At 34.2% G+C, this 576,716-nt stretch overlaps 1 protein-coding gene and 1 pseudogene across 43 annotated transcripts; one reads left to right on the forward strand and one right to left on the reverse strand.

Moving 5' to 3' along the window:
- Positions 1-3,526: 3,526 nt before the first annotated feature.
- Positions 3,527-455,504, reverse strand: Rims1 (regulating synaptic membrane exocytosis 1). 43 transcript variants are annotated; one of them, XM_027928014.2, is made up of 34 exons: positions 455,341-455,504; positions 383,278-383,358; positions 260,588-260,801; positions 259,554-259,565; positions 209,341-209,681; positions 204,006-204,862; positions 164,295-164,362; positions 163,396-163,506; positions 161,017-161,116; positions 156,764-156,887; positions 153,466-153,512; positions 151,503-151,615; positions 149,559-149,689; positions 148,938-149,109; positions 148,648-148,801; positions 147,506-147,577; positions 142,657-142,813; positions 141,836-141,961; positions 140,166-140,228; positions 135,999-136,076; positions 135,572-135,685; positions 135,026-135,115; positions 127,402-127,485; positions 119,323-119,394; positions 113,254-113,436; positions 112,109-112,221; positions 96,499-96,611; positions 91,007-91,173; positions 69,514-69,749; positions 15,689-15,827; positions 13,392-13,504; positions 6,436-6,537; positions 5,668-5,807; positions 3,527-3,745 (listed from the first exon to the last, which is right to left on the reverse strand). In XM_027928014.2, the coding sequence occupies exons 1-34, from the start codon at positions 455,502-455,504 to the stop codon at positions 3,527-3,529; spliced, it is 5,070 nt and encodes a 1,689-aa protein (XP_027783815.2). The 43 variants fall into 43 exon arrangements, with proteins under 43 accessions (XP_027783815.2, XP_071470019.1, XP_027783816.1 ...); XM_071613918.1 differs by lacking the exons at positions 113,254-113,436; positions 127,402-127,485; positions 135,572-135,685; ... (1 more) ...; positions 259,554-259,565; positions 383,278-383,358 and adding an exon at positions 107,805-107,834 and having other exon boundaries at positions 142,657-142,803; positions 148,644-148,801; XM_027928015.2 differs by lacking the exons at positions 113,254-113,436; positions 127,402-127,485; positions 204,006-204,862; ... (3 more) ...; positions 383,278-383,358; positions 455,341-455,504 and adding an exon at positions 184,207-184,306.
- LOC139706065 (heat shock factor 2-binding protein pseudogene) lies at positions 189,149-190,163 on the forward strand (annotated as a pseudogene).
- Positions 455,505-576,716: the final 121,212 nt, after the last annotated feature.

Consider the following 576,716-nt stretch of genomic DNA (forward strand, 5'->3'; position numbering starts at 1 on the left):
GAATAGTGCTGATCTCATGAATTTATGTGAAGGATTAAATATAACACCATTATCCTTTATGTACAAATGAAATATGTCATCTTAATTATTTCTTTTATAATGATATCTTTTAATAGGGAGCTTTTTAAAGACAGGCTCAATGTTTTTCTTTTATTTTTATATTCTGAGCACTTAAGCCCTTAATAATGTTGGCTAACTATAATCAAATCATGTACCTCAGGCTGAGATTTTAAGAACTGAGTTGTCATAGTGAGCAAGAAACTATGAAGACCTAGCAAATTGCTTTGCCTTTCCATGGTATAGACTCTGAAATCTCAACACTGTGCAGCTTTCTCTGATTTGATGAGATCACTGCTTTTCTGTTCCTGTCTAGACATTTTGGAACTGCCTGTAGTTAGCCCCCATTTCAGTGATGTGCCCTCACCCTCCCAGTTACGTGCCATCTTAATGCATACATATTTCACAGATTTACTCTTGACAGTTTTTAAATGGACCATCAGTTGCTTTGGCCTCCCATTGACCTGGCCTCATAGACAATTTCACATCTTATAGATCAAACAATTGGATGACTTCATAGGTAAAAGTCAATCAATTGTTTTAAAAACTATAAACAATGGGTGGTGTCATATCTTAAATTGTTGCCTTGTCTCAAATTTGGCTTATTTCACTTTATGAAGATAAAGTATGGTCTATAGAAAGTGGAGACTAGATCTCAAGGTTTTTTTTTTTTTTATTATAATGTGACATAAAGTTAGTGCTTACCAAGATTTTTCTTATTATGAAACATTTGAATACACTTTTAGAGAAATTTAGAGGTCATGAAATTAAATTAATAAAGCTAATAATTTATTGTTCTACTTTTGCAGATATGTTTATTCCCTAAGAGTCTATTGAAGATGACTGAGTGAATGCTTTGATCATTTTGTTAAGCTGGCATACTCTAAGGCAGGATTCTATAAACTAGTTAAGGACCCAGAGGAACAGATGGAAAAGGGAACCAGGTAATAAGATGAGAGGTGCAGGCGTTGATATTCTGGTATATCACATCACCAGAAATGATTTGGCAACTGGACAACAGAGTTGTCTCTTTTATTAACACATTCAGATAGCAGCAGAAAAACAACCTTCCATTTGATTCTTACTGAGATTTATTGTTTTTAATAATGCCACTTTTCAGAAGTATAGTCATGTGCTCACGTAGACAGGCTGACAAAGTGAAAACTTGTATGTGATGCAAAGTACCTTTTGGGCCGTAGATTAAGACATAGATAGTGCAGTGACAAGTCAAGTCAAATGCCCGCAGCAGACAACAAATCCCAGCCTCCCCTTCCATGCTCTGGCTCCCATTTTGCACCATTGACCCCACAATGGAAACCTGGCAAAACATAGAACACAGATGGCTACTGACTGACATGAAAAGTAAATTTTATTAAACATGTTTACATACATGAGTTGGAAGTTCATTTAAAAGCACAGGGGAGTGTTAAGACAAGTGGTCAAAATAGAAAGATACTATCCAATTATAATCATTTGATTGTTGGCCACTAAGACAGAACGGAATCTAGTAGAAGTGCACCAATGCTTCAGCTCCTCCTGCTCAGCCTGGTGAGCAGTGGTCAATCTGTGCCCTGTGGAATGATGGGCAGATAATTCTGGCATGTGTAAATAATAATAAATAATTCACTTGGTGCAGGCAGTATGTCTATGGATTAAAACCTAGTGTGTACACAGTGTCTACATGTGTTACAGCCCCACAGTAGGAATCTACACCAAAATATTTATTAGAAGGAATTTGGTCCATACTACATCACGTTTTCCAGAGGGTAAAAAATAAAGTCCATCTATAGACATTTCACCCCAGACCCAGACTGAGTCTGGCTAAAACCTGCAAAATGTCTATAACAAAAATGGATGGCTTAGATTTCTTGGTTATTTTAGTATAGTAATTAACGAGCAAACTGTACAATACATGCAACATACAAGCTGGCCTATGTGGAACTAACATACGTTATTAAATAACCTTTGTTTCTTTTCTTTTTTTTTCTGTTTTCTTTTTTTTTACAAAACGTGCATGCAGCTTTGAACAGTTCCAAGTCATGCTGCTCTATTTGTGTAATCACAAAACTGAATGACTCATAAAAGGAGGGAGAACATATCGATGCACCTGCAGAGCCTGCAGTTTGTAGCACATATACAGAATGTCACAGGGGAACATCAAGGCCAAGGAAAACTCAAATGAAGGAAATGCAAGTTGAAGTTTGACTTTGTTTTATTTTCTCCCAAAAAAGTAAGATACTTTGCATTAAAAAAATCAAGCTTTGTGCTTGCATCGACCTCAAAGAAATGTAAACTAAAATTCAATAAAAACATTAGTTTAGTGCAGAATATTTCAACTGGAATTTCCAGTGGCATACTGAACAGCTCATACCATGCTCTTTCCAGGGCAGATGAAGGTGTCTACACTGAGGCATGGTTGAGAAGCCTGGGTGTAACTGACAGTGTCTTAGGCTCAAGTCTATTTCTAGTCACCATTCTGGGAAGTCAAAAGTACGTTTTGTACACATGAGCATATTTTCTTTTGATATCAGGAAGAAAAAGGCATTACAAGGAGGGTTTTCAAAGTACAATTATGTGGTAAGTTTTAGTCCCCAGCGTTAGTTGCAGATTGACTTAAAAGTCTTCCATGCAAAACAATGGAAAACACAAATTAATTTTCTGGAATGCAAACGGATATGTTCCTCATTTAAAAAGTAATTCTGTGATAATTTATTCTGGAAGATAACTTTTTGTCTTTTGGATTTCCACACATAAGACTTTGAAGAACTATAAAATGAAAGTCAATGGAATGCTTAATTGGCCTCACCTCATCTATCTCTTGAACAATTTGGGGAGATGCTACAGAGACTGCTTCAGCCCTTTTTTTGGATACTTTTGGAAAAAGAAAGGAAGGGTCTCTGTTAGCATTACAAAGCCTGTTTGGATATAGTCAAAAAAAAAACAACAGTGGAAATAACAAATACAGTGAGAAAAATCAAAACAATAACTCAAGAAACCCAACACCAACAAACAACACACAAATAACCAAAACATACAAAAGAACAAAAAACCTTCTTAAACACCAGGGAAATAACACTGCGTGTGGTCTATGCAGAAATGTGTAAAATACAACTTTTCACAGAGTGAGAGTTTCCAGTTTGTTCAATTTGGTGTATGTGCATGTGTGTGTGCAAGTGTGTGTATGTGTGTGATGTGTGTGTGTGTGTGTGTGAACTTGAAGTTTCCTCTTTTTCTATTTGTTAGAAGCATCAGTGACTCTCACTAGCATGTTGATTCTCACTGTAATTTGATAGATTGCCTTGTTCTGTCATATGAAGCCATGTTTGAAACAACAATTGGGACATATTATTGAAAAACTACTACAAGCAAAACACAAGTTGATTGTCTGTCTCCAACAATGCTTTTGATCATGAAATATCTGGTATCTTGAAAGGTAGAGTTTTATTGGAATGACTCTGGTATGAGTTCACTATGATCGAATGCAGGGAGGCCCAGTTGAACTTTCCAGAGATGATTGGGAAGCCCGGCGGGTTAGGGGAGTGACTGTGGGGTCCACCAGTGATGAAGGTGGGAACAATTTGTACCATCCAATGACCATGCTGGAGAGATCAAGTTCTTCCAACAAGATTTGAGCCACACCCATGAAACATTTATGGTCCATTCTGCCATAGTCTCCCCAGACAATCACCTGTAGAGACATAGAAATACAACATAATTGAACTTTTTCTCTTTCACATGGTTGATGGGTTCAACACATCTATTCAGTAAACATGGGCCAGTCAGTGAAGAAGAGCAAATGCATTCAACTCCAAGGAGGAAGCATAGATAAGAAGAATTACTAAGGTTATGGTGCTTAGAAACACTTGGCAATAATTTCAAATTTGAAAGAATGAGAGTATTATTATCCTAGTCAGTGAGAAGTGTTATCTATATAAGCTGTGCTAAAGAAATAAAGATCTATTAAAATTAGCATACTACAGTGACACAGTCACATCAATGTTTATAGAAGCTCAATTCACAGTAGCTAAAGTATAGAACCAACCTAGGTACCCTTCAACAGATGAATGGATAAGAAAATGTGGTCTCTCTCTCTCTCTCTCTCTCTCTCTCTCTCTCTCTCTATATATATATATATATATATATATATATATATATATATATATATATAAAATGAAATACTACTCAGCCATAAAGAAGAATGAAATTTGCTGGTACACAGATGGGAACTGGAGAATATCATGCTAAGTAAAATAAGCCAATCCCAAAGAACCAAAGGATGAATGTTTTCTCTGATATGTGGATACTAACTCACAATAAAGGGGGTGGGTAGGGAAGAATAGAAGTACTTTGGATTAGACAAAGGGGGATGAAGGGAAGGGAGGGGGAATGGGAATAGGAAAGATAGTAGAATGAACTGGACATTACTATCCTGTGTGCATATATGATTACACAACCAATGTAATCTACATCATGTACAACCAGAAGAATGAGAAGTTATACCCCATATATGTAAAATATGTCAAAATATATTCTACTATTATGTATAACTAATAAGAACAAATAAAAATATAAAATTATGTAAATTCAACATCTTTCTTGTATAAGTACTATCTAATAAGCAATGTAAATGACTATATAGTTCTAAAAAGTAAAATTTTTAACCTTGGAGGGCAAAGCAAACAATTTAACTCAGGTTACCAATGAGTGCATGCACCATCGGTATATAAAAATAATAACATTAGTTACTTCACTTTTTTATATTATAGACTTGGTAGTAAAGTGAAAGGTTGAAAAATGACTGTGAGCTGGTGGTACCTTTTGAGGATTTGCTTAACAATTTTGATTTGATAGGATGTTAATAAGTAGTTGGCTCATTGATAGGTATTGCAATCTGGATGCTCTCCCACTGCTGTTGGGTAAGCTTTCCATCACATGTAACGCCCAGGCTCTATGAACATTCTTCAGTTATCCATCAAGGTTCTCTACTGAATGCATTCGACTGCTTTACACAAAGGGTTGGTGAATCCTGCTGTTGCAACTTACTGAGTAACTTTCCCAAATTAATCTCTGTGCTCCTCAGACATAGTCTTTAACATGATAACAATATTTATTGTACATGGTAGTTACAAACTTTCAAAAGAGAATGGTATATGAGCACCCATCAAATCTATCCTGGGTTCACCACGGTGCCTATATGTTTCTCTTTTTATTCTCCATTATTCCTCTTTTTAGTTCATGTCTGGTACACAGTAATTCTCAATTATCCATCTATCTATCTATCTATCTATCTATCTATCTATCTATCTATGTATCCATCCATCCGTCATCCATCTGTTGAGGCTAGGAGAAGGATAAGACAGGGCAAAGGTAGAAGGAGAGGATGGAGAAAACGGAGAGAGAAAATAAAAATTTTGTTTTCCACTTAATCCATCAGATATTGTTAATACTATATATTTTTGTATTGAAAATTAACTACTTGTGGTTATTTTTTCTATGCAAGAATATAATATTACCTTTACTGAATTTTATTCTTTTCATGTTTGTCCATGCCTTTGGTATTTATATGGTTAACATAGAAATTATAATGTCAAAGGCCAAATTATTACTGACCTGAAGAACTTTACCCTGTGGACTTTCATCAAAAACCAGGGACTGCTGATACAAAGGATCAAGGGTTTTCCGTGCAATTCTTGTCTTCTTCTTGGCTATACAGGCTCCATTTTCCAAAAGATAAACTTTGACATATGGTGCTAAACAAAGGTAGATTAACAAAAAGAAATTAGTATTTGGATGCACTTTTTGTTTTTAAATTAGAGAATACCTTATTAAAGAATTAGAGATGCTTATTGACTACTTCCCATTAACTATTTAGATCACTTGAAATATCCATTGCTCTACAAATTCTATTTCTAAACACCTACATATTAGCACTACTGTCATTTTCCTCATTTTAAACAAATGTATACAAAGTTATCTTGAAGACTTTTGACTTCCTTGGTTTATGGCAGGCATTACAATTCAGGTTTATATTTTAAAGCTCACTTTAAAATTAGAACTAAATTCTTTTTTCTTTTTATTTACAAATATATGGAAAGAAAATAATTGGTACAACTTAAGAATGTACTGTATTTAAACTTTTAAAAATATGATGATACTCCTTCTAATATCTTCTAGCAGAATAATCGTGCAAAGAAAATTCAGGTCCACTTTTATACAATCAGAGATCATAGAGTAGCTGTCTTTTTAATCAGTTGGATGATGCACAAGCAAGCATATAAAATCCAAATGCAGCAAACGTCTCAGGGTTCTGCCTGATATTCACTGGACCATGCTCTGATGTTGTCTGTGTACTTATTAATGAGCAGAACTTTCCCTCACCAGGTGTCGATTTGGAGCCAGGTTTTTGCGTCAGGCTTCGTGCTCTAATAACTTCAACTTCTAACTGGCCCTTTTTATCCTCCATTCCAATTTGTATATCACCTGCAAGTGGAGGCAAAGGAAAATGTCTCAGCTTCTTTGCAGTTATGAGCAGTTAAAAAGCAGAGGCCCCTAACAAACTCCAACTATCTTTATGATCTTTAAAAAGAAATTAATTTTAGGAGGGCCTGCCCTAACTCACTTTTCCTTCCTGGTTTTCAAATCAAATTTTGATCTTTCTCTGTACTAATCCATTTTAAAAGCTTCATGAATTAGTTGAAAAAAAATCACCAACTACAACACTGAAGGATTTACATGAGTCTATACTCTAATGAGCTCTTTCCTCTATTGTCATCCATTTGCTTATTGGTGAAATATTTAATTATTTGTCTTTCCATTATTTATAGAAAACTATCATTAATATTTTGGTGAATATCATAGTAATCTCATAAGTACTTTTTTCTGTCTTTGCATCTATGTATCATCATCTATGCATCATACATTGTCATTTTATTGACAAATAGGCCACTGAATGGATGTGTATTTACCTATTTAACCAGTCCCCTATTGATGAAAATATGGGTTATTTATATTGTTATGATTATAAAAGCATTCTGCTGAACAATTTTAGAAGAATTCTTGTACACTTGGTCAATTATTTCTTGAACATTAAGTTCCTGGATTTTAAGTGTATGTATCTATGGACACTCATAAATTCCATGTACATCAGCAAACATCCTTTAGAAAGCTATATTATTTCTTTAGAAAGGCTATCACTAGAAATATCTATCTTCCCATTTCCCATGCTCATTTAAAAAATATTTTAGTTGTCAATGGACTTTTATTTTATTTATTTATATGCAGTGCTGTGGATTGACCCCAGTGCCTCACACATGCTGGACAAGCGCTCTACTACTGAGCCACAATCCCAGCCCCTCCCATCCTCATTTTGGTATGAGGAATATATCTAAGTTTTGTAAATCTGATGATTTAAAATTTATATTAATTTACATTTCTTTGGTTATTCGGGAGGCAGAGGCTTATGTAGCCCCCTATAGTTTGATATGAAATTAGGTTAGCAATTAGAAAGAATAGGAGATAGGTCCCTCATTTTTATTTCTTTGGAATGCTAGTTCCAGAATTTTCATGTATCCTGCATTCACATTTTTTTTAGAATTCATCTGTGAAAACATCTGGACCTATCCCCCAACCCCTCTGCTAATTTTTTGTGGGTAGAATATTTCATACTTATACTCCTATCCATGCTTATACTTCTATCCATGTTTTTTTCTATCTTCTATTTCCTCTTAAATTATTTAATGGGTTATATTTTTTAAAATATAGATCCCAAGACAGATTTCCAAATTTTAGACACTTGTGTAAGCAACTTTCTTTCTTCACTTAATGTTTCTTAGACATCCATCCAAGTTGATGTATAGACATCTAGATCTTTCCTTTCAGTAGCTATATGGTAATATATTGTGTGACTATTCCATATTTTATTTAACTAATCTCCCTTTGGGGGTCTTTTTTCCCCTCTATATGGGGCCATTATAAAAAGTGCTGCAGGGACTGGGCCTGTGGCTCAGTGGTAGAGCACTTGCCTAGCATGTGTGAGGCCCTGGGTTCGATCCTCAGCACCACATAAAAACAAACAAACAAACAAATAAATAAATAAAAGTATTGTGTCTATTTACAACTAAAAAAAAAGTGCTTCGAAGACAGTTTTGAGGATACATAATTAGAAGTGGAACTGACTGGTCATAGCACATACACATTTTCATTTTTATTAAATATTGGCATATAATTCAAAACTGGGACTGAATCAATATTTAACTTCCAACAATCGTTTGTGAGGATGTGTATTTCTAAAAGCATTTGTCTTTATACTGAAATATTTTTTTTCCCTGGTCCAATCTGGTGTGTGTACACATGTATAAATACATGTCTATATAAACTCTTATCAGACTAAGTAAGCTCCATTTTATTCTAGTTTACTGAAATTTTTTTTCTGGAATTTTTTAAAATTGTAGATTGACACAATATCTTTATTTTATTTATTTTTATGTGATGATGAGGATCAAACCCAGTGCCTCACATGTGCTAGGCAAGCACTCTACCTGAGCCATAACCCAAGTCTCGAAATTTTAAAATCATAAATGAATATTGAATTTTATCAAACATTTCTTCTGCATATATGAAGATGGCCACTTTTAGTCTTCAATTAGATTAATGTGGCAAGTTATATCAGATATTGGCAAATTTATCAATTATTAAACCAGCTATATGTTTGTGGAAAAAAATACTATTTGGTTGTGACATTATTATTTTTAATATTGCTGGATATTTTTGCATAAGGTTCATAGGGACTTTGGAAAGTATGACCGATGTTTATTTCAGTTTGGAAAATTTCTCAGTCATTACATTACATTTATTTATTTATTTATTTTGGTACTGTTGATTAAACCCAGGGGCACTTAACCACTAAGCAATATAATCAGCCCTTTTTATATTTTTATTTTGAGACAGGGTCTTGCTAAGTTGCTTAAGCCCTCATTAAGTTGTTGAGGCTGGCTTTGAACTTGCAATCCTCTTGCCTCAGCTTCCTGAGCTACTGAGATCACAGGTGTGTGCCACTGCCTTAATCATTGCATTTTTAATCGTGTGTTCTGCATTATACTCTCCTCCCTTGTTCTGGAACTTTAATTGCACATTTATTAAACCTCACCTTTTATCCCCAGCTCTTAACTTCTTATTTATATTTTCCATTCATCTACATCTGTGATAAATTCTGGATAACTTCTTATGACTTATTCACTAGTTATTCAATTCTCTCCCCAGCTCTGCCTAAACTACTGGTAACTCAACCATTCAGTTCTTAAGCTTAGTTATGTTTTTCAAATCTAGAATTGTCACTGTGTTCTTTTTAGTGGTTTTTATTTTCTAATGTCATTCACCATCTTTTTTTTAAAGCTCTTTGAAACATGTAAGTATTTTTAGTTTAAATATTAACTTTACTATCTGGAATCATTTGAGTTTTTTCTCCATTGTATGCTGTTTCTACATTTAAAATTATTTTGGTTTTCCTTTCTTGTGTGCCTGGTGTTTGTGCTTGATGTTTCTTCAATATCATTGATCCTTAATGTTTGAGAAAAACTTATTTCATGTATTGAGATTAATTTTAAAAGTAAATTTTTTTTTGTTATTTTGTATTGTTTTTAATTGACCTATTTTTGTTCCCTTCTTTTGTCATATAAGCACATTCATTTATTTATTCTGTCCATCCCTTTACTAGCATAGAATTAAAATATTTTAATTATTTTATTTTAGAGACTTTTAAATATTTAACACATGGACTCCTATTTTTACATTTATACCAAAATCCAAAATTAGTGTTTCTACTTATTCCCAAAAAAGAGGAAGATGTTTAGAACTCTTATATAGATTTTGACCAGCATCCTCATTTTATTTTGTTTTATATTGCTTTTTTCCTGGGTGCTTTTTCTTGTTTTGTTTAGGTTACATAATAATTATTAATTCAGTTTATTAATGAACCAAGTTTCATTCATTTCTTTCATCATTGCCCCTTATATTTCATTCTTTTTAGTTTATTCTTCTTGCTAAAGTATATCTTTTAGTAAAGAGTGGTAAACTTTGAGTCTGTGTGTAAATATGTATGCCTCTATTTCATCTTTATTCCTGAATAAAAGTTGGTAGATCTTTTCTTCAGCATTTTGAGAATCAGTTCTTTTAAAGGCTTTTTATTTATTAATTTATTTATTTTGCATTGCTGAAAAATAAAACCTGTTGATTTACTTTGTTTCCTGGCGAGGCAATCTTATTATCTTCCTTATGACTCTTCTTCACGACTTGAGTCGAGGTCCTAAAATATCTCAATAGTGCATTATCCTTTTTTGTTTTGCAATAATATTCATTTCAGCACTCAGTAGGTTCTTTATTTTTTTATTTTTATTTTTTGTAGTTGTAGATGTATGCCTTTATTTTATTTGTTTATTTTTATGTGGTGTTGAGGATCGAACCCAGTGCCTGATGCATGCTAGGCAAGAGCTCTGCCACTGAGCCACAACCCCAGCCCTCAGTAGGTTCTTTCAATATCTCAGATTTCATATTTTTCTTGAGTGGCTCCACTGCCATTATTGTGTTTTTTCTAAAATGTTTCTCTATTCTCTCTTTGGGATCCTATTAGCAAAAGGTTGAATTTGTTAGTTTATTCTCCCTACATCTCAAATTCTCAAATTCAGGCTGAATTGGGGTGATTTTTCTATGATCCTCCTTGCATTTCACTAATTCTGTCTTTAACTACATTCAGTACATCATTTAGCTCATGAACCAAGTTGTAAATATTAATCATTATAGTTTTCATTCTCCAATTCATTTTCTTAAAACTATATACTTGGTTTTGTTTAACAATCTCTTGTCTTTTTTCCTGTGGATTACATATGAAACTTTATCTCTGAAAATTATATTATAACTAAGTTTCTAAGTTATTTTTAGTTGGCTTGACCAGCTTCTCAGGTGTGAATTCTATTTGCCGTATCAGTTGATTAACTTCATTGTTCCAGACTTTCTCATTAGCTTCATAATTCTGTTTTAGACTTTAGCTCCTAGAGGTCTCTTATTTTTTCATTTAAACTTTTAAAAGGTTTTAATTAATCATATGCACAGAGTATACATGGCCAAACAGCTGCATAAGATCTATTTTTAGTATAAATAACAGACAACAATTCCCTCTCAACTTCTGGCCTTCTAAAAGTCACTTCTCAAAATTTTCAATATTTTAATCTAATTTTTTTGGCATTTTACTGTTTTTAAACACTAATTTTAAGTATTACTAACTCCCAATTTTGATCAGTTTTAACTGTCTTCCTACCTATGCCACATACCTGACAATTTCTGTCATTCCAGTTATACCAATATTAACATTTATATAATTATGATTATGTAACCTTATTTATAGCTGTATGAACCAGAACACTACAGTTACTTCTCCTTTTTTCCATACTTAATAAGTGTCATTTAATAAAAGCCTTTGCTTACATTTTTATCACTAATTCAAACCCTTATTCTCTCCTTGTTGTTTGTCTTCAATAAAAGCAAAAACATTAAGTATCCTATAGATTTTGCCTTATAAAACCTGATGTGCTACAGTTTGTACAGATTCTATTAAAATCTTCCTAAGCTGTTATATTTAGATCTTTCTGCACTGTCATGCTGAGTATCCCATAATTATCTCCTTTTTGTGAGGAAAGGAATTTATTCACTGGATCTATCTTCCTCTTTTTTGGCTCACAATTTAAAAAGTTCACTTAGTTCATTTTGTTGAAGTAAATCCTCTAGTAACTTTCTGATCAGTGCTGGATATGAGGAGAATAACTCGAAAATTTGCTTGTTCAAGTATGCATTATTCTATCCTCAAACTTATTTGGCTGGATCTTATGCTCTAGATTGGAAATCAGTTGTTATTCAGCATTTTGAAGGTATTGCGTAATAGTCTTCTGGTTTTCAGTGTTATTATTGAAGAGTCCAATAAGAATCTGATTTTTTGGTAGATATGTATAGCATTAAGTTGTCTCTCAGGAAACTTGCTTGATTTTCTGTTAATTGCCAGTGTTGCAAAATTCCATGATGATGTATATCTTTCAGTTAATCTATTTTCATCCAGTTTGTTCAATATTCCATGGATCCTATCGGGCTGGAATCTCATGTCACCCAGGAAAATATTTGTTGTAGTTGTTACATATAATTTTCTCCATTTATCATCTTTTTTTAAAAGTTTACTTTAGAGTATACTATGCTAATATAGGTTGAATGACCTTTATCCAAAATGCTTGGAACCAGAAGTGTTTCAGATTTCATATATATTCAGATTTTGAAATGTGTGCATATGTATATCATATGTATGATATACATATATCATATTATTTCATAAATGAAATTCATTTATGTTCAAGTATATCTTATATATATAGCCTGAAGGTAATTTATACAATATTTTTACTTTGCTTGTGTTTTATCTGGAAGTTGTTATAGATATTGGGATGTTCAACTTATAGATGTTTTCTTTCCTTTTATTTTTATTTTTTTGAAACCTGAATATTTTAACTGAGGAAAAACAAAAACCTAAAAAATATACACACTAGGCCACAATTATTTATAAACACATATGTTTCAACTTTTCTATTAGGAACAGCAATTCTTAAACCATAATTGTCTAATGCCATCTTTTGTGGCATGTATGTATCCTCCTTGCAACCAAAGGTAATTAATTATCTCTGAGTACATAAACCTAAAATTTGTATTAGGACTACCTAAACCACTGTGGCAGTGCTGAGACCACCATACAAAAGGAATGAACACAATACCAATATCTGTTGTTTAGCATAAACATCACCTTTTCAATTTTTTTAACTCTCCAACTTCAGTTTGATCCTTTGGAAGTTCTTGCTTACTCCAAGATGAAGTATTTTCCAATAATCTTTGTCTAACCTCCTTTTTTTTTAACAATTGATTCTAAAATATTACACATTTTTAAATAAGTTTTAAAGTATGGAGGCAATTTCTTTAATTATTTTTCACAAAAACAGTTATGTCAACATATTTTTTTTCTGAGTATTCCATCTCTTTTTCTGCATGCTGTGAAATGGCACCTTTATCATATGTTTGGATCTACCATAGAATCTGTCTTGATAGAGTTTTATGGTCATTCAAGGTTTATGGCTCATTTTATTTATTTTGTCTAATTTCTTAAATAAGAAAAGTGCACCAGAAATTAGAATAGTCATTTGTAACCAGGAACACCCTAAAGTATTGTTTCTAATTTGTATTACTGTTACACTAATTTATACGAATTTGTCAACCATGACACATCAGCTTTTCTGTAGGAGAATGATTCTTACCCATTGCAGGGGTGGCAAGGGTTTGGCGGCCAACAAGCTGAGCTGGTCCCAGTCCATCAAGAAAATCACTGAACTGACTGTCAGCTCCTAGTCGTACTCCAGGAAATATTAAGCTATTAGCAAAATGACAAAAACCAAAAAAACAAAAGACAAAATGTTAGTTCTCCCACATTTATTCTTTTCTGTGGTGCTGGGATCAACTCAGGACCTTGTGCAGGCTAAAGTCCCGAGGTGACCTAGATTTTCTTTGTTAGTTTCCATTTGACTAATTTTGATCATGAAACATAAACACTATTTAGACAATCTGTTTACTTACTATTTGCATCATCTGTAAGAAAAGGTCTAAAGTTAAATTTAAGATGAGATTCAGGAGTTGTTTTTCTTTTTGGTTCTGGGGATTGAACCCAAAGGCACTTAACCACTGGGCACAACATCTCCAGCTCTTTTTATTTTTTGAGACAGGGTCTCACTAAGTTACTTAGGGCCTCGCCAAATTGCTGAACCTGGCCTTAAAGTTGTTATGCTCTGCCTCAGCCTCCTGAACTGCAGGGATTACAGGCTTGCACCACTACACCTGGCAGGAGAGTTTTTAATATATTAAGTGAACACTTCTAAAACCATATCCACATCTCTACACAAATGTATTACTGACAAATAAGATGTAAATTTTAATGTTATCAATCTTACATAGATAATTGCTCATGAACATTAAGTAACATGATGTTAAAATTTAAAACAGTGGTTAATAATTTCTTGAATAAATATTATATCACAGTACGAGTCCTTCTTTACAAATAAAATTTATAATTTATTCTTTGAATGAATTAAATGTTCAAATTATTTGAGGATTTTATTTAGTCCAGATGAAAATCAGTTGGCTAAAACATGTCTATTTCTTTCAACAATATGACTGACTAAAAAGCCTAAGTGTATAAGCCACACAAAAGGGTGACTGTGTTCTTTTTGTTTATTAATGCAACTCTCTCTGAGGAACAAGAACCATGTTTGTTACATAGCTGGCATTCGATAAGTACTTTTTGAAGTAACATGTTTCTTAATGGCATGGCTTTCTTTTCTCTTTGTGCTTTTACACATTAATTTCCTACAATCAAAAAAATTGAACAGTACACAGAATATTATCCCACTCAGAGACTAAGAAAATAAATCTCTGAGAGTTTAAGTGGTTTATACATGGTAGACATAAATTTTCTTTCTTTTGTATCAGAAAATAGTGTCTTTCATCTTTCATTTGCACATTGCGTTATACTACATTTTCAAACTTTGGTATTTTGTAAGCAAGTTTATCTCAGTAACTTTCACATTTGCTTTTTTTTTGTTCTTAGCTACACCTTGCCTGAAGCATGCACATCAATCATTTGATCAAATAAACAGGGGCCAACTAGTTTCAAGAATGGGAAAGAGTATCATAATCGTTAACTTGCATAAATTTATTTCATTGTAAAAGCAATATAGAAAGTTTCCAGCAAAAGAAAATGAAATTTTAATAGTAGACTGGATACAAGTAATTCTAGTAGTAATGGATGAATAATTATAAAAAAAATTTGTACATGGAGAATTTCCATTTAAGCCACTGAACCATAATAATTATTTATTTACAAGATGTACTACCCAAATGAAAGTTCAGTTTTACCAGAAAAATTCTTAAGCATAGGAAAATGCAGATTTTTGTTTATGATCCATATAAAATGGTTAAGAACTACATAAATAAACTCAAAATACATTTTTTTTCATAATTAGCTAATTTCAGAACTAAAACTTCAACCATCAAAATAATGAGGTAGATAGATCCTGGAGTATTTTCCCCCTAGGATAAAAATGAGTTAACAATGTTTTAAAATCAAGAAATTGTAAGTTGCTTACAACAACATAGAGCCCAAATAATTTGGAGAAACCTAGGAAAATCAGAAATTAGTTCCTCACTTCTGAATTTTAATTGAGATTTTGGCGACACGGCATACTATGAATTTTCCTTATAAAAGAATCCATTAAATGTAGCATTTCTATACCATATAATTAGTGAAAGATTAGTAAAGATTAGCTTTACTAGATAATGTAAATGGCTTATTTAGAGTAACTCAACTTTTTTTTTTTTTTTTTTTTTTGCCTTTGAGGGACTAGGTGCAGAAGGGTAATTGAAAGATGTCACCCTGGTGTAAATGGATGGTGAAACTCAGGTTACAAGAAACAGCAGCACAGTAACCCTAGGGGGCTTTGTTGTTCTGCTGATCATCACACAGGGGCTGGTCCCCAGGCCATAGGACTGCTGACTCACTTACTTTCCCTCAGAGCTGTAACTGTTGATGCTGCCATCAGTGGACTCCCGACTGGGCTGTCTCACCATCTTCCTCATTTCCGCTGCCATTCCTGTTTCTGTGCTTCTCTGAATGGTACTTTTTAACTTCTTGTGGCCCGACTCTGACAGGAAAGAGTAAAAGAAACCCTAAGTTCTATTTAGATAGTTTTTGCCCTGAGTGTCAATAGGTCCTAAAAATACCATAGTGAATTTTCCTTGTAATTATACATTTAATCAGGAAAGTAGTAGTGTCAGAGAATAATTTGCTGAATTGAATCTCTTTACTAAAGGGTGCTTTGGCTAAAGTACAGCAGAAGGTGAACCATGGCCATAGTTCCAGACAGAACCCAAATGTCAATGAATCAAAATGAACTCGGTGTATTATGGCTGCTGAAAACATCAGTAAAAATTCAGATTTATCACCGAACAGGTTAGGTGAAAAGATAGTATTGAACAAACCAATGGGTTTCTCCCAGTCTGGAACTCTCCAAGCTTGTGGGAGCAGACCTAAAGGAAGGGGTCATGTCCTTTAAAGAGACACTTCCAAGTATGAAAAATAACAGATTTGGTACCATGAGGTATTAGAAATTCTCATAAAGTGAAGCAGTAGTAATTTCTTTGATGATTTTCACAACACTTTAACATATACTAGTTACATATGCATATAGATAACGTGAGTAGATACTAGGTACCATCCTAATTCTAAGGCAACACAGCTTATCTCATGGCCTTTTGGTGCAGCTGCATGACTTCTCACTGGCAGTTCTGGGTATGTCTCCATTTGTACTGTGAATTATGCCGGCCGGTCATGTTCATGTTCTTGATACACTCTAAGTTCAGAGCAATTTCCTTGGGCCCCCCTGTGAAATGCACTAGCCAGTATTCTATTCATAGCATGGAAATGAAACTAAAACTTTTGATTATACATATGAGCAGCACCAATAGTTCAGCCAAACAAAAAGACTTTTTTTCCATCTGCATATTCTATAAGTATTTCAGGTTTACTTTCTGTTTTCCGTATAGTATCATCCAATATCCATTAATAATATATGAAAATGCTCTATAAATGTCACCTACAAAATACAAACATAAATGTCTTTCCTCAGAAATCCTCTGTAGAGTAGGTACACTCTTAGATATGTCATTTGAAAGGCAGCATTTCTTCCTCTGATTTTTGGTCAGTAAAATCCCTTTGTAAATTGTCTAGTACTGATGCTTTTATGTATTTTTTTAGCAGGTTGATTAAATTTTTGTTGCTTTATTGTTCTTAACCTTCTTATTGCTATTTTTGTTTCTAAGATCAGTGTAGGTATAAAATATTCAAGTATTCCATAAATTGAAAATTCCTTCTCATTTCATTCCTCTAAAGGACGATGGTGGTTAATAATTTAGGAGCTATTTTTCTTTATGCCCATGCTTGCTTTTCACTTTGCTTCTGTGATCAGTACTCTTATTTTTTGTCTTTTCTCACTGGTTGCTCCACTTCAGTCTCTTATATGAGAACCTCTTCTTCTATAAGACTTTCAGATATAGGAGGACTGAGCATTTAGACATTTGCAGTTTTTTCTAAACTTGCTTCCCAAGTTATCCCAAGCAAGAACTTTTAGGCCTTCCAAATGTGTCTGCAGTCCAGTCCTACCCTTTCTCCTAAACGCCAGTCATTAATTCGACTGCCTAGTACCTCCATTTAGGGGTCCAACAGGCATTCCAACATTAACATAGACAAAGTGGGACTGCTCCCCACCTCTGTCACCAACTACTTCCTCAGCAAATGGCAACTCCACTCAATTGTTCTGGTCAAATCCCTGTAGTCATCCTCAATTTCTCTTTGTAACACAACCTATGTCCAATAAATCAGCTAATCCATGTGCTTTTTTTTTATTCAAATAGATCATAAATCTGATACTATCCCTCCTCTCTACTGCTCCAGTCCCACTTCAAGCCACTCTTGTCACTCAGGCAACTGCAATATCCACCATACGGGCTTCACAGCTTGCATTCTTTTCTTCCTCAGAACATTGTCCACAAAATAGTTAGCGTGATTCAAAAGATGCAAATCTTAATATGTCACTCCTTTGCACAACATCTTATAACAGCTCACTATCAAAATTAAGGCAAACTCAAATTGTTATCATGGCTCACAAAATACTAAATAATTTGGCCCCAGATACAACCTTCTCTCTCTCATTCCATGTCCTTGTTCTCCCAGCACACAGCCTTCCTTGCATGTCCTTGAACACTCCAGCATGCCTTCTCAGGGCCCTTCTTACTCACTGGCTGTCCCTTCTGTTCTTGCCTTGCTTCCTCACTTCATTCAGACCACTGCTTCAATGTCACCTCCTGAGAACAACTTCTTTTGATCCCTATCACTCTCTGTTCCCTTGTACTTTGGTTTTCTTCAGAGCACTGCTTCGTCTGCCATCAAACCACCAACTGTTTGTTGTATGTTTCCCAGTTAGAATCTAATTTCCATTAGGGCTGATGCATTCTGACTATTTCTTCCTGTTAACGTGAGTATGCCCGGAACAGTGGTTATAATCTCTACTGTGCAAATTTTCTCATTCCATTCAGTATAACACAATGACAAACAGTTCTATATTTATTCTTTATAAGATGGCACTGCTCCATTACAGTTATGTGGTTTCAAAATTAAGCCACCTATTTGTTGATGGGCATTTTGATATTTCCAGTTGTTATAGGAGAGATTTTATAGAAATTCCTAGAAGTTGAAATGCTAATAAAATGGCAGAAATGTTTAATATTAATAGGGATTTCTAAGTTGTTGTTTAAAAACAATGTAGCAATTTACAGTCCTACCAATATTCACATGGATGTCTCAATTTTCCCCACCTCTGACTCAAGAATTCCATTCATCCTTTTTGGTGCGGCTTGCCCATCTGACTTGCTATGGTAGATCACATATACTTATTGAAGGCAAGGAAATTCCTGCCTTGCTTCAGTTAGAGCCATTTAGAAAACTTTTTTTTTTCTTTTTTCTTTTGTAGTTGTAGATGGACATGGAGCTAAGGATAGAACCCAGTGCCTCACACATGCTAGGCAAGTGCTTTGCCACTGAGCTACAGCCCCAGCCCGATATGGCCATTTTTCTTTTTAAGGGAATTTAGTTTAGTTTTGGTGGTTATTCATTTTTATGTTATTCCTTCTTCTTAGATGTAGTTCATTTAAGAAGTCACTGTGGGTAGAGCAACATTTCATTCATGTCCATAATACATTGGTTAGACTCTAGTGAGCAACAGGGCAAAGCTCATGTGTATACAGATTGAGCATCCCTAATCCAAAAATCTGAAATGCTCGAAATATCAAACTTTTTGAGTGCTGACACAATGCCACACCTGATTTCATGTGATGGGTTGCAATCAAAATGCAGGTGCACTGAAAATACTGTATTCTAACTTCAGGTTATGAATATATGGTATTTATGAAGCATAAATGAACTTGTGTTTAAATGTGGGTCCTATCTCCAAGTATGTCATTTTATATATGTATGCAAATATTCCAAAATCTGAAAAAATATAGAAGCTGACATGCTTCTGATCCTGAGCATTTCAGAGGAGGGATGCTTAACCTACATCACCAAAGTACTGAGCCAGATACACTTATAACAAATGTTTACCAAAGGCAGTGTGAGGCAACACAGACATGGTGGAATATCAATTCTTACTAAAAATAATGAGAATCTTAGCTAGAAAAATCCATCCACCCAACAATTATTTATGAAGCACCTACTATGTGTCATTCACTATCCTAGATACGGGGGATATATTAATTAATGACAAATTTCCTGCTCTTATGAAGCTTACATTCTACAGGAAAGGCAATGAACAATTAAAGATATAATATGGGTGGTAATAATTGCTATGGCAAAATATTAGGCAGTATAAGGGGGTAGAGCATGATGGGTAAAGCAGCAGTGGTTTTATTTAAAAGGAGTCAGGTGTCATTAGGTAGGAGTATGGAGGAAGTGAGGACACAAGCCATGAAGCAGAGAAGAGGCAAGCAGCGTGCTGCAGGACAGTCATGGAGACTGGTGAAGAGCCCTGGAGGTCTGGAGGCGGTGGTTGTCTTACAGTAGTACACAGGTTCCCAAGCTTCCTTTCCAGTCTTCTTAATGTCCGCTGATGTTCACTCTGGCCCAAAGACTGTTGCCAAAGATCTCAGGGCTCTATGGATGACTGATTGTCCAGATGACCACTGACTGTAGACTGTCAAGACTTGATTTTTCTTGCATTTACTAACACAGGTTTCAAATGTTTGTCATTCACTACATATTTGTTCAATGAATGACAAGAAACATTTTAAAATAGAATGATCTTTATTAGTTTGTTTGTAATCTTAAATTGAGATTTCCAGATTCTTTAAAGAAGAGTACATCTACAGAGCATCCCGAAATTCTTAGGTTGGGTTTTATGCCTTAATATTTTCCAAGTGTACACGCTACACACACTGGATAAACACCATTTGAGAGGTTAGTTATTAAACTTTCTATTGTACTTACCTAAATTTGTGAATCTGAATACCTTAATAATTGTAAAGTTTTTGTTTTAGTCTGATGGGAGACGGCAGATGGAGTGCTATCTAGCTGTTGTCTTATTCATATAAATAGATATTCAATGAAAAGAGCTTTGACAAGTTGAGCAATGTCAAGGCCCAGGTAGAGGTTGAATAAACAGTTTTAGCTTTGAATATGTCTTATTTAAATTCATAAGGGCTCTAACATTAAATTGGAATGTGAGGGTTGGAAGCAGTTCTGTTTTATACATGTTTTATATATTTGAAAACTGTAAATCTGGATAAATGTAATTCATGCAACAAATCTGTTCAGCATTGATTCTGGGTCCAGTTTCTTTTAGGCACTGGTGATAGAGCAATAATCCCAACAGACAAAATTGCCTGCCCAAGTGGAGCTTACATTCTAGAGGATAATATGGCTCAACATGTCAGCAGCAAAAGCAGGATTAGAAACATGACTTTCTGAATCTCAGTCTTGTGATCATTCCAATATACCACAGTTCAAGAAAACACAAGAATGGTCTTATTTATTTAGCAAACATAAAAATGTTTTAGTCATACAGATATTTTCATGTAAACATACATATACAAACTTACAATTACAAGCTCATTGCTAACTTCGTGAAAAATCACATATAATGTATGTATTATTTGCATCTGTCTCCATGTGCTATAATAATAATGAATACATTACACATGCAAAGTTAATGTGATATAAGGTGTTAAATGTTAATACTTGGAAAATATTGTTTTTAAGAATACCACCTTTATTAATTAAACAAATCAAAGAATCATTAACCTTATAAGTCTACTATCAAATTATGATATGAAATATGATTTAAAAATGCTGTACCAAGTATTCTACAAATAACTAAAAAATTACAAAATAGTGCATTTTTATATTTTATAGTCATAAACACATGAAAAATTAGTAAAATCCATAATGTTTGGGGGCAACATTTTACCTATGTTGTCGAAGAGCAAACTTAGTCTCAAATAATGTTCCAAAAGGTGTCATATTTACATATGAACTATTTCTCACTCTGCATAGTTGAAGGCATATATTATATTTAGAAACATTCCAGTGACTTAATTCATTTTAAAGATACTCATTAAGCATCAAAAGTCTATAATATAATATAATAATATAATATAATATAATATGCATCATTCTAGAGATATAATAGTAAGAGTGTGGAACAGGGCATACAAAACATGTGAGTATGCATCAAGACATGAGTAAAAGATCAGACCTAGAGATAGGCAGACAGACAGAAGACAGATAGGACACAGAAACATGCAGATGTAACTATAATTTATGGTGCTAAACATAACCACCTAGGGAGAAAATGGAGATAGAAATAAAAAGAACAGACAGAATAAATCCTAAAATATTACCATGTTTAGAGGTTCTGAAGACAATTAAGAATTAAGGAGGAAGAAAAGGAGGACTTTTAAGGTAAGGAGGGGAAATCAGAAGAAAGTGTTTTAAGAAGTGAAAAAAAAAAAGAATGCTTGATTATCACTTGTATTTTTTTTTTTTTTGGCAAGTAAAAACACAGTAGTGATGTTGGTACTTCACACCATGCAGATCACAGACTGAGTGAAGTAATAGTTAGGAGCCTAAAATGGGTGGCTAGTCAAAGAGTGAATGAAGTGAGTAAAGGGATAGCTCTTATGACTATTTTGAAAAAGTTTGTTATGATTGAAAGACAGTGTTTGGAAAGCCACATTGTATTACAAGAGGTTGTCTATTTTTTAGGCTCTGTGTTAGCAAAGCTTGATTCTATGTAGATGGATAGGGAAAAATACATTATTGAGAACAATATTGTTAGTTGGGGAGGAAGTTAAAGAAAAATAATAACTAGCCAATCCTACCAATTAACTAGAAAAATCAGTGAAAGAATAACACCTAGCTAGAGGCTGAGGCAGGAGGATCACATGTTTGAGATAAGCCCAGACAATTTAAGTGAGACCTGCAGCAATTGATCAAGAAAGACCTTGTCTCAAAAGAAAACATAAAATGGCCTGGGGATATAGCTCACTGTATAGCCCTCCTGGGTTGAATTCCCAGGACTCCCCCTCTAAAAGAATAATACCTAATTGATTAAATTTTAAAAATTAGGTCCAAAAAATAAATGCAATAATGTCCTACTTAGACTATGTAATCTTCTGATTACCCTAAAATAATCCTACAGAGACAAGAAGAGAAGGGAAGAGAGAGAATATTTCAAACAGCAAGTATGAAACTGCTGCCTGCATCATCACTTAAGGAGCAGGTAGAAATTATGAGGTGCAAACTGCAGATCTTCTCCTCCCTTCTTTGGCTTCAGTTCCTGAAAGCGACTCGGTGTTTATGATTTCTAAAATGGAACATCGAAAAGCAAACTAATGACTGTGTCTGGTGTTCAAACAAAATAACAGCAACAGAGCCAAACTATAAACTCCTACAGTATTGGGTTTACTGAGGGACTAGATTGCATCCAAGAGCTTTTCAAAGGAAATCTTAACTGTGTGGATAATGAAGGGAAAGGGGAACTGTGTGGCTGTATTTCAGGCCAGGAGAGTGTCACACTTAAGGGCCCTGAAATGAGAAAAAGGACTGATCCTTATGATAACTGCGTTTCCTGAATAACCAGAGTTAGTTTACTGTGAGTGAAGTCAGTAAGATGTGAAGCCAGGGAAGTAAGCAAAGGAGAGACCGACCTTATGAAACCTTTTATCTAATGCTCCAGGGTGTGTGGTGGCCTATCACTGGGCTGCTGCTGTTGTATCATTATTAATGAGGATCACGAGGTCTTGGTCCTACTAATACCAATACTATCCTTATAAAATTGTGCATATTATGTGCAGTATGGTAGAGTAATATCATTCCACCTTACATCAGTTCTGTGCCTGCAGACAGCTTACGGAGCCTGTCCAGGCCTCCCTTTCCTCAGCTATGATGATGATGCTTAGCTCATAAGGTTATTTTTAGTGTTAAATGAGATATTTCACAGAAAGTACTAAGCCAAAAAAAAAAAAAAAATGCCAGCAGTTCTCTTTTGCTAATGTCAGGTGCTTTCAATGTTGTGGTACCTTAAGAGTGCCACAATTTTCTTTGGCATTTGAACAAATAAACAAAAATATTATTTTTGTGTTGTGCCAAGGTTTTGTTTTTACTACATTTCATTCTAAGCCAGATAAATACAACTTACACAAATTTCATATGTCTAAGGATTATTTTAAGAAAATTTCATGCGAGTCCTTTGATTTTTATGGTTTTCCTCATTTTCTCTTACTTATTCTCCAGGTTATTCCTACAAACCATAAAGCCCACTGTTTTGCTTTTGTCTATACATGTTCCACAAAGATCCACAATTGAAGAAATATAGTGGAGAAGTAGCTAAAAATAGTTTTATTCAGAATATCTTTGTAAGATGCATGAAATAAATTCCCATGACTATTTTATTTTAATAGAACACTTCAAGTAAGATGCATGAAATAAATCCCCTTGATATTTTATTTTAATAGAATACTTCAAATCTTTTTCAATGATGTGCTTATGCTCTTGTATCCTCTCCTGTAACCAAGATTTTTTTTTTTTTTTTTTTTTTTGCTGTCATGAACATTAAGTTCTTTAGGCAGACTGCTTGAGAAAAGTACTGAACACCCATATCCACTCATTCCTGCTCTGCCTCGGCTAACAGCTGCTCTCTGGTAGCAGTCAGATATTGTTAAGTGTCTATAATGTCTGGTCAGTCATGTCTGCTTAGACCACTCAATAATACCTATCTTCACTGCAAAATATTTGCTAACATGATCTTGACTCTTCCTCTCCACCCGCTGGTAAAAATATAAGCAGCGGCAAATTCAAGATGGCCTTTTATGTGTTTTAAGTAATCTGTATATTGAATTAATAAATCTGCCCGAAAACATTCACGTAAAGAGGTTTATAGTTGCTGAAATACACACCTGTACCACATCAGGTTTTGGCCAAAGCCAAGTCAGGGAGGAGGAAACATTAATGTGATGGACTTCTCACTCCTGCTGGTTGTTGAATTTCACAGCCTCCACATTTCCTAAGTGTTTCTAGTGCTGTGTCGTGACTTGTGTCCCCTAAACATGCATGTTGAAGCCTTGGTCACTAGTACCTCAGAATGGAACTGCATTCGAACAGGATGAAGTCATTAGTGTGGCTCCAATCCAATCTGATTGGTGTCTTCATGAGGAATAGATTAGGACCAGAGAGAGGGGCAACTGAGGGACTGCCCTGGAATAGGCAGAGGGTCAAGGAGAGGGCCTCTGGAGAAACCAGCCCTGCAGACATTCCATCTCAGACCTCTAGCTTCCAGAACTGTGAATATACCTTTCTGTACCAGTCACATTTTATTATGGCATCCCTAGCAGACTAATACATCTAGGGGATGAATATGTTATTTTAACATTCTGAAGTTATCATTTTATTTAATAAATGTGATGATTGAAATACAACTTAAAATATGTGGGGATAAACAATCACCTATGTGGTCTGAGGATGAGGCCAAGGCTCATGGGCTAGGAAAGCCTTGTTTTCAGCTTGCTTTGATTACAGATGATCTGAAGTATTATTACATAGGTTTACCTAAATCATACAACCAACTCTTTATGCTCAGAAAGTTAGGCCTCAGATTTATTTTCCCAGGAGTAAATAAATCACACTTCATTCTGATCTGTTTTCTTTATCTCCTTTGGTGTAAGTTGCTACTTTGGATGCAGCTGGATTCCATTTATTAAGTATAAACATGGAATATATCCTTATCATCTACCACTGTGACTAAAAGTAAAGCAATACTTCAGACTGAAATCCAGGAAAACAACAATGTTTTATAGCCTGTTTCAGATTTTTAAAAAATTATTCAAACTCAGTATACTGCTATTTAGGGACTCCTTCCTCCTTATCTAATCTTAAAAGGTAGCCTGATATCCCAAGTATATGGATAGGAAGTGGTCAGGGCAACTCTGGAATCAGAACGTCTGGATTCAGGTGCCAGTTCCATCACTTACTAGCTGTGTCTGCAGGAGCTTGGGTCCACCCTGCCTCACTCTCCTCCCCTATGAAAACGGTGGATAGTGGTGCTTAGATCATAGGGTTGAGTATTAAATTATATAATCTATCCTGTTTAAAGTCACACAATAAGAGCTCAAATTATTTTGCACAGATAAGGTCTTCAAACAGAACCATGCCAATTCACCTTGCTCGACTTATAGCTCTTCTTCTTTCTGTGCCTCATGTTTAACTTAAAATTCAATATTGAATGCAGTAAGATTGAGTTGCAACATGTCACAGAGACTATTTGTGTTTCCAACATGCATTCTCACATTTTCCTTTAATGGAAGAGTTTCTAACCAGCATTTCCTTCCTGCCTCTCTTTCTGATGGCATGGGGGCATGATGGTGAGAGCTGCAGCAGTTACTTCAGGTCTCAGGCTGAAAGTAATTACTGAAACAGGCAGAGCTGGGGCCCTTCACATGAAAGAGTCACCAGAACAACTCAGGACTGGACTGTTGACTTGGATAATTATGTGAGAGTCTTTTCTTTGACAGGGGTAGGGAGTGTTCCAGGGATTGAACTCAGGAGCATTCAGCCACTGAGCCACATCTCCAGCCCTATTTTCTATTTTATTTAGAGACAGGGTCTCACTAAGTTGCTTAGTGCCTTGCTTTTGCTGAGGCTGGCTTTGAACTCACGATCTTCCTGCCTCAGCCCCAGGAGCTGCTGGGATTACAGGTGTGTGCCACTGCATCGAGATATGTGAGAGTATTGATTAAGCTACTGTATATGCAGGGGTTTTGTTATAATAATCAATCATATATCACAGTAGACAGTATTTCTAACAAAACCCAATGCATATTTTAAAAATAAAAAATTGTAGCTTTTCTAAGAGTAGTTTCAATTTTCTAAATTTTAGCTAGGAGATTCTTTCTTTTTTTAAATTTTTATCTAATTTGTGCTCTAGAGGTTCATATTTGGAAGACTGAGTTTCCTATTTAGCAATAGAATCAAAGGTAATTATTCTTACCCATACAGTCTCAGAGAATGTAGGGTTAGAAGAGAAGATTTTTTAGCAATAAATGATCTTCACTAAATAACCTCAATGTCTAAGGAACAATGCAGAGTACAATAAAGAAAAATCATTTCCTAGTAGTTCAATGTTCTGAAACAAGCATGCATATGTGAAATTTCTAATTATGGTGTAGCAAAGACTGTACTGCACAAGTAATTACAGACAGAAGAGTTTTAGATCACAAAGAAAATGAATAATTTTTTTTTCTATAGCTTTTCCACTGCTTGGTATTTAGCCAAAAGAACTAATATCTGCATTTTATAGTGATACAGCTACATCAATGTCTATAGCAGTGCAACTCACAATAGGTAAGTTATGGAACTTGCTCAGGTGTCCATCAACAGATGAATGGATATAGATAAGTGGTATGCTGGGTGTGGTGGCACACACCTGTAATGCCAGTGGCTCCGGAGGCTGAGGCAGGAGGATTGTGGGTTCAAAGCCAGCCTCATCAAGAGTGAGGTGCTAAGCAACTCAGTGAAACCATGTCTCTAAATATAAAATAAAAATAGGGATGGGGATATGGCTCAGTGGTTGAATGTCCCTGAGTTCAATCCCCAGTACCCACCTCCTCCCCCCAAAAAATGTCTGAAATTATGGCAGTTACTAGGAAATGGCTGGAAATAGAGAGCATGATGCTGAGTGAAATAAGCTGGACTCAGAAAATCTATGGTCAAGCGTTTTCTCTCATATGCAGAAGCTAGAGCAAAATAAGTAGAATAAAAGGGTGATATTCCATGAAAATAGAAGGGAGATCAGTGGATTAGAGGAGAAGGGATGATAGATTTAAAAAAGGGAGGAACTATGGAATAAATCTGACCAAATTATGCTATGTACATATATGAATATACCACAGTGAATTTCGCCTGTATGTATATTTATAAAATGCCAATTAAAAAGGTATAAATAAACAGCAGGAAGATCAGTAGAGAAAAAGAAAAAGGAACTGGGGCAGAAAGAAGGGAATAGAAAGGGGAAGTACTGGGGACTGAAATGGAGCAAATTATATTCCATGCATGTAATATTATATCAAAATTAACCCCAATGTTATGTATAATTATAATGCTCTAAGAAAATCATTAATTTTAGAATATAGAAGTAGTTTCTCTGTTCTTTTCATCATATTCCCTGAAATGAACCAAATGGCTTTTCCCACAAAATTAGGATGATTTGATTTAAAATATAAGTGGTACATGTGAAATTCTTTTTGGGACACCCAGAAGGCAAACCAAGAGACAGGCAGAAATTTTAAGAAGAATCTGAAACAGGAAAACAACCAATCTAGAAGAGACTTGGCATGTGTCATTTGTCACCACTGATGGAGGCCCCACACCCAATCTGAAAGTCATAGCATCAAGCACTTTACATGGCTGGGGGAAGTGGGGGAGCTTGCTTGGGGGACTCAATATAGCTTGAACCAGTAGCAGAACTGGAACTTATTTATTCTATGAGGTCTTATGATTTTCCTAGACCATAGTCAACACTTATGTGTAAGTGTTTGTAGGTGGTGGTGCGGGGGAAAGAAGAAGATACTTGGAGAAACAAGACTAAATACTATGGTTTGATGTAGTTTATGGATATTTTATTTTATGAATAAAATAAAAATGTGTTTTATTATCTCCTAAAGGCAAAGTTCATGTCAAGAGGAATTTATGATTCCCCACATTTTAGTTGTATACATGTACCATATCAGTATTGGCCAGTTTAAGATAGGATAGATATGAAGTGTACTTAAAATAAAATCACAAAATGAGCTAATGAGTCAAAACAGACAGTTAATAAGAACATGTTAGATTCAAGGTACTATGAAAAGATAGCATATGTACAGCCCTTAAGCATACGTGTGAGGATCTACTCTGCTCAGGCTTGAAAGGGCCTGCTCTGCTCTCATCAGGCCTTAGTTGTTCATATAATATGTAGCCTTTCTATTTTCATGAACTAAGAAGAGGCTAAAAGTACATGCCTACCCAAAGATCCTGCTGTTCTTCTGAACTAGCCATTAAATTCCTAGGATCACAGAAATTCCTACCCAAATGGTACTGGATCAATATCCTGGACTGGCTCAGTTGTCTTTCTAGGGACCACACTCCTGAAGTTAGGTAGCACCATCAACATGCACATGCTGAAGTCCCAGTGCATCAGACAGATCTGAATCACATGTGCAAACCCTGACTTGCAGAAGAGAGGGGAAGCATGGGGACACCTCTGTGAGAGTGTCATAATGAGACGGGGCAAGACAAAGACAAAGATAGTTTGGCAGGTAGAATATTATAAGACCTTTTCTAGTATATGATAAAGTGTGGGTTTCCATTTATTGTTTAGGGCCTTGGGAAAGCCTAGAATCTCTCATGTATATAACTTCCCCATGCTTCATAATTCACTAAGTCCCTTATTTTGATCAGTTTAAAGGAATTATCATTAGAACAAATCTGTTGGGTGTTTCTGTTTGGAGCTTTTGTGAGGTTTGAAAATTTGCAACACATTTCGATGATGAAAATTCAAGGAAATCCTATAGGAATAGCAAAATCCTATTCTCTTTTATAGATCTTTTCCTCCCATAAGGTCAAGAAATTTAAGAGCTGACCAGGAAGGGAGTGGATGTATAGAAGTAACATTTCTACTGGGTACACATATCTCTTAGGGACCCAGTCATTGCTCTGTCTCTCTGGGGGACAATTTTCCATGTTGGCACACTGAGGACCTCAAAACCCACAGATATAGACAGATCTTTCCTCATGGAAGTTGAGTGGCATAACAGCTGGATAAATTTGGTGTAACAAAATTTCTACTGCACAAAATCAATATGTGCTAGCACACATTGTTTTGACTCATTTATGATCCTCACATAATGGAGTGTCTCTTTACATGTCTTTAGTAGAATGTGAAAGTAAAATTTGCTAAGATTTGATTTGAGCAGGGACTGCAAAGAAAATTGAGGTAGTAGGTCACTCATTTCAAAACTCTAAATTTGAAAATCCTATAGTCTTTTTTTATATTAATGTTTTAGTTGTAGTTGGACCCAATACCTTTTTAAAATTTATTTATTTTTATGTGGTGTTGAGGATCAAACTCAGGGCTTCACATGTTCTAGGCAAGCGCTGTACTGCTGAGTCACAACCCCAGCCCCATAGTCTTTTTTAACTTCAAAATTTTCAGGAGAAAGAGTAAATGGGCTAACAACTATCTTATTTCTCTTGCATTTATATAACTAAAAGATAAGAAGTACAGGTCAAAGAAATATCTTTATCCTAGTAACTTTAAAATAATCCAATTTCCATTTAATAGTGACATTTCCCTTAAGAGTGACTTTGAGGCCTTTATGGTCAGAAAGAATACTTTCAATTCAGTAAACAAAAATTACATACATGTTCACTAGCAAACTTGCAGGGAGCAAGACAAAAAGTACTGTAGAAATCCCATTTGGGCCAAATCTTAGTTATAAAGCAATACAAACGTACTACCCTATTTTACCCAAACCTTGTTCCATCCTCCAAAGACCTGGTGTGCAACCCTGAGAGATTTTGGTTGACTGTAGAAGAAGCAAATTCAAGTGAGAAATGGAAGAATTACACTAGGTGGCCAAAACATTTTCCTAAAACATTATCACTTGGAAATGTTTTCCTCTCATTTGTTCTATCACAATTGGAGATTTATGTGGATTTTCAGTTATTAGCTACATGTGGTTTGCACAAGTTACTTCAGTAAATGAATTTCTGACATCCAATAGACCTTCCTATTTGAAAGGTATGAAAATTAAAAAAAAAATAGTAGTACTGAGCTATCAGAAAGATTATAATGGTTTAAGAGAAAGGAAAAGGTATCAAGAATGTTCGGCACACCTAGAAAGAGCTAAGTTTGTAAATTCAGGAGAAATTTTGCAGAACCTAAGAGGAGAATGAATTAGAGACAGAGAGCAAATTTTAAGAGGCAAAGAACACAAGGGTACTTATTACCACCTAGTGATTCTGACAAGTAAGCAAAATGTTCTGACTACTCCATGTCAGGTTGGAACTGAGCTCAAACTCACCTCAGTACAGACATGACAAGGAGAACACATGTGGAGAAAACCCTGCTATGGAGGCCTGGCAGTGGATTGTGTGCCATTTAGGAAGAATGATTCTGAGACTGGCAAGAAGGTACCTCATGTAAAAGGTTGATAAAAGGGGTTGACTTGTGCCTGTGTGTCTATGAGATGTGAGGGGCTGCTGGCTATTACTTCTTCACTGCCAATAGTAAGAACAGTTGTGAAATAATAAAACACAAAGTTGTATATCATCCAAAGACTGAAATAAAACTCAGGAAGCAAGAAGAAAACACTTGGTGGTGAAAACTGGCATGACAGAATATAAAAAGTATTAGCTATTTAATTTTAGTCCTGCAAACTTCATTTTTGAAAATTATATGAACAAGAACTTGAAATACAATAAAAGCCTAAAAAGTGAAGGAAACGTGATGGATTAAGATTCATCAATCTCCAGAACTGAAATGAAATAACACAGTATTTAATGTTTCTGTGGGTGAAGACGGGATGTGCCTAAACAGGTGTGTAAGCTTTACAGTAATGTTAATAAAATGGATATGAGTAATGCACATGTTATTGATGCTAATTTGACGACATTAGAAGAGTCTCAACTGTTTTCTGCCTTTCTTCTTTCCACACTTTGATTATGAGTCTTAACACACTGTCCTGATTTGACTGACAGTGCGAGCAAAAAAATAAGGCTCAGATTATGGAGCTGGTAACTCTTCTAAAGAAGGAAAACATTACAAATGGGCATGGCAGCACACACCTGTAATTCCAGCAGCTTTGGAGGCTTAAGCAGGAGGATCATGAGTTCAAAGCCAGCCTCAGCAACTTAGTGACGCCCTAAGCAATTTAGCAAAATAAAAATTTTAAAAAAGGGCCAAGCACCTTGGCACATGCCTGTAATCCTAGCGGCTTGGGAGGCTGAGACAGGAGAATCAGAAGTTCGAAGCCAGCCTCAACAAAAACAAGGCACTAAGCAATTCAGTGAAACTCTGTCTCTCTAAATAAAAATACAAAATAGGGCTGGAGATATGGCTAAGTGGTTGAGTGTTTCTGAGTTCAATCCCGGATACTCACAAAAAATTTTTTAAAAAAGGGCTAGATATGTGACTCAGTGGTTGACTACCCAGGTTTGATTCCTGGTACTGAAAATGAATAAATATATAAATAAAAAATTTAAAAAGGAGGAAAACACTAAGATGCAAGCTAAAAACAGACTCGGCACTTTTTTTCATTAGAGCAGATTAAAATTTATAAGAATATTAAGTGGCTTTATTTACTTTATGTGTTTGGAGGCGTATGTCATATTAAAGCAGTATTAAAAATAAATACCATGCTGAAAAATCTGAAATGCAAATTATAGGTAAGTTAAATTGATACACTTTAAAGTAGAACAGATCTGAAACCTACCCCTGGGTTGTTTGACAGCATCCAAAATATTAAAGGATCCAAGGTGCAGTAAAGTTAAATCCTTTGCCTTTGGTTCCACAAATTCTTACTAATACATTGATAATTAAAGGCTAAATCTTTCTATTCCAAAGTCTCTGGCCTTTACTGTAGATGAAAGTTGATTTCCCATTTTGTTAATAAGGAAAGTCTCATTATGTAAGCAGTGGACTGTTTACCCAGCATGAATACACGTTGTCATGCTCCATTTGCTCACATTTTAACAGGCCAAGTCTGACTGCTATTGACTTCAGCATCTTCCTGCTTCAATAAAATCATTTTGCAATGGGTGGGTGCAACCGTGCTGTAGTGTCCCTGCAATGAACAGGAACCCAATAGCTGCTCGTTAACACAGTTCAAAGAAGCCCCTTAGTTCTGCTGTCTCTGTAGAGAAGGAAGACTTTGCTTACAAACCTAAACTTGGCGTATGATAGTGAAAGCCTCTCAATAATGCTTCTTGAAATTGCCCTTAAAAAGCACAAAAGGAAGAGAAGTACTGTAAGTGCTGGTACCTTAGATTTTTGGCAAGTGGACTTCAGCTGTATTTCTATACAAAATAAGTTCAGATTTTTTGAAAGAAAATAAGCATTCAGGTTCTAAATCAATCTAGAAAAAAAAGAGCATTTTTTTTTTTATGGGTTTGAAAGCATCACCTACCATTTGGTACGTTAACACACAAAAAAACCTTAAAGATAGAACCTCAGAAGGTACAGAAGGAAAGAATTATCTCAAGAATGCATTCTGATGAGAAATGATAGCTAATTTGTAAAAGTTAAATACCATAGAAATATAAACCAGCAATTTCAACTATAGAATGAGATCCTTCTTTTTAACCTTCATGTGTTCTCTCAAGAGCACTGCAATATAATATTGACATGGAAAGTCATTATCACCAACACATATCTACAGCACTTCCAAAATGAACTGTGAGGTCTGCTGTAGTGACTTTGAACTGGCTTTAAGAGCCATAGGGTCATTATCCTTGGTCTGGATATTTTAGCTGCTTGTTTTGGAACAGCTATTGACTTTGTTACCCTTCTCTTAATATTTCACTTGGCTGACAGGCTATGGCCTGGGACAGTCTAGACTGTTTTCTGGTTATATTGCCACCATAAAATAACAATTATATTATTCAGAAAGAATACTACTATTTAAAATTATTTTCAACTTATTGAGGAGCAAATCAAGGTTGAGAGACGTTAAAAGGTTTTGCCACAATTACAGACAGTAAATGGCAGGACTAGAATTCAAATCCAGAGGTTTTAGCTCCAAGTTACTAACTGCTTTGTACTTCATTAGGCCCTTACCAGGTGACAGTTAAGGAGCTCATCTCTTTATACACCTATTGGTTCAGTCCTGCTTATTATCTTTTTTTAAAAAGATTTTTTTTGTAGCTATTAATGCCTTTATTTGTTTATTTTTATGTGGTGCTGGGATTGAACCCAGTGCCTCACACATGTTAGGCAAGCGCTCTGCCACTGAGCTGAGGCCCTAACCCTATTTATTGTCTTCTACTGCACCTTGAAAGTCTTTCAGTGCTTCAGGATGTGCATGACCTCAACAGAGATGTTTATCTTCTACTAATCCAGGCTTTACCTGATTTCTGACTCCTTCTAGCTCTCTAGTATCCTTAAGAGAAAAATTCAGTCAACCACTGGGAATACCAATATTAAACTTCAAATATGTATACAGATAGGCCCCAACTAGAATAAGATAAATTCCATGGTTATACAATTTATCAAAATGAATTCTACTGTCATGTATAACTAAAAAGAATCAATAAAAAATGTTAATCTTGTACAGAACAAAAGTGAGCTTTGCTATTCCTTTGGTAACTCTTTTTTTTTTTTAAATAGTTGTAGTTGGACACAATACCTTTATTTTATTTATTTATTTTTATGTGGTGCTGAGGATTTAACCCAGGGCCTTGCACATGCTAGGCGAGCACTCTACTGCTGAGTCACAACCCCAGCCCCCCTTGGTAACTATTATTATATTTATCCAGTACATGTTTAATTTTACCAGACACTTTTTCTATTAGTGAAGATTCTGTAGCTCTTTCATCTTTTATTTCTTATAGTATGTAATTTAGTGCTTATAAGTACTGAATAAACAAAGACAGAATATTGACCAAAATTATAGATGCTTGAAATACTACTGTGATACGTAGTTTCTTTACATACAAAACTAAATCTCTGAATTAAAAGCAATAAATTTAGTTCTGGTTTTACCATAAATAGCTCTTTGACTTGAAACAGGTCATCTATGAGATTTAATTTCTCTAACCTTAACATAAGGATGTTGAACTAGATGTTATGGAATGTCTTTTCCAGTACTAATATCTTATAATAATATAAGAGTAGATTTATGCTAATTCATGCTTAAGTTTTAATCTTTCTTGTGAAAAGACATATTTTTGAGCAGTGGGGTAGGGGTCAAGGTATTTTCCCTGTGACCAAAAAAAACAAAACAAAACCCAAATCATGATACTGTAAAATTCAAATATGTGTAAACTTTTCAAGTCTTAAAGTTGTCATAAAAATGTTCTGTTGGACGGACAGACAGAAGGAGCATCTGTTTTACACACCCCAGCATGTGCAGAATTACACTCTTTCCCAGAAAAATGCTCTTACCTAAATGTTTTAACAGAAGTTTATCACAAAAATAATCTTGAGCCCTTTGCTAGGACACAGTTTTTGACTTACTAGCACTTGTAATCAGCAATAGGATAGCATATGGCCAGGGGCAGAGGTGAAATAGCAATTAAACAAATTTGCATGTAGGCCCCTAAAAGGTTCTTCAGATTATACACCACATACTCACTACACACACAAGAAAAGAAAAGGAACAATAGCTTATAATTTTGTCACAATCACAGACTTAGCAAGTGGCACGACCAAAACTTAAGCCCAGGGGTTCTAGAGCCAAGTTAGCAAATGCTTTGCACTTTATCATACCCTCACCAGTTGACTGTTAGAGGGCTTGTCCACCTACACACCCATTAGTTCAGTCTAGCTCATCGCCTTTGATGCTGAACCTTTGATGCTATCCAGTGCTTCGGGACATGCACGGCCTCAACAGAGAAGTTCATCTCCTAACTCTGGTTTACTTGTGTTTTATTTTTACAAGCACTTTAAATGTGTTAGATCACAGTTAACAAACAGAGTTCCAAAATTTCAATTTTTTTTTTTTGGCCTTAAAAAAAATCTCATCTTCTTAGGAGATGGCACATTTTCTCTCACACTCATTTGTCTTTCATTTCCTGGGAAGATAGATTTCTTCCATCCAGTATCACTTACAACTACATGCTTATCTTCATCAAACCTCTCCTCCCCATCTTCTATACGGGGAGGATGCAATTCCTCCTCCTCTTTTGCAGCATTCCTCTCATACTTACCCTCCTTCTCTTCTCTGCCTTATTCTCATTAATTTTATTCTTTAAACACCAGAATCCCCAAATTTCTCCTTCTTCCTTCCACAAGCTATATATATATACACACACACACACACACACACTCTATTACACTTTTTTATTATATACATGCATAAATATGCATACCTTCATTTTCCAAATACATATTAAGCATTTAAATGGTGGTGCTGTACATTCGTGTAGATTCAAAATTAAAGGTAGCAGACAACCTGGTGGGGTAGGAAAACTTGTGAGCCATACTATTTCAGGAGGATCAGAAGCATAACATATGCCTAAGGGAGTAATGGGACAAAGAACCAAGTTGGCACTTCTGCTACGGTTAGTTAAAGAACTTTCCACAGGGGAGGAGATGCTTGAGCTACCCCTTGTGAGTACAATAATCTGCATTTGTGAGTACAAACACATCTGCAGACAGATGAGGAAGGTAAAGGGCATTCAAGACTGCAACACAAAGATCACAAGAGACCTTTTCATTACACAATAATAATAGCTATTCCTCTAATTTCTCGTTCTCCACTCCTTCCTAAAATATCTGCACACCAGAGTCTTTCTAATCCATCTCACTTCAATTGCATTTTCAAAGTTCACAATAAAAACCACTGGCTTTCTTTCAATGCAAACTGTTGGGATCTCTGGCAGCAAGATCCCCAGACCCAGGATGAAAATCAGGGGAACCATCAGCAATGTTTCCTGCTCCAGTGGAAATCTTGGAAAGCTAGTGAGAAAGCATGGTGAGAGGTCAGCAAAGGCTCTATGCTACTAGAGTTTTTTTTCCTTAGATCTTTAATCTTCTTCCCTTAATATTATTATTATTTGTATCTAAGAATTACCCTCAAAACTATTCTATACCTCTAGCCCGCTCCTTGGTGATTATTATTTTTTGGTTAACTTTTCTTTCTTCTGCCCTTTAAAAAGGTTTTCTCCTCAAAATTTATCTTTAATGGAAAATTTCTATCATTTTCTCTGAGGAGCTCCTCAACTCTCTTGACCATGTTGATATCATTTCTCCACAGAGAACTCCTCGTCTCCATATAGTTTCCCAAATTTCAATTCTGAAGGTCCAATACATTCCTGATCGCTTTTACCTGTAAATTTTCTATCAGCATGTTCAAGTTGATAGCACTTTGGGATTTTCAGGATGTGTCAGCTACTGTCTCCAGTTGTTCTATCAAAAACAAATTGGGAAGACAACTTGTAGATGTGCTTGGAGTGCATAAATCAGTTGGTATTAAATAGGGGTCTTATTTCAGATCATCTAGGTAAGGCCCATTCATTCAGGTGAAAGCTAAAAAGGGCAGAGGTGAGCGAGACTTCCTTGGTGAACTAGACCTTCCACCCTGGACTGCTGTTTCTGCCAGTGCCTGAGAGAGCTAGACTATAGGTCCTTCAAGCCCTGCTCTATGGATTTCAGACTTATCAGACTTGTCTAGCCAGCTCCCAGAATCATGTAAAGCCCATTTCTTATAATAATCTCTAGAATATATATCTCCTGCAGACTCTGCTTCTCTGGCTGAACTCTAATAGAGATTTATAACCCAAACTGGCCTTTTACTAATTTCCCAATTTGTTAAAGGTATTGCTATATTTTCATTGTGAAAATGTGATTGTTATTTTTGCTGCCTTATCTCCTCTACCTATTTCTTTTTTATTATTCCAATTAATCTCCCCACACAGAGATTCTTGTTATTTCAACTGGTTTTGTGCTACCAGAACATATTTTCATAGAGATGCCCTATTGGTTCCCTGTGCCAATTTTACTGGCCCTCTCACAGTCTAACATGCCATTTACAGGGATTCTAGATTTGATTTACATTTACCTCTCCCTAGTGGCCGCCAGAAATCCTCAGCTACAGCCAAATTGATCACATTTGGTTCTTTCTTCATCTGTTGACATTTCCTATATTCAGGACTCCCCTTCATCCTACCTACCTGGGAGATCCTTCTCCTCTTTTCCCAATCCTTTATGATTACCTTAAAGTACTTTTTCTTGCCACCTAGTCTGACCAGCCTAAGTTGTATGATTCTGTTCTCTAAACATCTATATCAATTATTCCCCTGCAAATACACTGATAATGGACTATGAACTATTCTATGAAAATACTTAGCTTAATGTGATAGACTTATAACAAACTCTTTTACTTATTTTTAACTTTTCAACTGAATATGTATGCTCCTATATCTCTCTCCATTGTACTTTTGTGTCAAAGTTTTGTGAAACATGGTCATCAACAATGTTTTCTGGGTAAACTAGTGAATGAATTTTAGTAACTTAAACCTAGTGTGTTAATTGTGTGTCTATCTCCATAGATGCACAAAGTGGCTACTAATTGGTTATTTAGGTAAAAGAAAAAATTCTCAACAGCATTGGTCCTGTACCATTGCTCTTTAAGTTCAAAGTATGGGGGAGACAAAAAAAGGAATTAATTTACTTAAGTAAAAAAATTATTTCTTGCTGCCTACAAATAATAAGCTCAGATAAGGAGCAAGAGGACATTTCACTGACTTGGTTAAGCACAAAGATGGCATAAAACTAAACAGATGTTGAGATTCCTTTTAAGACAAATGACTGAAACTAAATTGGGAATTAGGGGAGGAAAGAAATAAATCACAAATGTATTACAGTCATCCTAAGTATATTTATGCCATCATTCCATGCATAATCCCTGCTTCTGAAGTTAAATATTAAGTGTTAAACTAAAAATTAGAAATTCCATATAAGCATTACTCAGAATATAAAATAAAAACAAAATACAAGCTACATGCAGAAGACTCTTTGATATTTAAAAAAAAAAAAACCCTTCATATGCAAAGTGTCCTCCATCAGATTCTGATTTGGAGTACTCTCAGGAAGAAGTAAGAAAGGAAATTACTGATAAATATTGATGGTATCGCTTAGGGGATAATATTGTTATTGAATGTGAAACTGTCCTTTTACAGAAGGTTCTTAGAGTGCCTGTCACAACTCTTATGATGATAACAAAAAACCTCCTTTTCACCTAGAATGTCGCATCAGTGTATGAGTGAATGAAACAGGAATCAGAAGAAACTAACTGGGTACATTTTTCTCCATAAATGATCTAAAAACACAAGATAAATCTGTATTTTGAAGTTTCATCAAACTCTTAATATGGGTATTTTCTTGTGCTCTTAAAAGTTATATTTCTCTGGTCCTTGTCTGAACATAACAAAATGAAAGGCAAAAATCTGGAAGCTCAGCTAGAAAAATGTGATTTATAATTTTCAAATGCAAAGTACATATACTTTTGAATTTCCAAAAGAAATGTCCATATAAAGTTCTTAAATTTAAATGAATACAAAAGTGATACATTGTACGAAATATACCTCACATTTTAAAATAGAAATAAAATGGCTTTAAAGAGAAATACAACCTTGTGATAATGTTAAGATGTTTTCTGTTTTGGTACTAATAAGCTCAAGAAGTGCTCAACTACAAATGCAGCTTTAAAATCCTATAGTCTAGATTTAAAGTTAATCATATTTGGACATTACAATTTTGCAAATATATCTGCAGCTGCAACATTCTTCTATAAGCACTTAATTCACTGCATAACAAATTTTACATTTTTCCTTTTTGATTCAATAGTTGGTAATCTCAAGTATAACACCATTTTTCAAAACTGCTGCACATCACTGAAATAATAAAGAAATTTGGCTTTTGTTTTAATTTTATGAAAAGTTATAAATTAACCAACAAATTCCTGTTAAGATCTCCCAAATACATGCATGGAACATTGACTTACCTTGTTTATCTTGAGAAAATAAGAACCAGCACTAGATTGTTCTCAGGGAAAAGTGAACGCCAAGGAAGCTTTGACCCGGTTTAAATAACTTGTTCTGTCTCTGGGTGGAACACTTATCAGGGCTCTCTGAAGTCTCTCTCTGCCTTTCCCTCTCTCTCTTCCTCTTCTTTTCCTTCCCTCTCCCTCCCCCTCTCTTTTCCACACAGACACACAGTATGATTAAAGTGCTTCTGTCAAAGAGTTTTTTTCGATAGCTTATTATAGTATAAAACTATGAAGTGCAAAATCATTGAGTGAATTTGCCATGTATCATCTCATAAATTTTAAAACTGCTAAAGAGCCACAATTTGAAAACTGCTATCCAACCACAAAATTTAAGACACATTTAAACCAAATGAAATAAAAATATGTTGCTTACTTTATTAAATACCATATAGCTTCTCTGATTATGTAAGATCCCTCAGAGAAGTAAAGTGCAGGACTAATATATGATTTCCAGTGTAAACCTGTTTAAAGTACTTATCCACAGGCAAGAAGAAGGTTTCATATCAATTTCTTGCATCAAACCCACTTGGCACTTGCGTAAATATTTAATACACTTAAACTATCAAAATTATCACTTTTAAGAGAACTTAGTAAACACTTCTGTATTTTGGCTGCTTTCCTCAGGCCCTTTCACATCCCCACCATCCTGCCAGGCACCAAACAATAAAAGAAAGAATCCCAATCTTTGTCGAGCCATGCTTTATAGACACTTGCAGTGATCCTCATCATAATTCTCATTATTGATATTATTGGTATTGCTGTATTATACAAGGATGGAAACTAAGGCTCAGAGAGTTCAGTAGTAGTAGGCAGCAAGACTATTACCAGAAAAAACAAATACCCCCTAAACAAAATGCTTACTTCAGGACAATTCTGTTTTATGCCTATTGTTCTGGAATATTATTAATTATCTTTCTTTATATTCTCTAAAATATTCCAGTTTGGATAATAAATTTTATAGTATGTATACACACACATACACACACATTTAATGTGCATTAAATGTTTACACAAGTGTATATATATATATATATATATATATAAAATGTATATATATATATATATAAAATATATAAAATATATATATATATATATATACACACACACACACACACACACACACACATATATACATACACAGAAAAGAGAAGGAGGTAAAAAAGAAGGGTTTTCACAAGAGGAAGTAAAATAAAGGCTTTGGACAAATTAAAAGTGAAAATAACCTCACTGTTCATGGCTTGGCTAAGAGCATCTTTATAGTGTTGAACTCCCTTGCTGGCTGGGCACTTTTGTGCAGAACCCAGACTACACAACTCTAGGTGGAGGCCATGGTTAGAAAGCTACAGAGGCAGATGCTATTGGTGCTCTGGCTATATCCTTTTGGCACTTAATTTTCCTGTATGTAAGGATGCTGAATGACTATAGGTACCTGCCACTTTCTATTGAGGGCTCCTTCCAATTGTAGTCACGTAGGCCTACAAAGGAAGCTGGCCCAAATGTCAGGAGTTCATGACCTCATGAGCACTCCTCAGCCAGTGGCAAATGGGAGTTACTAGAGCCTCCTCAACACCAAGGGAAACACTTCTGCAGTTTTCCATAGACCTCCAATGAGATCAAACTCCAACTGTCCACAGTAGTAACTTGGACAATGTTAAATAATGCACCTAATACTGACATCCTTTCCTTGCACTACAACTTAAATAAAGTAGTTCAAATTTTTGTCTAAGGGTTTTTAGAAGATTCCAAGCAAATTTCTATAGAGAAGCTTACTCTATTTTGTAATGCCAGAGAGCTATGTGGTTTGGGGAAATGTAGAAAATTTTTTCCTTTATTAGCCAATTGATTAATATCTTTTTTTTAACTTTTTCTTTTTAAATTTATATATGACAGCGGAATGCATTACAATTCTTATTACACATATAGAGCACAATTTTTCATATCTCTGGTTGTATACATAGCATATTCACACCAATTTGTGTCTTCATACCTGTACTTTGGATAATAATAATTATCACATTCCACCATCATCAGTAACCCCATGCACCTTCCCTTCCCCTCCAGCCCCTATGCCCTATCTAGAGTTCATCTATTCCTCCCATGCTCCCTTCTCCCTATCCCTATATGAATCAGCCTCCTTATATCAAAGAAAACATTTGGCATTTGTTTTTTTGCGATTGGCTAACTTCACTTAGCATTATCTTCTCCATCCATTTACCTGCAAATGCCATGATTTTATTCTATTTTATTGCTGAATAATATTCCATTGTGTATATATGCCACATATTTTTTTATCCATTCATTTATTGAAGGGCATGTAGGTTGGTTCCACAGTTTTACAAATTTCTAGAGTCATATAATTTGCCCAGATCGAATCAGGATGATATACACAATTTAAACAGATCAATTTCAAGTGACAAGATAGCAGATACCATCAAAAAGTCTACCAACCAAGAAAAAAGCCCAGGACCAGACAGATACATAGCCAAGTTCTACAAGACCTTTAAAGAAAAACTAATACCAATACTCTCCAATTTATTTCAGGAAATAAAAAAGAAGCACTTCCAAACTCATTCTATGAGGCCAATATCACTCTGATTCCAAAACCAGGCAAAGACACATCAAAAAAAGAAAACTTCAGACCAATATCTCTAATGAATATAGATGCAAAAATTCTCAATAAAATTCTGGCAAATCGAATAAAAAAAATATCAAAAAGATCGTGCACCATGATCAAGTGGGATTCATCCCAGGGATGCAAGGTTGGTTCAACATATGGAAATCAACAAATGTAATTAATCACATCAGTTGATTAGTATCTTATAAATATTAAAATGACATAAATTTTACTTGACATAAACTATAAACTATAAAATCCTAATATTTCACAGATAACATGGGGAACGTACACATATCATAGAGTTTCTTTCAGAAGTGCATCTTGACAGGGTGGTGGTTGTGGGGTACCAGGGATTGAACTCAGGGTCACTTGACCACTGAGCTACATCCCCAGCCCTATTTTGTATTTTATTTACAGACAAGGTCTTACTGAATTGCTTAGCACTTGCTTTTGCTGAGGCTGGCTTTGAAATCGTGATCCTCCGTCCTCAGCCTCCCAAGCCATGGGCATTACAGGTGTGCATCACCACACCTGGCAGAGTGATAATTCTTATGTTACTATCCATCTTGACTATTTTAAAGGTGCAATTATAGATCTATCAGCGTGTCATTGTAATACATTTCCCTCTCCTAATGTAGCAAACTGAGGTAGAAACAACATCAGAAGGGGCAACTAAACTAATACAAACGGATCATGACAACTTAAAGACATGCAAAACCATACAAGGAACACAAACTATGCCAATTGCAATCTTAGGGCAGAAAAACAGGAGAGCCAGAATTGAGTTATATTACCAGGAGTATGAGAGGTGCTTGGCCCATGGCCAGGCTTAATAGGGCAGAAGGAAAGTACTTGAGTACAGGACTTGATGCCAGCACATTGGTCTAAAAACAGGTATATTTGAGAAAGGCTCCTGGAGCCTCCATGGCCTTCAAGTCTACGAGCAAGCGTGAAGCCTACAGGAATGAGAAGCTGTGTGGGGTAGGAGTGTGTCTCCTCTCCTACACCAACAAAACACACAGAATCAGAGAACCTTTACAACTGGCTAAAGATGAACTAGTGTGATTTGAGAAGAAGCTTTAACTCCCAAATTATTCTCTTAACCAGTTTGTTGATGCCTGAAATGTTTGTATGGAGGGAAGTTGGTTCCTTACACAATGAGAAATAAAATGCAAACACCTGGTCAGAGAAATGAGTATAAATGAATCTCAGCACACAAGCAACCAATCAGGTATGTGTTTTTCCTTTTTATATGTATTAAATAGTGCTTAATGAGTAAATATTTTTTTAAAGGTGTCACTGTCAATGAAAAGGCACACACTCCAGCATCTTTCTGAGGAAAAGATAGTTAATAACTGAAGTCTTTATATTTCAACTCTGAGCACTCCCCTTCTTGCTAACTCATTTCCTTGCATCCATTCTTGCTTTATTCCCCATTGCTCCAGCCCCATTTTCCAAAACAGACAGGAAAAGTTTTAAATCTGCTAATCAGATCAAGTCAACTCTCTGCTCAGAACCCTTTAATGGCATCCTACTGCATTTAAGAGGAAAACTAAATCCTAAGCATGATCAAAAGGCCTTCCTGGTCCCACTTTCTCTCATGAATGTTTGGCATCAGTCACTCCTGTTCTCCTTACACTTCTTGCCTTCTTTTACTTCTTCAAAATTACTATCAGCTTTCCCATTTTAGATACTGTCCATAATATTTGTCTGAGATCCCCTTCTCTTCCCTGTGCTTCATCTTTCTACCTAGCGCACACTGCTTCAACCTCCAAGTCCAGGGTAAACCTCATTGCCACTAGTCTAGGACGCTCACTGGGCTCCACAGTCTTCATAATGTTCAGTGTAGTTGAGATGATCATCTTATCTCTGTCCTTTTGTTACAATGTAAGACTATGAAGGCAAGGACCACATCTAACTTGCTCATTACTCATTTCTTCAAACTTAACACAATACCATAATACCTAACCCATCAGATCTCTATCCATCCATCTATCATTTTGAATGAGTGAATATGCAACTTGATCCAAAGTCTTTTAGCCCCAAATTGTGTATTCATTTTATCTTTCAGAACAAAAGGAAATGGACAATTGAAGAAAATGATATACATAAAAATGGTAAAAATGATATACATACGAATTTAGAAACCAAACTGAAAACATAAGTTTTGGAAGGAGGTGTATCTATTTCTTTTTAATTTATTCAAAAAACTTATGGATGTGTTGAATAACACATTTTTATCAGTTTATTAATGGGCATATTAAATAATGGAAATAAAATCAGTTTAGATAAAGTGTGACATATTTATGTACTTTCTTTTTATAAAGTTTATTTTGTTGTCATTTTTATCATTATGCATAAGTTTTATTGTCTAATTTTATAACTGTTCATTTTCTTAAAGAGGACTTTCCATAACTTCTTATTTTCAAAACCTAAATTTGTTTGTGGCAAGTAAAAATGAAACCTATCTCCCCCTGGAACTGTTCATGCCCTAATCACTGTAAGTGTGAATATGCTGTGCTATGTATGGTACATGGCCAGGGGGATTGTGCAGATGAATTAAGCTTGCTAATCAGCTGACTTTAAAATACAGGGATTGTCCTGGATGTTCTGGGGAGGGACAATATTATTTCAAGGATCTTTATAAGAGAAATAAAGGTAGAGAGTCAGAGTGATGGGATATGCTGGTTTTGAAGATGGAAGTGCCTTAAGCCAAGAAAGGCAGATAGGCACTATAGACTGGCAAGGGAAGAAAATGGATGTCCCCTAGAACCTCCAGCAGGAGCACCTCTGACACTTCAAACTCTGTTGAACTTAGAATGTCTGAAACTGTACAGTAAAAAAATTCTTTTGTTTTAGGCCACTAAATCTTTGCTAATTTATTATAGAAGCAGTAAGAAACTAATACAATGCCCTTGATAGGATATTACCAGAAAGTCATCATTTTACAAAAGGACTTCCCAAAAATTCTTTTACTTTTAAGATTATTTCATAATAATAAAAAGAAGCTTGCAGATAATTTTGAAAAAAAACCCCTACCTTTTAAATGGATATTTCTAACTCCAGGAAACATACCTACTAAACATGATTAAGTTCACACCTTATAAATAGACATTTGTAATTTGAATCCATTGAGTCAAACATTCATTAAGTACCTTAGAAGTACACAAAAATGATCTTTATACTTACTTTGTTTATTTATTTAATATCTTACCCCCTCTGTACACACACACACACACACACACACACACACACAAAGCAACAATACATTTTTACATATAGTAAATACAAATTACAGTATATTTGGGTATATACATACACATATACATACATTTTTACCCCTTACAAGACTCTACACAAACCTACACTTAAATCCAGACATGAGCACCAATAAGATTTTTGGTAAGTTAAGTTTACTTTAAATAAAGTAGAAATTATTCAGGTTGTTGGGGTGAATGAAAATGACATAACAAAATATCCTCAGGATGGAATTTAATAGCTAAAGAGCAGCAGTTATTCCATTTATATTATAATAACTTAGTTCTTATAGATTTATATATTAAATAACATTGACTGCACATTACTGCACCTTCTCACAAATAGGGATTCTGACTAGTAGTATTTATTCATATGATTGAAAGTAGTATGATGACTATTTTAGATGAAAATGGTGTTTGATCAGAAGGTAGGTGATAAATAGCAAAATATATTAATCCTATGTGAAACAGAACTTGAAATTAGCATTAAATATGATTACTGAGAGGGTGCTTAAATCCATTATATGACATAGTAGTTGGAAAACCTAACAAAGTGATGCTACTCGTTACTTCTCATTGTATGGCAAGGAGGCAGGTGAAATGTAGGAGAGCTGCTCAGTACTTAGGTAGGAACTAATAATTCTCTGCTTGGGAATCTGGAATGGCTATAAAATTTGAATTTGGAGGGTGAACAAAACTCTAACTTGTAAATTGTTCTCTTTTAGCTCATTCACTCCAATTAAGGCAAACAAATCTACCTGATAAATTTTATATAGCTTGTGCTAGAAATCCATGAAAAATAGTACACATTAAATCTCTGTAAAGGTTTATATAATTTAAAGGACAGGACTCAAGATGCTTCTAGAAAGTTATGTAAAAAATATTTTATATGTTGGATCATTTTTATAATTTTTGACAATATTTTAGATATGTACTCATAGGAAAAAAGTTAGTTTAAAACATAGTAACAATAGTAACATATATTTGAAAAAACCTTGGGATGTACTTTGTGATTTACCTATTATAAATGTTATTTCTCTCATGTAACCCTTGAAAGAAAATTTCTGTTGATTGGACAGGAAACATTGATTATTTTACACATTAATAAAAATAAATGCATGTCTAAATATAATACTCAATAAATTCTCCTGTTTTAGGGAAGCTTTGGTGATTCAATGGGTGCTAAATGTTAATTTAATGAGCTTTGCTATTGATGCTTCAGCCAAAAATGCTCAATATTAAGGAGGACCACTGAAGATGTGTCTAACCAGCTCTGCGACATTGGGAAGGTCACTTCCTTGGAGAGGGAGTAAATTGCTTTCCAACGATGTAACTTCAAGTGGACAGGAAAGTTTAGAGAATAGAGATGAGTTGGTAGTGAAAAGGACACTTAGGTGACCTCCTTTATGTTTATGATGCCTTCTCTGTTCCTGTTCTCCTGGCTGGTGCTCTGTTATGTACCTGCAGGAAGTAGTATGTTTTTGGAAGACCTGCTACTAATTTAGGTAGAACATCAGATTGAGTCAGATGTGACCAAAGATCATCCAACCTAAGATCCCTAAACTGCCCACATTCATCCATTCCCTCCTCCTCTCCTGTCCCAGTGCAAAATGGTAACTCCTGCCTTTTACTTTATTAATTACTCTTCCTATATCTTTTCATTTTAAAATCTCCCTTTCTAGATTTTAAGTATTTCAAGACCTACACTCTTCCTTGACCAGCTTTATGCACTCTACTGTGAATAATATTTAAATATTTTTTTCTTTATTTGTCCTCACATAGTCTCTAGTAAACTAAATATTTTCCAAACATGAATTACTTTTGAATTTATCCAAGAAGACATTTTACTAATCAGAAATTCTGGAATTTCAGCAGCCACTTCCAAATATTTCTTCCAGTTCTCATATACACTTATAGCTTTACTTTGTATTAGAAAAGACTTACTGAGAACTTATAGAGACAATAATTCTCACATCAAAATTGTAAAGATCTCAATATCACTTCCATTCATTCATCTTGAGTCTTAGATATAGTCTTGAATCGTATTTTGTTGTCAAATTTTATAAAACCTACACTTCTCATCTCAACATCAGCACTTTCCCCCCCCCCGTGTCCTTCACTTACTTCTATGAAGGGCAAAGGAAAGATGAACTCATATGATTGTACAAACCCAGTGACTGCTTCTGTACTCTACTGTGCGGCACAGACAAGGGGGTGATTCTGCTGAAAACAAGCTGTTTTCCAACAGGCAGCTGCTGTGTTTTAGGGAAATCAATACACAATGTGTGAAAGTCATGGCTGTGTATCAGTGAAACATAAAGGAGATGAGTATCACCCTTAAATTCTGTTAATGATTTCTTTCTTTTTATTTCTCAATCTCTACAAATAATCAGACTAAATATATTTTTCTATTTAGAAAAAATTAAAATCTAAATGATACCTTTTGTTTAGTGGTTGTCAATTACCAATTTCATAAACGTAGGATTATAACTGAGATATAGTTTTTAGCGAACTTAGCTCTAAATTTATAGAAATGCTAAGCATTGAATATTACATGTATGTATGTATGTATACACACATAAATTTATATATGTCAAGTAAAGGGAGTTTTGATCAAAGTCATTTTGATCAAAGTCATTGTTATGTAAAACAAGTTGAAGAACCACACACAGACTGTAAAGCTTGGGAGTATTAAAGGTCTTATATAACATAATCCTATTACTGTTGCTGAGACTAACCAAGTCCAAAAGGGTGAAAAACAATGCTGAAGTCCCATAGCAGCCTTGGGCAGACAGCCTAGAACCCAGGTCAGTTGACCCTCCACATACAGAACAAATTCTAACAGATGTATCTACAGAACAATCCCATGCATCTTTTTATACTTTAAGATATTCAATGTACAAAGCCCTCCTAACCCAGTGCAAGGTCTTAGCATGGTTCTCCTTGTATGTGCACTCACTATTCAGTAGCAGAGCTGATCCTTCATTTGGGCAAAGGGAGGGCAGCTTTTTAAGATGCCCTTGGGCTGCTATGAGAACATTCCAGCTCAAAGTGCTGGTTCCACTTGCCCTTCAACTGAGCCTAGATGAGCATTGAACATCAAAGTGACCTACAACAAGGAAGCCTAAAGAGAAACCTTTGCTCTAGAGACTCCATGGAGTCTCTATTATTATCTTTATTCTTTAGCTTACAGGCTGAACTGAACTCTGTGAATTAATGAATTAGTTCAGCCAGTCAGATTTTGGTGCTAGATGAAAAGTCTGCTATCTCTGCTGTCCCATTAGCTGAACACATTACTCTGTAGTTGCAGATAGCACTGAAAAACCTCCCGTTTCACCCCCAGGTAGGTATTCTTGCTTTAAAAATCTGGTTGATATTCATGGGATGAATTAAGAAGTGTTTTAATGATTATTTGAAGATAAAGAAGAATACTTTTCTACAGGCACTGAAAGATTCCAGAGAAGTTTATAGTAAAACATGAGCATATGATAAGTGGAAAACTCCTTTTTATCTCATGATTTTCAAAGACTTGATTCAAGATTTAATACAGCCCTCATTTGGCTGCTGTTTCAGATTATGTCCTCTGACCTCCTGAAGACTTGTACCACTTTATAGGCCCTTCAGTGGCAGAGTTTGGGAAACAGAACATTTTTTTTTTTAAATCTACCTCAGCAGTATACTTCCTAATTCCTGAAAATATTCAAGTTATTTGGGGTTAAAGGAGTTCTTAGTTCATATATTCTGTTGATGCAAATCCATTATGTTCTAAAGATAGCATTTAGGTCTGGAGTCAGAATAAAGTGGACATATGTCAGTGGTCCCTGTGTCAGCTGACTGGATACAGAATGTTAACCAGTCTTTGGGGTATCACAGGATAGCATAATATTCTAGGCTTGGATCACCTTCCAGAGTGCATGGAAAAATTGTATCAATGACGAAACCCAATATTCTTTAGATCTTTTTGAGATATTTAAGTCAAAAAGGTATCTAGAACATATCAATGTGTTATGTTTGCATGTGAGGTATCCCCCAAAAGCTCCTGTGTGAGACAATGCAAGAATGTTTAGAGGAGAAATGATTCAGTTATATGAGTCTTAAGCCAATTAGTGAATTAATCCCTCTGATGGGATTAACTGAGTAGAAAAGAAGGGCAGGAAGAGTGTGGCTGGAGGAGGTGGGTACCTGGGGTCATGCCTTTGGGATATAGTTTTGTGTCTGTCAAGAGGAGTCTCTCTTTTCTGATCATCCTGTGAGCTGCTTTCCTCCACCATTTCCATCACCATGTTTTGCCTCACCTTGAGCCCCAAAGAATGGAACAGGCTTTCTATGGATTGAGACCTCTGAAAATGTGAGGCCCAAATAAACTTTTCCTCCTGTAAAATTGATCTGGTCAGGTCTTTTATTCACAGCATTGAAAAAGCTGACTAAAATACAATGTTATTTTCTAGAATCACTACTGGGAGTAGCTATGTATATGACATGAATGCCGAAAGTGTGTTTTATCAGCAAATCTGATATTATGTTCATTATTGCTCTTTTTTTTTCATGGGGCAAGGAAGGAAAGATGCATAAAGATGGGTATAAAAATGAAGATATAAGAAAACTATAAGCAGAGAGCTCCAAGATTCATTTAGCCAAAAAAAAAAAAAAAAAGTGAAACCATAGATGGGAGACTTATTTATTAATATGTCATCAAGTCAATGAGGTGGAAATATTTAACATGGGAACATAACTGCTGCACAATTTACAAGTTTGAAAATGTAATTGCTTATTATAAGAGTGTTTTTTCATCATTTTCACGTGCTCAAAAGAATAATACAAATAGGCTCTTGCATATAATTTAAAAAGAAACAAGCAACAATAATTTTAAAAATTAAAAAATCTTTTTAAGGGTGGGGCATGGCAGTGGGCCTGTAATCCCAGGGGCTTAAAAGGCTGAGCCAGGAGGATATTGAGTTCAAAGCCAGCCTCAGCAATTTAGTGAGACCCTAAGCACCTTAGTGAGACTCTGTCTAAAAATAAAACATAAAAACGGCTGGGGAAGTGGCCCAGTGGTTAACCACTCCTAGGTTCAATTCCCGGTACCAATAAATAAATAGACAAATAAATAAATAAATAATATTTTCATGTTCGAATATATTATGACACTACTATTTTCTGGGTTATTTTTGCTCTAGTAATTTAGCATGCAAATACATATATTTTTCTTGTTTTGAAAAGTTAAGTTTTCATCATAAAATTGGCATCAAGTAAATCCTTTATGATAGACTGGTTTTTAAAAAAGTGTATGCTAAATTCTAATACTTAAAGCCAATTTATGTAAGTGTTGAAATATGTTAACTTTACAGACAACATAAAATCCATTACAGATTGACCAGAAAATAATTTCATGTTACTTTACAGTATTTTTTTAATGGTACTTTTACAGTACTTTTCCACATTAGCTTTTTGTCAAAAATTATAAAGTGACATAACTACTGTTTAAACAGCAAAAATAAAATTAAGCTAAGAATACAGAATGAAAGTACTCACTCTTAGTTCCACATTGTATGGTCTACCTGATTGGCTGGCAGCCCTTTGGTGGCACATATGTTCCACCTCACCCCCAATTTGGCTATGTAGGTCTATGACCTTTCTCATATGTTTAATAGTTGAACATGCTACTGAGCACAAAATAATGGATTTAAGAGATATATAGAGAGAGAGAACAAGAGAAACAAGAGGGAGAAAGAGAGAGTGAGCATGTCTACATACAAGCCAACACTGGCAGCTGGGATCTGTGTACAAAGCAGCAGGGCGGCCTGCAGGTGATGGATGGATTTATTTCTTGGCCCAGCCTTTTGTAACAAGTCCAAAAAAGGTCAAAAGAACTAAAGAGGTTGCCAAGTACACTGGGATGTTTTATGAGTATACAAATATGAACAGAAAAAAACTATATCCACTGAAATCCTTATTTTCTAAATAGTAAAAGAAAACTAGAAAATTATGAGTAAATCAAATCCCCTATAATTAAACTATCAGTGGAAACTTTCTTTCTCAAGAACTAATACTGAGCATGGGATTCAGAGCTTCTAAGACATAGAATGTAAGCAGCAGCCAGTGCTAGATTGCATAATGCATTTTACTTTTCTATTAAAGAAGTGCTACATAGCTATTATAATTATTCTAATAACAGCAGATACTTAACAGCTAAATGAAAAATTGGCCTAGTATCAGAAATAAAACTTAATGAAACAGAGTTCTACCTTATGAGCTGGCACTAGAATTTTCCTTAGTGAGAAAACCACCCCCATTGACAGGCAGAATAACCCTGTGGCTTAGAGGTCAGACTATAGCTAAACATACTGTGCTCCAATCCCAGATCTGTCCATGATGACCAGTTACTTAATCTTCATAACTTATATTCCTCACTTGTAAACAGGAAAATGACAAAGGACCTATCTCATAGGTGTGTTTTAAAGGTTAGATAAATTAATAATACTAAAACAACTTGGAAAAGTACAATAATATGTAAGCATACGTGCTAGTTCTTTGCAGAAACAAATAAGTCAGGAAAGATAAATAACCAGCAGCGGGGGAAAAAGAGAGGTGAAAAAAGATAGCAAAATATTGTGCCCTTTGTGATAGGACCACTTCTCAGTTGCCTACTTCCTTTCACTCACATCCACTTCTAATGAACTCAGAAATTCTGGGTGTGAACATTTTGTTTTGTTTTGTTTAAGCAAAGAAACCAAATAACAAACAAAAAGAAATGGCTGAGCTTCAGCCAGTCAATGTGGGTTGAAACCGAGGAAGCTAGATTTCAAGGATCAGACGAGGCCAGGAAAATTTAAAACAAAGGAATGAAAAGAAAACTTGGAACAGTTTTGAAATCTGATAGACTTTGAAACTAGGATAAAGAGGCCACCAGATTACATTGACAGTGCACAAATTTTACAATAACTTAAGAAAGCACCAGTATTTTAAGACTCTAGTTTAGAAAATAATATAAACTCTCAATGACTTAATTGATTGTAATGAAATATATTATGTCGTGTGTATAAGATTGAGATGGTAGAGTACCTCCTTTCATTGTATAGAAATGAACTAAATTAATCCCTGTTAAACTGGAGATTGTGATCTCCTAGCCCTCAACTCTAGCATCTAGGTATAGCCAGCCATGTGGTATGAGTCACTGTCACCAATAAGGACATAAACAGACACATTGTGTGGCACTTCTATAACAAGGCTTTTAGGAATTAGTGGTACCTCACGAAGCAGATAATGGTGAGAGAGGAAAGGAGAGAAAGGGAAGGTATGGGAAATGAGATTAATGACATTATCTTATGTGCATGTACAAAGATGCATGATGAGTCCTGCTATCATGCACTGACAAAATGTTTTAAAATTTTTTTAAAAAAATAACACACTGGTAACACTAAAAGAAAGCTTACAAAAAAGAATTAAAGGTACCTTCTCCATTCTTTATTTATTCTTTGTTCTTCTTCTGCCCTTCTGATATAATAGAAAATATATAAAATGTAAAGAACCCAGGTACTTGGACAACCACAGAGAGGAAGAACTGTCATCCATGAACACTGTCCCGAATTGTTAGATGAACAATAAACAGAATTTTATTGTATTTGAGCCTTTGTACACAATAAGGTTAATTTTTATAGAAGCTAGAATTATGTTAATTCATACATCAAATTAATTGAGGATGACAGTACAGTATAATGGCTGAGGATAAAAATTCTAGCACTCAATTACTGAACCTGTCAGTTATTGGCTGTGTGACCCTGGGGAAATTAATCTTTCTGAACTTGAGTTTCCTTATGTAAAAAATGTCACGTGATAACAATGGTTCCTATTTTACAGTGCTAGAATTGTGCCCGTCTGGCTCATAGTAAATACACAATAAACCTAGCTTTTATTAATATCTATAATTAGGTTTGTCCCTGTGGATAAATCAGTCAAATAGAACAAATTAATCCAGTTTTCTTACACATAAACAAATGCATTCTTCAAGACAGGAATGGCTTGCTTAGATGCTGTTCCTTCTCTCCAACACAGCCAACTTGCTTTTAGCTTAGTAATATTAGGTGACCCTTCAGGATAACTCCCTGATGTCTTCCCCACATCCCTGACACCTTCTTCTGGTGCCTTTCTACACATAGTTCATACAAAATGAACCCAAGGGAACCTCTCACATCCACACACAATTTTTAACTCTCTTCCTTCACTTCCCTTTCCAACTCCTTCCCATGTAACCCAGGGGAATCTTGTCTTTCCTCATTGTTCAGGAAGGAGCCACCTGGTGCAGAGAAAACACCAGCCCCATTTTAAAGAGTGTAGACTGTATAAATTGAGGGATGATCTCTCTTTTATATATCCCAAAGGAAATCCTAGTAGAAATTAATAAACTCACCAATGCTGGACAAAAAAAAAATATCAGTTTTGTTAAATGAACAGGAAATGCAACTGTGTTGTGTTCAAGTCTGTGCACATTCTAAGGATGGCACAAGCTAAGCTAGTCCATGAAGCTGTGGGGGTGGCAGTTCAGCACAATGGTCAGAGTCAGACATTGGCTGACATTGCCCCTTCCCAGGTCATCTTTGATGACATGCCCTACTTAGACTCTGCACCCCAACTGCTGGGTTCAAATTCCAGATCTGCCCTTACTATGTGAACTTAGTCATTTAAATGCTATTTCAGTTTCCTCGTAAGTAAAATTAGAGTAATAAAATGAGGCCTATCATTGAAAAAGAAAAAATACAAAGGTGTTCTAAGCTCAGTCTTAGGGTATAAAATTATGTGAATATAGTTTATAATTTAATTTTCTCCTTGTAAAGGAAAATAAGTTCAAATGAAATATTTTTCTAGTTGTACTAAGTTCTGTAGAAAAGGGTAAATGCTGATCTTTGGCACTAAATAATATGGATTTTTATAATCATACACTTAACTAGCAACTAACAGCACTTTAAATATACCTGGGCCATGGTTGTGGTTAAGACTGAATCTGGGCACAGAGAGATTCAAACTCTTTCTCTGCCACTTACTAGCTGTGAGACCTTGACCAAGTGACGACTTCTCTCAGCTTCCATTTTTCCCTTGAAAATCAAGTAAACTCATAGGTCTTCTGACAGGACTAAATTTGATAGCACACCTCATGTGCTTTATATAGGCCTAGTCACATGATGTGGCTGATACTAGAACTAGCCCCTCTTATTAGCTTTTGTTAGCTGCCTGACAAATATCTTGAGTGAATGACAAATAATTGATATAATGTACAAATTATTGATAAGTGGGAATAAAAACAGTAGTCATTTAAATTTAGTAGTGAATAATTGCTGGTTTCAGCCACTACTCACCTGAAGATTTAGTAGTCAGGAAAAGGGAAAGCTTAAAACAGAAAATAATGACTTTTTTTTTTAATACCTTGAGGAAACGGCAAGAATATAACTAAGAATGAATAAGAAAATGCTATATGATACACCATTGAAAACATATCCTTTAAAATAATCAAAATTTCCATCCATGTAAAATTTGAAATATTTGTGCTCCTTAAGAATTGTATTTAATTCTCACAATTATCTTCTTTGTGAGGAAAAAAATTATTAAGAACATATAAAAATTTATGGAAACTTTGAGGAAAAAGAGCACATACATGCATATAACATTTAACTTTAAAATTCATCTTCTTTACTAAACCTTCCTCAATAATACATTCTTAATCTTTTCTAATATGATCAGGCTCTTATTTTAAAAGTGTTCAATAATTTTGCACTCAAGAGTTGACCGTGAAAGGGTTTTGTAAACTATAATGTTCCAGGGAAAGAGGACAGCTCTCTGCCTGTTGATATGTTTAGTAAAGGAGCTTTTAAACAACTCCAGGCAAGGAAAATGCTTTCTATTCCTGTGTACCGTGAAGAGAATTCAGGGCTGTGTTTTAAGGGCACAGGCTCTTAAATGCTTAGCTAAAGGGTGTGCAATGAGTCACAACTATAAAAATGTAAAAGCAGAACAAAAGAACAGACAATTGGCATTGCCTTTAACAATGTCACCAAGCCATTTACAGAGTAAATGGATGTGCAGGAAACTGCTATCTGGGCCAGTGAATCTAGGACGTCCTGAGCGTGAAGGGAAAAGCACAGGCAAGGGGTTCTGGTGGACACACATGTGCATCCAGCACCATCTGCTGAAGGGGGCCAGCAGGGCTCAGGGACTGCACAGCCACTCTGATTCTACACCTTCACCAAGGGATCCATTGTCAAAGCCAGATACACCTTGGAAATTAAAATCAGTAGTTGCACTGCAATCCTGTCATTTGTGGCAATGTGGATGGTACTGGAGTGAGATAAGTCAGACACAGAAAGACAGATATCACATTTTCTCAATCATATGTGGAAGCCCAAAGTGTGGATTCCTTAGAAGAAGAGAGAAGGATGGTGGACACTAGAAGTCAGGAAGGAAAGAGATGAGGACAATAGGGGAAAGGTGCTACTGAAAGGGATAAGTTCTAATGTTCTACAGCACATTGGTATGACTATAGCTCATGGTTTATTGAATATTTTATAAAGAACCAGCATAGAGAAGTTTGGGCTAGGAGGTGCAACTAAGTCACGCAGAATGTGCTTAGCCTTCAAGAGGCCCTGAGTTCAATTCCTAAGAACAAAACCACATATAGACATCCATCCATACATGAAAATACAAAGAAAAGAGAAATCTGAAAGTTCCCAGTGAAAAAATGATAAATGTTTAAGAATATGGAAATGCTGATTACCCTGAAATTATCATTATTATATACTGCATACATGTATAAAATTATCACATTGTATCCCATAAGTATATAAAATTATGATATTCTAATTAAAAATCAGAAAAATAAATAAAGTCAATAATTGCAATTAATTTAGGACTAAATTCAAACATTTCTGGAAAAAATTTGCTTTAGAATCCTGATCATTGCATTTAATGAAATAGCATATTAAATTCCATGTTTTTTTCCTTCCTCTTTTTCTGTATAAAAAATTAGATAAGAATTTAAATTAATTATATTAATTATGATTTCCTCAAACAATATGAAGCTTTTGAGTCTTTATTTTGAAAAAGACAATAAAGAATGATCCAAGAGAAGATACAATTTTATTATTAAGCATTAAGGAAAGTCAAAGAACTGCAATGAGAATAAAATTATTACTTGGAAGGTAAATTTTTCCTCCTCTGATTTTGCTATTCATATCAATCTTCTCAGTAGGTCTCCAATATATATTACAATTAGTATTTTTTCTTCAGTGATTTATAGAAGACCACAGAATCCTACACTACTCTGAAAATAATCTGCATGAAATTTCATATAATTATTTCTCAGGAAGATATTTTCTGATTCTTTTTCTTGTTTTTATTCCTTGTAAAAATAATTGAGCAACTGCTTGGCTATATTTCCTGAGCTAGAAGCTGTAAATAGAAATTGGCATTTTTAGCAGCAGGCTGGATCACCTGGAGTTGATTATCTCTCGGCTATAATTTTTCCTGTTGATTTCTAATCAATACCCTTTCCTCTCTAGAAATAGTCTTCATTAAAGGATTTTCTTCTGTTTTTAGTGTCTATAATGCAGGTAGAGAATCAACAATTTTTTCTTACAGTTTCAAATTCAGAGTCATAAAAAATTAAGATGTTAATTGATTTTGAAAATATTTCCCAATTCATTATACTTTCATATCACTGAATCATTACAAAGTGTTCCAATACAACTGTATGTTAATTTATAAAAGTAAATTAGTTATACACGATTTTTAATATTTTCCATTTGAAACTTTTCCAAGTATAATGATTGATTGCTGTCTGATTGCTTTGAAGAAGGTTTATAGTTTCAAAATAAAAGAAGTGGGGAATGTGCATTTACAAAAACATTCCAAGGTTCTAAGTGTGAATCTGGAATACTGAATGTTTTTATTGTCTTGTAGTTCTTGAACATCAAGTCTGTTAAGCATCACCAAATTAAGATTAATCATTGTGTGTACTACATTCTTTGGTTCTAAGAAAAGTATGCTAACAATGTAGATGATTTGTAATGAGTATACCAATGTGTTGGCCTGATATCAGAGGTTTACTTCCCAAATAAGAATTCACAAGCTTACTTGAAAAGCAATTGTAGTAGATTCCTCGCCCACAAGAATCCTCTGCCTCTACCCACCAATAAATGATCTTCAAAAACATTTGGATATTTTTGCTTGTCTTATGTAAGTATTTTCATATATATATATATATATATATATATATATATATATATATATATATATATATTTTTTTTTTTTTTTCAGGGGACAATACTGGGGAAATAAACCCAGGGGCACTCTACTATTGAGCTACAATCCCAGTCTTTTTTCTTTTTAATTTTGAGACAGGATCTTGCTATGTTGCTGAGTCTGGCCTTGAACTTGAACTTGTGGTCCTTCTGTCTCAATCTCCCAAATAGCTTAATACAAATGTGCATCACCTCACCTGGCTTCAGTTAATATCTTTATTAAACTTAGGAAAACCTTCACTAAATGAAGTAACATATGTAAAATAACACATGTAATAACACATGTAAATAAATTAACTAATAAATGTAATGTAAAAGGATGTTGGAGTGAAAGGAGGTCTAAACAGCTTATGAAGATCAAGAATACAGAAATACCCTTATCAATAATTATCTATTCTTTCTCGTAAGTGAAATTTTTATCTTTCACAAATTTTCTAATTAAATGCTATTTTACTTGACTTTTAATACAATGATAGTTACCATTATCAATAATTTATTTATTGCCTCAAAATCTTAAAATGGTAGTTATCTACTCTTGTCTATAGAAGTGTTAATACTTACAAGCAATAAGGTGTTAAAGACAGTGTCATGCAAGATCAGAAAACAAAAAACAACAACCAAAACCAAAACCAAACCAAAACAAATAAACAAACAAAAACTCAGGGGGAAAAATTCTGATGTATGATGCATGGTTACTACTCTTGAGGAAATTTGAAATTCATCTTGTGATAAGACCTTGGTCTTATTTTATGAACAAGGAAGTATTTTCACTTGAGAATTAAAAAAAAAATAGTCTTATAGCTTATTTTTCCTCTAGTGGAAAGCTGAAATTTGGCAAGGGCTTGAATGAAGAAATGGATTTTGATAGCCAAGAAGAAAGATTAAGAACGTCTCAGGTGGAAGATGATACTTTCAAAGGTTCGAAGAAAGATTTAAAGTAGATTTAAGGCATGCTTTATGAACCCAAGGAAGGTACATGACTGCAACCTTTATGAGAAATAAATCTACATGGATGAGAAATAAGAAATAGATAAGAATTATTTGCTTATGTCAAAAAAAGTAGACATCTTTTCACTGTTCTGTTATATATCTCACTGGTTTCACAAGTGCACCATACCTGCAACCTATATCATAACTTAAATTTTAGCCAATAAATTCATCTCTGTGGACTTTTATGTGACCTTTGAAAGAATAATTGGAAGGAACTAGGTGGAACAGGTTGGAGTGAGAGGAGGACTGAACAGCTTTTGAAGAATAAAAACATAGAAAACTCTTGCAAAAGTTAGTTTTTGTTTTTTTCGTCATTCAAACAAGCTTTTAGGTGCCTCATCCAGGCAATGTGATAAGCCCTAGGGATGATAAAATGAAAGACATAGTCCATGTATTCCCTTCTCTAACAGGGTTGAGGAAAATCCTTGTATTACTTTTTGTGAGCCACTTCAAATTTTATAGCAAAGTTGAAAATTGAAGTGTCTTCTTTGGGGGCATAAGTCTTCACTCTGGAGAATCACAAGAGATGATGTCAATAGGGATATGGCAAAAGAGTAAACATGGATATGTAAATGGAAGAACCAATAAAGTCATAGTGTTAGGTAAATTAGCTCCTAACTCTGAGAAGCAGAGAACAATGGCAGAAATGATCATTGTTCATTAATATCTCCTTTTACACTGCTGGTACAAAGTCCTTTCCCAGAAGCAGAGGTTATAACACTTTTTCTGGAAAGGACTTGATAACTAAATAATTTTGGCTCTGGGGTCTCTGCATGCAGCATGAAAGTAACCACTGATAACATGTAACTGAGTGGATATGGCTGTATTTCAAATAAATCTGTATTTATGGATGACAAAATTGAGTTTCATAATTTTCACATGTCATGAATATTATTCTAATTTGATTATCTTTAACTGTAAAAAAAAAAAAAACCAAATTATTCTTGGTTCATTGACCATAAAAAATGGGTTTTAAGCTAAGAGTTTGCTTACGTCTGAGCAAATACAGTAAAGTCTGGGTAACAGAGCAGGGTGGGGTAGCTGGTAAAGAGAGGGCTTAGATCAAGCTCTTGCAGATTTGCCTAATTAGAGATGAACATACTTCAGGAATCCATAAGTATGTGAGCAAGTGCAAATGACTGAGGCCAGGGGTGACATTTCACCCCTGTCCTCAATGACAGACTTGGACAGGAAGAACTTTGAGAGCTACTGATTAAAAAAAAAAAAAAGCACCTCAAATATTAGATCTCAAGAATCTGTATTCTACTAACTACCTGACATCTAATGAACAGATAAAAATTATCAGCCAGATTAACATGACCTGGACTGCCATCAATGAAAGATGTCACTGACACCTGATCTTTTCCGCCCTTTGATTTGTTCCTTGGAATTACTAGAATAGCTTATTCTTATTACTATTGCTAAGCAATTACTATGTGACAAGTATTTTGCTAAACTGTTTGTAAACAGTTTCATTTAATCTTCCCAACTGTCTTCTGAGATAGGTACTATTTATTATTCCATTCTACAGTTGGGGAAATGGGGCTCAAATAGGACTTGAATTATTTTTCTTCAGGAGTCTCTTCTGGATCATCTTCTCCTTCTATGTTATATACTTACTAGGTAATGTCATTGACTTCACTTTCCTTTAATAGGCTAGTGATTCTCAAACTGCTTGGAAAAATCTTTTCCATTGACTGTTCCAATTTCCACCTAGTCAGAATTTACAGAATTATATAGTCTTTTCTCAGTAATCACTGTCTTTAGTAGATGAAACATCATGCCCCCTTACATATGACATTCCCCTCCACCCTGTTAGCCACTAGCTCTCCCATACCAAGAATTCATTCTAAGACCTAAGTCTCTATCTTAAAGTCATCCAATTCCTGGCACAAGTCTCCTGTGATGGTGTCCTAAGTAATCTTCTAGAGAGAGAGAGAGAGAGAGAGAGAGAGAGAAGGCTAATGTTTACTCTTTACTCTTTAAAAGTATAAATAAATAAATATAAATCTGTGGTTGTTTTAGAAATCCATATAAAAGGGTATTTCTGTGTGTACATACACTTGAATGGGATTGTGGTGAAGTTCTTAAAAATGAAAGCTCTACTTCAGTTTCTAAGAGTTATGTGACCTCAGATAAGTCATGGAACCTGCAAAATGGGAATAATAATAGTGCCATGTGGTTGTGTTTTATGGACTGCAATAATTAATACATACAAAGCAATTACAACTCTGGCTGGCATATGGCAATTGCTCAATAACTTATAACTATTATTGCTAATGATTTTATCTGCATTGTTAATATAAACTCATAAAAAGAGTAGCCTTAATATACAATCACAATGATTTTGCAACTAGAGGTAACACTGTATGAATTTTATCTTCCATTTGCTTTTCTGTGTTAAAAATGTGAAAACATTAACAATCAAGAAAATATCTTAAAAATCACTATGTACTTAAATGAGGGTGTACTATAATTGGCCATCTGCTTATATATAATCAGAAACATTTCTTTTCCCATATTTTGCTACAATATCTTATGACACCCATTCTGAAATTGCTCTCATACTTAAAAATTATCTTAGTAAGTTAAATTAATTATCACCACATGTAATCAGTTGAATTCTTAGTATTGTGCCTTTTTCAAGGCACACTTGATAAATTTACTTCCTTCCTCTAAATCCTAAGCTACAAAAATTTTTAAAAATTCTATTCAAATCAATATTTTTTTTCTTTCAACTCAAAAGTGTATGTACAATTTAGTCAGCCAAACTCAAGATTTATAGTTCATAGCAAGCAAAAGAACAAAAATAGCAGCTGGAGTATGTTTGAAAATACTACTCCTTATTAGGGCATCTGCTCAGAAGATGAGTTACTATAGCTGAATTGAATCTCTATTAACAGTAGTGAATTCCAACGCCAGACAGAAACAGTAAATAAAAGAACCCATGCTTACATTCATTTGATGGCTTTGCAGACAGGAGAATCATTTCTGGCACCATTATTTTGTGCTCAGGAAACAAAGAACATGAAACATTACGTTCCTCAGAATGTTTTTCTTGTGTTGTTAAATGAATCAAATAAATGAGGCACAGATAAGGAATTTAGATCTAAGCAAGATTTCGATCCACAGTAGCTTACAGTTTCTGAAAATTTGGGGGGGGGTACATATCCTTTGTTAAGTATTTTTTACTTCCATTGTTAATAATCAGCAGATCCAAGAAAATTTTCTTAAAATCTTCAGAGACTGCTTAAGTTTTGCTTCCCAGCAGCTATAAACTTATTTTTGTAAAGCTAAAGGTAGAGAGTCTTCACAAAACAGTTCTACACTTAAAACATAGAGAATATCTTGGTAGAGTGAACTGGTTGGAAGGGGAAGAAATAAGTCTTGTGGTAAATGTAAGACATTCATTTTCCTGAGGTAAATGTGCCTTACCAGCAGGTACTCACTATTTTATGGTTTGTGTCACCTGTGTGACTTTTGGTAAGAAAACTGAAAAGAGAACGGTGGAAGAGGATTTAGGATTTTTGGCATTTGGAGGCATAATTATTATACAGGAACAACAAGATTTTTAAAATAATGCCTTGAACTCATGGGGAAATAAGCTTAATTAAGCATTCTCCCTTGAGGTGTAAGTGAATTACATAGTTTTATGAGCATATGTTATTGTTTGACAGAAGAACAAGGGCAATATTTTTCGTTTCCACCAATGATTTAATCTTGAGAAGTCAATGACATAACTTGGAAATTCAGAAACTCTTTATTAACCTATTTTGAAATAAAACATTTATTAGTGTACTTCAAAATTAGAATATTTATATATTTTTTTCTAATGTAGCCTTGTAGGAAAGTGAACACTATACAGTTTTTAAGTCCACTGGCAGACCTCCTGAAATGCTTCATAGAGATAAAAATGCGAAAGGAAAAAGAAAAAAAATCTTATAAGAACCATATTCAGAATAAATATGGAATTTGCTCATTGCATTGGGAAAAGGTAATATCAGTAGATAAAAGAAAGCTAGGACAGAGCATCAAATTTCTGGTATTTATGATCTAAAGAGTCAAAATAATAAACAGCATTCCATGAGCCCATGGCAGAAAAACTTCTAAACTAAGCTCAAGACCTAGACCATCATTTAGGGATATAGCTCAGTGGCTGTGGATGTTCAGCATGTGTGAGTCCTTTGGTTCAATCCTTAACACATCGTGTGTGTGTGTGTGTGTGTGTGTGTGTGTGTGTACATATATAAAGACTCTAGAAGATCATAGGAATATACTTTCAAAGAATATTAGGGTGATTTCAAAATGCTGGTCAGATACTGGGAATTCAGAGAAGCAGGGAAGATACTCTTGAAAGAAAAGAGAAGCTAATATGGACTGGATATCTTCAAGGTGGCCTTGATCCCTAGCAAATGCTTTTTAAAAATTATTTTTCAGATAATTTGCATTATCCAAAATCAGATGAAACTCCAGGCCTTCTCATCAGTACTTTTGTGTGTGTGTGTGTGTCTGTGTGTGTGGGGGGTAGGTTACTGGGTATTGAACTCAGGGGCACTTGACCAGTGAGCCACATCCCTAGCCCAATTTTGTACTTTATATTTAGAGACAGGTTCTCATTGAGTTGCTTAGCATCTTGCTTTTGCTGAGGCTGGCTTTGAACTAGCCATCCTCCTGCCTCAGCTTCCAAGCCGCTGGAGGTGTGTGTCACCATGCTGGGGTTCAGCAGCACTTTTGTTTGTTTCAATTAACTTCTTATATTTCTCATCCTATGTCCTTATTCTGTCTATTTGCTCCTACTTTATGTGCATTGGGAAGATCAAGGGTCTTTGACTCAAGCTCCTTTGGTTTTCAATACTCCCATTTTGATACTTGTCTATATTTTAACCATTTCTCCTTTTCCATCAAACCCAGGAAAAGAATCATCCTTCGCACTCTCCAAGAATAAACTTGTGCTCTTAAATTATCTCTGTTCTCTGGAACTTTACACCATTAACCAAAACTTTCTGTATTGCATCATTTAATCTCTCCATCTAGAGGTTTTTTCTCCTACACTTCATCCTGGAAACATTCTCAGACTTCATTTGTTCTGAGGTACGCGCGCGCACACACACACACACACACACACACACACACACTCACACAACCCCCCCTCCCACTTATTCCTGGTACTTCTTAAATTCCTCTTTAGTAAATGTCTTTAGAATGGAAGAAAGAAGTACTGGTCACTCTTAATCTCAATTCTTCCTAATGTTAAACTTCTGGAAGAGAAACTCATAATAATTGCCTCTATTTATCCATTTTTTTCAGCCCCAGCCCCATCCATGTAAAGAGCCTTTAGAGATGGTGGGGCAGACTCACTTTATGCTACTGAGCTACTATGAATAGCATCTGTGTCCTAGTTCCTTCTATCCATGATAAGGGCCTCATCCTGATTCCAATGTGGAGGTGGATGAGATGTTTAGAGTAGGAGCTGAAACAAATGACAGGATGGAGAGTGGGATGGGCTCCAGCCATGCTAAGTCCTGTGCTGCTTCCTCACTGTCTATCCAAACCCAAGGCCAGGAAAATCCACTCAGTTCCTAAATCCAAACACCTACTGTTTAACCTTTCTGTAGGATTAATACCTTCTCTTTAAAATCATTATCTCTCGGGGCTGGGGATGTGGCTCAAGCGGTAGCGAGCTCGCCTGGCATGCGTGCGGCCCGGGTTCGATCCTCAGCACCACATACAAAGAAAGATGTTGTGTCCGCCGAGAACTAAAAAATAAATATTAAAAAAAAATTCTCTCTCTCTCTCTCTCTCCCTCCCTCTCTCACTGTATATTTAAAAAAAACATAAAAAAATAAAATCATTATCTCCCTTGGAACTATTCTTTGTCTTCGGTGGCTCAGTCTCATTTCAGATCCCGTCCCACCCCTTTCTCCATAGTCTTCTTTCTTTCCTCATCAGTTGTCCCTGAATACGGGATTCCACCTTGTCTTCTGCTGGGTCTGCCTTGGACTCATTCCTTTTCCTAAGTGAACTCTAGTTCTTTCCATCTCTGTAGTGATTTCTTCAGCTCACTACACAACCATCTGGCATTTCACCCACTAGTATTCACCTCCCCTTCTTATTTCCATGTGCTGTTCCTCACTGATTCTCTGCAACTGCCTCCAGTTCAAGCCTTCAGGAATGCAACCGTTTTTCTTCTATTCTTTTAATTAAAAGTATCGTATCAAATGGTGAACAAAGATCCTTAAAGGGGCTCTCAAATCCTTATCCCAATCCTTTTTCAAAACCTATTTCCCAGTATAACTATAAATTTTTCTTTGCTCTAGCCAAAATGTACTAATGGACTGGGATTAATTTATTGAAATATATGTTTGTGGTTTTCTCCCAGTATAATTCCTTCTTCTTTCCATTAGATTATTAGCTTTTTAATAGTTCCATAAATTTATTTTGTTATTCCTTGTTTTAAGAATTTTTACAGGAAAACAGAAGCAGCCAGAAGGCAGAACTGACCTTTTGTGAATGCCTCGATTCTAAAACAGATAGAGAAGGCTTTTCCAGGCATCTAGGCAAGCACCTAGGCCCTGCTCCATGTATCCATGGTAACACACAAAAAAGAAAACATACATCAGGGCTTATGACTGAAAGGTGTCTTTTAGGTTTAGATTCTTTTACCAAGAGGGAATGTGGAACTTTTCTGTTTATCTGTGCCTATGTGAGATCTTTTTCTTTACCTTTAAATATGTACCTATTATTTTGCTCATGGAAGTAGCCCCCAAATTTTGTTTGTATCAGGTGAACAATGAAGTTTGAGATCTCAATCTAGGTATGTGCAGGAAAAGCAAGATTCTGGTGAGTGTCAAAACAATAGGAGACAACTTACAGAGTTAGAGGATCCCAAGCAGGGTCTCAAAGGAAAGGTTTTGAATACAGGCAAAAAACATTGATAGAGAAAAAAAAATATTGAAAAGGTACAAAATATCTATTATTAAATATGCATAGAAGCAATTTTAGTACATTCTTATTTGGCATATCATAATCGACTCCTGATGGTTTGAGAATTATAAATTAGTCCTATAACCTTTTCCATAATCAGAGTATAATTGTCAAAATCCTGCCAATATGTAAAAGAAATAGTCGTTTAACAAAAAATATCCTCGGATATAATGACTTAAGCAATGATGAGCTTGTGGTCAGATGGTTGGCCTTTGGGCAAAGCACAATCATCTATCAGTTCTATATGTTCCTTCTTCCTGGGAGACTCAGGTCCTTGATCAATTGTCTTCCAACTTCCTTTGGAAATGTACATAAACAGCACTGGATTTTATTATGTTTGGCATTTTATTTCACATTTTCTCATTTTAGTTATTTGGCTCATATGTGGCTCATGTGTGAATGATTTGATGGTGCTTCTGTTTTCTGAATACTCAGCATACCTGGTATAACACTAGAGTTATGGTTTATCCATAATATAAAGTAAACTGAATAATTTCTATTTTATGAAACTGATGATATTTTATACTGATAGGTATTTTCTTCATAGAAGCTAAAAAATCCTATTCAGAAATAATGGTCTCGGATGTACAGTGTTAATTTGATTTAAGATCTGTCCTGACGTGACCTATCCTTTGTATATAGGAGAAGCAGCCATTAGAATTACAGAAATCTTTCGTATAGTTTTAGGATTCACATAGAGTTATTTCCCATATCCCAGGGGAGTAATCACTCAACAATTTCAACATATAATCAGAGTGTTATTTCCTGTGCCCTGGAAGGTACTTCCCAGTGTCATTTTCCTGATTTATTTATGTTTTTGTTAGGCCTCATTTCGTCAGGAAGGTCTTTCAGAACTATATGAGAGTTCTTTTTTGTGCTTCCCCTGCATCTCTCTGACACTTGAACAATTCCCTTTCCTGAGCTGGAATAATATATGTGACTTGCCTTATTATACTGTGTACCCTTGGGAGCAGGGACGGTATTTCACTCATCCTTTTATTCCCAGCTCTTAATCCTGGGCTTGACATGGTGCCCACTACATACTAATCATACAGTTGTTTGATAAATATTTGTTGAACCTGATTTGAAACTTTTTAGCATAGTGGTTAAGAGCATGGGCTCCTGCACTGGCATCTGGGATTTAAACTCAGGCCCAAGGCAGGCATGGTGGCATACCACTACTAGGGAGGCTGAGGCGAAAGGACTGCTTGAGCACCCACCTACCAATTTGAAGCCAGCCTGGGTGAGTCTGAAAACCAAAACAAAACAATGACAACAAAACAAACAAAAAACTACACATACAGTGAATAAATCCAGACCCAATCACTTATTATGGGACCTTTTCCAATTTACCTAGTGTCTAGGTCTTATTTTCTTCAGTTTCAAAGTAGGGATAGTAATCGTAAGTTTCTTGTGACCAATAAGGGAGTGAACTTACAAGCACATATCCATATACATAACTTAAGAGTGCAAGTGAAAGGTCTAGGAATATAGATATGTTATTAGTTTTATTCACATAGACACATGAATATTTGTCATTCTTATAATATTTATTACCATAATTTCAAGAGTGAATTTAGGGATGATTCTTCACAGATCTGTGGATCCTTCCTAATAATGCCTTCACTTATTAGTAAAGAGAGAAGTACCACTGGTGGAATATCACACAATTAGTGAGCAAGTGAGGGGAGAAGTTCTCATATTGCATACACAGGTTGGGTCACTAAACTGTTGGAAACTAAAATCTCCTGTACATTCTTCAGACCAAACTTTACCCAAAGTCTCATGCAATTCCAAAATATTTCTGATTGAAGGGCCTTTCCTTAGAATTTCCCTTTCCTTCACTACTTTCACACTTTCAACCTAATCCGGTTACTGTTTAATGATAGGATTTTAGCTATGTGCTTGATCGGCTGACATTAACTAACATCAACAACGAGATTAAATGTTTGTAAACTTACTTGCTTATTCCACTCTCTTAGGTTAAAAAAAAGTTATTCCCATTTCCATTATGAACTGTAGAAGAGATTTAAAAAGTAATATTATTTATAATTGAAATATTCTAAAGCAAATTAGAAATTAAGAGATGTGGAAATACCAGCTTGGGACATTCAAGGGGAGCTTTCTAATGGGCAATAAAAATGAAGGACTGTTTCTTGAATGATGAAGAATCCAGAAATACAGATTTGATGACCACATGCAGAAGCTGAAGCAGTAAAAAATAAGACTCCTCATAGAAATTCTGAATTTTGGTAAATATTTACAGGAGTGATGAAATATAATCACTGATAGAAGAAAATAAATTAAAATCACAAGTAGAAGAGAAAAGAGAAAAAAAATCAGGCTATTCTCTGAAACAAAGGGAAATGATAATTGAAGATTATCAACATTTGTCATCTGCTCTAGAAAAATCAGAATGAACAGGTTATCAGACAAAAGGTAAAAATTATGTGCAGAAAGAGAATCATAAAATTTTACATTTGGAAAGTTCATCCCATCATTACATAAGCAAACTGTGTTCTGAGAGAGGTTGAACATCATTCCCAGAGTCACTGTACGGTAGAACCATTTTGCTACTTTGGCCTTTTTACACTCATATGTGGCAACCCAATCTCTGAAAGTATGGAAGTTTTTAGCCATGCAATTTCTGGAAAGGTGACACTATTTGAAAGTCATATAATTGGGATACAGCTTAAACTAATAAAGCAAAGAGAGCTGAGTGTTTCCACAGTAATTATTTAAACCTTTTACCTACAAAGTTGTGCCACAAGTATACTTCCTATGTAACTCTAAGAGAACTTTATTTTATTCAACTAGTACTCAACAAACAAACCAGTTATTTGTTTCCCTAAACAACTAGAAAGGAAACAGAGTTGTGTGTATTGGGGGGAGAAGATAAGCAATCTCAACCTGCAGCATTTCACTGAGGAAGCCTAGGTTTCGTTAAGTGACATTGAAGAACATCCCAGTTTCATCCAGGTAATAACGTATTTTGCAGTCTGAAGTCTAAGTTTTCTCTATACCCTACATCCCACATCTATACTGCAGAGCATAATTACATCAAAACCAGTAACCAGGAACCACTGGTCATAAAAACAATCAAGCAACAAAACAACATAAATGGAAAAACACCTCCTACTCGTACTCTAAAGAAACCTGACCCTAAGGAGGACAAATGAATCTCCTTAACACTAAAAAGAGAAGAACACCTTATGTTACTGGGTAGCAAAAAGGCAGACCTATCACAGGAATGCTAGTTATACTAGGTTAATTCTAACCTTAGGACAAACCATTTTTATTTTATACAGATAAAAATGTCATATGTCCCAATTCAATTTATAAATGGCTCAAAATTTCCTACTCTGTTTACTTGTCAATATATCCAGTAGAGTGCATAATTTAAAATATGTGCTTCCCAGAACACTGAGTGAGATATAAAAAATTTCATAGAGGCTTTCTCATAAGTAAATTTTGTAACAACAGGTATCTTGCTATTAAGGAACAGAAAATGGAACCATTGGTTACAAGAGGAGAAATGAGTTCTGACAATTTAAATTGGTTCACTATTTCACTTACCTTCAGTTTTACAAAGTACTGAGGATAGTAATAAATTATGTAATACATGTGTTCAAATATTACATAATTTAAAGCAGTCTTTTATTATATTTTACAATAACAAATAGTCACTCTACCTTCTGCATTTGCTTTTTTAATATATACCTTCAGGACATAAAGCTTTTAAGATACATAAGCAGCAGAAAACATTCGAAACACAAATTTGTATTAAAACATTTTTCTTTGCAGGAATTCACTGACCCATTTTTCTAAAGTAAAAACCGCTTCTGGGTTTTTACTTGCATTGAAACTATACCAAACACAGACCAATTATTTTCATACAGTACCTTGAAGACTATATTTCAAGTTGCACAACTGACCTTCTTTTCTATAAAAAAAATATAGATATAGTCTGAATTGTAGATAATTGAATCATGGAACATTTTGAAAAAGAGAATCCTGTTGCTTTTCTTGCATATAATTCAATTTGGATCTCTAATATTTCTTTGCATTTCCTTGCATATTTGTAAACATGGCCTTAATTTTTTTTAGTTTACAGGAAAATGTCTGATCACTTTGCAGATTAACAAATGATACCTTCTTCAGAGAGCTGTGCAGAAAAAAAAAATCCCATGAATTGAGCATATTTTCAGAGTTAAAAAAATAAAGTTTCTTTGCCAAAGAAGAACCAAATACACACTACAATCCCAATACCAGTTGTAGCATGAAGGTCAATTTTTGTCACTCCAGCAAAAACTTGAGATGCTTAAGTGGAACGCACCTCACTTACCTGTTTGGCTGAGTTGAGATGTGCTTCTACTTCTCCGAGACACTATGGCAACCACTTTGGCACTCAGGCTGGATCTCCGCTTCTTCCCACCTGCTCCAACGGTTCCCACAGCTGTGTCTGACTGGCTGCCGTCATTATGCTCCAGTGTGTACATCTCTCCACTTACACTGGTGCTCTTCGTGATGGCTCTTCCTGAAGTCCCCATCCGTCTGCCTTGCATTTTGGGGGTAAATGAACTATATTTACAAAGTAAAAACATATATGCATCCATAAATTACAGGTCAGCATAACTGAAATTCTAAATCTATTTATTTCTGAAATAATCCAGGCACAGTTTTACGGGAAAAAGCCAGTCAAGTACTAGACCTACAGCCACAGATACTCTGAGATCAAATCACCATCCCCCCAATGTTTAAAGAACAGCTTGTGACAATGCTATTTCAACAGAGTGATCTATGAACATTTTAAAAACAGTGAACAGAAACAACCAATGCTATCAGTGGGGAGATAAATGTTACTGACCAGTGAACCTCTTATATTTAAGTTTCCTTAAAATACTTGCAAAAACTGACTCACAAGACCCTTACCACCACCTCATGTTTTCCTTTTCTATTTCCTGTTTCAAAGTGCAAATACACATTAGCTAATAGAGAACCTTTAACAGTGATGATGGCAGTCAAGGTATGAGTCAGAATAAATCCTAATATTATGATAAATAAAAGTTCTGAGAGGAATCTGTGCAGCAAGCATTACCATTTAGGGAGGCTGAATTAAGAAGTTATATTGAAATGTTTTGTGAATAAATTTTGAGATATAATTTTTCCTCAAAAAATAAGATATCTCTTAGATGCTTGAAATCATTCTTATATGGTATGAGGACAAGTATGACTTCCTAAATAATTGTGCACATTATGATATTCATAAGACATTAAAGCATTTTCAGTCTGATTCATCTAATAACCCAAAGTTCACGGTTTTAGCACTAATGTATCTCCTACTCTTCCATTTCTTAGTCTTAATTTTTTCTGCTTCTATTGCTTGAAAAATTATTACTATCATTTACATGAACCTTTCAGATGAATCCTTTCAGATGAAAATTAAGGCCTTCTGCTTTATAAAGCTTTCCAGTCTTTCTGACATCAAGACTATTGTCACCCAACCCTTTCTTTTTTATTTGTTTACTAGTAACACTAAGATTTGATTAATATATATCGGTATATATAGGTTATGCAACATCAAGTTTGCTGCAGCACCCTTTCCATTGCTCAATTAGCTGATTTCAGAATAGGTAATAAAGTGATTTATTAGTACCTAAGTATAATTCTAAGATGAGTTCACTTTAAGTTCAAACAAAAATCCCATCATCGTTATTTTATCTCCCTTTTCCTTCGAGTTACTAATATTTTGCTGAAAAGTCTCTTTAAGGAGACTTTTAGTGATATATCTACTCATCCTTTTCTCTTCTGCACTAATTTGAGTCACATTTGTCTCTATCACTTCACTAAAACTACTTCTCATTAATGTCACCAGTCTAGTAGAGAAAATGACCAACAGATAATGGTTTTATTGATTTAAGGCACATTATCCAGTTTTGAATCTTACCAACCTTATTTTAGTATTCTTAAATCTATTTGTGTATATAATTACGTGAGTTTCTCAAATCATCCTTAGGACTACCTTGTCATTATGGTAGTTTTCTAATATGTTCAGTAAAACTTCAGAATTTGCTACTTTTTCTGATAATCATGTTTTGATTTTGAGTACTATGCTTTGATGGTGTGGAAGTCCCATTAAAACAGTTCAAATGGACTCCCTTCTGCAGTAAATTAAGCTGTGTTGTCTTCATGGGCTCAGGTCTCCAAGCCCACACTTGCCCTTTTTTTGTCCTAGATTTAATCTTAAAAGGCAACAGAATGGTTTCCTGTTTATGTTTTCTTATTTCCTACTTTGGTTTATAATGTGTTTTTTAAATTTTTGTTGTGTTTGTTTCTATTTCTGGTTGGGAACTTTGGCTCTGATTTTGCTTTGCTTGTGCCTAATAATACATTCCCAACTGGTGTCAACAACAATAGGGAATCTATCTGCAGATGAAGTCTCTTTGGATGACAGACATCAGGGATATGTTGACATATGTTGACAGTCGGGTGGCAGATGACACAAAATTTGGTTTGTTAGTTCTTTGCATGTCTGCTTGTTTGTATGCTACTAAAAGCTCAGATCACATCACTCCGGAAAAAGTCTTGCACACACTGAAAAGAGCACAGTCCTATAAAGTCTGAGATTAGGTTTCCTTGTTAATTTTGATCCTATGGCTGAGTGATAAAGCTGAAGCTTCTAGTTCTCTTTACTAAAAATAGTTTTTTAATTGGTGATTTAAAAAAATCTTTTACTATGTGTGTATTCTAGAGATAGCTATGAGTGGACAAATAATAGATCCCAATGTACCTTATATTTAACAAGCTCCTATTCTGATTGATCTATATAGATTAATAAATTCATTATAATTCCACAATGAAGAACTAAAAGATCCTCAGAGAAGAAACTAAACCTCCCACTTTGATATTAATTTGTAAGAAAAATCTATCCTTAAAAAATTGCTAACTTAGAAGAACTTTAATATATCCTATCTAATTCAAATGTATGATATGTCAAGGTCATTGTACTGTCATGTGTAACTAATTAAAACAAATAAAAAATTAAAAAAGTCTAAAACCACAAAGTGTACATATCCAAGTACTTTCATAATTTTGGCTGAACGTCATTATGAAAACCAAAATAAGATTTCACTTCACATGTACTAGGATACCTATCATAAAAGAAACTTTAACAAGTGTCTGAAAAAAACTGGAACCCTCAACAATGCTGTCTGGAGTGTAAAACAATGCCAGTGCTTAGCAGAATACTTTGGCAGTTTAGTTAAACATAAATATACTGAAACCCAGAGTTGCCAGAGGATCCAACAATTACATTCAAAAGTTGAACATACAGTCATCATATGATCCAACAATTTCGTCCCTAGGGATACATGCAAGATAACAAAAAAACGTATTTTCCCACTTAAATATGAATACTCATATCAGCATTAGTCATAAAAGTAATAAAGTGGAAACAACCCAAATGACCACTCAACAAAATGTGGTATACTCACACTCTAGAACATTAACCATAAAATGGAATGAAATACAGATTGATGTTACCAATGTAGATGGAAGTTGAAAACATGTGAAAGCCAGAAATAAAAGCCTATGTATGGCACAATTCCATCTAAATGAAATATTTTAGAATCAAATCCATAAAGACAGAATAAAGATCAGTGGTTGTTGACAGCTAGAGAAGAAACTGGAATGACTGTTAATAGGTACAGGATTCTCTGGGGGAATGAGAATTGTTACTTAATTAGGTAGTAGTGATAATTGCCCAACTTTGTGAATGTACTGAAAACTACTGTATTGTACGCTTTCTTGGGGGGTTGGTGGTGATAGAACCCAGAGCCTTGCGCATGTTAGGCAAGCATTCTACCATTGAACTCCATTCCAAGATCTTTTAGTTTTACTTAGAGACAGAGTCTTGCTAAGTTGCTGGCATTGAACTTGTGATCCTCCTGTTCACCTTCCCAAGCAACTGGGCATTTGCTACTGTGCCGGGCCTAGGTTAAATATTCTAAAAGAGTGATTTTCTTTCAGTACTGAAGATTAAATCCAGGCCCTTATGTGTGTTGGGTAATCACTCTACCACTGGACTACATGTCCAGACCTTTCTAAAATTTATTTTGAGACTGAGACTCACTAAATTGCCCAGGCTGGCCTCAAACTTGAAGTCTTCCACAGCCTCTTGAATAGCAGGGATTACAATTACAATCAAGTGTCATCACACCTGACTCAATTTCTTTTAAAAAATAATTTTATGTCTTTTCCTAGATTTTATCAGTGTAGCATACATAACCATACAATTTTTTTTTCTGAAGATTTATAGACAAGTTAACCTGGAATTTCTTCCTAACATCTACACTTGTTTTATTTAATGGATAAGCTGACATTTCTTCTAATAATGTTTAATATAATGGAAAATATAAAATGATATAACAACTAAATTGAATCATAATTCTAAAAAAAAAAACCCTCCATTATGAGCTTGAGTTGGTTGGAATGTACTTCCTCATATGTGGAAGCAACACTTATAACATCTGCACATGAAACTGGCTAAGCATTTGTCTCCTGGATTACTGGATCTTAGAACTACAAGTAGTAAGGAAGGTCTATCATTCTGAACTTTAGTAGAATTTTGGGGATCTCATACTGATATGTGGTGGAAGGGAAGTCTGGTGATAATAACATTTTGCCCCCGCCATACCTTGCCCCCCATAAACTATATGTACAACGATACAGAAAACCACAAAATGACAACAGTAGAAGAAAATCTATGCACATTCAATAAACTTGAATATGTCATTAGTATTAAGTCATTATTTTGTACATTTTTAAGAAAAAAAATACTAAGTCAACTATGACATGCCATTGATGGTAAAATGCATACTATTTCTTAGATGGTAGGATAAATAATTATTGCATATATTAGAATCATATTATGGAAATAGACTAGAAACTAATTTCAAAAAACAGTTTTTAAAATATTGGTTAAAAAATTAAAACAACATAAGCTCACTTTCCCCAACATATACTAAAAAGACTTTTGTTAATTAGAGATATTCAATTGATGTATTATATAAGACAATCAATCTGCACCTTTAGTTGACAGATATATTCCATTATTCCAATGTAAGATGGCTGGCATAAAATTATGAAACAGGATGAAAATATATGGGCTTAAAATATCTTATTTCAGAAAATTAGAAGGGTTTCAGGAGAGATGTATGGGGCTATGTAAAGATTTGTACTACTCCTATATTAGTGACAAATTCAGCTTAAAAACAATTCCAATCCATTTTTATACTTTTAGCCCATCCAAGAAACCTAGACATCTATCATGTAAACCTAAAAGGGGAGAAGTAACATAGGGCATAATAACAGAGGCTGAAATATACACAAGGTTCATAATTCTGTTTATGATATTGCTAGTCCTAATCATTAGTTTGGATCAAGACACAAATTACTAATCATACATGGAAGATAAGAACAGAAACTTTCTGGTCAACATTAAGAAGGTACTCTCAGGTATCCATCTCATAATTTCTCATAATTTCCATAATTTATAATACAAGGACAAGGGATTGATAACCAAGATGGCATCAAATACTCCTATAGATGTCTGGTAGAACTAGTGTGATACATAAGCATCAGTTAAAACTGAGGAACCTATTCAAATAAGACCATTATATATATCCAATCCCTTCAAATAGTCCAGACCTTCAGAAGCCATTGTCTGTGTGTAATTTTTATTGAATTTCATGCTAACAAATACACGTGTTGATTTTATGTGAGGTTGTAAGTAGTCTTCAATGTTGTGGTCTTACACATATTTTCTTAGTTTATTCCTAGGTCTTAGATTTGTTTCTAGATATTTCATGTTTTTATTTACATTAGATTGATGGCATTTTGTAAATTTAATTACCAAAGTTTTGTTATTTGTAAATAAAAATAAAATTATTTTCTGTATGTTGGACCTTGTATCCAATAAGTTTGTTAAATTCATCTATTCTAAAAACCTTTTGTTTACTATATACATAATCATATAAACTGTAAATAATAATGGTTTTAATTAATTTCCAATCTTTATAGCTTTTATTTATTAATTTCATTTTACTATAGTTTTATATTGCCAGGTCTGACACTGGCTGGCCAGAAGGGTAATTTGAATACTGTTGAATAAAATTTGTAAAAGTGGCCAGTGGCTTTGGGAAGGAAGCATTAATTCAATATTTCACTATTAAGTACAATGTTATTTGTAAGATTATTTCAGATAACATTTAACCTCATGTTAAGAATATTCTCAGTTTGCTAAGGTTTTCTTTTTAAGTCATAAATGAGTGTTAAATGTTTTTTGCTTAACCAGATTAATCAGGTATTAGGAATCCATTGAAACAAGCTTATGACTTCTTTCATTCTATAATGCATTACATAAAGAAAATGTAAACCAATCTTGTGGGTATAGAACAAAATCCTTTTGGTCCTAATGTCTTCTATTTTCTTTCTATAGTGTTAGATATACACATATGTGTGTGTGTCTGTCTGTCTGTGTGTGTATAAAATAGTTACTATATGTCTGATATATTATATTATATATATTTGCTGTTTACTTTTCAATTATCCCATGTGTTTGTTCTTTTACTTCTGCTTCTTGACTACTGGTTAATTTGGTATTTTTATTACTTTACATTGCTCCACTATTAATATTTGAGTTATGAATTCTACTATTATTTAATAGGTGACTAAAGATTAAAAAATGCATCCTGACTTATTATAATCTTAAAAATAGTAATTTTATCATTTTCAGAATAATGAAATAACTTCACAATTGTTTAGTTCCCATTTACAATCCTTTCACCTTTCATACAGGTGTTTTTATATAGTTTTACCTTTACCTAAGCTTTGACTATCACAAAATGTTTTTATCATTATTAACTTTTCCCAATGTTCATTTTTCTTCAAGTTTAGTGCTTCCAACAACAGACTTTTTTTCAACATGAAGAACTCCCATTAGGAATATTTGTAGTGCAGGTCTGCTGGTGATAAAATCACTTAGTTGATCTATCAACCTATGCATTCTTTTATTATCTGAAAGATGTTTTTGCTGAATAATAATTATTAAACATAAGATTATAAATTGGAGGGTTTTTTTTCATTCAGTCTTCTTTCAGTTACTCTACTGAATTTTGGGGTTCATAATATCTGATAAGATTTCAGCCAAAGTCTTATTGTTGCTACCCTGATAATATATCTCTTTTTAATCTATGTGACTCTTTTAAGAAGTTTTTTTTCTTCAGTTTTCTGTGCTTCAGTTGTGATATTGTAACATTTTCTTTTGTTCATATACTGTGGTGCTTTTAAAGTTTTTTTTTTTTTTTTTTTTTTTTTAATTTGTAATATGATGTCTTAACAGTTCTTGGAAATTCTCAGCCATTTTCTCAGTATTCAGGTATACTATCTGTGATTTCCTCTCTTCTGGGACCCCTACTGACTGAACCCTTTTACCAATTCCATATCTTACTGTCTTCTCCAATTTGTCTCCTGATTTCTCTGTGCCTTGATTTATAGTCTTTCTACTGACCAGCTAAATTTTATTTTTCTGTTTATAATATTCCATCAAAGACATAGATTAAATTATTTTGTACTTTTAAATTTTATAATTGTCATTTAATTAAAAAAAAAAAAAAAAAAAACTGATTCCAAGCCAGGCATGGTGAAGCATGCCTGTAATCCCAGCAACTTAGGAGGCTGAGACAGGAAGACCACAAATTCAAGGACACCCTCAGCAACTTACCAACTGAGACCCTGACTTCAAATTAAAAATAAAAATTAAAAATTAAAAAAAAAAGAAAAGGACTGGGGATGTGGCTCAGTGGTAAAAGTGCTCCTTGAATAAATCCCCAGTACCAAAAACAGATGGATTTAATCTTCTTTCTGTATAGAGTTGGTTTAAAGTTCTGCAGTGTTAGTGTCACTCTCAGAGTTTGGTTCTTCTCAGATTTGTACATGAAACTGAAGGTGTGTTTATCAGGCCCCTCTAGCTTTGTGGGACTTGGAGTTCAATATGTCTCCCTAGCACCTGGGAGCTGCTGGAATCTGTGCCTAGCTCCTCAGCCTTCCAGCAGTTGGTTTTTGTTTGGTTTCTTGGAATCTTTCCCTGAGTGTGCTTAACTCATTAGTCAACAAAGTACTTTAGGGGAATCTGGCAAAATTAGAAGTCCTTCACTCAAAATTTCTACTCAGTCATTTCAGTCTCTTACCACTGTTCTCTGAGTTTTCCCATACTCACAATTGCTAAGTACCTTCAGAGAAAACTAGGGTAAACTTAACACTTACCTTATAAGTTTTCCCCTTTTTTCCCAGTGACTGGAGTTCGTCAAATTCCTGCCTGTTTTGTTGCTCTTGAATACCTTCCAACAGTTTTTTGTTTATTGTTCTCAACTGTCTTTTGTAGTTTGATACCTGGGAAAGTTATTCTTATACAAGCTATACTGCCATGCCTGGATCTGCGAGACTGTCATAAAATTGCTTATATTTAAATAAAGATAGAAATATCAAATCTGTTAGTTACATTGTTATCAAAATCTTCATATGGTTAATAATGTAATGAATATGCATGTGCTATAATTGTGTTACAGCAATTCATTGTTTTACAAACTATGTTGAATAACTCTTGCCGCTTCAATTGCTATGTACAGTCCTCCTGTGCTTCTGCCACAGACTGGCAGACCTGGGATGTTTCTGTTAGAGTCCATGGTGTTTGATATTCAAAGTGTACGAGTGTGTTTCAAGGTAATCCAGGACTGAAAACTTTTCCCAGTCATCACAGATTCTAGCTGGGCATTTTTCCTTGGGCTTTCAAGGTGATGACATTTATTTTAGAAAACTGAACATTCTATTCGTAAATAGCTGCTTTAAGTCATCACTTACTAATGGTATTTCCACTTATTTTGATTTAGATTACACTGAATTTGAAAACTATTTTTTATATCATTTGCAATTTAGGGATGTGTCTGGCTCCTAGTTTCACATTTAGAGATGTTTTTTGATATTTATTACAAAATTAGAGAGGATTAAGACACTGGTCATTTGCAATCTTAAATCTGTAGTCATGAGGTCTGTCTGGGAAGTAAAATCAACAAGATTTGATGACTCAAGTGAATTTGTATGCCTGAATATTGCCCCAAAATGTTAACTATGAACTCACAGTAGGAAAAGGGAAATGAAAAATCTTAGCTAATGAAATGGTTAGTGGTCCTCCAAAGAGTTACAGTACAGAATGGATATGGTGAATCAATGGTATTAAATTTCAGATGGGGAGGGCAATCATAAAAAAAATCTACATGTTCCTTATGGGGTTGACAACAAAGAAAGGGAGGGCGGGAGGTGAGGGGTGGAGAGAGAGAGAGAGAGAGAGAGAGAGAGAGAGAGAGAGAGAGAGAGAGACTAAGAAACACTGAATTAAAAGGAAAATTGGGGAAAGTTGAAAATTAAGTTCACTTTGAGGTTTTTGAATTGGGAACTAAATAGATAATGACATGGAAAGAATATCATCATTCTGTTCATGTCCTAAACAAGCCAATATTACATTTATATTTGTCCTAAGAAATGCTTTTTAAGAAATTTTAATAACTACAGCAGTTGAATATATATATTGTCATGTATTTCCAATATAAATGCTATTACAAATATTCACACATACATATGTATATACACATACACATAAATACAGGTTTTCAAAAGCCAGTGTACAATATTCAGTGAAAACCAATCATAAAAAATAACATATATATCACAAAATTTGTATAAGCGACTTTCAAATGATAAAGTCATAAAATTAAAGATGAACACACACACAATGCTTTCTTAATTTATCTATTATAGCATACAAAGGAACAAAAAAGAGTAATTATTTTGGATGGTTTAGATAGCTATAGAAATATTTCCACTAATTATAGGAAAGCAGTATTTATATCCTCTTGGGGTCTCTGCCTATTTGATTCTGCTGTATTTATAATATGTATTCAGTTAATAAATTTTTAAATTAATCTGTGATTGGTTACAACACCTATGCTTTAAGACAGGCTAGTTGAGATCAAGGTAATCATATATTGAAATGAGTAAAAACATATAGCTCTAAATGATTATTTTCTTAATAAATAAAATGATAAAGAAAAGATATTCTAAAATTTTTACTATATTGCTTTAAATTAGCAGATTCCAAGAGTGGTATAAAGTCTATTAACTATGAAAGCTGAAGCAATGAGCTTGGAAATAAAATATATTTCTCTGAACAATCTACATCGTACTATGTAAAACTAAAACTTTTAAAAGGGAGTGAAAAATATTTCATTTACCCCAAGCACCAAAATACATAGCAGGAAAACTGACCAACTGAGACGAATACAGACCCGTATACTAGATTTCTTCTTCTTTGAAATTATAGTTGTTGCGTTGTGTAGTATACTGAAGACTCACTATATATTTTATTATCTTTCAGTTAAATTATGATGCTATCTGAATTCAAGAAAAGTTGAAAATTAAAAATTAGAACCACAATTCATATTTTACTTTTTTCCTTAAAAATCATGGCACTAAAATTAATTGTGCCAGATTCTGGTTTGAAATTATGTTTTTAAAGCAGCAATTACTGCCCTTTCTAAAAATAAGATATTTCACCAATCTTTGATATGTAAAACAAATATTAATAGATCTGCTTTAGTTGGAGTTTCTGGATTACTGCAAGCTAATTGTCCTTCTCATCCTGTAGCATTTTCTTTTTCCTCCATGGGTTCTTTTCCCTGTCCCTAAGGTAACTCTACTAGTACAAAGTCATAGCTGACCAAACCAAAGATTGGCATCCAGGTGGAGAGCAGTTTGTAGGAGAAAGCTGGCAGATCTTGAACTGTCTTGTCATGGGATATTTGATTGCATCATGCTCTTTATTCAGTTATCACTAACAACTCTTTTAATCTCAGCCATCCTTCGCCTTTAAATTTCAACATCCTTGAGTCCCCAGAATCTCTTCCTCAGTATGAGCTACATCTACCTTTCCCCCTCCCATTAGTTCTCCATTCCCTAGCTTCCATTATTCCTCATGACTCAAACTGTTCTATTTTTGCAGGAGCATCCTTCTTTCCTGGGAGTTTTTGAACCTCCAGCTATCTTCACCTACCCACTCTATGTTCCTGATTGCTATTTTTCTATAGATCGCATCTCTAGTTCTATAGATCTCATCTCCAGTTCAAGACTCAAGTTGCATGTGCTGCCTTGGCACTGACTCTCTAACTTGAGATAAAGCCTCTTGGGCTGTGTCTCTTTTTACTTTTCATGAAAACCTACAAGTTTTTCCTATGTATTAATTTCCTTTTTAAATAAGTAAAATTTTTAAGTAAATACATTCTTATAAAAAATCAGGAAAACAGTAGCACTTTAAATATGAACTTCTATTTTTGGCAGGGCGGTAGATGACATATTCTAAAAAAAAAAAATTATTTCATTCCCAAATGCCTAAAAGTGATGGGAAAATTGCAAATATGGGCTGGAGATGTGGCTCAAGCGGTAACGCGCTTGCCTGGCAGGCACAGGGCTCTGGGTTTGATCCTCAGCACCACATAAAATAAAATAAAATAAAGATGTTGTGTCCACCGAAAATATTAAAAAATCCTCTCTCAGGGGGAATTGCACGGAAGAGGGAAGGAGACCCACATTGTATACAAAAATACATAAAGAGGATGTGAGGCAAAGGGGAGGAAAAAAAATAAGAGAGAGTGAGAGAAATGAGTTATGGTAGATAGGGTAGAGGGGGGGGAGGGGAGGGGGGATAGGAAGGGGATAGGAAGGGCAGCAGAATACAACAGACACTAGTTTGGCAGTATGTATAAATGTGGCTGTATAATTAACGTGACCCTGCAATCTGTACACGTGGGAAAAATAAGAATTCATACCCCATTGAAACAAATGTATGATATATGATATGTCAAGATCAATGTAATGTTCTGAGCAACTAATAAAATTCTGATTTTTTTTTTAAAAAGTCCTCTCTCTCTCTCTTAAAAAAAAAAAAAGACAGTTGCAAATAGACTCAGTTAAAATAGAAACTTGAGCACACAAGAAAGAAAGGCATATCCCCTTAACCAAAAGAGCAAAACGGAGTTGAGAACAGGTTGGTAAGTGAATGATAAATATCTTGGTAGAATTTTCAGATGAGAAGTTTAGAGTTTGGGTCCATGCCTTGTGAGGAGTTATAACCAAAATCCCTGCATGAACCAGAACCTTAAAGAACAATAAGGAAAAGCATGTGTCTCAGTCCAAGAACTAAGTCTCAGAACCCTCATTGGTAGAATTTCTAATGAACAATTTTTCAGGAAGATGAATGATCCCAGAATGAATGTCTAAGATACATCAGGAACAGTTTGGGGGAAAAAAAGTAGAAAGTATGTGGGTCAATATAAACAACTGAAAGAAAAACAGTAGGCCATAATGCAAGAGAGAAAACAACTTATAATTAAAACACTGAGAAAATATGTAAATGGTGCAGGGATACCAGTAGAACTAAAGTGTATGATAGTCATATTTTTTCCTCTCTAGGAGGAAGTAAAGAAAATTTATTGACTTTAAATTTACTACTTCCCTAAATATAGTACTTGAGACACTAAATTAGGCAGTAAAACTTAGAAATACTATAGTTTTAGAGTAATAAAGGGGAAGAAATTAAATAATAATTCCATTAAAAACCAACTAGGAAAGAGGAAATACTGGAATAATAAGAAAAAATGAAAGCAGAAAAAAGATAGCAGAAATAATTTCAAATCCATTGGAAATCAATATAAACACAAATCAATAAGCTAGACTACTACACAATTGGAAACTGTGAAATTTGAAGGAAACAATTAAATCCAATCAAATGTTGTTTAAAAGATAAAACTGAAACATTTGGTCACAGAAAGGTTGATGTAAAAGATGGATGTGCAGAATTATACTGAATACATTTAAAAAAGCTTCTGTTTCTGTCTGTAAGACAAAACAGACTTAAGGCAAAAAAAATATTCTTAGGGATAAAGAGATTTACTAGGTGATGATGAAAAAGTTAAAATTTGATAGAAGAGTTCTGAACTGGAACCTGATTATATAATCTTATGTAAAGAAAAATGGATAGAATAAAAGAGAAGTTAACAAATTCTCAGTCATAGTTGAAAAGATTTTAAATGAGCATTCTGAGTAAATACCAGATGAAAAAGGCAATAACACTAGTAAAGCAACAGAAATTTAGAACAATGTAAATGAGCTTCTTGTATTGAAAATATAAATAACCATATGTTTAACAATTAGAGATAGCCATTTATCTCAAGCACATATATAATGTTTACAAAAATGATCAAAGATAATAAGTAGAACTTCAAAAACTTCAAATAATCAGTGCCAGACAAAACACTGATTACAATGTCAGAAAGGTAATCAAGTTAGAGATAAGCAACAAAAATCTATACCTTTGGAAATTGAGATTGACTTCCAGATAATTAATGAAAAAGGGAATAAAATGTGATGAAATTTAAATATACTTAGAATTATACAAAAATGAACATGTTATAAATCAAAATTGATGAGAGACAGAAAAAACAATATTTCAAGAAAAAAGACTTAAATAATAATATTAGAAAATACAGAAAATAATTTTATTCGTATAAAAGAGTATTATGCAGAAAATATGAAAAAAGACATTCATAACAGTATAAAAATACATGGTATGTAAAACTACCACAACAATTACTCACATATAAACTTTTTAGAGAACATTTTAAAACTTAACTGAAAAGACATTAAAGAAAGTAAAAATTAATGAAGAAATATACAATGAAAGACTCAATCTTCTAAAGATAACAATTTCCCTCAAATCAAATTTATACATTTAATATAGTTCAGACCAAGGGTTTATTGTAAAACTTATTGTACTTATTGTAAAATTTATGTAAGACTAAAGTACAAAAAAAGAAATAACACTAATCATGATAGTGAGAATGAGATGAAGAAAACTGCCATACCTACTGTGGTACCATTATGAGTTTACCAATAAACACGAGTAATTATTGTAATGTTATTGGTATTAAAATAGATGCTAGACACATAAATGAAGGCCAGATACAGACATTGAGTTTATGAAGATTTAACAAAGAACAGAACTGGCCGATTTCTCCTGACATAGGGAGGTGGGTCTGGCTGGAGGAAGTAATAGAGATGCAGTCATAATGGTAATATTTGACATTTTAGGGATGGCAATAGGTACATGAGCATTTTTTATTATTTATACCTTATGTGTATCTTAAATGTTATACTATAAATTATCAAAATAGTTTAGGTTAAATAGAAGAAAGTGTTTTGGAGTGGGCTGGCAGGCTATCAATTTTGGCTTTACTTACTGGCCCTGTGAATTTATAGGTTGCTTCAATTTTATTTTTTATTGCTTCAACTTTATTTGGAAAATGAGATTAACAATGATATGATAGTACTCTAAGAAAGATGATATTGTTAATGTAATGTTAATGTAAATCCCATGTAAATCACTTATCATAATACTACATATAAGATAAATTTAATAAATTACAATATTTTAAATATATATGTTACTGAAAAATATGCAAGTGGCAAATGAAACAGGTGAAGTTTTTAAAGCACTGGTTCAGAGTGAAAGGATATTCTAGCTATTGTGAATAATAGGTTAATAGCTACAGGTATATGAATATTTGTCTAAGAAGTAAGTATTTAATGTTGATAATTTAAGTTCATGCATGGGGCCATTAAAATGATGACTTATCAATTGATAAAATACTGCTAGTTTATAATTAGCAATCAGTTCTCCAATATATAAATAAACTTTCAAATCCCATAAAGACTTTCTTAAGAACCACTATTTGCCCTTTATCTATAATGTATTATAATTATACCACAAACCAGCTATATTAAGGATGCTTGATCCCCTATTAACTATCCTATGGCAGGATGACTGGCTTATGGGAAACTCAAATTGTTACAAAAATAATATAATTCCATTTGCAACAAAGGAAATAAAGCTATTGGGAGGCAGATTTCTATAAACAGTGAAACATTACAATGTATTTTTTAAATCCCATAAACAATTTATAGCAATGTTTCCCCTAAAAAGCAGAAGCAGTCACTAAGATATAATTATTATTTCTGCAAATAACACCATATTGATAAGATATTCCTGGTTTATTTCAAATTTTGAAAACTTCATGTAACTGTCCATTTTCAATATGTACTGTATAGTAAGTAAATCACTGGCTTTTTTTTTTTTTTTTTTTTGCTGTTGTTGTTGTTACTGGAGATTGAACTCATGGACACTTGACCACTGAGCCACATCCCAAGAACTATTTTGTATTTTATTTAGAGACAGGTTTTCTCTGAGTTGCTTAGCACCTCGCTTTGACTGAGGTTTGCTTTGTACTTGCAGTCCTCCTGCCACACCCTTCTGAGCTGCTGGGATTACAGGCATGCACCACTGTTCCTGGCAATCATTGACTTTTCTATCTCCATATTAGCTAATCTATAATAAACTGACAGAATACGAGGATTAAAAACAAAGCTGGGGCTGAGGTTGTGGTTCAGTTGCAGAGCACTTGCTTCACACATGTGAGGCACTGGGTTCAATTCTCAGCACCACATAGAAATAAATAAACAAAATAAAGATGTGTCCATGTATAACTAAAAAAAAAAAAAAAAATCTGATGGGGCTGTTTCAAACTGTACCGGCTCTGCTTCACTTAAAAATAGTCGTAAATTGTTAGCAAGGAAGAACTTAACCAGAAGTTACTCACCTATTTCAAACATTCTGTAACCAACTATTATCAAGACCATTTATTTATCTTCATAGTTCAAGCAATGTCTTGTCATGAATATGGCATGGTATAATAATTTAGGTATGCAGCACAAAGTTGATTTAGTATTATATAGCAATAAGTATGGTAAAGTGAATTATTTCTCTATTTACCTCTATTTTAGAGGGTATATATGATATTCTTTCCATCTTTAATTTATTCACAGGAAATTAAGGTGGCAATGGCTTAACAACCTTAAACTATTAAGATACCAGAAGATCACTAAAATATATTTTTTCTTAGATATTTAATTATGAAATATTTTCACTGTGTTCAGATTCAGGTTCTTTTTATCTAACTTCTATGATATTACCCTCTCCTTTTCAGTACTTTGCAGATCTTTACAAACTTTGTTTCCATAGTATAACAGGCATGCATGAAAAGTTAAGTCTGGATAGTTTAAATAAAGTAAAATAAAATAACATAACCCCTTTTGTTTACTCTTGAGTACATTTGATGTCAGTAGGCAAACTAATTGGCACATAAAATTTTCATTTATTCATTTTGAGAAATTAAAATGGTAAATGATAGTTAAGCACAGTAGTGCACACCTGTAATTCCAATTATCTAGGAGGCTGAAACAGAAGGATCTAGGCCATCCTGGACAATATAGAGAGATCCTGCCTCAAAATGAATTTTTTTTAAAAAGGGGCTGGGGTTTAGTTCAGTGGTAGAGTGATTGACTAGCATGTATGAGGCCCATTGTCAAGTGATTCCACAGTTAAGATAATTCCATATACAATAATAAAACACCTAAAGATTATTTTAAAGGTTTTTGGTGTTTTCTTACTGCATTAAAGAATTATAATGAAATAAGGGGCATATGAAATTATTTTTATAACATTTTCAAACATAACTAACAACTTTTCATTAACATTAACGTTTGCATTTTTTTCTACAATCTTTAAAATTTTTTAAAAATGTAAGCTATGCTGTTTAAAAATACCCAAATAAATAAAACATTCCTGCTAGCATATGATTACATATTATTATACTGACATCAAATGCCACATTTTAGTAAATTTATAGTCTTAAGGTTACTATTTGCCATGGAAGATAACTTCTCTTAATCCTTTCATATCTTTCAAATTATGAGTGTAGTAATTGCTTTGATGATATTCCTCCCAAAGGATATGATAAAAGAAAATGAAACTATTTGCATAAGACTTGTCTTATGAGTTTGTTTACTGACATTCACTTAGGAATACAAGTTAAATTCGCTAAAGCCTAGAGAACATGTGTTACAAACTTAAATGCTGCTGAAAAATTGTTGGTTTTGGATAAACCTTCTAAAATAATTGTCTGGGAGCAAGTTTAGGATTATGTCTACATTTGCTTTTAAGGCATGATTTTTTATTAAATACCTGAAATTTGTCTGCCTTGAATGAAAAAGATAAATGACGAAGATGAAAAATTCAGACCTATGCCATGAAAAGCTCATTTTGGAAATGAATATATTTTTTAAAAATCTTCTTTAGATATAAAAATAAACAGAAACACAATATAATTATTCCTGGCTTTTATTACACATGCATTTTTATTATCAATTATGCCATATTTACTAATATGCACTGCATATTTTATATTTGAATGCAAAAATATTCTTTTAGAAATATTTATTTAAGCAAATATTGAATTCAAATTGTAAGAACAAATCTGAAAAAAAAACCACTAAGAATCTCAAATCTTTACTTATACTTATTATTCTGAAGCACGCAGGGTTGATTATATATTGTAAGAATCATTCTTAAGTTTGTGTGAATCATTTTTAGTCCATTTCAACAAGTTTACAGAATAATTTTTAATTTAAAGTTTACTTACTCTATGCAAACATTATGCTCTTTTGTATTTTCATACTACAACTTTCTCAGTAAACTTAAACTGAAAACCTAAGATATATTTTGGACCATTTTAAATGAACTATTCAGTCAATCAAGAGTGAAAAACAAGACGGGCATAGTGGTGCATGTCTGCAATCACAGTGGCTCTGGAGGCTGAGGCAGGAGAACTGTAAGTTCAAAGCCAGCCTCAGCAACTTAGTGAGACCCTAAGCAACTCCTCAAGACCCTGTCTCTAAATAAAATATAAAAAAAGGGCTGAAGATATAGCTCAGTGGTTAAGCACCCCTGGGTTCAATTCCCAATACAAAAAAAAAAAAGGGGGGGGGGCATTGAACCACTTCAAATTAAGCAGTTCACCCTGGGTGGGTGCCTCTGGAGAAAAGGGATGTCAATTTTCAATTTAAACAAAACTTTCCTGAATGGACAAGTTTGATGTAATAACCAATATCCAAAACACAAAACACAAAATCTTAAAAACAAAAATATTTAGGGTGAATTATTAGGAGGAAAATGTACTAAGCCCTATTTGGAAAATACTGGTATTATGAGTGACTACATACCATGATATTATAAGAAAAGAATGAGGCCATATCATACGGTATTTTTGGTTTTTTTTTTTACCATCCCTCCTGAGAACACTGGGTACTATATTAACTTTTAAAGCATTAAACCTCAGCTTTAGGGAATGCTATATCATATTCTAAATACTTTCATTGTCTTCCAAATTAATGTTTATTCAAAGCAATGGATAATAAAACACTTCTTATGCCATTTGTGACATATGTCAGATATAGACAAGGAACCAGATCCTAAAAATAGGTGTTTCTTTTTTTTTTTTTTTCAGTGTGTATATATTAAAGACAGTGTTTTTAACCAATGGTTCTGGGAACCTGTATATCCAAATGTGGAAGAATAAAACCCAATCCCTATCCCTCATACTGCACAAAAGTCAATTCAAAGTGGATCAAAGACACAGGAATTAGACCAGAAACTCTGCAACTGCTAGAACAAAACAGCCTGAATCCTCTGCTAGCCACTCTTCTGACAGAGGATTAATATCCAGAATATGTGAAGAACTCAAAAACTTAGCACCACAAACAACAACAACAAGAAAACTAATAACCCAATGAATGGACAGATGAACATTTATCAAAATAAGAAATACAAATGGTCAACAAATATATTTTAAAAAAGATCAATGTCATTAACAATCAGGAAATCAAAACTACATTGAGATTTCATCTCATGAGAGTTTCAATGGCAATCATCAAGAATATAATAATAGTAAATGCTAGTGAGGATGCATGAAAAAGCAGCATTTGTATGCTATTAGTGGGACTGTAATTAGTACAAACACTACAGAAATCGGTATGGAGGTTGCTCAAAAGACCAGGTATGAAACCATTATTTGACCCTGCTATAGTACCTCTTGGTATTTATTCTAAGGAACTAAAGTCAGCATACTAGAGCAATACATGAATACTCATATTTGTAGCAGCACAATTTACAATAGCCAAGTCATGGAACCAGCCTGGGTGAACATCAATAGATGAAAAGATAAAGACAATGTGGTATATATACATAATGGAGCTTTACTCAGCCATAAAGAAGAAATTATGCAAAATGCATTCTGCTGTATTGTATAACTAACTAGAACAAATTTTTAAAAGTATCAAAATAAGAAGAAATTAAGTGATTTGCAGGAGAATGAATAGAACTGGAGGTCAAGGGTTATGTTTTCTCTCATAGTGTGGAAACTAGACAAAAAAATGAGGGGATAGGATCTCATGAAACAGAAGGGCAATCATCAGAGTAGAAAGGGTATTGGGGGAAGGAGGAAGAGACGAAGAAAGAAGTCCTGGAGAATGAAATGGAACAAGATGTTTTATGTATATATGAATGTCACAATGAGCCCCACTATTATGTATAATTATGATGCACCAATAAAAAGTTTAAAAATAGGTTATAAATTCTTAAGTAAGCCATAACCTGCTTTAGTATGTGTCCTAAATATTATATTTTAATGTAATTTTATTTTAAAAAAATCCTTACACAGGATGGGAACTCAAAATGTGCTGATACTTATTATGACAAATAAATCATTCAACTTTGTTCATTTTAACCACAAACTTGAATTTACAAAATTATAAAACCTATGCAGATGTTAGCTACTAAAATATAAAGTAATACATTGAGGACATTCATTCTTCATGGTGTTAGCTAGGAAAGTAGGAGATATTTATAGCTGAAAGGCCTGAAGTCTTTGTTCTATAACACTGAGACGTAGTATTTTGATGTTTTTATACTGAGGTCACTTTGTTCTGTCTTCTTTTCCCCATTCCAAAACCATTAACTCTCAGTATTTTGCCATAATGTGGATGCTGGAGGGAAAATAGCTATGTAAAGTCTGTTGGGTGTGTGTGTGTGTGTGTGTGTGTGTGTGTGTGTGTGCGCGTGCATGCACATACTTTTGCTCCTATGGGCATATGTAGGGAGAAGAATGTATATGAAAAGATAACTAGCCTCTGAGTGTCTGACTCATCTCTTCCAGTATCTCACTTTCCCTCTATTCATCCTCATTATTCTTAGAGGATCAAATGTGTACATACATGGAGAATCAATGACAAAGACTGGGATTACAGGAAAACTATCTCCCTTAAGAGGAAACTTGTTTAGCTACCAGCTCTAGTGTGGAAATATACATAATCCACTTACATAAAACAAACTCACAGTTCTTGTGGATTTTAAGCTACAGAAAAGGGAAAGTAGAAAACAGGAACATGCTTAAAGAAAATGGGCTTATCAATAAAAAATTCATTTGTACCCTTTTTTAGGTCTGCATTTCTCTCCATCACTTTCAACAAATAAAAAAATTCTTATGAATCAAAGAAGTGAGAGGTACTCTACCTTTTGCTTCTTGTCATGACACAGAGTGTGATTTGTTAAGCTGTCATTTTCTCCACAGAGTAAAACAGGCTTCAATACACCAGCATGTAGTTTCTTCCTGTTCTCTTTTTGCAAAATCATAGGCCCTTTTTGTTAAACTGCCTAAAGTTCCTTTTTATTGTTTAGTCCTAAAAACTCAGTTGAAACTTCTCAAGTAGATTTTTATAAGACTATGAAACTGCTAACTAACTGGAAGATGGCTACTTTTAATTTGTTTCAACGGACAACATACGTGTAGGGAAATCCAGGAAGAAAGAGTCTTAGGAATATATTTTTTGAACATCAAAATGTGCAATAATATCAGGTATTTGTAATAATAATAATAATAGGTATTTGTTCCTATTTTTAACATCTGTATTTGGAATTCTCATCAGTCCTAAAACTCCTTGCATGAAATATATTTTTGCAAACTTTTGAAGAACAAATATAAAATATGCTTTGTCCACAATCAGTCTGCTTTACTTTAGATAGTATCTGAAGGTCTGAGGTCTTTTCCCTTTCAAGTATGGTATGTGCCTTGTGATAACACAAGAGCACTATGGGTGATTAATGAAGCTGATGAAAATTTCTGACATACAACTAACATAATATGAACTAGGAATGTGTATTTTGTTATCATATCCAGTACACCCTATCCTGAAAATAGACCAACCATCATGGGATTAAAGTAGAGGTGGGCACACTACACTCAACTGGGAAAATATAGTTTGCTCTCTGCATTTGGAGACAGCTAGATAGGAAGGAAGACAGCCACATGCATTTATTTGTATGGTTTTCACAGTACGATGACACAGTTGATAGATATGGCTGATACTGTCTTGCAAAGCTTGATGTATTTACCATGTGGCCCTTTACAGAAAGAGCTTCCTGACATTGGATGTAAGGATATTCTGTGGATTTCATCATATTAAAAGAAATGCCTACAAATGTGACTGAGGAACCTCTAAACTCATGACTATAATAATGAAGAATATCTGATAATAGGTAGAACCTAACATTTTGTTAGTCATACTACACAGAATTTAGAAAATGTTCAACCCACCAAGTTATTTTAATGAGATGTTTCTGCTAGTTGAACTAAACTCTATCCAAGAAAGAATATTCTGGAAGCTAGTCACATTTTATACCATGGATAAAGATCCAGTTAGTATAAACAGCATTGCCAACTCACCTGATTCTACCCCTGGGGCGCTCAGATTGCTCTGACATAAAGCTTGTGCTGCTGAGGCGTGAGGCACTGCTGGTTCGGGAAATGGCGGACACATCACTGACATCACTATCTGATGATTTGGCAGAGACGTTATCACAGCTTCTGTACTGATCTTTATGTATGTTATACTAAAGATTAAAAACAAGAAAGGGTGAGCTCCATCATGAGATCATGAAAAAAAGAGACACAGATGGTGAGGTAAATGACTACTTAACCCACATCAAATAAAAGTGTACCTTTGTAAAAGCAGGCGTGGAAACTAAAATAATCCAAACATTAACATGGTTTCCAATATAAAAATCTACTATCCTTTCAATGATAAACAATGGCTTATGAAGATTGAACACAAAATTTAAATGTTTGGATGGGCAATTCAATGAATTATTTGTATATGATTAAAATCTAAAATTGTATTATTCACTTTTTTCTTGAACATCAGTTTCTTGTTTTTGTTTTCACTGTTGCCTCTTGTGTTCATTTTCCACTCTACTCATGGGACAGACTGCTTTCATCGCCTATATTTGTTCATTCTTTCTAAAACTACTCAATTCACCTGTGTACTTTTCTTCTAAGACATTATACTCTACCTTTCAAATTTCTTCAAACAAATATCTCTCTTCACACACACACACACACACAAAAGCTGATATTAAAGCTGAGGGGACATGACAAAACTGAGTAAAGCAACAGAGCAATGACTGGACTTTATCATTCTTTCTATTGTTTTTTAAAGATATTTTTGGATTTAAATTATTAACTATTAAAAGTAAAATGTGACTCCTATTACTATTTCAATAGACACATATCAGATATTTGTCTTTATGAATTTTTTAAGATTTTAGGAGTTATCAGGTAAAAGATTAAAACATGCATTTATCAAGAGAGGCATTTTATTCTTCTTTCTACTTTACTCTCTTATTGCAATGAACCACACAGTAAATAGCTTATTATTATATATGCAATATAATTATAATGGTAAGGTAATATAATTATATAAAACTAAAAATTTATAACATATGAGTTTTCTTAGGTATTAGAAGGTAAAATACTATAAATTCTTACATAAAAATAAAAGAAATCATAACTAAACACTTGAATATTTAAGTTTCCTGCTAAGCAATCTGATTTTAGATTTATAAGCAATAATGTTGTTATCTATCAATGTTCATTGAACCCTCAGAAAAAAGTCATCTATTATCTGATAATCCAAATCAGGAGTTTTAATGAATCTCAACTGTCTTGCTAAAATATACTACATAAGCTCATGCTAAAACCTGGCTTTATATATACAAAATGTATTTAAAAAACTATAAAAATAACCCTAGATAAAGGATTCACATTTACTTCATAATTCCTTATATAAGAGTAGTTTAGTTTTAAAATACTTATGTTTTAATTCTTCACATCTCATGTGTATATATTGGTCAAAGAATTTTACATCAGGTATGAATACAATTCCCAAATTATAAAATATGCATAAAATTATTCTTCTAAAGTATTTTTCATAATTGTATTTACCTTTAAAAGCCATATGGTAGATTATAATCCAAAGGAAATTCACATATGCTATGATTTTTCTGAACCAAGCTAATTATATAATTTTATTTGATCTAAAATTAATATGGCTTAATGTTTTGAAATTAATGTGATAATTCAATCTACCAAGCAAGTTCTTTCATATCTCATCATACAATCCTGACATGATTGATTTTTGACCACAATTATTTTTAATTTGTAGAGTAGATGTGGTACAATTTATGTCATTGTGGAATACAAACTGAGTTTTAATATATGCTGGGGTACAAACTAAGCTCTTGGATTATTTTTTAAAAATATATTATCATGATAAAAGAGATGTAATGACTATGTTTCCAAATGTATTAGAATGATAGCTTCTCCAAGAAAGAAATAGAAATAAATGGGACCTAATACCCTAAGAATTTATCCAGTTATAGGAGATTTTCTAGCATTGTATTGACACCCAGAAGAAATGCTCCCTTTATTTGGTAATGCCAACATTAAGTAATAAGACTACAGAGCAAGTGTGTGTGAGTGTAAATAGAAGTATTTCTCCAACAAAACCTTCCCTTTCTACAAGCCATTTCTTTACTCAATTTGCTATATAGGTCTTTGCATCGAGTATGGTTAAATTTCTTATTAAACAATTTAGTATTTTAGTGGAAATATATTAATTATATTTTGAAGAACAGGATCTTCCCAGGAGGAATTTTTACTGATCACAGAGCAGAAAAATAAGTCATTAATGAGAAGGAAGGCTCTAAATATAGGGCTGCTGTTTTTAGAAGTAAGCAATAATAAATACTCGGCAGCTACCTTACAAAACACATCCCATCAGTTTTGGCTACTGTTCCTGTGTTACAGAAACATAAGCAGTTTCAAAATGTGAATGCCTAAATGTGATTACCCTCCAAGTATGAGTTCAACCCATCATTAAAGCATGCAACTCTGACTAACATCAATGAAAAAATAACCTGGAGACACATTTTAAGGATGCCAAAGCAGTTTTATGTCTTTTCAAAAGCAAAGTTAGTGATAATTCCTTACTCAGTATGGATGTTAGCATTACTTAATATTTTTAAAGAGGTGCCACGTTTCAAAAAACATCTCAGGAATTATATTCATGAGATTATTTTATGCCCTGAAAAAATACATAGTTCTGATGTTTAATTAAAAGTATTTTAAGAACAGTTAACTATTTTAACTTGGCAATACATTCAACAAAGGTGTATTGCTTCATCTAAAATGTCAAATAAATAGAAATGGTATTAAAAGAATAAAGTTCAAAATTTAATTTATTATATTTATGATAATACTGACACTCAATTAAAGCAGTAAAAAGAGATATTTTCAGAATATATTAAAATGCTTGGTGCAAAAGTTTAAAAAACAAGAAAGATAATTTCTCAAGTATATGAGGGAGGTTTGAACTAGCTGAAATGGCTACTAAAACCATCTTTTAAATCCCATTAACATGTACAATTTTTATTTTCATGTATCAATTAAAAAGTTCATAAAAATAATATTGGGAGTATTAGTCCAATATGAATATGTATATTTTACTTGACATATTAAGTAAAAAATGAGCTAATCATTTGCTATTTTATTTTACATATTTTCCCATCATCTATTCTTACAAGTTCTTAAAGCTACTATACCTTAGATCTCATACTTACTGGCATTAAAAGCTATAGTAATTTTATTAAGTGCTAGAGTTAATCAATATATTCCTAAAGAATAACAGTAATATACTTGAAAGCAATGTTTTTAAAATATTCAAATGCAATAAAAGACAGAGGATGCCTATGTAAAGGGGGGAGGGAGGATAGAATATTCAAATGTAAATTAGCAGTCAATGGGAACCTTTGAATCAAGCAGGAGTAACATATGCATTTCAGCAATATAAGAAGCATAAAAAATTAAGTCCCAAATCACTCCACAGAGAGGCTTTATCAATTTCAGTAAGTCACCTATCTTCAGAGCCTCAGTGTTCAAAATTTTGGTAAATAAGTAGTTGAAATAAAATACTATATTGAGGTTCTTTCAAGTTCTAAATTGCTATGAGCCACAGAATGGGTATCTCCCAAACAAGATAAACCTACATTTGATTTACCATGACTACAAGTATTAGTGATGATTTGGACTTTTAGAGCTCTATATTCTGCAAAGTTTTTTGATGAACTCATTAAGGATTGGAGTCCTAGTTCAGAATGATCCAAAAGGCTGTCAGTATTTTACTGATTCTTTACTTCCTTCCTTCCTGCTTGCTATGGGGGCCCAACCTCCCCTGGCAGTTCTATTTGACCTTAACCTCTGACATAATGCTAAGAAATCAATAAAGTATTTCTGGCTTTAATGAAGTCCTTCCAGTTCAAAAAACCTTTTGAATAAGTTCTTCTAACTGTAGAGAAGGATTAAAAAAAAAAAAAAAAAACACAAAAGAAACCAAAACCCTAAATTACTCCGTCTTCTAGGTCTTATCCCATTTGTTGTAAAATAAAAGTGACAGATAAGTAAGCTGACTTGGTGGTAATAACATAAAGAATAAGCTGCAGAAAAGATGTACAGAGCTGGAATCAGCAATTGTATACAAAATGAAAATATTCTGGTTAACAATTTTGTGTTTTACCTTTACTGAATCTACATTTTAAAAAATTGTTATAAACTCTTCGGGAATTGGCATCCCTGGATCACAGTGACCCTATGCATTGTATATTGAAAACCCTTTTTCATCTAACATAAAGTGTAAAGTGACAGACTTTATAGCATGAATAACTCTGTGTTAGTATGGGTAGCAAATTAAATTTTATAACTATATTTACTTTTTTTTATATTATTCACTGAATATCTGTTTCTTTTTTTAAAAAGTGTGTTTTGTTTTTTATTGGCTATCTTTCAAGTTTTGAAAATGCATTATTGGTTTTTCTAGTCCATATTTTAAGCTTTAAAATTAAATAGGTTTATCTAGTCATTATTTCAGGCTAACTATATTAATTTAGTGTGTTTTCTTTTTATTTACTTTGCTTTCTAATCAGTAATTCTTTCCAAAAAGATTTCTTTATATCAAATGATAACAAAGGTTGACCTATAATGGATGCTGCTACTTTTGCAGTAATTTTAGAAAGATTTTTAAGTAAACCAGATAATATACATAACTTACCTCCTAAAGTATAAAATTCTATATTTTAATTAAACTTACTAGACAGTAATTAGCATCTTATAGACTCCTTAGAAAATAATATTTGATGTAGAATAAATGCTACTGGCACTTGAAATTGTGTGACTTCAGCTTCTAAGGGTTTGAAAGCAGTTATTTATCCTTACTAAAGATTAATCAAGGGCTGGGTTTGTGCTCAGTGGCAGAGCACTTGCCTCACACATGTGAAGCACTGAGTTCTATCCTCAGTACCATATAATAAATAAATAAATAAACAAAATAAAGGTGTTGTGTCCATCTATAACTAAAAAATTTTTGGAAAAGACTAATCAGTAAGAAACCTCACAACATAATTTTAGTCATTCACTAAGAAATCTCTATAATCAACATCAGCCTGAAAAAGTGGTTAAGACTATAAATATGTATCTTGATATTTTAAATGCAATATTTAAATGATATTCAAGCAACAAAACAGCTTCACATATCTTGTTGTTTTTGTAAACTTGACAAATGTCAACCATAAGTGACTTATAATATCAAGTATTTATGTTTTCATTTCAGAAAACTATTAATTCCAAGTTAATAAATATATTTCAAAAAAGTTATATATTGTGAAAATATCAAGAGGAAGGAGAGTTTTTTCAGTCTTTAGGAGAAATGACAGTAATAAGATTGTCATTCCGTGACAACTCATGTAACAGTGCTGGCTCATCCTGGCCAATGCACAAACTACAAATTTCTAAAAGGGAGACTATTGGTTGGATACTACTGATTTTACCTTGGAATATTGCTCGCGATCAAGTTCTTGACTAGAACCAGACCCTGTTGTCTGCTTAAATCGATGGACTTTCATTTTCATCTGTCTTGTTCGCTCCTCCACTACTAAGCTTGCTGCAAAAACACACAATGGAAGCCTATTAAAACACATGAAGCACCTTTAAGGAACTGAATGGTTTAAGATTTCAATGCTTTTGAAATGACTTCAATTAAATGAAATTTAGAAATAACATGATAAATAAATTAAAATGCAAACTATACAATACCAGCAACTGTTAATCTTAAGATGAACATGATTAAAATTACACAGAATGGGGAACACAATGTTAGTAACAAAAGATAAGTAGCCGAGCCTATGTCTTTATCTAACACAAATTATTTTTAATTCCCTTCATAACTGATTATAAGAAACTAAATTTAATTGTGAAAATGTTTTCAATTTAATCAATAGTTTGTTGCATGTACATATATAGGGAAAACAAATATGCGTACTTAACACATCACACATATATGCACATGCTTACATGCATGCACACACTCACTTAACATCCTCAGCTAACAGTAGTCACCTAAACACACTGCTTAACTGTTAATTATCTAATCTTGAGGCATTCTTAGTAATTCATAAATTTTGACAGCTTCTCATGAATATTTGCAACTCCTACAAATGGACTGACTTACATAAAAGATTAGCGCTCTCTGTTTCTGAAGGCCATGTCTGAACCACATGCATAAAATTCATGTTATGAAAGTGAGATATACTATTTTAGCTTCTTGATTTATAATATGCAAAGTAATGTTTTCCAATTAAGCCTTTATCAATCTCCTAAGCAGCAATTGTGACTGTTTAGAGAGAAAAAATTACAATTTTCAATAAAGTATGAGTTATTTTTAAAGTCAGAATCCATCACAAACATCCTAGCTTCAAAACATTGTCTTTAATGTTTGTGTGTTTTATAAATAAAGGGGAATAAAGACCTAAGGGTATAGTTATATGTAGAGTAAACTATTTAAAATTTATACTTGCACTTGAGGAGAAATAATAATTTCTTTTTCAAATTCTCTTTTGTTAAACTCCCAGACTACTTAATATCTGAAACAAGTGCTAACATTTGTTTTTAACTTGTGTGTGTGAGAGGAGAGGAGAGGGGAGGGGAGGGGAGGGGAGGGGAGGGGAGGGGAGGGGAGGGGAGGGGAGAGGAGAGGAGAGGAGAGGAGAGGAGAGAAAGAATTTTTCTTTGATGGCCAATACGGTGAGGTTTCTGCCAAGTGACCTTAATGGTTTAAAAGTTAATGGAAATGTTGATATATCTGATTGAGTTGATTGCTGATTTCATCTCTTTGACACAAAGTTTACAAAAGCATGTGCTGACATATTTTTCTAATGCAAGTGCTTAAATGTGGCTTATCATCTTTGATAAATGACATGACACCCACTTTAAAATTAAGTAAACAGATAACTTTTATTATGTGTCCAGGTACAGACTAATAGTCCAAGATATAAATACAAAAAAATCTGAAATTTATGCCTAAGTGTTTCAATCATACTTTTAGCACCAACTCATTAAATGTTTCACTTTGCTAAATTCAATAAATTAGACAATCTTAATCTCTATCATTACAGTTATGTGAATTAAGCAATGACACACACTTGCTTTGAAAATGCTGACTTCAGACAATTAATGGTCACTACCATTACAATTCTTAGACGGTTCAACAGAGAGCTTGAGAAAAGTAGTTTAGAAAATTATTACTTTACAACACATAGTCAAAAGGAAAAATCATAATGCAAAGTGCTAAATGAGAGTAATTAGAAACTGAGATGGAGTTATTAAAAATGTTCATTATATTTATAGAAATCCATTAGCAATATAGAAAATGTGCAAATATCTGCTCTCTGCTTTCTTCCCATGGTGTGGATACCTATGGATATACACTCAGTCATTTACTTTAATCATTGAGAAAATCAAATGAACTATATTCAGTTTTACTTTGTAATTAAAGTTTAAAGCAATTTGGTGTAACCACTACTTCCAATAAAAACAAATTTAAGTAAAATGAGCTTAACTATCCTCACCAAATGACATTAAAATTTTTAAAGAATGTTTTGACATTTATTAGTTCATAGCTTTGTAACCTTCACTTTTAGTATCATATAGTTTTTAGGATTGATGATTGCTTGGACAATGATGATTATTTCCCAAGAGCTTCTGGACTGAAGCAGTTTGAAATTGTTCCAGTGATTGAATTTTGCCAAAACACAACCTCATATCTCTAAATAGATTGTTTTAGCTAGTGATATGGTTGATTTTAAATATTCGTTTTGCAAAGCTCCAGACCAAATCATAAGACAGTAGTGCATACTAAAACGAATCTAAGGATAGTTTTAAATGACTTCATTTTTACCTTCCAGATACGATTAATATACTATATTCATACCCAAAGGAGTTGAAGCTGACATCTTTTAAATATATTAAGGACAAAAAAAAACCCTCTAAATTAATATTATGACTCAAAATCAAGAGTGAATCTCTTGACTCTCCAGCAAAATTGCGGTTGCTGTGCTATCCTAGTGCTTTTTCTCCAATTCTAACAATAGAAGCAGAATGCAAATACATTATCATTTACTTACTCATATCAGAAGGCCAGATAATTACATAATATTATACACATTTTTGTAGTATTTCTCATTTCCTGACAGCATGTTTTTAGTGCATATTTAATGATATAATTATTTTAAAAGTTATCATGTTTTGGAAAAAAGTTTTTCATAACCATTGAAGAACCTTCAGTAGGAATATGGAAGCTCTAACTTTGCCAAAGATTTTGGTGGTTTTCCATTTTATCTCTCAGCTGCCTACTGTAGATAAAATGAAATTATTTCTGAATTATAGGTGTGTCAAGCTAAATATTAAGACAAATATATCAAGTAAAACACCATATCACAAATTTGAATCATCCAAGATATAATTCCAATAATTTACATAATTCATACAAATAGTAATGATTAAAGATGTATTAGAACCTTGGAATGTGATTATCCCTTGTATGTTTACTATAAGTAAAATTAACCATACGACCAGAGAGCTAAAATATCTTACTTTGAGAAGAATGATTACTGATCATCATTTAAATTTTTTATATTATTTTATCAATTTTAATTCTAATAGCAAAATTAAAATATAAAATATTTTCCAATTCTCTCCTACATCTTGAAATTGAATCCCCACTTTAGAAGCACTCTGAATGCTGGTAGTACTCTAACAAACTTATTAAAATGTCTATCACTATTCCTTATAGAAAGACTAAAAAAATTGGAGACTTTGGGGCTTGCATTTATAAAAAAATTCATAAATGTAGAAAATACATAGTTAAATAACCCCTCCCATTTTCTACAATAATGTAATTTCATTTAGTTTTTTAATAAAAATTTAGCTTATATATGACACTGTCAAAAAATATAATGTTTACTATAAACTGTATTTCAATTATAATCCCAGAAAGCAAAATATTTTATTGAACATTTTACCTTCCCTAACCCCTAAAATGTAATTAACAACACAATTTTATAAAAATATATTTAGAAGATTAAAGGATTGAAAATATTTACTATAAGCCTTCAGTTAAATGAAATGCTTTATGTTGAATAAATTGTGCCTTAAAAAAATCACATATTAATTTACCAAAAATATTTATTGAACAAAATTCCTTTTCTTCAAGGCAATTTTATTCATTGTTCTTTACAAATGCTGGTATTTTTTTCAGATGCATCTACATATGTCAAAAATCAACTCAACACTACAACTAATAAAGTATGAGACTGGAACTTAACTTTTACGAATTAAAACCACTCTCCTGAAAATATTTTTTATCTTCTAAAACTCAACAAAAAGAACTATGATTGGAGCAGGCAAGGTAAGAAAAGTAACTATAATTTAACAGAGTACTATAATTCGTTTAATTTTATAATGGAAAGCATTAGTAAACATTAAAAAAGACCCATATTTAAATAATTATTTCTCCTTTCAGGTCAAACACTTTGCTAAGAATTCTTAATCCATAGAAAATCTGCTAATGATTTCAGCCTTTAAATATATTTAGCAAAGATCCATGGTCAAAGATGGATTTTCTTTGATGAATTTTTCAACAAGCTGTTATCATTTGCAAATTTTGTGTCTATAACGCATTTTCCAGATGTCTTTCATAATATCTATTAAAGAGGCCTATGACTAAAAATTTAGTTTTAAATAGCTTAACCATAATTAATAAATGTACCTTAACTAATCATCAAAAAATTTCTATAATATCACATCCAAAGAAACTGCTATTATTTAGGAAACTTCTTTGACTTGCTAGACATTTACAACTTTCTTAAAAATATTATAAATATCATAGTTAAGTGTAATTTAGTACATTGTAATTTATATATTAAATTTGCATAAATTTGATTGAAATTTTTCATGAATTTACTTGTATAAAAATAAATTTGCTCTAATCTCAAAATTCCTATATCTTTCAAATTTCTCTATGTATTGAGAAATTAACATGAATTTAAAATTTCACATTTGTGTCTAAATGGAAAATAATCTGTATCAATATATTGTTAATCCTAATATTTTCAAGTATTATTGGTAAAATACAATTTTAAAGAGAATAGAAATAATACAAACTTCTATACTAGTAGTTATATTACAGTAAAAAGATTATGAGCATTTGACTTTTTAAGAACTTTAGCTAATGCATGGGTCAAAGGAGATTCACGATAATATCTGGACAGGATAATTAAGTCCATCTAGTTAGGTATGATATGTACCATATTTATAAATAAAAAAACTAACATCCCTGCTTCCTTTCTGCTTGGACATACAATGACAGTATTGTGACAGTGAAGCCACACCCTTCCCGCAAGGCATCTCTCAAGAAGAGCAGTGGAAGTTGTCAAGTGGAGTGAAGTATTTGTATGAAACACCAAGTGTCTTAGTTACTGACAGCAGTGGAAAAAAAACCCGTTATTTGAAGTACAGTATTTTAACAAATAACTTCAATGACAGTGTGAAATTGGATATAAGGCATAATTTAATGTAGAGATTAAAATGTAATAAAAGATGAAAAAGATGTAATTCACTGAATTGCAGTTGGTATAAGCTATACAAAGACTAAATATGAAGACAATTTAATTATTAACTAGATCTTGAAATATTCTATCCAGTAAGATGGTTTGATATTTGAAAATTTTTAAAGGTAATACTAGTCTCTGCTTACTTTATCTTAGGCTTTAGAAGAATACGTATTTTTAATATGGACCAATTCTCCATACATCTAGAAACAATGTTGCAAAATGTAAGAACCTAGGAATGGGAATTGATTGTGCCTAAATTACACTCCTAGGCTCATCATCTTTCATCCATTAGTTCATATTCCTTCAGTTAATTCCTGCTATATCCTTCCATTCAGAGTTTTTATTTCTCAAGAGAAGAGATTTCTTAAGAGTAATTTCTGATGTTGTAGTCTATCTTATTTTAATAGGCATTATTAAAGTCTTTAAATTTTTTTCACATTTGCAAAAATGAAAAATTATAATGACTATCTTTTGCTCTATTATCTAATTTTCCAGCATCAATATATGATTTACCAAAATTATAGGTATAGAGGAAGAAAATTCACCATTTATATATATGCCACTATTCCTATTGTGTATTTTTTTTAAATTTAAGAAGTAACATATTCCTTGAACGTTCATCCTTATATTTTTTTCCTTATTTTTGAAGTCATACAAGTAAGTAAGCAACTTTGATATATTTCTCAAACTTCCACATGACAATAACCCCTACACATACATAAATATCAAATGTTAAAAATATTTTTACTATGTTCAAATTTCCACATACTGGGTCATTTTCTTGGAATCAAATGCATTTCAATTTGCAGTAGAAATGTTTCAAGTTGTTACCCTTGTGCCCTTGCACTCTTGGATATTAAGGATTATGCAGTAGTAATATAAACAATAAAAGAAAAGATATATCTATCCAGTAAGAGGAACACAAATTGCAACAATAACACATGTTAAGCAAATATAGCACATTTAAAAAATAGTCAGTTTGGAATAGACAACTGAAAATGGAACATGGCACATGTGAAAGAGGATATTTGCATACACAGTTACTCAAATCTTACTTCAGCGAGAACCACAAGACCATGCCTTGTTTTAGCACACTTACTTCAACTAAGCTATCTTAAACAAAGCTCACAATTTCCACCTCCAGGTATCAATTTTCCTATTAAAACTGTCAAAGTCCAGAGTAATACCTAAAACTCCAGTCCTCTGTAGATTTAAAAAAACAAAAAAATAAAATGAAACTGGCATTTATCTGACATGTTGTGCTATTCTGGGTTAAATAGTTCTTCAAAACACATTTAGGTTTTGAGAAGGAGCACTGTTTTCCTTAAGAGGCAGTCCTAATATAATTTTGACAAAGAGTGGCCTGTGTAATTAGGCTTCCCTGGGGGAACACTGAGGAAGTCACCTTTCACCCAAGGGATCTCTGCCATGTTTATCCATCACTTTTTATTATTTCATTAACATTAATGACAACAGGATCTATCTTGAAAATTTTCATTTGGCATAACTTTGCTATATTCAACTTTGACTTTTGACAATCTCTTCCCATATTTTAAATTAATTAGGGGACACATGCGATTTCAGAGAAAATACATCAAAGAGCCTACCCATCTAATGATTGCCTGCTTGCCATTTAGTATCTTCTGCACTTTCTCTACAAAGCTCAGGAAGAAAGGGAAAGTCATGTAATCCCTCTTGGGGCATATCTTGTAAGTTGAGGGTCATTGGTCACATGCTAAATCCTGGAAGCTTTAAAGACTATGATACTATGATACTAGCTTTAAAGACTATGATATGTTTCAATTGGCAGAATGGGAAAATAAGATCAAAACCATAATTTCTAACATGGGCTGTTGCACACAAGAGCCTCAATGCTTAAAGAGAAGGCTAGAATGATTTCTGCATTTGTATTTGTGGGTTTGTGGCAAACAAAACAAAACAAAACAAAAAACAGAAAGGGACAGTCTTTTACTAATAAATTTCTAAACAGTAGAGCTCTGAATATTTTTTCAAAAATATTCATATTCACTGTTCAAGAAAAGCAATGTTTTGGAAGAATAAAAAACTTGAACCTTGAAACAGTTTTTTGTTTAGTTTTGTTTTATGCTGTAAATGTAATCCAGGAACTCATGCATGCTACATAAGCACTCTACCACAGAGCTATATCCTAAACCTTGGAAGACTTAACTTAAAATAAAAAGAAATGATTCCCCTGGTCCAATATGCTACTACTAAATAATAATAAAATGTAATTTAAATTGAAACACTTTGGTACTACTTGAAGATAATTAGACAATACTGATGCTAAAAGCACACAAATTAGTTTACTTATTTAAGCGAAAGTCAAGCATATAATATATTCTTATATGTTTCACCATCACAGTACACTATTAAAATAAATAAATGTTCAAATTCATTTATACAATAACTAATGTAACATAAAATTAATAAAATTCATGTTTTTCACTTTTTAATGTAAAATGCATCTAATTAAGTCAATGATCATAGTCTGATAATTTATTTCCACAAGATAGACTCCAACTGTTTTGGTTAACATTTAAAGTGGAAAAGTACATGTTATTTATTTGAGCATCTATTATAGAAAGCTGGTACTTAAAAATAGAATTAACTAGAGACAATCCTTAAATAGCCCCTATGATCTGATTACAATTACATATTTTATTTGTGAAAAAGAAAACAAAAAGCAACAAAATGCTACTTACTATTTGTCCTGTTAAAATAATTTAAAGTCTAACTGACTTTCAATATTCATATTACACATATTTTATAATAAAGGAAATTCACATTTGTAGAAAAGATAATTAAATATGTTTTGTTAGATTTTGAAATTGCCTCCAAAAGCCAAAAAGTTAATGAACTTAAGAAATAGTATCTAAGTCATATAAATTAGAAATTCATTATGATAATAACATTTTTTCTCACCTTGAAGTCATTTAATTTCTGGTTCAGTTTTGATCTTCTTATATCATTATTTCGATGCCCCCAAACTACATTCATGGGCTCTTTAAAACTGTCCAAGAAATGTAGCAGAGATGGAAAAATTGGCTTACTTTTAGAATGCATAATTTAAAATAGGCCTAAAAGCAGTCTGTGAAGCCTAAAATGATATGGTCTCTCAATTTTCAACATAAAAGAAGTTAAAAGTAAATGAAGTTGTATGAATGTTGACTGGTCCTCAGTTAACTCATCAAGTCCAAGGATGTACTGTCTATTCAAATACATTGGATTTGTTTCTCAAGCTACATGGCAATTTAAGGGCACTTCAGGTATAGATCGTGTTGAGTGGTGAAAAACTGGGTCATCAGGGAAAGGTAAGGATTAAGTGGCCTTCTCCAAAATCCTGGTGCTCTGAGAGGTGGATGCTACAGCAACATGGTACAGGGGACAGAATATAGGCTGTGGCATCAAAATCTGGTTCTTCCAAATAGATGCTTTATTACCCTAGGCAATCTACTAAACCCCTTTGACTCTATTTCTGTAAAACATGTGTTCCTATAATTACATTGTGTTGCATGCACAGTAAGTACTCATTAAATTCCGTCTGAATGATGGAGAGCCTCTAAAGCAAAGTGGTTAAAAAGGAAGCCTTTGGAGGGAGGCTTATTTCTAGTTCCCTGTCCTACCACCTACCAGAAGAATGACCGATAATGGGCCAAGTTTTTAATCTTTAGAAGCCTTATTTCTTAGTTAGAAAATGTTGATATTAATTGTTATGTCTCAGGTTCCTGAGAAAATATAATAGAAAAATATATAATATTCTTAGCTAAGACATCAACTTATAAGACATACTCAATACTATCTATTAATATAATAATGAATACTATATTGATAATGTTAATGGCATTTTATACTTCTCTTTATGTGACCTTACAAATATATGCTGGAAAATTAATAAATTGTTCCCCTGTGGTCAGGGTATCCAGTTTGCCTGATATTATCCTGCATCTCAGGAAACCTTTCTATCACTGACAAACTGGAGCCACTGGTTGTCTGACAAGTTCATCTATATATCATCAAAAACAAACCAAACTATTGAAATTCTTGGCCCGCACAGTCAGCTAGGAATGGTATGTCCCAGTCTCATTTATTGAGGGAGCAAGGACTCACAATAATCTGAATTTTCCAAATGATAGTGTCAGAAAAGAGGGACACAGCTCAGGGCAGTGGGATTTCTATATTGTGAACCTTCTCATTCTTTAGATATCTGAGCCTAAAATATGACTGTGAAGATTTTTTTTTTTTTTAACTTTCTCCTACCCTTTCTGGGCTTTAAAAGTCATTTTTGGTGACTGAACAGTGCAGCCTTAAATCTCCGAGGGAAAGTACAGCCTTCTCTGCAGCTCTCTATCTTGCTATATGCATTTGGGATGTGCCCCTTTATGTTGCTTCCAGCTATATGGTCTGTTCTATGAGGCACTGCTACATCCTCTCTCCAAGGAAGACTTGGCAGGGTGACAGCTCCTCTCACACAGGATATACTTACCTTATTTATAAATACAAAGAGCTAACAATTTACCATGCTCTATAGCAAGGTCATAAATATGTACATTTCATGCAAATTTCATATCACTTATGGACTTTTGTTTTGACTAGTTAATTATAGCTTTGGGCTAATAATAAAGAAAAAGCCCTGAATAAATAATTATAGCCTTTTTCTTTCTTTTGGATAAATAAATTAGTTTGTGACCTATTTACATTATAAAATTCTAAGTCTCTTATCATACTAAAATTTATCTTTGAAATCTAACTTCTGAATCTAAGAAGAAATACATTGCCCACTTTTGTATTACTAAATATGAAGTTCTTACTGACACTTCAACTAAAAATTTAAGATGTTAGCCATAAATCTATGCCATTTAGGTATTAAAACATCTTGATCTCATTGAATAATATTTTATTTTTATTAATATCTATTTATTTTATTTTTATTAATATCTATTGTCTAGTATGTTACACTTTATGCCAGAATACATACATGTATTATGTGTCTGAAAATGGATATAATTATATTTTAATGAATTCAAACTAAAATAAGTAATTGAATATTATTTGCAATTTTCCCTTTATAATTGTGAGACACATAACACAGTCCCAGATTCACTGAGTTAGAGATAATATATTTGGGATTTGTGCTTATTAAAACTGTATATATCCATGTGAAATGGAAGGAGGTCAAAATAAAACATCACCTATGTATTCTACTACTGATCAGTAGTGTGAATGGGAAAATTGCTTAATCACTCTGAAATTCAGTTTCCTCATTCACAAAACAGAGATGATGCTATTATCAGCACCAGCTCTGAGGATTACTATGGACAACAAATTAAATCAATCCCCTTTCAAATACTGAATAAAAGTACCTTTATTAAACTACGCAGCATTATATAATTTTAGGCATTACTATAACATCATTACATTAAGTTAAAAACTCATATTTGAATATTATATTTTCACGCCAACCATAATACTGAGCAGGACATGGTTTGGGCTGTGCATTAAGTGTGGGTGAGGCCTGCAACCGGTTGGTTTTGAAACTCAAGTACAAATACCAAACATAAAATGTGATTCAAAAAACAATAAAGAGGTCAGTGATATATTAATATAGCAGGCTAAATGGGTTTTCTTTCCTCCATCTCTCAGAAAGAAGGAATCAATGAGTATCATAATGATATTTCCTACCTAGGTAGCAGCTTTCCCAAGGCAGGACTGAAGTGGGGTTAGAATACTAAGATTCCTGCTACCTGGAACGTAAAATCCAGGGATTTGCTGCTCCTTCACAACAGATACTATCTGAGGAGAAGGTAAGAATTAAATCCTTTGTCTATGAGAAGAGGGGAATGCAAACAAACAAACATAAGCAAATAAAAAAATTTATTATGTGGTTATATAATATCAATATATATATATATAATATTATATATTATTCTTTTCTAAAGAGAATTGTTTTCTAGTTGTCAATGTAGATAAAACTGTTCTTAAAGTAATGTTTTTCTCTTTGATGTGAACAGCACATAATATAAAAAAATACCAAATACCCTATAAAATCATTTCAGGGAAATAACTAAATAATTTTCTCATTATTTCCATAAATACAGTTATATAACTCTGGTATATTATAAAAGAAAAGTAAAAATATTAAATGTTTAAAAAGTTACATTAATATTTACCTTTTGTGGAAGAGTTATATTTTTCTTGTTCTTCAATGAATTAAATGCACATAATGATGGAAACAAAAGAAAGAAATCAGCAAATTTATAGTTAGACATGGAAATGTGAATTAACACAATGGCATGAATAATAAAAATGCATAACAAATAATGTGACATGATCAATTGCAATGATAAACCATGAGGAAACCTCAAATATGGTACTAAAATCAATCAAAGGAAGAATGAATACAGCAATTTAAAGATTTTAAATGAAACAAAAAATTGGGATATTAATATGCTTTCATGAAAAGTATGTATCAATAACTTGAAAAGCATATGCAACAGTATTTTTCTTGCCTTTAAAGTATTGCATGTTAGCACCAATATTACTAAAATACTTTTAACTTTTAATGTAAATGTATTTAAAAGCATAGTTAATATTCATAAGAATTATATCAAAAAATGATAAAAATTCATATGATTTGAAATTGCATATGATAAAATAAACTCTTAGTTATACTAAAGTATGCTTTTTATCTGTACTATGGAAACTATTCTGTAACATTTTCTACGTGGAAAAATATATTCTAATTTAAGTAATTCTTTCTTCTTTCTCAAATTAATTATATATAAATATCCCAAAGTGAAATTACTTGGATTTTAGAAACTAATGTCAGATATTTCATAATATCTAAGTTATCTCCCTGTCAGTACACTATTTACTGTCCTATATAGATATTTATAAAAGGAAATATCATAAGAGTTTCAGGTAGCAGATGTAATAATGAAACATAAAACAATTGGCACACCACTCTTAATTTATGAATGATCTTTAAATACTTCTTTAAAGACATCCATTTGAGCAAACATACACGCAAAAAAAATCACTTGATTGGGTTTAGAAAGCCATACATTTTTTTTTTTCTCCTCCTGGAGACAAGGTCTTTCTATGTTGCCCAGGCTTGCCTCATATTGTTGGGCTCAAAGGATCCTCCTGCCTCAGCCTCCTGAACAGTTGGGAGTACTGGTGTGCACCACCAAAACCAGCTAGAAAACTACATATTTTTATATAACTGATTATGTTGGCATTAGTCCCTTTACATAAGAATACATTGTATTCTCAGTACATTAGAATACAATGTTGAAATACAATTGAGGAAATTTTATTGAAGTCTTCCCACTGTATTTTCACATACTAGTAGAGTTTCTATATTACAACCTACATTTTCTTTATCTTTATCTCAAAATATGTACTGTAATCATCTCTTTGCTTTTTACCCAAATCTATTGTAACAATCACATTTCATGTAGCAAGTAGGCTAACATTCCCCATTTTGGGGGTGGGAAGAACTAAGGATTGAACTCAGGGGTACTCAACACTGAGCCAATCCCCAGCCCTATTTTGTATTTTATTTAGAGACAAGGTCTCATTGCTTAGCACCTTGCTGTTGCTGAGGCTGGCTTTGAACCTGAGATCCTTCTGTCTCAGCCTCCTGAGCCACTGGGATTGCAGGCATGCGCCACCATGCCCACCTCCACTGCCCCATTTTTAAAAGACACTTTAAAAATGCTTTTATTTAAAAATTAAGCAATCTGTTCCAATGTTATGTTGGCCTTTTAAAATAAGAGATACTGATTTTAGGGTACAAGGAGTGTAAAGTAAATCTTATTTATAAGAAAAAAACATATCAAGTCATTCAAATTGTCCTGGCATACATACTAGAAACAATGATATATATATATATATATATATATATATATATATATATATATATATATATATATATATATATATAACAGTATACAGAAACAACATGAAAAAAAGTTATTTTAGAAGTGCATCAACAAAGTTGTATAGCTATCCAGGAATATAAACCATTTGAAATATTGGGTCTTAACAATCAGCTTTTAATCAACTCCAGTAAAAGAAAGAAAGAAACAAACAAACAAAAAACGAAATCAGAAAACCACTCTTCGTTAAAAATGAAAAAAAAAAAATTAAAGAGACAAGAAGTCAGTCAAATGCAGGAGAAAATTAATCAATTACAAATAAACTGCAGTTGATATCAATCTTCACATAAGATAAAACTAAATTAAACAAATAATAGAAAAATAAAAAATAACAATAATCCTATAGCCTCAAGAACAATATTGCAATCAATCTTAAATAGCATGTGCTAAAATCTTACCTAGGTCATTAATCAAATTAAAAATTTACCTTTGAAAATATATTTTAGGACAAATATAGCTATCATATGAGCTGTTCAGTTTGAAATAATTCCATAATAATATGATGGCAGACAGTATAGTATTATTTACCAAAAGTCCCAAATACATATATTAACATCATAAAGTACACCATAAATATTTTGTTTGTAGAAAAGAACACTTATATATAATACATACTTCTTTTTACATTTTACAAAAACTGTATCTATATGACTTTTAGATCTTTTATTTCAAGAACCTCAAATGACCAAAAGTGTTCACTAGTGTATTTGTGATATTAAACAGCAAAAAACAAACAAAAAAATCCGTAATTGTCACTCAATCATTCCCTTCTTCCAACCTCAACTCAATTCTTAAATATTGATGATTTCTCTGAAAGACAACTGTGAATATAAATATCATAAAGAGTAACCCTGATTTTAACAAAACATGAATTTTTAAAAATAAAAAAAAATTCAACATACAATCCAACCGATTTTGCAGAAGCAATTCTTATTTCTATGGAAGTAACACAACTACAATCTTGCCATTGAGAATTATATGCAGTACCATTATATGCTTATGAACCTGTAGAGTGTTTTACTTGTAACTGGAGGAAATGCAAAGAATTTTAGGAGCACATGACTTTTTCAGTATCAATATAACCAGTAACAACAAGTCTGTAGCCAAACACCAAAATCTGTAGTCTTTCAGTTGTGCAACAGGAGTTCAAGAAGAATAATTTACATAAACACCAGTTTTTATTTGTTAAAAAGTTAAATAATTTCATCTGGGTTAGTTTTAATAACATTCATTATAGATAATTCTCTCAAAATGTTCCCAGAAAAGAGACAAAAAAGTTTGTTAAACATGTAAATAAAGTAACTGCCATTTTAGAAAAGAAAGTCAGATTTCACAAAGTATCATATTTTCCAGATTAATTGATGCCTTTAAAACAATCCTAAAACCTAAAGCATGATATATCAACAGGAAGTATGATTTTAAAAAATACAAATTCAGAGTTTATTGTACCAGCATTACTCTATTAATAAGTTGATACCTCTTAAAATCCACACTATATTTCTATAATCAACTATTCTGCATGGCAAACTATGCCACATCAGTCTTTGAGACAAAGTATTTATCTTCACAGATCTTTAACATTTCTGTGACACATTCAGTAAAGCACTTCGAGTAATGAGAGAAATGTATCCAGCACACTCAATATGGAGTGAAATGCAAGTTTTACATCAGCAACAATCAACACTGTTGAAAAAAAATATTCAAAATGTTAACCTTTCAGTTGTTTCACAGGGAGGAAGATTCTCAATGCATGTTCAAATATCAGTTCACTGCATTTACACTACCACTCAATAAAAGTTATTTCAATAATTTTTAAATCCTTGATAAGAAATATGTGATAATGAACACTGATAAATCTTGTCACTTACTGAGAAATGGGGCATACAATAAATACTGATTCTTTTAACCCACTATTTAAATCATCTGGCTCATGTAGTTTAAAATTTAGTTTCTGCTATCAAATCACACACACATTCACATGCACACACATGTGCACTCGCTCCTCCCGTTAGGAAAATAATGTATACATGCTCAAAGTGAGAGAATCTCTAAAGTAAGTGCTCTAAGACAGCTTTCCATCTTTAAACTTATATAAAAATACAAGATGCTGTTAATCAAGGTAAAATAAAAAAAAAAAAAAACACTAGTAAGGCATTCAAAATGACTTTAATTTTTTAAATATGTTTTAAAAATAGGTTAAGGCAAATCCTCTTTTAACATGTAAAATACCATATCACACTAGGGTTCTCCTAATTTTATCTTCTATCTTTTTACCTTTGTAAAACCATGTTTGCAGGCCTCCATTCTGATAAGTGACCAGCTAAAACTTGTTGGTTTACTCGGTCAACAAAACTAAGTATATGCCAGGAACCACTGGGGTACTGGGGATAAAAATTCTAAGAAATTTAACTTCTTAGGATTCAGCAAACTACATATTATCCCAAAATATTATTCATTTAATAAAAGGATTATAAAAAGAGGAGGTTCTCAAATCCAAGATTTTTGGACAAGGATCTCTCCATATAGGATACCTTGTTCTATACTGCCACTTCTCACTGGCACCTGAGGGAGCTGTCTTCCCCTGCGACTGCTGAAGGATGTGTCTGCTGGAGGAGACTGGGTTGGACTTCCTTGTCGATGCATTCTGCAGGCATAAAACAGAGGGAGGGATGAAATTCCAATACAGTCAGACAAAAAATCTTTCCCTTCTTCCTGTTACTATTAAAACAGATATAAAACCTCTAACTGGGTCATTGGAAGCAAAATCAAGTTCTTTTTAATGCTATGTGTAAAAGGAATAATACAAAAGGAGCTCAAAAGAACAGATCAATGTCTTCTACACACAGCTTTGCATAATGAATTCCTGAATGGAGCTGAATCCATTCACTTCTTTTTAACTTTCCATGAAGTTGTGCTTTCTGGGCAAGTTATTCCTGTTTGGTAGTGCTGAAACAAACATATCTAATTACAGCCTTTAGATCTTAAAATATAGAAAAATAACTTATGAGAGGCTGTTGCCTAAAGTGCTCCTATTAAATTGATATTAGAATTACTTAAAACTGACATACATAAATTCTAGTTGGAGATACTTTTACAAATTACCACTCACTTGTACTTTAAGTAGGAAAAACCTTGAAAAGTATTTAAAATAACCCTGGACACATGCTATGAAATATACTGACACAAGGACTAAAATTACAAATGAGAATTTGAGAAGCATGCAGATACATTACTACTGTCCAGGAATAAGCTGACCTCCATCTGTTGGCATTCAAACTTTTTGTTTAACTGAAGAACTTTAAGATGCTCTAAGACTTCACTGAACACATGGAAGGTTATTTTTTTAATTCCTCTTACACTTTTAAAAAGCAAATACATATTTAATTCCAAATAATTTATCATACAGAATTTCACATAATTAATAAATTGTATATGAATATGCCACAAACAGATGAAAGGACATAACACAGTCAATTTAAGTTTCAATGATAGCTAACTGGCAGAATTAAAGATTGATGCAAGTAGTAGAGGATGTGGAGAGATTTAAGTGCCACAGAAAAAGAATTAAAACTTATGGTGTCATAATGAGTGAAAGCTTCGAGTGCTCAGGAAGATACAACACCACACCAACACCCGGAGGCAGGACATGAATGCTGGGCTGACACTGAATAGCAACCTTGTCAGAAGCGGAGAAGGTGGCGCCGACCCTCCAGGGGCAAGGTGGTGCATAGAACACAGTGTTCTGACACTAGAGTGCTCACTCGACCTTGAGCGAGCGGGATGTTTTCCCCTAATGACTGGTTGATCAGTCGCTCTTGGGGCTGCGTGTCCCCTTCTAGAAAGACATGGTGGGAGAACCCTAAAACATTAGGGCCAAAAAAGATCTTCAGTCAGCAGGTTCACATTAATTTTATACCAACACATCTGTCCAAGGAAAACCTGGTTACTCTTATAAGACAGTGATTTTTTAAAGAACCAGAAGAAAACCAGTCACACAATTACTGAAATGAAATTCAAATCAAACTGACAAGTTATTATTGCAAATGTGAATGTCATATAGTTTTTAAAGGGTAAGTCTAGGTTGCTCTGATATAATGAACCTCCTATAAGTTCCACAGGGACACAGAGTTCTGTCTCTCATCTTTTTCTGAGCTCTATCTCCAGTGCTAAAACATAGCTGCATGGACAGCAAGAGCTCAACACAGATATGTTGATTGAATGAGTCAGAATAATTAGAATGATGAACATGGGGATACTTCAAGTACATGCCTTCAAGAAGAAATAGTGCATGGTAGAAATCTTTGTATATTTTTACAAGGTTCATAATGTTTCTTTGCAATAAGCAAGTTCATGGCAAACAGCAAAAGGAGGATGTCTTCTGAGATTAATCTAAGGAGATTAAAAATAGACTAATATTAAAAATGCAGAATGTCTCATTAATTCATATAATTAGGTGCCAGTGGTTGACATGTGAGAAAAACATGTTTTTGGATATAACAGTATCTAAAAAGATATCTGTCAACATATTGACAACTATCTCCAAATGGTGTTCCAAATTTTTATGGAACCAATTTCTGAATTAAGGATTAAGAATAAAAAAAAACTTATGTTTAAAATATATTTAAAACAAATACTTTTGCCTTTTTCATAATTTTCAGTACACTTTAAATAAAATTCATAATTAAAATACCTATTATGCCAGAAGAAATTAAATAATATCTCATTTTTTTTTGGGGGGGGGGATTGGGGATTAAACTCAGGGGTACTTGACCACTAAGCTACATCCCCCTATTTTGTATTTTATTTAGAGACAAGGTCTCACTGAGTTGGTTAGCACCTCAACATTGCTGAGGCACTCTTTGAATTTGCAATCCTCCTGCCTCAGCCTCCAGAGCTTCTGGGATTACAGGTGTGTGCCACTGCATCTGACCAACATCTCATTCTTTTTTTTTTTTTTTTTAAGAGAGAGAGTGAGAGAGAGAGAGAGAGAGAGAGAGAGAGAGAGAGAGAGAGAGAGAATTTTTTTTTAATATTTATTTTTTAGTTTTCGGCGGGCACAACATCTTTGTTTGTATGTGGTACTGAGGATCAAACTCAGGCCACACGCATGCCAGGTGAGCGTGCTACCACTTGAGCCACATCCCCAGCCCCAACATCTCATTCTTTTAAAGCAATGCTATAAAGTTGACTTACTAAGTAACTTGAAGTGGATAAGAATAAAGAATACATATTGGCTACCAAAGTATATTAATGAGTACTTTATTCAATCTGTATTTAGATTGATAATCTTTTTTTTAAGTGAAATAATTTTCATAGTTACAGTAATTTTGATTCAGGCTATCTCTTCCATTTTAGAACAATAAAATGGCAAATATCAGTATGAAGAGAACAAAAAGGTACAGCTTAGGTCTTTCATCTTCTTGAGTTATAGATTAATGTTTTATCAGATCCTATTTTATATCCTGAAACATGGATTATTACCTCCATTTCCAAATGAAGATAAAAAAGGAACTGACAATATTCCATTTTATTAAAATATTAGTATTAATACTTAATATTAAATCATTCATTCTGAATTGACTTTCACATTATTCAAATGTATAAATTTGATAAGGGAAGGATTACATGACAAAGTTCTTTTGAATGACACTGAGTGAATTTTATCTATTTTTTCCTTTAGAAGCCATCATGATTAGAAATTTTAACAATCCTATTCAAACTAAACATACTGAATGTGGTCTAAAATTCAATCATACATTTTTCACCCAAGTACTGAGAAATTCCATGGTTATTACAATTTCAATAAAATCTTGTGCTCTTCCTTTATGCAATTTATAAGTACCAAAGAACAACTTGAGTGTGACATGAGATGTGAATAATTTAGATGTGCAACCAAACTAAATAGCAAAGATACAAAAAGCAACTTCAGGTGAAAATAAATTTCCTGGCTGAATATTATACAGTTCCAGAATAGGTGACTTAATGCATCATTTGTTGAGCCACATGGAGGCTCGCATAGCCTGAAAATAGCCTATGATATTTGAGATTAATCATTTAGTAAGATTGGTTTATCTTTCACATGAAATAAAAGCCCCTCAATAATGAAGCAGTTCCTGACATTAGCCAGTGTGGACAAGCAGGAGAGTACAGAACAAAGAATACATAGAAAGCTACTTTGCCTGAGGAAGAGAGGGGATGTGGCAGCAAGCTGAATTATAGGAAGGGAAACTGGAGAGAGGAAATGCAGAACTTGAAGAGAGATGAGTAGGATTTTGGAGAGGAGAGATAATGGATACAAGTATGATTTGTTGTACGAAAATTAATCAAGAAATTCCAAAGTATTTGAGTGAAAAGCTTGGAGAATCCAGGCTGTAATGCATTGATCTTTTCAATGAAATGGGGTGTGATAAGAACTTGAGGATGCAAAAAGAATGACAGAGGTTTAGAACAACCATGTCAGTGAACATGGAAGGGAGGGAACGATGGATAAGCAAAATGGTAAGAACTTTACTGATCATCAGTGCAGGGCATCTGTACATGCCAGGCATTGAATGTGTGTGCATGCTATGTGTGTATACACACACATACTTATCTATGTATACTTTTTTAAATTCTTACACCCTGAGAACTATAATTATTACTATTGTACATATGAAAAACTGAGGATCATAGTGACTTGCAAAAAGACAGAGATAGAATGTGTTGGAGTTAGGATCCACACAAGTATGTTGTGCTCCAACATTTGCTCTCATTTCTGCTTATTGAGATAGTATTTGTTTCTATATCATAAAATGAAAAACAGTAATTTCACATCTCGGATATGCTATCAATTTTTTAGTACAAAACATAAAATATATGCCCACATATAAAGTTGCTTGGAAGGACTTGAAAGAATTATGCTTTGATATTTGTAGGATAGAAACAAATGGAAAATGGCATCTAACTAATGAGAACCCATTCTGCCATATATAAACATGTATACTGCATACTCTGTCTTACTATCTCTAAATGCATATCTAAATACTTAACTATAAAATTTGTTCCATGCCTATGTTCTTCACCTAAAACTTGGACTTAAGTTATACACATTTCTCAGCAAAACTTTAAATCTTTAGTCAGATATTTCTATTGCTGAAAATAGGACTTGCAGAAATTGCTTCTATTGACATAAAAAAAGTCCAGTTTTATTTATTTTTTGTTTGTTTTACTGACTTATTAAAGGATGGTATACCACATACATGTGGTATTTGAAGTCATCAAAATAACTCCTCCTATGATGGCCCCTTACAGAGCAGCACAGGCACTTTCCAAAAGCAACAGCACAAAATAAAGCATACATTTAAGCAAGGCTAAGTAGATGTCTAAACAAACCATCCACAGTCAGGATGCAGAGTGTTGGTTCCAAAAGAAGAAAAGTCACCAGAATAGAATGTAGAAAGGATGCTAGCAGTTCTCAGAGGTGAATTTACATGGAGGAGAAAAGCTAAACTTTTCTGAAAGAGCTTCCCAAGCACAGAAGACAGAAATCAGTTCTGCCTGTCCTCTATCTGTAACTGACTATTATATTTTTCAAAATATTTTCTTATTAGCTATTCCTCATGGGGACAGTTTGCTGATGCCAACAAAGGGTCTTTAAGCCATGTTATTTTCACAGTAATTTTTGCCAAAAATCAATGCATGATGGAGTGGTATGATTCATGTTTGTAAGTTGTTAACTCCCAAAGGTAGAAAGATTCACTGTCCAGGCGGAGAGTGTATCTAAGAGGTAGAGAGCTTTCCTAGCATGCATGAGGCACTGGGTTTGATCTTTAGCACAGCAAGGGGGAAAAAAAAAGTGAATGTGAAAAGCACTATGACCTTACTTCACCTGTAGTTAGGTGGAAACTATATTGTCTTCTGAAGAAATGAAAACAAATGTAACCTAGAAAATCCAAATTAATTCTTCTGTACCTAACTATTCAATAATTCACTTAAAGCTACCTATGTAATTCATAATATTCTACTAAAATTCAACTAAGAGATTTAATTATAACCAAACAAACCTACATGTATAAAAGGTTAGAGTTACCTATTTGAGAGAGCTGGGCTGAGATTAAAGAATGTGAAAACAGAAATGCAATTGGTATTATTTAATTTCAGGCTGTCTATGTAACTGTCAGAACTCTGTGCTTCATTTTCTTCCCAAAGTCCAATTCCTTTTCCAATTTAAGACTTTTTTGAGTCCCCTGCATCCTTATTCCTCTGTAAATTAAGTTCTCCATGTACCACTGCTAGGAGTAGACTTCATCTCCTTTACTCATGACCTGACATGTCCCATATCTTCTCACTTTTCAGGTCTTAACTCAGTGGCAATATCCTCTATATCCTTTAGGAAGATTTCCTTTTTCTTTTTCCTCTCTCTCTCTCTCTTTTTCTCTCTGTTGTTGCTGTTATTGCTTAGGACATTGATTCTTGAACTTAGCACATAACTTGGCACATGCTTGTTAAATGAACGAATCACTGAACTGTACAGATTCTATCTCAAATAAGCCTGCTATGATAACCTAGCTGGTGCCCTGCAACCAACCTTGGTCTTTCCATCCACCTTCCAAAATGTTCCCAAGGTGATCTATAATTTTGTAAGTTAAAATCAATCTCCACCCTCCTGTGTTTAAAGCACATCAATGGCTCATAAAGTTGTGGAGGTTCTTTGGTACACCATTAACAAGGCAGTCTTGTCATTCATTTAAACTCTCAGAATGTCTCTGTTTTTATTTTCAGTATCCATTTTCAACTCCCTGGATCCTGTTCTCCATTCCAAAACTGGTACATTTTCTATAAACTCAAAAAGATATTTCAAGTTTTAGTATTTTTTTTACATTGTTCCCTCTCATGAAACAGTCTACTTTTCACATCTGCTTTTATCTATCTAGACTTAGTTCAAGTGATATCTATTTATCAAACAGTTTAATTTCATTCTGACCCTACATACCTGTTTTTACACTACCTGTGCATACCTCTGTAGTAACAGCTGTGATGTCTGAATGCATTCATTCTTCTACATCTATGTCCCTACACCTGCTCTCAACAATTTTTGAGAATTAAATGAAAAATTTTTGAGAATTAAATGAAAAACTGAATATGTTATCGTTAAACATATTCATATATTATTATTATATAATATTATAATACTTCATATTTTTATTAAACTGAACAAATGAATGTGTTATTTGGGATTTATAAGTGTTTTCTGCAATATTGTTCCTAAAAAAAATGTGTGGAATGTGATGAATTGTATACAGGTCAGTAATTCCTTATAATTTTTGCATGAAATCAGCATTTGTCTATGGTTACAAAACACAAGAGTCACATATTATCTTTTTGAAGAAAAGAGACTTTTTCAAAGATGACATTATTCATATACATAACACGTATTTAACAGATTTGCATATTCCAGGCATTATGTTTGTGGAAATATTTAATATAATCTCTGAAACAAGAAAGTCCCAATAGTATATAAAAATGAATGTGGGTTTAATCCTCATTAGTAATCAGAATGACCATGAAAAGAATGTGATTTTCTTTTAAACCTCCAAAATAACCCTTTATTTCTTCAATGAGACTATTCCCACAAAGGGGCAAAATTATTTACATGAAATTCTTTAAACATCACAACCTGTGTTTAAGAACTGCATAAGTGACATGAGAGAGGAATGCCCTGAGTGTAAGAAGGAAGGACGGCAGCACAGCACAACACCGAGCCTACCTTTCTGCATCAGAGGCAGTGCCTTTCCTAGTCTGTTTTTGGATGCTAGATCTTTCAGACTTTCTGGAGTGCCTGTGGAATGAAATGTTAAAGAAATACAAAATATCTGATGAATAAAGCTACATCAACATCATACAATGATAAAAACAATAGACATGAAAATGACAACTATTTTACCTAAATGGTTTTGTCAGTCAATACTTTTCAAATTAAAAAGTAAATACATAAAAATTTTAAAAAAATCAGAATTGGTGCTGGATGGAAGACAGGAGTTGCCAACAGGAGACACTAGATACTGATGTTTCATTAGTCTAGACAAACAGGTCTACAGCAATGATCTAACACAGATCCCTGCTAGCAACTCTGCCTCCCCTTGATGAATAAACAGATTTAATGGTGAAGTACAATGATGATAAATATGACCATGGTGGTGGGTTAGGTGCTGAAAGACCAAAGAGGGGTGATGTACCCTCTACTTCTTAAAGGTTCAAAGTTGCTGCTACAAAGTTGCTCTTTTCTTTTTTGCCTCAAAATTATAGAGAAAAGAGAAGGAAAATGCTAAGGTGTAAGATTTTGACATAAGTGAAAGTATTTAAATCTACTATTTAAAGCATTTTTAAAATTGTCATAAGTATTTCTTGGTAATACTGTTGCATTTTAAAAAGTTAATCATATGTTACAAATCAAAGAATTAATAAAGTCCCCAATATATTTTCTAAAAGTACACATATACACTCAATATTTGGAATCTGAAGTTTTTTCATATATATGTATGTATGTGTGTGTGTGTGTGTGTATGTGTGTGTATATATATATATATATATATATATATATATATCTCCTACATCCCTAAAGCACTTACATGTGCCCATTTAGACCAAAATGTCTGAACTAATCTAGCTATGTAAAATTTATTTTGTACACTTAAGGTATGCATGATGTTATAAATTAAATACATATTGTAAAATAGTTACTATACTGGAATTAATTAACATATCCATCATATCACAGTTACCCACAGAAAACTACATATTTGAAGTAAGTAATACAAAATATTGTAGTCTAGAACTTATGCCTTTAAAAAATCAGACAAAACATAATAATATACATTTTTACACTGGTTACTGAATCACTACAATTTATACTTATTTTCTTTCCTGATACACCTTCCTTCCAATAATGTTGAGACCAATATCTGTCTTTGCTTATCAGTGTCAGACATCCTAAATGAATCAAAGAATGAAGGCAGTTTTCACAGTGTGTATAGTATTGAGACTACTCCTCTTTCACACTATCTTTTTCTTACAATTCAGGGTTTCCGCTATGTGTTCTTCACCTGCTACTATTCTGAAATCTCATTTCTGAGTTGAAAAAAGGGACGAAATAGAGGAGAAAGTTGTCTCCCACTCACCACATTCCCTTATTAGTTGGAAAAGAGTGGGTTTGGTATAATGAAAGATAATGGTATGCCAGGTGCACTGAAGGAGTATGAACTCATTTAACCTTCAAAACAATCCTTTAAGAAGGTGTCATCTCCATTTTCTCCATTATCACAGATGAAGCAACTGGCACAGGGCAAGGCCACTCAATAATAAAGTAGCAAAGCTGGGAACATATCTATCTGGTTCCATCCAAAATTGTGTGGAGAAGGTAAATTCTGATGCATTTTCTAAGGTTGCATCCTTCAAGAAGGAAAGAACCCATGAAATATGGTATAGGTTTGGGAAAGTACAAAGAGAAAATTCTCCTTTTCACATTAAGGAAATGTAAAAGGAATTTGCTTTACTGGTGTATGGTCAGGAGAGGAGACTTTGCGACAACTGAAGTGCATGGTACATGCTGAAATCAACAGGGGATGCCTGTTATGGTTTCTGGCAAGGGACGCTTGTTCCTGAAGCACAGGGAAGGAGGGATAGACACAGCACAAAGTTGTGAAGAAGGGGATGAGAGGCAGAGTGAGTAAGTCTGTAGCCCAGGAGGTATCTGAATTCAAAGAAAAGGCAGCATAGTCTTTATGGGTAATTTATGCTTGGTTCCAACAGTGCCCAGGACAACTGTCTGGGAGAACAAATGTTTCTTTTCTCATCTTCAGCACAGGGAAAGCAGGTGTCATTATCATCAAGGATTTTTCAATCAGTCTTTTGTTAATGCAAAAAATGCTTGTTGAGTATGTATATGAGCCAGGGTCTACTCTATTTGTGTGAAATACGTCTATGAACAAAGCACTGATTTCAAGCAATTTACCTTTTACTTGTAGAAGATAAAAAATAAACAACAACAAAAAATCACATACAATTCTGTTGTACAGTGTGGGAGAAGGTAATAAATGATAACAACTGCAAAAACAGAAACCAGGCCCAGAGAATCAGAAATGTGATCTGGGGGACTGGGAGCAGCTACAGTTTGCAACCTTAAGCAGAGTGGCCACGAAAGAACCACTGAGTTAGTGACATTTTAGCAAACCTGAAGATGAAGAAGTTAGCTATGGTTTATATTAAAGGAAAGAAAATCTCAAAAGCAACAGCAAGAGGGCAAGTGCTAAGGCAGATGTGAGACTAGTACATTAACCAGTACAGCAGGATTTGAGGGAGATGAGTTAGATGAGAAGAGTGGGGGAGGTAAGAGAGGGATTGGACAGAACACAGTGAATCTACCTCTGCCCAGTAAAAAGGCTATTCACATCTCTTAGAATCTGCCTGCATTTCTTCTTATGCCTGGTAAATGTTATTCATTTTCTAGATTGGATTGAAATATCACTTCCTTGGTAAAATTTTCAGACTCTTCTTCCTCTTCTCATCTCCTAAAACTTATTGGAGTCATATACTAGATGGATTATGATTTTTTTTACCTGCATTATCTCATCTAATCTTGCCAACTCAAAGAGACAGGTAACACTTTTATCTTTGGAAGAATAATGAGATAGAGGTTTGCAAAGGTTAAATGATTTATTTTTACATAGTCACTAAATGTCAAGTCAGAGGTGAACTGAGAGTCTCAACAGAAGTAATCACATTGCATCTCTGGCTTAAATGAAATAGGAACATGCTGACTAAAGTATGGACTCTGATCAGATTAGATTTAATCTCAGCTAGGTGGCTTTTTATCCTCTCTGTTTTTCCACATGCAAAGTGGTAGGTTTGCTAATTCTAAATAGTCCAATATTGCCTAATATTTATATTATATGTCATTTTTGTAATTTGACACAGAATCGACATTGTAGTATTTTCAGCATTCCTTAAAATAGCAAGTGATTAAGAGTGCTCAAAGTATTGCTTTTTATTATAATATATATTTGGTTTTGAATGTAAAGACACTTATTATTCTATAAGCATTAATAAGTAGGGCTTCATACATGTACCCTTTTTACATTTATTTTTAATCTTCTAGTTAAGGATACTCCTTTTTATTCTTCAAATGCCATTAAAATTTCATTGCATTAAAGATTCTTCTAAATATTCGTACCAAGGACATGTCTTTATAATTCTTCTAACCACTGAAAAAGAATTCCTCAAATAGAACTAAAATGATAGATACATAATTGCAGGAATTGAGTGTCAAGCAACACCAAAGAAGAAAATAGGAAATTCTAATGTCTTTTCTACCCTAAATCCTAAATCCTAGCTATGAATATATTGTACATTTAAAACACAACTATCCCTTGGAGTAAATAAAGGCTGAAGTTATAAATAATAGTAAAGGTCAGAAAAATCCATTATATTCATGTACTATACAAGTGAAAAGACTGATCATGTAAACACACAAGGTATCAGAGTAGAATGAACTCCCTCCTACACTTAATATTATTCCTCATAAGTTTCTTGTAGTCCAGAACCAGGTCTCTTTGAGTTATTACCATAACTACTTAGTACATAGTAGTTCAAATGAAAGATGAATGAATGGTTCAAACACTATTGTCACAAATGACAGGGTATCATTCTTAAGGCTGAATAGTACTCTATTGTATATATATACTACATTTTCTTTATCCATTCATCACTTTATGGACACTTAGCTTGTTTCCATTACTTGGCTACTGTTCATAGTGTTTCAACAAATGTGGGGTCGAAGGCTGGGGAGTGTGTGTGTGGGGAGGGTTCATCAACAGGTACCAAGTTGTAGCTAGACAGAGAAAAAAGTTAAGGTGTGCTATTGTACAGTTATATGACCACAGAAAATGATATTTCAAAAAGCTAGAAGAATTTTGAGTGTTTTCACCATAAAAAGTGAAAAATGAGGAAATAAATGTTAACTCTGATTTATATATTACATGCAGTAAATATATACATATTATTATATATGCATATATATATGTACATACATATATATATATATATATACGACAAATACGTGTATTAAAATATCACATGATACCCCACAAATAAGTAGCATTTTTATGTTTTTATGTACATATTAAATTTAAATATTAACACATTTTATTTTGTATATTATCATGGAATTTGACATTTAAAAATTATAATTAGCATAAAATAAACTAGGGATATGAAATCTAGTCCCCATTTGATCAGTTTAGAAATAAAGCTATGCATCATTCTCTGGGCTGAAGAAAATATAAAATACCACAAATAATGAATGACCTCTGGTTTATTGTCTTACTCATACTAATTTTCAGTCATTATTTAGGCTCCAATATATGTTTTAATCATAATACAACAAGGCAGCATAGTCTTAATTTTAGAATCATATTAAACATTAGAATTCAGTTGGTCCATCTACACCTTGGTACATTTACAGATAAGGAAACTGAGTCCCATAACATTTAAGTGACTGATTCAAGGTCATATAGGCCTTAATTATGTCGGTAAGGACACTGCCTTCATGTCTTCATGTCCTTAATTTCTCTGTTCTTTAAAAAAAATGTTTTTCTTCTATTGTTATCAATACTTTATTATTCATAAATAATATTTCTTTGGTTTAAAAACACAAGAACCAGAATTTTTATTTCCTTTTTCATTCAAAATGTTTACAGCTATATGATTTTAGCTTTATGCTTACTAGTTTATAGGTTACTGATGAACTTATTTAAAAGCTATGAAAGTACATTAAAATGTAAATGTAAAATTTATGATTAAATTAAAGCAAGAGTAATAATCAGAAAATGAAAATGTTTCTAATTAAAACTGAATTCTTTTGAAACTCCATTTAGAAGTATTATTCCCTCTTTATGTAAACTTAATTGTGACGATTTTTAACATGTACCAAAGAGATCATTATTAAAAGCTGTTGCTACTTTCCTTTTCTCTTCAATAACTAATTTAAGTTAGAGTAATTTCCTGAATACATTGGTAACTAAAGCTTTTCTGAAGATATTAAAATTCACGTAAAAATTAATATGTTAAGAGTCTAATATTGGAATGTTATTTTCAAAATACTCAAATGTGGTCATGATACAAAACATTCAAATTCTGCACATATAATTCCCTGGCTGCCAAGTCTCCCAGGATAAATTTCAAGTAATGTCCATTTTACTTATAAATATTCAGCATATCAAAATCTGACACTGTGTTCATTTTATTTAAAAATTGGCAGGATCTGAATGAGTAAAAATGCTTCTGGGAGGTGACATGCAAGTAAGTGCTCCTTAAGCTTTATCATGTGGTTGGCATGGCTACCTATGAATTTAGCACTAGTTGATTATGATTTCTCATTTTTATGGGAATGTATCATTTTAACTTAATAAAATTTTATTTTAAACTATTTTCTACTCTCTACAGTAATAAATCATGGTATCAAGTCATTTAAAATGCATTTCTTAGCCAGATTTGGTGGTGCACACCTGTAATCCCAAACACTTAGAAGACTGAGGGAAGAAGATCACAGGCTTAAATTTAGTGAGATCCTGTCTCAAAATAAAAATTGAAAAATATCAGAGGATGTAGTCCAATTGTAGAGCACTCACTTGGCATGCATGAGGCTCTGGAATTGATTCCTAGCACTACACACACACACACACACACACACACACACACACACACAAACACACTCACACACACAAATATATTTCTTTTCATTGAACAATAGGCATTATTTACAAATAAGTCATTATAAAAAAACAGCAAAATGTTCCTAGTGTGGTGGTGTACACCTGTGATCCCAGTGGCTCAGGAGGCTGAGGGCAGAGGACTCCAAGTTCAAAACTGGCCTCAGCAATTTAGTGAGGTCCTCAGCTCTATCTCTAAATAAAAACATAAAAAGGGCTGGGGATGTGTCTGAGTGGTTAAACACCGCTGGATTCAATCCCAGATACAAACAAAACAAAACAAAACAAAAAAACAGCAAAATGTATTAAGTTTTACATTTTATGTTCCTTTTAATAATCTTATCTAAAATGTTCACCTCTTAGTCTTACAACACACACGCACACACACACACACACACAATCTAGGAAAGCAACAAAATTTATTCATGTACCATAAATGAAGCTAATGCATATCTTATATATGTAAAAGCTGAAGCTATTATTTGGTTTCTATTTTTCTCAATCAATGTCCAGATAAGATTACATTTACATATATTACAAAGACCAACATATGTAATTGTCCTATACTTGCTCATTACATTAGATGAAACTGTTGCTTTATTTGTTCTAAAATAAATTCAAGGATTTTCCAGAATTATCTTTTTTAGAGGGAAATTCTAAGTTTATCTTTGACCCGGATATTATCTTTCTTAATCACTGCTCTGCTATTAAAATAGTGTGCATAATAGGGAGAAATAACAAGCATTTATTGAATGAATGAGTAGCAATATAGAACTAATTTATACAACTGCATTATATTTAATTTAAATGACTTTACACTTACAATAAATTTTAGATTGGAGACTTTACTAATTCTTCTAGTCCCAAAAATTCTAAACCAGATAGTAGCAGAGGCAATTAATTTTAAACTTCAAATATATAAATATAAATCACATGAACAGGTAAATGTCTTACAAATTTAAAATGCTAAAATATTTTGAAACCTTCATAAAATATCAATTTTTGGTCTTTCCCAACATTTGTAAAATGACAGTAAATTTTGCTAAGTGACAGTGTTTAGTTTTTCTATCAAATTGAAATCCACAAATTACCTTGATTGTGTAGAAATACAGAAAATAAATTATACAACTTTTCACTAAGAGTACAATTATACCACTATATATATTCAAACACTTAACAGACCCTGTATGCCCATATGACTAGTGGTCATTTAGCTAGGTGTTCTGTTTCAGAGATACCATATCTATTTATATACTAAATACTATCCATGTGTTGACTGAATTTCTACTGCAGAAAAGTATCTCAGACACTTTGCGCGACCAGTTGGGAAAAATGTTGAAAGGTAAAAACTATACATAACAAGCACAATAAAATATGAAAATTGGGTTAACTGCAAACTGAGAAAAATGAAGCAATGGAAAAGTACATATTTTGATACCTCTTAAAGATTATCTTGAAGTGGATTGAAAGCACTGATGCTATTTTTAAAGACCTACCTGATAGACTGACCCTAGTCCTTGAAAATATTTTGTTTAAAAACATTATATACATAAAACTTAAAAGAACTGGGTGTCCTACTTTAAACCAGACATTTTTTAATATACCCCAAAGCCTAAACTTCTTGAATAAGCTTATACAGTAACAAATCAAGGAAACTGAAATTAAACTGTCAACCAATATAACTAAGAATAGGCTGGGTGACAAATTCTAATATACTATAAAGCATCTGAGAATTTTTATTTATTTACATAAAAGCAAAAGTAATATACAATTATACATCAATATTTAATAGTCAATATTCAATAAATATGCTGCAATAAATGCTCATCAAGATAGAACTCTTTCAAATGGATCCCAACTTTACTGTGTTTAAATGATACCATATTCTATACTACTCTCATTTTAGTAGATATTCTGAGGTGCTTTATTAGAGCTGGGTGCAATTACTGACAGAATCGCAACATATCTAGCTCTGGTTCCTGAAAGCAAATATGTCACAACCAACATTTTTCTTGGTTATCCTTCACTTGGTGGCCTAGGAGACTCAAGTAGCTACTTGTCTGTTAGGACATGACTAGTACCTGTCATTCTCCGGAGATGCATGCTGGATTTGAATCCTGGGGCTAGGAGGTCGTCTCCTATCTAGGGAGGGGGACCATCTACCCCTGGTTGCCCAGTGAACAAGACAGGAAAAAACAGGACATTTAGTAACTCCTAAAATAAAAGAACATATGGAACAACAGGACTGGAATAACACCCCAAAAAGACAAAGTGTTTATACTTTGCTCTATAATTTAATTTTCACTTTTACAAGCTCAGAAAGATAAGTTATAATATTATAAGGAAATAAAATCTGTAATCTTACAAGTGAATATAAAAAAACACATTTGGGAAGATGTTTAGAACCCATCAAGTGTAATTTTGTTTCATAAAAATGTGCCTGTGTGTATACATATCTATATTCATACATAAATATGAATATAATTGTTTCAAAAGATGCATTGTTAAGAATCTCACTTATGTTTGTATAAAATAAGTTTAATACACCACTACTGCTTATTTGATACCAGAAGGGAAAGTATTGGTGGCAAATGTCAGGTGTGTGAATTTAACACAGGAACACAGTTACATGGAAGAAATACAAATACTCTTAAGTATTGAAACAATGACATGAAATAATTCATGGGAAGACTCTGAGAGAAGTTTTAACAAAATTTCTTGCACCAAACTGCAGCTAATTACTCACTGATAAATTAAAATATGGAATACAGACCCAAAAAAATGGCAAATTAGCATTGTGCTTAAAAATTCTGCTAACCTTTATGTGCAAAAATGTCTTTCAATTGGTTAAACAGTTGTATTTTGTTTCCATATTTACACCAACATTTTTTTTTTGTGACTAACAGGTAGACAAAAGTTTGAAACTTCATTGATTCTTTTATCAAAGTATCATGAGATTAATAACCATAATTATGGAAATCTACTTGAAAACTAAAAAAAGGGAATTAAGGTCAAAACAAGCCAGGCTTAAATTTCTTTTTTCTTAATGTATTAGATAAGAACTATTTTAGGATACTTTCTCTAGATATTGTCTTTTTCATATACAACAAGGGGCTCATTTACATATAAGATTTTACAATAACAAAAGGAGATTAGTCCTTATGATTCTTTTAAAAAGTCATCTTTAGGGCTGGGGTTGTGGCTCAGTGGTAGAGTGCTCGCCTAGCATGTGCGAAGACCTGGGTTCGATCCTCAGCACCACGTAAAAATAAATAAATACAATAAAGGCATTGTGTCCAACTACAACTAAAAAATAAATATTAAAAAAGGAAAAAGTCATCTTTATGTCATTATACCTTGACTTACTTTATTTATTCAACTATAGGACAAAAGCAGCAAAGGCTGTCAACTTGTAGCCAGGATATTTGAGCTCAGCAGGTACTCAATTCTAAAAGCCCCTTGGAAGCCTTTGCTTAATCATACTTAGATGGACAGATTCAGCATAATTCAAGCTGAGCTTTGAGGAAGTCTTCAGGAAAGTGGAAACATTCAAAAACAGAATTTGAGCAAAAGAGAAAATTATGCCACATGTACTCTTAAATGTTTTATGTATTTGTTAAATTTAAAACATTCTGCACTCATTTTGAATTATTTAATTATTTTTAATTACTTAAATTATTTCAATCTGAATGCTTTAAAATGATTCTTTGCAATTTACTGGCTTTATTTTAGGGATGAAATAAAGCAAAATGCTTTTAAGAAAATTGGAAAATAATTATAACTACAGTGCTTTCTATACTAAGTTATGTTCAACTGTGTTTTGAAATTATTTGAAAATATAAAAATAGTTAGTATTTTTCTGTGAAGTACTAATTTTAACTTAACAGGATTATTAGTAACCTTCCTTCCTGAGGCAAAATTCCAGTCCTGTGTTTATTTAAACATGATAGTAAAAAAATAAAACTAACAAAAACCACAGCTATAGTTATGAAACATGCAGTGCAAGCTATGGAGGAGGAAGGTGAACATTCAGAAACAAGCAACTGTGAAACTGTGAAGGCAATCTACTAAGAGGTCATTTTTGAATAATATTTAGCATAGTACATATATCTCTATACCCAAAGTCCTTCTGAATATGCTGATATATAGAAACCATATAACAAATATTTCGTTTTTCCCTCATATAGTGGATATGATGAGGGCAAGATCTATTTATACCTAATTTTTTGTCCTAAGAACAGACATCACTTAAGTTTTAATATCACATAGTTGGGAATTTCAAATATACTAGTATATTTTATATGCTTTTAAAATGTGTGAAACTTTCTCTTTTTTCTATCACATAGAAAATCCAAAAGTAGTACCTTTATGCTGTTCTCTCTCCTCCTTTCTAGTTATTGATAAATATACAAAGCTTCAAGTTCAGTTTCTATTTTCATATATGGCAGTTTATGTTGGAAATTTTAATCATGATGTTGAACTAAACCAACCCTTTCCTGATTACTTTTACAAACCATCCTCCATCTATGTTAGTTACTTTTTTTTAGTAAATTATTAGTACTTTGTCAAGTGTTCTAAATTCATTAATACAGGAACACCTACTTGTTGAATGATTATTTGAAAATATTTAAATAGACAATAAATAAGACTTTAAGCTTTGTGGTAATCCAGGCAAGAAATGAGATCCCGTAAGTAAAAAATTAACAGTGATGATATACGTTGGAGACTCACTGATGAGATATAAAGGAAGTACAACTCATGGGCCCCTGTAAGCAATTAAATGATGGTTATATTGTGGCTTTCCACCCTTGCCCTGATAAACATTACAGCGAATGCATATTTAAATGTGCTAATCCATGCTTGCATAAATATACACATCCTTTATTGATGCATTTTTCTTAGCAGTACATTCATTATCTAAAATGTAGCAGCTTCATCATCTAAAAGAAAAATTGTATGGGGATCACTCATTCCATAAATAGCACAAATCAAAAATACTTATGAGGTATTATAATACAAATTGAAAGCAAATGAGATAACTGACTACACACACATGTATTTTATTGTGTATTCCTACTTAACACATCAGTCCTTCAAATACATTTCTCTTAATACTGTGTTAAACTGAATTTGACTTAGTTTAATTAATATAGATACTATACTTTGAAATGAGATTAATAATATTTATTTTAATTCATTTTACAATTGATTTTCAGGTGGGAACTTTGTTTCCCTTCAGCCCATCTTTGCATGTTGAGGGAAATAAATAACACTTTTCTGCATTGCACCAGAAGGAAGGAGGAGTGGCTTGTATAATAGGTGACTTTACATTAAAGAATCAGCCACATGTGACTTAGCTCTTTCTTGATTTATATTCCTACAAAAGACAATAGCAAATAAACCTGCAATGCAGCCACGAGATATGAGGCCTGACCTTGTAGCGGAAGTATCTTGTGGTTCATTGAAATGGCTAGTGCTGGGGTTAGTAACTTGCAGGCTCACAGACCTAAAGCCACAGGTTTCAAACTTATTCACTGTACTTATGGTAATAATTAGATCCCCTATCTATCTAGTGCCTTGGGTCTAGCTCACAATTAGATCCAAATTTGGGATTGGAAAAGAGAAAGTGCCTAAGTCCCCCACTTCCCAACTTAAACTCTTACTAAGTAAAATAATATTGCTCTTACTAGACATGAAAAACACAAACATGATAGGATCCCTGCCCTCAAAAGGTTTACCACATAGTGGAAGAAACAAATACAGTACCAAATGAAATACAATGTGTATTAATTGAAGTATACAAAATTATGTAGGAGTCAGAAAATAAAAAAATGTGACTGGCAAAAGGAAGGGAAGGGTGGAGAGTGGATTAAGAAAGTTCTTGCAAAAGATATGAACTTGCCCTGAATTTTTGAAGAATGAGTAGAATTTTCTAGCAGACAAAAGATGAAAAAAGAAAAAAAAATGTTTTAGAAATTTTAATGGGAATAAAAGTTAAAACATGAATACTATTACTAGAGCTTATTAGAAATTTAGTCAGGACAGAAGTGATAAGGGAACTGGAGAAGGGCTAAAATGAAGGTGAGGATCTACTTTGAAGAAATCATAGGGTTTACTGATTTACTGAATTTGAAGCAAAAATATCAATGCTTCCAGACTATGCAGTTAGTTATATGTCAAAGCCATAAAATGAGAAGAAATTTTAGAAAAGGAAGCCATTTGTTGTAAAGGAATTGAAAAGGAAATAATCTAGTAGTGTTGGACATTTTTATGAACTCAGTGTCTGTCACCCAGTTAGAAGCTTGAGCCCAGTGCTCAGGAGGGAAGGTCTGGCCTAGTGAGTCACAATAGAGAGCTGTCTTCATAGGTATTAGAGACTTTGACAGAAATGCAATGTAAGAGACAGCTTAGGTGGGATAAAAAGGGTAAACAGGGTGAAAGTAGGAAAATACCTATCATTATGGGATAGAGGAGGAAGAGAAACCTACAAAAGAGACAGGCATAAGAAAAAGAGGTACTCAAGGAAGCAGAGATTCAAGTGGTAGCGTGGTTAATGTAAACTGCTACAACATGCTGACGAACAATGTAATATGTAGGTAATGTAACACACAGGGGAATTTCTCCATAGCAATAATGTAGTAGGGATAGGAGTGAGACTCCAGGATTTACTGGAAGCCTGAAAAAAATGGAGGCAGTAAGTACAGATTAACCTTTTACAAGCCTTCAGTAAGGTTGTAATTGTTATGAAAGGTAATGAGAATAAAAAATATTCAAGATAAAGTAACTATTTTTCAGTGGCTCTAAAAGTCAATGTTTTTAAACATTTAAGCAATAATTTGCTTAAAATCCTGGAGAAATTAATAGCATGCCTATAACACACCCCAAGGGCAGAATTAGGGTAATTTACAGAACTGTAGTAATCAACAGCATTTTTTTTTAATTTATATAACCAACAAAATATAAAATGGAGGAGCTTTTAAACTTCCCTTCCAAACAATGCTTCTACAGATATGACTCAAAATATCTCTGTTAACTTGGGCCATACATCTAATAAGAGAGAAGAGGAGGAGGATCTGAAGGTTTCCAGTTCCTTCGGGAAAAGGATGCTTCCTCTTTATCTTTCAAATCATCAGTAAAGTATGGTCTTGGATATTGAGTTTGTTTTGACAACTTCACCCTTTGTGCTAACATCAAACCATTTGTTTTAAAAGTTAGTGAGGAGGTTGGGGCTGTAGCTTAGTGGTAGACCACTTGCCTAGCACATGTGAAGCACTGGGTTCTACCCTTAGCACCACATAAAAATAAGTAAATAAAATAAAGGCATGCTGTCCATATATAACTACAAAAATAGAAAAGTTAGTGAGGATACTTCAAAAAATGGCCATTGAGTTGGTATAACAAAATTTAAATGGCAATCAAAATGAGTCAGAATCCTCAAATCATTGAAACTTAACACTATTTCATAATGATGTTACAATGTTAAGAATATAAAATAAACTTTGGCAAAGAGGTGACACTTATCCACTATGTATATATTAGACATTAATACCATAAGTCTCATGATCAACCAGAGAAATTAAGCAGTTGGGAAAGCCTATATAGCTTTCTTCCTATTCTCTGCTCATCATGCCTGGGACTTTAACTGTTCTCCAAAAGGAACAGTCTTGTTTTCAATACCGTTATGTTCTGCTTCAAAGCTTCTCTTAGGTGCATGCACAAAAGGGCATTTGTAGTCCCAACCTTCCAAACCAATAAGCATTTATAATTTCTGTAATTTACTTGATGAAAATTTGTCTCATTTGTTTTTCATAGTGACAAAATGATCTGAACAAATTAAGAATCATTGATATTGTCTTTGATTTTTTAATGGAAAATTTCTTCTTATTCAATATAGAGAGTAAGTGTATTTTCAATCCATTTTTTCCTCTTATATTAATGGTAATTATACTCACTGGAACTTCATGTTAATCTATGTAATTAATATGTGTGGCCAGCTTATTGGTAGAGATTGACCTGTTTCAAGGGCTATTATTTGAGAGGTTAAATTCAGCAACATACAGATTTGTAAATTCTGTGGCTTCAATGAGGGTACATATGCTAGATAGGCTTCCCCATAAGAACAGACTCACACTGTCCCATACAGTAGCCATAAGAAAGTAGCTAGTCCAAATTAGAGAGTGCCATAAATACATAATACACTTAGCATGTATGACTTGTTATGAAAAAGGAATGCAAAATATTTCACTAATAATTTTATATTACTGATATATTTAAATAACAGTACTTTTAATACACTAAGTTGAAGTGTTACTTTCACCTTTTCAACATGGGTACTAGCAAATTTGAAATACACCTGTGGTTTGCATTATATTTCTATCAGCACTGACCTAGATGATGGTGAAAATGTTAGATGTGTTTATAATCACAAGACTCCACTGGCCTGAGCAACTCTTGCCCATGTTATAAGGCTAATAAGAAACATATAAATAATATTAGAAAAAATAGTAAGTTTCTTGCCACTACCCTTGTAATTATTGTGTGTGAGGGGGATATATGAAAAGAGAGAATGGTAAAACTACTTCAACTGTGATTTTAGGAGTTTATTGTCATTTCAACTAAAATTTCTATTATAAATGCAAAGGAATACAAAATAAAAATTAATTTCTTTCTATGATTAATTTTACAAATATGAATATTACAGAATAAAAGAAGGTTTTTTATAAAATCTTATCAAGATGCTATAAAATAGAAATGAATATTTGTACCAATTTTTTAATACCAGAAATAAATTACTGATAGAGTACAAAAATTGTTAAGGAAAAACTTTAAGCACCCTCTGAAGAATAAGTGGCTTTCATTAGCGTCACTAAATAATTTTTCTTCAGGATTTATAAAGAGGTAGCATGCAAATATCCTCTAAATGACTTCTAAATAAAAAAGATAGCAATTATAATCAAGACTACCAATTATAACTAAATTTACTGGAATAGAAAGTTCTTTTACAATGGGAAAATGAGATACAATTAAAAGACAGTATAACACAATCACTGAGTGAGTCTGAATTAAAATCAGAATTGTTATTACTCAATCAATTAAAAATTTTTAAAAAGTACATGTGCATACATACATTATATATTGTACGTATTTATTTGGTAAGGCATCAAGAAATCTGATTAACATATGACTCCTCTTGTCAAAATATAATTTAATGCAAAATATGACATATATAAAAGAGCACATTGATTCAAAAATGAAGATAGATGCATAAGGGAAATATTTTATCTAAACTGAATTCCTATTTTGAGTTTATGGAAGACTGCTCTTAACTCATGGGAAGGTGATCCACCCCTGGAGAAATTGACTGGACCTTATAATAGTATCAGCATACTGAAGGATCCCTGAGTAGTATATAAATAAAAGGACTGAAGAGCAACAAAAGTAGAAAAGCAGCAGCCAGAAGCAATTACAAATTACATCACACCATTTTCAACATTCATAGAAATACGTGTATGGGCACTCTTAGTTGTATCCACATACGCGTATCTCTGTATAGACATGTGTAATAAGGAGGGGGGAGATGTAGACAATTAGCACAGTGAACATGAATGAATAAACCTGTGAGACTCACATGAAACAAAACAAAGTGATTGAAAAAAAAATCACCAGTACAAATGATAAGAAATTAAGAAAGTCTTTATTTTATACCTTTCTCGTTCTGGTGAATGCAAACTAGTATCTGGTCTCAAGCAGTTGGTACTAGCACTCCTAGCCCTGTCAAGGGAGGGCTGCAGTTCACTAGTGCCAGTGCATTGCATCCAGTGGTAGAAGAGAAAGACAGAGAAAACAAAGAAAGGAAGACCATGTTAGAGAGTAAAGCATAAAATAATGTTCTCTTTACATAAAATGTAGAATCACTGTGATTCAGTTCATAAGGGTGTGAGATAGTTGATAGGATGACAGTGCAAAATTTTGTTTAGAAAATGAAACTAAACAAAGATTATGCTTAAATTGATTTGCATAATTTTAAAAGAGGATTTCAGACAGAAATATGACATTAAATCACACCTACTTATGAAAAAACTGGATACAGGAAGCACTAAAACAAAAATGCCTAAAACTTCATTACCAAGAACAAATGCCACACCAAAACAAAATGAAGGACATCAGAGGAGAAATAATCATACAGCTCAACTTTTTGGTTTCACAACAATAGACAAGTGAGTGGAAGGCAGCACTTCCAGATGTTCTTACCTAACCAATATCTCATCAGTAAATCTCAATACTCTTGAGTTAAAGCCTTCATGATGAAGGGGAATGTCCTGTCTAGTCACTGATTTGGTCTTAGAATATGCAGGCAGAATTGAGCTTCATAAATTAAAATTACACACAAATAAAACAAAATGAAATTAATTACTGTAATTAAAATCAACAAGTAAAACAATAAATAAATGACAAAGAAACAAACTAGAATTCTGACATGGGTGTGCAGATTTCATTTAGAGAATTATTCTATAATTAATGTTTTATAACTAAAACAATGTAGATATTATTAATGGTTCTCACTATATAATTTCAAAAGAGAATATTAATGCTTTATAAGAATGTAAACTTTCTATTTTTAGTAGGCAAGGGATTAGGGATTAGGTCTACAACTAGGGCTCACTTCTAAGGCTCTTACCTGTAGATATCCCAGTGAGAGCCTTTCTGTAATAAAGGCATCTTGGGTGGTAATGTTTTACAGTGCCTAACAAGATGTCTGCAAAGTGGCAACACAAACATGCAGGGAACAGAAAAATATTTATGAAGCAACATTTTACTAGGACATAAAGAAAGTAGGAGGCCAATAAAGTTGTGTAGATGAATTTATTTTTTACTGCAAAGAACCACAATAATTATTTGAAGGCAGGATTAAAATTAATAAAATGTGAAATCATAGACACCTGACTTTACCATACTCAAAATTATAATTGCCTTATTTAGAAAAATAACTGCTAGCTAAGTTCTATGAGTTTTTATTAACCAATCTTAAAATTATGGTTACTTTATGAAAGTAAATAACTCATAGCTAAAAATACAAATCAAATAGTTTATGTAATTTGGGAGTTAAAATATAACTAAGAAAGTAAAAATTCTGTTTTAAAAACAAGCAAAGAATTGACCAGCATTACAGGAATAAGGCTGGACATGGAACTGAGTTCAGTAAAACAAAGAAAAAGAAAAAGGCAACCAAGAAGTGACTGCCAAGGAAAAAAGATTCTTTTATCTGCTTCTGGATCCAAATCTAATTCACCACTGGAAATTGGGTGAGGTAGACATTTGATATAAATTCGAATTTGAATATTGAATTGGCATAAAATGGTAGAAACAAGGCCCAACTTTGCCTGAATCCCCTAAAATCTATCAATGCTTCTGGACTATATAAGCCACGAAGGGCAAATCAGTCCATTAATTAATTTTTTGGTAAATAATAATGTTCTACAAAGTTAATTACTCATTATGAGTATTTAGCATCCATTTTAGTTTAAAGTGTGATGAATAGGCAGGGAGTAAACATTTGCCAAGGACATACTAATTATCAAACACTGTCCTCGTTTAATTGTGGTTATGCCAATGGTCAAATCAGAGGGAACCCCTGAAAACTTCAGTTTAAAAATTTAGCAAAAGACCATTTTCAAGTATACACTACAGGAAAAGTTTATTGACACAAAGGATTCTACCAGTTTTACAGAGTGGTCTTTGCTAACCCTAATATTGGGCAAATATCTTTAGTAATAGGTTGCTACAAAATTTTTCTAAGCAATTGTTTCAAAAAGTTATTGTTTTTCAGGATCATTCTAATCAGAGATTGACATGGAATGAAAAACAGAATGGAAAATAGCACAAAATTTGTAGTCTGAATGCTTAATCTTTTGTAACAACATGAGCACAAACACCTTGACTTTGCCACTTACTAGCTCAGACTGGAAAAATTCAGGTCAAGACCCTAAGCTTATTTCTATATCTACAAAAGAGAAAAATAATATCTATTCAATAAAATGTGTGAGCATTAAATATGATGATAGTATTTATATCTGATATGACACTCTCTACATAAGCACTTCCTGAGGAAAGGTTTTATGAAAACAAGTATTTTGTGATAAATAATTTAGGGGAAATGGATTAAATAACATGAGAGAGGTTTCTTTAGTACATAATTTTAATACCATATGCCTAATAAATCTCCAAGGAGGGACTTTGTAAAGTTTCTGAACTCTTTTATTGACAGAAAATCTCACAAGAAGAATTATTGTATTCCTGGAAAAACTAGTTAACTGGAAAATCTGTCAATCTGATTTCAAATCCTTATTCTGTTATGTATCAAATTTTCTTAGCAATTTTCCTAATCTGTAAAATGAAGATAATATGCACATTAAGTGCTGTAGAAAACTGAGATGAAGTAAATTAAATATTTAACATTGTGCTTGGTATGCAATAAATTTTATTTTTCTTATGTATACTGGAGATTATAAAATCCTTGGATTTTATTTTTTTTTAAAGTTCTAAGTGAACATGATACGGAAAATTTTTATACCAATGGTTAGGATTCATCCATGAAAGTCATATTAATAATAAATTTCTGTAATTATTATGAAATCAAACTATATTATTGTTATATCCACAAAATTGGTGGTTATTTATGTGCACATATACACATATATGCATTTATTCAAATAGAGATAAAATTCTTTTATACATGAGTACAAGTGCAGAAAAGATTCCATTTACATACATATATTCAAACTCATGTTTTCTCTATCTCTATATTTTTAGCATTACACATAAGGGAGTGAAAGAAAGGGTATTTTTTGAAAATTAAGGAATAAAATGATAGTGGTTACAACTTTATAACAAAAAATATAATTGACAGTTGTGGAATCAGTTAAATGAAACAATTACTGTTACTATTTAAAAAATCAGGAAGGGGTGGAAAAGAGGAGATATTAGTGACATGTTCTGAACTATACACTTGGTTAGTTCTACTTCTACTTCCTGTTATTATTATTATTTTTTTTTTGTAACAGTGTTTCATAGCAGGGCTTTATCTGCCTCAGTTGAACATTCAGTTACATGTATATTCAAGATATAATGAGGCTAACATAAAGCATCAAGCTTTTCTTCTAACATGCAGAATGAATGTACAAATTGTATTAAACACATATTATATATGGATTTCTGAATTATTAGTAAAGCATCCATCTTAAGGATAGATTGTGTAAAATGATGCAACTACTAGTATATCATATTTTGTATATCCCGATATTTCACTTTCACCAGAAAAAAAAATAAGGAAAAAATTTTTTTTGCAATTCTCTTTAGACTAAAGGTATGAATGTACTAGGAATGCACACTGGGTGTCAGGTAGATACAATTTTTATTATTAAACATAAAGAATTTGTGAGTGTATCTGTTTTGAGTTTTTTTCTTTTTTTACATTCATAGTCACATCAACAGAAATAAGAGAAAACCTCCAGAATTAGCAAACAAAACATACCTATTAGCAAACTATTTGTTTGGAAAGACATCTAATAATAAGCATGGATGGTTTATCATAAGTAATTTAAGGTGATTTTTATAATATTAATAATTTTATATTTTTTCCTCAGTTGGCAAGCAGAACTAATTACTTCCATATTTTTTCCTGTGGCATAAAAAAGTAGAATAATTTTAGACACATAAAAATTGTGTCTAATTTTGGGATTTAATTTGGATTGAACAGAACAACATTTGCCCCAGACACAACAAATCTGGCACTTGTCTTTGCATTTAGTTATACTCCTTTCTTTATCGATCCTCTTATTTTTTTAATTTGCTAAAATATTTGAAACATGTTTTTTTTTGTGTGTGTGTTTCTTGATTGATTATTTTTTATTTTTCTGTTAAAGACTTAGATTGACAATAAATATTGATAGACTATAATCCATGAGCAACATGGAAGTTTTTTTTTTTTTATTTGAAATTCAAGATATAATGAGATATAATGAGCATCAAGCTTTTAGTTCCGATTTAGAGGCAAGTATTACATACCTTTTCTCCTAATTTCTAAAGAGGTATCATACTGTTACATGCCTTTAAGGGAAAGTTAAAATTGCAAACAAACTTCCAACTGGCAGGGGTGGGTAGTTATGAAGTTGACATGTCAAACATTGTCACTCTTTTTTAAGAAAGAAGCAGAAGCTCAGCCATTAAAAATGAACTGGTAGGGCTTGGGTTATGGGTCAGCAGTGGGACACTCGCCTACTATGTGCAAGGCACTGGGTTTCATCCTCAGAACCACATAAAAATAAATAAAAAATAAAGGTATTATGTCCAACTACAACTAAAAAAAATTAACAAATGAACTGGTAAACACTGCAATAAAAGCAAACAGAACATAAATAACAGTAGATTCTGAAAGAAAATTTAAAAAAAGCAAAATTATAATCATGAAAACAATAACATTGCCATGCACAAATCAGAACTCTTGTGACTAGACAGGTATGTGTGTGGGGGGGGTGCTCACAGTGAGCATTTAGAATTTTCATTTTAGAAACTGTTTCCTCAGTTTTATGAACATAAAAATAGTCTCACAGAGGCTCAACAGTCTCTGGATTTTGAAATATACAGATGGCAATATTGTTTGCCTGGATTAGAACTGAAATATGCTTGGAAATTTTTTCATAATCTCCATACACAATGAAACAATTTTTGGATAGTTGGGAAATTTCTTTTACCTGTATGTCATAATAACAATAAGGGAGAGATGGAAGAATAGTAGAATGGAGAGAGTCATCACACACAGTCACCATTACCAGTTCCCTGTATTTACCTGGTAGTATGTAGGCATTCTGCACTTCGTCCTCGTTTTGCTCTGGGCAGCATAAGAAGCTCACTGCACAGACAGGATGGGTGGTTGAGTGAAACAGATAAATTATGAAGCATTAAATGACATGGATTATGCCAATGGTATGCAGATGGAAACATGAAAGGGGAAGAAACCAGATTGTCTGCACTAGCATATTTGCTTGAGAGGTTAAACAAAAATAAACATGACAGCATTTAAAAAAGTTAAACAATAAAGTACAAACATTATGGTTGAAGTCCTAGCTATTACTGACTTGCTATTGTCTTTCAAAATGATTTCACAAACTATAAAAACAAAACAAAAATAAACCTTACCCAAATAAGATAAGGAAGTGATTTCTAAGTGTAGACATTTGAATATTTATTAAAAAATACAAAATTTGATTTTATTATTCTAATTGGAACCCTAAAACTTTTATTTATTTTTAGCAACTTAAGATAGTTTTCTTAGCTCTAACAGCTACAGAAAATGCCATACCATGTGTTTTTTCTTAAACAATTGGGAAGGTACTTGATTAGGAGTTTTTCTTTTAAAATTGACACTGTTTTCTTTATCCAAATTAGTTTCACTATATTGATTTCCTTGGTCAGGTGACCCTTTGTTTTTCCTCCTCAGTAAAATTCACTGAGTGCTAAATCAATGTCAAAAAAGCAAAGCAGCCCTCAATCAACTCAGTTCAAGCTTAACAGTCTGGAATCCTATTTCTCAGAGCACTTCCCTGTCCCAGTGTCCAGGGTGACTCCCCTCTTGTAGGGCATGGCACCACATCCCACAGCAGGGTAACAATTAGGAGGTAAGAAGCTCAACTTGGCCTCTGGTCCTTGTCTTCATGGCAATAAATCATTCAGCACTACCATCATTTCCCTACTCCTCATGGAAAGTTTCTCTACTTTGAAAAGCCAGAAGAGAATATTCAACAAGGGGGATAATAAAAATCAGACCCTGAACTTATGGTCAAGTTATAGTACAAACGTGGTTATTCTGGGGAGAAAGGCTGTGAATGGGTGGGAAAACAAATTCATAATGTAGACTTATAATAAATTTCCAAGAATTATATGTACATAAATACGTGCAGAACTAAATTACATGGTTATTCAAAAGACTCCATCTCAACATTTTCTATTTTACAGACATTTCTGGAATAATATTTCAGAAAAATTGAGGTATATGATAAAAACATTAATAGTGAAGTTCTCTCCAACACTCTGCAATATTAATTTCCAGATGACCCATTTCCAAAAGGTTTTTAATTTCATAAATAACAATCTTTATAATTAGAAAAATAACATCCCAACCATTGTGACCCATAAAATATAAATATTTGAAACTTGTTCATGTAGGCTCCCTTCTAAAATTTAGGTCGGTGTCTAACTCAAGAACAAATTTTGCCTTTACAACTAGATAGACATGAAGTGTAACTTTGGGGAAAAAAGTTTTATAACAATATATTATTGTCCAAATATTTGTAGAGTTGCAATTTTATAAGAACATCTTAACAGCTGTTCCTTGAGAGAAGTTGTGTTTTGAGTGATGACATATGTTTACTCTTTAATGTAGTATGCCACAATATTTGTGCACATTAAAACAGAAAAAAGAAAAACTTGTAATGTTGATATCATAATTTGGACAAGTACCTGTCTTGTTCTGATAAATACTGACTATCCACATCTCTGGATCTGTGATCAGCAGGACTTCGGGAGGCATCATGGTGTCTGGTTGGAGAACGTGATCTTCTTGTTGGATGAATTTCATCTAAGCTCCTAAAATGATGATAAGAATGTATTAGTCAAAGTGAATCATCCTGTCAGACAGACAGACAGACCAAGAGGAAGGAACTGATAGCAATTGGTAAACAAATGACATTGCTTAAAAAGTGCTGCCATCATACCCCAAATCTATTTTAATCAATGAGTTAAAAGTATTTATTCTCTAGGTTTTGGCTGTGCTGCATTTCTTCAACCTTCTCTAGCATCTCTATCAAAAAAGGATCACAATTTTTCATCTGCTTAATTACAACCACTGACGAGTACTGTAATATAGTATTGTACTATATTACAGATATTTCATCTACTTCTCCAAGCTTTTAAAGTGTTTCAAGGAAATAATAATAAATCTCCTAAAAATACATTCTGCCTCCTAACCTTATCCCTTGTCACTTCACTGCACAGTTCTTAGTGATTACTATAAAATTTCCCTGAAAGGAGAGAAAACTCACAAATATAAACAGTTTCTCAAAATTTATCCTTAGAACATAAACTTCTTTCACTCTCTGAAAAATTTCTTAAGCTTGAAGAACAGATTGCTGCATAGGTTGGATAAAGAATAAAGAAGCATTTGCCTACAAACAATTCTGAAAAAAAAATAATTCGACTGACCTAACCATTGTTTCAGTTAAGAGTATTGCAGAAATTCACAATGTGTTTTTAATTAAAAAATACAGGGACACTAAGCCTACCTCTGTAATGGCACATTTGGTAAACGTGAACGCGGCCTTCCCTGATCATCGCCGCGATGAGGAGATACTGAACGTGAGCGGTGATGAGTTGTTCTTTGCTGTTCTGGCACAGTTAATGTTGTTGATTTACTTTCTCTAGCACTAGACCTATAACCCACTGGCAAAAGTATACACAAAAAATTGTTAGTACTTTTTTATAATGCACACATTAACATGGACATATGAAATTATGTTAAAGCATTTACTGACCTATTAATATTAAATGCCATGCAATCATTATTATTAGCCTTATTCTCAAATGTACTAAGTATATGGACACAGAGTGTGATAAATACATGCATAAGAACAGTTGCAATTTGGTTCTATGCTACCATTAAGAAACTGAATGTAAACATGACAGATGATGCCTCAGACATTAGGATGAGTTGGGATACTATTTAATTAAAAGAAAAAATGAATTAGTTACTTTTCAGCAACATAAATGAAGCACTTGACAGTGAATTATAGTTGATATACAAATCAATGCTTAGAAATTTTATGTCTCCTTCAATTTAAGTTTTTCATTTAAATTTTTCTTCCAAATAATAAATTATTTTATTTTAGTTGGACTATAGATGGCCTAGTAAAAAAAATGAAACTATCATATCAATTTTAATTTAAAAATGAAAATAATTCCATGCCAATTTTAATTTATGAAGAAGGGTAGCAGCTCTTTATTATTACAAATACTGATTGTGAATTTTGCAAACCAGAGATAAGACTATAATTGTCAAATTAAGAATTGTATGAGTAGAGATGATTATGGCAATGCAGAGAAAATCAACCTTAACAAGTCATCAAATCTATAAGATGACATATAAAAGTATTGCATAATTTTGTTAATTATTATCATAAGCTAATATAATTAAGACAAATACAATTATAATAAATTCTAATGGCCATTTCTCCCATGAAGCAAAAAGGTTTATTTCATCTCTGGTTTGATTAAAATAAAATAGTTATCTCAAATCCATAATAATGGTTTAGAATTTAAAATTTCTTCAAAAGCATCACTGTTAGAGCAAGAAAAATTAAAAATATAATGTGTAGTAATACAGTTCTATTTACAACTACAGTTCTATTTACAATAACTACATAAAATGTACATGAACCATGAAAATCTAACTGGACAGAGCTCATGCTTTTGTTCATTTTTTATTTGATAACTCCCACATCCTTTTAAAAATATGCCATAAAACATCACTTACAAATAATTCCTCAGCAGTTTATCTGTTATGACTACATCATCTCATGACTAAATTTTAAAACATCACCATGGTTTTTAAATGTCTCATAAAGTGAAATATGATAATACTGAGATAAAACAAGTTCAAACTACTTTGTTATAATGTTAAAAACATCATTATACTGACCAAAAATGATAACATAAATGGCATAATTTATAAATGCATATATTTCAGTTTGTTGTCAAATAAATGGCTATCCATTTTTTTGAGTTTTATGTAGAAAATATTTTTGGTGTTCAGATGTATAAATTGTAACATAAAGATGAGAAACAGACCAACTAAATTAGCAGGTAGTGAATATACTTCACAGCTCATTATAAAAATGGTCACAATTTTCATGGATAAGGAATCCAAGGTTAGACTTACTTAACAATTTAAATTACCATTTGGTATCAATTATACAATAGTTTGGAACATCAATACTGAATTAGAAACATGATCAATTTCATGATTTCAATTAATATTCAAGGTATATACTAGATGTAGTATAGTTAAATATTAAGAGAGAAATTCTAAAGAATTTTGCCGTTAAAATATATAATTTTTTTGCAGGGTTTGGTGTTTATATAGAGAGCAATGCCTCTTTTATACTATTATCAACAAAAGAGTTCAGAGAACAAAATATTACCCTAAAACTTTTCATACACTAAGATTATTTAATATAACTTTTCCTAAAATTCACTAGAAAGTTCCGATTTTATACAGAGAGTATACTGAAGGCAACATACACTATTGTGGTGACTCAAAGTCATTCTAAGTTTCATTTACATGCTATATTATTCAAAATTTGAATGTCTGACTCTATACTAAATCATTGTAGATAAATATGCATTTGTAGTTTTTTGCTTTTAAAAGTAACATGTCTTTCTTGTTGTGATTAATTGAGCATTGAAAATATGTGCTCTACCTTCAGAAACATGAGTGGGGGGGATTGCTATTTAGTGTTCATCCCGATGTTTTAGTTGGCTCAGAGTTAGAAATCAGAGAGTTTTTTTTTTTAATTTTCTGAATTTATTGTAACATTCAAAAGGTTAAGTTACCAGATGCCTCTTCTCAAGTGAGGGCCTTTTTTATATGGTATTTATTATTTTTAAGGCACCATAATTATTTATTTTAAATTACACAAAGCTATAGAGTTGAGAACTCTAGCCATGGAGGTATCAACTGCTTTCAGAATCTGCTATGCTTCTCTCTATTAAAAAAAAAAAACATAGCAAATATGTGGGAGACATTCTAGAAAAGTCAAGGTATTGGAAAGTTTAAGATTTGGCTGGGGTAAGATTTTAAGCTTCTTCAGGTCATATGCAACCAGGAATTACACTGAGTACATTAAACATGTAGAACTAGCATCCACATCTACATAAATGTTCTCTTCATACTCATGCTGGAAAATATAGAAGCAAATTTGTGATCAGCTGCTAAAAGATAGGGGAATACATTATGTGTGTTTATTAACTTACCCCCTCACTTCATTTTAACTTCTTGCCCATTTTGTCAATGCCTCATCTTTCCTCTTTATTTAAAATATACTCTCTATTACTCTGTGGCTTATTATATTACTTTTGCCACATATATCTTTAGAAGGTACCATATATTCAATCATTGGATCAATGAAGAGTATATCTGAAACTATAAATGAATATCATGATCCCATTTACTAATTTATGAAATGACATCTGAAACATAATTTATTATTTATTGGTTATGTTTTATGTAAATCACTAGTTACTATGTAAATCACTAATTACATTCTTTCAAATTTCAGCATATTATATTTTTAAATACTAACGAAAAATAAAAAATATTGTTTGAAAAGAAAATTTAAACACTGCTTCTGTATGATACAAGTGATTATATGTTCACAAACACATAGTATGAGCAATATATTTCAGTACTGAATATAAGAATATTTAGAATTCAGTGTTCTTTGGTGGTACCCAAGAACTGTTCCCATCTATAGTGGGTCCTATAACTCATTTTTACTTCTTAGATGCTGATATCTATGTAATGTGTCACAGAAAAGAGAAGAAATGCATTATTTTAGTAAATATTTATTTCATTATCTATTAATTTATTCCTTAATTCTGTCCTGCCTCCCTATAAAAATATGAAATTACAAGTGAGTAAAATATGGGAACCACTCTTAGAAGTAAATTTTATTTATATAAGTAGTAACAATACCATTAACGCTGATGAATAGCCAAGAATTGTGTTATATATTTGATGACTTTCCCAAAAAGAACCATCTGATTCTACTTGAATATGTCAATGGATTTAAACTGATAACCACATGTGCCTTCAATTGTATGAAAATGATTATTATACTTTATGTAAACATTTCTGTCAAGAATGTGCATAATTTCCATGATCATTAAAAAAATAAAACAGAAAGCAAATAGAAAATGTCATCCAATCTTTTTCAAAATTCTCACTGATACTCTGATATTAAAATTATATAATTGTATGTAGGTGTATATAGCACTAGATTTATTGTTTTACCAACACTGACTACTTTTTATTCATGATTAAATAGTATATTTTCTCTGGATTGTAGAGAGCAAATGAAATCTGATTTGAGAGAATTTTCCATAATTTTCTCCTATGTTTAATAAAGTTGTATGCATCTCTCCAAATTGCCAACTTAGTCACTGGTGTGGAGTCTATGAATTTTGCCAAAATCATTGCCTTCAAATTAAGTGCATCCCTATCTGAGAAATTATGTAAATCTAGGGGACTTAAGACAATATTATTCCAACAAACTGCTATTAATAATTACATGTATATGTTCCAGGATTAGCTCTTTAATTTATTCTTATTGGAATATTTACTTTCATTTTAATACTAAATTAATAAAGCAATATAGTGTTAGTACCCAAAAAAGTAAGCCATTACTACTTGGTTTTACACACTTCTTTGACAAAAGTCATACAGAAAACATAAATTTGGACTGTACAATATCACAAAAATCTCACCAGTTTATACAATGAATAAAAGATAAGACTTCAAATGAGTATCGAATCTTTCTAAGGCACTTTCTGATTTGACAACACACACACACATTCTAGGTATAATCAGTAGTGTACACATCACAAAAGCATTAAAATTATAGCCATGCCACATGCAGTTATAAGCCCTGCCATGCACCTTTCTCAGTATATTCCATGGAAGGCTACTGTGTTCTCAGAAATGGAGGAAAGAGAATCATAGAAATACGATATGAAACACGGAAGAATGGAATTTTATGTAATACAATTCATCATATTCTTTCAAAATGAAATTCATATTTTCACTTTTGCTAAGAGCATTGTGAAATAATGATTGATTTCACCTAGTTAAACTTCAATGAATGAACCTAAATTAAGTCATAGGGATGTTTATTAATAGATACTATTACATTTTAAACTTTCTTAAAAATTTGAAATGCAAGTCACCATGGAATAATAAAATACTGATTTTTCTGTGCTACAGATCTCCAGTTCAGTATCCCAAAAAAGTCTAGAAGTTGACAGCGAAAACAAGCAAGGAAGCACAGTGAAGCTGAGCCATGCTCTTCACCAACGCACCTGGAGGAACTACTCCAATACCATCATCAACCTCATAATCTGAGATGTCACTATCACTGATTCGCTGAGATCCTGCACAACAGTAAGGCAAACAGATACCTCTGTGTCTGATTGGTTTATGAAATGTAAAGGATACGGTCAATTTTTTATACTAAATACATTGCTACTCAATACTTTTGAACAAGAATAGTATAAACACTTGAGATGATATTTTATGTAATTAATGTTTGTTTTCTAAGGATATTTTCTAAGAATTTCCTCACTATAGCATCATACTGAAGACATAAAAGCAAAGGGACCTTGTAAGATAAGATTTTGACCTTTCAGATTACTCTTTAATTAAAATTCTACACTAAAAGCCAATGGCCACGTATACGCACTGTTTTCCACACAGCCAATCACCTTCCTGGGCAGTTCAGGAAAGATGGGGCTGAGTGGAAAAGGTTCAAAGAACCTCCCCTGGATGGAGCTTTGTGGAGCTCATACTATTGAAAGGACATCAGGGTCTTTTTAAAATATGTATGTTTAGTTTCTAGAATTTGCCATTATCCTGCATTAAACATTAATTTTGGGGAAATGATTGAAAGAAAGGACTAACATGAAATATTCAATTACACCTAAAATATTTGGTTCCAGATTACCAAAATGAGGTTTCTAATTCCGGTTGTTAGATAAAAAAATTATTTATAACTAAAAAAATTACTAGATACTACAGCAAAATAAATTTTCCTGACCACCAAATGAATAACAATAAATTTTATGTTTAAAAAGCATATTTCTTATTAATATAAGACTAAAAATATCCATGAACTATAAAGTTATTAAGACCTGACATGTAGCAACCCATTAATAATGATGGAAATTACTCTATCATTTAACCAATTAGCAACTCAAAGAGTCTTGCATAAGAATTATAACTCATAGTATTTTAGCTCTTAGCTCTGGAATTCCTCTGCTATGATATATATGTTATTTTATTGTGAAAATGGAGAAAATAGTTTTGTCCAGACTCTTTATATAGATGATCAATTTTCCAATAGTTTAATCTGTAATAAAACCCTTAAAAGTATCTTCCATGATAATCTCCAATTAGATCATTAAAACTTAATTATTTTCTGGTAACTAAAAAGATCTTGACCTACTTTGAAGCTTCTTGCTAGAGCTTTCTCCATGAATGTGTCGCCTTGGCATGAAAGGTGATGGCTGAGGCAGAGGTAGTGAAGATTCATCGTGTGTCTGAAGTTTATACCAATGTGGTTCATCATCTAAAAGTGCTGTCTCCAATTCTATGAGGATCTGAAAGGGTGGTTCTCAAATTAATTTAAGCACCTTTACCAAAACAAAATATATCAGTAATCATAATTAACATGTATTTTTTTTTTAATAAAAACCTCATTGAGCATTTGACTTGAATCTCTACAATATACATCACCTCTCCAAGAAATTCGCTTTCTTCTTCTTGTACTCTTGGTTGATCCCACACAGTTATTTCTAACATTCGCTCTCTAAAATCTCTACGATGTACATGTGAATAGACAAAAGTTTGATTCCATTTTGGTTCTAGTACTTTCTTTACTGTTTTGGTCCTCCTTTTACTTTTATCACTGAAAAATAAGGATGTTTTGTAAATGAGCAAGCAAAACAAGTATATGCTGCCACCTACTGCAGTTACATGTAATATTGCTATTGGTTTTTTACTACTTTTAGCGTATAAAATAAAAGTCTGAAAACACTATAGAGTTAGATAGAATTCTAATTTCAACTTCAATGTAAGCAGAAGCTATGATTATAGTCACAAACACACAAAGGTATATTCTAAATGATGTGCTGCTATCAAAGACATGGATAAACAAGGTAATGGACATGTTTAAAAATTGCCAGATTATTTTCAAGTAAACAAAAGGCTTGAGGGACTTTTTTTTTTTCATATAAAATGAAGTTTGCTCCCTCTGAAAAAATAATCTGTTACATTTAGAAAATATATTTCAGAAGAAAATATTCTATCTCTTCTGTTAGTACATATTTTAGCATTTTTTCTAAAATTATTAACTACCTTCTATCTGGAAGAAAATACATTTTTACATAAGGATTCCTGGGACGCCCATCTACTCTAGAGGGTAGATCTGTTGCTTGCAGAACATTTACAATCAGCTGGTGTCCCACTTTATCATACCACAGCTTCACCTAAGAGCAATGCAGAAAGGAATTATTTGAAAAAAAAAAACATGAAGTATTATAATTTTTACATTAAATAATATTAAAATTATATTTAAAGAAAAACATTTAAATTGTATTATAATAAAACTTCATGTATTATTTCTGAAAAGAACACCAACTGGAAAGTGTAATCATTTAGAATTCAACTTTTCTCTCGAAGCATTTTGAACCTAACTTACAGCTGACAGGCCTACAGTACTATATCTTATGCCACAATTTGGGGAAGAGGGCAATATTGAAATAATTATCCTTGTTTTTTAAATGCTTAACCCAAAAGTTTGGTGGTTACCAGTGACTCGATCATAGATCAGCTAAATGCACTTTTTAGTGCCATGGGTTGATGAAAGAAGTTTCAGTATTCAGATATAAGAGACTAAAAGACATTGGGAAGCTACTAAGTGTTTTCTGTCATTTTTTCTCATTTAAGTTTTATGATTAACTTACTACAGGCTAATTCATGAGAAGGGGAAAATAAACAAAGGAGGACTCAGTGCATAAATGATATCTTCAAACCACATGAGGGACAGATGGTATTTCTGCTAACTAAAATTGCTTGATAGTTAAACTAAGAAAAATGGGAAACAGCACACTGACATTCTGTTGTCAAAACCCTTAGAACCAAACTTCAGCTGTCAGGAGAGATTTGTGCTGGCAGCAGTAATGACACATTAAATTAACCATAGAGTTCGTTTTATTTCTTTAATCTAGAAGTTCCTTTGGATTTTATGGTTGAATAAGAAATATAAATATACATGGCTGATGATCACATGTTGGAGCATATTTAAGAGTCATGATAACAAAATAAGCTATTTTAATATGGGAGTGTTTTTTCATAGCGAGGGGCAAATTAAGAATCCAGATCTGTATGAATCCATTTTTCATAAAACCCCAATAGATTTTCACTCTTTTAAAAGTATAGGCGAAGAGTATACACAAACTAAAAAAAAAAAAGATTTTAAGGCAGATAAAATAAATATAAGGGACTATACTAAGATATTAATTATACTAAAAGTAGGAGTGAAAACCAAGAAAGCCTTTGAAATAAGTGAGCTTACATTTATCTTTGACTAATTAAAACTAAGAATAGCAAAGAGAGAAACAGAAATAAACACATTACCAAAACAACAAAAAATCAATTAATTGTAGAATAATTTGAAGCTAGGTTTTCTTTTTAGTTATTTATTCATATGTCCCATATTCTGAATCAATCTACATATCTCTTCATAATATGTCCCATATTCTGAATCAATCTACAATCTCTTCATAATAGTTAGCTATGGTGTCCAAATCCTGGCTTTCCCCAGATCACATGGAGACACAAGTGAGGGAAATGTCAATTTTTTTAGAGTGCCTGCAGTGCTATCATTTCACCAAATGCCTTAGGAATCTACAAAGATTATTTTAAATTTAAGTTTCTAGGCTCTAGACTCAGAAGGGGTTAAGTACATTAAACATGACTTTCTAAGAAAATTATATATAAATAATTATTGCCTTAGAAACATTAATATGACATGGCAAAATAATGAATATTTTACTTAGGTTTCCATTTATTAAGTAACATTTAAGGATATGGTATATTGTGGACATTCAATAAATATTTCCATATAAATATATGAATTAAAGGAATAGCTGAAGGAATGCTTAAAAATTAACAAAGTGATTATAGTGTCATATGACTACATATTTATTGTAGGTTTCAAGGAAAGCCAGGGATTTTTGTTAAGACACACTCAAAGAGTGACAAATGCTAAGTATCTTTGTATGTACAAAATATACGTACAGAAAGTTGCCCTGGTAAGACTTGTGGGGCATCTTTCAGGGCTCCAGGACTTGTTGGAGAAATAACAGAAATGGAAGGCCTTTCCATTTTTTGAGATTCAAAGGAGCTTGAACCTAAAATGAGAAAAAATTTAAGTAACATTTAAGTGTGTTTAAGTCTAAGGAATAATTCTTTTTTTAAATAAAATATTTAATGTACCTGTTATTTGTATAAAATAATAATTACCAGCATTAATAATAGAGCCTACTTTTAAAGGTACAGCTATGGAAAGCCATTTTGTTTTCTTTGGTTAAGTTCCTGTTTTGAAGATATTTTGAATGATTTAGCAAAATGTTGCCTTTATTTGTTTCAACTTAAAAGTTATTGATCTGCTATATTTCTGCAGGGTACAGTACTGCATAATCTCTTATAAATCCAAATATAGGTATAGGCTCATGCATTAGTAATAAGGAATATGGTGCCTGTTGTGTTCATTATGGTGGCAAATGGATCATTTATTATAAGGTATCTTAGAAAATTAAAATGTATACATATGGAATATAATTTATGAATCACATCTAATTTTATATTACATCATTGTTTTTAAATTTATCTTTGTTACTTTTAATCTTACTATGAATCTCTTTAGCCTCTGTGAATGCACTTTCTCATTAATTCATGACAAATGACTTCCTTTACCCTCAAATAAAGGAGGCTGGTTCTCTTTTCTCATAGTGTGTATCCCTGACAACATGGGTAAGGGTAGGATGCTAACAGAGTGCAATTACCCGACTAGTATCACCTTGAACACACAGCCATTCAAACTTAGCAATTGTTTCATACTGTTTGTGGATATTGCCTGAGGTATGTCATTGACATACTGTTTTTCCGCTCTCACTAATTAACTCTAAATTAAGCCACATGCCATCATCTCCTAGACTCTAAAGGAAACTTATAAGAAACAGATCTGTAAAATAGTCTTTGTTACTATGTTGCTTTTATCAGATCTCTTTTAAGATAATTTTTATCAAGACTCAGAACAGGAACACTGTTGCTTCTAAAATCAGTTTGTTTCTTATATAAGAATCTGTTAATTTTTTAAATCTTATCCATACCATAATTATGCAACTAGTTAGTCCTATTTCCCATCTATATTGGTCTATATCTCAAAGCCAAACCTGCAGGTATGATAACATGATGGCATGCCTTTTTATATCCTAGTCTCATTTAATCCTTTCATCCCCTCACCCTCTGCCCATAGCATATTATGGATCAGCATCCTTAAATCAGAGAAATCATTCAGCATTTGTTTTTGGGGGATTGGCTAATTTCATTTAGTATTATTCTCCAGCTCCAGCCACTTCTCATCAAAACAGTCATGAATCTCTCAGAGCTCAATTATTAAACCTCTAATAGTTCTGTTTTCTGTAGATAAAAATTTGTTCTGATACCGAATTATTCTGTTTGATTGGTTAGCAGCTCAGTCTTATGAGCAACCTCATAAATAGACATAACAACAAATAATTGTATCTACAACAAAATAGTCTCAGATATAATAATGGAAGCCAGTGGGCAGAAAGAAAATTCACTGTGGAGCTAGAGGACTAAAAAAAATTATCTATGTGGAAATTGAAGTCATTCAGGAGGAGTTAAGATTATATTGTATACAATAGAGACAAATATTAAAATTTTATTCATAATGTAGAATGACCCAAAAATTTATTTTGCCATGGATTGGCATTAAATTAATACTGTAGTAAAGACCTTTATATAGCCACAAAAGAAAAAGCAAAAAAAGAAAAATCTTAAAGGAAACTTTTTTGGGCTTCCAATATTGGCATGGTGGCCAAATTCTGGTATCAGTGAGGACAACCTTAGTCTGGTAACACCAATTCCTTTATGTTAAATAACTGACGAAAAGGATAAGTCTTAACTCTTTGATTTAGTTCTAAACTTTATAATAACACAGAAATCTCATACTCACTGGACTCCAGTGGAGGATGGGAACTCTCAGGAATCCGGGGAATGTCACTAAAAGAAAGAGGGTATTGTAAAAATCCGATTAGGTGAACTACTCTGGCTGAGGCAATCACAGCCCATTTTATTTCTATGATGCAGAAAAAAATCCTTTTGCATCTTTAGAAATGTAGAAATGGAGAGGACTTACTATTTAGATAACTACTGATGTACATGGATGTCAAACGCCACACACACAAAAAAAAACTCCAATAAAATAAGTTTTTAGATATTTAACAGCAAAACACTTTAACATGACAACAATCAGACTAATATTGTGGATAAAATCACCACAATATTTTTACTACCAAAACAGCAGGTTTTGGAAATAAAAAATGTTAAAGATAATATTCTACTTCCATTATAGAAAATCAAAATGACACAAATTTTACAAATCAGTAGTATGCTTTACGAACACATCTGAAAGAGTTTACTGAATGAAAGGGATGGGAATATCTCTTAATAAAATCAAATGATATGGTGAATATCATGGGCAAAGTTAATAAAATGAAAAGAATGAATCGCTTTGGAAATTAAAGATGGCTCAAGCTTGCAACAGAAAAGCCAAAAAATTATATATATATATATGTGAATATCTAATGCATATGCACATATATAATATTCATGGAGATTCCTATCTCCAAACTGAAGTTAGCTAAATATATGGCTATTTGCTGTATGACTAGAAAATGACTGTAAGAATACCCATTCCTATCACACTCACAAATTACTCTGAAGAAATATATAAGATAGGCTTAGTTTAAGCCATTATCCACTGTGACCTTAAGAACCCTGGACCACCTTGTTTGCTATTATACTGTATAATATTACTTTACCTCTCCTTTTACAAAGATATTTTAATATTAATTTAAGAAGATTAACACTATAGGAAGTATTAACATGACATATTAAAGTAGACTGGAGTTAGCTAGTATCAACAGAATTAACAGCATAATATTTAAGAATTTCTAATTACTTACCTTGTGACCTAATTTGTGCTTTAATTTTCCTTACATTTTTAGGGGGCAAGGAAAATAAAAAATAGTTTTCACTGTTTGATTGTTTTCCTGCCCTCTTATTTTCATATTTTTATAAGTAATGTGCATAATGACCTACAACTTTTACAAATTTTCTTTTGAAATTTTACAAATTATACTCTGTGCTGTGTATCTTGGGAAATTTATTTCTTTTGTATAGTTTTGTATAAGTTTAAATAAAATAAATTATTTATATGAATTTGTAACTAAGAGACTAAAATACAAGAAACCAACTATTTATCCTGTTTATTCAAAATTAATTTAAGCACATAAAGGTAAATTATAAAAAATTCACAAACAATAATTTTTAAATAGTATGATTTCTTTGAAAAGCAGCCTCATAGCCAATTACAAAATTAGAATTTAGAACCCTAAAGCAAGGTATAGACTTTGAATTTTATTCATCATTGAAAGAAGGACAGGGAAGAAATTATTAAAAAGTTAAAGTGATTTTGAATCAAAATTTATTTAATGCTAAATACTTTAGTAACATTTTCACACATAAATTTTCCCATGATGTTTATACAGGTCTTCTTAATCAGTTCTACTCTCAAGTTATGTGGTAAAGGAGTTTAAATATCAGTTATAAGCATCAAAGTTTAAGGGTATTATATTTGGTGGACTCCCAAATGGTCAATACCTCAAGATGGCTAATGTCTCATAAGCTGTGCCAATCATTCCTGAAATCATTATGTACATAAATTATGAATAAATATTTGCATTTTGAATTTAATTATAGTTGCTGAACAGAACTACATTAAACCCCATAGTTAAAATATCTCTAGAATTATTCTAATAATACAATCACTGGAAAGTTGATGCCAGCTTTGATTCTTTTTCAAACATAATCTTTGTATTCTATATTTTTTTGATTTCCATAATCCATAATAGTTTAGAGTTTGGCTATGTAGATAGATGATCATTGCTTTAAGTAGTTTTCATAGAAAAATAAAAATAGTATTCCAGTCTACTTTAATTGTCTGTTGGTTTCTTAAATCACCATAATCAATGATATTTTTGCTTATTACTTTTAAACCATTATATATATATATGAAAGTATTTGAAAATGTGTGCAGAGCTTGATTTTAAATTTTATTTTTATATAACTTCTGATTCATTTTCCAATTTACTTACCTCTTTTCCAGTCTCATATTTACCTCAGCAATAGAACATATGTCATGTAAAACTATCATAAATCATAGAGTTATTTTAAACATCTACACGGAACTGTACTTTTGCAAAGGTCTTCAATGTCTACTAATGACTTAAAACTGGTTAAAAGTTTGCCTTTATTTTAGAGTTTTATATATATTGATGTTCTTTGGTATATGATTATACATTTTCATTCCTTTGAAATTAGGATTATTATATTTTCTTGTATGTTTTGCATTGACATATATTCATGAGGACAACAAAAATTAAGGTTAGCAGTCTTCCAACATAAAAAGTCTGAATTAATGGCTCTATAATATCTTGGAGAATAGGAAAAAAAGAATTATTTCCAAGAATACATTCAAACATTAAGCCAACTATGATGAGATGGTACAAAATGCTTCCTAAAAATTATAGACTTGCAAAATGATTATTTATTCTGGAATTTGCAGTTTTGCTAGAAAAAGCTAACAATAGGGGAAATATAGAGATATAGAAAGTATTCTATTGGTTATAAATAATTAAATTATGTTTAAAATTAAGGTTTTAAAAATGATACCAATTACTATGATTAATTATTATAAGTCAAATATCAAAATATTTCCTTGATTTTAATTGGGAACCACCCAATTGGTAAAGATATAGAAAAAATATTTTGTTCTTTGTAGAATAGCAAAAATCTCATGAAGACATATAAAATCATTAATATTTTAAATATCACAAGATGAGTTTGCTACTAATTCCTTTTAAAGAAAATACTACTCCTTAAATTAGAATTTCTGAAAATAAGTTCTGCTACTAAAAAAAAAATCACTTTTTATTTCAATTTTGAAAAATACATATTGATACTTTTGATATTACAATTGTTAGATTATGGAGCTTCTAAAATGTAGTAAAAATATTCAGTAGTCCAGTTTTTAAAAATTGAGAAATTTTAAAAATCTAAAATGTATGCCCATAATTGATGAAAAAACTATCCATGTTAACATGTACTGTATGAATGTATAAACTTCTTTTTAAAACCCTACTAATACATGTAATTTACTAAACTTAAGAAGCAAGTTTTTTTAGCCTTACCCAATAGGCCTTGAAACAATAATTTCAACTTGAGGTTCTGATTTTGATTCTAAAATAATGTTGTAAACTTCTTCATTTGTAGCTCCCGGCAGGGGTTTACCATTCCATTCTAGAACTTCATCCCCTTGAATTTAAAAAAAAGGGTATTTTTTTACCTTATATATTCTGTTTTATTTTTCTTATCTTTTCTCTTTTTTTAACAAAGAAATGCAAAACATATACAAATAATTTAATTTCCTAGGCTCTGCTCTTGAAAGCAAATTGATTGCCATATAATGTGAATTAAAGGTTTTTTTGAACACCTTTATTGTTTTCATGTTTTCCTTTTTTTCTCCCAAAATATTACTGGTCATTGAAAACAGTACAATATAAAACTGCCTTTATCTTTTGAGATATACCAGAAATAATATAAAAATAATCTCATGCTATGGGATGGAATTAGCACAGCCTATTTTGGAAACATTAGAAAATAATAATTAGCAGCATGCCCTCCATATAATAAATGTAAGCAACTCTATGTATGATTCTTATTAAACTGCATAAATCTTCTTTTATTTTGGTAAAAATAGCGATTAACATTTGTTAGCATGAATTTTTCAGTTATAAATCACACTTCATTGTCTTCACCAGATGCACAACAGAATAAAAATGCATGAAAGGATTTGAATTCACACCCACAGGGTAACACAGGTAGCTATGGCAAAGTTACGAAGCAAGCAGATGTAAAACTTGCATGACAGTTAACCCACTTCCAGATGCTCAAAACATGTACATTATATACATGATATATAGTGAATGTCAAAGTACAAATATAATAATATTTTTAAAAATCAAAAATATAAATTACTACTTAGTTTGTTAAATAGTTCAAAATTCATTAAGAAATATAGTATGATGCTGCATTAAGAAATGGAAGTTAATGACGAATAGTTATTACTTTGAGTAGAGTTTTCACCATAAATCATTTGGAAACAAAGATTTATTCTCATAAATATTTAGCATATATTTAGTTCCCAGATAGTTCTAGACCCCTTCAATTGACAATAGAAGGCTGAGTTGAATGAAGATTAAATAGACAGTAAAACGACCAAGCAGTGAGGATAATGGGCCCCATTCAACCACACCAAAATGAGTTTTTCTGCTATCAGGCCCCCTCCAGCATGGCAGGAGTTCTATCTCTTCTTGCTTAAATAAATCCTACTCAGTTTACTCTTCCCTTCCTGCTCTGTTTACTTTTTCCTTCCATGATCATCCATAAATTTTATTCTTCAAAATTAGTGAGACAAGAACCCAGAGGAAATTGGCAAAGAGGGGAGTCTAGTCTCATCTCAAAACTCTGGTTTCACAGCTGAACTACTACAGCCCTTGGTGGCATGTGGAGGCATCTGAATGTTTGGATGCTTATTTTGTTGTTCTCAGTATCTAGAACATATTAGGGGCTAAGTAACCATGTGCTGAACTAAGGAATCAATATTGTTACCAATTTTAAAACTAGGACTAAACATGAAATCTTTTACTTTTGGTTAGGTCATTTTTTACAACAATAAAAAATGTTTTACTAGGACTATTTTTAAAGTAACTATTTTTTTTTCTTTCAGGTGTTTTGATTACTTGAAAGTAAAAAGTAAATGTTGAAAAAGCACATCATGTGCTGCTTTGATTTGGTAAACAGTATTGTTATTGACAATATTTAAATAATTTCTAACAATTTTCTCTAAGCAGTTACCTAGAAAAAAAAGTTTTTCAAATAGTCAACGAATCTACTTCATTATTTTAAAAAGGAAAAAAAAAATAATTACAGATTATAGTATATCAGGAGTTTTATCAAATTTTTTTGACCAAGGAAAGGAAATTTATATCATGACTCAGTACGCATATATAATAATATGTATACATGTATGCATATGTACATACACATACATTTACATGCTAGAAAGTAGTTTACAGAACAATACTTACCCTGATAGTTCCCATTATGTTTTAAATTTTTAAAAATATTATGTATTTCAATTTTTTAAAAAATAATGAATATAAACAATTAAATTAATTATGCTATCCAATAATGAGTTGCAATCAATATTTTACAAAATACTGTATTATAAAATCCTCCTGTTTATAGACAGCAACCTGGAAGCACAGCTTTTAATATCAAATTAAATTAATACATGTGATTAGTTTTTACTTATAAATCAACAACTCCTAAACCAGAAAGTGGCTTTTTTACCATTACTTATATATGAATAATCTTTTCAGGCACGGATATAGACAGTGAGGGTACAAACAGAATATTGACCCTTTCTCTGTCTTTGTATTTGGTGGTAGAGAAATAATATGTAAGCAAGTAACTTTAATAAAATTTGTCTTATGCAAGGATAGCAGTTCATTCAAGAAACAGAGATAGAGACAGGTGGCACCAGAGAAGTAGTGATTAAGTTATTGCTTCAAGTGAGTATCAGGACTCTTTTCAATTATGACAACTTGAGATGAGTTTTGAAGAATGCAAAAGACTTCATCAGCAGAGCAAAAGAGCAATCAAGTAGACAAGAGGCACTGATCACATCTTATATATGGGTAATAACAGCTTGCCAGGAAGACTGACATAACTGGGAGTGGAAAGTGTTAGCAGGAGATAGTCACCAAGCTTTGACTTGAACAAAGAATGACCAAGAGACATGAAGAATCTTAATAAGCAGTGCCTCTATGTTTTAGATGGTTAGGCCAAATAGCAATGAAGTGCATGAATGAACTTGAAGGAGAGCAGGGCTGCAGAAAGTTCTGGCAAGATTATAGCAAGATTCCAAATGCCAGAGGTGAAATAAATGGAAAAAAATAGTGTTTTCGTTTTTTATAGGCCAGCAATTTTTATATGCAAACAAAAGAAAAATCAATCCTATATTAAAATGTAAGTCAGACTATATGATCAAGTCTATTAAAAAGCTTTAGTTGCTTCAAATACATAAACTGCTGTAAGTAAAATGTACAATGATGTGTTTTATAGTTATCTTAATTGAGCTTTTAACTTCTCAGCCCATGGGTGTTAAATAAATGAAATTAATCACTAAGAGGTATATTATACAGAACAACTCCTGAATTGACTTCTTCCAAGTAATCATCTACTAAAACACAAGTACAAAATCAAAAGATATTATGCTTATAATCTGATCTACAAATTCAGTTTTCTGTAGTTAAAGTTATGTTATATTATCCACCACAGATTTTCATACTTTTTGGAGTATATTTTGAGTTTTGTACAACAATTCAGTTTACTAAGATATTCATCCCTAATTGACTTACTTTCTTATTAAACCAATGACTAGTCTTTGATTAGAAACAATGGTACACGGTACTGCTACACATCTTCAAAGTCATATAGTAAATGGAAAAAAACTCAATTTGGATTTTCTCCTTATATAATACCTAATATAGAAGGTCCCTATCAAAGAAAAAAACAAAACTTGAAATGATTTTGAACTGATTTCTGTAATCATATCAAGAAGTCTTTAAGACTCCTAGAATATTTTTCTGAAGTTATCAAGATAGAAAATACAGGCTGGAAATGTTCTCTATGTATTATAGGTTGTTAATAATCAACTCTGAACTGAAGTCAAAGAAGAGGGTTAATGTGATTTTAACTAAAATAAGCAGAAAATAATTTACCAAAAATATATTTTAAAAGTGTTGCTACTGGATATATAGCACATTTGAATATATTATATGATTTTATTGTGCCATGTTAAAGTTACAGAGCAATACATATTTCTGAATACTAAATAGTGATTCTTTTGCATGAGTACAATATGTCTCATTTTAATTAAGAATATTTTATTATGTAATATGCATCATAAATGTGACTATGTCTATGTTTTATGAAAAACACTGTTCCTAAATAATTGTTTGGGGATTCTGTGAAAAGTTTTAGTAATTACTGTAAATAATGAGGTGGAATTTGTTTTAAAAAGCTAAACTGTTTTAGACTTGAAGTCTGGTAACAATACTATAAAGTCATCTACAAAAATAATCCTTCAGCATTTTGCATCTCTGTGTTTTACATAAATAAAAATATTCCTACTCAATCTCTACAGATTGCTACTTATGTATAGCTCCTTATGAAAATCACATTCGTGTCTCTATTAGAAAAAAGCTTTATATATGCATTAAAATTAATTAGTAGTGTAAACGTAATATGTAAATAAATCATCCCAAATTGAAATCTACCAATCCATGCATGTTTGAATGTAAAAAAGAAGCTTTACCTGCTCTCAGGTGTCCAACTACATCTGCCAGGCTACCCTTCTTTACTTTGGTGATGAAAGCACCAAGACGTCCTAAGTCAGTCATTTTTCCTCCAACAACCTGGATGATTACAAAGTTATAAGTTCTTAAGATTCATATGAAATACAACTTTATTAATTTGAGAAAGTATTTTATAATGTTTTACAATTAAGTGTGAGAACATTAGTGAAGTACAATATCTTTTTAAATAAAGAAACTAATATTGAAAAGAAGATATTTCATTATATTTGTGATGACCATGTATTCTAAGGAAATTTGTTTACTGATTTCTTACACTAACCTAACAATAACAAGACACCAAAAATAATGTATGCATTTGGAAGACAGGTGCCACGTCTCTCTGACTTACATCAAACAGCAAGTGTTTAACATTGTTTAGGATTTTTTAAAATCTTAATCTTACCACTTGAATCATTATTTCTATGTGAAGATAATACCCCATTGTCAAATCAGATTTTAGTCTCCTTTGTGTATCTGTGGTTTAATATAGTAGGCCCACAACCATAAAGACTAGGAATTCGTACCAAGATCAGGCTACATTTTGGAAGTAATTTACCACTGTGCAAAGTGTACGTCTAAATGCATCTGACCATGAGCTGACCTTCTCATCTGAAACAGATATTTGAGGTTACCTGACCTTCAAAGTCTGAGCTATATCAATACTGAATACTTTAATGTGGCTTTTCTGCTACATCTAAAATATATGTGAGAAACTCTAGGTTTAATTTTTCCCAACACAGGGGCCTCAAATACACAATTAAAAGTGCACTGACTTTTTTTTTTTTTTTTGACTAGCAAATTTACTAGATATTTGTCATTCAAGTTTTCATCTGCTTTGTGACAAATACACCTTGAGGATCACTTTTCTAATACTTTTACTATGAAGTGGTACTACCTCAGCCCTATTTAAGTAGTATTTTTACTTAATGTCAAATCCTTATCCAACTAATGGAAACTTGTATATAAAAGGGTTGCTTGAAAATAAGAACACAATTAGTTGTGTTAATAACCCACCATTTTACACTTGATACATCTGTGTCTGTTAAAACAGCCTTCTCATTTTTCTGCTTGTTTGTTCAGTGTGAATTAAAATTAGATTTTGAAAATAAGAAAAGTAGGTATTACCAAAGATTGAAGTTGATCCACAGTTCTTATGAACATACCCATTAATAGAGGTAATAGAGGTGATCAGAATTATTTCACAGCAAGAGAAATTAATGCTAATAATATCATTTGAGTACATGAACTTTCTTTCTTGTTTTTCAGGGTTGGGGGATCATGCATGCCAGGCAAATGCTATATTACTGAGCTCACTGCCAGTTGTATTAATGTACAACCTCTTGACAAATAATAGTTTTAAAGTTACATTTTTGAATATTTATTTCTTTAAGTAACTGAAAGCAAAACCATATAATGCATATACATAAGCACACATATAATACATATGTGTGATTGATACCTATGCAAATGTGTGCATAGACTTTTCTAGAAAACAATAATCTTTTGTAATCTATCAGATTCTTATATCTGTTAGAGGACTTTTTAATTGTTTTATTTATTTTTTATTTTTTTACATGAGCTCTCTTATTATGATTATTATTATTTTTGCCTTACAATTCTTAATACACCTTTACACCACAATTTATCATATTTCTGAATACAAGATATGTTGACACCAAATTGACATCTTCATACATGTATTTTGTATAACGATGAGGGTCTCCTTCCACCATCCATGCATGGATAGAGGACATTTTTAAAAGATATATTTTCTTCTTTTAGTATTATCATAAATATTACTATTATTAGAAAATAATTTCCTTGTTGAAGTTTTATATTGCTACTTAACATATAATAATGGTCCACATTTTATCTAAGTTTACTGCCTTCCATTAAAATCTTTTTAATGTAAAATTTATCCTTAAAAACCAGAGACAAATAGTTTTCCTATGCTCTATTGCATTTTTAATACATTTGTATTATATTAACAAAAATGATTAAAAACTACTAACCTAGGAAAACTATTACACATAAGACAAGCTATGCTGGGCATAGTGATGCTTGCCTGTAATCCCAGCTACTTGGGAGGCTGAGGCAAGGGGATCACAAGTTTGAGGCCAGCCTCAGCAACTTAGCAAGACCCTGAGCAACTTACTGAGACCTTGTCTCAAAATAAAAATTAAAAGGATTGAGGATATAGCTCATTAGTGAGGCAAAACTAAGTCCAATTCTCAATACAAAAAAATAAAAAAATTAAAAAATCATTGTCAGAAATTTTGCTGATTGCAGTCTGTACTGTAATTCACCCTTTAAGAAATATTCTAAACCAACATACTTACTTTCAGACCCAGTAATGCACCCGATTCTTTGGGCATGGTTGTTCTTTTGTTAAGAATAACACGTCCAATTAATCGGTCCCCCTCTTTGGATGGCTGCCACGTTACAGGATGCTGTCAAATGCAGAATTTAAAAAGTAAACAACTTTTTTTTTTCTATAGACACATGTTACCATGATGTGATTTCCTCAGTTAAAAGATACCCTAGAGGGAATTCTTTATTCTTACGGACTTCATCCTTGGCTTACAATATTTTTCATTTAGACTTACTTTTTCTTTACAAAAGACACTTATACTCAATGATTCTGCAAGTACTTAGCAACTAAATATACCTCTTAATCGAAATTTAAAGGCAATTAATTTATTTTAAAATATGTCTGCTTAAATGAAGAAAATTGTTTTTTGTTATTAATGCTGATACTATCCTTAATCATATACAGTGTCCATTCTTAAATCATTACAATGGTTCATCTTATAAATTTAACTTCACAATGGTGCAAAAGTTTCTACATGTTTGGTAGAAACTATACTTTGAATTTTTTTTTTTTTTTTAGGATTAGTGATATAATATTGTCCTCTGTTGAGATGATAAGCAAGAGCAGTGAGCTTAGCTCTCAGGCAGCCATAGGATCACAAGGGTAAACAACTAATACTCTATAATGTACTGTTGCTAAAGGAAGATGTATGGTGGTAGTCATGATTTAATTTTTTAATTTATAATTTGCTATAATTATTCAGTGTCAACTAATTTTTTCTTCAAAACTGCAATGCCAAATGAAATTAACATTTGCTATCATAGAACATATAATGGTGCAGGACTCATTTTCACCAGTATATATGAGACCATGGACAAAGTATAAATAGTCCTTGAATTGCAAACACTCAATTACCAGAAAACTTACCGAACTAATAGGTGATGTTTCCCGGCTGTGCCACGTGGCAGGATCCAACCAGTAATAATCCAAGTCACCTGCACAGCAGGTAAAAAACAAAAGTGTGATAGTGTTAAAGTGGAGAATGCTAAGTATTACCTCTTCAATCTATAAAGTGTTAAGAATATTGTAATCTTGAGTTTACACATCCCAGAATGATACATGTGTTGTGAAAAGTTGGGACTTGAGTCACTGGAATAAATATGTTCTACAAACATACTTCCTGAAATAGAAGGGCTACTCCTTCCCCCCACCCCCACTGCCCCCAAATAAGCCTAGTAACATTGACACATAAACATACAGGGAAGAACAGGGTTAATGTGCTTTTCCAACACTCAAAACTTTCCATTCCAAGTCACATCCTGCCATCTAGTGGTGATGCTTAAAATTATATTTATTGAACTGAAAGTATTAAAATTTGTCTCCCTTTCTACACTTCTGAACTATAACATATTCTTCAAAAAATAATTCTCTTATCCCTACCTTTCCTCATATACTGAAAAATATGACATATGCTTATTAGTTATTATTAAATGTCAAGAAAAACTGTAAAAGAATGCAAATGACACAGTACCCACCAATTTTAATAAAACCACAAAGTAAGCATTTGAGAGAAAAATTAAGAGGCCATGTTTTCAATATTTGAATGAAACAAAAGGCAATAAAAAAGTGGGCCACCTATATGAGAACATGTATTAGGAAATCAGGGGAATAAATGAACTTTTATATTTTAAGTATCAGATTAATTCAATAAAATTTTTCTTTCCATGGATCTCCAAAGAAACCAGTAAGTCAGCTGACACTGAGATACAAAGCTAGCTAACTTGGGGAAATATGACTTAACAAGACTCTACAGGCCATAAGTAAATAATTTTTCATAGATGACAGGCAATGAAAGGTACACCATGCAAAAGGAAATACATTTTTTAGGTGTATAAAATCTACAGGCAAAAAAAAATCCATACTCTTCAATTTATTAGTAGTTGCTTTTCTTTTCCTTTTATAAATCTTAGAAAGGCTGAAGGTAAATGTTATATATACTAAATACTAAAATATTACACCCAATATTCATGTGAATAATAGTAGTATACTCTATGCAAGGGTTAGCATTTGAAATTGCACTAAAATTATTCTATTAAAAATTATTTCATATGGAATCTGTATCTTTCTCAAATTCACATCCTTAATATGTATACATGGCTTAATATCAGAGAGTACTTTTACTGGACCACTTCAGTTAATGGAATGTAAGGAAGATGCAAAAGGAAGATTTTTCTCCTTGGTATTTATTTGCTGCTTGTAAAACTTAATGCAATTATTCTTAAAGTAGTTTTTTCGTTAGTTCATCTCAAAAAAACTACAGTGTTAAAATTGAAATTCTATGAATACAAATATTACTGTTCAAAGGGTAATTATTGCAATTTGAACAAGTTTCTCCCTAAAATTTCACATATTTAGTAAAAAGGCCTGATGATATCTTAAATGCTGATTCATTTCTAAACAGTGATAAAGTAATTGAACCACTGAGACATTGGTGGGAAGGTGATTCAATTTCGCTGAAGAAAAAAAATACTAATGAAATTGAAAGGTGCTTTAAGAAGTCTTTGAAGCTAAAATAATAACAAAAATCACCCTATTTTTTTCAAGCAAACAATAGTTCATCATATCCCTCAATAATTTTTCTTAAGCTTTAAAAACTACACTTCTCGGGATCATGCCCCCATGCCTTATATGGTGATTCAGCTCTGTTTTATTCACATTGTACTAAATATATACAAACAAATATTTGCTGTGTAAAAAGTGTTCTTCATAGGCAAAGAACCAAAAGCTGATGTTTCTGGTAAAATTCAGCCATGCTATTTTGCACACCTTATTATGAAAGCACAGATACTATTATCATCTATGAGCTTTTCAGGGGAATCACCTTGAATGAAGAGTCTCATCAAATTGGTTAGAAGGAAGGAAGGAAGGAAAGGAGGGAGGGAAGGAAGGAGGGAGGGACAGACATATGAGTATATCTACATATAAGTATCTATACAGTTTGCCAGGAGATTCTAATTTGTATCCAGCACTAGAACTTACACTGTTCTGTAATATGAATGCTACAGAGTTTGCAGCTATTTATTTATTTTTTGCCTATTTTGGCCATATATAATAGTGTAAACATCAATTAAATATTGCTAACAAATGTAAATGTATAAAGTTCAACGTGAGACAAGAAAAAAAAAAAAGAATAGCGTTACCTTAGATTGGTAGAGAGAAGTGATGGGAGGGGAGGGGAGGGTTGGGGGGATAGGAAGAATAGTAGAATAAAATAGACATTATTATTACTGTGTGTATATATATGACTGCATGACCAATATGATTCTGCAACCTGTACACTCAGAAAAATGAGAAATTATATCCCATCTGATTCAAATATATCCCATCTGATTCAAATTATATCCCATCTGATATGTCAAGGTCATTGTACTGTTATGTGTAACTAATTAAAATAAATTTAAAAAATTTTTAAAAATAAAGTTCAATTTTTAGTATACAATTTATACCTCTTAATATTGTGATATTTTTATTAATTTTATCACTTATTAAATAATATTGTTTTAAAAATCTTACAAAAATCACATGTTATATACTAAAATCTAAATATGTAGTTTTATATTATATTTGTTTCTTCTAACCATATAATTACTGTTTGAAAGACACTGAACTTTTAATTTCTCTAATTTGTCTTCACAATTTACATTTTCCTATTATTAATGGTATAAGCAGCACATAACAAAACTTTCTCCTAAAATATTCATAATCAAATATTTCATTAATACAAACCATTTCCTTGATTATTTTTCTAATAGATGATTAATGATATTGACTTCTAGTTGGCATAACTTCAAAATGATAAATTCATGGTATTTGCTTATGGAATCAATACAAAAACATCTTGGCTCTAATATTCAATATAATTCTAAAGAAACTAATTTGCTATTATCATTATTCCAGAATCAGGAAGCATATAAGTAGGTTGTGTCTACTGAAATAGTTCAACTTTATAATTAGCCATGTTCAAAGAAGCATTATAATTTTGAGCTTATTTTTGTGAGGAATTTTAAAACAGTTTTGCTCCCAGCCCCTATATAAAAAGTAGGCTAATTAAATCTGGTTAGCATAGATCTTTCATTCCACAAATTTCAATGCATTTTCAATGCACAAATCTATTTCAATGCAAAAGTAAAATAAATCACTTGTCAGCTAATGCACACAAGTGTTCTGTAAAGAGAACTATTTTTTCCTAAACCCAGGTCACTATGATTAGACTGTTTAACAATGCATAAACATGGATCTTTATGATTTAAAATTTATATGTTTTGGTATCTTGTGTCAAAGCACAGTGAATTTCAATATGACCAACTGAACCAAAATATCTTCCAAACAACACAGGTGCTTGGTGGAACATGTATGTTAAAACTGTATGCAAACCATGACTCTAATTTCACATATTAAATACTTAAAAATTTACCTGACATATATACTTTCTCAAGTGAAGCATATACTTAATGTACATATAGCAAAGGAAAAGTTACTATACCAAATTAGCACACTGCTTAAAGTATTAGAAAAGTCAATCTTCTGGCCCGTCTCCAGAAGAAATATGCAGCATATTTTTAACATCATTATAATGATAAAAACCAGAATGCATATCTATTCTAATATTCACTCAGTAACCCATCTAATTCCTAATTTATAACCATAATTGAGTTCCTGGTCATCTAAAAATAAATTGTTCTTCCTACAAAAAATGGGTTGTTGTCATTAAAAAAAAAAAAAAAGAAAGTATATTTTACAGACCAAAAATCAGAACTATACTTACCATTTATTTCCTAAACCTATTAAAAATTTTTCCTTTTACTTATTTTTTAGTCCTTTATCAAAGGATATGTGTTGGGATTAAGTACAATTAGATGAATACTACACTAACTTTAATATAGAACAGTACATACACAAATAAAAATACAGAACAAAAATATGGTTATTGAATGTTTGCATGTAATGCATACACAAAAGTTATCTTAGGTTTTGAAGTTTGATCAGGTATTTTCAACACCAAGTCCCATGGCCAGCAGATGTGATTAAATAACATTTATCTATATTGCAATAAGTATGTGTATGTAAATTACTCTGAATAATTGACAAGAACATTTATTTCAGTAACAGTAATTTCACAGACATGAATTAAACTAAGAAATGAGTTAAAATCTTAACTCTGGATTAATATATGAAAATATCACATGAAATGATGTCCTCATTTCTTAAAAGCCTGATTAAAATACTTCCATGACTGCAAAAGGAAAGTGTCCTCGTAATCTACAATAGCAGAGTTAACTTTGGAATAAATCACCAATAATTTACTCATAGCAAAGTTCCATAAAGTCTAATCTTCACTTGAGTTAACAGAGGAAAGAAACAAATATTATCTTACAGTACTTGATTTCTAAGCATTAAAATGAAATGGGAAGAGATAAAGTTAAATTTAAGCATTAGTCAATCTATGAAATATTAAAAGCATATTCACAAGTAAATGCTATGAATATCATTGCAAAATCAGTACATTGTCTTTCATTATTAAATTATTATCTCTCATGATTGACTGTCATTCTAAGTTCCTAGTATACTAAACATATTAGTCCTTAAATATTTTTATGGTAATATCATTGAAAGTCCATGCCAACTTTCACTCCCTAAACATATTTGAGGGCAAAACACTGTATACAATTAGGTAACAGAGATTTGCCTGACTCAAGCTCAACCTCTTTAACAATTTAAAATGCAATTTTTTTAAAAAAAGAGTCCTTCCTTGGAAGAATTGCATTATCTGCAGCCATTAAGGATTCATTAGAGCATTTGTTCTCTAAATTTATGTTAGAAATTTCACTTTACATGACAGCTATGCTCAACACTAAAGGTGAACATCACTAATCATCAGAGAAACACAAATCAAAATTTCTATCACCTGTTAGAATACTTATAATAAGAAAAAAGGAGGTAAGTATTGGTGAAGATGTGGAGAAACTGGAAACTTTGAATACTGTTAATGGGAACATCAATTAATAATATCACTATAGAAAATAGTATGAAGGTTACTCGAAAATTTAAAAAAAATAGAACTATTGTATGATCTAGCAACACTATTGCTGGGTAGAAACTGAAATCAGAATCCAAAAGAAATATCTGCACTCCCATATTCACTGAAATACTGGTCACTATAATCTAGATGTGGAAAAATCCTAAATGCCCACTGACAGGGTGAATGAATAAAGAAAAGGTAGTACACACACACATGAAAATATTACCCTTTAAAAAGAACCAAATCTTGCCATTTGAAACAAAATGGGATAACCCCAAAAGACTTTAAGCAAAGTGAAACAAGACAGACATAGAAAGACAGATATTGCATCATAACATCTACAGAGGAATCTATCAAAGTCAAACTTACAAAGAATGATTTCATGGCTTGGAGGAGAGAGATATGGAGATATAATGTCAAAGGGTATAAGTTTTCAGTTACATAAGATAAATAACTTCTAGTAATCTATAAGAGCTTAATATCTGCAGTTAATGATATTGTATTACATACTTAAAATTTTGCTAAAAGGGTAGGTACTAAGTGTTCTTATGACAAAAATAAAGTATTGATAATAAGTAAAGACTACAGTGATAGCAGATGATAGACATATTTATGGAATACATTGTAGTGATGATTTCATGGATATATATCCAAACTCCTTAAGTTGCATATTACAGATGTTTTTGTATACCAATTATACATAAATAAAGTGGTTTATAAAAATATTTATTTATTAGTTATAGGTGGACACAATATCTTTATTTTCTTTTTTTTAATGTAGTACTAAGGATCAAATCCAGTTTCTCACGAATGCAAGGTGATTGCCCTAACTCTGAGCCACAACCCCAGCCCATAAAATGGTTTTTTAAAAAAGGAAATTTTACTTTTAAAATTCCTTGCTTAGTAGTGCTGTATTTTTATCAACAAAACCCACAACATCATTATTTCTGTTTGGTATATGAATTATGTAAATTTGATGATTCAATTAAATCAAATCATTTATTTATTAAATTGATTCAAATAAATACATCATGTACTATTTATTACATTAATAAAATGACAAAATGTTTGTATTCAGAAATTATTTGTACTCAAAAGAGTCCCCAGAGCTGAACAACCTCTAGAGAATGATTAAATATTTACTTGAATGTCTATGGTGCCATCTCTGTTTTATAATTTTAGAGCACAGGAAAAAAGGCACAGTTGCTGGTCCAGGAAAGAAGAATTTAATTAACATCTTTGACAGATGTGGCACTTTCCTGATTATATGTATTTGGTGAATTTGAGAGCTAATTTTTGGGATGCTAAACTACCACCATAACATTCTACAAAGCAGTTATATGGAATTCTGAATCCAAACTCCAACTGAACTGTGTCATTCAGATAATCCCTCAACTCCGGAGATACCTACAATATTATGCTATTGTTCTTTTCAAGAATAGAGTGAGATTATGAATGTGAAATTGCTTTATAAACTATAAAAACCCCACAGAAATCCAAAATTTCATTAGAGTATAAAAATATGTAAGAAATATTATTTCTAATTATTATGCCAAGAAGCACTTCTTTCAATTTTATTGGCATACAAACATAACAAAGATTCATTTTTCCTCCACAATTAAAAACCTTGAATTGCCACAGAATCTGTCTTAATTTCTCTATTAACACTATATCTTATGTTTATAATTGCTATTTCTTAGAAGCTATTATATATTAAAGAACATTGTATTTGAAGTTGGAGACTTATGACTCTAAAAACTATTAGGTACAATATCTATGATCTCTCTACATCTCTGTAAACACTGTCCTCTTTTACAAAAGGGGAATAGACAGTTGTGTTGTCACACATCTGTAATCCCAGTTACTTGGGAGGCTGAAGCCGGAGAATCACAAGTTCAAGGCCAGCCCCATCAACTTAGCAATACCCTGTCTCAAAATAAAAAGTAAAAATGTCTGAGGATGTAGCTCAGTGGTAGAGCAACCCTGGGTACAATCCCCAGTAAAATTATATAAATAAATAAGACAAAAGGGAATAATGCCACTTTCCTCATTGAAGTTGCATGGAGATCAAATAAATGAGATATGCCAGTTTTGTGACCTTTATGAAACTTTAAAAATAAAGTTTAACACATAATGAATGATACAATACAGATTAATATAAAAATCAAGTGCTAGAGGGTTGGGGTTGTGGCTTAGTGGTAGAGCGCCTAGGACAGGTGAGGCCCTGGGTTCTATCCTCAGCACCACATAAAAACAAATAAACAACAAAAAATAAATAAAGGTTAAACTCTTTAAAAAATTTTTTTAGAAAAAAATCAAGTGCTAGAGATCAAATTTATACTTAAATAGCTCTAATAAGTAAAATCTTACTCTTTACAAAATAAAATTTTAAATATCTTATAAAAGTGTTAAAGTCTGTGAAAAAATTACATCTGGGTGGGACTAATCAAGATATCCTTGATAACATTTCACTAGCTTACATTATATCTTCAAAAATTGCCAAATATATTTTTAATATTTACATTCCAATAGGGTATAGGATTACTAATGTCCTGACATTTATGTTTTTTTTAGTTTCTATTCATAACAATATTATGAAAGCAATTATAGGACTGAATGTTAAGAAAACAACCACTGTAAATTTAAAAATGTAACAGGGTCACTCTTTATGGGTGTTTGAGAAATCACAGGAAACTTTGTGGGTTTACATTACAGAAACAGGCATTGCAAATAAAATGTATTTGAGCTAATGAATATTAGTCAACAATTTAATTTTTCCTAATTTTGAAAGTGATATAAGTTTACATAAATTTAGATCTTTGAGATTTCAAGAAGCTTCATGGTCCAAACACATTCCCAAAACACCATTATGGGCAAAAGTATCCTTTTACCTCTGCACTGCCCTGATATGGATCCCAGAGAGAGTTGGTAAATTAAAATTCCCAAGAGCTTTGAACAACAAAATACATGCACATACAGGTGCTGGCACACATATGTGTGCAGACACAACTGTGCTTTAGGATCATAAAATAAGATGTTCATAGTTTTCAGAAAATCTAGAATGCACTACATGACATTAATTAAATGGTGAAAAAACATTGTCTGATTAAAAGTCTCCAAGGTCATTGATTATATAACTTTTCCACACATAATAGAAAAGAATAAATTTCATGTGTAATTATGGCCTGAGGCCCAATGACTAAGAAATTTATTCCCCAGAATCTAAGTACAGAATAGTAAGGTGCCTTGGATTACAAATCACAGAACTGACAATCTTAGGGAAACTTTTTTTTCCAACACAATGACTCTTCATGAATAAGAATTTGGGAAGTGATGTACACAGGAGGGAAATATTTTACTGCAACTTTCCAACTGACCAGGCTTCCACATTGACACTGAGTATTCCATTCACGTGGGAGAACAGGTTGTCACGTGCAAAGCCTCGGAATAACCAGCCAGGAAACCCTGTGGAAAAAATTGGGGTTTATTTGTTTTCATTGTTTGGGGACTGGATGTTAACCACAGGTTTAAGAAATTGTAGTGCCAGGCATATTTGCCTCAAAGACATTATGAGAACGCATTCTAGAAGAAGTATCTCTGAATATGAAAAAATGCTAGTCTTTATCCAGATCCAGGCAACTTTAGCAAAACAGTATTAATTTGAAATAATATTCTGAATGCCAAATCAATTTGCACCTGCCTCTGCATCCCAAAGTCATGGAAATGAAATATATGGAGATCAAACATGATCATGGTTTGTGATATAATAATATTGAAATGATAATGAAGATGAACTGTAAGGTTATAGAAAACAAAATGTAAGTACTTATAAGGTATTGCTACCGCTTATTACCTTTATTTATATTATTAAGGCATAAAAAGTATAAAAGTGAGTTTATATTAGTAAACATTTTTAGTACTATGAACAGATGTCTTAAAACCAGAGCTCCCTCAAAGCAAGTTATTGTAAATATTTTTTTGCCTTTTTAATTTTATTATGTTTTATCTTATTTTTTTTGTTTTTGGCTTGTTTTCCTTCACTTTTACTTGGCCTATGTGAACAGACAATTTAGGTATATATTTATTGGGATATAAAAGAACTTTCCCTTTGTGTTGGAAATTCCTTAACTGGCAGTGCGAAATCACTAGGTATAAAAGTCTGGAGAACATTTTATTTTATGCTTCATCATTGTTCTTAAGAAAAATGCCTAAGTGTTCATATTCATAAAACTTCAGAATTATTGCCACAGGAAACCAGGTTGCAAAACACTGCAAGGTCACTGGTCTGAACCTCTGCTGCAGTGCAAAGGCAGTCAAGCCTGATGAAGGCATGTCCTTGCAACTGTACTCTGATCTTCATGACAAAAGTAAATAATTTAAGTCAAAGCACAAAACCAATGGTAGTTAAGAACAATATTTACAAATGCATACAGATAGCATGTACATTTTATATTACAAAACTATCTAAGTTGATCTTGGTCTTTGAGGCCTCTCCCCTTGAGGCTTCCACACTTCTTTTCACTGCATTGCCCTTCACCGTTACATCAAGGTATTTGCCTACATGCATGGACCATGTTGATAATGTTGCTCAAATTATGTGGATCATGCTGCAGCCACTGATAATCTTATTTATGGTGTCAGTATCTGAAACAATTAGTGGGCACTCAAACAACTGGTGTACTTTTGTAATGGATGTTGTACATTTTTTAATCAATGGCACTTTTTTCAAAGCATGTGCATTTATTAGAAAATTTATGATTAAGTCTGCAACATTTCTACCCTTATTTTTCCCTACTAATCTTCTTTACTATGCAAAATTTATTTCATAAGGCTAAATTTTTATATTTTGGTCGCTACCTTAGGTCAATTTTAGTATTGAGTATGTTTTAATTCAGATTAAGTGAATAGATACAAGTATAATACAAATATATGCAAACATATACAAACTAATCATAACTCCATTTTCATTAAAATCAATTCTTTTTGTGTATCAATCTCAAAATATCTTTGATGCTATAGGAACTATCTAAAATGGAATTGATGTACAGGTGTTGGTTTAACCAGAGCTTAAGTAGCAAAATTCAATAAATAGCAAGTTATCTTAATCAATTTGCCAAAGAATGAGAAACAAGTAAAAAAAGCTTCTTACTCATTTGACAAAAACCAACAAACAAAATTTACACTCCTAGACTTGATTCCTAGAAAAAAACACATTAGGCCCTTGCTCATAATTTTACAGTCCAAATTATAAATAATTTTCTCTGGTATTCAACCCAATGTTAAAGATGCATACTGTAAAAAACCAAAAGGGTTGGTACAGCTAAGCACACTGACAAGAGTAAGAATTTACAACAAAGAGTAGAAAAACTTAAGGGAAAAAAATACACAAAAACAAATAAAACAAACTGGTAAGGGTCTGCCTGCATTCAGCACCATGGTACTATGAGTAGCTCTATGAACACAAATATGTGAACATAACTGTCTGAACAATTATGTAGTAACACAATTGGATGACAGGCAATATATTGATATTAGAACAATGTCCATTAGACAACAACTAAAAGAATGAATAGCATGTAAGCTTTTATGAAAACCATGATAAAATACTCTTTGTAGGCTTCCAAACTTAAAAGAAAAAGGTAGATAAATGTAAAATTTTCCTAAGAAAAATTTTAATTTAAATAATGTAAACAATCAGCAACAATGATTACAAGCTAATTGGGAAAACTCAGCTATACAGAATGAGGGGATCTGAAGCTATGCTTATTATACAATGTTCTCCCTTTGCATGTTCTATTTCCTGACATTTTGTGAATGCAGTACAAATAGGGGGAAACAGAGGGCCAAGTACTCTTTGCATACTTCTTTAGACACAGAGTAGCCACATTGTCTTCTAAATACTCTTAACCAAAATTAATATCTCTTAAGTAAGAACAGGCAAATAAACAAGCAAGAGGATGGTGTAACTGAATTAAGATATGAAATGAGGAGGTATTTAGTAAAAGAATTGGCACTGTTTCCTGTTAGCACTGATATTTTACATATTTAGGGACATTAGATCTGACAAACAAATTATTCTTTGAAAGGTTTAATTAAAAGACTTAATTTACTATTATTTTAGTGAGATTAAAATTAATAACTTTCAAGTGCTTTTTCTAATGTGGATTTTATAAATTTATAAGAAACCTTTCCCAATTGACACACAGAGTGATAATGACACTCACAAAGACAACAATCTTTAACTCATTTTCCCCAATGAAAATGTACATATTTAAGTTTTATCCAAAAATTCCACCATTCTTAACAACATAAGATCATTATACTGCGACTAATTTCCATATTGACTGGTATAAATTTTAGTAAAAATACGTAATTAATCACAAGCAAGACTAAGTTTGAGACATGGGACTCAATAAAATACCAAATTATTATAGTAATTATAACAGTTCCAATATTAAGAAAAAATTATGGTTCAGCTTCTTCTTTCACAACATACATAGACATTTATTTTATGTATGCATATATCAAATTAAAGGCTGAACTTCATTTTTAAAATAAAAGAGCAAGCCAATAGCAAGCACCTTCTAAACTCAACATTATTTTATTTTAACTGGCAAGAATGTAAATAGCATTTACTTTTTGATATAAAATATCTGTTATTTATGTTTGAAATATATTTGTAAAAAATTTAGCTTAGGATAATTGTTTAAACTGTATTCTAATGGCTAAGTACTCAACTTTAAGAAACTCAGTATTATGCAACCCTGGTCATTTTTCATTATTTATTGTTGACAGAAATAAAAACACTGAAAGACAATATCTTGCTAGCCTTTAAAATTCTAATAATTATCAAGAAGATACAGTTCTATTTGTTTTTCAATGTTATGCACTAATAGTTTTGATAACAAAAAATAATCACAAACACACACACACACACACACACACACACACACACCTCCAAATCTTTGGGCCTTTAGTGATATTTGTTTGATGTAATTATCATTGCATCACATTTTAATCAAGCATCCAGATGTGAACTAAGTTCACAAGCATGAAGACTGTATCCATTTCAATTTAGCTTTGTAAAGCCAACAAGAACAAATGTGGAAAATAAAGATAGTATGTTCAAAGACTGTATGGCAAACTCAAAGGGGACAACTTCAAGAAGAAATTCCGAAGATGTATTCTCCTCATTAGAGTTTCTCACCAATACTCTAAAGGATCTTCTAAATTAAATAGATATGAGGGAGGGCTGTTATTCTATGCTCAATTTTCCCATTATTTTCATGTCCTCAATGAATTGCTCATTACAGTAAAATCCCATTGACTACATCAAACCTTTCAGAAAGATCTCTGTAACTAAATGTCGGTTATAAACAAACCTAGCCTGGGGAATCACAATAAATTGTCTAAGAAGCCCCTTGTCAAAAGGAAATAATCTCTGTCAAGTTATTCTGAACAGAAATAAGTCCTGGCTAGTTCTTCGGGTACAGATGAAATAATGTTGGTCCATGAAACATTCAATCCTCTCTTTGTTCAGAAATCACTCAGTGTTATTTTTGAATTTTCAGTCATTCCTGTTCTCTTTGTTTATAAAAATGTAACTGATCATAATTTATTTATCTTTTGGAATTTTAATCTTTGGGTAGATTTTTTTTATCTATGTTGTAGAATGCCATAGCCCATGAAAATATTAAGTGATAAGAATACTGTTAAAGCAAGAACAACTTAAAGCTGGTTTGGGGCTTATTTACTAACTGTATGTAAGAAATGGCTTACCTTAAAGTAAGTAGGACTTTTTACACCACTGAGTATTAAGTACTTTGTTATTATAATTAAATTTAGGGAATACATACATTCTTTAAAATTGTACGTAAAATTGTGTATCTATAAGTGTTTTTCTGCCAAGAGTCCATTGCTTCCTTTATTTATCTGAAGGACCCAAGACCTCTCCAAATTAAACACAAATGGTTAAAGGATCTGCATTAATGAGTGACTTAGATTGAGGCATTACAATACTGGCTTGGTGCTCTTCCTTTAGCTCCCAGAATCATCCTTCCTTGCAGGTCCTCAGCCTCAGTACTATGCTTTCATTAAGATCCCTATTTAAGCCAGGCACTTAGGAAATCAAGAAACCATACTCAGAGAAAATAAGTTTTATGACTACATATGGAGAGCAAGGGAATTTACCTCAGAAAGCACATTTGTGAGCTATCAAGACTCTAATAAATTATATTTTGAAAAGTCTTTCAAACAGAATTAAGGCAAGAGCAATACTATATGAGGGTGTGCTAATATCTCTTCTTGATGAGTGCCTTCAATAATTTCAAAGATGTACTCTAAAAAGGAAAACATAGAAAAATAATTTTAAACTTTATATAATCTAAAAAAGTTATTAGAAATCATTATCCTGAAATAAAAGTAAAAATTTGAAGTGGATAAAAAAAAATTGGTCTAATCTTGATCCACTCAAAAGTGAAGAACTAAATTCAAGGGCTAAGAATTCCATACAGGAAAGCATTACAAAGCTAACAGCTTTTTGTCCACCTGCCCCCAAGTGCCTAAAAAAAAGGAAATAACACCTTTAAAACTACTAATAAGTCTAAAATATATGACAGATGATATATGTTATACCATTGAAAATATGCTTATTAGAACCCACCAGCTTCTGAAATCAGCCCCTTTTTCTAAATTCAGCTTTGAAATATATTTACAGTTCATCACAGTAAGATTTTATCTCCCATGTCTTAGAATTCATATAAAATATTGTCTGAAACAAAAAAACATAAATTAACTGGGCATTCAAAATTTGGAGGTACATTTCTACCAGTAATTGACGGACTCATTATGAGATTATGATAATTTCCTTCCTTAACACAAAAGATGGCCTACTTGAAGCAGGTTATACAAAAAAAAAAAATCTAAATACATTTATTTACTAGCCTACAACTTATAGGCATGATCGTCAATGTTTGAAAGTTATCTCAACTATTAAGTTTGTCATTATAAAATAATTGATTTTTTGTTGACTTCTCATACTTTTATAAACAGAAATGCTTCTTCCTAATCTCCCTTGCCTTAGAAAGATGAGAGCAGCATGTCTTTATTTTATTTATCAAAAGTGTCTATGGATTATCTGGGGAAGTATAGGGAAGAATATATATTTCTTGTTTACTGAAATTAATTTTGTCTGTATTTTTCAAAAGACTTCCATCATTTGGAACTCTTCCCAGGAACACTCATAAGTAATACTTGAAAATGAAAACATCTTATTTTCCTTGAAGATCTTTCTAACCATGTACTAAGAATACAACATAAAGTAAAGAAGTTGGAAGATACCTGAGCAGATACCCTTCTGATGATGGAGAATCACTTTACTAACAAGGTTATTGCCTTCATGAATTTATGTAAAGGGACTATAAATCAGAGTGGTTCCTCAGAGCTCGGTGGAGAAATTAATCACATTGTTTTCCTTTTACTCTTCCTGTGCATATGTGGGAGCTTTGGCCATCATTGCCTTGACTTGTTCTTATGATAATGGTGTCTATCATTAAGAAGACCCATGACCATGAACACAAGATTTGTAATCTTGATCAACTAGCAATTATTACCACTCTGTAAGCACATGATGCAATTTACAATAAAATCCTTCTGTTCTCACTCAAAAGCATATGCATTCTATACTCATAAACTTTAACTAGCATTAGACAGGCAGCAATCCAATTCATACTTTCGCGAGTGGGAGGTGATTGCTTCTTTTCCAGTTGCCTTGGATCCTCTGGATTCTGAGCTTGCCCTTAGCTTAGTAGAAAGTGGACCTCTTGAAAGTCATCTGCTAAGAAGGGAAGGCAGGAGCTTTCTTCAACTGCCCTCAGCAGTACCCACTGAACCTGAGAGGGAGCAAGTGAGCAGCAAGGAGCTCCTGTCCCTGGCAGGCACTCAGAGAGCTGGGGTGCCTCTTTGCATCCAGGTCCTCATGGGGCTGCAGCATAGCATGTGATGCCTCCTTCCCCTCCCAAGGAGTGCGGTCTAACAGCAGTTGCCCTCAGGACACCACAAATGTTCTCTGCTTATTGGCAAAATAGTTACAATGGAGCAAAGGGATTTAGCAGCTTAAATTTTAAAAAGTCATAATCTCCCTTCCAAAAAACCCTCAGCTGTTAAACCACTACAAGTAAAAGAACAGGAAACTCTGTTCCCTCTTGTATTCAGGAAACTGGATCATTTAAACATTTAATAAGTGTCTTTTTCTATACAGAAAATATCAACAGACAACCTTAAACAACTTAAAAATATTGTGCTATTCCTACTGAGAAGAGCAGGGCAGTCTTTCCAAATACGCAGAGTGAAAACAAGGTTCAAAAGAGGTAAGTTCCTCTTTTGCCCAAGGTCACACACCCAAATCTCTAACCCCAAAGGCTACACTTCTCTTCCACTCTCATGTCTGGGCTCTCTAATCCCCCTTATCTGAACAGTTTTCCCTTCAGCCCACAGCTTAACATCACATGAAAACACAAGCATTTCCAGAGATGTGTTCTATAAGCAGTTTGGTCTATTAGGAAAAACCAAGCCTGTGACACCATTATCTACACAATGAAAAAGAACAATCTACATAAACTTATTTATTTTTAAGATTAAAGGTTGGGAAGCCTTCTAATTTTAATGAAATTCAATAATAAGGGGAAACAATCTGATCAATCAAGAAAAAGAAAACACATACTTTCTGAATTAATTGTATATTATATATAGATGAAACTAAGAGTTAAATATACTAGCATGTATACAATTTAACATACTAATATACATTTAAAGCATAAAAATAACTTCATATAATGCAACTAGATGTTCATCATTGCATTTTCAAATAATGTTTATGTCATTTCAATTTTAAAGCAAAATAGCCATTATTCTCTACTGATACTCTAAATGATAAATTTCAATAGCTCAGCCTTTTTGATAATTAAACAATAAAGTCCATCAGGCTTACATTTATTCAAAAAATTAATATCATAATTTAGTTTACCTGTTCCTGAGTGCAACGTATGAAGTAGTAGAAACTGCAGAAACCCAGCAAACATAATAACAGCAGCATTGGAATGGTTAAACAAATGCTACTGGCATCAAATCACTAAATTCCACCTAGCAATGGCAGCAGATCCACAACACAGTAAAAATATCCACCAAAATACAAATTATTTTTTTAAATTCCTGTAGTCCTTGCATTCTAAATCAAATGCAAAAGAGCCTGCAGTGTCCAACATTATACAATGGTGACACTAAACAAGGCCATAAGTACTGCTGTCATCAAAACAGATCTCTGCAGTGTACAGATTCTCATTGATTACAGCACTAATCTATAGCGCTCTGTGCTAAACTAAAGTGATTCTCCAGTATAGCAAACACAAAAGTCCACCATCCCCAAGATTAACCATTTCCTAAAACAAGGCAGACACTGCTACCTTCCTGAAGGCAGAGAGACGAAATGCTCTGGTCCCTTAAAGCTAGCACAGGAGAAAAGACTCAGGCAGAAGCTCGGCAGCTCCTCCTGCTATTCCCCCGACCCATGGCAATTTACTACAATATCCATGGGTTAATATGACAAAGTTGAGCAGACCCTTGTTCACTTGTGAACCCCAGAAAACTCACCTCAAGTGATTTGGTCCCATTATCAATCACTGCAGTGTTTCTGCCAAGCCCTATGTAAGAGATCCTTTCCTCTGCAGTTTGCCTAACTGAGGAATCTCACTCAGCTCAATGGCATAACCGGCACTGGGAAGCATAGACCAGAAGTACACCAGTGATTATGGGGAACTTGGGCTATTCTTGTGGGCCAGCCTATTGCTAAAGGTGGCTCATGCCCAGGAGGCAAAAGAACAGCCTCAAATAGGTTTTGCAAGTGAGATAGGGGAGTGCCTCATATTTCTGATACTTTTAAAGATATGTGTCTTTGATGCTTATACATGCATAATTCATAAGACAATAGATTTTTCACCAAGAGGTAGGATAAGCATCCTGGCTCTAGGTCACCTTCATTTACTCTATCCACCTCTCTTGTATACAAAACAGTAGCAAGAGCTACAGCAAAATCAATTGATTTGAAATTTTATTTTGCCAATTACATTTTACTGTGGCAAATCATTCAGCTTCCAGAAACAGCAATGAACAATGATATACTTCTCTTACCTACTATGGATTATTTACTGAGTAGAAGTAGACTACTTTTAGTTTGTTTAGGAAAATGAACTAATCAAATGATAAGAAGTGAGAATTAGGAACATATTTCATTAATTTAAAATAAATGGACTATGTTTACTTAAATTATAAGTGCTTATCAAAAATAATTATCTGATAAGGAAAAAAAATTAATACAAAAACATGGATCATTGCATAATCACAAAAACAAGTGCTAATATCATCTCAAGCAAACAGACCAATTTAAACATTCTTCTCCATTTAGAATCTTTACTTTGTTTTTCTTTCCCCAAACTTCCAACTATGCTTTAACTAGCATCAGTCAAAAATTGACCAAACCCTTACTGGGAAAAGAGCAAAAGAAATATAAATCAAAGACTTATTATGTGCCAAATATTGTACTAAGTCTATTAATTTTATTTAATTCATTTATTTCTCATAGGCATATGGCAAAATTGATATTACTTACTGCATGTGACAGATGAGGCTCAGAAAAGCTAATTAAGTAGCAGAGTGTATTTACTCATATGGTTTGTAAGTAACAGAGGTGGGAATTGAACTTGGCTTTATCTGATTCTAAAGCCCATGCATGAGCTTTGCACTACACCATAGTAATTACTGTAATTATTTTTGTGGTTAACCCCAAAGTTGTGCCAGTTTTTGTTAATATGTTGTTGGTGGGGAAAACTGGTGGTTCAAGATGGGCCTACAACCATCTCCTTTTGTCCTCTGCATTTGGAGTCAGTGAGGATTTTCCAGAGCAGATAACGGAGCTGAGGTCCTATACTTGCCAAACTGGAGTTTCTTCCATAATGGTACTGTCATAGAAGACACACAAATGGCATAGTCTAAAAATAGGCCCACTGAACCACTACATACAGAAGAAAATGAAAGGAGAGTCAAACTTTCCAAAACCTATTTATATTGCTCCCCTTGTTGAAACAACTACCACATAATCCATGGATTTTTTTATTATTTATATATGAGAGTGGGATGCATTACAATTCTTATTACACATATAGAGCACAATTTTTCATATCTCTGGTTGTATACAAAATATATTCACACCAACTCATGTCTTCATACATGTATTTTGGATAATAATGATCATCACATTCCACCATCATTTGTAACCCCATGCTCCCTCCCTTCTCCTCCAACTCCTCTGCCCTATCTAGAGTTCATCTATTCCTCCCATGCTCCCGCTCCCTATCCCACTATGAATCAGCTTCCTTATATCAAAGAAAAAATTCAGCATTTTTTTTTTTTTGATGCAGGCTCAAGGCAACTGAATTAAAACATTCCAAACACTGTATGTGGCTATTCTGCCTGAGCATTCAGAAACTTTCATATTTTTTCTCTCCTACTTTTTTTCTTATTTATCACCTGGCATAGGCCAATTTTAAATTATGAAATCAGTTTGAATGCTATTAATCTAATGTTTATCCCCCATTCCATCTCATAAGTTTACGCTAATTTGTTATAATTACCTTGTGTTCCCTAAAGTGTCTTGACATAAGGAAATGTATTAAATGATAACAAACTACCTTTCTAACAGAAGATTCCTAATAAGCCAAGCAAGGTCTCTGAAATGGTATTCACAGTTTTCAAAATAACATAATAAGAACAAAGAATCAATATTAGAATATGCTATTGTTAGTCTTATTCTAAAGCATTATTTCACTCATTGCTAAATACCATGTACTATAAGATCTCATGCAGTCACAAATATCTGTCCTTGAAGCCATCATCAACATATGAGTAGGAGAAAATCTTCTATTTCCATTTTATCAGTTCAGAAACTTATATTAACAAAATTTATTATTTAAAATATTTCTAATTTAAAACAACTCTGTCCATGTTGGGCCCCACGTGCCCCTCTGGACTGTGTGCCCACAGTCACTTGGCTGTGACTCTACAGCCACTCCAAAACCAGCAGACTAATTTCCTATGGGAAAGAACACATAAAAACTCACAACAACGGCAATTTTGAGTTTGCTTCACATGTGCCATTTGACCTTGTGGCACTATAGTTTAGTTTGAGGCCTGTGTTTGTTAAGATTCAGTTCTTTCATGGGAATGCAGGATCCTTTACTTTAAAAAACTGACACAAACTTCCTATTTTTTAATTGATTTATATAAAAAAAAAAAGACTCCAAGGTGTCATATGTTTTCCATTCTTTGTTCTGGCATGAGATAGTCTGGTAAGGAATATACTGACTACCAAAAAAAATAAATACACATGCACCATTAAGAAACTTATTTTTGTTTTTCTTAAAACTCTTTCTTGACTATTACATAATCATAAATATGATTAATCATTTTACAATCTTCAGGGCTATATTGTAAAATCTCATTGTGGAGAAACACTAAAGATGAAGCTGGAAACCTGAAACTCTGTTCTATTAATAAAATAAAACAAAATCACTCTACACTTGGCGCAAAGAATGGAAATAGTTAGAATGGAAGTACAGATATAATGGGAGTCTTAAGTATAGATTTGGATATAATTGTAAAGAAAAATGAAGCAGGATTACCATTCCCCCAAACTCATTAGCGGTTGCTTACCGGCACCTGCTCGATGGGCCTTGATTGTTCCCACTTCAGAATCAATAGAACTCACTTCTTTCCACCCTTCTGAAGAGACAGGTATCCCAGGTGCACACATTACAGCAACCTTGCAAAGAAATCCAGCCTGAGAATTTTCAGCTTTGCAGTTTAAACCACTCTCTGCTGCTCAAGATCTTATCTAAGAAGAGTGTAAAGTGCCTTCTCCATCACTCCGCTTATATCATTGAACAACAGAAGCAGCAGAAAATGGAAACTGAAAGAAAGCATTGGTGTAAGCATAAGAAAGTCTCCTTGCATGACTGACTCAGGTCATTGCAGGCACTGTGCAGTTACCAGAAGGATTGCTTGGAGAAAACACCATACACAAGCCTCAGTGGGCCTGGTGGTGTGAAAACTGGTAGCATTTACTGAGGAGAAGCATATTGGCATCTCTGTTGGGTTTTAACCAGATCCACAGGATTCAGGAAATAAGCTCTGTGCCAGATGACACTATGCTCCTAGCCATTCCTTCTGTTTACTTATCTCCCAAATTACTCTAACTAGTGTCCTTTTTCCCGCTGTGAGCTTATTTGTGAAGAAGGCTAAATAAAGGATTTTTATGACAATGAAATGGCCTATCGCCCATAGGACAATTTCTGGAAACATAATTCTTCTGCTTTTGTTCAGTACTATTAAAGTTAATTAATTGGGTTCATTTCTTCTTATTATATCTTTCATTTGTGAAGAAAACCACTGCTTTGATTCTTCCTGAAAAAATATGTGAAATTAGGCGGCCTTTGTACCTATCACATGTTCTTTATATAGTGTTTTTTTTTTTTTTCTAATGCTTAATAACACTTTTAACAAATGTTCCCTCTTCCTATTGCAGTATTTCCCAATCAGAGGCAAATGTTCTTTTACTATATTGGCCTGGGAGTTTTCCCTACTATATATGACATGGTGCAACATTTCCAGAATATGAAGATCTGAACCTTCAGATAAATGGTATGCATATTCTTACCCCATGAAAAAAGGAAATATATTTTGTCTTTTTCTCTACCATAACTGTAATCTTTTCAATAAAATAGGTACATGTGATTTAATTTAACTATGTTTCTCTGTAGGTAATTATAACTTTTTTGGATTTTAATATAGAGAATAGTATAGTAAAAATACTACAATAACATTGCATTTGAATACATTTCATACTTCTAGAAGCATGTTCATGTGCTTCAAAACAAATGTGTGAGGAACCAAGAAGGAGAGCATTAACAAGAGAATTAACCACTTATAGAAAGAGACATTAAGTACATACCAGACTGTTTTATCTCCAATACAGAACTAATTAGTGATTAAGCATAGCCTTTTACTTCATCACATTTTATGTTTAAATTAAATTTTAATTCTAATATGAGAGCCTTAAAATACACATAGACCTATTACAGTCAAATACTGTTAATATTTTCTTTCTTTCTTTTTTCTTTTCTTTTTTTGTGGGGGTTGGATGGAAGAACAGAGCTAGGAATTGAACACAGGGTGACCTGCACACTGGGCAAGATCTCTACTACTGAACCACATTCCCAAGCCTCCAAATCCTTACACTTTTAATGCTGAAATACTAATATATTTTAAAAGTTCATCTTTTAAATCTCCATAGTCCTAGTAATCACATATGCAAAGAATTCTGATTTCCAAATCACAAATTTCCTTCAAGTACATTTGAATTAATTAACAATACTGCACTAATTTTCTAAATTCCATATACCAACATATTAGGAAATCAGTGCTGAAGCACTCTACAGTAAATGTATATATTATTTCTCAACTGTCCTCAAGTACTTTAAAAAGTTGAAAACATTTTTACTCATGTATAGCTGACTCATTCCTGCAATGTCTTCTTCTGATAACAAACATAACTTGTAAAGGGGAAAAATACTTTCATACAGGCATAAGAAAGAACATGCCTACATAATATACCATTGATGGAATGTAAATCCAGAATCTGATTATTTTATGGAGCTACAGAATGAAAACTGCTCAGATAGAAATAACATACTGCTATTGTATAGACTGAGTTTATCTGTTTGTGCACCCTGCTGTATTGTATTACTGTATTGGCACTTACGAATTAACGGCAGGACAAATTCTAGCAGAAGACTGTAAAGATATTATCTTTTAGTCTGCACATGTGTAAACCACAGATATCTTAGTAATATCAAGATTATTAATTTTTAGAACCATAACCAGTGACAGAAAACAATATCTATGAAAAGGTAGGACACAAAAAGCAAATTCAGGGCCAAGGTATCTCCTCTGAAATATTTCATTGACTATACCCAATACACCCAGATTTTTTTTCACTGTTTTGCACTCCACCAGAGGTCTTTAAAAGAGAGTCCTACATTGAACATTATTCTGTTATTCTTTTTAAATATGCACAAACGCATTAGTAATTTCTTTCATCTAGTCAAAATTCTGAACATTGAATGTATTAAGCACTCAAGTAAAGAGAAGAAATATCTAGACTAGGTATTTGATTGAAATTTTAAATGCTATATTTATTTCCATATTACAGATGGAAAAAACTGAGGCTTTAGATGTAATAAGTGACAAGTCAGTAGCACAGCCAGAATTTGAATTCAACAAACCCAATAATAACCTAAACTGACAATGCTTTAGATCACCACTTCCTTAAATCTGAAAAGAAAATTTTACCTCTCATACAGGACAGTCCTCATGGTGGTTTATGATTAAAGCAATGAATCTGCCCCGAGTAAAATATAGTATGTTGCTGACATATAGCCTTCAGGAAACTTCAGTGTAGTTAGCTCTGCCATACCTTGACCTCAAGAACTCCAGTTTATGAAGTTTTTAGTGGATGGTTTAAGATGAAATGGCCCCTAAACAAATGTATTCAGAACAGCTGCATATTTTATATTTTCCAGAAAAACCATACTGCACATTACCATTAAAGATGTGAGAAATCCTGCCTTAACAATGTTATTAACCAGAGTGAGCACTGGCAAACCTTATTTTAGCACAGAAGCCTACATTTGGTAAGACTTATTAAACTTATTATTGCTTTACATTAATTCTAGTTGGAGAAATGCTTGCATCATCAATATTATTTTTGGATTTGTTAATGTCCCAAATAGCAAAGAAGAGAAGGAAATATTGGATCTCATTTAAGACTTAGAATTGATGCTCAGGACCACACTGTTTCTTTGGGTAACTGCTGTAATAGGAGACACTGGTCCATGTCCTCCTCTGTCACGAGCTATCTGTGATTCTGCTACCACAAAGCAGAAGCTCAGATATCTCCTTCCTGACTCACATGGATATGCTGCTGTATCAAGGTGTTCCATTTATTCAACTATACATAATCACACCAAGGCAACTGTCCTGAAAGATTCTAAGCTACAGTGAAACAAATATATTTTTTAAAAAAGCAAAGCTTAACTGACATATATTACAGGCAGTTCTAATTGTATATCTCTAAACCCAGGATAAATCAATATTCAAACTACAATTTTGTAGAATAACAATAGCATGATAGAAGGCAAGGTTATTCTGAAAAAGTGAGGTTGAATAAAATATTAGGACTTGGGTAATTACTTTATTTAGTTCAATTTTTCCAAGTATTGAGGCTACATTCATATTTGCAGTTTCCTAAATCAGAAGTCTCGAACTTAATTTTAATAGGACTTATAAGTTTCCAACAATGCTGCTTTGGATACTAGGAGCAACTCTGACTATAAAATGTCTAGCTAGAAAAATTCTGAAAAGTAAAGAAGACTCAAAGTAATTGATATTATCAAGAAGCTCTGGATCCCAGATAACTCTGAAATTTGAATGAACTTATAAATATGTGAATTGTTTTCAAGTTGTACTAATAACACCATTTATAATATACATGAATATGAATAATTATGAGTTCTTCTTTGTTTCACAGTGTGTTAGAGGACAAGCATGTTTGAAAGAAATCTTCAAGAATTGTTCAGTACAATTTGCCTCAATTTATATTGTCTTCCAAGCTAAGAAGTCCTAGGGTTTCCAGAACCTGACCCAACCACATAGGGAAATTGAAGTGAGAATAGCAAATACATCAAAATATCAGATAGCAACAGAATATCTCCCAGGAAGTACCTTTTTAGGGAACTACTAGGAAAATATATCTCAATAAAAAGGGAGATCAAGAAAAGAGAAAAGGCAAGTTGCTAGTATATTTACTTTAAAACCTGACAATCCTTACATGGACTGTGTCTTCAACTTAAGCTCTCAACTGATCCTAAATATTTCCTATAGGAGACCTGGCAAAATAATATTTAAATTGAGTACTTTTCATGATGATGAGATACTTTAAGAATAGTTGGAAATTGACCATGACAGCCTAAAGCCAGGTACAAATGTAGCTATTACTGACTGTCTTACTCTCCAAAAGATAGAAACCATGTCAAAAGATAAAGGAATCCAATAGACAAATCCCAAATATTGATCTCCGAGCACCATTTCTTAGCATTTGCTCATTTTTGTAACTTAACTAATTGATTCTAGGGTAATGGGAAAGGTTTTAACCTTAGATCTTGATAGGAAAGGTATTATAGAATGAAGTATCACTGACCAAAGACCAAATGGTAAGAATTTAAAAATATGAAGAAGAGTGTGGCTGTGGCCTTGTAATACAGTACAAGCTCTGTCTTTTGGTGGCCAGTACTTAGGGCCGTTGTTGATGACTTATGTTTATAACCCCAGCTAAGCCAGAAGGGTGGAAGGAGGACCTCCCTGAATAGATGAAGATTATATGGGTGGAGATTATAGTACAAACCCTACGAGGTCTGGACCTCCTGGCAACCCCTCTGATTTGGTGTGGATGTCTTCTCACAGTCCCTGGAGTACATATATGGTTGTGTTCAGAGAATACATTGCTAGGTAGATGGGTGTACAAGAGGCTACAGCAGCCATGACTGAGGCAGGAGGATCTGAGGACCGCTGGCACATAGAAACTTAAAAAGAATTTGTTAAAGTCAGACAGAAAGACCTGGAACTGCTGACAAATGAAGCAAAGCAAATATGGGATTTCTCGCCCAGAATATCAAATGAGAAGTTACTGGAAAGCTTCCAGAAATTAAATATTGTAGGAAAAACCCTAAAAAGAAAAGAGGAAGAGTAAGAACAGCTGAAACCAGATTGCGAGAACTTCAAAACTTGCCCAGAACCCATGCAGGCCAATAGTACCAGAGATAAGAAGATCTCTCTTTGGCAGCAGCTCCTAAAGCAGGCAGAACATTAACCAAAAATGGGAGTGGGCCCTGCATCCTCCTGTGGGTTGTCTCCAACAGCAAGGAAAGTGTCTAAGTCATTCTGGGAAGAGACAAACCTTTGAAGTTTTTCAACATTACCAGTCAAGTAATAGAGAGTTTTGTAAAGTTATTGCATAGGGATATCAAAGAGCTTGATTCCGATGAAAATCAGCTTTTTTTTTTTTTTTTTTTTTTTTTTTTTGCTTTGGATGGAAAAGCAATAAATGTTACCATAGCATGATAGAGAATTCTTCCTTAATTCAAGTCTGGTGCTCTTGAACACCATGTTGTAGTTTGGGAAAATTAGAAACCAGGAAAAGGCACCAAAGTCAGAGGGTTAATGTTGATGTCCCCTACAATGGGTCAATTTTAAAGGTTTAAAATATATCAGCAAAAGCCCAGGACTCATTCCTTTGTTTTGATGACTTTCCAAGTGATTCAGATACAGAGGTATAGCTTCATGTATTACGGCCAAGTCTTCTCCAAGTCAGCCTCTGAATTCTGCAGCTCCCAACCCATATGACACATGTTGGTGATATCCAAGAACCACAATCCCACCTGCAGATCTTGGCCCAGAAGCTCCTACAAGACCCTCATTCTTTGGAACATGATGTGAACATGCACTGGGCCACCAAGGATTTAGTAGAAATGCCAAGAATCCCTTCCTCTCCCTAGATCCTTTGCTTAGTTTTCCCAAAACATCACAGTATACCATCTATTAGAGATGGAAAAATGTGACTTGTTAAAGATAGATGTGAGTTAAATTATATCCCACACCACTTCCTTTGAGAAATGACAGTACTTGTGGGTGATTAGTTAATCTTGCCAAAGAGGAGGTCCAAAAAGAATCCATGCTTCATATGTATGCCACCTGGAATATGGCTTTCTTAGAACAGCTTCTTTCTGCACATGACCCATAAAAATGGGAGATTTAATAACCATATACCTTATTGGTCTGCATTTTCCTAAGATACATTTCAGAAGAAATCAGAAGAAAAAAATACAAAAGAGAAAATAAGGAATATATGTTATCTTACCATTCAATATATTTGTATATAAAATTTTGATATACATCCTATTGGTTCTTTCTCTATGCACCTATATAAACATTCTTCAAAAACACCATGTAGTAAAAACATAGAATTAGCCATGCCTTGCTCCCAAATATCCCGATTATATTTTGTAAATAAATATAAGAATACAAAACAGAACTTTTATAACTATGAAATTTTGCTTAATCAGCGTCATTTCACCATTATCACATTGCTGTAAACTAAGCAGGCTTCCCAATTTTTATATTATGAACACTGTTTTATAATAAGAAACATTTTTTCATATAATCATGAAGTGTCTATTCTTCCATGGTACCGTTTGCGATATAATCACATTTTAGAAACCAAACACAAACAAGTCAGTTAGAGGTGAGACTTGTAGCTATTAAATACATTTGAGAGTTGACTCATTTGCACTTCAAACAAGTTCTTACTTGATTTTAATTCCAAACATCAGATTTGCTGGAGTTTGAGCAATGCCCATCAGCTTCCTGATTCATTAAGAAATACAAGGTCTCTGATGCTTAATTTATCTCATGTCTTCCCAAAGGTCCTTAATCTGTAACCTGACTCATGGTTTCCCACAAGAATAGTTCTCTTTGTGGCCCCTATACATAATGTAAAATTCCTACTCTTTGGGGTATCATACTAATTGAATTTTAATTTCTTTCCTTTCTAATCACTCAGCTACTGGTTGGTTATCCCTAAATTGTTTTGTTTTTCACCATTATTATTGATGTTACTTCTAATGGTTTCTTTCTTTCCTAAACCTAAGGACAATTCTCTTTCATTTCATGCTGTAGAGTTTCCTATGGATAATTAAAATTTTTTCACTTTCATTAAAATGTACACTAAGTTAATGTCTAGTGGTAGAAATATTATAATCCTTTCTTTATAATTCAAATAATTAATGTCTAAAGTTAATTCAAATAAAAAAGTAAAAATTCTGAGAGTAGAAAATGGGCTGTAATTACACAAAAATCAAAATAAATAATATCTTGTCACTCAATGAACAGGTATATTGACTGAGTATTTTTTTCAAATTCATGCTTAAGGGATACACCAAGAACTGGAAGACAGAAAAACTATGCTTTTCAAATGTAGCTCTCCTCAATAGCATTTTTGTATACATCTTATTTTCCTATTCAAAAATGTAATTTATTAGTTTATAAAAGAAATATTCAATGGTGTGCTGGATCCAAAAACTATATTTCTATGCATCTATCTGTAAATTGTCACCTTGGTAAACAGATTTCAACAACTATATTTCTATGGAAAATTAAACAAGTACATTGGAATATATAAAACAAAATAAAATGTAGAAATATGCATTTTCCATTAAGTATATAATCAATTCCCTTCAGGAAAATAAAAACTTACAAAAAATAAAAATTATACTAAACCAATATTAGATAGCTCAAGAGAACAATGGAGGAAAAAGTGAAATTTAAATCATGGGTACAGGTGAAGGGTTTTTATAAGACAGAATATAATAGAGATGGAAAAGTGTATAAGGTGAAAGAATGAATACTGATCAGAAAGAGCAGAATGCCAGAGAGGTTGGTCTTTGGAGACAGGTTGGAGCTGCACTGTGAAGACCAAAGCACTGCCATTAACGGATTTTGTTCAGTGTGCAATGACCCACTGTACAGGGGTTCTACTGCCACCAACTGGAATGACAGTGTAAAGGCAGTCAATAAAAACTACCATGTATAATCCTCTAGACCCTGGAGAGTGATTTCCTAATTATTATCCCAATATAAAAGTTACTTTTAGTTTCTGTTGCAAATATTTGCAAGGTAGGTTTTTCTGTTCTTTAATCCCTCCCTCATTTATAGATTCCCAAGCACCACAGGTTAATCCTGGGCAGAATTCACACTTAGTCTGTTAGAAAATGAATTCAAAGTACCTGGGTTGAAGATCTAAAATACAGATGGATTCATATAACTCTTTATTTTACACCCAAACAGAAGTTGGGTCATTTTGGATCCTATTTCCATCCTAATGTGTCCCCAATAATATGCAACTTTTTAATGTGAAGCTCATATTTATGATAACAAAATAAAAATTCTCATGGAAGAATCAGCTCTTCATAATTATTACTTTCAGTTCTGAAATAATGAAACTTGAGGCTTTGAGAGGTTCAGTAAGATGCTCAAAGTGTTTATAGTCTCTGAATATGCTAAAGCTGTCCTGCACATCAAACCCTCTTCATAAAGTAACTACTGAAGAAGATTCTTCAAGGTATTATATATCTCATAAACAAAAACTGAAATAAATACCAAATACCAGTATTTGTCATGTATGTATACAAACATGTATAGTCCTTAGTCTCTTTCTCCCTATGAGTATTATCAGGCATTTAACTATATTCTCTTCCAAACTCACTTATCAAAATCTTCATCTCCATTATCTCAGAATGTAACTATATTTTAAAAGTAGTGATTAAATGAGCAGAAACCAACTCAGTCACAAGGGTCTAGAGACATGGATATAATCATCAGTATGAGGTACAAATCTGGGACCATATCTCAGGAATCTATAAGAAGCTAGATTTCTAAGACTGGCCCCAGGCTGAAGACAGAACAAGTATCTGGACCAACTGACTAAAAACTATTTATCAGAGTGTTTATTTGGTGCTGGGCACAATGATTCCCAAGTTCTTCCAGCTGCAAAGTAAAGGGGCTTCGAGGCAGGGAAAAAAGCAGATCTTAACATCCATAACATTTCCTTCTGTTCAGTAGTGTGTGAAAAGATTATTGTTTGCTTGCAAAGTCTTTCCCAGGTCTGAAATTCCATTATTCTGTTAAATTGAACCAAAAGTAAGGACAACCTTTTCATTCACTAGATAAAATGGGTCAAAAACCCTGCAGTATGATTCTGCATTTTAAAAGGATACTAAAGAAAAACTTACTGAGATAAAATAGGTGACACTGAAATCTTCAATATCAAATATTTTTCTAAATGGACTTGGAAGCATAAATGTTTCCTCTTAAAATAACCTTTAGTTACACATCTTCTTAAATGTACTATATTAAAATGGTAAGCATATATTACATGTAAAATCTGCATAATTATTTTTGAAAATGTAGCCCAGATGTTAATTTAGTTGTTTTTTTTTTTTTTCTGAATCAAGAGTAAGAATTTTTTTTCAGATGGAACTAAATGACTAATATTTCTAGCTATGGACTAATTTGGAAGAAATATTATTGGGCATAATCATGTTAGATTTACAAATTTAGCATCTCTCCTTTTTTAGAACTTCTTTTTAGTCATAATTTTAAAATCAAGGATTTTTTTTGGTCATTTATATATTAGGCAGAAAATGACAATGAAAATCTAGCCTTTCACCATAATTATTTCCAATATTTTCTTAATGCATATTATTAGAAATTAGGAATCAGAAATTAGCTTCTTATCTCAGAGCACACACACATATACACACACACTGTCAATTTATTCTCTCAATTTCTTCCCAAGATTTAAATTGCCCAGATTTAAAAAGCTAATGTCCATTCCACACCTACTGTAAGATAGTTCTCCATCTGTCTCTCTATACCATTTAAACAAAAGCATCAAACACCTGAAATCATGTGTCTCATTTGTAGGAATAATTAAATTCATCTTTCCCTCAGTAATGCCAGACAGTAGCCTCCTCATTTATGCCTGCCTATTCTATCCCTGTCATTTGTAATACCCCCAAAAAATCAGGCCTCTGTTGGGCATTAGTGCTAAATGTCAACCTGTCCCACTGTCCAATTGCTGTTCTATAGTAATCTTTTCCGTCTGCTTCGATTAGTAGGGCAAATTAAAGAGGAGATTAGGGAAAGCACTTGGTTGAAGGATAAGAGGTGGAGGTAGTAGAATCAAAAATTGTTTATATCAGCCTGTGTGGGAAAGTGGCCAAGGCAGAAGTGGACAAAAGAGATGAGGTGGGTTCTAATGAGAGAACTACTAAGGGGAGGCACTGTGTTCTACTCAACAGATTTCCAAAGTCAGGTAACAGCCCTGATGAATGATTAACATATATATATATAAATAGAAATTAATGATAGATTAATATAAAAAAAGGAGCCAATGCTGTTACATCTACATGTAGACCCACTGCTGTTTGGAGATTCCAACTGTTAAAATGTCAATTATATAATACCTCAGAAAGCACAAAATTGGTTACTTGCAAATTAACATAAGGGGTATTAAACAGAATTTTGGTAATTTTATATTTTAATGGATATCAAATTAACTCACATATATGATTAAAAAATAAAATGAGGCTTTACAATCATAAATGCCTACAGTAATTCATTTACTTTTATGTTCACTCTACCCACACTATCAATTCCACATCTCAACATTTTTTAAAGTATTTATTTTATTTGTTTTTCCAGTGAAAAACACTCGGATTTGTCTCTGTATGTTGTCTCTTTTATTTGGGATATTATCTGTTGGTTTCTAATTTTAAGGTATTATTTGTGGCTAAAAATCACTAAAGACAAAACATTAGCTCAGTTGATTTACATCATTTTGCCTTCAAAATCCAATGAGTGAGCTCTATCTCCAGCCCTTTTTATCTTTATACAATCCTTTATTTACATATACTTCACAGTATATTTCTTGCCTTAGAATTTTTTAATTCTTCAATAACTTAGATGAGGCTTACCAATACCAACACTTTTCCCCTCTTCAAAGCCCTTCCATTCCCACATCTATAAATTTTATCTTTATTTTGTCATGGGCACAATATTTGTATTCTATTGTGCAAATAAGTGTTACGTGTCCTGTGTAGAAGAGAGTTCATACTTACTCTTGAAAAACCAAAGATCAACTTTCATATACTTCCACTTTTTAATTTTTATTATACTACCATTACATGGAATACTTCAGAATCAAGTAAAACCAATGATACACAAAGATAAAGTTTCCTTTTTTACAGATGCACTACAGTGTTCCTGTTCACTCAGAGGGAACTGTATCTAGGTTACTAGTTATGCTGGCTATTACCAGTTATTTGAAACAATTCCATATTTTTGTTTGCTTTATATTTGGGCAATGATTTTCTGTAACATTTTAATTTTTCTCAATTTTAAATTAGTCATTTTTATTGTTAAAAGAAGACATAGCCTTCCCTTACCAAATCAATGGTGTCATGTAACTCTTTAGTCATCGGACATTTTTTGGAACCAGTGATTTTCGTCTCAATGAAGAGTTTCTGCGGGAGTCTCCTAGAAATGACCTCCAGTTTAAATGCGAGCAGACTGCTTTCTGCATACAAGGTCATCCAGGCACTTCTTTGCACTGGATTCCTGGGTTAGTTCCACTATTTCTTAATTCTTATTTGTTTCAATTACTTGATTATTACCATTAGTTTTCTGAGTACATATATCCTTAAGTAATTTCCTCAGAAGGAAATTGAGAAGTAGGTTTTCTGAGAACTTGGAGGTGGACTAATGGCTTTGATTTGTATAGAACTGTAATTTCAATGTTATTTGGCTCAGAACTTTCAAACCATTGATTAATTGCAGTCTAGAATTCACAGAGGATGACAAGAGCAAAGGTAATTTAACTATTTTTTTTCCTATGAGCTGGCTTATAGAAATCTCCAAAGGTTTAGACTTTCTTCTTTATCCTTTCTCTCTTCAATGGTCTGGAGTTCTTATGTTTAACAATTATGACATTTGCATTTATTCTCTGAGCCTTCCAAGGGTTATAAAGACTTCCTCATGACTAATTTATTTTTCTGTTTCTTTTTATTTTACTTTGTTATATATGACAACAGAATGCATTACAATTCATATTATACATATAGAGCACAATTTTTCATATCTCTAGTTGTACACGGAGTCACATGTCACATCCTTCTTGTCTCATACATGTACATGTAATGATGACCATTGCATTCCACCATCTTTCCTATGCCGCCTCCATTCCCACCCTCCCCTTTTCCACTTTGCCCTATCTAGAATTCATTTAATCCTCCCTTCCCCCTTCCCCACCCCCACCACAGCATATTATGGATCAGCATCCTTAAATCAGAAAAATCATTTAGCATTTGGTTTTTTGGGATTGGCTACCATTATATTCTCCAGCTCCACCCGATTACCTGCAAATACCATGATTTTTTCCTTTTTAATGGTGACTAATTTTCCATAAGTATATATACCACATTTTCTTTATCCATTCATCTACTGAAGGGCATCTAGGTTGGTTCCATAGTTTAGCTATTGTGAATTGTGCTGCTGTAAACATTGATGTGGCTGTGTACCTGTAGTATGCTGTTTTTAAGTCCTTTGAGTTTAGACGAGGAGTGGAATAGCTGGGTCAAATGGTGATTCCATTCCCAGTTTTCCAAGAATTCTCCATACTGCTTTCCAGATTGACTACACCAATTTGCAATCCCACCAGCAATGTATGAGTGTGCCTTTTCCCCCACATCCTTGCCAACACTTCTTATTGTTTGTAGTCATAATAGCTGCCATTCTGACTGGAGTGAGATGAAATAGTAGAGTATTTTTGATTTGCATCTCTCTAATTGCTAGAGATGTTGAACATTTTTTCATATATTTGGTAATTCATTATATATCCTCTTCTGAAAAGTGTCTGTTCAGTTCCTTGGCCCATTTACTGATTGGGTTGTCTTTTTTTGTGTGTGTTAAGATTTTTGAGTTCTTTATATGTTCTAGAGATTAGTGCTCTATCTGATATGCCTGTGGTAAGAATTTGTTCCCAATTTGTAGGCTCTCTATTCACCTCACTGATTACTTCTTTTGCTGAGAGGAAGCTTTTTAGTTTGAATCCATTCCATATATTTATTCTTGATATTAATTGTTACACTATGGGAGTCTTATTAAGGAATTTGGGGCCAAATCCAACATAATGGAGATTTGAGCCTACTTTTTCTTCTAATAGACGCAGTTTCTCTGGTTTAATTCCTAAGTCATTGATCCACTTTGAGTTGAGTTTTGTGCATGGTGAGAGATAGGGGTTTAATTTCATTTTGTCACATATGGATTTCCAGTTTTCCCAGCACCATTTGTTGAAGAAGCTATCTTTTCTCCAATGTACGTTTTTGGCACCTCTGTCAAATATAAGATAACTGCAATTATGTGGATTAGTCTCTGTGTCCTCTATTCTGTACCATTGGTCTACCAGTCTGTTTTGGTGCCAAAACATGCTGTTTTTGTTACTATTACTCTGTAGTATAGTTTAAGGTCTGGTATAGAGATGCCACCTGCTTCACTCTTCTTGCTAAGGACTGTTTGAGCTATTCTGGATCTCATATTTTTCCAAATGAATTTCATGATTTCTTTTTCTATTTCTATGAGGAACATCATTGGGATTTTAATTGGAATTGCATTAAATCTGTATGGTGCTTTGGTAGTGTGGTCATTTTGTTAATATTAATTCTGCCTATCAAAGAACAAGGTAGATCTTTCCATCTTCTAAGGTCTTCTTTAATTTCTTTCTTTAGCATTCTATAGTTTTCATCATAGAGGTCTTTCACCTCTTTCATTAAGTTGATTCCCAAGTTTTTTCTTTTTTTAATGCTATTGTAAATGAGGGTAGTTTTCCTCATTTCCTATTCAGAGGATTTGTCACTGATATTCAGAAATGCCTTTGATTTATGAGTGTTGATTTTGTATCCTGCTACTTTGCTGAATTCATTTACTAGTTCTAGAAGTTTTCTGGTAGACTTTTTTGGGTTTTTGAGGTATAGAATAATATCATCTGAAAATAGTACTAATTTGAGTTCTTCTTTACCTATCCGTATCCCTTTAATTTCTCTCATCTGTCTAATTGCTCTGGCCAGTATTTCAAGAACTATGTTAAACAGAAATGGTGAAAGAGGACATCCCTGTCTTGTTCCATTTTTTAGAAGGAATGCTTTCAATTTTTCTCCATTTAGAATGATGTTGGCCTTGAGCTTAGCATAGAAAGCCTTTATGATGTTGAGATATGTTCCTGTTATCCTTAGTTTTTCTAGTGTTTTGAACATTAAGGGGTGCTATGTTTTGTAGAATGCTTTTTATTTTTCTGCATTTATTGAGATTGATGTGATGATTACATTTATTGATTTCCGTATGTTGTACCAACCTTGCATCCCTGGCATGAACCCCAGTTGATCATGGTGTACTATCTTTTTGATATATTTTTGCATTCAATTTGCCAGAATTTTATTGAGAATTTTTGTATCTATGTTCATTAGAGATATTTGCCAGAAGTTTTCTTTTCTTTTTCTTTTTTCCTTTTCTTTCTTTTTTTTTTTTTTTTTTTTTTTTGATGTGTCTTTGACTGGTTTTGGAATGGTGATATTATTGGCCTCATAGAATAAGTTTGGAAGTGCTCCCTATTTTTCTTTTACTGAAATAAATTGAAGAGTATTGGTATTAGTTCTTCTTTAAAGGTCTTGTAGAACTCAGCTGTGTATCCATTCGATCCTGGAGTTTTCTTGGTTGGTAGGCTTCTGATGGTGTTTTCTATTTCGTCACTTGAAATTGATCTGTTTAAATTGTGTATATCATCCAGTTCAATTTGGGCAAATCATATGACTCTAGAAATTTGTTGATGCCTTCAAAATTTTCTATTTTACTGGAGTAGCAGTTTCCAAAATAATTTCTAATTATCTTCTGTATTTCTGTAGTGTCTCTTTTCATATTTCCTTTTTCACCCATATGTTAGTAATATGAGTTTTCTCTCCCCTTTGTTAGCATGGCTAAGGGTCTGTCAATTTTATTTATTTTTTCAAATAACCAACTTTTTTGTTTTGTCAATATTTTCAATTGTTTCTTTTGTTTCAGTTTCATCGATTTCAGCTCTGATTTTGATTATTTCCTTTCTTCCACTGCTTTTGGTGTAGATTTGTTCTTCTTTTTTCTAGGGCTTTGAGATGTAATGTTAAGTCATTTATTTGCTGACTTTTTCTTCTTTTAAGGAATGAACTACATGCAATGAACTTTCCTCTTAGAATTGCCTCCATAGTGTCCCAGAGATTTCAGTATGTTGTATCTGTGTTCTCATTCACCTCATTCACCTCTAAAACTTTTTAAATCTCTTCCTTGATGTCTTCTGCAACCCATTGTTCATTCAGTAGCATATTATCTAGTCCAGGTGTTGGAGACTAGATAATATGTTCTTTCTTATTTTATCATCCTCATAGCTAATTTCATAGCTACCTCTTTCTGGACCCAAAGGAGTTCATAAACTTTATATTAGCTTTTATTTTAAACTTTATATTAGCTTTTATATTATTTTTTATTTTATTTCTGATCATGATGCTGTATTTTCTGGCTAGGAGAATTACCTGTGCAGGCAAACTTGTAATCTTGAGTTCAGTTGTATAGTCTTGTACTTTGTCCTTCTGTCTAAATTCATCAATGCTAAGGGTTTTGGTATCCAAAACTTTCTCTATGAGTTTGATTAACAACTTTAATATCTAAAAATATTTTACAAAGAATATCTGTATTTAGGAAGCCAAACTTTCCTGGGAATGAGATTTAGGCATTTCAGATATACTAAACTTTACTAAGATGTGTAACATTTTGTTCTGTTTGATTTTAAGCCCTTTCCTGATCTTGAATTATTTCTTCTAAAGTCAATGTATCTTGGATTATCCTGATCTCCTGTGGTTCATCCTGCTGGTACTTTTCATATCTAATGGGCATTGTTGTTCATTGATATTTGAGATTGGGTACTGGATGGATTTTTGTGAGCAGCAAGAGAGAACGCTTCCACATAGATCTTAACTATTCTGATGCTGTAGACAATAATACTAACATGACATTTGTTAACAAATGGGGTAAATGAACTGGTAGGCTTCTTTAGGTAAATTAGATGTGGAGTACAATGCTGGGTCATGAGGGTGAGAGTCTTAGAGTCCAAATTCTCTGAGGTTTACTCAAGCCTTTCACTGAATTTCAATTGATTTCTACCTAGGAATTAAATTTTAGCCTTCATTTTGTACAAGGGATATGAAGAAGAGTGTGTTGTAGTTGTCCAGTCAACAAATATTAAGTGAACCTCCCAAGAAGAAGCTCTCCTTCTCATTTCAAGCTCCACTGAATCTAGGGTCTCTGAGAGATGAATCACATCAGATGGCTTTATCCTTTACCACCACACCTTTCCTGCCTACTTGGCAAGGTCTTCTGTCCAAAAGCAGGCTACTCTACCTTTTCCATCTCCTATAAACATCAGCCATTCATTAGCAATTTAAAAGCTCTAAGGCAGGTGGAGGGGGGCATAGCTCAGGGGCAGAATGGAAACTTAGGTGGCACAAGGCTCCTAGGTTCAATATCCAGTACCAAAAATTGAAAAAGAATAAGTTCAAAGGTTTGCTTATTTTGTATTGCATATGTTAATTGACTCAAAATCAATTAAGGAAAATATAAAAAAGGAAAGAAATTCTGTTATCCAATGCCACATTCTTCTTCCAACTCCTTCCAGCTTAGGACTAATATATTATTAAGTCCTTATATATAAATATATAATATATTGCATATTATATCTTAAAATGTATATAGTAAGGTCCTTACAAATATAAGTGACTTACCCACTTGAAACAAGGCAGGGATGTTCCCATGTTTCTTCACAGAAATTGAACAATTTTTCCATCCTGAACATTGGCACCATCTCCATCTTTCTTTACTAATAAACCTCTTTAATCACTTCCTTAGAGGCATAAATTTTCACTAGACCTTCTCCTAATGGATTATATTACAGATTTCATTTAAATTCAAAATCTTATTTCACAATCAATATTTAGTTCACTGTTATTTTTTTTCTCTGTAGAGAAATTTATAGTAGTTAATATTTACAAGCTAGTAGACAAGAGATGTCCAGTTTTTCCCTCTTGACTACAGCAATACGAATGTCACTTATGTTTAAAAAGAGGTAGTTGACCTCAAGTTTTCGATAATCCAGTACAGAGGTCACTCACTGTGTGTGTGTGTATGTTTTTTTTTTTTTTTTTTTTTTGTGTGTGTGTGTGAGAGAGAGAGAGAGAGAGAGAGAGAGAGAGAGAGAGAGAGAACACAATTAAACTATATATGAAAGATTATATGTTGAATATAAAGGCTGTAATGGCTTTTATTTCCCTTTTTATTATTGGGGATTGAACCCAGAGCCTTTGTGCATGTTAGGCAAGCACTTTCCTCTAGGCTAGCTACATCCCCAGCCTGTTTCAACTTTTATTTCTGAGAAAGGGTCTCCCTTAATTGCTGAGGCTGGCCTAAAAGTTTTGATCCTCCTGCCTCAGACTTCCTCCTAGCTGAGATCACAGGCAATTACCACCATGTCCAGCTGTGCTATCTTTTAGATGACATTTTGACTGGATTATCTTTTCTTGTTAAAAAATACTTTAACACATAGTAGAAGTATATCAATATGAGACAGAAATATCTCTTTAAAGCATTTATGAAATTATATACTATTGTGCAATTATCTTTTATTGCTTACTTCTCCTAACAGAATGTAAGTTCTATGAGGGAAGGAAATATACTTATCTTTTAACCTCAGTATATCCATAGAAAGTGCTAAATACATATTTGCTAGTAAATATAAGAATCAACTCATCAGAGTAGTAAAACATAATAATATCAATGAAAAGAATAGTACATATATATTAAATAATTACCATGGACTAGGTAATAATAGATAAATGTATATGTGATGACCTTGTGTTCCCAGATGAAGAGGTTTAACACTAGCTTTAGAGATGTGTGTATCCCAAGAGGTCACCAAAATCTCTAGAATGATAAATTTCCAGAAAAACAGCCTGAAGAGGCAATAAATTCACCATGTCATACCAGCCCCATCCCTCCAATTACCCAAGCCACTATTCAGGTTTTCTTTATTCATATTTGCTTTTTTCAATAATTGGGGGGAGATCAATTCTGTCCCCCATTATGATACACAACACACTTTCAATAAGATTTGGTGTAGGGTCCTTTCTTCAAAGAAAATATACATGTCCACATCCATAACAGTTCTCTATACACCAACTAACTTCATCTATTTATATATTTGTTTAACACCTACTTTTTTTGCTTTGGGGGAAAACAAAAGGCATTTAACAAATTCTGCTCATCAACTGACTTTTTAAAGCCTGTAGATCCTATGCAACTTATAAAGAGAAGTGATCAGAAGGCAAGCTAATGAGAGTTAAACTTATCCTGTGTTCATATGTTCTAAAGACTCCTATTTCAAGTTGGTTTGCAATAATAATGATAGAACTAGCTTTTTAAATTTTTTCTACATAAAGCATGAGATTGGGCATATATGTCGCAGGGGGGAGGACATGGACATGCAATTCAGAGACAGAAGATGAGAAAGAAAAATGATTCTTAAATAAAATGTATCATATCTAGTACATCATCTAGCAATTACAAAGCAAGCCAACAATTTTTTTTAAATTCCCCAAAATAAAAATTATTTTGAAACACCCAATGACCTCAATATTGCAGCAATGATGTTGACTACCATCAAAGTGAGGACTCTGGTCAATTTAAATCTGAGAAAACAGCATCAAAATGAGAATAACCTTCAAATGAAAATTGATTTTAAATTGAAGTATTTTTCTAGATAAGCACTACCTAATGGAATTTTTTGTGATTATTCCCATTGAACACCTGAAATGTGACTAATATGATGGAGGAACTGAATTTTTAAGTTTATTGAAACTTAGGTTGAATTAATTTAGGTCTAAATAGCTACATGAGGCTATAGTATATTGTACAGTGCAGATTTAGACATTTAAAAAAATTTTCACACCATGCCCCCAAAACTTCTGGAATGTGAACTTCATACCTCAAAGTTACTACCCCAAACTCAATATATAACACCCTCATGATGTAATTTCTTCACTAAGTTGTGAGGAGAATTAGCTTGAAATTTGACAAATACTACCCGTATGACTCGAATATACACAACTGAAGTTTTGGAAGAAAAAAGTACATTATTCTTTATAGGGCACAGTTTTTGTTTTCTAGAAAATCAGTTATTTTCCCCCAAATAAACCCATACCCAAATAACTTAAAAAACATGAGTGTGTACTACATTTCCCAAGATGACAGGAACCAAAATCAGTTAGAAAGCCTCCTAACTCAAATTTAGAGCTTTTAAAAATCCCATCAATCAATCAATGAATCCATCAAAAACTTTACATTGGATGAATCACTGTCCATGAGCATTCCAAACCTCACCTCCAATCCTGGAACATGTGCACTTCTAACCATGGCACATGTACATTCAGATCGTAGCACACTCACTTCTAACCCTGCACACACGAATTTCTAACCCCACCACACAAGCATCTTTAAGCTTGGCACGTGTGCGCGCGCGCACGCGGGGACACACACACACACACACACACACCCCATTGAGCTTGGCTCACACGCATCTCTCACTCAGCACTCAAGCTTCTCTCACCCTGGGACAGGCACCTGGAAGCTCAGGGACAGCGCCGCGCCCTTACCTTTCTCGCTGACGCTCTCGCTCTCTAGCTCTACGTCCTCGCAGCTGGTGTACTCGGGAGTGGACACGCCTTCCTCCTCTGAGCTGCTCACTGACATCTGCCGCTTCTTGCCACCCCTCTTAGACCGATGCGGCTTGGGCGGCGATGGCCGCACGGACTCAGACTGGTCAGAGCTCAGGGAGTCGTTCCGCAGCATGGTCTCAACCTTTTCGCGCTTGGCCTTCCTGATGAGCACCGCTGAGCTGGGGTCCAGGCGGCTCTGCTTCCTGAGGGGCTCCTGGGCTTTGAGCTCCGGGGCTTCTGCGGGGACCGGCCCATGCCTGGGCGCCGGCGGGCTGTGGTTCGTTGGCGGCTTGCCGCCGGGAGCCCTGGCCTCCGCAGTCCTCTCGGCCGAGTAGGCCCGGGGCGAGTCCGGCGGCGAGGCCCTGGCGGCGGCCGGCGCTCGCTTGCCGGCCTTGCTCTCCGGTAGCGCGGCTCCCGCCTCGGTGCGCGGGAGCGCCACGTCGCTGTGGCGCCGCTCATGCCTCGCTCGGGACACCCGGGCGTGCATGCGCATCTGCTGCTCCTCAGGCGGCGCTTTCACCGGATACCGCGCCAGGTTCGGGTCGCTGCGGTACCTGGTCTGGTATTCCTCTTCTTTCCTTTGCTTCTCATCCTCCGCCGCTTTTCCATCCTCTCGTTTTTCTGGCACGTCGGGGTAGTCCTGTGATCTCCCTTTCTCAAGCCTTCGGCTTTCCCGCCTTTCTTTCCGTTCCCGTTCTTCCACGGCCCCCTCCCCTGGCTGCACCGAGGTTTTTGGCACGCGTTTCCGCTCGCTCTTCAGGGCTCCTTTGCCATTCTGCTCTGGAGCCTTCTTCCTGTGATATGCAAAGGAACGTCATGAAGGAAAGCAATTGATAAAATTTAAGGAAAAGACCTAAGTAACTTGCATTCCAGTCTTGAATCATTCCAAATAATTAGAATCCCACGTCTAATTAATTGAGATGATGAAGAGCTCTATTAAACCTGTATTGCTTAAGTTTTTTTTTTTTATGACCCCTTTGCAACACAATATATTCAAAGACTTGAAAAGTTATTTTCACAATTTAAGTTTTTCATTTTAACTGAAACAATAAAATACATTACTAAATTAATTCAATCAATGGACAAATTTTATGCTATCCTCTGTTTATGACTCAAAGACTTAAAAATGACTTCCATGAAAATACTATAGTTAGCATAGGAGCAGAATAATATATACATATCACTTCAAAACCAAATATATATTTGATATATGTGGATAATACAGTAACAATCACTTATAACTGAAGCTTTTAAAGAAATGTAAGTACAAGAATGTCCATTTCAGAAATCAATTCTAATAGCACTTCATCAATAGTAGAACAAATTAATTTCTGACTTGATCACACGCACTTTTTCAGAAGTTGGTTCTAACTTCTTCAGGTAAAAATAATAGAAACATTGGAAATTGTGAAAGTGTTATTCATACTCCCTTCCTCCCTCTCTATTCATTTCAGAAAAGGATCCAAGAGAAGCAAGTAGTTTGGAGTTCTACTTTTTCTATGCTGTCAAACATACTGGCAAAGGTAAAAGTAAAGGAAAGGGGTTTGGTGATCTTTCAGTCTGGTAAATGTATCATTCTTTTGTCTCTTTCAGTATTTCCCTGTACACTGAAGTGCACCTGGTTTGGGGAAGTTCCAGCTATGATGCCAGAAGTTGTAAAAACTAGATACCTTAGCTAAGTGTATTTATATGATCTAGTGTGCGCTTCAAATGGAAGCAACCCAAGGCTTATTTTGGAATTCTAAGATCTGAAAGGAAGACACTTCAAAGGTTATATCATTGTTTGGAAATCCAAAAGCAGGTATCAAAAATGAAAATAGAGAAAAATACAGGCAAAATGGGTAAAAAAAAAAAAAAATGGACAATTTCTCCAGTGATTTAGCCAAGGTGCAGTTACTAAGATATGTTGTGGGGAGTAGTAAGAACATGCTGGTGATAGTAAAGAGAAAAAGTAAAGAATTTCAAGATCCCTTTGAAATGAAAGGGATTTGGTCCTGAAGGAAATAATGGTTTTTACAGTGTAAGGTATCTAGTATAATCACATATTATTTATTATCAAAGATAGCTTTCATAAGAGTATGATGCTTGTATACAAATATTTGGTAGCTCCTTAAAGCAGAGATGCTCTTGATAGAAGTTTATATTGAATCAATTGCTTTTCTTGAAATGCTAATACATAACACTTACTTACCTTGAAGAGTTCATGTGAGAGGTAAAGGAAACCAACTGTGGAGATGCTTTATGGAAGAGTTGAGTGTTATGCAAATAGAAAGTATTCTCCATTTTGTGTCTTTGCTCCACTAATTATACATTTTTTCTCACCTCAACTTTTGTTTTATTTCTACTAGGTCCTGATCAATGTGCAAAATATCTTCAAGAATTGAAAACAAATAAACAGATTGGCTTCCTTTCAATCCTGCTTCTTCCTGAAGTCGCCAATCCTATACTGCAACCTACCTGCCTTGCTATGTTCCTACACCATAGGTTAATGTACTTGCCCCATTGGTATTGAAATTTCATTTAAAAAGTCAAAACAAATACCTCAGTTCTCATTCTTGAAATTCATGTCATTTTTTACCATATGTCAAAACCAGAATACTTTTCAACAACTTTAAAGCTCCAAATTTTTAGTTTTGTTTAAAGATATCTTCTGACCAGTCCCAACCTGTACTTTTAATATTCTTGTTTATCCCTCACCCATGACAGTTTGCTATTAATTCTACCTTCACTAAGGTATCACTGATGTCCTTCCTATCTTGCCTTCAAATAATTTAGGCACTCATTCTGTCATCATGTATTGTCCTCTTCTATTTGGTGTACCTCCCCTACAACTCCTGGATAGCTTACAAAGCTTAATTCAGAAATCATTTTCCTTTTCCCTAGGGCTACCAAAGTACTAAATGCATTTTTTAACTTTGATCAAATCAGCATCCTACCTAATAGCCTAAGTGTCTGTCTTTCCTGGGATATTGTCTGACCTCTCCCCAGGGTCTGTAAGGAAAGGGACCACATCTTAATTCATTTTTATACCCTCTGGCTATTGGCACTGTGTTTACTTATAGTAAATAAACATTATGATTGCTAACTTCAATAATAGGCATATTCACAGAATGCCTGCCATGTGCCAGTTTGAAAACCTACACTGTCCTTTAATTCTTGCCACACCCTTTGAGGTGGTTATAATGGTAGAGTCTTGACTGTTATCCTGACCTGCTTAACTTTGAAGTGCCCGATCATATTGTATGAACTTTATTTGAAAAGGGGATCAAAAGATGACTTGGAGCCTACTACTACTCAGTGGGATAAATAAGAGTTAGACAAAAGCAACTGAGCCTAATTCAAATCCTAACAGATCCCCTACACTGTGAGCCTCATGACGACAATGGCTATGTCATCCTTGTTAGCACTATTTCCTACTGTATAGCATTGTTTGTCCATAAATATATTTTATTAATGAATCAAGCAATTGATTGAAATAAATTACCGGGTCACATTATCCCTTGTTTAAATCTTCAGTGGCATGCTATCATGCTTAGGATAAAATCTGGAAAATTGAACCTGTCCCCTCATGTATTAGTCACAGCAATTACCCCATTCCTGTTATCAACTTCTGTTTCATTTAGCTTTTTGTCTCTGTGCCCAAAAGACCTGAAAAGAACAATTCAGAGGACCAAAGGTTTATTTTGGATCACAGTTTCAGAGGTTCAATCCATGGTCAGCCAACCCTATAGTTCTGTGCTCAAGGTGAGACGAAACATCATGGAGGAAGGGAACAACAAAGGGGGGTGGAGAGAGAGAGAACTTCCATGAACACTCTATACAAGCCCTTTAGAGAAAACTCAATGCCATATGCCCCAGATAAATGCCTGATGTGGAGCTACAGAACTTGTTTGTGCAGCTGGATTTCAGTGTTGCTTTGGTCCTATCCCTTCTTTCTGTTTTCTATTTCTCACTTTTGGAATTGAAATGTTTACTCCATGCCATTATATGTTGGAGTTATGTAGCCTGTTTTTCATCTTTACTCTCACAGCTGAGAGTTCATCTTAGAACTTTATACAGTGCAGGAATTGTTGAGATTATAGGGACTCTTGGAAATAGACTGAATATTCTTTTGGTGCAAGGGATGGTACCAGGGATTGATCTCAGGGGCACTCAACCACTGAGCCACATCCCTATCCCTAATTTATATTTTTTATTTAGAGAGAGGGTCTCACTGAGTTGTTTAGCACCTCTCTGTTGCTGAGGCTGGCTTTGAACTCGTGATCCTCTGGCCTCAGCCTCTTGAGCCACTGGGATTAGAGGCATGTGCCACCATGCCCAGCTGATTAAATGTACTTTGAATTATAAGATGGGCATGAGCTTTCAGTGGTATGGGGACAGGATGCTATGGTTTAGGTATGAGGTATCCCCCAAAAATTCATGTGTAAGACAAAGCAAGATTTTTGTAGGCAGGTGGGGTGTGGCTGGAGGAAGTAGGTCACTGAAGGTATGCCTTTGAAATTTATATATTGGCCCTAGTGAGCAGAGATCTCTCTCTGCTTTCTGATTGTCATTTCCTGAGCTATGTCCTTCCACCACACCCTTTTTCCATGATATTCTGCCTCACCTCAGTACCAGAGCTGTGGACTGGACTGAACCTCTGAAACTGTGAGCCAAAATAAGCTTTTCCTCTTCTACATTTTCCTTGTTATATCTTCTGGTCATAGCAACAAAAACCTAACTAAAACACCTCACTACCTCACCATCCACCTCCCTATCACTCTTCCTGTGGTACTTGCATTATACCAATGGGTATCCTTGAGTACATCCTCACATCAGACTGTTTCTTTCAGGCCACAAGCCTATGCAGATACCTGGAGGCTCATCCCACCCTTCTTGTAAATTCTGTGATGTTCCAATGCATCCTTCAATAGATCCTGTTCCCTTATCATATTGGTTCAGAGAACACTTTTAATTAAAGAACTAATTTTAAAATGAACAATGATCTAAGAGAATTTTTTTTAGTTCAAGGTTGGAAATTAGTAGCTCAATCAAATGATTTATTTTATCCTTACAATTGTGCATGGTAGGAAAGAAGTTTTTCAACAAAGGTCTCCTATGGAACAGACATTTTAGGAATAGACAAAACAGCGTAGGCCTGTTGTTGCCTTCTGTGTATGGCCTGAGAAGTGCTATTTCTACATATTCCTCCCAGTAGAAGTTAAATTCTTAAAAATGTGTTTGTTCTTCAAGAAGACCTTAACTTTTGTTTACAGGATTAATGAACTATTACCTCTCTCTTGGAGGTTCACTTCTAGACCTGGATGACGCCTGCTTCTGTTCGGGCCCCATGGCTTGTTGTGAGGGTTCAGCCCCTTTGCTCCTGTCTGGTGGTGCACTGGGAGGAGCAGTGTCCAGGGAGGAGGCAGCGGCTGTGCTCAGGGGAGTCTGAGACCGTGATCGCTCTTGGAGTCGTGCTTTCTTTTCTCTTGGTACCTCAGAACCAGCACCTGTAGCTGTATCACTCAAGGTTCCATCCTGACTAGGCTGCTGCGGGCCGCTTCCAAAGAACCATGCCCCAGATTTGGTTAAGATTTCTTGTTGCTTTCGACATAAATTGCATACCCACATAACCTATTCAAAGAAGAGAGAACAGTATAAATTTCCTATACTGTTTGTAAATAATTTGTTTTCAATACATTAAAATGCATCATACATAGAAAATAAAGGTCTTCATATTTATCATTGCAAATTTCTTGTGGAAATTGTTCTTGCATAAGTTACAGTCAGGTATAGGATATACCTGGACTATAACCCATCTCTAACTAAATTGCCTCCGGAAAACCAGAGTAGAATTTTTCTTTTCACCATCTTTAATTTAATAATTCTGAGATTTTTTAAACCATATATATGTCATATATTAAATGATTGACTCTGAAGTTTCATTTAAATATCTTAGTACACATATCTTCATACACCTTTTCTAATCAATTTATACCTCAGACCATTTTTACTAATTAATCAAAATTTATGTACATAAATCTCAGTATCTCAAATGATTTAAATGTTTTTGTTCTAAAAAATTAGTCATTATTAAATGAAAGAGTGAAAATTATGCATATGGAACAAACAATGATAGGCACAAAAGATGTCAAGTTACATATTTTCTCTAATTTCTTAGTAATAAACTAACCTCAAATTTATTTAAGCTATAAAATGTAATTTCCACACACATAATTACTAAAGAAATAAATCTGAGGTTGGGTTTGTTCATATGTGACCAGTCCAGTGTTAAGTTTCCCCAAGAGAGTTATTTTAAAACAGTGATTTGGAGACATATCCACTGATAACACCACTTACAATAAAAGTATATATTTGTTCTCCTATTGGTAACACTTAAAATTACTGTAATAATGAAGACACAAATCATAAAAAGTGATTAATAATAATAGTAGCAACAACAGCAATAACTAACAGTCACAGGAGAAAGATAGCCACATCCCTGGAAGCCTTCTCTTTAAATAGAAGATGAACAATTCAGTGCATAAGCCTACATAAAAATAGTTTATGGAATGTGGCTTCAACTTAAAATGTATGCCCAACAAGGTTACATTTTGCACAATGTCACCATCTTTTGAGTTCATAAAGTCCTTCAGAAGTCCTGAGTGCTTGAACATGAATGTACCAAGAATAACATTAAAAGGGCAATAGTCTAGGGTCAGGACTCCTGTGAATAGTGACAATGAATTTCCTCTGTCCAGAACTCATGATGGAGACAGGAGTGTGTTTGCTCTTCTTCTTCTTTTTTTTTTTTTTTTTTTTGTTGTTGTTGCCTCTTTAACTGACAAGACAGTGATAAGAGAGTCTGAAGTTACCTAGCCCAAAAAGATTGGTATGAAACTTTTGTTATTTTACATCAATAAATAGAGAAATTTGCATTTCTTAAATTTATAATAGGCACATTGTCACCAGCTATCAAAAAAGGTCCTTTTATACAGAATATTAAGACATATTTATGATAAATGTGCATTTCTTTTACAAATAGAAAACACAAAAAGAAGATTTATAATTGTAAAGTTTCCAAAAAGGGTTTAAAATAAGTAAAAAGGTAGAAAACATAATACTATAATAGAAAGACAGAGAAAGGATACTCTTCATTATGTATCTTAATAAGTTCTAGAAAACTGTCACCACAATCTTTTTGCCTCACATTTTTAAGTGTTATAAAAATTAGTTAATAAATTGTTAGTGTCAGATTTGCACAAGTTCTAAATTTTGAATTTCTACAGGAGCAATATAAGTTAAAAATGTTATTAAAGTTAAGTAAAAAATAAATTTTAAAATTCATTAAATTTTATTTCTGATTTATTCAAAGGATAACAATTACAAGATAAGTTACATCAGAGATGATACTTTAGATAATATTTTTACACATAAATAATAATTTTTACACATTGTTTACTCATTTTCTGTGATGCTTAATTTATTTTATCTTTTTTTAGTATTCTGGAAAAATATTGTAGAACTCCAAATTTTTCTCAGCTTATTTCCTTATGTACAACAACAGCTTAAAATCCATATTTTAAAATTATATGTGGAGGCTAATCTTTTCTCAACTTGAAAACAAAATTAACTACAAAGATGTTGAGATGTTTATTTTTTATTAAAATACTACCTCCCAATTTTTATTTTCAGTTACAAAAATTATTCATATTATGAAATTTACCAAATAAATTTAAAGAGGAAATTACTTGCATGAGTTATAAAGTTTAGAGAACTATTTAGATTATGATAGAATATTGTAATATCTTTCATCACAGTTCATATTGAATATGGTGTACATGTACAAAATGAGCCAACTACTTAGAAGTAACACAGTTAAACATGATGCTCTTTTCAAATCCAATATTAACTATTATATTTGCAAGGAGCTATAAATAATCAAAAAAATGAGTTGGTAGACATTCTTAGCAGATTTTTTTTTTTTTAAAGAGAAAAAAAAGCATAACAATTTCAAACCCGCCACAAAGTGTTATTCATTAAAAACATGTGCACCTTCTAAAGATTGCACCATGCTGGATTATATCCTGATTAAATACCCTGGGATGTGTTCCAAACTAATCTAAACTAAAGGAGGTCTGTGCAATAACTTATCTTAATGCACAGATGTTAAGCAATCAAATACAAACTCAAATGAAGGATTGCTGTGATGTAACATGCTTTCTGAAACTCCATGCCATGCATCAGAATAATGAACAACTGAAACTTTTATTCTGACCTTTTACTCCAGCAACATTTTAAATTCTGTTTTTCACACTTAGTTATTAAGAAATATAATAGACCATTTTATAAAACACACAGGATTTTTTTTTTACCCTGAGTAATAAGAAGAATTACAACAGTGCCTACAGAGAATTTCGTAGATAAAACCACGAGTTTGGCAGAAAAAAAAAAATGACATTCAAATGGAAAACGTACTTTACACTTAATTTCATGTGAAATATTTGCAGACTCAAACAGATCAAAATAAATGTGTCTTAAATTTACTTTTTGTGATAGTACTAGGATGATTAATCACCGTGAGATCTAGAATTCACATATTTTTATTTATTTATTTTTTAATGTGGTGCTGAGGATCCAACCCAGTGCCTCCCATGTGCAAGGCAGGTGCTCATTGAGCTACAGCCCTAGCCCTAGAATTCATATATTAACACAAATGCCCTGCTTATAAAAATCTAGGGTATTTAATATTATAACATAAAAGAAAATATAACTATGTAGGTATTTAAAAAAGACTATTGTGGTTACAATTTCATTTTATACTTTTGCAGATAAAGTTTAAGATTCATTTTAATTTAGTATATTACTTTTAAAAATATTTCAGTACTATTTTGAAAAATGTGAAGAGTGAAAATAGGTAACCTTATAGTTGCTGCATTTTCTGAATACTTTTACTCATTTTCCTTATTTTCTCTCTTCAGAGAAGCACTCACTCCAGCAGAAATGGGGACCAAAGTTATCAAGGTTAAGATTTCACTTTGTTGACAAAAGTGGTTGAGACATTAGATAACAGAATAGATGAAAATGAAGGAGTCCTCTTTGGTTCTGGTTGCAGTGTATATGGCAGGGGGGAATCTCCAAATCTGTTGTTCTTGTTGATATTTTGTAGGTTGCTTTTTTTCCCTTTGGAAATTTATAAAATACATCATGTGGATTTACTAAAGCTAAAAATAGACAGGATAGAATGTTTCTGTTTAATAAGTAAAGAACTACAAACCCTGCTTCCACTTTTAGCATTTTAGGGCAATTTTCTATGCAAATTTAAAATAACTACTATTTCCCTGTAACTTTGTATTCTATTTATTTAATATTATAGAATAAATGTTTTCATGTGATTCTAAAACTTCTTAATATCTATACAATATTCTATAGAGATGATATTTCCTTTACCTTATTTTAAACTGGTTACATTTTCTCATATTAACAAAGAAGTCTGCAGTGGAAAACGGTTGATCAAATCAAACTCAGAGTCAAAACGTTTTCATACTTAAGATCATTTTCTTAAAAGAATATACTGTAAAAAAAATGGGGGACTGGGGTTGTGGCTCAGTGGAAGAGTGCTCGCCTAGCAGATGTGAGGCGCTGGGTTAGATCCTTAGCACAACATAAAAATAAATAAATAAAATAAAGGTATTGTGTCCAGCTACAAGTTAAAAACATTTTTTTAAAAAAAAAAATTTGGGTAAAATTCTTCATATACCTTAAAGTTTCTTTTGCTATAAATATTATTTAGTAATAATGTTCTTTTTCTATTTTGCAAATTTGCTTTTAAAAAGTGTTGTGCCAAATGGTAACAAAACATGATAATGTCAGTTCTGCATTTTAAAATCATATGATTTAATAATAACCCCAAACCCTATGCTCTCATGACTGTTTCAAATTTTAACTATCAGGGGTTTCATTTAAATAACAGCAAAAAATGTTACAGAGCCATAAACCCTATTCCCATTTTTTAAAAGATTCTGAAAAAGAGAGATACAAACAAATTTCTAGATGTTTCTACATGTATGGAAAATGGCAGTAGTGAAAAACAAACAGAGAAAGACCATAGCTTAAACTAGAGTGCTGAGGGTTTTAACCAAGAAGGAAGCCAATCCCAGCAGCTCTCAGAGAACTTGAGATTAGAAATGGCAGCTACTTTGGCAGGCCAGAAGTGAGAAGTAGAACCAAAGGAGACTGTTTAATATCTATTCTTCTTTTCATTTGCAATTCTTCTGTTTTACTTTAGCTCAGAAAATGCTGTGATAAGTATTCTTTGTTATTTTCAAGAACTACTTATAGGGTTGAATACTTAATTTTTTTTCCTTGATCCCTCAGAATTTTTTGAAGTATGAAGAGTTAGGGATCTACATTATTATTATTTTTTTTAAGAGCTAACAATCTTGACACAATTTAGTGGCCAATCCTTCATTTCATCCCTAACTTGCAAGGAAGAATTTGGTGTCTAAAGTTAAATTGCCTGGGTTCGCCCCTCAGATTCACCATGTGCATGCAATTTACTCAGGCTGATTAGCATTGACATTTCTAGGGCTATGCCATCATCTATTGACTAGGATAGTAATAGTTCCTATCTCACTGATTTGTTTTGAGAATTTAATGAGATAATCCATCCAAATTGCTCAGCACAGTGCCTGAAATTTTGTAAGTGCTTAATTATATATTAATAATATAACACTAATAATTGCTAATAATTGATAATGATAATCATTATTATTCTAATAATCACACCAATAAAATCTTGGAGGGGCTATCAGGATCTTCTGACACCAGTAAGAAAATTAATTTTTTTCCATAGAGATATGAATATATATATATGCACTTAATTATCAATTTGATCATATTGATTACAACACTCAAAGTCTTCATCATTTTTATTTGGTTTACACAAATTGACTAATTATGTGTCTCTCACTGCTCATATTTCTGTAAATGTCTGTAAATGATACTTTTTATCATCTTGAATCTGGGCAAGTCATGGCATATTAGAATGAAAACTGAATGATAGTGAAAGGAGCAGGCCATGGTGGAATGTCTGTACTGGAATTCTTTTCTCATTTCTTCTTACTATGCTATCTAGGACAGATGATCTCATCTCTGAGTTTAAGTTTCCTCATTTGTAAAAGAAGTAAAATAAAAATGAAAACGATTTAATATAATCTATGTGAGGACCAAATGAAATAATATACATGAAATTGTATTTGATGAATAAATAAACATTCAATAATATTAATATTATTGACAACATAAACTTTTCTGCTGATATGTCTTCAAACTGAAGGTAAATAAATAATATTTTCATGCAATAGAAAGTGATTCTCTCTGTATTTCTGTTTTGGATGTTTTTGAGTGCCTGTTCCATGCATTGTTTGAGGCACTGGAGTTACCACACTGAACAAAAATGATAAAAAAAAGTCTGCCTGTGAGTTTATATTCCTATGGAAAAAAAAAAAAACAGACAAAATCAAAATGTAGTGGTGAAAATGGGTGGCATGCTCAATGGTGGTGGGTATCAAGGCACACATAAAAAGAGAACAGGCACTGGGTGTTCCATGTGGTGGTGGCGCTCAACTTAAAACTGGTTGGTCACAGAAATTGATATTTGAGTAAGAGTGCATTACGCAGATACCTAGGAGAAAGCATTTCAGGCTGCCAAAACAGCTAAAGAAAAGGTCCTTCAGGGATATCTTGCCTGGTGGTTTCAAAGAACATTTGGAACACATTAAATGAAGGGTCAAGAAGTATAAAAGTTTCAGACCGAGCAGGTTTTGTGAGTTTCAACTAAGACTTGTTTTTATGAAGACAGTAATGGTCAGCTGTCCGAAGGCTTTAATCAGAGAATTGACTTGATGTATCTTAGGCTTTAACAAGATGCCTCTGGTTGCTGGAGTGAGAATAAAACGGAGGGAATCAATTGAATTGAATTCCAATATTGCTGTTTTTACTCTCCTTTAGCTCCTCTTTGCCATGTTTCCCCATCCCTTTAAGTTATCTTTTGACTTCATTTTGTTGTTTATTTAGAGCATGGGCCTAAATTGTATTTTTTATTCAACTGACAATCTTTGTGTTTTAATAGCGTCTGAAGATGAATAAACTCTTATTCTCTGTGAGCTGTCTCATCAAAAGCAGGTGCATATACTGCTCACTGGGTCCTCCTAGTGAGGACCTCACTCCATCAAGTCTTAAAACTTGTCTACTCTGTTGATGTTTTCCTCTTGGTAATAACCACGAAAGTATATAAAATAATTAAGACTTTCCTTTCAATGGGAACAATTTGCCTTTGAATCTCTAGTCGCTGCTTTCTCTATTCTCTTTAAAATTTGGCACTTGGGGTTGGGGTTGTGGCTCAGAGGTACAGCGCTCCCTAGCATGGGTGAGGCCCTGGGTTCGATCCTCAGCACCACATAAAACTAAATAAGTAAAATAAAGATATTGTGTCCAACTACAGCTGAATTTTTTTTTTTAAAGAGGCACTTGTTGAACCAACCTAAATTCACACCCTCTCCATTTGCTCACACCTCATTTATTGCTCCCTCCTTGAAATCTGACTCCCATCTCTACAATCATATTTTTCTTTCCCAGACAGTAGTGATCTCTATCAAAGTGACAATTCCATTTATGCACATTTTTCAGCCCTCCCCTTACTGAGTTTTTTGAATATTTGGAATTTGTTACCAGCCCTCCTTTTTGGCAGTCTTCTTTTCTGGTTTTCTTCTTACATCACCTCTTCTCCTATTCCTGGCTGAAATCTTTCTTCCTGACTCTTACTAAAAGTAGATGCTATATAATGGTTCATTCTTTTTTTTTTTTTAACCATGGTTAATTCTTGCTCATCTTTATTTCTTATCAGAGAGGTGCTGTGAGAGGTGTAAAGAGATTCTTAAAACATTTTGATCCCAACCCCTTCTGAAACAATATTTTGGAGAAGGCTTATAGAGTACATGGATATTTGTTTAATAAATTATATTCATGCCTACTAGATTTAATACAATATCAGCATTATGAAACATGCAAAGTGGAAATTTAAAATGAGTAGGATAAAAATGTAAATAGAATTTAAATTTTATTTTGCCCCCAAATAGATTACTTTGTAGTATAAACTGCTGATTCTAAAATCATAATCTCTAGTGCAAATATCCAAACCTGTATATTCTGTCATTTACTACATGGATCCATTTGGAAGTCACACAGGCGCTTCACATTTAAAATATACAAAACAGATGTGATCATGCTTTCCCCAAAATGTGCTCTTTTCCTATATTGTTTGTCTCAATTAACAGTGCCACCACCCATAGTAACCCAAGTCATTAATATAAGATTGATCCTAGTCTAATGGTTTTCCTAATATTCCATCAAATCTTCTTAATTCTGGCCAGGTGCAGTGGTGCAAGCCTGTAATCCCAGCAGCTTGGGAGGCTGAGGCAGGAGGATTACAAGTTTGAGGTCAACCCCAGCAACTTAGTGAGGCCCTAAGAACTCATGAGACACTGCTCTCTATAAAAAATATGAAAAAGGACTGGAAATGTGATTCAATGGTTCAATCCTTGATATATAAAAAAAATTCTTCTTAATTCTGATTCCTGAACATCAAAACTCAAACTTACTCCCCCATATATACTCCCATTGCACTGCCTTAGTAAAGACCACCATCTCTTTCTACAATGATTTCTACAACTGATATCCTGATTTCCTTGCCTCTTTTATTGCCTTGAAATAAAACCTCCATATCATTTTCAGATCTTTCAGAAGTTAAAATTGCTTCTTGTATTTCACATAGAATTTAAGTCTTCTGTTTTACACACTATAATTCTTTCCAAATTTTCTGATTATTAACAGCTATTTTTCCACATATACTCTATACTACAGTTTTCTGAACACAATGTCAATGTCAGAGCTATAATATGTGTGTATGTATGTATGTATATATGTATATATACATATATATTATTTTTAGCTTCACCTCATACCCAAATGGATTATATTAATTTTATAACATTTGCATTATTCATTTCTTATACAGTGCTTTATATGTTCATTGATAATATAAAATTTTTATATGGCTATTCTCCCCCAGCCAAGAAATATGCTACATAGAAAATCAACAAAAGTATTTGGTGTATTTATTCAAGATAGTGTTCCTAAAATCTTATATTTTATTTTGCTATTTTTAATGTCTCCTCCTCCTAATTTCAGTGAAAAAAATTTAAAAAACAAAATATTACTTATTTATATTTTGTGTTTAGGCAGGCAGGGATATCAAACACTATACTATCATACATAATGGTAGAATTTAGAAACAAAGAATTATTAAATAATGCATATAGCACATTTAAATTTGTAAAATGAATCATTACAGGAAAGTAATAACAAATGTTTTATTTTGTTATTCAAAGTGATAGGCATTCTAAAATACTAAATGAATGAACATAATTTAAATTACATATAAATTATCTATGGTAAAAACTATTTTATTTAGGTTTCTGTGTTTCTTCTAGGATGACACTAATACCAGAAATGGGTACATATGGATCTTTTTGAGTCTTTGAACAAATGAAATCCTGCATATGTGCAGGGCAAGGTCTGGTAAAGAATATCTATTGAAAATATCAAGCTGCTCCAATAGCTCAGAATGCTTATTCTTTTAATGTTGAATGGAATATTCACCAGCATAGACTAGAGACTGTCATTTTAAAAATATTACAGATCTGTATCCAAAACAGAAATAAAAGTATTCTAGTGTTTTAAATTAAACAACATTGATCTCCATATGCCAAGGTCAAAGAAAAAGTCACAAGAACAATTAAAACCGGTTTTAATCTGAATTACAGTAAAAATACTGTGATATGCATCTATAACTCTTCTTAGGGATGAAATTATAGCCTTAAACACTCTGTTGCAAAGGAAACAATTATACAACTAATGACCTAATTCTATCTTTAAAAAATAAATTAATGCAAAATAGGTTAAAGAAAAAAAATAATAAAGACAAGAAAGATGAGAGTAGAAATAAGTTAAATAGTAATAAAAAATCAATGTAACCAAGAAAAAATCAATGAAACCAGACATTAGCTCTTAAAAGTTATTAATAAAATCGATAAACATACACATTGGCTAATTAAGAAAAATAATCTAATATATAATTATCAAGTGAGTGGACATCACTACAGATGCTAGATTCATTAAAAGAAAAAATAAGGAAACATTACAAACAACTTTAAGCCAATAAATCCAATAACATTGGTTAAATAGAAAAAGTCCTCAAAACTAAAATCATTAAAACTGACACAGAAGGCAATAGGAAGCCTGGATAGCACTATAATTATTTAAAGAAGTCAAATTCATTATAAAAAGCCCACTTACAGGAAATTCTAGAATCAGTTATCCTCACTGGAAAATTTCCTAAAACATATTTTAAAAGTAAATAAGATCAACATTATGTGAACTTATCGGTTAAAAAAGAGGAACAATGGCGACTTCTACCTTTGAACTCATTTTATAATATCAACATAGCCCTGGTACTAAACTCCTTATACAATAAACCCTGTTGTAAAACAATAAAATAAAACCCACTCTCCTACAAAATCCTTTTGCAAATTAGCAAACTTAATTCAGCACTATGAAACTACCTAAAAACACTACTCCATCATAACAACATAACATTCCTCCTTGCCTAGTGGTATATATCTGGAAATATAAATTAGGTACAAATATATATTATATTTATATGTAGGTATTTCATTTATATACATGAAAAGTATTTGACAAAATCCAAAATCTTTAAATGATAGAAATGCTCAGGGAATTAGAGATTAAAAAAATATTTAAGAGCATTTCCTCCACATGATATAGAACATCTTTGAAAAACCCACCAACAGCAGTACAATTAATGATAAACGTCAAACGCCTTCCAGCTAAAATCAGAAACAAGGAAATATGTCATCTCTCTACATCTCTATGCACCACTGTAATAGGTATCATGAAATAGAAAGGCAATTTTAGAAACTGAAAAACTAGAAAGGGAAAATATTTAATTGTAGAAGTTATGATAGTGTACATAGGAAATTCTAAAGAATCTACAAATGACAACTTATACTAATAAGCAAGTTAATCAACAGCAGGATCCCAAGTCAACATAAAATATCAATTTTATTTCTGTATGCTAACAGCAAACAATTGGAAAGTTAATTTTAATAACATTTATTTAAAAAATTACCAGAATGCTTAATGAAAAATTTGATAAAAAATATATAAGAGCTCTACACTAAAATGTACAAAATACTGCTCTGAGTGCAGTCAAGAAGACTGCTATGGACTAGACTGTGTCCTTTGAAAATTCTATGTTGAGCCCCTAAGGGTGGACTCTAATCCAATAGGATTAATGTACTTACAAAAACTGACATCAGGGAGCCCCCTGCGTCTCCACATGAGCAGAAAGAAAAGGCCATGTGAGGACACAGTGAAAAGGTGGTCAACTACAAGGAACAAAGAGGGTCCACACTGCCCAGCTTGTGGTATTTTGTTATGGCAGCACAAGCAGGTGAATACACTGAGCAAATAAATGCAGATATATGCCATGCTCAATGATCAGAAAACTTGGTATTAAAATGCCAGTTCTCCCAGGTAAGAGATATCAAAGGAAATGATTTCATTCCCCTTGGGTGTTGTCCTTATTATATTATTCTCCTATGGCCCAAGTAACACCATTTCCCACCTTAACCATTCCAGGTCTAAGTGTATTCATTGTCTTACAGCTTCAAACCAATGCAATCCCTGACTGTTTTAAAATGATCTGCTTATACCTTTACTGCCTGTAAGAAGCAAAACTACATTGTGTCTGATGGATGATAACAGCAAAGAGCCTCGAATTATATTGATGATTTTGCATGAAAAATACAATGCATCCATATATAAATCAGTATGCATAATAGGAGGCAATACTACAGGAAGAGACAAAGAGATAAAGATAAGGGGGGAGGTGAAGGGGGTGGGAAGAAAGAGAAACACACCTACAGGAGTTCCAGGTATTGGAGTGGAGTTATAAGATACATATTTCAAAATGTTGTCCAACATGGTCAATAAGTTAGTTGATAAGATGGAGAGTTCAAACAGAGAATCTGAAAGTATATAAAAGAAGCAAATGAAATTCTAAAACTAAAAATTAAATGAACTAAAATATTTAAGAACTCAGCAGATCACTATACTTTCAAATTAGACAAAATAGAAGATAGAATTAGAGAACTGAAATTAGGACAAAGTATACAGGTGGCTGAAGTAGGAAAAGGAAAGATAGTAAAGTACAAAAGAGTGATGATCGTAAGGAGTGAAAAGGTTTAAATATGTATAAATGGCTTTCTTGAGAGAATATAGAATATGGAACAGAAGCATTACCTAAGTCACAATTTTTCAAAATTGATTGCTAAGAACAGAATTTTTCTTTCACCTCCAAAATTTACATGCAATCCCTAAACCCCAATGTAATAGTAATTGGAGTAGAGGCCTTTGAGAGAAAATGAGATGAGATCATGTGGGTGAAATCTCCAGAATGGGATTAATGCCCTTATAAAAAGAAGACACCAGAGTCTCCATTTCTTTGGCTGATGAACTTAGGCCATGTTCATTTCTTGGCTATTTGAGGAGTATGGTAACGAACAAGGGAGGACGGTTGTCTCTTCAACATACTGATTCCATTTCCTTTGGATATATACCCAGTAATAGTATTTCTTGGTCATCTGATAGTTTTATTTTTCATTTTCTGAGGAACCTCCATACTGATTTTCATAATGGATACACTAATTTACATTCCCACAAGAAGTTTGCGAGTGTTCTTTTTTTTTTTTTTTTTCGTATACTTGTCAATATTTATTAGGTCAATACTTGTTTTGTCTTTTGATAACAGTAATGATTACTGGAGTGAGGTGATATCTCATTGTGGTTTTGATTTGCATTTCCCTCATGATTAGTGTTGTCGGACATTTGTCAGTACCTGTTGGCTATTTGTCTGTCTTTCTTTGAAAAAATGTCTATATGGGTCTATTGTTCATTTCTTAAATGAGTTATTTCAGTCTTTTTGCTGTTGTGTTTTTGGAGTTCCTTATATATTCCAGATATTAACTCCTTGTTGGAAGTTTTACAAGTATTTTTTTCTAATTCTGTGGGTTTTCTCTTCATTCTATTGATTCTTTCTTTGGCTGTGCAGAAACATTTTAGTTTGATGTAGTTCTACTTGTTTTTATTTTTATTACCTGTGTTTTTTGGTGTTTAATAGTAATAATAAAAAAAATATTGCCCAAACCAATGTCAAGGAGATTTTCCCCATTTTCTTATAGGAGTTGTATGGTTTCAAATCTTACACTTAAGTCTTTAATTCAAATTTTAATTTTACTTTGTGTATGGTATAAGGTAAGGATCCAGGTTTTTTTTTACATGTTAATAATTCAGTTTTTCAAACACCATTTATTGAAGAGAATATGCTTTCTTCATTGAATATTCCTGGCATCCTTTGACTGTAAGTTCATGAACTTATTTTTGGTCTCTATATTCTATTCCTTTGATCTATGTGTCTGCTTTTATGCCATAACGATACTGTCTTTTGATATAATCTGTCTTTGATTTGAAACCAGCAAGTGTGATGCCCCAAGCCTTGTTCTTCTTGCTCAAAATTCTTTGGTTGTAACTTTTTGTGGTTCCATGTCTGCTTTCCATCCTGCAAAGCCAATCTGGATATAGAGAGTCTCCCATTGGTTTCCCTAGGGTAGTGTTCTGAAGTGCTCAGCTTAGTATGTCTTATCCCAGTCCTTCAAAGTTGAACCAGCTATCTGTGCAAATTACTTGTACTTGTTCTCTGTATAAACATGTTGGGAAACCCATCTGGGGTTTCCATGGGTAAGTTGGTAGGAGGTTCTCAAGTTGAGAAGTTCCAAGAGTCTTGTGGGCAGGTTCCCTAGTTGAGTCCATGGCATGGTAAGCAGACTCTGTAACCTCTTTTCTTGCTTCCCATCCTTCCCAACTACTCAATTTTGCTGAGTACCTCAGTAATCTGGAGAAGCAAGAAAGAACTGGACTTCTTGGGAAGCATCCTACACAGCTGGAGGAGCCAAAAGCTCATGCCCCGTGCTCTTACTTTCTCCTATGAGAAAAATCGCAGGTGAAGAGGTTTCCTGGCACGAAGCTGTGCTGCCATGGGGAAAATATTATGCAGGTAAAATGAAACTGTTCTTCTTACCCGATTCAACATATCTACTCTTGGATTTCTTGTTCCAGCAATGTACTGGAACTTCCCTGGTGGATTCACAAACTTTCAAATAGGTACTTTCATCTGTGATTAGTTGTCAAAATTGATACTATGTAGGAACATGACCATCTTACTGATGTTATTCACTCAACTCGCTAGCTTCTTACTCCTTTGTTATCTTTTCATAGCATACTGTTGGTATATTTTTGCCTTTATACCATTGTTTAGCTTTTGTGCTATTTCTGTTGTTATCAATTAATCAGCACTCCTTGAAATGTGGACTTTTTCATCCTATACATCTAACATCATATGCCCTAGATATACTGATGCTAAGTAAATTTCTGGTGAATTGTTTGCTTCCTTTGCATTTTATAAATGTACCATTAGTACATCCATTCTTTGGTCAGTTGTCAATAAGCACAACATACTTCTTCTTAGGAGAGGCCAAAAATCTCAAGCAAAAGAGAAAAAGGGGAATATTTTGCTTTTTGTAAAACATGTAATTCTTTCTGCAAGTAAATTATCCTCCTCGTGTGCTGTTCCATATAAAGGTGTTCCATATATATATATATATTTATTTATATATAAATATATATAAATTTATATATAAATATATATAAATATTTATTTATATATAAATATATATATATTTATTTATATATATATATATATATTTTTTTTTTCTTTCTTTCTTTCCAGGAATCAAGTGGTCTGCCAAGCAAAGATAATTCATCTTACAGAATAGCAAAGATATAAAGAAGCAGTATAATCACTTGCATATTCAAGCTAATAATTAATTCTATGTCCTCATTAGGTAAGATTTATGTGCTCATCAGTATCTCCTCTTCATCTTTCATACCTATAGGGCATAAAAACTATGAATTTTTGTTTCTTGTAAATTTCAAATTTTGAACATTTAAAAATACAATCAGAAATTTCTAAGCAGCATAACTACCTCCCAAAATAAACATGAATACAAGTATTTGTTATACATATCTGGTTTTTCAAAATAACATATTTAAGGAGATACCATTATTAGTCTCTATCTATATTCCTCAGTAACATTTTATCAAATCACTGTAACACAAAATTAACAAATGATTATCAAATGAGGTCTGCTTTCTCTATCCGTCTTCCGAATATTTCCAGAGTTTCCTCTAAGATGTTTTCCCTTGGTATAGCAGGTATAAAAATTCAACTTTGTTTGATTGTAGGTGTGTTGTTGATAGCTTTATCTGATTAGTTATATAATAATATAGGTTTATTTAATTTCATAATGTATTGTGATACATTTATAAATCATTTACTCAATATTTTTGGTGAGAATTTAGAAAAGAGGTGCATAAAAATTCCATTTGTTAATTACTCTATTTTGTTATGAGAATAATATGCTCTTGTGGTTCTTATAAATTTATAGATTTATGAAAGTCTTGGGATGTGGTTCTTATTTCACTTCCCTCAGTGACAGGGTATGCTCTATATGGAGGATAAATATCCTTACTGGTTTGTATAGAAATAAATATATATCCTGATTAATGTCTATAATTTAAAGATGAAAAAATATCAGTGAGTCCAACTCCCTTATTTTGAAGATAAGTAAATTGATTCAGAGGGGTCATGAATTGTACAAGTTTTCACAAGGCAATTAGGAGTTTTTGTAGGGAGGAAATGAAATGAGAAGATATATATATATATATATTGCCTCCTAATTTAAGATTCTACTAGTGCCATCATCATAAATGATATGATAATATCAAACACAAAAATGAACCTATGCATGTACACACACACATATATGACAGACACTGCACAAGAATAGTATAAATCCAAGGTTGATGACGTAGTTGAGATCAGAGCTACATAAAGGTGTCCTTGAAGAAGTCAGAAAAGCATGTGAACAATTTCTTGAAAAGGAGCACTGCAAAATGGCTAAGAACCAACTCTGTCACTTACCAGTTGCTGTGATCCTGGACAAACTACCCAACTTCATTATGACTCAGTTTCCTTGCTTGTAATGTAAGCATACTCATGATACTTCACACAGAGGTGTGTTGTGGGGATTAAATAAATTAACATTAGTAAAATACTTGGAATATCTGGCACATGGTAAGTGCTATAAAAACAATAAAAAAGTGAAATGGGAAATTTAAAAATGAGCACACTTTCCATCTAACATATGCTATCCTTCCTGAATTTTAGAAAAGCTTTGTCTTGGGCTGGGGTTGTGGCTCAGTGGTACAGCACTTACCTAGCATGCATGAGGCACTGGGTTCTATCCCCAGCATCACATTAAAAAATACTAAATAAAAGTACAAAAAATGCTAAAAAAAAGTTTTGTCTTATATAAGCAGTGGCATATTATTACAGGGGTGGAAGAGAGAAACAGATAAGGGACAAGGAGGAGGAAGAGGAGAAAGGGAAGGAGAGGAAGAAGAAAAATTGGAATGTGGGATAAATTTAAAACTTTGATACCACATCTTTAGACTTTCTATCCAGATTCAACTGGTTACTTTACCCATTAAAACAGAATATATACCTTTCCAAATTTAATTTCTTATGTGTTTTCATAAATCCAAAACAAAAATTATTTTCAAATACATTTACAATTGGTACAAGGTTCTTCTAAACCAAATATAACAAAAATTCTGATTGTAACCATTAGGTTCTTAAAGATTTAAAAGCAGAAAAAGACTTCTAATGGCAATGATACACCTGTCATCCTTCACTTTAGAACACGTGTCCTGAATGTGAGGAAGCCAGTATGAAAGGCAGTCTGGGAGTTGAAATGAAAAGGGGAAAACAAGTTAGACTCAAGAAGACAAAATATGTAAAGAATGAGGAGCAAACAAAAAGAACAGGCAATTACTAAACCTCACATTTTTGTTTCCTTAGTTCCTACAAAACTAGGTTTTGATGTTAGATCATCTGTAAGTAAACATTTCTAGCTATGCTAGATTGAAAGATTTATATATGATAAGGGCAAAGGAGCCAAATATTCTTGGATATTTTTACTCATAAACATGAGAAAAAATATTCATGTTTCATATTCTAATGTCTTATCTGTGTCCTCACATTTCACAATGACAAATCGAGCACATCCTATATCCTTTACAGTTACCGTCTCAAACTCTCACTCTATACAATAAATAATTAAGTATACTTGATTCTTCCTTGCTTATAAACACATATTAGCTACATTTCTGTAATTCAGGACCATTGATGAATTGGTGAGCAGTAATTCTGAGTTATAAACCTTTGCAAATATGAATATATATTTACTAATGACCAACTATTTGAATAAAATCCAAAAGATGTATAATAAATATATCTTATATAGGTTTGGATAAAGATATGCTGCTATAACAATGTAAGTCTGCATCAGCTACTGTAGTGAAAGATACCTGGTAGACAGTCAATCAGTCTCCAGAAAGCTGGTGTAGGATATTTATTCTCTGTTAAACATGACCTTCCCTTCCTCACTTTTCTCTATCCTTTTGATCACCACTTCCATAATCCATTCAGTTTTTTTAATTGCCAAAAACTATATGTGGCTTAGAAATATAACTTTATTCAGTAATGTGGTGTTTGTTGTTGAAATATCATGCTTCTAGCAGAAAAGACATAGGGTATGAAGATGTTGATGTGTTTACTGTGTTTGAAAATTTATTATGTCACATTTTTCATGGTTTGGGGCCATCCTCTGCTCAAACTGGAGTTTTGATCTTCATAGGAAGCACTGAATTTCAACTGAACATCTCCACAGCATGATGGAAGGAAGACTGGCTCATCACTCAGGCTTCAACCCAAGACTCTCTCTCCCTTCCCTCAGAGTCATAACCCACAACAACCTTAAGTTGTGAAGTACTGAACACACTCGTGCATTTCATTGTCACAACCTCTTGACTCCATCCCCATCTGTACCAAGATCTCCTACTCTCTGGAACTGGCCAGTCTTTTCAAATGCATGACCATACAATTGAGACTTCCTAAGCCAACTGTTGTGCTTTGGAATTCCTTTTTGAGACCAGCTAACAAGTAATTAAAACTAGCTGTCTTTTCCTCTACACCATACACTTCAACAATTTCCTATTTTGTTATGCCTCACTAATTGAAACAGTAAAAACACCAATTCCATATTCCTGTTTTCTGAAATGTGTTTTTCTTCTAACAATCCACTGCTAACTCTTTTATCTTAAAAAAGCATACATCTTTCTGCTCATACTCTTGAGATAAACATCATTTTCAAGAGAATTTTACGACTAGCCTACATGTTAGAAATACATGGAAACATGTGTGTGTGTGTGTGTGTGTGTGTGTGTGTGAGAGAGAGAGAGAGAGAGAGAAAGAAAACCACATCAACACAGCAACCACTATTAACACTATATTCTACACATAATTTTATCCACTACATATTTACCTATCACAATTAGCATAACCATGGTCATCAAAGAACTTGCTGAAATAGCTTGCTAAATAAAATGGTACCACAGAGAAAGTTGTTTGCATAAATTCTCCTATATCTAATAAATTAATATTAGCCTAGTTTTTACATTCACTTCACATACTAGGTGAAAATCTCCTCCACTAACTCCATATGTATTACTGCTGGTAGCACTGCTTACAAAAATGTCATCCATTTTCAGGGTTTTAGAAAGATTTTATAAAGTGTTCTCCTGCTGTTTATTTCACACCTGCTAACATAATCCTTCCTTTATGGTGTTCTGTTTAGTTACCTTGGAAATGATATCATAAGATGGTAGAAACACATGTCATTGCAAGATGATTCCTGCTTAATTTTAAGCTGGAGTTAACCTCATTTCTATATACATAATGGAAAATGTTATTTGGCAGAGATTTCACACTGAGAGAAGACTGCAACCACTCATAAAAAAAGCTATTTTTTTCTTATTATTGTATATGATCTAGGAGTGAGTCTGACAGATTTCAGAAACACTATATAAATAATTGTCTATTATTCCCAGGAAATGAAAAGTGGTCATAGTACAGACAAGAATTTACTGTCTAACCTGGCAAAATACGTATTGGTTATTTTTAATGTTCTCCTACTTTCTGTCAGAAAATCACTTTAAAATGGTCACAAAGTAACTCATATTTCTCTCTAAAGAATAAAAATATGTTTTTATTTGAAATTGCACTGTGAGGTAAAACATAGTTTTTGGAGTAGGCATACCTGATTTACTGCTTTTTGAAATACAGTTTATCTCTCTAGGCTTAATTTTCCATATCTACAAAGTAAAGACAATAATGATTAACCTGATGGTGTTTTCTTAACCTGAAAGAGATAATTTATGTTAAGTGGCTAAAATAGAACTTGATATTTACAGGAAGACTGAATTAAATTGATATTTCCTTGACATATATAGTTTACAAAATTTTTTGAATAGTGATTCTCTTATAAAAAAAATTAAAATATCCACTAGCAAGTAAGGCAGATGCAGAATGTCACTTTTAATAATTATTTTATAAGCATGACATAAAATAGTTTATATTTAGATTGTGATTTATTAACATTTCCATTATAAGAATGTTAGAATGTAAAGGAAACTAATAGTCTACTTAATTCAATGCCCACTACTTGTTCACAGTGACAAATTTGATTAACAGCTCAACTAAGGCAAGAACAGGCCACTTTAATTCAAGTCTAGTGATTTTTAATGCTTATGACAAGCTTCCTCTATGCCAAGGTTAGCATACACACATTAAATTCTGAAAAAAATGTATTTTAAAAATATAAAATCAAAGAATTTTCCACTACTTTTATGTGTCTATTTTAAATTTTAGAAAATAAGTATGTACTCTCCCATGGGTTGTATAAATTGGGTGATAAAGTTTAAGTAATAAAAAATGTTAAAATATGAGAAAAAATAATTAATATACTCCTCTCTCCCTTTTGAGAGAAATTTCACTGTTTTGAATATTGAAATACTAGCCACCATTCCACATTATCCTTCTCAGGGAAGTATTTTTAATGAGTTCTTTACCTCACAATGCAGTCTCTAAATTTTCAAGGAGACCAATAATAGATTGAAAGATCTTGTAGTCACTTGATTTAAATATACAAAACTTGGAAGTATATTTAGACTTTTTGTGTGAGGGAAGAAGATAGAAAAAATTCATAGCATTAAAAGGCCTTTAGAACTCTCTCTCTCTCTCTCTCTCTCTCTCTCTCTCTCTCTCTCTCTCTCTCTCATCGGTGATTGGATACAGGGACACTCTACCACTGAGCTACATGCTCAGATACTTTTATTTTTTATATTTGAGACAGGTCTTACTAAGTTTCCCATGTTGGCCTGATATCTTCCTGTCTTAGCCTATTGAGTGACTAGGATTACAGATGTGCACCACTGCTCCTGGTTAGAATCATTGTCTATTAATGGCAAATTGAGGACCACCACACACTGGTTTGCACTTTGCCACTAGTACAGGGGAAGGGTTTAGTATTTTTCCTTATGTCATCCTTGCCTAAATATTCATAGGCCATATCACTTCTCAATTAACCTTTATTTAACCTCTGTTTATTCAAGAGTGGTTTGAGTAATTTGATAAACTCCATATTAGTGAAGATTGTGAGAAATTATCTACTTCTAGAAGATTTGTGAAAATGTGTATCAAACTATTTTTGGCAAAACTGAAATCTACCCACTCCAAAATACAAGATATTTATGATGCACTACTCCTCACTTGGGTAAGTCGCCAAGGTCCCTTTGCATTAGTGAGAAAGGAAAACATCACTGCTCCAAGTAACCACTTCTCCCTCCTTCTCAGCTTATCCCCCAGTTTTCTTTTCTCAACCTCAAACTCTTGGGAAGACCTTGAAGATTTTACTGAAAAGTATGTCTTTACATGGATATAGCAAAAGAAAGTGTTACTTGAGTATAAATATATAAATGTTGATGTTTCTTAGAGACAGAAATGTCAACATGACCTAAGATGGTCACTAGTCCTGGATAACTGAAGAAGTAAAGTGCAAGTCTACATTTTCACTCCTGGTCTGAATAGCCCTGGACTGACAGGTCCATCAGTACCGGCACAACTAACAGGGTGCTGTCTTCTTGTTTGAGAAATGAAGATGCCTTACCACACAAACTGTGCAAAAAGACATAAATAAGTGTGATAAAGATCTTACAGCACAAAGTTTTAAATAGAATAATCACTCTAGATAGAAATATATAACTATTATGTGACATTCTGTAAAATTGGAATATTTTCTCTTCCTAAAGGTTTGTAACTTCTTCTAGGCGAAATACCAAAGTATTTTTTTTAAAAGATTCTAAATATGCTGAAATACATTAGAAGAATTAGATATCTGAATATCTTTACTCCCCCAACATACACACTGTCCTGCGTCTGTGTAACCCATATAATTTCTGAATTTCACTTGTATTGCCATTATTCAGATAAGCTTATATATAAATGAGAACAACAACATTTCTTGCTGGTAATTTGAAAATAGTTTTTTACAGTAAAGAAAAATTTTTTTGAAAAATGTTGATAGTTCAACTGATTTTTTTTAAATTAAAATGTTGCAACTAAACAACTTTTTACAGTTAGCTTATTCTTAACTGACACATTAAAAGAGGTCTTTACTGTTTATTGTAAATCTCTGATTTCGTTTGTTAAGTCAATAGAGCTATAATTAGTCAGAAATTAGATGTCCACAAAATGGGAGGCTGTTCTCTGGACCAATGCTACAGTTACCCTACAAAGTTAAATACCAAGAAATTAACTTGCCATTTTCTTCATGGTGATTTGTTACTACTACCTTATCTAAAATGATGACCTTTGGTTTGTTATAATCTTTGGAATAATATAACGAAAAACATACCTCCTAGATTAATTTGAAAAAGTAAAAAATTGATTTGCATATTATCTATAAATTTAGTCACTTATTAAAATACTCGTTCACTGAGGGAAATAAATTCTTTTGATACATACTAAAAATAAAGCATTACATAAATTAAAAACTAAAATCTGTAATTTTCCTTTCATGCAAAATACAATAATTATCTTAATCTAGTTCACTAACATTCAACACACATTAAGTGCCCAATAGGAGCCAGGTACTAATGCAGCCCAAGGGAAGCAGAGATCATCATCACAGAGTTTATTTCCTATTTGAAAGAGGCAGAAAATGCCCAGATACACTGACAATACACACCAGGTTAAGTAGCACTATAAGAAACATGAATCAGAATAAAGGGCTAGGGCAGGGCAGGGCAGAAGCAATGAATAGGCAGGGCTCTTCTGGAAGTTTTTAGGGAAGGCCTCTCTGGACAGGAGCTTAAGTGAGCAGAAAAACAAACCATGGGTCAGAGGGATGAAAGAAGGAAGAGTCATTCTAGGAATGGGAAACAGCAAGAGTAAAAGCATATTTGGTTTGTTTGTGACTGGCAAAGAGGTCATTGTGTGCAGAGGGATTATGTGAAGAGAATTACGTAAGAGGATGAGATCAAGTTGGGAGAAGGGTTCTGGACGGGAGTTCTCTTTCATAGGGTACTGCTAAAGCCCAAACCTGCTTCATGTGCATCCTCTCAACACTACTCCATTTAAATGAATGTATAGAGGAGTTTATATCTAGCTATCACAGAACAACCCTGGTCATATGCAATTTCCTGACAATTTAAAAACATGAAAGAATTGTCTGTGATAAATTCACTTCACATATTCATAGATGCTAACAATTTGCCTTTTAAAACAAGCTGTACCAATACCCACTCACAAGCAACTCATGAGAATGACCATTTCTGAAAACCCCAATACTAGGTATTATTAATCTTCTGTATTTTTGCCAATCAGATAGTGGAAGTGATTTTTCAATATTTATTTACAGTTGGTTTTTACTTAGTGAACTTCTTTGCTACTTGTATTCATTATGCAAAAGTTACTAAGAATTGAAGTATGTGCTTGGAAAGGACAAGTTTTATATGCACATTGTATCTCAATTTTTTGGAAGAAATATACTCTTTTGATTTTGTCAAATAAAAATAGATCCTGAATACTTTTGTAGATATATCATAGATATAGTCTCAAAATCTACTCCTTTTGTACTTTATACGCACACAGACTCACAAATGATTTTTGCATTAAGATCATAATACACCTAATTTTTACACAAAACATTGCATCTTAATTTTAGAATAGAAGAGCAAAACAAGAGAACTCTGAAAGAAAATAAGATCAGTAAGTACAGATTGAAAAACATATTTACAAGGTGCATAAAGATGGTAATTTATTTATATACAAAGAATGCTTACATTTAGACAAGAAAAAAACCATCTATAGAAAAGTGAACAAAGGCTATGAATAAGCAATACTTAGAAAATCAAATCCAATGGCTCAAGGCTCAAGTCATGTGAAATAATGCATAAATTTAATGAAAGAAAAATAAATTGAAATAATTTAAAATGTTAATTTATATGAACTATGCTAACAGAAATAAAAAGTATTAGCATTTATTATTGGTGAATATATGAGGAATGTGTACTCTGAGACATTCCTAAAGAATTAAAAAGTGTTTGGAAAGCTACTTTGGAGGGAATTCATCCTAGGATATAAAACACTAATAAGGATATAAACACAAGAACATTTACTATAGTTTTGTTCTTAATGAGAAAAAAAAAAACTTGAAATAATAAGAACACTGAGTATATTAGGTATATACATATTGGGCTTTGAATTTTTTTTTTAAATATTAAGCCACCTAGCTAAATTTCTCATTGATTTTCATTTTGGCATACAATTCTATGATCAACAAAAAGATTAATCTTTACCTGTTTTTTTCAACTATTATCCTACTTATATTATCTTCTTGTCTCATTAAATTGACAAAATGTACAAAACTAAGTTAAATAATAATCATATCTTAAGTCCTGATTTTATATGGCCTTAATGTTTCTTCTGTAAGAATAATAAATGTTATTACTTTTGAATAAATGTTCCTATTCACATTTGGGAGGCTTTATTATTTTCATAGCTTTCTTAGTGTTTCATTAGAAATGACTGTCAATTTTAGCAAATGTTTTCCAAATAACTATATATTTTATTAAGATTTTCTTCTTTGTTTTATACTGAATTATAGTGTTAACTATCCTGACAAAAAGTCGCATGTTAATATAATACATGTTAAATGATTATTTTGTTGTGCCAATTGTGGAGTGATTATGCATAAAGGTAAATTCTTTGAATATTTTATGTGCAAAAATGTGTTGATTTTGTACTCACAATTAGGTATAGAACTCGAAACTCTGAAAGGTTTTGTTTGTTTGGGAACACAAAAAATATTGCTCAATTAACTTCTAACACCCTGATTTTCAATTCCTTGTTTTCTTGTCTCTAAACTTTTAAAATTCCCCCTCATCCTCAAATCCTTTTTTGTTTTGTTTTGTTTTTTATATACTAGAAATTGAACCCAGGGGTACTTTACCACTGAGATACATCCCCAGTCCTTTTCATCTTTTATTATGAAGCAGGGTTTCACAAAGTTGCTGAGTCTGGCCTTGAACTTGGAATCCTTCTGCCTCATTCTCCTGAGCTAGCTGGAATTACTGATGTGCTCCACTGCACCCCGTTTCCTGAATCCTTTCATGACTCTTCTGTTCATATTTGAAGTAACAAAATTTTTCCAAGGGGTTTCTTTGTGTAAATCTTTTCTCAATAATTATGCTTAATAACTTGGGACTATTTCCCCCTATTTTTATATTTATGTTCCCCAAATTCTGTTTTCTCATGTTCTGGAGCTCCAGAAGAGTGTAGTTAAGCTAATAAGTAACTAACTATAATTAACTAATCTAGCATACTTTCTATTTGTCCTTTTCTCATCATCTAGTGAAAAAGGTCATATTTACCTTAAAGATCACTGATTCAGTGTCTTTTAGAAACAATTGTTGCCAACATATTTTAATTCCTAACTCTTCTTTTTCCTCTCATTGCCTCTTTCCTCTGCAGACTGTTTCTGAGGTCTGCAAATTTCCCTAAAAGTTATCCAACATGCTGCTGAATCATCTCTATTCTTTCTGGGATGAATTTCTTCTGCCATTTTGCAGGGCTCAAGATGACTTCCTAAATATGCCCATCTTGTTGCTAAACAGGCGGGATCACCTTGGGATAGTGGGATAGGTGTAATGAGTGAGTGCATCAGTGACTGGCCTTGCTTTCATGCAGTAGCATAAAGCAGATGTGGGGAATGATGACAACCACCAATCCCTACCCAAACATAAAAACATTTCTCGATTTTTCATTTATCAAAACAAAGCTGGCAGGTTGAAAGCCCTATTGGGTATTCTTCTAATTTGGCTGTTTCACTTCTTTTCTTCTCTGTCCGTGTCAGTTTCCTAAATCAAGTTATTTAAGGCCACCTGATTCTCTGACACTGACACTCAGCACCTTCCTACAGTATGTAGGTAAAATTTCTTAGAGTACAGGCCACAGCCCTCAAGTGTTAGAAAGTTACTGTGAAAATAGAGCCAAACGCATAGCTACGTTTTGCCTCAAGCACACTGCACAGGAACAGTGCTGGAGCGATGTGGCCTCTCAATGTCCATAACATGTTTCGTGATGTTCTTGACTACTTGTACTGATAGTTTCTCCTTTTTACATTTACATTGACTATTCCTAAACATAATAATTCACTCTTTGGCTTTTTCCCTTGGGAATCATTTTCTCATTTGTGTTTTGTAATGGCACATTGCGTGCTTTCATTAATTAATTCTTTTTGACTTTCTATTTTGGAGAAGTATCTAAAATGGTATGTTCTGATAACCACATCTCCTTATCTTATAGCTCTATTCTAAATTTGTTTGCATTTTGATTTTTTTTGTGTTTGTTCTAGGAATTTTTTTTTCAGGTGGGAAAATTATTTGTATGTCTAGTGTTTTAAATTCTTTTACTCAGCCAGAAAAATAGGTAATTCTAACTCCCCTTTGCAAATAAGAAGACCGAGGCACAAAGGGTTCAAATTATTTGCCTGAAATTATGCAGCTAATAAGAATACAGACGTTATCTGGGTTAAGGTCTGTCTGAATCCATGTCTTACCTTCATTATCTTTCCTGTCCTTGGAGATTGACAAAAGAGACTTGGATTTCTCTTACATGCTGGGTATCTTGCTTGGGAACTTGCACACCTGTGATATTTATTCTGTCAAGAGAGGCAGTTGCTGTGATTGCCTCACAGACAAAAAAATCTAGTTGCAGACAACTTAGTGTCAAACACAGCCAGTAAATACAGGATCTGGATTTTGAAACTACTCTGACTCCAAATGCAATATTCTGTTCTCTCCAAGAACCATCATATAAGAAGCTGATAAATTTTATCATAGTGCAAACACTTAAAACCACAGGCAAGTCCAACTGACATGCTCAAGTCAGGAGAATGTGCATATCCTAAACCAATACTACTATATTTTAAAATTCCTGTGCCTGTTTTTCTTATTTTGCCTGTCTTCTGAATCTGCCAGATTCTTCTCACCCAGAGTACCTGATCAAATACAGCAGCCTCTCTTTTTTTTTTCTTCTAATGTAATTTTTTAGTACCTTTATTTTATTTATTTATTTTTATGTGGTGCTGAGGATCAAACCCAGGGCCTCACATGTGCTAGGCGAGCTCTTTACTGCTGAGCCACAACCCCATCCCCAATGTAATTTTTAAAATATTTTATTTTGGTTATAGATGGACACAATACCTTTATTTTGTTTATTTATTTCTATGTGGTGCTGAGAATTGAACCTAGTGCCTCACAGGTGCAAGGCAAGCGATCCACCACTGAGCCACAACCCCACTCCCATTTCTAAAGTAATTTTACAATCTAGAAGACAAAACAATAAAATCCAGCTTTCAAGAGCTAAGAGGAAACTAGGAGTACATCAAGCTCTCTTATGAATTAATATTGTGTATTTTATTGCTTGAAAATGGTCAAGTTATTTGTACAAGTTTACGTTTTTTTATTGTTGTTTTTTACTTTCTGATTGTTCAGAAAAAAAAGAATTTGATAGAAGACTGGGTTTTGGATAAATGAGATGCTACTTTATTACTAAACTGCAGTCTCTGTTTAAGAAATGATAGGAGAGTATACAACAATGTTTGCCAGTGTAGTCTAGACTAGTACAATTCAAGGTATGATCTGTGAACTGCTACAGAGCTCACTGGTCCACATGTGAGACTCTTAGTAACACAGATTTCTTGATCCCATCCCAAAATCACAGAAATATAATTTCTGAGCATGGGACAAGAGAGCTACATTTAAATAAGCCCCGTCAAGTGATATTATATGCACTGGGCAGATTTAAGTTTTTTCCAAGTAAAGCATGGAGCAAGTCAAGAATTTAGCTGCTGCTATGACTCAATTTCCTCATTCCTTCTCATGGAGATGTTAATAAGGTTGCCTTGATTAAGTAAAAATATATGGATGTAGTCTGGGCACATTCTGTAATCCAGGAGCTTGGGAGCCTAAGGCAGGAGGATTGTGAGTTCAAAGCCAGCCTCAGCAATTTAGTGAGGCCTTAAGCAACTCAGTGAGACCCTGTCTCTAAATAAAATACAAAATAGGGCTGCGAATGTGGCTTAGTGGTTGAATGCTACTGAGTTCAATTCCTAGTACAAAAAAAAATGATATATATATACACATACACATACACATACACACACACACACATATATGTATACATATATATGTGATACACACCATTAGGAACACTGACTGAAACAATATATGCTCAATAAATGTAAGCTCATAAACCTCTGCTTCTATGATTGGTGATATTTTCAAATGTGTAATTCTAACTGTCACTAAAGTTAACTTGGTTGCATTTAGGTCATCATACTCTTGTTGAATCTAGGGAGAAATGCCCATTTCCCACTTTGCTTACTTTAGGAAGACACCCTTGATATCAGAGAATGAAGATTAATGAACTTCTTTTGTTAATTACAACTTATATTATCAGCAGACATAGGGAATAATTCTCTCAACACTGACAGAGAGCAGGAGTCAAAAAGATATATTAAGAACATCATAGGTAATTAATCAATGCCTGAGAAACCAATCGATCAATTTCTATTTCTTTCTTAGAACACCTTCTCACTTTTAACTTTATCCTTTCTGAATGATCAATTTTCTTTGCAATTATTTGGGGAATCTTCAAAGTATTTTTAAAAATGTTTTGCCAATTTCTTTGCTTCAAAAATAAACCTCTTGCCATCTTTCTATTTATTATTATGGACTTGTGAATACTCTTTCCTTAAAGAACATCAAATTTTCACTCCTTTGACCTTTTATAAACTTTCCAAATTGTCTCTGGATCAGAATTTGGCCCTTAAAATCAGAAGAGCTATAATATATGTGTAAGAAGTTATATTTAAAAACAATATGTTGATTGTGGAAAAATAAATACTAACTAAAATAAAAGCTTTAAGATAAAAAAAAAATGCAGTAACAATGTAATATTGATGCTGTAATGGAATTTAGTGGATCAAACTGCACAATATCTCCAAAACGCATGTCTCTAAGGAGATTATCCATTATTTTGACCTACTTCCATAATCAGTTTTCTACCTTGATATTTTGCTTTAAAAGAGATGTGGAGTTTATACAATTTATGCTTAGCCCCTCACAATGGTAGCATTGATAAAATATTGACCAAAAAAATAATCAAACCTCAAAGAATAAGAATATGAATAAAGTAAGGTAAATAAGGTAAATATAAATATGAATAAGGTAAAATATGTTTCTCTCTGAAAAACAAAAAAGAAACTCGTATACCAAATAATAAATTCAGAAAGAAGTATCTGGGGAAGAAGTAAAAAACATTTAAGCATATAAAATAATAAACTTTCTAAAATAGTCACGGAGCCAGAGTTGGGCTGCCACCAATATTGGTATGTACAGATAAAATAATTTCAAACTTCAAAGTAGCCAGCAAGATAACAAAGAAAAAAATATTTTTTTTCAAAATAGAAACAAAATCAAAATTTTAAAAATTTTAAAATAAAAATCCACTAAGATAAAATGGTTTGTATTTTCTAAGACTCCAAATGATCTCATCCTGGAAAAAAAAAACTTTGTAGTAAACAAAACTCATAAAAGAGAAATCATAGAAAAGACATGTTACACTATTTGAACAGATATCATAAGTAACAAGCCATCTAGTTTACCAGCGTGAGTTTCCAGGACATGTTTTACTCATTATAATTTGTGGATGTGCCCTGAAACTATTTGGTCAGGCAGCCCTAACATAGTTTGGATGCAGTAACCATTTTATTACAAATATTACAAGCTAAAATAGCTGTATTTTCTATTCTTCAATAGTTTTCAATGAATGAAAAAAATTTGGCTTAATACATTTTAAGAGAAAAACAAATCAAAGAAGGGCCCAAATGCATTTGATAAGTAGTCTGGTCAAAGCTTACCTAGTTATTTCTGTTCTACTTAGAACCTGTCATTTGCAAGAAAACATGAATTTAAAGACCCTCATCACAACCAGTGTAACTCCACATTATGTACAACCACAAAAGTGGGAAGTTATAGTCCATGTATGTATGTCAAAATACATTCTTACTGTCATGTATAACTAAAAAGAACAAATAAAAAATAAAAAAATAAAGATAATTTTCCAATACCAGAAATTTCTTACTGTTTTTATCTGCTGGATAGCTGTAAGAAGTAATGAAAGTGATCAAATTATGCTATATACATATATGAATATATTATAGTGAGCAATACCTTAATGTATATATTTATATACATATATATAAAGCACCAGAAGAGCAGAGAAATAGGAATAGGAAAAGGGAGGAGGGAAGAAGAGGAGGAAGTACTGGGGACTAAAGTAGAGCAAATAATACTCATGCATGTATGATTATATTAAAATGAACCCCAATATTATGTATATCTATAATTTACTAATAAATTATTTTAAAGGGTAATTTGTAATAATATCCCAATTTGTACAAGAAAATTAAATCCAGAGAGGTAGTATTTTTTTCCAGATCATGAAGCTCCAGTGTGTCATTGTTCTCATGACCCCAAACAAGGCTATCTCTTTTAACCAGTGAAATCATTCATTTTATCACATAGTGGAATTTACGGGCCGTTTCTTAACACAGATTCACATGTTGTTGAAGTATTATGGAATATTGCAATATTTCACAGGTAATAATGTATGGACAGATCAGTATAAATAGTTACTTAACTTTTCGGTAAGTTCACATCAGCAAATGTTAACTTTTGAAAGATCATTTTAAAGCAAGACAGCTAAAGAGCCACAGGCTCCCTGGAATTGAGAAGGTCAAACAAAAAATAATAAAAATAATTTTCAAGAAAACAATTTCAAACATGGGGAAAATATTTTTTAAAAATGTTCAAAGGCAGTAAATAAAATGAGAGCAATAACTATGCCTATGTTAGAGAAACTAAAGAGTTAACCTGTTACAAAAATGATCTGGAATTACACACAATTTGGAAATATCAAAGATGGAATAGTATTCTTACAAAGATTAAGACCTCAAAATGTACATGGTACTAAGGACAAAAAAGGAAGAAATGTTTCCACACACACACAAAAAAAATAGGGTGTGGGTTTGATTTTGTTTCTGCAATTATTAATAGGTTCTGTTCCGTTTGGCTCATTTCAAAAATACTTATGGAGTTAAGTGTAATGCTATTAGTGTGGTGGGAAAGTAATTTAAGATAATAATCTATTTATTGTCCCTGGATTCTTAAAGCTATATTCAAATCAGGCCAACTCTTCTCTATTTCTTTGTTTCAGGGACTCTTTGTAAAATACGACAGCAATGTGAATTTTATGAGAAGAATCCTGGAAGATGCCCCAGTCTTAAAGAAGGTTGGCAGCTGGAGGGATACCAAAAACTCATTTATGCTACTTGGTGTTGGGTATGAGGTGAAAGCTTCAAGGGAAGGGCTGTGTTGTGGGTACAGGGAAGCTGTGTATGGACAAATACAAATTTAAAAAGAAAACAAGGAAAAGTGATATTTAATTCCCTGTGTTGAAAGTAAACTGAGATTCCCTCCCTTGGTTTTCTTATAGCATTTATTTAAAGACTTGTAATTTCTTTCTCTCCCTGTTTGAAGTGTATGTAAATCTTTTCTTTCCCTTTGATGAACATTGATGCAAATATTCTTTTTTGGTTTTTTTTTTGTTTAAATATTTTTTATTATTATTATTTTTAATTTATATATGACAGCGGAATGCATTACAATTCATATTACACATACAGAGCACAATTTTTAAATCTTTTTAAAAGCCAAATGAGCCTCTTGACAGCTTTGAACCCAGCATTGTTTTTCATAAGGACCAGGAGCCATCTCTTTGAAATGCAATCATCAAGGAAGAGAGCACCCCTATCCCACAAAGGGTAAGGAGCCTAACTTCAGCATACTCTAATTTAGCTTTTTCTTGGCTCTGTCTTGAAAAAGTACTTCTTGTCACAAAGATAGGAAAAGCTTATTTTCCCTTTGGATAAAGTCACATCTAACACAGATGGCCACCCCAATTACTAGGAGAATTTAGGACATGACAAATGGTGTTACTTATATCCTTTTGCTTGAGGACAAGTTACTATGCCTCCTAAGAACATGAATGGAATGGGTTGTCTCTTCTAGGTGGGGATTTCCTTCTATCTTTGCAACCTCTTAGTAGAGGATCTATGATATGCATCACATTCTGGTTTAATGCTTATTCAACAATAAAGTATTTTCTTCCCCTCGTATCTTTGTGTGAAGGATTTCTGGGTTTGGAGAAGATTTTATTTTTAATTACATTTCCCCAAAATCTGGATCAGAGGAATGGGTCCTCAGCTTCATCAAAGATCTCCATAAGTCAGATATGGTTCAGAACCTCTAGAGTCTTTGTGGTAGGCAGTGGGGACTTGGTAACCAGATAGGCCTTTATAAAATGCTTTGGTAGCGTACACAAAAGGAACAAGGGAGGAGCTTATGGGAGGCATAAGGCCAGGAGGATTAATTTCAGTGATTACTAATACAGAATTTCCTGCTAGCCTCACAGGATAGATTTTTGCATTAATAATTAATCTAATGTAAATAAACTAGATGATTCAAGTAACTTTGTGAACTTACTACACAGTACATACCACTAAAAGTTGAAAGAATATATTCCAGAAGAATATTTCCATGTGACACAATGCACACAATTTAGGAGATTAAACAAACAAAAAATATTTCACGGTATATATCACTATTATCTGAAAGGGAGAAAGAAAGCAGATCACAGTTGGAAAGTGAAATTGAAGTTCCTTAAAAGTTACATAGTATATTTTTCTTGTTCACAAGAGACAAACATAAAATATTACATCAGAATGATTCTGATAAGATGCCACAAATGAGTAAAAGTTGTAGTCAAAGAAAAGAATATATATTTTTCCATCATTGAAAGGCATCTCTTTTACACATAAAAAAATTGTGGGGGGGGGAATGATTTGGCATTGGTAAATTTTAAAGCCTAGGGACTATAAAAAAGATGTTTCTTTCCTAATGTGCTCAAGGATTCCTTCGCTTTCTTTTTAACTTGTGGTAAGTCACAATTTATCAATTTTTATGTAACATTGTAATTTAAGAGCAAAAGTCATACATATGTATTAAAATGTCTTATTTTATAATAAAGTCCATATATTTTACTTTTTATCTAAAAAAAAAACGGTCATAAATGTTGATTAACAGATTTTGAGAACGGTCATCTAACAAATGCAATAATATGTTTGGTTTTAAAATTTAACACAACAAGCTTCTTAAGATAATTTCTACTGTTAACACAAAGTACTCCAGTTGGATGACAAATTTAGGAATCTATGATTAAGAAGGCAAGTGTCCTCTTCTTAATAAAAAGAATAATGTGTATATAGTATTAAGTTACACCTATATGCATAAACATGATTTCTTTAGGTAATTTATATAATGCATTATATATTAGAAAATTACATTATTTTATACAATTATAATATATATTAATGTTATATGATTGTGATATATTGTATAGTAGGTATTTTATTGAATAATTATGCTAAATCTTTCATATCATCTTACTTAATATCATGACCCAATGAAAAATGTATTCTCTCTCTCTTTTAGTAAGAGAGAGGGGAAACCAAAGGTAAAATTAATACTATGATGAGACATTGCTCCTTTTGTTCCAGTAAGGACTGATTGGCAGTACTGATCAAAAGAGAGTTAATGTACTAAAGCAAGGGTCAGCAAGTTGGGTCCCATGGGCCAAATCATACCTGCCATTAATTTTGTATGGCTCAGGAGCTAAGAATAGTTCTTTATTTTTCAATGGTGAGAGAAAAAAATAAAAAGTAATATTTCATGACATGTAAAAATTATACAAAAGTTCAGATTCCATAAGTAAAGGCATACTGGATTATGACCACACATTTGCACTGCCTGTGGCTGCTTTGAAACTAAAAAGCAGAGTGGGGTCAATGTGATAGAGATTATGAAATCCACACAAGTTAAAATAGCTGGTCTTTTACAGAAAATTTTTGCTTATCACTGGAGAGTAAGGAAATTCAGAAGATCAAATAGCTACTTAAATGTAATTTGATGGGTTGATAAGAGTAACTCTTTAATTAAAAATACTTGGAAATTTGTCCTATGCTAAATCAATATGTAGCACTGCACAGGAATGCTACCTTCGGTGGACTTGCAGTTTTCTTGGTTCTGACAATGGTCTCTTATGTGGTTTTTACTCTTCTTCTTTTAATTACATCTTGGCATCCATTCAGAATTCTTTTCTTTTTTTTTCAATATTTTTTAGTTATACATCGATGCAGTATCTTTATTTTGTTTATTTACTTTAATATGGTGCTGAGGATTGAACCCAGTGCCTCACACATGGGAGGCAAGCGCTCTACTGCTGATCCACACCCAAGCTGCCCAGAATTATTTTCTTATTAGACAACACTCCCTTCCTGAACATTTGTATTGGCACATCTTGATGACTCTTGCCATCAACCTAACAAGGATCTCCACACTCTAAGCTAAGTGTTAAAGGAATTGACCTTGGAAACTGCTCAACCCTCCACAGACTTGAGAGATAGACAGTCCAAGTGAGTAGCCAATCATTAGAAGAAGGTTGGACTTGTACCTAAATCCAAACTCTCCAGGGTTCCCCACTCTCCTGCAAACTGCCTCAGCGGTCAACTCTGCAATGTCACAAGGAATTCATATTATGCAGGAGGAGAAAAAGAGTGTAACAGTGATTACATATTGATGTTCTGTCATTAGGAATAACTCCTGCTAGCTCTAAAATGTTTAAGTATGTACATTCATATTTGTATCATTGTCCATAATGAAATACTTAAAACATAATATTATTTTTAAGGCTTTCTGTGAATGCAAACCCCCAAAAAATCAGTTTCAAAAGAAGACATTGTGATATAAGAAATAATGGACATGAATGATCCTCCAACTGTCATTGTTGGAAATTTTGTATTGCCTACTATAAATTAGATGACAATAATCCTACAGTTGAGAAAGATGCAGAAGACTAAATATTTGCTAAGCCCCAAATTAGTAGAATTAATTACTGAGTTCTTTCTGAAATAAATAGAAATAATGCAGAAAGTCTTATCACAAAAATCTATAGTAACTCATTAAGGAATAATATTATTGAGTATATAAAATTCTATTTAATATTTGTAATTCATTAACCAAAAATCTAAATGGGGATTAAAAACTTTTTACAGAGCACCAACAAAACTAAATAAAGACAAACCCAAATATATGTAGCAAATTTAATCACATTGTAAGCCATCAACTTGACAGTATACATTCAACTGACTTTAAATGGATGGCAAAATTTCTGCATACATTAAGAATTTGGGTCACAGAATTCTAAAATTATGTTCTTTCTAAAAAAAGGTAAATTGAAATAAGGATGAAATCAGTTTCTAATAATACTATACTTTGTTGATACTGTGCTACTTTATGAATGTCTAACAGTTCAATGCCTGTAAGTCTTTTACTTTCAAACATGTGACTACTGAAGTTTGGAATTTAAGTGATTTGTTCCAATTAGTAATAAACAAATGGCCAAAAAGTGTATGAGTGCATGATTAAAAGCATTCATAAAAGAGAAACTAGATTCCTTGCAAAACTTAAGAGAATGGTCTAAAACATTAAACTCTATGTCTTCCCATCTGTCATGCATGCACCATTCAGTATTGAGGTTGTTCCTATTTGAACATGATTAAACAGAAGGGCCTGTGGGAACTTCGTGTTATTTTGCTCTAGTCAAGAATCTTCTAGAATAATGTGTGAGAAGAGAACTGTATATTCCTGTCACTTTTTGTAATATGGATAGAGTGCAGAAGGAAAAACCAGAGGGCACAGATTTGCTAAGAAAGTTCTAAACAGTAGCAAAAAAAAAAAAAAAAGCTAAAGATTTTGTTTTAGGTAAGAGATATGCTAAAATACAAAATTACATTTTAGGGTTCTAAACACTGGCATTTCAAAACAACAACAACAACAAAAAAAAAAAAAAAACTTAATTGAGGAAAACAAGTACAGAGAAGTGCCATTCATTCATTTATTCAAAGTTCACTGAATACTGCCTATATTTGAAGACTTCTGGTAAATGGTAAGCAAATCACCAGGAAAACACAGACTACACTATCCAAGCAATTAAAACAAAATGAAGGAGTTAATATTTGTTTCCAAGTAACATATGATATTTAATATTTCCTTTGGAATGTTATAAGCAGTATAGAATTTTTATAATAAGAATTTGTCTTAGAGAAAATTAACAAAATGATCTTATTTTTAAGTCAAAAGCTCTCAGGCAGATATCTTGAATTTTCAACAACATACTGTTAGCATTTTGACATTAGGAAATTACTATACTTCCCTGGCCTCACTTTTCACTTCTACCTATGAAGACTTTGACTTATAATAACTATTATGACTCCAGTGTAGATAAAATAATGCATGCTGGCAACTAATTTGCAGAAACTTTTGAAAGTGATATACTAATGTAAAAACAAATTATAAAAGTAGTCCTTTTATTGACTTACACTTACTAATTGTGCCAAGAAAATAATTCCTTCATTTTTCTCCAATCATCACAATATCTTACTTCAGCAATGAAAAGTTACTGTTCGGCACTGTGTTTAAATAATACAAAGTTTTTTCTTTTTAAAAGAATTGCATGGGGCAGGTGTTTAGCTCAGTGATACAGCACTTGTGTACTACTCATAAGATCTTGGGTACAATTTCCAGCATGACCAAAAAAAAAAAAAAAAAAAAAAAAGAAGAAGAAGAAAAATTAAAGAATTACTAGAAAAAAATTACTGCCAGTGTTCATTTGATGTTTGATATAGTAATATTTCAGAAAACATTCTCATTATTAAATTGAACATATTATAGATTATATTATTTGTGTCTGTGTTTTATGATGAAATGATTTTTAAAAATGTCTTATATAAAGCCTTGTTGATGTAATACTAACTGCTAATTGAAAATCACTTCAAAACTTTGATATTTTTCCATTGCAGCAACTAAGACCCAAACTTATTACTGGATTTCACCAATGAGCCAGACAACTCAGCAAGAGATTGCAGCATTAAGATCTTCAAGAGGAAAACGTCATTTGGTGCTACATAAGAACGAAATAAAAATACCAAAGTAATTTTTGAAAATATTCACCAAAAAGTATTTTAAATTCTTTTTTGCTATCCATTCTAGAATAAAAATTTAAATTATTCATGTTGAATTTAGCATAAACCATAAGTTATTACATTGGGAGAATGGTTTTTATTCTGTATAAGGACTTACATTATTTATTGAAAAGGCCAACATTTTCAAAATTACTTGTATATATATAAGTTCAACTTGAATTCAATTTCAATTCAAGAATGCAATTTCCTAATCTTCCAAAGGCTATAAAAGTACAAAATAATGAAATCTAGATACATTCTGTAGAACAATGATGAATACGATTAAGAAGCTAAAAACTTGGGGAGAAAGTTTTGGAAAATATAGTACTAAGAATTGGCTGAGTAAAACAATGATCAGTTCACAATCCAACACAGACAAAAGAAAGCCTGAGAAGTAAAGGGGCCACCCAGTGATTCCTGGAGCAAGGACAAACAAGGGGTGTAGTGGATGAAAGCAAAGAGAGCCTATTTCAGCTGTGCCATGGCTCTGCATACTGCCCTATGGCTGCACATTTCATTTTTTTTATTAGTTGTTCAAAACATTACATTGCTCTTGACATATCATATTTCATACATTTGATTCAAGTGGGTTATGAACTCCCATTTTTCCTCTGTATACAGATTGCAGAATCACATCGGTTACACATCCACGTTTTTACATACTGCCATACTATTCATTACCTTTCCAAAGGCAAATATGGCATACAAAGTCCAGTAGGGTGTTACCCAGTGGGCTTCTCAAGGTAGAAGGACTGTGCTGACTGAAAAATGGCAGACAGTACTGCTGACAGGGAACTGACTCCACAAATCCAGAACCAAACACTTAATTCTCAGTATTTATCACACATTTTTTGAGTCTGCATCAGGTATTGTTGTTGGCATTGGGAATAACACAGATACCAAAACAGTCTCCTTTTTTTTTCATAAAGCTCACATGAGCAAAGAAACAGCTATATATATTTTTTCAGAAGGAAAGGACTATTGAGAAAAATTAAACATGGCAAATGGGAAATGATATTCTGTGGTAGAGAGGTGGCCACAATTTTATAAGGAGCAATTAGAGCTGCTTTGATAACATAGCGGTTGAGCAGAGAACTGAAGAGAATTTGGGAGTGAGGAAGGAAAAGACTGTTTCAGGAGAAGAGCTATGCTAGGAACCCTAGGCAGGTTTTTGTTTAGTATACTCTAAGGACAGGAAGAACACAGACCAGAAGACAAAAGGCAGATGGAGGTGTGGAGGGAGACGTGTATGTAAGTAAAGGTCACAGAATAATTGTAATGGTTTTAGCTTTTATTCTAAATGAGATAGGAAGTTAGTAAAGGGGTTTAAATAGAGATTGTGGTATTATCTGGTTTATACATTACAACAGTTATTTTAGTTGAGATTGGTTTTTGGGAGTGGCTCAGAGATGTTGAGAGGCTGGAAGGAAAGGCTACTATCCTTCAATGCAATAATTCAGACAAGATGGTGTCTTGGACCAGGCTGATAAAAGTATACGTGATAAGAATTGCATTGTGAATATGTTGAAGGGAGATGTAACAGTTTCCTGATGGATTGGATACAAGATATGAAAAAGAGGGGAAAAAAAAAGATGAGGTCAGGAGGTTTTCAAGATTTTTGGTTTATGCATAATAAATAATGGAGTAGCCACTTACTGCAGTGAAGAAGTCTGGCACAATCTGGTCTGAATGGTAAAAAGAGGAGCTGGGTTTTGCACATGTTGCAGTTGAGATGCTTCTTGAATATCTGCTAATACATTGGACTGACAGGCTGAGGTTGTCCTGAAGTTCTGCTTTCTATTTATTAGAACAATCAGAACTCTGTCATAAATACTCAGAAACTCAGAGACTCCTTCCTTGGCTCCAGAGAAGCATGATCCGCAAAACAACTGGAATGAAATGAATATTAATGCCCTGGATGGTGCTAGGAAAACAGCTGTAGGCAGGCAAGACAGGAGTGGTACAGTGCAGTGGCACAGGGCCAGAAGGATCAAGATTCCATGCCCTGAACTCCCTGCTGCCTGACATCCTCCCAATGGTATTCTTCTTACATTTTCCAAGAAATTGGCAGTTATGACTAATAGAAAACAAAAGCTTTCCTCTTTGTCTAAAACAAAAAATTCAAATGGATCAATCTCAAATTTCAAAGAAGAAACGATGGATGAAAATTACCTTTGAAAAAATGTTGGACTTTTTGGAGGCATCAGAACAAATGGGCTCTAAGAAACAGTCATATTATATAATATTAGAAAATTTTTGGAAAATGTTACATAAAAATGAAACCCTGAAATTATTTTGAGGTATATTTCTTCCATCAAAACAGAATAATGTGTTTGTCTTTCTGATGATTCAAAACTCAGCTGAGAGGATGATCATGTAAGAACAACTTTGAGATTCTTCCCATATTTTTATTGGTGCATTATAATATATATATTTACATATTTATACATATATATGTATGTGTATGTATATATACACACACATACATACATACACACACATATATGATGGTGGGATTCAGCTCTGGGATTTCATTAAAAATATCAGTAATGGAAGTAAAGGTGAAGGAAAAAGTATGAGAAGAAAATTCCAGGAAATTCATTATAAACATAATTAAAGGAGAGGATCATGTAAAAAAGTGAGAAATGATGACTGAGGAGATAATCAACTTAGTTGAAGAAAGATTCACCTTTAGTTCAAAAGAACACACTAAGAACATCAGTAAGACACTGACAATTAGCCATATCTTTGTATAACTTTTTCTTTTATCTTGAGGACAAAGAAACTTTAAAAAAAACTCAAAACAGATTAATCAAAATTGCACTTTTAAAGAAACAATAGATGCATCAATTATATAATTTCTTTCTTTTAATCAATCTCTACTAACTTTTCTACACTATACTAATTTATCATAATAGTCCAACTTCCATTCTTCATGAAAAATTGAAAATAAAAATACAGGAAAATATGGATATGGAAAATGAAATATGTTTACATTTTAAGGGCTGGAGAATAGTGGGTTTTTTTTTTTTGGGGGGGGGATGAATGGGGTTTGACCACTGAGCCACATCCCCAGCCCTATTTTGTATTTAATTTAGAGACAGTGTGTCACTGAGTTGCTTAGTGCTTTGCTTTTGCTGAGGCTGGCTTTGAACTCACAATCCTGCTGTCTCAGCCTCCTTACCAGCTGGGATCACAGGTATGCACCACCATCTCTAGAAAAAGAAAGTTCTCTTAAAGAAAAATAAGAGAACACATTATACTTCATAGAAATGAAAGACTGAATCAGTTGAGTATTGAAGTTTCCTAAATAGCTCAGTGCCAACTGTGTGGTTCAAGAAGAGTAATTACAAAACTACTGAACTGGGCTGGTGCCCCAGGAATTCCTAAGGCTGCTGTGGAATCTGTGGAATCTCTGACATTAACTGCACAGGAATTACGCTTTCTAATCTAGTGTTTGAGAAAGGCATACTTAATAAACATTACTTAATTATTGATATTAACATTTAACACACTTATAAAATATCACAGTTGAAGAGAACCTTTTCTTTTTCTATCTTTTTTTGTACTGGAGATTGAACACAGGTGTGCTTTGCCACTGAGCTACAATCCCAGCTTTTTTTTTTTTTTATTATTGTTTGAAATAGGGTTTTGTTAAGTTGCTGAGGCTGGCCTTAAACTTGTGATCCTCCTACATCAGCCTCCTGAGTCACTGGATTACAAGTGTGCACCATCACACTCCTTTAATTAACAGTTTATTTCAATGACTATGAATTGGGTGAATATTGTTTGACAAGAAATATGTTCATCATTGAGTATTCAAGGATGTATTTAGTATTTCCATGCCTTCAAAAATTTTATAAGCCAAGGCTACACATGTTATAATGAAGAAATGTAAAAGGTGCAGTAAGACCTAGCTGCCTGAGATGCTCAGGGTCTTGGTCTTTGGTAGACAGTTCTTCATCAATTGGAAAAATTAACACTGAAAAAAATTAAAGAAATGCATGAAAATATAAAAAAGCAGTACATATTAAGGGAAGTTGGCAATTATTGTTAGATGGCAACTTAATCCAATCTATATTTGAAGCATAAATATTACTTAAACTTCTTTAAATTGTTCTCTGATATTTAATCACACTTTAGGCATCTCCAGCAACTGTAAATTTTAAGAGAACTAAAAATATTTAGATCTCAGAAGATACAGTCTTACAGGGAACAATTATACATTAGTATGACACACAAATCTAAAAAGTAATAATAATAAGAATTAAAGTCTTAGCAAGTCTAAAAGTAAAATATGGCAACAAGACAAGGAAAATATCTAAGAATTAGAATATAATTAAAAACAAAAACTTTGTGGTCATGTATCCCAAACACCACTCCAAGGCTTGACTTGACACTTCCCCTAGAATTTTTTTTTTTTTTTTACTTAAAGTACATCATGAGCATCTTTTCTTTGTGATTTCATACATAGTTTGGCTTGTACCCCACTTCCCCCCAAAAAAATTTTAAGTGTACTCCTTGCTCAATGACTCATATGGCTGGTCTTCATCTTTCTATATAGGACACAAACATTTTCAAATACCCTAGAACTAACTAAAGAGTCACAGAGCATAGTATTTTTCCCATGGAAAACTTCATTTTCTACTTTTACCCATATTATTAGCTACAAAAGCATTTTATTGGTCAATATAAACACTTGACTGATTTGTATGAAAATTAAATCTTTTACAATACCTAGGGAAAGACTTTGATCTTCATTATCATAAACTAATTCAAAATTTATTTTTTCCAACATTATAAAGCAAAATATTTGCTGTTGAAATTTATGTATGCAAATATTACATATACATATTACACAACCATAAAATAAATTTTCCAATTAATAAATTTATTTATTAAATGCTAGCAAGGCATTAAAAACAAGGACTCCTTCAGATCTAGATATCTAACCTCAAGTTATGGTAGTACAATTTAGAACATGTTTTGTTTTTGTTTTTTTTTTATTAAAGTATCTGGAAAACTATTCTAATAAATTTAAAATATATACTGCAATTTTTTTCAATTTTTAAAAAAATATCCTCAAAACTTATATTATAAAAGGTCATGGTCATAGACTGGTCCTTTATAAGCAAATAGGCATAAAATGTTTGTGGAGCTAAAAGATTTGAGTAGAAATGTTGGTTAAATTACCAGTCATCATCCTGCATACTAACAAGGATTTCTAGTGAATTCTATTTATTTTTTAATATAGCATACCAAAAAATTATTTTTCATCATTTTAGCATTATATTTATTATACATGTACACACATATATAAATGCATACTTTTAAGATGAATTCATTAATAAATTTATGAAAGAAGGGATTTCTTATATACATATTATATCAAGCATAGAATTTAACATAGTCAAGATAAAATAAAAATCCTTGAATAAATGAATGAATGAGTGCATGTTACCTAGGGAAAGACTTTACTCTTCATTATCATAATTAATTTTTATGGCTGCTTGGTTAAACAAAAGTGAACTTGGTGATTAAATGCAATTGATTTTTCCTGAATACTAAACAACTTTCATATTAAATTGATCAAAAAGCACTTTGCCATGCATCACCAGCGAAACTGCATTTATGGAAAAGATTGAGATAGTAATTTTGAAAGAAAAATTAACTATATATATATATATATATATATATATATATATATATATATATCTATATATATATCTATCTCCTGATGAGAGAAAAACCTACACATAAAGAAACAAATAAAAATGAATAAGTGAATTAATAAATCAACACAGGACCATGAAGAGTCTATTTGAATAGCATTTCCAATGTAATTATATTAGAAGGTCTGCGAACATTTCCTAAACAAAAGGGTCAAAATTGATACAGATTAGGGTTTAAAGCAGCCATTTCAAGTCTCCGGAAATTGTCCAAAGTGTATGTAGCACATGGAAAAACATTAAAGGAACTCCCCAAATTTCCACACAACAGCAAGAGTCTGTTGCACTGAACCACAACCAGTTCCCTTTCTTCTCCCCTCTCAGATCAGCAAGATGGAAGCTCCACTCTAGGTGGTTGTATCAAAGAACTCCCTCCTCCCAGTTTTGCCTATTGATTGCAATGGCCCCTCTTACTGAGGCACAACAACATTTTTCACTCCACATCCAGCAGAAGCTCTACTATAGGCAGTGCAAATAAGTGGCCAGGACTTTTCCTACACCCAGCTGCTGCTCTCAGGGTTGAAGCTCTCTGTTAGGTGTGGCAAGGTCAGATAACTGGACCCTAATCATACTCATGCCAGCATGATTATTGTGTGGAGGTTCTGTGCCAAGAAAAGCTAGCCAAGAAGACCAGGAACTACTCATTCTAATCAGTGCCTCACACATATAGCAGAACTGTCTATCAAAGAGAAAGAGGTTGCTGTCTCTATACCCAGGCCCAGATGAGGTACAAAGGGTCTGGCCAGGAGAGGCAGGTCATAAGAAGAGAAAAATCTCTGTAGCTTTCCCAAAGGATACTGGCTTCATTTGAAACAGAGGTTCAGAAAATTCAGAGGTTTTAGCATTGTCACAAACACCAGAGATTCTGTTGGTGATTAGTTAAGAGGAGGCTAAGAAGCAATAAGTGAAAAAGTAGACACACTAGATGTTAAAGAGCAGGAACTAGGGAGATAGCCAGCTAAGACAAGAGATAGCCAGGAAATGGAGCAGGATTTAAAGAATGTTCAAAATTACCCCTGCAAAGGGATTCAATTTTAATTAGCTGATTATTGAGTTAATTAAACGCAGAGAATTATTGAAAATAATATAAGAATTGGCTAAGTACACAATAGCTAAATTATGGAATCAACAGATGAATGGTTTAAGAAACCGTGATATGTGTATGTGTATGTGTATGTGTTTGTGTGTGTGTGTGTGTATACACACACACACACACACACACACAAATGGAGTTCTACTCAGCCATTAATGGCATTTGCCAGTAAATGGATGGAAATGGAGACTATCATGCCAAGTGAAATTAGCCAAATTCGGAAAGTCAATGGGCAAATGTTTTCTCATATATGGGAGCTAGAGTAAAATAAAGAAAAGAGAGGAAGGAAGTACAAGATTATATAAAGCACCAATCAAATGTAAATTAATGGAGAGTAAAAAGGAAGTCTAGTAGAGGAAGGAGAATGGGAGAGGAGAGAAAGGGGGAGGGAAAGGGGAGGATCATGAACTGAAATTGATTTCCATGTATGTATGAGTTTGTTGGGATAAATTCAACTACTATGTATATCTAACTATAAAGCTTTAATAATAATAAAAAGGATAAAAATAGGTACTATAATCATATATGAAAAAAGTGGCTAAGTAATTAGTGGAGACTAACAGTTGGAGTGACACTAGCAGAGGCCTCTAGAGGTTTAATAGGGGGAGAGCAAAAGAAAAACATAGAGTGGTTTGAAAACAAAACAAGCAAAACAAAACTGTTTTCACTGATGGAGAATAGATCAGAGTGATGTGTGCACCCCAAGGTTGTGGCCGACATCAGAGACTGTGCACTGTGGGGGCAAAGAGACTTCACTAAAAAGGCACAGCTAGCTCCTAAACCAATGAAAAGGAGAATCAGCAACGAGAAATAAGTTCTAGTGGTGAAGATGGAGGTTATTGTGCAGGTTTGAAAAATCCTCAAATTTTATTAAAAAAAGTTATCTATACATATAAGAAATTGAATGAACTCCATGTAGAAAAAAGCACAGAGTTCCATACCCAGACACAGTTTCATAGGGCACATGGAAAGACAGAAATTATTAAAACAGCATATATTCAATATGTACAAGGTAATCTCAGTAAAATTAACTGCTGGTGTCTCATAAATAAACAATAGAGCCCATAAGGCAGTGATGTGACATATTTAATGTGAAAGAAGAAAACACTTGTCTACAAAGAATCCTATATCCAGCAAGTTTATTTTAAAAAATGAAGATTATTTAAGGGCTTTCCAAGATAAAGAAAAGCTGACATAATTCACTGCTGGAAGATCCAATTCAAAGTTCAAAGTGACACCAGACAATTTTGTGAATCTTCATAAAAGGAAAAAACAAAACAAAGTACAGTGGTAAAGATAATTATGTAGATAAGTATAGAAGTATAATTTTATGTTCCTCTTCTTTTGTTCATGTAAATGATTTTTAAAATTGTACAAAACTATATTCATATGAGTATTACTAAGCCTCTAACACACAGAAATAAAACATATTTGACAATAACAGGATAAACGAAGTGGGTGGGAGCGATGTTTTGGAGTGAGGGGAAGACAAACATGGTAGCTTGAATCTACAGGAAAAAAAAATGAAGAGAACCAAAATTAATAAATACAAATTTAATAAAACTGACCCTGAAATACGTACTTGTTCTCATTTCTCCTCTCAACTCTCTTAAAAGACTCACATTAGATAATGTAATAATTGTGGCAATGTGTTATTTGCCTTTTATATAATTTAGGATTAGTATATATAAGAAGAAAAGCAACACAGAAAGGGTGGGGGAGAGCAACAAGTCATATAGAATTAATTAATTCTATCCCTCCCAGAAATGAAGGTAGTGCAAATGTGAAGCAGATTCATGTCAGTCAGATGTATACTGAAAACCCTAAAGCTATTAGAAAAATAACAAAACATACTGAAAAAGAAAATCACTGAAAGTACTAAAATATGACGAGAAAGTACTGATATCATGATAAAGAAAGCATAAAGAAGGAATGGAGGAACGAAAACCCAATCCAAATAGTGAAAATAGAAACAAACAAAACTATGTCAATAAGGAAATTAATGTAAATGCATTAAAGAATCCACTCAGCTTGTCAGACTAGATAAACAAAACAAAACATCAAAATAAAACAATAGACAAAAGTCTTACAGGAGATATACTTTGGGTTTAAAGTTGGCAATAAGATAAAATTATAAGTCTGGAAAAAAAAAAAAACCACCATTTAAACATCAACCTTAAGGGAGTGGAATGGCTCTACCACTGTCAGTAAAATGGGCCTGTGACTATACTATATTTTCCACTAAGGGCAACACTGATAGAAAATGTATTTACTGAAGAAATATGTTGCATGGTAAGCATCAGGGATATACTATAAGTTGGGTAGTAAATCACAGAAATCTGTTTGTTGGTCTTTATGTGTTTATGTCTTACTGCTAGAGAAAACATCTTATGCACCCTAAAAGACAGCCTTTTAAGGTATGGATCTATCTTTCTGTGTTAATTTTGTACCTTTGGCTCAGAGGTAAAACTGAACTTGCTAGTTCTCTTTGTGAGTTTAAAAAAACTGTCTTTTCAATCAGAGATAAAATTCTCTTTGTTTGCACTCTAGGAATAATTAGTCCATACAGGTACTAGATTCCACGTAATTTTAAATTTCACAGAGCTTCTGACCTGATTGATTTATATAGATTAATAAGAATTTATGTAATTCAAATTTAGGAAAATAATAAACAGAGAAGAAACTGAATTATTCCATGAAATTTCTAACCAATAAAGCATTTTATGTAAGAATATAAATCCACTAAGTCAAAGTGAATCTTGGGAGGTATCAAAGTAGCTTGATAATTTTGGATTAAAGTGGCTTTGTGAAAACCACAATGAGATATCACTTCATTTCACATGCAACATGATGGTTATTAATCAAAATGACAGATAATAGCAAGTACTGATAAAAAATGTGGAGGAATTGGATCTCTTATTATTGCTGTGCTGTTGCTTGAGAAAGCAATTTGGCAGTTTCTCAAAATATTAAACATGGAGTCATCACATGACCAGGAAATTCCACTGCTAGGTATTTAAATAAGAGATCTGACAATTCATACTCACAAAAATATTAGGAAGATTGTCCACAGTCTACTCTTAAGCTCTGGAAAGCTGATCCTACCACAGCCCTTTTCTTATCTTAGAAAAGGCTCATTTTCTATAGCTTGATGAATTTCTTATCCCTACTATGGATTATTTTCACACTAATTTGTGAAATCATTATTTCTTGAAACAGACTTTATAACTATTAGAAATGATTTCGGAAGGAGAAAAAAACCATACTAACCAGGCCTATAAACTTCCTAACCATTACTGAATATCAGCAAATATTTCCAAAATAGTAATGCTAAATGCAAGAGATTAAAATTCCTTGAAAAACAGTGTAGCAAATTCTGAAAGCACATTTGTAATTAAAATTTCACAGCTTTCTGACTTATCTTGCATAACAGTTTTTTGAACTTGATGTTTTATTCCCCTCTAGGATAAGCACAACAAAACCAGACAAAACACCTTGAGAAACCTAATCAACCAAATTGCCTAATGAAAGTTCTCCTCTTGATGCATACTAACATTTTTATTGATATATTTATCTAAATTTATACACTTTTATATATAGGTCTAGGTATAGAATATCTTTAGGGGAAGAATCTCTAAGAAAAATTCTGCCAGAGAAATCCATTCAAGTATCTAGAAGAAAAAAAGAAAACAAGAAGGTGGGTCCAGATAAATCTTAAAATCACTTTTTTGAGTGAGGAAAGGTTGTAAATTACGACCATATGCTTAGCCACGCCATGGACTAAATATGAATAACTGAGGAGATTTTTCATAATAATAATAAATATTTAATGCAATCATTCAAATCATATTTTAAAATAGTTATGCTTCTGCTGATTTGCTTGTATTTATTTAATCCTAGCAAGAGGAAAAAAAATAAAATTATTACTTTGATTTTTTAAGAGCAGAGTCTATAAGGGGGAGATTTTTATGTTGTTAAAAATCAACCATCTCACAGATAATACCATATGAAAAGGATAGTTTCACACTCAGCTGTTATTGTTTAATTCCATTCAAAACTTACCTTTTATAAGTATCTTAAAAATGAAAACACATTTTGTTTCATTAACATAACATTTAACATAATTTTTAAGAGCAACACTAATGAGAAGTTATAAGGGTTCAGATATAAAATTGTGAGTTTGTAAACATAATGCCTCATTACCTTGATATAAAATAGCATTTTTACACATACTTTAAAAATCTTATGTATGTATAACTTTCACATTTTGAAAGGATAAGAAAATTGTTGGGTGTTTTTTTTTTTCAGAGTGAGGCTGGCATTTATTATAAAATATTCTTTAAAATCCTGACACTTCTTGTGAAAATATGAATAAATTAAAAATGTACAAAATTCATTTTTAGTTACTATATTCAAACTAATCCATCCCACTCAAAATAAATTAATAACAATGGAAATTTATGGGAAATCCCAAAGGAATTGAATTTGGATGATTCAATTCCACTGACTTACTATGGAAAAGTGTTAATGGTATCAAGGGAGCTATCTAAATTCAATCCTCTGCCACCAAATAGAGTCTAACAAAGATAAAAGCAGCAGAAACAGGCTATGGGGGAATTTTAAAGTATCTACATATTTAGGCTGAAAGATGGGTTTCAATGAAATAAAATATAATCATAATTTTACCAATAAGACTATGATCATGTACAAAATAATTTCTTATTAAAACCTATCATATACAACCATTTCAAAATGATTCATTATAATAGCCATTTTCTTTATAAAAATAGTCCATAATCTTCCAATTTATTATTAGACAAGATTTAGGCTAAGATGAAATTTTAGAGCTAAATACTGTTGCCTAAAAAATATGACAATGAACATTTCACTGGACTTAATAAAAAAAAATTTATACATTAGCCTTTCTTAGGCTTTCTCTAGAATTTTAATCACATTTCTTCTCCAAGTTAACAAACCAAGAAGAACTCATTATTGTTTTATTGATCAAGATGAATATTGGTTTTGGAAAAGTTTTAGACATCCTTTTTCTTTTTCCCTTTTCAAACACACACACACACACACACACACACACACACACACTCACACACACACACGTGAACACACCTTCCTGCAAATTATAATGTGACAACCAAAAATAAAAGTGCTCAGAGGAAGTAGGAAAGGACTGGCAATTGGTACTTTAATACTCTGTTATTTCTTTAACAATTCCAAGACAAAATCTGACTTTGGTTTCCTTGGACTAGAAAGGCAATTCATTGAAGAATTGCCTCAATAGGCTCAAAAAAGTTTTAAAATAAATTATGACTGAGTACTAAAAGTAGTAGATACAAAGCAATTTCACCAAAATGATGAAAATAATTGAATGTGAGTATATTGCATATAATCTTTCCATTCTATTTTTAGTCTGAGAACCACCAAATCCACTAGAATTCTCATTGTGCAGTTAGTTATTGTAACAAGCACCAACCACCTTCCCACAGGGGAAGTCCTATAAAAGGACAGCAAGTCTGGCCAGCCCTTCAGGAGTGCACAATGCTAGCATTGGTATTTACTTACACTTTTATTCTTTAAAGGAATTTAAAATCATCCACATTTCAAATTTAGACTCATCTAAAGTAACAATAATTATGAAACTCCGGGTATAAAATTCTAGTTATATTTTTTTCTATTACAGTATATTATTATATGAAAGTAATATCTCCTAAATATTCCCACATACCACCAATACTGCAGGTAAAACATTTAGTGAAAACAGATTACCCTATATAATTTGTCAAACTGATTTCTTTTTCACAGAAAAAAACTGATGAACATATATTAGCATGAAGTTTAAAAACACAGATTAATTTTCAATGTAATGTCATGCTTGCTAATTATGCACTGTAGTACATCATTTGAGCTTTAAAAATATGAACAAAGGCAGTTGAGTTGACATGTGAACTGAAATACTCATTGCTTCAGTCTCATAGTGGAAGACTAATGAGTTGTGAGGAAGTTATAATTTACACCAAATGAAGATATAAAGAGTATATACAAAGGAGAGATTGACTGAAGATTCCCCTTGGGTCCTATCTTCCCGAGAACAAAGAGCCTTTGTGGTTTCTATAGTGGATAAGAGTTAAAAGTGACCTCTAGTTCCCCTAAGAAGTGATTTCTATGCATGGAGAGGAAAAAAATGGGGGGGATGTGGTTCAATATTATAATTCTGCTACATATGTTCATAGGAAAATAATTTTATCTTGATATCTTGATTTGAATTTGATCCATTTTCTATATTGTCAGTATATCCCATTCATTCTATAATAATGTTTCAAATCACCTGCCTTTGCATCTAATCAGTGTTCAGAAAGGTAAAGCCCATTTTAGTTTATTGTTCCTGAAAGCAGATGGAGTAATTCTCAAAGCTAAATGAGCTAAAAAGACAAATGAGCTCATAATGATATACTATATTAAAATTTCACTGTCCTCATGAACTCAAACAACCCAGACTTTACATATTAATGTAATATTCTGTCATGTTCATCTTTTTATTTTCAGGAGAACTGGGAATGTGTTCTTCTCAGCATTTAATTTCTTTGTGAAATATAGTGACTAACAATAGTAAGGGCAACATTCACTTAATAAAATTCACAACAATATAATAACAAATGATAGAAAAGAAAGCATGGATTCTAACCACTTTGTCCTCCTTTGGGAAAGCATCCAAGGAAGCAGAGTAGAGAGAGAAGAAAAAGAAGAAGAGAAAAAACAAAATGAGCCATATATTAATAAATTGATTTTAATGAAACAATTATGTATTTCTTCAAAGTGTTAAAAAGTATTTTGAAAAGCAAATCCTTCATTTAAAAATGAACACGTGAATCCTATTCTACATTAGATACAATAATTTGGCACAATAATTTCCTAAATTTTTAGAATCCAGATCATAAATCCAGTTTTAAAATATTCTTCAAAACGAAAAGTTAATTTACTACATATTAGCTTACTATGGAAAGTAAATATTTTCTTAAAATTCATATAATTGTACTAAATAATTTTATCAAGTTAATGTTAAAATGTGTATAGTCATAATTTAGAGAAATATAAGAGTGGGAGATGTTTTAAAAAACAAAAACAAAAATGTGAAGAGAAATATGTTAACTATTTTAGCCATAAATTATTTCAAAAGCAACTTAACATTTTTTTTATATTTAACATGATAGTAAATCTGAAATTACTATCACAGAGGCTAATAATTGTTTAATATGTTTTCTTGGGTTACATGTAAGGACACATAATTTATCCTGCCTCATACCTCCATTCAATTTGAAAATTTAGGTTGCAGAAACCAAAAATGTTTAACATTTGGTTTTTTACAAGAAGAATGAGTCATAACAATTTACAAGGATTCTATAATTCATCAGGCTACTCAATCTTCATTTACTACATTATTCAAAAATAAATTTACCCTCACAGATAATCTCATGTAAGTATGGAACAGGAATTTTCCATCAGCTATCTTTTTTATGATTCGAATTCTCAGCAGTGGAATTCGTGTATCACTAACACTACAAGGAACTTTGTGAAAACACAAACAAAATGTGGAAAGCCAATGCTATTGTGTAGATATACATGTGGGTCAGTCGGTTCCTAACTTGCACATGTTTGATGCTTGGAGGAGACATGGTTTTGGTCCGCACCCACAGGCCTCTGTGTTCATGGGACACTCACGTTGTTCGACCGTAGAGATACGCGGCCTCCACAGCGGGCGCAGAACTTGGTGCGGCAGTAGGAGCAAAGGTGACCACACCCATCAGCAAACTTTGTCTTATGGCAAATTCCACAAGTTGGCGCATCATCTTTGTGCTCGCCCTGGTAACGCCGCGCTTCTTCCCCTATTTTTTTTACTTGTTCCTTGTAGCTTTCAAACTGTTGATGCAATCTCCTAGGCAAAAGAGACAATGGGGGTAAACTAAGTAAATGATGAAGAGAGAAGAAGACAATTTTTCCAAAGCAAAATGAACATATAAATGTATTAGTACTAGTTCTAGTTTAATTTACTGTTATACTTGTGTAGCATCGATAAAAGCACTGTTTGTCCCAGCAGTGGAATTCATGTATGGAGTGCATGCCTCTGCTTCTTTAAGACAGGTACCTTCCAAAATAGTTTAACTGGGCATTCAACATTTTACAACTACACCCGTGTGCATAAAGCTGAAGCCAAAACTAAACAAAATATGTTCTCTGATATTTTCTATTCTATTGAGTTTAATACTGAATATTTTTTACAGTCAATTGATTCCATAACCCACCATTTGAACATGCTGCATACTTTGAAAAACACTATTTTATACTACATTGCTAGGTAATCTGTCTTCCACAAAATGTCTTCCTTTGCCTTCATTCCTGGAGAATACTTCCTATTTATTTGGCATCTGAGTTGTAAATGATTTAGTGCAGTATAAAGAAATGTGGGCTTATACATGATATTTGAACTCTCCAGTTTTTCCACATCACATAAAAAGTTTTAAAACACAACTTGCAAATATAAAAAAAGTTTGAAACCATACCTTGCATATATTTAGATTTTTTTACATATCCCTATTTTTCTCCATCTCAATCAAGTTATCTGTATGAGGGCTGCTACTAGTGATAATTTTGTATTGGTTGTTCAAAACATTACAAAGCTCTTGACATATTTCATACATTAGATTTAAGTGGGTTATGAACTCCCATTTTTACCCCAAATACAGATTGCAGAATCACATTGGTTACACATCCACATTTTTACATAATGCCATACTAGTAACTGTTGTATTCTGCTACCTTTCTATCCTCTACTATACCCCTCCCCTCCCATCTTCTCTCTCTACCCCATCTACTGTAATTCATTTCTCTCCTTGTTTTTTTCCCATTCCCCTCACAACCTCTTATATGTAATTTTGTATAACAATGAGGGTCTCCTTCCATTTCCATGCAATTTCCCTTTTCTCTCCCTTTCCCTCCCACCTCATGTCTCTGTTTAATGTTAATCTTTTCCTCCTGCTCTTCCTCCCTGCTCTGTTCTTAGTTGCTCTCATTATATCAAAGAAGACATTTGGCATTTGTTTTTTAGGGATTGGCTAGCTTCACTTAGCATAATGTGCTCTAGCGCCATCCATTTCCCTGCAAATTCCATGATTTTGTCATTTTTTAGTGCTGCGTAATACTCCATGGTGTATAAAGTGATAATTTTTGATGGCAAGAAAACCAAAGTTATTGAGGCAACCCATGTTCCATAAGAATGGTTTCAATGAATATAAGTCACATACCCCACCACCAGTTGAAGTTCCCCAATCTTAAATTACTATAAATAGAATTTTTTTTGCTATTCTGAATAGAACACTATGTTATCTAGTAAATCCCCCAGTGAAAAGATGTCTTGGATTTGTAAATGAGAACTCAAGAGTTATCCTAAGCCTAGCCAGTAGCCATTGGTTATTTTGCCAGGAGAAACTCCTGGGAAATGGCTGATTAGATTCATTTATGTCTCTGAGCCTGTTTGCTGCATTTGAGTATTCCCCAGGACACAGGGTAGACACATGCTATTGTTAATTCAAGCAGATGAATTAGCTTGATGCTCTGCATCTAAGAAACCTGTGAGGAACTCTACTCTCTAGATGCAGTATCAAGTAAGTTAGGTCCAAACACCATAATGTTTAAGGTATTGGGATTTCATTATGCTTTCCTGTTTACATCAAACAGAACTTTAATGATTAATTTCTGCCTTGCCAGTTGACCCTTTTCTACTAAATTCTTAAAATTAAAGCAAACATGCATGCACCAGCACATAAGTTAATATCTGAAAACATTTTCAGTTTAAAAGTGAGCTAATTTCATTTAACAGAATAAAACATACAATATTTTCTTTAATGAATGCAAGAATATCTGGCCAGTTTATTGAAGAATTATTTGATTCTTTAAACATTTATACTTCAAGTACCATTAATCTAGGATAAAGTTGGTAGAAAACAACAATGGAAATCTACTATTTCAAAAATTACCATATGCAATAATACCAGAACTCTGACAAATATTTATTGTGAGACCCTCCCACCCCTGCAATCAAATCTATTTCAATAAATACCAATGAGAAAGCAAGGCTAAGAAGAGTTTCCTTATGAACTTATTCTATAATTCAGAACATGATTTAGTATGGGTACTGGCAAACTTTTCAGTAAAAGGTCACACTGTAAATATTTTAGGCATTGTGGGCCAGACAGTTTCTTTTGCAACTACTCATCTTCACTGTTGCAGGAGGAAAGCAACCATAGATAATACATAAATGAATGAATGTAGGTATGTTCCAATGAAAACTTGATTTGCAAAAATAGTAGGCCAGATTTGGCCCATGGGTTAGTTTACAAATCCCTAATTTAGTATATGTTTTATGCTAAGATGTAATAGAAAACCAAAGCATCCTTGTGTTTTTAAATTCAAACATAAATGTAAAGAAGTTTTATAGATCTTATAGGGTCTAATCAAAAGAGCATCTATCTCAGGAAATCTATTTTTCCCCTGTTTGTGAGGCTTTGGGGATCAAACCCAGGACCTTGTGCACACTAAGCATGCACTCAACCATTGAATTACACCTCAGCCATGTGTGCAAATCTTTTCATAAAATATATATGCAGGACACTGACTACTGAGATAAAATCTTACTCTCCTGCAATCTCACAGCATTTCATTTAGTTACTCAAAGAATAATAAAATTTGTTATACACTCATTTATAAATTATTACTATTTCTATACATGATACCTCTCTTCTAGCAAGAGGAAATTCCCAGTTTAGCTAATAGTATGTAACTTCCTCAGTACCTACATACTGAACAGAAAAACTGTGTATTTATATATTTTTTTCTTAGTATATTTCATAAAAAAACAATTTACAACTAAATTCATGTGGAAGACAAAATATCCTTTAAAAAACCCTACTTTCCCAAAACATTAAAAATTATGGGTAAAGTTTTTTTAAAATTAACTTTCAGTGCATGTTTGAGCTGGAGAGAAGGTATGTAAAATCCTCAAAACACAAAGGTAAAATGGGAGCAGTAATGGAAGCAGTAATATCAGAAACATAACTCTGAAGTAGGTATTTGTCCTAGGGACATGTACTGAGGCTCCATGACCAAGAACTTTAGTTTTAACTCTTACACTTAGAATAAAATTAAAATTTTAGTCAGGTGTCTAGCAAAAATAATTGAAATAAAGTATATGGTATTCAAAGCATAGCAGGAAAATATACTGAATGAGGAAAAATCAATCCAAAAGAAGATAAAAATTAAAGAAACAGAAAGCAAAATAATTACAAATTATGGAATGAGACGGTAGAAATGAGCTAACACAGCAGGAATCACATGTACAACGAACTAATGCATCATTAAAAGACAAAAGTGATCATATTATATATATATACACACACACACACTCACACACACACATATATGCTTAAAACATGTTGTTTTCCAGTATATCTGTCTCGTAAGCATTTCTTTTTTTTCTATTTCATTTTTTATTTCTTATTATTAGATATATATGTCAGCAGAGTATATTTTGACATACTATGCATACAGGCAGTGTAACTTACTCTAATTAGAATCCCATTCTTGTGTTGAACTTTGTGAGAAGTGACACTGGTCATGTATTCATATATGAACATACGAAAGTTATGTCCAGTTCATTCTGCTGTCTTTCCTATTCCCATCCTCTCTCACTTGACTTCATTCCCCTTTGTCTAATCCACTGAACTTCCATTACCGCCCCCCCCCCCCAACTTATTGTGTCTTAGCATCTGCATATCAGAGAGAACATTTGGCTTTTGGTTGTTTAGGATTGACTTATTTCATTTGGCATGATAGTCTCCAGTTCCATTCATTTATCAGCAAATGTCGTAATTTCATTCTTTTTAATGGCTGAGTAACATTCAATTGTGTGTGTGTGTGTGTGTGTGTGTGTGTGTGTATAACGTTTTCTTTATCCATTCATCTATTGAAAGGTGCCTGGGTTGGTTCCATATCTTAGCTATTGTACAGATAGACCATTAATCTCCAGGATATTTAAAGAACTCAATAAATATGTATTCAACTTGCAGATTAAAGTGTTTTTGGAATTGTGAAAGTGTTAATTACCAGGCAATTTCAACTTTTGATCATAGCTAATTGATACTTTAAGAACAAAAGCTGACTATGGAAAAACAAAAGCTATGCTGATAAACTCATGCCATGAAATCTCTATAGATTCTTTAGTTCTACTCAATACTAAATAATACTTCTGTTCATCTTCTAACTCCTCCTTAGCACTTATTCCCAAACTCTCTTCTAAAATTGACTTTAAGTTCTTTTTGAAACACCTAAAATATCATTTTGATGATTTGTGACCCAAAGGTCAGTTGCATAAACACTCTTGCATCTCAGAGTGCAGGGTCTCGGGGACCATGGCAGGAGGCAGCAGTCCTTCTCTAGTAGGCCATGGCAGGGGGGATGGTAAGATGAGGCTTCTCCACTGAGGCATGAGGGTGAGGTGTCTAGCAAGAAAGTGATGTCACTTTCTCCATGGTAGATCTTATAATAGTTAATAAGGTAGAAAGCCACCAGGAGCAATGCTCTTTTCCCCTAAGTGGCTTAGGATGGCTCTTTGCCAAGTGCTCCACCTTAAAGCTCATGAGACCATTTTCACAGGCATCAATTCACACTCTACCAGGACTCCTGTCCTTCTGTGTGCTGGCCCTTGGTGGCCTGTTCCCATCTGTACTCTCTTCACACGGTGTAGAAATTCCATCTGGGTTTCACCAACAGATCATATTTTTACTACTGGGTTAGCCATCCCAGCAGGAAGCAGAAAAAGAGGGAAAAAAGCCTGATGTTTCTCAGCCTGGAACTTTCTCACATTTTTGAATCACTTTCTTTACTATGAAGATAGGTTCCCTTATTCTGTACTGAAATGAAGAATCCAACTCAGGTCCCTGTCAACCTCTCCAAAGTATTTTCTAGTGTGCTTTTTCATTTTACCAACAGGACAGAACAAAGCAGGAAGAGAGAGGAGGAGGAAAGACCGGAAAGACAGAGAGACATTCTTTATGCTCATCTCCTCAAAATGACCTACTTCATCATCAGCAATGCTCTACTAAATTGCTCTCTTAAAAAGCAAGCTTATTGCCCTTTTCTCAATTTGTATTCCCCTTATAATGCTTGAAATATCATGGCTATTTCACACTGTCAAGATGCTGTCCTCATAACAAAATATACCATGGAACCAAGGTACAGGTAGTAAAACCATAAACATTTATATTTTTATATCTAATATTTCAATGCTTTAATCCATATAAAATCTGTGACAGTGTTCTAGTATGAATAATGAATGAAATATATATATGTGACATATATATTTATTTATTATATGGTATTACAGTAAATGTGGTACTGAAAATGTAAAATCTTCTTGTGAAATTTATTTATACATTTCAATTTTGGAATTAATATGGTCTTATTAATTAGTGAGGTTGGTAATATATTATCTCATTGAGAAAAAAGAATATTATAAAATATGGAAAATTGTCAGAAAAAATGATATTGAAATAATATTTTCCCCCTGGGTATAATTTTTCTCATTGTTTCACTCATAACAAGTACTGCATTATTTTAATAATTGTGTGCTCAACTCAAGCAGTTCCAAGATTCCAGTTTTAAACAAGTCAGTTGGGTGATTTGTGGTGCTTACTTTGAAGGAAATAAAGAGTATATCTAACAAGTTAAATATCACACTGTAAACATCTGAGAAGCTAAATATCCTATGAGTGCAAAATAACTTTAACAGGCAATTATCAATGACATTCTTACAAAGTATTAAGTACTTTGAATCCTTAATATAAAGGCAAATAGTAAGATGTTGAATGACTAGTAATATTGAAATACAGAGAAATATTTGTAGTTAGCATAGCATCTCACTTGTTTCTCTTTTGTGTTTTTCATGAAGAGAATTCTACCTTTCCTTCTGAATGTCCCTTACAAATCTAGGCACATAGAGCTGGATTTTCCCAGGGAGGAACAAATGAATGGTAGCATTCTGAAGTTTCAAAGGTCCAAGTGGCAGATCCTGAGGGAAACTGAGATCCTCAAGCTGAAGAGAGGGGCAAAGACCAGGGTAGTTTGCATGTCGCATCTAAAATAAAGGATTGCTTCCAGATGTGTACACAATGGCAAGTGGGCATGAGTATTGGAAGCAGTAAGAATGGACTATGCTTCCCTTTTCAACCTTTACACAGGACACAAAGATGGACACATATCTTCAGTTCATTATACTGACAAATGGGCACCTTCAAGGGCCCATGAAGTTAGCAGTATGAAGATTATAAAAAACAGTAAAAATCCTGATAATGTTGGATGGATTAAGAGGTTCCAAAAAACATAGCAGATGTCCAAGTGGGTACCCTGGTAATGACTGAAATTTAGTTTCTGTAGTTTGACATCTTTAAGGTTTTGTTTTAAAAGTTTTAATATCATGGTGTATTGTTGAACTTTAATTCATACTACACCCAACTCTAAAGCACAGTTTTTGACTTCGAGGAATGTACATTCTATTTAGGAATTAAGTTACATATAAATATAAGTTAGCAGTTTATAGAAACATATTCCAAGTGACAGGGAAATGGAGTAAGTCATTCAGTGTTCAGTTAAAAGATTGTTTCTTGTACCCACAATACAACTCTCTTTTTAAAAATGAAGCTGCCTCTTTGATTTCATCCTGTAATAGAGAGTATCAGCAAAATTTTCCCAAATTTCAGTAGTGACTTTTTTTTTTTTTAAATGATGGTTGGAAATAACGTTTTCTTGTATCAGAGTTAAACTGAAAAAAAACGTAAAACTTAGTCTTTTGGGAAAAAAGATTCAATAGCTGAATTTCATGCTATAAAATTTTTGGAAGAGAAATGAGAATAGATCTTGACTTGATTTCCAGGAACAAACCTCTCTATCGGGAAACAGTAGAGTCAAAAAGCCACATTCAAATGGCTAGAGCTAGTATCCCACCACCTCAGCAGAAGCTCCCTGATCTCTAATCACCAGGGGAGATTTGCCATTTCAGAAAAATGCTGCCAGAGTGCTTCTGCAGCTCCCCATCTATCTCAATTTCAGCTCAATCTCATGAAAGAACATCTGATGGAACCCTAAATCACATCAGGGATTCTAGCTGCAAGAGAGTCCATGAGTGTTAGGTTTCTGGCTTCTTCAAATGATACCCTAGAAGAATTCTGAGCAGATGTGAGAGCCATTCTTCCCTTCAGCTACAGCCTTCTGACGCATGTCAAATTGATCAATTCTTCCCACTGTACCCCCAATGAGTGTTATGGTTTGAATGTGAGGTGTCCCCCAAAAGCTCACATGTGAGATAATGCAAGAAGGTTCAGAGGAGAAATGATTGGGTTGTGAGAGTTTGTGGTTGTGAATTAAACCCTTGATAGGGATTAATTGAGTGGCAACTGAAGTGGTAGGGTGTGGCTGGAGGAGATGGGAATTGGGGTGTGGCTTTGGGATATATATTTGTATCTGGCAAGTGGAGATCTCGCTCCTCTTCCTGATCACCATGTAAGCTGCTTACCTCTGTTACACTCTTCCACCATGTTGTTTCCTGTCTCATCTGGAGCCCAGATGAATGGAGTCAGTTATCTATGTATTGAGACTGCTGAAACCATGAGCCCTCATATAAATTCTTCCTCCTCTACAGTTGTGTTGGTCAGGTCATTTAGTCACAGAAGCAAAAAGCTGACTAAAACAATGAGAAATATTTGAGTCTAAGATTTCCCACTCATTACCCCTCCACCTTCCTTTCTCCATTAATCATCTTTATACACCATGCACACATGACTATGGGAAGCATTTTGGCTCTACCAGGAATTATTATTATTATTTTTTAATAAACTCAGCCCCTTAAGAAAGTTGCACATATGCTCATGTACTTGTCCCTGCTCAGTCCATTTCATTTTGTAAGAAAACTGCAAGGACATCAACTCAATGTATAACTCCCGCTCAGATAAATATAAAATCCATCAAACACATGAAGAAACTCTTTTTTGTAGTGACTGTTGTGTAGTACAGATACACCATAGTACAGATATACCATCTCATTATTCTTAGCTTGGATTATTTATCATTTTCCAACTAGACTTGCCAATGGACTCCTTCATTCTAGTTTATCTTTACATTTCCTGAATTTTGATCTTAACAAACTGAATCCACTATGGCAATCCATTGCTAACTCATCATCTCTAAGGTAGTCCATTTCCCTATTCTAGGGTCTAAGAGTTGCATTTACTGATCAATCAGCAGCTCTCATATATTTTCTCATGTCTCTTACACCAAAATCATACTAAATATTCTCATTAGTAATCAAACACAATAGAATCTTCCAAACACCAATTCATCAAACTTATACTGAGCTCTAAATGCAGAAAGAAAACATACTTCTTGAGTCTCTGGGAGTACAAAGAAAATTGTATGAGAAGATACTGAATTCAGTTTTTTTTTTTTCATTATATTATTTTAAGCTTTGTGATAAACATCAGGAAATAAAGGTTTTTTTGTACATGGGAATTATCTTTCTCACATTAGATAAATTTTTCTTTTCAAAGCTAATGGACTTTGATTATGAAAGTGGACTTGATTCACTTTATTTAACAAAATGTAATCTAACCTATATTCACAACATTAAGGAAGTTTTAACATAGTTGTCTTTTGTTGTTTAGAGGAAAAAATGTCTTGTTTAAAAATATGTTAATTGTGTTTTTGCAAGGTGTTCATACTGTACATATATTTTTATTTTAAATATAAGCTCTTTACAGGTAGTAGGCCCATAGCATCCTTCAAAGGTAACAGATTTCAATTGCAAATGTTATGTAATTTAGGTTAAATCACTTTTAAAGCAGTGTGTTTTCAGCCTTGAACATCCTATTGCAGCTTAAACCCTTACCAAATATTAAGCTTTCACATATCAGTAATTGGCTAATATAAATTTACTTAGGTTAATTTTTACTTAACACCAACTGTAGGAATATGATATACTCTTCTTTGTATGAGTATGTTTGGCTGTCTTTTATAAAAAGCTTGAATTATTCCACCCTTTGTCTTTGCTGTCTGCTACAACCCTGTGAATCATTTCTGAAATTTAAGAAATATAGCTGTATACGTTTAAACCAAGGCCCCTTTCTTCTTTGTTAGGGCTTGGGGTTCATCACTTTGGCATTATTTAAACATTGTTCTCACAGTGAGACAAGATAGAGGAGGGATTCCAAAGCTAGTGGTAAATGGGAATAGTTAGAAAAATACAGACACAGGAAGAACTCTGAAGATCAGTGAGCACAATTCCTTCATTTTATTAGTGAGAAAATTTAGGAACCTGATTTAAGTGATTCACACAAGCTTGGAAAAATAGTTTGTGATAATTAGGTTCAAATTTCCACTATACCATCTATCTTCAGCATATTCATTTTCATTATAGCCAAAGGGATAGAAAGTTATTGCTTTGTGAGGGATTTCCTTGGTATTATAATGCACATTCTTTTTATTGTTTGAGCCCAGGGGCGCTTAACCACTAAGCTCCATCCTCAGCCCTTTGTTATTTATTTATTTATTTTGAGGCAGGGTCTCACTAAGTTGCTTAGGGCCTCCCTAAATTGCTGAGGTTCCTCTTGCCTCTGCCTCCTGAGCTGCTGGGATTACAGGCATGTACCACTGTGCCAGGTTTACAATGCACATCCTTAGACAAACGTGCAGAGCTTGTGATCCAATAGGTTAGGGATAAATTCCAGGAATCTGCTGTTTTAGCAGTCAATCCAGGTGTTTTGGGAGAAGATTATACAGGGACTCCATGCTGTAGTGCAATAGAGTAGTAGAGAGTCCACACAAATAAGAATAAACACAAAAATAAGGGCATTTTTCATATATCTTTCATCTTACTACATAAAAATAATCATCACACGAGTACATTTTCAGCACAAATGGAAACTTTGGACACTGCCTTTATGAAAAAATGTTAAAAAATTTAAAATATTATTATGTATATTTTAACTTGACAGCCATCAGTTTTACAATTACAATTTTATGAATCAAATCAGTTATATGCATATTGCTAAGTAAGTTTCAAAAATTGGCAGTGTCTTGTATATATCTTATACACAAATGGTTTCAAAGTCTTATTATAAACCTTTTAGTAATTCAGAAGTTTATCACAGATGGTATTGAATAAGTTTATCTTTATTTACTTATTTGTTTATTCTGGTGCCTGGGATCCATCCCAGAACCTTGTTCACATTAGGCAAGTGCTTTAACACTAAGTTACACCCACAGTCGAAGTAATTTTTTAAAATTACTATGGTTCAAAAAATTATTTTTCTGTTTGTACCTAAAAATGTTTAATCTTTAGTTTAAACTAAGTATACTTTTTACTTATTACAAATGTCCAGCAGATGGCACTAGTGGTTTTTATTTTTACATTTAATTCTTTCATAGTTATTTAAATTATTTTTCTTTAAAACATCTAATGCGTTAAAGAAAATTAGTACAATCAGCAGGAGGTGTAATTTATTAGAAAAAATGTGTTTTTAGAGGTGACTGAAAAAGAACATACAGAGACATAAAATTTTGCTATAAAATGTTGCAATTTCTGCTCTTTTTTCGCAGACTCTTACTCCACTTAAAATCCATGTCTCTCTCTCTCTCTATATATATATCTATATATCTTATAAACACACATTAAGAGTTTTATTGCATATATTTCTATTGTTTTTCTTTTCCTGTCCTCCATTTAGCACTGTTAAAAATGTAGTTCATCCAATCAGCATCCCACAGTGTTCTGAAAGCAGTGAGAGATGACACTTAGGAAAAATAAGAGCATAAATGATGATTAGCTATTAGTGTTTTATAGCCTGTTACTTCAGTCAAGCATTTATTTTTAATTCCACTTTCAATTTACCATAGGAGGCCACTCCTGAGTAAGCATTAAAGAAGACATCTCAGGACACAGAGACTCACCAGCGTACATTGAAATTTTTGCTCCATTCCATCTCCAAGAAACACTTCCACTATTCCCCTGAATGTGCTGAGCATCCTCCTAAGCAAAAGCTTGACGTGTAAGGTCTAAGAAATGCTGTTTCTGAATAAGGGAACAATATTACTGTTTTCTAATGTTGGAGATACATCATTGTTTTAACACTAAAACCTGGCACAAGGAAGTCATTTAAATATTTAAACAAACAGTCTTTCTCATTCGCACTGCAATTCAAGAAAAGAAATCAAGTAAAATGATGAGAAACTATGAAGCAGAATATTAATTAGGAACAAAAATTTAAAAAGAAATGAAGTTAATTTTTAAGAAATTAATTTTCATAGAATGTCGGAGTTATCAACATGATAGATATGTAATTAATCAGTATTAAATGGATCTAATTCCATCCCATTCCATATGAATTTTTGGAGCATGTCTGATTTAATCATACTAATATGCCTAATACACAGAGGGTAAATAGGCAAATTGCATGTATACTGGCAATGGTGTCCACACATATGATCATATAATCAAGCCAAAGTGGTTTCTGTGTTTTTGTTTGTCTTTTGAAGCAGAATCTCACTAACTTGCTGAGGGGGTCTCACTACATTCCCCAGGCCTTGAACTTGATATCTCCCTGCCTCAGCCTCCCCTCCTAGATCACTGAGATTACAGGTATGTGCCACTACACCATGCAAGTTAAAGTGTTAAGTAACCAATTCATGCCTGCATCTTCTCAAAGGTGCAACATGCTGTAAACCTTGCCCTTGCTACATTTTTGACTGTTTTTACCAGGGTTGTTATTTTATATTACTATGGGGAAGGAAAAAATAATAAACCAACTCCACAACTGGACACTTTTTGGAAGGAATTATGCCTGTTTAGGCATAAGTCTGAGGCTGGCCTACTCAGGATTAAATTTAACTTTCTTAGCTTCATGGCCATGAAGAAATTATTTAAATTCTGTTTCTTGGTTTCTTCATTAATGTACTTTTCATAATAATAGCAACTCAAAAGGCTTATTGGGAGGGTTAATTGAGATAATCAATGTAAAGTGCTTAGCACAGTGTCTAGTACATGGTAAAAGCTCAATAAATATTAGCTATTATTATACACAGACATAGATAATACATGAGGGAAGAAAGTACTTTGCTTTTAAGTTTCTGAGTACACTTAGCTGATAATTTTGGGAAACAGTGATGACTGGCAGGATTTCTTGGCATATGGGTATAATTATGAATGACTTAGATAATCGATCTAAGTAAGGGACAAAAAAAGGTAAGGGACAAAAAAAGGTCATCCTATAAGGTCAAAGTTAGGCTGAAAGACAAACCCACCAGTAGAACTTATTTTGTGGAAAGTCAGGAGAAACAAACAGAGGAGGAAGACACACAACTTTCTGTTTTCTTTTTAATTTTCTCAGCATTTTTACAACCATTGCAAACTCATAACAAACAGGAAAAAAAGTAAGGAGAGCCTAAAATCTAGTATTTAACATTAGGCTATTTTGAACTGAGAAATGTAAAGTGCCTAAATCACAATTATTCCCAATGCTCTGAAATAGTGGGTGAGTGAATGATATATAGGGAACTTCTAACATGTCCAAGACTTCTTTTCCCTCTCCCTTGATTGGTCTTCAGTGATTCATAAATTTACACACACTGAAAGTATTCTTCTTATTAGTGAATTAAGCAAGTTTTGTCAGTTTTTCTTCTTTTCCATGATAAACTATTATGTGAGATATAATGGCTAAGAGAAAACATTCAATATTATTTAGACAAAGAATTACTACCTTCTATTTTTACTATTTGATCAGAAAAATTCCTTTAAAATACCAATAATCCCATAAGCTCTTTAAATTACTTTGTTTCTCAAAAGTCACAGAGCCATAATGGGGGGAAGGAAAAGTGCAGTGTCTCCTAATTTAAGGATATCTACTGACTGTCTCACTGGACAAATTCCATGGGTCAAGTTCATGCTTCCCATTCCAGTTACCAGGTTCTCTATCTGGCCACCTGGAACATCGTTGACTTGTCTGGTCAGAGATTCTACATCACCCACTTATCTCTAGTGAGGAAATAATGCAGACATGTCAACCCTCCTCTGGATACAGAAAGTAAGTGTATTACCCTCTTTTTGCCCCAGCAAATGAGTGCATGAATGTTCTCTTTGCTTCTAGATTTAATCCATCTGTGTGCCAACACTTGAGAAGATGGTAGAGCCCAGGGTTTCTGGGGCCAAATTTTCTGGTTCAAAAGTTCCTGAATATGGGCTGGGGTTGTAACTCAGTGATGGAGCACTTGACTCGCACATGTGAGGCCCTGGGTTCAATCCTCAGCACCACATAAAAATAAATAAATAAAATAAAGGTATTGTATCCACTTAAAACTAAAACTAAAAACAAAACAGAAACAATAACAAAACAACAGCTTCCTAACACTTACTCTCATTAGCTTTGCAACTTACTAAGTAATATATGGCATAAAGACCTTACTTGTTCATCTGTAAAGTGGAGCTTATGCCTTCCTTTACATGGGGCTGTTGTGAGTATTAAAACAGCTAATATACACAAAAAACTTAGGGACATATTAGACAATTATCAAGTACTCTGTAAAATATTGTCTATTTTTATAATTTTTGGAGGGAATAACAAAATCAGATAGAACATCTATTTTTGTTCTGTGATAGTAACATTTTTAATGGATTAAGATATATAAATAGGATCTGGAACAATGAAATAAAGTATCTAGATTGAGTTCAGATTTTTAAAAGCAGCACCATCAAATATCCTATTTTTGAAGTCTAAACTGAATATCTGAGGAATAAGAAATCTGTCCTAAAAAGGCTTCCTCTTTCATTTTTAAATGCAGAAAAATACAAGCTTCCTGGATTTTACTCGCACCATCTACTGAATTAGTCAGCTATCATTAGGTACAGCATTTTCTAAGACATTGTGGAGTGCATTTCAAGACTAGTGACAAGATGTAATTTCCTTCCCATTGTATTTGCTAATGGTGACATCTGTTTTCATCCTTTAATTAAAATACATTGTTAATATGCATATAAGACTTAACTATCATCTAAATAATATAACAGGCATTGTAAATAACTTAAGTTCTTTTATACCTATGAAAGGGAGATCATAAAGTAAATAATTCAAATGTTATTGTGAATGTGAAAGCTAAAATCCCGGAGACTATCAGAATAGTTTTAATTTATACAAATGTATATGTAATCTGATCTGTCCCAGGTGACACAGAACCCCTACCATTCTTTAATCAACTCCAGACAATCTCTTCTACTCCCACCAGCCATGCCTGAGAATAATCAGTCTATTTTTAAATATTACCATCTTATGTTATATTTAGATACTAAAAATATGTCATAATCAGCTTTCGCTAATCACCGTGCACACATAGCTAGGAATAGTCCATTTTACCTCTCACAACATTGATTATCTATAAAATCTTTGAATAATATCAGGATACTTTCAATTGGAACTGCATTTAATTTGATAGACTATGTCAGAATCCTGAAGAGAAAACTTTTCAGGTTTTATCACTGTAATGATCCAATTAAACTAAGCATGATCTGATTCTAATTCAACAATCTAATCAATTTTGCAGCAAATAGTCAAAAAGAAAACACTTTGCTATACTTTATTTATGAGCAATGCCGTATTTCATATATGTTTGTTATTTTGCTTGAGTATTTGATTAACCCCCTCTGATAAATCATGTTAACCTTAAAACTTGGGTCCTATCTTCTCTTCCCAACCCAATAACACCTGCATCAAGTCCCATAAAATAGGCAATCAGTAAAGATTCAGTATTTAATTGAATCAGAAATGATTTTGTGGAGTGGGCCAGAAGAGACACCTTTTCAATGCTAAGGAGAAATCTACTCCTACACATCACTTAAATTTTATTGGCCTTTACCCCTCTTAACTTTAAATGTATCAGCATATTAAAAATATTGTAGCTATACAGAGTGAAATTTATATCTTAATATCATCTGAGAACTTTGAGTGCCAAGCAATGTTATTGCTACTATTGATTTTCTTTCTTTTTAAAGTGTAAGTGGGGTAGTTAGGGAAGGCTTCACTGAAATGTTGAAATTTGAGCAAAGACCTGAAGGGGTGGAGGGAGCTAGTCACTCAGAGCATAACTGCAGAGGAAAGAGTAAGAGGGAAGAACCCGAGGTGGGAGCCTACCTGGCAAGATTGAGACAAAGCCAGTAGGACAAGGTAGCTAGAGAGGACTAGGCAAGGGCAGGGGAAGGAGAGGGAGGCAGAGTGTGCAAGTCTTATATGTCCTCAGAGAATTTGGCTTTGACACTGGGTGAATGGGAAGCTGCTGGAGGAGTTTGAGTGGAGGGATCAGATGCCTTGATTTGGATTTTCACAGGATTCTAGAGGCTCCTGTGTTTGCAATAGGAGAGGGCACAGACAGTAGTCAGGAGGCCTCTGATAATCCAGGTTAGAGCTGGTGGAAGTGTAATCAGATCTCTGATGGTGGAGGTGGGGTAAAAGTGTTCAGTTACTTCTTTGTCCCCTTATCATACTTTAAATTATCCCAGAGTCTGTGCAGGTAGACATCGTTTTCTGTTCATGACTGTGGCATGTTTTTAAACTAATTTTCAGGGTGCATTTTCCACTTCCTGCTCTGCCTCTTCTCACCATCAAAGACAATTATCACCAAATCATACCAACTGAAGAGCTCAGCTTTCTCAGGCAGAGTGACACCAAAGAAAATTGTCTCATGATCAGAAGATGATGCAGGAGTATGATGATATATTATATCAAAGCTTACAATACCCAAATCTCTTTGATACTCCATTGGCATAATGGATGAGCACCCACCTGGCATCTTGCCCAACATCTAAAACCTGACTCTTACTCTAGCATGAAGGTAGCTCTGGATTTATACACTGAAATCACTTTAAAATCTCCAGCAATCTCATTTATTTTATGTGTTCTTTTAATATTGTGTGGGCAATCTCAATAGTGATCCCATGTATAGGAATCTTTTATTAATAGTGTTCTTTCATAATTCTTCTTGTTTCAATGCTATCTTTGAGTCCATGACCCAATGAAAATAGAGATGAGATATGGCTATTAAAATGCAGGTTCTTTGAGGAAATAAAAGTATCTCTAATTATTACATTTAAAAATTATTTTTCTATATGTTTTGTCATAATTTCTGTCTCCCTTCAAGTATTTACACAATAGAAACTGTGATATTTTGATAAAGTTAACTTCCTCAAAAATATTAAATGCTCTAGTAGGGTGTGTGTGTGTGTGTGTGTGTGTGTGTGTGTGTGTACATGCATATGCACACATGCGCGCACTCGCAAAAACTTGGTTAGATGATCCAGGATATTGCAAGCCTCAAGGTCTTCATTTTAATATGACTTCTCATTATGCAGTGCTATAAATATAGATATGGAGGGGAGGAGTGGGAAATTGGTTCAGACACTGAGGAAATGCTTCTTGGAGGGCACTGTTTTGTTTGTTTACCTGTTTGTTTTGCTTTTGTTTCTCCCAAGTATGGGAGAAAGCTTTCACCTAAAGTAGTCAACATGGTGGGCCTGCCTTAGCTGCCTCTACTGCACAGGTGCTAGTGTATCTGAACCAATGCTTTTGGCCTAGACTCAGAGCTCAGGTCTCTTAAGGTGGCATCAGAGAAACAACAGGGCTTCTGCACAGGGAGCTCTGGGCATCACTGCTGCAGCCACTACCTAGAGACTGGCATCCTTACCAACTTAACAAGAAAAGTTTTCACACTATGATGGTGATTTTTAAGGGAGATGATGACTGCAGTACTAGGGAATGGGACTGAGAAGGTAGAGAAGTTAAGAGAGCTCCATGTAACCACAGGCAAAGAGTGAGGTAACATTTCATATTAATTACTCACATCTAAAACCTGGTGTGTACAGTATGTCTCCTGCCTAAAAATAATTTAAACAGTCTGGCAAGGAGCACCACTGATTTGTCACTGTGGGCATCCTGCTGCTTTACCTTTCTATAGTATCTGTGTGAAAAGACATTTTAAAGGCTACTTTAACCACATCATCCAAGCATCACCAAGTGATCAGGCCATAGGCTTTCTTTAGAAATATCCTCAGCTTCAAGGATACATGGATTGTTACAGTGTTCTCTCTCTTTTTTTTTTAACAAGTTGCTTTCAAACCCCAGAGGTTTCTGTTGCTTGCCTGAGCTTTGAATACCATAGCAATAAATCAAGGGCAACAGCATGAAGTAAGATGAAGTTGTACAGCTGGGTGTCGTGGCACACACCTGTAATCCCAGCGACTCAGGAGCTGAGGCAGGAGGATCATAAAGTTCAAAGCCAGCCTCAGCAACTTAGCAAGACAGTGTCTTAAAATAATAAAAGGGCTGGAGATATGGCTCAGTGATTAAGCACCACTTGGTTCAATTCCCAGTACCCAAAGAAACAAACAATAAAATCCCATGAGATTGTGTATGCAAATTCTATATAACTTTATTATCATCTAAGTTATCTTCTCCCTTCAATCCTGAGGCAATGGAGGCTCAGAAAAGTGTTTCACCCATCATCTATGCTCACTATCCCCAGAGTAAAGACATTACAACCAGATAAAACCAGCATTTGAACAAAGTCTCGGCCAGCAACTTTCTGAGTGATCATGAACCAATTATTCAATCTGAATTTATCTGTAAATTAAGATTACAACTGTTACCTCTTAGTATTATATAATACTGAGAATATTTGTGCAAAATCTGAAAGAGATTTGCATCTCAGTGTATCTTAGTTCTCTCTCACCAGTTTAACCTTTCAGGGGAGCCTGGTTTGCTCCCTATTCCATGTTCCTATAGAAAAGAGTAGACAAGTATAATGGCAAAACCGCTAAAGTAAGAATACCTGTGTTTATGTCATGGTTTTGCCCCTCACATTCCAGGAAGAGACATAGACACTTGGGACCTCAGAGCTAGGCTTCTTTATAAGAGTGATAAAGTTTGACTCTTAAGAGTGATAAAGTTTGACCACCTAGAGTCATCGCTCATTCCACAAATAGGTGAATTCAACAAATAGTGTCAGAGTCTCTACTACATGCCAGGTGCTGTGTGAGGCATTGTTGATATAAACAGGAACAGGAAACTTGGATCAATAAGATTGTAATGTTAAAACACATCTTACAAAAGAACCCATGATAGAGAAATATCAGATAGCTCTAGGGCTGTGAAGACAAACAAACAACAACAAAAAAAAAGCAAAAGGGATGAGAATCACAGGTAGGGGCAGGGCATGACCATATGGACAGGATGGTAAGGAAGCTCCAGTGGAATCCCCAAGGACATGAAGAAGTGTCTCTTTGCCTGTCTGGGGAAGAGGATTTTTGGCAGAAGGTGGAGTGAATGCAAAAGCTGGGCAGAAAAGAGCATGGGTCAGGGAAGATAGGGCAGAATCAGGGATGGAAGGGAGACAAATGATGTCAGTAAGGCCTTGAGAACCAGGGAGGGACTTTCAATCTTCTTTTAAGTGAGATGGGAGCTCACTACAGGATTTGAATGATGAACTGATTATGACAAGGCTGAGAACAAAATAATCCCTCTGTATGTCCTCTAGAGAACAGACGGTCGGCAAAGTGGTCCTGGAAAGAATCAGGCTAAGGGTTCTGAAAGAATGCACCTGCTAAGGGTGGTAAAGTTAAACTGAGAACTTTTATGGTCATCACACCAATACAAAGTATTATTTTAACAAGTTTCTGGAACATACTTCATTTATAACCACTCATTACCTCTGGAACATTAAGCAAGTTATTCTACCTCCTCAAGTCCTGAATGTTACAGTCTTAATGTCTACCCTTCCCAAAGTGTATATGTTTAAGCCCTACCCGACACTGGAATGTTATTTCAGGGGAAGGCCTTTAGGTGATAACTGAGTTTAGATAAGGTCACACACACGCCCCTGCCCCATGAGTTGTATGTTCTTATAACACATGGAAGACAGACCAGAATTTTCTGTTTCCACTGAAGGAGAGCACACTGAGGAGGTGGCCATCTGCAAGCTGAGATGACAACTGTCATCAGGGAACTAAATTATGGGTTCCTTGATCTTGTCCTTTCTACTCTCAAAACTGAGAAAGAGATTCCTGTGGTTTAAGCCTATGGTTGAGCTGATGAACACTGAGTTTCCTCATCTGTAAAATGGGGATAATAATATTGTTTACTTCATAGTATTGTTGTGAGATTGAAATAAAATAAGCTAATTAAAAGCCTAGTGTCACATATTAGAGTGCTTAATAAGGAGCAGCAATAAGCAATATAATTAAATTTTGTTTTCAAGTCGTAAGAATTAATATAAGGATAAATTTCAAAAAAATAATAATTTTGGTAATCCTTAGAGCTTGACAGTAAATAAATATTGCCAGAAATATGGGTCACATATAATTACACACAAACAGGTTACATGCTCACAAGGAACTCAGATAAGTGATTATAAAAATTTATCTTTGGTGACATCACAACATTAGAGAGTAAGAAAATTAATTCTAGTTTTATCAATCATTGTTTATTATTGTTCTCAGAGAAAGGTTTTATCTCTTTTTTCCCAATTAACATGGATATTTTAAAAGTTTCATCTGAAACAGATAGCTTTCATGGTAGAATTCTGTAACAATCTGCAACAATTAAAAATTAGTAAAATTTTAAAAAGCTCATTCAGTGCTCTCAGGCAGATATGGAGTAATAATTTCTCTGCATTTTGTGATATTTAGACACATGAAGAAAAAATTCTCAGACAAGTTATAAGCATTATAGATGTGGGGCTTGTGACTATCCTGTATTTATTCTTCCATTCTTAGTTTAAGCAAAATAATAATTGTTTAACCTCATCAACAATGGGATACAAGGATCAAATTCCTTTACATTCAGAGTCCATGAGCAATGAAAAATGAAATTCAACATAACCAGAACATGACAGAATGTGATATCTCCTGTTCCAAAGGATATTATAGGTTTTTTCTTAAGATTATTTCTGAATGGGTGGATTTTGCCTTTGGAGGGAGTTTGCCCACCCCCAGCCCATTTTCTTGTTTGAAAATACTTAGCTAAGGAGTAACTATAATTACACAGTTTTCATTAATTTTCAGACCTTATATTTAAGATATCTGTGACAGACATAGATTATGTTAATTAGAACCAGAAATCAACTTATACCCTTGGAAAGTGCTACTGTTGACAGTTGTAGTTACCCAAACTGCAGAAACAGTACATGCATACTGAGCTTCTCTCATCCTATTGTAACATTTCCAAGATGTTGGACTATACATAGATGCAGTGTTTTGATTTTTTAACAAGTTAAATTTAATTTTCAACATTTCTGGTTTTATCAAACAAGAGCTATACCAAGTAAACAAGCAATAACTATTGAATATCAATTATGTAACACAATACATATCCACTGTGTGAATGGATGTTGCTTTGTAGGTATTTGGTTTCACAAACCTCTTTAGCATGCCTGGTTTGCTTCCCTGCTACTCTCAAGATAGAGTAGGCCAAAGAAGGTGCCACAATTGTTTACCAGTTAAATATGGGACTTGGGAGTTCTGAAGCATTTTTATATCATGGACCCTTTGGCAGTCCATGGATTTCTTCTCTAATTAATCTTTTCAATATATATCATGAAATATATAGAACTAGAAAAAAACATTCGTGTTGAAAATGTTATTGAAATACCAAATAAAAACATTTATGATGTAGTAATATTTATGGTTATTTTAAGTTCTTGGAGTTATAAAGGAGAATGCTTGGTTAGAAATCAGTGGTATATAACACCACAGTTTTTATTTTATGAGTCAAAGCAACTGCATGAATACAGTGATATTCACAGACTCACAGAGTTAATGTATGAGGAGACCTTAGTCCAGAAAAGTCAGTTTCAGTTTTTGCCAGACAAAGGCAGAGCTGAACAAACCCAGGCTACTCACTTCACTCACCAGTAGAATACTGGGCTCTGATTGATCAGGATGCCTACTCCTTTTGGACAGTCATTTGATCTGGGCACTAGAGTTAATATGCTTTGTGTCATGAAATTAAATATGGCAATTTTTTTTAAGAGTGAGAAGCAAGTCAGATGATCAGTACTAAATTTCATGTGAAAGAAAAATGGAGGAGAAGTAAGCCCGATATATAGAGATCAAAATCTCTCATTTGGCACAAGAAGTATTTTTATTTCTACTAAGTTTTTGGCTTGCATTTTGAATTCATCTCAGGAGAAAATTCATGTTGCATTCAGTGTTCTTCCTCTTTATTTTGCTAGGCAATGAATCTCAGTTTTAACCTTCAAGTATTTGTTCTGATTTCATTGAGATAAGTGTTAGCTCTGGCAAGGATATGATTTGCATTTTATTTGTATGAAGAACCAATACTGATTCGCACAACAAGAGACATTTAGAGTGACAAGAGCTAGGACACAAAGGATAGAATTTCTAGTTTAAATTTGCAGGTGCTAAAAAACAAAAAACAAAACAAAACAAAATGGAATGGATGACAGAAAAACAAATATTGCTTAAGAAAGGAACCCAGGTTTAAAGAGACACTGCTGAGTATTTCAAGTCATTTCTTCGCAGATAGAGCTCTTAAAAACCCCTTGCGAGCTCCCCAGAGGTATTTCTCTATTGATTTTGCCCTCCCAAAGTTTGCAAAACAATAAACACAATTTTATGTTTCCTGAAGGATCAGGGAATTTAAAAAATATGTGTTTAGCTTATATTCTGGTCAGCATGAGCGTTCTGTCTATATTGCACTGAAGTATTTGAGGTGCCCTTCAACAGATGAATGGATATTAAAAAATGTGGCATACATACACAATGGAATATTACTCAACCATAAAGAAGAATGAAATTATGGCATTTGCCAATAAATGAATCAAACTGGAGATTATCATGCTACATGAAATAATCCAGTCCCCCCAAACAAAAAGCCGAATGTTGTGATATGTAGATACTAACAAACAATAAGGGTGGGAGGGAGTGAAGAATAGAAGTTCAATGGATTAGAAAAAGGAGAATGAGGAAAGGGAGGGAGATGAAAATAGGAAAGACAGTGGAATGATTCAGACATAACTTTTCTATGTTCATATATGAATACAACACCAGTGAAACTCCACATCATGTACAACCACAAGAATGGGATCCTAATTATAATAAGTTATACTCCATGTATGTATAATAATAACAAATATACTCTATTGTCACATACATCTAGAAATAACAAATAATTTTTTTAAATATAAATATTTGCTAAATGAATGTTAGTGAACTTCTTAATCTAGAAAAAAAGATAGCCTAAGAAATTTTCAGTAATTCACCTTCCAGTGGAATCACCCAAGAATTATACTACTTCAGAGAGATGTTGACACTGATTTTCACGTTGCTGGGCTGGGAGCACCTTGAGGGCAGGAACCTACTTTATTCATCTTTGTTAGCCCCTTCCTGCTTTGCTTTGTGACTTCCACCTGTGAGTGCTTCTTTAGTGTTGAAGCGATAATGGATGAAAACTGTTCTGCCATCATACATCTCTCTTCTTTCTGATATTTGCTTGCATTATTCTCATCACTTAGAAGCCCCATGTCTTATCACCACCTAGCCAAATTCAAACCACCCTTCAAGGGTCCATTCAGAGCCCACCTCCTTCCTAAGATCTTCACTGATCCCACTCTCTCTGAATGACTATACAATTTCACTCTATCCATTATTCATCCTGATGTTTTATGTATTTATACCTTATTTGCAAAATTTCTTTTTTTCTCCTTGGAGCCATATCATAGATTCCCTTTATATCCTTCACAATTATATTAAAAAATACTCTGTAAATAGTCAATGCTCAATGAATATTAAAATGTGTGCATAACTTTACAGAGTTATTCTCAGAGATACTTAATGTTGAGAGGGATGTTAGGTGATCTATTTTTGTTTTTCTGGATGCTTGATTCCCATCAAAACATCCTAACCAAAGTTCTTCCTGGCTGTGTCCATACCTTGCAGAGAGATAAAGGAAGACTGTGTGAGGCATATAATTCCATATTTACAATAATTAATGTGGGTGTTTTTAAATATTGAGCCTAATATTCCTATACTCTCCATCTCCATAAATGGCTTGACCCTTCTGACTCACTCAGAATAAACCAAATCCTTTTTCCACACATCATTCATCCAAATACTTGAAAACTGCTATCTGTTCTATCTGCTTCAAGTCTTCTTTTCCTCAGGCTAAGTCATTTGCCATTTGGCATGATTTTATATCCTTTCACCGTCCTGAAAAAGCTTCAGGTATCTATTCCATTATGAAAGTAGGACAGCCTAACTGGAGTCAATTATTTAGGTATAGTCTTACCATTTCCTATTTTACATATTATTTTTCTATTTATAGGTGCATATCCCATTAAATTTTTACTAGTCATAATCACACAATTGACACCTATTTGAATTTACTGTCCACTGAAACTCCCATGTCATTTTTACATTTGCAAGAGCTATATTGTTCATAATGGTGTATGGTGTTCTTGTTTTATTTAGACCAACATATGGGATGTTTCTGTCTTACCTGTTGCATTTTATCTTGCGGGATTTGGCCTATCCCTTCATAAGAACAAGAATCTTTTGGAATGTGAATACCTCATCTAAATTACTATTTTTCAAATATTGAAATCTTGTGAAAATGTAGTGAACATTATTATTTTTTTCATTACAAAGACAGGTAATATTTTTTTTTCTGTAAAAGGCAAGAGAGCAAATATTTTAGGCTTGCAAGCCCCACAGTCTCTGTCTTGTTATTTCAACCTTGTCATTGTGGTGGTAATGCACCTACAGATAACACAAACTAAATGAGGGCAGCTGTGTTCCAACAAATTTATTTGTATATGCTAAAATTTAAATTTCATGTAATTTCCATGTTGCAAAGTGTTGTTCTTTTTTTAATTTTCTTTAACCATCTAAAATATAAAAGCTGTTCATATCTCACAAGCTGTACAAAAACAGGTGGTGAGCTGGATTTGGTCCATGGGCCACAGTTTGCTGAATCCTAATCTAAAGCATTACTAAAGGTGATAGAAATGCCAGAACCTTTTTTGGAGCTCTTTGGCATGCATTTGGAAATTTCCCTCCAAGCCAGTCCTTTGTAACTAACTCTTAGCCATAAAATTGAAAAAGATACATTTTAAAAAATAAAAACTGGGATCTAACCCCACCCTCCCGAAAACCTAGTACCTGGTTTAGGAGAGTCTCAGGAATACACATTAGGTAAACACTAATTGGTTGTTTCATGTCTATTGCAAAAAAATTTTAAAATTGATTTGTTGTTTTTAACAAGAATTTTAAAATTTCTTTTGAAGGGTACTTCTCTTACTTTATGACTAAGCACTGAGATTATGATGATGAGCATGAAAAGCACAATATTTACGCTATAGGCTTCATCATAAGCTCCTCAAGGCTAATACCACTGCATCATTCATAATCAGGGACCAATAAATGCTAATGAATATAATGATATTAAAAATAATTCACAGATTTTTTCTTGTTTATATACTTTAAAATGGCATATTTCAAACTACCTATTTCATAAAATGATCCAAGAATTCCCTATGTATATGAATTTTTACACACTACTTTGCTCATCATTATATTCTCAGGACTATAATCTTACCTATCACATACTAGTTATTCAAGTATTTTAACTGAATAAATAAATCAGCATAAAATAATTATATTTAAGGTGATAAAGGAGATAATGGGAATGTCTGATAAACACAAGGAATTTGTCAAGTGAAGACTTATACTGAAAGTTTGGTAACATAATTAAAATATAATACATATTTTCCAGGGACCAACAATTTATATAGTGATTCTGAGTACCATTTCTGTATCACTCACTACCTTGCCCCAATGCCTCCATATTAATCATGGACTAAAACACTAAAGCAAGACAGTGAGGATGAAGAGGATGGGTTCTGGGTGCCCTACTCATCTATGATAAAATTTTCAACCTGATCCTTAAGTTTTCTACTAAAAAAATGGGATTGGTCCTATGCTCAAAGATTCTGTGAGCATGAAGGAGATAGTTGAATTAGAAAGAAAGAAGGTTTCAAGCAGCAATGTGCAGATCATAGGGTGGGCTATATTAATGCAGATACAAAAGTAATTGGTTTCACCTACAAAATAAATAGAAACAATTGTAACACTTTGAGAATCTTGAGATATATATTTTTTTTCATTACACCTGTGCCATAGCACTAACGTGCAGAGTAAAAGCTTCTTCAAGTAATTTTAATCTGATTTTTATCATAAGCACTAGTTTGCCCTTACAGCCTCAATAAACAACTAGAGAACTCCACTAGAGAAGCTGGTCAGTGAGCTATGGCACTCCAGCTCCCTAACTGTTTGGCGTCTTCAACTGCCTGTCCCCTTTGTAACACCATGATAGAAGCAGTGGCTATTTCAAATTCACCCACCACAGCCATATTGACATCAGCAAAACACCTAGGTGCCACCGGCATCTCTTAGAACAGTAAAATCAGCAGCAGGGAAAATTAGGTCCAGCTTCTCATTTCTCCCCCAACTCAGTACAGTATTAAATTCATGCTTCTACAGCATGACAATATGACATTCACTTCCTTAGCTGTTACAACCATTGTTAACATCCACCGTATGTCATTTATTGTATTAATCCCAAATACCTCCACCAGCTACTGCAACCTCAACTACACTATTTGCCATTATGTCTAGAGTTTCCTTCTTCCTCGGCTTGCTCCAATTCAGTTTCTTTCAGTATCCCTGTTGGTTTATAGCACCTCATAAATTTGTCACAGGCATTGCCTCTTGTTCATCACTGAGGATACAGTTGCAATTCTGGCCATCTCCTTTCAGTCTTCTCATTTCTTTGGACCATTTCTCTCTCATTTACTTTCCCACCCCTCCACTTCTCCCAGCTTTATTGCTATCTGCTTTTCTCTCCCCAACAGTTTGCTGCCTCTGAGGACAACTGAGCAGACCTACAATTAGTGGCTAAGAATAAAAGAAGGAATTTATCTAACAGTGCTAAAGCCTGCTGAATTTTGTGAGCAACATTATTTCAAATTGGCTTGTCTAACAACTACTCATACTATGTAAATGGAAAATTAATTTTATAAAAAGCTACAAAATGAAAAGAAAAAAAAACATTGAGGCTGGTTTCTTGGCAGTGATTTAGGAGGCAGATGGAGCAAAGTGGAATAACACTGGGTGTTAGAACATGTCTGGTTCTAGTATGTTAGATATCGTGGATCAAAAAGTGGTCCCCTCCTCTCAGGAATTTTTAATCTTTCTGTAGACATAAGTATTATGTAGTAAAATAACAGATACTTGCCCCTTCAGTGATACCAGCCAAATCAACTCTTGTTATAAAAAAGTGGTGTCCTTTCATTTAAATCATCTTCTTTTACATGATTCTTGGGTGTAGAAACAGTAGTTTAGGTCAACTCTAAACTTCTGATAATAGTTTGATTCCAGATGAGTTATCACTTTTTCAATACTCTCATTTACCCCCACTGTGAAATGGAGATACTGATCTGACAGAATTCATGAGGAATATATAAATAGCTTTTGAAAAGGTTTTTTGCTACATTAACAGAATGTGAGACTCTGATTTTCTAATGTGTATTATTAGAAAATGATATAATGGTAATAGCTAACATTTATGAGGCTATCTGTCACAGTCAGTATATTCCTGGCGGTTATGTCAAGGCTTCCTATCCATCAATTCATTTTTTAAAAAATCCATATTGAAAATTTACCATGTGCCATGTACTGTTGTAAGTAACTGGGGATACCATGTTGAATAAACAAATCCAGGAGGTGTACACTCCAGGGAAAGAACATTTAAACAAGTAAACACTGCATAAAAAAACAGATGCCAGCCAGGCATATTGGCACACGCCTATGATCCCAGCAGGCCTGGAGGCTGAGGCAGGAGGACTGTGAGTTCAAAGCCAGCCTCAGAAAAGCTAGGAACTAAACAATTTAGTGAGACCGTCTCTAAATAAAATAGAAAATAAGGCTGGGGATGTGGCTCAGTGGTCTAGTGCCCCTGAATTCAATCCCCGATACTGCTCCCCCAAATAAAACAAAACAGAAAAACAGATGCTGTGGTTGCTGAGCAAGAGGTTGGAGAATGGTTGGGGGCCATGGGAAGGATTTTCTATAGAGATAAATTATCTTAAAAAGACCCAACTCAGCCCCTCCTTAAGCAATGAGTATTAAAGAAAAGCAATCAGGGTAAGGAAGCAAGTCAGGCAAATATCTAAGAATATTCTAGATATAAGGAAGAACAGTCACTAAGGCCCTGAGGAAAGGAGGCACTTGATGTGACTGAGGAAAAGCAGGAAGGCCAACAGGGCAGCATCAGCATGAGTGGTGCAGATAAAGCTGTAGCATGTCTAGGGTCGCATGTTGTGGGTTTATCACTGATGATCAACTGCCTAGACTTCATTCTTAATGGGATGGAACTTGACCGGAGTATTTCAAGTGAGGGGAGACATGATGTAATTGAAAGAGGAAGAGGATTACTCTAACTACTATTGAGAGGGGGAAAATCTGTATAGGTCAAGAGCAGGGTGGGAGAGCCCAGATTGGAATTGCCCTAGTGAAGAGGATGATGGTTTGGACAAGGATGATAGCAAGGGAGGTAATAAAAGTGCTCAGATTCAGGACTTATTTTGAATAGAGAGATCACAGAATTAACTGATGGATTGGCTATAAGGTATGAATGAGCAGATGCCAGGGTGACTCCTAACTTTTAATTCCAGCAAATGGATAAATTACAGAAATTAGAAAGTCAGGGGAGGAGTTTATTTGAGGAAGAAAATTCAAAAGCAGAATCTAGGACATGTTAGATTTGCAATGCCCACTGGATATGTGAATGAAGATGTTGAATAAGCAGTTATTTATGACTACTGGGACCTTAAGAAAGCTGTTAAGGATAAGCATACACAAATAAGTCTTACTGAAAGTTCATGCTGTTCTAAGATATAATAATTATTATTATCTCCATTTTACAAAATAGAAAACAGGTTCGGAGAAACTAAATCATTTGCTTCCGAATGGACAGTAAAATTATAATAAAACAAATGAGGAGAAGAATCTAAATAGTGTTTTTGTAAATAACAGAACTCCTTTCTGAGTGAGTTCAGGGGATAAATCTAAGTAGTCAATAGAAAAAAAAAAAAACTGAGAATACATGATGTCAAAACAATCTTGGATATTGCCTGAGATTTAGGCATAACATTAATTATAGCATTGAATGACCTGAAAAAGAAGAATCTGATTTTACAGTCAGTGAAATGCAATGAAACTTTTCATTGAATCACAGAGATAGATAATAGGTCTCATCTGCCAAAGAAGTACCTGGAAAGCAATGAAGAAAATTAAAGAAGCCAAATATTTTTATCTTGGCTAACTGCAGATTTAAAGAGAACATTGAAATCTATAAATATGCAAGAAGTTAATGAATCATTTATCACACTTGTGTGTCTCTTAACGGCACCTAAATATCCCAAGAAAGGAAGCTGTATAAATCCTTGGTGTAATCTGAGTTTTGCCATGGTTTTCAACTACATATATAAACATCTCTTGTTCTTCTACATAATCCTGGAGTATTTCCAATACAATATAAATTTATTTAGAACATCAGTATCTAATATACCCTTCTCTCAGCTTTGCATTGTATTATTTGTGCATGATTTATTATTCCTATTCAGCAAGTGCCTATTTACCAGCTATTATAAATTCATCATGTCTGAATAAAGGCAGAGCTTCCTCACTTAGCTCCACCACTTACCCCGGTGGTCAAGGAAAAGTCACCTCCTCTTTGCCTTACAGAAAATAACTCTCATTTAAAAAAAAATGGAGATAATCAAGAGATGATACAGGTAAAATTCTTGATAAAATACCTGGAATAGGGTAAGGGCTCAATAAATGTTTGTCAATATTATTGTTGTTATTACTATTAGTTTTGTTATTTTTACATGTACTTAAAATTCTAGATATTCCTCGTCTTTCCCTCCCCCCACACCACCCCCCCCCAGATGAAGAGACAGTTAACTACCAGGAAGATAAAAATTTCTAAAAAAAAAAAAAGAAAGAAAATTACCAACCATACTCACTTTTGAAATGTTAACATTCAAATGATTTTTTAATAAATCTTTTTCAATTTTTACTAGTAAAGTTAGGCAGCATTAATTACTCTTTCATATATGACTTCAACAGATCTCACTAGGATATGATGATTCAGCATTCCATAAAATAATTCCATCTTCTGCCAGATTACTGGTGATCCTGGATGGATATGAGAGAGGAGTTTCAGGAAGAGTTTGGAGCATAGTAGACACCACAAAATCACTCTTCAGTTTGGGTTTGGTATAAGAATTGTTCAGCTCCAAATGGCTCTTTTTCTCCTCCATGTTAATCCACAGAAGACTTTCCTAGACCTGTTACCAGGAAGTGTTTTCTAATCACAGATGATTGATAATTGATCATAGCATCGTAGTTGAGATTAACAATATAAACAGATATCTTAAACAGGACTTCAGATAAATATCTGCACACCATCATTCTCACCCATATACTGAAAATGAGTAATATTTTTTGAAGAGGTGATTATAGTAAGAGATGACATACACCATGTATATGTTACAGCTAACACATGTCTATAAAAGGCCTATGCTAGCACAAACAGGAACATATGCAGGTGTTACTGTCCAAACCATAACCCTACGCACAATTCATCATTTTAACTTTCTTTCAAACAAACCTTACATCTGTATTTATACAAGAGACTCCTAGGTGGTCCTTCAGCGTCCAGCCTGCCCTGATCACATCTTATACCCAACTCTTGACTGCTAAAAACCATTTCTCACAACTTCACCATCATGGAGATGAAAAACAAAGTTCAGCTCTTTTATTTGTCAGATGAAACCTGAGGTTAAATCACCTGATCAAGGTGACACACCCAGCTGTGCCCAGAACCACACTGTCATAACCTTACATTCACACTTCCCTGTCTAATGGGCTCACCTTCTTACCCTTCATATAAGCCTAATTTCTTCCCTTCCTCCCTCTCTCCCTTCCTCCTCTCTTCTGCTCATCCTCCCTCCTTGCTTTATTTCTTTCTCTTGCTCATTGCTCATCTCTCTTTCCCCCTTTCCTTCCTTCCTCCCTCCCTGATTCTCATTCTCTCTCTCTCTCTCTCTCTCTCTCCCCCCCCCCCCCCGCTTTCTCTTTCTTTCAGCTAATTTTCTAACCCCTTCCTACTTTTCTAGGACCAATCCAGGGCTATAGTGGTGACAAGCCAAACATCATGGAAACCCTTGCTCTCTTAGTTTCATATCTTGAGAGTAGCATGAACATTCAACTAAATGTTGAGACTACTTGAGATACTATACGGTTTGTGCTATCACAGGGAATTACAGGGTCTCTGAAGGAGTAAGCAAGAAACAGGGACCATGAAAAATCACATGAGAAGAAACATCATGTACATATCTGCTTTATGGATGAAGAGGAAAAAACTAGAGTGTCCTGAGAAGACAGAAAGCCTTTTAAGGGCCAGGATGTGAGACAGTACAGGGAGTGGAAAGAAACTGAGGATGCCAAATTACTGTCCAAAGTGGACAGAGGTCACTGGATAAGAATTATGCTTCAAGATAAATTATATCTTGAGTCTCACTCATTCACACTTGACATATATAGATGGATTGAGGGTTTCCAATTGATGTTGGAAAGTGTTAAGATTTGGGGGAATGTAGAGATGGGCTGAATGTATTTTGCATGTGAGAAGAACATGAATTTGGGGTGATCAGAAGGCAGGGTTATGGGCTAATTTATGCCCTCTCCAAAATTCATATGTGGTAGTTTTAATCTCTAGTACTTGGAATGTGACCATGTTTGGAGATGAGGTCTTCATAGAGATTATCAAATTAAAATGAGGTCTTTAGACTAGGCCTCAATTAATATGGCTTGAGTCCTCTAAAAAGAGGAGATCGGGACACAGACATGTTAAAGAGGTTAAGAGGGAAGATGATGTGAGGACACAGGGAAAGATGAGGATCATCGTCAAGCCAAGGAGAGAGGCCTTGGGAAGATCCAACCATGCTACACTCTGATCTTGACTGTCCAGCTTCCAGAACTGGGAGAAAATTAAATTCTGTGGTTTAAGCCACCTAGTTTGTGATACTTTGTTATGGTAGCCCTGGGAAACTGATCCTGATTTTAGTTTATACATATAAAACTAGTACAGAGAAGAGGTTTAAGAAATAAGCAGTGACCAAGCTGGTAACAGCGACACTAAGCGAAGTGGACTTTCACCTAGAGCAAGGGTGAGTCTAGGTGGAACACCCTTGCCTAGAATGAGGCTTCTCTGTAGCTGGACAGTTCTGATTATCACACAGAGGCTGCTTCTAATTTTATCCAATTTTCAGACCTTGTTACTTCCTTCATTGATTTCTCACTAGCTGACAATATCCATCAGTTCCTTCAAATGTGTCCAAAGTCCTCTCTGGTTAACATCTGCTGTCCCAGTTTTTAACTTGCTTTTTTTTTAGTATGGTGGGCTACACACTTTCCCAGTTATGTCAAGTATTGTCACAGATGCTATTGGTGTCCATCCCAAATTTCCTTCCTCTACTTCAACAAAGGCCACGACTTTCAACTCATTTCATTTGTATTTCTTTGCCTGACAATATCCTCTGACCACCAAAACCTGTTTTGATGTAAATACAGAACAGTTATGAGGTAAGGGAATTAATACTTCTCCCCCCATGACTGGTGAGGGTTTATAAATATATACTCCTGCACTTTTTTCCCCCCAGTGGGACACCTGAGGATAGTGTTTTCACACTTGTCCCCAGTGTTTTGTTATTGGACTTAAATTTATATCTTGTGTTCTTTCTCTCATTCTGTTGCTATGGGTTGAATTGCCTCTCTCTCTCTCTCTCTCTCTCTCTCTCTCTCTCTCTCTCTCTCTCTCTCACACACACACACACACACACACACACACACACAAATCTGTTAGAGTTCAAATCCCTAGTCCTTTAAAATGTGATCTTGTTTTGGAAATAGATTATTGTTATGATTTGTATATGAGTTGGCCCCAAAAGCTCACATGTGAACAAGACGGTTCAGAGGAAAAATGATTGGGTTGTGACAATCTTAACCCAATCAGTGACTTAATCCCCTGATAGGGATTAACTGAGGGGTAACTGAAGTAGCAGAGTGTGGGTGGAGGAGGTGGGAATTGGGGCGTGGCTTGGGGGTATATATTTGTTTCTGGCCAGTGAAGATCTCTCTTTTTGCTTTCTGATGATGATGTAAGCTGCTTCTCTTTGCCACACTCTCCAGCCATGATGTTCAGCCTCACCTCTAGCCTGAAGGAATGGAGCCAGCCTTCTATGGACTGAGACCTCTGAAGCCATGAGCCATCAAATAAACCTTTCCTCCTAAAACTGTACTGGACAGATCCTTTAGTCACAGCAGGGAAAAAGCTCACTAAAACATCTATTGAATAATCAAGTTAAAATGAGATTAAAATGGGCCCTAATCCAATATGACTTATAAAAAGGGGAAAACTTGGCCACAGAGGTGGACATATCCCAGTGTGCTGTGAGGACTTACAGGGAGAACACCTTGTGAAGACAAAGGTTGGACCAGTGCATCTACTAGGGTAGTTGAGGCTACCAGAGCTGGGAAAGAGGCACAGAACAACTCTTTCCCCAGAGCCTTCAAAGATAGCATGGTCCTAACAATACCTTCATTTCTGACTTCTGGCCTCTGGCACTATGAAATAATCCATTACTGTTGTTTAAGTCATCCAGTTTGGGGTACTATTTTATAGACAGCCCCCAGAAACCAAAATACTTATTTATTCCTTTACTAATTTTGGTCCCTTTATCTTTCAAATAAACTGTCTACACTTGAACTTTTATCATTGGGTCTGTTTAAATGTATTTTTTCAATTAGATTTTGAAAATTTTTATAATTGAATTTTGAAAAATGCATTTTTCCAAATAAATTTTGAGATCCCCTTTTGAAAATAGCAAACATTCTGCCTGTTCTATTCCTTCTTATGAGAAGCAAATACTATGAGGATCCAAGTAATTCATTGCATTGCATGTAAACATAGATAAGTGGAAACTAATCTAAAACAAATAGGTGAGACTAACATGTGGAAAAGGTCACTTCATGGTGGTGTCACATGGACTGAATTGTCATAGTCTGTTGCTTCATTACTTTTTTCTCTTGATAAAATAAGAAATATGGAAAAAGTGGATTAAAAATAACAAATAAAAAAAAATCTGTGCTTTTTCAAAGTGCCTGAATAAACACTGTAGGAGTTTAATGCTGATCATTGTAGGCTGTTCCTCCATTGCAACAGTCCATTAAGAGATTTAAAGTGCAATGTGAAATGGTTTCTCCTTTACTTTGAGTAAAGGTCAAGCACAAGTTATCTCTACAGCCCTTGCTGATATAGCTGTGCTGAATAACTATATTTATACATATTTCAATGAATATATTTATAAGAATGCAATTGCTTCTGTCTTTTAAAACAATTAAAGATTCACTCCAGGGTAAAAATGAGGATGTTATTGTGTTGTAAATCTCTTCTGAAATTACTGGTAACACATTTAAAAGATAGAAACAGTTTGACTTGAACTTTATGAATGTATATACATCGACCAACTTTGGCAATTCTTTTCATTTTGCAATCTGCTATTTTCTCGGAGATGCTGAATCAGGTTTAGAGAAAAACTAGAGGAAGGCCCAGAGCAAAGCACAATCCATAAAACCTTTCCCTCCACTACCTTATCTTTAACCAGAGAGAGGCACTGAGAAGAAAAAGAAAAGTAAGAAGAGATTATTGAGTCAGAAAGCTAGTAATGCAGTGCAGTTAAGCAAGTGCTTAACACATGAGAAAAAACAGACAGGAAAAAAAAAAAACAGAAAAAACAAAATCTATCAGTCCTTACTTTAAATGCAATATATTCTAAATGTAAGCACATGCTCTTGAGTGTGTGGGCTCTCTCATATAGCGAGGAGGCCCACAGAACAGGGTAGAGGAGAATGTGGCTGTGGGGTCGCCAATCAAGACTTCTGGAAACCAAGCAGGAAGCAGGTCTAATTTTATTGTGCAGTTACCATGTACATATACTCAGGCAGTAGCTAAGCAGATTACAGGCAGCCACCAATAAAATTTCTGGCCAACTGTCCTTGTAGCGACCAATCCAGGAGTGGGCCACGGAGCAAGTGCAGGGACTATAACACGAGGCCTCATGCCCAGGGCTTTGCCTATGGGGTAAGTGGTTTGCCCTCACGCACCTAGCACGAGGAAGTGGTTTGCTATTCAGATGCCCTTAATGTATGCCATGTATGCAGTAGTCCATGCGCTTTTCCCCAGACTTGAGTTACTAATCTTAAGGGCTGGGGATATTATCTCAGTTGGTAGAGTGCTTGCCTTGTTTTTCTTATAATTTTTTACATTATACTATTAAAATTGTCAGTCAAAATCCATCACAGGTATTCCATAGTTGTTTCTGAGATACTCTAGTGGTGGGAGGTATTAAGAACCAAGCAGTATGGTGGCAATTATCAGGGAAAAAGATTAAGCAGGAAGGTCAAACATTTCCTTATACAAAAGGCTCTAGAGTTCCAAATGATTATATACCTTACAAAGCCAGTGTTTTAAATACTCACATTTATCATGAAGCTAATTAAAATGCAAATATAATTATCAACATCTGTGTCCCAGATGTTAGTTACATAAAGTATATTGGAACAAAGAAGAAAATGTTTCCATTCAACAAATAATTATTGACTGGCAAATAAGTTTATGGAATTAAGCTAAGTATAAGTGAGATTCAAACTGAACCAGATTTAGATATCCCATAGCTGGCATAAGGCTTTGTCACATGATTTCAACATAAAGTCCTACATATTTAGTAATTTGAAATTTAGATAAGTCAATGTTATTAGTGTAGAGGAGAGAAAGATCACTATCACCTTAGTTGTTGAAAGGAGATATAATTGAGATTCAAAGATTTACTTGGACCCCCACCCCCCAAAATAGCTTTGGTATTAATTCATGAAAATGGATGGGAAGGAATTTGAGAGAATAAAGAGCAAAAGAAAGTGAAGAGGTGTAAATGCATAAGCTACAGCTCTACTGGTACCTAATTATGAATAGCAGAAAGAAGATAACAGATAACAGGCAGAGGCCAGAAGGGGAAGGTAGTGAAGGCCAGGTTACAGAGTTGATGGGGAACTGTGGTAAGTTCCTTGTAGTGAGCTACAGCACATTTACTGTGATGCAGTCAGAAGTTTCATCTGCAGGAAGTGTGCAGGGTACAGTGGAACAGTGTGTTGATCAAGGGTTGCAAACTCAAGTGCTTATCAAAGTCAGGAAGACACTGTAAAAGCAGCCTTGTTGAGGGCATGCTCAGTTTTATCCCATACAAACTTTGGCAGATCCATTTCTGTCAAATATTTCAGTTGTTACAGAAATGCTGCAAATCTGGATTTTGGTGTTAATTTTTCTAACTCATAAATGTCAAGTTATTCAAAAGTAACATTTAAGTAATTGAATCATTGACAACTGAACGCTAACTATAGTCCACAGACAGCCAATTTACAACAAGACCACCACTAATAAGTACCTTGGAGTAATTTTGGCATGAATTACTAAAGCCTTGAGTTAGCCAGTGGCATAATTATTTGTAATCATTATTCTTTCCTGCAATTTAATCAATCAATAAATTAGCTTTTAATATATGGTATATAACAAGTCTAAGCCAATATGATTTAGAAAGTACTTAAAATATCTATAGTTGTATGTTAGTTACATGAAATTATGAAATGTACAGTTTATATTTTTTAAAAAATCCTAGTGGAGCTATGTCATAGGTACATACCATTCATGCACCTTATACCTGTTCCTAGTGATGTTCATGAATTTAAAATTAGAAGTAATAAGTTCTGAAGACAGTATGGGTGGTAGACATGAAGTTTTGAATGAAGATTCTTTATACTATCACTATTAATATACAATAATTGATTAATTAACAGCTCTATTTTAATCTTTTAAATACTTAGGAAGCTGTTGTTTTTTCCTGCAACCACTTTTAATAATGCAAATATTTTCAATGTATATTATATACTCAAAGGGGCCATCTGGTACTACTTTAATGAATATTTTCTGATCAAGGGTGCTGCTTCCATGAATTCTATAAACCAAAATCATCTTCCTGAAACTCTGCATTTCTCATATTTGTGTTAAGCTTTTTAGAAGGTATGTTCACACAGTTAGGGATGTCTTTGGCAAGAAATAAGATGAAGAAGGGTTCCTCTAGATGGATCCATATACTGCTATAAATAACCCAAAAAGTCCTTGGGAGAAAAAAAAAATACAAGAAGAAACCAAAGCAGGAAGAAGAGGAAATAGCAATTTCTCTCTGGGCCTGTCTCTTCTTTGGCTCGATTTTAGGGAGCACAAACACATCTGAAAATGCTCCTGCAAGGCAAGGAATAAACAAGTTAAACTAAGTCAACTGAAGAGACGAGGATCTGGCAGGCAGCCCCACCCCAGAGGCACCTCCAAAGTGAAGTTGAGCGAACTCTGTTCTATAAACCAGATAATCAGATACTTGTCAACTTCTATGTATCTATCATCTGTAATCTCTAAGACTTTTTAAGAAAATTATGTTTAAATGGTTAAGATTGCAGGGCTTGGTGGTATAAACCTGTAATCCCAGCTCCTCTGGATGCTGATTTAGAAGGATTGCCTATTTGAGACCAGCCTTGGCAACCTAGAGAGAACTTGTTTCAAAATTTAAAAAACTAAATAAATAAAGGGCTGAAGTTGAAGCTTAGTGGTGAGTGCTTATCTAACAGGTGTGAGGTTCTGGGTTCAATCCTCAGTCTTGATAGATAGATAAATAGATTGATTGACAGATACCGGCAGGCAAATCTGAAAAAAAGAGGTGGAAAGAGAGTCTGTCTTTAAGAGTCTCTGTTTGGATTCTCTGAGTGTTTCAATGGAGAGGAGTGAGCAATTACAATAGGAAGGTGACTCTGAGGAATAAAGTCATGCCGTGAAATTTTTCCTCCTGACACATTTTATAAGATCATGGATTGATTTTTTTTTTTTAAAGAGCCAGTGGGTTTCCCCAAGAATCTGGTATTCAACATCAACTTCAGAGGAATTAACCCAAGCACATTATAAATTCATGAAATTGTTGGAAATGTTTTATATCTATAAAAATGATATATTTTCTAGGGACCTATGCAACTGAGAACATACTAAATAGAGAAGCCTGTGAGGGGGTGAAAATGTGAGTATGGTCCTCAAAAATCGCAAGCCCTTGTGCTGGTGTCTAAAACAAACAACTTTTATTGAGTGTGATCATATTGCCAGTGAATCAGGGACCATCTCTGTTTAGGTTTCTTTTCAAAAGAGTACCCATTTGGACCATAAATCATATAATCACAGAACCTTTAATCTTTCATAGACAAGGTAATCTCCATGACAGCCACATGTCAATGAATATAAGCTCTGTGGATTGCATTTGGGGGCTGGGGTGGTAGCTCATTGGTAGAGCGCTTGCCTAGCATTTGTGAGGCACTGAGTTCCTTTCTCAATACCACATATAAATAAGTAAAAATAAAGTTCTATCAACAACTAAAAAAATAAATTTAAATTTTAAAACAAAACAAAACGAAGAAACAATAAAAACCATGGCTGAAGCTTCCCTTCCAGTTATAACATATTTGTGACCATCTTGTTGGTGTTATGGCTTCTTTATTTACTGTAGGGTTAGAGGTTTACAAAACAGTTAATTCACAGTTTAGGTATTGTGAAACTGTGGAACCAACCTAGATGCCCTTCAGTAGATGAAGTAAAGAAAATGTGATATATATACACAATGGAATATTATTCAGCATTAAAAGAGAATAAAATCATGGCATTTGCAGGTAAATGGATGGAGTTAGAGAATATAATGCTAAGTGAAATTAGCCAGTCCCAGAAAACCAAATGCCAAAGGCTGATTCATAATGGATCATGGGGGGTGAAGCATAGGAGGATTAGATGAACTCTAGTAGGGCAAAAGTGTGGAAGGGGAAGGAAGGGGACATGGAAGTAGAAGTAGAAAAGACGGTGGAATGAGATGGACATCATTACCCTAAAGACATGTATGAAGACACGAATGGGGTGACTATATTTTGTGTACAACCAGAGATATGAAAAATTGTGTTCTATGTGTGTAATATGAATTGTAATGCATTCTGTCAAAAATAACAAATCAGAATAAAAATAAATAAATAAATACATTTTTTAAAAAAGAAAAGTTAATTCAGATCATGCCACTTCAGCACTAAATGAAATCCTCCAGTTTAGAGGGCCATACCTAAATTTGTGTGTTTGAAATTTTTTTCTTAAGTACAGCTTTAGAGAAATATTTGCAGATTACTTCACATGCTTTTGCTATTATAAATGTAATATAGATTATAAATTATATTTTACTTGCTTTAGCTGTCAAAAACTAATAATAATTTTAGTATATAGGTGTACAAATCAGATTTTTAGGAGTGTGTTAATATCTTCTCTGTATAATTTAGATGGTCTATTTACTTATTTCTTTTTAAACTTACTTTGTTAAGTTTAACTTACAAGCAAATTCAACTCCTTTTGTAACTGTAAATATACTAAGTAAATACTACAATTCAGATTTAAATATCATAAATGAAACACTTATTCTAAAATAATTACCATGCTTGTGAGTAGAGGACAAAGTTAGAATTCATAAGGCTGGAAGGGTGGAATTAAGCATACAGACAAGATATTCATTTATCAGAGTTAAAATACAAAAGGAAAATAAAGGCACCTATCTTTTTGGTTTGTAAAAGAAAAATCAGAGAAATTGCTTTTGTTATACATAATGATACATTAGGCATTCCTTTACATTATTTTTAAAAATGTTTATGGGCTTCTCATAGAAATGCAATCTGTGTAACTTTGGACAAGATGAATTACCCACACTGATTCTTATTTTCTTCATCTTTAAAAGAGCTTAAGATTTTCCTCATGTACTTGTTGTAAGCACTTAATATGTAAGAAACATCTAGGAATGTGTCCTGCATATAGCAGATGGGAAGGGGGCATGGGGGTAAGAAAGATGGTGGAATGAGATGGACATCATTACCCTAGGTACATGTATGATGCAAGGCTACATCTTGTACAACCATGGAAATGTAAAGTTGTGCTACAATTGTGTACAATGAATCAAAATGCATTCTGCTGTCATATGTATACATAATTACAAAAAAAGAACAAAATGAAATGCAGCTCCTTAACATTTACAAAGACTACATCACTAGACCTCTGTGAAATACTCCAATTTCCAATGTCCATCCCTTACTTCATGAAGAAAATAAAATTTGGAGACTGCTTTTAACTCTGAAATAGTTTCTCAAATCATCATTAGTTGTTAACATTCACATAATATGGCAAACTTATTCATGTCACACATATTAACCACTGTCCAATCTGATGTTCTATGTTTTGCAAGCTTGAGTATATTTCCTGGCTCAAAAGCATTATTTTCTTGGACTCCTTCATATTCTTTCCTTTCCTCATACTAAATTTTAAAGTCTATTTAATTACTGGATTATTCTTCATGAATGAATAAAATATAATTAACTTTAGAGAATTTGCTATATATGTCTTTGAGCAAAGTCTATGAATTTTCAGAGATGCCAAGAACATTCTGGGTAGATGGAAAGGCTTCACCACTTAGCTTCAATCTTTACTCTGCCCATCTTGTCTCACTACTAAACCAGTCAGTCCATATGTGTACCTACAAGATGATTATTCACTACAGGAACTGGGTGATTCTTTTATTTATTTATTTATTTTTTTTGGTACCCGGAATTGAACTCAGGGCACACGACCACTGAGCCACATCCCCAGCCCTATTTTCTGTTTTATTTAGGGTCTCACTGAGCTGATTAGCACTTTGCCATTGCTGAGGCTGGCTTTGAACTCAGCATACTCCTGTCTCAGCCTCCCAAGCTACTGGGATCACAGGCGTGTGCCACCGAGACTGGCTAGTTGGGTGATTCTTAACAAGGGAAACCACAAAGGCCAAGCAAAGGTCAACCAATCCATTCTTTGCCTTTGTTAGAAATTTCAGAAACCCAATGAGAAACTAAATCAGCAATACACATATGCCATTTAGAATATCAGACTGAAAACAATCATGGTTCAAAGATTTCTCTGTGAACTATGTTACAAAATATGTATATGTGAGTCTTGGGGAGGAAAGGATTATAGTTGATAAACAAAGTGTTTGGGGACAATTTGGAGATAGGAGGCTCCCAACGCTGAGACTAGTTAGGTTTCAGGTTAGGTCCTAAAAGAAAATGTTTGTAGAAAAATCACTGGTTCCTGGGCCTACACAAAGTTGGAATATTCCAGTTTAGAAAGACAGAGTAGGGGAATATCTTTCAGGAAGAGTCAGATTTTCCTGTTTCCACTGAGCAGATCATTATAAATGGGTTACACAAAATTGGTCTCTGGTCCAGTGTAGTAGATACAGCATAACTACATTGGCAATCTCAGCAGCAAATTCCCCACCAGCTTGTTGATATAACCTCTGTGGTTTTCCTTTCCATAGTAGGAGGGTAAATTTAAAAACACTTAAGTGAATAAAGTATCTTGTATGGTATGATTATGTTTGTACTACATTATTATTAGTTAAGCAACCATTTAATCAACAAGAGAAAAACATATAAGCAAAAACAAACATACAAAATAGATGCTTTACATACAGCATCTTATTTAGTTCTCATTATAACCCAGTAAATTGCATTCTATTTTTACATGCAAGGAAAATAAGATTAAATTATGCACTCAAAATGGTATAGTCAGTGAGTGGTAAAACTGAAATATAAAATCCAGGTCAGTCAGATTTCAATGTCTGTGTTCTTTACAGTCCACCGTGTTTATCCTCTAGACAATTGTAAATGATGACTGTTTTCTAATTTTAACAGATGAATAAGAATGACAGTATTTCAAGAATGGTCAACAAAAGAAGGAAGCCTATGGAGATAAAAATGTTAGAAGTGAAAGTACCCGGTGTTCCCTTGACTATCCTACTCCCTATTTATCTCTGCTACTGTGTTCCTTCCACATCCTTCTTCCTGAAATCTGCAAGATACCCTACTATTGTTTAAGCAATCTCAACTGAGTTTTCTGACTTAACAATGGAAAACTACTTCTCACATGTACTATAGAGGCAACAACTCCTAAATTGCTAAACCAGCCAGCTGAAGGAGTGCCAAAGGCCTCTAATAATTGTGAAGACCATTCTCTTATCTTCAGGGAGACAGAATGAACACTTCAACTAAGACAATGCTGATTTATTGTAGAGAAAGTCAATGCAGTTTTAAGTACTTAAAATGTAACTACATGTACCACTATCTTAACCATTAATAGCTTTAGAATTCTGAGAGATTTACTATAGCTCATGAAATTTTATCAAAGAATAATATATCATTAAGAGTATCTAAAAATTACTCATTTTTTTCCACCTTGCTTGAATCTAATATGTCAGCATCATTAAAATACAAAAGAAAACAAAACATCTTCTTTGGTCATCTAATAGGTTTATTATTCATTACCTCTGCATGCCCTGGATTGAAGAAAATAGCTCCATGGCCACTAAATTATATAACACTTTATAAAATTAATCAATTTTTTTTGTTAACTAGACCACAATAGGAGACTGCACTAAAATAATTTGATTCAATAAGCTTTTTATTTAGACAGAAAATAAACTTTAATTTACCTAAATCTTACCATCGATGGGATCAGTGACTGCTATAAATAGCAAACACGCTTTAATGAGGCTTCATAGTGTAATGAGTTGGAATTCTCACTGTATAAATAGTGTTCCGAGATGTGTCCTCTAACATCCATAGTCGAATGTCTCAGGATCCTGCTTCAACAAAACATGATTGGTCATCACATCTTAGGGAGACTTATGAGACAGGTTCTAGTTCATCTGTCACCAGCCTCCCTGTATTTGAATACTGGCTCTGCCATTGACCAGCTACATTATTGTGGAAAAGTTACTTAACTTTTCTGGGCCTCTGTTTTAAATTAATTGCAATGGTACCTTGAAATATATTGAAATGTTCACCATTACTGAAAGAATGGTGTTATGTCCTTCCATCTTTCCTCCACCTTTCACAAAACAAAATAAAATTGTTACAATGATTCTTCTTTGATAAAGGAAACTAAGATCTCCATGGCCAAGTTCAAAATGGGTCCCATTCTTTCAACTCTCATAGACAAAAAATAAGCCAAACCAATTTCTGGCCTTTGTCAGAATGAGATAATGAAGAGAGTGGGTGAAGAAGGAATACTTTTTTGGAGGAAAGTATTGAGTTGATATTTTGGTGGCTCTGTCTTCAACCTGTCTTCCTCTTCCCCTTTCTATAAGATGAGTGAACCTGATAATTCAATTCACCAACTAGGGGACAGGTGATTGCCTCTTGTCTCAAAATGGAAGCTGATGCTATTGGGGCTAAAGAAAGGGGCAGTAGAAAGAGTGTTGGCACAGTGCATTCCCAATGTTTGGCAAGGAAATATAGCCAGACAGAAGACAAAATGGAGTTTTCCCCAGATATAGCATGCTGCATGTAGCACGCAGGTTCCTATAGAGACTTCTATGAATTTACTGCATAAGCCCCATGAGAAGGTAGGCCCTGGACCTTTAGCCCTCAGAGAAATAGTGAGAATTCAGGAATAGAAGTCAGACATGCTTTGGACAACACAGGAGGATCATGTATTTCCTCTCCAACCTCTAAGCACCAGCAAAAGAATGTCAGAGCAGCAGGAGGGGGGACACATATGAGAGTATATTATGTATCATACTCCAAGGCCCACACCTCTGCTGCTTGTCTGGGTCACAAGTGGCTACACTGCAGGGACAGGTCAATTGCAAGCTGTGGAGGGAAGGAACTGGGGGTCAAATATGAGACTGAAATATTAAAGAGCATGGAAAAGTTACTCCCAACACCAGTTTATTGTTACAAAGTAAAAATGACTAAAAAGTGACAAATTTGGTCCAAGGTGGTTTTAAGAGAAACGGATTCATGGCAGAAGAGCCCTGCTGATCCAACAGACAGTTTTTCACTGAAAAATAAAGGAATAATTTGATGTCTAGTCCTCAGAAGTTGAGACTTCTCAATCAAAACAGTTTCTTTAAAAAGCAGACATTATAATTTCAGATATAGTTATCTCACTGCTCAAAACTGAGCTTTGGGTCTATTCCAGGGCAGAACCATGAGAAGTTTGCAAATTTTCTATCATTATTTAGCCTTTAAAATGCAATAATTTTTCCTTTATCCTAAGTGATTCTCCAAGTTTTCAGAAGTCAAGTCAACTGATTCTCTTTAATCTCTCTGATCATGTTTTCAATTTTATACTTAGAAAGTTACTTTGGCTCAAATAAACAAGATAAGTGTCACAAGAGTAATATATATTTACTCACTCTGTATAAAGTTTATAGATATAATATGAAATAAGCACTTTATGAAAAGTGCTTGAAAAGAAAATGGTATGCAAGTATTAGAATAAATTACTAAAATAGCAAGGTTCAATAATGAAAGTGCTAAGAAATATTATCACATTTATTCTTTGTTTTTAATTATCTTTTATTATTTCCTTTAAAATTACTGCCAATATTTCTCCCCCTACAAAGCAAAACTTATACCTAAGGTCATTTTAAGGGTTATGAGTTAGGCAAAAACATATATTCTTTCATGATATTAGCAGAACCTACCTTGTACCTACAAGGACACTTTATCACTTTCTGATACTACAACAAGCATTGTTGGAATGTCCACTGTCCTACTGCTATTGAATTTGACTGAATTCAAAATAAACAATTAGATGTCACAACTTATGATTCTTTTTAAAATATATATACAACATGCTTTCCTGTCATCTTTTTTTTTTTAATTTGAGCAGTATAGTTACACATAGAAGTTGGATCATTTTGACAAAATCATACATGCATGGAATTTGATTTACTTCATTTTGCTCCAGTTCCACCCTGATTTCCCTCTTTTTCTTTCTCCCCATTTTCCTTCCTCTACTGATCTTCCTTTTGCTTATTTATTTATTAAAAACATGGAATGATTCACAAATTTGCATATCATCCTTCAGCCATGTAAATCTTTGTATGGATTCAGATTTAGTGTATGTGCTGCTAAAACAAGCATGCAACTTGGGATTCTTCTGCAATCAAAAGCCCTTTCTGACCTCATGCCAACTGTCAGTAGTGTTACAGACACAGGTTCTGAATTCTTGAGACTAGTTCCAATCTAATCAATAAACATATGAGGGAAGATGCTGCCCCCTCCTGAGTGCAAGACAGCAGTTCCTGTTTCTTGTGTCCTTTATGGGGCCCAGACTGCCAGGATTTAGATAGTCTTGCTTCCTGAATTCTTCATCTTGATTCTGGATTCCCTGTACATGACACTTTATCATCTCTCTGGCACCATGTCTTACTGATCTTCATTGTAGGCCTTGTTTACTCTGGTCTCCAGATAAACTACTGTGAGGTCAATCCATGGTATTCCTGATCTGGTCACACCCTGAGTTTCTGCATCAGCAGAAACACTTCATCTACTATCTTCTTGGTCCAATCTTTGTTTGCAGTGTTATATTTCCCACCATAAAGGCATGATGACAGCAGGTTAAGGGCTAAAAGCCAACACAAGGAAGGATTTATACAAACTGCAGTGACCCTTCCTCAAATATTTCAACTACACTAAAATTTCAAGTCACTGTATTTCAGGTGAGAGTAATGAATTTACCCTCTATTCTCAAATGACTTTTAATGATTAATGTTTAAAAGATATGAAAACAACTTTGATATGGTAACTTTTTTCATTAACAATTTTTTTTCATTTAATCCTACTTCCCAGCATGCTATTGATGATACACTTCATCCACTAAGCCCAGATTCTTCATTTATTATAGTACTATTACCCACTGCTATAAATATATAGCTGTTCTTTCTCAAACATTTTTTGTTTTATTTGTTTTCTCTGTTCTACAGACATAGCCAAATAAAAGTCATCATGCAACTCTTAGGAAAGCAATGTTTAGATCACATTTTGCTGAAAGTCCCTGATGGATGGGACAGCATTACTGTCAACCTTAAAGGACAATATGCTGCAGGTTCAGGGCTCAGGAGAATGCTATAGGGTTAGGGCATCAATAAACAGGCTGGGTTGGCTAAGTCCAGCAAAGGCAGAGCCCTGAGAAAAAAGAGTGCACTCATCCATATGTAAAAGAATAAAACTAGACCCCTATATCTTACCGCTCCCCAAAATCAATTAAAACTGGATCAAAGACCTACGAATTAGACCAGAAACCCTGCAAAAGTTAGAAGAAAACATAGGGTCAACATTCCATTATACTGGTGCAGGCACCAATTGCCTTAATAAAAAACCCTCAAGCTCAAAAAATAAAATAAAAAGCTTTTGCACAGCAAAGGAAACAATTAACAGCATTAAGAGAGCCTACAGATTGGTAGAAAGATCTACTATTCTTCCTACAGGAGATTAAAATCCAGAATATACATAGAACTCAAAAAATGCAACACCAAAAATAGAAAGAAAACAAAACAAACCAAAAAAAGAAAAAGAAAAGCCCACAAATAATCCAATCGATAAATGTGCAAATTAACTAAACACATCTTTCAAAAGAAGAAATGTAAAAAGCCAACAAATATATGAGAAAATGTTCAACATGCTTAGCAAGCATGGGAATGCAAATCTACTACATGGAGATTTCATCTCACTCCAGTTAGAATGGTAATCATTCAGAATATAAATAACAAGAAACGTTCTAAAGGTGTAAGGTATAAAGGTGCATCATGCATTGTTAGGACTGCAAATTAGTACACACACTTTGGAAAGCAGTATGGAGATTCCTTGAAAGACTCAAAATGGAACCACTCTCTCTGACACAACTATCCTACTTTTTGGAATTTGCCCAGAATAACTAAAATCAGCATATTATAGTGATACATGCACACCAATATTTATAGAAGCGCAATTCACAATAGCCAAGTTAAGGCATCAGTCTAGTTGTCTGTCAACAGACAAACAGATAAAGAAAATGTGGCATTTATACATACAATGGAGTTTTACTTGGCCAGAAAGGTGGATAAAATTATGGTATTTGCTGATAAATGGATGGAACTGGAGAACATCATGGTAAGTGAAATAGGTCAGACTCAATAAGGGTTGAACATTTTCTCTCATATGCAGAAGTTGAAGATAAATAAGGAATTTTTAAAAGGGGAGGGATGGAATCTCATGAAAACAAAAGGGGAAACAGTGGAGTACAGGAAGGGAGGGAGAGAGGAGGGATGTGAAAGGGGAGGGACTGTGTAATGAAATTGACCAAACTATGCTATGTACATGTATATCATAATGAATTTCACTTTTATGTATAACTATAATGCACCAATTTAAAAATAAGTTAATAGAAGGAAGATCAACAGTAAAGGTGAGGGAAGAAGGGAAGAAAGAGAGGAGAGCTGGGGATTGAAATGGAGCAAATTTTGTTGTATGCATTTACAAATATGTTAAAATAAACCCCACAATTATGTGTAACTATAATGCATTAATAAGCTTTTTAAAAAATATTCTGCACTCAGGTGTTTCTTTGGGAAATTCTCTTGTTTTGAATATGAGAGCTTCTAAACCATTGGTTCAGGGTTAGGTCTACACTGTGAGACAAAACAGCCCTTGCAATATGGCAAATGAAGACACTTTAAGTATTCATTTGGTGCTCCACTGTCCACCATTCCTACTTAAAAATATTATCATACCCTGGACCATGTATACATTTTCACCACTGTGGATGGATCATTACAGAGTTTAGGTTTCTCAACAACACACCATTTAAACAAAAAGCAATAGATGAAAGCTTTACTAAACCAAGTATCTTAAGACAAGTCCTAAAAGAACAATTCAGGTTACTTTCAAAGCCAACATAAAAAGATATAATTTCCTTATATCTTGGCAATACTTTTCATCCAAACAACAAAAAAAGATTATAATTTCATTTAAGTAACATAATACAATGGTACTTGAGAAATATAAGCTTTACATAACTTTTCCCTTCAAGCTAAGAATTCCTGGTAAGTCTGTCTGAATTTTATTGTTGAAAAGAAAATTAAAAGATTTCATGAGTAAAATAACTTGATTTTAGATGGAATATTTTAAATTAAAGGAATGTAGCCATTATCATTTCTCCTCTCTGCCATCCTGGTTTCTGAAATTAGAATTTGTTATCACTAGTACCTTAAAATAAATCCATTTTTTTTTTTTTGGTCTGTGTTTCTACATTTATTCCTGGTTTCCTGGGGCCTAAACAATGACTCTTGAAATTAATGTTTAAAAAGAAAATATTCTGAAAGAGAAAATTTTAAAAACTTTTAAAGTTTTGAAGCAGATTCATTAAGTTCTTTCCAGCTGCCAAAACCTTTTTGCTCACTCTTTTATTCCCTTCAAAATCTTGCTCAAATTTCAGCTTTTCATTGAGGCTTACTCCAACCACCCCTACTGGATTATAGAAACACATCTCCCTGTGGGACTTCTGTTCTCACACTCCTTTCCTAGCCATGTATGACCTTCTAACACAATATAAAAATTGATTAATTTAATTTCTGTCTCTCCCCAAAAGAACCTCAGCACCATGAGAAATGGTTTTTGATTGCTTTGTTCTTTGTCCCAAAAACCCAGAAGTGTGCCAAGCATTCAACTAATATTTGCTGAATGAATAAACAGTGTTGTTAGTGGTTGTAATAGTGGGTTCAAATTCAACAATACTTGCTTACATGTAGGGATAACAAAGAGAGAAAGTAAATCATAATGACTTATGCAACAAACCCAAAGACTATGGCTAATTTCTAACTGGTTTATTTAGTCAGGCCAGAAAGAACACAGAATTATCCAACATTTCTAAATTGGAAGAAAATATTAGAAGTCACCTAACACAACAATATAGTTAATACTGATTTCTTTTTATCTTTTAGATGCCTAGTAAAAATTTTATTGAAGCAGAGTATCTGAATTAGTTGTTTCTCCTCTAATTTATTCCCTTCCACATTGCCAACTAGGCCATAACAGCTATAAACTAATCCCTGCAGCTTATGACCTAGTAGGTAAACATTTGAAAAGCTGGCTTCTTTTTTTATTGTTGTTGTTGCTCCATTATTCTCTTTTTCTTTAAGATATTATGCTTACATCTTTAAATTTAGAATTGCAAGATGTTTAAACAGGCAGATTAATAAACTGCTATGCCCAGTGAAAATTAAATAAAAACAAAATAAGATAGCTAAGATAGTCTAACCTGATCATTTTTAGAACTACCCCAGCATAAAGAATCCCTCCTCTGCGGTAATTATGCAGCCTTTGACAAAATTGTGAAGTTGAAAATTCCATGTTTTGCATTTAGATTTAATTTAGAAGTATCACAATGGTGCTACTCAGGAATAAAACTCTAGTAAGTAGCTATATTTGATAAGCTTATTCAAAGGATCTCAAAACCACAGTGAGAAGCACAAATAGAAAATCAATTTCTATAATATGGGGGTCAAACAAAAAGCAATGAACAACTAGAACTAGCAACCTGAAGTTGCCTTAAAAATATTTACTCTTTCTTTACACAGGTCAGTGTATATAAGTTATAAAACATAAGCCTAAATATAGCAATAAAAATTAATAAGTTAAAAAAATATTTCATTCTAGTTATATAAATACAGATTTTTGTGACTGCATATCATAATCTTTATAATAAATATAGGTATTTGAATAGTTAATGTAAGTAATATAATCTAATTTCCTGGTCCATATGACTTTTATTTCCTAACATAAAACAGAAGACAATTTTATTATTCCAGTCTTTAAATATCTATTTTATGCAAAGATTGAAGTCATAAGACAGCAGAGTACAATGGCTCATAGTTAAAGAATAGAGAAGTATAATATGACCAGCAGGAATTGTGAAAGTGGTCTGAATCATCTATTTTTATATGATCCATTGACCTGAATAAATAGCTAAGGCATATATTTTTTAAAAAGTAAAATGTTAACCCCGGAATCGCATTTAGGTAAAAATGAAATGTAAAATTTCAGTTATCAGTACAAATTTACAAGAAAATCATTTGTAACCTGCCCTGCACCTGTTGGAGTCTGTAAACAAGTCTGGATGGCTCCTGGCATTTTGCCAGGGAGCCATTAAGTGTGGTGATTCCTTATTGGTTGACTGGTGTATCTATTTTATGTTAATTAAGATAAGCTGTGTGGAATGTATAAATACCCCTCCTGTCCTACAATAAAGGGCTCCTACTCCTGCTGTATCAATGTACACAAGTTGTTCATCACCCCCCTGGTTATGAAAATAACAGATAGGGTTTCCTCATTTCACTTAGAAATGTACCTATCCATATTCCCATCCTTCTCTACAGCTCAGTAGGTAATTTCCTTCTCATTAAGGTTAATTCCTTTAAATGTGCTTGGATGCAGACTCCTGAAATATTCTTAAGAATCCTCATTCATCAGCCATCCTCCTTCTTTGTTTTTAACCTTTTTTTCAGAACTAATGACTCCAGCAGCTTGAAATTTTGGTCGAGATTCTTCTATGTTAACCTTCTTTCCCCAGCGATGAACCTCCACCCATCTCATCCCACCACTCACTCCCTGTCCCAACATACACAAAGACAGAGATGAACCTCATCAGGCAGCACTCTCCCAACAGACCTGATGGTTATGTAAACAGGGAACCTGAAATTAATTAACTCCTGGCTGGTTCCAGGAGTTCAAGAATTTCTTGGGAGTTCAAAGAAACAAGAGCACTGAATCAGTAGTCACTATTGGTCTACTTATTTGTGAACCAAAATATTTTATTTTGCTTTTACCTTATCAGTGGTAATTTTTGAAAGAAAAACATCTTTACAATTATTCCAAAGACATACATACTATAAATAAAAATTTATATTATGTAAACATTAAAAATATATGTATTTCAAAAATACTGCCTTAAATTAAAACACCATGTATTGAATCAAGATTTTTTATTTAGAAAAATATCTTAGGTATCAACAAATAATAAAAAGACACAAATGGAGAAAAAGAAACAAAAAATGTGCACCAAAAGTTCAGAACAGAAACACTGTTAAATGATCCATCAATATTTGAAAACTATTCTTATTACTAGTAGTGAATAAAACATGAATGAAAACAACAAAAAGAACCACTTTTTACCTATAAAGCTGAAAAAATTAAGCAATATATAATATTCTATACAAGTTAGGAACAGGCACTTTCATATATATGAAAATTGGCATGGTCCTTCAGGATGATATCTATCAATATTCAGAAAAACTTCAATTTTTTATGATTTATTTGAATTTATTTTTTAAAAAGTACCACTACAGCTTGTTTTATAATCACAAGATACTGAAAGTCTTTTAAATAATTTACAACATATTTTAGCCATGAGATAAAATATTATGGATTTCCCATGTTGTTAAAGCAAAATAAAAATTAGTTTCCTCAGGTCTAAGCAATTTTAAGACAATGAATATGTTTTGTGGGTCTCCAAGAGGGAGGGATCAAGGGTTTTTGTTGTTGTTGTTTAGGTTTTATTTCTTTATAAGTCAGAATGATTAAATAAAATATAAAGTAGTAAATAAAGCTCACCATGTTTTAGTGTACAGTTTGATAGTCAAGATACAGGACATGATCATAAACTTTACAATTCTCTTATGTCCTTTTGTAGTCAATTCTTGCTGTATCCTCAGACCCTGGTAGCTACTATGTTTTCTGTCCTTACAGTGTTTGACTTGTCCTAAATTTCATAGAGTTGTAATACCATAGAATTTAACCTTTGAACCTGGCTTCTTTGAATAAAATGTTTGGGGGAATCTTTGCATTTTGCCATATTTATTAGTAGTTTTTATTGACGAATACTAGTCTGTTGTACATATATGCTACAGTTTCTTTATTCATTCACCAGCTGAAAAAATTGAATTATTTCCAGATTTGGGCTATTATGAATAAAACCTCTGAGAACACTGCATGTAGATCTTCATGTGAACATGAAATGCTCTCATAAAGATAATTTGTAAGAGTTTGATTGTTGGGTATTATGTTAAGTATGTGTTTATCTTAATTAAAAAAATTGACAATATGTTTTCCAAAGCAGCTTGCCATTTTATATTCTTAATATCAATATATGAGTGTTCCAATTGTACCAAGTCTTTGATCACAGTAATTATTGTCTTTCTTTTTAATTTTAGCCACTCTGGTGGGCATAAAAGGTATATCATTAGGCTTTTTATTGGTGCATATTAATTATACAGAATAGTGGGTTTCATTGTGGCACAATCATATAACAATCATATATATATATATTATATATATATATATATATATATAATTCTCCCTCTACCCTAATGGTCTCCTTCTACATTCATAATATATTTTTTCCTCTAGGTAAAATATAGGGAAAACATACCATATTTATCTTTCTGCATCTGGCTTATTTCACTTAACATGATGATCTCTAGTTTCATCCATCTTTCTGCAAATGCAATCAGTTCCTTCTTCTCTGTGGTTGAATAGTACTCCATTATGTAAATGTGCCACATTTTCTCTATCTGTTCATCTGTTGATGGACAGTTAGGCTGATTCTATTATTTAACTATTGTGAACTGTGCTACAGATTTCCATAGTGTCTGTACTAATTTACATTTCCTCTAACATTATAACAGTTCCATTTTCCCTTATGTCCTTTTCAGCATTTATTGTTATTTATATTCTTGATATTGGCATTCTGAAGGGGTGAGTGAGATGAAATCTCAAATGGCCAACAATTACATGAAACACATTCATCATCTTTACCATCAAGAACATGCATGCAAATTGGTATAGCCAATATGGAAAGCAGTATGGAGATTCCTTGGAAAACTGGGAATGGAACCACCATTTGACCCAGTTATCCCTCTCCTTGGTTTATACCCCAAAGACTTAAAAACAGCATACTACAGAGACACAGCCACATCAATGTTTATAGCAGCACAATCCACAATAGCTAAACTATGAAACTAACCTAGATGCCCTTCAGTGGATGAATGGATAAAAAAAAATGTGGTATATATATATATATATATATATATATATATATATATATATATATATATATATATATATATAATGGAATATTACTCAGCCATAAAAGAGAATAAAATCATGGCATTTGCAGGTAAATGGATGGTATTGGAGAAGATAATGCAAAGTAAAGTTAGCCAATCCCCCCAAAACAAATGCCAAATGTTTTGTCTGATATAAGGAGGCTGACTCATAGTGCGGTGTGTGGGGGTGCATGGGAGGAATAGATGAATTCTAGATAGGGCAGAGGGGTGGGAGGGAAAGGGAGGGGGCAGGGATTAGCAAGGATGGTGGAATATGATAGACATAATCATCCAAAGTACACCGTATGAAGATGCAAATTGGTGTCAACATACTTTATATACAACCAGAGATATGAGAAATTGTGCTGTACACATGTAATAAGATTTGTAATACATTACGCTGTCATTTATTTTTTTAAATCAACAAAAAAAGAAAATGCATATCTTTGTGGTTTTGATTTGCATTTCCATGACTATTAAAGATGTTATAAATCTTCTCATGTGATAAGTTGCCATCATCTTGTTTGTTGAAATGTCTTCTGAAAAAAATTGCCAATGAATAGTTAGGCATAAATTTCTTTTTGCAATCACCTAATTTTTATATGCATCTAGTTTTGACCTCCCCCCTTCATATGCAGAGGTCTGCAGGAACCCTCATATTTACATATATAGTTAATATAAAACATTGATGGATCATGGTTTGATTTTTTGGAAAGATTTTTTCCCTAGATTTTAAGAAAATCTAGGAGAAAAATGGCAACTTTTAACACTTCTACTTATTTATAATCTTCCCTTTTCTCCCTTCTTTTATAAGAGTGATAGTTTTGGCAGGGCGGAACTTCCCTTTTCAGGAATTTCTTATTTGCATTCACAGTATCAGTGATGTAAGTAATCCTGCAAGTGTGTATGTGTGTTCTATGACTACAGCATTACACACCACAGATTCTAAAATAAATTGAAACATGGCAAAATTATAATTAGTACCAAGTGGGTGTAGTGTAACAGCTAAAAAAGCAAAGTAGAAGTCAAAATTTCATTTTTGTATCCAATTCAGGTGTTGAAACAAGCTTTTCAGTGATTGCTGATTGTTGAAATTATATTTATTTTGAGTATTTTTAATATTAAAAGGATAATTCACTAATCTCACAGATATTCCTTTGACCTGTATTCTGGGTGGTCATTTTATATCTTACTCAAATACCGGTTGGAGAAATTCCAAGAACATTTTAAAGTGTTTTACTATGTTCTGAATGTTGAGAGCCTTCATGATATAGAAGGGAAAGTAATAGCAGTAGAAATATTTTTAGAGATAGACTAAATTGAAATTAATTTGTAATCCCTAAATATAATATGTTAACCTTGACAGATAAAAAAATAAAAAAGAGATGGCAATGTGCACAGAAAGAATGATAGCATTTTATATAACAAAATCAATAATCTAGGAAAACTGGATATACCCTAAGTGTCCACTGGTAAAGACTTTTTGAAATTAAATCATAGCACATTTCTACAGTGCTATATTAAATATTTAATGTAATGAGAGAGAATCCTTATTTATATAAAATCTTTCATAATTTGTCTTGATTATATGTGGATAGTAAATTAGAAGTAATTTATAGTTTTCTTTTGGTTTATATGTCATATTTGTAGAAATTCCTATGACTATTAAGGCACACTATTAGAAGGATTCTTGTGTAAATATCTTCTGCTATCCTGGTTAGCAGGGTTGCTAGAATGTCTAAACTGGGTAGGAGGTTGTGAGAAGAGACCTGTTCTACAATGTTAATAATTTTTAGCTTTATACAGTGTCTGATCTGGGTTGACAGAACAAGAGGTGAGTAAATTTCTGCTGAAATTAATGACAATATCATATACGTTTTCATCTTAAAATATGCTGATTTACAAAAGTATTTTCATGATAATGTAAATATTTAACTACAGAAAGAAGTAACTTGTGAAGAAGATTTGGGTTTATTAACTACAAGTGTTGGAAGTAAAATTTCCCTATTATGAAGAAACATGTAACAGAGGTTTAGAACTTAACTTTGGGGTTAGGTAAGTCTCAGGGTGAATCCTTGCTGAGCCAGTTATCCGTTTTGTTAACTGAGAAAATTACTTGACTTTTAAGCCTTGATTCCTTATCTGTTAAACAGAAATGAGAAAAGTACTTTCTTATGAGATTGTCATGAAAATTAAATAATGAATCACAAGGAAGATGAATGTTTTGTGACTACAGAGCACTTGGTATGTGCTAAGTAATTAATAAACGTACATAAATGTTAGGTATTCACACTCCCTGATAATTCATCATACACATGACAAAGCTATTATCCAATGAATGTTTGGGTGTGTGAAATCAGAACTGGGTGGTGCCACATTTTATTAGACAAGTGTAGCAACAGAATAACTTAAAATATGTTAGAGTAAAATATACACAGACATAGAAAACTTCATTAAGCCATAAATTTGGGGTTTCACCCCCAAATGAAAAGAGTTGCATTTTATTTCTCTGATTTTTAATTGCTAAACACTTTCCCTTCATTTTAAATCATGAAAAAAAAAAAAACTATGGCCTTAGATACTATTTAGAACATATATTCAGACAATTTTTTAGCATTTCTCATTACACTACTTTGTTATAAAGCCATGTAATTTTTAAAATTTCTCCAAATTACTGAAAAATTAGAAAGGTAGTGATTTAGTGACATCTGCATATTAAAAATGGAATTAATGTAAAGGTCACAAAACATCACCAGTTAACTTTGGAAAGTGTAGTCAGATATTCAGGTTTCTCTCCATGGCCAGAATACATTTTTAGCTTCTCAATAAGTGTGATTACAATTAGACCAACAAAAAGAACAAACTGCACATTTTTTTTAATTGAAAAATCATGTGCATAAAGAACATCTGAATCTATATAAACTATGCATTAATGTGCACACAAAGACAAGCAAACACAGAAGAGAGCAAAAATATCAGCATGAAGACAGTAAATTCTAGAAAGTTCTATTATTTATAACACAAGCAAGAGAAATCCAAAATAGATAACAGATAATAGGCTTTAATTAGAAGTTTAAGAGTTTTTAAAACAATATTATTATTAATAAATTGAATAATATCCTTTCAACATCTAAAAGTAATACCCAAAATTAAAGGTAAAATTTAAATTAATAATTTGATTGAAGAAATTATGAATGTTATGGCTTGGATATAGTTTGGGTGTCTTCAAGGTCCCCCTTGGGATTGAGGATCTGGTCCACTGGGTGGTAGCACTGGGTGATAGTATTGGCAGTGGGTGGCATCTGGGAGGTGAGGTCCAGGAAAAGATCCTGAAGTGATGGGGAAAATGAGGTAGTTCTCATGTGAACGCTTTGGTAGTGCTCACCAGGGGGCAGTTATAAAAGGAATAGGCCTGACCCTCCCATCTTCTCTGCTTCTGGCTCAAGATATGACTGCTTCTTTTCACACCAGTTCTGACCACAGTGAACAGTCATTAGCCACTCCTACCAGAGATACCCTTCTCCCAACCCTAACCAGATCTTGGAATTTGAGCCTCCTACGGTGTGAACTAAATAAATCTCCTTTGCTTCATAAGTACTTTATATCAATTACTTCATTATAGTAATGAAAAGCTGACTATAATATGATGAGTAAACAAGAATAAGGTGAAACAATAAAGTGATCTACTACCAAAACATTTTATATTTATTTTAGCTTTCTAGGGTTTAGCAATTATGCACGGGAAGTGGCACTGGTATTCTCAATGGCTTTCTCAGACACTCCGTCTCAAAAGTAACTACATACTTTATATAATAGCAGTAATAATACATGAAAGAGTGAAAATCTCATTTTCAAAAATGTTGTATGTATCTCCTTAATATACTAGTCAAGCCACATAAATTATTATTCAAGAAATTCTCTAACTTCACTCCATTTAACTCTCAGGGTTTAGTGATTCTTATTTTTAAAATATTAGTATTGGCCTAGATGCTAGGATTCAAAATCTAGACAAGCATTTCTAAATGTCTCATTGTTGTCATGTTGCTTAGGAACCTCTGGGACTATCATCCATTAGGCCCTACCATCACTCTCACTTAGCACCAAATAACAGATGGCTAGAAACAATAACTGGACACCAAGGTTTATCTTGGTTAATCTTCCAGTTGAACAACCATACAAAAGGAAAAAGGGGGCATGAGAAAAGAATACAAATTATATAAATGTAGATATAATCTACTTTTATTCTTCATTTATTGGATGATAAATCTAAACCCCCTAGGTATAAAGCTCCTTCTATTTCATCTCAATGAGCTTATTAGTAGTGAATCCAAAATGCTGTTTTAAAATGTTTTGTGTTAGTAATAAAAGCTCTGTGCTATAAGCAATACACATTTGCAGCCTTTGGGAATATAAATAAAGTTACCAGTCTTAGCTCATAATCTTTATTTACACACGATTTTTTTTTTTTAAACATTAGGGAAAGTATGGTGATGACTTATATGGTCCAGAATTTCTTTCCCCTTCCTTATTAGTGGGTTTATTAACCCTGCCTACCAAAGAATGTCTTACTATTTACTCTGATTTCTTAAAGTACTATGAATACTTTGAGCCACTGTACTGATGTTAAATAAGCCTATTTGGCACAATACATATTGAGTTAAAATTCATGAGCTACTAAAAGTAGTCATAATTCATTAGAGTTTCTCAATGTAAATTTAAAATGCAAACTAATAACTCAACTCTGCTCAAATCAGAACCAGAGTGTCCAACATGAAGACTACATGGTCTCAAAACTGCTCCAGATGCCAGATCACAGAAGGTCATGGTCCTTGGGAGGCTGGGCATTTGGGAGTCACTTGTTGAAGAGGATCTTCTTCTGAGCAGGTAGAGAGTGCTTCAGTATTTTAGCAATATGGCTCACTCACAGAGAAAGCCATCAGCCCTGTTTGGATACCAAGAATTATTTGAACCATCCACCCCACTGCAATTGTCAACATACTTCTGTGAATCCATTTATAGTTTCTTCACAAGGTGATAATAAATTTCAGATAGAAATTAAGATCCACTTCAGAAAAAACTTAAAATTTTCTGTGAGATTAAGAGAAATGCTTCATTCCCCCCCCCCCACTAAAATATGTAAGAATCATTAAACTGGTTTCTATAATATTTGACATCAATTATGAAAGTACAATATTTAGCAATAGATATTATTCAAAATAGCTATATTGCTAATTCACGCTAGTACTTATGTAAAATACTTGCATTTCTTCTCATTGGAAAGCATTTAATGAATGGTAGTTTCTGAGGAAGAAACAACTACAAACAAAGTATTAAAAAATGATTTTGAAACTGTTAGGAGAAGAAAAACAAGGACATTTCTGTGTTGAATTCTCAGTGAAATGCTATTAATTTTTTTCACAATATCACTGACAATTAAGAGAAACAAGTATTTCAAGTTACAAAATGTAAATATATTAGGAGCTGCCTAAGAGAGAGATACTTTAAGACAAGTAGTACACAAGAATAGTCTTAGAGCCCAGCTCTCTCCAGGCAATAGGAAAACACCTCAATACAGTAACTTCAAGAAATCCCAACACAAACTACGTCACAGCCTTTTATACTTTATTCCCAAGAGGTTCCTGCAAAGCACAGAGCAGTATGATATGCCCTTGTTATTTTCAATGTGCTTGTACTCTGAACACTGTTCCTTTGAGGAACAAAATATCTATTGGGCTATCTGTTACCAACATTGCTTTCACTGCACAACTGTTAATTTTCCACCTAACTGATCTCAATTCTTTTCCCTTTTATAGCCTGACCAATAAATGGTTCAGTAAATGCTTGTTTTAAAACTCCATTTCTTTCCTTTATTATGCAAGCTTACTAACATACAGAATAAAAAAAAAAAACAACACATCTATTTCAATATGAACTTATACATTTAAGATATTTGAGGACTACCCTGTTTTTACTGATGTATTAGAAGGACATTCTTGTCACTCAACATTACATTGAATTCTAAAAAACTGCTTTCCCAAGGGCTTGAATACTGTCTCTTGTTTATTGTTTTGATGGGAATGTGTTTACAAATGACTGTGGATTCATCCTCCTTGGAAACAAGACTTACTAGAAATATATTTTAGGGTATATAAGGAATATATTTGAGAAATGTTTGTAATGCCATTGCAGTGAATACATCTGGGTTTGTTTGTTTGTTTGTTTGTTTACATTTCTATTGTTTAATCTCCCTTACTGAAGATTTTCATACTGGGAAATGAAAGAGGGGAAGTTTGTATTTGTTTGGCACAGAACTGAATTAATACTTTTATTCTCTCCAAATCCTAGAATAGCTGGAACCATATTGTTACAACAGTAACTCAAGGAGATGTTGCACTGTGCACCTCAGAATGCTCAGATTTCTGAAGAGATGAGCAGTGCTGTGTGTGCACGTGACAACAAGGGGGTAATGGAAACTAGTTGGTGATGTGGTTCCCGCCAACATGCTGAAAACAGCATCATCTCCTTTGAGGCAGGTGATGGCTCTCAAATCAACCAACAACAGTGAGGTGAAAACTGTTCACTCTCTGAAAGAACAACATGAAAAGGCCCACTATTAACCAGCCAAAGCACTGCCTCAAAACAAATAACTCCTGCCCCCCCCAAAAAAATCCAAGATGCACAAGGAAACTTTCCAAGGTGATTAACTACATTTTTTATTACTTTGTGGCGATAGTTTAACAGTGTATGTGTATATCTAAACTCATGGAGTTTTGTATATTAAATATGTGCAAGTTTTTGTATATACATTAATTATATCTTAGTAAAACTCTTAGAGAAAAAGAATTCATCAATAATTCAAGTTTTGTTAATATACCTGCAAATTGGTTACTGTTCTTGTTTATCTTTAACTCTTTGGATTCTTTTCCTAAAACTTCACAGAGACAAACTAAAATGCTGTATCTTTAGAATATCAAAAGCCCCAGATAACATGTCTCATTATGAGAATACCAAAGTGTTTTTTACACTTTGAATAAGAATACCCACCTCTTTTTTTTATGCCTGCCTATACACGCCCCCAAATGCCACTGAATCCTGACAGTCACTTCCTTCTTTCAATGCCACCTGCTCCTGAACACCCACCCACGAGCTGCTAAAATCCTCCCGTCACCTCAGCCACATGCCAACCTAGAATGCTGCCTGCCACCCTCACCCCCAACCTCCAAACTGCCTTTGGAATAAGGAAACAAAAAATACATAACCCAGATCACAAAGGGGCTTATGTTGGCAAAGGGCTCTGGGCTGAATATCCTGATGAACCTCATCATCTTATTAAGTATAAATTCACAGCTGTTGTTTCTGGTAGAAATGTGACAATCAGAGAGATGATGGTCACTAAGAGCAAATTCAGTTTAAGATGTGCTTATTGATCAAAAAACAAATGTAGAGGTTATACCTTCCCCTACTGCATTTAGAAATCCCAGCTTACTTCCACTTCACCTGAGAACAACTTTTGATATGAATGACAACTTTGACAGTTCTTTATTTTACATGGTTTCAACGTGTTTGAACCTAAAAACCACCATGCTTTTTTGAAGGCTATATCTAGATACCCTGCTATTCTTTAAACCACTGTTTGCCTATGAAATGCCATTCAAAGTGAGGATATGTTATAGAAGATGAGGTAGCTACTAAGATGAAGCCTCTTCATTTTCAGAAGGTAACTCTTTCCACCTTTTTTTTTTTTTTCAGTGTCAGACTTATAGAACTGAGGCTGGAACTGTGTCTGTTTCAGAGGCCTCAAGGTTAGTGAGTACACTTATATCTTTGTATCTTCAATACGAGGCAGACTCCTGGTCCTCAATGCATGCATGCTTGATGAATGACTGCATAGCAGAACAAGTGCGGGAGTACATGAATGAACCCATAAGCACAGCTGTGAACAAGTGAATGGATTACATTTTCCACAGAAGATGTGCCTACTGTTATCACAAAACAAAAAAGTATGACCTTTCTCTATGGTTCCATTTGAATTGTCTTCATTTACAACTCTAGGAAATTAAGGGGTTCCCTAATTAAATTCCAGGTCTTAAACTGAAAACAAAACACAGGCCTTCCTAAATGTGAATTTGTGAATTCATAACCTGAAACTGTTTCAGGCGCTCTGATATGGACTGTGGGTTCACAGGGGGCCAGGAACCCACACTCCTCACTTCTTTCCACAGCTATGCTGTGAATCCAACAGGAAGGAAGCTGATCTGGAACATGCCAGAAGCTGTTAGCAGAATTTTGTGAATCTAAGTATTTCAGGAATAAAATGGCAGCTCTTCAGTGCACTTCAGGATATTAACAGCTGTCTACTTGTTTTGTTAAATTTAAGGGAGAGGAGGTTTTCCTTTACTTAAAATAAGAACTTTTCTACTCAAAAGTATTACTTGTTATTTTCTACCCAAAATTATTATTGAGATTAGTATAGTTAGTTTCCCCTGTGACTCTTTGGAAATTTAATGCATTGTAGCCACCAAATTTAGAAACTTAAACCCAAACTTCACTGGTTATAAACCTCTAATTGGAATTGTTAAACCTGAAGTGGGAAGCTACGTTTTTTTTTTTTTTCTCTTCATCCCATGAGTGAATAATTGAGCCTCTTGGGAAGTCACTAAGGGAAATTGAAGCTCTAAGTGACTGTCCCCACACCACCACCACTTTTCCCTAAAATGATTTATAACCTCACAAATTCAAATACCAAATTCCTCTTTTTGGAATATTTCTTCTAATTAATCTTAAAAAGATGAGAGAAAAATGTGAGGAATCTCAGATGTGGTATCACTGAAGGGAATAGGAAAGGAACTTGGATATTTGTCTTTGCTTGGTGAAATTGAAAAATGAGGTTCAACACTTTTTAAAAATCCTTAAAGAACCTATAAAATACGGAATGTTAGGTCCTTTGATCATCAAAATCAAATATATATATATATATATTTATCACATTCTCAATCACATTTACTCTGAGGGAGATTGGTAAATTACCAACCATTTGTAGGCATCTGATATATTAATAACATCAAGATAATAACAGGCAGTGTCAGATACTGTTAGAAATTCCTTATATCAGTCACACCTTGCCATAGTCTACTATGTAGCTATCATTACTATAAGTTTTCTTTGAGTGGCAGAGAAGTTTTGTGGTCAACCTAACACATTCAGCTGGTGGTGAGGCAAGGATCTAAACTGCATAGTTTGGCTTCCAGTCTTTACAAACTGGCTATGGCTGAATAGCTGAATATAGTAGCCAATTAGTGCCACTGGAAGTTGTTAGTTATGGTCCATAATGTCCAGCCTAATGCATTTAAAATTAGTGCATCAATTAATTTCCTCCTTTTAATTACCTAATAATTATGCATCTTAATTGCTGTGTAGAAGATAAAGTGTACACCCACATATTTGCATACATATATAGATAGCATCTGACTGATTTCTGGAAGACCTGGGGTCAGTCTCAGCTTATTAACTTGTTACTTGTTAATAAGTCATTTAACATCAAAAGTTGTGGCTCAGTTACTTAATAGTAATAAAAATCACATAAACTGAACTGATCTTTAATATTATTTGCAGCTGTAAGTTCCTAGAATCCATAGTTTCTTGATATTTGTTTAATTTCCTCAAGAATGACTTGGATAATGAAGAGGTAGTTCAATTTTTCAGTTTTCTAGTGTAAAAGCAATGCTTTTAAAGCCTGGTTAAGTAGCACATGCCTGTTCCAGGAAAAAGTAGTATCTAAGAGCTGCCAAAAACATTTCCACAGTTACCCAATCTAAGAAATAGGAATTTGAAAAACTCAGGTTACACTGTGGTAATGCCTTTAATTGTAAATCATCCCTGAGGGCACCCAGGTCAATGTGAATATCTGATAAACTAAAAATAACTTTTTAGTATGCTCTATTATGGGACAGTTTTTAGTATAAATACGTACCACACTAAAATTTTGAGGAACATGCTAAAAAAATATTAGTTGTTTATCTGAAATTTAATTGGGCACCTGTATTTTATCTGATAACATTAATGATAAAATGAATCACTATTTGACATAAAACCAAGAGAAAATAGTTAAAACCTAAGTATAGGTACAAATAATAGTTAGGAAGCCACTTCATATTATTACATAATCAATATTAAAAGTATTGCACTCTCAGGATAGGGCAAGTCAATTACAGGCCTAATGGTATTTATCATAACAGGAGCTTATGCGATGAAATAAGAACATAGTGTCCATGCAGTGTCCCATGCTGACACTGAGGTCTGCATACCATACACAACTTGTCAATAGGATTTCAAATAAATGGTTAGTGAACAGGAAGTAAGTAGGCAATAGTGGTGATTTTTTTTAAAGCTGTAGATCTAATGTGAATGAGAAGACAGAAAGAAAGAGAGAGAGACACAGAGAGACAGAGAGACAGAGAGAACAATGATGAATCCTGGGAAAAGCAACAACTAGGTACCAGGAAACAGAAAGGTTAAGCAAGCTTAGTATCTTCTTTATCTTCTTCACTTCCTAGAAAATGCTCACTTAACTTTTAGGACCCAATTCTAGAGCCTGCCACCTGGGAATCCTTCTTAGTTACCCTACCTGCACAAATTCCTGCTGGCCTACTTAGGTTCTTAAAAAAAAACAAAACTCCATAGCACTTTTAATATATTCACACTGCTCCCCCCATTCATACTTCTAGGATATTTTTAGATTGAGAGAGGTGTCTACATGTCTGTTTTCCCTTACGTAAAGACAATTTGAGAATAGGAGCTCTACCAGTCATAAAATGTGTCCTAGACACTTCCAAATGAATGCCTAAGAATATAAGTGGTCATGTGAGATGTAGGATAGAAATAATGAGACATAAATCATAGAATTTGGTATTCAAGATCTTTTATTCAAATATCACTCTTGTATGCTCTGCTACTTCCCATTATACATTTATTTTGTACATTTTATTTTTAAAAATTTTTACTTTTATTCTAAGATGTTAGGGTGAAATCCAATTGCAGTGCAATAAACTCTATTTTCAGAGGGTTTATTACAAATAGAACTTTTCTTAAAACAAACCCTCATGAATAAATATAAATCCGCGATGTCCCAGGAATTATCCTGTCTTCTCTTCCTAGACACCCTTTCCAGCTAAAATGAAAGATCCCAGAATTTAGGACAACCCCAACTCTAAAGCCATATGGTGATCTAAGGTGAGTACTGCTGAGAGAACTCTAAGAACCTGCAATCTATTGAGGAATCTGAATACTCATACAGGCCGCAACTGAGGAACATCATGGATAAGTCAGAAATTTCTTCTAAAAGGTAGAATTTATTCTATGCTTTATTTTCAGTACTCTCATATAATCTTTACATTTAATTCAGGGTGATTTGTTGATCTAAGTCTACACAGAAATACTCTCATACACACTTCCAGTACATACTGTATGAATCCATTTTTTTTTCTGTTGCTAATAATACAAAGCCACAAACTAGATGATTTATACAGAAAGAAGGTTCATTTTAAATCATGGTCTAGAAATCCAGGGTCAAGAGGTATCATTTGGGGTTGGCCTTCTGGCTGACAGAGTCCAGAGACAGTACCAAGCACCAAATGGTGAGAGAGAGGATACACATATGTGTAAGTGTGTCTTTTCTGTCTCCTTCTCTCTCTTTTTATAACTCCACCAAGATTCAATCACGGAAGATCTACTCTAATGACCTCGTCTAATTCTAATCACTTTTCGAAGTCTTTACCTCTAAATACCATAGTTGGACTTAAGTTTCCACCCTCTTAATACCTCACAATGAGGATTTAATCTCAGGGTGAATTTAGGGGGGACAAATCATATTTCAATTATAATACACCTTATCTCCCAATAAACACACACCTGTACCTACACCTCTTTTTCTCTCCTATGTGTGGTTGTATGCTTTGCCTATGATGTTCTTCAGACTCTGGATTCCTCATTTCCTTCCCTCCAATACATGTGCATCATTGGTCTCCAATGTGAGCCTTCAGAAGACTTCCTTGAACATATCCCTCATTGTATTCCCTTAAAGCCAAAATTTTCAACAATGTTATCAAAGATGTGCTTATGTATTTTAACTATGTCATGTATACTTAATTGTTCATTCCATCTCTATTATTATAGCTTCAAAAGGGTTTTCTCTGCTACCCTGCTTTCTTTCTTCATTAATGACACAGAATATATTACTGTGCACCTAATAACTGCTCAAATAATAGGCATTTAAGTAATAAACAAATGACTACATAGCAATAAATAGATGTTAAAATTTAAAGATTTCAGCACAAATGCATCATACTGACATTCAGAGCAGCTTTCTCCTCTGTCTGGCAATAAGCACAGCACACCTCGGGAGCTGGACCATAATTCTGTAGGCTTGTTTTTATTGTTTCCTGAGTGTTTACCCATATGAAGCTTTTCTCTATCCAATTATTTCCTCCAGATTTTAGTTTACTTCAATTCAAGAGGATCTGAATTCTATAATTACTGTTCCATATTGAGGAACATTTTCTATATTTTTAATCCCAGTTGCAAGAATAACACTTCCTTATTTGGAATCACTGGCAAATTACACTCGCATATAGATAAACTGCTATTCTGGGCCATAAATGAAAAAATACTTTGAGTGGATAAGTTCAGAAATAAAGAACTGGGTAGGGGCTCTGACGGAAGTATTGTTTAATCATTTATATATTGCTAAATATACACAGGAAGTGTTGGAACTAAAATTCCTACACTTCCGCCAGATAGAAAATTGGAGGTGATATCTCTCCTTTTAGCACTTCTTTTAATGTAGCGTCAAGCTGTTATCTTGTGGTTTGTTCTTATTGCTATTTATGGCCATCTATGTAATCTTTGGTCACATGGGAATGATCACAGGTAACCTGAAGGCTTGCAAAGGACAGTTCTATAATTGCAAGACATAACGTTGCCAAAATTGTCATGCCATGTGTTGTGTTTATTTTGCTTATTTGTTTTTATTCCAACAAGAACATCTCAAACCTTCATGTCTGTTAGAAAGAGACAGTAGACAAAAGAACCAACTTAAAAATCCACAGAAAGTGTATTTAAACTGTATCTGAGCTCTTTACTTTGGATGCCCTTTTTCCCAACAATAGAACAGTTACACAAAGAGTTTGAACTGTATCTCCTTTCTTTGATCTGTGATCTATTTTGGTGAAAATAGGAATAGAAACAGAGGTCAGAAATTGAAAATGATGTGTCTTAATATTTTTCTAGCTATATAACTGTGTCTAAAAAGAGCCTATGGATTTTAGTTTTAAAGATGTCTTTACATCATGTAAGATGCTAAGAAAAATGAATAAACCACCCTTTAAAATTTTGTTTAAAAACTCCAGCACTGTTGATTGTAATGATTCAAATGCAACCAAGTACCATCTCTTTTAAAATTCATAATATTGTGATTATAGAATGAAAAGATCGATGAAAAATATCACAACAATTATAAATGTTAACATAATGCATAGAGCTTCCATTATGTTTTGGTACATTAGTTTTAAACATTCACTGTGCTAGTACTAACACTGTATGTAAAAATTAAAAGTCACACGTATACTCTGCTGAAATTTTAGTCTAATTTTCTATAGTAACTAATAGAGGGAAAAGAATTTCTGGATGAAGTAAAACGATATTAGTAACTAGAGCCACATCAAAGTGTGGTCCAAAACCCAACATCATTGCATCACATGAAGCTTGTTAGAAATGCAGAATTTGGGGTACCACCAGATACTACTGAATCAAAATCTGCATTTTATCTAGAGACTCCTGTGGGTTGTATGTACATTAAAGAATGAAAAGCATGATTTATGATATCTTGAAATTATTGAATGAACATATCTAGGACATAATCTGGCCCTAAATAAACATTAAAATTTTTTAAAGTTATACATGGACACAATACCTTTATTTTGTTTATTTGTTTTTATGTGGCTCTGAGGATCAAACCCAATGCTTTACATGTGCAAGGCAAGCACTCTACCACTGAGCCACAACCCCAGCCCCCTAAATAAACTTTAAATTTTGATTTCCTTCAGTGCTCCTTAGGCATCTCAAATGCTTACTTGCAGGTGCCTACCTTGAGATGCCTAAATTCTCAGGGCTAAATCATATTATTTAAACATTTCTCCCCATTTGTCAGCTTGTCCTTCAAAACATAGACAGTTCCAGTTCCCATTCACTGAAATTTTCTCTTTTTTTATGTGACAATTTCAGCAGTGTATCTGTTTGCTTTGCGTAAATATAGACAATTACAATGGTATGACTTATAATAGTTACATTCTAAATTGCTTACTATCTTAACTCTGGGATGAATAAAATGCTGGAAACTAAAATGTTTGGGCATGAAGGACAGATATTCAGATTTTGCTGTTGTCTTGCATATCAACTATTATTTAAAACAAAACATCACAACTACATAGGCACTTACTTATCCAATTCAAAAATGTTACAGAAGTATTTGCATTTTTTTCTGCATTTGGCCAAAAGCCCAATAACTTTAATGGGACACTTATATGCAAGATGCAGAAACAGAGGTGGTAGAATCAAACCAAATTATAGTTAAAAACAAAGTAAAAATCCTTCTGTGCACTATTTTTTTTTCTTATTAGTACTAGGGATTGATCCCAAGGCCTTATGCATGCTAGGCAAGTGCTCTACCACTGAACTACATCCCTGCCCCTGTTCATCAACTTTTTAAAGAATTTGCTTGGAAATTTCAATAAAAATTTTAATCTCACATATCAGAAGACAAAAATACAACCCCACTGTCCATTTGCTTCAATACCACCATGATGTATTTCTCACTATAAGAAAAAGCCAGACCACAACTGGCTCTGCAAAATCTGTCAGAAGAATGGGCATACAGAGAATGCATAACACATAAATGTTTACTTCCAATTTTTTTTTGGGGGGTGGAGTACCAGGAATTGAACTTAGTGGCACTCAGTCACTGAGACACATCCCCAGCCCTATTTTTTTTTTTTTTATTGAGAGACAGGGTCTCACTGAATTGCTTAGTGCCTCGCTTTTGCTGAGATTGGCTTTGAGCTCTCGATCCTCCTGCTTCAGCCTCCTGAACCTCTGGGATTACAGGCATATGCCACCAGACCTGGCTTACTTCCATTTTTATATAAACCCTTTCAGTACCTAAATAATTCTAAGAATCTTTAGTAAAAGGAACATGTATTCTGAGTTCTTCTGAATGCTTTTCATTACTAAAATGGATTAAGAAATATCCTACTTTAATATAAGCAAATTCAACTTGAGTGCTCCTTAGCACTGAAAAGTTATTCATGCTTTAGTTTGTCTTTTTAGGAGTGGATATGGCATAAAGGTGTATTGAATCATCACCAATGCGACAATGCAGAAACTGAAAAAGGAAACATTTCATTCTCTCTCATGCTGAAAATGGTATTGATTTAGGACAAGGCTGTCAATCAAAACTCAACTTCCAGTGTTAGAATATCTTAAAGATTGTAGATTCCCAAATTACATATTAAATTTGAAGGCACAAAATATATTTTCAGCTTTCTAGGTATGTAAGATATTAACACATTTATTTGTATAGTTTAATTATGCCAATCAAATAACTATATAGACTTCTCAGGTCAATACCTTTAATAATTTGATACACACATTTAATGTTTGTTTATTTCTTATAAAATTGTCCTTTTAGAAATATTAGTGGAGAAAAAAGATGGCGGCGAGGGGAGTGCATTGCCCCCGTGTGCTGCTTCACTGTGTGGGAGTATGACAAGTCAGGACGGCTAAAGGATATCTTGTTAGGAATTTCCAGCAATAGTGGGGTGCTCCGGAACCTGGAGGAAGGATTTCCATCGCACGAGGATCAGCTACGGGGACTCAAACGCGAGAGGTTTGTCGCACTGCTTATTCAGCAAATCGGCCCGAGGCTAGATTCTGCAGCGTGCGCTGGGATAGAGACGCAGGGTTACAGCGCTGCAGTTTCTGCCAGCCGCGCAAGCACCGTACTCAGGGCTGAATTCTGGGTTCGAGACGGGGGAAGGAAGCGGTCCATCTCGGTTCTCCACACCGGTCAGACCACAGAGGAGGCCAGCAGCCACCATGTTGGTAAACTGACGTCACCACCGCTGTTTTCGACTGACCGCAGCTCATTCAGCCATAGAACAGGTAATTTCAGGCTGCAATTCGGCTGCGGCTTGCAGACAGATTGCTAGGGCTCAGCGCCTGGGTGCTTCTTAGAACCTGATCTTATCGAAGTGAATACCCAGCGCGGAGCGGCTGCTGAGCCCGCGGAGGCTGCTTCTTGGACCCTGCGCCTACCAGAGCATACAACAAGCACTAAGCAGCCGAATTACGGCTCCCGGAACTGAGCCCGCGGGGACTGCTTCTTGGAGCTTACATTTATAGGAGCTTACACCGAGCACGGAGTGGCCGAGTTCCGGCTCCCGGAACTTCCCTGGCCCGGGGCTAGGAGCCCGCGGAAACTGCTTCTCGGTCCGGGTCCTGCTGAGGGCCGGTCAGGACTCACCCGGTGCTTTGGTTGCCCGGCAAGGGGAACGAAATGCTGCCATTCGCATAGGATACCAACATGGCAGAGATCTGATGTCTGCAGAAAGCGGCGGAGGAGGGAACTTCATCAATACCAGTGGTGACATAAGCAGTTGGTCTCCTGGTAGGGGGGGTGAGGCACAGTCACCCGAGTCTCCTCAATTTGTCGTCGAGCCAGAGGGAAGGAGCCGGGCCGCCGCCAGCGCCCGGAGCAGGCCCAGCGGCTTGCCAGCGTGGTGACCGCGTGACCCCAATTGGAGAGGGGGCGGAGCGGAGCCGCCACCCGCAACCGCAAGGTGGGCAGACCCGCGACCCAGTGGTACATGGGCGTGGTAGGAGGGGCAGGGCAGAGCCGCGGTTCGCGCTGTGACGAATGAGCGTGCAAGGTAAACAGACCTGTGACAGCCTGGCGGGTCAGGCCCAGTGGCCTGCCAGTGTGGTACACACGTCACCCCAACTGGAGTAGGGGCAGAGCAGATCCTTCTCCCACGCCCGGATCAGGCCCTGCCGGTGTGGTGGTCACGTGACCCCAATCGGGGGCGGAGCAGAACCGCCACCCGTGCCCGCAGGGTGAGCAGACCAGTGATCAACCTGTAGATCAGGCCCAGGGGTCCGCAGGCGTGGTAGGAGGGGCAGGGCAGATCCGCCGCCCGCGCCTCCAAGGTAGGCAGACCTACAACAGACCTGCGGATCAGGCCCAGGAGCCTGCCGGCGTGGTACAAACACCACCCTAATTGGAGTAGTGGCAGAGCAGAGTCGCCGCCCGTGCCAGGAACAGGCCCAGTGTCCTGCAGGCGGGGTAGTCACGACACCCCAATTGGAGTAGGGGCAGAGCAGAGCCTCCACCCGAGCCCGAAAGGTGGGCAGATCTGCGACCGACCAGCGGGACAGGCCCAGTGGCCTGCCGGTACGACAGACACGTCACCCCATTTGCAGTAGGGGCAGAGTAGAGCCGCCGCCCGCGCCTGCAGGGTAGGCAAACCTGCAACCGACCGGCGGATCAGGCCCAGTGGCCTGCCGGCGTGGTACACTCGTCACCCCAATTGGAGTAGGGGCAGAACAGAGCCGCCGCCAGCTCCCAGAACAGGCCCAGTGACCTGCCGGCGTGGTAGCCACGACACCCCAATTGGAATAAGAAGAGAGCAGAGCCGCCGCCCGCACCTGCAGGAAAGATACGCAAGCAGTATGAAAAGACAAGGAAAGAAAGGACCACAAGCAATGCAGGTCAACGCAACTTTAGAAGAGGCAACAGCTGCAGCAGATGGAATGTCAGATAAAGAATTCAGGATATACATGCTTCAGATGATCTGGAGTATCAAGGAAGACATTAAACAGCAAAATCAGACAATGAAAGATCACTTCGACAACGAATTACGCAAACAAATCCAGGAAGCAAAGGATCAACTATACAGGGAGATAGAGGTTATAAAAAACAAACAAACAGAAATCCTAGAAATGCAGGAAGCAATAAACCAACTTAAAAACTCAATGGAGAATACTACCAGCAGAGTAGAACACTTAGAAGATAGAACATCAGACAATGAAGACAAAGTATTTCAACTGGAAAAGAACATAGACAGCTCAGCAAGACTGTTAAGAAACCATGAGCAGAACATCCAAGAAATATGGGATAACATTAAGAGACCAAATTTAAGAGTCATTGGGATACAGGAAGGTACAGAGCTCCAAACCAAAGGAATGAGAAGTCTATTCAATGAAATAATACAAGAAAACTTCCCAGACTTGAAGAATGAGACAGAATCCCAAATCCTAGAAGCCTACAGGACGCCGAATGTGCAAAATCATAAGAGATCCACACCTAGACACATTATAATGAAGATGCCCAACATACAGAATAAGGAGAGAATTTTAAAAGCTACAAGAGAAAGGAAGCAGATTACATTTAGGGGTAAGCCAATCAGGATAACAGCTGATCTGTCAACACAGACTCTGAAAGCTAGAAGATCCTGGAATAACATATTTCAAACACTGAAAGAAAATGGGTTCCAACCAAGAATTGTGTATCCAGCGAAATTAAGCTTCAGGATGGAGGATGAAATTAAAACCTTCCACGATAAACAAAAGTTAAAAGAATTTGCAGCTAGAAAACCATCTCTTCAAAACATCCTCGCCAAAGCATTACAGGAAGAGGAAATGGAAAATAACAATGAAAACCAACAGTGGGAGGTAGGACAGTAAAGGGGGGGGATAATCAAAGAGGAAAACAAACCATGTTTAGTAACAGAAATAAACAAATATGGCTGGAAGAACAACCCATATCTCAATAATAACCCTAAATGTTAATGGCTTAAACTCACCAATTAAGAGACACAGGCTAGTAGAATGGATCACAAAACAAGACCCAACAATATGCTGCCTACAGGAGACGCATTTGATAGGAAAGGACATACATAGGCCGAAGGTGAAAGGTTGGGAAAAATCATATCACTCATATGGACTTCGGAAACAAGCAGGAGTGTCCATACTCATATCAAATAAAATAGATTTCAAGCCAAAGTTAATCAAAAGAGATAAAGAGGGACACTACATACTGCTTAAGGGAACCATACACCAACAAGACATAACAATCATAAATATTTATGCCCCAAACAATGGTGCAGCTATATTCGTCAAACAAACTCTTCTCAAGTTCAAGAGTCTAATAGACCACCATACCATAATCATGGGAGACTTCAACACACCTCTCTCGCCACTGGACAGATCTTCCAAACAAAAGTTGAATAAGGAAACTATAGAACTCAATAACACTATTAATAACCTAGACCTAATTGACATATATAGAATATACCACCCAACATCAAGCAGTTACACTTTTTTCTCAGCAGCACATGGATCCTTCTCAAAAATAGATCATATATTATGTCACAGGGCAACTCTTAGACAATATAAAGGAGTAGAGATAATACCATGCATCTTATCTGATCATAATGGAATGAAACTGAAAATCAACGATAAAAGAAGGAAGGAAAAAGCATACATCACTTGGAGAATGAATAATAGGTTACTGAACGATCAATGGGTTATAGAAGACATCAAGAAGGAAATCAAAAAATTCTTAGAGATAAATGAAAACACAGACACAACATATCGGAATCTATGGGACACATTGAAAGCAGTTCTAAGAGGAAAATTCATTGCTTGGAGTTCATTCCTTAAAAAAAGAAAAAACCAACAAATAAATGATCTCATACTTCATCTCAAAATCCTGGAAAATGAAGAGCAAAACAACAGCAAAAGAAGTAGAAGGCAAGAAATAATTAAAATCAGAGCTGAAATTAATGAAATTGAAACAAAAGAAACAATTGAAAAAATTGACAAAACTAAAAGTTGGTTCTTTGAAAAAATAAACAAAATCGACAGACCCTTAGCGATGCTAGCGAAGAGAAGAAGAGAGAGAACTCAAATTACTAGCATACGGGATGAAAAAGGCAATATCACAACAGACACTTCAGAAATACAGAAGATAATCAAAAACTATTTTGAATCCTTATACTCCAATAAATTAGAAGATAGTGAAGGCATAGATAAATTTCTTAAGTCATATGATCTGCCCAGATTGAGTCAGGAGGATATAGAAAACCTAAACAGACCAATATCAATTGAGGAAATAGAAGAAACCATAAAAAGACTACCAACTAAGAAAAGCCCAGGTCCAGATGGGTATACAGCAGAATTTTACAAAACCTTTAAAGAAGAACTAATACCAATACTTTTCAAGCTACTTCAGGAAATAGAAAAGGAGGGAGAACTTCCAAATTCATTCTATGAGGCCAACATCACCCTGATACCTAAACCAGACAAAGACACTTCAAAGAAAGAAAACTACAGACCAATATCTCTAATGAACCTAGATGCAAAAATCCTCAATAAAATTCTGGCGAATCGGATACAAAAACATATCAAAAAAATTGTACACCATGATCAAGTAGGATTCATCCCTGGGATGCAAGGCTGGTTCAATATACGGAAATCAATAAATGTTATTCACCACATCAATAGACTTAAAAATAAGAACCATATGATCATCTCGATAGATGCGGAAAAAGCATTTGACAAAGTACAGCATCCCTTTATGTTCAAAACTCTAGAAAAACTAGGGATAACAGGAACATACCTCAATATTGTAAAAGCAATCTATGCTAAGCCTCAGGCTAGCATCATTCTGAATGGAGAAAAACTGAAGGCATTCCCTCTAAAATCTGGAACTAGACAGGGATGCCCTCTCTCTCCACTTCTGTTCAACATAGTTCTCGAAACACTGGCCAGAGCAATTAGACAGACGAAAGAAATTAAAGGCATAAAAATAGGAAAAGAAGAACTTAAATTATCACTATTTGCAGATGATATGATTCTATACCTAGCAGACCCAAAAAGGACTACAAACAAACTATTAGAGCTAATAAATGAATTCAGCAAAGTGGCAGGATATAAAATCAACACACATAAATCAAAGGCATTCCTGTATATCAGCGACAAATCCTCTGAATTGGAAATGAGGACAACCACTCCATTCAAAATATCTTCAAAAAAAATAAAATACTTGGGAATCAACCTAACAAAAGAGGTGAAAGACTTATACAATGAAAACTACAGAACCCTAAAGAGAGAAATAGAAGAAGATCTTAGAAGATGGAAAAATATACCCTGTTCATGGATAGGCAGAACTAACATCATCAAAATGGCGATATTACCAAAAGTTCTCTATAGGTTTAATGCAATGCCAATCAAAATCCCATCGGCATTTCTTGTAGAAATAGAGAAAGCAATCATGAAATTCATATGGAAAAATAAAAGACCCAGAATAGCAAAAACAATGCTAAGCAGGAAGTGTGAATCAGGCGGTATAGCGATACCAGACTTCAAACTATACTACAGAGCAATAGTAACAAAAACAGCATGGTACTGGTACCAAAACAGGCGGGTGGACCAATGGTACAGAATAGAGGACACAGAAACCAATCCACAAAACTACAACTATCTTATATTTGATAAAGGGGCTAAAAGCATGCAATGGAGGAAGGATAGCATCTTCAACAAATGGTGCTGGGAAAACTGGAAATCCATATGCAACAAAATGAAACTGAATCCCTTTCTCTCGCCATGCACAAAAGTGAATTCAAAATGGATCAAGGAGCTTGATATCAAATCAGAGACGCGCCGTCTGATAGAAGAAAAAGTTGGCTACGATCTACATACTGTGGGGTCGGGCTCCAAATTCCTCAATAGGACACCCATAGCACAAAAGTTAATAACTAGAATCAACAAATGGGACTTACTCAAACTAAAAAGTTTTTTCTCAGCAAAAGAAACAATAAGAGAGGTAAATAGGGAGCCTACACCCTGGGAACAAATCTTTACTCCTCACACTTCAGATAGAGCCCTAATATCCAGAGTATACAAAGAACTCAAAAAATTAGACAATAAGAAAACAAACAACCCAATCAACAAATGGGCCAAGGACCTGAACAGACACTTCTCAGAGGAGGACATACAGTCAATCAACAAGTACATGAAAAAATGCTCTACATCTCTAGCTGTCAGAGAAATGCAAATCAAAACCACCCTAAGATACCATCTCACTCCAGTAAGATTGGCAGCCATTAGGAAGTCAAACAACAACAAGTGCTGGCGAGGATGTGGGGAAAAGGGTACACTTGTACATTGCTGGTGGGACTGCAGATGGGTGCAGCCAATTTGGAAAGCAGTATGGAGATTTCTTGGAAAGCTGGGAATGGAGCCACCATTTGACCCAGCTATTCCCCTTCTTGGTCTATTCCCTAAAGACCTAAAAAGAGCATGCTACAGGGACACTGCTACATCGATGTTCATAGCAGCACAGTTCACAATAGCAAGACTGTGGAACCAACCTAGATGCCCTTCAATAGACGAATGGATAAAAAAAATGTGGCATTTATACACAATGGAGTATTACTCTGCATTAAAAAATGACAAAATCATAGAATTTACAGGGAAATGGATGGCATTAGAGCAGATTATGCTAAGTGAAGCTAGCCAATCCCTAAAAAACAAATGCCAAATGTCTTCTTTGATATAAGGAGAGTAACTAAGAACAGTGTAGGGACGAAGAACAGGAGAAGAAGATTAACATTTAACAGGGATGAGAGGTGGGAGGGAAAGGGAGAGAGAAGGGAAATTGCATGGTAATGGAAGGAGACCCTCAGGGTTATACAGTGGAGGAGGTAGAGAGAGAGGAGGGGAGGGGAGGGGAGAGGTGGGGAGGGGGGAGGGTGGAGGATGGGAAAGGCAGTGGAGCACAACAGACACTAGTATGGCAATTTGTAAATCAATGGATGTGTAACTGATGTGATTCTGCAATCTGTGTATGGGGTGAAGGTGGGAGTTCATAACCCACTTGAATCAAAGTGTGGAATATGATATGTCAAGAAATTTGTAATGTTTTGAACAACCCACAATAAAAAATAAAAAAAAAAAAAGAAATATTAGTGTAGAGATATACACTATGTTTCTTTTCATTAAACTGATATATTGTAAGACTAGATAAGACCAATTATTGGTGACTACTTGGCTAATCATTTTACTTAACATATCTAGCCAGAACCCTGAGTATTTCCCTGTACAAGCAGGGGTATATTGGTGTGATTATTTAACATTTCTTAAGTATGAATTCTGAAGATAAGTAATTTCATACACTGTTTTACTAAGCAAACATAAAAGCACATGGAAGTGAAAATTGATGTCTCTGGTATATTTAACATCTCAATAGCAGAACGAGATAAAAATCAAGACCACTATTATTAATACCATGAACATCTATGAGATGAGTATCTCAAAATCTAAATTCTGTAAAGCCATTCAGACAATCCCTGAGTTTCCTATATTATCTGTATTCTCACAAAAAAAATCTCAAAAATCAAAGTAATTATTATTTCATTAGTTAGGCTATGGGATGCAGTCTCATGTGATACCTTTATAACTTTAAGAAGGTACCTATGAAATATGCTGAGAATCAAGAAATTTCTTATGCCTTTTATTGGTAAAAAAAAAAAGAGGCAGATACAAATTCCTAAGTGTGCTAATATCTTTTAGTTTTCTAAGAATTTGATATGGATATAGGACTGCAATCTATAAAGAGGATATATACATTAAATTATCAACAACATATATAAAACTACTTTAAACACATTCTTTTAGGGAATTCCAAAGTATTTGCTGTCCTATATGCCACATTAGTCTTATTTAAGACTTTGGGTGGTAAATAGTGATGAAATTTATCATTTTATGCAATTTTCCCTTTGGTTGCTTCTTTAGAGATAAAGAGATTTGTCAGCCTCAATCTCAGAGTCCAAGAACCTATTTGACAATTCAGGTCTTCCAGGTTAATGAACTCCAAGGCTTCTTGGGCTCAGGTTTTTAATTCATCCTTTTTTGATATAAGTTTTTTTGTGTGATGGTCAGAAAACCAAAAGAATGCCAATTTGGCCTTAAAATGCACAGAATATTAAGAAGTAACCTTTTACCCCCAAACAAACAAAGAAACAAAAAAACTTGCCTATCCAAATAAGTTGAGAAATAATAATATATGAATATATTTTAAAATCATCTTTGTATGCATGAATGATTAAAATCAATTAATGTATTGTCTTCATTTATTCATCAAAATTAGATCTTAAACTGTGGAGGATTGGAAAATAATGAAAATAAGATGGGAAAATACTTGAATTAGAAAAAGTAAAGTGTTGGGAGAGTCAAAAATAACCAAGAAATAACTTTTATCTTCAAGAGACTACCTTAGAGAGTTTTGGAAGAAATGATACATGAACTCATAAAATGTGATAAAAGGCAGTATACAAAAAGTGCCATTATTTATTAAAATCAAAACACTATATAGTTTCTGGGAGGTTACAGTAGGGTGATGGTGAGAATGGTCTATCTGTTCAGATACAGTTTAAAGAAAAAGAGTTCAACATCATTATCAATCAGGAAAACACAAATCAAAACTAAACTAAGATTTCATCTCATCCCAGTTAGAATGGCAACCATTAAGCAAAGATATAAATAATAATAAGCCCTGGAAAGCATTTTTGGAGAAAGAAATACTTATATACTGTTGAGGACTGCAAATTAGTACAACCGCTATGGTAGTAATTGTGGTTTCACTATGAAAGATTTCTTCCATATGAAGAATTCTTAAAAGACTAGGAATGGAACCATCAAATGACCCGGCTATTCCAAAGCTCAGTATTTATCCAAAAGAACTGAAATCAGTATATTATAACAATATATACATTCCAATGTTTATAGCAACACAATTCACAATGGCGAAATCATGGAACCAGCTTTGGTGTCCACCAACAAATGAATGGATAAATAAAATGTAGCCTATATAGATAAAGGAGTTTCACTCTGCCATAAAGAAGAATGAAATTATGTAATTTGCAGATAAATGGATAGACCTGGAAAATATCATGCTAAGTGAAATAAGCCAGATTAAAAAAAAGTCAAGGGTCAAGTGTTCCCCTCCCCCATATGAGGATGATAGAGAGAAAAACAAACAAACAAAAAGAGTACCTCAAGGAAACAGAAGGGAAATCAATAGAGTAGAGGCAGGGAATCAAGGGAGAGAGAAGTGGGGAGAGAAAAAGGAAGAATTAGGAAATAAAATTGACCAAATTTTTCTATATGCATGAATATACCACAATGAATCCCACTTTCATGTATTATTATAATGTACTAATGAAAAAATACATGTAAATAAATAGAAGGCAGATGAGAAGAAGGGAGGAAGGTGAAAGAGGAGGGAGAAGGAGAGAGAAAGGGAAAGTATGGGAGAATGAATTGAAGCAAATTATGTGCATATACGAATATGTTGCAATGAAGCCTACTACTATGTATAATTATAATGTATTAATAAAACACTTTTTAAAAAAAGGAAAAAAGAAGTTGTTGATGTCGTTTCTGGAAGGAAGACATGATGGAAAATATGGCCAAATTTTTCTGCTTCAAATTTTCTGCATCCTCCTATACACATTATTTTACATACTTCCTAAGGTTTGAGGACCTCCTCAAACCCCTACCCTGCCATAAATGAGTAGACTTCCCAGTTAAAAAGAGGGAAATAAAAAGAAAAAAGTATATTAGGACAGAATTCTGGAAAGTTTATAATGCTACGTTATAGTGCTTGTTCAATTGACAATAGAGAAGCCCCAAAATTTTGTGAGAAAGTGACTCAGATATATTATATATAATACACCATGTAATTACAATGCGATAAATCTGGTGTGGAAACTAGATGTCAGATTTCAACATCTGTGCTCTTTCAGATACAATACACTGCCTCTCTGTGCTGGATATATGAGAAAATGGTTCTATTTCTCTGGAGAAATAAGAAATAGCCAATCACCAAGTTGTCCACCAATAATCTGTTTCTCTGATATCCAGTCTCCTTGAACACTGAATCAAGGCTGGCCTATATGAACAACAGAACATGAGGGAAGTATGTGATTCCAAGTCTAGGCCATAAATGCATTGCAGCTTTCAATTTGATTTTTTGAATTTCTTGTTCTGGTGGAGGCACACTCCCGTATTGTGAGGACACTTTAATAGTACCATAGAAAGATCCATATGTAGAAGAATCACCATTTCTACCCCTAAATTCAGCCATGTGAATGTCTTTGGGAATGGATCATATAGCTCTAGTCCAGCCTCTAGTAAAGCATCCACCAGCATCTGACTGTAGCTTCACAAGAGAATTCAAACCTAAAGCATTTGCAGGAGTGTTCTCAAATTCCTGACCCACAGAAACCATGAGAGATAATAAATGATGACAGTTGTTTCAAGTCACTTAGGTAATTTATGTAAGTGAAATAATTGAGAAGGAATGTAAAGAAGTCCTAGCCATCAACTCAACGGGGAGTTTTACTGGCAAAATATTATTTTAGAAAATTAGTGCAACTAGGATTCTATGTGTGATATTGTCAGACAATCTAAGTAGAAAAATTACAAATGATAGATTACTTATATCATATTTTAGTCAGACCATCACCTAGAGTTATAGAAAATTTCTTTGAAACTATTAGTTTCACTTTACAGCAGCAGCAGAGACAGAACATAGACATTAATAAATGTGGTTTTGAATTTCAGCTCTACCAGCTGTCTGAGTAAGTCATTTCACCTAATCACACTGGGGAAGTGATATGGTTGCCCTCCTTACAATCATCATGGATTCCTGGGTGGAATGAAATTCAAAACAGCAAATGTACATAAAAGCTTTAAAAATGTAAGAAGTACATGGTATAAATATAAAAAACAACAACAACATGTATTTCAGGAAACCTGGGTTAAAAACTCATATTTCATCAAACTGGATTATATTTTCCTAAAGAAACATACTATGATTCTAGTTTTATTGATAGCTAAGCTTAGCCATGTTAAAAGAAAAGAAAAGAAAAACAGGACTAGGGTTGTGGCTCAGTGGTACAGCACTCCCCTAGCATGTGTGAGGCACTGGGTTTGATCCTCAGCACCACATAAAAAAATAAATAAACAAAATAAAGGTATCGTGTCCATCTATAACTAAAAAAGAAATTCTTAAAAAAACCCAAACCCCACAACTATAAAATATTTTACTAACTTATTAAAATCACTATGTATTAAAAACTTTGATTACATTAGAAACATTACTATGCTATTGACCTCCAACACGTGAGAATGACACTGATCTATGTCATGAATCAGGACTATATATATATATATATTAGCTGTAAGACATGTAAAAACATTTTTATTTCTCTCGGAGAATGTAGGAGTCTTTTGCATGACTCGTGTAACTTAAATCACATTTCCTAGGAAATACTACACTGTCATTTTGGTTTCTGCTGTTGAATTTCTCTCTAGAAAGCCAGACAGTTCAAAATCACTACAAACTGAGCTGTGCTTTAAAATAATAGCCAGTGGTTCCCAACCATTCACAGAGATGAGCAAATCATATATGGGAAAGCAGCCATATGTAACAGAAAGAAGGAATTAAAATCTAGAGATATATGTAGCTATGTATCTAATTTCACTTATCATTTCAATATTTAATATTACATTTAGCCTCTTCCTTTGTGGCCAGTATCCTTTCCACCATGTCCTCCTATTTCAGGATTCATTAATCAGAGGAATGCCTCTTCATTTGCTCCTAGTATGCTTCTAAAAATGGGTGGGATAGTGAATTTTCAGACAGTGTGAGCCTACACTGAAATATTTTAAATGGAAAAGAATAACTAAGAATTCTCAGACAATCTTCAAACCCCGATTTCACTCCATATGATCAAAACCCTTTTAAACATACGTAACAATTCACCAAGGATTTCTGCATAATATAAAAGCACTTAGGACACGGATTGCCTAATTATTTAATGTTTTCTTTGAGAGAGAGAGAGAGAGAGAGAGAGAGAGAGAGAGAGAGAGAATTTTTTAAATATTTATTTTTCAGTTTTTCAGCGGACACAACATCTTTGTTGGTATGTGGTGCTGAGGATCAAACCCGGGCCGCACGCATGCCAGGCGAGCGCGCTACCGCTTGAGCCACATCCCCAGCCCTTTATTTAATGTTTAATAAATTCATTAGTAGGTATTTTACCTAAGTCAGAAACATAAAATATTAATATAATAAATAGTTTTCCTCTTATATTGTAACAATATATACTAAAATGTACATGTACATACCATTTTAGAACATGGTACAATGATAGATCATCTATTTTCCTCACAAGACTTTCCCATTTTCATATAGATATTTAAATATGATAATTTGTGATAGTTAATAAAGATAATGCCCAAGTTTGAACAAAGTATAAACAGGACACCTTCCTGTTGAGGGGAGAGATAAGATAGTCCTGTAGCATATTCCATATTCTTCCACATTTACTTGCAAACAACTTAAACATTTTGCTGTGAATGGCTGCAAATTTGTTATAGTGTTTTTTCCAATTAGACTGTGAATTTTCTGTAAGTATTTTTGAAAGCTAGCTTACAAGTTAAAATATCACACCATAATATTATAATTTTATTAACACTGACAGTTCCATCTACATCCACTCCTAGCTGGGCTGAGTTTTGTGGCACAGTTCCTAGTAGTTCCTGAGAACCATTCTTTCCCTCCCTCTTCCATAGCAAGTTGACCTACTATTTTACCTAGGTACATGTATTGGAACAAATATCGCACACGTGTGGTCAAGTGTCATGTTTTGGTCACTGGGATATGTGCTAATGTATTATATACAACTTACAGAAGTTATTCTACAAATGTGAGAGTGCTTCCTGCATTGTGCCCTCCTCCTTTCTACTAGCTTGATGTAGACACACTACATCAGCAGCCATGTTGAACCCTAAGTGAGCTTGGGAATAAAAGTCACACACAGAGGAGTAAAAAGAGAAGAGCTAACATTGTGAAGCTCCAAATACTGCCAAATTGATTACTACATCCTTCTTTGACTTGATAAAAAAATAAAATTTGATCTTGTTATTTGGTATGTTCTGTTGTTATTATTGCTCTCAGGCAAATCTAAACCTGATACTGTCCCCTTACTTTGTTCTCTGAGCATTTTGGGATTAAGTCTAACATACATCTTACTACATGCTATGATGTTCTATTTGCCTAGATAAGGAGCACGAAAAGAGTGACTATGTCATATTTACCTTTATATCCTTCAAGTATCTGGAAAATAATACAGTCTTGATAAATGTTTGGAAAGGGTCACTATGTGCCTAATTTAAGATATCACTGGTGAGTCCTTCTCATAAAAAACCTATCAATTTCAACAACACTAGACTCTGTAATAAGATCCTGAAAGCTTCTAGATATATTTGCTTTAAACAATGATTTCTGTAGATATTCACATTTAAGTACTTTAACTTCAATAGAAGGAAACAAATTTATTAAAGTTATTGTTTTAAAAAATATTGCCTCACTTTTAAAGCTTCCTTAAGTGGAGAATTAGGAGATAATTCCAAACTAAGATGAGCCAACCATTTTTGATGTAGTATGGATAAGATGATTAACCTTTATGTATCTGTGAACATGTTTACACAAGCATACTCTAACCAAGGGGACCAAATCATCTACTCTAACATATTCACTACAACTTGAAATACATGTGGAATATCTTGGAATTAAAAGGAAATGACTCCACTACTTGATACAGTGACACACACAGTAGATACTTGGCAACAGTATTTGAAAGAATAGTTATTGATCTAACTGGGTTTATGGTTAAAAAAATGCTTGTGTAACAAAAGAAACTATTATGTCAATGATGCTGGCATTACTACAGGTATTGATAATAATGATAAATAAATGTTATCTGTTATTTGTTCAGTGTTTATCTCAAGTCAGCATAACCGTTCTAGTAATTTTAAATTTCCACCCTCATCCCCCTACCAAAACATAGCATCTACTCTCTCTCCCCCACAGAGTCAAGATTCAGTACAGGAAACAAGAAAAAGAAGAAAGAAAAGATAAATTTTTTAAACTTTACTATTTGTTTGTTGTTGTTGTTGTTGTTGTTGTGTGTGTGTGTTGCTGGGATTGAACCTAGGGCCTCACATAAGATAGGCAAGCACTCTACCACTGAGTAACATTCTCAGTCCCCACTCTCCTATTTCTGTAGTCAGATTATCCAGATGAAATCATATTCCAGAATAATGGATGTATATCTATTCAAATTATATTACTAAGTCCAAAATGTAAACTAACACTTTCATTAATCTCTCTTTTGCATTACCTATATCACATATTCCCTTAAATAAAAAGGTAAATGAGTTTACTAAAATAACTACCATAACATATGCACAGATCTTTATGTATGACTAAATAATAGTCCACATTTTTCCCCTTTTTTATTTTTACATGATCTGTATTTCGGCAATGGAAATAGCAAACATCAGTGATCTCATTTGCTGACCAAAATTTATGTTTACTGAAATCTATAAAGGAATCTCTGATGTAATAAGATTTTAATGCTTGAGTAAACTTCTAAATTAAAGAATACTTTTCTGAGAGCACACACGTACCTGTTCAAACATAAATCTGACACCACTCAAAATTTATATGAATATTTTTACCTTAAAAATTCAAAGAGTTTTCATGCCTCAAACATAAATTAATGCGACAAATAGAATTTTTTTTTTAGCAGGAAATTAATAAGAAGCATAGAGTTTGCACATCCCACACCAGAAATGTAGAGTGTACCGACACAGGGCAAGAGAGACACTGACCCATCCTAGGCATTGTCTTATCTAATCCAGCAGGTCATCTAAAGGGCCTGTGGAGATCTTCTTGCCTAATGGCTGTGATTGCTAATTCTGTTTCAGTATACTTTCTGTCATCCATTAAAATGTTTAGCAGTATTGTCTAAAACAGAGCTCACAGTTCATTGAAATTACAAATTCTCCATTCTGGAGATTATCTGTCCAATCAATGATCTCTATGTTGTTAAACCAAATGGGCAATTCTCGTTCCTAATCAGTTCACTCTTCATTGATACCCTCTTCACTTGGCATCAGGATTCTATACTTTCTGAGTTTTCTGCTTCTATTTCCATTCTCTACATAGAGAGATACTCAAGGCCAATAGCTAGGACCATTGCTGGTTTTTCTACCAATGCTTTCAGCTTTTGTAATCTTACCCAGCTCATGACTTTAAATGCCATCTGTGTGCTGATAACTCCCCAAATTCATCGCTACCTCAGATGTTTCCCCACACTCCAGATTTGTGTGTATAAATGCTTATTTAATATCTCAATCTAGGCTGTTGAATAGACGTCTCATATTTATTTTGTCTAAAATTGAGCTCCAACCCCTACTCCCTACTGTACTCATGCACACATACATACACACACATGCACACACTCTATATATTCCTTCAAAAGTATTCCCCATTTTAGTAAATAGAACTCCATTTTTACATGTGTTTAGACCCCAAAATAATCATTCTTAACATTCTTTTTTCTCATTCATTATATTTTATCAGTCAGGATATCCTTCCAACTCTACCTCAAAATTATATCTAGAATAAAACAAACACTGAAAATCTAGACTGCTACATCCCTTATCAAAGTCACTCTCTCCTGTTACTGTAGTATCCCGCAACTGGTGTCCCTATTTCTAATCTTGAACATCTATGGTTATGCTGGCTTAGAAGGTAGATGATCTAGATAAAATAAACCTCAGATCATCTCATTTCTCCAGCCAAACTCTGCAGTGTCTCCCCATTTCACACAGAGCAAATCCGAAGTCCCTCTATTGACCGACAAAGACTGGCCATTTTGGAAGCTCTTTGGCCCCATCTCCTGCTACTTTTGCCCTAGATTCTACTGAAAGTACACAAGCCTCCCTGGTGTTCCTTGATCATTCTGGGCACAGTTCCACCTTGTGGTTTTTGCCCTGGATGGTCCCTCTGTGTTTAATGAATCATACTAAAAATTCTTTCAGTTTTTTACTGAAATGTCACTTTCTTAAGTTTTTCCTGGACACCCTGTATATTATTTCAATACCTCAGGGCAACATTCCCTGCCCCTATTCTCTTTTTAATTTTTAACCTTAAGCAACTGTTTAAAAATAGTAATGTTATATATCTATTAATCATAAATCTCCTTTGGTAGAATGTAAGTAAAAGGAGAGCAGGAATTTTATCTTTCTCATTCACTACTGTATTCCCAGAATCAAGAATAGTTTTGAACACACAGTAAGGGCTCTTTAAAATTTCTAACAGATAAATAAATGAACACTGCCAATGTGATGTAATACATGCACCCACCATGCAAACCTTTTCAAATTTATTTTTAGCATCAGTTTTCCATCCTCTATTTTTTTTTTTTTTTTGCTTACGTAACATTCAATATTTTAGTTCTTTTACATCCATTTGCAAAGGTGGAAGGAATTGCAACTTGAGAGACACGAAATACCATCTCAAGAAGCAAAGTGTAGAATAAGCAGTCTACCATAATGGCAACTGTGTATTATTATTCAACTGCAGGAACCAAACTATTACTACCACTATCTCTCTGACTGGCAATATATATCAGGCTTGTGTTCACATTAGGATGAAATTGTTAACAACTGAATAAAAATATTTGAGTATGAACAAAGAGAAGTGCTAAGTGGGTAATAGATACTAACAAGGAGATGGCAGTTTGCTCTGTTGCATCCATCATTGTGAATGAATATTCTCTGCCTATGGTGGCCTTTAATAGAGGCCACCATGACTACTCCCTAATGAGTGTACTGGCATTTGTCCTTTTCTCAAAAGGCAGTCCTTCACAAATTTAGTGCACTCCAACCAGTTGATGAAACAATTATTTTAGTCAAGTTCATGAACACAGTAGAGTTTCCTCACTACAGCAAAAATAATCAGAATTTCCACTCAACAACTAATTATCAAGTAAATTTTATTTTCCTATAATAGGCATTTGAGAAGGACTTTTATCATCTATACCATACCATCATCTATTTTATGTTTACTTCAATGTACAACCAATATCCCTTTAAAAAATTTATGGATCATTTTCCTTCCCTCAAGTATAGTTAAAGTAACACTGCAGAGAAAAGCACTTCTAGAATGGAGAGTAAGGGCCTTCAAAATCTCTGTCTTCTATAAAAGCAATGAAAGCTCAGGGAAAAACTCATCAAAATCAATTTTTACATAAGTTTGGAAATCTACTACAAGTTTGCAACAATGCCAGAAAAATTATTAAAGAAAAATGACCGAACCTTTGTAAGAAAAGTATGCTTGATGGCATTTTCACATAACCCTTCCCATTCCTCCCTAGCTTCGTGGTAGTCTCCAAACCTCATTGTTCTAATATCAAAGAATCTATGGAAATTAGGTTCTAGGACATATTTTTAGAGAAACTGAGACCCAAAGTAGACAAAGACCCCAAATTCACACTACAGACCAATATTCCTCATGAATATATGTGCAAAAATCATCAAAAAATTACTAGCAAACTGAATCCAGCAACATATAAAAAAAATTGTTCACCATGAAGTATAATTTAATATAGGAATGAAAGGTTGATTTTACATTAGAAAATCAATTAACATAATGTACTATAGAAAATAAAGGGCCAAAACTTTTTTTATTTTCCTATAATAGGCATTTGTTCATTTCCAAGAACACAGATAGAAACGTTTCTCAGTCTGCTAAATGTCATTTATGAAAAACACACAGCAAAAGTCATACTTACTGGAGAAACACTGAGTTCATACCCCTAAGACATGAGCAAGACCCAGATGACTGCTCTTACCATTTTTCTTCATAATTTTACTAGAGGAACAAGTCTGGCCAATTAGATAAGAAAAATAAATAAAAAGGCACCCAGAAATGGTGGAAGGGAATATATATATATATATATATATATATATATATATATATATATATATATTTCTATTTGCAGATGGCATAATATTTATGTAGAAAATTCTAAGGAAGACATACACATATACAGTTTCTCAGAACTAACATGTTCAGCCAGGGTGAAGGACATAAATCAATATACAAAAATCAATTGTACTTCTTCTATTCCTTAGTAACAAATAATCTGATTTTAAAAAATAGAAATAACATCTTAATTGGCTGAAAATTTGATCAGTCCCTTCTCCAAAGAAGATATATAATAGTCAATAAATATAAGAAAAGATGCTCTGCCTCTTTATTCATAGGAATTTACATATCAAAACCACAATAAGATACCACTTTAGACTCAGTTAGCTAATGGCAAAACAACTAAAAAATAACAAAGAGGTAAAGAAATTGAAAACTTCACTCATTGCCTAAGGGATTAAAAGATAGTGTGGTCACTTTGGAAAACAATTTTCCAGTTCCAGAATATATTAAATACATAACATCCTAAACATGGAAATAATCCAAAAGTCCATCAACTGACAAACAGATAAACCAAAGTGCTGTATTTATATAGTGGAATATTATTCAGCAGTAAAAAGGAATTAAATATTCATATAAGCTATATACCACAAGAGGATGAACCTTGAAAAATTATGCCATGTGAAATACATAAATCTCAAAATATCACACATTCCATTTGTATGAAATGTCTAGATTCAGCAAATCAATTAAGACAGAAACCAGATTACTGTAGTTGCCAGGAATTGAGTGTAGATTTATATGGAAAATGACTACTAATAGTTATGAGTTTTCTTTTGGGGGTGATAAAAACATTTTGCAATCATATAGTGGCGATGGTTAACAACTCTTGGATACTCTAAATATCCACTGATTCTATACTTGAGCAAGGTGAATTTTATAGTGTGCAGTTTATATATTAATAAAGATGCTACTCTAAAAGAACAGTCCTGGGACTGAGTTTTACTGCACATAACATACAAAATGAAGGAGGAAATCAAGCCCAGAATAAAAATGATGGACCTAGCATTATAAATGATATTGCCCTCTCTTTTAGAACTCCTGAATTCTCAAGGACTTTAGCCTGTACTTTTACATAAAAATCACATTGTATTGTCATCTTAAGTTCCCGTGTCTGCCTTCCCCATTACTCTTAAGCACTTGTAAGGGTCCCATACCATCTGTTCTTTTTACATAGTCATGACATTTAGCACAGTTCAAACACATACTGGACATTGATTGGATAGATGGTGAATAAAAGGATTAGGTCAGACTAAACAGAGTTAAAGTCAAAATATTCTGAAGTATGAATACTATAATTACGAGATAATCTTTACAAATCGAATTGTTGCTTTTCTTTGAGTAAAAATCAGTATTCAAATATCTACTAGCTACCTCCAGATAAGCATAAATAACATGAGTTATTTTCTAGTCATTCTGTATTAGATCTATTTGGCCCAATATATAAGTATTATTGGCATTCCAATATATGAAGAGATTTATAGTACTGGAGTGCTTGACAAGACTGTAGAGTCACTGGGATAAAATCTACCATAGTAATGTTTAAGAAAACAGGAACTAACTAACGTAGCAGTTTGCACAACATCACCTATGAAGGTTGAGAGCAATGCATAATTTAAATGCAGGTGTCTTGATTCTTTCTGCCTTTGTGAAACATGCCCAAGACTAAATAAACCTGGATAGCATGAATTCATAAAATATATGCCCTGAACATACAATTTAATTCAAGTACTTCTCAATTATTGCCATAACCCATAATATCAGATGTATGAGTTATGTTTTCTAAGACATAATTTGGATCACACAGATTCTCTTGCTTTAAAGGTCTCAAAATCTTCACATCACATTCAAAGACAATCCAGGTTCTTTATCAGTATCAAGAAATTGTATTTGAATCTCACTGCATGTGTCCCTCCAACCCACTTTGTAGCACTATTTCTCTCAAACACATAAGCTCTTCTCAGACCCTACTATGCATCAAGTTTTCTTCCATACAAGGTAAGTTCTGATTGCTTCATTTTCTGCAAGGTTCCAATTCTGTTACTTTTATTTTATTAGCTGGTTGTTAATCCTTCAAGTTTCAACTTTAATGTCATCTTCTCAAATAGATAACTTAGTTGTGATGGACTCAATGATTGTGTCCCCACAAAATACATATGTTAAAATCCTAACCACAAATTCGATGGTGTTAGTAGGTGAGGGGGGGCTTTGGGAGTTAATTAGGTCATGAAGTGGAACTCGTGAATGGGATTACTTACAGGAAGAGACATAGGAAAACTGTTTTTGCTCTCTGCTATGTGAGGAAAATTTCACAGACACTTCTAACAAAGGCCAGAAATAGAAAGATATTAACTCCTGTCTTTTCTGTACTTGATGAGGATGGTTCCTTATCTATGTATTTGTTTGGATTTAAGGAAAGGCAAAGGAAATTCTCTCAAATGACAAAGGATACTTTAAAAACTATAAGAAACAAACTGTATGCCAGTAATCAATTAATTAGCAAAAACTTACTCTGTGTTAGTTCTTAAGGAGTAAAGAAAATGACCTGTGGCTCCATTCCTCAGATTACTTAAAAATCTAACTGAAGAAAAAGAACAACCATTATGCATAATTACTTAAAAGTACAGGCTATATATAGTCAGCAGATATCTATAATTAATATTAAATACTTTTGTTGGAGACCTACAGTGGAAAATAGTTGCATAGCAGCAATAATTTAAGTACAGCTCAGGTGAATTCCTTACAGACACACACAGAAATATATATATATATATATATATATATATATATATATATATATATATATATACACTTAAACAAATTTATATATATACACTTAAACAAATTTGTATATCTGATAACTTTAGTAAGCTCAAATTAAGAGTCAGTGGGAACAGGATGATCAGGAAGATGGCCAATTGTGCCACTGGTTCATTCCTTCATCCACTCAGGAATTGGCTGTCTTAATTCCACATCACTGGTTCTGTAAAGTGGTATGGAGAACAAGACAGCAATGACCATGGAACTTAGAATCTGGTGCCTTACAATACAGGACAGGAGATGCATTCAAGAAGAAAAAGCTTAGGAAAGGGTGCTGTGTGTTGCAGAAATACTAAGAACGAAAGCAAGCAAAGGGCCATACATTCTAACAATGAAGAGATCACTCAACCACTCAGGGTGTGGATGAGATCATCCCCTCCACACCCAACCCAACACAGGATCACCTTCATAATCACCTTAAGAGATATTTTCAGTCTTCCCTGGTCTTTGTCCCTACTGAGTGGTAATAATTCTCTTATGATCTGTCCACCCTGTAAGCCAACTGCTGTGGAGAAAAGATAAAAAGTAGACATTCATTAGGGGTTAGAAAGCACACCTGTGACCCTGCTGGTATGGGACAAGGGGATAGAAGTGAGGTGACTAGCAGCCTTAGGCACACAGGCTCTCTGCTATGTGCAAGGACAATCACTCCAGTGGGTCTTTATTCCTTTACAGGATTTCTGATATGGACATGGCTATTTTCTTTTCTTGGATCAAAGGGAAAAAGTACTCCAGGCGAGTTCTATTTTTTCCTATATACTCTTGACTTACAGCTTCTTCTCTGCTAACCACTCCTATCCTACTCAGTCCTATTTCTGTTGCATCCTGCCTGATGCTGACCTGAGTTACCTGTTCACACAGCCCTGTGGGTTGCACAGGAGTGACTAGTGATCTTGTTTCAAACGCCCAGACTTTGTTCAGTGGGAGCTGACTCTGTTGCTGCCCCCTCCTCAGGCTGCCGGGCATACTTCTCTGCCTGAGACCAGAGGATGTGCTTGTGGGTGCCACAGCAGCTTCTATGCATTCCCACCCCATGCAACCTTGGTCTTTTGTTCTCACCAGTCTCACTGAGGTATTTTTAAACACTTTATCTTTAGGATGCTATTTTCAACCTTTTTTCCTCTCCCAGACTTCGAGGATATTTTGCCAAGTCTGACAACAATGGTGATGGGGTGCTACATCACCCTTCATGTTATATACATTTGGAACTTTTTTTTTTTGATGAATGACATTATTTCTTCCTGCTGTTGAAGGCGTCCTGCTTTTAATATGGAGTTCAATCAATGCTTTAAAACATCCCAATAGTTCACATTTGTCATAATGTTTTTCTTTGTGTTCTTAACTACTGCTATTTGTAACTTTTCTAAAAGTTATAACAGAGAATGCATTTAATTTATCAGCAAGATGGACTGGGGAAGGTCAGAAAATAGATTGCTACTTCCAGTCTTGAGGTCTCTTGCTGACACAGTGGGAAACTAACAATTTCTCCTTTAGTAATTTTAACATTTTTAATGATTTTGAAAGATTACTTTAGCAATTTATATCATATGAATATGGAGATAATGATATTAGCATTTCAAGCTGTTTTGGATATTTCCATATCTTTGTCAACTCTTAATTTGTTCATTTATTTTATGGAATTTTCTGCATCACATTGGGGGAATAAGATCCTTCCACTATCAGAACACCAGAAGGATGTTTCTGGCTACCGACAGTCATGAAACCTCAAGGAATACAAATTCATCATCACCTATCTCTAGAAAATTACTTACACTTGTGTAGACAATTGTAATATCTAGAGTTTCTATACAAATATATAATGGAAATGAGTATTAGATTACCAAGGTTTCAAACTATTCTTACCCATTGGAATAAATGCTTGCCCCCTCAATCCTTCTTCACTAAATTCCTATTATTTGACAAAACTATTGTTTATTAAAAAATTAGATAGTATTCTTGCCCTCCAAGAGAGCATATTCTAGTGCATTATGGGGGTTAATAGGGAGAGGAGAGAAACAGATATTCATAACATTTTTTTTTCCTAAAACAACAACATGAACTAAGTACTATGAACTGTAGAGAACAAAATGCTGAGTTTGGGGATGAGATTTTATTTTAAATGAATTCTGATGTTTGAATAGTGCTTTTCAACATGTGGGAAATGTATTTCAAGATAAGAGAAGAGCAAGGTAAAATGTAGGGAGGTACAAGAAGATGCAAGAAGCCACGCTACTTCCCACTGGAAGAACCTGATGGGGTGTGGAGCGAAGTGAATGAGAGCAGCATGGAAATACAGGGAGTAAGTCAGACGCTGAGGGGCTGAGCCTCTGGCATCTGGAAGTTTATCTGCAGCCACAGGGCTGGGTTTCAATGCAATGGCAACAGCAGGGTAAACTCTGAAAGCTTAGCGGCAGCCTCTCCTCTGATGATGACTGGCAGTAAAGAGAGGAGAAGATGGAGCAGCAAGGCAAAAGGGTTATGTGTGCTAGGGGAAGGTTTGTTTCAGAAGGAGATTACTGAAGATGAGCAAACTTCACGTGTGACTATTGGTTGTAGAAAAGAAGACTGTAGCGAAAAAAAACTGAAAGGGATGTAATAGTAATCATTACCCCAAGACTCAGAAGTGATGAATTTATATTAGCAATTTATTTCCCAAACTTTATTTACATGGTTGAAATTATCTCCTAGAAATGTTTGATGAATGCATTTATATATCTTGAAAATCTGCTGTATCTTGAAATCAGTGAAAAAAGTCAATAATCTACAGGGAAAAGTTTGTATTATTGTTTAAACTACTTCCCAAGAATTTTTTGGCTTCAATTATTAATCAAAACATTTTTTACACTTGATTTAAAAATGTATTAATACCCTATACAGCTTATGATATTAAAATATATCAGATATTGATATTCCAAAAAGGATCAAAATGCAAGTTTGTATCATTCTTTTTCCATTTTCTTACTTATGATCAGAAACTTAAATGAACGGAAAAAAACAAAAACAAAAAAGAAACATTTATTGATGCTAAAACAAAGGAACATCAAATTCGCATTGCAAATTTTGAGAAATACCTATTTGATACACAATTTGAAACCACATTGTTATAAGATGCTGGAAATGGACATTCAATTATCCTTAAGAAAAGTAAAGTAACACAAGAGATGGATGAAATTAACACCACCCAATTTTGAAAGAAGCTCTAGAAGCACAGGCTGGTTATAAGAGATGGAAATATTTCATCAGAGACATCCTGAGCCACCACTGCCCAACAACAGAGGTGGGGTGGCAGATAAGTTCATCAGTCCCTATGTCATGACACCATACTAGTAAATACCAATATGTTTTGACATGCATTTAAAGGAAGTATATATTAAATATTATTTAAGGTGGATGACTTTATAAATTTATCAAAGAATTATACTTCCTTATCTTAAAATGCTAGGCTCAGATCATTATAGCTGTCACAATGTTTATACAAATTATTAAGGCCATCCAGGAAGGTAAGCATTCTTGCCCATTTATTTTAGAGAATCAACAGAATCCTGAGAGGGAATCTTAACAAAGACAGCACAGAGTGCATAATTTATAGAAAAAAATCACTCATATCATATTCACATTTCATCTGAATTTCTATAGATCTTTTTGTCTATCTGACCAATTAATAGGCAGGGTGATGTCTATTTCACCAATGACCTTGCACATGAATAGATGGCATCTTTTTTCAGTTCCTCCATGCTTCTACACTATTTCATCATTAGACATCCCCAGGGAAAAGTAGCTATTCCACTTGTTCTTCTTGGGAGAAGTATCACAGTACTAACCATAAAGATCCATTTAAAAGAAAGCTACTTACACATGTCATACCTATTTTGATTTCTTATCAACTTTGACATAGCATTTTAGAAATTCTAATTTGTTGACATAATTGCCTACATTATTCAGCTTTTCCTCTAGGAATAAGCATATTTGTAAAAGGATCTTGCTGCCCATAATGATATTGAAAGTCCCTCTTCTCCTTTCACCATCCCATACAGAAAACACACCTTGCATTCTGTGACGAGATAAAATTATTTTCATGTTTGCAGTCCTTATGCAATAATACCTTCTTTAAAATAGCTCATTCCCCAAAGTGCTATTTAAATTTTGCAATGATTTGAACATTCTAGTATAATTGTTTAGGCTTTGGAAAAGAAATTAATGAAAGGGACAACCATTTAAAGCACATGAGCTTTGTTCACACTTCATTAAATATTTTAAATGGCCATTTTACTTTATGGCTTTTGCATTCCTTTTGAATTTTAGCTGGCTTGCTTTTAATAACCAGGAATTTTGAATCTTGCTTCAAAAAACCCTTGAGCATATAAGTATCCTCTAGATTATAAATATATTACCCTTACTTCTATTTTCTATTATTGTAAAATGAAGCTAAATTTGAAAACTCATGTCAGAATTTAATAATTTTAGGGACATTTAATGGAATTTAGGGGCATTTAATGACAGTTAATGGAATTCTTCATTAACGTGAAAAATGTTTGTCTTTTTTTCTAAAATTATGTGTAAGTGAACTTTACCTCCCTTTGAAAGTAATTAATCTACTTCAGTATTACATATTCCATGTAGAGTAGTCATTGAAAAGTGTTTCAGACAAAATGTTATTATTGCTGTAAGGAAAAATTATTTATCAACACAAATTTTAAATTCCAATAAATCTCCACTGATGAGAATTGATCTATCATTCCATCTGCAAACTTTATTTATGATTATACAGTGGTTATGATCTCTGATTAGTGATTATCTATCAATTATATGATCTTCAAATAATTTCATTATCAAATTGAACTTTGTATCCTTAATCAAACCAGTGTGATTTTAATACGTGGAGTATAAAATAGCTTAATGGCAGACTACTTTTATTTCCCTCAAGAATTACTATTCAACATCATGGTGGGTCTCCAAAATCATGCTTCTTATTTTATCTCTATCCGCATTGAGATTCGTGCTAATATGGACCCCTGTTCTATACCTTCTCAGGTTCCTCTGCTTAAGGACACTAGGCCTCAGCCAAGTTATCAAGGACACTAATGCTGGAAGATAAAATGGACTCATGGATAAGTTTTTCATTTCATGTCATGTATATAAATAGTTCAGAGAAAGCACACCCATCGAAAGAGAAAGAAACAAAGCACAGATTATGAAAGAGAGCTTCGGGTCCAGATGGTACTTCCTGAGCTACCTTTGAGTCCCTCCATTAAATTTCTTTTCTTAAGCCATTCTAAGTTTGATTCTGCTTGTTGCAAACTTGAAAAACACAATAATGAAAGTTTAGAGCTTAAAAATATAAAACATAAGCACTAACATTAGTTGAGAAGCAGGGTTTTAAAATTTATAATATGGTTTTGAATTTTGATATACCTGCTATTTATGGCCAATCTGATTATATAGAAATGAGATTGACTTAATATCATCATATGTGTTGAAAAAAAATTTTAGGCCTGAAGGTGTTTTTATACTGAATCTTTCAGCTTCTCTCTGAATTTCATATATTGAAGTCTTTATTCTCTGTATGACTCAATTAGAGATGAGGCTTATAAGAAAGTGACTTAAGGTAAATGAGGTCATAAGGGTGTGGCCCTGATCTAAAAGGATTATTGTTCTTATATAAAGAGAAAGAGAAAGCTTAAAGTCCTTCTCCTTGTGTGGACACCAAGGCATCAAGGGAAGGCCATGTGAGAACAAAGCAATATAGAAGTCATCCACAAGCCCCGAGTAGAGCCCTCACCAGAAATGAACCTAGGTAGCACCTTTGTCCATTCAACCTCCAGAACTTTAAGGATACAAATTTCTACTTTTTAAGCCACTTGGTCTAGGGTATTTTATTATGACAGCACAAGCAGACATAATACTGAAGGGATCACATAGAATACACCTAGTAAATACACACATACCATATTGTAGACAAAATAACTAGAAATCAGAGACACAGCAACTTGCTTCAGTTCATACTGCATCACAAGAAGGGGCAGTGGTTTAAAACTCAATACTTATTCAGAGGTTTACAAAGAAAATGTAATCTGAGACAGAAATGATTGAGAATCTAACTTTAAAATTGGAAATTAATTTTGGAAATGGTTATTTCTAAAATGATTTTTATTGTTAGCAGTGCCTTTTGGTTATAAGCTAGTCTTTTGAAGGTCTGCCTTGTCTTACCCCTTTTTGATAATAATACCTGAGGAATGGCTAAATGGCCTTCCTTAAAATACATTTCTTTTCTTCCCAGAGAACCATGGCTCCCATGACAGAAAGTATTAGATCTAAAGTGAGAGGAAATTCTATGATCTTAACCTACTTCCTGATATGTTAATGGATCTGACAATTTAGATTATCTATTTCTTTAAACAAAAAAAAAAGGCTATACTTCAAAATCATTCCTTTGCTGAAGACTATAACAAAAGAATCAGCTTTGAGATGCAAAAGTAGAACTGTGACCTTTTTGTCATAGTGGGTAGTATACATTCCTTTTCCTTCCCTGAGCAACAAGTATCATAATTCAACTCTGGAGATGAAAGCATCTAAGTCAACAAACACAACTTAAGGGAAAAATGATAATATTATCATTTAAATATGTCCAAAATATTACCACTGTTCCACTAAAAAAATAAACAAACAAACAAACAAACAGAAACAAACCTGGGACTGCTTCTTTTAGTTCATTTTATTTTTCTTTAGAGTGGTTATGGCATAGTAGTGCAAAAAATACCCATTAGTTCAGGAATGGAGTGAGACTCAGTGAGTGTGAATATCTCTGTTCATTCATTTATTTGGCAATTAAAATACTGTTTCTAGGACATATCAGCATGTCCCAATAATATTGTTAAAATGGCCTAGCTAACAAGTGTTTTTAAATGTTTCATTTTAATAGCATACTGTATCTTATATTTTATGCTTCTTGAGGGCAAATACTTTCTATTGGTGCATTTATTCTTCCAATGTTCAGTATCTAGTAGTTCCACTGCCATTATTTGGACTGATGATTTACCACAGTTGGCCTATTTATGAGGTAAAGTAAAAGAGAGGATTTCTACTACATATATTTGCTGGAAATATTTCTCTCTACCTCCCTTTTTTGGTAACAAAATGTTTTCCCAAGCCCCAAATAATTTTAGTTTATCTTTCTGACAATCAATTTTAAAGTAATAACACTGAATTCCCCCCGTAAATCCTCCATATTGAAAATGACAAGGGAGACAAAAATAAACAAAAGTAGCTTGGGACTTCGAGTTACTATCTTCTGCCAGCTGTCTTAATAAAACAAACTATGCCCATCACTGATCATTCTCCATTGTCACTGACTTAGTATTTAATATCCTTGAACTGGAGTCACTTGGAAGTCTGGTTTTAGAAAATAAAGCTTGTGTAAAAGTTACGATAAAAATGTTATCAAAATTTCTTGACCATTGTTCATTTAATAGACAATTTTTTACCATTTCATAAAAACATATCCTGCACATCTGAGCCACAATTTCTGAAAGAAATTCAATTTCAAAAATCATAAGGAAATATCCCTCCCTCACATCATTCTATCAAAATTTAGGTAGAATCCCCAAACAGTATAAACTTTATAATTTACAAAGAATTATAAATCTGGAAAAGAATAACAACTGTTTGGATAGGTTTAACTTGCAACTTATACAAAACTTTCACTATGTAGAAGGTACGAGTAGACACATTCAGCGGGTTTATGGTTGTTTTGTTCTAAAGTCTGTAGTTGTTTTGTCCTTATGTATCAAAGACAGGAAGAAGAAACAGAGACCTTTTCCTCCATGATTGATTTCTGCCCAGGAAGTCCTCCTATTTAAGAACTATTCAACAAGAAGTCAAGATGCCAATCACACCAAAATAGCAACGCTCCTGTTTGTATTTCTGTGCTGCATGTCATGATCTTTGGGCATGAGAACAAACAAACGTCAGCACAGATTCCACCTGCAGCTTTCCCTCTCCTCATAGAGTTGAAATCAAAACAAAACAAATTTTACATAAAGTCATAGGAGAGTGAGGCCTGGCGAGACCGTGTAGCAAGTTATATCTGAGACCTGTAGGCAAACAGTCTTTTCTCTTTTTCAAAAAGTTGGAGACTGAGTTTTAAAACTTCTCTGTGTTAAAACTACCTGAACATCAAGAAGCAGCTTTACCCATAACTAATCAACAACTCAACTGCTCTTATTAAATCCAAATTCTCCTTAACTGTCTTCTGTGTGCTTACGTAAGAAGAATTTGATTCAAATGCACTTGCTCATTTCAATATAAATTAGCAATCCACTGAAAATAAAATGTGATAATTTGAAAGTTAAAAAGACTAAAGCGCATTCTCTGGATAAACACTAGTTGCTGCACATAACATTCTACATGCCATATGGCCCACTAGAGTGAAAGTGAGTGTCTTGGCCAGTCAGGAAAACCACCAGGCTTTACCACAAATCCCTGACTACTACTGGCAGGGATGCTAATCAGGCCTCTCTGAACTTGTGTAATTATGTCTCAAGCAAGGGAGCTCAACTGGATGATCCTTTAAACCTCTTTCAGTTTTAAAAATCCTGATTTCTACTCTAAATAACTTTAAGGGTTACTATATATATGTGTGTGTGTGTGTGTGTGTGTGTGTGTGTTTTATTGGTCACAGGTAATTTCTTCATTCTATAAATTCCATTACAATTCTTTGTATGTTCCATGTGATCTATGACTTCTCTAAACTACAGTACTTTATTTGTCCTTTTAAAGTGTTAATATATAATAGGCTTTACTTTTCACTTAGGAATGGGGTCTGATACCCTTCACAATATTTATACCAGTGATTTGAACACAGCATGTGCTATGTGTGATGAATAAATGAATGATTTATCCACCACACTAAACTTTGGCAATATTTGTTGAAGACATAGTCATTTGTATAAACTAAACAATACAAAGGTTTTAGGATGCATTACTGAAAAAGTTTATAGCAAGTAAATGATGAACAGTATAACATTAGATATTTTTTAAAAACATGTTCAAATAGTCTAGAGAAATTGACATAAAATGCTATTAAAAGTTGAAAGATTTTTGTTTTTAAATTAAGAAGACAAGTGACTCATAGTCTTGAGGCAATTTCAAAAATAAAGTCTGCAATTTAAAGGAAGTCACTTATAAAAATAAAGTTACTATATTTCTTTCAGTATGGCTTAGAGCAGAGAACCCTAGACGAAAAGAAATAGAATATAGTTGAGGCTGGTAATTTTGACCTTGTAAAAGACCCATTGGTCTTTCTGAATTCAGTTGGTTCTCTAAGTATCATTTAAGACTAATATCTAATATATAAAATTATATTTTAAAGCATTCTTAGATATTACAGCATTTTATTATCATCTTAATTATTCTAAAATAGATCTCATGAAGTCATATAAGGCTGTGAGCAGACATTGTTAATAAATGATATTACTTTAAATGCCACTATCAAACATGGAATAAAACCCAGTCCTCACTGTGCCTTGCATGGCCTGGCCTATGTCTACTCTGCCAGCCTCAGTTCAAGTCACTCCAACCACCACTCAAGTGCTCCAGAGTCATTAAGGACATGTTCCTTCTCATCTCAGAGATGGCTGCCTCTCCTGCCAAGCACACCCACGTCCCAGCTTTTCACAGACTGCTTGCTTTTTCTCATTTTTCAGCTTTGAGGTTGCTCATGAGACCATTTTTTATTTCTGTATTAAATTTATGAACCATTGGTATTCTCCATCATTGCAACCTATTCATTTCATGCCCAGCTTTAATCACAATCTCTGTTTTACATGTTTGATGATATATATTTTTAAGTATGTGTTTATATAGGTGTACTTGAGGGTCTCCCCCGACACACATCACAATATAATGCCAGGAAAGGAGGGGCCTTATCTTTCTTGTTCATTGTAGTATTCCTGGCACCTAGCATGTTATCTAGTATGCAGCAAATTCTCAACATATATCTATGATTACCATCAAATATAGCCAAGAACCTGTAGCTCAAAAATTGCTATACATTTGGAACAGATTGATTACAATTTCTTCTGTTAGTATTAGAAGAAGTAAATTAAGCACACAATGTGACTTTGCCTTAAAAGAAGCTGCTCTGGGAGCAAAACAAAACTTCAATACAGGTAATGCCGTGAATGAAGTCTCACCATACAATTAAACGTGCTGTAAATAACAGGCATACATCAGTGTTTTAGTAGTGCAAAGAACAGGGGAGATATTGTTAGAGAAAATTTCTAGAGTTTATCAAACCTGAGGCACATCATAATGATGACAATAACAATTACCAACTATTGAGTACCTGTTATATGCTAGTCCCTATTTTTCATTTCAGTCACTTTAATTACAAATTAATATTTATTTATTTCAGTCATTCAAACAAGCACAGCATTCAAGTAGTATGGGCTTTTTCTCCTCTTTAGTCATACTCGAATAATACATCACTATTGACAATGGGGTGTATATAATCTCACTTCTTACCTTGTTTATATACAACCTGAAATACTGGGCTTTTACCAAGCTAGTTACAAACACGTGCTGGAAATCCAGCTGCTCAGACTCAGGGTCCCTTTTGCTAGTCTTATGCCTGTGCTTTTGTAAGGTGTTCAGTAACTGTATAATAATTTGAACCAACCCTGCTTATGTACACATATATGATACTATTCTTATAACAACTGTACTCTATGTAGATGATACCACATAAATTATTTATCTAAAGATACACTGTTGTTATAATTTCTCAAAAGAAACATAATAAAACCAATAGCAGCAGTAATGGCTAATCTTTTTTCATTTTTTTCCCCTTGGAGAGATTGAACCCAGGGCCTCAGCCATGGTAGGCAAGCACTCTGTCACGGAGCTACATCCCCAATCCCCCAATAATAGCTAACAGTTAATCTTTACTACAAGTGTGCTGTGAGCCCATCACAGAGTTATTTATTTCAACAACTCTCTAGTTTCATCTACTGGATAAGTAAGTGAGAACTTTGATACTTTTTAATAGCTGCCAGGGATAAAAAAAAATATTCCATTGTAGGACAAAACCTTAATTATTCAACCATTTCCTATTGGTGGACATTCAGAGTTTGCCAGTTGGTCACAGTAATTATCCTTGTGCATACATCACCACCCAGTGGCACCTTTTTTCTGTCCAAAACATTCATATAAAAGGTATTATTATTTCAATGAGAATGTAGAATTTAATTATTTAAAACTTTCCTAGATAAATGATCAAGGATATATGGAATTTGGTTTCACGGACTCCAATAAACTTGGAATAGAAGCAAGTCAGAAACTGGAAGGAATTTTGAGCAAAAGGAATCAGACAGACCAGGACATGGCAGCAGAAAACAATATGATATGCCCATGTGGCTGCCAAAGATTCACACTTACTAAAGCTGGTGGTGTAATTTTGGGGCAATTATATATATGAAAGGGGGTTACTGAAGGTAGACCAGCAAAGATCTTGATATTAACTAAAAGAATTTAGATTTGCTGCTGTAAGACACAAAGAAACATTTATAATTATTATTGTAACATTTGTAATAATAGAATGAGTGATTAAGCATCCTTTCAGAATTGGGAAAAAAATCAACAACCCCTTGATCTTCTGACCTATCCATATTTGAGCATGGTGTTCTTTCATAGGCCATATGGACTTTGCAGTCTTAGTTTTCCTCAGGAACTCCTTGAGTAACAGAACTAGAACAATTCTCACTGTTCAAATACAATACTTTCTCATTAACTCAAAATTGCTCTTATTATCAAGTTTGAGAAATGTAACAACAGCAAAAGCCCTCTAAGGACACAATCAATGACACACCATGGGCAACTTCCTATTTCCAAGCCTCCCTTCTCTTTTCACAGACCTAAGCCAGAGAGGCTTCTGGGCCAATCAGCTTCGAACCCCTGATAATTACATCCACTCTCCTCCTTGTCTGAATATTTTGTTTTCAGTTCTATCAGACCCTTGTGAAGTGATAATGGTATTCTGTATCAGAAGTTAGTCTGTAGTTTCCCCTAATGGGTGCTCTTACCATAGTACAAAAGGTCAAGTCCCCAAATGTCTGTGGTTTGGGGTATTAACTTTGGACTGAATTCTGTCTCCCCTACCAAAGAAATCACATTTAAGTTTAATTCCCAATGTGATAGTTTTTAGAGGTGAAGTCATTGGGAAATAATTAGGTTATATGGGTAGGACTCTGATGAATGGGATCATTGCCCTTATTAGAATGGACAAGAGAGCTCACCATCCACCCCACCTGCTTTGCTCTCTACTACACGAGGACACAACAAAAAGGTGGCTGCCTCCAAACCAGAAAAGGTTCTTCACCAGAATCCAACCACATCTGATCTCAGATTTCCAACCTCCAGAGCTGTCGGGAATAAATGTTAGTATTTTAAGCCACCTAGTACTTTCATACTATACCAACCAATATTTTATAGATGCCACTCAGTTCATATTATATCTGTTCTAACATAGTAATTGGTCCATCAGAAAAAAAAATGTGGAATTGGAAGTAGAGGCAAGATAATCCATCATGGTCACCATACATAAAAATCCGGTCACTCTGCCTTTTCTTAATTTACTATTTTTATTTCTTCTATCTATTCTCTCAATCCTAAAGAGGCCATTATTTACTTACTTCTCCTAATACTCTGTACATAATATCATTTCCTTCCAGAGCATCAATATCACCTTTAAGCCAAACCCCCCCCCCAAATTTTCACACCCAACTTCCCCCAGAGTTCCAGACCCATAGTTCTAATTCTGTATCAGAAATCTTTACTGAGCTAGAAAATACCTTCATGCAGCATGACTGTGGATGTTGGTCATGGTTGTTGATTGGTGATGGTTGTCAACCACTCCATTTGATTGATATCTCTTTCTAATTGTCAGTGCCCGTACTATACTGGTGGCCAAATAATTTTCTTATCATGCATGTTCACAGTACATTAAACTTAGTATGTCCCAAACTGAACTCCTCAGTTATTTTTGCTACTCCCAATGTGATACACGTCTTTTATATCTTCCTCAGTTAATGGCATCAACATAAACTTCACTTCTCAAAAAAGAAAACGCAGAGTCATTTCTATTTCCTCCTCATTCCATCTCTATATCCAGTGATCAAATCTGGTTGTTTTCTCTCTAGGTTTGTATCCATATGTGTACTCTCCCCACTGCAAAACATCTTCAGCCCTAGACTCCATGCGTTGCCATCATAATAGTCCACTGCCTTAGCCTCCTCTCTGGTTGCCCTAATTCCACATCTTCACCCCTAAGCCATCACTCCTAGAATCTAAAGTGAACTTTCTGAAACACATATCTTATATATTATCTCAAATTCCACAAAAAATACTTTCAGATTTCATCCAAGAATACAGATGGGAGTGAGAAAGGTGAGGACTAACATAATAAACAGTTCAAATATTATTAATAAGCAAACAAACTCCTAATTGAGTCATTCTCAGTGATAAGACACTATAGACACAGTAGAAAACAGACCTGGTATTCTCTACTAGGAGATTAAAAACATTTTAAAAAATCATATAGTCAGAATTTATAGATAAAATACAGACACCCAGTTAAATTTGAATTTCCGTTTTACAATGAATACATTTTAGTATAAGTATGCTCAAATATTAAATAAGAAACATTTTAATAAAAAGTATGAATTGCCTACCTGAAATTTAAATATAACAAAAGTCTTGTATTTTTATTTGTTCCATCTAGCAACCCTAAATGTCATAATAATGCCAGATGCTGAAATAAAGGTATTCAATTTATAGAGCTGTGTGGGAAGCCCAAGATGTCTTTGGAAAAGAGTGTTATCAAAGTGACTAAGAGGAGTTCATTGGTAGATGCTCTATGTGTTTATGAGTGTCCTAACATCATGTGTACCTCAAATAATATAAAGGGTCTTCCAGGTAGAAAAAAGCACATTTACAAAGGCAGAGTATGGGTTTAGTGGTTTGACTACAAATGCTTAACAAAACTGTTTCTCAAAAAAAAAAAAAAAAAAATTAAAAAAACCAAACACACACACACACACAAAGAAGGGAAAATGTTGACTGTGGATTTACAGGATTTTCCAGTTTCTGTGGGGTAAATAGTTCCATCAGGCCAGATTTGAAACAGTAAATGTAATGGCACTTTAACATGGAGTTGGTAAATGATGCACAGTGTAATATTTTCATTCTATAAATATATGGATATAAATGTCAAGAGCAGAGACAGTGATATGTAACAAAATAATTAGAAAGTGGTGAGTTTTTAGAATTGCTTCTTAATGGAATACAATGTACCTAATTATAAAGTTTATATAATTTAATTTTTAATAATAGCTATGTTTAGACCACTAGCTTGCAAACTTTTTGAAAGTTTAACAGTTGATTTTCAAGACAACATGAGCTTTGTGTACATGATGTGATGGTAAACTACAATCTAGCATTGATGGAGTATAAAGTTTTATGTGAAAGAAGGTAAGGATTTTAACAAATAGGGTAGGGGAGACATTGAACCCTCCTTTTGTACAACCCCATCAGGTTTATATATGGAGATCTCTCTCTCTCTCTCTCTCTCTCTCTATATATATATATATATATATATGTATATATATATGTATATATATATGTGTGTATATATATATATATGTATGTATATATGTATATATATGTATATATATATGTGTGTGTATATATATATATATATATATATATCAGGATGGATAAATAAACATGAAGGTTTACCTTCTTACTTTACAGGATTCAGCTTATCGTGCCCTGCCTGCCTGTGTACACTAAAATTAAAAATGGTTTCTGAGGTCAGAGTAACAACTCCATCCTTTATTAGTAAACAGTTTTTCTCAAAAAAAATTAAAAAATAAAAAAGGTATAAAATAACAACTCCTTCTTCCTTGGGGAGATAATTAGTTGATGTCTGAGATAGCAAGACAAAAAATGCCAGATAAAAATCCTAGTCAGTTTCAGTATAGTTCCAACCTCTCTCTCCTGGAGCTTGTACATTTGCTGCATTTGCACATGGCCAGATACACCCTTATTTCTTACTTTGTAGGCCCGACAATAGCTTTTTTTTACTTCCTGCTTCTTTAAAGATTATCCTCTTAACTTTGGCTTTGAGTCCCTCTAGGCATGTCCACAACCTTTACCTCCCATTTCCATTTTCATCTAAGAATTATTTAGCATTTCAGAGTTGAGAGATCTTAAGCCTTTTTGCTTTCTTCTTAAGCAGAGAAACATATTAAAGCAATCCAATGTAAAATTAAAACTAGTCTCCTTGTTTCTACTACATTCTGTTTCCAGCTGTTGAAATAATACACTATAGCAATTTATATTCAGTCTATCAACAGGTGATAATTAACATCTTTTATGAGCTTTGGCATGTCATCAAAAACATGCAACAATCTGGGAGACTGCAACATCAGCCTGCTAGTAGTAACATTCAACAATTTATTTACTTATAACTAAGAATTTACTAGACTAACTTTACAATTCAAACTTTTCTCACAAGAAAGAAACAATTTCTATACCAATGTAGAAAGAAAATTTAAAAACTCAAGTTCATAATGTTTTGATCACATAATATGGACTGGGCCTTCTTTAGAACTTAATCTTTACACTTAATATTTAAATCAGGTAAAGAGTGAGAGAGTATGAGAATGAGCAGAAACAAATTCCAGGTGATTTCATTTCAGTGTCCAATTTCACTTCAAAAGTATTAACTTTTTTCCATAAGAATCAGGAAAATAATATAGAGCCAAGACAGCACTCAAAACTCACAGTGGATCTAAGATATACACAAATAAGAGGTGGAACATGATATGTGCTCTATGTAAAACAGGTGTAACAAAAACTCAAGCAGGAAGAAATGCTGGTGGGGTGGTTGGCCAGGTAAGTTTTGGAAGGAAATTGCATTTGAGCCTGGACTTGGACCATAGGTGAAATTATAATGGGTAGAGAAGGTACAGTGGGTAAGAAATTAGACAATGAAACAAGTAGAGGCAAAAGTTCAGGGTGGGAAAAGAGTGAAGGGTATCTTCAATGAGTAGAAAATAATGCTAATGCGGTTTTGTACAACTTATGACTAGAGAAGGCTTTGTGGGAGAAAATATAACTAGGTGCTAGGCAGTGCATGATTTAGAATTTACACATGGGTTATGGGGCCTTAAGGCCTGTGGGAGGGCAGCTGCTTTCACCAAAGTTGGATGGGATGACTGAGCATGGCAAAAAAAAAGGAGACAAAGGGGCCAATTAGGTTTCCAACTCTGTGTGAAAGGAAAGAGAGCCTGGAATAAAAGAATGTCAGTGAGAACTGACAGAAAGAACAGATGTGAGTGACAATTCAGAATTAGACCTGACAGGACATAGTGACTGATAACATGTAGACATGTAGAGAGAGCAAGGAAGTGAGGAGTCAAAAATGACTCAGGGGTTTTCCGCCTGAGTGACTGAGAGAATGGAAATGTCACAAATTGAAGATAGAAGGGGAAGAAGGATGCATGTGTGTGACTGTGCCTCTGTTTGTTGGATGTGACATGGAAGGAGATGCTGGGCTCAGCTCTGATTTATTCAGACCAAGCAGCACATTTGAATTTACGTATAAGATAGTGTGCTGTGAGGACTACAGGATGCACAAGCCCGCTGGCTTTGTTGTAAAAAATTAAATGGTCTCTAATCCTAATTGCAAAACGGTCCAAGTTTTATGTACACACACACACACACACACACACACACACACAAAGATATATAATTCAAAGTCATACTTTATTGAAGCCTGAAATTCTCTCAAATATATAGTCTAAAAGGAAGATGGCTTGAGCCCAGGAGTTTGTGGTTTGTGGCCAGCCCGGGCAACATAGTGAGACCCCATGCTCTCTGTCTCTGTCTTTCTCTATCAAACATACACAGAGAGGAAAGGAAAAGAAAAGCCCAAAGCTACAAGACTATCACCACAGGTTTCACGATAAATGACATTACAAAAACCAATACACATATTTTAACACTTTCAGTACCTCAATGGATAACAGATGGTGGGCATAGCTCACCACCATTGCATGGGAAGGCAAAGTTAGAAAAATCAAAGGGACAAAATGAAGGAGGCTTTCATTCTCCTCCCTGATCCTCCTCCACTCTAATCCTTGATGTTTATCAGCTCAGTTTGCCATTATAAATAAAGGAAATAATGGAATTCACCTTGGAATCATTGTCAACTGGCACTCTAATTAGTCAAATTAGAGTCCAAATTTTAAAATGGAGTTTATTAACATTTTCCAAGGCATAGCATGATCTTACAATGTGTTATAGATTTGTATAATACATCCTCTTCCTTCAAGAAGTGAAAACCACAAGTGAGGGTACAAGTCTCGAGAAATGAGAAAATGAATTATTTTTCCTGAAAATCACGTAAAGGAATCAAAGAAAACATGTCCCATAATGGGACATTATTTGTTACCAAGTGACTAGTGCAGGTATTGCAGGATTAAAGATTAACCTTCTTTTCTTCAAGCAAAACAAATAAAACCCACTGGCTTTATAAATAAAGAAACAAGATACAAAATGTTACCAATTGTAATTTTGTACATTCTAGATCTTTATCAATTTCATAAATTCATTCCATCTTGGGTAAGTACTACAGTATGTGACCTTACTCATTGATTATATATTATGCCCACCATACTAGAATGGTACTTATTTGAATCAAGAAATCTATGGCATTCTTGATCTAACCCTCTAGATTCTAGCATTGGACTGAGCAAGCAGAAGGCTGTCAATGGATCCTACTTGGAGAGTTCAAATGAATTATCCATAGTGGCTACCTCTGTGGAAGTCTGGGCATGAGCTCTGGCTTCACTATCAGTGGTCATACGCACATATGAGGCATTTTTCTATGCCTCAGTTTTCTCATGAAGATAGTAATGGTATTTCATAAAGATTGTAAGGGTCAAATGTACATGGAGTGATTGAAACATATACAAACTTATTGTTAACCAAATTAACAGAGAATCATGTAAGAGCTAAAGCCAGACATTCTTCAGCTTTGATCTTATACATAACTTAGGTCAGCAAGCTATTTTAAAACAATAGATGCATGTTCTTTCCTTTTTTGATGCTCCCATGAAATGGTCTCTCCATTGTGCCAGTCTTCTTCCTTATGGATCTCTTTAAGGAATCATATTTTTGGAAACAAAATTGTCTAGAACTACATGGCTCTTCTTTTTCCTTATGTTTCAATAAGTTTCCTAAGGTAATTTCCAGACTCAAAGTGAGTCTTTCTTTTTCCTTACTCTCCTCATGGCTACATTCTCATGTCACCAAGGCCTGCTAGTTTCTCCTTCCAGATGTCTCTCTTTCTTTCTTTTTTTTTTTTTTGATCACTGCTACCTCATCTTTACTGTTATTAGTCATGTCTGGCTATTTTAATTATGTACTCATTGACCTCTTCTCCAGGAATGCCCTATTCTAATACATAATGTATACTTCTGGAAAATTCATTATCCTGAAAAGTACTCAAGTGGGCAGATCTCCATTCAGACACTTTCATGTCTTCCTTCAGAGTAAAATGAGTTTCTTGAGGCTGTACTTCAAGGACATTCATAAACTGACCCCAACCTCCTTTTGAAGATTTATATTTCCCAACTTATTTGCCAAATAGATTTCTCAAGGCAGACTCTACATCCATGCCCCCTTTGCTGGACTGCCTCATTCTTACTTCTGAACTTTGGCCCAAATCATTTTTTTTTTTAGGCTGAGATGTCCATGGAGTGCTTGAAACATATACAAACTTATTGTTAAACGAATTAACAGAGAATCATCTAAGAACAAAAGCAAGACATTCTCTTTTTACCTAATTATAATCTTCAAGGAAAGCTATAACTCACACACACAAACACATACACACACACACACACACACACACAAACACATACACACACACGCACACACTCCCCCTTGAGGATACTCTGTTTTAATTTTTTTAAAGTAATTCACTTGACATGTTATTTATTTATTTATTTATTGGTTGTTCAAAACATTACAAAGCTCATGACATATCATCTTTCATACATTTGATTCAAGTGGGTTATGAACTCCCATTTTTACCCCAAATACAAATTGCAGAATCACATCGGTTACACATTCACATTTTTACATAATGCCATATTAGTAACTGTTATATTCTGCTACCTTTCCTATCCCCTACTATCCCCCCTCCCCTCCCCTCCCATCTTCCCTCTCTACCTCATCTGCTGTTGTTCAATTCTCTCCCTTGTTTTTTTTCCCCCTTTCCCCTCACAACCTATTATATGTAATTTTGTGTAACATTGAGGGTCTCCTTCCATTTCCATACAATTTCCCTTCTCTCTCCCTTTCCCTCTCCCCACTCGTCTCTGTTTAATGTTAATCTTTTCCTCATGCTCTTCCTCCCTGCTCTGTTCTTAGTTGCTCTCCTAATATCAAAGAAGACATTTGGCATTTGTTTTTTAAGGATTGGCTAGCTTCACTTAGCATAATCTGCTCCAATGCCATCCATTTCCCTGCAAATTCCATGATTTTGTCATTTTTAGTGCTGTGTAATACTCCATTGTGTATAAATGCCACATTTTTTTATCCATTCATCTATTGAAGGGCATCTAGGTTGGTTCCACAGTCAAGCTATTCTGAATTGTGCTGCTATGATCATTGATGTGGCAGTATCCCTATAGTATGCTCTTTTAAGGTCCTCAGGGAATAGTCCGAGAAGGGCGATAGCTGGGTCAAATGGTGGTTCCATTCCCAGCTTTCCCAGGAATCTCCATACTGCTTTCCACATTGGCCTCACCAATTTGCAGTCCCACCAGCAATGTACAAGTGTACCCTTTTCCCCACATCCTCGCCAGCACTTATTGTTGTTTGACTTCATAATGGCTGCCAATCTTACTGGAGTGAGATGGCATCTTAGGGTGGTTTTGATTTGCATTTCTCTGACTGCTAGAGATGGTGAGCATTTTTTCATGTACTTGTTGATTGATTGTATGTCCTCCTCTGAGAAGTGTCTGTTCAGGTCCTTGGCCCATTTGTTGATTGGGTTGTTTGTTATCTTATTGTTTAATTTTTTGAGTTCTTTGTATATTCTGGATATTAGGGCTCTATCTGAAGTGTGAGGGGTAAAAAATCGTTCCCAGGATGTAGGCTCCGTATTTACCTCTCTTGTTGTTTCTCTTGCTGAGAAAAAAACTTTTTAGTTTATTTATATTTTGAGGTATCTTTTACACCTACCTAGCCACAGATTTATACATTGATCTATCCATCTAGCCATCTCTCGTCTTTTGCAATAATATTAAAAACAACTTGAAAGCAGATTCTGTATCTTATGTTATCTTACAGGGTTCCCTTTCCTTGCCCTATTCAGTATATTTCTTGTAACATAGGTTGTGTGCAAAACATGTATATTAAATAATTAGAGAAAACATCAGACAGTAAATATAAAGTGCTAAAAGAAATATGATAAAATGTTAAGTATTACAGAAACTAACAGGTTTTCCTGACCTCATTTTTTTAGGTAGATGCCATTTATCTGTGATTTCATGACAATCTGTAAGCTCTTGCATAGCCTTATTATCATGCTGTGTTATAATGATCTGTTTACTTGTCTCTAAGCTTGACTAAGTTTCATCTGCTTAATTGTTTATGTCTCTAATAATGAATGAATGAGTTAAAGTGAGCACATGTCAAAGTAAATTGTACATATGTGGGGTCATTTGAAACTGATAAAAAATCAGTATTACCAGAAGTTAAATAAGCCTTAAAAGGTCTGTGTTAGCATGCCATTCCCTGCAGTTGTCTATCCAATACCCTCAATTACACATTACATAGTAATGCTACATAAAGTCACTAAAGATAGCCCAGACACATTCACCATGTTTAATATTTGTTATGTGCATAATAGATGAGTACATTCATTTATCTACCATTGTCATTTTTCACTAAATAAACACTATTCTGCATACTGTGCCCAAGGTCCTGGGCATGTTTTTTTTTTTTTTTCCTTTATTTAGTACTTTACTTCTAATACCAGTACAGAAGTAGCCAGTGGGTACAAATTCTCCTTTGACTATGAGCTTCCTGTTTTTGCACAACAACCATCTATTTTCTTGGCACAGGCAGACCGTTCTCATTCTGGACAAATGACTCCGTGGAAGAGCAGAGGAAATAGCAGTGATTCACAGAATAACTAGGCTGGACCCTGAGGCACAGCAACTTTCTAATAATAATATTGCCAATATTTATTTCTCTTTGCATTCTCAGTACATGGAGCTTCAAAAGATAAGTGGAGTTCAGAGATATTCACATTAATTTTGACTTACAGAATCATTACATCCTAGCTAATCTTCATTTTTGCCAAACATATCAGTGCAAAATATCAGTAATTCTAAATCAAGAGAGTATGTCAGGATTACTTGGGGAAATTTTCCAAATACATATTTCCTGGTCTCCATATTTGTGCACAGTGGGGAGCATTTTATACACAAGAGGGTAGTTTGATGTGTAATGTAGGATTTTTTTTAAGTGCCCTATGCCTTTTTATGTTACTCCTTTAAAAAAGACACACAGAGGGATAAAAAGATGCAGCCTATATTTTTACTGGACTGGCTAAATGTGGTTATTTTCAAACTGTACCAGTATGAGTGTCCTTAAGGGCTACACAAATATTTTCTAAATGGATAAAACAGTGAATAATGTAAAGATTTTTCACTGATACTTTGGAACAGTATGTAAATAATATTTATATAGTTCTTTATATAGTGCACAACTTTCTCATGTACATTATCTCATTTTGACTTTAAAAACCTCCAAGCAGGGCTGAGGTTGTGACTCACTGATAGGGCGCTTGCTTAGCACATGTGAGGCACTGCGTTCGATGATCCTCAACACCACATAAAATAAATAAATAAAGACAATTGAAAAAAAAAAACAAAACAAAACTTTTTAAATCCTCCAAGGAAATAACTAGTTATAACTTTCTTCTTCCTATCCAGATGAAAAACACTAAGATTTAGGAAGAACTGAGCCAAGCAAGTGAGTATCAGAGAAAGGACTGAAAACACGTGCTTCTAACCCTTACAGCCAGGGTTTCTCCATCATTCCATTTAAAAAATTTCCAGATTCTTCTCTTTCATTATTGTTGTAGTCCATTTTTTATTTTATAGCAAAACACCTGAGAACAAATAATTTATAAAGAATAGAAGTTTATTTGGCTCCTGGCTCTGGAGTCTGAGAAGTCCATGAGCTGTGCTGAGGCCCTGGTGAGGGCCTTCTTCTGCATCATAAAATCATGGAGGCATAACATGGTGAGATAGGAAATGCACTAGTTCAAATCTCTTCCTCTTCTTATAAAACGACTAATGCCCATCATTAGTGCCCCTCATGATTTGATTTAATCCAAAATATCTCCCAAAGACCTCACCTAAATAGAGCATTAACAAAAATCTGGGGATTAGATTCCTAACATATGAACCTTAGGGGACACATCTGTAAGTGTAATAGTACTTACAATGTAAAATAAATCATTTACATATTTTGAATCCATTCTGTACTATGAATCCAGGTGCCTGAATTCTAGACCTGGATTTCCCCCTCTCCTGCTGAGTGACTCCAGGGTAAGTCACTAAAATAGCTCATGCTTTGTTTTCTGGGTTTTATTTGTTTTATACCAGGCATTGAACCCAGAGGGTGCTTAACTCCTGAGGCACATCCTCATCATTTATTTATTTATTTATTTATTTATTTATTTATTTTGGAGACAGGGTCTTGCTAAATTGCTTAGGGCTTCAGCCTCCAGAGCCACTGGGAGCCACTGGGATTACAGGCTTACACCACTGTGAGCAGCTCATCCTTTGTTTTCTCTGTGCAGGCCAAGTGCACAAATCATCAATCTCAGTTGTTGCCCACCTCATGGGGCTTGATGGAAAGCTATACTGAATAAACTCAGTCAAAAGTCTCCTTGAGATTATACAACCTTTGTTTCTTTAGGAAATCTTTTTAGAAAAATTCCTTTTCCTGTGGACAAATATTTTACCTATGATTGGTCAGGAGAGTGGGAGGAATGGAGAACCACTAAGCTGACTACTTGGGCTGAGCCCTGGGTTTATGGTTTAAAAATGAACTTTAGGCGCCTATTTCTAATAGAATCAACAAGAAAATAAAGTATAGGAATAAAGGTAGATGGTTTACACAGGAGAGTAAAAAAATGCATTTGGCTCATGCATGCTATACTCACAGGAATTAAAAAAAAAAAAAAGAATGTACAAGGAAAAGAGTCCTCTAATGTTAGGGTTACCAACACAGAAATTACTCAGACCATCATTATTTGAGGACCTAGTTTAGTCAAAAAGAGATAATGTGTGAAATCAATTAAGAACTAGTCAAATGCTACAAAATATAACTGATATAAAACTAATGCATTTCTACTCTTACAGAACTAAACTCTTAATATTGAAGCAACTGAAGACAACATCTTTCCCTATAGGCATTTAGAAAGAGATAAACACAATATTATCATTGAACTAGAGCAGAAACAGGGGCTTTGGAAGATTTTGTGAATTGGCACAGAATGATTTGCATTAGCCAGCAAATCATATAAAGAGAAGGAAGACTATAAAAGCCACATAGTTTTTTTTTTTTTTTTTTTTTTTTAATTCTGTCACTTCCTAATTATAGCCATGAATTGGAAATGTCAATGTTCCTAGTATTCTCTATTTTCAAGTTACTGGTTGTACTGACTTTTTCTAAAAGGCAAAAACATATTTTTTGGTTGGGCTTTTATTTTTCTAGTGTTAACCCAAAATTAATCTTGATCCCTACTACAGGTGGTATCAGAACTATGGACTATGACAATACATATCTCATTGTATATGAAAAATTTTAACTAAACCTAACTATAAAATTCATCACAAGTTTTATATAATCATGTGGCTAAAATTAGTACAGAGAAAACTTGCCTCTAAAAAATACCTTCATTTATGATAAAATATATAACTAAAATATTCCTTGCATATGAAAAATATGACCCCTTTCTTCTTGTTTAGATATTATTCAGTCAATAAAATATCCATTTAAAACAGTAATATTTTTATCTGGCATATATTTTTAAATGTTTATTTCCTCTAAAGTATCTATATACTTACAAAATTATTAAATCTTATGTCCCAGTAGAATACCATTGTGAAAAAATACTACAAAAATCAAACATTTAAAGTGAAAAAAAATCTGATGTTTCAATTCTTATTCCATTTTCCTTTTCATAATTTTTTACCTTCATACCTTTATACAAAATTTGAAGTCATATAAAAATAGCTAAACTAACACAATTGAAATTTCTAAAATCTTTAATTACAAATGCCTTTTAAGATAACTTTCTGTGCAAGCTTAAAACTTTATGAGAAAATATATATCTTTACATTATGAGTCAATGAATATTAAGCATATTAGAGATCACACATATGACTTGAAACTTCCTCCCCCTCAGTTCATAGCAGAAATTCCTTTTCTTTCTCATTGCTTCCAAAATGTCTTGACTAAATTCCATTGGATCCATTTTTCTTGTGACCAACAGGATACAAACAACCAGTGCATTTTGTCTCAGCTGCCACAACTGACTCCTAAAGTTCTCATATACCCTGGGAAACTATTTGTTACACTACGTAGGATCATGGTCCTGACTTCTTTAAAGTGCTCTGAAGGTCTCTTGATACAAGCTTCATATAAAAATTCAAAGCCAACAAGACCTGTAAGATGGAATTCTTTTTTTTTTTATTTCTTTCTAGCTGCATAAGGACACAATATCTTTATTTTTTAATTCATTTTTATGTGATGCTGAGGATAGAACCCAGTGCCTCACATGTGTGAGGCAAGCGCTCTGCCAATGAGCCACAACCCAGCCCTCTAAGATGGTATTCTTACTTATATTATTCATTGCCCTCTTTTTCCTCATTTACTTCCTCTGGTATTCTTTGAGTTCCCCAAACAGACATGGCACACATAGGACCATATAAGAATGATCGCACATACTGTCTTCTCTGCCTGCAATTCCCTTGCTCTCACTCTTCGCAAGGTTGATTTCTATCTTCCAAGTTTCTCCTTAAATGTCACAACCTCTTAGAATCTTCCATGAACAAACTCTCTAAGTAGTTTCCCCACATAGATTTCTATCACTGCACTCAGTTTAGGCCCTTGCTAAAACGAAAAATTTTATTAACTCTGCTTGTTTGAGATTTTGATTTTTCTCCTCCATACTCTTAAGCCCTAAAGGGCAGTGACACTGCCCTATCATCCTAATATCCACTGCCTGACACTGTACTTTGCACACAGGGCAGAAAGGTTAAGAATACACTGGCTAACTCACTACAAAGAAGGCAATAAACTGCTTCCCCTACTGCATACTCTCACCAGTTGAAGAAATTCACTTCTCTTTCTTCAATGCCTGCTTCCCATCCAAAGCTGCTTTAACAGGCTTCCCTGAAGGGGTAGACCACATCTGTGCTGAGATTTTAAAAAAAAATCCAGAGAATTTGGAAAAGATAGAGCAGAAAATCTCAATAATTTCAGTAGAAAATCTCAATAACTTCTGAGCCAGGAGACCACATAGCTCAGGAGGAACACAGGGACAAAAGTTTCTAAAGCACAGTAAAGAGGTTAGATTCCAATATTTATAGGGTCTTTCCCAAACTATTTGGAGGAATCATTATATTCCTAATGGGATGTGTCTGAGGTAGTGACAACCTGCCAGTGAGTTAGCCAGTCTTCTAAGTCATCCCTGAGTTGGGAGCATTAGGCCACACACCCTGAAGACCATGATGGGTGGGCAAAATTTAAAGCCATAGTCACATAAGGACAAGAGCTTCTTCCAACTGTTACAATATCAAGGATACACTTTTGTTTGGTCTATTATCTGGCATAAGATATAGCTGTGATGTTAGATATATGATTTAAAATGAGAAACCATATTTTCAATTGTAAAGATATATATTTCCTATACTGCTATGGGAATACTTCCCAGAGTTATATTTTTAGAGCTCAAGGTTGACTATTTTAAAATTAGGTTAAATGTATGCTACCAAATCTACATGAATAAATTCATTCTCAACCCATATATGTTGGTCCTCAGAAGTCTCTGTGTTTTGATTAAGTCTGCACAAAAGTTGTTATTGCTGAAAAAAGCCATGCCCTTGAGATCTGAAAAAGCATGCCTATTAAAAGAAAAATGTGGATGGCAGCCTCCTCGTCAATTCAAGCCTGACTCATCTAAAGCTGTGAAGAAAAGGAAAGAGTATGTCTCACATACATGCCCATGTCAAAACCCTCAATATAGCTGGAGCTCAAGATGATCAAGTCAAGGACACTAACTATCGTTATGTACCAAGATGACTTCTAGAAGAGAGGAAGCAAAGAGGACAAACAATGGCAGGGCAAAAACTTGAGAATAAGTTGAATTTACCTGGAACATAATCCATTTTTTGATAAATGAATGAAACTGATAAAAATTATAGAACCTACAAACAGATGACTAACAATACAAAAATATATAAATAAATATTAACACACTGTCAAAACCAGGTATCCATTTTTTTCAAAGATAACCAGAGAATCTCAAGACTATTAAAGAGCTTGTAGCTGTAAGTTCTTTTAGATTCTTTCTGGTTGGCTCTTTAAACAGAACCCAGACTCTGAGGTTACGCTGGTAATTTTTATTTGATGAGTCTGGTCATAATGCAGAGACATCGAAGTGCTGTCAATCACCCAAAAATCATGAATGGTAAGAGTTATGTAGAAAAGCTAGATACAGCATCCTTGGCTCAGCTCAATGACACCCAGATATACCATAATGATCACTTCTCAGTCACAGCATAATGCCCTGGAGCTTACGTCTGTTTCCTCTAAACCCATCAGTTAGCACTTCCCAAGGAAAACCTGCTTGAGAAAACCTGAAAAAGTTTTCACTTGGCCCACAGGTCTCACCACCTTGCTCATACACACTCAGTGAGCATGCATGTCCCAGATAGCCCTTGGCTTGCCACTGGCCCTGTGAGCATGTCCCCTCTCTTCTTTGAGATTTGTTGGTAATAAATACATTGCTTCTGTTATTTCATGTTTTTCATTCTTTTGGTATTGCTTCCTTTATGTCTCACCAGATCAGTACACTGAAACCCAACTCTCCTTCCATCATGGCTATCCTAGTAGGAATAAACTGAATAAAAATCAGACAAGAGCCTACCAGTAAAACAAGTTTCTTGTGAGAGGAACAACAGATCAAGTATCAGATGCCTAAGTATTAGGCCATCTACCAGGTATCCCACAAAGGCATGTTACCAAGACCATCTCCCAGACAGCCTTGTAAGGACAGACAGACCTAGAGTTCCCAGCCACCACCCAGAGTGACCTCAAGACTAAAGTAGGGAAAAGCAGAACACATACTCAGAGGCTCCAGCAATGATGCTTTAAATAACGCCAGCACAACATAATATTTTGTGCCTCACAATAACTTTTCCTTTCTTCTGGAAAGCTATATCACGAACTTACCCAATTACTCAATTATTCATCCTTCAAAATTCATAGTAACAGAGCTACCAAATATTCTGTCTTTCTCTTTACCTAGGAAAGCTTTTTAGAAAAGTCACACACATACACCATCACCTTTTCCTGACTTATCATTTTCTCCTCAAGCATGCCTGAAGTGCAGCCTTCCCACTCAGTTATATGTTAAAACTGCTATGACAAATGCTACCAATGAGTCTACTTGACCCAAACTAAAAGTCATTTGTATCCCATCATTTATTTCTTGACTTTTCAGCTGTATTTGTCACTGATGGGCATCCCTCTAAATCCTGTACTACCTTGGTCTCTAATCTTCCTGCTTTTTTGACCATTATTTGTCAGCTGTGCGGGGGGATGAAGGAAGGAAGGAAGGAAGGAAGGAAGGAAGGAAGGAAGGAAGGAAGGAAGGAAGGAAGGAAGGAAGGAAGGAAGGAAGGAAGGAAGGAAGGAAGGAAGGAAGGAAGGAAGGAAGGAAGGAAGGAAGGAAGGAAGGAAGGAAGGAAGGAAGGAAGGAAGGAAGGAAGGAAGGAAGGAAGGAAGGAAGGAAGGAAGGAAGGAAGGAAGGAAGGAAGGAAGGAAGGAAGGAAGATTAAAAGAGCCCCTAGTTGCTTGTTCTTGTTTGCCATAGTTTTACTAGGCTCAATTAAGTTGTGACAAGAGTTCCACAACTATAAATATTTGGAAATTGAAAGAGAAAGGAAGAAAGCAAATAGATCTGGAACCTTACTGAAAAAAGTGAACATGATCAATTCATACCTAATAAAGTCCAATTTAAAGTGCACTTTGGAATAAATAGGACCAATTAAAATGGAACCTCAATATATACAACAGAACAGATTTTAAAATCAATGTTACCTCTTCAAAGAACTTTCCCAGAAACTACTTGAATCCTACTAGAAGTAAAGTTTCCTAATTCCTAGAACATAATATGAGAAGGGAGAACCATAAGTTTTCTGCGAATTATCAAGATAAGTTCCATCACAGGAAAATGATTTTACAGTAAGAGCATTTATAGAAAAAGAAGCTGGGTGCAGTGGTGTATGCCTGTAGTCCCACTACTCAGGAGGCTTAGGTGGGAAACTGCTTAAGCTCAAGAGTTTGGGATCAGCCTGGGCAACACAGCCAAAATTTGCCTCAAAATATTAAATAAATGAAAATACAGAAAAAGAAATATGGCAACAACATTAACAGTACTTCTTCCAAGTTTTTAATTTTATTGAAGTAATTATAAATAATTTTACTATGGTTAAATCAAAATTATTCTTATTCCTTGGAAAATGCTGATTCAATGAATAAGATGATATGCAAATATATTATTGAGATAAAAAATCCATAATATCTATTTAGCCTCTGGAAATTTATTTTAAAATATCATATCGCTTTGTATAGGATGAGAGACAGGGATCTCATTTCATTCTTTTACATACAAATATCCAGTTTACCCAGCACCATTTGTTAATGAGGCTACCTTTTCTCCAATGGATTTTTTTGATGTTACTTTTAGTCACTTTTGTCAGATGACTGTAGCTGTGTGGGATTTTCTCTGTTTCTTCTATACTGATCCATTGGTCTACATGTCTGTTTTTATGCCAGTATCATGTTGTTTTTGTTATAGGGATCTACAGAATAATTTGAAACTGGGTATTATGATGCTTCCTTGAATGGGTCTGACTCTTCTGGATCTTTTGTTCTGCCATATGAATTTTAGGATTGTTTTCCCCCACTATTTCTATGAAGATTATCACTGGTATTTTAATGGGGATTGCATTGAATCTCTAGATCTCTTTTAGTAATAGGGTTATTTTAACAACATAAATTCCGCCTATCCATAAACATGGAAGGTCTTTTGATCTTGTAGCATCTTTAATCTCTTTCTTCAGTGTTCTATGATTTTCATTGTAGAGGTCTTTTGCCTCCTTTATTAGGTTTATTCCTAGGGTGTTTTTTTAAGCTGTTGTGAACAGAATTATTTTCCTGAATTCTTTCTTAGCATTTTCATTATTGATATATAGATAAGCTGTTGAGTTTTATATGTTGATTCTGGGCTACAACTAAATTTTTTGATTAGCTATTTTATTGAATTTTTCTATTAGCACTAGAAGTCTTCCAGTGGGACTTTTAAGATCTTCTAAGTATAGGATCATACCATCTGCAAATAGGGATACTTTAGCTTCTTCTTTTCCTATTTATACCCCTTTTGTTTCTTTCTCTTGCCTAATTGTTCTGGCTAAAATTTCAATGACATTGAATTTCAATTCAATCACATAAAATTTCAATATAACAAATTGGAGTGATAAGAGTGAACATCTTTGACTTGTTCTTGATGTTAAGAGAAATTGCTTTCAGTTCTTCCCCATTCAGCAAGATGCTAATTTTGTTATACATAGCCTTTATGATGTTTAGATAAGTTATGTCTGTCCTTAGTTTCTTTAGGGTTTTCATCATGAAGCAGTGTTGGATTTTGTTGAAGGATTTTTTCTGCATCTATTGAGATAATCATGTGGTTTTGTCCTTGGTTCTATTTATGTGCTGTATTACATTTATTGATTTGCAGATATTGAACCATTCTTGTATCCCTGTGATGAAACCAATTTGATCATGGTGTATGCTTTTCATAATGTGCTCTTGAATTTGATTTGTTAACACTTTATTGAGTATTTTTGCATTTAGAGTCATCAACTAAATTGGTCTGTAGTTTCCCTTCCTTCATAGTGTCCTTAGCTGGTCTTAGTATTAGAGTGACTCAGAATGGATCAAAAACCTAAATATAAGACCAGAAACTATGCAACTGTTTAAAAAATAAGAAAAACACTTCAGCATATAGGCACAAAGACCTATAGGAGGATAGAATCCCTAGAGCTTAGTAAACAAGCAAGAATCAATAAGTGAAATTGCATCAAATTAAAAAGTTTCTGCACAGCAAAAGAAACAATCAACAGAGTGAATGGACAAGATATAGAATGAGAGAAAATCTTGGCCAGCTGTTCCTCTGCCTGAGGTCTACTATCCAGAATACATAAAGAACTCATAAAGACTCAACAAGAACTCAGAAAGACGCAATACTAAAAAGAAACACACAAAACAAACAAAAAAATCAGTAAATGCAGAAATGAACTGAACAGACATATCTTAAAAATAGAAGTACCAATGACCAACAAATATATGAAAAATGTTCAACATTATTAGCCATCAGGAAAATGTAAATACTACCTGAAATTACAGCCATAAAAAAGAAAGACTTATGATTTTGCCAGTAAATGGATAGATCTGGATACTATCATGCTAAGCCAATCTCCCTGCCAAAAATGGTCAAATGTTCTCTCTGATATGTGGATGCTAAATCAGGGAGAGGGGCGGGAAACAGAAGTTCAGTGGATTAGACAAAGGAGAATGAAGTGAGGAGGGATGGGAATAGGTAAGAGTAGAATGAATCAGACATAACTTTCCCATGTTCATACATGAATACATGACCAGTGAAATTCTACATCATCTATAACCTCAAGTAATGGAATCCTAATTAGAATAAGTTATGTATGTCAAAATACACTCTACTGTAATGTATATCTAAAAAGAATTTAAAAAAAAAAAACTTCCTGAGATTTCTTTTCACTGCAGTTAGAATGGCAATCATCAAGACTTCAAATAGCAATAAATTTTGTTAAGGATGTATTGTAAAAGGAACTCTAATACACTGTTAGTGGAAATGTAAATGGGTAAAGTCACTATGGAAATCAGTATGAAGGCGCCTCAAAAAGCTAAAAATAGAACCATCACGTGATCCAGTTATACCACTCGTTGGTATTTATCCAAAAAGAATATAAGTCAGCATACTTTATAGATACATGCAGTATAATTCACAATAGCCAAATTATGGATTCAGCCAGGGTGCCCATTAATAGATGAATGGATAAAGAAAATGTGGTGTTTGTGTGTGAATTTGTGTGTGTGTGTGTGTATATATATATATATATATATATATATATATATATATATAGGTTTTAATCAGCCATAATGAAAAATGAAATTGTATCATTTACAGGAAAATAGATGAAATTGGGGACCACAATTTTGAGCAAAATAAGTCAGACTCAAGAGATAAAAGTACTATATGTTTCCTTTCACATGTAGAAGCTAGATGGAAGATAACATGTAAAACACGGGATGCCAAGAAAGGAAACCATTAAGGAAGGGAAACGATTAAGGAAAAGGAATGGAATCAGGGGGATTGAGGAAGAGAACAGGAGAGGTAATAGGGAGTGAAATTGATCAAATAATGTTTTATGTATATGTGAATGTGACACAACGAAATCCACCATTCTGTAAAGATAATATGCACCAACATATTGGAATAGTATAAAATAAAAAACACAATTTTATATCCTAACTCATAAATATTCTAAAATTAATTAGTACTGTTTGTAATAAACAAAACATAAGCATTTCTATAACTAAACACCAAGGAAAGCAGGGAGTAGAGAAGAAATCAAATAAATAGAGTTCTGAATGTGGTTCTTGATGAGATACAATGTAAATAGCTATAAAACTGTGCAGAGTAGCATGATATATGCAATCCTCTGGATAGAAATATCTTCCATATAAAATTAAATTAATTTTCTCTTTCACTTATAAAATGTTATGGCAAAATAGTTACAATTTAACTTTCTTCATAGCCTTTTTACTACTTTATCGCTTCATTTTGGTTTTTCCTTTAGAGAATTATGATATAAACTAAAGGAATCTATAGAAAGTTAATCTGAAGACACATTTCTTCAAAGTCCCTTCCACAAAGCTTGGAAGAAGGCTCTCCCCAGGAATAACTACTTGACTACAATGATTACACTAACCTTACTGCTGCTTCGGAGACACCTGAAGGAAATTTTAACTTTTTAAAACTGGGAGCACAACTCTATTCAAAGGATTAAATAGATCACACTAGTATAAAGAATTTTAAAATTATTTACATTTATCTCATCAAAATTCACATTTGAAATTCAGAGTTTGCATATTTTATTTCCTATTTCTAATTTTCCCTTTTGTTGGTTAATTAATAGTCAATCATTCATACCTACAGCTAAGAATGCATTAATAAAAATGAAACTAGATGGACAATCCACTCGTTTAGAATGTCCCATTACCTTTAAATAATATAGCGTGAAGGTTGGATAATGAGCTAGTTATGAATTTTCCTTACCTACACACTCTGGCCCCCATTCAGCACCCTATCTAAACTTTGGCAAAAAAAAAACAAACCAAACCAAAACAAAAAACAGAATTGCTGCTACTCTATAGCCCTAAAACACATTTCCTTTCCTCTAACTAGTTTCATCCCTGCAATGTTATTAGAAATGTCAGTTATTAAAGATACTTAATCCAGAGCTCATGTTTCCAGATAATTTTATCTAATTCAATAGTAGTCTTTTTATTATACCAGAGAAGCCAGAATATCTACTCCCACATGCAATGTGAATTAATAAATCTGTAACCAGTGATCTGTGTAAGAGACGACATTTTCAGTCAATAAAACCAATGCTATACTTACGGTGGAGGTTGTTGGGGCTGGTTTTCAGCATTTCTTGGTGTTTTGCAGGCAGCAGGCTTCGCCATATCCCTGACAACACACCTGGGGCGCATGATAGACAGCATAACGCACTATTAATTATAAAAAGGGTAGAACACATCTGGAAATTAAACAGGATACTGAAAACACAATCTATAGAAAAGTCTTTGCAAGCCCCTTCAATATTAACCATGGGGTACTGGAAAGGCCTCTAGAATTAAAAATCTTTGACTCATGCTTCTAAGAGTTCAGTTATACTCAAATAAAATCTGTGCTGGCCTCTGTACTTGGTTTTCATTTTAGCATCAATAAAATGATTGTCAGCAGCTTTCCCCATAGCAGAAAAGCTATTGAAAGCTTTGGCTTCACCATATGAAGACATCTGAAAGCTTAAAAATAGGAACAGCTGTTGTGTTGATATGTTAAAAATCGAGCAGGATTTTCAATGGCTTTGGCAGTTTTACTAAAAAAAAATATGGACTCTTGTTTCATTCCATTAGTCTCCACATAGGTCTTTCTGTTTATATAAAAAGAGACCTGAAAGGCTTTAAGATATTCTCCACAATCAAAATTCCCTTCACACTAATTACAAGTAGGAGATGGCAAGACATGTTCATACAAAAAGTGCACCTGCATTTGTGTGTAGTAAGAGAGAGTATCTCCACATTATGACAATAAAAGGTCTTTGTGCATTAAGTTCTTCATGATAAAATAAGTTAATGCAGAGGGTAAACAATATAAGAGAGTCCCAAAGTGGAGAAGGAGTTGATATTTTTATTCTCATGTTTTGTTTCCTTGCAATGCTAGGGATTGAACCCAGGGCCTCATGAATATCAGACAAGTGCTTACCAATGAACTACATCCCAAGTCTTTTTACTCACATATGTGAATTTATGGAGCATGGAAGAGATTAATTGACCAAAATCAGAAAACATTTCAATCTGAGGCTATACTGTACTTGGATGACTCAGATATCCTTCTCCTAATCCTTTCTTTTTTTCCCTCCCAGTGCTGGGGTTTGAACCTAGGGCCTCTGGCATGCTAGGCAATCATTCTACCAGTAAGCTACATCCCAGCCAAATATTGTTTCTCCTCATATGATTTAAAACAAACACAGCCTTGAGGAAGGAAGTCTTGGTAATAAAACTGAAACCCTACATCTTAGATTTTGCTAAATAGAAATGTCCCTTAGGATTCAGAACCCCCAAGCATGAGTCTGATTTAACTTTCACGGGGGCGACTTGACTGCAGTGCTCATATTTAGGACCAGTCATGTTATTCCAGAAGTGTATCACTGGTGAAGCAGGAGTGGATAAACTGTTTCCCAGTACTAAAAGCTGCGTGGCAAAGTTCTCCACTTCTGAAAGAAATGATACGGGGAAACGTGGACACAACGCACAGAAACGTGCACACACACATTGCTCATTCCAAACAAGGTCAAGTGAGACTTAGAAATCAATATATAACATGACAAGAAAAGAAAATGGTGCCATTTCAAACCTCTGCACACCTTCCTCCTGAGATAACAGTAAAGAATTGTGGCATTTCTCAAGAGCAAATGCTAAACTCTCAATGGATTGGTCAAGAGAGAGGAGTGAAATCCCTGAGAACCACAAAGCCTTATTTATGTGACTATTCCAGCTTAATGGGAGAAGGCCAATCACACATCAGCATGAAAAGAACATTTAGGGAGGCCATTGTTAGGGAAAAGAAAGCCCTGAAATTTTAATCTAACTTACACAAGGTACAATGTCCAGTAAGTTAAATTTTGAAGTACTGGAAAATCTTTTAACAATTCTTATTCAACTAAAAATAGAACATGCAGGCTTGTTAACCTACACGAACTGGTTTGTGAAAATCTTAAGTATCACCAACTCAGAAAAAATTTTGAATTATATAAAAAAAAAAAATTTTGGTTCCTTTTTTTCCTCCCTTCATGTTCCAGATATTTACACAAAGCTCTAAGAAAAAGAAAATCTACCACTAAGAATTTTTCTTAAACATGCTTGGAAGTAACTACTTTCTAAATAAGGCAAAGATTTACCCAACAGTAGGGGTAGGTTTTAAAGCCAAACTTTTCCTCCCTGCTAACTAAAAGGCCATTAAAAAAAAAATCTAATCTAAGTACCCAGTGATTTGGGATTTAAAATGACAATAGCCAACATATTTCTGTCAGTACACACTATAGAATCTTTCTGACAAAAACTTGATTTGAATTGCTGAACTTTAAGGTTTTATTGAATAATAAAAATACATGTTACTCTTCAAAAACAACATATTTGGAGTTAATTAAATGTACTTTTTAAAAAATAGGAAATGATCACATTTTCTATATTAGCATATTTGCTGATCATAGAACACATACCCTAGGGTAATGCAGTAGCTATTAAATCTGAGTCTTGAGGAGGGTAACTCTTTGTTTCAAATTTCTAATTTTTCAACAAAATTGTGGGGAAGTGGTTAAACTATGATAATATATATTCTTATATTTTCAAACCTGAATTCCTTTGAGCTGAAATTCCTCCTTGGTACAAGAAAGAAAAAACTATACTATGCCCCCAAAAAGACACAACAAAACTATAAAATATAAGATTTTTGTTAGCCTGGGTGGATTTATATTTCTTTAAAATTATAATTGAATTGTGTCAGTTTGGAGGCATAAAATCTTCATAGTTTTGACAGTTCTAATATATGGAAATTGTTTAGCTCCAGCAATTTCCATTATCTCCCATGCATTAGACAAAGTATATTAAATATAGACCCCCTCATACTTCAAGAAACAAGACAATGATATGTCAGAATGTGGCAGCTATTAACAGTTTGTTGCTATACATAATTCATTCCTTCAGCCAGACATTAGGAGACCACAAATGCAGCAACACTGCTGACTTCCTGGAATTACCAAGGATGGAGGGACTAAGAGTTCAAAGGGTCTGACCCCTTATTCTTTGAGATGTCATTAATTATACCGGGATTTATTAGACATGGACTCTTAATGTCTCCTAATATGTGAGCATCTCCTCATCATTCAAGCCTCACTGAAGATTTATGCAAATAAGACATTCTGCAACCACCTCAGGGGAATGCTCCTCCTGACTCCGCCCTCAGCCCTGCTGGGTTTTATGAATGACTGCAATCAATGCGATGTATGGCTGCTAACTGCCCACTCAGCCCTTTCTACTCTTCCCTGCACATACACACGGGAGAAACTCACATTGCCACAAGCCTGCAGATGAGGCTATGGCAAGGCTTTCATCTCTCCAAACAGGAACTAAATGTGCTTCCAGATACTTAGAGTATATGAATTAAAAATTCTAAAAGCCTTCAAGAAACACAATTTACGTAATTACTTTCTCTCATTTGACTTTCCATTTTGGTGACTGTAATCACTACCCCCTACTCTGCTTCCACAAAAAAAAAAAAAAAAGCAAAAAACATTATCTGAACTTTAAATTGTTTAACATTCCACAACTAATGTCAGGAAACTACTTACTGTGAACTAAGCTGCCAAAGAGTAGACTTTGGCTGTTTACATTTCTATTTTCAATCGTATGCTTGGTTTTTTGTTTGTTTGTTTGTTTGTTTTATTTTCCTATCATCAACAGAGTCAAGCAGTGCTGGCAAATAAATACATTTATGCCCACTTCCCAAGTATTACAGTACTAGCCTACATGTGTCCTGTGAAATCTGAGAGACAGTTAAACTAACATAATATTGAGAAAATTAATAATTTTTTCAAATATAGAATTTTCTGATTTGCTGGCAACTAATTAAAATGACATAGAAACTGGAGAAAACAACAAGAGACTTCAGAGACTTTGTAACTTTGTCACTCTTCCTTCTAAATTTAATTCAGTACTTCAAGTCATTCTTCAACACTAAGCACAAAGAATCCAAAACATATGCAAATTTCCTGTCTGGAAACTTATCTTGTCTCCTTAAACTCCAGGGTCACATATCCAACTGCTTCCTCAACATTTTCACCTGGATCTAATAAACCTCTCAAAATCAACATCTGCAAATGCAACTCTTCATCTTATTTCTCCAATACTGATCCTCCAGCAGCCATCTCTACCTTGTTTGATTGCAATGTATTTCTTGAACTGTTTAGTCCTAAACTTTAAACTTGACTCCTATTTCTCTCTTACATTCTGCATCTAATTTACCAAATTGACTATATTTTCCAAATATGTGCAGAATCTCATCTTCTCTATTATTACCATCCTGGCCTAACCAGTAAAATCTTTTACTTGATTTCTCATGATAAACTTTTTACCGGTTAGCTAGCATTTACCCAACTGTGTCGAAACTTCATTCTCAACACAGTGCCCAGACTGACTTTTCTGAAATGTAAGTTAGATCCTGACACTTCTGCTCAAGATTCTGTAATGGTTCCCCAATTTATTCACAATGAAATGCCATATATCATCTGGCTTCCCATTACTCTTGGAGCTCATATCTTGTTATTCCCCCACCCATCCTTTGTGCCTCAGGGTTTTTGACCCTCTGTCTGGAATACCTGTCCCTGAAACTGGTAGAACTAAATCTCTTACCTTTTTCAAATGTCTGCTTGAATGTCATTTTTTTATGATTCCTACATTAATTATACGACTAAAAACTATATTCCACTTCTTATCACCACACACGCACATTTCCAAGTACCCTTTATTTTGTTCCTCTATTATTTACATAAGTTCTATCTCCTATGGCTTGAAATAGAAGCTTCTCAAGAGCAGGGATCTTTGTCTGATTTTTTTCCTATATATATAAGGAGATGAGAACAGGGCCTCACAGACAAGTCACTCACAACATGTTTGTTGAGAAAATAAGATAAAAATATAAAAGTTATTGATTTCAAGCTTGAGTAACTAATTTAAGATGATAAAACAGTAATTTAGAACACACCTTTTTTTTTCAAATTATAGCATGTTTCAACAAAATAAAATTAATTTATCGGCAAGGAGTTTTGTAATTTGAATAACTTCACTAAATTTATTTTCATGTGGTTTGAATAATGTTTATTCTTATTCTAAACAAGAAAAAAGGGCATTTTTCAGCATATAACTTCAATGTAAAATTACTGCTTCAAACCAGTAAAAAACTATTTAACATCTGAGGCACTAATATTTTATCAGATAACATTTTAAAATAAGTGTAGGTAAGGAAATAATAGTAAAGACAGAATCCCTTTTTCTTCTGATTTTTTAAACAGGGTAGGAACTTTTAATTTAATGCAAATCATATGCCAAAATGAACTCAATATGTCTTGTTTAATCTTCATACCACCCTGTAAGACATGATTATCCCATTTGAAAGAAAAAGAAACTATAGGTCTAAGAGATGAAATTATTTTCCAGATCATAAATGGTCAATGTTGATACTTAAGAAGCTATGATTTGAATGAAGGTCAGCTTAGCATTAAAGTTAATATCCTTTCTACCATTCTATGTCTTTAAGAGTGAAAGAAAGTTCTGTATCTTCAGATATGCTTCAGTACCACTGGCTGCATGATATAGGTACATTGTCGACAGTCTGTGAATAAACTCACATAGCTTAGTAGTCTTTCAACATCATTCTAGTATCAAAAGACCATGTTCTTGTTAAAATTTGTTATATAATCTGCTTGTTCTTTGTTGAAGGAAAAAAAAAAAAAAAAGACCATGTTCTTCACATACAATAGCAGGGCAATAGTGACAGTAGGATATGGAGTTGGCTAAACTAGAAATGCAATGTGACCTTAAGACCGTTGAGGACACTGGAACACTATAGAATGTGAAATTCAAGTTGATGTATCTGGTATAGAGACAAAGGGTTTATACAAGAAAATAATCAAGAAAGCTAAAAACATACAAGATTCATTTGTAAGACAGTGCAATTGATAAATCTCTCTTCAAATACATTTTTTTTTTGAAGGAAGACTTCAAAAGTGATCTCATTTCCATTTACAAATTCTAAAAGAGGAAAAGCTAAAAAAATTTTCTTTAAAACCCATTTTACATAAAAATGCATATTCATGTCAATTCCACAGTGAACAAGTGTGTATGATGACTATTACCCATAGGATGAGGATAGAGCAGCAAAAATTCTACACCAGAAGGGGAAAGTGAATGTTGGTATTTGAAAAGCCAGATGTACTAATCACAAATCATCACAGCCTGTTATGCCTCCAGTGTGCATTCAGGGAACCCTCAGAAGCTACAACAGAGTAATTTTTATTTTTAAAAAAGGCATGGAAGACAGGCAAAATAGATTCTTAACTATAAGGAAAGGGAAATCTGCTGGCAATTCTTCACAATGAGTGTAAGGATTGTGGACCTTCCCCTGAAGAGGCCAGAACAGTATTCACAAAACCAAACAAAAAGGATGAGGATTCTAACATGACCATGATAATTAGAGAGTATCACTGAGATTAATGGGAAATTTTAAATTCCGAAAAAAAACAAACCTTTCAAAGACTGTTAAGAAAAGAAAATAACAGGTAAGAAGTCAAGTCTCTGGTCTTCCAGATTACTAAACTTGTTCAACACCCATTTAGTCTAGAATTCTAGGAGGTTTGATTCTATAAGATCCTAATATCATTTCCAAGATTTTTTCAACAATTAATCTCTTTTTATCCAAGCTATTGTTTTATAGTAACAATATCATTTCTTTCTCCATTCACTAATTCTAGAAATATCACTTACTGATGGATTTATATCTGATATCACCTCTTACGTATATGTCCTCTCATTTACCTGTTTCTAATTAGTAACTTGCATGAATTCTCCAGAAGCCACTTGATGCCTTCAAAACACAACTTTAGAAAAAACTGGAGTACCAAAAAATTTCCCACTGCTAAACTTGCAAGGAAGAACCTCTTTCCATTCCACAAGGGGAAAAAATAACACTATCTGACTATCTAGTAATAAGTAAGAAATTTCCAGGACAGGAAACAATAGTCAATGCAGGAGAGAGAGATCAAATGAGATGAGGCCTGAAGTCATGTTTTTAATTTCCAGGAAATTTCAAGTGAAGCTCCATCTCATGGGTTCATGAGAAAAAGTGATACAAAATTGGGGATAGAAAATAGAAATAGTTGGAAATACGGAAAGCTGAATTGAGAAAAGAAGGCATGATGAAAGGAAGATGGTCCTTTTTCATACTCGGGGCACAGTTGTTGGTGAGTGAATTGGCCAAGGAAAAGGAAGAAGCTGAGTGTAGAGGAAAGAAAGGAGGAGAAGAGAAATGTAAGTGAGGGGTGTTGGGGGAGAGAGGAAAGAGATTAGTGGGAACAAGGATGCCCAACAGGCAGGCAGGAAATAAACAGGTAAGAGATTATTTCCCTAAATGTCATCTTTCATTTGGACCATAACTCCCATCTCCATTTTCTCCCAAAATGATTCTTGTATGGTAGCCTAGATAAAGTTTGTTTTGGAAAAGCTATGGAGAATGAGAATCATTTTTGTACCTCTCCTCATATTTCTACCTCAGTTCCTAGATAATAAAGAAAATCTTCAGCTCAAAGCTTCTTTTCCACCCTACCTATGCTAGAGGCAATGGAATAGAAAGTTTGAGGGGCTCTCTCCTCCCAACTCTTCACCCACTGATGGCTATATTGACACTAATGAGTAGGGTTACCATGTCTTGGAAGAAAAAAGTTGAAAGCTTCCTCTTCTTTTCCTGACTGTATGTAAATAAAAACAAAATAAACCCAACAAACAAACAAACAAACAAAAAAAACAACTTATTTCTCCAGCTTTTCTGCAGTAGGTCCCTGGGCAGGCCTGAGTGGGGCAAATGTACCAGGCTTCTAACTCTAACAATCTTATTCACTCACCCATGTCTATTTGAACTATTTAGGTAAACACATCTAAAGCTTACTGAGAAGGCTTAACTATTTTAGATTTTGAGGTACTTTAAATAAAAAAGAAAAGAAAACTCACTTGGAAATGACAGTCTGTAGTAAGTAGGAAGAATATCAGAAAAACTAAAAGGACATCAAATTTTCTCTAGCAAGGGAGGAAACATGTTCTATATCAGCTGATTCAGTCTGTTTTGTTCTTCTGGAACCCATGACAGATGGTGCTTCTGTGCAGAACACATCGTCATGGGCTCCAGTTGCACAAATCAAAGTCCCACCAAATTATTTCCACTGAAGAAAGAATTCTAGTCTAGAAGTAAGAATGTCACAGTTTTAGGAATAATCTTGGGACAACAGAGGTTAACTTAAAGATAAAACTAGCCTTTAGTACTTTCATTTTCATTAGTAAAGAGTTCCAAAACTCCTCACAGCTCCATCAAGAATCACTTGTCTAAATTAATGTCTCAAGTCAGACGTGTGGTCTCTTCATCTGAAGAAACTACCACTGACTTGAATGAGTGAGATATGAAAGACTGTTTCATCTGCAATAAAGAGCTATAATAAAGTTATAATAAAGAGTTAAAGAGAAATTTTAATACTGAGAAGTGACTAAAAATTTTCTTGATTAATTTTTAAAAAAGCACTTAACCAAAATTAGATGAACTTTAAGAAATGTAAACTTGTTTAGCTATGAAAACAAAATAACAAAGCAGGAAAATAACCGTTAATAATAATATCAGCAACATTTTCTGAGTGTTTACAGTGGGCATGGAGCTATGAATCTCATGTTTTCAGTCAGGTGATCTGGTCATGTGTTATCTGTTGTTCCTGGTATTCTGTTAGTTAAAAACTGATAATGCTAACTTAAGTTATAAGTATATTTGTAAAAATACCACAACTTATTCATATAAGCACAATTTATTATTTCAACATCACTATTTTGAAACTATTTTGTTTTAAGCAAAACAGAGGTGTTGTCATTGAAAATTTTAGCAAAAACCACATAATTATAATTGAGTATTTCAAACTCTAAGCACTAGCCTTTACTTCACATTTTCTTCCACCTTTCAAAATTGCACCAAAGTAGAGACAGTTGCCAGATAATGCTTGTCCACAGTCTAATGTTGAGGGCAAAAAATAAAATAAAATAAAATTTAGTAGCAGAGGCAGGAATGATGGTGTTCGTAGAGATAAACTCTAGAGCTACTTCAAAACTAACAAAATCTTCTGCTTTTTATTTGCATCACAAACTCACAGCTTTTTGAATAATGATTTTAGGGTAGTTGTATGTATCTATGAATGCCTTTTTTCCACATAACATTCATTGTCTTCTCTCATCTTGGACAGAAATATGCACTATTCATTTTATTATAATAATATTTATTTGGTCAACAGGTTATAATGCCTCTTTCATCTAAAATGTAACAAAAGAATGAAACCATATCAGTTTAACATTTCAACAATAAATCTAATATTTGAATATAATTGCTTCTTTGATTTTTTTTTGTATTCAGAATGAGGAAAGCAAAAAAATATTGTAAATACTTTTCTTCATCTTCTTCATCTAAACTGATGAAGGTATGAACAGATATTTAGAAAAAATACTCATGAATACTCTGATGTTTGGGAAGATGATCTGGCAAAGGGGATTTCTTATTCTTCTCTGACAAAGATGAATATAGAAACACACTCTGCTACCTTCCCTAGATCTAATGCTACTTCCCTAATCTAATGCCATTCTTGTGGCTTCAACTGCACACTATGGCTCCTGAATTGTCATTTTCAGACCTCAACTCCTATTATTAGTCAGGTCTCCAATTTGTATCTACTGAAAACTTCCCTAACACCTGAGCCTAAACAGATCAAAAGACTAAATGCAATAATCCTCCTACTCTCAAACTTAAATATCTCCTAAATTTCACATAGTAGTCGATTGAATAACTGCTGTTCACAACCTTGATATCACCATGGGCCACTGACTCAATTTAATGGCCAAAATGCCACTGAGTTTGCTGTATTGCTTTGGAAAAAACCTCTTGAAAATGCATTTTTTTCACTTATATTTACAAACTCAAAATCCACTTTACCTCTTAAAAGAAATGCTTGGTGTCTTCCCCAAACTCCCTCCTATTCACAGAGTCTACAAAAGGGCTTCCTGTTCCCCACCATAGCAAACACATCTAGCTATCTAGTTCCAGAACATTTCATCCACACATTCCTCTCATTCACTAATCTCTTCCCCTTAATTCCTAACATACCTCATTTGCTAAGTCAGATAAATCTATTTCACAGTTATAGAACTTCATTTTGTCACCTTTATCTCTACCATATTCCATTTCTCTTACTTCAAATTGTCTGCCCCCTTCTCCCTCTCTCTTAATTTTTAATCCTTTCAAAACTCAATTCAATTGTTCAGAACTCCAGGAAGATTTCCAGGCTAACAACTCTCATTAATTCTTCACCAGCATCTTCTAAAAACATAGACCCTTATATGGGCATGAAGGGCTGTTTAATAGCAGCAGCCCAAGTACTGGGAAGAAGTTCAAGAAACGTCTACTTTGGAAACAGGACATGAAATATGTGTTACAAAGCACCACTGAGAAGCCCTGGTGATTATAACATCTGTATGAATCATTACAAAAGCCTGAGTATAATCAATGAACAAACACTTACAGACACCTGCTCTGCACCATGCACCATGCTAAGCATGATGATCACAACCTGAAGGCAAGTAAGTCTGTTCATTAATAATAGTGGTGGTAATAATACTAACATTTATTGACCACATAATATAATAGAAACCCTTTTAGGCTCTTTACATGCATTAACTTATTTGATCCTTATAATAACTCCATGTGGTGATCAGGTTAAATAACAACTAGTTGACAGCATTTGCAAAGCCCTGTTTTGTGTAAGTTGTCACTATATTAGTTCCACAAGCAGAACTCTACTTTACCATTTTATTTCCCTCAAGTTGTTCAAATTAATTTTTAATTAAAATTAATTATCTTCAAATACAGGATCAAGTGCGGGACTTTAGGATTAATAACGAGGTACTAAGGATGTAGCTCAGTGGTAAAGTGCTTGCTCAGAATTAATAATTAAATAAGGACTGTCTCTTTTTCACGCAAACTGTTACTTAAAAAGAATATTCATTTAGTAGAATAAAATTCTAGTCTATTGTACTTTTAATATGAATGTACATTACCTTGTGACTTAGTGTTCTCAGGGGTTATAAAAATATTTTAATTATATTATTATATATAATTAATGTTCACCTTGCTTTTCAGAATTACTTCCAGAGTTCCCAACTAGAGATTTACCAGGATTCACTTAGGATACACTTCTTATTATATATTCATGTATACAGAAAACTGTTAGAGATTAAAAAACATTAAAACTTAAATTTGTTACCCCTTCTATCCCAGCCATTGACTTCTTTTACTTTTACAAAGGTGAATAATTTTTTAGTACAAAAATAGATATCACAACCAAATAAAAATTTTATACTAATGCCATAAATATCACAAACTCCCTAACAAATGACTTCATTTTTATCAGCTAAAACACATTTTTATAATACTTTCTATAGCAAGAATGCTGCTTCTACTATAGGCAAACCTTAAGGTGATCCTATAGTTAAATACTTCTGACAACTGAAATGCTCTTTCCAAAATGTTTACTGAAATCTCCTTCTATGTAACTTGCATATATTTATTCTAACTCTGCCCTTGAAAAGCTATGTAGAGCAGGTTTCTTGCTGCCTTTCTGAAAGACCGTTCTGCATATGTTTGAACTCAGTGCTCTACACTTCTTTTATCAGTCCCTAAACTATTTCTTCCTAGCCATGTGTTCCAGAGACTTGGCTGGTGTGGTGTGTTTCTTTTGGCTAATAATTCCCTTAAAGGGTGGTTCCTTTTCTTGTACAATATTTTCAATCTAGGTCTATAATAAGGAAACTCAAATTGTATAACCCTCTCTAATAGCCATGTCGTATAAAAAGGACAAGTGATGAAAAAGACTTTTCATGGAAAATCACCAATGAGTTGCTTCCAAATATGGTCACACATCAGAGTCATCTAAATATGTTTTTATAGGAAAGACTTCTTTGGGTCCCAGCCCAGACTTTCAGAGCTGGGGTTTGGGCTCAGTAATTTTAATATTATTAGCCCTCCACGGGGAACAGAACGTGTTCAGAGGCAGGTGTTTGGGAGCTGCTGATGAAGAACAAACCATTCATTCACTGCACTGGAACCAGGAGTCCTTTCCTTGGAGGAAGCTAAACCTCAAGAAGTTTTCACAACTTGGTACCCATTACCTCAGTCTCTCACAAAACACCTTTTCTTGAACTGCATTTTTAGCCCACAACTTTTATGACAGTTAATACAAGAAATGGCTGTTGGTTGACTGAAGTTGGTTTCTGCCTTTACTGTAAAATAGTCACTGTCTATTGTATCAATTTGATATAAAATTCCTAATTATTTTTTTTTCAAAATTTAGTGCTAAGAAAATGTCTTTAGACTTCTTCTTTTTTTTTTTTTTTTTGGTGCTGGGTATTGAACCAAGGGCCTCATGCATGTGAGGAAAGCACTCTACCAACTGAGCTATATCCCCAGTCCTCATTAGTCTTTTATTACAAATACTTGTAATGATATATTTTGGTCAGGGAACCAATGAAACTGAGAAGAAAATTTATTTAAAGTTTATCATAACATATATTGACATTTATAATAAACATGGTTCATAATTTTTCACTTTTTTCTTAGTCATAAGTGTCAATTTCTATTATACTATATTGTATGTAAATGCCTTTCAATAAAATAAAATAGAACCATAGAAAGAAAGAAAAAGTTAAAATCTCACAAGAATCTCAGAAACTTTTATATCTCACAAGAAAAAATTACAAAAGACTCAATTTTTCTTACAATTAGGAAGTCTAATCTTCCTTACCAGCATACCCTGGAAACTATAATTATTATGCAGTAAATTATAATTATTATGATGGTGGCATTTTGCTAAAGTTGAAATGTTACACAAAATTAGCTTTTTTGAATGAATATGTCATGAAAGTTTTCCATATGCATTATAAGTGTTATCACAGAGAAAAAATAAGTTTCATTGCATAATAGGTTAGGGAAGTTCAACAAGTTGAGCAGGATTTTTTGTTTATTTTAACTGCATACCATTTCAGAATCTTTGAAATGCTAATATTTATTGTACACCTCTACAACACGAGTATAAGAATATGTACTTTTTAAAAGGAATTGTATTCAGTTTGGAAAATAATGGATCACACTTAGTAGTTGCAATATGTGAGAAATCAGTATTCTTAATGGTCAGAGCGTGATAAATTATTCCAAATAGTAACATAAAATAGCAAATATGGCACTTCTCTTCAGTAGGGAATATTTTCACTTGACCATCATTTTGGTCTTAAAGCATTGCCATATTTACCTAAACAATTGCAACCACTTTACAATTTGGTCCACTTTTTAAATACATCTCCTAAAACATAGAGCATTCATCCTCCAATTAAGACAATTCAGCATCGAAGTACATACTTCTCTCCATTATGACCTATTAGTTTCATGTAGAAATGATACATGCAAGCTACTCAATAAATTCTTCAACATTTAAGCATTCAGTATAGCCTCACCAAAGGAACAGATCTGAATCTAAACTAACAGTCTATCTGCAAATTTCAGAGATTTTGTTATTGTCTTACACAAGTATTAAACAATGACTTATATAAACTATAAGAGACCAACTACAGTGGCATACCAAATTCTAGTGTACTTATTTTCAAGTCCTAAAATAGATATGTGGAAAAATGTAATTACTGCAATAGGTAGACAATAACTCTTTATCTTCTTTTGCTCAGAGATAAATTTCAAAGGACAGTAAGACATTTTCTCTAAAACCACATAATTGCCTTGGTGACACTATCTTAGTTTATTCAGATCACCCATAATTTTATTGCTACATAACTCAAAATGATCTCCTTACATGAGAAATATTTTAGTTTTGACACTGACACTATGTACTTAGGAAATACTGATACATCAATAGCAATAAAAAATTACATGCTGAATTTCATTAATTTTTTTTTGTATTTCCCCCCAAATACACTATTAATATTATAAATATATCGAAACAGACTGAGGGAAAAATTTGCATTATGCAAGATGCATGTAATGTATTACATATAGACCTGAATGTGTATATATACATACACATATATTACATGCATGCACATATATAATACTTATATCTAGAAAAAATGAAGAATACTTATAAATCAAATTAATTAATTTAATCAACAATGAAAAACAATCTATCCTATGGCCAATTAAGAAATTGATTCTTAAGATATTTGCCCAAGAGAAAGTAAAACAAGTCTGCAAAATTATTTGTATAAGAACGTGTATAGTAATCTTATTCAGAATAAGGCAACACAGGTGCTTATTAATAAAGAAGTGATCAAGTAGAATTATGATATATTCATAAAATAGAAAGTACTTATGATACATACACTAATATGGATGATGGTCAAAAATATTTTTGAGCTAAAAATACAGACACCAGAGTTCTTACTGTATAATTCCATTATTATAAAGTCCAAGGGGAGGCAAAAAGTAATCAATGATAATGAGAATCACAAAGTGGTACCTTCTGGGTGGGAAAGTATTTGTATGTTTGTTCAGGAAATGGAGTTCTTGATGTTCTGGTTTTAGTTACAGTAACACAATTGTATGCAGTTTTCAACACTGTACATTTTATTGCCTATAAATTATATATCAATAAAAATGCAAAATAAAAAGAGAAAAATTACTGACAGGTCCAAGAAGGCAGAATTCTCATTTAATATATCCTTTTTATGAAAAAATATAATTTAATGTTCTCTCAGAAATAATCATCCCAACATGCAACTATGGAAGTCAAAAAATTAATATACTTTTTCAATGTCCATAATTTATTCTTTATACCTTCTCTGAATCCCAAAGGCAAATGTAAATATAGTTAAATCTAAGAAATTATTTTATGTAGAAAGATTTTTCATCAGGATAAATTATTATAAATACATGAAAATCTTAAAGGGGCTTTTAAAGTAGAGTTCAGGAAAAGGACAAATCCTGGTACTATATGTTAAAAAAGCAATACCTTTTCTAAATTATATGCAGATCATTTAAAAGGTAAATTTGCACCAAGTATTTCACAGAAAACATTACTTACGAATTGCACTGGCATGTATAATATATTACTAGGAACATCTTAAAATTGATATTTTGAAAGGCTCATTCTTATGCTGTATATTTAATGATAAAGTAAATGGCAATTATTTTCTAAGAAATCTTGAGTATTGGTTTTAGTTTCTAAGAGCAGTATCTCATACCAAAGGTTTTTAAAAGTTATTAGAAATATACCAAAAATGCAGAATATCATGAAAGTAAACATCTAATTCTATTACTTTAAAAATTCTACAAATAAGTGAATGTCATCCATCACTACATTCCAAGCCTCTTTAATGTTCCTCTTCTATGGGCATATGTAGTCAAGACCCTAAAGTCAACAAGGTGAAGAGCAGCACTCCTGTCGCCTGCCTTAGTCTGTTAGGTTGATGAAAAGCACAAAGACAGGCTCAGAGCTCCTACTCTAGAGGATCCTCCCTAAAGCGTCCTCCCTTGAGCTGCTGTGACTCAGTGGCCCTAATAGAAGAGCAGGTGCATTTGCTTTGACTTTCTTCGTCAATGAAAACAGCTCTAAGTGGTTTGAGAATCCTGGAGAGTCAGCTGGTAGTCACTAAATTAAGCTATTTTAATGTATTTTCATCTAAGTATGTTTTTATGTTAAGGAAAGAAACTAATTCTAAAAAAGGGAAAACAGTGGTAATGGGAGAGTATGGACTAATGGAAATAAATAATGAGATATAAATCAGAATATTAACATGCTTTCACAGACAATCGACATCACTGGATACTTCTCTGCCTCTGCAGCTCTTTTCTCCTCTGTGTTTGATTAAATTATTGTTCAAAAATATTCACTCTTTCTCACTCCCAACCCACTACCCCACTTCTTTGTTTAACTAAGCCATTTGTTTTGGCCTCACAGTAGTCAAAGTGTTCTTCCTTTCATTTGGAATCTAGCTCTGTGACTTGCTTTGGATGATGTGATATTAATGGATGTAACAGGAGAAAATGCTTAAAATGTGCTCCTGAACAGGGTCTTGCCCTTTCCAACTGCCATGATACAAACCTGAGAATAAATTTTACTCCTGGAATAAATCTGGACCCAATCTGAAGCTTAAGGCCAGAGCCTTGTCAAACTTGAGAAAGTTTCCTCCACCCAGCCAGCCTGAGGAAAGATGAGCAAGCCCAGCTGAGGTCAGCAGGGATACTTCAGACATCCCACAGATGCTTGGGAAATAAATATTAAGGCCTGATATAATATTGCTGATTTCTCCTTTCTCCTCCAGAATCACTGCATAGCCTCTTGGGGAATATCTATGTATCCAGTTTAAAGATGGATTTTTCTTTCCACTGGTAGCAGGTTACAAACTCTGCCTAGTATGACCTCATGATACCCAAGTATACCAGTGATTAAGGTACTTGCTATAGGCACCTATGCTAGGCCTATTCTCTGAGGACAGAATACCACCTTCTCCTCTCAACTACTTAGCCCCCACACGCCTCATGAATTGCCTGATTGGGGTGGAAACTAATTTATAGTAATATCAGTGAGAATAATATAAAACTTCACTAAGACCAGGACTTTGCTTTATACATTGCTATGTATCTAATTTCTAGAATATTGTCTGGGAAATACTAGTCACTCCAAATTAATAAACAAACAAATAATCAATAAATGTTAAATGAACAAGTGTATTGGTATTTTTTTCCAATGCAGATAATATATTTAATAGGAACTTTTAATATATTCACCCAAAGAACAGAGGTTATTAGAGAATTATGTCATAGGGTGGAAGTGGGGACAATGGGAGAAAACTGTAGGTTTATAAGGCTTTTCCGGAGCACCATAAATCATCCAACATAGGTTCTCCACCTGCTCTACATAATAGTAACACCATACATTATAATCATTCATTGTAAGTCAGGATCAAACCTGCACCTTATAGAATTTTCATGTGGCCACCAATCCAAACCCCTTTTTTAACATTCCATCTGGTCTCCTTTCCTAAGATTCATCTAGAGAAAGCAGGACAACCACAAGTCCAAATCTAACAGCCCAATTTTAATTATACTAGAAACAAGAACATTGTCTTATAAACGTGGTGTGGTAGGGGTCAGAAGTCAGAAGACGTGAACTTGATGGCATTGTTTGCCACTTGACTAGAAAATTTAAAGCAAACAACTTTCTGTACTTCATTTTCATCAACACAACAGGCCTACTAATGTATTTCTAGACTCTACTGGGGAGGATTTTCAGTAGCAAAGAAATTACTGTACATAAAATGTGTTGAATATCTGGGAGTTGTACTGTTTTTGAAAAGTAGGCTTTTACTATCCTTGAAATGTTTCATTGGAAATAGAGGCACTCAAAACTTTAGAATGTCCGAATGTAGTTGAATGAATGCAATCATTGTTAATGTGATGATGGTGATGTTGTTAGCACCAGGTGGCTTTGAGACCAAGAAAAACAAGTCCTCCTGCAATGAAGATTTAACCAAGCTGAAGCTGAAATAAGACCTAACAGGGGGAAAAAATGGGAAAAAAGTCTCTATATACCATGTTATCAATCTACCAAAGGAAAACACTATTCAAACAATCCCTCACAGAAGATGATAGGGAACAAGGTATAAAAACAGTGTCTTAACTTTCATACATGCTTATTTTCACTTCTCATGTCTGCCAGGCTTTCACATTCTATAAACCAGTGTTTGACTTTTGATGCTGATTTTAAGAAAGAATTTAAATGTCAAGTTTTGTATCTACTTAGAGTATGATTCCTCACTTTAAATGTTATCGCATGTTAGAATGCTGATTTTCTTTGTAAAAGTAACCCAGTATAATATGTAAACATGAAAAATAAGCACACACAAGAGCATTGCTTCAGGCGTTCTTCCTTTTGAGTTCTCTCTTTCTCTCTAAGGAGGAAGTTTGTGTTACTTCATCACTTTGCATGAAAATCAGCAGATTTCAGCAGTTAAAAAAAAAAAAAAAAAAACTATCCAGAGGCTCTGGAGGATGAGACAGGAGCATCACAAGTTTAATGACAGCCTCAGCAATTTAGCAAGTCCCTAAGCAATTTAGGGAGAACTCTAGAATAAAAAGCAAAAGGGACTGGGCAGGTAGCTCCATGTGGTAAGGTGCCCCTGGGTCCAACCCCAGTATCAAAAAATAAATAAATGCATACATAAACTAAGTAACTGCAAAGATAGAAACTGTCTTAAGGGAAAAAAAATGTTTCTGGAGGGAATCTATGATAACAAGTTATTTCTAAAATAGATCTTAACATGTTTGAACCAAACTTAATTCTAAAACACACACAAATTTTGGAAGGAACTTTCAAACTATTCTAAAAAATTTGCAATTGCAGGTTTTCCAAGGGGTTGTTGTTTTGTAATTCACATTGTGACTTTGTTCCATCAAATGCTAACAATAGACTCCAAAGTACAGGTCTCCTGTAAGGGAGGCTAACTATTCAATATATAGGTTCTTGGTTTTTCCTGCTGAAGATTATTTTGAGGATTACAATTCTTGACTAGTATCTATTGTTATTCCTACCTTGGGGTTTCCATGTAACAACTTCTTTAACTCAGTTTTTAAAAATAAGGTTTAATCCACATAAAATAAAATTCACTCATTTAAAGTGTACATTTAAGAGTTTTTAAACAAAGACATGTGGTCATAAAATAGAAAAGTTCTGTCATTCAATAACATTCTCCCATCTTCTTGCAGTCAAACCCCTGTTTCCCATTAGACCCCATGACAATCATTGATATCTGTTTTATTTCTATAGTGTGCTCTTTTATATATATATATATATATATATATATATATATATATATATATATATATATGTGTGTGTGTGTGTGTGTGTGTGTAAATGGACACAATAACTTTATTTTGTTTTTTTATGTGGTACTGAGAATCAAACCCAGAGCCTCATTCATGCTAGGCAAGCACTCTACCACTGAGCCACAACTCCAGCCCCTGTGTGTGCTCTTTCCAGCATGTAAAATAGATGGAACCATCCAATAGGTAGATTTTTATATTGACATCTTTCACTTTTGCATATTTTTAGAGATGTGCTTTATGATTTTTTCATAGTTGTAGTTGTCAGCAGTTGGTTGCTTTCTTTGCTGAATAGCACTCTGTTTTGTGAAGGCATGTTGACTTGTTTATTCACCAACAAGGTGATGACCATTTTATTGTGTCTAGTTTTGACCACTATGAATAAAATTGTTATTTGAACATGGGTCTTTGTGAAGATATATTTTCCATTTCTCCTGGGCAAATACCTAAAAGCAGAACTAGAGTCATAGGGCTGTTCTCCAAAATGGCCACACCATTTCATATTCCTGCCAGCAGTGTATACAAATTCTAGTGACTCTATCCTTAACTGTTAAGTGGAAGGATTACAGTTAATTATTATATGCAATACCATATAAAGACTGGACAATGCATAGCAATTTGAGTTACATTAGCCTAACATTTTTGGAGATTATGAGTTTGTGTAGCTCATTTCATTCTTTCTGTATCTCAGCAAGGAGGGCATACCTTATTCTCTTCATTTTTTAGATAAGAAAACTGAAGCTTAGCTTAGTTTCCCTATAAAACAAATGAAAAATTAGTAATGGTATCTAAGGCAATCTGATTCCAAAACCCACTGCAGTGAATAGGAAACAATTGGTGGCTGCCTATAAAAAATATTTTTAATAATACAAAGATACAGATATTCTCTTTCACTCTTTTTTCTCCTGATCTTTGGAAAATGAGAAGATAATTTATACACTTAAAAGGCTGTGCTAACTTGCTATGCCCAGACCCAGGGGTCTAGGAGATGATATTCTTAAGGAAGCATACATCCTATTATAGGTTAATGAGATCAAAGTTGCAAATCATGTTCCTTCTCCCATTCCTGTTCCATATATACCTTGAATCTGCATTAAGATATTGCACTGAAAGGCATAAAAATATACCCATAAGCACTTCGATGGACAAATTCTAATACTATAAAACTGTGTTCAGCAGAGTTTAAAATGCACTTGCCTAATTACCAGGCATAAGGCAGCCCTTGCATACAATAGGTATACTTGGGGCCCTGGCTAATTGTCCCTTGTCTCTGCTTTGCAGGACTGAATTAGCTTAGGCCTTCACTCTATTTATAGGTTTTATGAGTAAAATTAGATCCTCCTGAGTGTAAAAAGATTAAAAACATAAGGGGATATGATTGGTTATCATTTTGTAAGGTCACTGTTCCAGAATCTTTCATGCACCTCCAAGGCATCCCTGCTCTGACATCCGAATTCTCAGGTCCCTTCAATATTCTTTCCCCTCTTCTTCGCTAGGTTAGTTCTTTCCATCCCCACTGTACAATCTTCAATATTTTCTCATCTCCATGAACAAAATTATTATTGCCTGTATAATATTACCAGTAAGAATTATAAAATTCATATTTAGCAGAATCATTATACGACAAGCAATTTGTTAGAACACTAAAAATATGTCCTGTAAACTTCACAGGCTCCTTACATGGCTGGTCTCACTGCCCTTCCTCTACAGTGTGTAAACCTGAGTAGAAGAAATCCAGGTAGTATGCCCAAGATGGAACAGCTACCAAGTTAGGGTTCAAATTCAGGCAGTCTTATCCCAGTGTGTTCTCTCTTGATTAACTGTATTGTGCTAAAGAGCTCTGGATCTGATCTACATGGCTGTTGTACATACATGTGTCCCAGGAGTCAGGGCTTTTTGTCATTCTGCAAAGATGGGATGCCTCATGCTGTTCTTCACCTTAGAATGCTTCTTTAAATCTCTCCTTTCTGGAAATCCTTTAAGTTTTTTCTTCAAGGACAAATTCTAATGTCACCTCCTTTCGAATCATTCCCTTAACTCATGTAGAAGTTTTGATTTTTGTGTTCCTGTGGTCTCTGACATCTCTAGCTGGCACTCTCTGAGTTATTTTTATCAGAATCTGACGTTTCCTTATCAGTGGGGGTGGTGCATGCCTGTAGTCAGTGCCAGCATCTTGGGAAGCTGAGTGAGGCAGTAGGATCACCTGAGACCAGCCTGGGCAACACAGGAGACATTATCTCAGAAAAAAAAAAAAAAACACAAGCAAACAACAACAGTCTCCTTCATTACACTATGAGATCCATGAAAGCCAAAATTTAATTTCCTTTATCTGGCCGTATCATTCCAAATCAGCCAATTTATGCTATAAGACAAATAGCTCCTAAGTCTTAGTGGCTTAAATACCAAAGGTTTATTTCCCTCTTATGTTACAAGTTTATTTCAAGTAATCAGGGGGTCTGTTCCACATCACTGTCATTCAAGGAGCTACCACTAGTATCATTATGAATTAACAGGACAGATGGAGGGAAAGATGGCAAATGACCACTGGCTCTTACATGCTTATATTCTGAAATATCAATGTCACCTCTCTTCATATTTTCTGGGCTAAAGTAAGATGCATGACCATGCATAACATAAGAGAGTGGAGAAGAACAATGCTTTCAGGTTCCGAGAGGAAGGAAACCAGAGAAAAACACAAATGAATAGCTTACTTGATATCCTCAGGGAGTAGTAAATACATGTGATGCATATCTGATGGATGCTAAATAAGTGAACTAAATGATGTGTGAAAAATACAAATTGTGATGACTTGCTAATAATATCGATTTCAGTTGATGTTTTATAAAACTATATTTGCAATAGTATCTTGAACATATTCACTTGTCTATCTTGAATATGTTCAATTACAATTCTTTGATAAATATTAATAAAAAGCTATTTGTGGAGATTATTGTGCTCACTACTAGTTAGGCTAAAATTACTTATAAAAATATATTGCCTATCTACTGAATAATATAGAATATTTATACAGACATATCTACTGTGAATATATATAAAATACATTCTATATATAACATATATGTGTATGAATGTATATGCGCATCATGATTTTTTTCAATTAAGCCAAAATTGTAAGTATTTATGGTGTACAATGATGTTTGGATAAGTATATACATGTGCAATGGCTAAATCATGCTATTTAGCATATGCATTACCTCATACACTCATTATTTTAGTGATGAAAACACTTAAAATCTACTCTTAATGATTTTTCAGTACATGAAGATATTGTTATTAATTATACTACTAACGTTCCTGAAGTTATTCCATCTTATTGAAATTTTGTGTTCTGTAACCAGTATCTCCCTAATTCTTCCCTCTCCAGCCTCTGGAAATCACCATTTTACTCCCTGCTTCTATGAGTTTCCCTTTTTACTTTCCTTATGTGAGTGAAATCATGTGGCATTTGATTTTCCCTACTTGGCTTCTTTCAATCACTGAAAGGTATTCCAGTTTAAAATGACAAATGACAGAATTCCTATCTTTTTTTAAGGCTGAATAGTATTTCATTCTATATAAATATACTGTATTTTCTTTATCCATCTGCTGATGGTCACTTAGCTTGCTTCATTTCTTGGCAATTGTGAAGACTGATGCAATAGACATAGGAATGTGGCTATTTTATCTACTAATTTCATATCTTTTGGAATATATGCCCCGTAGTTGTACTGGAGAATCATATGTGTTTAAATTTAATATTTTGAGGACACTTCATAATGATTGACGTTTCCATGAACACTGTTTAGGGGTTTCTTATTCTTCACATCCTTTATTGTTGTTGTTCTCTTTCATCTTTTTGATAATAGCCATTCTAACAGGTATGAGGTGGATGTATCATTATGGTTTTAATTTGCATTTCTCTGATGATTAGGGATGTTGAGTGGTTTCTTCATATGCCTGCTGACCATCTGTATGTAGTTTAAAAAGTGGTTATTTAGATTCTCGCCCATTTTTAAATTAGGTTGTTTTCTTGCTGTTGAGTCTGATATATATATCAGATAATATGGTTTGCAAATATTTACTCCCATACCATAGATTGTCCCTTTACTTTGTTAATTTTTTTCCTTAGCTGTGCAAAAGCTTTATAGTGTGATGTAATCGCATTTACCTAGTTTAAAGTTGCTTGTGTATTTGGGATCAAATCCAAAAAAGAACTTTGTCCAGACCCACACCATGAAGCTTCCCCACTGTTTTCTTCTAGTAGTTTTGTAGTTAAATGTCCTAAAGGTAAAAATATTTAATCCGTTTTGAGTTTGCTTTTGTACCTGGTGTGAGGTGAGAATATAATTTCCTTATTCTGCATATGCATATTCAATTTTCCCAGCACTATTTATTGAAACTATAGTTTCTTCTTCATTTGGTGTTCATAGTATCTTTGTCAAAGGTTAACTAACTATAAATTATACATCTATTTCTTCTCCTAGCCCTTTATTCTGTTTTGTTGGTTTATATGTTTGTTTCTATACCAGTGTCATGTTGGTTTTGACTATTATAGATTTGTAGTACATTTTCAGATCAAATAGTGTGATGTCTTTGGTTTTGTATATTTTGCTCAAGATTGCCTTGGCTATTTAGGGTCCTTTGTTATTCCACACGAATTTTAGAATTTTTTTTTTTAATTTTTGAAAATATCATTGGAATTTTGACAGAGCTTTCATCAAATGTGTAGATCTCTTTTTATAGTACAGACAATATTAATTGAACAATATTAATTCTTCCAATCATGAACACAGGATAACTTTCTACTGATTTGTGTCTTCTTCAATTTCTTCCATTTTGTGTATAGATCTTTAATCTCTTTGGTTCAATTTATTCATAAGTTACTTTATTTGTTTGTAATTATTTTTAAAAGGTTTGTTTTCTTGATTTGTTTTCTGGGTAATATGTTATTAGAGTATAGATATCTACTGATTTGTATGTTAATTTATATCATACAACTTCTATAAATTTCTTAATTTGTTCTAACATTTTTGTGTGTGGCAGGGTACTGGGTATTGAATCCAGGGGTACTTTAGCACTGTACTCCTTCCTTCCTTCCTGCCTCCCTCCCTCCTTCCCTCCCTTCCTTCCTTTTTCTTTGTGATGCTGGGGATTGAGCCCAGGGCCTTGTGTATGTGACGCAAGCACTCTACCAATTGAACTATACCCCCAGCTCCCATCCCCATCTTTCATTTTGTGACAAGGTCTCGATAAGCTGCTGAGGCAAGCCTCAAACTTGCAATCCTCTTGCCTCAGCCTCCTGAGTGGTTGGTATTACAGGTGTGTACCACTGTGCCTGGGTAGTTCTAACAATTTTTCAATGGAGTCTTTAGATTTTCTATATATAAAGTCATATCATCTACAAATAGATGACTTGACTTCTTCCTTTCCAATTTAGATGACTTTTATTTCTTCCTCTTGCTAGGGCTTCCAGTATTAGGTAAAATAATAGTGGTGAGTGAACATCCTTATTTTTTCTAATGTTAGAAAAAAGGCTTTCAACTTTTCACCACCGGTATAACATTAATTATGGGCTTTATTGTGTTGAGGTGCATTCCTTCAATAGTTTTTATCATGAAAGAACATTAAATTTGGTCTGATGTCTTTTCTGTACTACTGAGGTGATCATATGTTTTTTGTCCTTCATTTGTGGTGTGTGAATAATTTATTTGCATATATTGATCCAAATGTGACAGCGCATTGTGAGATTCTACTTGATCATAATAAATCATCTCTTAATGTGCTGTTCCATTTGATTTTTTTAATATTTCATCAAGGATATAAGCTTTTATGTTCTTCAGGTATACTGGCCTGTATTTTTCTTATAGTGCCCTTGACTGGCTTTGGTAGCAGAGTAATTCTGGCCTCCTACAATGAATCTGGCCATTTCTCTACCTTCAGGTCTTTTTCAAAGAGTCTGAGAAGGCTTCATATTAGTCCTTTAATATTGGTAGAATTTAGCAATGATCAGATCTTGGGCTTTCCTTTGATGGTAGGGTTTTAAATTACTGATTCAATTTCCTTACTTGCTATTGGTCTGTTCAAATTTTCTATTTCTTTATGATTTAGACTTGGTAGGTTATAAATGTCCAGGAATTTATCAGTTTCTTCTATATTATCCAATTTTTTGAAATACAATGTTCATAACAGTTTTATGAGCCTTTGTGTTTTGGTGATATTGTCTGTAAGATCTATTTTATTTATGATTTTATTGGTTCAATTTATTCATAAGTTACTTTATTTGTTTGTAATTATTTTTAAAAGGTTTGTTTGAGTCTACAGTCCTTTTTTCTTAGTCCAGCTAAAGGTTTGTGAATTTGTTTCTTTTCATAAAACCAACCTAGTTCTGTTGGTCTTTTCTATTCATTTCTCTTTTCTCTATTTCATTTATTTATTCTCTGGTTTTTTTAATTGTTTCCTTCTACTATCTTTGGTTTTAGTTTGTTCTTCTAGTAGTGCGTTTTTTTTTTTAAATAAATGACTATCCCTTTATTCAGTCAACAAATTATTGAAGCACTATCATGTGGTAACATGATTCTAAGAGCTAGAGATGGAACACAAAAGTAAAATCAATGAGGTCCTTGTTCTCTTGGAGAATGAAGGAATAGAAGATATGCACAAAATGCATAAATGAATAAAATAAGTTTAGGTAATAAGTGCTAAAAAATATAATCAAACAGGTTTTTGTGAATGAATGGCCAGTGGAATACAAGTGTTGTGTTGGACATCTTTTGTTTGCCCATGAGCCCAGTCTCTACACTGATCTATTCTGCTCTGTGGCCTAAAAGACCTAGCTATTCACACTACATCACTGAGATCACTTTCTCTTGGGTCAGGTTTGTATTGTCAATGGAAGGCATCCAAGAGCTGGAAGGCAGATAATGACTGTGGATGAGCTATTAATCTCCACAGCACCCTCCCTGTCAGATAGTTGTCCTATGTCCTACCAATGCTGTGCCCCTCCACTGAATGTTTAAAACCCTCTACTGTTACTGGCTATGAGTTATTTCACTGTATTTTGCTGCTTATCCTAAACACGCCCACATCTCTGTAGTCAGTCTCTTTACTAAACTCTTTGCAAATTCTCCATTTTATCCTTCTACCTCTTTCCTACTAGAACCCTTAGTAAAATAAGAAAAATTTAGGTAGAAGTCTTACAATTTGTACATCCTAGCCTCAAGCATATAAAGAAAACATGTTAGATTTTTCTGTATAAGACCAAATATTCTGCAGGAACTCTCTTTTGAAGGTCAACATCCAGGTAAGTCACTAGAAGTCACGGGGTAACACTGGAAGACCTTCATTTATATTCTGAGGACCTGAATTCCAGCTCAAACATTGTAATGCTTTTGCTTACTTTCTTTAGGCTAAATAGCTTTCATGATTTCTATATAGATTAAGTGGGATAAAGACCATATATGTTCAAGATAGTGTTTATTGCTATCTTACTAAACCTTTAGCCTGTTTTTCAGAGAAATTTCTCAGCCTCATTGCCTGTCATTTTCTATCACTTGAAGCCCTTCACACTAGTCTCCCTAACACCTACCTCAGATCAACTCTCACTATTCTACTCCATCCTTCCTGGGAAGGCTTCCCAGTTCAGTTGTAGTTATCCTCCATACCCTACACTGTGGCCAGGTGGGAGGCTAATATCCCAAGAGGAAAGAGTACCTCTTCTTATCTGTGCTTCTGTCTTATACGTATGTTTCCTAACAACTTTTATTTTTGAAAATATGTATGCAGCATTCACTTACAGTTATCAGAGAATACAGAAGCGCACATACATATATAACCTATTTTTAAATATTAAATATCTCATTAAGTAAACCTTTTGTAGTGAGAAAATACAAATATGAGAATAACCCTTGATGTCTCCCAAATTTACATTAATTCTAAGATATCTATCAAATAATAGAAAATGCTTAAAGCGTTGATGAGCAACATTTATTTTATGCATTGTATTTAATAAAGGCATGATATTCCAAAAATTAAGAAAAACTGGCTAGTTAAAATGCTGTTTAATGAATTTGCTTTCCTATATTATACATTAAAACTTTCAACTAAATAATCTATTCTCATGTATTGAGTACTGTAACATAAGTTTATCAGTTTATAACCTCCTATCACTTAATAGGATTAGGCCATTGAAAACCTTGGCAATTTTTCATGTGAGGACTGCAGGTCCAAGGATGGATCACAACTTTGGTGTTCAAGTACCCCATCAGAAAGCTGATATGCTCAAACAATTTGGGAGAAAAATAACCATGGCAGCTACAATTTTGACATTTATAATAATTAGCCACTGCTTTTGAGAAGGAAAATTACTTATTGCCTATATTATATGGTATATGCTGAACAAAGTTTAACTGCCCTTAAATAATCAACTTACATTATGCTTATACCCACATTAAGAGCCAGTCCATTGATGTGCACAGAATTGCTGCACAATTAGAATTACTAATTATTAAAGCATTAATAATTTTGAGCACAGGTAAAATTCAACATATTAAAGGGAAAAGCTTTCTTTCTCGAAGGGTGACTTGTCATTCTTGTAAAATAATATTTTTTTCATAGAAATTCTAATTCCTTCAAGAGTGCTGAGTCTGTGGGCAAAAAAAATTGGGGCATGATCCAATGGGAAAGAGATAAAGCTATCCCTTCTATATAACCTTAAATATAACACAAACCAGCATTGCTCCTAAAGGAATTTTGTTCAGTTTGGTCACAAATATCATAGGTTTCAAATAGCTAAGCACAGACAGAATGTATTATAACCAAATTCAAAATCTATAGTTAATGTTTAAAGACAAATGTTCGTAAATCAATGTAGAAATGAAAATTATTTACAACCCAATAATAGGTACTTTTTTTCTTTTATCAAAGAATATGTCAGTAAAATTTTAGAAATGTTTACAGTCTCTGGAAACATGTATAAGTAACCTCGATAGTATCTTGATTTTTCCAGTTACTTATATTTATTTATTGACTCACCTCTGATCTTAATATACACGCCTTTCCTTTTTAGTATACATTTTCTCCTTTTAATGAAAAAGTCTTTAAATACCTATGGTTAGTTGTAGTGTTTACATAATATAGTGTTTACATTTACATTTAATATTTGTGTATTCTTATTTGACAGCAATGTTCTAAATGAGTGCAAGTATATTTAGATGAACTATCAATGAATAACAATCTTCAAAGATTCAGAAAAACAATAAGAGCATCTAATTTTACAAGCATCTAATTTTTATATTTAGTATTCCATTTATATCCTTGATTTCAAGATTTTTGGTCACTTTTATTGTTTGGCGTCCCCTTACAAATCATCAGGTAATTTCTGCTAATGCAGCAACAGACTAAAAAAACCCTCATGATTTCTTAAAAAATTCCCTTTACAGGCCTGTTGCTTGACAATAACTAAAATACACGCTATATACAAAACTATGTTGCAGAAAATAACAAAGATTTTTCAAGTTTAAATACTTTGAAGACCAAATAAAAAATTCCAACCACCAGGATAACATGTACAATGTATGGTAAAAACAATATTTGACTAAATTTGGAGTGGATTAATTTAGGCTTCATTTAAAACCTCCTTATGGAGTCTAGACAAGGGAAGACTAGGTGACATACTCCTGTAATCCCAGTGGCTCAGGAGGCTGAGGTAGGAGGATCTTGATTTCATAGCCAGCCTCAGCAAAAGGGAGGCATTAAAGCAACTCAATGAGACCCTGTCTCTAAATAAAATACAAAATGGAGCTGGGGATGTTGGTCAGTGGCTGAATGCCCCAGAGTTCAATCCCAGGTACTCCCCCCACCAAAAAAAAAAAAAAAAAGAAATAAAGAAAAGAAAAAGGAAGACTTAAAAGTTTATTTTTAATCCTCACATTAATAAGAGAGTAATAAACACAAAATCAGTTGCCTCCTCTGACTCCACTTTGAGCAAATGTAGTTACCAGTGCTGGCCTTCCACACAGACACAGTAAAAGACTGCCCTTCTTTGAGTAAGGCCCTGGCAAGGAATGCCACAAAGTTCTGCACTCTCAGTCTGTACCCTGGCAGCAGGGTGGAGCATACCTTCATTCCTGGGAATTCCAAGCATAGTCTTAGAAAGCCCTAATGAAAAGGAAACTTGACAAATCAGTATCCACATATAAATCAACCAAGAATACATTTTTTCTCCAAAGGTAAATTGTCAACAGGAAGAAAGGATAGTCTTATGAATGCGGAATCATGTTTAAAAGTGATGGAAGTGACCATGAATCTCCTGTTTGGTCTGGTGTCGGGTGGGGCAGGCTCTTCCTGATCAGAGGTCCTGGGCTTGCCTAAGACTGCGGTAGCATGGGGTCAAAAAATATAATGGGATATCCAACAAGGATCAAGCATAAAGTTCAACCCAAGTTTCAGTCAGCAGAAGCTGAGCAGAGGAGGAGTAATTAGGTATGTGATAAATAAAGTCAAAGTGTTCACAATATGAAGCAAAAGGCTCAAATTCATGGGCAGAAAATACCTTCAGGCAAGAAATCAAAGGGATGACTTCTATATAGTGAGAAACAGAAAAAAAGGATGAAGTTCAGAAGAGTTTCTAAAGGTTGGACAGGGACCTGAAAATCAGACCAAAGCAAAAATAAAATTCAAGTTAGTCTTTATTTCCAGTTTGAGGATATCAACTTTAATTTAGAAGTCTGTGACACATAACTACACAAATGTTCTGTAATAAAACGAGTAGATAATATTTAGGAATGTTTCTAGGCAAACTTTGGTTTATGATATTCAGGCCATATAGATTCATAATAACTAACTAGAGTTTTATTTACTGGAAATCTACTAGGCACCATTTTGTGATCTTATCTAATGATTAAGTTCTGTTAGAAAGAATCAGAAAACACTTGAGGAAAAATGAGGAAAATGCACACTCCACAAACACACAAAGTTCTGTAAAATAATTGATTAAGATGTTTTGTCAAAGGATCGAGCTGGTGCCAGGTGCAGTGGCACATGCCCAGAATCCCAGCTACCCATGAGGTTGAAGCAGGATGATCATAAGTTCAAGTCCACTTAGTGAGACCCTGTCTCAAAATATTTATATGAAAAAAAAAATGTTAAAGGGCTGGTGATGTGGCTTAGTGGTAGAATGCTCAATATTACAAAAAGTCGTATCAATAAGTTATTATAAGTTTAATCAAATAAACAATCCTCAAATTATCAAATATTGATTGTTGCTATTTGCAAAACACCTTACTACATCTATCAGCAAAAGTAAAACACAAGAAATACAAATAAAATGTGAAAATATGTGCAATAATAACAAAAAAATGTTTATAATATATTGCTATGAAAAAAAATAAACTGCTGAAGGACTTGCTAAATTGCCAAGGCTGGCCTCCAACTTGCCATCCTCCTACCTTAGCCTCCCAAATTGCTAGGATTACAAGAACACACCATCACACCTACATGCTGGGCAAGCACTGTACCACTGAATTATATCTCCAGCTCAGCAATCACTTTGAATAGGCTTCCCTGCCTACTTACCTCAATTCTGTTCAATTTTTCTTTGACATACCATACTAAATTAATGGGCAAGTTTACTCTGCTTTAAAAAGTGCTCTCTTTTTCCAACACCATGAGGTTGGATGGTTCAACAGACTCAAAGCTTGTCAAGCAACCCTTCTTTTCCCATCTTCCATCCACATAGCCAGACTGATGTAGTAAGATCACATGGTTTAGATTTTTGCAGAAAGTTCAGATATTTTTCTGGACTCTGTGTACCAACCACCCTGTGTTTACCAGAATTCTGAACAAGGTATTCAAAATATTCATAGCTATAGTTAAGTGATATTTTCTTCATCTCTGGAGGGATGTGCTCATGGAAATGCTTTTGGAAAAAATAGGAAGGACTAAAATACAGATGAGATTGGAAGGGAGAATTCCAGAGTTCCAGTTACAATGTCATTCCATAACCCCAAACCACTGTAATCCCAATTAACAATGATAATTATAACTTGAGTGCTTATTAAGGAACAGACATTGTCTTACATGCAAATTGCCCCATTTAATGCCCAAAGCCACAGATGGTGATTACCATCATTTAGATAAGGCAATGAAGAATCAGAAAAGTTCATAACTCCTAAGTTGACAGTTACTTCGTAGCAGAAAGGATAGTTAACCTCATGCGCAAGTAGGTCCACTTGCCATTATATGTTTACTTTAACTGAGTTTGTCTTGGTTGGCCAAATTATAGTTAGTATCATTAACCAATTCCTGTTGAACTTTGAAAAGTTATCTCCTCCATTAAGTGTAGGCTGGTAAGCTGAAGCAGAGAAGCCAAGAGTTACAGTGACTAATAGAGAAACACCACTATCTCCTGAGAAGAACAAAGGTGAGTTAGAGGTAGAGCCTCTTAGGCTCCTTCAAATGTCTAGAGGTCAGTGGCAGAAGTGGATAGTGCAAGAAAACCCACATTACAGCCTGCCCCAACTGGGAGCCACTGGGCCACAGCACTGCTCAGCTCAGCATTAACAGAAAGAAAAAAGGGCTTAGGGGGCGACCACTAATTCTGTTGTACACACCATGTTTCCTCTTTAGCAAAGATGGGCCTTTGAAGGGTTTCTGTTCTGTGCCACTCTTATGAATTGGACATAGTACTCAGTAGAGGAACAGCCACAAGGAGACATCTTATTTCCCTAACCAAGAAACTATTCCAGAAATTGTCTAATCTACCAGATAATTCTCTAAACTCAGTTGTTTGTGAGCTGAATTCCAACTACAAAACCGCGAGCAAGTTCCATAGAGGAAGCTCTACTTCCTCAAGATAATTCTCATTGTTTTAAGTTACTATTTCCAAAGGGAAGAACTGAACTAAACAACCTTCTCTGTGTGGGTGTTTTATTGGCTTCCTTAATGGTTGCTTTTACTTCAGTTGGTATAGGTAGGCAGCTAGTTAATGAATCTACAGAACTCTTCTGCCTATAGTTTTCAGTTATCAGACCCTTATAACCATTTCTCACAATGGTCTTTCCTTCAAACCTGGAAGGAAAGAGACAAAGCATACTATCACTGTGATTTCTCAGTATTTTCTTCCTCAAGTGTGTCCTGGAAAAGTTACCTGAACAGCCTCAGACACAAACAATTGTGATGAATTTTTCAATACTTGGTATATTCATTGTGATTCCTTGATGCTCACAATGAAGAATTACTTCAAGAAAGTTTGTATGTCCAAAATATATAAGGGTTAAGGGCAGAATTCCTGAGAGGGAAACTTCAAAATTGTGTTCACAGTTACAATCCATTTTAACTTCTGAAATCAGTGCTTTGGCAGGACAGAACAGTGTCCTGCCAGTCCCTGCAGCCCCGATTAACAGCTTGTTCACATTTTTAAGGATAGATCAGGCAAAAGAAAACAACAATAATCTGAGAGTGAGGATAAAGTAAATGGGCTAACAGGGAAACACACCTGCTATAACAAGTTCTCTTATCTCCAGCAAGACCTATTATTTTGTACCTTCAGTTTGCCCGCTACTATACCCAAACCAAAGCATACTTTACTATGAAAACCTTATGCTTTTTAAAATGATTTCTCCAGATATTAGTTATGTAATTGTGCATTTTTTATCAAAATAAAGGCAGTGCATATGTGAACTAGACAGTACCAGACTAATAATCCATACCAACTTAAATCAGGTATGATTGTACTCTTGACATATTATTAATTGGTATATAAAATATTTTTTCTGGTTTGCAGAATGAAATATGGAATTGGTGAAATGAAATTAATTTGACTAATAAATTCATGTGGCTTGGTAAAAAATTCATTCCTAATCTTTGTTTCCATCTGAAACTTTTCAGTATAACAACAAACCGAGTTTTTATACAAGAAAAGTGAGATACAAAGGTCAATTCTTTGGTTAATATCTCATTTTACTTAGAACTGAAAGAAAACCTCTGAGAAAACCAACCCATCTGGCTATTTTTTTTAAACTTCTCCTTCTATATATACTATTCTTTATCTTCTTTTCTTCTTTATTTAGTCTTTTTATTCAATATGCCTTCTTTATCATTGGAAACAATGTTTAAAATAGTTCAACTTTTATAGAACTTATATTCTGAGTTATATCTCATACCTTTAGTAAGACAAACAGACAGACACACACACACACATACACATACACACACACGCACACGCACACGGCCCATTAATTCTAGAAGTAAAGGCATTTTTTTCCCCACAATTACAATTCAGGGACATTATGAAAAAGCATAATAATGGCAGAGCTTTTTGAATCCTACTTCAGATATCCACTTTTCCTCTCAAGTGACTAATCTATAAACCTTATTACTGCTACCAATGCCCACCCACAATTAGTGTGATTAGTGAACTACTGTATTTATCTGAAAAGAGAAACATATGGTAATGAAAAGGTAATTATTAAGTCAAAAATATTGAGGAGTGCTAACATTACAACCTAAAAACAAACACATATCAGCACTAGATGTTTTTTTAAGTGGCAAGTAGGATAAACAGCTAGGGAAGGTGACGGAGTACAGTAAGGTATTTTTAGGTAGATAATTGTAATACTTGAAAGCTGACAAACTGTGATTCATCACAACCTATACTCAGTGTTAATATGTTCCATTTTCATCTCTGGCTTTTATGTTAGACACGAATAGTTTTCAAACCACTCTGACTATAAACTTGAAAACAAAGACAACTGTTATGTGATTTAAATGATTTGCTGAAGCAAATAACAGAGGTAACACTGGGTAAAGTTGACACAAAACTGCTCTAGAAAACTCTTGGAATTTGATTTTAACTATCTGGATTAAGCACACACTGGTGCTCACTCTTTTACTCCCACATCCCAGATCTCCTACATAGTCAAGAGAGAACTTAAAACTACTTGTCATGGGAACCTGAGGAGGTGGGAGAGTTCTCCAGGCACGAATTCAAGTGTATTTTTACTTGCAGTCATTAAAGGTATGAATTTCCCTTAAAAGTACAGGAACGTCCACAAAGCAAGAGATTCTTGAGTTGGACTTCTGTTTTGTAGATTTTGTTTCTTTTATAAAATCATTAAATAATTAATAGATATATTAAAATTTTCTTTAAATTTGAAATTGTTTCTAATTATTAGTAATCTGACTGTATTGGAATGGAAATATGATTGGAAAAGAGGCTTATGGAATATTCTGGTGCTTGATTCACATTGTTTTTTAATCTGATTTTGTTTGAGGCAGAGCTGAAAGACATCCTTTTGGGGAAGTGGAGTAGCTCATAACTCCCACCCCACCATCAACTCTCCAATCACCTCTTTTCCCTGCCACTGTCATATTTTAATAATTTTTTAGTGAATTTGGTTCTAAAATTTGGTTCTAAAATCTTGGTATTTGGTTCTAAAATCTTCAAACAGAAAACATTTATCAACCAAAAACATCCATTTCATGAAATAAGTATGGTCATATACAGAGATGTATGTTTCTCCACACTAACTGCTTTGTCAGGAAATTGCAAGTATGTGCCCAGCACCATGGTTGGCTCTACCCTCTTCTTCAGTCTTCCACTCACCTCCCCACTATTCTATTCTTTGTAAGTATCTGAAACATTGGCGATCTGCCTGTCACAGTAGGAAATACATAGCACAAAAATGCATGTTCCCCAAAGGCAGAAAATATTGTCCATTTGGTCATCATTGGAGGCTCCAAAGTCTAGAACAGTGCCTAGCACAAAGGTATGTGCTTGATAAATAGTTGTTAAAAAAAAAAAAAAAAGGAATAAGAGCCCCCCAACGAATCATATTTTCCCTTCCTCTTTTTAATGACTTCATTCAAACATATCACTTTTATGGAGTTTTTCCCCCCAATTTACAAAATAGTTCTTAATCTCACTCCATAAAATTTTATTCTGGGATCTTCCCATTTATGAATGATAAAAAAAAATCCACAACATTTTGTAGAACATTTGAATGTCAAGTTATGTATCCTAGAATGACACCCACGAGTCCTGATGAAGTCGTGATTTTTATAAGATGACAGATGATCTAACTTGTCTGTGAATGACTATTCTTAAGTTCCTTTGTACATGGTAGAGCCTGCTCATTGCAAAATAAAGTCATGTTTCTTTGGTCAACTCTTAAGATCTTCCTGTCAGATTTTTTTTTTCCTGCTCTCCTTTTCATATTTCATAAGCATATGCAAATTAAAGTTTTGACATAAATGCTTAGTATATGACATTAAGCAAGTATTTCTCCTGAGGTCTTACATTACCATTTTAGATGCAAGCATAGTAACCTTTTCATGAAATTATTCAGGGATTCCGATTTTTGAAATGTAAGGAATTAAGTTCCTTAGGGTTAATGTATTTGAGTCTGGTATTTGGAACAGGAGATACACATGAATATATGAAACTATGATTATAAACATCTAGTCCAAGAGTCACAAATATTAGTTTTGACAGTAAGTAATTTAATTATGGAGGGATTTATTTCTATTTTTAGTAGCTTCACATAAAAAGGGTCATATGTGGCTAATATTTGTTTTATATATTCAGTAGATGCTGGTCTTTCTGCTTACACTGCTTCTGCTTTTAATCCATTCTGACTTTTCTAATCTTGACCTTTTACCTTAATATAATCTAAATACTTATACCAGATATATTTAAATTTGGTCAATGTTAACAGTACTTCCATTTGTAAATCTTTAGGCAAGCTTTAAAGTGTAGCAAGAAGACAATTTTGATTTTCATGAAGAAAAAGGAATTGCAACTTTGCCAAAGAAAAAGATCATGGAGAACAAATGCATGGACCTGATTCACCAAAAAAATTATTAAAATATGACAGTAATGATCAGTAGACAGGAACTCAATGGAGTCTGGATACTTATCAGCTCATAGATATCTAGAAAAATACCTTTGGAACCTTAGTTTTTAATGTATAAATTGGAAATGGACTAATTTCTGTGATCATTTCACCAGCAATAAAATGGTATTTTATGAAATGTTCAGACTTTCTAAAATCTGGGGGACTATCATTTCTAAATGATATCAATTTTCATTGGGTTTTACATTTTATTATAAAATCTTATTTGTTAATTATAAGGTTTTGTTAATTTGTGAAATGCTCTAAAATAAATTAGGGTGAAAGTCATGAACTATATCTCTAAATGGTAATAAGAGTTTTTCTTAATGGTCATCACTTAGCATTAGTAAAATGCTAATCCCCCATGTTCTCCTGGTAGACACAAAGTGAGAAAATATTATTAGAAATGCAAAAGCTAAAAAGTAATGAAATATATACATACATACAAACACATTTCAATAAGCTATCTGATTTGTTTTCTCTTAGTAAGATTATTTTAACAAACCAGTATCACTACTAAATTCTGTTTTAGTGGCCACTGAAACCACACATACTGGATCCCTTTGTTTTTGACAGGAGATATTCTGGTGAGACTTACATAGAATATTGATAATAATTTTGAAAATGATAACAAGAGAACAACTGAAGAAATTCAATGAAAATAATAAACTGGAGAATAATAATTTAAATGCACGAAAGTGGCCTTATTTTTGTGAAGGATGAACCATCATTTATAAAATGACCTTATACAAATACACTCATTTCATCATTAAATTTCCTCTAACGACAAATACAAAACATTTTCAGAAGTGTGGATCTAAATGTATGAGAAATAAGTACAGAAAACAAATTATTTATTGAAAATAATTATGATTATAAACGTGAGAAAATAAATAAAACTTTTCTTTTTCACACATCCAACATATTCATGTTTCACAACTTTATTTCCATACACTTCAGACTTTACTATTTCTGAAATTACATGGTGATATCAAATCTATCTTAAATGAGCAGTGGTTATTATTACATGCATAATGCCACTGACCATTAAACTATGACTCATTATTTTCTCAAAAATAAAAATAAAGTTTGCAAATGTAGACTGAAATATTTCATTACTTCTTTGACAACTGGAATTGATGTAGCAAAATTTTATAGTGTACCAGAGTATATTAGAATCATTCTTATTCTTTCTCATGCCATCCCAGTCCTGTTAATTTAAATTTCATATGTTAAAAATGATAACTTTCATATCCTTCCGTGTCTCAATTGAACTTTTGGAAACTTTTTTATAATTTAAGATTTTTGAAAAAATCCCTCACTAGTGCTGAACTGACCCAGATCTTTTAGATGCTGTCTTCATCCCATTCCAAATCTTCTCCCATCTGATTAAAATGGATTATGGGAACCAAGTCTCTTTCCTGTGTATTTATAAGATTGACTTTTCAGGAAATTATATAATGGTTTTCTGCCTTATCAAAAAATATACCCACTCCTTGTTAAATAAAATGCTTTTTCTCTCCCTAATAAGCTTATTACTATTTTCTAACATATTCTGCATTTGTATATGGTGCAAAGTAACTTTTCCCTAAATCCATTTGTCTCTTTAAAATCCATATTTGAAGTGAAATACAATTTGATATTTCTCAATATAAAATCTACTTTGTTCTTGTTCTGTGTACACAAATTTTAAGGGGGTGGGGGAGAAACAAAAGAAATCTGCTCCTTTGCTGTCACCTTCATTCCCTGATTACCTTTTGTCCCACTTTTAAGTACCAAAGTGCTAGTTATTAATTTATGGAGCCAATGTTGATTGACTGTGTCAGCACTGCACCTGACTTTAAGGATGCAGAATGACTCAAAGCAGCCTGAAGCCCTGTTCTCATGGAGAGTAGCCTTTACAGAGGGGGTGGGCGGGGGGAAGTACAATTCAAAGAGTGGTACATATAAAAAGAAAATATAAAGTGCAACCCAGAAAAGTGCTTTGAAGGAGAAGTACCACAAGCTGTCATAGCAGATAACAGGACCAGCTCTGTGCTCAAGATGCTACAGTTTCTACCTCTAACTTCCACTAACCAAATTATTCTGAAAATCAAGACTTGAAGTTCCTTTACAAAAATTTAGCATTATACGGACATGTTTTTCACACATATCAAATCCTTGATGACATATTAACTTATTAGAATTTTTCTACTGGAATTTATTTCATTCTTTCTTGCTTCTTCTCTATTTTCCTCCAGGAAAAACCTCATTCAAAGCAAGCTACTCTTTGAATCAATGGTTTTCAATATTGGCTGCACATTGAAATCATCTACAAAGCTTTATCAACCCCGGGTCCCACCTCTAAAGATTCTGATTTAATAGGTGCAGCCTGGGAATAGAAAGTAAAAGCCAAGATTGAAAAGCACTAGTAGTTTCTAGAAACAAGTAATTTGTAGAACAAGTAGTTTCTAGAAACTTTAAGACCTGATGTATATTAAGACAAAAAATGTTTACTTACAGGCTTATACTACACGTGGAAAATAAAATGCAGTTATAATGTTGTTCAAGAGTGAGTTTTGAGTTTATATGTTTTCCCTAATTTTCTATAACTCAGAAATCCATATTAATTTTAATATACCTTCCATAATCAGATAAAACTGGAGGAAAATCAATTCAAATTTAATCACTGTAGAGAATATATGGAAAACGATGTCCTTTGAGCCTTACTTCATATAATGAAAAGGAGAAACTATCAACAGAGGTTTGGTTAACTAAACATTGTTACATGCATACATTGGGATAGCATTAAAAAATAATGCCATTATACATATTCTGAATGAAAGATTATCAGGATATACTGTAAAATGTAAAAAGGTCACACTTCAGAACAATTTGAATGGAATGATTTTTCTGTTGTAATTAGATGTATATACAAAATGTATATATAAATACCTCTAAATTTGTTTATTATGTTATATACACAAAGAATGTCTGAAATCATTACAGAATGCAGAATGTGGTTGGGGTTGAGGAAGGGCTTCATTTTTCACTTATATGCTTCCATATATTCTTAGTTGTTTAAAAGACTGATCATGCATTCTTTTATTTAAAAATTTAGAACTTTGAAGAGCATACTAACTTTCTAGTTTATAAAGAATAAGAATCTTCTGTGACTTCAAGTATGAAATGAAATAATAATAGAATTTGTAAAAAAAAAAACACTATAGTTTTAGAAATATAATTTTCCACCTGGCAATTTATAAACGAATTCTGTTTACATGCTCTATGGTTTGGACATGATGTACACCCTCCCAAAAGCTCATATTAGACAAAGCAGAAATGTTCAGAAGTGAAATGATTAGATTATAAGAGTGATAAACTACATCAGTGGACTAATCCATTTAATGGATTAATAATTTGAAAGAATTACTGGGTAATAACTGTATGCAGGTGGGGTGTGGCTATAGAAAGTAAGTCACTAGGGGTATACCCTTTATATTTTGTCCCTGGTTTTCTTTCTTCTCTCTCATCTCTCTCTCTCTCTCTCTCTCTCTCTCTCTCTCTCTCTCTCTCTCTCTCTCTCGTCCCCTTCCTCTCTCTCCCCACTCCTTCCCAACTATTCTTCTTCTCTGCTGCCATGAACCGAGCAGTTTCCATTGCCATACCCTTCAACCATGATGTTCTCCCTCATCTTCAGCCTAGATCAATAGAATTGACCAATCACAGACTGAATCTCTGAAACTGTTAGCCAAAAATAAGCTTTTCCTCCTCTGAGTTTTTCTTATTAGGTATTTTGGTTACAGTAATAAAAAGCTGACCAACATACTTAGCAATTTAATATTATTTTTCAAGTTTTTTAAGTTGGTCTCTAATTTTTAATCTCATATGTGAAGTTTTATGGTAGTGATGCCAATATATTCCTCCATTTTTAAAGGGATGATAAAATCCAAGACATAAGAGCTATTACTTGTTATAATGCCAGGATATTACAAAGTATAGATTCCTCTAGCAATTAGACAATATCCTTCAGTATCACTCAATAATATTTTTTTCTGATCAGATAATAAAAGGGGAAAAAAACCCTACCAGATATTCACACACCCAAGTTTACAGTCACATACTGAATACTGAAAGCCCCAAAGAATTTCAATGAATTTTGTCTACTCAGTCAATTAATACCATCTGCTTTTATTCAGCCAAAACTAGTCTTTCAATTCTAATTCACTGTGACTCTTTATTCATCATAGGATACACTAATACATATTCAACATTGTTTGAGTTTATTATGTTATGCATTTAGCTGTAATAATTTTACAAGCCACTGCACAAAATTGTGCAGTAACAAGTAAGAAAATTGTGAATCAGTCATGTCTAAATACTCCAAATGTCTTCATCTTTCAGAGTAACTCTGTTAGAGGGGTGTGGGTGTGTGTGTGTGTGTGTGTGTGTGTGTGTGTATACTGACAGAGCATGATTGAATATATATATATATATATATATATATATATATATATATATATATATATATAAATATATATATATATACACATACACACGTGTATATGTACATATATGCATATACATGTGTATATCTATATATGTGTCTGTATGTACATATACACATGTATACATACATGAAATAATGCTGTCAGTTTAAAATAAACTGCTGAAGGTAAGAACAGAGTTATACAGAAGTATTGAGGAATATTCTTGACTTCTGTCCATTTACCTAGCTCAGAGTAAAAATGTATGAGGAAAATAAATTCCTAACTGCCATTTATTCATCTTTAAATTTCTTCTGCCTCCTTCCTCCATATCTGGTCAGTTCAGATAGTAATGGCAGTAACCTGGAATGATAATGTGCAGAGTGAAAAGAACATTGCTCTACACCTAAACAGACCTAGGGAATATCTTGATTTGTCCCATTGGACATTTGAACTATACTCAATTTTTAAATGAATGGATTTAATAACATCTACTTATTCTCATACCACCCACCAGCACAATTCCTAGGATCTGTGGTCATCTAGATGGTATTTCTTTAATATTATATCCTACTTTTGTAAAGTGATAAAATGAAATACATTTATCTAGTTAAAATTCAGATGATAACTTTATAGTATAGAAGTTTTATATATATATATATATATATATATATATATATATATATATATAAAACTTATGATATCATCCTGATGGCTGATATTAATTTAAGTAGAACTGTTTAGACTACTGTTATATCTTGAATTCTATAAAAGACTACTGATTAATTTAGTTGAGTGACATCAATCATATCCTTGAAGTGACAGCTTTATTTGGTCTTTGATTCTGTTGATGAAATGAGTAAATAGTTTGGATCTGATTGCACAATGCTGAGCAAGGAATGATACAGACATCAAAAGACCAAATAAGTTTTATGTATGTGATTCATAATTGTGTTTTTAGTTGAATCCTTTCATTCTTGACAAATTTGTGTTGAAATGTGTGTTTATATTATTAATGTAAAACTGAGATGGAAGACATCTGCATAAATATGAAAAACTTCTGGAGTAGAAATATTCTTAAATTTTAAACATTAATTCATCAATTCATGTCTAAATTAACTGAATTAATTGGACACTACCAATTATCCACCTGATTAAATATAATCTGTGGTTTCTATTACAAAGCACCAGAAACATGAGCTTTAAAATCAGAAAGATAATATGTGTAAAGTAATATCATTGCTAACCAAAAGTTAATCAAAGTTATAATCACTCAGCCTAATGCTAATCCTTTGTTTTGAACTTTTTTTTAAAAAGTCCTAACTTTATTGTTGTTCTGACTAAATTCTTCAGTATTTCTTCAAATTGGATTACATGGCATTCTAGGAATTAATTTAAACAGCTGGCCCTTTGCACATTTGCTTCTATCACAAATTTAGATCCAAGACATTATAGTTTATAATATCAAACAACACTGTGGTTAAATATTTCTTCCCGTCATTTTTATATACCACAAAAGCAAATATTACAACTTAATATAACAGCAGTTATCTATTAAAGCATTTTCTCAATTGCATCTATACTTAATTTTCAGCCCTTTAACAACCATTTGTTCCATTGAAATTCTCCCCACAATTCCCCAAACAAATGAGAAAAAAAAAAAAAAAACAGCATTTAACTTATCATATGTCTGACCTTCTCCTGATGTCTTTTCTCAGGAACACTCTATAAAAGTTTCATTTCTCTCTTTTGCAAATAATAACAAAGCTTTGACATAGCTATCATCACACTGATTTCACTACATTTCAGCTAGAGAGGCAGGGCAAGCAGGGGTATGCTCAGGCACAGGTACATTTAATTGTACAAACTGACTAATCCAATTGTTAGAATAGGTGGTCATCCCAAAATAAAAGATGGAAGAGAAACCTCAAAAGTAAAATCATTAAACTTTGCAAATAATTCCCAATCAACCCATTATTATTATAATAAAAATACTATAAATTCCAATTTTAATTATTTTAGTAATTCATATATAAAGATATGCCCTCAAGAACATTCATTAACTACCTGCTAGATAGCAGGCATTTCACCTGATGGGCACAGTCCCTGCCACTGAGGAGTCAGATTCTGTTACAGAGCATCAATGAAAAGGAGGAAAAGTAGCATCCTCAAATAAGAAGCAATGTGCTGTTGGTGAAGCAACACTCTTAAAGATTTCTAGATTTGTTTCCTATGTACAAAACAAATAGAGGAAGAGGGAAATACAGAGATGGTAACAAATCTTTACACTTTATTGACTTGTGATAAACGATCAGCTCACAAGCATTAAGTCCCTGAATTCCTTTTCAGGAACGAACCTAAGAATAAATCCCTGCAGATGATATTACCAAACTGTTTCCCAGGTCAGCAAGGCCTGTTTCCCCCAGAGGCAAAGACAGAAACTTGGCTTTCTTTATGATGAATGTTCTTTCAGCCCGTCCACCAAATGTTTTGTAGAGAGCTAAGAACATTGTGTTTTATAATCCTCATCACATCGAAAGCTCTAACCTAGTTCTCAACAACCAAGTACTTACATGGTAGAATTTACCCAGAGGTAAAATAAAACGGTTTCAAGTATGAAATGTGCAAGTGCTTAATAGGACAAAACTACAAAACTACCAACAGTTTACCAAAAATGAGAGGAAAGAAAAGGATACAGAGGCAAGGAATGGCAAGTTAGGAAGGTCTTTCAAGGAGAATACATGCATATGATTGACTAATTACCAAAACTGAAGAGAAGTGTAGAGTCAGTCCCCCTTTCCTATGCAGAAAATGTATTGAAATATAATCGGGGTTGTATATCCTAAGACTGAACCCACCTCGGAGCAGTCAAACATGAGGCCAGAGAGAGAAGCATATGCCTCAGCTGCACGAATGTCCTGTTACCCAGGACTTCCAGAAGGATGGTTTTGCTTCTTGTTAATGTGTATTACACATGCTAATCATCATCCTCTATGCTAAAATATGTGCCAGGAAGAGAAAATAAGTACTTTGTTGTTAGAACAACTTACTTGTTGGTTTGTTTGTTTGAGGGCACCTATTTCTTTCTGATCTTGTTAGTAAGAAAAATTACAAATATGAATTAACTATTTTTATGAGGAGAGACCAAATATAAAATGACAGTTTACTTCATTGTGCAAAAAGGCTCATTTGGTGCTTTGGCTACAGATGTAAAAGTCAACTGGAGAAAGCAGATTACTTGAAAGGAAATTTTTCCACATTACTATTTAGGCCTCAGAATAATAATGCCTTATTTATAAGTAAACACTTATGAGATACTTATTAGTAAAATTTTTATAAATTAAAATGCACCTAAACAGGAATCAATAAGTTATTATTTAACTATTTGGTAGGAAATCTTTTTATATTACCTGTGCCATTGGATTTTGGGGGGTCATCCAAAAGATAAACTTATTTTAATTTTGAATTAATCTTAGTTTTACAGAAAAGTTAAAAAGATTATAAAGACATCCTCCATTATTCTTCATTTTGTCTTCCTTAATGATATATCTAACATCATGCACTATGCTAAGCAATGACCTCTGATGCATGACAACTGAACTACAGACTTTATTCAGATTTCACCAGTTTTTCTATTAATGTCCTTTTATTATCCCAGGATCCAATTCAGGAAACCACATAGCATTTAATTCCAATTATTTTTAAACCATTATTTTTAATGTGAATTAAACTTTCCTTTAAGATGCATGTTTTAATATTATAAGCATTCGTTATATTACACCATAATTTACCAATTCCTTTAGGGTTTATTGGATGAGTTGTACTCTTTGAATCTTACACCAATTGGCCCCAGACAGCCATAAATCTGAGTACATTCTCATGTTTAAGATGTTTTTACTGTCTGTTTCCTCCTCTAGTGGTAAAATATTCTTGTTGTGTTGGTCAATAATCAGAATGAAGCTGTGGAGATGGGTGTCATTGATGCGAGTTTGCTAATGCCCATCAGTTGTGATTTCCTACAAAATCCAACAATACATGTCCAGTTCTTGTTCCTAACCTCTTTGGATCTTTTGATACTGTTAAACAGCCCTTTTGTTCTTTAAATATTTTTTTTTTCTCTTGGATTGAGTAACATTATAGTCCCCTAGTCTTGCTTTCTGGCTGGCTCTCACTAACCTTATCCTTAAGCCTTGGCCATTTTTCCTCAGTCTAACAGGAATGTGCCATAAGGTTCTACTATTGATGTTATTTATTTCTTTGTCACTCACCCTTGCATTGGCATCCTTTTTTTTTTTTTTGTGGTCGGGCAGGGAGCTGGGGGGGGGGGGCTAGTGGGGATTAAACACAGGGTCACTCAACCACTGAGCCACATATGCAGCTATGTAGGCCTTTTTTTTTTTTTTTTTTTTTTTTTTACATACAGGGTCTCATTGAGTTGCTTAGTACTTTGACATTGCTGAGGCTGGCTTTGAACTCGCAATCCTCCTGCCTCAGCCTACAGAGATGCCGGGATTACAACCATGCTCCACTGTGCCCTGCTTCCTTGGCATTCTTAAACATTTTCGCCACTTCCACCATGAGAGATGCACCAATGACTACCAAGTGACAGTCTTAAACTTCAGATTGCCTGTTGGATTACTTTATTTGGATGCTAGCTAGGTAGCATCTCAAACTCAATATGCCTAAAGTGAGCTGATAATCTTCCCACCTATATTTTCTCCTTTTCCTTTTGTGTTCTCCATTTATATTTATACCATCATGGTTCTTCAGGTCAGCCAAGGTCAAAACCTTGTCACTTTCTTTATATTACTGTCCGTTTCCCTCAATATCACATCCAATCGGTGATCAAATTTTACTGACTGCTCTCTGATAAGTAGATGCTGATCCATAACGGGGAGCAGGGAGGCATGGGGAAAATGGAGGAACTGTGATTGGGAAAGGGGAGGGAGAGGAGAGGGAGGGGACATGGGGCGGAAAAATGGTGAAATGAGATGGACATCATTAACCTAGGTGCAAGTATGACTGTACATGTGGTACAATGCTATATCGTGTAACCAGACAAATGAAAATTTGTGCTGCAGTTGTATACAATGAATCAAAATGCTTTCTGTAGCCATATATACCTAATTAGAATAAATAAATTAATTAATATAAAAAAGAAAAATTTTTAAATAAAAAAAATTTACTGACTAAATCTCTATTAGATTTAATTAATTTATCCATATATATTTCTTCTGAATGCCACTGTCACTATCAGCACCAACCATAGTGGATGTTTAGAGCTTAAAACAATATAAATTATAGCCTGCCTGTGCTATTTTGATTCCTCCTAACTTTTGCCTTTTCCCTAGACATGTCCTTCTCTATCCATTGAAAACAAGGCCGTATCATTTCTCCTCTTGAAGCACACATTTGATCATGTCATTTTTTTTTTTCTTGAAAACTATGGTGTGCCCTTACTCTGGCTCCACTGCTTGCTACCTAAGAATGAAAGACCTTTGCTTGGCATTAGAATCTTTCCATCTTGCATCACTCAGACTCTTCAGTCCCCTACTTTTCATCTCCTTTGCATGCTAGAAACCCAAATGGACCACTTGTTATTTCCCTGTAAATCCTCACTCCCAAGCTGACACCTTTCCCTGTGTGTGAAGTTCTTGTGGATCCCTCATCTGAAAGTAACTCCTGGGTTAAACCTCCTTTGTGTTTTAGCTATACCACAATTTTTCATGCATATACCTGCCTTTAAATTTTTTTGTGTAAGCTTCTCACCTCCCACCAAAATGACTTTAAACTTTTTAAAATGACTATCTGATGCATCTTTTGATCTCCTGAGGTGTCTAGGATGTAGATGCTAAACTCTCTTTTCTCCCTAGGAAATCCCTAAAAAATGTTAAAGCTCATGCCATAAATCTATATGTCCATGTGCCTCCTCGTGGTTTCTTGAAAACAAACACCCACCCCTGGAGATTTCTGCTTACTCTCTTCCTCTCCACCACTACACCTGTGACTGGTTTTAGCAATTTCAATGCACATATGTATGATTCACCTGACTTATGGGCTCTTAAACATTCAATATCTCTTTCCAGCAATGGAGTCTATGGCCACAGCTTAACCACCCATTGCCACAAACACCTGCTAGACTTTGCTACTACCAATTCTCACTTGTAAACGTTTCCCGTTCTCAAAATTACCCATTCCAGAAACCCCTTTTATAATTCTTCAGGTGAGAGGTACCTACAATTAATTGATTATATCCCCTTATCCACTTAGATTTTATAGTCATAATTCACCATAATCATAGCACAACATATACCCTCAGTTATTTTGCCCTTTTAAAGTGTGTTCTTACTTACTTGGAAAAACTCCAACTCTGGTTAAATCCAACTTTTCACTCATTCCATGCCTATAATCAAACAGCTGAAGATGTTGAAGAAAACCACACACCCATGGTAACTGAATTTCAATTAAATTTATGATCTCAAACCTCAACAAATCTTCATTGCTGGCAAGAATTTGTATTCTTCTAGTCAATTCATTAACTAATTCTGAAACTATTATTTTATATTTAACCCTTTCTTATCTGACATCTTTCTCATTGCTCTCAGCTTATCATTTTATTTCTGAGGAGAAGGAACTGAAGGAGTTTTCATATCTTCCCATAACTTCCATCTTCTATACTCATTTAATATACCACTCTGAGTTATGATACGTGAACTGTCCTGACACATATCTATAATACACTCTCTTTCTGCTCAAGCTTACCTCTTGCTTATGCAAGTACATTAATACTAAATGTATCTCCTTCCTCTTGCACACCATCAAGATTTTTATTTTAAATTCTTCATAGGCCTTTATCAATAGTGCATACATCTGTATTTTCTTTTAAAAAATGAAAACCTTAAATCCACATCCTCTCTAAGACCCCATATTTCTGTCCTATTTATATTAAAACTCTGGAAAAGTTCTGTGTCCCTGTAGTTTCCCATTCTCTCTTGAATCTCTCCAATTATTTTTGTTTTCACTATTCCAAGAAACATTATCTTGACAAAGGTACTAGGGACACCCACACTGTTTAATCCAATGAGTAAATTTCAGCCCTCAGCCTTATTCCACTCTTCACAAGCATGGTGAAAGATTTTTTTCACTCTTCACTTCTTAAATAGCGTTTCTTCACTTGACTTCCAGGACATAACACTTTCTCCATTTTCTTCTATCGCACTGGTCACCTCTTCTATGTCTTCCCCACTGGCTCTGTTTTCTCCTCTCTCCACTTAAAACTCAGCAATTCAACAGCTTGATCTTTAGCTCTTTTCTTTTCTCCACCTATCTTATTTTTGGTGATGCAATTCAAGCTCCATGATTTCTTAACATATTTCTAATCGGACCACATCACATTTTTATCTCCAGGGCTGAGGTATATGTAGCTCAGTGCTCAAGTGATTGCCTAGCACGTTGAATCCCCCAAAACCTGAACTCCCAATTTGAATATTCAACTACCTACTCAGTTTCTCCAACTGTATGTCCAATCATCACCTCAAGGTTATCAAAATGAACAGTTGGTCCAACTGGACCTTCTCCCCAAGTATACACCATCACAAAATGACATGTCAATTATCTGGACACTCAGGCCCTATAGTAGAATATCTCTTTTGACTCATTTCTTTAATTCATACTAATCAAATCTATAGGAAAATCTTGCCATCTCTACCTTCATGATGAGTCTTTTGCTCAATTTCTACACCTCAACCGGTCCTCATTACTGATGCACTTCAAGCTATAATCGCCCCTCGCCTGGATTCTGCAAGAGTGCCAGATGGCACTTCCATGCCTGACTCCTCATACTATAGTCATACAGAAGCCTCACTCTCCTGAGTCAGCCTCCACTGGATTTTTCTTATTTAGAATACAATCCACTGCTAAAAATTTTGTTCCACCAGGCCCTATAAGACCTTCTGACATTTTTCTCCAGGCTCTTATTCGGTCCTTTCTCTTGCTTACCGAATATCCAGCTTGTATACTTTCATGCTCCTCAAAACACATAAATGTCTGCTACCTCATGCCATTTTCCCTAACTGTTCACCCTGACTGGAATTCTCTTCAGTCAGATATTAGCATTATTTATTTCTCTAATTCATACAAGGTTCTGCTTAAATCATCCCCTCCTCATGGAGACTTTCCCAACCATCCTATATGAAATTGCTGCTCTATCATCTCTACTCTCCTACCCTGCTTCCCCTCCTGTTATATCCTTCTTTGATATTCTATGTGACTACTCAGTAATAACAGCAAATGTTTATATAGCATATGTGCCAGACATTTCCTTAAGCTTATATATATATATATATATATATATATATATATATATATATATTATCCTATATATATATAATCATATATATATATATATATATATATATATATATATATATCCCTAAGAAGTTATTTTATTATTCTCACTTTACACACAGAAAAATTGAAGTGCAGAGAGGTTAAAAATTTGTCATGGTCACATAGTGGGTAGCAGTATAACAATGTAAGTTTCTACTCAAACACTGGAATATAAATGCTTCCAACTCCAAAACTCCACCATACTGTGTAGCTACTCTCAATAGAATGTGAGTCCATGAGGGTAGGAACTTTGGTTGTGATTATTTAAATATCCCTTGAACTGCAAAAACTTACTAAGTATTGGATGGATTGAAAAAAAAAATGAATGTGTCTGCCTCTGGTGTTCTTCTCCCTTTACTAATTGGTAGTAACTAATTCGTTAACTAACTTAATTAATTATCTCACTACCTAGACAACTTAGAATAAATAGATTCAGTGTGAGACAACAAAGGGTTTGCCTATGAATAAAGTCTTTGGAATGAAATTTGCTAATATTCCTTTTGGATTCTCAAGACATTTTTAACAAAAATGTATTCCTAGTTCCTCATTATTATGGAGAGGAATGATATCCAGATTAGCAAATTAGTAATATAACCAAAACTCTCCAGCAATAATTATTTTATAAGGGTAATTTTTAAACCAGTGTAGAATTTCTCAAAGATCGGATGAATCCTTAGAAATATAAATACCAACTGGTTGAGGTGACTCATAAACCACTGGAAGAAGAGCATGCAGTGAATTTTTAGAATGAATAAAGAAAAGTAAAATTTCATGATTGTTCAGTAGGACAATGGGTTCAGCTCTGAAGTCTGTTAGAAATTGTTCTGTAGCCTTGGAAACAACTTACAACACTTCCTCAAACATTCTGATCCGTGGAATGACCTTTTTGAATGCAAGTTACTCTAGTTGGCTTTTGCTGGAAACAAGTTAACCATCAGGTGGAAAAACTATCCATGGAACTCATCCCAGCTTTTCCAAGCACTAACCCACAGAAACCTTTGCATTTGAGGGAAAGAATTCCTGTTGGTCTTCCAAAAACAAAAACAAAAACAAAACAAACAAACAAAAACCTCCCACCATTTTTCTCATCACTATTTTTTCTCCACACACATTTTTATTTCTTCTATTTTTCAAAAACTTAATTTGTGTTTACTATATGGTTGACGCTATTTTAAGTGTTTTATAAATATTAACTCATGTAAACCTCCAGAGACTCCTGTGAAAAGACAAAACTGAGGCAGAGAAGTCATTTGTCCAAGCTCTGCTGTCTCTGAGGTTCTCAGTAACTGCACTCAATTCTCACATATGAGCAAGAAACAAGTCACTGGCACAAAGGATACTGGTATTCTCCAGTGAAAAGACTCACAGGTGTTTGAAAAGAAGGCATGTGAACAATTGGAAAATAGCTCAGGCCACCTACACAAAGCAAGCGCATTCCACGAAGCTGGCCTTTTACATTTAGAACAGTTGTTTAAGGAAAGGCAGATTACCTCATATGTCACTAGACTGATTTCTTCTGGAGCAGCCTGACCATAGTTGAAGAGAAAATGAAGGCAAAGATGAAAAGTGTATGTGATAAGACTGGGAATAAATACTAAGACTGAGGGAGGGGAAAATATGTGTACACACATGCCATTAATATATCTTATAAGGAGAACAGGTATGAGCATACAGGTGAATTGGGGTTCAGAGTGATATGGAAAAACCAAACAGTCCATGTCCATGTATGAAAATAGGTGACCTGGGCTTGTAGGAATAATTCAAGGATATTTTTGCTTCATAGAAATCAGTGCCATCATTATAAAAAGCAAGCTCCTCAAACACGCACCTACACTTAAATTCACTAAGACATCAACTATTTGCTTAGTTCTCACTGTATTTAAGAAACTGTGACAGGGATTCAGGAAGCACAAAGGTTATCAATTTTGGGTGACTCTGAACCCAGGCAATCTAAGTCCAGCAAAAGTGGCCCCACATTTGTAGCATGTTTTATTTTTCCTAATATATCTGGGTTTGAGAGGCCAGCAATCAAAGGCCAACCCTCCCTAAAGAGTTAAGTTTGCTCCTTAAAGAACAAATAATTAATTATAGTGTCTTGAATAAATTACAAAGTTGTTTGACAACCCGAGATGGAGACTAGAACAATTTTGGTAGTTTTACACAGTGCATTTATAATCAAATATTAGAATTAGAATGGAAACATATAAAAATCATTTTAAATACAAATTCTAAAATACCTAAATTACTCTAAATAAAAACATGCAATATCAATTTGACACCTTTGTTATGAAATTTGATTAATCTCACCTTTGTTGCACCTTTAGTTTTGAAAACTAATTTATCCTAACATTTTTATGTGAAGTTAGAAATTTCTCACTATGATGTCTATTCTAAAATCTCTGGTTAGATTTTGATTTTAAATAGCCATTGTATCCATTTTTAAGTTTTTTGTGGACAAAGAGATCTCTAACCTTGTGTTTTCAGAAGAAGTATCTGATTTGGTATTCAGAATTACTCTTAATAAGCATCTGAATATTTGCAACTGGTGAAATTTTTTTAAAAATACTGTTTATAGAAACATAATCTACCTGGTATATGGTATGCCCTAGGATTTGTATTTTCCTAGTTGAAAGTAATATAAAAGCTTCTCTCATAGATGAAGTGAAAAATATGTATTGGACATTCATCCCAAAATAGGAAGAGAAGAAGTCAAACATTCAGGGTATTGTGTGAAAGCCACTGTGCTTCCTGATATGGGCAGCAAAGAACTGAGTATAGTAAGTCCACTAGCCAGCAACTTTTGTTAAGGGCTAAGTTAGTATAGTTATGGGTCAACTCTTCAACTATCATAAGGTTCCCCTCTACCACACCTGAGTTATACAAAAGGAATGCATCCCTCTCACCCCAACCCATCTGTGTAAGCCTGTTCCCCATTGTCAGTCCTCAGGGGTCCAAGACAGCAGCAGGCTGGTATTAGGTTCAAGGCTCAGTGGAACTCCCAGAAGATCACAGACTGAGAAATGACTCCTGTGTCCTAAATACCAGAAACCATATAACACAAGCCCACCTGTCAAAATCCTTCCTCTAAAGGTTCCTTTCTTTACTTTTTCTCCTTTACCTCATAAAGGAGATCTTGAGTCATTTCTAAGCTCCTATGAATAGTCCCTTAGCAACCATTTTAAATAGGATTAGATGCAACTGTTCTCTGTTTAAGGGTGTTACATTATGAAAATCCCAGTATAGATGAGGAAAGAGAGGGGAGGTGGTAGGGAGTATACTCTTTAAGCACATTTAAGTAGATTACAAAACTTATAAAAAGGTAAACTGTTTCCCCCAAACAATATGGTCTCCATAAATCATTTAATGTTTGTCAAAATATAATTAGTGGTCTACCAACTAACCACCCCCCTTCAAACGTCTCCCATTACGTCCCTATCAATTTGTCCACTTGTCTATGGATTAGTGAGTCAAATATATCTCCCTGGAACTTTATATTTTAAGACCCTTCTTTAAAACATTTTGTAATATGAAATTATATTACTAATTTTTTAAATGACATAAAACATTTCACCTATTTCAAGTAACTAAAATAAATTTTTTGTTTTTAATAAAACTAGGAAACAGAGTTCAGAGACTACAGGCTAAATATTCAGGCATTAGCACACAGCAAACTCAATAAATGGATTAAAGGAACTTTGGATTGAAGAAAGAAAAAGTGAATCTGAGTCCATTTCCTTTAGAAAGCTTAAACCATATCTGATTGCAGTCATTCAAGAACAAAGGTTGTGTGTGACATTTAAGAAATTTACATAAAGTCCATTTTTCATATTGTTTTTACCTAGAAATTTGAAATAAAGGTATCTGTCTTCTTCTGTTTGCAAAATAATACTGAAACATCAGCTTTCTCCTTTTAGCTTTCACTAGGTTTACAGTTGACAGCAAATACTTTTCTCTTTAAAAATTCTATTTATTCTGCTAACAGATTTTTATGTTGGGCAATATGATTCAGTACCTGACACAGAATAATTACTCAATAAATATTTGTTCAATTAAATTGAATATTTAAGTTTGTGTTCATTTCTAAGGTCTAATATTTGCCAAATGTTTCATCAGGACCTCTTGAGCACCCTCTTTACCATGAACAAGGTTCTTGGACATTGAAAAAACGTTACTGCTTTGAGAAGATTATGGAACCACCTTTGGGAATAATATTATGAAATTTTAAATAAATATGTAGCATACAAAAGAAGAGTCATTAATGGCATAAGACTACAAATAAACAAAAATATTATAATATGAATTATGATAAACTCCATCAATAACAAAGTAGAACACTTCCATTCTAATATTTTACATTATCAGTATTTTATGTTTGCTTTATTGAAGACATAACAAAGTGAAAAACAGAGAACCTTGTGAAGGAAAGGATGGTGAACAGTAAATAATTAATTTGAATATCAGAGATTTAATTAGAATGCTTCAATGATAAAACTTATATATGACTAACTGAAAAATGGATTACCTAGAATGACAGAACTATCCCTGCCACTTTAAAACACATCTTTTATTCCCTTCTGATGCAAATTTATACAGAAATGGCAACATTGAGTTCCAGATTTTAAACCTACTTCTTCATCTTCAAATTTCCTCTATAAACTAATTCCAAATTTTATTCTTGACTCAAATGACTACTTTCAGCATATGAACCTATAAATTTAATAACAATTTTATATTTATGGGGAATGCTAAAATTTTTAGAACATAGGGTCTCCTTCTCTCTGCAACTGACTGAAGAGTTCTGCCATTGGTGAGGGGAGGGAATTTCTTCCTTTCATTTGGACCACCATTGAAAGGAGCACCAGGAGGTCTTAAAAGGAGATACAGCGATAGTGAGGTCAAATTTAAGAGATATCAAAGGTAGGAGAAACAGGCCAAATTCAAATGGGAATCTCACAAGGACGTGAAATACACATACCTTGCTAAATACTGACCCACCAGGCAAGACAGTGTCTTACACTTTGCAAGCACCAACAAAATTTTTGACAAAGAAATATCCTTTAATACTTCACTTTAGACTGATGTGTGTTAAAAAAGCAAAGATTGGAAAAGTTTTGCATGTTTCAAAGGTGTGGTTAGTGTGAGCCTGTGAGAAAAAGTTTAGCCCATTTCCATAGAGATGATCCATCTAGAAGATGGAAATATTTAATAATGATTCTTTTTTTTTTTTAACTCGCAATGCTAAATCCACCAAGAACAGGAAGAGTGTAGGGAATTAGGGCAAGCTTCTTTCCTTTGTGTTGCAGCTGACCACAAAGATAGTGCATTTACATTATGTAGGCTTTTCCTTGTGAGATTTTAACCATATTTGATAAAGAGATAAAAACACTGTTTTTAAAGAGTGGGCATGAGTCTATTCACCATGTCAGTTCTCTCTATGAATATTTACACCAAATGAACATCAGAATCTTCCACCAAAGGCAGTTTCTGTGTGGCTCTTATCCACAGAAGAACTTTCCAAGTTTAGAGAATAATTCATTATTCAATGAATTCAGTGACACATACTTAAAAAAAAAAAAATCCCACAAACTAACTACATAACCTGGTGCTGAAATAACTGAGAGATGGTGTTTGCTTTTAACACTTTTTCTTCCAAAGGAACTTTCAAAGGTAATTTCAACAACACTCAGATTTCACCTTCTCTTCTGTCCTGCATTTAGAAACTTCTGATCAAATTAAAATTGAGTCTTCTATAGCTTCCACCTGGCAGATTTTTTGGTGGAGAATTCTCATCCTGGTCTCCCTGTATCACCTTCAAACCCCCTCTCCTTCCTTGAGCAAGACTGATGACTCTCATCTCATCGGCTGCAGCTGCTAGCTTTTTGCTGTTTACTCTTCCAAAAGATAGTAAAAAACAAATTAACCTTTGGCTTAGGACAAATTCTCAAACTACTGGAAAGCATCTCTTATACACCATCTCTAGAAAATTCAAATTCATGTAGAAATAATTCCAACTGGCTTCTTTGTTCCTTGTGTTTGCACCCTACCAAAGGCACAGAGTATACATGCAAAGGCACTTAAAAAACAACACTACACATGTGCTGCATGTCACCAAAATCATATATGCTCTATTTCTAAAAAGATGAATTAAAAAGGACACTGAACACAGTGAAGGGAGCAAATACTTTGATAAACCAAGACAATGAGCAGAAAAGAAGAGGTTCAAGTCATAAAATTTGGGCAATACTTTATGGTAGCAACAGTTAGCATTCAGTTGAATTTTGAAATAAGGCCCTAATAAATAGAGATCTTTCACTTCACAATCTTAAAACTGCTTTTTTAAAACATCTAAACCATAGGAAAGATGCATATCATTGGTAATTGTGAGTTATCAATATAGAGTATAAGACTTCATGGCCCAATTATAAAATCATAACATTCCATGAGATTGGTAAGCATAATGTGGCCCAGTATGTATTCATAGAGAGGACATTGTGCACCAACTGGCCACCATTGACTGTGCCAGACCCTGTGGTCAGCCCAGGGATCCCAGAGCCAGCATATTGACTAAAATATGTCCAGTCCAAAAGGCACAATATTTTATTGCATTCCAAAGCTTCCAGAGTCAGACAAATGAAACCTCTGAAACCACTGTGTTCACCTTCTTTCCAAAAAAAAAAAAAAAAAGTATTTTAAAAATATTGAATGTTAAATCCCCTTAAGCCCTGTACAGCCAACTTCTCTAACATTCTGTTCAATGGGCAGTTATTTTTAATTTCTCCTGACCAGGGGGAGAGTGTGTACCTAGAAGTCAATCAATCTACCCCCGCCCTCTCTCTCATTTTCACAGCCTTCCAGACAGCCCTACTCCTGGAAAGTTCTACCCTGTGGCTACATTAACTCTCCCCTGCTGCCTTTTAGAGAAGTAGACACTCTGCTGAAGTCTTCTGACCATTCAGCTTATAGCACCTCATCAGAGACATGAAAGCAATGGGCTGCCTCCTCCCCTAGCCTGCTGCTGTGTTCTAGGATGAGAGGGCAGAAAGCATAATATCAACAATACAGGGAGGGCCAGAAAGTACATTTTACAGTCCAAATTGCATTTAATCAAAAGCTACATCTGCCCTAATGTTTTCTGATTCAAACAGTATAAATTTTATTATCAGCATTACCAATAATTACAAACCACTTCAGATAAATTAAAAACTAGCTCTGACATGTACATAAAAAACAGAGCTTCCTGAAAGTGTAATAAGCTCAAGCAATAACTCACAGAGTTGCATAATTGTTGTTAATTTTAGTGCACCCCTGTATTTCCTGATGCAAGCCAGAGCAAAGGCATTATTTTAATTAAGCAATTAATTAATTAAAATAAATGAAACATTCCTGAAAACCCAGAGACCCTAGAGGGTTAGATGAGAGAAAATGGAATTAGGACTAGAATTCAGGAATTCCTCAGCAAACTTGTAATGTGGATGTTAGCTTACTTCGCAGATTTCATAAACACAGAGTCAACTCTCCACGTTTGCCAAAATGCACGATATGAGAAGTAAGCCACCAAATGTACTCAGTGGTGCTATCACCTATTCTTAGTAAAAGACAATTTCTGAAACATATTCAAATAAATGTAAGTATGAAATAAACTATAAAAACAGTAAGATCAAAATATTGCTATAGGGGAAGTCAAGGAAATTGAAATTAGTTTCTAACTTTCTCAGTTTACCCATTAATCATCTCTTAGGGTTTAAATACATACTCTTTGCAAAAACAAACATCTTACTCATCTGACTTTCACTCTGGGTCTTAATTTTCTAAACAAAAATATATGGTGGTAGGAGAAACACTGTAAAAATGTTAATTACCAGATGAAAAGGTTCATTTAAGCTTGAACAAAACATATTGTAACTTCATGCTGAAGGGAAAATAATAGGGAGTGCTCAAGCCTTATCCAGGACTGTGAAGCCAATGCAGCACCCTCATCCTTTCTAAATTTGCTCTTCTTCCTCACCCATAGTTTCTGTTTTACCTGTAACCCCTCAGAGCTCCCTTGTATATTAAATACCTATATGCAGCTACACATATAAAGTGGCTCCCTGAGAAGCTGACTCTTCTAGAAGGGGAAGTCCAGAGGAGAAGATGGCATTAAATAATGCCCACTCCTCTCTGAACTGCACTTCCAGAAGTCCTCCCCTCCAGCAGCCCTGAGGTGGATAGCACAAAGAGCTGGATTTTCTCAGCCAGGAAGAGTCCAAGGTTCAAATGAGAAAAATCACTCCTCTCTGGAAATGACAGGCATTATAGAGCAATGGATACTCCATTTCTCTCTTCTGGGAAAATCCCCCACTGAGCCTCTCATATTTCTGTCTCCTGTAATGAGGAAAAATAGAGAGCAAAGAAAGGAAAAAAGAAGATAAAATGCCTAAATCTGCCCAAAGTACCCATTAATTCTTCCCCAAAGAAATAAAAACAGAAACTAAAAGCCAAAGAGTGCCCTGTTTGGTTGAGGGGAAGGGATTGCAGGGGACAGCAGTCTCAACTGAATGAAGAGTCCAAAAGGGTGAATGGGAAATACTCCTGTCCTTCTTATCACCAGGTCCTCTTACCAATCACATGGTGTGAAGAAACTTAGCAATGCCTGCTAGGAGAAAGGCAAATAGGTCAGTATCTTAATTACATAGTTGAAGGGGGAAAAACACACACACACACACACACACACACACACACAAGACTGAATTCTCAGAGTTACATTGATCCTTATAAGTCACTGCCCTGAGTATTTAAAAAACTCTAGAAGGAATTTTATCATTTAGAAATTTTTCAAAAAAATAGCCTGGGAAATATATTTTAATTACCAGAGTTTCACAAAGACAACAGATGTCTTTATTATAAATACTTGATTTTCTCATGAGTTAAAAGCAGAGAGAAAAAAGAGAGAGTGTCTGTGTTATGACAGTATAAATGCTACAAGCTAGAGTTTGGTGGTGATGGTTAGATGTTTTCAATATACTTATAGTTATTTTTTAGTATTTTTATCATGTTTGATCTCTGCAAAGGTTCATAATTGTGATGTATATATACTTTTAAAATATTGGAAAATCATCTTCATTGCTCCGAATTTTGTGTGAAAATATCATCATAACATTAATTGCTCCCTGGCATAAAGTAAGTCCACATTAGATTCATATTGAAACAAAATTTTTGAAGAGAATTTTCTTTACATTTCATTCAGTATTTACTATATGAATAGTACTGGGGAATGTCACTGATTTAATGTAGATGGAAAAATCTTAATTTTTTTTTTAAAATAAGGCATTCCCATAAAAAGAATTTGGATATTCTCAGTTGGAGGTATCCCTTCATGTTATAAAATCAAGATAAAATATTCTTTTCCACTGAATATAGATCATAGGAATTAAGTATGTTAATTCTAATGCATTCATCCAAGATCATAAACTGAAGAGGTAAACCAAAATGTTTCCTTTAGTAGAACAACAAATGTAACGGATTAAATCTGTAAGCATAATGTAGGGTAAATCTATTCAATATGCTGCTAAAATAAGGTTTATTTCCATAGTTCAACAGAAAGCACCTGACTTCTTCTGCGTGTTCCCAAAGCTCAGGTAACTGCATTGTGCTAAAATCGGTACAATGAATAAGAGTATTCTGGCTTAGCACAGTGTAGGAACTGAGCTCCAATTGTGATTCAAAATTCCTTTATATAGTATCAACACAGCAAGTACCATACTTTTGAGCTCAAACAGGGCTCACACAGCGTAGATGCACCTCTTTTTATACTCAAAGAGATGTGAATACTGGGTGCATGGTACTATTTAAATTCAAACTATTGAAAATTATTCATTATTATAGCCAAAATCTGTTAATGCTGCCTAAGTATGAGAAGCAGTGTCATGTACATTATATAGTTATTGTTACCTCCTTTACTTTTCCCACCCATTTTACAGATAAGACAGATAAGACAAAGGGGAGGAGTTAAATGACTTCAATCAAGATCACCAATAAGTGGTAGAGCCCTGGATTCAGACCCAGACCCGCTTGAAATCTACACTCAGGTATTCCCCTCTCTGCATCCCAAAATAATTACTATTACTATTAGTAAGATTTTACATTAGGAAAACATTTTTATCATCTGCCTTATAGCATCTGGTTGTAATAATAGTCAAGTTTGTTCATTTCCCAGTTCCAGGGAACATTTATTGCACATGCTGTGTAACCTGGAGCTCTATTTTCTATTTGTATAATCAGTCATACAAATAGTTTTCTAAAGTGAATGTACCATATTACATTCCCACCTTGCATAAGAATTCTAACTGCTCATCATCTTCACCAGCATTTAATGTTTCCAAAGGTTTTCATTTTGGATATCCTACTGGGTGTTCCCTATCTTCCTTTCACTTAGTGAAACAGTGCTTTGCTGGTTATTCATTTAACTCTCGTCATTTCTTCCTTAATGTCTTCAAACAGGATCATTGTCCTCTTTCAACTTCTGACAATCGATTTTCCTTAAGGCTTATTTCTATGTCTTTCCCTTCTCCAAATTAAATCCCTTCTTCACACCTACAGGTGCATAGCCTTGAACAGGTGATTCATAAATTAATATTTCCCCTCCATTTTCTCTACTTCCTAACCCATACCCCCTTGAGTAGGCTCTCCCTTCTATCCCTCTGGATACTTCCAAAAGCTGGTGCTACCTGTCAGAAGTCAACCCAAAATCAATTCATGAAAACAAAAACAAAACCCTGTGACTTCTGCTTCAGAAGTCTCTATGAAATCCTAACATTTCCCCATCAAAACTCAAGTCCTTATTTCTAACACCTCTCACTTGGCCTTCTGCAATAGCCTCCCAGTTAATTCATAAACATACAGGTCCACAACTTTCACCCAATCTGTTCTTGATATTGCAGCAGAGTGATCTTTTTAAAATACTAATAGGATTATATCATACATCTCCTCAAAACCTTTTGAGTCTTTGGATAACAATGTAACTGTATAGCATGACCTAGAAGACCGCACATTCCCTGGCTACTGCCTACCTCTCTAAAATTCTCTCGACTTCAAGTAACCTGGCTTTCTGCTAACTGCTCTCTTCCACAACACTGGCTTCCATGCAGATCTTCAGACTCTCCCATCTTCCTCCCATCAGCAGCCTGGAAGGCACTTTCTGCCTAGCAGGTATTTCATTCCTGATATTCCTACTTAACCTCTACTCATCCTCAGATCCTAGCCCAGTCCTCATTATCATTTCCATAGGAACTACTCCTGGACAATCAGTTCTTGGTCAGAATTCTGGTTTTATATTATATAATCAAAATATCAAATGTTTCCCTGTCCTGCATTCATTATAGATTTTAACTTCACATACATGCCTTTTGAAATAACATATTCTCATCCTACAAAAGGCAAAGAGCAGACGGTTCTATTCTGACACAATGCCTAACATGCTATAAGTATTCAGTCCACTTTTGTTTCAAGAACAAATGAATGGGGAATCATTCATTTTCTTTGATCCTCTAATAGGCCTCTCTTTTAAAACATGAAAAAGAAATCTCAGGTATTGGCTAGTCATCTGGCCTTAGATAGTGTTCTTTACTAGTTAAATTAGCCATCCCCCAGGGAAGAACTTTCTTCCAAAATTACACTAAGACAAGGGCTGTGAGTATAAAGGGTAATTTGAGGCATCTCTACATCATGAAAATTCTGTAAATAATATAAAATTACCCTCCCTACAAAAATACCTTATAGTAACAACTTTTTAAGTCTTCGGGTATGTGGGTGTGGAATATCATGGGCAGTGCACAGGTAAGATGGGATATATGTGAAACACAGTTGAGTAAGTTCAGGTATATAGATGTAAGTAATCATTCTCTTCCATGCCAATGGATTTTTCCTTTAACTACTCATCAACAGTCTAGTTAGACTTTCAAATCAGGAAGAACCAAGGAAAGCACTTCTTTCTACAATGAACAAAACCAACTGACTTTTCTAAGTAAAAAAGCAAAACATTATTTTCATATATACATAATTCAAAAGCATAGTAGGAAAAGCTTTTTGGAATCATAAATAAATTACTGTATATTGAAAATGTATCTTTCGGAGAAGTATTAAAAATTAAAAATAAAATGATCACAATTCAGCAATATTGATACAATTTAAATATAACTGCAACAAATATCATTGCAAAGGAGACCTTTAAAATATTTCTTAATCCTTGGCAATGATCCACCTGTTTTGAATAATACTCAATATAACCAAATTCAAAATCAACAAGGTAATTAGAAGTTCCCTTGGAGTTTTCTATAATTGAATAAAGAGCAAGTAAATAAAAGAATTGAAAAAAAAATGAATTGTTCAAAATTATTGGTAGTTAAAATGGAACCATGTGGAGAGAGAGGGACAGTGGAAAAAAAAAAAACAAAAAACACTGGTTAAGGACATAGAAAACCTGCAGGGAATCTCATCTTCAGCTCTCTAATTAATAATGAAATCCTCAAAGAGGCAAGAGACCTCAGTTTTCTCTTCTTGAAGTTGGAATGAATCTTCAATCGTTAATAGGTTACTATTTTGATTGCCAAATCTTACCAACTGATGGCCTAGAGCACTATGTTCAGGAAGGTTCTGAGGTAACCAATACTCATTAGCAATGCAGCTCTTGGTGTAGAAATGTGAGTATTTGCTCACTCTGGACTAGACAGTCACTAAGTGCCTATCCAAATCTCAACAGAGTCCAGTTTCTGGAATGCAAAGATCAGCAGTTTTGTTTGCAGGGTATGCAGACTATGCAATTTAGTTCAACAAGCACCTACTGAGATCCTACTGTATACTGGCCACAGGCCAAGGCAATGGAAATACAAAGATGTTTAATATTAGACACCTGCTTTCAGTGAGTTCAAGTCTAGAGGGTGATTTAACTGAGGTGTACTTTGTAACTAAAAATATAATCAATACAATCAATACTTTATGGTCATGAGCATCTGATCTAATTCTAAATATCAAATCTGAAAATATATGCTTAAACAATTACTGGAATTAGTGATGTTTTAATTAAGATATTTCCATTCTGTATATCTTTCTAGAGGATTTCGTTTTTAAAAATACTGTTTACATCCTCTTACACTGATATTCAAACACCTTAATAAAGCTGTCTTTCAAAAAGCCATGAATGATAAATCAAGAACACAACAGATCATCAGAAAATTATATTTTTATTTTGCCTTGTAATGTCCAATATCCAATATTTATTTCCTCATAAATTCTGGTCAAATCATTTCTTTCAATAGCCAAAAGCAATCAGCTCATTCTTTGCTTTCAGAATTTGCTGACTGAATTCCCTGGTTAGAAAAACCATCCTACACCATCCTCCCACTCATATCCTTAGCAGCCTTAGGTGACTCCTCCAGTTCACGTCTTTTGAATATATTCATTCATTCATATACGGTTTCAAAAACTGGGCACCTGTTATATCCCAGGCACTGTGCATATATGAAGAATACAACAAAGAATAATTCTACTCACAGGAGTTTGTGCTGTGCTGAGAGAGGAAGGTTGAGTGAAAAGGGTTATGAAAAAATGCACACAAAGGAGAAAAACATTAAAATCATTCTGGGAAGTCTGGAAAGATGTGCCAGTTGAGGTATCACTTGAGATCATTTGAAAGGCTAGGTCAAAATTAGATTGAAAGTAAATTTCCAACAAAGAGAAAACCATAAATAGAGTGATCAAGGTGTGAGGAAGCACTGACACCCAGAGAACTAGCTCAATAAGACTTGTCAGGAAGGGATGCATGGACCAGAGAAAGGATGCTATAAACAGAATACAGATCATGAAGCTGAACCTTTACTTTGGAAGAGGGTATTTCACCAAGGAGATGTAATCCATAAACAGAAAATAAAGAGAAAGCATTGTGTATAGACAAAATCTCAAGAAACTTATGATGGGCCATAGTAAGTATGAAGTGCTTACAGGACATCCAGGTTGAGATATTTAACAGGGGTTACAATACACTCGGAATTTGCCAAAATTCTAATGATTTGGAAGTCACTGACATGGTTGAAGCCACTGTTTCAGATCTATTGGGACCTGCCATTAAAATGGGAGGTGTAGAGGGCTAAGTAGAACCTGAGAAGGCCAACATTTGAGAGTCAAGAGGAGACAAAGATAGGGAGCTCTAGAAAAACTAAAGGCAAATTGGAAGTACATAGAATTATGCAAAGAAGGGCAAGAAGGAGCTTCAAAATTACCTCCAGCCCCTATTATAGCCACCACTCGATTTGTACTGTTTTATATTACTATTTAGTATTTTCCCAAAATAAACCTTATATTTTTAAAAATTTGCACCACTTACTAGGTAAACAATGTGTTTCTTGTGGTCTGGAATTGTGAGGGTTCTTTTGCTTGGTTGGTTGGTTGGTTGGTTAGTTTTTGGTTATTGTGTGTGTGTCAGGCAGTGGGGATGGGGGTGTCCTATAGCATTTTAACATGCTGCCCTCATGGAAGGACTAGCCACCTGACTGAGTACCTATCAATCACAGTTGTATTCAATAATGACTGCTGTAACTTAGGCCTTTGGAACTCCAAATACCAAAGAATCTCTTTCTAATACCTATGTCTGGAACAATACTTAGACGATAGAATCTTTTTCAGAATAGCATCAAGATTTTTTTTGTCAGGTTGCTATATATCAGGTGACTAGATTTGGCCTAGGGTACACAGATATCTATAAATTGAAATATCTGTCCTCATTATAAGAATATTTTACTGTACTTAAAATGTTTCAATTATATTTTCATAAAAATTTTCATCATGATCATATCAAATCAGATCTATTTATAAATTTTGCTTTTACCAAAATCTTAATATCCAAAATAAAAAAGACCACTCATTTCAATATCCTTTTATTTCAAATATCAGAATAGAAAATATATTCATTTTTTTTTTAGAAAAGAAGACTTAAGCTCCAATATATTACAATACAGAGATAACTAAGAAAGATAAGTCTGCTAAGCTGCATGAAATATAAAAGGAAAAGCCATTTGGTTACTTTACTTTTCTTTCCATCTCTTTTCTACGAATACACTAAGCAATCTTTCTGATCTGAAGAGAACTTCTCAATGTGAATATATACCACCATACATTTAAAGAAATCTAATACATTGATTTATATATTCCTTGGATACTTCAAAATTCAATCTGCCTAATTTTTCCAAAATGTAAACCAAATAAAATTGAAAAAAAAAAAAAAAACAGCCAGCCACTCTTAAAGAGTTTCTTATTACATTAGTTAAAAGCTGTGTAAATAACAAGAATCATAATGTGGCACACATCCCTTGAGCACAACTAACTTCCAACTTGAAAACAACTTGCTATTCTTGAGATTAAGAATGCTCTTCAAGGGCTGGGGTCGGAGTTCAGTGGTAGAGCCCTTGCCTAGCATGTGTGAGACACTGGGTTCGATCCTCAGCACCATATAAAAATAAATAAATAAAATAAAGTTATTAAAAAAGAAGAAGAAGAGCTAACAATTGTTGGAATGACTTTAAAAAAAAGAATGCTCTTCAAATATCAATCAATAGTGCTGTAAGTACATAAATGTAAGTTGAGAAATAATCAAATAGACTTTTTAAAATCTAACAAAAGCATCAAGCACATTTCATCAGTAACTACTAGTTTACTAGTTCCCACTTGTGAGTATGTACATTATGCAGGAGAGACCACTAAAAGAAAATAACCAGTGTAAGACATTTATAGGACAGTAAAGATATTTTGTTTTTCAAGTCACATATCTGCCCTATGTAAATATAATGACATCTTCCAGACAATACTTACTTAATTTAATGATGGATAATACAAAAAAATTATACTAAATAATGTGTAAATCACTAGCAAGGTATTATCATCTATAATACATTAAAAAACATCTGTTTCATCGTTACACTTCTTGAAAATAGCTAAATTCTAATTAAATGCATTAATTACTTACAAATTGCATGAAATTATTTTCTATAACATTACCTTATCTTACTATCTAAACTGCAGAGAAATTATCAAAATGTTACATTCTAAAATCTATTCAATTAATTCAATTAATTCACACACATTAAAGACAGCCCCTTTTAATTGTAGGTTACACTTTTGTAAGGCTCAATAGAGAATTTTCATAGTCCTGTATGTGATTGTAATTCATAACTATTATTTGAAAAATATTTTAAAATTTAAATTCAGTTCTGCCATAAAAATTAGCACCCACTGATATTCATAGAAGATAACACATCTTTCTCAGCAAAAGCATTCTATTTACCAAAAAATAATTTTCAAGATTCTATATCTACAACTTGCTTGTACTACTTATTGAGAAGATAGATTTTAACGCTGTCAATCAATTAATTTTCTGGGGTTTTAAATTAATAATTTGGGGCAGGAGAAGAAAGACCTATGAAGAGGAAGACAATATAATTTGCCATTCAGGCTAAAACTTAAAACTGAGAGAAAAAAATACCATCCATAGTAAGGCAGGAAATTGATATAAACAAATGAGGACAAATGTAACACACAAGTCATTCTTCTTTTCAAACTCCAGTATTTTTTTTAAATAGGCATTCATATGCACAGGAAGTTCCACAAGATACCAACATAACTAGAAAAATCCCAAGCCAATTCTTCAGTTAGTTTCCCTTTGTCATCTACAGAAAATTGACCTACCTTAAATTAAGTGTACATCAACCCAATATAAGAGTATAAGAAGATATATAGAGAAAACCTAAGGTATTCAGTACAGAAACTTAAAACATTCTTAAACACATTTAATTTGTTACATCATTCAACAGTAAACTAACTTGAAAGAGAAACTATTGCTTGGCACATGTATGGTCCCGTATTCAGCTAAGTCTGAAATTAGTAATTTATTGAATCCAGTAAAACTAAAGTCATCTGACGTTTTTGTCCCCCTAGTAAAAAGTGAGGAAATTACCTTAAGTTGATTTCTCCTCTCATTTTTGAATTAGGGTTTTCTTTTAGCTACTTGAAACTTTATCATTTTCCCCTACATTACTTTTTGTGCTAAAATCATTTATGAGCTATTTAATGAGGCAGAAAAAATATAAAGAGGGTAAGAATAACTTTAGATCATGCCCTGCAATTATTTTATTTTATTTTTCATTACTTATCATATTCTTAAACAGATACTTGCAACGCTGGCCACACAGCATTGCTTACATGATAAAGTGGATGCTCCTTCTCCAAGAGTTCATTTCCACAAGCCCCACCGTGATTCAAACACTAAAGGAAATAAATAAACATTTTGGGATTCTTCTATAGTTTTAAAGAGTAAACATAATAATGGTATTTTCTGGGGTACAGTAATTTGAAGTTTAAAGATGTATCCACTTTACCATATTCAAGCTTTATAATTTAGAAAGGCAGGCATTATAAATTCCACTTCACACACAAAGAAATTGATGCTTGGATGGGTTCACTTGATAATGTTCATTCCTATGAAAAGTGATAATGTTAAGATCAAATTCAAATCTGGTTTCTATCTAATTGCCCAGTACTTACATCCCTTTCTGACATGGCAGTTTTAAAACGGTAGAACTAAGCCAATAGCAGGCTGCGGGCAGTGGACCTTCTCTTTATTCTACCCAAACAGCCCAACACCTGACCCAGTTTTGATACCTGAAATTCTAATACCTGATCTTACTGTTGAGTTAAATACCATATCATACTTTGTTAGAACTAGTCTACATTATAAATAAAGTTCAGAATAATAGCTCTGAGAAGAGAGAGCCTTATAGTAGATAAAAGTGGAAAATGTCAAGGTACGAGGGAACTCTGGGAACATTAGAGCAAGTAGATCAGGAAAGCCCAAGGCACATAAAGGGTTGGAGACTCAAGTGTGTCCAGATCCCAAGAGCCCAGATGGGGCACTCTGAAGAGCAGGGAAAATCACAGTGTCCACAGGAAGTTTTTAATCTTGCTTCTTTAAAGCTTTGTTCTCTGGACTCCAGGATACCATGAGCAAAGGATCAGGAAGGTACCTATCTAGTTCTGGGGATTTCACTAATATTAGAAAGCTAATAAATACTGACAGGCTGGATTTCTCATCAAGAAGAGAGCCGAAGACAAAGTGTAAAACTTTGTAAAGAATCCAGCCAAATGCCTGATGTTGAAATTCTAGAATGTAAACAGTCAATCTTAGTCTCCTACCCCCAAAGATGAGGGAAACTAAGCACAATATCCACATCTTGGTGTACTTTTTAAAAATACTTACAAAAATAAAGATATGGAATCAGTGTTTATGGGTTTGGAGTTCTATTACTCTAGTTGCCATGAAGATAAATGGAAAGCAACACAATGGATTTATAACCCATGGCACCTCATCCTCATCCATACACTTATTATAGATGTAGGAGAAGAATAACATGGTTCAGGAAGTCACATTTGATATATTTCTGCGAAGCTCATTACATAGGCCTACACAAATCATTTTTCTTATTTAACTAGTGAGCAACTAACATACCCAAGATGTTGTGTCTCTATTATTCAATTTGGCAGTAGCACAAATAGCTCACACTGGTTTGCATAGTATACTGCTAACTTAGCAATCTAATTACTTAAATAGTAACTTAAGTCTCTTAAATTACTCTTATTCTCCATTTTTGTCTCTTGTTCTCTTTGATAATTCCTCATATCTTTCATTTCTGAGGCTTCTCTTTTCTACATTTTCTTTAAGCCTTTGGGAATTCAGCAGTGGGCATGGACATCTGCTGAGATAGGTTTTTGTTCAAAGTGGAAAGTGCCAGTAGAGTTCAGCATTCAACTTCCTAAAGTTTAACCCCTTCAACTGATCATGTGAAGAAGCCGAAACTCCAAGTGAAAGTGTTTTCTCCCCAGTACTTCCTTCTTAACACATCATCTTGGATTAGTTATAAACCTGCTCCTCTTCTACCCACCCCTCTTCACTACTTGCCTTTTCCCTTTTTCTTCTCACCCATCCCTGCCATGAAAATGTGACTGAATATGTCTGAATATGTGATATGAAATTTGCCAATGAAAGTATGATACCTGTATGCATGGGGACTCTATCACCAAACTTTCTAGTCACCCTAGTCTATTTTTCATTCTTTCCTCAATTGCTAATTAAGTTGTCTCCAAATGACCTTAAAAATACATTTCAGGGCACAATGTTATGCTAGTTTGGAGGGAGAAAAAGAAGGAAAGCTAAAGTTACAAGAATTCTTCTTTTTCTATCTCCTATCCATGAAGGAGGAAGCTTTAATAAATGAGAGGGAGATGTTCAAAGTCAATATTCTCAATAAATCAACTCACACCATGGGTTGCAGGATTTGTAAGAAAAATAGAACCTTATATAATTCCAATAATTGTCTTACCCATGTTTACATAGTAAATAGAATAACTAGAACCCCAAAATGCAAGGTGCCAAAGTTAATGGTATTCTGAGTACACCAAGGTGCTTTTTATTATCTTCAAACTGGAGAAAATCCCCTCTCTCTCCACCCATAGGAATGTTCTAATAACAAGTGTAAGTGAAGCTCCATCCCGCCCCCACTTTGATCAGAAGCTTATCTTCTGAATCAGCTTAATCTTTCATCAAACCACTTCTCTGAAACTGAGGAAAGACCAGAAGCTCATTTTTTAAAAGATATATAAAAAGAGTCCTCTTTATAGATAGATAGTGTAGTATATGGGAAAACATTTAGTCTTGGACTAAAAGGTCTGGTTTTTAGTCTGGTCGTGCATTGGTGTGCAAATTAGTTTAGGATAGAGTAAAGATTTGAGAATTCTAATACCTGACTACTTTTTGCACAAGTTATTGTTAGAATCCAAATATTTACACACATATTAACTGAGCATAGTTCACCTATTTGGCATCAGGTTAAATGACAATTTAGAGTAATGATGGTAAATAATGTTAGCTATTATTATGAAGTGTTCCAACATGGTTTTCAATTTTCATTTTCAAACCATCACTTTAATTCTATGCTTCTATTTTTCTCTTGCTATTCTGCAGCTCCCTTATGTTTGAAGTTATTATTTAAAAAGGAATAAGATTTTATATCTAATAAGGTATTCTCTGATTTAGGTCCCAGATAGTGCAGTTTTCAGTCCATGTAATGTACTGGCTTATGATGTCTACTGAGAGTTACTTGAAGAAGAATTCATTGAGGAAGTTAGGTTTCAAAAAGTCCCCAGGATGGATGGACACACACACACACACACACACACACGCCTACTACAATTAAGAAAACACCTCTAATTTACAGATAATTAATCAATCATTAACTATAATTTACAGGAGTCAGTCACTTCTAATTTTTTGGAAAAATTAGTGCACTTTGCCAAAAATCTATTTTTATGGTAAATACTTTTGATTTCTTATAAAATTTCTCTAAAATCTTGAGGTGAAAGTAGCTTGGGTTTTCTCTTTATGCAGATTTAATGACATTATCAAAACTGAATTCAAGTAGTAATTTATAATCAAGACTAATGAAACTATACAAATATATTTTAATTGATATTTTGCAATGTTGTTTTGGCATGGTTACCCACCGATTTTCTCATTCTATTAAAGACTATTTTTATAGTCTTTATAAAAACTAGTGGAGAGATAGTAGGCATTCACAGTGGGTAGCTCAAAGTGATCATTCTATAGTAATCCCAAAGTGAATTTTAAGCCTAATTGTTCTGTTACCAGAACTTTAGCTTTGTAGAATCTCTGAAAAGTCTCAGATGTGTGATATGATGGACCACATATTACCACAAAAACTTTTTTTCTGATTTAACAAAATATTTCAAACTCCTGCGAAAAGCATCCCCTTTCCCAATTTATTTTAATGCAAAGTTTAGGAAAGGTCACCACCTAGGACTAGGTGCCATTAAGTCCCTATTCATACATGTCATCTGAATAGCTTCATGATCTCCAATTTTTAAGACATAAAGTGTCCCCTAGGGGGAGAAAAAAAAGTACAGCACTGTTCCACTAATTACAAACATAACAGCAAGCTAGGATTCCCAAACACTCCCCAATCCACCACTGCACAACAGGCCAAGGCATTAACAGGGGAGGCTGATTGATAAAGTTAACGCAGAGGTCCAGGATTACAGAGGGCTGTTGTATAACAGCATCACATACTGCGATATCATGTGAATCCGTGCAATAAAGGAACACTATTTGCAAGCAAGTGGAAAACAGTCACAGGAAAAGCAGTGAAAAAGATGGGTTAAACATAAGCAGTTGAACAGGGTTCCTGATTTTTATCTGGCCACATAAACCCAAACAATCTTAAAATTGTTGTCCTTAGGCAGTAAGCAGATTTGAGATTTTGTCTTAAAACTCATCCACTTCCACTTAAAACCCATTGCTCTCCACCATGCTTGAAACAGCCAATGAAGAGGCGTGATGGCCACTACTTGTACTGTGCCTTCTCTTTCCTATCTGGACTCTGTCAAGCAGCAGCCCATATTTTCACTAGCTGCTGGAGGCCTCCATCCACTTGCTATCTGCAGCAAAAACCAAAAGGACAGCAGCAAACCTGTAAATCCTAAGAGAATAGGTGTCTGGAACAGGTGGCAGGGGCTGCAACCATGAGGACAGACAGACTGACAACCAGACAGACAGACAGCAGCACCATCAGACACCATCCATTACTTCTAGTCTCAGAAGAGGGGAAGCCTGCAGCACCAGGGATATCATTCTTCCACTAGGGACAGGCAGCAGATTAATGAGGGCTCTGCCTCCCTCAAGCCAGCAGGCTTAAAGTATTTGTTTTTTGGATGAGAAGGAGCAGAGAATTCAGAAACCTGCTGCTCTTTATAGAATAGGCCAGCTCCGGCCTTCTGAGTTAACAGCTTTTTTTTTTTTTTTTTTCCTGAGTCTATAATGAAAGGGCAGGAATGACTGGATTTCTACTATTTTGCTGTGGCCTGACTCCCACATCTCTCCTTCAATATATCCCTCCCCACTCGAGGAGGCAGTTGCACTGGCTGGAGACCCATCCATCTGTGAATGCAGCCTCCCTCCATTCCTTTCCTTTGAGGCATTACTGCACAGAGGGGAAGCAGCATCCTTGGCAGCATCTTCTCTTTAAGAGACATCCTAGGAGCTGGAAGAGAGGCCAAGCTGGGTGTACTCTGTGCCTGGGTGACACCCCTGCTCCCTACCTACCCTTCTTTACAATCAGACAACTCCAGATGCAACAGGTTCCCTTTGGTTCTTCATGTCAAATTGCCTGCCCCCAGATACATCTTTTAGCTAAGCAGAGGACACCAAAAAAATCAGTCCCAGTCAGGGTCTCTAAATTCCCCTAGCCATGAATATAAAACTTTCCCGAATGCATGCAGACTTCCCAAGGGAAGGCAGCATTAAGTCCCTTTCAGCTGCACTCTAGGGGTGATGCTAAGGAGCAAGGAAAGCCCAATCCCTATGCCAGTACTTTGTAAGCAGCCTTGTCTGAGGCCAGCAGCAGCAGACAGTGTCACACACTCCTGCACCACTAGAAACCTCCCCAGGAAAATGGGGCACCAGGCAGAGATCCCCTGAAGGGTTCACAGGTTCTAAAGAAGGCAGGATATGTACAAATATTCAATCCCTTATTGGGCTGCTTCCTTCAGGAATTATCAGGCCCCAGAGGTCTCTTGGAAACCAGTAGTGGGGAATCTCTATTTTATTCAGGCCAGAGTCCCTGTCAGCTTCTGGCATTATTGAAAACTTTGTGTTGCCAAAGGCAATATATATAGGTAAGAAAATTTGTCTTCACACAGGTAGTCTGTGTAGAATGAATAAAAGGTTAAAGAGAAGATGGGGAGCAGGTTACCAAAGATGGCAACTGCCCAAAACAAGACCCAACCTTGATCTGTGAAATGAATGAGTAGCAAAATGAACACTAAAAATAAGCATTTTTATTATATAAATACCTGCACCCTTTTCTGGGGTAACTCTGACCTGCTAAACAACTCCAAAAGAGAAGAGGAGCTGTCCTCAGCACCTCAGCACCTCTTCATCCCACCCCACCCCCTTCCTTCTTCATCCTCTGGCCCCTAACCTGCTCCCAATCCAGGGCCCTTCCACTTAGGTGGAATCAGTTCCTCTCAGCTTCTGCATATCCCACTACCCAGGTGGCCCCTGTTCACCCAATCTTCCTGGGCACCAGTCCTAAGCCATTCTCTCCCAGCTCCTAGGTTCCTGCCTTAGTCGCTTTCTCCCCTTCCTCAGGTCCCCCTAACCTCTTCCCTGGTCAAGCCAGGGCCCCTGGCCTCAAGACTGACACCTCCGCCCAGCACCCAGCACCCTCGCCCGCCCCTCCCCCACACTCAGCCTAGAGGACTGGGTGAGTGAGTGGTGAATGGACGGATGGAGGCACAGAGGCACGGAGGGATGGATGGCGCGGCTGGGGGTGGCTTACTTGAGCATGGCTTCTTCTTTTTCCTCCTCTTCCTTCTGCCGGTCCATCACTGCCATGATAATGTTCCTCTCTTCCTCGGTCAGGTGGCTCAGGTCGGGCAGCTCTTGCATGGGGGGAGGCACCGTGGGTGGGCGAGGACCGCGGGGCCCCACGGTCGAGGACATTTTCGTGGCCTGCCCGCCCCCTCCGCTCGCTCTCTCGCTTGCTCTCACCTTTCGGGGATTCACGCCCAGCAGCTGCGCCCCTGCTTTCCCCTCACAGCGGAGCCCTCCCGGCGGCGGCAGCAGGAGGAGGAGCAGCGGCAGCGGCAGTGGCAGCAGCAGAGCCGGGGAGAGCGAGAACCCAGTCTTTCATGGTTGTTTGCATCCACCCAGCCCCGGATGCTGCCTTTGTTTTGGTCGCCCTGGCGAGGCTAGGGGCCGCCCGGCCGCCTCCCGCAGCCCAACCTCGGCCGGCGGGGGCGGGCAGGCGGAGGCGCGGCGGGCGCGGCGAGGGGGCGAGGGCTCCGCCAGGCTACGCCGATCCGGGCGTCTCCGGCTGGGCTCGCGGGGCGGGGGCGGGGCTGGGGCTGGGGCTGGGACGGCCGCCGCCGAGGCTGCTCTCAGGCTCCACTGCCTCCAGTTTGGGGCTGCGGGAGGGAGAGGGAGTTTGGGTGTCAGTTAGGCGGAGTCTCGGAGGCTTTGCTCCCGGGTGATGCCGCTGCTCTCGCAGACATAGCTGCCAGCCACTCAGTCCCCGTGCCGCTCCGCCCACCGGCACCCACCCGCCCTCTCCCCAGGTCCGAGCCACGCGTGCCCCAGCAGCTCCCCCCACGCTCGCCAACGTGCACACCACCTCGCTCTATCCCCAGGTACCCCTCACCCATGAGTCATCATCCCTTGTCTGTCATCCTCCCCAGCCCTATTTTTCCATGGGTTGCATTAATCATCATCATCCTCATCCTCGCTACCATCTTCATCATAGAGCATTAGTATTATTTGAGCACCCCCAGTGTTCCGAATAGCAGAATGGAACACCCTCTGGACGCATTTTTTTTTCTTCCTTCCACCATATCGTTCTCATTTACTAGTCAAGTGTTTACAGCCACAGCAACTTGATTTTCTAGATGATTTTGGAACACATACACCTCCAACAGCCTGGGTTTTATGAGTTTATTGTACTTTAGGACGCAGTGTCTTTCTTGACCCATTCTCACTAGGACTCTTTTGCACTGTATCCTAATTTCACCTGAAGATGCCCCACAACATCGTGCCTCTAATATCCCATCTGGTGCTCAAGTTAGCCCCATCACAACGCATAACTGCAACTTCTTTGATGCTTGTACATGGATTATCTACTCTAATTCCTTTAATGATGCTCACTATTATCTCATACTCACTTCTGAGCCTCAGTAGGTCCTTCTCAAGAAACAATGATCCCAGATAAGAAAAACACCCAACCGTATTCTTTTGTATTTAAGAAGCTTCTGTTCAATGCCTGGCACAGTGATAGGCATTATAATGGTATGAGGTCTTTTTGCTTTGATAAAGGCAAAATGAATAGGCAACCCTTTCAAAATAGGCAATGTTATCATCTTTGAAACGTGGAGACTGAATTTTGTTAATATAATTGTAAAAAAGTCAATGAGAAGGGTTCAAATTCAACTATTTTTTTTGTGAGGATCTCTTAGCAATGGTGATGAGAGAACTGAGATGTTTCTCTCCCAGGAATTCTCTTTATAGTTCCAGAAGGGAGTTAGTAGCCCTAGTTTCTTGTTGTTGTTTTCTGAGGCAAATAACTTTGTTAAAAAACTGATGATAATAATGAGAAATTTATGAATAAAATCTTCAAGTTTAAGGAACTCGAAAGTTTAGTTGAACTTCCTTTAAATGCAGGAGTTTCTTTGATATAGACACATCTATCTTAATACTGTTGGTAATGGAAAGCTTATTACCTCTTAATTTCATTCCATTTCTAAATCCCTCTTCTAACTGAAACTCTTCCTCTTTTAGAAACAATAATCAATTCATCTTCATTCTTCTCCAGAGTAAACTTTCCAACTTTATCCAGCCGGTTAAATGTATAGTGCATTTCAAGGACTGGTCATTCTTGTCTGGTTCTGGGCACTTCCAATTTTTTTCTCTAGCCTTACAAAACAGGCATCAAAAATCCACAGAACCAAGAAAAATGCTTGATTTTTAGTAAGTGCTCATCAATTATTTTTATTTACAAAATTTAATATTAGCCTAACTTTTTGGTGGTCATGTCACTTATGAAAATGTCATAGAAATAAACATATAGTACACTAAAATTCCCAGTTATTTTTCATAAGTGCTTCAATCAAGATTTTCTCTGTTCTCTAATTAGGCAATTGATGAAAACACTCCACTCAGCATCTTTTAATTTTTAAAAAATTGCACTTGCCTTCCTCAGTCCAATGTATATTCAGGGAGGAAAAACACTGAGTTGAAATTCTGGCTCTGCCCATGATTTTATGATTTTGGCCAGAACACTTAAGTTTTCTACACCTCTGTTTTTTCATCTATGAAATGAGTGATATCCCTTTCAAAATAAAAAGAGATTAAATAAGAAGTTTCTAGCTGTGTGTAAAAGACTTTGTAGTGCTTTTTTTTTTTTTTTTTCTTCTTATTTCTGACTCTAAGAATTGTGTTGGGGCATTTCTCAATTATTAGCACACAGAAAGTAGTAGAAATGTAGACAGTATATTCATTCTGCCAGATGCTTGGCTCTCTGGTAGTCAATGTGGAAATGAAAACATGAGACAGGTGAAACCTTTGTTCTCAAGAGGTTTACAATCAGATTAATTCCCATGAAATTCTTCTAAAACAAAACTAAAGGAACTATAAAGACTTAGTATATGTTAGAACTGAGTAAACCCCTTGAAGGCAAGGACCTAATGAACAATTAACAGGGCTGCTTTAATTTTCTTTGATTGTCATAATAAAGTACCACAGATGGGGTGGTTTATCTAACAAATTTATTTTCTCAGAGTTCTAGATTGTAACAATTCAAGATCAAGGTAACAACAGGTTTGATTTCTCCTGAGGCCTCTCTATTAGGCTTGCAGATGTTCCCTTCCTGGTGTGTCCTCACATGACCTTTCCTGTGTGCATGAGGAAACATAGTATCTCCCCCTCTACTTATAAGGACTCCAGTCCTATAGACAAGGACCTCACCTTTATAACCTCATTTAACCTTATATACTTCTTTGTTTTGGATCCCATGTCCAAATACAGTCATATTCCAAGCATTGGCAGTTAAGACTTCAATATATGAATTTTTTGTGAAACTAATGGTTTCCCTTTATTAGAGTTACTTTTGTGGGGTAATTATGTACATGCATTATCTGTATGACAATGAAAAGAAATCTATTTCTCAATAAGTTTATACCTACTTCCCTGGGCTATGTACACACACAAATGTAATATCACTGAATGAATAAATGAATAAATGAATATGTGCTGATTATAAATTAGTGGATGCCTTGGTACAGACTATCAGTGTTTCCCCTTCTGTCATAAATCTCTCTTGTTTCTTTAGGGATTCAAAACCAATTTCTAAAACCCAAGAAAGGATTTTTTTACAAATTTGCCTTCAGAAAATTGCCTGCACTTAGAAAAGCATATACCAAAGTATAGCTCCTGGAGATACTCTCCAAAAACTGTTCAGTGATCTTGGGAAAATGTGCACAATACCTTTCTCCTAGAAACTCTCAAGACACTTTAACAAATAAAAAGTGCTAAGAAACAATCATTTACTGTAGTAAAGGAATCTGTTTTATGTGACTTAGTCTCCTCTTTACCAAATGTATTGGACCACAGAACTATGTTTTGGGGGGGAAACATGCCTCTGACAAGTTTTGGGGAAAAACATGACAAACAGGCCTAATATCCAAAGATGTTAACTAGAGGGACTGGAAACTTCTAATGAAATTCTGCTTGCTTGATCAATGATGTTAGTAGGAAAAAAAATATCTCTATTCATATGTATCAAATGCCTCAAAAATCAACATTCACATAATGTTTAGGACACTAGTCAGAAACTATGACATAGACAAAGTACCTAACAGGTACGATTTTTAGTTCCTCTTATTTCCACTGACACTCTCAAATCATCATTTCTCAAAATAACTCTAAAATAGGACACCAGTATAACCTTTTAATTTAATTTAATAACAGGTCATAACTGTAGAGTACTGCTGAAAAGCTATCAGGTGCAAATTCTCATGCTACAATTTGGTAGCAATAGTAGGCTGAATGTTATCCCTCCTAAAACGTGGCCAAAGGAAAACTGAAATTGTGACTTTATTTGGGAAAGGATCTTTACAGATGAAAAGAGGTCATGTTGGATTAAGGCAGGCCATAAACCCAATGAGTGGTGTCCTAAGGAGAGGACACAGACTCACAGAGAAGAAGGCAATATGTGAAAACACAGAGAGAGATGCATGGGGAGAAAAATGGAGGCAGCTGGAGTTGTGCTGCCACAAGTCTAGCAATGCCAAGTGCCATCAAAAACCAGAAGAAGTAAGATATGGCTAACCCCTAGACTTCAGAGAGAGCATGGCCTGGGTGATTTTTTTTTAACCTAGTTCCTACAACTATAAGAGAATAAATTTCTGTTGTTTCAAGCCATGTGGTTTGTTGTACTCATAGCCCTAGGAAATTAATACAAGAGATATATCAGTTTGGGTGAATTAGTAAACTTCCCTGGGACTTCTTTTGCTTGTCTATAAAATAGATAGAATAATATCTATCAGAATTTAAGTAAGAATGAAATATCATGAATATTTGCACAGTACCTGGCACATGAATAGAACTCCATTCATTCAGTATGTATGTATTTTTTACTGGGCACCTGCTTTGTGCTGGGTGCTAAGATTATGGTAGGGAGCAAATCATATTAAAGTAATGGCCCTGATGAGAATTGCCAAACTATGGCCAGTAAGACCAGTGCAGTCAACTGCCTGTTTTGTTTTTTTGATTTTTTTGAAAATAGACTATTTGTTGCTAAAAGCTTAAAGTATTTACTATCTGACTCTTTAGAGGAAAAAAAAATAGTGTGTCAATTCTTGCTCTAGATGTTACACTGCTATTGGAGGAGATAGACATAAATAACACTCAACCATTAGTGTATGGTAATTACTCTAGAAAATAACTTTCCAGGTATCATAGAGAGGAACTGCAGTAAAATAGATAGTCCTGAAAGTTCTAAGAAGGGGTCCTGTGAGCAAATATTTGAAGGATGATGGAACTAGCTTAAGAAGAGCTCACCACACAGTGTTATAAATGGAGAAAAGTTCTAGAAACAAGCCTGAGTCAGGAAAGGGTAGCATCCTGGAGGAGCAGAAAGTAGGGCAATGAGGCCGAATTATTGTGAGGAGAGGAGAAAATAGCTGGAGATGAGCTCATATGGGTCCAAACCAGTCAGGACAAGAAGGGCTATTTTGTCTTTGTGCAATGAGAAGCCACTGAAGAGCTTAAGCAGGGAGTTAAATGTATGCTTCACACTTTTAAAAAGATTACTGTACCTGTAATACAGTAATTAATTATCTGTGGCAGCAATGGAGACTAGACATAGGAAGTCTGATTAGCAGAAATTAAAGTGGCTTGGGGTAATGTATGTTGAATATATTCAACTTCCGTGTTCTAAGTAGAACCTAGAGACCTGCAGACAGATGAGATGTAGGGTGTGTGAAGAGAAGATCAGTTATGATTCCTCTTTTGGTCAATGGCTGGTGAGTCCATACACTAAAATATGGAATTTATGTGTCTAGGGAGAGGTAAAACTAATGTATTAGAATATCAAAAGGCTTTCATTATTGTTGCTATCAGCAGCAGCATCTAAACTCTCAAAATCTTAGATATCTTAGGTACCTCAACTATTCAATTAGGAAATTAATCCCTCTAATCAAAATGTTGTGTTTTTTGTTTTGTTTTGTTTTTATTCTAAAGTTTTAAAAAAGCAATATTGTTCTTTGAAGATTGCTTCTATCAAAGATTGGTCTGGGAGCTGAAAAGGCCTTTGTTGCTGTCTTGACAGTGAGAAAAAATGAAAATTCCATTAATGTATAATCAACAGAAGTTAGCATATACATGCATATTCATAGAAGAACTAAGAACAGAGTACTAGTTAATTTTTTTTTATCCAAGGAATAGACAAATGTCACACTTGTGATATCAGGATTCTGTACACACATGTTATAATTATTTGTATTTAATTTCTACCAATTTTTGAAATTGTTTGAAATCTGCAACATATATTGAGACACAGTGTTGGCTAACAGTGAACTCTAAGCCTAGAGTTAGGACATAAGTTATCACATCCACCTAAACATTTTCTACCACTATTCCCGTGAATACCACCATAATCCATTGAATAAGAATGGTTTTTACACAAGGTGATCTTATGTCCAGGATTGAGTTGGTGCCCATTGTACTCACATTATTATCAACAGCATCCCCTTTTGCTTAAATATGTTCCATCCTGGATGATAAAGTATATGGTCACCTTATTTATATATAGTTACATTGATTAGCAAAAATATGGTCTTTCTGGATTCAAAGAACATTTGGCTCTCAAGAAATTTCACTGAAAGTATTTGGCTGAAACTGGATATCAGATTTGGCTCAAATTCAGCCAAATACCTATTTTAATCTGATTTTTGGTAAGGTTCCATGATTGTCAGTTATTTCATGAGGAATTCAATGTGTGGGAATGTTTTGTTCTTGGACCTAGAAAAGGGGCCATCATAATGTTCTCTTCGGATGGGTCATAACATTCTTGGACATACCTCTGCCAAGCAATTAATATTCTTAGCTTTTCCTTCTTTGGGTTATTTCCCTTCAATACTTGTCTCCCGATTCAGAATCAGAGTTCATGGCCTCTGTTGCATTCCTCTGAGGCAGATCATTTTCCATATTAGTCAAACTCAGAATGCTTAATTGGCAATGTTTTAGAATAATTTTTCCACATTCTGTTCTCTTCCAAATTTATATTTTGCATTGAGTAATTTCTTGCAAATCCTTCAGTTTTGACTTACGTGATATGAAGAGTCTCCATCTTAGATACCTCAACTATTTACTGGCTTTATCCTTCTTAGAATTTATACTGAATGGACTGAAGTGCCAAAGTCTTAATGTCCTTCTCTCTAGTCTATCTCTGTGATATCTTCCTCTATTAATGGTTGGTCTCTGTCTTAAAGAGTAGGACCAACTGACTTCAAAAGAAACTTTACTCTTTACTTACCTATAAAGTGGAAAAATGGATTTGGATAATAATTTCAAAAACTAGATTAATTCTATAAGCACCCAAACTTTAATAAGTAAAAAGTGCTTTTACTATATTTAGTATGTATTAGTGATATCTTTATTAAAGGAATATTTTATTTGAACAGAGACACCTAAACAATTAGATTTAAATAAGTACTCCTTCCTCATAATGATTTGACTTGAACCCCCAAGAGGTTACCAGCAAGTTCTCTTGCTTATTTTCTTTTCCACTTCAAAATTTGAGATGGGTGATCCAGCCCCACACAGGCCACCTGTGGTAAAGACACATGTGTCTATCCATGATTCCACAACCCTGTAGGACAGTGGGTGTTTTAATCAGCCTTTTTGCTGCTGTGACTAAATGACCGGACCAAAACAACTGTAGAGGAGGAAAGCTTTATTTCACTGTTCCAGTGGTCTCAATCCATAGGCTGCAGGCTCCATTGATCCAGGCTCAAGGTGAGGCAGGACATCATGGTGGAAGAGTGTGGCAGAGGGAACCAGCTTACATAATTATCAAGAGGTAGAAAGAGACCCCATTTGCCATATACAAATATGGCCCAATCCCCACCTCCTCCAAACATACCCTATCACTCCAGTTACCACTCAGTTAATCCTAATCAGGGGATTAATTCACTGATTGGGTTAAGACTCTTACAACCCAATCATTTCTTCTCTGAACCTTCTTACACTGTTTCACACATGAGCTTTTGGGGGGCGCCTCACTTCCAAACCATAACAGTGGGGAACCTGATAGAATACAAGGTCTTAGCTACTTGTTCTGGCCCTACAGACCCAAGTCCTACATACTTGAGGAGATCACTCAATCTTCTTAAATGTGAATTTCCTTATCTGGAAAATGGAAACAATTTTTATTTCTCTTAAATATTTATCGTTTGCATAATAGTAATGACTTATTACGTAGTAAGTAATGATACTAATAACATGTACCTATTCTATGTTCCTGGTTTGTGTTAAATGTTGTACATGAATTATCGTATTTTCTTCTCATGGTGGTATGAACTGTTAGTATCCTTTGGGGCACTGTTCAGTATGACCAGTGTAGAGCATTGTCCTTCCTCATTTTCTATATTCCAAAGAATTAGGATAGAGCCAGTATGCACCATAATCCCTCAAGTCCAGCTTGTACATGATTGTTCTTCCTCCAACTTGCAAAATTTCTCTGCTCTGAGACTTTCTTTCTCCTTCTTTTAAAGATTGTTCTATCACCCTCTTGATCACTCATTCTCATTTACCAAAGGTTTAGTCCATAGTCTTCTTTTCCACCACAAGGTCTGCACTCACAGAAGACATTTTCATACCCATAGAGATCGATCCAATATCTTCACCTCTACATCTCTCTATCTTTTCAGATCGACTCCATCAGCATCTATTTTCATGGACATTCTTTGGATTCTAAATACCAACAAACAGAACCATCTCCAAAAATACTAATTTAAACCTGCTCTCACAGAGTATATGAACCAAAACTCCTAGTATTCTTTGAAAAGTTAAAAGCCTACTTTATTTTTCCCTTTAGTTTCACTCTGATTTTAGTTTTACTTACCTTCATATTCAGTTGATGTTCCATTATTACTTAGGTAATACAAGAGTCACATTTTTTCTCATCCCTGTGGATTCTTCTCCCTCCACTGTATTTGGGAAGTGAAGCCACCAGAAAGCTTGTCTCATGTACTCTCTCAGTATTACTACCTGCTCCTGCTGCTCCCCAGGGTATGTTTATCTTGCCTCTGTGATAGCCACCTGCACAAATTTCCTCAAGGTCAGCAGCAGCTCAGAGGTTACAGATCTTTGGCATCATCATTTACAATGCTCTTGAGCCATTATAGTGAAAGCAAAGGAAAGCAGAGGAATGGTCTGGCAGTTTTCACAGAGCCCTCAATTTCCCTCCTCCACCTCCACCTCCACCAATCATTGAGTTAGTTGAATTTCTCAGGACTTATCAAGGTGAGTTACTCTGTTTGGACTGTTATAACAAAACACCATAGACTGGCTGGATCATAAACATCAGAAATTTATTTCTCAGAGTTCAGAGGCTGGAAAGTCCCCAAGACCAAGGTGATAGAGGGTTCATTATGTGTGGAGGGCCATCCTGTAGTTCACAGAAGCTTTCATTCCTCTCATCTTCACAGGGCAAAAGGGGCAAATGAGCTCCCATGAGCCTCTTTCATTGATCACGTTCATAAGAGTTCTGCCCCGATGACCTAATCATAGCAGCTCCAGATCTACTTACATCTCAAACCAGGTGAATTGTATATCTACCTTATTCACACCTGGCTACCATATTCCACCCCCTCAACTTTAGATGTCCCCAGGGATTCAGCTACATAGATCTTGCAATTCTCTGTAAATTTAAGCAATATTATGCAATGTCTTATTAACCTTTATTTAAGGGTGCTGGGAAGCCAGGTACTTGATAGAGTAGTAAACCTGAAACCATTCATCAACCTCATACATGTGAGTGTGTACACACACAAAAAAACATGCATATATACACACACACATATGTCTAGTTTAGGAAAACATAGTGGTCTCAAGAAAAGGATGCTTGGGCTGGGGATGTAGCTCAGTTGGTAGAGTATTTGCCTTGCATGCCCAAGGCCCTGGGTTCAATCCCCAGCACCACACACACACCCACACACATCCACATATATAATCCTAGCAACTTGAGAGGTTGAAGCAGAAGGATCACAAGATGGAAGCTAGATTTAGCAACTCAAAATCAAAGAATGAAAAGAGCTGGGGATATAAGTCAGTGGTAGAGTGACCTAAGGAGAAGAGGAAGAAGAGAAAGAGGAAGAAGATGAAGAAGAAGGAGTGGGAGGAGAAAGAGGAGGATAGAAGGGGTAAGGGAGGGGGAGTGAGTGGCAGAAGGAGGAGATGATGCTGGAACAAGAGATTCCCTGTCTGGACTCTAGTTCCAGCTATGATGGTCTTGAAAAAGTCACTGAATATTCCTAGGCCACAGTTTCCTACTATGTGAATTAAATTTTCTACCAGAAATTTTTAATGGTCTAGCTATCTCTAATATTATAAAACAAAAAAAAAAAAAAAGGAAATAAGCAATATATAGCAGTTAGTACTTAATTAATAGTTTAATAATTTTTGTATGTGAAATAAGAGTATCACATAATGAAAAAAAATACATGCTGAAAAATTAGAAATAATAACCTAATGAATTCACTTGAACAAAAATTGAAAATTTATCAAAATCATTAGGCATTATTGAAATGAAAATTAAAGCCACATAAGGTATACTCAGTAGAACGGTCCAAAATAAAATAGTGATAATACCAAATGCTGGTAAGGATGCAGAGAAAATGGGTCTCTCATATATTGCTGGTAGCTATGTAAAATGTTATGGTCACTTTGGAAAGATTTTTCAAACTTTTCTTTACAAAATTAAAAATTCATTTGTTTTATGACTCAGAAAGTACACTCCCAAGTATTATTCCCAGAGAAATAAAAATATATATTCACACAAAGTCCTATACTCAAATGTTCATACCAGACTGATTATTAATAACAAAAAGTTGGGGGAAAAAACCAAATGAACTTCTGTGGGTGAAAGATTATGGAATAATCATAACCATGATTTGTTATGGAATATTCATACCTATGGAATATTACTAAGTAATAAAAATGAATGTAATATTTGTAGATGTAATAACTTGTCTGAATCTTAAGGAAATTTTGTTGAGTGAAAAAGGTAAGTCCAAAAAGTCATGTGCCATGTGTTTTTAGGGTATATAATGTTCTTGAAATGATAAATTTATAGAGATGGAGAACAGAAGTGTGGTTTCCAGGACACAAGGCTAAGGCAGAAGAAAGGGTGTGAATATAAAGGTGTAGCATGAAGGCATTTGTTTGTGCTGATAAAATAATCTTATATCTTGATTACATGGGTTATAATTGTACAGAACTCCATCACCTCACCCACATATGAATGAATGCCTTAGAAATGGTGAAAATGAAATATATCTAACTAACAATATTGTACCAAGGTCAATTTCTTGGTGTTGATATATTAGTACAGTTATATTAGATGTCACTATGAGGAAAACTGAGTGATGTCGTCCATGGGACTCTATTTTTGCAAATCTGAGTCTGTAAGTATTTTAAAATAAAATCTAAAAAGATAATGATGACACTCCAAATGCTGATCTTGTTTATATCTCTTTCACCCTTATAAACATATGGCTTTGAGTATTGACCTCAGCTTTGAGGTTGGGACTTGCTTGTCTTTATCCTCACTATACTGCATAACATTTCCTGATTCAAGAGATAGCATGTGATGCTTAATAGGTAGACTAATTTTATGTAATATTAAAAATAGTACAACAGTTTATTCTACATGGGAACACATTTTATGCATAGAATGTTTAGGTTTTATAATGATCCTACTCCAGATAAAGATAAGCATAAGTCCTTAGGAATTCCAGTATCCACGACAAAAAAAAAAAAAAAAAAAAAATACCCTTCCTTTTTCTTCACGACTGAAATTTCTGCGTGTTCTCCTCAATCCACAAATTTAACCTTCTATATATTTTTTTGGGGGTAGTGGTACCATGGATTGAACTATTGAACTCAGGGGCATTCAACCACTGAACCACTTCCCCTGCCCTTTCTTGTATTTTATTTAGAGACAGGGTCTCACTGAGTTGCTTAACACCTCACTTTTGCCGAGGCTGGCTTTGAACTCATGATCCTCCTGCCTCAGCCTCCTGAGCCACTGGGATTACAGGTGTTCACCACCATGTCTGCCATCCCTATATGTTTCAATAGACAATTCGATTGCTCTTGAATGCAGCATTCCCTGACTTTACATGTGAACACTAAACTGCAGTGGGTGCTTTCATGCTACACTGAAATCCCCCTTCAGAACTGAGGTACTTGTTACCCCTGATGCCAGGAATTAAGTGATCACAGAACACAGTTGTGTCTTAAGAGTAAGAAATTACCTCACCTTACATTCCCTCCCAGGAGGAGGAGTCCCTTATTCAAAGACTGGTCAATACTGCAAGAGTGCAAAGATTAAGTCTTTTAATTTGGTACAGAGAGGAAGCGATCCTAACTTAAAGCTCCAGGTGCAATTAGTGGAGTTGACAGTTGAACTGTGTGGCAATTAAATTTTCTCTCCACCCATCCATCCTTTCTTGCTCCTTCACAGGTGTTCTCAAAGGTACAACACAATAAACTTCCTGCCTGATAATAATAGAGTTTTAGAATCTGTTTCCCTGGGAACCTGAACTACAACAGTTGCTACCAGAAGTGGTCCAAGAAAGTAGACTCAAGAATGGGAGCACAGGCTGAATAACCTTCTGTGCAGCTGGCAAGGAAGCGCCTACTACTAGTGGTAGGTAGAATATGTATACCCCTTGTTGCTCAGCAACAACGCAGTTGGTAAAACTTGGTGGCAATGAGGTGGGATGGGATGTAATGGCCAGGACATCACTTAAAAGTGCTATACGCCAGGTATTTGAGAGATATGGGGAAGTATAATTATAAAGATTGGAATTAGATGGCTGCAGCTGAGTTTGATTGATGTACCGAGGGACAAAACATTGAATGTTTCAGGGTGATTAGTCATCAACTAAAATCTAAGTATAAGTGTCACAGGGCTTCACTGGCAGCAAGGTAGATAAATGGTATTAAGAGGTGGGGCCTTTAAGAGGTGATTAGGCTAAAAGGGCTTCTGTCTTGCAATGATATTAAACCCCTTATAAAAGAGGCTTCATGTAGATGTGGATAATTTGCCCTTATATCATCTATTGTGAGGATACAGTATTTTACCCTGCCAGAGGGTGCAGCAATAAGGAACCATCTTGGAAGCAAAGAGCAGCCTTAACCAGACAACTGAACCTACAGGCACCTTGATCTTTAATTTATTATCCTCCTGAAACATGAAAAAAATACATTTTTGTTCTTTAAAAATTACTCAGTCTTAGGTATTTTGCTACAGCAGCACAAAACAGACTAAGATTGCAGAATACAGGAAAACAGAAAAAGAGGATGTAATTTAGACCCAGGACTTACTGTAAGAGTAGTAAAATTCTATAGGTGGTTGAATTCACAATTTCAGCAAATCTACTACACTAAGATCAGGTCCTCAATTGAAAAGGTTTGGAACCCTGAGGGATAGGATGATAACATCTGGGTTTATGCATTCAGAAGACTGAATTCTCATATTGCCTTGAACTCTGTGAGCAAAAATGTCCCACTCCTTGGTGGTACAAGCTAGGGCTCCCCCATGTTTGAGAGATAGAGAATCCTTCATAAGATTTGTTACCTCACCTCCTTTCCTGACCACCAGACAATTAATAACCAAGATTAAGTCATAGCAGAACCAAAGAAATGCTGGGATTGCTAAGAGTGAAAAGGGACTATATCCTGAAGGAACTATATGGCCAGACAATATATGCTAATAGGACCTGAGAAGTACATATGGGACTGGATCCTCTGTGTGCTGTATTAAGCAGGGCTGGACATAAATAACGGAAGGTTTGTCAACATGGATATTGAAGCCTGGGAAGGGTTATGGGAAAAAGTGTTATCACATTCCTCTGATGCTTCTTGGAAACATGTAGAAAGTTACAGACCACATAAAGGAATGAGAAATGCCAGAGGTGACTGGGACAGACAGTGGGAGAAGGGATCAAAAGACTCAGAGAAAGGAACATGCTAGAGTAGACTTAAGATAGAAGCCCATGAAAACTAATAGTCAAACATTTTCTGAACAAAAGCCTGGAAGACACTCCATTTACCAAAGCAATAAGCTTGAAATAAAAAAAGAAACTTGTGAAAAGAGCAGCACAATCTTTTAAAGCTCAATAGTAGCTGGCTTCTCTAGGCCAGATATGGCATTAGGAGATGCTGCTATAGAACTGAGCTCCCTAACAGAAATGGGGATGATAGGATCCCAAAATTATAGAGGTCAAATATATGTAGTTATCATAAGAAGGAAAAGGTAAGAGGGAAAGCAGATATGAAAATAATTAATCGCAGCATCTGTAAAAATATATACAAAATAAATGTATTGCTCCATCTATATAATTAAAAGAAATCAAGGATAGATAATCAAGGGGCTGAGGGCAACTACCCTAATAAAAATGATAATCTCTTTCCCAATTTCCAGGCCTGAGTGAGTTTTCAGACTTGGAATCTATTCATTAAAAATGCTCACACCACAGATACAAAGGCCTTGCAAAACCATGGAGAATATATAATGGTAATAATTACTCAAATGGCCTTACACTGATATTCTCAGATAACTGTGAACTAATGCTAGAGTTTTTGAGAACTTTTAAATACAGGGCTTAAGTTGACATTGATAGTCAGGAAAAGTATCCTAATGTTTTCCTTGAAAAGTAGGAAAGTATGAAATCTTGATTTTAAGAATTAAGTCCTAATACAGGTTTGGATTATTTTCCATCCACTAGTTCTAGTTTATAGTAGTCACATTTGGTAATTTTCTTGATCTCTGAATATATAATTTAAATAGACACAATTGGTAGTTGGCCAAATATCCAATTTGGTTTCTTGGCCAGTGAAGGGAATGGCTGTTTTAGCAGAGAAGGCCAAGTGTAAACTTCTTCAACAGTCTCCCACTAGACGCAGTGAATAAAAATAATATTGCAATTGTATTAGAAACACTACTCCAACCTATATACTAGAAGACACAAAATCTTTTAAAGGGGTCTAGTGCAGGAAAATATGTGAATCACATCTCATCTATGTTTTAAGTAGTGCTGACTCTTGGGCCACGGGACTTAGGAGACCCTGTGGTATTAGAGATATCTGTGCAAAAAAAAATGCTATGTGGGTTTTATGTCACTCTTTAGTAGGCAACAGCAATATGAAGTTCTATGGTCAAGCAAGACAGTGCCATCTGCAGCAGCAAATTATACACCATTTGTACTTCTTAAAAATGGTTCTTATCATGATCCTGAGCCCTGGTAGAGATGGAGCACCCTGACAGTGGGTTACCAAGTGACCATTCAGCCCAAACTGCCCACCTTGATCTGGGTTATATCATCCTCCTAATATATCAAAGGTTCAGAAAGATCTAGCTGTAATACTTCTAAGATGTAAATTGTCTCTCTGTTATTAGACATAGGCAGAACCAAAGGACCAAAGTATTCTGTGCAATCAGATGGCCCAAAGTTGCATATCATCTATCATGGTTGTGCGAGAAGCTTCCTTATGGCCAGCTGGCTAAAGAGAAAGAATGGGTATGGTATGAGTAGGTCAGCCTTGCCTGTGGGTAGGAGTTAAAGACAGATCTGAAGGCTTCTCAATAGTCCATGACTCAGGTAGTGCAATTGGTTATTCACTCTGTGAAAAAAAATTGTCTGAAGTTAATGATATACACAGTATCAAAGGAAATGAAAGTCTTGTTGTTTTTATCAAGGACATGGAAGGAGAAGAATTGGAAGATCAGAATCAAGGAGAACTGTGAAAGAGGCATATAGATACAACCAGGGAAGAACACACAAAGTGTGAAGGGGTTTATGTCACGTTAATGCCCACCAGAGAGCATCTACAATATAACAAGTATGAACAACTGAACAGAAGAGAATGACTCAGTCAGTTGATGTCAGTTAGCTTGTCTTTGATCATCCCAAGGCAAGTGTAATAGACTCATGAACAGAGTAATCATTGGGAAGAGATGAAGACTAACCATGGGATCAACAGTATCTTTTCCCTACCCAGTAAGATTGATCTGATCCTTGAGCTACCAAATATCCAATCTACCAGCAAAAGAGACAAATGCTGAACCCTTGATATATCATCATCCTTTGAGGAGAACAACTAGCCACTTGGAAGCAAAATGATTTCTCTGAACCCTTTCCATTCTGGAATAGAGAGAAATTCATCTGGAATGTCATTAACACAGACTCTAATAAAGTGTTTGTGTTTTATGCCTGGTAAAGTCCAGTAAACATACTGCATAAGAGCTTAAAGAATTTGAACCACTGACATAGAATCACACATAAATTCAGTTAAACTAAAAGCTCACTTTAAAGTAAAGCAATAGGCACATGATTTGGGGATTAACAGGTCCTATCATGTACTGTACCACTCAAAAATTACTGCACTGGTGGAGTATCAGAAGAATCTTTAAATGTGATTCCTAAGGCTTCATCTTGGAAATGGTAACATACAAGGATGGGGTGCCATGTTCTAGAATGTGATATACATCCTAAAATAAGGTACTATACCCCCCAATAATCAGAATACATAAGTCCATAGAATTAGTCATAGAAGTATTACTCCACAGATAATCACTTCCAGTGACTCCCTTGGGGAACATGTGCTTCTGTCCATCTACATCTGTGGACTCTGTGTCTCTGTGCTGCCTGGTATAATTGAAGCTGACCACAAGGATAAGGTTGTACAATGGGGATAGTGAATATTGTAACAGGCTAGATACTTAGATGATATATTAAAGTTATCTGATGAAATTCTCCTGTGTAGTTTGATGGTAAATTGATAAGAGCAGCAGCCCAGTCTTGGAGATGATTAAGGAAATAGTGGAACTTTTAGGAAAAGAGTCTGGTTCACTCCACCAGATCAGCTACTATGCCAGTAGAGTTTCTCATCAAGGGTTATAGCCAGTTTTTAGTTATAAATATCAGGTATAGCTTCCAGAATAATTGCTTTAGTCACCCTTCCTCAGGTAAGTTTTCCCCAAAAGTAGACTAATCAAGATCTTGGAAGAACTGTTCCCAAATGAAGTGTCCTACTATATGAGGCAAATGGATTCAAGAGAAAAGCTAGTGGACTAGTGTTGATACTGGGATGTACTCTCAGATCTCATTTCATAGCAAGTCATGTATTTTTCTAACTGCTGGGAGTATTGGCTGCTAGGGGCTCACAGTTGTGTCTCTCTAGGATTTGCTGTTGACCTAAGGAATATGCCTCATTAAAGGTTATACGCCCTCCTTGGGAGAGCTCATATCTGAGATCTGTAGGCATACAGAGGTCTTATCCTCTTGTTTCTACTAGTGACAGTTTGGAGGGACCTTTTAGATTCAGAGTTCCCTCTAGGTTTGGCTGAAGCCACTATTCTAATTTCCCCATCGAAGTTCAGCTTCCCTTGTTCTCTCCTGGGTTTGACCCAAGAACATTCCATAATAAGCACTTCCCACCCACAAATATCAGTCTTGCAGCCTAATTCCTGAGGTACCTAACCTGTAACATATACACAACTTACTTTCCAATGTCTCATTCACATTCACTCCATTTCTGGTCTCTCGATCTTCCACTCCAGAAAGCCCAGCTACTCCTGCCTTTGTGAATAAAAGGACAGATGAATAACCTAGGTTCCTGGATCTTGTACTTAGATGAAGCCCTCATTTACAGGCTACTTTGTTCCTTGTCTTAGTATGCTTGTGCTGCTATAACAAAATACTACAAGCTGGGTAATTTATAAACAATAGAAATTACAGTTCTGGATGCTGGGAAGTTTGAGATCAAGGGGCTGGCATATTATGTCTGATTAGGGCTTTCTTGCTACATCCTCACATGGCATACAGTAGAAGGGCAAGAAGGAATGGACTGTGTCCTCACATGGCAGAAGATCAGAAGAGTTCTCCCCCAAACTTTTTTTATGAGGTACCTAATCCATTCTCTTTTTTTTGGTTCTAGGGATTGAACTCAGGGGCACTTGACCACTGAGCCACATTCTCAGCACTTTCTTGTATTTTATTTAGAGACAGGGTCTCCCTGAGTTGCTTAGTTCCTCACTTTTGTTGAGGCTGGTTTTGAACTCAAGATCCTCCTGCCTCAGCCTCCCAAGTTTCTGGGATTATAAGCACAGGCCACCATGCCTGGTGCCTAATCCATTTTAGAGTGAGGAACCCCCATTACCTTGCATCCTGGAAGCTCTACCTTCCAATGCCGTCACCTCAGTGATTGCTTATCAATATGAATTTGGGAGGCTGTACCACATAAAATGATAGCACCATTTTTTTTTCTTCTATAGTGTTCACTGTGTTGAAGTATGAAGTTCATTAACTTTTACTCTCTCTAGTAGGATATGGAACAAGGCACTTTTCTGATTGAAGTGGACCAATCACCTGAATCTATTGGCTATAATCTCCTTGTACTAACCATTTTCCTTGCCTTCTATGATATTAGGTAATTTTGGAGCTCTTTCAGTTTCATTGATTGACCCTTCTCTGATTTATTCAATGGTTTCTCTTTGCTAATCTTGTTGGTCAAACACATTTTATCACTTGGTCTCTGTCTGTACTATTTCATAGATCTCCTTCACTCTCTAGGCCTTTTATTCTTGTATTAAGGCAAAGGACTTTCACCTTTTCAGCCTCATTTTCTTCCCAACATTTAGTTACACATTCCAATGACCAGATGGGGAGGATCCACCACCACCTCTGTATTAGTTTTTTTTTTTTTCTTGCTGTGACAAAAATACCTGGCAAGAATAACTTGGAGGAGGAAATGTTTATTTTGCTTCACAGTTTCAGAGGTTTTAGTTTATGGTCAGCTAAATCCTTTTCTCTGAACCCAAAGTGAGACAGAATATCATGAGAGAGAGAGAGAGAGAGAGAAAGAGAGAGAGAGAGAGAGAGAGAGAGAGAGAGAGAGAGAGAGAGAGAGAGACACCAAGCTAGCGCCAGGAGCACATGAAGAACCAGAGAAAAGATATGGCCCCAAGGGCACACCTACAAAGACCTACTTCCTCTAGCCATGTCCTACACTCTTATGGTTACCACCTGATAGTTACACTCAAATTATTAATCCATCATATGAGGTTGTACCTCTCATAGTCTAATCTTTTCACCTGTAAACATTGTTACATTGCCTAATGTATGAGCTTCATGGGAGTCCATCACAACCTCTAAGACAAAATGTGTAATGCTGAATAAATATTAAATGCTTACAAAACTAATGTTTTCCTGACTCTTTTAGTTAAGCATTTACTTAATGGAAATATTATCTATCCCAGAGAGTCATATTTCCTTTACTCATTTATTTATTTATTTATTTATTTATTTATTATTTTGCTAAGTAAGATTTTTGGTATAGAGTCTGCCTAAGTTTTTCTTGAACTTGTGATTCTCCTGCTTCAGTCTCCAAGTAGCTGGGGTTACTGGCATGGATTACTGGATCCAGCTTTTTACTTAATAAGCCTTCAATGAGTACTCACTGTTAGATAATGTACTAGAAATGGGAGTACAGACATAGTCTCTGCCATAGCAAAGATTATAATCTAGTTAGAAAGAACCAATAAAAAATACTTAACTATATTTTCTAAAAGTACTATAAATGAGAGGCAATACACAGTAATCTTACCTGCTGTGCACTTTAATGCTTCCTAAAAAATAAATAGGATACAACTAGCCAAAAGGAGAACATAACCTTTCAAATGAGAAGAATTTTATTTGAGGAATTGAAGAAAGGCTAATCTGTTTGGACCTACACTGTCCAGTATAATTTTCTGCCTTGATAGGAAAACTCTATATAGGTACTATCTAAAATAGTAGCCTCTACCCACATGTAATTATTGAGTGCTTGAAATGTGGCTAGTTGAAGCAACTAAGGGACTAAATTTTTAATTCTGTTTAAGTCTAATTAAATTCAGTCATGGGCTACTGTATTGGACACCTAAGATACAGATATAGAGTATCATTATCATTGCAGAAAGTTCTACTGAATATTGCTCTATAAAGCCAATCCCAAAAAGTCAAAGGTGGAATGTTTTCTCTGATATGTGGAAGCTAATCCAAAATAAGGGGAAGGGATAAAAAAGGAATAGAAGAAAGATAATTGAAGTGTAAAAAAGGAAATGAAGGGAAGGGAAGTGAGATGGGATAGGGAAAATCAGTGGAATGAATCTTACCTAACTTTTCTATGTACATATATGAATATGCCACAGTGAATCTCACCATCATGTACATCCACAAGACACTATTTAAAAAAAAGTATAACTAGATAGCAGAAAAAATAAGTAGAATAGGGGGATGGGAACAGTGGGTGGGAGAAGGGGAGGGAAAATGGAAGTACTGGGGACTCAATTAGAACAAATTATATTCCGTGCTTTTATAATTTTATCAGAATGGATCCCATTGTTGTGTATAACTTAAAAGAACCAATAAAAAAATAATGGTGACCTTAGAAGGTCAATGAAGACCAGATCACATGGGAGCTTGCAGCTAACACTATGAATTCTTCACTTTGCAATAAGCAGAAGGGAAACCACAGCAGAGTTTTAACAGGAAAGATATGGTCAGATTATACTGTGCAAAGATTGCTCTATCACCCATAACAAATGATTTGAAGAGAAGAAGTGGCCAGCCTAAGTAAAAGAGTTGCCCTTTTCTATTCGTGGGGAATTGATACCAGGACATTCCTTTGATACCAAAATATACATATGCTCAAGTCTCTTAGATAAATGATACAATATTAGCCTACAAACTGAACACATCTCCAATTCCCATATACTTTAAATAATCTCTGTTACTTATAAAATGCAATAGAGTGTAAATGATTTGTAAACAGTGACATATGTATTGTTGGGGGCAAATAGCAAGAAAAAAAAAACATGTGCATTATAGATAGAATATTTTTTCCAAATAATTCTGATCTGTGATTGGTTGAATCCACAGATGCAGAACACACAGTTACAGAGGGTGATTGCAAATGGACTCATGAAATGAGTCATATGTGGGTGGAGGCAGCAAGTAGGAACATGGGCTCACATGTTTGTCAAAGAAGGAATAATCTGTGGATAGTGTCTCAGTTTTAAGTCATGGTTGTCTTTGTCTTTGTCTGAATTGGCAATAACTGAAGTGTGAGACTGAGATTGCCATGCTTCTATTGCTCCCAATACTAGGATTAAGAAGCACAGGACTCTAATATAATCCTCAAATACTTTCTATTATCACTGATTCCCAATTTTTTGGTAAGACTTGGCATCACCTTTTGAGTTTCTGTAATGAGTTGGGCAGATAAGGTTGGCTGACCTCCCCAAGATGTTGGGGAGGCTCCCTCATAAAATGAAAGGAAAACCGTCCTTCAGAAGCAAGCTTGGGTTTAGATGTGAGTTATGTTTTTTTTTTATGTCCTATGGTATTATGGTTTGGATATGAAGTGTCCCTCAAAGACTCATGTGTTGAAGGCTTATTCCCCAATGCAGCAATATTCAGATAGGGGGATTTTGATAAGTGATTGGATCATAAGGGATCTCAGTGGCTTAGTCCTTTGAGTGATTTATAATTTGGTGGCTTTTTTTGGAGGTGGTGAAAACTGCAGAAGGTGGGGCCTAATTGGAGGAGTTAAGTCATTAGAGACATGCATGCCCTTGGGGGAGTAACTAGTCTCTAACTCCTTGCTTTTCTCTTCTTCCTAGCTTTTACCTTCTCTTTCCACCATAATGTTCTGTCTTGCCTCAGGCCCAAAGTAATGGAATCAGACAAGTATATCCTGAAATCACTGAATCTGTGAATCAAAATAATTTTTTCCTGCTCTAATTTGTTTTTCTTGAGTAGTTGTGCAAGCAACAGAAATTTCACTAATACATAAAGCTTCCTGTATTTGCTTCAGCAGTCCCATAGACTTTGCTTTCTGCTTATTCCCTGGGCCACAAGCAAAAGTCTGGTATTGTCCTTGAGGCTCCAGGTATACTCTATGCCCAGGCAAACTTCACAGCATTCTACTATATTACAGAATGAAGCTCCCGTGTTTTAATGTCTTCATCTTTGCTCTATGAGTCACGGTTTTCCCAAACTATTAGAGTTTTTCTTCTCCCCCTTCATCTCTCCCTCTTTTCCTTCTTTTTTCCCCTCCTTCTAACACTCCTCCCTCTCTTTCTCACTCTCTGTCTCAAATTTTATTATTTTTCTAATTAGTAACTTTAATTACAAGTGATGACACTATTTTCTAACATAAGACTTAATTACTGGGTTATATTAGCCTACCATTGATATAATTTAGGATAAATATATCCCTTCAGGCTGATTCATTCTTAAATTATAAAAATATATCTTGTAGAATGTTTACTAGTATCAAGGAAAATTCTCATACTATGTACCCAGACAACAAAAGCCTAAATATCATTTTCCTAGTAATGTTTTTATACTCAGAAAATGAAAAATATAGTAGAATTGACTCAAATATCAGTGTTCCAAGAAAACTGACTTATTGGTTTTTTTTTTCCTTTCTTTCTTATGTTTGTGATAATAGAATAGACTTGTTTTTTTCCAGACAAGGAGATAAATCTTCACTGTTGTGATCCAAACATTTTCTAGGAACTATAAAGAAACTCATATTTTAATGCCAATAGGTGGGAGGGTAAAGTTGATTTATTTTTACCTTTTCTTTTCAATCATTCTCACATATGAATTAATCAAAGCAGAATCTCAAGTTGAACAACAGATATCAATAAATGTGATCATTTTAACACAGGTTAAGTTGACCTGACCCATTTAAAAGGGAAACAATACCCTGTCACGGACCCGCTTAATAAATAGGAGAATCTGGGTTAATGTATAATGGTACTGCTTATATTTTACCTGCTATGGCAATTAATACATAGTTCCTGGCTCAATTTGATATATACGAAGAGAGAGAGCCTGTGATGGCATTGGGCAGATAATGCATGATGGTAATTAATGGCAAGATTTAAAAAAAAAAAAAAAAACTACAAGGAAACTTCCAGTTTCAATTTGACATGTAAAGAACTTAGAAGTTAGCAGTCTCAGGAAAAAAAAAAAAAAAAGAAAAAAAAAGCAGAACAAACCCCAAAGTAATGACTTTTCTTTGATTCTTCAGAAAACCAAAGTCACAGAAAAGACCACTGTGAAATCTGGAGAGAGGTTTGAATACAGAAATCACAACTGAGAGCAGTTTACAGGGAGCAGAAACACTGGGGACCAGTAACTGGTAGGAACACGTGAACAGTAGATTTGTCACATTGTGGAGGCTGAGTGTGGATTAGTGTGAGAATGAGAAACTTGGGAAGGCCATAGTCTTAAAGAACCCACACATTTCACTAGCTCTACCTCTGGGAACCTCATCATGTTTTCATAGTGAGGAGACAAGAAAAATTCTCTTTTGGTTCTGATGGGGTAGGGAGGGGAAGTAGCCATTGTGAAATGCAGCCAGAGTGTTCTTCATTACAAAGGGCTGCTATCTAGGGAAAATAATTTACTATAGCCTTATCTCACTTGGGGAAGGATATTTACTCAATTCTAGACCTCTTCAGTTTTGTAATCTCTAAGAACTCTTTAGCCTGAAGTTTCTCATCTAAGGGAAGAGGATAAGGCAGGAAACACTTGGGAAGATTTATAGCTTAGGAAAACAGACCCAATGAAAGACTGAGGTTTAATCACATGATTATGGAGCACTTCCCTTCCTCTAATTTATCACCAAATCAACAGGGTTCTAGTATGATAAGAGTGGATTGCAGCAGCAAGAATTGTAAGGCAAATGCACAATTGAAGGAGATATTCCTAGGGAAGCCCAAAGATAAAAGGAGAAATAAAAATGAGCAAATGAGTGTCACAGAGGAATTTGAATCTCTGCTAGCTAAAGTCACAGAAAACCGTGGCTAGCCCAGCCCCTAGCCGGATTAACATAAACCTCCCACTATAGATTTTTTTCTTTAATTCTTTTTACCCAATATGCCATGTCCTTCTTTTGACAAGAAATTAAAACATTCTCAAAGGAAAGAAAGAACATAAAAGAGACAGAGTCCAATAGAATCAGACTCAGATTATGACACAGATTCTGAAATTATCAACAGGAAATTGAAAATAACTACAAGTAATGTATTAGGACAAAAGTAGACAATATAACTGAGCAAACAGATGAAAACTCTCAGAATCAAAATGAAATGCTAGAAATAAAAAACATTTTAAGAGAAATAAAAAAATATCTTTGGTAAGCTCATCAACAAACTACACAGGACTAAGGAAAGAACAGTGATTTGAAGATGTGTGAATCAATACTCAAATATCAGGTATGAAATATGTCCTATCAATAGGGTAAAGAATAATGATAATTAGTTCATGAAATTGATGCAGAAAAAAAGCATTTTACATGTAAGAATATCTACCAAAATCAAAACAAACCAAAATAAAACAAAACCTTAAGGCAAATATCATATTTACTCGCATGGGATGCCAGTGGAAGTGGAATGTGTTCCTTTTCCCTAAGATCACTAACAAAACAAGGATAGCCCCTCTTACCACTTTTATTTAATACCAATTCATACTAGAAGTCTTAGATAGCAAATTAACCTATAAAATAAAATAAATTTTACACAAGTTGAGAAGTAAAAAAAAACAAAACTGCCTTTGTCTCTAGAGAATATTATTAGCTTTGCAGAGAATTTCAAAGAACAGAAAAAAGACTCCTGGAATTAAATAGTGATTATAATAAGCTTGCAGAATTAGATTGCTTTCCTATATACTAGCAATAAGCAATTAGAATTTGAAAAAAATATATATACCATTTGTAATAGCACTCCCCCAAAGAGAAATACTTAGATATAAATACAACAAAATACGTATAGGATTTGTGTGCAGAACCCCACAAAACACTGGTGAAAGAAGACAAATACGATCTAAATACAGAGATTTTCTATATTCATTTGAAGAAAGACTGAATGTTGTTATCAATTCAATTTTATCTGAATATTTAGCTCAATTTAATCAAATATCCCACAAGCTAGACACTTACAAATGAATTCTGAAGTTTGTATAGAAAGGCAAAAATTTAACATAGATATAACAATAATGAAATGAAAAACAAAGTTTCAGGATCCACATCACCCAAGTTCAAGACTTATGACAAAATTCCAGTAATGAAGGTAGCATGCATTGGCAAGAGAGTAGAAACGAAGCGTGGCAGTAGTGGGGTGTGTGCCTGTAGTCCCAGCTGTTCCAGAGACTGAGGTGGGAAGATCACTTGAGTCCTGGAGTTTGATATCAATCTGGGCAATTAGCAAGATCCTGAGTCAATTAAAGGAAGAAAAAAAGAAGAAAAACATAGATAAAAGGAACACATAACCACAGTCAATCTTTGACAAAGATGCTAAAGACAATTCAATGGAGAAAGAACTGTTTGTTTTGTTTGTAAATAAAAAGTGCTGGAACATTTTAAGATCTAAATACAACAAGAATAAAAACATCAACCTTATACTTCTCAAGATATTAACTCAAAGTGAACCATAGATTTAAGGGTACAATGCAAAACTTTTAGAATAACACAGAAAAGAAAATCTTAGTGAGTGTGGGTTTGATGATGTGCTTTAAGATAACAACACAAGAATAAGTAATACAACAAGATATTGATGTTAGAATTTTTATATTAAAAATTATCTGTGAATGATATAGCTAATTTTTTTTTTTAAAAAAAGACAATCTAAAGCATGGGAGAAAATATTTGATAATGCATATCTGCTTGTTTGGGACCTGTATTCAAATATTTACAAAACACGTATTTGATCATCTTGGATCAGTATCCAAATTATGTGAAGAATTCTTAAAATTCAATAATAAGAAAACAAATAAACAACCCAATTTAAAAATGGGCAAAAGATTTAAATAGACACCTGTCTAAATAGGATATGCAGATGACATAAAAAGCATAGGAAACATAATTCATTATTGGAAAATAGTAAATTAAAACAAAAAAAATTGGTATATACTACCAACTACTAGGAAGGCTAAAATTCTGCTAGAATAGAAAAGAGGGAAAAAAAAGAGTAACTTCACCGTGGAGAAAATTGACATCTCTTCTTTAGCTAGATGATCAAGGTCGATATCAATAATGATAAATCATGTTGGTAGTGTGTGCCCTTGAGTAGGATGTGATGGAATGGCACTTCACTTCTATGTTCTTCCTACCACAAACTCATAACCATAATTAAGTCAGAGAAAAACATGGATAAATTCCAATAAAGGAACATCCTATAATAAACCTTACCAGTGTCACCTTAAAACCGTTCAAGTCATCAAAAACCAAAAACTTCATGGCACTTGTCATCTCACTGTGGAATGGAACATTACATATGCATAAATACAAAGGGTAGGGCAGTGGAGAGTGCTGTGCTGGTTTGAGCCCCTTAGAGAAATGATGTGGGAGAGTTTCAATTAGGGACATTTGTGAATACATCATGGAGGAAAAGAAACTGGAACAGAACTTTGGAAAATGATATAATTTTTTATCATTTCAAACGAAGGAAGTATACTGGGGCATTTCCAACATGAGAAAACATGTGGAAAAAGTGTTTGAGAAACAGAAGAAGCATTGCAGAATTGCTTGGAGGAAAAACTTGCATTATTTTGAGTAGTCAAGGGTGCATCAGGTTGGGACTGGGTTTGAGGATCTTAAATATCATTCTAAGGTCTAAGGACTTTGTTTAATAGGTGAAGGCTTCTGAGTGAGGGGAGGATACAAAATAGTCTTTAGGAAGAAGCATGAATAGGAAAAGAGGAGTCATCATCTCTGGGGCCAATGACATATTCCTTATGCAAGTATGAGAGGACAAGCATGTAAATAAAAATAGTACTGGGCTGGGATTGTGGCTCAGCCATAGAGTGCTCGCCTAGCATGGGCAGGATCCAGGTTGGATTCTCAGCACCACATAAAAATAAAGGCATTGTGTTGCGTCCATCTACAAAAGATTCTCTCTCAAAAAAAAAAAAAAAATAGTACTGTGGCAGGGAAATTACGGATGGTGTGAACAAGAGAAAGGAAAAAGCAAGAGGGTGTGGAGATCAGGAAGAAATAACAGGTTGTGGCATATTCTGTTTTTTTTTTTTTTTTCTTACCTAGTGTTGGTTCTCCTTTTTCCTAGTTTATATAAGCTCTGATTTTGTTGAGGAAGATGATGTTTACAATTAAAAATACTTCACTTACTCCCCTAACTCTAGGAGTGCTGTATAGTCCAATTCTAACCAATAAGATGTGAGCAGAAGTCTAATAGGAACACTGCTGACTTCCTGATGAGGCAGTCTGCTGCCTCTTTCTCTGTTTTTTCCCTACTCCTTAATATCCAAAAGGAGTTTAGACACGATCCCCAGAATTGCATTAAGCATCTTGTGATTAAAAGAAAGAAAGTCACTTAGTGGGGGAGGCAGAAAGAGGCAGGTCCTTGAGAACATTGTACAGCTATCTCTGAACTTCATTTTACATGACAGGAAAAGGAAAGATTTAGTTGAACAAGTGTTGGATTTCTTTTACAATTGTAATTGAAACAAAATAAAAGGTCAGTCTCAGAGTTTAAGCCCTGACAATTAGGAAATAATGCCTTGTTAATTCTGATTCCAGGGTAATTGAATAGGAAGCAGAAAAAGTCTCTGTTCCTGTCAGGGAGATCTTCCTGAGCAGGTACAGTGAAGCTCGGAATTGGAATTGGGCACCATGTGTAATCAGACATTTTGTTTGTTTGTTTAATCTTAAAAGTTTTTATTGACAATACATCAATACATTTATTTTTTTATTTGTTCTTTTTAGATAGACATGGCAGTAGAGTGTATTTTGACATTTTATACATACAGGGAGTATAATTAGGATCTCATTCTTGTGTTGTACATGATATGGAGTTTCACTGGTCATGTATTTATATATGAACATAGGAAAGTTATATCTGATTCATCCTACTGTCTTTCCTATTCTTCCCTTCCCCTCATTCCCCTTTATATAATAAAATTAACTTCTATTCCTCCCTCCAACGCCTTATTGTATGTTAGTATATCCACATATCAGAGAGAATATTCAGCCTTTGGTTTGGGGGAATTGGCTTATTTCATTTAGCAATATATTATCTAGTTCCATAATTTCATTCTTCTTTATGGCTGAGTAATATTCCATTGTGCATATATACTACATTTTCTTTATCCATTCATCTGTTGAAGGTCACCTAGGTTGGTTCCATAGCTTTGCTATTGTGAATTGAGTTGCTATAAGCATCGATGTGGCTGTTTTTAAGCCGTTTTGTTATACACTGAGGAGTGGGATTAAATGGGTCAAATGGTAGTTCTACTCCAAGAGGACCAGATAGATTCTCAGTTGAGTTCTACTAGACCTTCAGAGAAGAACTTATACTAATACTCCTAAAATTATTCCATGAAATAGACAAGGAGGGAACCTTTTCAAACTCATTCTATGAAGCTAGTATTACCCTGATAGGAAAACCAAATAAAGACCAAAGGAAAGAAAACTTCAGATCAATATCCCTGATGAACATGGATGCAAAAATACTGTAAATTGAACAAAAAATATTAAAAAATATATGCATGATGATCAAGTGGGGTATACCCCAGGATGCACCGTTGGAATTCAACATATGGCAATCAATAAATGTAATTTTCACATCAACATACATGATTTTATTCAAGTTGTAGAAAAGCCTAAAAGTGCTTTGCATACTGACACCAAGGCTTACAACTTTTCTCTACTATAGTGACTACCACTTCTAAAGCCATTTCAAAATTAAATTAATTTCCTGAGGGAGCAGACAGACAATGCCTCTTCTCACCAGGTCAAATTATTAGACCAATACATTTACCCTGGAAAGTGTATTGAAATCACCTGTCTCTTTTGTATGTACTCAGTGTATAAAAATTGTTTGCATTCTTGGCACTGAATGTAGACAACTCTGTAGCAAATGAGTTAAATGAAGTCTAAATGCATGATATAAGACTGTATAGCAATAAGAAATAAAATGCAAATAGCATTGGAAATACAGAGACAATTTAATGGCATAAGAAGCTATTCACTCACACATATACATACACATGATTTTTATTTGTTTACAAGCAGAGAAATTTTGTTCTTAAAATTGTCCTGTGATTACAACTATATCATCATACAGAGGGGAAAGAATATCAAATTATTACTAATTCCATTAAGAATTAAGTATATTTAATATAATCACTCTTTATTTAAAGCTGAAAGCAAAGAAAGAAGGAATACTTCCACGCATAGCACTAAAATTAAGTATAACCAACCATCAAGAAGTCTGTGAGGTCACAGAGTTTTGTCTTCAGGGTCAACCATTTCCAGGCCCTGCCTGAGTTCTGACTGGTTTTTATTTAAATCACAAATGCATACAGCACTGACTTGTGTCAGGTTTTTAGTGATGATAATAATGGTGGTGGTGATGTGAACAATAATAGCTACTGTTTTTGATGGCTAGCAACCAGACATTGTGCTTTTCATTAGATCTTCTTAGCAAATCCATGAGATAGGTTCTAATAATTCTTCATTTTTCAGAAGACACAAAGGTTTATGTATTTTACATATATTATGTCACTTACTCGTTATGGTTAGGATTTTAGGTGTCCCTCAAAAGCTCCGGGATTAATGAAAAAAACATTCATAGGTAAAGTGTTTGGGTTATGAAAGTCGTAGCCTAATTAGTCCATCCTATTCAATGGACTGAGTGGCTGGTAACTGTGCCCAGGTGAGGCCTACCTGGAGGAGGTGTGTCACTGGGGGTATGCCCTGGAATGGTTCATATTTCCCTTCTGTCCTGCCCCCCTGCCCTTTCTGCTTTCTTGCCACCATCATGGGTATAGTTTTCCTCTGCCGGGCCCTTCTGCCATGGTGTGTGACCTCACTTAGGCCCAGACCAATGGAGTTGGCCATCTATGGACTGAGACCTTTGAAGCTGTGAACCTCAAATATGCTTTTCCTCCTCTAAATTGTTCTTCTTGGGTATTTTGGTCACAGCGATGCAAAAACTGACTAAATTCTTACCACAACACTTCTGGTAAGTAGTAAAAGCAACATTCAAACTAGATCTGTCTATGTCAATTCCAATTGCATATAAAAAGGCAAAATAAAACATACACACTTATAGGACTTGAGTATGGCACTTAAATTATATTTTATGTAAGCCCTGTCTTAAAAGTAAACTGAAATTAGCCATTTTAGGGCAATTTGTGTGTCGAGGGAGGCCAGAGAGGTGTAGGATATCCAAGTTGCTGAGTTTTTGAGGACTAGCCAGTCCCTGACAAAGTACAACTGCTGGACCTTCACTCAGGATTGCCTAGCATTCTCTTTTCCCCCATAATTGCCCATAGAAAGCAGGCCAACCCTACCCCATCCTAAATCATCAGGCTCCATGTATTTTTTTCCTGTAGCCATTGTAGAAAATTTACTAAAAGTTAGCGGCTTACAACAACAGGAACATATTTCCTTATAGTTCAGTAGGTCAAAAACCAAGGTGTCTGCACACTCCTGTTCCTTGAGGTTTCATGGATGATGACTTCCCAGATTCAGGAGTCCTCCATTCCTTGGCCCATGCTCTGCATGACTCTGATGTCAGCTCCCATTGTTAACACTCCTTCTTATACTTTCCTGTGTTTTTCCCTTATTAGAACCTTTGTGGTTGCATTGGTTTGCTCAGGATAAAATCCTGGTTTATGTGGGATAATCTCCCCATCTCAAGAGTCTTAACTGAATTACATCTGACAAGTTGGTTCCACATCAGTTTGTGTACACCTTTGAGGGATCATTATTCTGCACATCACATTTCATTTAGTTGTATGCTAGTTCTTGTTTTTGGAATCACTTGACATATTTCCAGAAACTATCTTTTCTTCTCAGGTATATTAAAATTCATCTTAGGACACTGTACTGCTTTCCTCCTTTTGTTTATGAGATTTTAGTCAACTGTACTCCAATAAGTTTGCACTTAAATGATCTTGATTCGTGGCTGGCTAAAAGTTAACTTCTTTTAAAAGCATATTTAAGCCAAATCCATGGCTAATCACCCAAGTGACATTAGTGAGGTTAAAACTGCAAGTCGAGCAAATAAATATATTTTGTCTTTGAGAAATCATCATCAAATCTAACATGACCACATCATGACTGATATTCTTATTTGTATAAAAAGGAAAGAATAATAATTTGAGAACAGAGGAATTCTTAGGCCCTAAACTTCATTTAAATATTATATTTAAGGGCCTGGGGCTATAGCTCAATGGTAGAGTCCTTGCCTTGCACATGGAAAGCATTGGATTCAATCCTCAGCACCACATAAAAATAAAATAAAGGTATTGTGTCCATCTACAACTAAAAAAATATTATATTCAAGGTCAAAACTACTATACATCCTAGTGTATAAGAAGCACGTGCTTACTCAGCCAAGATGTCATCAATCCTACATACTAGATAATGAGATACTTCAGAAGTTTCTTTGTCAAACTATCTGAAGAAGTGTGGAAGCTCGTGATAGGTAACTGCTGGGCTTAGAGGTCTTATGTGGAATGAAGCACTGATCCATAATGACAACATGAATAAACCTCAAATGCATTATACTTAAAGAACAGATATTGTATAATTCTGTTTATATGAGGAGTCTGAGAAAGGCAAATATATAAATAAGAGAAAGTATAAATAAGAGAAAGAGGAGTCTGAGAAAGGCAAATATATAAATAGAGAAAGTTTAGGACTGGGTTAGGCAGGGTAGGTGAGGGGGTAGGATGGGAGACAGATTAAATTGGCACAAAGGTTCTTTTTGGAATGATGAATTGTTCTAAAATTGAACTTTGGTGATAAATACACATCTCTGTAAATGTGCTAATAATTACTGAATTACACGCTAAAATGGGTGAATGTTTAATATATAAATTGTAATAATATATCTGTTATTAATAAAAAATATAATGTGTTGCTTGTCCATCCCCAAATTTATTTCTAAATACATTTAATTGTATAAAACTGTTATATAATAATACTTGCTTTGAGATATTTTATAGCAAAGAACAGTTAGATTCAGCTTGATAAATTCAATGGAGATGAATTAAGAAAATTATGGTAGAGCATGTGATGAATTCTGTGTTTAAGAATATGATAAAGGCATGTCTAGAAGACTAATGAAATGAGAAAATGCTTGTAATATACACCAAATAAAAAACAAACTGCTAAATACCTATGCTTTATCACTCCATGTTTTAAAATGGCATCACTATAACATGATTTTTCCTGTACAGTGTGTGTTCTTAACCTCTCATTGTATGCCTAAATATACTTGTGCCATTAATTTGAGGAATAGAAGAGTCTGTTGCAGTGACTATTGCAACTGTTCTAATTCTAACCCATTTGGCACAGGACATCAAGAAAAGCATCCTGCCATTTACTAGTACAGAGTCTTCTGTACAGCAATGGCAGTAAACAGAACATATGAAAATATGTGAATTTTTTAATTGCTAGGGTAATTGGCACCAGATGAGACGAACCACTGGGTGAAACAAATGCATGCCATAACCCAAAGTTCTCTTTCATGCACATCCAGTTAAACCAATTTTTAATTTTTTTTAGTTGTTGATGGACTTTTATTTTATTCATTTATTTATATGTGGTGCTAAGAATTGAACCCAGTGTCTCACACATGAAAGGTAAGGGCTCTACCACTCAGCCACAATCCCAATGCAAAATCTCCCAAGATCTACTCTAACTATAGTAGAGACTCCTCCCTGCTAGCCACAGTGTTGTTTTGTTCTATTGTTCATTTGAGTTGCAAGTGTTTCATTTGCTTGTTTCTATTGTTTAATGAAACCTTATTAGACACTAACCTCATTGCTAGAACTAGAGGAAGTGGCTCATGCAAGTTTCAGTCATTAGAGACACTTAATTCATTCAAAGGTCCTTCTTTCCTTGTTTGTCTCTTTACAAATTATCATTAATCAGTATATTTCTTCTTTAAATGTTATTTCTACCAATTAACCCTGATAGCATATTCTTCTCCAATGTAGCAGATTTCCATCTGCTTAACAGTGACTTTTCAGCTTATTTTATACAAATTTACTTATAATTTTATACAAAATTACTGGAAATAAATTTTTTAAATTAATTATATTTATCTCGATATGGCAGGATTATGATAGATTTTTTACTATTTTTCTTTATGCCACTTTGTACATGGCAAATACATTTTTCAATTTTTATGTCTTCTAAAACTATTTGCACTTGTAATTTAAAAGGGAATGCCAAACCTTTTTTTAAACCATGTTTCTTTTGCTTCTTAACATTTGAAACAGTCTTCAATCAATAGTGGTCTGGTGTAGAGTTTCTTAACCTTAAAACTGCTGACATTTTAGGTTGGAGAGCTGGAGAATTTTATATTTTAGGCTTTAGTCCTGGAGAATGTACTACACACAATAAGAGTTGGATATCATCCCTAGCCTCTAACCACTAAATGCAGTAGCACTCTCCACTTGTGACAATTAAAAATATCTCTAGACATTGCAAATACCCCCACAGGGGTGTGTGTGTGTGTGTGTGTGTGTGTTTTATGAGTGTGTGCATGTGCAAAATCACCCTCAGTTGAAAACCAGTATTCTAGTTGTTCTTTTGTCCCTTCTACACAGTCTCCATTCTTCAGCTTTGGCTCTATTGTTCCCCAGGGATGCAGAATTTAGGCTCCTCTGTGAGCAGAGCCTGGCCTCACTAGTCTGTAAACACCTTGTGAGCTCCAAGCTCTTTCCCTCCTGGGACCCAAGAACTCACAAACAATTGTCTGGGTAAATAAGAGCACAGGAAACTTCATAATCTCTAGGTAACTCCTATGCCTTCTGCCAACCTACTTATTTTCCTAAATTGGTCAGTGATGAATAAGAGTATTAAATCACAACAATATCACCAACAATTGGAGGAATGAAGTTCTTTTGACAAATCATTTTTTTAGTACATGTAACTGTGAAGGACTGTGTGTGTGTGTGTGTGTGTGTGTATACACACACACTCACACACACACATACTTATAAAATCACCTGCTGTTTGTAGTACTTAAGCAGACTGAATGTCATTGAGATCTTTTACAAAACTGTTTTTCCAATCCTTTCTCATAGTGAAAACTTTATCATAAGGTTCTGAGGTCATCATGAACTTTAGGGCAATTGATAGAGAACTTACACTTGTTACCAGAATAGTTGATTAATAACAATATTTGTTTTTCTATCAAATATAAATAACTGGTTCATGTACTCAGATGCATGAATCATAAAATACTTATAAATTTAGTTTTAGCAATTTTAAATCTCAATTGCTTGCTAAACCAGTAATTCACAGTACATCTGTAATAATCATTGCATAATGATCCCCCCAGAAATCTGTCTTCAAGTTTTTATGCAATGATTTTAAAAATACTTTTATCATCCAATAATACAAATGTTAGGCTAAATTCACTTCCTTTGTAAATAGTGAAATACCAGATGCTTTCTATATCTAAACAAAAGCATAAAGCTTGAATAATTTATCACATGAGGTACCTAATTTTCATGGTTATATTTGAGTTTTGCAGAAGAATAATCATGACTTCAGATGTAGTATTCTCTTTGCCCCACACATCCTTCTCATCTCTCTTTGGCAAAAATCTGTTTTCTCTTTATAATGCAGCTTGCTTTCTTTTCTGCCTTTATGATATTCTCCTTGAATACCTAGGACAGATTTAGTAGTTTCCCCTGTTGTTCTTATAACTTTTTGCATCTATCACTACCTTCATTACATTATGTTTTCATCACTTCTTCCCATGTTACTTTTCCCTTTCAGAACCTATATCAGAGGACAAAGAAACTTAATATTTTAATCATTTAAATAAGTATTTATAAAACAACTAATGTATTTCAGGAATCTTACTAATAGTTACAGATGTGAGGAAAAAACGTTTCTACTTAAAGGTGCTTGCCATCCAGGGCAGAGACAGGAAACCAACTGCAATACAATTTGGACAGTACTGTGATGTATCAAGCACAGGGTATATGGGAACAGGTTGAGTGTCTCTGTTCAGACAGGGATTCAGGGAAAGATTGCTGAAAGAAGTCCTTTTAAATAGAATTTGGCAGATGAAGAGGCATCATCCTTGTGTGGGAGGGTGGTAGCAAGAAAGGTTGTGGTGGGATCGAGAAGAAGGGCTGGGGCTATGTGTTTCAGACATGAAGTACTGCTGGTGGGAGCTACACTGGTGATCTTGGACCTTTTTCTGCTTCCTCTGTGCATCCCAATTACTTGTATACTTGACATTATTAGTAAGCTTTATAAGAGATAAGATCTCTGATTCGTGGGAGTTTGCTTTGACAATGTGTTCCTCCATGCTATCTCAAATGGAAAAAAAAATGTAGATAATAATTGGTCTGAATATAGCAATTCAGTGCATGCTGGAAGAGAAGAGGTAGACTTGAAGGAAGTTCCTGTTTGTTAAAAAGGAACAAAAAAATGATCTCTTGGGGGTAATTAATGAGGAGAGAATAGTGGTAACCAGTAATGTATCTATAGTGGGAATTGGGTATAACTGGAGATCCAGACTGGGATTCTAGGAAAGTCCTATAAGGAAGGTCTTGTGTTTCTAATCTGCACCTGTGTACTCAGTATTCAAAAAGCATTCCAACAGTACTCAGCAGCACGTGTACAGTAATAGGAAGATAGAGATTGCACTGATCTAAGGCTGGAGATGTTCTGCATCAGTGTAGTGTGTCTTTACTTTGTAAATATGGGGCAAGAAGGTTGTGTGTATTGACAAACAATTACTAAAATTCAAATACTAATTTATTCTTTGCCCACACCCCTTACCCTTCTATTGGTACAAAATATAAACATAGCTTGTTGCTTATGGATGATCAATTCTATCATTTTTCTTTTCTGCAACACAACATTTTTATTGGTTCTTTTTAGTTATACATGACAGTAGAATTTACCATTCTATCCTCAATATGAAGAGGGGGAAGTAGGAAAATAGAGCCAGGAATGATGCATCTTCATTATTATTTTCTCTTCATAAGTCAGCTTTATTTCTCCTCTCTTTTTATGGAATTCTTCTTGACTACATGGTAAAGATTTAGTAGTTTCCCTTGGTGTTCTTATAGCACTCTGCATCCATTGCAATTCTTGTTACATTTCATAATCGATGGTTAACCAATCACCTTCTGCATCTCAAGAGAATGACGAGCCTTTTAAAGTCATTGTAAGTATGAGTGAAATGATGTAAAGTGTATAAAATCTTTATTATTGCATAAATCTTTATTTTTATATTGCTCGCTTAAATTAAGATCTTTGTTTTTAAGTAAAGTATTTCTCCCAGTAATTATAAAAGTGAAAGATGAGATGGCATGATTCAAAAACACATAATGAACAAAAATATTCATAGTTAATTTATCATTAACAAAATGCTTTTTAGAATACCTAAAATTATATCTGGAAGGCCTATACCATAATAATTAGCAGAAACACTGAATTTTAAGTGACTCGTTTTCCAGATGGAATACTACTTCTTGGATCTTTGAGAAATGTTTTGGGGAAGCAGCATAATCACAGATAGTGCAACACTCCCCCAATTTTTAAGGAAATGGTCCTTAACGTATAATGACAGCTTGAATATGCTCCTTTTCAGAAGAAAGTGGAAATTATTATGCCTTAGAGTTAACTGCCATAGCTTTTGTATTTGATGTGGGAATAATTTAAACAGAAGTTCAGTTAATAGTGACATCATTACATTTTTTTAAAAATTTTGTTGATTACCATGCTTTGTCTTGATTTATTCCATGACATCTTATAGTCACAGCAAGAGATACCACATGTTAAGGTAAGAGGAGCGTATTCCTTAAAGAGGATGGCACTTTTCCAGTCCTGGAGGGCCTGGTGCTGAAGGTAGGTGTTTGCTCCATAGGGAGTCTCTTATTAGAGGCATTGAGAGTTGCGGGACCTGGCAGCAAAACAAAACATAAACCCCCTAGGATTATAGCCATCACCAGCTTAGGAGAAGGTGGAGTGGGAGTGAAACTCTTTGGAGGAGATTTTCAGACATTATATTCCCAAAAGAACCAGTGCCAATAGCCAAATGTCTAAGCACATGCCCTGAAGTGCTAATTGGGAGGTTAGTTATTCAAAGAACATGTTCAGAATCACCTTGTTGTCAAACCATTTACCACTACTTGTGTCGTCATGGGATTTAATGCATTAAGATAATTCTCATATTTCTTTACTGTATTGAACTTTTAATCTCAATTATATATATATTTTTTCTCATACTCTTTATCTGTGAAACAGATTGGGCATATGGTCATTCCTTGAAAAGACAAAAGAGACACAGAAAACTAAGACCATGTCTCACCTGACAGCTACACTTCCTTTCTTTTGCATCTTAACCATTTTTTTTAATTCAGTGATATAGACACTACATTTATAGTAGCTTAGAATCTACTTGCTTTCAGTAGATCATCAAGCAAGAACTTGAGTAATTATTATGAAGCACTACTTGGAATCCTGAACTAGGTCTATTGGTTTGACATCTACACTCAACTCATCACTGCATTACTGCTAACAGTTTTGCTGCACATAAAGAGTGATGGTGTTTGTGAGGAATCATAGTTTTAGCATATTGTAAGCTTGCTAGTTGTAATAAGTGAATACTCTAAAGAAAGTCTTAGGGTGACCATTCCCAGGAAGGTGAAGAGTAAGTCAATACAAGCAAGCAAAGGTCAAGGTAGATTTGTTGCAAGGGAGACCTTGATGTACTTCCTTGGGACGGTAAGGGAAAAGGGTAGGTGGAGGTTAGTTGTGGAATCTGATTCTTTAACAAACACACATCATAGCTCTTTGCAATATGACTAATGAGGCAAAATTAGTCATATGATAGTGATGATTGTCCAAAAGCCTTAATGGATATATTTTAAAGCTTGAGATGAATAATTCCCATTACTGAGGAGAAATTTGAACATTCAATTTTAAGAACTATAGGATGATATTAAGGAATTGGGTAAAAGTTCATAAGCTGAAATAAAGTGATGAAAACTTCAGCTTTTTTATCTAATACAAGAAGCACAACTCCTTTAAAAAGGGAATTATTAATCCTAAAAACATACAGATTATACAACCTGATGATGCTAAGTGAGACAGAAAATGTCTTCAAAAATCCATTTTAAAGACAAAGAAGAGACTTCTGGTTTCTGGTCTGGAACTTGGAGATCATCATTCTATCCTCACAAAAACTAAAGCTAAACAAACTAACAAAGTGACAGCTCCCCTCAGATCTATCAGAAGTCAAAGGGATACTGATGCCCCTCAAACTGAAGAGACAGACAGGTGAATGCATAGAGAAGCTGATGCGCCAGGACAATGTGCTGTGGGATCCACCCCTATAGGAGCAGGGGTTGATCTGAACTGCAACTGATGACTTGCTTCAACTTCAGAGAACTAGAAACTCCAGGGAAACAAGGCATAATGTGGGGAGGGCCACGCTTTTGTGAAGCTCAGTTAGGTCCCCACAGTGAAGATTGAAGAAAAATCCCTCATGCTTTTGTCAGTTGGAGAGTAAAGTAACCATTCATAATACACTATAGAATTCTCTTCTTCTTAAGACCTGTTCTCACAAAGAAGTATATTACCTAAATTTTGAGGGTTTTTTTTTTTTTTTTTTTAGCTTAACCAACTTGGGGTAAGGGAAATAGAATACCAAGTAGGTCTTACTCAGTTTTCCATGAAGAACAGAAATGCTCAAATCCAGCCTACAGATTTACCATATGATTAAGCAATTCCACTCAGGTGTATACTCCAAAGAAAGAAAGTAAGGACTCAAGCAGAAACACATATGTTAGTGGTCTCTGAGGCATTATTCATAACAGCCAATAAGTGGAAACTTCTCAAGTGTCCATCAGCAGATGAAGCTACATACAAAAACGTATTATAGTCACACAATGAAATATTATTCAGCCATTAGGGAGGGATTTACTCCTGATGCATGCTGCCACAAGATGAACCTTGAGAATATGCTAAGTGGAATAAGTCACAATGGGACAAATAAGTGTTTCCATTCATATGAAAGTTATCTAAAATAGGTAATTTCATAAAAACAAAAGTGGATAAGACGTTTCCAGGGGTTGGTGGGTGCTGCTGCTAATGGGTTATGCAGTTTCTGTTCAGGATAATAAAAACATTTGGGAACAGACAGTGGTGGACTCTTGTACACATTGTGAATGAACTAGAACCACAGTACAGTTGAGAGGGTTAAAGTCACAATTTGTTATTATATTTTGTCATGATCAAAACTTTTAACAAATAAATTCCTAAGTATGTCCATTGAAGAAGAAGAAACTAATTTTTCCCTTTCCTGAAAAGTTTAAATACTCTTATGTGAAGTGATTGAATCCTCAGCAAGAAATGTCTCAAAGGAGAATTTTCTGAGAATTAAAAGTAAAGCAAACTTAAAAGACATTTTCAATAACTATTAGCAAAGAGGCAACTCCAAAGACAGAAAAATTTCCAAATACATTAAGTGGATTCACTCTAAATTTCACATACAGTGGTTTTCTCCTCTTTGAGGAACACATTAAGATTGAAACTACTATTAAATTATATGAAGTTTTGCTTTTCCTAGACACGGTTTTAATTGTGCACATCAATAAGGCTTTATAATCATTACCACTGAAGAAGCTTTTTAATAAAGGTAATTCTACTGAAAAAGTAGTTTTGAAATTTTCAACTACTTTAACCCCTACCCAATTTATATGAAAATCAAGTTTTATACAAAATGACTTAGTATATCAAACAGGACAACTTAATAGCCACCTAAGACAATTTTCTTCACCTAAGGAAAGATAGTTTTAAAATTCAGTTTTGTATAATTTTAGATACTTTTATTTATATTTTTCCTTTCCTATTTCCCCATTTTCCCCCTTTCCCTTTAAAGATGTAGCCAACTGATGGGGTGAAAACCAGAAATAACATGCAAGTCTTTTGGTTTTTGATTTCCAAAAGGTTAAGTTCCTAAGAGGACTTTGAACATTTAAAGAAAATGAATACGGGAGGAAGGGATTTGCAGATGTAGACAGACTATCTAAAACAACACAAAAAGATTAAGAAGATTTCCCTGTTTGATAAGTAGAGACAAGAAAGAGTTCTATGGATCAGAAGAAAAATAAAAACATATATATATATATATATATATATATATATATATATATATATATATTTTTTTTTTTTTTCTTTTGAGGCAACACTTTTGGTCATTATCATTTTTGAAAGAGGTTCCCAGGTCCCAGTAAGACCACTTGTGAACCTGAAAAGGAGAGATGGGTCCAGATGTTGGAAGTTTCCACTGCACCTGCTAGACCAAGTGGAGGGCTAGATAATGTCCCTCAGCTCACTCTCCTCCAATGTCTTGGCTCTGCATAAAATCTCAGAACCATTTCTTCAAGGAGAGTTATGTATTAGTACAGCAAGTTGGTAGCTTGGAATCATATTAATTTGAGTTAGGAAAAATAAAAAGTGACTTGTACATCTAAGTTGGTGAACTGTGATTTATACCCAACACAAAAGCAAGTATACACATGCCCTACTTAATTACAAAGCTGAGTAAGTGCTTTGGTGGTGAATTGAGTAAATTAAACTCTAGCAATGTGCACAGTACTATTTTTAATAGAAATATGTAGCATGTGGCAGGAATAAACAAAATTTTTGTCTCTGATTTCAGTGTAGCCGTGAACTTCATTATCATGATGTCACAATTATATTTTATTTCAGAATAACTGAAGGTTTCTAGCAATAAAACATTTATCTCTTATAATTTAATAAGTATTTATTGATTAATGCTGTGGGACAAGAATTGTTCTGTATTTTGGGACACCTGGCACATAAAACATGCAAATGACCCACCCAAATGTTAGGGAAGAGAGGAAGATATTAAAGAATAAATGTAATAAATTATAAAATATAGTACATTAGAATGCGATAAGTGCTATGGAATTTGGAGATGAATGTTTGGGTAGATAGTAATTTTACATAGGATGGCAAGGAAGGACCATTAAGAAGGAGGTGAAAGAGATAGCCAAGGATAAATTATGAATGTGGGGTAGAACATCCTTGGCAGAAGGAATGACTGGAACAACACCCTTAACCATAGAGTGCCTGGACTATTTGTGAAATAGTGTGTATATATAGAGGATAATGAGGGTAAGGATAATGTGGTAGTCAGAATATTGCATCGCATATGTTCATGTCCTAATTCCAAGGACCTGTTATGACATTATGTTTCATGGCAAAAGGAGACTAAACTTCAGATGAATTAAAATTGTTAACTAGCCAATTTTAGATGGGGAACATATAAGGGTTTATGCAGATGAGCTAAAGGTACTTAACAGTGGAAAAGAAAGGCAAAAGATGTGATGGGTGTGATGTGACATTGATTTAGAGATTGAGGAAAGGAGTCATGAACCAAGGAAGGAAGGAATGATCTACAAACCGGAAAAAGCCAGGAAACGCTGCCCCCTGGATGCCCGGCATTTCTTCTAGTGATACTTGTATCAGACTTCTATAGCATTCTACATGAGAAATACATTTGTGTTGTTTTAAATCACTAAATTTGTGGTAGTCCCTTATAGAAACAAACAGAAAAATAATACAGATAATGAAAAATGAAATTTGGGAGGTGAATAGGGTGAAGTCTTTAAGGATCTTGAGTGGCACTGTAAGGTCCATGCTTCTACTCTGAGAGAAGAGGGGAATCACTGTAGGCTTTTTAGAGGAGTACTGTGATTTGACAGGTTTCAAAAGGATCCTTGTGGCTGCTATGTGGAGACTAGATGGAGCAAGACAGATGTAAAAGCAGGGAAGTCTTTGGGGACTATTGCAATAATATAAAGAAGAGAAGAAGGTGGCTTATAACAGTAAGGTAATGTTGGAGGTAACAGGAAGAAATTGAACTCTGGCTTTATTTAAAAAGGGAGCCAATGGGATTTCTTAACTGATTGGATGTGAGGTCAGTTGTTTGGTCACCTGAGAAAGAGAAAGAGAATATTTCTTGAGATAGGGAGCTTCAGGTAGAGAAGTTTTTGAGAAATGACCTGGATTTAAATTTTGGAAAAGTTGAGTTTGAAATACTTATTAGGTATTTTGATGGGGACATTAAATAGGCAGTTGAATGCATATGCACTTAGAATTCCAGAAGAAGGTTTATGCAGGATATATAAACACAAGAGTTGCAGGTTTACAGATTTAGACCCAAGAGACCAGATGAGATGACCAAGGGACTGATTGGTGTAGGTAGAAGAGAAAAGAACCAAGGATTGAATGTTTGGTGTTGCAGCTACTCTCAGGTTGATGAACTTCTAGCATTCTACAAGAGAAATTATCATGATGAGGAATTCCTTTCTCTTACTCATACTCAAAAGAACTCTGCTCAGTGAAGTGTGTGTCAATCAGTTTGTCAGGGATCAAAGTCCAAAAGTAAGAGGAAACTCTTCAACACAATGTCAACACTTAACTTTTCAGACATAAAGTTCAAGAAAACCCACCTTCAAAACTAATGAAGACTGGGGTCTGAATTTTGGGATTTTGTGGCAAGCACTGGTACACACAGCCTGTCCCAACACAATTTTCACAGGTCAATCTGCCCTTTCTCTTACTCCCCTACCTTTTCCTGAATATGTTGGCTCGCAGTTCTACATTGATTTACATATAGTTTTTATCTGATGCTAAAAGCCAAAGTCAGCCCACTTCACTAATGCACATGTACGGAGGAGTTTGCCTGAAGAAAAATGACAGAAATGGTTAAGTTTTCCTACATTTAACAAATTAAGAATAATATTTCAATCATGAAATTTTAGTATTTAGTGGGGAGCTCAAATTAAGCCCAAAACTTTTGGGGATTTTATCCCTGAGGAGGTAAAGTTTTCAGATTCAGCAATAATGTGCTAATTGTTGAAATAATAGAGATAGATGGAAAGTATTGTTATTTCTGATCCTTTATAAAGTTTAGTGACTTAAATCTTGAAATGTTGGTTAAACTTTTTTTTTTTTTTTGGGGGGGGGTGGGTGGGTGGGTACCAGTGGTCACTGAGCTACATCCCAATCCCAATCCCTTTCTAAGAAGCAAAATCAGAAATTTTGCAGGTAACAGAGATCGTTACCTATTTAGAGACAGCATCTCACTGAGTTGCTTTACGCCTTGCTTTTGCTGAGGTTGGCTTTGAACTCATAATCCTCCTTCCTCAGCCTTGGGAGCCACTGGGATTACAGGCGTGCACCACCAAAACCAGCAAAAGTTGGTTAAACTTTTGAAAATACAATTTGAATTCTGTTTTTTTTCTTTTTAGTTGTTGTATTTATAATCACTATATGGATGTAACTTTGAACTTATAAAAAAAATTTAAATTGCATATGTAAAGAACTAAACATATTCACTTACAATATTTTCCAAAATAAGGTAATTGTTTATGATTAAAACATAAATTCTGCAATCTAAAATTATAATAACTATACCCAATTTAATGTTTTTAAGAACTAGGATGCAGAAAATTTCTCTCCTCTACCTAGATACTTGAATGAAATTTATTATCAAAATGATAATGGTACTTATTATAAAAAGCTTGTCAATTTTTTACATAAAGCACAAATGTATCTTAAGGTGTTCATTAAATATATTTTGGCTTGTTCTGGAATCATCAAAATGGTAGAAGACTATTAATTGCTAAATGTTGTATTCCAAAAACTTTACTTAACGCTTAAATTTCGATTTTTTGTACTTCTTAAATGTCACAAAATATTCTTCTTCTTCTGATTTTTCCCTTATTTTTTTTTAATTTTTTATTGTGGGTTGTTCAAAACATTACAAATTTCTTGACATATCATATTCCACACTTTGATTCAAGTGGGTTATGAACTTCCACCTTCACCCCATACACAGATTGCAGAATCACATCAGTTACACATCCATTGATTTACAAATTGCCATACTAGTGTCTGTTGTGCTCCACTGCCTTTCCCATCCTCCACCCTCCCCCCTCCCCACCTCTCCCCTCCCCTCCCCTCCTCTCTCTCTACCTCCTCCACTGTATAACCCTGAGGGTCTCCTTCCATTACCATGCAATTTTCCTTCTCTCTCCCTTTTCCTCCCACCTCTCATCCCTGTTAAATGTTAATCTTCTTCTCCTGTTCTTCGTCCCTACACTGTTCTTAGTTACTCTCCTTATATCAAAGAAGACATTTGGCATTTGTTTTTTAGGGATTGGCTAGCTTCACTTAGCATAATCTGCTCTAATGCCATCCATTTCCCTGTAAATTCTATGATTTTGTCATTTTTTAATGCAGAGTAATACTCCATTGTGTATAAATGCCACATTTTTTTTATCCATTCGTCTATTGAAGGGCATCTAGGTTGGTTCCACAGTCTTGCTATTGTGAACTGTGCTGCTATGAACATCGATGTAGCAGTGTCCCTGTAGCATGCTCTTTTTAGGTCTTTAGGGAATAGACCAAGAAGGGGAATAGCTGGGTCAAATGGTGGCTCCATTCCCAGCTTTCCAAGAAATCTCCATACTGCTTTCCAAATTGGCTGCACCAATCTGCAGTCCCACCAGCAATGTACAAGTGTACCCTTTTCCCCACATCCTCGCCAGCACTTGTTGTTGTTTGACTTCCTAATGGCTGCCAATCTTACTGGAGTGAGATGGTATCTTAGGGTGGTTTTGATTTGCATTTCTCTGACAGCTAGAGATGTTGAGCATTTTTTCATGTACTTGTTGATTGACTGTATGTCCTCCTCTGAGAAGTGTCTGTTCAGGTCCTTGGCCCATTTGTTGATTGGGTTGTTTGTTTTCTTATTGTCTAATTTTTTGAGTTCTTTGTATACTCTGGATATTAGGGCTCTATCTGAAGTGTGAGGAGTAAAGATTTGTTCCCAGGGTGTAGGCTCCCTATTTACCTCTCTTATTGTTTCTTTTGCTGAGAAAAAACTTTTTAGTTTGAGTAAGTCCCATTTGTTGATTCTAGTTATTAACTTTTGTGCTATGGGTGTCCTATTGAGGAATTTGGAGCCCGACCCCACCGACTGTAGATCGTAGCCAACTTTTTCTTCTATCAGACGGCGCGTCTCTGATTTGATATCAAGCTCCTTGATCCATTTTGAATTCACTTTTGTGCATGGCGAGAGAAAGGGATTCAGTTTCATTTTGTTGCATATGGATTTCCAGTTTTCCCAGCACCATTTGTTGAAGATGCTATCCTTCCTCCATTGCATGCTTTTAGCCCCTTTATCAAATATAAGATAGTTGTAGTTTTGTGGATTGGTTTCTGTGTCCTCTATTCTGTACCATTGGTCCACCCGCCTGTTTTGGTACCAGTACCATGCTGTTTTTGTTACTATTGCTCTGTAGTATAGTTTGAAGTCTGGTATCGCTATACCGCCTGATTCACACTTCCTGCTTAGCATTGTTTTTGCTATTCTGGGTCTTTTATTTTTCCATATGAATTTCATGATTGCTTTCTCTATTTCTACAAGAAATGCCGTTGGGATTTTGATTGGCATTGCATTAAACCTATAGAGAACTTTTGGTAATATCGCCATTTTGATGATGTTAGTTCTGCCTATCCATGAACAGGGTATATTTTTCCATCTTCTAAGATCTTCTTCTATTTCTCTCTTTAGGGTTCTGTAGTTTTCATTGTATAAGTCTTTCACCTCTTTTGTTAGGTTGATTCCCAAATATTTTATTTTTTTTTGAAGATATTTTGAATGGAGTGGTTGTCCTCATTTCCATTTCAGAGGATTTGTCGCTGATATACAGGAATGCCTTTGATTTATGCGTGTTGATTTTATATCCTGCCACTTTGCTGAATTCATTTATTAGCTCTAATAGTTTCTTTGTAGACCCTTTTGGGTCTGCTAGGTATAGAATCATATCATCTGCAAATAGTGATAATTTAAGTTCTTCTTTTCCTATTTTTATGCCTTTAATTTCTTTCATCTGTCTAATTGCTCTGGCCAGTGTTTCGAGAACTATGTTGAACAGAAGTGGAGAGAGAGGGCATCCCTGTCTAGTTCCAGATTTTAGAGGGAATGCCTTCAGTTTTTCTCCATTCAGAATGATGCTAGCCTGAGGCTTAGCATAGATTGCTTTTACAATATTGAGGTATGTTCCTGTTATCCCTAGTTTTTCTAGAGTTTTGAACATAAAGGGATGCTGTACTTTGTCAAATGCTTTTTCCGCATCTATCGAGATGATCATATGGTTCTTATTTTTAAGTCTATTGATGTGGTGAATAACATTTATTGATTTCCGTATATTGAACCAGCCTTGCATCCCAGGGATGAATCCTACTTGATCATGGTGTACAATTTTTTTGATATGTTTTTGTATCCGATTCGCCAGAATTTTATTGAGGATTTTTGCATCTAGGTTCATTAGAGATATTGGTCTGTAGTTTTCTTTCTTTGAAGTGTCTTTGTCTGGTTTAGGTATCAGGGTGATGTTGGCCTCATAGAATGAATTTGGAAGTTCTCCCTCCTTTTCTATTTCCTGAAGTAGCTTGAAAAGTATTGGTATTAGTTCTTCTTTAAAGGTTTTGTAAAATTCTGCTGTATACCCATCTGGACCTGGGCTTTTCTTAGTTGGTAGTCTTTTTATGGTTTCTTCTATTTCCTCAATTGATATTGGTCTGTTTAGGTTTTCTATATCCTCCTGACTCAATCTGGGCAGATCATATGACTTAAGAAATTTATCTATGCCTTCACTATCTTCTAATTTGTTGGAGTATAAGGATTCAAAATAGTTTTTGATTATCTTCTGTATTTCTGAAGTGTCTGTTGTGATATTGCCTTTTTCATCCCGTATGCTAGTAATTTGAGTTCTCTCTCTTCTTCTCTTCGCTAGCATCGCTAAAGGTCTGTCGATTTTGTTTATTTTTTCAAAGAACCAACTTTTAGTTTTGTCAATTTTTTCAATTGTTTCTTTTGTTTCGATTTCATTAATTTCAGCTCTGATTTTAATTATTTCTTGCCTTCTACTTCTTTTGCTGTTGTTTTGCTCTTCTTTTTCAAGGATTTTGAGATGAAGTATGAGATCATTTATTTGTTGGTTTTTTCTTTTTTTAAGGAATGAACTCCAAGCAATGAATTTTCCTCTTAGAACTGCTTTCAATGTGTCCCATAGATTCCGATATGTTGTGTCTGTGTTTTCATTTATCTCTAAGAGTTTTTTAATTTCCTCCTTGATGTCTTCTATAACCCATTGATCATTCAGTAACCTATTGTTCATTCTCCAAGTGATGTATGCTTTTTCCTTCCTTCTTTTATCGTTGATTTTCAGTTTCATTCCATTATGATCAGATAAGATGCATGGTATTATCTCTACTCCTTTATATTGTCTAAGAGTTGCCCTGTGACATAATATATGATCTATTTTTGAGAAGGATCCATGTGCTGCTGAGAAAAAAGTGTAACTGCTTGATGTTGGGTGGTATATTCTATATATGTCAATTAGGTCTAGGTTATTAATAGTGTTATTGAGTTCTATAGTTTCCTTATTCAACTTTTGTTTGGAAGATCTGTCCAGTGGCGAGAGAGGTGTGTTGAAGTCTCCCATGATTATGGTATGGTGGTCTATTAGACTCTTGAACTTGAGAAGAGTTTGTTTGACGAACATAGCTGCACCATTGTTTGGGGCATAAATATTTATGATTGTTATGTCTTGTTGGTGTATGGTTCCCTTAAGCAGTATGTAGTGTCCCTCTTTATCGCTTTTGATTAACTTTGGCTTGAAATCTATTTTATTTGATATGAGTATGGACACTCCTGCTTGTTTCCGAAGTCCATATGAGTGATATGATTTTTCCCAACCTTTCACCTTCAGCCTATGTATGTCTTTTCCTATCAAATGCGTCTCCTGTAGGCAGCATATTGTTGGGTCTTGTTTTGTGATCCATTCTACTAGCCTGTGTCTCTTAATTGGTGAGTTTAAGCCATTAACATTTAGGGTTATTATTGAGATATGGGTTGTTCTTCCAGCCATATTTGTTTATTTCTGTTACTAAACATGGTTTGTTTTTTATTTTTCCCTTATTAACACAAAAAAACATTTTTATCTTGCCAACTATACAAAAAGAGGTGGTAGGCTGGATTTGGTCAGCAGGCATATTTTGTCTACCATTGCTCCAAATAATTGAACCTTAAGACTTGTATAAATGTCCTTATTTCATAAATTCTTTACCAATTTGTTTTACAGCCACAATCTGCATCCCTGAATTGGTCTGATTCCTGTTAAACTCCACCAATGTGTGTTGTCACAAGTATTGTTCATTTCCAAATAACAGTCCCTTAATATATGCAGACTTATTAGAAGAACAAGAAAAATGAAATGGAAACAACAACAATACGCAATGCTGATAGATTAACTGTCAATATGAACTTATGCTACAACCAGTGACTAGATAGATTTTAGGCCCAGCATTAATTTATGTCTATGATATATGGTCTATTTTTTGAAAATTTAATGCAACATTTTATGTTCTGTTGTTTAGATGACATTTTAGTTCACGATCTCTGTTACCTACAAAATTTCTGATTTTGCTACTTAACATGTTAACCACTCTTCTAATTATGCTGTATCCAGATATGCTAAGGTTGGCATGTTTATTTTCAACAATAACAATAATTTTCTGAACCCTCTAACACCATGAATCAACTTATTTCCATAAGTCCACAGTGTATTAGTGGGAAATTTTGTCTAAGGCCTCAAGATACACTGTATTTTTAAAATTTAAAAATTAATATGATTTATATGACTTGTTCTTAGAAAATGTATGATGTTCCCAATGAAATATTGGTTGTCACTATCCATATGCCTAATAAAAAGGTCTAGAATTTTACCAAGAATGTATTTATTATTAAATTTATCATTAAATAATTTATTGTTAAATCCACTTAATTTACATCTGGAATCTACTGCCTTTCTGAATTTTTAAAATTAAGTTTGTTCATCTATAATATTATGCCACTTCTCCTATAAGTTGTTTTTGTTCTTAATACAAATCAGCCCAAATTATTCCCAATTTGCCTCTCTTTCTTTCTTTTTTCTTTTCTTTCCTTCTTCTTCTCCTTCTTTATTTTTATTTTATATTTTTTGGATCTCTAATAAGACTAAATCTTCCCTTTTCAGTCTCTGGAAAATTGCCACCTCCATTTGCCAGAGTGACCTAAAATTTTATGAGATCAGAATCTTTGAAGTTCAAAAGTTTAATTTTTTCCTTCACATTTTACATCAAATATAATGTAGAATTCATAAAGAAAAATCATTTTAATAGAATTTAAATAATATTTTATTAAAAACTGAACTTCATTGTGGGTATCATAGGGCAGATGAATCTCTGCTTCATCTGTATAGTCTCTGGGATAATTTCTCTGAATCTTGCAATGTGAAAACATCACTCTTGGTAAATTTTCAACTCTGAATGTTGACATGCATTAGCTTCATGAACATCAGTCTTTCTGCTTCTATGATACTGTGAGCATCTTCTGTGCTGTTGCTGACCTAGCTCCTGCAGACTGTGATTCAGGGAAGTGACAAAAATAGAAACAAAAATCTTCAAACATTGAGACTAACTCCAATCAGCAGTTTTTGATAATGAAAACAAGATATGAGGTTTTAAATCCAGCCTTTGAAACAGAATCTCATCCCATCCCCCAATCTACTCTAGGTATTGTAAATATATCACTCCATATGTAAACTGTAGTCATTATAATTATCTTATATAAGAGCAGCTTTACAAACACTTGTCAAGGGTATCAGACCTAAAAATTATCAATGTTGCCCTCATCCAATTTATTTTCACTAATACCTCTACTTCCAACCTTTTGCATGTCCCTTTTTCAAAACTATATAATTTGGTAGGTCTAAGCCCCCACATTATTCTTCAAAGTGCATTCTAATAATATCTTTATTTTCATTAGTCTTATAGTCTTTCCTTCACTATTCTCTGATCATCCAAAACACAGCTCTTGAATAGTTAAGTCTCAGTCATAAACCAACATGTGGACTGAATTCTGATCATCTTAGTAAAATAGAAGCCATTCTTATTATTAACATCTGCAACCTTATCATGTTTAATTAAATTTCTGTAGATTACCTTTTCATCCATAAGAATCGGAGCATAGTAATGGCAAGGTCTTGTCCTATTTACTGTACTGTCTGCAGTACATAGAATAGATTCCAATATACAGTAAGTGCTAAATAAATAATTGTTCAATGAAAAAAATGGCTAAATTTAATTCCAAGAAGCTGAACTGAGCCTTTTGTGCTGTGTACATGTTCCCAGGAGTAGATCTCTATGTTGAGTTTTCTGGTTCAGACTGTCCAGGATAAAGTATAATATTGGATTTCTAAATCCCTGCCTCAGTTCTTCATCAAGCATGTGCTTGTGTACTCTTACCTTAACTTCCCTGGATCCTGCCAGGGATGCATACACTGAAACAATACCCATTCTGTGACATTTTCAGACAATGAAAGGCTTAACTGTCCTCAGGTGTGTCAGCAGTGCTCATCTGATGAGACACAATAAGTTGTTTTTCATGACTTAACCAAAGCTCTGCTGTCCCCAAGATTCTCCATTAAAGAAGAATGCAGAATTCTTTTCTTGCTTAAGATACAGAAAATACAAAGAAAATCCAGCTCCTGTTCTAAGCATAAAACATTTAGCTAAACTTCAAAATCATCATTTAAAACATCTTTTTTCCCCCTCACACTTGTTCTGAGGTGATATCATAAAGAAAATCAGATGAACAGAAATCCAAAGAGATGCTAAGTTTAGATGGAACTTACAAACGTTTTTACCATCTGCAGAATATAGGAAGGAAAGGTGGCATCCATAAGAGCAGGTCAGAAGAAAATAACTGAAATATTAACATTTCTTAGAGACTGAATGTGGGCTAGCATGATACCTAAGAATTCTCGGAGCTTCAGACAAAGGGCAATTCTAACCTACTCACCATCTCTTTTCCATAGTGTTATACCTGGTGCTAACAAAAAAGAATGGGGTGGTGGTAGGCGGGGGTGGAGACCTGAGAAAGCACCTTGCTATGGTTACTTAGGTGTGCAGGGCTTGGCAATGGTGAAGGTACAGCAGTGATAACCACAGAAACTCATCTGAAATCCAGGTACACACAGTCTCTGGTTTCTCCATCTGACCTTTCTTGGCAAAAGCCAGAAGATGTCTGCCACTGGGGAAAAGACAGGGAGATCTCCCACTCCCTGGTCCTTGATAGAAATTGAATGTGGCTAGAGAAGTTAGAGACATTGCTTTGACTCAATGTACTTTGACATTAAGCAACAGCCATGCACCACCAGGAGGAGGAGCGCAGGACATTCACTCACATTGAAGACTGCAGAGGATACATGGTTGCCATGGGGAAACATGAAACCAGGAAACAAATTGCAAACTGAACTCTCCACTAAGCAAGAGGGTAAGGCTATCCATTATAGGGAGAGGGAAGTTCAAGTATATAGGGTCTGCCTGAGACTGACACTGCAGTGAGAGAATCAAATACACAAAAAATCTTGTCCTGGATAACAGTAACAGTCTACTCTGGGGAGATGGAGGGAGACCTGTTTCAGTGGCACAGATGTGCAGGGACCTCTGATATCTGAAAGTGGAAGAGAAAGACCAAAAAAAAAAAAAAAAAAAAAAATCCTCTGGTAGTTCAGGTCATGTTGAAAACACAAATTATTAGCAATTTACCACTGAGAAAATTTGAAACCTATGCCAATGAGAAAACTCAACCATAGCTTAAAACTATTAACCAGATTGACTCAACTCCCACATTTAAGTTCTAAGGATTTAAAGAGGCATGCCCATTTGGGGCATATGATAATTTATGTGTTCATTCATTCATTCATTCATTCATTCGTATTGGGACTGAATCCAGGGATGCTTTATCACTAAACTATGTTCTCAGTCCTTTTCATTTGTTTATTTTAATTTTCATATAGAGCCTCACTAAGTTGCTGAGGCTGGCCTCAAACTTGAGATCTTCCTGCTTCTGATCCCTAAATTGTTGGGATTACAGGTGTGTGCCACAGCATCTGCAATTATTAGTTTTTAATGTTTTATTGTATCATCTATTATTCAATCCAATGCCATAAGCCACAAAAGCAAGGAGAAAAGACTCATTCTGAAGAGAACCAGACTCTGAGGCAGGCCAGATGTTGAACTTATTTAAAATGGACTTCAAAGTAATTATAATTAAAATGCTGAAGATTCTGGTGGAAAAGGTGAAAAATGGGTGAACAGTAGGAGTTTTAGCAAAGATATGGAAAAATCAAATAAAACAATTAGAAAGGAAAAACAGCAGAGATGTAAGCAATGTTCCAGGTGCTTACTGACAACCTGGATACAACAGATGAATTGATGAGTGAGTTTGAAGATAAGTTAATAAAATTATTCTAAGCAAAATAAAAAGTGGAAATAAAGTGGGACAAAAAGAACAAAGCATTTTGGAGTTGTGGGAAAAATCAAAATATTAACATACATATAAAAGAAGTCCTAGAAAAAAGATTGAGATAACATGACAAAAGAAATATTGTGAAGAGATAATAGATAGCAAGTTTCCATAATCAATCACAGAGAGTAAACTACAAATCTAAAAATCTTATATAATCCTGAATACAGTAAATACAAATAAAAACTAATTCATGTACATCATATGGAAACTTTGAAATACAAAGATTAAAAAAAATATTGGAGGCATCCAAAGAGAAAAATGTATTCTGTATATATAGCAGAACAAAGAATGTCAGAAAACCTAATTTTAGAATCTGTAAAGGACTCAACACACAATGGTACAACATTGCTAAATAGTGACAGAAAAATAAAAACCTGCCAGACAAATTTTCTATATAGCAACAATAAATTTCAAAAAGTAAACTGAAATAAAGAATAATTTAGAAAATCAAAATTGGAATGTATTGACAGCAGATATAAACTACAATAAATGTCAAGAAGAAGGAAAGTGATCATAGATGAAAATTTAAATTCACATAAAGGAACAAAAAAAACCCTTGAAAGTACAAAATTGAGGATAAATTTTAAGCACAGTTTGGGTTATCTCTAATCCCTTTAAAAGCAAGACATAAAATATATTGTATTTACAGAATTTTTACAAGTAAAATATATAATTAATGGGGCTGGGGATGTGGCTCAAGCAGTAACGCGCTCACCTGGCATACGCGGGGCACTGGGTTCCATACTCAGCACAACATAAAAATAAAATAAAGATGTGTACACCAAAAACTGAAAAATAAATATTAAAAAATTAAAAATATATGTATATAATTAATATTATATCAAGTAAAAGAGGAAGGAAATGTAAGTTTACTGTTATAAGATTCTCATGCTATGGTGAACTGAAATATTATGACTTTCAGGTAGATGCTAATGAGTTAAAGGAAAATAAAGCATGACAGACCTTAAATCAACTCTAAAAAAGAAGCAGCAGCAGCACAACTAATTAGCCTATAAACAAGATAAAAGGGAATCATAAACATAATCTAAAAGAAGGCAGGCAAGCAGTTTTGGTGGCTCATGTCTGTAATTCCAGTGGCTAAGCAATTCAGTGAGACCCTGTCTCTAAGTAAAATTAAAAAAAAAAAAAAAATAGGGCTGGGGTTGTGGTTCATTTGTTGAGTGCCCCTGAGTTCAATCCCTGGTTAAATCCCCACTCCCCGCCTCCCAAAAAGGAAGGCAGGCAAAAAAATAAAAAGGAACAGATAACAATTAGATCAAATAAAAAATGACAGCATAAACAGATTAAATGAGTTTAAACTTAATCATATAAAATAAAATTTACATTAAGTGTGAATGATCTCAATATGCCAATTCAAAGGCAGAGAATGACAAACCTGAAAAATATGCAAGATCCATTTAAGGACTGTCTGCAAGACACATACTTTAAAAATAAAACTATAGATGAATTTAAAGTGAAGGAATGTAAATATATATATAACACAGAATTCCTATAAGAAGAAATGCAGGATGGCTTTTTAATATCAGATGAAGAAGACTTTTGAACAAGGATTAGAAACAGGGATAAATGGAGATGATATGTAATAAAAACTGATGAAGGCATCAGGAAGGAAAACAATTTAAAATTGTGTGCACTTCTAAAGTGTTAGAAGAAATAGACAAATCTAGAGATACACATGGGAATTTTAATGTAACTCTTTCAGCAATTGATAAATAAGTGGAAAAAATATAAAAATGAGTACAGAAAGTGAGAGCAATATTGTCAACCAACCATGACTGATTTGACACTTAGAACTCTCCACTTAACAAATATTCACTCTTCTGACGTGTTCTTAGTAACAATTACTGAGATAAATTATTACTGAGTCCATTAAATAAATCTCAATATATGTTTAAGGACTAAAATATGTATTCTCTGAGCACACTGGAATTAAACTAGAAAGATAAAAGTAGATAAAGATGAAAATCTTCAATTACATGCTTATAAGGAACAAATGGGCCTAAAATCAAATAACTAGGGGAATAAAACTATTTTATAATGGGTAAACATGAAAACGTCAAAATTTGTGGAACATGGCTAATGCTTACAGGAAAATTTATATCATAAAAACATATATATTACAAAGGAAGATAGGTCTCAAATAAGTTCTCTGATGTTCTGCCTTAAGAAATTAAAGATGTAGGTGAAGATGAGTGGCAAGCAGTAGTCTTCTTTGACCTCCTCTCTTCCATCAAGTTTGAGTCTCTGCCTTGACCAGCTCCAGCCTTGTCTGGACTGGCAGGCAGAGCCACAGAGGCTCAGCTGCATCCCGCATCCTCCTTTCCTTAGAGCACTCCAATGTCACACACCAAGCTCCTCATCAACTTCCCACAATCTAATGCACTACCAGTGTAATAAAGTGGTTTGTTTTGTAGAGAAACAACAACAACAAAAAAAAAAAAAAAGGAAAAGACATGAGGACACTAAATTGCAAGTAAGCAAAAGGAAGGAAATATGAAGAGCAGAAATCAATGAAAAACAAAACAAAAACCAGGAAATGATGGGAAAAAGCAATGGAACAAATAGTGGTTTTTGAGAAGATCAATAAAATGATAAACCACAAGCTAGAGTGATCAAGAAATGAACACCAATTAAAATATCATAAATTAAATAGAGAACATAACAGATCCTGAAAACAACTGAAAGATAATAAAAGAATGGTATGTAACTATATGCCTATAAATTTTATGAAATAAACCAATTCTTTGGAGTTCGCATTTTACCAGTTTCACAAAAGAAGAAATAAATCACCTGAAAGCTCTATGCTTATTAAAGACACAGAATCCATGATTAACATTACAACATTTTTTTCAAAGAAATGCCAACTACACATATCTACAAATAGATAAGAAAAAAATAGTATCAGTTCTATGCAGTCTTCCAGAAAGTTTAAGACATGAGTCGTTTCAACGCATTGAGTCTAAAACTACTCTAATACAAAAACAAAAGAGATACCTTATACAAAAAAACCAGAACACTATACTCATGAACATATATGCAAACACCCATAACAAAACATCACCAAATTGACTGTAATAATACTAAAAGAGTAATATATAATGACTTTGTTATGCTTATTACAGAACTACAAGGTGGGTTGAACATTCTAAAATCAACCAAGATAATTCCCCACACTGATAAACTAAAAAGGGAAAAAAAAATCTTGAAGGATTCAGAGAAAAATTTGATGAAATTCAATATCAAACCATGATTAAAACTATTAGCAAACTGGTAATGAAGAGAACTTTGCTCATCAATCTGATTAAAGTAATGCATTAAAAACTTATAGCCTAAACCAGCTGTCCTGTGCCTGTAATCTCAGCTATTTTGGAGGCTGAAGCTGGAGGATTTCAAGTTCCAGGTCAGTTTAGGCAGTTCAGCTAAACTTTGTATCAAAAATGAAATAAATAAAAAGAACTGGGATGTAGCTCAGTGGTAAAGTGCCCCTGTGTTCAATCCCCAAACAGACAAATGGCTACAGCATATATCATTGCTAAATGTTAATAGATTAAATACCTTTACCTGTAAAATTCAGCATGGTACTAGAGATCCTAGCTTGGTGTGTGACAAGGAAAATGAACAAAGGGATGGGAAGGGAAGAAGTTTATGTAAATTACCAATAAAGCTACTAAAATTTACCATAACTAATACATAACTTTAGTAAGTTTATAGAATTCCAGGGCACTATCTAAAAAATCAATGGCATTTCTAAATATAAGTGATGATGTTTGTTTTTATCTTTCCTTACTACTCTGTTTTTTAGAAACTCATGTTTTGAAGATTTTATATTGAAGGATTCCTTTTCCCTAACTTCCTTTAGATTTCTTCTTTTTCTAGCTTCTTAATTTTAATACTTCATATATTTGTTTTAAAATTTTCTGTCATACACCATTGAGAATGTCAGTTGTCTTTTGTGTTTGTGTGGGTAGCATAGGTTTTTTACATTAAGTGCCTTCCTCCCTTAAACTTTTAATTAACCTGAAATTTTAGTTTTGATAATTAGTTTTCAAAAATCTTTTTTTGTGAGTGAGGTTTTCTTTTCACGTTTCATTTGTTTTATCTTATAGATTAGTATCTATAAAATTTGTTACATTTATTTGAAAAATTTTAACCAATTATTAGATTGAACCATATGGAATTACTAATATTTGACAATTTTTTATCTATAACAATGGCTATTTTATATGATTCTATCTGCTATGTGATCAGTTTGGGGTATGTTTCATGGACATAATAGAAAAATGTTTTGAGTATTGTTATACACACATGTATGCCTACATATATATATGTTTATGTGAATAAAATTGACCTTATTTACTGAATCCCCAAACCCATGTGTTTTGTTTTCATTTCAAATAATTTTTCTCAAGTTCTGAAAAAGATGTAATAAAATCTAACACCATATTTTTATAAATATTTACTTTGCAATATATTTTTAGAATTTGCTTTATTTAGCAAAACACCATTATTGTTGGTACATAAAACTGTACTATCTTTTTTATAAATTTGTGACATTCTTAATAATTTGGTATATTAAATGAATCAGCTTGTGGAAGTCAGTCACTCGTTTTACTCAGTCATCTGCTGCTTGCTAAATGGACCCAGGTACAAAGTGGCCATGAAGCAGTGACAGAGGATGAAACTGGCTTAACAATAGGGGCTCTTCTTCGTAAGTGTTATTTAGCTACCGCCTCTGTTAAGTCCTCAAATTTCCAACATCAGATGCCAATGTTGAGTCTTCAATTAATTCATCATACTTGGAGGGTTGAGCTCTCCAAGAACTCCCCGCTCCCCTGCCACTGTATGTGACCAACAGATTTTATTGTCTCTTCTCTTAGAAGCATCAGTGGTTTATCTTTACAAATGATTTTGCCTTTCCAGAAATGGATTTGCCTTTCCTAAATACATAATTCTAATGCTAGCATCTCCATCCATGGACTTTCAAAATGTCCTAGTCACCATTTTCATATCCTACACAACATTGCTTCCAGTTAAGGGACTTACTTCCCCATAAGAAAATTATAACAGTTAAGCTAATGCTCCCAAATTTCAATGGTTTTACCACTTATTCACTTCTCAGAAAATGTTGGCCCAGCATAAGGATGGAATGACCCACAGAAGGCTGTTATATTGCCATTTGGGAAATTATACCTTGCAGCACTGGTATGTTCTGACATAGAATAGGGTATACGCTGGGATCCAGAAATCAATATAAAGTGCTATTCCTCAACAGCCAGTATAAACACATCCAGAGATTAGAACATTGTTCCTGATAGTCTGTCTCCTCAGGTTTGCCCCTGATTTTGCATTCTTGTTCTCCGTTGTTTAGGGGGTTTTATTTTTAAAGAGAAAACACCTCTATTAACAGGTATTTAAAATGTCCCAGAATTGGAAACAAAACAAAAATATAAGACAGCATAATATTTTTTTATGGATGTAATATATTAGGTAACAAAACAATCTCACGTAAGTAAAATTTCAGCCTACTAAATTTATTTATTTTTTAAAGTAAATGACTTAGGTAGGGGAGCTGAAGATATAGGCCTCAGTGCAGAGTGATTGACCTACCATGTTCAAAGCCCTAGGTAAAATCTCTACCACCACAAAAATAATTAATTCAACATTAGGCTAGTAGTTGGCAAAATGTGACCCACAGGCATAAAGTGGGCTATCTGCCTATATTTGCAAGACCCACAGCAGAGTAGTGATTAGCACTAGGAGCTTTGGGGACCAAACCTGGAAGCTCCCTTTGGCCTTCTCCCCTGTTCCCAGTGCCTACCTCCTGGACCACAGTAGCTCACCTTACCACTGCTGGCCACCTACCTCATGGACACCAAGGAGTGGAATCTCAAGTCCTGAAGTCTGAAGTCTAAAATTCAGCTACTCAACTGGCCTCTAGTCAACTGTCAAGTTGATATGGCTGAGGTTTCCAGAGGAAAAAAAAGAGAATGTTTTTATATAAACTGCCAATTTAAAAGTGTCATTGGACGCATTACAATCTACATAAGTGAATAATTTGGTCAACAAACAATTTAAAATTTGTTAAATGCTAATAGTTTTTTAATTTTTAACTTTTATTTTAATATTTATACTTAACCTGTATCAAGTTAAAATAGTTATGCTTACTCTTTTAATACATAAAGCACAAATATACTAACAGTATATAAATAGACATTTGTGTTATTAAAATTTGATGAATAGAGAATTAAAAATAAAATCTAAAAATGCTACTGTGAGGGACAGTAATAATAATAATAATAATAATAATAATAATAATAATAATAATAATAATAAACTGGTTGAGAAACACAGTATTGAGACAATTATTCACCAGTAAGCACAGCATGCACCAAACATGGGGCTTGCCCTTCAACATCTTGGATGGTCCCCATTTTACTAGGGCCTGGGACAATTTTTCCAAAACTAAAAACTGAATAAATAAGGTCCTGGTATTCTTAAATATTGATATATGAGCACATTAAGTTAGAAAAGAATGACTTTAAGAACAAGCTAGTAATTCTCAACTTTAAATTTGAAAAATTTTAAATTTTCATCTCAAATTGCCAGATCTAGACATATTAGGGCTATAAAGTTCTACTGATTTTAATTCTACAATATTGCATAATTCTGTTTATTTTAGGATTCAGTGTTCTTTCAAATCCATTTATGTCATAGGCAGATTCATAGGAAACATTCTGCGTTACTTCCATTCAAAATTACCCAACTCAAAGTCAATCTAAATGTAGTTTCTCATCTGTCTTCTCCTTCAGAATTACACTGACATTACGGATCTCATTACTGATTCCTGATATTGGAGCTTCTGCAGAGTAGTATGTTAATTCTCAGCTGGTTTTCAGTGGTCTAAGTAGTCAGGTTGTCAAACCACAAAAACAAAACACAATTTTGGTTATACTTGTAAGAGGACTTTAAGAAATAGGGTGGAGTTCGTGAAGCATATGTGTCTTCTGGGGACACCAGAAGGCTCTTCAGTACATTTAGAGTCCTATTACATGAGCTCAAACGACACTGACTCATGCATACATGGACTTTAAGATAGATATTTTATCTACAATCTTTTTTTTTTTTCGTTTAAAGCTTGCTTCAAAATCCCTTGCTTTGCTTTGGATAAATTGAAGAATTCTGCCTCCTAGGTAATTGGATACATCACTATATCGCCACAAATAATAAATGCTTATCTATTATTATTAACTGAGTTTTATGGATTAGAATTTATAGCATTTTAGAGTAGGGGATGATCAAAGAAGATTTCTAATGGGAGGTAAAGCACTTTCTTGTCCCTCCAGTTCTGTCTTGAATAGGATACATAATTTGGACAAAGAGGATGAAAGCTCCACAATCTGAAAGTTATAGCATGAACAAAGGAAAAAGGGAAGAAATCAGCAAATCCCAACTGTTGGACACTAACTAGCCAGGGATGAATGTAGGCAAGGGTTTAATTGAGAAAATAACCACATGAAATACAGATGTCAAGATGAACATGAAATAGGACAGATCTTAAATTCTACTAATTTCTTTGCTGTTCATTTTCTACCTGATTCTCAAAGTTCAACACAGATGACAGTATTTATCAGTCTCTTCTCGTTTTCTTGATATCTCCTTCCTATTTGTCATACTCATTACCATCCTTTCTTCTGATGGTATAAAATTTGTATTAGTTTTCCTCTTTCATATGCTAACCTAGATTGATTTTCCCATTCTCCCTTAAAATCCCCACTTTTAACTAGGTAATTAAAAAAAAAACATGAAAACATAAAACGTTGAGAAGATTAAACCAACAGAAATTGGGAAGCGTGAGCAAACCATTTTACATGGCCTCTGGAGTGAGAGGGAGCACCTATACTTGTCAGGAACCAGAAGGCCAGTGTGGCTTCACTGCAGCAAGCAAGGAAGAGAGGCGCAAAGGAAGAGAAAGTCTGGGCCAGACCATGCCAGGCTTTGCAGGTGCAACTGATATATTTGTTCTTGTGACCAAAGCAATGACAAGTCATTAAAAGGACAGTCTGAGAAGGAGTTTAGGGAAGAATTGAAGGTGATAAGACTTTTAGGAAGGAAAAATTCTTAAGGTCACAAAGTAGAAATCGGATTCTAGGAAGCTAGTGCAAAGTGGGGTACGTGGTTCAGAGATGATTGTGTTGGTCCAGAGAGGAAAGAATGGCAGCTGAAACTAAGGTTGCAGGGAAAAGAGGGAGAGATCTGAATGGGTGACGGGAATGGCTGGATGAAGGAACACCGAGAGGGGTGTAAATGTTTGATGGGCTGGATTCTTCCGGAGGCCCTTTCTACTCTAAATAGAATGTTTTAAACCGGTTTTAATCTCTGATCAATGAATATGTTTTGTGAATCATAATGTCCAAGCTACCCACAGCCAGCTCAAGTTTTTCCAGCTGGGGAATTTTTTCTCCTTAGGTTCTGTTTTCTAAGTGTAGGGATCATTATAAAATGTAGTAAGAATTGAATGGAAACAAACTAATATTTATGAACTATCTGTAAGGCATACAGAAGGTTACTTTTAATAATAAAATCTTTAACTCTCGATTCTGGAGAACTGACCCAATAGGTATTCCTGAACTTACAACCTAATTATCAGAAGAGAATGTTACTTCTCTGTCACTCATGTGTGCCATTTTTTCTGATGCTCTTTTCTTTTTTTTCACTCTGAGAAAAACAACTTCCTTAAAGCCACTTCCTGTACTTCCCTGCTTTGCTGTATCCCTTTATACTAATGATTTATGCAAAATAGTACACTGTTTTGTTTTTTAGGTTTCTTTAATGTTTCTCAATATGGTACTTATTATTCTCTGAGTTCCTCTGTTACTTCAGTATTATAAGATTTGTCAAGGTTACTGCCTATCACAATAATTTATTAACCTTATCTGTTTCATAGGACTTCATTGTATGAATACACCAGTTTATCCTTTTGTTGTCAATGTTATTTGTATATTTTTGAAAAATTTAAACTTTTTGTTCCAAGCAATGCTTTTTGTGATTTCTGATGCACCATCTCAATAATCTCTGTATTATAAATACTTAAGAATGAAACTCTTGGGTTGTACAGTATGTTCTTTTTCAACTATAGTATCTCTGAAAAGTTGTATTCCAAAGTGGTTGTCAAGCTGTACTTGAGCCTGTAGTATATAAATTTATAAAGTGCTCTAACTCAAGAGCCATGTTCTTTTCAATAGTTATATTTTCAAGTAACTTTCCCCCCATCTTTTTCTTTATTGATTTTCTCCCTTGTTATTTGTTTACTACATTAACTTCTGCTCTTACCAATATTATGTCCTTCCTTATACTTCCTTTGGATTTATTACACTGATCTTTTCTAACTTCTTACGTTACATGATTGATTAATGAACTTACATAAAAGTTCTACCTTTTCCTTTTGTGCTATTTATTTGGTCCATCATATCTACATTCCATCTGTCATTTCTTGCATGGGATTAATCCACTGGTAAGATCAAAGCCTTCATGATCCAATCACTTCCCACAAAGCTTCACCTGTAAAACATTGCTGCATTGGAAAGGAAGCCTTCAATGCATGAGCCTTGGTGTGAGGTTGGGGGCATTCTAGGTCCAAACTATAACAATATCTAAAGGCATTAAAATCAGTATCACAATGAGAAATCTCTACTCCTACATTCATTAAATTATTATTCACAATAGTCAAAACCTGTGGCATAAGATAGTGAGCAAAAGATTCCAGGGGGTAGGTATGAGAAGCAAGAAGAAATGAAGAGCATAGAGTACTAAATTTAAAAAGATGCCATTGAGTAGTCAGGCAACACTCTAAAAATCCTTTAAAACCATCAGATCTTTCCTTCTAATTTTAAAGAATTTTGTCTTTGGTGTTCTTCAGTTCACAATAATGTCACTTGGTATAATTTTGGTTTGGGTTTCTCCTCCTTTGTCACCTATTTCTTGCCTTCGTTAATCTACAACTTGGTATTTTTTTTTTTTTTTGGACAACCCCGTAATTCTTTGTATATTGTGCCTTCCCCATATTCCCTCTCCTTGTGTCATTTTTGATGAGATATATATTAGAGCTTCATGATAGCTTTTTCATCTTAACACCTCTTTATAATTTACATTGATTTTCCTCTATAGACTACAGTTTGACAAGGCTCGTGATTTCTATTTCAGGTTATTAATTCTGTCTTTAACTCAGTGAAACATCTCTTGAATTTTTATCACTGAGATAAAACCTCCACTTTTCCATAGCTGGAGGTTTCATTTTAGTCTTTATTCAAATATGTTTAAACACTTTAATAGTCTGTTATCCCTTGGAAATATTTTCAATTATCTCTTTTATTTATTTAAACATACTATATGTGCATTTCCTATTTTGGTTTTTCAAAAAATATTAAGACTAGGTTTTATGCTGCTGCATTTTTTTTTTTTTTTGCTTGTGCAGTTATTTCTGTCCTTTTCTCTCATATTTTTATTGCGAGCTTAGCATTTTGGGGCTTTTTTGAGGGAATATGCTTAGGCTTTATTTTAAGTGCCATGCTTCAGAGAGACTTAGTATTGACTTCTGCAATGTGCCTAGAAGAGCTACCAACGAAGAATGATTTTAACCTGAATTCTTTACTTTGTTTTTAACCTATGCAAGAAATATTAATTTCTTCAAGTTTAAATGAACAATAGTTTGTAGTTAAAAATTAAAAGAGAGTTTCTCATTTCATTCATTGTCAAGATTTAAGACATACTTTTTTAGTTTATAACAGATTATTTTTTTAATTTTTTATTTGTTTTAATTAGTTACACATGTCAGTGCAATGACCTTGACATATCATACATTTGAATCAGATGGGATATAATTTCTCATTATTCTGAGTGTACAGGTTGCAGAATCACATTAGTCATGCAGTCACGTATATACACACAGCAATAATAATATCTATTTAATTTTACTGTCCTTCCTATCCCCCCTTCCCTCCCCTCCCCTCCTATCACTTCTCTCTACCCAATCTAAGGTGACACAATTCTTTTTTTCCCCTCACATCATCATACCTGTATTTTGTATAATGATGAAGGTCTCCTTCCATCTTCCATGCAATTCCCTTTCTCCCTCCCTTTCCCTCCTACTTCTCTTCCCTATCTAGAGATAATCTTCTTCTCATGCTCTTCCTCCCTACCCCATTTTGAGTCACCCCCCTTATATCAGAGAAGACATTCGGAATTTGTTTTTTGGGGGATTGGCTAACTTCACTTAGCATAATCTGCTCTAATGCCATTCATTTCCCTGCAAATGCCATGATCTTTTTATTTGTTAGTACTGAGTAATCTTCCATTGTGTATAAGTGCCACATTTTTTTAATCCACTCATCCATTAAAGGGCATCTAGGTTGGCTCCATAGTCTAACTATTGTGAATTGTGCTGCTATAAACATTGATGTGGCTGTGTCCCTGTAGTATGCTGTTTTTAAGTCCTTTGAGTATAGACTGAGAAGAGGTCTATTTTATTTTATTTATTTGTTATATATGATAGCAGAATGCAATGCAATTCATATTAGACATATGGAGCACGATTTTCCATTTCTCTTGTTGTACACAAAGTAGAAGCACACCATTTGTGTCTTCATACATGTACTTGGGTAATGATGTCCATCTCATTCCACCATCTTTGTTACCTCCATGCCCCCTCCATTTTCCTCCCTCCCCTTTGCCCTATCTAAAGTTTATCTATTCTTCCCATGCTCCACCCCTCCCCCATTATGAATCAGATAACAAAATTATTTTTACTTCACACTGACACAGAATTTTATGAGGATAACCCCAATTGTAATAAACATTGTTCAGTGCCTGGACTTTGTCTCAAAACACCGTGCCCTATATGCCATAAAAAACAAACTTAAAGGTTAATCCCTTTCATTTTTCCTTTTAACAATATGACAATAAATATGAATTCCCTTCTTTTTCATACTTACAGCATATTTTAAGTTTTACTGTTTTTTTTATGAATTTTCACTCCTTTTAACTCAGAACTCAGTAAGTGATTGTTTCTTTGTATTCTCAGTCTGTCAGTATAACACTGGTTTTACTTGTAATGAGGGAGCTTAATAAGCATAGGTTCTATTGTATATCTGAAAAGTCTTGATAAAGAAGGTTTAGCAATGCAAATTCATGCTTTTTGAGAATATATTCCGTACTGCATATTTAAGACTGTAAATTCATCACTGTCACTTTATTTATTGTATTCAGAAATATAATTTTTGTCAATATATCATTTCTACCTAGTTACTTTGTATAAAATTACAACACTATGATTTTGAAAATACATATACACATATTTTCAAACTGCTGATAAAGTGTAAGCCAAATGTTAGTCAGCTTTTTTCATCACTGTGAACATAATAGAGGAGAACAACTTAGAGGAGAAAAGTTTATTTTGGGCTCATGGATTCAGATTCAGTCCATGGTCAGCTTACTGTATTGCTGTGTGCCAAAGGCCAGGCAGAACATGATGGCCAAAGGGCCTGGCAGAGGGGAACTTCACAGCTCATGGCAGACCTGAAGTATAGAGAGCAAGAGAGAGCAGAATTTGCCAGGGACAAAATATAATCCCTAAGGACATGCTCCCAGTGACCTACTTCTTACAGCCAGGTCCTACCTGCCTATGATTACTACTTAGTAATCCATTCAAATTATTAATACATCAAATGGATTACTCCAGTAAAAATACAACAGCTCTCATAATCTAATAATTTTACTTCTGAATATTCTTGTATTGTCTATCTCACAAGTTTATTGAGGGATACATCATATTCAAAGCATAACATCAAAAATAATTAAAATAAAAAAAATTATAGTAAAAGATATTGAGGTTAGTGAATAAAAGCAAGAAATCAATATAATGTTGAAATAATTTGAAGTAAATAATCACAAAGAAGTATTTCTCAAAAGGTAATATTTGGCAGCTTTAGGGCCCTTCCAGTTTTATGGTCATATAAGGTGACAAGTCTTTGAAGCAAACTGCTCAGTATTCTACTCTATTTTTCTGACTTAAATGTGTGTTGAAGGCCTCCTACCAGAGCAATGGAATTGAATGTATTTGTTTCAAAGCTGACTGACTATTCAGTCATAAATAGCACCTACATGTTGGAAATATTAAGCAAATCAGGTCCACATAAAATGTGATAGAGTGTAAGAGGAGAATTAAAGTAATAGTCACATGATACTGTCTTCTTGTAAATCATGCATCAGCTGGGCTTTGTTTTGCTTGAGTCATTAAAAGACACCAATATTTGAATATCCAAGATATACACTCAATATTCTGTTCCCAATAGAATGCATTATATTGAATGGGGAGTGATATAACACCCATCTGTGAATCATTAGCCTCATAATAATGTAATAAATTTGTATGTCACTTTATAATTTAAAAGTTTTTTCTTTTTTCTCATATTTGTATTAGTGCATTATAATTACACATACTGGTGAGATTCATGGTAACATATTCATCCATTTAGACAATATAACTATATAATTTGGTCATGTACTTTCATACATGACACTGCATTTTGGTTTCATCCATAGAAAATCCTGTTGAACAGCCAAAGAAAGTATTATTATCCGCTTCTGAACAAATTAGAAACTGAGTCACAGAAGCAAAATGAATATCTCAAAGTCACACAGGTAATAAGTGGTTGTAAAAGAATAATAGTTTTGTTAGATATATTCAGACCTGTGCATTCTAGAAGCCCAGTAGCATGTAGAAACAGAACAGAGGCATAATGCCAGGTCAGAGAAAGGGTGGAGCTGGAGAACTAACATATAGAAGGATGCAATATCTCTTAACACATTTTGGAAGTGGCTACTCTTAAAATATTTGACTAGATAAATAGCTGTAAATATGGTTAAAACATAGCATTTAAGAGTAAGACTTATAGCAATTTAATTCTGTGCTGAGTTATCTGAGCACATAGCTGAGATGCAGGCAAGGAGGTAGAGCTACAGGAAACCAGCTTCTAGAACAATAATAAAATTATAAGAACAGACATTATTACCTTATGGACATACATGACTGCATAACCAATGTGATTCAACAACATGTACAATGAGAAAAATGAGAAATTATACCCCATTTATGCATGATATATCAAGGTACAGAAATACATGTTATGGTCATGTATAACTAATTAAAACAAAAATATTAAAAGGAACTTTTAAAAAATGTAAGAAAAAAATATGGGCCAAAGCTAAATGAGCTTCAAGTTTGCAGCTGATTTGACCCACAAATATTCTATATTGGCTGGAAAGGTGTTCAAGAGAGAAATCAGAGCAGCATCTGACAGCAAGTGGTGAACGTTACAGTGTTGGAACTGCACATTTAAGGAGTTCACCTTGGTGCATTAACCAATTTTAATTGGTTAAAAGGAGAAGTTGATTAGGAGGAGGAAGAATCACTGGTGCTGGATGATATGTTCTCAAAAGCTGGGAAAGTGGCTTATCTTCAGCTTTTATCTAGGTATCCCTCATCTCTTCTCCTACATAATACCAGAATTTAGAGTGTGATGTTGTTGAAAGATCTTTTCTGGTCCCTTACTTAGCCACATTCTATATAATATTCCACAATTTCAAAAAGTATTCTGGGTTTTTACTAGGCATGAACTGAATATCATGGGATTGGGATTCAACAAGGATTTCATGTACTTTGGCATAACAAAGTGGGTTTTCAGAGAAATAGACTGCCTGTATCAGATGGGTTGTCAGCCATGAAATCTGCTATTTTAGACTTTGGTGTTTTTTTCTCATTAAAGAGGTCATGGGTTATACCTAAAGCAAAACTACTTAATCTGGTGGCAAAATTTTTCTCCCATTCTGTGGACTCTCTTTTCGTGCTCTTGATTGTTTCCTTTTTTTATGTGTTCTTTTTTATTATTATTATTAGTTGTTCAAAACATTACAAAGCTCTTTCCTTTGCTGTGAAGGAGCTTTTTAGTTTGATGCTATCTCATTCGTTGATTATTGATTTTACTTCTTGTGCTTTAGGAGTCTGGTTAAGGAAGTCAGTTCCTGAGACAATATGTTGGAGTGTTTGGACCTACATATTCTTCTACTATGTGCAGGGTTTCTTGTCTAATACCTAGGTCCTTTGAGCTGAGTTTTGCAGGGTGAGAGATAAGAAAATCAGAAGTTGAAGATCTAGAGAATATTTTGAAATCCAACTACTGAGAGGGTTTAGCAAAATATAGATGTGAGGCTTAGTCTTTTCCTAAATAGTGTATGGGCAATTTTCATTGTTGGTGTTTATGAACATAATGATCACAGGACTATTGCTAGACTGGTATAATCTTTTTCACCCAGTGAAATTCATGAGCAGAGCATTCTATTGGAAGTTCTAGACCAAGTTTTTTGAGTAATTGCTAATCCCCCTGTCTTTGCAACCCTTATGGGCAGGAAGGGTCAACATAGGCATCATTCTTTCTGTTACAGAAAGCCAAAGAAAGAAAATTTCAGAAAAAAAAGTGTATACACTATAGTTAAAAGCATTGCTGGGAAAATAGGAGGGAGGGAGGGAAGAAAGGAGGGAAGGAGAGGTAGAGATGGACAGATCTAAAGACCTACACGATTTCTCAAGTACAAAGTCATTGTTAATATAGCCATGTAACTTATTTACAAAATGGGACATTTCTGTGGTTAAAACACAGTGGTATTCATCATTATACCATGACAACAGGTGAACACTGGGACTGGGCATACCTGAAATAGTCATTCAAGGCATTCATGGCTTTGCCAATACAAGAGTCAGATGGTGGGATTAGAAGAAATATGGACTAATAACGAGTTTATAATAAGCACAGAGTAAGTACTGAGGATTATCATTTTCTAAGTACTTTATCCAAAGTCTCATTTAATTTCACATCAATCCTATGAATTAGGTACACTCAATGTATCCATTTAATAAATGAAGATATTACAGCACATAAAAAGTGAAGAACTAACCAATGTCACCAAACCAGGAGGTGGAAGACCCAGGTTTATGTGGGTTAAAGAAAGATGGCATAAGGTAGAGGGAAATGGAGAAAGCAGAGGTTGTTCTATTTTTTAATATCACTGTTTCCTTCTTTAGTGCTTTCTAAAATTTTAGATAATAAAAAGAAAGGAGACGAATTTTACCTAGGGGATTTTTATTTTAATAGAGGAATATGGGGATGACAAACCCATTGTTATACTAAGGCTCAGATTTGAGAAAAGAAGTTATAAAATATAAGGAAGAAAAGGAGCAAGGTCCCTTCCCACTGATCTCCTACAAGACTTGGTTCAGTGCTTAGACAGGAAGTTCCTTATCAAACAGGGTTTTACATGTGCCCTGCAGCTATATATTCCCAGTGAAGAACCCTATCAGCAAGTCCTTTACTTAAGATTATGGTTATATTTGTATTATTAAGTATCTTGGTTACAAAATGTTTGTTAAATTACTAAGCTAAAATTAATTAGCTGAATTTAGTCAATTTTTAAAAAATTAATTTTATGAATAAGTATTTAGGTTTTAGTGATTTTTTCCATTTATACTTGATATTTCTTATTTAAAAGAAAATTTCTCTTTCATGCAATAGCTAAAAAAAATATTGTTAAGTATTTTTATATGATATTTGGTTTATAAAATACAGGCAAATATATTGAAAATATATTTATATACCAATGCATAGACTATTTTTTGTGTGTATGATACTGGGATTGAACCCAGGGCTTCACACATGCTAGGCAAGTGCTCTACCACTGAGCTACTTCTCCAGTCCACACAGCTAAATTTTAAATATACATTGAAGGTTCTTCATGTTTTAAGATTCTCAGAGGATTCAACATTTTTCCCCTGTGCATTTAAAACATTGTTTTATTTTTAAAAAGTTTTATTTACATACAAATTCCTACATATTTAATGCTCAATTAACAAACAATAATAAATAAAACATCTAATAGAGAAATTATTTGTGTTTTAATTCAATAAATATTTATTTGATGATTAATGAGTTCTGTGCTGTAGTAATGTAGCTATGAATATAAAAGGCTGTGACTATGCTCTTCTGGGAGATAATATTATAGCAAGCAATTGGCAAAGATAATAACGTTGATAGTTATTCAAATATTTGTTTGTACCAGCTAGTATTTATTCAGGCATGCTTTGTCAAGAAGCAGAAGACTTCTCAATCAAATCTACCAAATAATGTGGGACAGACATGCTGCATTTGCCTGTGGCATGGGAAGTCCTTTGCCTCTCTGCTCTGCTGCTCCAGTGTATTCCATATTCTGTTAACTGAATAGCTGTTAACATCTCACATAACCACTCTTAAATGTTAGTGCATAAAGGGCTATGACTTAAAAGAATTGTGACTGATGTTTTACAGTACATCTAATTTTATTTCTTGGTTCACAAAATTAAAGAATTGGTTTAGTCAAAATCAATAAGGTCTTAGGGCTATAAAATAGAACAATGCTTTGAAAACAAAACAAAACAAACAAACAAAAAAACAAAATCAAAGAACTCCATGTAACTTTATCCATAAAATGATGCGGGCTGAGTTCCAATAACTTCTTATCCATCTTCATCAACAACTAGTGGCCTCACTTCATTTTCATCCACAAATATTCTAGCTTCTAACACCCCAAGGCTGCTTTTCAAAGTCTGAAAATTCTGACTACTTTGTATTTACTACTTAGCTTTGTTCACTTTCTATAAATTCTCTTTTGTTGTATACCATGACCTCTACTACTATATGATTGGCACTGCTTTCAAATATAAGTTATTCAAATGCTGGGAACTCATTTTTTTATGCATTTGATTTCTTGTCCCTCACTCTGTCCTCAAATGTTCCTTTAAATTGTTTTTTTGTTTGTTTGTTTGTTTTTATATTCAGTTGTCTATCAGGAGGATTTATCCCAGGGCAATAAGACCCCCAAATTCAGGAAATTGTTGTAATCCAAGCCTATGCTGTTTGATTTGGGGATTCTAGGTAACTCTGAATATCTGTAGAAAAGGCAAATTAGCATCATGACTTCACTTTAGGGTGTGTGCGATAGATACAAATAAGATAAATTTTAACACAAAATGAGTTGGATCCATGTAAAAACTTATGGAATATGGTCACTTGATTTTTTTTTTTTTTTGGCCCAGAGTTATCTTCCTTGGTAGTACCTGAATGCAAAGAGGTAATCAATAGAATTGTTTGAGTAAAAATTCAGTGATGTCCTCTAAAACTCTCTTTTAATTCCTACTTCCTTTTATTCTTCTGTTGCTTGTGATTTGTGATAGTTCACGGAAATGAAAATGATGGTATTGGTGGTCACCTTGAGGGAAGTTTGCAACATACAAAATTACTTTGAGAGAACATGAAATCCCAGGTATGTGGAGGTGATGGCTAAAGAAGAGCCACCTTGTTACCCTCTGGAGATGGAGGAGACCTTTTGAATTTTTGAATCTGTGTGAGCTGGTGTTGAATGACTGACAAGGATAGTGAGTCCCTTCCATGAAAGGGTTTGTTTGTTGGGGTAAAGCCTTTGTGATAGAGTCAAGGGCTTCTTTTTAGATCAGTTCTGCTCAATGTTATGCTAGAAGCCATGAGGCAAATAATTCATAATTCATCCAAAAAATTCAAAAAGAATGACATATATTTTACCAATGAGTCCATTATTAGAGTTGTGTAGGAATTTTTTATTTTTCTATTGTAAACGTTTTGAAGAACGTGTTTTATCTGTTTCTGTAATTGTCTCTTTTCCTATCTTATGTTTAGTGCCCTGCTTTACAAATATTATGCTTTTAATATGCATTTTTAAAATGAATCATGGGTTTAGAAAATATCCTGAAGCTTTTCAGTAGTGATAGCTGAGGATGTTTGAGTTTTTGCTGTGGATTAGAAATTGTTCAGTTCCTCAATAATTAATTCTTCATCTTTCTGAAGACAAAAGGAAAAAAGAATACCTTATAATTAATTCCAGTTTTCAAACTTTTACCACAATTTAATCTGTGAATTTCAGTTGACAGTTGGTTCATGTTTTATATCCTGTTCATCACATGCTCCTTAAAAGGTGATATCCAAAAATATAAAATTCAATAAAAGATGTGTGAAAAATAAATGCCTCTTGATTTCAGTATTTACTTTGTGATGGAATTCTCACTTCATATTTCTTGAAGCAGATTCCAGTTTTCTAAATGTTGCATTCCCAAAATAAACATGTAAACAATGAAATGAAGATGACAAATGTACAGCCTGAAATTGGAGATGGCTTGAAAGATGGATGCTATATTTCAGACACAAAGGACTCAGTCAACAGTTGATAGAAGCCTGTATATTTATTTCTTTTAATAGTTTTTAATTGCTTTTATTAGTACATTATAATTATAATAGTAGTGTGGTTCATTGTGACATATTCATATATGCACATAACAAAATTTGTCTAGTTCATTCCCCAGTATTTTCCCTTTTCCTTCTCCCTAACTTTTCCCTAACCCTTTCTCTACTCTTTCTGGTTTTCCTTGTAAATGTGTGTGTAAATATATATATTTACACACATACACACACACACATATATACATTTATATGTAAATATATATATGTAGTTCATTGATGAATTATAATTATGCATAAAAATGCAAATCATTGTGATATATTGATATATTCATACATGCAGATAATATAATTTGGTTAATTTTATTCTCCTGTTCTCCTTTCCCTCCCATACTTCCTCCCCATTGATCAACTACTACTCCTTTTATTGATCTCCCTTCTTTTCAAGGCATTTCTTTTTTAAAAATATTTTTTAGTTATACATGAACACAATATCTTTATTTTGTTTATTTTTGTGTGGTGCTGAGGATTGAACCTAGTGCCTCACACGTTCAAGGCGCTTATTTCTAATTTTTTTAATTGGTACATTATAATTATACATAATATTGGGATTCATTATGCTGCATTTGTACATGCACAGAACAGATTGATCGCTCTCATTGCCCTCTAAGTTCCATTTCTCTTCCTTCCTCTCTCCCCCAATCTGTTTGCACTACACTACTGATCTCCCTTCCATTTTTATTATTATTGCTTTAATTATTGAATTATACATAAAAAGTAGATTCATTGTAATATATTTGTACACGGACACAGCATCATTTGATAGATTTCATTTTCCAGTACTTCCCCAAGCCTTCCCCTCCTCCCTTCCTCTTGATTTCCTTTTTCTATCTGTCTCCTTTCTGTTATCATGAGCTTCTTTTTTTCTAACGTATCTTTTTTTGCATTATTGTTTTGTATACATAGGATGCGTTAAACTGCAGAATTACATGAATATGGTAAAATACATTTAAAAATTTGAATATCTCTAGGTTAAAAAAGCATAAAGGAAAATATTTTAGCCAATTAAGATAATATATGCAGTACAGAAAAAAAAACAACAACTGTGTGTATCTGCACAGAGACACATACATTCAGGCTGTGCTTTTAGAAAGGAAGGAAGGAAGGAAGGAAGGAAGGAAGGAAGGAAGGAAGGAAGGAAGGAAGGAAAGGGAGGGAGGGAGAAAGGAAGAGAAAGAAAGAAGAAAGAAGCTATTTTCAAGTCTATGTAAAATTATGCACTTTTATTTGGATTCCTTCATCTTATCTGGATAAAATACTCCATGGCTAAACAGAAAGCCAGGCTCAATATTTTACACTAATAATGCCTCCTTCAACTCCTGTCCTACATGTCAAAATTATATCCTGTCCACAATTCCACCCAAAATATTTAGGAAGAACCTTCAAGGAACTGGTTAAGATGTGGAAATAAGTTGGGACAGGGAACCAAGCACCTGGTGGACAGACCATCCTCTTACAGACATTTCAATCTTCACTCCAGACCTCATAATTTTCAACACTTTATATTAACATGTTGAAAAATTTCTCTGAAATCCAAAGTATCTACAACAGTACCTAGAAGAGTTACTGCTGCATAGCTGACAGTCAATAAATAATTGTTGAATGAGTAAATGCTTGTGGAGTAAATAAAAAGTATATCCAAATAGATAAGGAAATATTTTTACTTTAGTGGTCCAGAATTGATGGTATTAGAAGAAACAATGGAACTCTAATTCCTATGTTCTCAATACTTAGGACATCTATTTTGAGTTATGTCTTTATTTAGATGCAAACTTATCTCACATTGTGACCAACGTCACTAGCATTTCATCTGAACATAATAAGTCCCTCCTTCCTTAATGGAAAGCTGAATGCTCCAGTATTTTGGAATGCTGAAGAATTTTAAAAATCATGCTGATTAAATTTACCATTTTACAGATAAGGAAGCTGAGATTAAAGATCTTAGTGCTGCTTAGTAGTAGAAACCAGATAAGCATGCAAATTTCCAAAGTAATAATCTTGGAATTTCTTAATGCTCTGTTAGGTCAATATGAAAACACAGAGATCACAATTAAAAGATGTTGTTTAGTAAAAAGAAGTACAACTATGTGATTCTGGAACTTACCAAGGACATTTTATCACCTACTGAGTTTTGTTTAATTTGTACTGAAAATACAAGTTCAGTTTTTGATTGGGAGTGGATCCCATTTAACAGAGTTGAGAGTAAATTATTGTAATAATGATTAAATTCTATAAATAATTTGAATTCAATTCTATGAATAACTGTGAATAAGTTGGAAAAAATTTACCTAGAGGAATGATGGTATCTATGGCTCATCAATTCTACCATACAGTTGCCAAGAATTATATATGTATAAGTCAATTTTATGCTTTTAGCAGTTATAAACATTGACATTTACCTTCTCAGATCTGTTCAAATGTATCCTTCATATTGGGTGCTGACATGTAGTTTCATCCTCTCAGTCTATAAAGAATGAGGGCATGAGAGCTTGAGATAAAGGGAAAGGCCATAAGTTTTTCAGGCCTCGGTAGCATTTTTATAACATCCAGCTTATAATAGATGCTTAAAAATAGTAAGATGAATGAACATAAATGAAGATTCAAAAGCCATAGGATGGTTGTTAAAAGCCATGCCTGCAAGTCAGAACTTCCATAGTCTCTCAAACAGTTTGCAAAAGATAGGACTGAGCTCCTTAATCTTCATAACTCTAGAAAGTTGATCCACATCAAGTCTGGACCAGCATTAGATGTTTACCACTGGCTTTCTGAGAAAATGTATTAGGCTCTGATCACATTTTGATTATGTCAAAAGATACCAATAAAAGAATCTAAAATATAAAAGGAAAAAATACCCCCTGGCTTACTGTTTCCAAGGTGTCAGTAGTTCAAAAGTATACAACCTGTTTTCATCTATTGAGTTTCCAAATAAGATTCGCAATGGATTTGAGCAAAAAATTTTTAAAAAGTTAAAAATTAATACTATGACTTCTTGTCATTAAACATCAATTTTAAAAAGATATAAATATGGTAAGAATTGAAGTCACTTCTTACCTATCACATGCCTTCTGATAAAAATAATCCTAACTGCTGCCAGGAAGAATATGAATGGCCAGATTGCATTAGGGAAGATCCTTCCTGAGTCACACTTCTTCCAGCAAAACACACACTATATTTTAATAACTCTTCATAAATAGATAGTTCAAGTCAAAATGTGTTTTTGATTGGAGTATGTAGTCATACAGGTTATATTTTTAAAATTTCTGCATCTGCAATAAAATTAGAGATTATTAATGAAAATTGACTTTCTTACTGCTTGATAAAAGTAAAATCTTAACTATCAAAAAAAAAAAAAAAAAAAAAAAAAAAAAAAGACCTGTAGAAATCAGTGGCCCCTGCCATTTTTTTCTAGTGCTTAGTATCTGTTTAGTTACCAGGTTATATTGATTTTAGTTCAGGTGAAAAATAACAAAAGGATGCTATAAAATTGAGAAAAGGATTGTGTAAAACCATAAAAAGTTTTTGGATAATGTAGCCTTATATGAAGATTTTATGCGACAGTTTTTATATACACAAAATATTTTCTCTGAACTAAGAAGTTTTCTGACTGGAATGTCGAAATACAAGGATAATGGCAAGAAACTGGAGAGAAAAATTGCATCAATGATTTATAAACCATAAATGGAAGCTACTATTACCTGCTATAAAACATATACTGCAAGCTAAAATAATATACCAGAGAACAGTATGTAGAAGCAAAGACCAAGTTGCCCTATCATTTAAAAGAAAACTTTAAAAATAAATAAGTCAGAGCAAGGCATGGTGGTACACATGTGTAGTTACAGCTACTTGGGAACATGTAGGCAAAGAACAATTTTCAAGATACAAGATAGCAGACAACACAGAACAATGATCCCTGAAAAACAGGAAACAAACAAGGTGATGCTTATAATTCTCTCAGCTCACTTCCTTGAGAGAGTTTCCTGGATGCAGTTAAGACAAGGTCAACCCAAGTAGAGCCTGACAGACTCTATGTTAAAGAGATGGGACTGAGTCCAGGAAGACCAACACAGCAGCAGTATGCAGAAGTAATGGAGTGGAGAGAACTACATATGGAGCACTCTGGAGAACTTCTGAGGGTTTCCTCAAGTACTTAGCCCAGTACTGACCAGCATGCAAGGAAACTGAAGTTGGGAAAAGAATTGGAAGAGTACCTGCTAATTATACAGGACTAAGAATAGTACTGTTCTTACAAGAAGACTAGAAAATTTCACAATTCTTAGGATATTAAATCAAGTACTTAGGCTATTAAATAGTAGTGGAGAAAAATCATCCACAGCCTAATCTCTGAGATATTCACATCTAAAAGTTTTATAGGACCTAAGAGTGTAGCTCATTGGCAAAGTATATGCTTAGTATGTATGAGGTCCTTGGTTCAATCCCCAACACCCACCCTAAAATAAAAATGTTATAAACAGAAGAGGACACAAACACTTTCAGTAATCTCATCCCAGAACAAAATTTATGAATATTTATATGTTTACAAAAGTTTCCATTATTTTATAAAATAATTTCTAGCACACAAGGCAGAATTTGCAATATCTGACTTTCAATCACAAATTAGCAGGCATACAAAGAAGCAGAGAAATCTAACACATAATAAGGGGAAATTGAATCTATTAAAACCTATAGATATTAGAATTAGTGGACATGGACATTGAAAGATATTAAAAAAGCCAGAGGCAATGACACACACCTATAATCCCCTTGGCTCCAGAGGCTGACAGGTTGGAGGATTCAAAGTTCAAAGGCAGCCTCAGCAACTTGTGAGACCCTGTCTCTAAATAAAATATAAAAAAGGGCTGGGGTTGTGGCTCAGTGGTTAAGTGCCCCGGGGTTCAATTTCCTGGTAAAAATAAGATAAAATAAAATAAGAAGCAGCTTTCATATGTTCAAAAATTAAGTAAAGATGTAGATGATGCAAAAATACATGTAAAACTTCTAGTGATGAAAGAAATAATGAAAAATACACAAGATTGAATTGTCAGATTGGCATCATTTGTTCAAGAAAATTGATTAACAATCTCACAGATTTGGCAATAATACTGTCTAAAAAGAAACTTAGAATACAAAAAATTAAATGGAAAAGCATCAATGAGCTATGAGGCAATGTCAAGTATATTCATAAATGTATAACTGGACCTCCAAAGTAGAAGGGGGAGAAGACAAGACATAAAATAATATTTGAAGAAATAATGGTCAAAAAATTTTCCAAAGTTGATAAAAATTATATCTGCAGATAGAATAAATAAATCCTAAGTACAAGAAAGATGAAGAAGACTACACCAATGCCCATCTAGTCAAATTGCTCAAGAGTAGTGATAAAGAGAAACATCTTAAAGGCATTCAGAGAAAAAAGACACACTATATAAAGAGGAACAAGGATAAAAATGACAGCAGATTTCTTATTAGAAATAATCCATAACCAACTTGAATCTAATGTATGAAATATGATATGTCAAGAGCTTTATAATGTTTTGAACAACCAATAAATAAAAAAATAAAGGGTAAAGTGAAAAAAAAAAAAAAAAAAAAAAAAAAAAGAAATAATCCAAGGTGAAAAGCCAGTGGAGCAATTTTGAAAATATTGAAAGAAAAAACACTGTCTATATAAAATTCCTTAGGCATCAAAAATATTTAAAAACAAAGGTGAAGACATTAAAGCTGAAAACGTCCATCACTAGAAACACATCACTAAAAAATGATACCCAAAGTGCTTCAGGCAGAGGGATAATATCAGATGAAAATCTGAATTGCACAAAGACCAAACATCACTAGAAATGGTAACTTTGAGGGTTATTAGAGATTTTTTCCTTAACACTTATATCTCCTAAAGATACCCGTTTAACAAAAATAATAACATTTTGGCATTTGTATCATATGTGTAATTAAAATACATGACAATAATATCATAAAGGCCATTTATGGGAGGGAAAAAGTGAAAGTAAGATACTTACACTGTATGTGAAGTGGTAAAATTATCATTTGAAGGTAGACTGTGATGAGTTAAAGATGTATACTAAAAAAACTTATGTAACCACTAAAATGACAGCATATGTAGATAGCTAACATAATAACAATTAAAATTAAACAGAATAATGTAAAACATCTAAAAGAAGGAATAAAAATAGGAAAAATAAACAAATAGCCAATAGGAAAATGGAAAATAAATACCAGGATGATTGGTAAACTAGCCAAATCAATAATTACACTGAATATAAATTACCACACTTAAAATGTAAAAGAAAAAAAATTAAGACCCAAATATGTATTGCATAGAAGAAATAGATTTTAACTACAGAGGCAGAGATGAATAAAAACAAAAGGTGGAAAAAGATATACCATGTAATGCTGGGAGCCATTAGCCAAGTAGGTATGACAATTTCCTTGCCAGTGTACCCCATGTTGCTTAGTGGAAGGACTCGTGGAAATAGGACATTTTGCAGTGACATTGCATGTAGGTGACCTTGCTCAAGGACCAGGGAGGATTAGGGTGTTCCCGGTTTAGGATAATCGGGTTTAGGGCATTCCAGGTTTAAGATTATTCCTGCTGGGAATAGGGCGTATCCTGCTGCCTGAGTTCCCCTTGAGTTCTCACGGGATTCAGACAGTATATTTTGGGAGATAGAAGCCCAGTGGAGGTGGATTTTGGGCAGAGAACGTGGATTTCCCCAGAACATGATTGTAGACGGCTGGTGTGAGTTCGGGAATAAAGAGTTGCTGTTTGAATCTACAAGCTGTGTGGTGGCTCGTGATTGTGTGCCCAGCCAGACTGCGGCAATGTAATAGGAAAAATACTACAGCAGTGGCTATACTAATATCAGATAAATTATATTTCTGGGCAAATGCTATTACTAAGGGAAAAGATTATTTCATAATAATGAAATTATTGACATATTGAAAGAATATGACAATGCTCAAAGTTAATACAACAAACAACACAAAATAACAAAGCCCATTCAAAAAGAAATAGGCAATATAAGTAGCCTTTTATCTACTAAACAATTGAATTCATAACTTAAAACATTTTCATGAAGAAAACTTTAAGTTGGCATGGCTTCACTGAAATATTCTACCTAGTATTTGAGAATTAAATTTTGGGAGTTCTATCAAATTCATTTAGAAAGATGGGATTACTTTGATGTCAAAACAACACAAAGAAATTACAAGAAAATAAAACTAACACCTGATATGTGTCAGAAGCAGAGGGGTGAACAATGTTAACACAATAATTTCATGTCATAACCAATCAGGCGTGTTTCAACATTCAAAATAAATCTATATCATAGGTCATAGTAAAAGGTTTAAGAGATGGGCTGAGGTTGTGGATCAGTAGTAGAGCGCTTATCTCGCACCTGGGAGGTACTGTCTTCCATCCTCAACACCACATAAAAATAAATAAAAGATATTGTGTCTATCTAAAACATAAAAAATATTTTGGAAAAAAAGTTTAAGGGAAAGTATTTGATCATCTCCACAGACAAAAAAATACTTGACAAAGTCAAGCATCATTTCAGATGAAAACTCTCAGAAAACTTGGAATAGAAGGGAACTTTCTCAGAACTAGATTCCTGTCTCTCACCCTGCACAAAAATCAGCTCAAAGTGGATCAAAGACCTAGGAATTAGAAAGAAACACTGCAACTGCTAGAAGAAACCACAGGTCAACATTCCAACATATTGGCACCAGCACTGACTTCCTTTATAAGACTCCCAATGCTCAAGAACTGAAATCAAGAATAAATAAGTGGGATATCATCAACCTGAAAAGCTTCTGTACATCAAGGAAAACAAGAGTGCGAAGAGAGAGTCTGTAGAATTGGAAAAAAAAAAAAATCTTTGCCAGTTCCTCTTCTGACAGGGAATTAATTTCCAGAATATGTAAAGAACTCAAAAGACCCAACAACAACAAAATAATCCAATCAATTGCAAGACAACTAATACATGTCTTGTATTCAGAATATGTAAAAAGCTCTTAAAACTTAATAATGAGAAAGCAAACCCATAGAAATACGCAAAAAATTTGAACACCTTCGCAAAGAAGATAAACAAGCACATGAAAAGATGTTCAATATCATTATAATTAGAAAAATGCACATTAAATTCACAATAAGAAGCCATTACATATCCATTAGAATGTTTAAAATTAAAAAAAAATTGACTAAATCAAGTGTTGATGAGGATGAAACTCTCAAACACAGCCAGTTGTAATGTAAAATGATAATCAACTCTGAAAAGTTTGATAGTTTTCTACAAGTGAAATTAGTATTAGGTCATTCCATTTCTAATATTCATCCAAAAAATGGAAATACATTTGTACAAAGACGAAGTTTTACTCCAATATTACAGAAGGTTTTTTTTTTTTTTGTAACAGTAACTAATTAGACACAACTTAAATATCCAGCAACAGGCATGTAGATGAATAAAATGTTGTGTTCATACAACAGATTACTCTTCAGAAATCAAAATAAGGTGCTATTGATATATGCAATAACATGTATGAATCTCAATATAAATATGCTTAGAAGTGAAACCAAGCCCCAAAATACATATTGTATAAATCCATTTATACAAAATTCTAGGAAATATCAACTAATATATTATGACAGAAAATAAATTAGCAGTTGTTTGGGGTGGGAGGTATTAATAGTGAGTGTGTAACAAGTGTGTTACACTAAACTGTGTGTAACAAGTGTGTAACACGAAACTGTAACTTTATAAACTGGCACTTTCTCATTGTGAGAAAGTACAGACAGGAGAAGGCAAGCATGGCAGACCTGACAAAAAAACTCTGAGTTGAGAATCAAGACTGATGATTAAAGTCATGAATCCACCTTTGCTCCCCAACACTACTACCAACAAATTGAGTTGAGCAATGGCCATATTCTCCCAAGTGATAAAGAGATAGGGAGGAGCTCACTCTAAGATCAGAAGATTGTAAAGGCACTGTCTCTATGGAAAATATTAATTTTACTATATAGCCCTTATCTTATAGAAGAGATCTACCTTTTGTACTCTGACATATCACACCAGCTTGTGATTTCATTCTTCCCATTCCTTCTGGGCACTGCTGTCAGGATCTTTATGATTTGTCCCTTGGCTAATTCTTCAGTTGCATATCAACCCATATTTCATTTATCTCAGCTACTTTGTTCTCCTAAATAATCATGCTTGTTCAGAACTCCATATCTTTATGTAAAAAATACCCTTTAGGGGATTTGGTTTCTGGTCTGCAAAAGCAATATATGAAATAAGTTAAGTTGGGCAGTGACATTGTTCATTTGAATTTTTTAAAAGATGGATGTGTCCTTGAGAGAAGGAAGTGTGAACAAGTGAAGCTAGGTCTTCTAAGGCATATTGGTAATTACAATTTGTAGGTATTCTGTGTTCTCTATGGTAGGAGGCAGGTGACAATTATAACAAAATATCCCTTATGAGAAAAAGCTATTTAGGTATGTGGTGTATATTCTTCCAGGTAGAAAGTGAAGGAACTCTTGCTCAGTGGGCTCAGAATTTTCCCTATGTCAGCAAGTCATTAGCATTAACTTCCAAAGAAAATTTTGGAGGTTTGAAATGCCTCTGAAAAAGCATGAGAAATTAAATAGCCATTTAAAATTTCCAGACTTCCCTAGGGTTGGTGACCATGAAGTTTTTTTGGAAACAAGTACACATTTGTGTACTTTTAATTAAATAATTTAGCAGCTTGAGTATAAAAACAGAAAAGACAGAGATTGTATTGATTTAGCCTTAGGGATTTTCAAGGTAAGTATAGTGAAATTGCCAGATTTTTTTTAAGAGTACAGAGGTTACACTAGAAAGTTATAGAAAGTTTGGAGGCATAGAGCAAGAAAGGGAGTGTGGTGGAGAGAGATATGACTAATGCACTGTTTGGGGAAAAAGTTCACCAGTTGGTGGTGGACCCACACAGTGGCTGACTCTAGCTCACCCCCTCTCCTTTTCTTCCAGAGTCACTGCAATCTGGCTTCTCTCTTACATCCCTCTTTATTGAGGAAACTCTTTCTTCTCTGTCTTTATCTTCCCTGACCTCAGAAAAATCAGAGCCTATCCCTAAGCCTGAGAACTATACACAAAGTTTTATTAAAAATGCTTTATCTGGGGCTGGGGATGTGGCTCAAGCGGTAGCGCGCTCGCCTGGCATGTGTGCTGCCTGGGTTCAAGCCTCAGCATCACATACAAACAAAGATGTTGTGTCCCCCGAAAACTAAAAAAATAAATATTAAAAATTCTCTCTCTCTCTCTCTCTCTCTCTCTCTCTCTCTCTCTCTCTTAAAAAAAATGCTTTATCTTGGATGCTGAAGCAGTGCCTCAATCACTCTATACATTTGCCTACAAAACCTGACCATTCTCCTGGGAATTTAATCTCAAAAAATAGTACCACTGTTCATATGGGGACCCAAGATAGAAACCTGGGAGGTTTATTCTCATCCTGAATATTTAATCAGTCTCTAATTCCTCTCAGTTATACCTCCTAAATGTCCCTCAGTTCCATCCTGTTTCACTGGTTGAATTTATTGACATCTCTTTAGTAGTGGGTCCTACCTACTGACCATTCTCCTTAAAAAGCAATTTGTACTGACTGTACAGCATAAAGCTCTATGAGGCTTCCCTTTTCTCTCCTGACCCCCTCCCCCTTCTCAGATCCTTTTTGAGAAAACTTTTCCTATACACCTCTCAAATGTTGATGATTCCTAGTCCATCTGTCCTCTCATTTTTACACATTTCCTGATTACTCATTAACTCCCATGTTCTCTTATAATTTGTGTTCCCAAATCTATATTTTAAAAGTTGTTCTGACTTCCTGACCTTCAGATTTTATTAAAATTTATTAAAAATTCTCTCTCTCATGTATCAAAACATCATATTAATATGTATAATTTTATGTGTTTATGTATCAGTGAAAAATAAATTTAAATTAAATTTTAAGAGAAAAAAAGTTCCAGAATGGAAAAACATAGGTAACATTAAAAGGAATAGAAATCAAAATGACATAAGTTTTTTGACATCTACAATGAGAAGCAGAAGGCAATGCTTGCTAAATTCTGAATGAGATGACTTTCACTTTAAATTTCTATATACATTCAGACTGTTAGACAAAATGGAAGTGAAATAAAAACATTTGCAGATTTGTGACATCTCAAAATTTTATCTCCCAAGCATCCCATCTTGAGAAACAACTCAAAGGTATGAGTTACAAAACAAGAAAGTTAACCAAGAAAGATGAAGGTGTGAAACTCAGGCTTCACCCAGAAGGCAAGGGGGAATTCTCTGCATGCTGGGGTAGGGATGTTCCACGTGACTGCTGTGAGCAGTCTCAGAGAGCCATCAATCCACATTGAACTGGAAGACTCTCACCTCTATATGAGCAGTCTTCAAGAAAAAAAAAAAGTAAAAATGCAACATGAAACTCTATGAAAATTTACATTGAGAAGATATTAGAAAAATGTGGAAAGAATTGGTAAACTTTACAAAGAAAACTAATCAAATGACAAAACAAGGTAAGTATTAACTTATGGATTATTAAAATATACAAAAGAAAACATACTATAGTATGATATTAGGCTGAGTAAAGACAGCATTTATATAGTCATAATATATATACAGAATACTGATTTGCCCTTCTTTGAAAATGGCAGTGCAAAGGATAGGCTAGGCTACTACATTAAACCTCATCTGTTTTCAAATATAAAGGTAACAACTAACCTTCATTAACAGATAAATAGAAGAACAAAAATACCAGCTAAAAATATGAAAGCAGATGCCAGCAAATTAGGTAAAAGTGTTGAATGCCAGTTTCTGAGGAGCAAAGCTAGAGGATAGGACAAGAATACAGCACAAGGCCATCATTCAGAGCACTTTTTAACATGTGTAGGTATCAGTTTGGCAAACATTGTTTTTTAAATATAAAATTTTAAAAGTTACTTCAAAGAGAATAAAAGGAGAGATGTGATGTTCAGAACTAATAGTAGGAATGATAATGAATTCTTTGCTAGAGCAATACTTCTATCTACAACTAAATTGCTCAGACCCTCAGCTCAGAGAATTTATGTTAGGATTTTCTGTTTGATTTGACAACTTCTAATGCTCTGTTCTGTATAGAGCCTTTGGTGAGCCCTAGAAAAGCATTGGTTACTTTATGAAAGTCAAATGCATGTATGGCAAGAGCAGTCCAGAATCTGAGAGGTGAGGAGAAGTAGGATCCCCCAGAACAAATTAGGGACAAAGAATTGAGAAATTGGACTAAAGATTCCTCATTGAATGGGTTACACTTTTCAGTGATTGCACTTAATTGTTACCTGCTGTAATAAGACCACACCACGAAAAATGAATGGGAGATGTGTCTATGAGAGGAGGAGGGGGAAAGGGAGGGACAAAAGAAAGAGGCAACCTCCCTGGGACAGATTTCTATTCCTAGATAACAAACTGTACTTAGTTACTTTTTTTCCCCACTTCAAACATTTACTACAGTTCCCCTTATGAGTACCCACTATTTTTTTTAAAGAGAGAGAGAGAGAGAGAATTTTTAAAAATATTTATTTTATTTTTTTAGTTTTCGGTGGACACAACATCTTTTTATTTTATTTTTATATGGTGTTGAGGATTGAACCCAGTGCCTCGTGCATTCCAGGAGAGCGTGTTACTGCTTGAGCCACATCCCCAGCCCACGAATACCCACTATTTTATACAGAAATTTCATTTTATTATAATTAATGAATTAAAAGGCATACTAGTTACACTCTCCCCAAAGACTTTGAGCAAGTCCTGAAGATTTTTGTTCTTCTTAATAAATGGGAACAAAGATGTTTGTTGGGATTCACTGTTATATGTTGTCTGAGCAACAAGGCCAGGGTAAAGAAACTCCAGGAACTGAGGGTCATTGGTATTTCATTGAAACCAATGTCCTAGTTCTAAATGGGTATTGATGGAGACACAGGGCTTAGAATGCACGATTTTGACTCATAAGCAAACTTTCTTTTTATCATTATATGGGCTAATGACAAAGCAGGTCAGGAATGCAAGGCTATAGTCAGTAGCACCAGGATAACTAGTGTTGTAAAAATACCCTTTAGGGATAGCAATTAACTATTTTGAGCCCTTGTTTTTCTATTGAAAAAGAGAATATTTGGGGGTGTACAGTACATTTCTCTCCTCTCTTTTAGAGTTACCTGTCTGGAGAGGAGACCTTACAGAGAATTTGTAGCAGAGGAAGCACTTATTCATTCCTTCAAGGGAACTTTGAAGCCTCCTTTTCTTTGCTCAGGATACATGTAGAAGCTATGCACTTGATTTAGATTGTGGCCTTTGTCCAAGAGGAAGAGCACATTCTCTTTCTGATGAGCATTCTCCAGACCCTTCCTCTGGAAGCGCTGAGTAAACCTCTGACATCTGAATGTTAATGACAAATTTTATTGTTTCCAAACCGAGAAGTGGAGGTTTAATTTAGAGTAATAGAGAAGATCAATGAATGTTTGGATTTCTGGCTCTGATTTATGAGAGGGTTGTTTGGGGTTAGAAGGTCCTAACCAGTCTCCATCAAGTCTGAGATTTTGTATTTGCAAATTCTGTCAATGAACACAATGGTGATTTCAAATGGACTTCTGTGGTACTTGTCACATAGAAGGTATTTAAAACATTTTTTAATTAAATTAACAGAAATGGTTAAAATCTTTAGAAAGTTATGAAGAGTGTTTAAATGGGTAAGGTGGTATGCCAAGGTTAGACACAAACTTCCTGAAGGAGCGGAGAGGAACAAGTCTAGGCATAGAGAATATTTTGGGCAAAAATTCAGAAGCAGGATAGGTGACCCATGTAATACAATGGCCATATAATACCCAGGACCAGCGTTTTACAGCCTCAAAGAAGGTGTCATAAATACTGATGATTTGGCAGCAAGAGCAGCCTCAAGTGGCCTCTTCAAGGTCTGTGTAACTTCTGATCTCGCTTTCTCCTCACTTTCTGCCTCACCCACTCAATTTATAGGCAGAATAAGTCATCTTTCACTCCCTTCCAACCTAAGCGGCCCTGCAATCTTCCTGGAGTAGAAGTCAAATCAGAGAGATAAAATTAAAAATAATAGAATTGGGTATTTTTTAAAGCTAATTGTTACACTGATAATTTTATGATATTTAAATAGATTATAGTCTAGCAAACAGATTATGGCAATTGCCCCCTAACAAATGAACACATGACAGGCTCAAGAAATTTTATTATTTGTCATGAGACTAAAAACAAAACAAAAAAAGCAAATCTTGTGGGTGTACATGAATTAATGTGTAATAAAAATAAGCAACTTGATCATCCTATAAGCAGCAATTGAGGCAAGATCTTCTTTTGTACATGTGATATGGGGTTTGATGAGGAAGACTGTAAAATAAAGACTACAAATCAGTGTGTTGTACAGGTTTGCCACTGGAAACTTCACTAATCGCCTTTAGAACTAAAGTTAAGAACTGGGTAAAAATACAATTGAAATAAAGTGTAATTTCTGTTATCCTTTTTAAGTTAATAACACAAGCTCTTAGTGCCTGGAGGTGTTAAAAAAACTTGCTGGTGCAATCATCTCTGCCTCATAGAAAAGCCCATGAAGCAGCCACCTTTTTGGCCTCTGTCAGTAGCAATGCCATGGAAACAAAGATTTGATCCACAAAGCCGGACAGGTTGTTTAAAATATCTACTCTTTCAAAAAAGACACATACAAAGACTGTTTTATAGTTTCATATATTTTTATAAGCAGCAGGGTAGTTAAACCTGACCCACTTCTTTTCTGATATAATGAATTGTCAGAAATAACCACAACATTAAAGGCAAAATTGCTTTCATTCCTTGTTGTATTGGGGGAAGAAAAAACAAATTATTTGGCTTTTTGCTTTCCTTTTAAATTTCAACAACTTTAATAAGAGTTCACAGGTTGTCACAGTATTAATTCCGTTACACAAAACTGAATCTGAAAAAAAAAAAAATGTATGGACTTTTGAAAAGTCAGATTTAAATTGGGTCCTAAGCACATAGATTTCCTATTTCCTTAAAAGAGAGAATGAAGAAGTCATGATGATAGGGAAAAGTACATTTAATTCAGTTTCTTAAGACCTGAATGTGTAGTCTTAGATGTAAGGGAGATCTTAGATCATCTGGTGCTGGCCAAGCCCGACATTCTACAAATAATGAAACTGAACATTCCTACAGATTAAAGTGAGGAATCAAGAGTTGAAGCATGCCACTCAATTTGGTGCTTCTGTCTACAAAGAACTCCATTTGTCCAGACAATGCATTACCTTCTTTAGATGCCCAACAGTAAATTGAGGGATACAGGAGTCTAGAAGCAAATGCTGTAAGGGTTAAAACATGCAACCTCCATCTTGTGTAATACATGAGCATAGATAAGAAATGAGGAGAAATGCTCAATCTACACAGAATTGTATTCAGGTTAAAATAATATCAGTATCAACAATAAACCTATGTGCTGGCCCAAACCAGTTCTTACCACCCAGTGAACAAGTAACAAATCCACAGGTCAGACCTCCTTCTGGAGCCTCAGCTCCTCACTAAGAGCTTCCAGGATTCTTTTGAAATCTTCATATATGAAAAGAAAGATTCCAAGATGTTATGCCAGGACTCATTCCACTTTTTGGTTCACATTGTCTTATATCATTCTTCAGTGATTCCCACCTCTTTCTTTGGAAATAATACATAAACAAAAGCACAGACATCTCATCAATATATCATGAAAATTGAAAATCAAATAAACAAAGCTTTGCTGACCTTCTGCTCAGTGGTAGATGTTGTGTAAAATATGTTTAGTATATGTAATCTCAATAAATTTTCACAAAGGCTGTGTAAAATGGGCTTATTATGTTGACATATAGATGAGTAAACAAAAGTTCAGAATGCAAAAGTGGCTTTCTCAAATTTACCACCTTCACCAATGGGGGAAAAAGACAATATTTCAAACCCAAATATTTTATTTATTTATTTATTTTTGGTTCAATGCTTTCTCACCAAATCTTAATTTAGTTATTTTCCAGAAAGAGCGGATGAATAGAACATTCATCTCATTCAATGAAGTCTCTAGCCTTGTTTACTTCTACTATGTGGAACATAAATGTAAGCTATCAACATTAGAAGACCAAAAGTACTGGTATTTGTAGGTTTTCCATGTATCATGCTGAAAGACACAGATTAAGCATTTTAGTACTTGGCAGAAGGCACACCAACATACACATTTATGTGATGCATTAGTTTCTGAAGTCATACCTCAGTCATACCTAAATATTTTTGCAACATATTATTAAATATTATTCTGTTTCAGCAATTCAGATTCCTTCCTAATCATTAACATGAGAAATTCTGACTAGGAAACTTGGGAAGACATCACGTAGGAAGTAAAATGTGGGATTTAAAGAACGTCCGTCACTTGTGGTTTCCAATCTGTTACATTAGGCTAATTTTTGACCCTTTCCCCAGGTAAAGCTCTGTAAACTAGAATTTATAAAAACAAGAACAAAAGAACTTTAGTGGAATAACATAATGCATGATTTGCAATAATATTTTAAATACATCTTTCATGAATTAAGTAACTGTTTTCCATTCTGAAAATCTGAATCTCTGCTTGCTTCTTTTTCTGAAGAAATAAGGCACATCTGTATTATTGGAGGCTTTCACTACATATAGAACATTCAGATAAGGAATTAGACAGTGAAGCAGAATGTTTTTTTTTTTCCTGTATCAAAACTGTACACAAATTTGCAGGTGGCCTCCATATGATTATTTTGAGTATTTATTAACGTAATTATACATTTATTTATTTTTTCCTCAAATCATAAATTAGGAACTTTTAAGAGAAGCTGAGTTGGATGTACAGATTATAGCTTGCAAATAAAACACAGCTAAAAGTAAACAGAAGACATTGCTAGAGTCCACCAAATTTAAGATCACTTAAATGTCCTTTGCTGACAGTGATCCAATTTTCTGGTCCTTCCTGTTTCAATAAGATCTGAACAGAAATGCCTCAGTTCTACTCCTTCACACTGATCTCAGATTTATCTCAGTTTTCAGTTTTGTTTTATTTTCCTTCACTCCCAAATCTCTCTTTCTCTGAACCCAGGCTGGTAAATCAATTCTGACTCCTGATTATATCCTTTGTATATCAGTTTGATTTGAGGAAACTTTTTTGTGTCCTGTGATTAGACTTTTTTTTTTTTTTAGTTTTAGATGGACACAATATCTTTATCTTATTTTTATGTGGTGCTGAAGATCGAACCCAATGCCTCACACATGCCAGGCGAGCACGCTACCACTGAGCCACATCCCGAGCCCCATAGACTTATTAAATTAATTACAGCAAATCATCAGAAAGGTACCTCTCTGCTGTCATTTGAATGTGTCCCCCAATGTCATGTGTGGGCAACTTATCCCCAGTGAAGCAGTGTTGTAATGTGGGGTCTAAATGGAGATATTTTGATCATGGGGCAACAGCCCTCATGAATAGACTAATGCCATTATTGCAGGGTTTGTTATGGAGTGGGTACTCTCTCTCTCAGCCACTTTCTCACCAGTTTGGTGCTTTCTACCATGTTATAATATAATGAGTTGCTAGTGGCTTGATCTTGGACTTTCAAGCCTCTGGAACTGAGAGGAAATAAATTTCTATTCTTTATAAATTATGCAGTCTTGAATAACCTGTTGCAGCAGCAAAACACGGACTAAGACACATTCTTTCCCTAGTTGCTCTACTCAGGTGGCTATTGTATCTGCAATCCTAGAAGCAGGCAAAACTTTCTACATTTTCTTCATTAATTCATTGTGTTATAAATATGACATAGACTATAATGTAATAATATTATAATATTATTACATTAACTGTATAGTTATTCAATAAAAACTGGTAAAATTACTTTCAGTAACTTTGTGCTTGATTACTACCCTGAATTTATCTTGGCATCCTACTAAATTATTCTCCAACTATGTTATTGAATAATGGTTGGGGGAAATTTTTAAAATGTGTTTCATTAAACACTGAAGAGAAGGGTAGATATAAGTATAAAGTACATTGTACATGAACTCTAACTTCAAAGAATTTGGTGAGGGTTACAGCTGTGAAAACAAGTCAATTTTAATTCAAAGTTAAATTTTAAAAAAACGATAACAGAAGTGGATTTGGAATGTCATGAGCAGGCAGATGAAAATGTAGTTAATTTAAGTGTTTATGGAATGTTTAATCAAGGAAGTGGCATTTGAGTTCAAACTGAGAAAATGAAAATCATTTAACATCAAGACATGAAGATATTAAAACACACTGTAATTCATATTTGGTGAGGGGTCCCAGGGACTAAGCAGAGGGCTTTTGGGGGGTTATAGAAGGAAATAAAAGTCAGAATTGAATGTCACCTCTGTGCTGACTCTTACGGACACAAGCAACCAGAATGAACGACCTGCTTTGTAGGCTATATAGTACACCTGGGAGATCTATTCCATTGAACTGAGCTCTGTCCTTTTCTAGCAGCCCATAAATTACAAACACTTGTAGAATAGGGTTATAATCCAGGAGCTCTTTTGGGGCTGCTTGCTCCCGTTTCAAAAGTGCAGATGTTCCTAACTCACAAAGAAATCAGAAATTAGGTCTCTGTCTTTAGGCTAGGATCTCTCTGGAAAATCTTGGCCAGAATGGTAGGGCTTCTTGCATGTGCTGACTCCTCTATGGGTGCTCCCCAGCATGGCCCTGGGTGGAGCCACAGTGCACCTGCAAATCAACTCCTCACTTTCCCTCCTTGCACAGAAGCCCAAGAAGAAGCAGGTCGGAAAGTACCCACTTCACGCCACTTCCCTTGACCTCTTAGATTAACACTTCATCCTGCACAACCACATACAAATGCCTTTACAGAAGGGGCACATGAATTTTGTAAAATTACTTTAATACAAGGAAATACAGAGTAAAAATACTGGTTACAGTGGACTTTATCCTAAATCTCAAATCTAAACCCTTTGGAAGAATGGGGAAGCAAAGGAGACAGCCTCAAGAGAACTTTTTGGAAAGTTTGGGAAAGATGTCAGAAAACAGGGAGATTTACAGATTAGTCCCCAGCCCCATGTTAGCCCCTTTTTGATGATGGGTTATTTAAAAATATCCTACATTTTCAGTAACAATCCTAAAATAAAACAAATAATAATAATACCAGGAAACAAATGAAGACTGTGAAAAATTTTATTGAGTTTTATATATGTAATTATGTCACTAAATAATTAATATTATAGTACAGTGAATTAACATTTTTAATTATATTAATATGTATTTTGAGAATATATTCTACCTATCTATTGGTCTGTCACAGTAATGAATAATGTTACAATTTAACACAATAAAATAATACATTTTAGCAAGCAATTTTAAAATTAATTTTACTGATGTTATTAAAAATTAGTAAAGTAATTCATGAGTGAATGAAAATTTATATTTTCCAAACAATAATAGTACCCTTTGCAGTTTGTACTTGTTTCACTGTTTTAAATTATAAACCAGATTAAAAACTCTAGTGAACAGAATTGAAGTAGCTTGTTTTCTGTTCCTTTGTTGCTGTGATCACTATGCTATCGTTTTGTATTTCAAACATTATTCAAATCAAGAATCTACAGTATCACATGGGTTGGAGACACAAGCTATGCTTGAAGTAAGCTCTAACCCTTACAAATTATTATGAAGTTACTCCCAAAACTGAATCAATAAAAATGAATCTATGTCTGTAGGGGGATAATTGAATAAGTGGGAACTTTTAAAATTAATTTCCTTATGGAATATAGCATTTGCTGAAGGATAAGTAGTAAAAATATGCTTGTTTGAAATCTACTAAACATTATTAATACAGAAAAAGAATTGCAGCAATCATTAAGAACTCAGACCAACAAACATTTTTCTCATCCAGAATATTTTATCATTGACACTGTTTAGAATTGTCAGTTCCTGGTAAGAATTATAAACTGGGTTTTAGTCAGTTTTGTTACTGTTTTAAAATTTCCCACATCAAATGCTCCTTGTTATGATGTGCACTCAGGGTAGGTAGCCTCCCTTGCTCCTGTCCTAGACATACAGCTTCTGAGCTGCAAAGCTCTCAATGTTCTCAATTGTTCAGAGTGGAACACAAAGGAATATTGGGAGAACCTGAGATATGTGCCCTGGAATATTAAGAGCAATGTGATGACAGGAGCTGACCTCTGCTTTTTCACCCGGGCTGTGAAGTGGATACCACAGCATTTCACTTGACTTAAATTGTCTGAAAGATTTCCATCCAGCAGAGCATTCTGTGGAGAAGAAAGGGCCCTGGGAGAAAAAAATCAAGGAATGCTACCAAGGCAGAAGGCCAGACTGTCAGCCAGAGAGCACTTTACCGATAATGGGCAAGAGTCTGGTGCATAGGTTCTGGACAGGATCTCCAGAGATGTAACCCCTAGAAGAACTGATATTTGTCTCCCTGCAGTGACAAGCCAGTCCCCAAGAGTGAATCACAAGGTGTGTTAGCTAAATAAGTCATTACTCCTTTCCTTCTTCTTTCTCTTCCTTCTTGACGTACTGCACTTAAACTGGGAAAAATCTGGAAAAGTAGTATCATAGGACATGGGAAAGAGGTAAAAAATGAAGGTAGAAATTGTAACTCATCTCCATTCTTACTGCTGTTCTCCATTCCATGGACCAAATTTGGGATCTAAAAAAACAATGCTCTTGCATGAATCTAAACTGGATGGAATTTTGCTGTAAGTGGATCTGTTTTTTATGACTAGAATTATGACATTAACCCAGTACTGAGAGATCCAGTGGAACTTATTTCAAAGCAATGATAGAAAAAAATACAAGTGTACACTGCTGAACTCAGCCCATCAATAAAATGGTTACAGTATAATTCCATCCATAAACTACTCCAGTCTGTCAATGATACAGGAGGCTGACAAGCCAATTTTGCTGTCCCAAGACCATTATACATCTTTGACTTGTTTAACATTTATAGATGTGCAAGTTCTTCCTGCTTCAAATCCCTTGACCTCTGCTCTAACCAACAAAACTTCTTGTCTTTTTATTTGAACCATGAATTTCCAGCTCTCTTACAATGATGTTTGGGAGGCAGATAGCTCTGCAGTCCTCCAGCTTTGTGCTCATCTCCTTAAATATTTAGAAAGCTCTAAAAACCATGAAAAAAAAAAATAGCCTTTATAGAAGGAAAAGGAGATTTCACTCCTGTCTCCCCCCTTTCTTTTTCCTGCTGTGTCCTCCTTTCCCAATCTACCCACACATGGCTCCATGAGGGAAAGAGTCACTTCAGGTTCCCTTGTGGTCTTTTCTTAGTCCACACCTTCTCTAGGGGTCGACCTTGGTGCCAGGCCTGCATCCACCAGATGCTGCAGCTGGGTACCCGCCCACTTTCTTTCCTGCTTACTAATGCTTTGCCTCAGCTTCTCCTTCTGACTCCCTTTCCTGCTTCTGTGACACTTGGAGCATTTTCAATTATCTCAAGGTATATCATGTAACTCTTGGAAAATTCTCTAAACCAAATCAAATTTTAAATAACAAAGATATGCTTTATGACATTTTAATGGGGGTGGTATACTGCTAAAACAGTTTGAGGGATGTTATGACACAAATGTGAATACTGGTTTGTTTATTTCGTGTTTCTTCCAAATTAAAAAAAAAAGAAGCTCAAAATATCAGATGAGCATGTTCAAATGTTGCAGGAAAGGGTCTGGAAGACAATTTTAGAGCTGCAGAGATGAGTGATAGGAGAATAAGTACAGAATGGAGTCAGACAGGAAGAAGAAGGATAAATAAGACCTTTGTTAAATCATAGGCACTGGTTCAAGTTTAGATGTGAATTTGGTGTTCCATAACTCCTTAAACTTAACACTTTATAACTATGAGGCATTACTCTAAGTACTTTGTCTACATTATGTTACTTAATATGAACAACAGGTTTATGATTCATACATGATTATTATCCTTCATTTACAGATGAGGAAACCAAGGCTTAGAAGACTCCCAAAGAACGGTTTCAGGCATGCAAACAATTCTGAATCTTCCTCCTGCATACTAAGTTCTTACCTTATAGAATTTTCCACAATATTTCATTTTTTTAAACAGCAAGATTTCTAGTGAGCCTATGTTCCTGGGGAAGGGAAGAAGTATGCTAAAGTGATTGCAGTTTATAGCTACCCTTTGTTTAGCACCTTCTTTTGATTAGGAGATTTATCTTTGTAATTTCTAAGCATATGAACTATTCTACAGGTGAGCAAAAGTATCCTGGAGCCATCTCATGCTAGTTAATAAAAATTATCTGTATTAAAAGTTAAACTATATATAGACACATTTTAAAAACATTCTTTTTTAAAAAACAAAGGTAATAAATCTTAAAACCCACTACTTTCTAATATTTCAGTACATTTTCTATAAATCATACTTTTAATATGTTTATAATTTTTGTATCCATTGATAAAGATACTATTTGGTCATGTTCTACTGAATTTCTCTCCCTCAATCCAAGTTCATCAAGTTCATAACATCACAAAAGGCTCATAACATTCAAATAGTCCATGGTGGGAGTTTTGTTTTGTTTTGTACTGGGGTTGAACCCAGGTGTGCTCTATCATGGAGTAACATCCCCAACACTCTTTGTGTTTTATTTTGAAACAGGGTCTTGCCAAATTACTGAAGCTAGGTTCAAATTCACTTGCTGCCTCAGCCTCCCAAGTCACTGAAATTACAGGTGTACACTGCCATGCCTGATGTGGTTGTCTTTATATAATGAAAATGAGCCATATTACAAATCAGTCCTTGATATGCTAGCTGTTGATTATCTAGATCCACTGATACAGATCAAATATAAAAGTGTTAATAATGCTGCTGCAGGTTAATTGATTTTCATTGAAACAGGAAACAGCTAACTATTTATTGCTTCAGTGGGTCAGTAGCAATTATAGTGTGAATAGTACAAAAATTTTAGGAAACACGCTTCCAGCATTTGAAAACTAATATCATTGGACTCAGCAAAGAAATCACTTATGTAATTGATGAATGAAGGACATTCTACACTGACTTCACTGTTTCATTGTTGTCTTACTCATTAACACAAACATAAATAACAACCAAAGTTCATAACAGAACCTCTCACATATCAATGACATGAAGAGCTTCTTTGCTAAAGTGGATCATGATTTGATACTAAACACATTGCTGATGGTAATTAGATTAAAAAATAAGTATGCAATTTCAAAGAAATAGTGAATTAAATGGAGATTGTTCTGATTCCTTAAAATTTGAGACTTTATTTACACATTGTTTACATCAATAATCTATAGTAAACTTAAGTATGTATTAACATTCAAACATTTTCCCCAGACAATTGAGTATTACCAGCATACTAATGGTATATAATTATTTGCATTTTACAGATTAGGGCTCAAAAATCATAGTTGTCTAAGGTTGAACCATTAGTAAATGCTACAGATATGACAGACTACAACTCAATACTACCTAACTAAAACACATATCGTATGCTTTTATTCAATATTGTGATTTAGGATCGATACCTAATTTGTAATGGTAACTCTGCTTTCACTGTGAAGCCATCTGCAAGGTCCTTTAGAAGTGACTTGCCTCTCTCCAACCAGATTGCAGTCTCCTTCGATGATTGTGAATCACAAACTCTCACATAGAGATTTTGCTGTTAACTATCCCTTTATGTCTCCCCTTATCACCAGGAGGAGAGAATCGGATGACTCTGTGAAAAGACAGTAGGTGTTAAAATAAAAAGGAAGTGAAGTCCAAATCTTTGACTATTACCCAATGTGTGATTTTAAGCTTCATTTTTCTGCTTTTTAGGATTGCTGCCCCAGACATCATTGTGAAGCCCTTGATAAATCCCTGCCTGGAAAAGGGGAACCACATATTCTGATGCTCCTAGGATCAACTGATTTAAAGAGTAATGTCAGGTAGCAGTAAGTGGTGGAGATGAATGGATTGGACAATATGTGACCTATGACTTCCAAATTAATTTGCCTGCAGATGTGACTGAAGCCAAGACCTTCTGTGATTGAAGAAGCTCAAGAAGATAACAAAGCAGACATGAGTTTTCCAAAACATAATTTAGAGAAGGACCCTATAAGAGTCCTAAAGGCTAAGTAGGATTTAGTGTAATTGGGATGTCAGGATTATTATCAATTAAGTAATTTGGTAGGGATTTTTTTTGTCTTAAACTTGAAGAGAATGGCCTCATTCGGGTATATATTTTTAGACTGACCAGAGCTTTCTCAGCTTTTACACTTCTAACCCCACAGCTCTGGCACCTTTCTGTTTCTATAGATTTCCTGTAACATATGAAGTCAGAAATAGTAGATCATTTTCTACTTCTACTTACTACAGTCTCTATGTGGTTTTATATATATATATTCTACTAATATTTCAAAAAGAAAAAGAGCTTTGAAAAATTCTTATATTATCCTGCTTTCAAGATGTGGTAACTTCAAAATAGAGACTCCATAGCTCTTAAAAATTTCACTAAAATTGTATGTTGGTAAAATTTGGCATGCATATGAAAGAGTATGAAAATCCATTTGTATAGTTTGAAATAACAAACACCCATGGACTCCAAAATGGAGGAAAAGGATTTGTACTTACACCTCAAACAAATAGAAATACATAAGGGATAAAATATATGGAAAGATAGTTTTCAAGGAACTGGACATCAAAAAATGAAGGGCTGTGACTCAGGAGAGACAGGAATCAAAGGAGGCAAGCCTTTGATAATATCAAAACCAAAATGGCTACAGAATGGTCAAAAAGAGAGCAAAAATCCTTTGAGCCTTAGAGACTGATTGACAGGGGTAGACTGTCACACAGACATCCTGTGGGAAACTGAACCCACCAGACGGATCAATTTTCCACATTCTAACAAAGCCTTATGAGGCTTATGAAACACCAGATTGGCCCATTTGCCTCTTGACCTAACAATTTCAGTGGATTACAAAATCTTCAACCACTTTTATTTGTGTAAGTTTCCTATTACTGAACTTGATAAAATCCCAAGTCCATTTCCTTTGGACTGATTGCTGTTTGGGTCTAGGAAATCCTGTGTTCCCAATTTGCTAACCTGTTCTAACAAATAAAACTGACTTTGCTTTTATTTTAATCTTAAACCTTAAACTTGTCCCAGCATACTGTTTTATTTTATTTTATTGGTTCTTTCTAGTTATACATGACAGTAGAATCCATTTTGATATAATTATGCAAACATGGGATGTGTCTTATTCTAACTCAAACCCCAATCCCTCTCCTTCCCCTTCCCTTTCTCCTACCCCTTGCTCACTTTTCTCTATTTGAGAGACCACAACACAAAGAGGGAGAAGGCAGGATAAGCCAAGGTAAGAGGCATCCCTGGATTAGGAAAACAAGAGTGAAAAGTCTGGGTATGGCAAGGCAGAAATAGTTCATAGAATAGAGCAGCAGAGCATCAAACAGATGCAGAAAAAAATAGAAAAAACAGAATGGCTAAAGAAAAACATAATATTGTTAATTCCAAGTGTTAGTGATAATGTGAAGTAATAAAATCTCCTACAGTGCTTTTAAGAATATAAATTATTTAACAAATTTTGAAAAATGTTTTATAATGTCTATTAATGCTGATCTTACACTACCCTATTATCTAACAATTATACTTCCCAATAAATATTTAACTAAAAGACATGTATGTGCTTGCTAGATGTATGTAAAATGTTCTAGGTACTATTCCTAACAGTCAAAAACTTAAAATTATTACATGCCTATAAACAGTAGAACATACAAATAGGTATACTTCTATAAAGGAATATCATACAGCAATGAGAGTGAAAAATATAAAACTAGGTGCCATGACATGGATGAAGTAAATACAGGAAAGGTTGAGTGGTGGAAGCAAGACACACAAAAAAAATATACTGTAAGACTTTCATTTCTTGCAGTGCATACACAAAAATTGTCTATGTAGTTACCTTGAATGTGAATGAAGGGGATCAGAAGAAAAGTCCTTTGGAGGCTGATGGTCTGTTTTTGATCTGGGTATAAGTTACAATGGGGGTTTTCAGTGTAAAAATGCATAAAACTATACAATTTAAGTATGTGCATATTTCTGTATATGTTATACTTTTGCCTGGCATGGTGATGAATGCCTGTAGTCCCAGAGGCTTGGGAGGCTGAAGCAGGAAGATGGCAAGTTCAAAGCCAGTCTCAGCATCTTAGCGAGGTTCTAAGCAACTCAGCTAAACCTTGTCTTTAAATAAAATATCTTAAAAAGTGACTGGGGATGTGGCTCAGTGGTTAAGTGCCCCTGGGTTCAATCGCTGGCACTAAAGGAAAAAAAAAAGTTCTAAAAATATTCATCATCCAAAGTATTAGCTTCATATCTGTAGAAGATGCTACATCTCTAAAGCTCTAAAAATGGAAAATGTTTCATAGCCAGAGAAGAAAAATAAAGCTAATGCAATCTTCTAAATAGCAGTATATTTTAAATTAATTACTTCAATAGTTGCTGCATTAAAAATTTCAATTTCACAAAGCTACTTCAGTTTTTTGACAGCTTGTTTTTCTGTTTGAAATTGCTTCATTTCTAGTCATAAACCAATAAGTACTTATTGTGGGCAACTCCAGAGAGTGAAGAAAAGTAAAGGGGAGATTATACAAATCACTTCACTAAATACAGTATTTCAGCATATATTCTTTCAAATATGTGTGTGAAATTGTCTATGTTTATAAATATATAATGTTGTGATCTTTTATCTAAATATTAGATGTGTATTGTATATTCCATTTCATGTTCTACTTTTTTACACTAACAATTATGAAATGTTTTAAAGGGTAAGTCTTAAATATTCCTAAACACAATTTGAATGGGTCTATAATAATCCACCATATTAATGCACTGAATTTTAGATATCAAGCATATTTGAGAGCATTAATTTACTTTAAAATGTTTTGTTTTTATAAGGAACATTGAAATGAACATCTTTGCACATAAATGTTTGCTACTACTGTTTACTTAGAATAAATTTTTAAAAACCAAATTATTGGAATAATATGAGTGATTTTCCCAGACTTGCAAAAAAAAAATGTATTTAAAAATTATTTCTTAAAACCCAGGACCATAATACATTCTTAGTAATTAGGTATAAAAGAGTGGTATCTAGACCCTTGCCAAAAGAGAGCATGTTTTTGGTATTGTTGGATAGGTAATAATTATTTAATAAGTGGATGCAATATCTCATTATCTTGATTTTTCTTGTACATATGAAAATGAATATATTTTTTAAGATTTCTGGCCATGGGGCTGGGGTTATGGCTCAGCGGTAGAGTGCTTGCCTTGCACGTGCAAGACCCTGGGTTCTATCCTCAGCACCACATAAAAATTGAATAAATAAATAAAATAATTTTAAAAAAAGAAAAGTAAAAAACGTCTAAAAAAAAAAGAATTGCAGGCCTTTTGTGTTCTTCCTTTTTGGGGGTGGGGGGCAGGTCCTGGGGATTGAACTCAGGGCCACTTGACCACTGAGCCACATCCCTAGCTCTATTTTGTATTTTATTTAGAGACAGGGTCTCACTGAGTTGCTTAGCATTTCCTCATTGCTGAGGCTGACTTTGAACTTTGATCCTCCTGCCTTAGCTTCTGGAGCTGTAGGAATTACAGGTGTGCACCACACACCCAGCTGTGCTCCTTTTAAGCATGTTGTTAGGGTGAGCTAACCTGTTCAAATAAATAGTTACAAAGTAAACGCTGAAATAAATAGAGGTTTATTTATCATTCTGTCCACAGATTGACAGGTGGACACATGCTGATTGGGAGATCTGGGCTCCTGTACTCTTGTGCTTCTGTTACCTGTAAAGCCTGTTGTTGAGACAGAGCCACACTAAGCAGCCCTCAGAAGACAGAAGGGAAAGAACAGGAGAAGGCACACTCACTTTCTGAAAAGCTCTGGCCTTGAAGTGGCACATCACTTTTGTTCATATTGCATTGGAGAGATCTTAAGAGATGTAGCTATATCACCATGTGACTGACTACAATTCTGTTACTATTAAAATTGAAGAGGGTGAATTTTGTTCACCAGCTGTCAATCTCTCCCATGATATCCTTTGCCCACCTTAAGAAAATTTAGTAAGTTTTTCCTGCCAGTCCTTTAGATACACACAGCAAAACATTTGCTGCATATGCTATAAATGTTTACCAATTTGCCATGTTTTCACCTGTGAATTCTAATAATATACAGAACTCTTTATTTCATATAAGAAAATATGAATTAATTCCTTTGGTGTTCTTACATTGCTTTTCTATATATAATTTATTTTTCCATTTCAATATCTGTAAAATAACTTCCCATATTGTTTTTCTTTAATTTCTTCCATTTACCTTTTTAATACCTCTTTACATTTTGATAAATAAATAATTCCTCTTTACATTTGGTAAGAAATGATCATTTAACTATGTGCATATTTTTCCAGCATGGTTTATTAAATAAATCTTTTCCCAAATATTTTGAGATTCCATGTTTGTTACATGCCAAATTCCTGTATTATTTTACATATTTCTGAGCTATGTAGTCTGCTCTCTTTGAACTGCTAAATCTTTTCTGGGAACTACATTTGTAATGAATGTAACTTTTAATATCTGGTAGGATATTTTCTACTCATGACATTTACCCCCAAAATTTCATGTCTGATTTTGTCAGAAAAAACTTGAAATTATTTTCTAAGTTTCAAAACTTATCTATCATCTATCTTATCCTGGAGATTCCTACTAAATTTCATTGAACATGTAAATAAGTTGAGAAGAATAATATTAAAATCTTCAATCTCTTTAACTTAGAAACATACTATGTCTTTCATTTTTAAGAATTTTTGACGATGTTTCTTTTTTAATAGCTCTTGGTAAAGACTTCAGGTTTTCCTTTAACTTTGTATGTGAGAAAATCTGTCATTGTTTGCAGCAGGAGTTAACAACCCTAAGTATCCAGATAAAGCTATAAACATTTTTAAAGCACTTTTGATGTTTCTGGAATCCTGCTGGTTATTGAAATTAGTAAAAATTAAAAAGATACAGTCCTTTTCCTGAAGGAACTTACAAATCCAGTAGTGAAACAAAAATATAAGTATGTTATAATTTTACAAAGAATATAGACCCATACAAAAAAAGATGCATTTAGAAACCTTTTTGTAGGATGTTCTTTATGAATGTTACTTCTCATTGTTTAGTAAGCAAACTAGTTAGCTCAGCAAGAACTTAGAGTACAAGAGGCCATGCACATTCCTTCTTTGGTCCTTGGTAGCATTCACCAGAAAGGAACAAGATCAGAGCATCCACAGAAATGCTAACTACTTTGTAAATGGTGCAAATAGTTCAACACTTGATAATTACAAATCTATACATCATAAATACCAACTGGTAGAAGCTGAATAATTCATTAAAAGAAAAGTTAGAGGTGGTTAATTACTCTTCAGATAAGTTATTTAACCTATTTGATGCTTAGCCTGCACATTTTTTTCTTATCTTTTTTTTCTCATGACTTTTCAAACAATTTTAAATCTTCATATTATCCATTTATTCTCCTCTTTCACATAATAAGCAAATATTTATATTCCACTTTTTGACAAATTTAAGAAGTCCATGGTAGAGAAAATGTAAGCAAGTATCTGAAAATAGAGTGGGGCGGTACCAAAAAAAGCTGAGTTGGGTGGGGAGCTAAGCAGGAGTATTGAGAAAGCTCTTGCTGCATGCCCTCCCTCTCTCAGCTGAGAAGCATTTCCCAGGCTCCTGTGCTGATGCTTGCTCTGAAGCAAGAAGGGAAGTTTCTGCTGGTTTCCACTCTCACTGCTCCTGCTTCTTGTCTGAAACCCTGGCTGGGAAGATGTGATCAGGTGCACTCTCAAGAAAGGAGTTGCCTTCTTTAATGAGATTTCCTCAACACCAGCTTTTTGCAGAGCATGGATTGATAGGCATTGGTCATTTCCACATAATTTCATCTCCAAATTATTGCATAAGCACTAAGTGGTAAAGACAGTTATTTTATTCAAGAGGCTTGCCTGGTTAAAACCGGCATCTCTGCCAGGCGCAGCTGTGATGCCTGTCATTTGAGGCAGGAGAATAAATAGCAAGTTCAAAGCAAGTTAGCAAGTTCAGCGACTTAGCAAGGCAACTTAGCCAGACCCTGTCTTAAAATGAAAACTAAAAATGAGCTGGGGATGCGAGTTAGTGGTTAAGCACTTGCTGGGTTCAATCCCTGGTACAAAACAAAACAAAATAAAAAACAACAAACAAAACCCTAGTACCTCTGTAAGCCGAATATGAACAAAAATATATTCTTATTTTTTAGAGAAAAAAGTTTTATTCACAGCTCCTATTTAGAATTATTTTTCAAGTATATTTTCTCTTTTTGTAATGTGGGAAATTGTTGTCATTAATATGGTTTTGAAAGAGGAGGTCCTGCTGCTTAATTGGTCTCTGATCCCAGCATTGACTCCCAACCTAGAACCTAGTGGGTGTCCAGGAAACAGAATTGCATTTAATTAAGCCCAAATGGTCTCAGTCTCTGGATTTAGAGTTTCCTTTACAGTTAAAAGGTAACTCAAAACTAGGGAATGGTTGGGCACAGCAGTGTGTTCCTATAGTCTTAGGAGGTTGGGGTAGGAAGATTACTTGAACCCAGGAGTTTGAGCCCAGCCTGGCCAACCTAGTAAGACCCTGTGTCAAAAATGAAACCCAAACAAACAACAGGAATGAAGGAAGCATTTTCAACCTTATCTCACAAAAGGGCTTTAAAAAAATTTTTAAATCACAGTAGAAGTCTAGTCCAAATTAAAATTTGGGGAATGTTGATATATACTTTTAATCTAGTAATCTCTATTTGATTACAAAAAGTTTGCAGAGAAGATATTTTCTAGAGTGTGTGACATTAACATAGTCTCTTTAGCCTCTATCATGGTACATTCAGAATTTACTCCAGGGAAAAGAGTTAGTTGTTTGCTGTTTCCTACTGTGTTTTCCTAAGAACATGCCAGTGAATAGTGATAATATTTAGTACTCAAAGCCATCAGCTCTAAAGGGCTTAGTAACCAGGGAAGAGGAGTCTCAGAATAAGATGTAATGAAGATCATGGACAATAAATTAAAATAAAGGAAAGAACAAAACCCAAAACCTTTTAAAATAATATGCAGAGTAGTGTGTAATGGACTAACTTTAACTGATTTTCCTCCTCAAATGTTCAGATTTGGGAGTAAGCAAAATTTTTTTTAAAAGGTATATATTAAGTAATGAGATATAAAGCAGGTTAGATTTACACCAGGATTGTAGATTTCAGATCCCAGGCAGCTGGCTAAGATGTGGAGAGACACATGTGTTCTCTTAGCAGGTCTGAATCAGGTTGTGGTCTTAGTACCTCCTCTAGGCCAGTGTTCAGCTACTTCACCTTCTTTTACCATCATTCATTCTTAACTTCCAGTCCTCTCACTCAAGCTCCCTCAGGGCATTTCTTATTTAACATCTCACACTAGACCCTAAGTGCATCCTTTCCAACAAACTACTGCTTTTGTTATGTAACATATCTAACACTGGCTCATTCTTTGTTTCTCATATGGTTCCTGAATGTCTATGAATTTGTCTTGACAGTCCCCTTGTTACCATGGCAACATGAGATGACCCATTGTGATGCAGTGACAATTAAAGATTGAACCACTTTATATAAAACTCATCTAGGAAATCAAGAAAGCTTCTTTATTTCTTTTTTTAAAGTCATGTACTTTCTTTACACATTACAAAATGCTAATTTAAAGCTTCAAAATATTATTAATAAAATCATTTGATGTGTCAAGAGAGATTTTATTCATTTTTCAGGGTAAAAAGTTACCCTGATACAATTTCAGGGATGCTGGCAAAAGACAGATTCCTAGTCCACACACAAAAGTCTTAATTGAAGAAGTAGCATCAGCCAGAATATCACCATTTGTGCCAGTTTCCTGAGTCCTGATCCCCAGTGTCATGTGATGAAGACTGGGTGATTCTTACCCATGCAGTGGGTTATTCTACAGAAAATAATAACAAGTTTAGGGAAGTGCACTCTATTTATTACAAGTGATAATTACGATGCTTGCCCTTTGCCCTAGAAGAAGAAAGTTATTGTTGTACTGAACAGTAAGCAAATCTTCTGCATATTCTGGAAGACACTATCTCTGTGCTCCAAGGTTCTCAATACATTCTTGGGGAAGAGTCTAAAGTAGAGGCAGTCAATGCCTCAGCTCACAAGATAATCAAAACATGAGAGACCCATAATATATGTCTCCTAGCAATGGATGAAAAAAGTCTTCCCTAGGTAGACCTCATATAACAAAAATAGCAAAGGATTCTAAATAATCTGGTGATAAGTGCTTTTTCTTGAAAACAAACCACAATTTTTGTTGCTGTAAATTTACATTTGCTCCAATTACATGTGAGTTTGAATAATATTTGTGTACTAGCCCAATCAGCATATTTTATTATTTATCCTTAAATAAATTGTATGTACATCAAGGTTAATTACACACTTGGTCTCCCAATACATAGGGACTTGGTTATATTGTTCCTTTAAGGAGTCAGCTTCCCATGATTCAGCCAGCCTCAGCAAAATTGAGGGGCTAAGCAACTCAATGAGACCCTGTCTCTAAATAAAATACAAAATAGGGAAGAAGAAGGAGGAGGAGGAGGAGGAGGAGGAGGAGGAGAAGAAGACTTCAAGTTTGTTTTGAGTGCAGTTTGTATTTCCAATCAATGAAAGATGATGTATTTCTATGTTGACGTAGTCAAAAGCACAATAATCATAAAGACAAAGAAATAGAATTTGAGTTACTTCAATTCTGCTGCTGTGTGTGAATAGAGACTGAGCATCCTTTATCTGAGATCCTTGTAACTAGAAATATTTCAGATTTGGGAGTTTTTTGAATTTTAGAATATTTCCTTAGACTTTATAGGTTGAGCATCCCTAATCCAATAATTCAAAATTCAAAGTGTTATGAAATTTGAAATGTTTTTAGTGTAAATCAATAATCAAAAAGTTTTGATTTTTCAGATCATTTCAGGTTATTGATTTTCATGTAGGTATATTCAACTTGTGTTCAGACCCTTTAACTGTTGTTTAAAAGTTTTTCCTCATTGCAGTTAAAAGCTTCTACAATTAATCCTGATAAAATGTTGACAGTCCTGGAATATATTGTGAAATGAGACTTTGCAAAATCTCTATCATGTGTATCTTATATTTGAAACTTTCCCCAACAATTGGAGTATCTATACCTTCATGAAAATGAGACTTTTTGAAATTAAAATTAATAAAAAGTGTTCTTTGATAGAATGAAATTGAAGATAGATTGACAAATCAGTCTATATTGTCTATTAAGTACATTTGGGGAAAAAAAAGAGAATGAGAGAGAGAGAGACATCAAGAGTCACCAAATCACTGAGAAATTCAATTTGCAAAATAGAAGTCTTGAAATAACTTACAATTTTATTATTCATTACTGTTACAAGCCAATAGATAGGTACAAGTTTTTCCCTATTTTCAAAAAAATTCTTAGTGTAATTGAACAGTATTAAACCATTAGTTTTTACCTTTTTTGTACACATGTGATTATTTTGTTTTTAATTAAAAATTTTTATTGGCATGATTATATGTGCAAATTTCAAGAAAACAGTCTTTACTCTCTGTGTTTTCTTGCTGGCCATTCAGGTAATTTCTTTCATTTTATGATTATTACTGAATATAGTTTTGTTGTATAAAATTGATGATAAAAAATAAAAGCAAACTATCTTTTCTGAGTGTTCTCTGTGATGATTGTGGAGCTATCAACAATCCAACCAGCAGAGATGATGAGAAACCATTTCTCTAAGTAAATAGAACTGAGTCTTAAAAAAGGCTAAAACTGACTAAAAATCTTAGGGTTGGCTGGGGCTACTATTGAAAGGCACTGTACAGAAAAAGGAAAAGAGGAATTCTGATGCACACAGATGGCACAGTTCCTGTAAGAATCAAGCTGTTTTGTTAGTGTACTTGAATAAGTAGAGGCTCCACATTTTATCAGTTACATTTTGCTTCCTTGTCCCAACTATCCTATGGGAATCCTTGAAATAATCTATCCTTCTGACCTATTATTTATACCAATTAACAAGTCCTTAGAATGTTGTATAGATTTAGTTAATACATGCCTCATTTCACTTGTCAAAATTTCAAAAAGCAATTATTGTACCCATTTTATAGGTCAAATCATTTTACCAAATGTTCTCATCTTATTAAATGTCATACATTAAAATAGCTGAGGTAGAGTTGCACTAAACTAGTGTAAATAGATAAATGATACATATAACTGATATATTGTATGTCTTCACAGTAAAATATGTGCTGCAGTACAAACACATGGATAAATTAGACTAGACTAGATTTCTTCTCCATTTTCCTTAAGTACAAGGTTATTTAATGCAATGTTTTATTATTTCTTATGTCATATAGAAATTCATGAAATATTACTCATAGCCAATAGATTTTCATAAAGATGACAGTTTTGAGGTCCTAGTAAATACATTTATTAATCTGTTATATCAAATTCAATGAAGCATTGTTGTTGGTATTATTTTATTGTAGCATGAAGTTGAGTCCAAAATGGTGGAGCTTAGTGGATGGGCTCATTTGCTGCCTCCTTCATCTCTCTTTAATGAAACTAACAATATTATCATTTTCTTTCAAGTGATTGAGAATTTCAAAGGAAGGCACAAAATAGCTGTATATATAGACAGGTCCTAAATCTCTTAATCTAAAAAAGACAAGAACATGAAAATTCAACATATCTTTCTAATGGACAGAAAAATAAACATGTAATGGAAGAGTGGTTCAAAGTATTATTCTATTATATTTCTCTTGTAGTTTATTTTTAATTACATGCCTGAAGCTAGAAACACTGGTTTAAAAAATAAGCTCATAACACAAGAGAAATAGAAATGATTAGATACCTGAATATGGGAGAAAATGCAACTAGAACTCTTCAGTAAGCAAAGAATGGTTCTAGATGAAAGTGGGCTCTTAAAGATAATCTCTCCTTGGTAAGGAAGCTATCACAGTGTTTTAAAGCCCTTCATGCCTTGCATTATACATCTCCATAATGGTATAAAATAAGCAATATTAAGAAAGAAAGAGATCTGTAGTCAATTTTGGGAACAGAAAACCATCAATTCTACATTTGCCAAGTATCTCCTAAAACCTTTTGAGAGGTTCTCAACAATCAGGTAAGATGAAACTTTCCAAGGGAACTAAACAGAGGAGCAAAAACATGACCAGTCTCACACTCATTAATGCCTGGGCAGGCCAAGCCTCTGTCAGAATATTCCAACAGCCTGACTTATTTAAAAGCCTACTTTCTAACAGTTTCCCTCTCAGGGGAACATACACATTCAAAATACACACACACACACACACACACACACATACACACACACCACATCATACACAAACACATATGTGCAAACAAGAGTGAAAGATAAGAATTTTTTTTTTTTCTAGAGCCACATAAATTCAGCTGGATAAAGAATGCAGGACTCAAAGTAATTTTCAAAGAGTACCAGAGCCACTTTTCTAGACCACTTAGAAATACAGCTGCCTGGTTGCTAAGTCATAGTTTAGACCAAATTCAGATGGTAAAGCCCTAACTGCCAACACTCAGAATGTGATTAAAATTGGGACCTTTAAAGAGTTTTTAAGTTGAAATTTAATCTTTGGGGTAGATCCTAATCCATTATCACTAGTGATCTTATAAGAAGCGGAGGTTAAGCACAGTTATGCAAAGAAAGTAGACCACATGAAGACAAAGAGAGAGGATGGCCAAGAATGCTCTCCTACCAACCAACAGTACCAACCCTACCTCGAACAAGTCCTGGTTCTTAGGCCTCTAACTCTGGAATTTTGAAAAATAAATTTCTATTGTTTAAGTAACCAGGGATGACACTTTATTATGATAGTAAAACTAATACAGTGTCCACGAACCCCTGCTGAGGTCCAGGAATGCCAAGGCAGTAGACTTTGTTCATGCTCTTATCCAATAAATATTTTTGGAGGATCTGACATGTACTGTGCTAACCTCTCAGGCCACACAGATGAATACAAAAACATGCTCCGGAACATCACTACCTGTCTAAATTTTCATGGAGCAAACAGGATGCCACACTGATATCAGTGGAAAATCCAGGATTCTGCTTTCAAATGACTGGCTTCCTCTTCTCCACATTCAGGAGCTTCTTCCCCTAATCCCTTGTTTGAATTATCCATAACCACAAGTAGCAGCCCTGAAAACATTCTGACCTTTAAATAAACATATGAACAGAAGATGTTCACCCCAATAACAAACAAGAAAATGCAAATGGAAATAATAGATGTGGTTTTTTAACCCTTCAGTTAGGCATACTTGGTTCAAAATAAATTTAAATTACCTGCAGAAGTGCTTTCAAATTAAATTCATGTTATTCTAGTGTTTCTTGAGATATTATAAATGTTTCATAAAGAATGAGCAACTATATTTTGTAAATGGTGCATTAAACAAAGAAAACAAGTACATTTACTATTTTATTCCTTGGGATTTTTAATGTGCTTAATGTGCTTCAAGAATCCACAAAGTGGTCATTATCATTGATACTTATATATTAAAATCATCCTAAAACTTCTTAAAAACTCTTATGCCTGTGTCTGGATCTAGATCCAACAATTTGTATGTTATACAGCACAAGCTTCAGGATTTTTAAAGGCTCCCTAGATGCCGAATGCACAGTCTAAAATCTCTACACTGTAAGAAAGAGCTAGAGGATGCAGATTTCCCAGAAAGTAGTTAACTATAGAGGTTTTTATTATAGTTTTGTTTTCTTGTTGTTGATTTCTTTCCCAATTATCTACCATCAGCCTTTAGAATCTCATTATTTTATATAACATAGTTAGAGAAAGATCTTCTTTCTTTAGCTTGAAGGGAATAATGCTATTTCATCAGTTGATGACACTCTAATGGTCCTCACTGGATTTCACTTCTGTCACATTTAGACCTATGTGATGCATTCAGTGTTGTTGTTAATGGGATCTAATACTTTACTTATGATACCTGGTACAGGTGCATACATTAAGCACTCTAATATTAAAAATCTGCAGAGGGTCCAGGGTTTTATTGATTAAGGGATCAATACATTTGATGATAAATCTATATATTAGTATAAAGGATATACTGGGTTGTTTAGAGGATACTCTGACCAAGGCAACTCAGAGATATAATAAGGTCACAGAAATAGTAACAAGTGGTCATCCCATGATTTGCCTTTCTGGTTATTATCTGATATTAAAGTTTCCTGCTACTTCCATTCCCTCATTCAATGCTCCAATGCTTTCCATGACCAGGAAAACTGCTAGACAATGCAAACTTATACAGCGCTTAAGGAGTACTTTATGCGTGAGCTCATTTCCTCAAGTCTTGTTATAATCCCCAGTCTACTGTGAGCACAAAAACAGGGGTTCCAAGTCCCTGCTTTTTTTTAATGCTGCTGTTATAACTATATACTTCTAAACTTCTCTTGCACCAATCCTTTCCATCTCTGGTCATCATGCCAATATGTACTCAGATGCTTAGAAAAAAATACCCATCCTTAATTCTTCTCTCTCTCTAACTCCACACTCAATCTATCATCAAGTGGTCTACTCTCAAACACAACTAAAATGAGCCAAGTTCTCATTGTCTCAACTAAAGTTTTAACCTCTCTCTTCTAGACTACTGCCTTACTCATAACACTTTGCCTCTCAGCTTTCACCTTGCCCACACCCCAGCCCATTATCTCATAGCACCCATTTCTATTTTTGCTCTTTCACTGAATATTTGTTTTGCATAGACTGTGGCATATTAATAAGTACTCTTCTAGGTCGTAGAGATATAGTAATAACTTAAAAAGAAAGAAAAAAGTCCTGCCCTAGAGGAGTTTACATGTTAGTAGGAAAACAATATACTAAATAAAGTAGCAGAGTGTACTACACATTATTAATAAGTGTAAGAAATGCAGAAAAAAGGGATATGGAATCTTGGAAAAGATGGAGGTAAGGGGGAAATTTTAGACAGGGTTTCAGGGAAGTCTCTTTTACTAAGTTGATCAGTATTATCATTTTGAAGAATAATTCATACCACTTCCCTGCTTAAAATCTTCTTTGGGGATTGGCTGAAAATACTGTAGAATGAAGCCAAGACCTCATCCTTGCTCCACAGGGTTCCTTATCACTGCTCAAACATCCTCTTACCCTCACCTCCTACTCTCTGTACTTCCTAATAGTCAAACATGCCTAACTTTTTCTGTTTCCATCTCATAATTCAGGTTTTATTATAAAATTCCAGCTGTTCTGATTGGATAGCTTCCCTCATCTATCATCAAGGTGGGTGGCCACCTCAGTCTTTTCAATATCCGTCTTGGATTCCATTTGGTCACATAAATTTAACAAAACCTTTGTTTCATTCTCTTTTATCTTGACCCAGGGATTATCGTATTTTATTAAACATCCCTATAACATGTAAAGTCAGGCTTTCTTGGGTTCTACTCTGTCCTTGCTGCTCATTAAAATAATTCTGACATTGGATTCTGTATCCTGACTTGACTCAGGTTAATGCATACAGCATTGTTTTCAGGGACTCATGAATTTACGTTTATTGGGATTTTGTCACAAGGTTTTCAGGGAAAATACAGAACTGTTACTTGGTTTGGATATTCTCATCATCTAGCATCTTTATATCTTTATTTCACTCTTAGATCTGGTTCAGTGAATATAATTTCAAGGTTTTACTTGTTCATTGTTCTTTATTTTTTATTGCTTCTATCTTGAACTAATGTATTGTCTTGTCCTATTAAACATAATTGCTCACCTAAATTATACATGAGTTTCTCAGTTAATATGAACATTCAGGGATTAGAACCAGTAACAGAAGTTACTTACCTTAAGACACCATTGCTGCATGGATAAGCCATTTTAATCTAAACACCATCTCTGTATTGCTTTCCCCAAATTAACACCAATTTTTTTTAGATAGTGGTAAGAAAATAGCTGAAGCTCAAAATACCAACTGAGAGTATTCAGTGTTTAACATGTTCAGAAACCTCCAAATGCTGGTAGGTCTCCGTTTTTGTAATCTTTATTACGTGTGATCTTCAGAGTAACTCATGCCAATTTTGAACATAAAAGTTAATATTACCCAAATGATCTCATGTCTGTTCAAAGAAAAAAAAAAACTGCTTCCTAACAATCTGACAACACATTGCTGAATTAAATGTGGCATCTCCCTGGCATATTTACCAGTTTTTAAATCACAAACCAGAACAAACTGGAATTTAAAGCAACACAATACAAATGAAAAAGAACCCCATACCCTTCTGATTTCTAACCTGTAAAAAGAAATATAATAGATGTTGGCATTTACATAAACCTTAATTGAACTTTTAATTTGCTTCTAAACATCAGATGTAGTCTTTGATATGTGAAACCGAAGAAAAAGGATCAGAGTTAATGCTTCTTAATCCAGTACAAATTATTCACAAAGATACTGAGATAGAAAAGTAGTTCTCTGGGATGGAAAACACTCTACCTTGGAGGTATAGAATTCCTTCAAAATATGAATATTAATTGTTTTAAAAGTATTTCTCTGCTTATCTTTTATGTAAATGGTGTTTTTAAATTTTATAATGCAGTTTTTTCCAAACTTGATTGAGAATAAGCTTCTTAATATTATTGGTATTTGTTCATTATGTCTATTGATCAATGTGAAATTGGAGATGAAATTGGTGAATTAAATAAAAAACCCTAATCAGAATAAGAACATCCCCTGAATGTTCCATCTCCCATGGCTTATTCCCTGGTGATAAATGTTATTGTATTTTTGAATGGTGTTATCATGACATGAAGAAGGTATAGTGTTCAAATGAGATAGCATCTCACAAAATAGGGTGCTCAGGAAGAGACAACGGAGGACTCCATCAGTCCATGATTGGGATCATCTCATAAAGCCCTTATTTTCCTTCCCTTTTGACTTTATTCTTGCCCACTAGTAGGTTTAATCATTCCCTATGGGCTTCAAACATAATTGTAGCAACTGAATATTTATTTTTTTACATGTGACACAAAATATTTATTTAAAGTAAATGAGAGAAAATGAAAATTATCCTTTGTTTATATCCATGTCTACATTTTTAATTGACACACACAAAAACATAAAAGTTGTATATATTAATGGGCACCATGTAATGTTTGATGGATGTACATATTGCACAATGTTTAAATCAAGTTGAACACATTTATCTCCTTAAACACCTGCCATTTCTTTGTACTGAAAACTTTCAAAATCCTTTCTTGTAATTTTTTTTGAAATGTGCAGTACATAATTGTATGTGGTTACCATACTGTGCAACAGCACAGCAGAGCTACCCATTGATTAGCCTTCCTTCATTCCTGCTCCCACTCCCTATTATTCCTGGCCTCTGATAAGCACCATTCTACTCTCTACTTCTATGTAATCAACATTTTTATATTTCATGTGATTGAGATCCTGTGGTAACATTCATGTTTTCTTATCTCAGTTCTGAGATAGAGGATCATCTTGACTCACAGGGGTAGCCCAGGTTCATTCACAGCTGCAATTCCAATGCCATCTTATTGGTGGTCTCTAGTTTCAATACTTCTCTGCACAAACCAGATTACAATATTATTTCCATTTAAAAAAAATCATAGAATGAGAGGCATGATATTTCTTCAGACAGGTCACTTGAAACATTTCTGTAGTGGAAAGGGGTATATTTTCACAGCCCAGTTTCAATGCTAATGATAAACAGAGCAAGCAATGTGCAAAAATAGCTGTGAGGTTTGGGTTCTGCTCAATAAAAACAAGTTAAATCCAAATTTAGGCTCTTGCCACGTCATTAGCCAAGCCCCAGTTGTTCCTAGGTACTGTAGCACATATGGTCTGTGAGATCACCCACAGTCTTCAGGCCCCCTATTAGATGACCATATGGACAGGCTGAAGTCCCAGAGAGCAGAGGGCTGCACATAATGCCATTGCCTAGTATTATGGAGTGTCTTTGCTTTGTGTATTTACTAAGGTATATTTTTCCTAATTATAAGTCTTTTAAAAATCCATAATATGGTATATTTTAAAATATTTTGATCTTCAAATAAGATTTAGGTCTTTCTCTTGACTATGTCCAATAGCACATCTTTGAATGTCAACAACAATAACAATATATGTTTAATTTACACTAAAATAAAGATTTATAATTTTAATAATATTTATTAAATATTTTTAGTCTTGATCAAATTCCCTCTCATTTAAGTGTTCAATTAATATTCTTCATAAGAAACTCATTTTAAATTATTTTGCATTTATGAAAAAAATCTATGTACAAATTTCTCAAATATTTTATAGTTTTATAGTTATAATCAACAAAATGATACATGTTATATGTTATATAAAGCTATATATTATATATAGGTATATGTATTTATATTAGAGTATATATATATATATATATATATATATATATATATATATATATATATATATATTTGTGTGTACCAGTCAACTTCCTGCTGTGACAAAAATACCTGAGAAAGTGAACTTAAAAGGAGGAGAGATTTGTTTTCTATCATCATTTCAGAGATTTTAGTCCATGGTCATTTGGCCCCATTGCTTTGGGCCTGTGGAGGGGCAGAATATCATGGCAGAGTTTGTACCATTCATAGTGGCCAGGAAGCACAGAGAGAGGCAGAGATGGGGGGTGGGGCAGGGTTCCAATATCCCTTTCAAGGGCTCCTCTGCAGGGACTTGACTTCCTACCACGTGACTCTACCTCCTAAAAGTTCCATTACCTCTCAATAGAGTCATAGGATAGTGACCAACTCTTTAACACCAGACTTTGGGAGACATTTCAAATTCAAACGTAACAGTATCTTCTTAGTCTATAGGGGAAAAAAAGTAATACGATTTATAGTTGTATTATGTGTCATGCCCATTTTTGTTCTTTATAATATATTATTTTATTAATCCCAGCAAGACAGGACAATCAAATATAGGGCAACAAGAACTCAAAAATTTGTACTGTATTTCAATCCATTATGCTTTGATTTGCTCTTTTATCTTCCAAATAATATATGAAGTTTCAAAATATATTATAAATTTTATAGTGTCCAAATTGAATTTTAACAGAGACTCCTAAAGGCAAGACAAAAGAGTGGAAAGAACAGCAGCAATTAAATCAGATCAGACTTATGTTTTAATCTTGCTGTGCAATCTTGAGCAAATTACTTAGTCTTTCTCATATATTAAATAGACATAGCAATATCCACTTTATAAAGGTTGTCTTGAAGATTAATTCAAATAATTTATGCAAAGTACTTGACCCGTGATAACACCCACCCAAGAAATTCCTGCCCCTTCCTATTAATTGTAATATTTGACAACTTACTTGTACTCTTAGAGACTAAACTTTCTGAAAACATACTGATAATTTCTATCCTTTAACTGTAAGAATTTTGAAAGATTATATATGTATATTTAATGTAATATATAATAAACTTCTTGTATTTGCTGCTGCATGGGAAACAATGGAACAAGCATTCATAACTAAGAATCTACATTAATGATTAAAAGTCATTATTATTGTGGATGTCTCCTGTGAATTGGAAGCAGTCATTACCTTCCTATTCCCACCCTCAAAATGAATGAACTCCAGTCTATTGAAAAGCAGTTACAAATACAGAGGACGTAAGTAGGATGAACCTCTCCTATCAGTAGCACTTTTTGATTAAAGAATTCAAGTGCGTTGCTCCAAAAGACTATTAAGAGAGGCCTGTCTATGTGCTAATACTGTCTAGTCATTGAGAAGTTGAAACCAGACCATTCTGCCCTCAGCCTTGGGCAAACAGCTGCTCTTAATTAGGTTTATAGAATTTAAATTAATTTGGATATCCAACAAAAGTAACATATTCATCCATATATAATTGCATATTCTTCAGAGGTTCTCACCTACTGATTGTAAAGTTCATACCTGTGATCTTCAGGGATCATACCTCTGATTCCATCACCTGCTGCTTGTCCTTTGGTGTGGCTGGTGGAAATCATAACAGGGGAAATGTTCAGTTTGGTCTTGGCTTGGTGAGAACTGGATGAAGCTCCTTGGCTGTGTGGGTAACTTCTTACTTCCCACTGCCCAAAGACCTCTAAGCCTGCAGACCTTCTTTATTCAGTGTCCAGGCCTGGTGAATATATATCCAGCCCCTATTGACATAAAGACCCTTGCCCATCCCCATCAATTACCCTGAGACTCTTAAAACATAGTGAGCTAAGCTCATAGACAACTAAACCCTGACATATGTATCTGATGGCTTTCTCTCTCCTTGTACCTAACCATGTGTGCCACTATCCTCTGGGCAATGGAAAGAGCCTGAATTTCCTTTTACTTTCTCTATATCAAATCCTTTTGTCTAACTCTGAAGCTAAGTCAAACCATTGAAATGGTAATGGAGCTACAGGATGTTTAAAAGTCCTTTTCCAGAAAAATAGCATACTTTCAAAGAACATTGAGTATCCCAAGATGCATGCTACCTGTATTTTTTTCTCTTACCATTAATTTTATAAATCCTGTAACAATTTTAATTTATCTACCCTAACTGCTTCTCCTGAAAGATGGCTCTGGGAAATGAAGGTGGCTTTCATAGTTGTGAAAGTAGATTTTTAAAAATGTATTAATAATTACTTTTAGATATTTCTCCTAGAAAGCATGGTATATCTTCGTTTACTGAAGAAAGAGCTTGGAAGATTTTTCATTATAATTAATTTAATCTAGCAAACCTAGTAAAGTTGATTAATAGAAGAAACTAAACGGAAGTGAATTAACATTATAATTTCTTTTCCTATTACAAAAAATTCAGCATTTATTTTAGAAACACTCCAAAATATCTATTGTGTATTCCCTATTGGTAATAAAGCATGCAAGATCATGCCCTATTAGTCAAAGAACTTACAGTGTATAATTTTAAAAAAGAGGGTATAGTAGCATAAATACAATAAATATAAGTGTTATTGTAGAATTTTACATCAGTATCCAGTGTAGCAAAGGGATCAGATAGTATACTGCACTAACTTTGTATTCCTAATATACTTAATTACTAAAGTGACTTAAATCCAATTCTGTCAAATTCATTTGACTACTCCCAAGTATACCAATAAAAAAAAAATCTCAGAATTGACTAACAGATTATAGGAAACATCTCTCATCAATTGAAAAGTTTGGGGATTCTATCAAAGGGAATATCCACAATGTTTTCAAATATCTTTATTTTTGTTGTATCATATTAATAGAACATCCCCTATTATAAAGAGTATGTGGTTCTTAGATGAATGGATAAAAAAATATGGTATATACACTATGTTTTACTCATCCATAAAGAAGAACAAAATTATTTCATTTGCAGGAAAATGAATAGAACTGGAAAACATAATTTTGAACAAAATAAACCAAACTCAGATAGTCAAGGGTCCTATGTTCAATCTCATATATTGAAACCAGAGAGAAAAAAGTTTAAAAAGGGAATACATGGGGTTAGAAGGGAGGTCAGTAAAGGAAGGGGATAAAGTGGAGGAAAGGAGGAGGAAAAGAGGCAGTACTGAGGAATTAAATTGATCAAATTATGTTATGTGCATGTAAGAATATGTCACAACAAATTCCACTATTATATATAGTCATAATCACCATACAATTTTTAGGCTACAACGCTATGCTTTTCTTTGCGTGATGCTGATCAAAACAAAGGATGGTTTCAGTAAATATGTACTGAACACAGAGCTCTAAATGATTCCAGAGGGTCTCAGAAATCAGATCCACAGTAAGAGAAACAAGCTTTCCAACCAGCAGATGGTGAGGCCACCATGTGATATTAAATACATACACATTATTAAAACAATTAGAAATCTGTCACTCCCAATTCTTTTCTATTACAAAAAAATTTTTACAAAACTAAGGCACGTTCTTGCAAATTTTCATTCTCGAGTCACGAGAATATTCCAAAATAAGAAAATTGCTTAGGATTCCATTTGTTTTCACACTTTCCTAATTAAAAACCTGTCCATGTACTGCAACTAAATTTAGATGACAAACACTAATCAGGAGTATTTTAAAGTTTTAATTTTCAGTTTGAGGCTTTTGAATTTCAGGCAATATAAAGAAACATGCAGTGGGGGTGCTTTGCATTATAGAGTTTCTGAGCATTTTTCTTAAGGAAGATAAAAACAATAGGCAGCAGCAGGTTAGGGTGAAGCAGCAAGTTTATGTTTATTTTTTTTTTACTCCCAAATCTCGTACAGAGATTTCAGGAGGAATGAATATGAAACTCCTGCTGATTTCTGCAGTCCATGTGAGTAGTATGTTTTTCCCCAACCTTTCATCTTCAGTCTGTGCACCTCTTTTCCTATGAAATGAGTCTCTTGAAGATGGCATATTATTGTTTTGTTTTGTTTAAAAATCCAATATGCCAGTCTAGGTCTTTTGATTGGTGAGTTTAGGCCATTAATATTCAGGGTTATTATTGAGACATGATTTGTATTCCCAACCATTTTTGTTTATTTTTGATATTTAACTTGACTTGGTTTCTCCTTTGATTGGTTTTCCTTTAGTGTAATACCTCCCTTTTCTGATTTTCATCATTGTTTTTCATTTAATCTTCATGGAATATTTTGCCGAGGATGTTCTGTAGTACAGGTTTTCGAGTTGTAAATTCTTTTAACTTTTGTTTATCACTTCCTGTATTTGCTTATGTAGTTTTTTATTGAGATGATATTTGTTGCCTGTATTTGCTCTCTTATATCATCCTTTAATTCACAGAACATTTTAATTATGTACATCCTGAACTCCTTTTCTGTAATTTCTCTTGTTGTCCTGGCCATGGATTCTAATAATGTAGCATCTTGGTTTGTTTGGGGGCACTTTCTTCATTTGTTTTTTCATGTTGTTCCTGTATCTTCCCTTTAAGCACTGCGGGTCCCTATAGGCTTCTAGTGTCTCTGATGGGCTCTGATACCTCTCTTTTAAGGGGGAGAACAATATTAACAGATCCCAACAGAAACAATATAGAACCTAAACCAAATAGCTGCTATTAAGACATTTATGGTTTGTCACAATAAGCAGTGAGTTCAATAATTATCTAAAATATAAAGAGTAGGTTTGCAAAATGGTCTACAGTTCCTGATGGTGGACAAAGAGAATCAGGGGTGAGGTGTAGGATGAGATGTTAAGGTGATAAAGGTGAGGATATAGAATTATTAGACCTTAGGATGCATGAAAGAGGAAACTCAAGAAGTCAGTTAGTAGCAGAAGAAGAGAGAGAAAGTGATTTTGTGGAAATAAGTGGCGAGACAACAGAGGAAAAAAAAACAAACAAACAAACATAAAAATAAAGAAAAATGTAAAAATAGGAGATAAGAGAATATACGAAATAACAGTAATATACTATTCAGGCATCCCAGTCCTCAGTAGCCTAGTTCATGAAAATTACTTGGTTTCACAAATGTTGGGGATGTGAGGGTAGGAGAAATGAGAAAAAAAGTATTGAAGGAAGATACAAGGATTGTTTTTGTTGGAGATCAGTATCTTTCCTGCTTCCCTTCTCATCTAATAGGTGAGTTGTCTGTTGTTTGCTGGTATCTCCACCCTCAGGATGGTGAAGGTTACTAAGATAAGAGGATTGCACTTGGGGGCGGAGCTCCTGGAGGAGGGGTATAGCACCTAATGTGATTGAATTTACCCACAATTCTTTTCACATAGAAATTTCTTTAGGAATTTTATTTCTCAGAATTTCTTAATATGATACACTTAACAATAATAAATATGGGATGTTCAAAAATAAGAAAGAAAAGCTATGGCCCCAAACAATCTCATGTATGTTACTCCTCAATAGAATTCCATCCATTAACAACTAACAAGTAAGACACTAATATTGCTGTATGTATATACATGGCTATATAACCAATGTGATCCTGTAATCTGTACACATGGAAAAATGAGAATTCATACCCTATTTGAATCAAATGTATGATATGTCAAGATCATGGTATTGTCTTGAGCAACTAGTAAAAAAAGAAGTAAAAACAGAAGGCAAAAAAAACAATGTTTTTGCTATAATTGGTTCATTAAATGTGATGAGTCTATGAATTCATTGATTTATCAAATCTGAAAATTATATGAAAAATATAATTTCTTATGACACTTATTTGTTACCTCAGGATACATAAAAGTAAAGGCTCTACTATTTCTTTTAGCACTTTTGTATTCTCATTTTAGAATTACAAACAGCAATATTGATGCAGACAAATGCAGTCATTTGTCCCATCACATAAAAATCAAGATGGATATAGTAAGTTTAAGACTCAGAATACCTGCTTCCCAGACCACTCTGGCCCTTCATCTTCTAGAACCTGTCACTTCCTTTCACAAACTACATAGGCAGAAATCCCTTTTCTTCTAAGCATGTCTCTGGATATAGCACAGTTTTTCTCCCCCATCTCTGATGTCATCCCCAATGCCTCCGTAGGAGTGAGGAAGGAAAATGAATCATCCACCAGGCTCCTGAATGGAGAACAAAGTCATGAAAATCACAGGGAGAGGGATGGCAGTAGAACTGGAAGTAGAGGTTGGGAGAAGACTCCAGAAAGCATTCACATTTTGTGTCCATAGGACTCATTCTCTCACTTTCTGATCTTTGTGTTATTAAGTCTCCTAGGACATTTGCATCATAGTAAGAGTAGATAGACTTGATTTTGAGTCAGCTCTAGGTCAGACCAACTGGCTGAATTTTAACAAACCAATTGACCTTTGTGATTTTCCTTGTTCTTTTCCATACAGTGCATTGATAAAAATCACTGTGCATTTTACCTCACTGGCTTACATCTAGATAAAATAAATTTATGTAAAAATTCTAATATTTTGTAAAGGGAAAGTCATGATATATACAGGTCCTTAACATGAGAGCTGACGCCCATTACCAGCAGGACATTTCCCTGTACTAGATAAGGCTACTGAAAGGAACAAATTCAAGATCAGAGAATCACTCCATAAAATATCAAAATAAAGTGGAAAGAGAGAGTACTGAAGGGCTATAGAAAAGAGCCACTTTATTCAGGAGGGTTCTTTCTGCTTAATTCAAGAATGAGTAATGGGTTTCTGGAACCAGAGCATTCTGTTCCTGAACACTGGTGAATAAGAGTCACCAACCTTTCCCCATCCCTTCCTCCCTTCTACTCTTCCCAAATACTTGTTCCTTGGCTTTCTTTTTTGTAGACTCCATATAGATCACTAACTTCCTGGTAGCTAATTACCAACCAAATCATCTGATGATTACCTATAATTCAGTTACTACCGGTTATTATAGGTACTACCCACCCGGTATTTAAAACTAATCACACAGAAAAAAAAATGCAGTTGTAGAAAGCAGTTTCATCATATGTGTTGAAATGAAAATCCTCGACCTGAAAATAGATTCTGTTCTACCTGAGGTAGTATGTGTGGGGTTCAGGAGGGAGGTATCTACAAGACAGCAGGAGGACCTGAGGTCAGCCCTGGAACATCCAGGAGAAGCTTGTGTCATCAAAAGTTCTCAACGTTTCACCTGAGTTTTCAAGCCCAAGCAGCTTTATCCAAGATGATCTTCCCTCCAGTATGGATTGGAAGAAGCCAATTATCATCTCTGCCTGGACTTCTTTACCATTAGGGTCCTCTGATAAGGAAAAGAGCTGAAGGAAGAACCTGAATATTTCCCAGGGATTGGGGCTCAGGCCCTGGATGTCCATTCCAGAGTCTCTATTACTCAAAGGCTGCAGTCATCTGAAAATATGTGCAAACAATCAGCCTACAGTATTTCGGGATGGAAAGTATGGTTGATTAAATCAAGTGTCATATTTGAATTTATTTATTATTTTTTTTTTGTTTGATTGAATTAGATTTATTCTTTTAGCACAGTGTGAAGAATCAGGTTTGTGAATGTGTGAGTGAATCAGAGACATAGAAGGGCTGTGTGTATCTTCACATGCTGGGTTAGGTTGGCAGAATTTGCACTCCTAAGGAGTTTGATGAATTCATTTTTAAGTAATATTTCTAAAAGTATTCCAACATCAGGGTATGTCAGTGGTTCTGAACCAAGGGTAATTTTGTCCCATAAGGAACATTCGTCAATGTCCCAGAGACATTTTTCTTTGTCACATTTGAGACATATGAATGGCATCTAGAGGGTAGAAGTCAAGAATGTTGCT

This window comes from Marmota flaviventris, chromosome 6 (assembly GCF_047511675.1).
Source record: "Marmota flaviventris isolate mMarFla1 chromosome 6, mMarFla1.hap1, whole genome shotgun sequence".
Lineage (NCBI taxonomy): Eukaryota > Metazoa > Chordata > Mammalia > Rodentia > Sciuridae > Marmota > Marmota flaviventris.

Coding starts and splice junctions, on each gene's coding strand:
- Rims1 (XM_027928014.2), bottom strand. CDS start 455,504: ATGTCCTCGACCGTGGGGCCCCGCGGTCCTCGCCCACCCACGGTGCCT. Junction 383,359..455,340: donor AAAGAAGAAGCCATGCTCAA/GTAAGCCACCCC, acceptor CATGCGCCCCAG/GTGTGTTGTCAGGGATATGG. Junction 127,486..135,025: donor CATTCACCAGAACGAGAAAG/GTATAAAATAAA, acceptor CTGGGCAACCAG/GGGTAGATGGTCCCCCTCCC.